Raw genomic sequence first — 558,088 nt, 5'->3', positions numbered from 1 at the left:
TAGGACTGATCACAGAAAACAACTGACTCTGAGAAATCTTATTAAATGGGATAGTTTTAGACTTATGGATTAGCACATTTTATATGCTAAAGGAAAAATGATGGCACAGGGCCAAAAGGAAATAGGGATTCCTGCCTCCTATTTGTCCTGGAAAGTTTCATGGAAGAGTTGTAATTTTGGCAATTATTTAATTAAGGAGAAGGACATTTTTTTTCCCCTTTTGATTTGATTTTTCTTGTGCAGCATAACGAATATGGAGAAATGTTTAGACAAATTGCACATTTTTAACCTACATTGGATTTTTACTGCCTAGGGGAGGGAAGAGGTGGAGAGAGGGAGAAAAATTTGGAAAACAAGGTTTTGCGAGGGTGAATATTGAAAATTATCTGCATATATTTTTAAAAATAAAAAGCAATTAAAACTAAAAAATAATAATTAAGGAAAGGGAAAGAATTCTAGTCTTATTCTTGTAATTAGGCCATAAATTCTTTCAAGGCAGATTCTGTTCTAGTTCATTTTTGTGTTACTCATTGGACATGTTAATGCCAACTCACTGAATAAGGTGGTGAGTGAAATGATTGAAAGAATGCATTGAACAAGTGTGAATTGTCCCAGGAAAAGCCTTTGGTCCCAGGAGGCAGACTGATTGTTTATTCTTTCATTCTTGGGACCCATCATCATGATACAAATTCACAATTACTTCTGCCAGGACTCAACCTTTCTGGTTTTCCTAATCCCCATCTTCTGTCCCTTCTACCCAGCTCCCATTTTTCTTGACTCAGCAAATCTGTCTTGTGTCTCTGCAGGTCGTAATGAGCTGATTGCTCGCTACATTAAGCTCCGGACCGGGAAAACTCGAACCAGGAAGCAGGTGAGTGCTATGGACATGGTTAGCAATAAGAAGCCAATATCTCACAACTTACAGGCTTCCTAAAAGGAAAGAAAGTGTCTTCCTCTGACCTTTGGAGATAGGGCCGGTTTAAGGCTTGGTATACTTATCAAAGATGCTTATGTGAATTAGGTTTTCTGTGGGCCAAAGGTGGATTATTCCCCTATCCCTTATAAAAATGCACCATTTCTGCAAAAGCAAACACTTCCCTCCAAACTCCCTAATCTTTTAGGATCAAAAGATTTAAAAAGTTGAAATGGATTCTGATCACATTATTTTTTTTAAAAGCTTTTTATTTTCAAAATATATGCATGGATAATTTTTTTTAAACATTGACCCTTGCATAGCCTTGTGTTTTATCACGTTATTTTTAAAATTTTTAATAGTATTTTATTTTCCCAAACAAATGCATAGTTTTTATTCACCATTGTAAAACCTTATGTTATAAAATTTTCTTTCTTTCCCCTCCCAGAGATAGTAAACAATCTAATATTGATTAAACATGATCACATTATTTTACAGATAAGGAAACAAAAACCCAGAGAGAAGGTGCCTTGTCCTAAGTCACAGATAGCAAGCAAGAGAACTAGGGAGAGAAGCCAGAGGCAACTCTCCTTCCTCTCTTATCCTTCTGGCACACCTGAATGGCATGACCCTGCTGAGGAAGCATCTGGTCTAGCTTAATAAGTCATTCTTAAATGATGAGATGGTGGCAGGGCCAGGGGCATGAAGAGATGGAGAGAAGGGACTCATGGGGCCTCAGCAAAGTGTGAGACAAGAACATGATGTCTTCTTTCTTGCAGGTTTCCAGCCATATCCAGGTGCTGGCCCGTCGGAAAGCTCGGGAGATCCAAGCCAAGTTAAAGGTAAAGCAGGTCTCAGGATATTTTTATGTAGCAAAAGGGGTAGCAGGGACATTCACTACCTATCGGGGAAATTTCTCTTCCTACCTTTCTTTGGCTTTAGAAACCTAAAACTCTTGAAACTGAATCATCACGAGTCTCTTTTGTGATGTGGCCAATAGAAAATGAGAAAGAAGAGAGAAAGGTGGCAATAGTGTCTAATAAATATTGCAGTCCATGGCCCCTGAGCTCCTTATCTGCCTCTTGAATAAGAACTTTCTTGTGACCCTCAGGTAGCCTTTCAGGGTCAGCTGTTAGTGATTCTTCACAAGTCCATCCAGGTTCCTGAAAGAACCAGGTTATATGACCTTGGCCCGTGGTGTTGACTTACACTACATCTTACTCTAAATTGGGAGCCAGACTTCTGAGTCAGAGGGAAGAGTTGGAGCCCCAGACTTCCACTAGCATGTTGGGAGGGACCAACAGCCCAAAGTCCTCCTGCTCTTTCTCTTCCCCCTTCAGCTCTGCCTTTAGGATCAGCCCACTTGTCCTCCTCCCCTGAGCAGCTGTAGCAGAGACACCTCTCAGTGACAGCTGGAGAGGTTGCAGCTGCTGGCCCTCCATCTACAGCATGAGTCCTTAGCACCCCAGGCCACATCCTGAGCGCCGTTAGCCGTGGGGTTTCCTCTTGCCTAAGCTTGCCCCTTACTGCCCTCTCTCATTCTGTGTTCAAATCCCCAGTCAACCAGCTGCTGGGCTGGAGACCACAGCAGGGTATTTATCATGGAGAACAATTGCTCCTGTGTTATCTCCAGAGTCATAAAAGTGAGTGTGAATTTGCTTGGGCCACACTGTGTAGTCAATTTTATGCCCCCATGTATTGTTCTTTGTTCTTTGTGTATGCTGCAGTCCGGTGCCTGGGTGTCTTTCCCCATCATGCACATCCCTCCCCTTCCTTCCCTCCAGATACCTCTCCCTGCCCCACCTCCCTTCCCAGCTAACGGCATCAAGTCCCCTGAGCCAGGGAAGTTTTGGTTCTGTTTGCTACCCCGATCACTCAGAATGAGATTGAGTTCAATTCAGCATCATTTCAGAACTTTCACACACACATACACATATACATAAACACAAAGCCCCTTTTAAATTTCTTTTCTCTTCCAAAACTGGATGGGTTTGGTACAGAAACTGACAACTTTCCAGAGGTAGAAATAGATATTTCTGAGAAAGGTCATGTTTTTATCTAACTCTAAGTCTAGTCCGGTGGTTGTCAAAGGATGGTCTGGAGAATCCTGGGGATCTCTGAAACCCTTTTAGAAGGTCAACAAATTCAAAAATAGTTTTTATTTCCAATATGGTAAATGTCTATAAATATAATGCAGATAAACAAAAACTCTTTGGAGAGATCCTCAATAATTTTTAATAGGATAAAGATACTGAAAACAAAAGTTTGAGAACCACTGGTCTAATCAGTTAGCATTAGGACTTAGTATCTAGGCAGCTGAGATTGAGAAAGGGATGGGCTGCCTGTCAGCAGTGGGGGGCTCTGCAGGAGGGGAGACACATGGATTATAGAGCTGGATGTTATCTTATTTTACAGATGAGGATACTGACTTCAAAGTTTTTCCTCTTGGCCCTAGCTGCTCAGAATCACCACCTCTGCCATTAGTAGGCGAGCCATTGCTAATTTAACAATTTAGTCTAATCAGGCAATATTATTGGTCATGTAGCACATAGAGTGCTGGATTTAGAATCAGAAGACCTGAATTGGAATCTGGCTTCAGATACTTACTAGCTGTGTGACTTTGTGCAAGATACTTAGTATCCATTTGCCTCAGTTTCCCCATCTGTAAAATGGGAATAATAATGGTGTCTACCTCACAGAGTTATTATAAGGATCAATGAGATAAAAATTGCAAGACACTCAGTGCTAGTAGTTATTATATAAATTTAGCCATCATCATCATCATCATCTGATTATTTCTCCCTTTTGCTAAGACAGACTTTTTTTTTGTCTGTAGCAAAGGCCCAGGGGTAGTAGAGTTAAAATCCACAGAAAAGATGATTGTTATCATCACCAGGTAATAAGAAAGGTACTATTATTGACAGCTATTTGGTATGGCAGAGAGAGGCCCCATACCTGGAGTTCTGGTTTGATCTCAGACACTTACTGGCTGTGTGACTGTGGACATGTCACTTAAACCTGTTTGCCTCAGTTTCCCCATTAATAAAATGAGCCACAGATGGAAATGGCACTATCTTTGCCAAGAAAAGCCCAAACGAGGTCACAAAGTGTTGGACATGACTGAAACAATTAAATAATACTCTATTCATTTTGAATCAAGAAAGTCCCTGGCTCAGAGTGGGGCTGCTACATACCCTCCTTTTTCAAGATAGTCCAGGAAGGACTCAGAAATAAGGATAGGATTAACTAAGACATAGCTTTCTGAAGTTGACAGTTCATATCTAAGAAAGAACAGATGTCTTCTCAGTAGTCCCTTAAGGAGGGACTAGACTGAGCTACTATTTATTATTTATGTACATTTACATTTATATTCTACTTTCAACTTTTTGAAGTACTTTCATGTGCATTACCATCCCTGATTAAGAATTACAAGGAACCTAAGAAATCATCTAATTCATCTTCATGTTAAAAATGAGGAAATGACACCCAAGAGATTAAATGATTTGTGTAAGGTGGTAATAATACTATTACTACTAACTACCATGACTGGCACTAACGACAATGACTGCTACTCCTATTCCTACTTACTACTACTACTACTACTACTACGACTACTACTACTATAACTGCTGGTTTTAACTACTACTATTATTACTATTTATTACTACTACTATGACTGCTTCTACTAATTACTATTACTACTATTTACTTCTACTATTATGACTGCTACTTCTACTGCTACTACTACCACTATGACTGCTACTTCTACTTAGTACTTACTATTACTACCACCACTACTAACTACCACTACTATTACTATAATTGTTACTACTAACTACTACTACTACTACTACTACTACTGCTGCTGCTGCTGCTGCAGCTACTTCTATTTACTATTACTATGACTTTTATGACCACCACTACTAACTACTACTACTACTATCACCACTACTACTACTACTATTACCTTTACTACTAATACAACTACTAGTTACTAATTATTATTATTACTACTACTACTAACTAATATCAACTACTACTACTACTACTATTGCTGTTGCTGCTATTACTCAAGTAGTAAGTGACAGGACTGGAATTTGAACCCAGGACCGCTGATTCCAAATCCAATGCTCAATACTTTGTCTTATTTGGTCCTTATGAAATCCCTATAGGGTAGATATGGTAGATATTTTTAATATCCATAGGAAATTGAGCTCAGAGATCTTGTCCATAATCATATAGTTGATTAATGGCTGAGTTGGGTCTGGACTTGGATCCCCCGACTCCTATGCAGGGTTCTTTTCACTAGGACAGGGGGACTGCTGCCTTCTTTCCTCATTATTCCTCTCCTCCCTGATACCTCTATACATATATTCCCTTTCCCTCTCTGTTCTCCTGCTGCATCAAGATCACCGCTACATCATCCCTTTTCTTCTCCCCTCAGGATCAGGCAGCTAAGGACAAAGCCTTGCAGAACATGGCTACCATGTCATCCGCTCAGATCATCTCTGCTACAGCTTTCCACAATAAAATGGCCCTTACCCGAGGACCAGCCTACCCAGCAGTCTCAGGGGTAAGTGGACAAACTACAGTGAAGGGTTAAGCCGCCTCTCATCTTCTCCCTTTCTTTTCCCCATCCCTTTGAAGAAGTTCTAAGTGTCAAATCCGGATTTTGATCACTGCCCCCTCTCTAGCTTGGGATGTTGGAGTGGAGAAAACAAAGATTTGGGTTGAGAGAAGGTGATTGACCTAAGGACTAAGCCAAACTGGGATATAATCCATGATTTCTCCCTATAGGTTGTTACTCTCCAATTTCCCATTAACCTTCTCTCCTTACACTGCTCTTGGATCAAGCTCACCTAAAAACTGTTAGAATGCGGCCTAAGGGCACAAACAGCTCTGTCTTAGATTTAAGGAACAAACCCACAGCTTCCATTCTTATTAACTAAATAGGTAATTGAATTTCACCCTTTTTGGCCTCTGCCTCTTACTTCCTAGTCTTCCTAGTAGCTTCTTCTTTACACTCTCTCATTCCTTTTCCTTTCCTCCAGATTCTCAGCTTTTAAGGCACCAAAGGAGTCCACGTATCAGATTCAAACCTTCACTTTCCAGTGCTGGCTTCTGTCTCCATTTCTTCTGCTTTCAGCCATGGCCCTACTTGGAAGCTAGCTTGTATTGACTCTGTTTTTTGCCTTTTTTCAGTTTTGGCAAGGAACTTTGCCAGGCCAAGCCGGAACCTCCCATGAGTGAGTATGTCTTGAGCTCTGCTCTTGTTTACTGTCTCCATAACCCTTTAATGCATATTGAATTTATAAGACCTCCCATCAGCTTCCAGACTTCTGAATAATGCTATGGACTCCAGGACTGGCCTCTAAGATAGACAGAGGCCTGAGTATGGCCTTTCCAGAGCAGCTAATGTTTGGAGATTGATAGTTTGAACTCTCTATAGCTTTACTGGAGAGACTTGAGTCTCAGTTGGTAATCCATCATTAAAGCAGTAATTAAATCAGATTCCCTGGGTCCAGAACTACAAGAGGATTTCCTGGAGCTGGGAGCCTGATTTCTCTGCAACACATCCATCAGAGCTTTACCTTCTTCAGCAATGGAAATAATCCCTTTGTGGAAGATATGCCCCTTAGGGGAACAATTTGGGTGGGAGGGGTAGACAGGCTTGGTGGATAGACCGGTGTAAGTTTTGGGCCCCAGGATCTTTCCTACTGAGGGTATCCAACTCCAATTAAAGCTCAGCTGACAGTCTCTCTCCCATGTTTCCTGCAGTGTGAAACCTTTCTCTCAACAAACCTATGCTGTTCAGCCTCCGCTCCCTCTGCCAGGTGGGTCAGCGCTGCATGGCTCCCTTGCATGGCATCCCCCCCAAATCCCATGCTCTGGGCTCAAGGCATAACATGCCTACCTGAAACCCCAATGTGTGTATTCTTTTCTTGCCTCTTACTCATTGCACCCTCCGTTTTTACATCCTGTGACCTAGATTGCCTCCCTTATAACAGCAAGCACATAAAATCTGCATGTGTGTCTAACCCCACTGACATGCTTATTTTCACACTCTTTATTTTTGGTTATATCCACCAAACTCCTTCCCCAACGTTTGGGCATATGGCTAACATGCCTGGTCCCTTCAGGCTCAGCTCAAATGCTTTTGGATTGGCTGGAATGCCTGGCTTCCCTTGCAGACCAAATGCATACCACTTGCATGCTTGACCTCTGTATACAATTTTTCCCCTTGTACCCCACTTCCCTCAGCTCAGCTTCATATCCTGTGGACCCCTTTCCCCACAATTTAAAAAGCCAAAAATTCCCCGGCTTTCACCAGCAGGGAGAGTCTGGAAAAAAGTGGGGTCAGGACTAGGGCAATGGTAGCCATTGTAATCAGGTTCTTTCAGCTATGTGAACCAGTCATGTGCTCCCTTTCTCCTTTTCCATGTATGTCTCTATCAATATAGGATGGAATGGGAAAGGGCTGAGAGATGGGCTGAGAGTCCTAGGCAGTAAGACTCTTACCCTCCTCCCTTTTTCAGGAATGACTCCTGATATTCTGGAACTTGATTGACTCTGGATTTCCCCAGGGTCTTGGCAAAAACTTTGTACAAATCTTTGCTCTCCGTTCAGGCTACTCTGAATTTGGGGGGTTAATGCTATCTCCAAGCTCAGCTGCAAGCAGTGGGAATACAAAGAGAGGAGAAGACCCACTGACCTGGCAGTTCTAGGGGATCAGCATCCTGGATCCCTTTTCTAGGTCCTGCTGCTGGCTCCCTGGCCAGCCTTCCCTCTTCACTTTTGGGTACATAAATCACTTTATCCTGTTGTTGGATACCTAGCCCTTAGACACTTTTCCTATTCCTATTATACCTTTCTTACCCACATCTGGAATTATGAGTTAGGGTAAACTGAGACAGAAATTTGGAGCAAGGGAATAAAGGATTCCAGTAGATCTGTGGCATTTAGGAAAAGGCGTCCCTGACTCCACTGAAGAACCCCTTTTTTTGGTACCAAATGATTATGGTTTGAACTAACTCAGCTAGGTGTTTCTTATTGTATTATTAGTCACAAGTTCTGTCCTTCAGAGACTTACATGAGAGCTTTTGCTCGCTACCTCACCATGACACTGTTTTAGAAGGGGACACGAGGCTTCCTAAGTGGGTATGTGTGTGAAGAGGGATTGCTCTGGTCCCCATTGGCTTCTCCCCCTGTATTCAGGGTTTGAATCTCCAGCTGGGTCCACCTTGTCGCCACCAACCCCTCCATGGCAAGGCCGAAGTGTGGCCAGCTCCAAGCTCTGGATGTTGGAATTCTCTGCCTTCTTGGAGCAGCAACAAGACCCAGACACGGTAGGCCCTGACCCCCTGGCCTTACGCTTGTGAGTCTGGGCATCCTTCCCTCTCTGTCTAGGTGGCTGCTATTTTCCAATCCCACATAGCAGGAAATAAACTCCTCTGAGTTTATTTCCATCTCTATTTGTATTTCTGTGTGTTCTCTTCTCTCTGCATATCTCTTTTCTTTCCCTTTTTCTTAGTCTCTGTCTCTCCTCTGTTCTCTCTTCTCATTCCTCTTCCTCCTCCTTCTCCTTCATAAGAAAAATCCTCTGTTTTTCGCTTTCTCTCATTTTCTTTCTTGTTTTTCCCTCTTCCGTTTCTCTTCTCTCCTTTTCTGTGTTTGTTTCTCTCTCTTTTTGACTTTTATCTTTTGATGAATATACAAAGTTCATTCCAAAGTTTTCAGATGGGGTTCATCTTCCCATGTGGGGTCTATTCTAATTTAAATGGACTATCTCCCTTCTCTAAAATTTCAGACTTCTTTCTCTCTCCCCTTTATTTCCCACTTTACTTTCATTTTATACTGCCTTGTTACAACATCTCATTGAAGAGGAAGATAGACACTAAAGTCTGTCTCTGACTTCTTTCCAAAATGGATTTAAATAATTTCTCAAATTAATTCATTGCTTCCCCCTTTGGAATGGATTTGGTTAGATGTGAGGAAGCAAAGGAAAATGCTGTTTCTGCTATATGTTAAAAATAAAAGAGGAAAAGAATAATTGATTATTACCATCACATCTCCTTGCCTCCTAACTCTTTTTATTATGTAACATCTCCCAACCTGCCTGGCCAGTGATGCTCCTTGATTGATATTAGTGGGGTAGACTAGACAGAACTTCCTCCTTTGGAGTATGCAAGAGACATTCAGCCCTTAAAGTTAATGGGTAGTGCTGGAAGGAAGTAGGGGAAAGGCAGTATAGAGTAGTGGGCAAAGCACTTGAACTCAGAATTGACAAGAGCTGGGTTTGAATGTCACCTCTTATGCTTACTAGCTGTGTGATCCACAATAAGTCATTTAATCTTTCTATGCCCCAGTTTCCTCATCTGCAAAATGGGGATAATAATAGCTCCTACCTTCCAGGATTGTCATGAGTCTCACATTATGCAATGCATGTGAAGTACTTTGCAAACCGTAAAGCACTATATACCTGTCAGTGTAAGTGTCCTCTTGACACTTAATAGTTGTGTGATCCTGGGCAAAATAATTTATCCTATATGAGCCATGGTCCCTATATCTGTAGAATGGGACTAATAATAGGACCTGGCTCACAGGGTTGTTATAAGACCAACAAAAATAAATATTTATGTGTATATATAGGGCAGTTATGAAATGGATAGTGTCAGACTTGGAATTAGGAAGCTCATCTTCCTGAGTTCAAATCTGGTTTCAGACACTTATTAGCTGTATTGGCCTGGTTTTGTTTGCCTCAGTTTCTTCATATGTAAAATGAGCTGGAGAAGGAAATGGAAAACCATTCCAGTATTTCTGTCAAAAAACTCCAAAAAATAGGAAAAACAACCCTGAAGTCAGGAAGACCTGAGTTCAAATCTGGCCTCAGACACTTAACGCTTCCTATCTGTGTGACCTTGGGCAAGTCACTTAACCCCAATTGTTTCAGCAACAAAACAAAACAAAAACTCCAAAAAACTCCAATTGGAGTCATGAAAAGTTGGATGCAGCTGAAATTGATTGAACCGTAACAAATATGTGTACATATACATTAAAAATGTTTTGTGAATTATAAAGCATTATAAAAGTGTTAGTTCCCCTAGATTAGTAAAATGTCAGAGACAGTCTGGTCTAGCTTCTCATTAGGACTGAGGCACTGAAAGGAGATATACCTTGGCAAAGATTACACAACTAGTCAGACTCCAGTTCCCTGGTCAAGGTTCTTTGTACAACACCATGGAACCCTGCAGTGATCTCCCTGTCTCACTTCTGATCCCACCACTTTCTTCACAGTGTAACAAGCACCTATTTGTACACATCGGCCAGTCCAGTCCCAGCTACAGTGATCCCTACCTCGAAGCGGTGGACATCCACCAGATCTATGACAAATTTCCTGATAAGAAGGGAGGACTCAAGGAGCTCTTTGAACGAGGACCCTCAAATGCTTTCTTCCTTGTCAAGTTCTGGGTAAGTCAGTGATTTGAGGTAGGAATAAGAATGAAGAATGGTAGAAGTTGGAGATTGGAATCTAATGTCATCTTTTTGTAGATGGAAAGTTCCAATGAGACTCACTGAAAGGGGTGTTGGAATCAGGGAATAAAACCCCTAATAACCAAAAGATGGAAACTAAAATGGTGGCAGGTCACTGATATTAAAGGGTGAAATTATAGGAGAATATCCTTTTCTGATATGTGGGGGTGGGACCATGGCATGGAAGTAGAGCAGAAGAATATAAAGACAAAGTGGAGCATGGTCTGCTGGAAGACTCTGAGAGAAAAATTCAGAAAGGTTGAGACCAAGAATGGGTATTTCCTATCATTCAAAACTTTATTCCATTGTCTATAATTTGAGGGCCCCAGATTCTAGAGGATAGTTAAATTCCGTAAGTTTGTGTCATCATCATCATCATCATTGATACATTTATGTGAATTTTAACATTAACAAAACACTTTACGTGTTAGCTCATTTAGTCCATGTAATAACCTTGTGAGGTAGATTCCATTATTATCATTTTACAGATGAGAGAACTAAGGTTCAAAGAGTCTGAGTAACTTATCTAAAGTCAGAGACAGTAAATCATGATAGCAAGTGGGAGAAGGTGTTTCAAAAGATCACTCAATTGTGTCAAACACTGACACTAAGTTTATCCCTCTCCTGCTCCCGGCTGGAGTGGAGCTGGGGTCACAACTCCCCATGAGATTGGGATATTTTCTCCCAGCAGTAAGGAATGAATTTCTCTTTTTTACTACAGCTTCTTCAGCTCAAAGAGTAACTGAATCATGGGAGTTGTACCAATAATAGACACTAAATTTTCTTATTAGTACCTTATAGTTTGGAAGATAGAAAATTGACCTTTTAATAAACATTTTTGGAATATCTCCTATGTGCTAGGAACTATAGAATGGTACAAAGATAAATTAATTATCCTTTAGAATGGAAAGAGTCCTTCATATATATAAGTGCCAGAGATTACTAGAGGGAATATGACCATTAGAAAAAAAATTAGGGAAGTCATCTTAGAAGTAAGTATTTAGCAGGATCTTGAAGTATGTCTATGTAACAAATAAGTGAAAAGACCATTATAGATTAGAGTACAGGAATGTAATATCAAAATCACAGCTTTTTTATTATTTCTCTTGTGACCAATAACTATTTCCTTCAACTCTGTTTCACTTTCCCTTTTTTGTGGTATGATGGGAATTTATTGTTCCATCATAAGGAAATGTAGGAAATAATAGGAATATATAATATTTCCTACCTAAGAAGAAAAAGGTGATTTTAGAAGCAATGATATGAGTAATTGTTTTTTTTAAAGTGTTTTACATTTTTTTATAGAACATTAGCAATGAAAGTAGTAGAAGGATATTTAGGCTTGGAATACCCATTCTTCTCCCTAGATATTTCAGAGAAGCTAACTTTTCTGGGTTTTGGTTTCCTCATCTGTAAAAGTAAGAGGAACGATCTAGAGCAATAATTTCCAATATTTTTTGTTCCTCAAACTCCATTCAACAACAACAAAATATGTTATGAAAGATCCTAAGATAATATTCTTTTAGATTTATTCATTAAATGTTCACAGTAATCAAAATGTCCAAAAAAGTTCCAGATTAAAATTTTTATTATAAAATATTTATCATAAAATATAAGATGTCACTCTACCTTCAATTATGAAAATTCCAAATACAAAATTCCAAAACTAATTATAAAATAATTACAAATATTTTATGTGGGATATTCTATAAGAATTAAAAGAAGTAACCTAGCAAGAGTTCATGGTTGCTATTATCCATGAGAACATCTGAAATTTCTTTATTTTACAATTTTGGGGGGAATGTAACTATTTATATTAAAATGCCCAATAACATTTAGACAACAACATGTCACTCAAAGTCCTATTAAATTTTTTGTGGTATGAATCTCTTGGACCAACATCAAGAACCCTCCAGGGGTACAACAACCAGGAAATTTATACCACTAGGTCCAAATGATCTACAAGGTCCCATTTTGTTCCAAATCCCATGAACCATAAACTCTTAGAGGTGGGGTTGATCTTGAAGATAAGTAAAATATCCTCATTTTATAAATTTGTCTAATTCTTTTAATTTTATATGTCTTTTTCATATATGTTTTTTCATTTGATGTTTGCATCAGCTTTGGAAAGTAGGTTGAATAAATGTTGCTATTCCCACTTGACATGATAAGGGAATTGAGGTCATGCCCAAATTAAGGGTTAATGGCAGAGCTTGTCTCCTGATTTTTAGTATTAAAATCTAGGGGTTTTTTCCATTAGTTCATCTTGCCTAAAAAAGGAGTAGGAATCTGACGAAGACCTGTTTATCCCTGTCAACAGGTCTCTTGCTCCTGGTACAGGATAGAACAAGAGTAGAACAAGGGTGTGGTTTGGCATCCAAATGACAGATGGATGACTGTAGTTGTCTCACTACTCCAGGAGTATGATGAGTTATGTATAATTGTAGGGGGGACCTGGGAAGAGGGAAGCACTATCAGCTAACTCCATTCTCCTATAATAGAGTTGTTTCTATTCTTCTTTTCAATATGGACCAAGACTGAGTAGACCAGTGCAAACATTGGGATTAGATGGGTAGATGGCAAGTATACAGACAACCTTGAAAGTCATGGAGAGGTCTTTTAAGTGGGTCAAGAGAAAATAAATAGACTAAAGTGAAATCATCTTAGTTCCAGCTCTGATTTAGAACACTTTAAAAAAATAGAGGTTCTGCCAGTATGTAGCCAATTAGTACTATTGCTGCCAGAAGATCTTATTTGTATCTAAAATGTCTCTCAGTATTACTTTTGCCCCCTGTAGCACAGCTCTTTGGAAGGAACCATAGGCATGGATAAAATGTTGCATATTGCATGCATACCTATGAGAAGAAACTAAAGTTATATTAATTCCTCTTGCATACTTTGGTCCATTTCTCTTCCATTAACTTATTAGGGTCTATCCTGACTCAGAGGAAGGAATAGAGCTGAGCGATGGCTCAAGTTTCCCTAGAAGCATAATTCTGGGTCTTAGGGGCAGCTCAGAGAAGGTATAGAGAGGGAGATAGTGTAGATAGCTTGAGAAGAGCCAGTTTGAACAGCGGGTGTATGGATGTGTGTGTGTGTGTGGTGAGGAGGGAGTGCTGTAGAGTCAATCAGGGAGGAGCACAGGGATTTTGGTGCATTAATAAATTTAAATTGAATAACAAAAATTTATAGTAAACTCAGCAGTGCAACTTTCTTCAGTGATGCTTTATAGTTGAATAGCCGAAAGAGAGATGGGCAGTGGTAGGAGTAATATAACTCAAGATCACATTGTGGTTATTAGTAGCTTCATCACATTGCTAACTCAAATCGAGTTTGTAATGTTAACACTCCTAATCATCTTTAGTTTTTTTTTTTTTTTTGAGTTAAACGAGCTATGTCTTGCCCTTTCCATAATTAAAAAATAAAGAGAAACAACCTTAAATTTGGGGGTTTTATATGGGTTCTTCTCAAACTCTATTTTGATAAATTCAGGACATTGTTCCCACCCAAATCTTATTTTAATCTTGATCATGTCATCCACTAGCTTAGCTCCTGTCCAGCTTTGTTTGTGTCCAAGTCAGGCCCAATTACCCTCATTTGCTTTCCTTAACAGGACTGCTGGAGTGGTTGACAGATCAGGTGCAGTGGACAAGAAAATCTAGAATTCATAAGGCATTTGATAGCCTCCTGTGATGTAACCAATAGTCACAAGGTAGTCAGTAGTAATTAGATAATCTCAAAATGTGAGAGAGTTCTCCTTCTCTGTTATTATTCCTTATTTACAGGGTTTTCAGAATCTTAAACATGGATAAGGTGAGTTGATGTATCTGCTTCCCAAGATAAGAGATACCTCCACCAAACATCATTCTCCTGGCTTTGGGGTACCTTTCCATTTGCAAACATTTGGATGGTCCTTTGGCTATTTATTAGGCTACTCATGGCTATTTATTAGCCATGGTTTCCAACTTGCAAAGTTCATGGGCTCAATAGCAGAACTTAGGTTAGGGCAAAAAGTCCAGAGGAGGATAGAATATATAATGCACTTGCCCCTGACCATTTCCCTCCAACCCCAGCTTGACAATCATGTTTAGGCCCCTTGACATTTCTCCTGGCTGGCCTGGTCGCATACCAGCACATGACAATGAATCTGAGCCCCTCCAATCCCCCATACTCGGGCTGTGGCTGCTCTGGCTCATTTGCCAGTCATTTGATTCCCCACACCTGTTAACTGCTTTCCTTGTGAGCTGCCAACCCACACACACAGCTATGAATAGGTTAGGAGAGTGAGAGGGGCATGGAGAGGGCAGGAGGGTAGGGAATGGGAGGACAAATCTTGTGAGGGAATGGACTGTATGTGTGTATGTATGTAGGGGGAGGTATTTCTTAGAAGAAAAGAAGGAAGAAAGAACTTTTTGAGGGATTGGGAGATGGAGAACAAGGGAAGGAAGTATAGGGGGAAAGGAAGAGCAAGAAATGCTTGGTTTTATGGTTTCAGGGAAGGAAATCTTGGAAAGAGCTTAAGGGCAACTGCACTAGCCCTGGAGTCAAAAGGACCTGAGTTCAAATGTGGCCTCAGGTACTTGATTTTTATTAACTGGATAAAATGGAGTCATCAGGAGTGGGTGACTAAAAGAAAAAAAACCAGATAAATAAAACTATGTATAGACTAATTTTACATATATAAGCCTATCTATGTTTAATAGCAGCCATCTCTAGGGTAGGGGAGAAGGGAAGAAAAAAGAAAAACCTAGAAATTTTCATGCTAACATTGTTGTATTTGGAGAGAGCAGCAAATTGTACATGGTAGAGTTGCAGTTTCATATGCAATCATGTTTTTTATTATACTGTTATGGAAATGTTTGTTTTGTTCCATGAATTGAAAATAAAATAAATAAAAAAACCCAGTAAGACCAATTGTGTCAAAGGCCAGAGAAGAGACTTGAGAATTATCATAATAGCTCATATTTATAGCTTGTTAAAGCTTTTTATGAAACTCATTCCTTGCAGTAGTCCCATGAGGCAGGTAGTGAAATTATTATTATTAACTTCAATTTCATAACTGATTGCCTAAGGGTCAGAGGAATGCTTATAAGTGTCAGAGTTGGGAAAGGAACCCAGCTCTTGTGATCTCTCCTTTCACTGTTCTGTGTGATTATAATTTGACATTCATCTTAGACTGCTTTGTAGTATTATGCTGAATGTCCTTTGAGTGGTAATAGGTATGCTAGAGCCAGCTCTAAGTATCTAGAGCTGATTGTTAAAATTTCCGTAGTGTTAAAATTTCACTTACACCCCAGAAACTGGCAATCACTACAAATCAGGGGTTGATTTATTGTTTTGTTGATTGTCTTAAACTTAAGTATTAATAGTGTACATTAAACTTAAATATGTATATGCATGCATTCTCTCCTTCCCATAGAACCTGTTTGTTGTTGAGTATTTATTAGCATATCCCGGGATTATTCTATAACCTTACAGGGTTCGGCAAAAGGCTCAGGGAATGAAATTATCAGACTGAAGTCCTGGTGATTATATGATGGTAATAAAATAATAATAATAACAATAACTGACATATGGTGCTTGAGGTTTGCAAAGTGTTTTATATCCGTTATCTCATTTGCACCTCACCTGAGACTCAACACTCCTCAGTAGTGTGGGGGGAAAATCACAAGATCATAGTGCTGTAACAGGTGAGTTCAAGCTCTGATTTTTGTCACTAACAGTTTCACCCTGAGTAAACCATCTCCATTTTCTGATTCTGATCTACTTATCAATTGAGGGTGATAATAGCATCTGTGCTGCCTATCTCACAAGGCCAATTATGTAAGCAAGGTGCTTTTTAAAGTGCTTTAATATGCTATGGATGTGAATAAAGATTGTAATAATAACCAGCATTTATAGTGTCTTAAGGCTTGCAAAGAGCTTTATAAATGTCATCTCTTTTCATTCTCATAATTGTTATGATTATTGTCAAGTCTACTTCTGGTCCATCTTTGCCTAGTCTGTCTCCCACTCCTGATTTACTGTCCTTCATCTTTCTAATTAGCTCAGCCCTCAACTCTCTCCCATTTCTTGTTATCTTAGCTAGACTGTTAAGTTGCTTGATGTAATGCTTATGCTTGATGGTATCTCCCCCAGCACCTAATTTGGTGCCTTACATAGTAGGTGCTCAGTAAGTACTTGTTGATTGATAAATTGGAGTCAGGTGATCTGGAGATGGCAAAAGGAGACTTGGCACTGGAGCTAACACAAGGGGTGGAACTGAGATGAGAGAGAAGGCAAGAGAGCAGAGATAAGATTAAGAGAGTTGCCCTGCTTCCATCTACTTTTTGCTTTCCTTCCCAATCTCCAACTCTTAAAACATACGGTTTACTGTAATTCTCAGCTCAAGCCATATCTTCTTCAGGAGTCCTTTTCTAGTTCTTCCAGCTGCTAATACCATTCCCTTTAAGTTTATCTTCTCTATTTACTATATATTCTGAATGTTATCATGGTAACTAGGTGGTACAGTGGATAGAATGCGAAGTCTGAGTTAAATTTTGACCGAAGACATTAGCTATGTGATACTGGACAAGTGGCACATCATTGTAATATCTTTTGTTTTTAAATGATAGCTTGTTATTTTCAAACTATATGCAAAGATAGTTTTCAACATTCACTTTTGCAAAATCTTGTGTCTCACATTTTTCTCCCTCCTTCCTCCTTTTCCCCTTCTCTAGACAGCAAATAATTCAATCTAGATTAAATATGTGCAATTGTTCTAAACATTTCCACATTTATCATGCTGCACAAGAAAAATCAGATCAAAAAGGGAAAAAAATGAGAAAGGAGAAAACAAGCAAGTAAACAATAACAACAAAGGTGAAAATATTATATGGTGATCCATATTCAGTTCTCTCTCTGGATGTGGATAGTTCTCTGCATTGCAAGCCTTTTGGAATGAGCCTGAATCACCTCATTGTTGAAAAGAGCCAAGTCCCATCAGAGTTGATCATCATATAATTTTCTTGTTGCTATGTACGAAGTCCTTTTGGTTTGACTCACCTCACTTGCCATCAGTTCATGTAAGTCTTTCCAGGCCTCTCTAAAATCATCCTGCTGATTGTTTCTTAGAGAACAATAATATTCCATTACATTCATATACCATAACTTGTTCAGCCTTTCCCCAACTGATGGACATCCATTTCTTTGCATTATCTTTGCCAAGAAAAACTCAAATGAGGTCATGATGAAACCAAATGAATATACAGCAACAAAATGTCCATTTTCATATCCTTTGCCTAAGGAGGTGGCAGATGTCCTCTGAATGGCCACTTGTCAGATACAGTGCCTATTACATAGTAAGTGCTTAATAAATGTTTATTGATTGATTGATCGATAAGTGGCAGTTTCTTTCATGAACAGGTAAGCAAAGAAGTCCCTTCCATACCCAAGCTTTTGTTAATATGTGGTCATTTCCCACTCTCAAATCCTGTGATTCTTATTTACATGTGCTTGGTTTGGAAACTACACAGACTCAAACTTGCTAACCACCAAGTTTTGTTCAAGGAAGAGCCCATCCTCCTGGACAACAGAGAGAAGGGACAGGGTGGAGGTGGGCTTCCTTCCCTTCACCTGTTCAAATCAAGGGCTGTATAGACATGTTTAAGAGGAAGGAGGAAGGTTTTTATCTCATCCTTGGAACCCAAGCTTGTCCAGGGTATAAATACTAGAGCTAGTATTTAATTCCAAGGCCACAGATTGTAGGTGCTTTTTTCATTCACCATGACTGCACAGAATCTGTGTCCTAAAAGGAAAATTTGATAGGGCTTGGTAATATGGGGAAGGGATTTGAAACCCCTCTGTTTCTATCTTTAAGTCTAATCCACTTATTGTATAAGTAAGGAAATTGAAGCTCAGAGAAGTAATATTCTGGTTTTTCATTTATGGGGTCCAGTGAGGTTTGGTGGAAGGAGAATGTCTGTATCTAGAGTCAGAAGACCTGATTTCCAATTCTAATTTTATCACTTACTAGTTTTGTGAGAGGGGACAAGTATTTGATTTTTCTGGGATTCAGTTTCCTCTTCTACAAAATCCTACCTTCCTAGATGTTGCATTGTTTTCAGGATCAAATGCAATGATGTAAGTGATAGACCCATAACATGCTATATATATAGAGATAAGTAGAATTTGAACCCATTATTTCATTGATAAAAGGATTTCTTTCTTCTGTCAACTTAGATCAGTGCTTTCCCAACAATTTCCCAATAATGGTATAAGGGAGAGAGTGATGGATTTGGAACCAGAAAACTTTGGCCCAAATGTTACTCCCTGAATGATTTTAGGCACTTAACTTCTCTGGGCCTCAATTCCCTCAAGTGTAAAGTGAACAACCCCTTCTATCCCATATTGAAGATCTTTTCATACCCACAAACAATCCCTTTCCCTTAAAAAAAATTATGACCGACTGCCCCATAGTGGCCAGTAGTAGGATTGACTGAAAAACTATCCAGTCCCTCCAGGGGTTGATTTATTATATCCTTGTCTTGGGAAAGGAGAATGGTCTTTGGTTTCTGAGTCTAAAATTATCCTTGGTCCAGAAACTTTTCTCTGTTTTTAGGATTGTGCTAATAGATATGTTCCATTTAAGTCTTATTGTGGCCAAGGCTATAAGTTGAAGTCTAAGAGTTGAGGCTAGCCTGGGAATGAAGACTTCTGAATTATATGGATTTCTTATGAGTCTTCACTTTGATTTGTACAATGCCCTTGCCCAAGTACAGAATGCTTAAAATATCAAATGGGGAATAATAATGTCCAGAATGTATGCCATGCCAGGATGTGTTGAGTATCAAATGAGAGAATGTCCCCAAAGTGCTTTGCAAATCTTAAATTATTGTGTATAAACGTCACTTTAAAGCATTATGAATAAATGCCATTTGTTATTATGCTAGTGATCACAGGAATATAGCCTAGAGGTCATGTAAATGAATAACTGTTTTATTTCAAGGTGTTCTTAATTCTGAGAAAGTCAGTTGTTTAAATTACGTTGAAATTAAAGCTCAGTGAAGTTTACCAGGATAATAACTATGACACATGAAGAGTTTATCTTCAGTGCCATAAGATCAGAGGATTTGCAGGTGAAAGGGACCTTATAGATAACTTGGTTCAATGTCCTTCCCTGTAGATAAGGAAATCAAAAGCTGGGGAAATATGAGGGTAGTGAGCAATAATTGGAATTTCAACCCAGATCCTCTGATGTCAAATCCAGTGACCTCCTTGATGTGGGTACCCCTCTACCAATGCACATTGCAACCTTTAAGGTCTTCTTATACTATATACTTCTTATTCATATCTTTTAATGAAAGATATGGCTATAGATGTAGAAAGATATAAAAAAGTCATTTCACATTCATCCTTCCTTCAGTTCTTTTAATATTTTGTAGATAATAATGTGACACTCAGCTTGTCCATCTGTTATCCCTAGTTCTTATTACAGGATGAGATTATTTCTTTTTCTGTATCCTTTCTGCTATGCTATATGCTAGCCAGCTATGAATTTTCAAGTAACCACTATCTAAATTCTTTTGAAGTTTTCCCACTTTCTTCTGGTCCTTGACTGGTTTAGAATCTTTGTTAAATTACAAAGAATGACTTTGTAAGGTATTTGAGGCTGTCAAAAATATGTCTGGATACCTTTGTGGATTCATCTGAACTATTTGGTTCTGTGTGGTATCTGTCCCAACAGGCTGACCTCAACACCAACATCGAGGACGAAGGCAGATCTTTTTATGGGGTCTCCAGTCAGTATGAGAGTCCTGAGAACATGATCATCACCTGCTCCACCAAAGTCTGCTCCTTTGGCAAACAAGTTGTGGAGAAAGTAGAGGTGAGCAACTACCTACCCACAAAGGAAGGGGAAGGGAGTGATAGAGCCAGAAGTACAGGTGTAGTGCTGATTTCATCTTCCAAAGAATTCAAGAAAAGCCTGATGGTTAGTGCCTTGAAGCAAGCTCAGGACTTCAGGGTACTATTCCCTACAGTTGACACAGTCCATTTCCCTGTGTGATCTTAAACAAGTGGATCTTTGATTGTAGACTCTCTATAAGGAGAATGCTAGAGGCTGGTTTTCTCTTCCTTCTCCACTAAGCTTCCCTTGGGTCTGCTTTTTTAAAAATTACATTAAATATTTTGACAGTTGTTTGATTCTAAACTTAGTAACTATCAACAAAAATAAACATTTGAATAAACAAAATGATGAATTATCACACATTTAACTTCTTAGAAACTCCAAATTATTTGTGCTTTTAAAAAGTGTATATTAACTTTAACAAAATAACTTTTGGAAAAAGTGTTATCAGCTTTTGATTTATTATTATATTCAAGTTACTATGCTGGATCCTGTATACAAAGTATGATAAAACATTATTAATTCGGACTCCATTCATTGGAATTTTGCTTATTCAGATAGACTAAGGAATATTGTTAACTGACCTATCGAGGTAGGATTAACCAAGTTTGTTAACAGAGACACAAAAGTTTAAAAGGCTCAATTTTTATTGCTTATATTAGGAATTATTTACATAGAAACAAACAATAGGTATACTGATTTATAAACTATTCTTATTTCAATATTTTCGTGGATCCATGCCTTCCATAATGCAGATTATCATTCCCTTTTTATCCTGCGTGATTCAAATTTTACCATAGATTTGCAATGAAACCCAGCAAATTAGAAACATTCATCTAGGATTTATATTTTGTTTTATTTTTATATATTTATTTATTTACATTTTAAGGCTATAGTGCAACACTTGGGTTATGTAATTGATATCATTTACTGTAATCATGAAGGGGCCCAGCTCCTTTTCTGATAATCTGAAGCTAGTTACTTCTTGCACGTAAAAAATATGTTACTGCCTACTCATGTTCACTACATGTCTGTACATCGCTTCTTGGGTCACTGGCAATTTTTATCTTTGGAGGTTATGGCAATGCAATATTTGCAATCATATAATATCTTCAGGAGAATATTGTTTAGATGAAAGACATTTTTTCATCCATTTGATTTTTACTGAATAGATATACTTGTTTGAATCATTAGAACAATCTCTTTTGAGTTACCATTCATCTCACTGAGGAGGCCTATAATAGCATTGAGCTTTATCTCAGCATAATATCTTCTTTTTCGGATCTTATTAGGGACATTTGTACAAAAGTGAAAGACATTTTGGATAAATATAAATCTTCCTGTTTATTCTTGACATATCAATCTAAAGGTCATTGAACATAATTACTTCTGTGATTATGTTTATCAATGAGTTTATATAATGTTAAGATGCTTTGAAAGATTTTATGATTAAGAGTTCTTGAAGACTCCTTTTTTTAGAAGATAATTTTAAAAATTTAATGCAGCGAGGTAGCATAGAAAATAGGAGGCTGGACCAGAAATTAGAAAGATACAAGTTTTCAAATGTGGCTTGAGATAGTAGCTACATTACCCTGTGCAGGTCACTTAACTAGGTTTTTTTCATCTGTGAAATGAGGAAAATAATAACTACCTCCAAAGGTTTTTGTGAAGATCAAATGAAGTAATATTTGTAAAACGCTCTGCAAATCTAAATTTTGACTTTTAATTTCTTTGATTAAATCCTATTTTGCAATCAATGATCATTATAAATACAACAGGACCTTTTTTGTACTTCTCAGTCAATTTTATGATTACAAAGAAAATAATTATTCCTTCACAAAATTTCATCAAAGATAACCTCAACACCTAGGCAGAAAATGCTTATAAAAATTGATAAAGATGAAAAAGTAGGTAGGAAGCATTTCAAGGCCTTATTGTGATATTTCATGATTAGCTCCTGGTTTGTTGGAGCATTGTTGATAAAGTTTCAAAAAAACCCATCTCTTAACTGAGATCTGCTACTTTTACATCACATTTATTTACAAATGCATCCTTGGCTCCTTCCTTGTTCAGTATATATTAATGGAGGAGGAAGAAAAACAGTTCAGGAATTCTAACCAACACATTCTCTGTCTGACTATATGTGTATCATTCAACACTATCTCTGCAATGAAGGGAAGGAGGCACATTTTAAAAAATTCTCCTTTAATAAGATATTCCATTTCATTTTTTGTCTTTGGGTTGATCTTGTTGGTTGCAATCACTGTACATATATATTTTCTTGGTTCTATTTACTCTTTATAATAATTTTTATCTTGGTAAGTCGTGAAGCTGCTTACAATTAGTCCAAGTTGACCTTTTTAAGACCATAAATGATGATTGATTGAATCTTGGCTAGTCATATGTCTGAACTATCATCCTTGGACTTGACAAGTCAAAGAAAGGACTATTGGAGACACAGAGTAGAAATGATCAGAGAAAAGCTGGTTAGATATAGAGAGACTCTAGTTTTCTGGAGGGAAGTTTCCACAGTCATATAGTTCCACAGTCCCTTTAGGGGATAATGGAGAGCCACATGTCTCCAGATATAGAAGTGGGCAGAATTATGGAATGAGTAACAAGGAATTCCTGAGCCAACCAATCATTGAGCATACTTTTAGACTAAGCCCCCTGGACACAGAGGAAGAGTTCCTGGATGATGCTAAACTTTTGAGCCAAGAAGAGAAGTTCTAGAGCTAAGCAGTATGTGGAACTTAGTATCCACAAGGGTCAGAGCCAAAATACAAAAGAGAAAACATAAATCTTGCCCTTTGTCAGTATTCTGAATTATGTGAACTGTGCTAGTTCTAGAGAAATGGAATCATCTTCAAATGTTTTCTCTTTGTGGATTTTGAATCCTAGTGTACTATAGTGCCATCATGAAAAATTTTAAAGGTGCCTGGCTGAAGTGGAGATCTACTGGATAGGAGAGAAAACTTTGTTTTAGGTTTTGATATAGGTTCTTGTGGTTTTACTTTTTTGTCAAGCTAAATAAAGGAGCCACAAGCTTTTTCCCTTTTATTATTGAGTCCTAAATTTGAGTCAAAATGTGGAGCTCCCAAAGTAAACCAAAGGAACAAAGTTCCTAGGACAGAAATCCATCTGTATATACCTACAGCTTCTTTATCTTTAGGATAGAAACATTCCTTGTAATTTGTTCTATTTTAAAAATATATTTCCTTTCCTGAAACATCTTATAAAATAATTCTTTATTACATTTAAAATTATGTGATTATGTGCCATTCATCACAGATGTTCATGTTCCCTTGCCCTCTTCCAGTCATTCTTTCAAACTTTGTCTTCATATGTGCTATTTCTATTCCTTCATATACCATATTGGGAACTGAGATATTAGAATCCACATGTGGTATATATCCATTGACATTGATGATGAAAATAGATTTTTAGAAATGCTGGCAAATCTCTTTCATTTTCTGTATTTTTTTTTGACTGCCAAACAGTGTGTCACCTATGGATATTTTGGTATGATGGGTCTTGAAGATGCTTTTAGGATGAAAGCTTAACTAAGCTTTCTGCTGACTTGCTTCTGCTTTCACTAATTTTCAAAGCGATACTGCTTATACTTTTCAACTTTTCTTCTCTCTAATATTTACAAATGAGTTTGTGTTAAAAATTGCTATGTCCTAGGCTGTCACAACTCTGCTTCAAGCTTTTGTTAGTTTAGGCAACTTGGGGATTTTTAAAAACCTCATTGTTTTGATGATTGCATTATATAAACTAAATTTCTGTAGAAAATAGGGATGAAGCCTTTTTATATATCTCACTTTATGAATCACTTTTATGTATGCAAATAAGCAGATCCCCTGTAGCACTTTGATGACCCAATTAAGTTACTTCTTGAATGAGAAAGTAATAATTTTACATTTCTTTGAAAAATAAGGTTTAAAAAACTAACCTCTCTATTCTCTTACTAACTTATAGCTTGCTTAATAGTCCTATATCTACATAAAGTACCATAGTTTCAACCAATTGCTAAAGGGAAGATTAGAGTTGGGCAGAATCATATTGCTTCTCATCAACCAAAGATGATAGTCTTCCTTCATTCTCCTAGAGGAAACTTTCATATCTTTTTCTTTTTTCACCAGCTTCTATTTCTGGGGATTATGGGAATCCTTCCATTGGCGTTACTCTGTAATATAGAGGCAACCATAAGGGCTAAAGTACATGCATGGGGAATAGAAATGGGGATGTAGAGTGATCCTAAATTTCAGTTCTTCTTTGGGTCCTGCAGACAGAGTATGCCCGCTATGAGAATGGCCACTACTCCTACCGAATTCACCGGTCTCCTCTCTGCGAATATATGATCAACTTCATTCATAAGCTAAAGCATCTGCCAGAGAAATACATGATGAATAGTGTATTGGAGAACTTCACTATTCTGCAGGTATGTGCTCAAACAAATGCTCCAGGAGCTTATACTGGCGGGAATCCAGGGTGGGAACAGGAGGACTGAATGGAAACTTCAAACTGGGTGGCTGAAGTTCAAGAGGAAGTATAGATGACATAAACTGTTCCTTGTAGCCAAAGGTGGGAGCTACAGGTAACCTCAAAACTTTTGAGATGGAGAGGGCAAGTCCCTATAGAAAAGGGGAATCTTTTGGGGGATGTCATCACTCTTCTTTTTTCTGCCTCTAGGTGGTAACCAACAGAGACACCCAGGAAACCTTGCTATGTATTGCATATGTGTTTGAAGTGTCTGCAAGTGAGCATGGAGCTCAACATCACATCTACCGGCTGGTGAAAGAATAAAGACTGGGGATGGAGGACAAGAAGAGCCAGGCTGTGTGTTTCCAGGGAAAGTAGGGAGATCTGGTCTATGCCTGAAGTTCAGAATCAAGAAGAGAACATTTCCCCCCTTCCCAAGAGCAAACATAATTCCCTAACCTCAAATAAACTCAAGATATTACGTATTTTCAGAGGAATGTGGTCTGGCTGTGTGAACAGAGGGAAGGGGCAGGGAAAGAGATCTAGGAGATGAAAGTGCTGTTTATCTGGGAGTTGTGGTGGGGTGAGGAAGGAGTCACACATTCCTTATGTGTCATGAGCTATTTTGAAGCCATGATTCCACCGTCTGCTCAGCTCTCCATACCACCATTGAACCTCTGGTCCTGATGATTTACCTAACCCCCCTCCCAGTCATTTCTTGGACCAGATGAGTGAAGGCTTAGGTACCACCATGAAGGAGTCAGAGCTAGAAAAGACCTTATTTTATAGGTGGGGAAACTGAAATGTAAAGAGGCGAATGATTTGTCTCCATGATCATAGATAGTAAACAAAGCTGAGATTTGAATTCAGATCTTTTGACTCTAATGCTTTCTTCCCACACCACATTGCTTTCCTATATCCATGTCCTGAAGAAAGACTTGACCAGTCACATATTGTGTATATTTCACCCACACTAGTGTAATGGTCCTTGTTATACTTGAATATTTGCATTCAATTCCTTTTCATCCAGAGACTGGCACGGGGAAAACAAAAGTAAAGTGAAAGAAAGCTGTGGTGGGGGTAGGTTTGAGTAGGATAAATAGTAGGGTAATAATAGAGGACCTTCCTTAGCCTAAGTATATATCATCTCCCCTCTTCCCAGGAACATTCATTTATTCAAAAAAATTTTATCTAGTGCTTATCACATACAGCACTAGAGGACATTCAAAGTTTAGATAACACTGCCATCTTAGCTAAAGATCTTTCCTGATGGAGCTTGCATTTTGGTAGGTCACTGAGACCAACTTCTGCAATGCCCAATATTACATGATAATTGCCTTAGTTGCAGAATGTGTCAAGTGAGGTTTATGGGAAAGTTTGCTACCTACCACCAGGGACTCAGGGAAACTTTCATGGAAGAGAAGACATTTGCTTGGATAGGAATTAAGTGGGTAGAGGAGAAAGACCATTTAAGCAAAAGACACAGCATGAGCAAAGGCACTGAGGTGGGAAAGTAGAGGTGGAAAAGCTCTTAAAGAAGCAGATAAGAATCTTTGTTGACTGGGGAAATGGAGACTATTGAAGAAAATGACAAGAAACAACCTTTAAAGTCATGGTGAAATCAGAATGTGGGAGGCTTTAAATGCCAAGCTAAGGAGTTTATACTTTAGACAGTGAAAAGCTACTGAAGAATAAAGAAGTCACCCAACTAGCTAACATCTTCCCTGTTTCATTTTTCCTACCAGTTAAAAATAGGCCAATTTTATTTTTTACAAAGTTGCTTGTTTTTACAATGTTGTATTATAAATTGTTCTGATTTTGTTCACTTTGCACTGAATAATTTCATACAAATTTTACCAGGTTTCTCTGAAACCAGCCATTTATTTCTTACAGCATAATAGTGTTGAATTTATTTTATTTTAAGGGGTATGGGAGGATAATTGGTAGAATAGCCTGAGGTATTTGGATATCAACCTGTCCTCTTACAAAATGAAATCCAGGTGAAAGTTCCTTGATTCCAACTCAAAACCTCAAAAAGCTTCCCAATTTGGGAAGCATCTGGGTGGGACAAAGCAGGTGAGGTATATTTCTATAACCCCAGAGCATCAGGCAGTTCTCCAAGTTATCAAAACATTGCTACTCCCCTCTCTTGAAAGATAGATCAAAATATTTTAATGGTTTGGGGGCCTCTTGGGATTTTAGAATTTAGAACTGACATAAAAGAGACCTTAGATAATTTAATTTAGGGTTTCTTAATTTTGTGTGTCACAGACCCCTTTAGCAGCCTATTAAATGCTATGGGCTTAGAATAATGTTTTTAAATGCTTGAGTTTTTAATGCAATAATGTTTAAAATACATCAGACTTTAAAGGAAGCCAAATATATTAAAATTCGATTCTCACAATTAAAAAAAAAAATAAGTTCCTGGAGAGTTTTAGTGGGGACTATTTTAGAAATAAAGACCCTCAGGTGACTCTGAGCAAAATTTATCTGAAAAAAAGATCTTTTACTAGACTATAAATTCTGACAATAAGGGCAAAGACTACACCTAATTTCTCTATATTTTCTTATAACTGACACTAAGCCCACACTTAATAGGGCATTTGATAAATGAATTGGATCTGGTCTCTGCTCTCCCTCAGGGGTGCTGTGGTCGTAGGTGACCCTTTGCTGCCACCTTGTGGCTTTTACCCCAACCCTCCCTCCCTGGCTCCCCAACAGAGAGCAGGAAATATCTCAAAGGATCATAGGATTTTAGAGTAAGGGACTTGGGGACCATCTGGTGCTTATTTTGCAGAGGAAAAAAACAGAAGCTCCAGGGAATTCAACTATCTTGCCCAAGGTCACAGTTCAATGACCTAGCTAAGGTTAGATCCCAGATCAGATGTTTATTCAGAACTTATTTTGCAAGGTTGTTGTGAAAGTGCTTGGTAAAAACTTTACAAAGAATGTGCTTTATAAACTGCAAAGCACTACACAAATAAGATTTTTTTTCCTACAAGCAAGGCACTGAGCTCTTCCCTGGGGATACAAAAGAGATACAGGTCCTGCCCAATAAAGTTCTCATTTATAGAGTCTTAAAATTTTTAAAATATTTTCATAACTACAACCTAAAGAGGGAAGTAATGCAATTACTCTTACTTTTGGCTTTGCAGATTAAAAATCGGTTTAAATACAGGTCAAGCAAACCAACTAGGTCACCTAGCAAATGATAATTTCAGGATTCATCTTCTCATTCCATACCTTTCCCCACTGTATTTACTGGCACTCTATCATCTCCAGAGTTACTAATGATCATTATCAAAGCCAATGATTTCTCATTCTTCTTGACCTCTCTTCAGCCCTTGACAATATGGACTAATCACTTCCTTAATACTTTCTCCAATTTGTGTTTTCATGACATTGCTCTTGGCTTTCCTTTTAGTTGATCTGACCTCTCTTTAGTTTTCCTGTCCCACTCCCATCCCCCAAATGTAAGTGTATCCTATGGTTCTGTCTTGGATCTGCTTCTCTTTCTATAATCTCTCATTGGTCTCACCAATTCCTACTAGTTCATCTTTCTATTTCCAGCCCGAGATCCAGACTTGTATCACCAACTGCATATTGGACATTTCTCCTTTGCTATCCCAGATGCTTCTCACACTCAACTTACTCAAAATAGAAGTTATTTTCTCCCATTCTTCCCTTTCTCTAACTTCTACTAAGAACACCACCAGTTTTCATAGCCACTCAGTTCTAGTTTTGGAGTCATCCTTAACTCTTTACCAACTCTTATATGTGATCATTTGCCAAGTCTTGTTTATTTTGCCTTGATAACATCTCACAAATCCATCCCCTTCTCTACATTCATACTACTTCAAATTCTAATCACTTGTCTTCTGTACTATTACAAAAGCCTCCTGATTGATTTCCTTGCCTCTGGTCTTTCCCCTTTCCACGCTATCCTTCACACAGGTGCCAAGTGATTTTCCTAAAGCACAGTTTTAACTATATCACTCAACCACTCAGAAAGTTCCAGTGGCTCCCTATTGCCTCTAGGGTAAAACACCATTTTGAGCATTTGAAGCATTTTATAATTGGACTCCAATCTACTTATCCATTTCCTCCCCAACTCTTTCCCCATCTCTCCTTCCCTTCCTCCTCCCTCTCTTTCTCCCTCCCTCCCCGCTCTGTTTCCTGTCTCTGTGTGTATCTTTGTCTCTGTCTCTGTGTCTGTCTCTCTCTGTTTCTCTCTGTGTGTGTCTCTGTCTCTCTGTCACTGTCTCTGCCTGTCTCTGTCTGTCTGTCTCTCTCTCAGCTAAATATTTGCCCGTCTATCTGCACTGGTTACTGCAAGAGAGAAACACATAGTATCTACCCCTAGAGTTTCCAGTCTAAGGCCCAAATTATGTGGCATAAAGAACCTGTAGATGTTTGCACTGACACTAAGTATCCAAATAAAGTAAATCACATCTTTATGTTGAAGGCAAGTAAAGAATGGAATATTTTATGAGTTATTTCCCAGAGGTCTGTAATGGATCTTATAGTGATATGTTGGGGAAAGCGCTTTGTAAACTATAAAATTTTAAAAAGTTTTTTTGGTAAAGCTTTTATTATCATTGAATCCATTTAAATTTTACAGATAGATAAAATGAGGCTCATAGAGGTTCTAAAGTACTTTGTCCAATTCATACGGGAAGTTCATAACAAAACACTTTGAGGTTGCTGGCAGGAGAAAGGGCTGCCTGTAGACTAAAAAAGAATTTGAAAAACTGGAGAGTATCCACATCAGGAAAACCAGGAAGGTGAGATAGAAAGACTGAATAAAGAAATTGATGGTGTTAATTTAGCCTATTGTCTACTGAAGTATACTACAGACCAAATGGCAAGAAAAAATTAAAAGTCAAGATAAATTATAAGCCTAGTGTAGAGGCATTATATAGCAGTGGTGGTGGGAGGGAGTTGACCTGGGAGTTGTAATGTGCTTCAATTATCTAGCTATCTGTTGGAAATTTCTGGCAAAAAAAAAAAAAACAAACCCAAAAAAACCTAATAGAGCAGAAAAACTAAATTATTTGCTTGCTGTAATGATAAGTTCACCAAAATCTGTTTTTCTGGATCTGATTCTGATCAACAAAGAATTGATTGCTGAAGGAGAAATGATAGGAACTTTTGGAAGGGGTGCGTAGGTAGGAATGTAATAATAACCACTCTATTTTTGGTCATTTAATAGAGAAGAGAAATCTGTACTCTATTTTGAGAGAGCATATATTGAAGGTGTCAGAATAGTTAGGTAGACTTAAAATTCTGCAGGTGAAGTCGATCAATGAAGATTTATTAAACACCTACAAATGTCAGACATTGTATTAGGTCTTGGGCATACAGATAAAAAGAATGAAAGAATTTTTTTTAGATTTTTATTTTCAGTTATAAATTTGATTCCTCTCCCACTCATTGAAAAAACAATTTCCATTTTGTGTGTGGGGGTGTGTGTGTGTGATATACATATAATATGATATGCATATACATCCAAAACCTTTTTTACATTAACTCACGTGGTTTTAAAAAAGTGAAAAAATGCTTCAATATAACACTGAGACTATTCTGAGTTATTTCTAGAGGTAGATAACATTTTTAATCATGATTGTATTGATCAAAATAACTAAGTTTTCCACAGTTGATTATTGTTACAATATTGCTGTGTATAAAATATTGTTGCTTCCTTTGCATAAGACCACAAACTCTAGGTTTTTCTGAAACTATTCTCTTCATCATTTCTTAAAGCACAACAGTATTTCATCATAATTATATACTTTGATTTATTTGACAATTCCCCAATTAGGTGTCATCTACTAAGTTTCCAACTCTTTGCCACCACCAAAAAACCCCAAACCTGATATAAATATTTTTTACATGAAAGGGTCCTGTTTTTAAAAAAATAACAGCAAGAATGTGAAATGATCAACTATGAAAGACTTGGTTCTCAGTGGTTCAGCAATCTCAATAGACTTTGGACAGAAAATGCCATCTGCATACAGAAAAAGGACTATGGAGACTGAATGTAAAACAACACAAGCTATATTCACTTCCTTTTTTCTGTGTTTTTTTCCCCTCTCCCCCGGTTTTTCCCTTTTTTTCTGATTTTTTCCTCCCAACAATGATTCATAAAGCAGTGTGTATTGAAAATAAATAAATCAACCTAAAAAATAAATAAAATCTCTTTGGGGTACAGACCTAGTAATGGTATTGCCAAATCAAAGGGTATTCTGTTTCATAACATGGTTCCAAATTGTTCTTTAAAATGGTTAAACCATTTCACAGTTCCACCAGTAGTCCATTAGTCTGCCTATTTTTCTACATTATCTCCAGCATTTGTCATTTTCCTTTTCTGTCATATTCACCCATCTAGTATGAGGTAGATCTCAGAATTGTTTCATTTGCATTTCTTTGATTATTAGTGATATAGTACATTTTTTCATATGTCTATTGGTAGCTTTGACTTTTTCTGAAAACTGCCTTTTCATATCTTTTTGTGATTTATCAATTGGGAATGACTCATATTTTTAAATAATAATAGATTTATCAAAATACATGTAAAGATAACTTTCAATACTCACCTTTGCAAAACTTTGTGTTCTATATTTTTCTTCCTCTCTCCTTCCCTAAATAGCAAATATGTATAATTTTTCTAAACATATTTCCACATTTATCAGGCTGCACAAGAAAAATCAGATTAAAGAAGGAAAAAATAATAGGGAAAAAACAATCAGGGGCAGCTAGAAGACACAATGGATACAGTGCTGGGCTTGAAGTCAGGAGGATCTGAGTTCATATTCTCCCTCAGACACTTAATACTTCCCAGCTGTGTGACCCTGGGCAAATCACTTAATTCCAATTGCCTCAGCAAAAAAAAACAAAAAACAAAAAAAAACCCCAGCAACAACAAAAAAAGATGAAACTACTATGTTGTGATCTACCGTTAGTCCCCATAATCCTGTCTCTGTTGAAGATGGCTCTCTCCATCACAATTCTATTGGAATTGGCCTGAATCAGTTCATATTATTTATAAATTTGGCTCAGTTCCTTATATATCTAAGAAATGAGAAGTTTCTTAGAAAAACTGCTACCTCAGTTTTATTGCTTCTAATTTTGACTGCATTGTTTTTATTTGTACAAAATCTTTTTGATTTAATGTAATCAAAATTTCCCATTGTACTTCCTGTGATCTTGTCTATATCTTATTTGGTCATGAATTCTTCCTTTATCTGTAGATCTGACAGGTGACTTTTTTTCATGCTTCCCTAATTTATTTATGATATCACCCTTTATGTTTGTATCAGGTATGCATTTTGAGCTTGTCATGGTATATAGTGTGAGATATTGGTCTGTGCCTTGTTGCTGTCAGACTTCCTCATTTTCCCAACAGTTTTTATTGAATAGTGTGAGTTTATGTTTCAATAGGTGGAATCCTTGAGTTTATTGAACACTAGGTTACTCTGGTCATTGACATTTATATTACTCTGTTTCTAATATATTTCTTTGACTAACTGCTCTATTTTTTTTAATCTTGTTCCAGATTGTTTGAGATATGGTACAACTAGGCCACCTTCCTTTACTTCCCCCTCCTCCCCCACGTTGATTCTCTTGATATTCTTGAATTTTATTGATAGTTTTTCTAGTTCTATAAAATAATTCTTTGGTAGTTTGATTGGTATGGCACTAAATTAAGTAAATTAATTTATGTAATAGTGTCATTTTTACAATATTGATTCAGTCTATTATAAGTAATTAATATTTCTCTAGTTGTTTAAATGTGTCTTTGTTTGTGTTAAGTGTTTTGTAATTATGTTCATATAGTTTTTCTGTGTGTCTTAACAGATAGACTCCCACTTTTTAATGCTTTCTGCAGTTATTTTAAATGGAATTTCTCTTTCTAGCTCTTCTTGCTGGGAGCAATCATTATCATCAAAGAGCTTACATTTTATTTGGGAAGACAACATGTACACATAGAAGTATGGACAAAACAAATATAGAATTAATAAAAAGTAGTAAGTGAAAGACAGTTTAGCACTTGGCGATATCAAGAAAGCCTTCACATAGGTGGTACTTGAACTGTGTCTTTTTTTTTTTTAATTATAGCTTTTTATTTACAAGTTATATGCATGGGTAATTTTACAGCATTGACAATTGCCAAACCTTTTGTTCCAACTTTTCCCCTCCTTCCCCCTTCCTTCTATGTTATATATGTTAAATATGTTAAAGTATAAGTTAAATACTATATATATATATATGTATATGTGTATGTATATATATATATACATATACATATACATATATATATCCATACAGTTATTTTGCTGCACAAGAAGAATCGGACTTTGAAATAGTGTACAATTAGCCTGTGAAAGAAATCAAAAATGCAGGCAGACAAAAATAGAAGGATTGGGAATTCTATGTAATGGTTCATAGTCATCTCCCAGAGTTCTTTTGCTGGGTGTAGCTGGTTCAATTCATTACTGCTCTATTGGAACTGATTTGGTTCATCTCATTGCTAGAGGGACAACTTATGCAAAGGCAGGGAGCTGGAAGTGTCATTTTCTGCAAATAGGCCACTGTAGCTGGATCACAAAGTCTGTGGAGAGGATTAAGGTATAAGAGAGTTAGAAAGGAAGAAGGGGCCGGGTTATGAAGAGCTTTAAATATCAGAGGGCTTTATATTTTATCCAGGTGGTAATAGGGAATCTCTGGATCTCATTAAGCAGCAGCAGTGAGACAAACAAGTGAGGTGGAGGTGGTAGTGATAAAAGTCAAACTTATTCTTTAGAAAAATCACTGGCAGAGTATGTAATGGAATGGTAAGAGATTTAACTAGTTGGAAGTCTTTATTGCAGAAGTCCAGATAAAAGACAGAGACAGAGACAAAGAGAGACACAAATAGGGACAGAGAGAAAGACAGTGACAGAAACAAAGAAAGAGACACAGAAAGATAGAAACAAAGACAGAGGCAGAGAAAGAGACAGAAACAGAGAGAGACAGAGACAGAAAGAAGGAAGAAGGGAGGGAAAGGCAGGGTGACAGAAAGAGAAAAAGAGAGAAAAAGAAAAAGAGAGAGAGAGAGAGAGAGAAGAGAGAGAGAGAGAGAGAGAGAGAGAGAGAGAGAGAGAGAGAGAGGATAGGAAATGATGAAGGTAGAAAAGAATTAGCAATGTAACAAATATGTGGGATGAATGACAGATGACTAAGTGGTGGTTTCTTTGACAATAAAGGGATTTGGGTGGAAAGGTTATGAGTTCTATTTTGGACAAATTGATTTTGGGATGCTTACAAGACATTCTGTTCAAAATGTCCAAGAGAAAGTTGGAGGTGTGTGATGAAAACTCAACAGAGATACTGACTGGATATTTCATTCCTAAAACCATCTCCTTAGAGATGATAATTGAACTAATGAAAGCTGATAAGATCAACAAATGAGACAGAATAGAGCAAAAAAGGAAAAAGGATCCCTAGAGAGAGCCTTGGGAGATTCCCACAGTCAATGAATCACATGAAATACTAGCAAGGGAAACTGAGCTCTTCATAACCTGGCTCCTTCTTGCCTTTCTAACTCTCTTATACCTTAATCCTCTCCACAGACTTTGTGATCCAGCTACAGTGGCCTTTGCAGAACATGACACTTCCAGCTCCCTGCCTTTGCATAAGTTGTCCCCTATGTCTTGAATGCTCTGTCTCTTCTCTGTTTCACTGACATCCTTCAAATCTCAGCTGAAGCCTCACCTTCTGCTGGAGAACTTTTCTGAAGGACACAACTACTAATTCCATCCCCTCTAAGACTATATTCATTTTCTCTGTGTATATCTTATTTACTTGTTGTCTCTCCAATCAGAATATACGCTCCATGGGAGGACTAAGTACATTCTTGGACCATTATGACCTCAAACTTTCCCCAAATAAGAATTATGAGTGAGATTTCATGAGGTAGATAGATTTCAACTATCTCCACCATTTAAGATACCAAACACTCTAAAATGGTCACAATCAATGAATTAATAGTAGAGAAAGCTGATCCCTTTTCCTTAATATGCTCATTTAGTAGGTCCTCATCTTTAAATGACCATATGCTGGTAGAATTGTTAAAAGTTGACCCCTGGGCTTATAACTTTCTACAGGGAATAGGATAATCTGTTCAGAATTTTAAGGGAGATCAGGACAAAACCTGCAAAATGACATACCCTGAAAATCTAAAGCTGACTATTAATAAAGGAAAAAATGAATTCAAAGAAGCAGGCATGGCAATATCACATTCAGACAAAGAAAAAACAGAAAAAAATAAAACAAAACCAAATTAATAACAAAAAACCCCTTCTCGCAACATAGAGATAAGCAAAGAAATAATATTATGCTAAAAGGAACCTTAGGCAATGTCAATATTAAACTTCAATGCTCCAAATGCATTTAAATTTGTAAATTAAAAAAATAGCTGAATTATAAGAAGACATAAATAGTAATATATTAGTGGTAGGAGATTTTAATATCCCTCATTCCTTTTGAGGAACATAAATATAAGTAAAAGTGAAAATATAGAACCAAAGAAACTGTTAAATTCTTAAAGGGTTATCTATGAATTCTTAGGGTATCCAAGATCCTTTCAGAAGGTCTTCAAGGTCGGTTTTTATAATATAAGACATTTTTGCCTATTAAAATAACTTTCATTTTCCAACTACATATCTGTGAGGCCAGATTTTCTTTATATAATTCAGCCAAAATAATAAAAATTGAATGCAGAAGTAGATATGAAAATCCATTTGTCTTTTAGTAAAGAGATTTACATAAAAGCTACTCTTCTTATAAAATGATTTTTCTTTTGGAAAATATAGTTATGTTCATAAGATGTTATTTATATTAACATGTAATGTTAGTTTTGTTATTTTTAAATTAATATTTTTAAATGTGCCCATTAAAATTTCTAACAGCAAATATCAATAGATATAACCCACTTAAATGAAAGCTCTTTGGAGTCCTCAATAATTTTTTCCATCTTCAGTGATGATACCTTATTCTTTCCTAAGTCAGACTACCCAGTAGTCTGGAATCACATTATTTTTTCCTGCCCAACTTTACACATCACCTTTGGAAATACAGGTCTCTTAAATCACTCTGCCCAGAGGTCTCTGCAAATGCATGGAATTGCTTTAAGTTGCAGTACTTCTTTTAGGTCAAGGATTTTTTTTGTTGTTGTTTAGGACACAGATTCATAAATTGTGAGAGTCTAGGTAGAGACAGGCTAAAAGGTAAACCTAAGTTACTGCTTACCTTGCAGTTTTTCTTCTCTTTCATTTTTTCTTTTATTGGATACCAATCACTAAAGTTGTTAGACATGAGATGATGCAACTGTAGAATCCACATAAAAGAACTAATTATTTTACATAAAACTGCCACCTAGTATTCTAAGTCAAGGGAAAAAATCTATAGAGTCTAGTGTCACAACTATGGAGTAATTCTTCAATGCCTTCAAGGCAACAAAGCTGGCCCACTTGATTAAATGTTTATTACTCTCTATCTTTCCAATTTTTTTCTGCTACCAAAATTGCATCATGGTTATTTGCCTCTTCTTCCTTCATTAGATAAAAAACAGGCTCACCTTTGAAATGAGGATTACAAATCTAGAAAGAAATTTGGAAAGCATTACTACAGTTATCTGACTACCCTTAGTGAATCCCTAAATCTGTCATCATGCTTTGGTTGCTATAGAGCTTTTTAAAGTAATAAAACATTGAAGCATATTTCGGAGGGGTCCAAGATTATTCATTGCATTTAAAAGTGTTTTGGGATAAGTAACATGCCTTATTATACCAGATTGAGACAAATGGGATTGAAGTCTCAGATTCCTGAATGTTAAGAAACAACACAAGCTTAGAAGCTGCATAATTGGACAGAATTCTCAGTGTGTGCCAGGACAAACACTAATAATATTTAATATGATAGTGTTATGATCACCAATGGATGATCTCCTGGATTTTGAAAAAGCTAGGACCTGAGAGCTTAATTTTAAGAGATCACAGGATCACTATGATAGAATAAGAAATGACAGAAGAACATGAATATCAAATCTTTCTTTGAATAAGTTGAGCAATACAAAGAGTAATTAAATCCCTCTTTATTCCTTTAATTCAAAAATGCATAGGCCAAATCCTTATAATTTCAAACCCCATATATATCTGTTTCCAATTGGTGAATGTGAAAAACACACTGACCCCAAATGCCTTCTCCTATTAAACGAAACATAGACTGGGGGTGAAATGTACAAAATAGGTGGTTCTTCTTTAACATCTGTTTTTAGGAAAATAATATGAAAAGTATTTTCCCAAGTTTGTTATTTTGGAAACCCATCTTAAAGTCAAGGAGAGCTAATCTTAAGGAGGAGCCAAGACATGTTCTTCTGGTACAAAAATTACTTTATTTCTAAATCTATGTTTTTGGTGTTTCTGAGTTTCACTGTTATTCATGGGGTCATTTTCTATCAACAAAAAGTGAAAGAGATTCACAAATCATTTAAGTTAATGATATTCATATAGATTTTAGATCAGTGTTTTGATATGGGAAACATCTGAAAATCAAAATGTCTCAGTTCAAAAACTCACAAAGTCCATTTTATTCATTTACATAAATTCATTTTAATCATTGCCATCATGATTTAAAGACATATTCTCAAGACTTCATTAGTGAAGAATGATTCATAAGTTCATCTATTTCCTTCATTTTTTTCTTCTCTTTCCTCTTCATTTTTTGGATCTGGGTTTTCTTCTCATTCCTCTCTTCTCAGTCTTGGTATTCCTTCTTGGATACTAGGTCTGCAAATTATACCATTTTGATCATTGTTAGTTGGTTTAGAATCTCATTTACTTTCTTCTTTACTGTTAAAATTCCACCTCTTTTTGCCTGTGAAATTCTATCTCTCCACATTCATGTCTGCTATATTCTTCAGGTTATACTACGGTGTATATGTCATATTAACATTGTTCATTTTGCAGTCTTGAATACTCTTGCCTCTCATAAGATGTGCCACAGTTCATCATCACTTTCTTTGAAATGTCTTCTACCCTCTCCCTGGCGTAACCAAAAATATATGTGAACTGAAGAAAGTTTGTCAACATAATGCCAAATATCTTCTGGGCAACCATGCTTTATTAGATCTTCATTTTCATATTTATCCTTTCCCATATAAATAGTACAAACAGATGAATCAGCATGGGTGGTGAGATAGACCACCATGTCATGGGAGCTTCAGGTCAAGCTTTGCTCCAAGACAGGAATTTAGAGTGACATCCAGGAAGCAAAGCCAAACCTATGCATCAGTCATTCTGTCAGTCCTAGTCCTTGATAATACTGAGAACGAAAAATTTGAGAACTGCTACATTAGAGAAAGTAGAGCTAAAAGACCCGTGGCATCTTCTCAAAGGGACTACAAAAGAATTTGCATATTTCTCAGAATCAATGGATATTTTACCAAAAATTGGTTATATATTAGGGACCTGAGTTAGTATAAGCAAATAATATATACCGTAGACCATAACAAAATGAAATTAGCAATCAGTTCGGGGTACATAAACAAAAGAGGCAAATATATATGGAGACATAAAATCCTAAATAAAAAGAACATCATATAAACAATCAAAATTATGTGAAATATTTAACATATATTGGATTACTTGCTGTCTAGGGGAGGAGGTGAGGGGAACAGAGTGAAAAAATTGGAACACGAGGTTTTGCAAGGGTAAATGTTGAAAATTATACATATATTTTGAAAATAAAAAGCTTTAAAATTATGTGAAAGAAAATGATAATGATGAAACAAAACATCAAAATTTTTAGGATGCAGCTAAAATAGTGTTCAGAGGAAAATTTATGTCCCTAAAAACATATATTAACAAAATGTAAAAAGTAAAGGATTATCGAGATAAACCAATCCATTAATATATATTTATTAAGCTTCTATTATGTGCCAGGCACTTTGCTGAGCTCTACAAATACAAAACAAGTCAAAAGACAATCTCTGACTTCAACATGCAAACATATATATATATATATATATATATATGTATATATACATATTTAAAGCAAGCTTTATACAGGATAAATAGGAAATTATTAAGAGAGGGAAGACACTAGAATTAAGAGGAGCTAAGAAAGACTTCAGTAAAACAAAGGATTTAAGTTGGGACTTGAAGTCAGGAGATAGAGCTGAGAAGGAAAAGCATTCCAGGCATGGGACATAGTACAGAAAATGCTTGGAGTTCAAAAGATGGAATGTCTCATTTGTGGAATAGCAAGAAGGCCAGGCTAGCGTGCCTTGCAGAAAGAAAATAGACAAAGAGTGAAGATGTGGAAAAGATAATAAGATCTGTTTTGAACATGTTCAGTTTGAGATGTCTATGGAGTATCCAGTCTGAGATGGTTGAAAGGCTATTGGAGATGTGAAATTAGAGGTCAACTGAGAGGTTGGGGGCAGGATAAGTACATTTGAGACTTACCAGCCTATATCCATGGGAGGTGATGAGATCACCAAGTGAAACAGTATAAAAGGAGAAGAGATGAGGACCCAAGACAGAATCCTAAGGGACAGCTATGGGTATAGGGTGATTTCAAGGAGGATCCAGCAAAGGAATCTAAGAAAGAGATAGAAGGAGAACCAGGACAAGATGATATCCTGAAAACCTAGAAAAAGGAGAGGGTAATCAAAAGAACCAAAGATGAAGAGAGAAACAGGATTGAGGAAAGATTATTGGATTTGGCTACAAAGTACTCTTTAAAAAAATAAAGAATAACTAAAGAGCTGGGAGAATATTCATTGCTCATAGCTGGCCTTTACCAATGTAAGAAAAGGGATGATCTTACCAAGATTAATTTATATTTTTAATGTGATACTAATCACATTATCAAAGGAGTACTTTACATAACTCAATAAAATAATTTTAAAATTCATTTAAACAAAAATGTTGAGGGAAATAATGAAATGAGGTAAGGAAGTAGAAAGAATAGCATTTCTAGACATTGACAGTATATTGCAATATATTGATTAGTTTTATAGACTTTTTTATCTTTAAGAACTTAGTATTGTTATTGTTATATAATGTGGTAGAAGAAGGAAGACTACTGGGATATTTTAGGTGATATAAAGAAAAACAAAACATGAATAAAGTGTATTTTTTGAAAAAGGATATGTACTTTTTTTTTTTAGGATAGGGACCATGTTTTTGCCTTTTTTATCTCCAGCACTTAGCATAGTGCCTGGAACATAGTAAACATTTAACAAATGTTTGTTGATTAACTGTTGACTAACTGACTTAAGATTAGAATAGAACCAACAGAAAAGAGGCAATATTAAAAAAAATCTCAGGCTTGCCTAGTCAAGGTTTATATTTTAAATGCCTTGTGCTCATGTCTACATGGCACCTGGGCTGGGACACAAAGCAAACTGTCCCTTCCCCCCTCTTAGGGGAAACTACTCAAAATAGTCCTGAATATTTATACCAAGAGAAGTTCTAAATGGCATAAGATAATTTCTATATGACATAGATATCAAAGGTCATATCACAAACAAATTAGGGGAGCAATCTGGATTTGTTGTTCAGTCATCTTCAATTCTTCAAGATTGAATGGATGGATGTCCAGGGGTTTTCTTGACAGAGACACTGGAGTGGTTTGTCTTTTCTCCAATAGATTAAGGCAAACAGAGGTTAAGTGATTTGCTCAGTAAGTCATTTAGTCACTCAGAGATGACAAAGCTGAGACTGATTTCAAACTCGGGTCCTTCCGATTCTAGGTCCAGTGCTCTATCTACTGAGTCATATAACTGCCCTCTAATTTGTAGACATGAATATGTGATCAATTAAGAATTAGAGAGGATCACAGAAGATAAAATGAAAAGCCTTAATTGAATAAAATTTGAAAATATTTTTGTACAAACAAAATTAATGCAAAAAGATTTGAAAGAAAACAGTTTTTTGAGGGGGAACCTTTTGGCAGTAACTTTCTTATTTCTAAAATATATGAGAAATTGATTCAAATATATGAAAATAAGAGCCATTCCCTAATTGATAAATGGCACAATATATGAACAGGCCTAAGGAATAAATCAATTATCAATAACTATACGGAATAAAAATGTGTACCAAATCACCAATAATTAGAAAAACACAAAGTAAGGCAACTAAAATTCTACCTCACATTAACCAGATGAGAAACATGACAAAAGAGGAAAATAACAGTGTTTGAGAGACTGAGAAGGAACAGGTATGCTAATGCATTTTGGTGAGTTGCAAATTGGTTCAATCTTTCTAGAAAGCAATACAGAACTAAGCCTTTGAACTATTACTAAGCTCATAATACTAAGCTCATAACTACCGTGTTTCCCCGATAATAAGACACTGTCTTATTATTTTTTTGGACAGAAAAACCACCAGAGGGCTTATTTTCAGGGGAGGGCTTATTTTAATGAACATTGACAGCAATTTTAATAAACAGGTAAATGTCTTGCGCCTCCATTTCCTTCAGAAGAAGTGGACCCAATCTGTCATATCCAGCAATATAACTCTCTTTAAATGAACATGTCTTGTCCAGGTAACCTGCTCGTAGTGCCTTGGCGACACGGCTGTCAGTAATTTTATCCCATGACTTCTTCACCCAAGTCACAACTTCTTGCAGACAGGGCTTCACAAAGTTTCCACGCTGATTTCTTTCCATTCTATTTTCAAGATAGTCATTGACTTCCATGTGCAAATGGTCCTTGAATGGCTTATTTATTGCAATATCAAGGGTCTGGAGATAGGCAGTCATTCCTGCAGGAATCATTACTTGATCTATGCTTCTCTCTGCAAGGAAGTTCTTCATTTCTTTAGTGCGGTGAGAGCTGGCTGAGTTCTTCTTTTATCCTCCATCATGCCCCCTGAGTTCTTCTTTTATCCTTCATGATGCCCCCTGAGTTCTTCTTTTATCCTCCATGATGCCCCCTGAGTTCTTCTTTTATCCTCCATCATGCCCCCTCACTCCGGCTTACATACCGGGTTTTTATGTTGTCTTGCCTCAGCTCTCCTCCGCGGCACTGCTCTCAATGGCACCAGCAAGCAAATCACTGGGGAAGAACAGGATGACGCACTCACTGCTGCAGCTCTGATTGGATGCAGCTCGGAGCATGGCGTGCGTTTCACCCGGGTGGGGGGAGGGAGACAGTGCATACAGAGGGTACCGTAATGTAGCGTGTAGTGCAGGGGATCACCTTCACTACAGTAGCAATCTCAATAGGGCTTATTTTTAGGGGAGGGCTTATTTTAGAGGAATCTTACACAGTAAGGGGAGGGCTTATTTTCGGGATAGGTCTTATTATCGGGGAAACACGGTAAGCTCATTTTCTTCGAAAATGGTCCTTTTTGGAAATGAAGGATAGACAACAACCTTATATCCCAAAAAGATCAAAGGAAAAGGAAAAAGAACCATATGTACAAAAAAATACTCATGGTTATTATTGAAATGATAAACAGCTAAAAACTTATAGGGTGTCCATCAATTAGGAAGTTGCAGAAAAAATTTTTAAAAGAAAATTTTTTAAAAAAGGAAAAAAAGGAAGTTGTTGAACAAATTAAGGTTTGTGAATGTAATAGAATATTATTGTTCTGTAAGAAATTGCAAAAGAGATACTTTCACAGAAACTTGCAAAAAGCAAAGAAACAAGAAAGAGTGAGCAGAAATCAAATAATTTATACAATAATATTTTAAAAACAAACTTCTCTGAACTCTGATCAACACAACAACTAGCCATCATTCTAAAGGACTTATAATGAAGCATGCTACCTACTCCTAACAGAGAGATGATGAACTCAAGATAAAGAATAAATCATATATTTTTAGATATGATTAATGGAGAAACTTGTTTGTGTGACTCTGCCTATTAGTTTTTTATTTTACTTCTTTTAATTAACAAAAAAATCAATTTTATTTCCCTCCTACTTCCATGTTATTATTTTTGTTTTACTTTTAAAACAAACCTTTGTGAAAGAAAAATATATCAAAACTATAAATTTCTGGCACAAGTCTGACAGAAATTATTTTTAGCCAAGCATTTTTAGTTTGAATGTTCAAAGGAATGTACAAAGTTGTATAATTCTCTGTGGCCTCTGACATATGTCTCAACTACAAGATAATTTGAGATAACCTTTATGGGAATTTTCAAGGAGGGAAAAACTCAAAAAATGTTAAAATTCAGTTTGGAGTTAATAATCTAAACTGAATTTTGATAATAATCCCAGATTATTCTCTATTCAGTTTCTTCCTAGATCATTTCCCTCAAGGATTGAAAAGGGTTCCTCCCTTTGATCCATATCTTAACAAAATACAAAAGAGGGCATTGCCCTTGAATGAATCATGACATCCATCATTTCTTGTAGATGAGGAAGCAACAATCTTACTTGGACAAGGAGTATGTTTGGTTGTTACCATAATTTATTTTCCTAAAAAAAGCCTTAGCTTTTGTCCTAAACATCTTCCTAAAGGGAAAAATTTGAAAACTGTCTTAAACTGGATGATATCATTTCTTAGTAATTTTATTTGAATTAAAAAAGATAATTTAAAATATAATTTTGAAATATTTTACTTTTTTATTCTATGTAAAAAACAATTTTAGCATTCTTTTTTAAATATTGTATTCAAAATTCTCTCTTTCCCCCCCTTCTCTCCCCCCTCCTGAGATGGCAACCAATTTGAGTTAGGTTAAAAAGGTTATTTTAATATGCTTCCATAGTCAGTTAATAAAAATGTGCAGTCAAGCAAAATAAATTGGCTATATCAAAAACATATATGTCTTCTTTTGCATCTGGAACCCATCCTCTTTTTGTCAGGAAATAGATCCTCTGGTTGATCATTGCATTCATTCCCTGACCTTCTCCCCCCACCCAAAAAAAAAAAATCAGAGTTCTAAAGTGTTTCAAAGCTGTTTGTCTTTACAATGTTGTTTTATAAATTTTCTCCTGGTTTTTGCTAACTTTACTCTATATTGATTGATATGAGTCTTCTCAGGTATTTCTGAAGTCCTCCTTTCATCATATCTTATAGTATAATAATATTTCACTGCATTCATATACTATAACTTATTCAGCCATTCCCCAATAGGTAGCCATCTTCTTAGTTTCTAATTTTGGTCACTACAGGAAGAACTGCTATCTATATTTTTATACATATAGCTCCTTTCCCTCTGGGGTATAGGCCTAGTAGTGTTTCAAGAGTATGAACATTTAAATCAGTGTTTAAGATATAGTTTTGAATTGCTTTTCAATATGGCTGTTCCATATTGGTTCAGCTCTCTCAGCATGGAATAAATGTCTGTTTTCTATAGTTCCTTCAACATTTGTCATTTTTCCTTTTTTTTTAAAATCAACTTTGCCCATCTGATGGGTTTGAGAGAGAATCTCTGTCAATTTACTTTGCATTTCTCTAATGATTATGGCACAGAATAACTTTAATATTTTAATTTACCTTGGATTTTCTTGTTAGAAAATAGTTCATATTCTATGAACATTTATCAATTTGAAAATGTTTCTTATCCTTATACACTTGAATCAGTTGCTTATATATTTAAGAAATGTGATCTTTTTTTGTTACAAAGCTTTTTTGTTTTTTATTTTGAAGAGGTGGCAGAAAGAAAAAAATCAATGCTTATTATTTTTTTAAAGAAGGCTTTTTTTTTTTAATAAAGGAAAACAGTCCAGAAGCCAAAAAGGAAACATACCCTAAGGATGTGGATACTCCCTTTTCGGGCTCAGTTGTCTATAAATCATATCTAAGCCAAGCACTTTAGAGCTGAGTCATTCTTGGGAGAAAGCAGGCCCTGAAGCTCCCTTATGCTTGAAGAGAAGCTAGTAGAGCCTCACTTCCACAAGAAAGTGCTTATAGACCAGTCTAACCTCTCCTTCTAAAAGGTCTACCTTTCTCCACCAGTTTCCCTATTCCCACAACTGCCCAAATGATTTCCCTCCACTATTCCTTATGACAAAAACCTATTTCCTTTAATAAAGTACAAACTCTTTAGTCTGGCATTTCAAACATCTCACAATCTGGCTTCAACTTCTCATTCCTACTGTGTTTCATATTACTTCTTTCCATTTTCCATGTGCCAGCCAAACTGTATTACTAGTCCTGGACTTGACATGTTATCTCTTGCCACTCTGCATTTCCCACAAGTTGCCCCCCACACTTGGAATGCATTCCTGCACCTCACCCTTTTAGAATCTTAATCTTCTTCAAGGTTCAGCTCAGGTATTCCTCCTCTATGTAGCATTCATATTTCCTAGACCATCTTGTTTGAATTTCTTTTGTCCTCATGATTTTCTACTTTGTGTTATATGAGTAAAGGGTCCGGTCTTGCCAAATAGAATATAAGCAAATTGAGGGTAATTGTTGTGTAATTTTTAAAAGTCTCTGTATCTATTGGGACTAGCAATCATTCAGTCAATAAGCAATTAAGCACTGGGAATATAAAGAAAGGCAAAAGAAATTTCTGCCCTTAAGAAGCTCATCTTCTCAAGGTTTCACCGAGAGAACAAGTAAACAAAAATATATACCAAAAACTGTGTATAGGATAAATAGGAAAATTAAGAGAGTTATAGCCCTAGAATTAAGAGGGACTGTAAAAGGTAAGATTTTGTTTAGGACTTGATGGAAGCCAGGAAACAGAGAGGAGACAAAGATCATGCCAGAGTTAGAGGACAATCAAGAAAATGTCTGGAGCTTGAATTTCAGAAAAACCTGGAAAGACGTACATAAACTGATGCTGAGTGAAGTGAGCAGAATCAGGAGAACAAGATATACAAAAACAGCAACGTTGTGTGATGATCAACTATGATAGACTTAACTCTTCTAAGCAATACAGTGATCCAAGAAAATTCCAATAGCTATGGAATCTTTTTTTTTTTTTTTTTTTTATTTTTTATTTAATAATTACATTATATTTACACTCATTTCTGTTCCGATTTTTTTTTTCCCCTCCCTCCCTCCACCCCCTCCCCTAGATGGCAAGCAGTCCTTTATCTGTTGGATATGTTGCAGTATATCCTAGATACAATATATGTTTGCAGAACCGAACAGTTCTCTTGTTGCGTAGGGAGAATTGGATTCAGAAGGTATAAATAATCCGGGAAGAGAAACAAAAATGCAGATAGTTCACATTCGTTTCCCAGTGTTCTTTCTTTGGGTGTAGCTGCTTTTGTCCGTCATTTATCAATTGAAACTCAGGTCTCTTTGTCAAAGAAATCCACTTCCATCAAAATATGTCCTCATACAATATCGTTGTCGAAGTGTATAATGATCTCCTGGTTCTGCTCATTTCACTTAGCATCAGTTCATGTAGGTCTCTCCAAGCCTCTCTGTATTCATCCTGCTGGTCATTTCTTACAGAACAATAATATTCCATAACATTCATATACCACAATTTACCCAGCCATTCTCCAATTGATGGGCATCCATTCATTTTCCAGTTTCTAGCCACTACAAACAGGGCTGCTACAAACATTTTGGCACATACAGGTCCCTTTCCCTTCTTTAGTATTTCTTTGGGATATAAGCCCAATAGAAACACTGCTGGATCAAAGGATATGCACATTTTGATAATTTTTTGGGCATAATTCCAGATTGCTCTCCAGAATGGTTGGATTCGTTCACAACTCCACCAACAATGCATTAGTGTCCCAGTTTTCCCGCATCCCCTCCAACATTCATCATTATTTTTTCCTGTCATCTTAGCCAATCTGACAGGTGTGTAGTGGTATCTCAGAGTTGTCTTAATTTGCATTTCTCTGATCAATAATGATTTGGAACACTCTTTCATATGAGTGGTAATAGTTTCAATCTCATCCTCTGAAAATTGTCTGTTCATATCCTTTGACCATTTATCAATTGGAGAATGGCTTGATTTCTTATAAATTTGAGTCAGTTCTCTATATATTTTGGAAATGAGGCCTTTATCAGAACCTTTAACTGTGAAAATGTTTTCCCAGTTTGTTGCTTCCCTTCTAATCTTGTTTGCATTAGTTTTATTTGTACAAAGGCTTTTTAATTTGATGTAATCGAAATTTTCTATTCTGTGATCAGTAATGGTCTCTAGTTCATCTTTGGTCACAAATTTCTTTCTCCTCCACAAGTCTGAGAGATAAACTATTCTATGTTCCTCTAATTTATTTATAGTCTCGTTCTTTATGCCTAGGTCATAGACCCATTTTGATCTTATCTTGGTATATGGTGTTAAGTGTGGGTCCATGCCTAATTTCTGCCATACTAATTTCCAATTATCCCAGCAGTTTTTATCAAATATTGAATTCTTTTCCCAGAAGTTAGGGGCTTTGGGTTTGTCAAACACTAGATTGCTATAGTTGACTATTCTGTCTTGTGAGCCTAGCCTTTTCCACTGATCCACTAATCTATTTCTTAGCCAATACCAAATGGTTTTGGTGACTGCTGCTTTATAATATAATTTTAGATCAGGTACAGCTAGGCCACCTTCATTTGATTTTTTTTTCATTAATTCCCTTGAGATTCTCGACTTTTTATTGTTCCATATGAATTTTGTTGTTATTTTTTCTAGATCAATAAAATATTTTCTTGGAAGTCTGATTGGTATAGCACTAAATAAATAGATTAGTTTAGGGAGTATTGTCATCTTTATTATGTTCGCTCGGCCGATCCAAGAGCACTTAATATTTTTCCAATTATTTAAGTCTGACTTTATTTGTGTGGAGACTTTTTTATAATTTTGCTCATATAATTCCTGACTTTCCTTTGGTAGATAGATTCCCAAATATTTTATGGTATCAACAGTTATTCTGAATGGAATTTCTCTTTGTATCTCTTGCTGTTGGGTTTTGTTGGTGATGTATAAAAATGCTGAGGATTTATGGGGATTTATTTTGTAGCCAGCTACTTTGCTAAAATTATGAATTATTTCCAATAGCTTTTTGGTAGAATCTCTGGGGTTCTCTAGGTATACCATCATATCATCTGCAAAGAGTGATAGTTTGGTTTCCTCATTGCCTACTCTAATTCCTTTTATATCTTTCTCGACTCTTATTGCCGAGGCTAGTGTTTCTAATACGATATTAAATAATAATGGTGATAGTGGGCAACCTTGCTTCACTCCAGATCTTACTGGGAAAGGTTCCAGTTTTTCCCCATTGCATATGATGCTTACTGATGGTTTTAAATATATGCTCCTGACTATTTTAAGGAAAAGTCCATTTATTCCTATGCTCTCAAGTGTTTTTATTAGGAATGGATGTTGGATTTTATCAAATGCTTTTTCTGCATCTATTGAGATGATCATGTGGTTTTTGTTTGTTTGGTTATTGATATAGTCAATTATGTTAATAGTTTTCCTAATATTGAACCAGCCCTGCATTCCTGGTATAAATCCTACTTGGTCATAGTGTATTATCCTGGTGACAATTTTCTGTAATCTTTTTGCTAATATTTTATTTAAGATTTTAGCATCAATATTCATTAGGGAGATTGGTCTATAATTTTCTTTCTCTGTTTTCAGCCTACCTGGTTTAGGTATCAGTACCATATCTGTGTCATAAAAGGAGTTTGGTAGGACTCCTTCAATCCCTATTTTTTCAAATAGTTTATATAACATTGGAGTTAATTGTTCTTTAAATGTTTGGTAGAATTCACATGTAAATCCATCTGGTCCTGGGGATTTTTTCTTAGGGAGTTGATTGATAGTTTGTTCTATTTCTTTTTCTGAGATGGGACTGTTTAGGATATTTACTTCTTCCTCTGTTAGTTTGGGCAAGCTGTATTTTTGGAGGTATTTTTCTATTTCATTTAAGTTGTCGAATTTATTGGCATAAAGTTGGGCAAAGTAACTCCTAATTATTGCTCTAATTTCCTCTTCGTTAGTGGTGAGTTCTCCCTTTTCATTTTTAAGACTAACAATTTGATTTTCCTCTTTCCTTTTTTTAATCAGATTTACTAAGGGTTTGTCTATTTTGTTGGTTTTTTCATAGAACCAACTCTTAGTTTTATTAATCAATTCAATAGTTTTTTACTTTCAATTTTATTGATCTCACCTTTTACTTTTAGAATTTCAAGTTTAGTGTTTGACTGGGGGTTTTTAATTTGTTCCTTTTCTAGCATTTTTAATTGCAAACCCAATTCATTGACCTTCTCTTTCTCTATTTTATACAAATAGGCCTCTAGAGATATGAAATTTCCCCTTATTACCGCTTTGGCTGCATCCCATACATTTTGGTATGATGTCTCATTATTATCGTTTTCTTGGGTGAAGTTATTAATTATGTCTATGATTTGCTGTTTTACCCAATCATTCTTTAGTATGAGATTATTTAGTTTCCAATTATTTTTTGGTCTACTTCCCCCTGGTTTTTTGTTGAATGTAATTTTCATTGCATCGTGGTCTGAAAAGGATGCATTTACTATTTCTGCCTTACTACATTTGAGTTTGAGGTTTTTATGTCCTAATATATGGTCAATTTTTGTATAGGTTCCATGAACTGCTGAAAAGAAAGTGTATTCCCTTCTGTCTCCATTACATTTTCTCCAGAGATCTATCATATCTAGTTTTTCTAGTATTCTGTTTACCTCTTTGACTTCTTTCTTATTTATTTTCTGGTTTGATTTATCTAATTCTGAGAGTGCAAGGTTAAGATCTCCCACTATTATAGTTTTACTGTCTATTTCTTCTTGCAGCTCTCTTAGTTTCTCTTTTAAGAATTTAGATGCTACCCCACTTGGTGCATATATGTTTAATATAGATAGTGCTTCATTATCCATGCTACCCTTTAGCAAGATATAGTGTCCTTCCTTATCTCTTTTAATTAGGTCAATTTTTGCTTTAGCTTGATCTGAGATCAGGATGGCTACCCCTGCTTTTTTGACTTCACCTGAAGCATAGTAGATTTTGCTCCAACCTTTTACCTTTAACCTGCATGTATCTCCCTGCTTCAGGTGTGTTTCCTGTAAACAACATATTGTAGGATTCTGGCTTTTAATCCATTCTGCTAACCGCTTCCTCTTTATGGGGGAGTTTACCCCGTTCACGTTTATGGTTAGAATGACCAATTCTGTATTACTTGCCATCTTGTTAACCCCGGTTTATGCTTTCCTCCCTTCTTTCCCCTTTCCCCCCCTTCCAAGTAATAAGCTTGTGAGCACCCCTTGCTTCTCACAGCCCTCCCTTTTTAGTGTCCCTCCCCCCGCCTTAGAGTTCCTCCCCCTATCTTACCCCTTTCCCTCCCAGTTCCCGTATTCCCTTCCGCTTAGCTTATTCCTTCCCTTTCCACTTTTCCCTTCTCACTTTTCAATGAGATGGGAGAAGTTTCACCATAGATTGAATATGTCTTAAGATTTTTCACTTAAAGCCAATTCTGAAGGCAGTAAGATACCCACTATATTCATCCCCCTCCATTCTTTCTCTCAGATATAATAGGTTTCCTATGCCTCTTCATGAGATGTACTACCCCCACTTTACCCTTTTTCTGGTACAATGTCCTTTCCACATCAATTTCTAGAACAAGGTATACATGTATTCTTTATACATCTATATAGTCAAAATATAGTTCCCAAGATTAATCTTTACCTTTTTAGATTTCTCTTGAGTTCTATATTTGTAGATCAAACTTTTTGTTAAGTTCTGGTTTTTTCATCAGAAATAGATGAAATTCGCTTACTTCGTTGAATGTCCATCTTCTTCCCTGGAAAAAGATGCTCATTCTTGCTGGGTAAGTTATTTTTGGTTGCATACCAAGTTCCTTAGCCTTTCGGAATATCATATTCCAGGCCCTTCGATCTTTTAATGTGGATGCTGCCAGATCCTGGGTGATCCTTATTGTGGCTCCTTGATACTTGAATTGGGTTTTTCTAGCCGCTTGCAATATTTTTTCTTTCACCTGAGGGTTCTGGCATTTGGCCACTATATTCCTTGGTGTTTTGATTTTAGGATCCCTTTCAGTGGGTGATCGATGAATCCTTTCAATGTTTATTTTTTCCTCTGTTCCTATGACTTCTGGGCAGTTCTCTTTGATGATTTCCTGGAAGACAGTGTCCAGGCTCTTTTTTTCATCATGTTTTTCTGGGAGTCCAATGATTCTCAGATTGTCTCTCCTGGATCTGTTTTCCAGGTCTGTTGTCTTCCCCAGAAGGTATTTCACATTTTTCTCCATTGTTTGATTTTTTTGGATTTGCTTGACTGATTCTTCTTGTCTCCTCGAGTCATTCAATTCCACTTGTTCAATTCTGATTTTCAGTGAAGTATTCTCTTCACTCACTTTTTTAAAATCTTTCTCTAATTGTCCAATTGAGTTCTTTTGTTCTGTGGAATTTTTTTCCATTTCGCCAATTTTGTTTTTTAGAGAGCTGTTTTCTGTTTCCAGTTCACTAATCCTATTTTTCAAGGATTTTACTTCTTTATCCACTCTCTCTTTAACTGACTTCTCCAGGCTCTTTTCCCATTTTTCTTCTAGCTCCCTTGTGAGAGCCTTTTTAATCACTTCTATGAGGTTCATCTGTGCTGAGGAACAGATGATTTCCTCCTTTGGGGAATCACCTGGGGACTGCCTGTTTTTAGTCTCCTCAGGATTTAGAGTCTGCTCTCTATCTGTATAGAAGCTGTCAAGGGTTAAAGTCCTCTTCAGCTTCTTGCTCATTCTGTCTATTAATCAGAGATAAACTACCAAAGAAAAACAGAAAAAACTGGAGTCTTTCTTTGGGGAAGGGGCTGGGTGTGTTATCGAGCTTCCTCTACAGACTGCAGGTGGCAGCAGTGAGGCACTAGCAGGACTGTGCTGCGCCTGCGCTCTGAGATCCCAAAGCGTGCTGAGTCACTGAGGGGGGGGAAGGGGGGGGGCCAGGTCCTGAGAGAGTCCAGCTGTTTGCGGTTGTATTCTTCAGCCCCGGTGTTTTTAGCTTCTCTGCTGGGCTGTTGACTTGCTGCAGGTTCCAAACCTGTAGCGAAGCTCTCCCCGCAGAGACGGCTACGATCACTCCCCACCCCCTCTCAGCTCTGCTCCCGTGCTCTCACTGCCGCTGCCCTCAGCCTGCGCCCGATCTAAAACCGCCCCAGCCCTCCAGTAAAGACAGACCTTTCTTGGCGGATCTCAAGGATGGCTTCTCTTGGTAACTATTTGTGGGTTTTTTTCAGTCAAGCATTGATTCAGAGGCTTGTAATGAAGTGGATAGTGAGAGAAAGCGCGGAGCTTATGCAACTGTGAGCCTCCTCTCCGCCATCTTAACCGGAAGTCCAGCTATGGAATCTTAATGCAGATTGAGGCATATTATTTTCACCTTTTTATTTATTTATTTATATTATTATTTTTTGCAAGGCATGGGGTTAAGTGACTTGCCTAGGGTTGCACAACTAGTCAGTATTAAATGTCTGAGATTGGAGTTGAAATCAGGTCCTTCTGATTCCAGGACTGGTGCTCCATCTAGCTGCTCTTATTTTTACCTTTTTTAATTTATTTTTTTTTTCTTTCTTGTGATTTTCCCCTTTTCTTCTGATTCTTCTTTTACAATGTGATTAACACAGAAATATGTTTAACAAGATTGTACTTATATAGTCTCTATCAAATTTCTTGCTGGCTTGGAGGGGGCGGGGGGTGAAGAGGGAAGGGATGGAAGAAAAAAATTTGGAGCCCAAAGTCTTACAAAACGAATGTTGAAAACTATCTTTATATGGACAGATATATACTTTTATACAGAACAGAAAAATACTTTTAAGTGCAAAAAGAAAAAAAGGAAGAAAAAATAAAGAAAGAAAAGAGGGAGGAAGGAAGGAGAGAAGGAAAACAAGATGGAAGGAAAATAGGAAGGAAAGATGGAAGGAAAAAAAGAACTTAGCTTTTTGTGCTTATTTGTTTATTTGTTTCTCTCCTGGTAGAGTGAGCTTCTCAAGGGCAGAGATTTTCTTTTGTTTTTCTTTGTATCCCCATTGCTTATCATAGTGCCTGGCTAATAGTAGGGCTTATTATTTGCTTATTAATTGATTAATTACTTATTCCAATAGATACAGAGATTTAAAAAGTTGCCCTCAAGTTGCTTACATTCTATTTGGTAAGGTAAGACTAAATTTACCATTTACTTAGATAACACAAAGTAGAACATCATGAGAACAAAAGAAATCCAAACAAAATGATCTAGAAAATATGAATGCTACATAAAGGAGGAAATACCTGAGCTGAGAGATAGAGTGTCTTATTTGTGTAACAGCCAGTAGCCCAGTGACACTGGATGGAAATGTATATGTCAGGGAATAAGATAAACTAAGTTAGTACAATGGTTTACACGTAATAGGTATTTTACTTACTATATAAAGTAAGTTAACATGTAAAACAAAAGGTTTACAAGGCTTTCTAGTTATATAAAGACTAGCTATTATTTTATATTGTTGTTGAATTAGGTTAATAATAGCTAGCCTTTTTTATAGGGTTTTACAATTTAAAGTGCAAAGTGCAAAATTTTATCTTATTTTATCCTCATAACAACTTTTGAGAAGGAAGTACTATTATTATTTCTGTTCTATAGATGGGAAAACTATGGAAAAAGAGAGTCACAACTAGAGGTAGAATTAGAGACCTTTGAGATCACAAAGATGAGATCCTCCTGACTGCACAGCCAGCGCTCTGTCTACAATGCCACCTAACTGACCATTCATTGCCTTTCTCATCTTAAATCTTGATTATTAGGACCAAATAGATGGCATAGTAGATAGAATACTGGCCCTCAAGTCAGGACCTAATTTCAAATCTGGACTCAGACATTTGACATTTCCTAGCTGTGTGACCCTGAGTAAGTCATTCAACCCTGATTACAAGGAGGGAAAAAACCCAAACACAACTGTAAATTATTTAGAAGTATAAGACTTAATATTTATCTCTAATAACTTTTAAAAATTTTGTTACTATTTTTCCAATTAATAATAATTTATTTTTTCTCTCCTTTCTTCCCTCAAAGAATAATTTTTAAAAGGAAAATATCTTTATAACAAATATATATAGTCAAACAAAACAAATTCCCTAATGGATAATGTCCATATATATCCCCCCCCACATATCTATAAGCACATACATATACACACATAGATATGTACACATAGATATACTTGCACAAATACACACATACACACATACATCTACACATCTATACATGTACATATATATATGTGTATCTATCTACATATATATCAATACACATATAATTCTGCATTTTAAGTCCATCACTTCTTTGCCAGAGTTGAAAATAGCAAAAAAACTTCTTACTATTGATGAAGAACAGGATGGTGAAGCAGCTTTCTTGTCCTCTCATTGGAGTCAAAGAATACTTGAAAGATGCTTTGTCACTTCAGCATTCTTACTCTTACCAAATTCCAGGATCTGTGCTTATTCAATTCAATTCAATTAAACTGAAATAGAAATAATTTTTTCTGAAATTTGAATGAAAGTGATTATTTGCAGTGTGTTTTGAAGCAAGTCATATTACTTTTAAATCTCAGTTTTTTCATCTGTAAAATTAAGCAGTTGAATAAAGATCCTTTCTAACCCTTATCAATATCCTGGGACTCTACTGTGGATTTAGTTGATAAGAAACTGATTCTGTAATAAATGGTTGAAATGCTATGTTTATTTATTTTTTTTAAAACAAGGATAAAAGACATGTCCAAACTAGCTCTCCTAATTGGGAAGAAACAAATACAAGTCAGGGCACAAAAAGAATCTGTATCCTGATTACTTGAATTTGAATCTCAGAACTATATTCACTGACTGGGTAACCTATTTTCCTTATTAGATCTGAGTTTCTTCATTTATAAAAATGAGGCAATAGAACCAGCTAATATCAGGAGTCCCTTCCATCTATAAAATCATATTATGTTTTATTTATTTACTTTTTTTTTAGGAATTTACTTTTTTTCTGGGATACTTAAACTAATTTAGGCTATTCACCAGAAAATCAAATGCCGAAGCAAACTTAAATACTTAGGTCATCAGAAGATAGGACTCAATGGAAAAGATCCTGAAGTTGAGGAAAAGATTGAAAGCAAAAGGAAAAGAGGACAGTAGGAGATGAGATGGATAGTGTCATGGAAACAGTGAATGTGCACTTGGACAAATTTCAAGAAATAGTAGAGGACAGAAGAGCTTGGCGTGTTTGCAGTCCATGAGGTCACAAAAAATCCAATATAATCGAATGACTGAATAACAAAATGGGGCACACCCCGATTTCAACCTTGTGCAATTTGTGCACTGGCCACGGGGTGGTGCAATTCTGCAGGTGATTTAGTATCTCATAATTGTAGAATTTCATCCCAAAGTGGTTGAAACTAAATTTTGTTCACCATTGTGCTTGTCACTTTGAATTATATTTAGGGAGTTTGAAGGGATTTGGCCATTTTATTGCTAACCTGAACTGTTGTAGAATTAAATAATACTGAGAGACTCAAGGAAAACCAAATTTAGGAGATTTTAAGACTTGTCTCCAGAAAGAACTATTTCTGGTTATAATCCAAATAGATGGATACCTAGACCAGTCTTAAAAACCTCCTGGATGGATATGATGTTACTTCCAATACCATGAACCAATGTACTTTATGCTGTTGGTAATCTTATTCTTGTGTCCAAAGTAAGTATTGTTATCTTCAATGTAAGTAATTTCCTTGGGATTTTACATGTTAAAGGAGGACTAGTACCTCTAGTGTGAGGGCTTGGTGAAAACTTTTTCAGGGCTCTTCATTCACCTTTAGGGTCTATTTACCACTCAGCTCTCATCTGGGGACTCCAAGAAGCTGTATCACATACAGTGGCTACACTCCAGTAAAACCCATTCAGCAGATTGGCTAAACCAGGCCAAGGGTAAAGCCTTAGATCCATCAGTGAATTAGGAGAATGTCTACTCCAAGCATGTGAAGACATCCCCTAGTAGGATGAGCAGATGGAGACAATTTGTTCCAATAGTGGAAATAGGCACTGTGTAGTGCTCAAAGCTTGTTCAGGCATTGAAGACACAAGGTCAACTATTGGTGGGCCGTTACCAGTTGCTAAGGGACAGGTCAATTCTCTGAGAGCTTCCACAACTGTGGATCATAGCATCTGTAGGAGTTGCAAGGCAGCCTTTGCTGACACAGGTGCTGTGGATTGGGAATGAGATAAATTGGAGGCAGAGGGAAGAGGAGAGAGGTCAGACGATGCTCTCAGTCAGAGAAGTCAGAGAACAGCAACTGCCTCTCAGTCTCCTTGTATCATCCTCTCACAAGAGGAGATCCATTCTGGGTCAGACCTCCAGCAGCCACTGTCAGGTGGTGCCCATGTATTCTGACAGCTCTCCTGTGTATTCCAACAACCAGTAGTGTTAGACTTTTATCACTTGATTTCTGGAAGAAAGAGTGAGGTTGATGATGACTTTGTACAATTCTGCCTCATTTAAATCCAATTCATACACATTTCAAGACATTACCTCATGATGCTATTGGTCCAATTCAAAAACAAATAACACTTTTAAAAATGAATGTTGAAAATTGGTTTAAGTATAATTGAAGAAAAGCAAAATGCTAAAAAATAAAAAATGAACAAGTAATTTCCTCTGGTTAGAGTTTTAGTGAAGTTGTCAAAAATCTTACTTATAGATAAAATGTCACCTCAGTATTTTTCTATATCAAATAAAATCAAATGCTTTTCTTGAGTTTCTTCCTTAATAATGTGAAGTTCTACATTTGGTTTAAAAAATCAGATGTATTTATGTTATCTGGATTTGGACATTATAGTCAAATCCTTCTGGACCTTAATTCTGTTATCTGAAAAATGAAGGTATTAAACAGATTGAAACGACCATTTCCATTTCTTTTTTTTAAAAAATACATTCTTATTTGTTTTAGTTATTTTGTATTTGACAAATATCATCAACCTTGATATGCAAAAGAAAAGGATGAATGTAATAAATTCAACATGTTATTTACAAAGTTGTCTGTTCAATTGTGTTTCTGAATCTTCTTTCTTCTGTACACTTTTTTTTCTTCTGGTGATAGTCTTTAAAAATGTTTTTCTTCTGTATACTTTTTAAAAGATTTAAAAAGATTCCACAACAACCTTTTTATCTTTAGAGAGAAGTAGGTGGTAAAATAGACAGAGCACTGGATCTGGAGTTAAGACATCTCCATTTCAAATCTGATCTCAATCGTTTATTATCTGTGTGATCTTAGGAAAGTCGCAACCTCTCTGCTTCAACTTCCTCATTTATAAAATAAGGATAATTACACTACATGCATCACAGGGATGTAGTGAGGTTCAAATTAAGCAGCATTTGTAAGTGCTTTGCACACTTTAAAAGTGCTACAAGCACTAGTGACAATTTTTTGAGGGGTTCCACTGATAATCTCTCTTCTCCTCTCCTAATGCTGACCCTTCACCCCCATAGTTAGTAAACAAATATGCATATTGGTCATGTCCAGAAATGTACAGTGTGACTGCCTTTGATTCCCACTTTTCTGTCAAGGTATTGGTATCAATATTGATCCTCTAGAGTAGTTGAAAATTATATGATACCTTAAATCTTTCAAAGTATTTTTTCTTTACAATTAAATAGTTATTGTATAAATTGTTCTACTAATTCTGCCCACTTCTTTCTGTATCCCAGTTTTCTCTAAATCTGTCTCTTTCATCATTTCTTATAATATTTCATAAAATTTTGTTATATTCACATACTTGCTCAGTTGTTTTCTAATTGGTGGGTACCCCCATCCTAATTTCTAGTCATTTGCTATAATAAAAAATACTGCTATATTTATATTTGAACAAATAGGTCCTTCTTAAAAACTCTTCAAGGTAAGTCCCTTTCTGCCTAAAAACATTCAATTATTTAGGAAGAGGATGATAGAAAACTTGGTTTTATTGGAGTTTATATGAAAAAGATTTAAGAGCTTTATTGGATGGCAATTTCTGGAGAAAAATAATATGAGTCAAATAAGATGAGTGAACATGTTGTGGTTGCAAAAAAAGCTAAAGCAATCTTTGAATTAATTCAAGGAATATTTATTGAATACCTCCTATATAAGATATCTTGCTAGGTATTAAATTAATGGAATTATAAAGCTCATTTCTCTCTCAGCTCTGTCTTTTCCAATGTTTCTCTCAGTTCCAGCAGCATTCTCCTCTTGAGAAGCTCTTGCTCTATGGATTCCCTTTTCTGATTTGTAAGTTTCTGTCCTAGACCACCATTTCAGGAAGTTCCCAAGGTCATTCATGCTCACTTTTCTTTTGAATCTATCCTGGCCCTCATAATTTTTTCCACCTTACCCTCCTACCCCCATTCTGGATTTGGGATTTCCCCTGCTCCCTTTTATTTGTTGTCTGCTTCCATTAGAATGTAAGCTCCTTGAGGGATTCTGTCCCCCTCCCCACCCCAACACTTAATAGTATTTTATTTTTCCCCCAATTACATGTAAAAATAATTTTCAACATTTGCTTTTATAAGAATTTGAATTCCAAATTTTTCTCCTCTCCTCCCCAAGACAGCAAGCAATCTGATAGAGGTTATACATGTACAATCATATTAAACACATTTTCATATTAGTCATGTTGTGAATGAAGAATCAGAATAAAAGTAGGAAGAAACAAAAGAACAACAACAAAATAAAAATAGTATGCTTTTAATCTCCATTCAGAATTCAGAATTCTTTGTCTGGTTATGAATAGCATTTTTCATCATGAGTCTTTTGAAATTGTCTTGGATTATTGTATTGCTGAGAAGAGCTAAGTCTATCATAGTTGACTGATGTTGCTGTTACTATGTGCAATGATCACCTGGTTTTGCTCACTTCACTCAGCATCTTTCCAGATTTTTCTGAAATCCACCTATGCATCATTTTTTAAAATAATTTTTCATTGATAGAACCCATGCCAGGGTAATTTTTTACAGCATTATCCCTTGCATTCACTTCTGTTCTTATTTTTCCTCTCCCTCCCTCCACCCCCTCCCCCAGATGGCAAGCAGTCCTTTACATGTTGAATAGGTTACAGTATATCCTAGATACAATATATGTGTGCAGAATCAAACAGTTTTCTTGTTGCACAGGGAGAATTGAATTCAGAAGGTATAAATAACCGGGAAGAAAAACAAAAATGCAAGCAGTTTATATTCATCTCCCAGTGTTCTTTCTTTGGGTGTAGCCACTTCTGTCCATCTTTGATCAATTGAAACTGAATTAGCTCTCTTTGTCGAAGAGATCCACTTCCATCAGAATACATCCTCAAACAGTATCATTGTTGAGATATATAATGATCTCCTAGTTCTGCTCATTTCACTTAACATCCATTCATGTAAGTCTCACCAGTCTTCTCTGTATTCATCCCGCTGGTCATTCCTTACAGAACAATAATATTCCTTAACGTTCATATACCACAATTAACTCAACCATTCTCCAATTGATGGGCATCCATTCATTTTCCAGCTTCTAGCCACTACAAACAGGGCTGCCACAAACATTTTGGCACATACAGGTCCCTTTCCCTTCTTTAGGATTTCTTTGGGGTATAAGCCCAGTAGAAACACTGCTGGATCAAAGGGTATTGTGAATCATTTTTAATAGTATAATAGTATTCCATTACATTCATATACCACTATTTGTTCAATTATTTCCCAATTGATGAGCATCCCTTCAGTTTCCAATTCTTTGCCAATACAAAAAGAGCTGCTATAAATATTTTTGTACATGTGAGTCTTTCCCCCCCTTTTTGTGATCCCTTTGTGATATAAACCTATTAGTAATATTGTTTGATCAAAGGGTATTCACAGTTTTATAGACTTTTAGATATAGGGACTTTTTTTTTTTTTTGGTTTGTATTTGTGTACTTAGCACAATGCCTAGCACATAGTGCTTGATAAATGCTTTCAAACAAGGTAGAACAAAAATGTCTGATCAAAGATAGGGACTTACCTGAGCTCTCCCAAACTCCCCTCCAAACAACTTTAAAATAAATCTTCAAATTGAATTTTAGAGCAGCATAATCAATAAGACTGGAGTGAACAATGTCAAGTGGCTAGAAAATGGATTAAAAACAAGAATCCTGAAATGGTGTTTACAAGAAATACACATGAAGTAGAGACACACACAAAGAGTAAAGATAAAAGACTGGAACAGAGTCTACTATGTTTCAGCAGATATAAAAAAACTAAGAGTACAATCATGATCTCAGACAAAACAGAAGCAAAACCAGATCTAATTGGAAAAGATAAGCAGGGAAACTACATTTTGCTAAAAGATCACCTTAGACAATGAATTAATATCACTATTAAACATATATATATTAAATGGTATTGCATCCAAATTCTCAAAGAAAAAGTTAAATGAATTATGAAAGAAAATAGGCAGTAAAACTATACTAGTGAGACCTCTACTTTCCCCTTTCAGAATGAGATAAATGTAACGATTCCCTAACAATTAATTGGAATAATAATCGAATCGTAGAGAATCAGTGAGTTAAGAACAAATCATAGAAACAATAATTTCATTAAAGAGAATGACAACAATGAAACAACATACCAAAATTTATGGGATGCAGTCAAAGCTTAGGGGGAAATTTTTATGTTTAAGCATTTACATCTATAAAATAGACAAAGAGTAGATCAATGAATTGGGTATGTAATTTTTTAAAAATTGAAAAAAAAATTGAAAAAAAAGTGAATTTGAAATCAAAGCAATTACTAGGAACTATTTTGCCTAATTATATGTCAATAAATTTGACAATCTAAGTAAAACTGATGAATATTTACAAAAATATAAATTGCCCAGATTAACAGACAAGGAAACAGAATGCTTTTATGACCCCATTTTAGAAAAAAACAAATTAAACAAGTCCTAAGAAATAAGTCCCAGAGTCAGATGGGTTCACAAATGATTTTTACCAAGCATTAAAGAACAATTAAATACATAAACTACATAAACTATTTGGGAAAATAGGCAAAGAAGGAATCCTACCAAATTTCTTTTTAGACACAAATATGGTACTGATACTTAAGTCAAGAAGAGAATAATAGTATTCTATTACATTCATATACCACTGCTTGTTCGATTATTTCCCAATTGATGAGCATCTCCTCAATTTCCAATTCTTTGCTAATACAAAAAGAGATGCTATAAAGGAAAAAGGGAAAGACAGAGAAATGCCATTTAAAATATCTATAGATAATATAAAAACCTTGGGAATCTACTTGCCAAGATAAACCCAGGAAGTATAGGAACAAAACACTTCCACACAAATAAGGTTAGATCTAAACAACTAGAAAAAAAAATAATTGTTCATGGGTAGGCTCAGCTAATATAATAAAAATGACAATTCTACCTAAATTAATTTACTTAGTGCTATACCAATCAAACCACCAAAATCTATTTTGTGGAGCTAGACAAAATAATAACAAAATTTATCTGGAAGAGCATAAGGTCAAAACTATTAAGGGAATTAATTTCTTAAAAATGAAGGAAATCTGGTCTAGCAGTGCCAAATCTCAAACTATATTACAAAGCATCAATCATCAGAACAATTTAGTATTGGCTAAGAAATAGAGCTGTGGGTTAATGAACGAGATTAGGTACACAATAAACAGTATTAAATGCTCATAGTAATCTAGTTTTTTATAAATGTAAAAATACAGGTTTGGGGGACAAACACTTAATACTTAACAAAAATTCCTGGGAAAACTGGAAAACAGTTTGGCAGAACATAGGTATAGCCCAATATCTCATACTATAATACTTAACAAAAATTCCTGGGAAAACTGGAAAACAGTTTGGCAGAACATAGGTATAGCCCAATATCTCATACTATATGGCAAGATAAAGTCAAATTAGGTACATGATTTAGACATAAAGGGTGAGATCACAAGAAATTTAGGGGAGCATGGAATATCTTATGGATAAGAGGATTTATGACAAAATAAGAGATAGAGAGCATTTTAGGAAGTAAAATGGATGATTTTAATTACATGAAATTCAAAAGTTTATGCACAAAGAAATCCAATACAGCCAAGAGTAAAAAGAAAGCATAACATTTTTGGGAAATTTTACAGCAAATTTCTCTGATAAAGGCATCATTTCTCAAATACATAGAAAACTGAACCAAATCTATGAGAACACGTCATTCTCCAATTAACAAACAGGCAAAAAGTACAAATAGGAAATATTCAGAAATAGAAAGTTATTTATAGTCATATTTTCCCCCATGATAATATGTAAAAATTGGTTTTTACATTTAAAAAATGTTGCTATAAATTCTTTCCTTTCCTTTCTCCCTTACCTCCCTCCTCTCTGAGACACTAAGAAATGTGATATAGGTTATACATGTACAATCATGTAAAACATTTCTATATTTATCATGTAATAAAAGAAAACACTGATAAAAAATAACAAAAATAAAGAAAAAATTTTAAAAGTATGTTTCAATCTGAATTCAGACTCCATTAGTTTTTTTCTATAGAGGTGGAAAGCATTTTTCATAAGTCCTTAGGAATTGTCTTGGATTATTGTATTGCTAATGATAGTTGAATCCTTCATAGTTGATCATGATATAATATTTTTATTTATTTTTAATAATAATGGCTTTTAAAAAATTTTTTTAAAAAGATAGTTTCCAACATCCATCCTTGCAAAACCTTGTTTTCCAAATTTTTCTCTCTCTCTTCTCCTCCCTTAGTCAGCAAGTGAATCAATATAAGTTATACATGTGCAATTCTTTTGCACATATTTCCACATATATCATGCTGCACAAGAAAAATCAGGCCAAAAGAGAAAAAATAAGAATAAAACCCAAGCAAGCAAACAAATAGCACAACAACAAGAAAAGTGAAAATGCTATATTGTGATCCATATTCAGTCCCCACAATCCCTCGACTGTGATTTTTTTATAGTAAAATAGTATTCCAACACAATCATATACTACAAATTATGTATAATTTCCAACTTTTGCCATCACAAAAAGAGCTGTGATAATTTTTTGTACATATATATGTCCTTATCCTTAAAAAAACAACAACAAAAAACTCTTGATTAATACCAGCTCCAATGATTTTGTGAAGACAGCCATCTACACCCAGAGAGAGGATTGTGGGAATTGAGTGTGGTTCACAACATAGCATTTTCATTCTTTTTGTTGTTTGCTTACATTTTATTTTCTTTTTCATTTTTTTTCCTGTCTGATTTGATTTTTCTTATTCAACAAGATAATTGTATAAACTTTAACATGCCATCTAGAGGAGGGGGTGGAGGGAGGGAAGGGAAAAGTTGGAACAGAAGTGATTGCAAGGGACAATGTTGAAAAATTACCCGCTTATATGTTCTGTCAATAAAAAGCTATAATAAAAAAATTAAATTACATTTAACAAAAAAAAAGATAATTGTATAACTATGTAGGCATATATTGGATTTAACACACATTTCTACCATGTTTAATATATATTGAATTACTTGCCATCTAGGGGATGGAGTGGGGGAAGAAGGCGAAATTGGAACACAAGGTTTTGCAAAGATTAATGTTAAAAATCATTCATGCATATGTTTTGAAGATAAAAAGCTTTAATAAAAAAATAAAAAATAAAAAAATCTCTTTGGGATACAGACCTAATAGTGGCATTTCTAGTTCAAAGGGTATGCACAGTTCTATAACCTTTTGTTCCAAATTGCTCTCTACAATGGTTGAATCAGTTCACAACTTCACCAACATTGTTTCAGTTTTAGAGCATGGTGTCTCAATTTTCCCACATCCCTCTCTAACATTTGTCATTTTTTGGGCCATATTAGATAATCTGATACATGTGAGATGGTTTCAATTTGTATCAGTAGTGATTTAGATAATTTGTTTCATATGATCATAGATAGCTTTGATTTCTTTATATGAAAGTGCCTATTTATAAACTTTGATCATTTATCAATTGGGGAATGACTTGTATTCTTATAAATTTGTCTCCATTCTTTATCAGAGATACTTGATGTAAAAAAAAAATTTCCCAATTACCTACTTTCTTTCTAATCATGGTTGGATTGGCTTTGTTTGTGGACAATCTTTTTTAATTTAATATAATCGAAGTCACTTATTTTACATTTTGTAATGTTCTCTCTCTCTTTGGTCATAAATTTCCCTCCTAGATCTGACACATAAACTATTCCGTGCTCTTATAATTTGCTTATGGTATCACTCTTTACGTCTAAATCATGTACCCATTTTGACTTTATGTTGGTATCTAGTGTGAAAAATTGCTTTATATATAATTTCTTCCAATCTATTTCTCCAGTTTTGATGAGCAGGCTGATTTCAGAAAAGCCTGGAAAGACTTACATGAACTGATGTTAAGGGAAGTGAGCAAAACCAAGAGAACATTGAACATGATAACAAGATTATGTGATGATCAATTGTGGTGGATTTGGCTCTTTTCAACAATGAGGTATTTCAAGGCAACTTCAGTAGACTCAGGATGGAAAGAGTCATCTGCATCCAGAGAGAGAACCTGATTGTCCTTGTTTTTTGTTTCTTTCTCATGTTTTTTTCCCTTTTGATTTGATTTTTCTTGAACAGCATGATGAATTTGGAAATATATTTAGAAGAACTACACATATTTAATCTATATTGGATTGTTTGGAATCTTGGGGAGGGGGAAGAGAGGAAGAAAACTGTTTTTTAAAAATAATAATAGATGTTTATTTTTCAAAATACATGAAAAGATAGTTGTCAACATTTACCCTCGCAAAACCTTGTGTTCCAAATTTTTCTCCCTACCTCCCCTCCACCCCTTTCCCTTAGATAGCAACCAATCCAATATAGGTTACACATGTACAATTCTTCTAAACATATTTCCATATTTATTATTTTGCACGAGAAAAATCATATCAAAAGGGAAAAAAACAAGAAAGGAAAAAAAGCAAGCAAACAATAACAACAAAAAAGGTAAAAATATTATGTTGTGATCCACATTTAGTCCCTATAGTCCTCTCTCTGGGTGCAGATGACTCTCTCATCACTAGTCTATTGGAATTGGCCTGAATCATCTCATTCTTGAGAAGAGCCAAATCCACCAGAGCTGATCATTACATAATCTTGTTGTTGCTGTGTACAATGTCCTCTTGGTTCTTCTACTCACTTCACTTAGTATCAGTTCATGCAAGTCTGTTCAGGTCATTCTGAAATTATCCTTACTGATTGTTTCTTATAGAACAATAATATTCCATTACATTCATATACCATAGTTTATTTAGCCATTGCTCAACTAATGGGCATCCATTCAGTTTCTAGTTCCTTGCCTCTACAAAAAGGGCTGCTACAAACATTTTTGAACATGTGGGTTTTTTCCCTTTTTAAAGATCTCTTTAGGATACAGAACCAGGAGACACACTACTAGAGCAAAGGGTATGCACAGTTTGATAGCTCTTTGGGCATAGTTCCAAATTGGAGGGAGAAAACTGTGGAACATAAGGTTTTGCAAAGATGAATGTTGAAAACTGTCTTTGTGTATATTTGGAAAAATAAAATACTATTAAACTGCTTTCTAGTTTTCCTAGTAGTTTTTTTTTTTTTTTGTCAGATAGTGAATTCTTGTTCCCCAAACTTGGAATTTTGCATTTATCAAACACTAGATTATTATGGTCTTTTCCCACTGTATATTACATATTTAATCTATTCCACTGACTTACTACTCTCTTTCTAAGCCAATACCAAATTATTTTGATGACTGCTGTTTTACAATATAGTTTGAGATCTGGTACTGCTAAACCACCTTTCTTCACATTTAAGAAAAAATTAATTCCCTTGATATTCTTAACCTTTTATTCTTCTAGATGGATTTTGTTATTATTTTGTCTAGTTCTATAAAATAAGTTGTTGGTAGTTTGGTGTGATACTGATAATATATACAACTTTCATCTATCATATGTACTTATTCTGTATATAACTTGTATAAATAGAACCTAGTTGTTTGGATATTGCCTGTTCCATTAGACTGTGAGCTCCTTAAGAGGAGGAACTGGGACAATATCACATATATCACAGACATTTAATAAATGCTTGATGATTGATTGAACTGGAGAGGATACTAGAAAGGAAGGCATAATAGACATTGAATATAGTGTAAACAAAAGGACAGGGAAGTATTGGAACAAGACTTGAGAAGAACAGTTTGGCAAGCATGTTAAACTAAAAGAGAGGACTCTTCTATCATCTACACTCACTTCTCCTTGTCTAAAGCCTGCTTCCTTACTACTAACAAATATATGCCTATGTCTTTCACATCCTCAAAAAAACCCCTTTCTCTTGATCTATTCATCCCTGCTATCATCTCATATCTCACCTCACTTTTTTTTTTTAGCTAAACTCTTCAAGAAAGCTTTCTATAATAGATACCTTCTCTTCCTTTCTTTTTCCTTTCTTTTTAATTCTCTACAATTTGCTTTCCAGCCTGAAGCCAGGTTGGAAAACCTCTCTTCAAAATTATTAACCATTTCTTAATTGCCAAAACTAATAACATTTTATCAATCCTCAATTACTGTGTCTCTGTCTTTTGTGACATTGCCCATTACTCTTTTTTCCTGGATATTTTCTTTTAAGCTTTTGGACGATACTCTCTCCTAATTCTTCTTTTATCTGACTGCTCCTGAGTCTGTTTTGCTGGATCTTCCTCTAGGTTACATCCATCAACTGTGGTGGGATTTTCCTGGGTCTTCTTCAATTTTCCCTCTATAATATTTGACTTAGTAATCTCATCTTATGGATTCAATTATAATCACTCTTCTGATAATTCTCACAACTTATCCAGTTCTTTTTGTTTATTTGTTTATTTTTTTTTGTTGAGGCTATCAGGGTTAAGTGACTTGTCCAGAGTCACATGGCTAGTAAGTTTGAGTGTCTGAAGCTGGGCTTCCTGACTCCAGGATGAGTGCTCTTTCCACTGATTGACTTAGTTGTCCCTACTTATCCAGTTCTAACCCCTTGACCTTTAGACTGGAATCTCCAAATTAAATATTTTGAACTGGATATCCTATTGATATCTTAAGCTCAACATGTCCAAAATGAACTCATCTTTTCCCCAAAATCTTTCTTCTTTCCAAACTGTACTATTATCATCCTTCCATTTCCTAGATTTGAAACCTAGGTATTATATTTCTCTCTCTCTCTCTCTCTCTCTCTCTCTCTCTCTCTTTCCCTCTCTCCCTTCCTCCCTCCCTCTTTCTCTTTCCACACATATTTAGTCTATATTGGATTGCTTGGTATCTTGGGGAGGGGGAAGAAAACTTTTTAAAAAAATAACAATAGATGTTTATTTTTCAAAATATATGAAAAGAAAGTTGTTTTATTGAGAATTCAAAACCCTTCCTTCATAAGCCAACAAACACCCTAATCTTTTTGGTCTTCTCACACATTAGGCTTAGATTTGGTGACTGGCCTTCTTACTCTTTTCCCACAAGATCCTCTAATCTCCTATTGTAAGATGTTTACTGGTTGTCCTGGAATGGAATGTTTTTCATCCTTAGGTTTGCCTCCTGGTTTTCTGGACTTCCTTCAAATCGCAGGAAAAAACATCTCACTTTTTACTGGAAGTTTTTCCTGATCCTTTAATTTTATACTTTCCCTCTGTTTATTATTTTATTTTTTTCTGTCTATAGTTTGTATATAGCTATTTGCATTTTTCTCTACCATTAGTTTGTAAGTTTCTTGAGAGAAGGTTTCTTTTAATTTTCTATGTATCCCCAGGGCTTAGCATAGTGCCTAACAGGGAGAATATGTTTAATAAATGTTTATTGACTATTGATTCAATAATGAAATATGACCTTTGGGCTCCTTTTCCTAAAGATGTTCAAATCTCTAGCTGTGAACCTAAGTTGGAGCTGGGGGAAGTCCTAAAAAGAATTTTATCTATAACCTAAATAAACGTGTATAAATCTAGTTGCTCTGGTACTTACCCAATTGGAGACCTTCAGAGATCACCTTAAAAAAAAAGAACTCAAAGATAAAGAACATTACTCAAAATGATAAGATAGTGGCAGAGCTGTCAGGAAGATACAAAATTCCTGTCTGCCCACTCTGTAGATCTTCCCACTGCCCAATTTTTTTTAACCTGTTCTGTGCATTGTATTCTCTTTGGTCATCTAGGAAAGTCTTGTGATACCTTCTTTGAATACCTGCATTAATGATTGAAGGAAGTGCTAAATTTCTAATAGAAATGAGTGAAAATAAAAATATTTTTTTCCAATCCCATTTCACAGACCCCAGCTTATAAGAATCCCTGCATTACACCAAGTCTGCTTTTTACTTAGGTCATCCCAACAGGGATGTTAAACTCTGACCTCTCAATATAAAAACCTGGTGTTCTATTGAGGGCTTTGTCTCATATGTAGAACAGGGGTATCATTATGTGACTTAAAGGGAAATAGAATGGACATCTCTATATTTTTCTCCTCTGTACCCTTCTTCAAAGGAGACTTTATTTCAAGCCAGGAAGGATATCAGGCTTTTGGGTCCAGAAACTTCAGAGAGAGAGAGAGAGAGAGAGAGAGAGAAAGAGAGAGAGAGGGAGGGAGGGAGGGAGAGAGGGAGAGAGAGAGAGAGAGAGAGAGAGAGAGAGAGAGAGAGAGAGAGAGAGAGAGAGAGAGAGAGAGGGAGATAGAGAAACAGAGAGGCAGAGACAGAGACAGAGACAGAGAGAGACACACAGAGACAGAGAGAGTGAATTAGTTGCTGGGTTAGAATTATATCCATCTATTGCCTTAAATATTATTAATCTCAACGTGGTAGTTTTAGGGTTCAAACAAATTTCTGATTGCTACTTCATTATTCTGGGGAAAGAAAGACCCCAAACTTGATGTTCCAAACTTGACTCCCTTCTCATGAAATACCAATTGCACAATGATACAAAATAGATAGCAAAGAAGTCCATTTATCCAAATCATAGCAAAGCACAGAAATCAGAGAAAATATATATGGGAGAATATATACCATACAAATCAAAGTGAAAGAGTTCTTTTATTGGGGAAGTTCTCCAAAGTCCCTAGTATAGCATGCTGGGGACAGAAATATGAGGAAGACAGTTGACTTCTTCCCAGAGTCTTTTCCTTCAGCAATCCTGAAATGGGATTGTCATCTTTCATCTCTTCTCTGAAAGCCAGAACCAATGTTCAGAAACTGAAGAGCCTAAAGAGATTACATTTGAAGAAGGTCCAAAGACTCATACTGGAAGAGAAACAAACCTCTCTTTTCTGTGGCTCTCTCCAACTTTGTTCTACTCCTTACCCAGGCAGAGGGCATTGATCTTCCCCAGCAAGAAGAGTCCCATACCAATGGGCTTTGGGCCTCAGTTAACAAATCAACACATCAGGCTTTTTTGTTCTCAGATTCAATAGGTGACAATAGCACTTAATCCACAAAATTGTTGTCAACATAATTTATGAACTGCCCTGAAATTTAAAAAAAAAATCAACTTCACAGGTACTAGATGAGGGAGAGATGGCTACAAATAGTTTGAACAAGATTTAAGGGTTTTACTGGACTGTTAACTCCATATGAATCAACAACAGAATATGGCAGCCACAAAAAAGTTAATATGCTGTTATCCTGCAATGAAAGTGGCAGATTGTGCAAAGAGTAATCCACCTACACTGGTCAGGCCACAGCTGTGTTGTTCAGTTATGGGCATTGATAAATTGGGGAGTGTCCAGAGTATCTGGACACTGAAGGTCACTGAAATTACTTGCAGTCCCTGGGAATGTTTAGATTGGAAAAGATTTAGGAGAAAAACGGAAGTCATTTTCAGGTATTGGGCTGTCACACGGAAGAGGGATTGGTTAGGTTTGTTCTGCTGCCTTACAGGGTAAAACTAAAGGCAATGAATACAGACTTAAGGAAGGGAAAGCATTGTAGTAATTAGATTTCTGCAAAAGTATTTCGGGCTGCCTTGGGATTTACGTGGGTTCCCTCTTCATTGAATAATTGGATATGGCTATTACAAAAAAAAAGTGCTACCCATCACCAACTTTGTTACTTGGAGAAAGCTTTACACGGTATCATCCTTTCCTTCCCCCAAATAGTAAAAGTGGGCTTGAAATCAATTAAAAAAAAAACACCAAATTTGCTTGAAGTAATATGATGAGAGATGTGGGGCTATAAGGTCCTTTTGATAGGGAGATGGACTCTAGGACTCAGGACACTGTGAGGCTTTGCTAGGGAAGCAAAAGAGGTCATTGGGGAGGAGCTTATCTGGGGGAAGAAACCCCTGGTAGCTTTCAATTTTAACTAATTATTGTCTCGCAGGGAGGTGCTAAACCTCGAAATTTCTAAGGGGATGGAGTGTAAGTGTTGAATTTTGGTTCCGTGGGACAAAACCTATTTGCTGTTCTCTAGTTCTAGTTCTTTTTCTCTTATGAAAGTTCAGGTGAGTTTTCCGGCCATAAGTAAGGATAGCTGGGCAGTTGTGATCACAGAAAAGACCTAGAGACTTGGAGCATGAAGCATTTCGGGAGTTGAGACCAGCTGCCCCAGTCCTTTCTGGCCTTTCACCCCTCCTCTACCTTGCCGCTGACGTGTGTAATTAAAGGCAGAGGGTTAGGAGTCAAACAGGCTCCGGGCTTTGTTGGGTGTGTGTGTCGAAGATTAAATTACCTACAGGCACTGTTGGTTAGTGGGAAACTCACTGGATTTGGTATCAGAAGACCTGGATTTGAATCATGGTTTTGTTACCTGTGTAAGCACTTCATGTTCTCCGCGTCTCAGAAATAAAGTTGGTGAGAGACTGGACTAGGAGATCGGCATCCAAAGCCCCTTTCCTGCCTAACAATCATCCTAAAAAGGAGCGGAATGAGGTCGGGCCGGGGCAGGACGGGGCAGGACAGGGCAAGGCGTCCCCGCGTCCCCAAGGGTGCAGTTCTCTGCAGCACCTCGGCTCATCTCCCCTTCCTCCCGAGAACCAGTCATCTTCCCCCCCTGTGGAAGACCTTCAGCTCCTCCCCTGAATCTGTCCTTTCCTTCTCTTCGAAAGCCCTTCCCCTTCATTTCTCCTCCCTAGGCTCTCCCTCCTCTTCCTCCGCTCTCCCCTCCTCTTCTCTCTTCCACTCCCGGCTCTCCAGGTCTCTCCATCCCCCTCTTCTGCGCGGGGTACAGTCTCAGCTCTAGTCCAGCCTTGCCGGGAAGGCACAGCCCCGCCCCCTCCCCGAAAGGAGCCCCCCGCCCCGCCCCCCGTTTCCACTGGCGGTGGCGGCGGCGGCTGGAGCGGGAGTCTGGGCGGCGGCTGGAAGCTTCATTCCAGCCCCCCCAACCCCCACTCCTCCGCCCGCCGGGAGGCCGGGGCCCCGGCTCGGGCAGGGCGGCGGCGGCGGCGGGGCTGGGGCGCTGGCCCCGGGGCCGGCCGAGCGGGCAAAGTTGTGGAGACTCCGGCCGCTGCGAGAAGAAGGAGGGGCGGGGAGGGCCGGTGCGGGCCGGCCAACCCGGACGGAGCCTTTCCCCGGCCCGGCCAGCGGGGCCCTGGACCCGAGAGAGCGGTAGGAGGAGGGCGGGGGTGCCCGGGCAGGGGGAGGGGGCGCGGGAGCGGAAAGAAGGGGCGCAAGGGTCGGGAGGGAAGGTGCCAGGAAGGGCTAGCAGAGGGCACTTGGAGGGGGGGGCAGAGAATTAGGAAAGTTTCTTAGAATGGGATAGAGGAGAGAGTTGGGAAAGTCTGGGGAATGGGGTGGGCTACCTGGGACAGGAGGCAGGACGGAGTTCTGGAAAGTGGGGTGAAGGAGGCATGTTAGAGAACTTGGGGTAGGAGACAGAATGGGTGGGTGGGATGTGGGGGGGAGGGAAAGAGCATATTGGAGAGTCTGAGGCAGGATGGGAGGTGTGATGTGGGAGAACCTGGGACAGGAGGCAAGATGGGGTGCTGGGACATGGGGTGAAGGAGGGCATATTGGAAAGCCTGGGGCAAGAGGCAAGATGGAAAGGGGGGATGTGGGGGGAGAGAAGGGAAATATTGGAGAGCCTGGGTGGGATGTGGGGGCAGGGAGGGGTGCTGGGACATGGGGTGAAGGAGGGCATATTGGAGAGCCTGGGGCAAGAGGCAGGATGGGAAGGTGGGAAATGGGGGGAAGGAAGGGGAATATAGGAGAGCCTGGGGCAGGCTGGAATGTGGTGGAATGTGGGTGAAGGTGGTCATTTCTGAAAAGCTTGGGGCTAAAGTGAAGACAGGGTGAAGGAGGGCAATTTTTGGAGAGCCAGGACAGGAGGCAGGACAGGGTGGTCCTGTGTAGGGTGAGGGAGGCAGAGCCCTCTGGGCTGCCTGGGGCAAGAGGCAAGAGGAGGTGATGGGATGTGGAGTGAGAGATTTGGAGGGAGTCCACTTATCTTGTGGGGACTTTTGGTTAAGTAAGAGGAAAGAGACAGAAATAGGGACAGGACAGGCCTTCTGAGCCTTTTAAAGAATACCCACAATGACACTAATACTGATAGTAAGACAGATCGCATAGGGTTGTAAGGAGAATAGTAGAAATACTGTGTTTCAGAGATGTTGACTGGCCCTGAAGTTACAGGACTGAGTATCAGATATGGCTTAGGACCCCAGACCTACTAAGTTGTTAGATTCCTAGTCTAGCTCTTTTTTGCTCTGAGGAGAGTGCTCAGAGGGTGATTCTTGTGTGTATGTGTGCCTTCATTCCCTTTTATACCCATTAGCATTTGTGGAATAGTAGGCACAGGGAGGGCATACTTCATAGGAGGTTATTTTAGAGCAGTTCAAGGCCTTGGGATTTAGCCAATCAGTTTGCATTAGTTTAAAAGATTTTAAATTAAAACTACAAAAGAGATGTTTTTTTTTGTTTTTAACTTTTCCCCCTTAGAATTGTGCCACAGAATGTTAGGACTGGAAAGAAAGTCCAGTCCAAACTCTTTTTATGGTGAAGAAATTGAGCCACAGGGAGGTTCTGTTTAATGACTTGCCTTATGGTCAGTAAGTTTCACAGCTGGAACATATTTCCTAACTCTCAGCCTTGTGCTCTGCATTTGTGTATCTTGGAGCTGAAGTTTCAATATCTCTTCCTTGTTTAAAAAAGATGTAGTTCCCTTCCCTGACCTCTCCCCAAGAATTCTTGCAGTTTCTGTGTCTGATTAGAGATTTTAGGAAAATGGGAGAGGCCTCTGGCTGCCATCTTGTAAGTGGGGAAGCAAAATTATGTTTCCAAATGGGACTGAACTTTTAAGTCTTTTCTTGCCTCCTCAATCACTAAAATTAGATAGAAATTTTTGGAGTCTGCCCCATACTTGGGAAGAGGCAATAAGGCTAAAAGTACACCTTAAAGTCTTTGTTCCTTTTTTCTTTCCTTTCTGCTCCCTTCCTCCCATTTTCTGCAGAGCTATGATGGCAGAGATCCCACTTCTTCCAAGAAGCTTTCCTTGACTAGCTGAAAGGAAGCATAGATTTGTGTTCAACTCGATCTTAGCCAGCAATATTTCTTTCCCTGTTAAATATATCCATAGGGATATTTCTATATATCACATTATTGAGAAGTACAATCTGCTTTTATTATCTATACAGGAGATGAGAATAGCATTATGGAGAACTCAGTTATGGATAATAGAAAACAGTTGAAACCCCTATACCATTTATATTTGGCTTAGGAATGCAGTCAGAGAGACAGATATTTATATTCACCCACTCCCCTCTGGCCCAGCCCTAGTACTACTGACTTAGCTGGGCTTTCATGGGGAAGAAGGAGGATCTAGATGATTAAAACTCTCCTAACTAGTTAAAGTTAACTGTAACCTTTTGGGGTTTGTGTTTGCATTATTTCAGTTAGCTTTTAAGCTCCCTGTGACCATATCTCCCTTCTCAGTCAATAAACAGATATTTATTAACAGGCAATCCCTGTTATACGCCTGATCCTGTGCTGGATGCTGAGGATATAAAGAAATCTTAAGACCCCATCCTTAATTAGGCCGAAATCTCTTTGGGAAAATGTACATACACACATACACAAAAGGAGAACTGTGTTGAGAATTTTGTGATAAACGCTAAATGAGCAGGATTTGTAAAATACCTATGGTGTGTCTAGCACCAGGTTAGGTGGAATAGGGAATGCAGAGATAAACAATAGGGTCTTTACCATAATCTCATTGTGAAAAGTTTTGCAAACATGAAATGAAAGAGCACAGCCATCTCCACCACTATCACAGCACTCAAAGCCCAGGGGATAGTTCTGTGTGGCCTTAACCTGGCATCCAAACACCTTTGGTCCTAATCTACCTTTTTTATCCTGAACTACTAGTATCTGTCCATGTGAGTGGTCTCTAGGTTAATTCATTGTTTAGTTTGATTTTGCTACCTTTGCTATGTGGAGTCCCCTTCCCCATCCTCAGCAGTATATGTGTGAATTTTACCTCTCCTTCCAGGCTAGCTCTTCTTGATTTCCTCCTGTGGCCCAGTACTTATTTGACATTTTATTCATTATTATTTAATCCTTTCACATATATATGTTGCTTCTCTGGATAGACTGAAGGCTTCTTCCAGTCAGTTACCATATTGTATGCTACTTCTGTCTTGTAGCACCTAGCACAGTGCTATACATATCAAAGGTGCTCAGTGAGTGCGAATCAAAGTAATGAGTAAGTGATGGGTGAGAGCTGGCTCCCAAGGAGGAGGGTCAGTGTCAGCTTCTTGGGAATAACTGCTCATGGGTGTCTCTTTTCCCACAGAAAGACCTCCCAGATCTCCTTTTGTTTGTAACAGCTCAAGCCTTTTCGGGAGGACAAGAGAAATCAGGTCAGTAGGAAGCCTGTGAAAACCTATAGTATAAACACTAATGGTTTGTTTACTTCTTGATTGGGTGATAGGGGATGAGAGGATCCCATCCTCTTAATAGGAGATGGAATGACTGGGTTTGGGGGACTTGTAGGGAGAGAGAATTATATACCCTCATTATTTCTAATTAGGAGCTAACACCAGTGTTAACTTGTACAATCATTGCAGCCTTTGCTGATTGTTCCAACTGTATGGAAGGAGCTGAGGGAAGCAGGAGAGGCTTGTAAACTTCCTGCTTCCCACCCTTGAAAACCCTTGGGGAGCCAGGGTGGAGCAAGGATGGAATCTCCTGGATGTCTGGCCATTGGGTAGTTTGCAGAGAGAGAGGTCATTCCTTCTCTTCTACCTTCTCCTCCACCCCCTCGAATGCAGGCTCCTTCATAGACCACTGGGTAAACTTCATGGAGACCTCACGATCTTCTTCCCCCCTGCCGGTAACCAACACATTTTTTGCTCCTCAGTGGCTCCTTGCCAGGAAATTTGCTTCCTTGTGAGTCCCAACAGGGGAGCCTCAGAGTAGAACAGGGAATAGCTGAATCTTGTGTTGATCCTGAGTTGTAGTTTTGCACATTGCCTCCAAGTCTGGTACCCACAATGCCACCTTTGTTGTCTCTGTAGCAATGTTGGGCAGGTCTCCTCGTGGGCTGCTCCCTCGGATGGAGCTTTGATTCCATATATTTGCAGGCTAAATTGGAAAAGAGTGGGAATGTGTGAGTTCCCATTTTAAGAAACTCCCTCCTTGTCAGTGGTCTTGATGGCTCTCAGTCTTCAGCTATGCTGCTTTGGGATTTGGGGGGCTGCCTATGTTTGGGGAGTCAAATGCAGCTGTGCATGGATCTGAAAGAAATCAGACCAACTTAGAAATCAGGGATGTGGATAAAGAAGAAGTTGAATATAAAAGGAAAATTACACACTTTGTTGGAACTAGCTTTCTTCAGATTTTTCAGGCTTTTGTCCTTTGGGAAAAAGTGGCAACATCCTTAATTTGTGGAAAGGTTTGGAATGGAAGCAGAAACTTGAATCATCCAGTTTCTGATGGAACCAACCCAAAGCCGTGAAGAGAACTCAAAAGGGGCTTTACCATTCTGCAAGGACAGACAACACCTGAAAATATTTCTTTTTTTTTCTTCCTCTCTCAAGAGTGTTTTGATCTCCAGATCCCAGTGCCTGAAAAAAAAAAGCTTTTGTGGTCTTTTGCTTCTTGTCCTTTGCTTTTGAGTATGAGGGTTTGAAAGGTACAAAGTTAATAAGTAATCCTAAAAAACTGCTTTCAGTTGAAAGCTGGGGGATGGGGGGGAAAGAAGTGATTTACAGAGATGGTATGGGTTACCTGGCTAGTAATCAGGTCTTTGTATTCTTGTGTTCTGATTATAAGCTGGTACTGGACATGTTTTCATATAAATTAGTACTTAAATTTTAGCTGAATTTGGAAGTGTCCATGTTACCAGATTGGATGGACTCTGGCTTTTCAGGTGAGTAAATTTAGCATCATATATGGTCAGCTATTGATTCTTTACCCTGGATTTCCCTCTTCTCCAACCCCCAGGTATAAAAGTGTACCTATTTGTAGGTGTAGAACTGGGAAAGGATTGGGGGCAGAAGTGTGAATGTAAATGTTTATCTGTCTTCTGGCAAATACATTGTTTTGTATGACTTGGAGTCAATAAGACTACAAATCCCACTTGTGACAGTATTTGTGTGCCACATACAGCCATGGACAAGTCACTTAACCTCAACTTTTTCATCTGTAAAATGGCAAAAATTATACCTGAGCTAATTATTTGGGTAGGTTGTGAGGTGCTAATGAGTTGTGGAGTTAATTAGCTGTTTTCAAACTCTAAAATGCTGTACTTTTAGTAGAAGGAGGACTAGATCTGAGGTCAGAGACCTTTACTTAGCATCCTGGCTTTGCTGCTTAGTATATTGAGTGGCTGTTGACTTTTCTGGGCCTCTGTTTTCTCACCTATAAAATGGAGTTGAACCAGATTATTTCTAGCATATCTTTAGCTGGAAGTTTATTATGCTCTTGTTCTGTCCCCTTCTTCCATATGATTTTTAAGTTTATTTTTTCAATTAAAACATTTTTCTTCCACACTTGTCAACCAAAATAAAATAAAATAAAATAAAATCTTTGTAACCAATATACATAGTTAAGTAAAGCAGATTTCCTCATTGGCCATGTCCAAAAATGTATGTCTTAAATTTCATTTTGAATCACTTCCAGAAAATGGGCATTTCCATAATTTTGTAAAGCCAAAGCTATGTGAGGAGCTGTATTCAGGAAATAGGAAAGGGCAGAATAACAGGAAAAGGGGACAGGAAATACTTGGGCAGGGAGCAGGGAAGGAGGGGCATAAGCCATTTTAGTTTTGAGTGGTAATAAGTGACTGTTTTAAGAGAATGTTCCACAGATCCTTTTTTGCCAAACAGGATGGCTGTGCATATTTTTCCTTTACTGTGATATTTATATAAGAAGTGTTTGTGGCCTCTGATACTAGGATAATAATTCCAAGTATTTGCATAATGCTTTAAGATTTGCAAAGTGCTTTTGCAATTATTATCTAATTTGATCCTCACAATAACTAGGGAAGTAGGTCCTATTATCACCCCCATTTTACAGATGAAGAAAAATGAGGCAAGCAGAGGTGAAACGATTCCAGCTAAGTAAATGTCTAAGGCTGGATTTGAACTCTAAACACGCAACTCCAAATATAATACTCTATCCACTGTGATATTTCAGGGATGATCTTGTGATATCTGTCTATGCCTGTGGCTATTGAATCACATAGAGGAGGGAATTTACCTCTTAATTCTACTTTTGGGCAGCTCTGATTGTTAGAATATTTTTTCTATATTGAGCAATTTTCATTCGTTGCTTCTAGTTTTGCCCTTGGGTGCCAAGCAGAATAAGGCTCATTTTCCTTCTACATGTTACCCCTCATATATGTGAAGATCCTTAATATTTTCCTCTTAAATATTGTCATCTTAATACTAAATAACCTTAGTTCCTTTGATCCTTTATCATTGTGATTTATCACATTTGTGAATGGGTTCTAATTTACACAAGCATTTATTAAACCCCTAACTGTGGATATGTTAGATAATGTAAATACTAAGATAAATATGAAATAACACTTGCCCTCAAAGAGCTTATATTCTTCTTAAGGTGAACCTCAAGGTATTATAAATAATGTTGTTTATTTTTATTTTACTGAAGGAACAGTCTCGTATGCAAATAAATAACTGCAAAGAAAATTTCAGGGAAAGTCGTACTTGAACTGAGTGTTAGTGATGAGTTAGGGAAAAAAAGAGGTGAAAATGAGGACATAAAAGACAGACATACAAAGTCATGGAAGCAGGAGATGCAATGTTCCCTCCCCCCATTTTTATTTATTTTTAGCATTCTTTTAACAAATTTTTTTGTTTCAGTTTCTTTCCCTCCCATCAGCTCCTCCTCCACCTACAGAGAAGAGGAGCAATAGGATAACAAATACACATGAAAAATCATGCAAAACATTTTCATATTAGCCATGTTGTGGGGGGGAATAGAAAAAAAAAGTGAAAAAAATTATACTTTTCTGCTTGTATTCAAAAGCTCAATTCTTTCTCAGGAGCTGGATAGCATTTTTCATCATGAATTGTCTTCAGAATTTTTTTGGATCATTGTATTGATGAGAGTTGCAAAGTCTTTCACAATTGATCATTATTGCAGTAGTGCATTATGGTGTACAGTGATCTCTTGGTTTTGCTCATTTCTCTATGGATCAGTTCAAATAAGTTTTTTCCTGTTTTTCTGAAATCATCCCTCTCATCATATCTCCGTCACAGTTATGTACTGAAATCTGTTCAACCATTGCCCACTGCCCTTGATTTCTAATTCTTTGCTACCATAAAAAAGAGCTAATATTTGTATTTTTGTGCATAGAGGTCTTTCCCCTTTTTCTTTGATCCCTTTAGACATACTCTTAGTAGAGGTATTTCTGGGTCAAAGGGTATGCAGAGTTTTATAACCCTTTGGGCACAATTCCAAACTCTTTTCCAGAATGGGTGGACCAGTTCATCATCTATCATGCATTAGTGTACCTATCTCATAGATGTGAAGTGGTACCTCAGAGTTGTTTTACTTTACATTCCTCCGATCAGTAATGATTTAGAGCATTTTTTTCATATAACCATAGACAGTTTATCTGAAAACTATCTGTTTTATGGGTCTTATTTTTATAAATTTGGCTTAGCTTCCTATATATAGTTGAGAAATAAGGGTTTTATCATAGAAACTTGCTGAAATTTTAACATATTATTGACTATGGTACCTTTTAGAAAAATGTTTCTTTGATTTTCGCTTTTAATTAGGTCTATTTTTGCTTTTGTTTTGTCTGACGTCTTGATCGCTACGCTTGCCTTTAAAAAAAAATTTACAGCTGAAGTATAATAGATTCTGTTCCAGCTCCATATTTTAACTATTCATGTATCTTTCTGTTTTAAATATGTATCTTATAAACAACATATTGTTGGATTCTTGCTTCTAATCTATTCTACTATCTGCTTTCATTTTATGGATGAGTTCATCCCATTCCCATTTACAGTTATGATTATCAATTATGTATTTCCCTCTCTACTATTTTCTAAGGTTTTCCTTCTCATTTTCTTTCTACTCTGTTCATCCTCAGAAATCTGTTTTGCCTCTGATCTCTACCTCCCTTAATCTTCCCTCTCTTTTATCATTATTCTCTCCTTCTACTATCCTTTCTCTTTCTACTTCCTTGTTGGGTAAGATAGTTTTCTAAAGATGAACATGGAAATATGTTTTTTGTATTTGTACATCTATAACCTGTGTCAAATTGCTTATCCTGTCAGAGAGGAGGGGTGGGAAGAAGGGAGAATTTGGAAAAAACCTGTCTGGGTTGCAGGAATAAAATCAGTATAGGATATGTTATAGAAAGTGATGGATTAAATTTGTAATATATAATTTCTTATAAAAATAAATGTCTATACCAAACTGAGTATGTATATTTATTTTTCTTCTTTGAGCCAGTTTTATGAGAGTGAGATTTAAATGTTGCCTGCTACCCCTTCCCCATCCTACTCCCACACTGTAAAAGCTCTTATGTAAGATAATTTTCCTCATTCTTTTCTCTTCTCCCAGGACATTTATTTTTCTTACCCCTTTATATTTTTCTGAGATCATCCTACCTTAATCAACTCATACCCATGCCTTCCTTCTATGTAGACTCCTTTTAACTACCCTAAAAATAATAAAAATTTTAGGAATTACCAATATTATATTCTTGTATGGGAATGCAAAAAATACAATCTTATGGAGTCCCTTATTTTTTTTTCTAATTTTTTTTTATATTCCTCTTGATTCTTGTGTTTGAATGTCAAAGGTTCTGGCCTTTCCATCAGGAATGTTAGAAAGTCCTCTCTATCATTAAATGTCTATTTTTCCCTTTAAAGACTATATTCAGTGTTGCTGGGCAAGTTATTTTTTATTGTAATCCTTGTTCCTTTGTTTTCTGAAAGAGCATGTTCCAAGATTTACATTCCTTTAATATGGAAGCTGCTAAATCTTGTGTAATCCTGACTGTAGCTTTGCAGTTTTAGAATTCATTCTTCTGACTGCTTGCAGTATGTCCTTTTTGACCTAGGATCTCTGGAATTTGCTATAATATTTCCAGGAGTTTTCATTTTTAGATTTTTTCAGGATATGATTAGTAGATTCTTTAAATTTTGATTTTACTCTCTGAATCTAAGATATTAAGGATGTTTTCCATTATAATTTCTTGAAATTTCATGTCTAGGCCCCCTTCCTTTTTTTTTTTTTTTGGTCATAGATTTCAGGTAGTTCAGTATTCTTAAATGATTACTTTATCCTTTAGTTTCCTGGTCACTTGTTTTTCCTATGAAATATTTCATATTTTCTTCTATTTTTTCATTTTTTACTTTTAAAATTGTTTGTTAATGAATTATAGAGACATTAGTTTCACTTGTCCCATTCTAATTTTTAAGGGATTATTATCTTCACTGAGCTTTTGTATTTTCTTTTCCATTTGTCCAATTTTTCTTTTTTTAAAGAGCTCTCTTCAGTAAAATTTTGTTCCTCTTTTACCATTTGGTAATTCTATTTTTTAAGGTGTTATTTTCTTCTTTTTTTGTGCCTCTTTTACTAAGCTGCTAATTCTGTTTTCCTAATTTTCTTGCATCACTCTCATTTCTTTTCCAATTTTTTCCTTTACTTCTCATCTCTTTCTTTAATTCTTCCAGGAATTCTTTTTGGGCTTGTCTAAGGAGTGCTTTTTTTTGAAGGTTTACTTGCAGATGTTTTTGACATCATTGTCTTCTAAGTTTGTGTCTTGGTCTTTTCTGCCTGTAGTAACTTTTTATGGCCAAATGCCATTTTTTTGGTGGTTTGCTCATTTTCCCCAGCTATTTCTTCATTTTAAGCTTTATTTTAAAGTTGGGTTTTGCTCACCTTAGGGGTGGGGAGACCCTCTCAAGCATTAGGTTTTGTAAGCTGCAGTTTTCAGGGCTTGTTTTGGGGGTCTGCACATTTTCAGTGGGGTATGATTTGGGAATAGGCATGGTCACTGTTCTTTGGGTCTGTGCTCTGGTCTTTACTCAGGAAGAGCTTCTGTTCCCCTTCAGCCAAAAGTGCCATAAGCACTGGAACAGTGACCAGATCTCTTGCTGCACCAAGTGTCTTCTTGTCTTGGAGCTGTTACCAGGACTCTAGCTCCCTTGTGACTGACTGTCACCTAGAACTGCATATGGGCAGTAGAGTTGCCAGACAGTGCCACGTTCTGCACCTAGTGCCAACAGAGGCTCTCCATAATTTCTTTCTGACCATTTGTCTGATCCCCTTCCCATCTCTGCTCTGAGAGATCCTGAAGTTGTTGCTACGTGCAAGGTCCATGATTAGTGTTACAGCTATGTACTTATCTCCTGCAGACCTCCCAAGTTGCCTTTGCTTGGAAAAATGTCTTACTCTGACCTTTTGTTGGCTCTGACGCTCCAGAATTTGATTTGAGGCATTATTTTAAAGTTGTTTGTCGGGGAATGTTGGAAGAGTCCAGCTGGGTTGTTGTCTCTACTGTCATCTAGGCGCTCTCTCCCCCCACCATCTAATCCGAATGTTATTTTACTGGGAATAGCAAGTTCCAGGCTTGACTGGAACATAGGAATGTGAGGGATGGTAATGTGAAATTAATTTGAAAAGATAGATTGGAGCTAGTTTGTGACAGGCTTTAAATACCAAATAGAAGTATATATTTTTTTCCTAGAGGCAGTAGAAACTTTTAGTATGGAAAAATGAATTGTGCTTCAGGAATATCATTTTGGCAGTTGTGTGAAGGATAGATTGGAGAAGGAGAAAGTAGGCAAAAAAATAATTAGGAGATCAGTGCAATAGTCTTAAGTTAGAGGTGTGAGGGCTTGAGGTGGTAGATTCTGGATTGGGTTGTAGGAGTTGATGGAGCGTGAAGAGTTGAGAATAACTTGGGTTATGAACCTGATTGATTAGATGGATGATGATGTCCTTGAAAAAAATAGGGAGGTCAGAAGGAGTAGAGTATGTTTAGAGGAAAAGATAGCAAGTTCAGTTTTGCATATTTTGAGTTCAAAATGACCAATAGAATAATCAGATTGAGATATGGGACTAGAGTTCTGGGGAGAAATGAGGATTGGAGATCTCTCTTTCTGTCTCTCTTTCTCTCTCTGTCTCTCTTATTCTTTCTCTCTCCCTCCCTCCCCCTTTTGTTCTCTCTCTCTCTCTCTCTCTCTCTCTCTCTCTCTCTCTCTCTCTCTCTCTCTCTCTCTCTCCCCCCCCCCCCGTCTCTCAATCTCTGTCTGTCTCTCTGTCTCTTTTCTGTATGTGTGTGTGTGTATATATATATGTATATGTTATCCATATATATCTCTATATAACTATCTATAGGAGCCATCATATATAGAGGTAATTGGGAGCCAGTGAAATCAATGAGACAGAGAAAAGACTAGCCTACAACAGGCTTTGGGTTATATTTACATAGCAGGACATAGATGATGTTCCATCAAAGAAGAATGAGGAGCTCTGAGGTAGGTAGGAGGAGAACTAGGCAAAGGAAAGACCAAGAAAGATCAGAGGGAACACTATTTAGGAAGAGAGGGTGGTCCATAGTGTTGAATGCTGGTAAGAGGTTAAAAATGTTGAAGCCTGGGAAAGAGCTATTGAATTTAAGAATTAGGAGATTGTTGGTAACCTTGGTGAAAACAAGTTTTATTAGTATAGGAAGCCAGACTGCAAGACTTTGAGATGTGATTGGGAGGTGAGGAAATGGAGAAAAGTATGGATAGCTTTTGTTTTTTTTTTTTTTTTTACTAGTCTGAAAGGAAGGCCAATTATAGGGAGATAGCCTAAAGAAGTGGCAGGTTTTGGGGGTAGCTAGTTGGTGTAGTGGATAAAGCACCAGCTCTGAAGTCAGGAGGACCTGAGTTCAAATCTGGTCTCAGACACTTAACACTTCCTATCTGTGTGATCCTGAGCAAATCACTTAACCTCAATTGCCTCAGCCAAAAAAAAAAAAAAAAAAAGATTTAAGAAGTGGCAGGTTTTTAAGGATTTTTGAAGACAAAGAAAAAAGGACATATTTGTAGGGAGCAGATAAAAAGCTAGTGGATTAGCATGAGGGGTCGATGATAGAAGAGAGAAACTCTGGAGGGGATTGTAAGATATGAGGGGATACATCAAGTCCAAGTTAAATTACATCCATTGTAATTCAGTTATATTTTTCAACAAGCATTTATTTAACTATCCTATATAAGGCAGCGTGTTAGGTGCTATGGGAACTACAAAGATGGATAAGACATTATCTCTGTCCTTATGGAGGCTACAAGTTTTGTAGAGAACAAAAGAATTCTGTTTCAGAAGTCTTCTTGACTCTAGGTGTGCCTTTCTCCATGTTTGGAGAAATGGGAATGGATATTGGAGGTGAAGAGGTTTTAAAAAATCATTGTCAGCCAGTAAGTGTTGAACGCTTAGTATGGGGCAAGCATTAATGGATGTAAAACATGGCTCCTGTTCTCATAAGGAAAGCAAGAAGTATATCTATATCTATATTGATATTGATATAGATAGAAATACACACAGAGAGATATATATCTGTGTTTGTGTGTGTGTAAAACATGGCACTCATTCTCATGAGGGAAGCAAGATAAATATATATATATATATATATTTATACACACAAAAATACACACATATATACACATACACATAGAATAATAAAAGGCAGTTTACATAAATGCTAAATTGAGTCATATAGATTAAAACTACTATTGGGGTTCAGAGAAGGAAGATTAGAAAAGGTTCTAGATTTCAAGGAAGACTGTCGAGGAGATGAGATATGAACTGGATCTTGAAGTTTTAAAGTAGAATTTGAAGAGGCAGAAAAGAGGTAGATTGAGGATGGGAGAATGGTATCCTTAAGAGCAGTAGGGGAATCAAGAATCTATAAAAATAGTAAGGAGATTGTTAAAACTGGAGTAGAGAGACTGAAAGCAGAGGGAGATTGAGGTAGGATGACTTAGGCCACGTGTTAAAGGTACTTTAATGGCGAACAGAAGGCTTTAGATTTTGTTTAATAGGTAGTAGTGTATTGTAAGTTGTTTTACCTAAAAGAGGGAAAATAGATATCTAAAATAACATGTGGATAGGAGCCTCTGTGAGATGATTTTCCCCTCACTACCCCCTCTCCACAGCCATGACCTTATGTATGAGGGTTGTGTTTATGGAATATCTTGGAGTGATTAATTAAAATCTAGAGTTAGAAGAAACCTTTATTGAGTCCAAGTTCATATTTTTGTAGAATCACAGATCTCACAGTTGGAAAGGACCTAGTTCAAACTGCACCCAAATAAGAATTATATCTTAACAAGGATTTTGCTCCAAGACCTACAGAGAGGGGGCAAAAGGTGGGGTGTGTATGTGTGTGGTGAGTGCATTCCCTCTCAAGGCCGGCTATTCCCTTTTGTTAGGAAATTTTTCTTTATTTCAGATTGAAATCTGTCTTGCACATTTTTCTTCCTCTGTTGACAGAGGAAGATTCAAATTGGACTTTGGCCTCTTATATGAGGTCAGTATTTCTGTATTTTTCTTTTTTTTTTTTTTTTGTCACTTATTGACCCTAGATCTTCTACACTAGAAGGCTATAACTCCTTTAGGAAAGAATGAGATCAGACAAAATTAAGGGGAAAGGAGCATAATGAGGAATCAATGGGGTCATTAATGCTACGCTGGGGTTCAGTTTGGAGAACAATTACATGAAGTTGACATTAGGAAGGATTCTCCCTAGTTCTAAACATTTATCTAACTTGCTGTTCCTTAGAGAGTTTAAACTTGACTTGACAAAATATGCTTTTCCAGCAACAATTCTTTTACCTTTATCTGTTTCATAGATTATATATTAATCAATTTGAACAAAGGAGAGTAGATTTATCATCTCCCTACCTCTTCCTAGGACCCCTCTTGAGAGAAATGTTTCATACCTGAAAAACACTAATTCTCTTTCCCATCCAATTCTTTGTCCTTTCTCTCCCTAATTCCCTTCCTCTCTGCTCCCTCCAATGTCTATTTCTCTTATAATATGTGATATGGGAGAACTGATGAAACTCAGTGAATATTTGGCCTTGGAAGTGATATGCTGGACACCTCAGCATGGTCAGGCAGTTAGAGTATTTTAGCTAAGTTTAAGAGTCCTCATGTATCTGTATGTTGTGAAAAACAAAGGGTTAATACCACTTAATGACCTTGTAGCATGATTTACTTACTCAATATTTATAAGCACAGTGTACTAGATTTTAAGGAGAGATTACAACGAAAGATCACAAACCACCAAGAAGTCCTTGCAGTGTCAGGAATTGGAATGAAACTTTGAAAAAAAAGCCTAGTCTTGACTGGCAGCCATTCTCCTGCCTCCTTCCTTCTGCCAAGACAGCATTGTTAGCAGGGCCTTAATTTCTGTAATTTTAGGGGAATTAAACTTTGTTCAATCCACAAATATTTATTGAATATCTCAATTCCTTATGGAGCCCAGAAGCTTCTGGTCCAAAACAATAACAGGACCCAAGTGTTTTATGCAATCAACCCAAAACACAATTCTAACCATTCTCTCTGAGGGAAGCCCAGAAACTTTTGCTTCCTTTTTCAGTTCAACAATTCAATTCAAGAAGCATTTATTAATCCCCTACTTAGTGCAAGAGGCAGCTAGGTGGCACAGTGGATGGATGGAGTGCTGGGCCTGAAATCAGGAAGGTCTGAATTAAAATATGGCCTCAGACAATTAACTAGTTGTTCAATCTGGGCAAGTTACTTAATCCTATTTGCCTCAGTTTCCTCATCTGTAAAATGAGCTGGAAAAGAAAATGGCAAACCAGTTTAGTGTCTTTGCCAAATGGGGTCATGAAGAATTGGACACAATTAAAATGATTGAATAGCAACTAAATACAAAGTACTTTGGAACTAGGCTTTTCAACACTTATTTTTATCAAGTGCTTTTTAAATAAAGTTTAAATTTGTGCACAGAAACACGGTGTGTGGTTCCATTATATAAATGAATTCCAGAAGAAACTAGATCATCCGTGTCCCCAAGACTATACTTGAAGCATAATTACTTTTTGAGTTTTTTAGAAATCTCCCTACTTCCTGGTAAGATCATCTTTGATCTGCCCAGGATTCTCCAAATCTAATATACAAATTAAACAAATTTTAATTTTTTTGAACAAAGTTTAATTCCCTAAAATTATAGAAATTAAGGCCCTGCTAACAGTGCTGTTAATGGGGATGTTCAGATCATGATTGAATTTAGAACAGACAGAGACTTTAAAATCATCTGGGCTTGTCCTCCTATTTTGTCGATGAATAAAGTAAGACGTTTCTTTGCCAGTTTTATTCATTTTAGCTCAACCATCTAGTTGTTTATTCTGTTTATTGTGGGTACAGATGAATTTGTCTCTGTGTGTCTATCTCTTAGAATGTGCATATGTAATTAGGTATGTGGTTAAACAAGCATTTCATGAATAATTATTATGTCTGTATGCATGTCTGTCTACTTATCAGGTACTTATTTAGGAAAAATTATTTACATGCCTTTGGGGACATAAGCATTTCTAGGAAATCTGAAATTTACTTATACTCATGTTTATATATGTGTGGGGTTGTGTGGCTCCCTATGAGGGAAAATATAAGCATTTCTAGGAAATCTGAAATTTACTTATATTTATACATGTTTATGTGTGTGGGGGCTATTTGTTTCCTTATATGGGAAAGTATATGCTAAGGTGGACCATGTCATCTGGTCGGAGATATAGGAGCAGAATGGAAAATGGAAGAATCTGTATAAGAAACAATAATGATCTATCTATAAATTTGAGTCTTTGATAATTTACTTTCTTCTTTATGATTAAAATCAGTTTTTCTATAGTGATTAGCACAAGACCTCACACTAGATGCTTAGTAACTGTTTATTGATTGATTTTTTTTTTGAAATCTGCTAAATGCTTATATCCATTGTTTCATTGGATCCAAGCAATAATCTAATAAAGTGATGAGTTCAGAAATAGCAAATGATTTGCCTTTGGCCACATATCTGGCAAGTGGTAGGTATGGGATTTGAATCTAGACCTGACTATCAAGTCCAGAAGATAATTTACAAATTACCTACCCATTTCACTGATGAGGAACATTGAGGACAAACAAGGATAACGACTTGCCTTGGTTGAAGCCATATAGCTATTAAATGTCAATGTTAGGATAAAAACTAATGTCTCCTGAATCTAGGATCTGGCTACTTATGTTTCTTTTAAAATATTTTCTTGTTGCTATTTATTTATTTATTTATTTAACATCACTGGTACTTCTTGATGGCATTTGTAATAAATAAATCTTGTAAAACTTTACTTATACTCAAGTATAACAAATCAATACATTAGACATATCTGAAAATTTATGTCATTTTGCACTCATAGTCCATCTCCTCTTTGCCAAGAGGTGGGAGGTATACTTCTTCTGTCCTTCATCTATCCTTTTAAAATCATAATTAGTTACTGCATTGAACACTATACTGAAATTTTTAACTGGTGTTTTTTCTTTACATTATTGAGAGAACCTTAAAGCCATTCCTCTCATTTTATTTCTATATTATGATATGTCTTTCCAAATTTTTCTGAATTCTTTTGTCATTTTATAGAAAACAGTAATATTCCATTATGCTTTAAAGACAATAAAATTCTGAAGGAACACATTTCTTTCCCCATTAGAATCTTAGCAATATATCATCATAGGGCACTTTTAAATTGGCCAAATAAATTTACCTTTCAAGTGAAATCTTGTGTTTTTATTTCAAAGTTCCTATTCAGCACTTCCCACCCCACCCTTCCACCACCAAGAATACTTGAAATTTATCTATTCCAAGTAGGAGCTCTGAATTTTGGCTTTGACATTCCTGGAACTTTTTTTTTTCAAGAGGTGATTAATGAATTCTTTTGGTTTTTGCCTTTTGGCTCTGATAGATTTGGATACTTATTTTATGATTTCTTGAAATATGGTATTGAGGCTTTTTCTTGTCTTTAGGAAATCTACTGATTCTTAAATTATCTCTCCTTGATCTGTTTTCTGGATCTCTTGTTCTTGATATCAGAAAAACTGACATTTTCTTCTATTTTTCCAATATTTTAATTTTATTCTACTATTTCTTGAAGTCTTATGGAATCATTGATTTCTGTTTGTTTAGTTTTCAAGGATTCTATTTCTTAGGTAAGGTTCAGTACTTTTTCCTCTAAGCTACTTGTTTTCCTTCCATTTCTTAGGACCCTTATTTTACTTTAAAATTTTCTTAATTTTTTCTGGATCTTCATGTGGAAAATCCAATTTGTGCTTTGAGCCTCTGCAGTTGTCAGGGAGTTAACCTTGCAGTGATTTGTGGTTCTGATCTCTTTAGTTCCTGAATTGGGGCTCTGTTCCAGGGTTGGGTTCCACCTACTTGCTGTACTTTTGAGTGGGATGGTCAGCTCTGCTTGGTCTTGTCCTTGGCCTCCGGCTTTTTTTTTTGCTGATTCCACTAGTACTGGACCCCTGAGAATTCTTTCTCATATCTAAGGACAGAATCTTAGGGATCTCTGAATTTCTGGGTCTTAGCACTGTTGGTTGGTCCCTGCCTGCCCCTCTCCTAAAACTAATTAAAGGGATTTTCCATTCTTGCTGTATATGGACTCAGAATCTTGGGGGTCTCCTGTGTCTCAGTACTGGTAGTGGCAATGGTACTTGATTAGGGGGACCTCTTTTCCTGAGGCTCTTGGGCTTCTGGTTGAAATTTTGAATTGGAAGAATTTCTTATTAGGTTCCTTGATTATTATTAGGTGTTTTAGTTGGAGTTGGTTTAGGGAAGCTGGACAGTCAGCCTCTTGTTCAGGGGAGCCATTCCCTATAAACTTTCACAGTTGTAAGGTGAAGGAACTGTACTCAATAGGTACTTATTTTAAAGTAAAATAAGAGTCCTGAGAAATGAAAGGAAAAAAAGTATTTTAGAGAATAAAGTTCTAAGAAATAGAATCCTTGAAAATTAAACAAAGAGAAACAAATGATTCCATAAGATTTCAAGAAATAGTATTGCTATTCTGACTTTCTGCAAGAGCACTACATATGGCTTCAGAGGACTTGGGTTCAAATTCTGTCTCCCTCATGAATTGTCTGTGTATCTTTGTGTCAGAAAACCTCCTTTGGTCCCAGTTCCCCTCATCTGTAAAATGATCTCTAAAACCCTTTTCAGCCTTAAATCCTGTGATCCAGTAAGCCGCTTCCCTTGCAATTTCTATGTCCCATTTTTAATCTGGCCACAAAGCCATGTTTACCTTGGCCTCCTGGTAGGATATTGCCAAACTAAATAGCCTTTTCATTTAGTCCTGTCATGATCCAAGTAAGGATGTTACTCAACCTAAATGGGTCCTTGTCAGGGAACTTGTAAATCTTGGTTGTCTGAATGGAAAATTCCTGGTGCTTCATGGGCCCCCCATTGCTAGCTGTGTTAGCCAGCTGGACCCAGGAGATGCAATCACAGCTGGATTGGCTCCAAGACCTGTTCTTTGTAGAAAGCAGGCTCTCTGGCCTTGTGCGTATGAGAGGCCGTCTGGCAGTTTACTGGAATGACTCATAAAGGTTTCTTTTCCTCCAGGCACTGGGCTTAAGTCATTAAGGGTGGATTTGATTAAAACCATTTTTTTGAGTTGTTTTTATTCTGAACTTAACAAACACCAAATAAGATGAGATTTACCATATATAAAGCAGAAAAGAAAAAAAGAGGATTGCAGCTGGGAGACAGCTTGCTTTGCTCTCCAAATACACAACAAATTCAGCATATTATTCTCAAAGTTGTCCTGCTTTTCTGTTTCCTACTGGTTTTCCTTCTATGGTCTTCTGTACATTTTGTAACTGTTTCAGTGACCTACTTTTAAACATTTCCTTTTCTTCTTTTTTTGGCAACTCTTGGGCTAGCTCCGATAGTTGATTGTTCATTTCACTAATCACAGTTCTTAAGTCTTTATAATATTGTTTTTATTGTATAAATTGTTCTTCTGGTCCTGCTTACTCCATTGGCATCAGTTCACATAAGTCTTTCCAGGATTGTCTGGGACTGTCCCTTTTGTTATGTCTTATAGCACAGTGATAGTTCACTCTATCCATTTATCTGTCCATCTGTCTGTCCATCCGTCCGTCTATCCATCTATCCATCCATCTGTCCATATATATAATAGATGTCTATTCTGTGTCACTACAAAAAAGAACTGCAGTAAATATTTTTGTAAATATGAGTCCTTTTCCTTTAATTTCTTTGGTTCACAAATCTAATGGTGGTATTGGTGGATCCAAGAACATAGACAGTTCGCTGATTTTTAAAAAAATTTTTAAAATCAAAAATCCTGTATATATCTCATTTGCACAGAGTTACTTTCATGTCATCTCTCCCTCCTGTTAGTAGTTTCTTGAGGGCAGGGACTATTTTGTCCTTGCCTAGCACATATTTAGTTCTTAATAAATAGCTCCAAATTGCTTTCCAGAATGGCTAGAACAGTTTGCAGCTCCACCAACAATGTATGTATGTCATTTCCCTTGTCCCCCCATTAAAAAAAATCTGCCAATCTGATGGGTATTAAGTGGAACCTCAGAGTTGCTTTTAAATCACATTTCTCTAGTTTTTATTTTGTGAGTTGTGATTTTTTTTTATATGGTTATCGATAACTTGAATTTCTTCTTTTTAGAACTTCCCTTCTTCCCCCCAGTTAACTGTTTGTTTTATAATTTTAACTCCTTTGGTTTTCCTTATGCAAAAACCATTCATTTTGTTATTATCCTAATTATCCCTTTTATTTCCTGTAATCCTTTCTATCCCTGGTTTAGTCTGAACTTTTTCCCCGTTTTATAGATATACGGAAAAATGTTTTCTTTGTTCCTCTAATTTGTATGCATGTCGTGATTTCATTTGGAACTAGTCTCAATATATAGTCTAAAACTAATTTCTGCCAACATGTTTTCCAGATTTCCCAATAGTTTTTGTTAAAGAGTGAGTCTTTTTTCTTTAATAATAGCTTTTTATTTTCAAAATACATGCAAAAATAGTTTTCAGTATTCATACAAAACCTTGCAAAACCTTGTGTTCCCAATTCTTCTCCCTTTCTCCCTCCGCCCTCTTCTCCTAGACATCAAGTAATTCAACATAGGTTAAATATATGTAATTTTTCTAAACGTATTTTCACATATATCATACTATACAAGAAAAATCATATCAAAAAGGAAAAAATGGGAAAAAAGCAAGCAAACAACAACAAAAAGGTGAAAATACTGTGTTGTGATCTACATTCAGTACCCATAGTCCTCTTTCTGGTTGCAGAGGCTCTCTTCATCACAAGACTATTGGAACTAGCCTGAATCACCTCATTGTAGAAAAGAGCCACGTCCATCAGAGTTTATCAACTCATAATTTTGTTGTTGTTGTGTACAATGTTTTCTTCCTTCTACTCATTTCACTCAGCATCAGTTCATGTAAGTCTCTCCAGGCTTTTCTGAAATCATCCTGCTGGTCATTTCATACAGAACAGTAATATTCCATAACATTCATATACCATACTTATTCAGCCATTCTCCAGTTGATGGGCATCCATTCAATTTCCAGTTCTTGGCCACTACAAAAAGGGCTGCCACAAACATTTTTGCACCTGTGGGTCTTTTTCCCTTTTTGTGATAAAGAGTAAGTCTTTATTGTAGCATTTGGGATTTTTTTTTTAAGTTTTATTTTTAGGCTTGAAATCTTTCCTTCTTACACTTTTCTTCCCTTCAAAGAAAAATAAAATCCATAACAAATGTGTATAGTCAAGCAAAACAAATCTCTGCTTTGGTTATCCTCCCTCTCGCAAACCAACAACAATGACAACAAGAGTAAAAAAAAGCCTCTGTCAGGACTTTCTTTCTGGAAATGGGTGGCGTGTTTCATCATGATTCCTCTGGAATTGTGATTGATCGTTGTATTGATTGGAGTTCTTAACTTTTCAAAGTTGTTTATCTTACTAATATAATTATTCTTTAAATTGTTCTCTTGGATATGCTCCCTTTAACCTTGTTACAACTCATATATCCTTCCAGGTTCCTCTTCAACAATTCCCTTTGTTTCTTATAGTACAATAATATCCCATAGTTTGTTTAATCATTGCCCAATTGGTGGACATTTCCTCAGTTTCCAATTCTTAATCCTCATGAAAAGAGCTGTTCTTTTTATGTCTGTGGGTCCTTTGATCTCTTTAGAGTATAGACATAGTAGTGGTTAAAGAATATAAATTGTTAAATAGCTTTTAGAGTATAGTTTCGAATTGCTTTCTAAAATGGCTGGACCAGTTTACAATTCCACCAACAATGCATTAATGTATTTATTTCTCCACAGCCCCTCTGACATTTGTCATTTTACTTTTTGTCAATAAGCATTTATTAAGCACCTACTGTTTATCAGCCACTGTGCTAAGTGTTTTTTATTAAAAAAATTTTTTTTGGTCATTGTTGCCAATCTTCTGAGTATGGGATCATATATTGATATTGTTTTAATTTGTATTTTTCTAATTCTAAAGAATGTTTTGACTATTGGTAACTTGGATTTCTTTCTCAGAAAACTATCTTATTCATATCTCTTGATCATTTGTAAATTGGGAAATAGGTTATGTTCTTATAATTTGGATTATCTCCTTGTATATCTTAGAAATGAAATCTTTATTAGAGAACTTTGCTGTGGATTTTTTTTTTCATTTGAGAACTTTGGATTTATGGAAATGAAACTTAAGTAGGGAGACATTTGAGACAGGAAGACCAATTAGGAGATTGTTTTAGTAATTATGGCAAAAGATGAAAAATACATGAAATAAAATGGGTGGAGAGGTATTAGATACAAGAGATGTGGTAAATCTAGAATTTGTAGAATTTGGCAAATGATTGGATATGTGGGCTGAAGGAGAAGAAAGAGTCAAGGATAATGCTGCTATTGACTAGGGGCAGTCAAAGGAGGGTGGTGCTTTCAAATAGAGAAAAAAAAGCTTGAAATAGGGCTGGATTTAGGAGGAAGAGTAATGAGTTAATTTTTGGATATGTTGAGTTCAAGGTGTCTCTGGGACATTAAGTTTGAAATGTTCAATAGGTATTTATCTTCATTACACGTAACATTGGCTTTTTGTTTACCATATTAGTAAAAAGTTCATTTATTCCTAGGTGTTGTTTTCAACTAGTGATATAATGATGTAATTTTTATTGTTTTTGTTATTAATGTGATCTGTTATGTTTACAGTTTTCCTAATATTCAACCAACTTGGAAAATCTTACTTGGTCATAGGATATAATTAAAAAACATTCATCAGTTTTCATTAGGATTTATGATTTTCTTTCTCTGTTTTCTCTTGTTTTTGTTTAGGTTTCAAGACCATATTTGTATCATAGAAAGAAACCGGTAAGACTTTTTCTTTATATGTATGTATGTATGTGTGTGTGTATATATATACATATATACACATATACATATAAATTTGCAAATACTTATAGAATATTAGAAGTACTAGCTCTTTGGCTATTTGATGGAATGCACTTAAAAATCCATCTTGTCCTTGGTGCTCATTTATAGTTTATTCATTCTCCCCCTCTCCCAATATTGGGTTATTTAAATTATGTATTTCTTCTGTAAATGATCATTTTATAATTTCTTAAGTATCTGTTTCATTGAAGTAATATATTTTATTTGCATGTAATTGGATATGCAGTTATATTGCATGGAATAGTTTTAAATAATTTCTTTATTCATTTTTTGTGAATTTTCCTTTTTTATTTTGCTATTACCAATTTGCTGTTTCCTTTTTCTTTTTTTAAAAAATTAATCATACTAGATAATAGTTTGTTTAATAATTTTTATTTCTAACAAAACCTTTTCGTTTAATCGATAATTCAACTTATTTTTTGGTTTTCAGAATTACTATTTTTGTATTTACTTGAGTTTTTTGATTTGTCACCTTTTAGTTTCATGTCCAGTGCTTTGATCTGTTCTTTTTCTCTTTTGCTGACAAATGTGTTTATTTCATAGGCTTATAGATTTAGAAGTTAAAGAGACTTTAGATACCCTGATGTCCATCCTTTTAATTTTATGTATGAAAAAACTGAAGTTCAGTTTGTGACATGCTCATTGCATGTCACATAGCTATCAAGTATCTCAGGCAGGATTTGAACTCAGTTCTTTCTGAAACCAAGTTGAGTGATGCATATATTATGCCACCTAATTCCCTATAAATCTCCTAATTGCTGCTTTATATTCTAAAAAAAAAAGTTACATTGTCCCCCATTTTGTGGGAGGCAGAGTTATTGGTGATTTCTATTTTTCTTATTTAGAATTAACTGACAGTTCTTTAGAAGAGAGTTAATTGTAAATTAATTTAAATGCTTTTTAAATATTCTTTATTGAATAATTATTTCATTGTGTATAATAAAAGATGTTTAATATTTCTTCTTTTTTCCATATGTTTGAGATTTTTATGCCTTAATACATAGTCAGTTTTTGTACCAAAGATCTGTTAGGTAAGTTATCCCTTGCTCTCCCAGTTTGCTTATAGTATCATTCTTTATGTTTAAATCATATACCCAGTTTTTGATATGGGATGTAAGACATAAGTCTATGCTGAGTTTCTGAAATATTATTTTCCAGTTTTTCCAGCAATTTTTGCCAAATAGCGACTTCTTATTCCTGAAACTGGAATTTGGGGGGGGTGTTGTCAAATACTAGATTACTGTAAGCCTTGATTATTTTGTCATGTGTATTCAGTCTATTCCAGTGACCCACTACTCTATCGATAGTATCAAATGGTTTTGGTAACTGCTGCTTTATAATATAGTTTTAGGTTTGGTATTCCTAAGCCACCATCATTTGTATTTTTTTTTCATAAATTCCCTTGATATTCTTGACCTTTTATTCTTCCAGATGAATTCTGTTATTATTTTTTCTAGTTCTATAAAATATTTTTGGCAGTTTAATTGGTATCTATTTTTTTCATTAAAAGTCCATTTTTCCCCTTGTTGCATTATATTGAATTTTGCTTGCTAAGTTATTCTTGGTTATAAGTCCATACTTTTTACCTTCTGGAATACTGTATTTCAAGTACTCATTTCCTTTATAGTTATGGCTGCTGCTAACTGTAGCTTATTGGTACTTGAATTTTTTCCATTTGGCTGCTTTTAGTATTTTTTCTTTGTTCCAGAAACTCTGGGTTTTGGCTATGACGTTCCTAGTAATTTTTATTTTGAAGTTTGCTTCATGAGGGTACCAGCAAATTCTTTCTTTTTCTTTTTTACCCTCTGATTCTTAGAGATAGAGGCAGTTTTCTTTTCGGATTTCTTGAAATGTGATGTCTAGGCCTTTTCTTGGTTATGGCATTCAGATACTCCAATTATTCTTAATTTTTTTTCTCTTTAGACTTTTTTCACAGTTATTTTTACAAGAAATCCCTGACACTTTTCTCCTTTTTTTTTTCAACCTTTGGGTTTTATTTCATGGAGTTATTGGCTTCTGTTTGATCCATTCTAATTTTCAAAGAGTATTGTTGTTTGGGCAAGGCTTTATACTTCTTGTGTCAAGCTGGTAATTCCCTTTCCAATTCTATCTTTCATAACTATCATTTCTCTTTTAGTTTTTTCCTCAAGTGTTTTCATTTCATTTGCAAAAACATTTTTTAAACTTTTGATTCCTCTCTTCCAGGAATTCTAGTTGAGTTTGTGCCCAAGCTGTGTTTTTCTTTGAGGCTTTGCTTATAGATTTTTTGGAGTAACTTTTTTCTTCATTTGTGTCTTGCAGCTTTCCTGATGTCCAATACCTTTTAATAGTGGGATTCTTTTTGTTTGTTTGTTTGTTTACCCTTTCTTTCAGTCTTCTTCTTGATTTTGGACTTGATGTTAGGGCTATTTTAGGTTGCCACCTGACTCCATCACAGTACCCATGTATGGCTTTGAAGTTGGATATAATTATGGGGCCTCCTCTTGCCTCGAGTTTTAGGTGTGATGTGTTCCTGGCCCAGTCCCAATGTCTACAGACCTCTGTGTTGGGAACGACTGGACAAATGACTTACTGTGACTTTTTCTGTATTTCTCCATCAGGCTTCAGTCTGGTGCACTTTTTAGGACTGTCTGGAGGAAAGTTTGTAGACAGAAGCTCAACTATATTGCTTTCTGACACTCTGCCATATTCCAGTGCCCTCATTTTACAATTAGCCATTAAACCCATCTTCCTAAAACACTAGCTTAATCATGTTACCTGTCCCCTCTCCATTAAATTCCATGATTCCTTATTTCTTCCAGAATAAAATTAAAAACCTCTATTTATCTTTTAAAGCCCTTTATAACCTGTAACTTTTCAGTTTTTTACTTCGTTTTGTCCTCTATGTACTCTTTAATTTAGTAACATCTACTCTCTTCCTGTTCAGATATAGGATAGTACACTTTTATTCATTGTTCCCCATTTCTGGAATGCCCTTCTTCCTCATCTTCATCCTCTGGCTTTCTCAGCTTTCTATAAATCTCAGCTAACCTTCTACAAGGAGCCTTTCTTATAATACCTTCTCTCTGATGATACCTAATTTCTTGTTTATATATAGCCCCTTGCATGTAGTCTTCCCTATTAGACTGTAAGCTTTTTGAGAGCAGAGACTGTTTTTGCTCTTCGTATCACCAGTTCTATGTTTCCAGTGCCAGAAACATATGAGGCGTTTAATAAATATTTATCGATTTGACTTTTATAAGGTGAGGAACCTGAGCCTTAGAGAGATCAAATGATTTCTCAGAGTCATATAGATAGCAAGCAGCAGAGTCTGAATTTGAGTTCAAAGCATTTAAAAATATTTTAAAGTATGTATTAAACTTCTTTTGCTTAACTTCAGCTGGCAGAATAAGGGTAAAATATTTGGAATTATAAGTATGAGTTAAATTTTGGATTTACATTGGGAGGTAGTGAGTTTCCCATAACTGAAGGACTTTAAGGAGAGATTGATTGGATGACTACTTTGTGGAAATATTGTGAAGGAAGTTTCTACTTCATATAGTTTGGACCAAATGGTCTAACGGTTCTCTTCCAGTTCTGGGATTCTAGGATTCTATGACCTTAAGTAATTAATATTTAATTGGATACAGTATTACCAAAATCAGCTGATAACCTTTGAATCAGTCCACATAAGCACAGCACATGCTCTAAGGTAAGATTCAGATGTAAAAAATGTTTTCTTTTGAGAGAAAGTATTGTGCAGTTGTAAATACTGAAGGCTTGTGGGGCCATTGTCCTTGGGTCCTCTTCCCAGCTCTGACACTGAGTTTTAGAAGCTAATTTCATGTACCTGCTTGACCCTGTCTCTCTTCTTCTTTCGGGGTAAGAGAGTTGAAGAACATTGAAATTGAAGAAGATTGACATGAGTTATAAAGTTTTTTGGGATTTTTGGTCTAAAAAGCTATATGTCTTTTCTTTGGAAAAGGTGAAAAATCATAGTCATATGGCTAGCCATATGGCCAAGGGAAGGAAGGAATTATAGATTAGGGTTATGAGAGCTGGGGGAATAGAGAGGGATGAAGGGACTGGAGATTGTGAGCATGAATAGTAGAAAGGGGAATTTATCTTGTGTGATCCTCTTTCCTCCTTGTTTAGTCCTGAATTATTCATCTCTCCATATTCAAAACATGATTTCTTTCTTAATTCTCTAATTTGTTTATGTCACTCTTAATTTCTAAATCACAATTCAATTTGGAACTTATCTAAGTCTATGATATAAACTGATGGTTGCTCAGTTTCTACCAGACTGTTTTCCTCTTTTTTTGAGAGCAGAGACTGTTTTTGATTCTGAATTTTTCATCTCTCCATATTGAAAACATGTTTTATTCCTTAATCCTCTAATTTTTTATATCACTCTTAATTTCTAAGTCACATATCAATTTTGAACTTATGTAGGTCTATGATATAAACTGTTGATTGCTCAGTTTTTACCAGACTGCTTTCCCCTTTTTTTTCCAGCAGTTTTTGTTGAATAGTGAAGTCCTTATTTTAGTAGTAGATCTATTGAACACTGTGCTACTGTTTGCTTCTGTAGGTTGTATACTTAATTTGTTTCACTGAGTGACATCATTATTTTTAACTAATAGCTAAATCTTTTGATGATTGTTGCTTTGTATTAGAGTTTGAGATCTCCTGCTAGAAAGTCCTCTTCCTTTCCACTTGTTTTTCATCATTTCCTTTGAAGTTCTTTGCCTTTTGATCTTCTAGATCAGGACTTCTTAAACTTTTTCCACTCACAACTCCATTTTGCTTAAGAAATTTTTATGTGACCCTAGATATATAAGTATATAAAATAGATGCACAAATCAAACATTAACTGGTAACAAATCATAATTTTGTGACTTCCATGTTCAGATATGAGACCATATATGAAGTTGCAAACCATAGTTTAAGAAGTTGGGTTCTAGATGAATTTTGTTGCTTTTGTTTTCCTCAGATGGTTTGATAAACCAAGCACAGTAGGTAGTAAATATCTTTCCATATGGCAGTAGGCTTTGGAGTCAGGAGGCCTCCCATTGCAATCCCTGAGGGCAGCCAAGAATGGAATAAGGAAAAGGAGGTGCCGGCCCAGGGGTCACAGGCCATTCCTCTTTGAGGACTCTCTAGTTGTGGTGAGCTAAGGCTTTGTTCTGCCCTCACACGTGGCAGCCTCCATAGTCTCCACAAGGCACTCCCAAAATAAACTGGGGCTCTTCATGTCAGGAAGGATGGTCAGATTCAAGGTTTGCACAAGAGAAAAAGCAGCAAAGCTCTGTCCCCTTTTGCCTATTCAGGGTCGGCTTAGTCCAGAGTATTCTTCCCTCTGCCTGACATTAGCTAGATGAAGCCTGGTCAAAATTAAAATTTTGAAGCAGTACTTGTATTGGAAAAAGAAGCCTGGATGGGGGGGTAGTGGAAGGGAAAAAAGGTCTTTATTAAGTTGCTCACATACCAGGAGGTTAACAACAGTGGCAAAGCAGATGAGTTTTTGTCTTGTTTTGTATTTTAGAAACTTCCTCATTAAAAGTATGAAAAATCTGTTTTCATTAGGATGTGGAAATCCAGTTAGATTTGTGCCTTTACCCTTTTCTAACCTTTCTGCTAAGGTGGCTTTGGATTTTAGGAAGAGAGAGTTGGGAGGGTAGGGTAGGGATGCTGGGGGGGTGGGAAAGAATGTAATCTCTAAGAGGGCTTTGGTCTCTGTTGCCATCCATTTGGAACTGTTTCTTTTGACTGATAAGAACAATGAGTGATAGTCACTTTGAAATTTAAGAAGGGTTAGGGAAAGCTCAAGGAGTAAGAGACTCCTGGAATCCTGGTTCTTCTTAGTCTAGATTTCTGATCTGACAGATGCTATGGGGAAAATTATCCACCATGTCTGAACCTCTTTTTTTCTCCCTTGTTAAAATAGGAATTGGTTTCCTTTGCTGCCCTGTCTCCCTAGAATCTTATAATCCCAGAATGCCATTGTTGGAAGCCTGATGGTTGTTTAGCGGTTCCACATAGGAAAGAGTGTTAGATTTGAAGTCAGGGAGAAATGTGACTTTGAATCCTCTTCTTAGCACTTACTAGCTGTGTGACCAGGAGCATATGATTCAACTCTTCTGAACCTCAAATATTACTGGGTGATGGATGGAGCACTGGGCTTGTGCTTGTGTTCAAATGTGGGCTCAGGCATTTATTCTGTGACTTCTGAGCAAGTGATTTAACCTCAAGTTTCCTCATCTGCAAAACTGGGATAGCACCTTCACTTGGGGTTGCTGTGAGGATAAAATGAGATGATGTTTGTAAAGTACTTTGCAAACTTTAAGATGCTACATAAATGCTAGATATCATTATTATCATCATCTTTAACTATCTAGAAATAGCTATAATACCTAAGGTAGAAATGAAATTATGTGTATACAAATTTTTATACTTCACTTTTAAGTTTTGATAGATTGGAACTGCATTAAGACTTTTGGGATGCCCTTTATAAATGTCAGTGATAGCTTCTTTATATGACAGTTGGAGAAATTGAGTCTCAGAGTTTAGTTGGGATTAGAACTTTGGTTTCCTGCCTCCTAGTCCAGTGCTCATCCTGTTGCTTAGCCCTTCAAAAATGTAGAATTGATGGAATTTTCTTGTTGTTGAAAGAGGTGAATTAGAGGTCAGAGTTCAGTTAATTTAACCCTTCTCTGAAGTCCGAATTCCTTCTATGTTAGCCCTTCCGTCACTGAGGGGCCATTACAGGAGGATGGCTATCTGGGAAGGGCTGGAGTTTTCAAGAATGTATGGACCTTGAGGGACTTGATTTTTTTTTTTAATTCTAAGCATGTTTTTCTTTTTTTTAAAGTGTGTTTTATTGATGTCTTTGGTATTTACTTCATGGTTAATTTGGAAAATCCTTACTCCCCTGCCTTCTATTGTAAGGAAGAAATACAGTTAAGCAAAAATACTTGATATAGTGACGTGATTGTGTATATAGACGCACATACATAAATATGGCAGATGGCAGGTAGGAGGTTAAGTGGGTACGATGCCAGACCTAGAATTAGGTAGATTCACCTTTCAGAATTCAAATCTGGTCTTAAACTGGGCAAATCCCTTAGTCCTGTTTGCTTCAGTTTCCTGATCTGACAAAGAAGCTAGAGAAGGAAATGGCAAACTACTCCAGTGTCTTTGCCAAAAAAATCTTTTCCAGATGGGGTCATGAAGAATCGGATATGACTGAAATACTGAATAACAATGACAATAACACACATATATTCACATACTCTCCCACCTTTCTGTACCCAATTCTGCATCCGTTCACACATAACTCTACCTGTGAATGTATCCTCTGAATTCCTCATCTTTTCATTTTGAACTATCTAATAATATTTCATTACGTTCATAGGCCATATATTTTCAAGCAGTTTATAATGATGGCTATTTACCTTGTTCTTGGCCACCTCAAAGAATGGCTCTGTGGGGTTTTTTTGGTATTTCTCTAGGTTTTTTTGGTATTTATTAGAAATGTTTTAGTATCTTAAGGTATATGTGTGCCTAAGAATGAGATGTTGGTGCTAATAGTTTTATTAGCCACAGTTTATTCACAGGTAATTCCAAAATAATATTCACATCATTTCACAGCATCACCATAAATATATTAGTGTAACAGTCTTCCCACAATCAATCTTTATTGTTCTTAATTTTTTGTCATCTTTGCCAATTTGCAAGGTGAAAGGTAACACCTCAGAATTGTTTTATTTTGTATTTCTCTTTCATCAATAACTTGGAGAATGTTTTAAAATGGCCATTTATAGTTTGTTATTCTTCATTCTTCCTTTGAATTGTTTATTCATATGCTGTTATGTCTTATTTATTTGTATTATATATTTGTGCCAATTCCTTATAAATCTTAGATATCAGACTTTTTTATGAGGGACATTTGATGAAATTTTTTTTTCCTCTCTACCATTTCTCTATTCTGTCTTCATTGATTTTATTCATGTTTTTTTGTCTTCTATCCCTTCTTGGGTTAATAATTCTCCCTGTAGCTATAGTTCAGTATTGTTTTTTGAGCAGTAAATCTTACACTGTCTCAGTGTCAAAGGAGGGTCCAGTCCTTTCCAGAAGGGAAAAAATAATTCATAGCAAATCAGCCTGTCTTCCATCTATTTAATCAGAGATTTTTAACTTGGGATTTATGAACTTGTTTTGAAAAATATTTTGATAATTTTATTTCAGTTAATTAATTTACTTTGTAATCTGATGCATTTAAAAGCATTAAAAGCTCAGGGTCTGAGAAGAGACACCCATAGTCTCTACCATATTAACAAAGGAGTCCCTGACACAAAAGAGTTTAGATTCCCATGTTTAATACAATCCTTAAATTTTGCTGGAGGAAACTGGGGCTGAAATAATAACACACAGATACTAAGTAGCAGAGCCAGGATTTGAAATCGGTTCTGATTCTTCAGGTCCATAGCTTTTTCTATTATACTATGGCGGATTCTTTCCAGCTTATTTTGAGGTCTCTGAAATAATTCCTTCCACAAGTCATAACAGTAGTAACAATAATAGCAACAGTAACTAATCTTTATAAAGTACTTACTATGTGCACTTTACAAGTATTATATCCTCAGGACAATTCAGGGAGATAGGTGCTATTATTATGCCCATTTACAGATGATGCAAACAGGGTCCCATAACTAGTGTCCAGGGTCACATGGTTAGTAAATGTCTAGAGCTGAATTTGAACTTGGGTCTTCTGGCTCCAGGTTCTAGGTTTTATCCAGTGAATCACTCTCTCTGCCTCTAGAAATAGAAGAAAAGAGATTTATCATAATAGATTAGATCAGATTAAATTATGACTAGAGCTATAAGAAATTTCTTAACAAGTGAAAATTCTCTAAAGTCTCAGACCTGGTAGAATTAAGGTAATATTAGCAAAAGCTATGTATTAGAGCTTCTGTGTGCATGGTTATTTACATGTTGTCTTTTCAATTAGAATATAAACTCGAAGGCAAGGACTTTTTTTTTTTTTTTTTTTTGCCTTTCTTTGGATCATTTTCTCTTAGCACATTTCCTGGTATACAAAAAGTACTTAGTAAATATTGTCTCTTCTTGAAGGTAAATTGTAGCTCACAGAATTTGTGTCTTGCTCAAAACATACAGTAAATAACAGATAGTAAATAACAATCTGTCCTAGGACTATTGATTCCATGCCTGGTGTTCTTTCTGATATACCATGAAGAAATCTATCTTTCCACTTTTCTCATTATTTCCTCTTTAAGACAATGGCTTTGAGAGAGTTCATTTTCAAGTTAGCTTAATTAAGATTCTTAAATAAATTGGAAGAAGGTAGATGCAGAAATCAAAGACTGACTTTTCTGAGAGTCAGGGGGTAGAAAGTTTTTGCTTAAAGTCAAGTTCCAACAGAGTTCCTAGGGTCTTCGGGGCAGATAGCATTTATCAGGCACTTATGGTGTGCCAGCCACTCTGCTAAGACCTGGGAACACAACTTGACTGTTATGCAAAACTGGACAGAACAGGATTTGTGCGCACTAGAGATCTTGGCTTCAGATCTCCCTCAGCCTGCCTTTTGTGACAATATTGAGACTATATCTGCTGGCTATAGTAGCAGAAACCTAGGGGAAACACCACAGGGCTCAGAAGTTTGCCCTTGCCTTTAATTCTTGCTTGCCACCTCATTTCTGTGTCTGTTTTTCATTGGATATGGCTGGTCTAATTATCTGACTTATCAAGACAGACAGAATCCCAAGTAAGTTCAACAATTAAATTAGTTTTATGTAGCCTTGGTTTCACTGGTGTAGGTATACTTTTACTGATGCAAATCATAGCCTCTCCATGCATTGGTAGAGGTCTTACCAGCCTTTGGATGATGAGCTTCTCCTTATTTCACTTGTCTGCTCTTTTGAAGATATTCATGTACCAGTTGCCAGATCTATTTGTGAAAATTTTTTCAGAGTTTGCAGCCCTCTGGCTTGTCCCGTGAGAATCGAGGGCAACCTCTGTGCTGTGACATTTAGTATATTCAAATTGAGTGCTTAAAAATTTAAAGGTAGAACTTTTTTCCTTCAGGCATGTAGGAAATACAAGTTGGGGATGTCAGATTCAGATGAGGGATGACTTTAAGGTTGGGTATTGTCATCCCTGAGGGACAGACTAGCAGAATGTTGGGACCATCACTGCCTAGGAGAGCCTTGATATGCTAAGAGACTTCCTGAATTTTGGTGTTGCCTGTCTGGCTGTTTCCTTTTGATAGGGATGGCTAGGCAATGGTGATTCAGCCTGGTGACCCAAATAATAGAACAATAGCAATTTTGTCCTAGGTCAGCAAGGAAGTGTCTGCCTATCAGTCATGTCCTTCTGAATGCCTGGTGTTTGGATCTGGGAGGGGGAGCAGTGTATATGTGTGTACATGGATGTGTGCATAGGGTGGAGTAAGTAAGTTTTTTTCCCCTAACAAATTTTTACCTCCCATATGCAAGATATTATTTTGGAAACATGAGTCACAACAAACATCTGTCTTCTAGGAACTTACATTCTGTTAGATATAGGAAGGGATGGTGAGGGAAAACCTACATGTACTTTTTAATTTAAAATTATTTTTTGTTACATTTTAAGTTCCAAACTGGTTTTCTTCCTTCTTCCTCAACTATCACTCCCACCATTTCTCTCTCTTGTCATTCCATCTCTGTCTGTCTGTCTCTCTCTCATACACATACACATATTAAACTATACTATGCAAATCTCTATTTATCAGGTCTTTCTCTGGAGGTGGATAGAATCTTCCTTCCTATGTCCCTTGTATTTGATTTGATATTTACAATATTCAGAATAACTCAATCATCCACAGTTATTCTTTGAACAGTATTGCTGTCACTATATAAAAGATTGGTTTTGTTCATTTCACTCTTTTTTAATTCAATTGCAAACTTTTCCATGTTTTCCTAAAATCAACCTCCTGCATCATGTACTTTGTGTTGTTCAGTCATTTCAATGCTATCCAACCAACCTCCTTTGGGGCTTCCTTGACAAAGACAATGGAGCGATTTTCCATTTCCCTCTCCAGCTCATTTTACAGATGAGGAAACTGAGGCAGACAGTGTTAAGTGACGGGTCCAGGGTCACACAGTTAGTAAGTGACTGAGATCACATTTCAACTCAGAGTATTTCTGACTCTAGGCTTTATACTTTAGTTAATACGCCACCTATTTGCCAACATGTACATAGATATAAATTTAACTCCCTGAACAAAAATAACTGCAGGCTTAATGTGACAGTTTAGCCCCAAAACAAATTGTTATCCTGGGTAGATTATTAGAATAAGAATTCTGAGTGAGGGAAGAAAGGAGGTAAATAGTTAACTAGAGAATTAACACATTTTAATACAGCTTTTAATAGAAAAGGCAGAACATTTCCGAGTGTCCTAAAACATACTCTACACTAGTTCTCCAATCCTGGAGCAGCAGTAGTGTTCTGAGCCCCTGAGATCCAGTTTTCCCCCTGATGGACAGAGATTGATCTACTCTGGTCCTGAAACATTGACTCTCCATGCCATTGCTTAGAAGGACCTGATCAATTCCTGTGAATAAATCCCTGTTAAATTTTTTTTTTTTAAAGACCTCCTTACCAGCTGGGATCTGGTTGAACATTCAATAGCATTTTGAAGAACTCTCTGGGCTCCTCCTGAAGCTCAAACTTAGTGAGAACAGTCTTTGATTTTAAAATTTGACAAGATTTTCCCAAATATTTACTCTCCCACACTCACATTTCTTTCTTAACTGTTTGTTTCTATCCTGGGCATTAGAACTGTGACAGAGGGTGGGGGAAGAAATCTTTTGTTACTTCATCTGTCTTCATGCTCTGGAGACTCAGGCTGGATTTTCAGGTCCCTGAGAAGTCTGACATCAGGGCCAGCCTGAGTCAAAATTGCAAAGTCGTCAGTTTCTTTTCAGTATTCCCAGCTTGCCCTTTTTTATATCAAGAAGGGTTGGCAGGGTGGACAGGATGCTGAAGTTGGAGTTAGAAGATCTGAATTCCTCTTTGGCTCTGTTACTCTGTGATTTTGTGTCATTTCCAATCTCTGGGCCTCTTTTGCTTCATGGTCTGGGCTGGGAGATAGCTGAGGTTTTTTTTGAGGTTCAACATTCTGCATTTCCATGATCTAAACTTTTCCCTTTCTGTGTCTCAGGATCCTAATGCCCACCATTTTTCTCTCCCCTCTGTGACCATGATCTTAGACAAAATTCCTTAATTTCTGGGTGCCTCAAGTCCTTATACATAAAATAGAGTTAATAGCTGCTCTGTAGTATTCATGTACTAGAAATTGTTGGAGGGCTGGCTCTGACATTTGCCAATTGTGTGTGACCCTGGTCAGGACGCTTCACCGAGCCTGCCTTTCCTTCTCTAAAAAATGAGGAGCCTGGATTAGATTATTTCTTGTAGCTCTAAATCTTATGAATCACGACCATATTTTTCTCATTATTGTAAGAAAATTTCCTGGAAGAGGTGGGAGGGATGTCAGGAGAGAGGCAAGGGAAAGAACTCTTGGAATCATCATCAATTTCCTGAGAAAAACCAAAACAAAACTGGCAGGCTTTTCTTCAGAGCCTCCCCCTTTGTCTTGACCCTTGCTTGCTTTTCTAAGGCTGTTTTTCTTCCAGAGTCCCTCCTCCCCATTGTGGGCCCCTCTCTGGTTCAGCGCCGGGTTTATTTTATGGCCAGATCCTGCCACAAGATGGCAGTGGGAAACCTTCGAATGTCTCCTGTTGATGGCTTTTTCCAAGGTCTAAGCTGCTGATCCATGATGGAGGAAATCCAGTCCCTTCATTTTTATCTGCAGTATGGTATGGACAAAAGAGCACTGAATCTGGAGTCTTGAGAGCAGCTCTGATCTTGCTCCTTTTGTGATCTCTTTAGGCTTTTAGTTTTTTCCTCTGGAAAGTATGAAGAAGTTGGAAAGGTGACCCCCGAAATTCCTTTCATCTTGGATTCCTGGATTCTGAACAGAATGATCTGATAGATTAACCGATTGAAGCTTAGATAGGTGCAAGCCTTAGCTAGTGTCTCAAGGGTAATAAAGAGCAGAAATAGAAGAGTAGAATGGGGACCCAGGTTCAGAGTGGGACAGGCTCCCCAATTGCAGATTATTACTTCCTTAAGCTTGAGACCAGGGTTTCCAGGGTGAGGATCACTGATTTACTCCTAAGTATCATACCTAGCTCTGCCATTGGAAGCTTTAAAGGCTCATAACTTTCAAGGAGGCTTCTGTCCTCGTGACCTAATTTTATTGTTGAAATAGTCCTCTGTACTCTTGATAACCTCGGACAGCTAGCCCACCCAGTTCTTTCTACCTCTCAGCCCAATATTCTGTGCAGGACATCACACTGCCTCCTTGTAGTCAGAAGGTTTTGGGACCTGACTTGAACTCTTATTATCCGTGTAGCTTGAACTATTTCATCATCCAGAGCTTCAGTCTCCTCACCTGTAAAATGGAGATAATAAAATTTCACAGAGTTGTTCTGAGAAAATTCTTGTGCTTATTTCATGACCAGTTCATCTCTCCCATTTCTTTTCTGGTTTTCCTTAGTAATTCTCTGTAATAGCCTGCTCATATACTCCATTCACCTCTGCATAGCTCCAAATTTCTCCCTGAAACATGGGTCCATATTTTTAATACTAATAGTCTATCGAAATTATTGAATTGAACACTATATTTAAGCAATCAAGAATTGAAAATAATAATATATAGTGTGACTTTAGATTGCTTTTCCTTCGTTCATGTATTTGTCGACTGTCTATGAATGGAGTATTGTGTTAGTTGCCAGATTTAGATTAGACACAGTCCTTTCTTTATGGATCATATAGTCTAGTATGCAGATTTTAACATAGTTATACTTGAACAAGTGGTGTCCTCTTCAGAGTATTAAAATCACCCTGGGAAGCTCCCAACAGTCCAGTTTTAAATATATGTACATATACCTACATATATGTACATACACACATCATGCATAATTTATTATGTATGTGTTTTCTATTAAAAATATGTATTCCTATATACATATGTATTATTGTCTTTTGTCTTTTCATCAATCATCTTCCCCAAAAGACCCCACCCAAATTGGGTCCTTTCTTGAATAAATAAACAGTTAAGCAAAAACATTGGAAGCAATGACCACATCTGACAATGAATAAGTTATTAAGACCTGTTCTCCAGGATATTTTTTATTTTTACTTTTAACCAGATTTCTTTGCTGTAGTGAGAAAACAACCAATGCAGAATGGCACCTGCTCTGCAATTTCTTGTTTCCTAAGGCACTGAGATTTAAGTGACTTGCCTAGGATCACAGCCAGTATATGTCATATATTCAATCCAGATCTTTCTGATTCTCATTCCTGTTCTTTATTAATGATGCCATGCAGCTTCTCATTTTCAGTTTTTTTCCAGTTATTTGGTAATCTTTGGTTTACATTGTTGTCCTGTATAGTTCACTCTGCCATTAATTCCTTGTTTTCTTGTTTCTCTGAATTTCTCATAGTCATCATTAGTTACTGCATAGTAATATTCCATTACTTTCAAATATTATAATTTTTCAGCTATTCCCTAAATGATGGGCATCCAATTCATTTCCAATTTTTTGCTTCCTGAAATGCTTTATCTAATATTGTTCCCTTTGTTACAAATATGTTTGTGTTCCTCTTTTGAAACTGGCTTTAGGGCCCCATCATGAAAATGAGTCTCATTACACCCAGCTGGATCTTCGAGCATTTAACATTTTATGACTCTATTCATTAGCCTTGGCTGATTTTTGGTTCATTCCAAAATTCAAGTATACACTCAAAGGACAAAGAATTGCCACGATTTTTGATTAACAGCAGAAACAACAGTGATTTACATTTGCGTGATGGTATGTCATTAACAGAGTTACCTTCATATATATTTTCTCATTTAATCCTTACAATAGCTATATTAGGTAGGTAGGACAAGTGTTACCCTCAAATTACAGATGAGAAAATAGAAACTTAGAGAAAGTGACTTGCCCAAAGTCTTATACTTAGTACAACAAGTTCTAAGGGTAAGTAAGGAATTAGGGCTTAAATATAGAACTAATTCCAAGTTCATTATCATTTTTAAGCTCTACTTTCTATTCAAAGGAATGTGCCCCAGACACATTCCAAGAAAAAATTCCAGAAATATTTTGAACAGTTTCATTGGAACATGTGTAGTTACTTGGAAGGAGAGAACCCTAATTTTTGCTAAATTCTATGTTAAAATTCTGAATGGTTAAATTCTAGTATGTTTGCTTTAAAAAGTATCTAGTTTCACCACTCTTAACTTTCACCATATACAAATAAAAAGATGATAATATCAAACAGCATATCTTATTGCTACATGAGGGCTATAGTCACTAAGTGCTCTAAGAATTCAGTGATGAAGTTGAATTAAATAAACTTTAAAAGAGAATTCCTTATAGGCATATGGATGGCCTTGGAGATACAAAACTGAAATTGAAAGCTTGTGCCCTCAAGGAGTTTACATTCTAGAGAGGGAATATAGCTATGGACACAAATAAGTAAATAAAAAAGAAGGAAATAAGCATTTATTAGGTGCTTTCTGTGTGCTAGCATCTGTGCTAAGGGCTTTATAACTTATTAATATGCACATATACTATACTATATTTTAATGTAATTGGTATATTAAAATAAGTTATATACTTGTTATATTTACATATATTCACATACACTTACACATACGTAAATAATTTCAAGAGAGAAAGACTACTAGTGATTGGAGGAATTAGGTGAGATCTTGTGTAACTGGAAGTAGCATCGGATTGTGTTTTAAGGAAGGTTAGGGATTCTGCCTTTCCTCCACCATTTTGGTTCCACCCCAAGGCTAGGGATTCTAAAAGAAAAGAGGACAGGAAGATCCCACTGTGTGCTGAATATTTTAAGAAAGGCTTCTGAGAAGATGTAGTATTTAAATTGAAGTTGAGAAGACAGAAATACTTTTTGTTAAGAATAATGAAAAAGTTGTACTCTGATGAGTAGGCGTGATGTGGAAAAGTAGCTGTGCTATTGGAGTACAAGCTCTGATACTCCCACTGACTGGTAATATATCACCAAATCAAGGTGATGGACATGTGTCCTAGCAACAGCCTAGCCAAAAGTAGACAGGTTGCTTTACTGGATGAGTGAATTTTTTCAGCCAAAGATCCATATTTTCAGTCTCAGTATTCTACTGGTATTAACACATGAGACACTATATAGCCTCTGGAGAACTGAAAATTAGTATTATGAGGTGGTTTGATCCACTGAATTCATGAAATCATCTACCAAGACGGATAAAATAATAGATTTTTTTGAAATACTGAAGTCTCCCTCTCTTCCTCTAAGTCATTTTCCTAAAACAAGGTCTGACTATATGTTTATCTTATATTCAGTAAACTCGATTGGCTCTTTATTATCTCTAGGATCAAATAAAATCTCTTAAATTTTATATGTAAAATGTTTTTATAAGGGCAGCTAAATGGCATAGTGGATAGAACGCCAGGCCTGGAGTCAGCAAGACTCATCTTTCTGAGTTCAAATCTGTCCTCAGACACTTAGTAGCTGTGTGACCCTGGGTAAGCTACTTAACCCTCAGTTTATTCATTTGTCAAATGAGCTGGAGAAGGAAATGGCAAACCATTCCAATAGTTTTGCCAAGAAAACCCCAGATGTGGTCACAAAGAGTTGTACAAAACTGAAAACAATTGAATAACAACAATAAAACATTTTATAATGGCTCCAATATAACTTGCTGGCATTTTTACACAGTATTTCCCTTTCTACACTTATCAGTCCCTATGAGCAGAATGTGATCATGGTAGAACAGGAGGAAGGGATAGTAGCAGGACAGGCTGGTGGTAGTCACCCATTCTAAATGGCTTGAGGGAGTTAAGCCAAGAATTGGAGTCCTTGAAAGAACTGATTTTATTTTTATTTTTTTGGAACCAGTTAGTCTCAGCTGCCAGTCTTTCAGTAGGTTAATTTTGCTATTAGAGGTAGAGGGGCTAGATGTGGGAAGTCTACTAGGAATGGAATTGACACAGAAAATCTGGGCTGTCAGAACCTGGAGAAGGGCTAGCTGAGGCTAAATGGGAATCTGATTCTCGAGAGAGCCAAAGCTGTTTCCCTGTTCTCAACTCAATTTATCTTCTTTTTAAAAAAACTGTTTTATTGATGATCTTATCTTTTGCATTACTGTCACTTCCTTTTGATTCTTTCCACTTTCTGTATATGAGCCCAATAAAATTCTTCCTTTAAATAAGAATTATCAAGGAAAACAAATCAGTGCATTGATCAAATCTGAAAATGTATGCCTCATTCCACACTTCTAGTTTTCCATTTCTCTGCTGGGCAGCCAGAAGTATGTTTCATCCTTAGTCTTCTGATTTTTTGATTAACTACTGCATTAATCAGAATTCAGAAATCTAACAGTGTTGTTTTCCTTTATATTATTGTGGTCATTCCGTAAATTGTTCTGTTTATTTTCTTCTTCATCAGTTCATATAAATTTTGATATTTGTCAGCTCTTATAGTGTAATAATATTTCATTTTATTGTTAGGCCACAATTTATTCAGCTGTTTCTCTACTGATGGACACATTACTTATTTCTTTTCTTTTTTGCTACCATTAAAAGTGAGGCTAAATTTTTTTTAACTGTATTTGACCTCTTCTTCTGTCTTTGGCTTCCTTAGGATTACATACTTAATAGTGGTATTTTGAGATCAAAGCGCACATGCAATTTAGCAAAATTTTCCTAATTAACTACTTTTCTTCTAATTCTAGTCCCATTAATTTTTCCATGTGAAAGTTTTTCAATTTTATAATTAGAATTGTTTGTTTTATCCTCAGTGACCAACTCTGTCCTTTGCTTAATTAAGAATTGTCCTATCCACAGTTGTATAAAGTCTCCTTTTCCATTCTCCTCTTACTGTAAAAATAATTATTGTAACCTTTTATCTTTAGCTCGTATATCTACCGAGAGCTTATTGGGGTATATTTTATAAGTTATTTGTGTAAACCTAATTTCTGCTAGTCTTCTTTGCAGTTTTCCCAGGAGTTTTTTATTGAATTATCAAACACTAGGCAGCTATTTTTAGCTAATTCTGGATCTTGATGACCAAATTCACTATTTTCATCTCCTAATCACTCATGTGTGTGTTTGTGTGTGTGTATGTATAGATAACTTTTATTTTTAAAATTTTCAATAGTATTTTATTTTTCCAAATATATGTAAAGATAGTTTTCGACATTTGTCTCTGTTAGATTTTGTGTTCCAAAATTTTCTCTCTCCTTCCTTTATCTCCTCCCTCCCTAAGACAGCAAGCAATCATTTAAAAAAATATTTCCATATTTGTCATGTTGTGCAAAAAAAATCAGAACAAAAGGAAAAATAACCACGAGAAAGAAAAAAATGAACAAGCAGACAAAAAAGTTGACGATACTGTGCTTTAATGCACATTCAGTCTCCATAGTTTTCTCTCTGGATGTGGATATCATTTTTCCATCCCACATCTATTTGAATTGTCTTAAATTACTGCATTGTTGAGAAGAGCTAAATCCATGACAGTTGATCACTTAATCTTGTTGTTACAGTGTACAATGTTCTTTTGGCTCTGTTCACTTCATTCAGCAACAGTTCATGTAAGTCTTTTCAGGCTTTCTAATATCACTCTACTCATCATTTCTTATAGAACAATAATATTACATTACTTTCATATACCATAGCTTAGTCAGCCATTCCCCAGCTGATGGGCATCCATTCAATTTCCAGTTCCTTGCTTCTATAAAAATTGCTACTACAAACATTTTTGCACATGTGGGGCCTTTGCCCTCCTTTTGGGATGATCTTTTTGGATACAGACTCAGTAGATTCACTGCTGGACCAAAGGATATGCACAATTTTATAGCCCTTTGGGCATAGTTTCAAATTGCTCTCCAGAATGGTTAGATTATTTCATAACTCCACCAACAGTGCATCAATGTCCCAGTTTTTCCACATCCCCTCCAGCATTTATCATTATCTTTTCTTGCCATCTTAGACAATCTGAAAAGAAGTGAAGTGGTACCTCAGAGTTGTCTTAATTTGCATTTCTCTTTTCTAATTTTTCTTTTTTTAAATAATAGCTTTTTATTTTCAAAATATATGCAAAGATAGTTTTCAACATTTACCCTTGTAAAACCTTGTGTTTCAAATTTTTCTCCCTCTTTCCCCTCTGCTTCTTCCCCTAGATATTAAGTACTTCAATACATATTAAATATGTACAATTCTTCTATACATATTTCTACAATTATCTTGGTGCACAAAAATGAGAGAGAAAACAAAAATCAAGCAAACAACAAAAAGGTAAAAATACTATATTGTGATCCACTTTCAGTCCTGATAGCTCTCTGTCTGGGTACAGATGACTCCATCACAAGTTTATTGGAATTGGCCTGAATCACTTCATTGTTGAAAAAGCCACATCCATCAGAATTGATCAACATATAATCTTGTTGTTGCCGTGTACGATGTTCTCTTGGTTCTACTCTCTTCACCCAGCATCAGTTCATGTAAGTTTCTTCAGGCCTTTCTGAAATCATCTTGCTGGTTGTTTCTTACAAAATAATAATATTCCATAGCATTCATATACCATAACTTATTCAGCCATTCCCCAACTGGTGGGCATCCACACAGTTTCTGGTTCCTTGCCACTACAAAAATTTGCATTTCTTTAATCAATAATGATTTAGAGCATTTTTTTATATTACCAGAAATGGCTTTAATTTCTTCATTTGAAAATTATCTGTTTGTATCCTTTGATCATTTATCAGTTCCTACCAGTTACTCTTTTAAGAATTTTCCTACTTTTAGCAAGCATACTCCCATATTCCTAATCACCCAGATTTAAAATCTCAATGTCATCTTTGAATCCTTACTTTCACTCACAGTAAATATCCATTCTATTGCCAAATCTTATAGTTACTACTTCCACTCAGTGTTCATACTTTCAATATCTGTCTTTCCCATAATCACTCCCAAAGTTCAGATCCTTAACATCTCTCCCCTGGAGCTATTGGAATAGCTTTCTAATTAATCTCCCCACCTTTTGATTGTAATCCATTTTCTACATGACTGCCAGAGCGATTTTGTTAAAAATTGCCTTTGTTAAAAGGCTGATTTCACAATGTGGATCTTTCCCTATTCTAGAAACTCCAATGGATTTCTGTTATGTCTAGGATTAAATGCAAACTTTTCTTTTTACATCTAAAGTCTTTTGCAGCTTGGCCCAAACAAGCTTTTTCAACTTTTGTAAATATAATTACTTTTTACACACTCTGTAGTCCTGCTAAATTGGCCTTATTTTTCCTCCTTAAGATCTCCTGTCTATTACTTTTGTACCAGCTGTGTCCAGTACTTGGAATGAACTTCCTCTTTGCCTCTTACTCTAAGAAACCCTAGTCTTCTTCAAAGGTAATTTAGCTTGGCAGTAAATCTAAATTATTTTAGATAATATTGCTATTTTTAATATATTATTTTGGTCAACCTATGGATAGTTAAGTCTTTTTCCATTTACATCTTTCCTTATTTCTGTAAATAGTGTTTTATAACATTTAAAGAAAGAACAATTCCAGTACTATGTAAATTATTTGGAAAAATAGATAAAGAAGGAGTAATGCCAAATTCTTTCTATGACACAAACATGGCACTGACACCTAAACCAGGAAGAGCCAAAACAGAGAAAGAAAATTACAGACCAATCTCCCTAGTGAATATTGATGCAAAAAACTTAAGTAGAACATTAGCAAAGAGATTACAGCAACTTATCAGCAAGATAATACATTATGGCCAAGTGGGATTTATACCAGGAATGCGCAGCTGGTTCAATATCAGGAAAACTATTACCATAATCGACCATATTTATAACAAGACCAACAGAGAAATCATATGATAATCTCAATAGATACAGAAAATGCTTCTAACAAAATAAGCACCCATTCCTATTAAAGATACCAGAGAGTATAGGAATAAAGGGAGCTTTCCTTAAAATAATAAGCAGTATCTATTTAAAACCCACAGCAAGCATTATTTGTGCAAAAGAGAAGCTGGATGCATTCCTGATAGGATCAGGGTGAAACAAGGATGTCCATTATTAACATTATTATTCAACAGTGTACTAGAAATTTTGGCTTTAGCAATAAGAAAAGAAAAAGAAATTAAAGGAATTAGAATAAGCAATGAGGAAATAAAACGATCACTCTTTTCAGATGATATGATGATATACTTAAAGAATCCTAGAAAGTCATCCAAAAATCTACTGGAAACAATTCGCAGCTTTAGCAAAGTTGCAGGATATAAAATAAACCCACACAAATAATCAGCATTTCTAATATTATTGATGAAGCCCATCAGCAAAAGAAGAAAAGTGAAATTCCATATAAAATTACTGTAGACAAAATGAAATACTTGGGGGTCTATCTGCCAAGACAAACCCAAGAACTATATGAAAACAATCACAAAACACTTCTCACACAAATAAAGTCAGATCTCAACAACTGGAAAAATATCATTTGATATTTTTGATATATTAGGCTGAGCTAATATAATAAAAATGACAATTCTGTCTAAATTGATCTACTTGTTCAGTGCCATACCAAACAAATTGCCAAAACATTATTTTATAGAACTAGAAAAAATAATAACAAAATTCATCTGGAAGAACAAAAGATCAAGAATATCAAGAGAATTAATGGAAAAAATACAAAGGATGGTGGCTTGGCACTTTATTTTATAGTTTTAGGTTTGCTACTGCTATCAAAACTGTTTGGAACTGGCTAAGAAATAGAGTGGTCAATCACTGAAATAGATTGAATATACATGACACAATAATCAAGGCCAATAACAATCTAATATTTGATAACCCCCCAAATTTCAGCATTAGGAATAAGAACTCACTACTTGACAAAAATTGCTGGGAAAATTGGAAAATCCTATTTCAGAAACTCAGAATAGATCTACATCTCACACCCCATATAAGATCCATATGTACATAAATGAGTACATAAAGGATGATACCATAAACAAATTAGGATAACAAGGGATCCTGTCAGATCTTTGGAGAAGGGGGAAATTTATGATAAAAAAACTAGAGAACATTACGAAAGGCAAAATGGACAACTTTGATTACATTAAATTGAAAAGTTTTTGTACAAACAGAATGAACAGAAACAAGATTAAAAGGGAAATACAAAGATGGGAAAAAATCTTTGCAGCCAGTATTTTTGATAAAGGTCTTATTGCTAAAATCTATAAAGAATCGTGTCATTTATAAGAATACAAGTCATTCCCCAATTGATAAATAGTCAAAGGATATGAACAGACAATTTTCAGATGACAAAATTAAAGTCATCTATCATTATATGAAAAAAATGCTCTAAATCACTATTGATTAGAGAAATGCAAATTAAAACAATTCTGAGGTATCACTTCACAACTCAAATAATGATAAATGTTGGAAGGGATATGGGAAAACTGGGACACTGTTACATTGTTGGTGAAATTGTGAAATGATCCAATCATTCTGGAGAGCAATCTGGAACTGTGCCCAAACTGTGCATACTCTTTGACCCAGCAGTGCCATTACTGGGTCTGTATCCCAAGAAATCATAAAGGAGGGAAGAAGACCCACATGTACAAAAATGTTTGTAGCAGACCTTTTTGTGGTAGCAAAAATTGGAAAATGAGTAGATGCCCACAATTGGGGAATGGCTTATTGAGTTGTGGTATTTGAAGATAATGGAATATTATTGTTCTATAAAAATGATGAAAAAAAGCTCCTTTTAGAAAGATCTGGAAAGATTTATATAAATTGTTGCTGAGTGAAACAAGCAGAACCAGGGATATATTGTACACAATAACAACAAGAATGTGTGATGATGAACTATAAAAGACTCAGTTCTTCTTAGTGATTCAGTGATCCAAAGCAATCCCAATAGACTTTGGACAGAAAATGCCATCTGCAGCCAGAAAAAGAACTAAGAAGACTGAATGTAAATTAACACATGTTATGTTCACTTCTTTTTTCTGTTTTTTTTTTTCTCTTTCCCATGGCTTTTCTCTTTTTACTCTGATTTTTCTCTTCCAACATGATTCATAAAGTAATATGTGTTAAAAATAAATAAAAAAAGGAATTCCTATTTTTTCATTGACTCTTAAGGATGCTTTCATTTTCAAGCTGAAATAATTTTTGTTTTCTCTTTGCTTAGTCTTTAAATTTCTTTTTTTTTTAATCTTAATTTTATAGCTAACATTTCTAGAACCATATCAAATAATGGCTATTAAAGTGAATGTCCTTGCTTTACCTCAGTCTTATTGGAAAGGCTTCTAGTCTTTCTCCATAATAAACCAGGCTATATATTCATATTAAGTAGCTATAACAAAAGCATATTAAGGAAACATTGGTTTATGGTCATAATTTTAGTATTCTTATCATAAATGAATATATGTTTTTCAAAGATTTTCTCTATATATCTAGTGATGGTAGTGAATTTTCCAAATCTTGAAGGAAAAGACTTAGTTCTTTTTAGGTTTGGTACTGCTAGGTTCAAACCGATAATCTGATACTTATTTACTTGTGTAATTTTGAAAGATAAATCATTTCCTTGCACTGAGCCTTAATTTCCCCAAGGCTAATATGAAAATACTGCTTTAGTTGATCTCTAAGGTTTCCTTCTGATTTTAATCCTTAAGCAACAGTAATTCCTCTGTTTTCAGACAAGACTATAATTTAAACAGTCTTATTTGGAGGGAAGCAAGGCTGGGCAAGATAAATCTATTTCAACCTTTGCTAAGTAACTTTAGAAAATTGTTCTTCTCTAAGGTATACAACTAGCCTTCCCCACTTCTTCTACCAGGTCTGGAGTCATAATCACCTCCTCTTCTCTCTGCTTCCTCCCTGGAAGACACAAACATTTGCTTTCAACCCTAACATTTAGCTGGCATCATTTTGATGTCCCATAGCACAATATCTCATTTTTCCCTCTCACTGACTTTGCTAATGCAGCTCCAAATGTTAGAGGAACAAATCCTGTAATCTCGAAACCAAATGGTTTTGTCAATAGAAACATTCTTCTATTTGTCCAGTTGATAATCCCCAATATGGTAATGCCTTTACCAGGTGGTCCTTTGGAGCTGTTCCTTCTTGAGAAGCTAGTGCCAATGCCCATTTCCAAGAGAAAAAAATAATTCACATTTATATGGAATTTTATCAGATATAAATTTTTTCCTTATTATAATTCTGAATTTTGAATTTTGGATTTTGAATTTGGAGACTTGTGTGACTTAGATAATACTTTCACTGTCTCTCTTACAGAGCTGTTATGAGGAAAGTATTTTCTCAGTTTTAAAGTACTATAGAAAGAAATGTGTTTTCATTAATGAAAGGTGTTGTCCCTATTTTATTAATAAGGAAATTGAAGGTCAGAGAGGCTAAGTAAATTGCACATGATTTATTTAGTGCTGATAAATGGAGGAACCAGCACTAAAATCTATCTATCTATCTATCTATCTATCTATCTATCTATCTATCTATTTTTTGATATCCAAGTTCAGTGCTCTTTCTACTGTATCAGATTGTATCTGGTGTAGCTAGGGGTTCCCTTTAATTTCCTGTTTTCCTTCTTCCTCTTCCTCCCTCTTAACTTTCCTCTCTACCTTCTCCCTTGTCCTCTTCCTTCCTCCCTCTCTCCTTCTCTTCTTTTTCTTCCCTTCCTCTTTTCTTCTCTTCCTCCCTTCTTCTCTTCCTCATCTCTTATACCCCTCCACTGATGACTTCCATTTTGTGTTGCTAGCAGTATGTTTGGCTTTGGGGCCCTCCTCCCCTTTTCCTTTTTTTCCATTAGGTCAACCTGTAGTCGAATCCCCTGGGTGAACAGAGGAAAGAGTGAGTGTTATTTTTATTAAATAAATTTTCTTAGGTGATTTGAGATTTTCCCATGTTTGTCAACTGGGATTTATGTGTATTAAGTTCTTTTGAGGGTTTGATTTCCTCCAGTATAGTTATAGTTTCTCTCCTTACTCCTCTGTCTTCTTGTTCCATTCATTTTGAGCAGCTCAGTCCCACCACATCTTAGCTGATTCTTGTTTTGGGTTAAGGAAAAGACAGCTTTTAAAAGACTAGACTGGGACATGAAACTTTGGTCTTAGGCACATGTTTTCCACTAACTGGATATATAACCTTAACCAAATCATTTTATCTCTCTGGACCTTAGTTTCTTCATTTGTAAAATGAGATTTATTGGAATTAGGCAACTCCTTTCAGTTTAAAATTCTTTGACTTATAAACAATAAGGGTTGCTGTCTCCAAGGAATCAAGGGAGGTATGTGGTTAGGGAACTATTTGGGTTGGGAAATGAAATTTTGGTTCTTTCATTGACTTTTAAATTGTCTGTATTTGAATCTCTGTGCATGGCAGAGTCTAAAAATAGTGGACAGAGACCTTATTTGTCAAGCTTTGTCAGTAATTCACCAGAATGCTCATTATTGTTAATGAAGGAGAGATCCTTTTAATAAAGGGATTGAAAGGATTGTTAAGAAAGACAATTATTTTCATTTCTTTCTTTCCCTCATTTCTCTTTCTCCCTTCTTATGGAATCAGAATTTAGACCTGGAAAAGATCTTGAGGGAACCTTAAAGGCAACTCCTTTCATTTTACAGGTGATGAAACTAAATTCTAATGAAGCAAAAAATCTTGGTTGAAATTTCTCAGCTAAAGGGGGCAGCTAGGTGCCGCAGTGGATAAAGCACCAGGCCTGAAGTCAGGAGGACCTAAGTTCAAATCTGGTCTCAGATGCTTAATACCTTCCTAGCTGTGTGACCTTGGGCAAGTCACTTAACCTCAACTGCCTCAGCAAAAAATAAACAAACAAACGAATAAATTTCCCAACTAGTTAGTAGCAGAGTTGGGGGACACACACACACACACACACACACACACACACACACTCATGCACGCACGCACACACATCTTCTGATGATGAATTCATGTCCTTTTGACTCTTTACAACTTGCTTCCTTTCCTTCCTTACCTTATTACTCTTTCTCCCCCTTTTTGCTTCCTTCCTTTTCAATGTTTTTTTCCCATCTCTTCCTCACCTGCTTCCCTTTTACATCTGCTAATTTAGATTAGACTGGATTGTAATCTCCTCAAGAGCCAGTATTGTAATGTCACTCTTTAAATTTCTTCTGGTCTGTTCCAGTATCTTGCATATAGTAGGCACTTGATAAATGTTTGTTGAGTGAAAATGATAAAATTCTCTAGCAAGGAAGTGTGGAGAGGAGCCAAGAGTGGGTTTCAGAAAAGAAAGTTCTTCTCTACTTCTTTTTGCCCATCTCCTTTTCTTGGCTGACACCAGAGAATCAAATCTTAGGGAGCACTTATGTATTCTCCAGTCCCATTGGGTAGCTAAGGCTTCTGAGAAAAGCCCATGAGACATCTCTCCAGCTTCCCAAAGCCCTCCTGCATCAGCATCTGGTATGAATGCTCAGCTTTCTCCAGCTGTAAATCGCCTCTCAATGCCCCATGGTATCAGCTCAGGTTTCAACTTCATGGTACTTTTTGGGGGAGCCAGTGGAAGAAATAGGGATTGTTGCTCTATTTGCTATTCCCTTATGTCATCTGGCTAGAGCTCTGAGAGAGAGAATCCTCTGGCACCATTGTTTTATGACCCTTGTGCTTAAATTCTGAGTGAATATGGTTTTTAGCAGGTGGCTCTGAAAGAATTAGCTTTAATTAGCTTTCTCCTATTCCCTTCCATGCCCCTTTCCTTTGCCTTCTCCTAACTAGACTCTATCATGTCCTGTACTTGTATTTAAAATCATTTGGAGTAGATTTTCATTTCCAAAGGGCAGAACTTGCTCCATTTAATCGGGTTTTTACAGTGGGACAGTTTTAGAGGACTATTACGAAACCCTCAAACTTTAATGCTTATTCTTTTTGACCTCCGGCATTTTAGAGAGTAACCTTCTCTCCCTTCCTTCCTGTACTATTTAGTGTTTCAGGCCTTCTTCCCTTTCATACCCACAAACAAGTTTCTTTTTCTTTGCACAGGGATAGGACAACTTTGTAGAGCAAGCAAAAGAACTAAGATCTTGGACTAATTTCACTGCTTTTTCCTGTCACTGGAGAATCAAAGAAAGTTTTTGGTTGCCCCCAAAGGCATTTAAGCAAATAGCCTTTTGGGGTAGAAAATGCTTTAAAACTCTTTATTGGTTATACGTGTCCATACAAAGTTGAATTATACACCCATAACTCAAAGTACCATAATAGACCTGGTTGTAGCTACTAGAATTTCAGACACTTGCCTAGGAGGGAATAATCAGTCTTAAGGGAAGCATTGTATAAATATACAAAATAATCTATGGTCATATGATTTCTAATCCTTTCCGCCCCCCCCCCCCCACCCCCAGTTTTTTTGAGCCTTTGTTCCTTCTGTTCCTAAGAGTGTCTGCTTAAGTCCTCTGAGGGACCTGCCTTACTGAAACCTTTCCTCATTTCGCCTCTTGAATCTCCAGCTGGTCCCAAGAACTTAATATGTATTAAGAAAAGTTTATCTCTAGGGCATTCAAGGTCCTTACTGGGGGTAACTTGGCCAAGGACTTGAGTTCAGTTATCCAGAGATATAGATCATGCTAAGAATCTGCTTCTCCTCTTCTTCTCTGCTTTTGGGTCATTTTCTGTGCTATTACTGTGTTTTCTCCTAGGTGCTTTGCCCTGGTAAGAAAGAAAGCAAAATTGGCCATTTCATATTTTGCAAGCTTTTCACTTAGAAGGTGGGTATGTAGTGAAGTTTTGTATTTCCCATTCTACTAACTTGGGATAAAAAAATCAGGGAAGGTCTAGGAAGAGAAATAGACCTGAAATCAAGAGGAACCTGAATTTGTGATGAATTTACTTCGTCTTAAAACGAGAATGCCATTATACTTGTGCTGTTTCAAGAAGCAAATGAGATCAGGTAGACAAATTAAACTACATTTTAAGTAAATGTTTTTCAGCTGCATGGAAAAACTTATGCCTTTTTTTTCTTTTGGGATTAAAGGCATTTTTCCTAACTTTCCTTGCTCCTGAGATCCAGAATCACAACATCCCAACCCTGTTTGCTTATTTATATTTTTACCAAGCCAGAAATATCTAGTAATATGCTTTTCTCCGGCATAGCATCTTCAATAGTAAGTATTTGGGAAACTTTGGTTGCTATTCATGGCATAGCATAGTTCCTCTAATCGGCAATTCTCTCCTTTCTCCATCTGTGGAACCCACAGTGCCTCACCCTACAATTCTTTTTTGAAGCCTCAGTTTTTCCCTCCATATTTTGAGATTGCAGATTACCATTCCCACTCCACTTTTCCCCTTTCCTGAGAAACTGACTCTCCCTTTAGTATGTACTTGGGCCCCTCTATCATTCCTTTAGTACTAAATGAGAGCTGCTATAGCTATTCCCAGATCCCATCCCAGATGCAGGAAAAGCACCATGGGATGAAAGGTGATATATAAATGTAAGGCGATGATTATTTATTTGACAGGGACAGCTGCCTGTGGCAAAGAATGTAATCTAGTAATCCATTTGTGAAAATTGGATATGCAGCTGAACATTTTACTTGAAACACTGAAAAGCTGTTTTCCCTCCTTCCTCTGGGCCCCTTCCTCCTGAGGAAATTATGCACATATTATAACTACATTTTTGCATATATATTCCTATACAAATAAGCACATAGTCATAAACATATGATTTTTCATTTGTTCTTAATCTTGGTGTTTCTTAGCAGAAAATATCATGATTGGAATAGAATATTAGAGCTAGAAAGGACCTCAGAGAGATCATCAGGTCAAAGTTGATTTTACAGATGAGGAAACTGACTCAGAGGGTTGAAGTGACTTCATCCACATCATAGCTAATTAGTGATAGAACTGGGATTAGAATTCAGTCTTCTATTTCCCAGGCTATTGCTCTTTTCATTGTAGCACCAGGAACTGTCTTTTTCTTAATGGCCATTCACTTATATTTGTAGGTAGTAGTAATGATAACTATAAAATAATGAAGAAGAAGAATGGTGACTATCATTAACATAATACCTGCTATGTACTGTTCTAAGTGTTTTACAGATAATATTTCATTTTGTCCTTACAACAATTTTGAAGGTGGATGCCATTATTTTCCCTATTTTGTAGGAAAGGAAACTCAAGCAAAAGTAGATAGGTGACTTGCTCAGCATCACACAGCTAGTAAGTATCTGAGACCAGATTTGAATTCAGATCTTCCTAGATCTGTTACTCCCTCTACTGCTGACCTGGCTGTCGGTAACTGTCAGTGGATATCACCTTGGTCTCTAATGTTTTGAGAAATTCCTTCTGCTCAGCTTCTATAATCTTAGATGACTTGACCTTTTGCTCCTGCTTTATTCTTTGGTTTGAGAAAAGAAGCAGCAGAAAAATGACAGAAATCTCAGTGGCTACATTGCTTGAAGTCATGTGTCCAATGGAGCTTATGTTTCATAAATTGAAACCAAAGGACTTGGATTACAAATAATTTAAACTAGGGTAGGGTGGTATAAAGGATGATTAAAGTTGGACTCCATATTCCACAGTTTTTTTTCAGAGCTATGATTTCTGTCATTTTGTATCTTTGAAGGTTTCCCTAGAGAAATAACATGGTAGAAGCTAGGCTTAGAATCAGAATGTTTTTGCTCAGATCCTACCACATGCTTATTAATTGTGTAATCATAGACCAGCAACAACCTCTTAGAACTTTTGTCTCCCCATGTGTAAAAAGGATAAATACAATTATTTCAAAATTACTTATGCTCTCTGTCTCTTAGGGTTATAATGTGAGGAAAGCACTTTTTTAGAGTGCTATACAATCATGAGTTATTACTGTTAATATTTCTTAGAAGTGCTGTTTTCTAAAATAAATCCCTTCCTTTGCAGGAAGTGTAGAAAATAATTCGAGATTACTTTTATTCATAACTTGATGTTATCCTTCTAAAAATTTCTTTTTAAATATATTTTTTATTGATACTTTTTAGGCTTTCTCTCTTACTTTACAATAACTGCTTTTTCTTCACAAAAAAATCTCCCTTGAGATAAATAAGGATAGTTAAATCAAGCAAACCAACAAATTGACCATGGCTGATAATATTCTCCCATTATATAACCTAGGTCTCATGAGAAGTGAGTGTCAGTAGTCTTCTGGCATTAAGATTAGTCACTTCATTTGATCAATATTCTTTTGCCTTTCATTGTTTTCCCTTTGCATTATTGTTTGCTTACTAAGGTAAGGTACTTCTTCTGTTTATAAAAGTCTTCTCATATTTTTCTTATTTCTTCACATTATTGTTTCTTATGATAATGTAATTACATCATATTCATATTCCACAGTATATTCAACTATTTCTCAGCTGGTGAACATCCACTTTATTTTCAGGTCTTTGCTACCCCAAGAAGTACTGCTATAATTTTTTTGTATATTTGGGACCTTACTCTCTGTCATTGATTTCTTTGGGTGCATAGGGTAGAGTATATATCCAGTAGTAGTGTCACTTGGAGAGAATAACTGTTGTTGAGTTCCATATGGTTTTCCAGAATAGTTGGACTGATGCAAAGTTCCACTAATAAAATCCTGTCCTACCACAGTCTTCCTAACATTGGTCATTTTCACATTTTGTCATTCAAGATTACTTTAAGACATCCTCTTTGATTCATCCTTCCTTTCTTTTTCCTGATTCTTACCTCACCCATTCTTTCACTTTCTTGTTAAAACTATGTTGCCCTAGACATATTTTTGTTGTTTATATATTTATGTTGTTCATAACTAGTAAACTGTAAACTCTTAGAATAAGTCTCTTGATTTTTCTCCAACTCTATGTACCTTGTATCGACCTCTCTGTACAGATCCCAGCTAAGCTTTTCTTGACTAGCCAAGACTCTTTATCCTTTGAACTTCTGAAACTCTAATCAACTCCTTGAGCATTTACTGCTACAGTTAAGAGTAGTTTTCCTATTTGTGTGCATAGAGAAGCTTGGTGATTAATTTTCTCTTTGGATTTCAGAAGCACCTTGTAACTCTCTCTGTAAGCCATACTCTATTGAATGTGTCTTCTTTCTCTGTGTCAATGAGGTGACCTTGGATTTTTGAAGGTCATGCTAATAGGCAGACTCTAAGGTGGAAAGGCTTTGAGTAAATATTGGTGTTATTCCAAGACTAGGCTAAGTGTGGAAGGGCTGTCAAAATATTGGCTGCAAGGCTGTAAATTTTCCTACCTTAGCAATTGTCGTAGACTTGATAACAAAGCTAATAGAGAGGTTTCAGTCTGCATGGGGTAGAGTGCCAACAGTGATGAAATCATGGATTTGAAATATATTTATTTATGTTTATGACTTATCTCCTGCTATGTAACTGCCCATGAAGGGACAGACTTGTGGCTTACCTTAAACTATACACTTCCCTCAGCATGTAACCTATGTTTGATACATGAATGATGAATTGGTAATTATTATTATTATTTTTTACCGCTATACTTGTATCTTCCTTTAGGATACTTCTTATGGTTTTCCATATGCCCTAAGCACCTATTGTGATACATTGTATCTAGCAAGTGCTCATTGTCACTGAATGCACCCTGCTGTGTGTGCCTAGGTGATCATTTAGAAATCTGGCAGAGATCTGAGCAGGGGTTCTGGGATAATGACAGGACAAATGAATTACACGGAGAATGGAAAGCAGTCTCCCTCTTACCTCCCTCCCCAACCTGAAGAGGACTTTGGCAGTGAGGTTACAAAAGGAGGGAATCTAAGCTTTCCATCTGCTTTCCTAAAACTCTTACTCCTTCTACTGAGATCACCCATCTCCATTCTTTCCTGCTGATACCTCTGTACAGATGGCACGGGAGGACCTAGCTGACTTCAGCCATTCTGATGTATGGCCACATGGGGCTCAGAGCCAGAGAGCTCCGGCCATCAGGGAGTCAGGCTGGGAAATCGGAAATTAAAAGGCTTCAGGTTTGTGCTCCACCTTATGCATCCTGCCTAACTTACCTGTGGTGAGTTTTATGAAAATGGACATCAGAGAGGGATAGCTTTTTGGCAGGGCTAAGGAGACAGATGGGCTTAAGTGACTCGGCCCTTCCCTCGGAGAAAGGTGGCACGGCACCAGGACCACTCCGTGTATGTGTGTACTCTAGTGATCCAGACCCAGAAGTCATTCTCCATTATGATATTATGGGACTGGGGTTAAGTTTTTTCACCTTAACGTGTCTCAAAATCCTCATATGTCAAATTGAGAGGATGTACTTGCTTATTGTGTGCTCCTGGAACTTTGATGGAGGTAGTTATGTGATGATAACTATTACATTGGAAAAACAGTGTTTGCAAGGACCTCCAACCAAGAGGTGGGTCACCTTCCTGACACCTAGCTTTGCTGAGGAAGTAGACTTAGAGAATGTTAGAGCTGGAAGGGCTGAAGCCCTTATTAAGATAGGAGGAATCAGCTCCACAGATAGGAAGCGACTTGTTTAGTGTTCCCTGGCATGGCAGAGCCAGGACTAGAATTTAAATAAGTGTCCCATTTTGAAAAGATGGCACAAGGGCAATCATGATGTATAGGGAACTGGAAAGAATACTAGGTGAATATAAATTGAAGGAGATGGGGATATTTAATTTGGAGTTCCTGATATTTAAAGCTAAGTAGAATGAGCTGTTGTAGGAAGTTTCCCTTTTCAGAGAAGACATTCTAGATACTTGTTTTGGTATGTGTTGGATGAGATAGTCTTTTCAGGCCACTTCTAACTCTGAAATTTTGTGCTTCTTGGCAAGAGTTCTTTCAAGTTATTGTTCTTTCCACTACAATATACTGCCTCTAAATTGGGATGCTAGGAGAGTGAGTGTAGAACCCTGGAGGCCACTTGACTACTGAGGATGTTTATTATCTGAGGAGGTTTTCTATCTGGAAAGACAAGAGTCAGGACGGGTTTTGACAATCCATTGGAAAGCCCCTTAGTCGGGAAGCAAGAATTTGGTAAGTCCCCTCAGGTGACTCACAGGTGAAAAGAGATATGATATAGTCAACAGAATAGGTGCGGGCTTATTACATGAAGTGGGTGTGAAGGAGGCCAGGAGGAATAACAATAAAAATTAGTAACTGATATATAGCACTTTAAGATTTGAGCATGCATTTTATAGCTCTAATGCCAACACTCTTCAGATTTAAGACTTTCGCAAGTCATTGAATATTTAACAAAGGAGGTTTACTTTGCAGTAATACAGTAAAAAGATGCAATAAGAATGCAGAAACACTTAGATTCTCTGGATACTTCTTTCTCCCCTCCATCTGGAAATGTGTCTGGTCAGTAACTTGTCATGAGGTCATGGTAATTGGTATGGTGTTAGGCACCCCACCAAGTCTGATAGGTGTAAACTACTCATTGCTGGGACTTTTTATACCCCTGGATGACCAGGAATTTGAGTATAGTCAGGCCCCTGATTGGGGAAGCTTTGTCTTCTTTCAGGTGAAGCTTTGCTGTGTGGTGGGTGAGAGGAAAGAAGTTGTATCAAGGCAGGGGTATGCTGGCAAATGTTTAACAACCAGCTTTCTCAAAAAAAATACATGACCCATCTTTTAAAAATTTTATTTAAATTTTATTTTTTTATACGTGACACATTTTTAAATTTAATTTTTATTATTAAAATTTTCTCCAATGCTTTCTCCCCTAATGCTTTAAGTCCAGACAAATAACAAAATGTATTTTAGGCCATAATTTGTAGCATTTCCCAATTTCTGAAATGTAAACGTTCACACTGAAATTTTAACAGATGAGCTCTCTTGAACCAACATGAATTGATTCCAGCCCACCATTGCATGTAACTCAAGCTCTAGAATCCTTAGCCTACTTTGAGGATCAATTTAATCATCCAGCCTTAAGTCATTTCTAGAAAGGGTCAAGGTCTGCCTATGCTTTTACGAATATAGAGTTCAGGTGAAAGTGGGCTCCAGTTTAGAACCCATAAGGGGCAAAGGAGAACTGAGGCTTCTAGTTGCTGGAAGTTCTCTTCTCTCATTTGTGCGTTGCTTTAGGAATTCTTCTTAAGATGGTGAATCTTTGTCTGGCTGCCCATGGCTCCTGATACTGAAAGCAGCAAGACCTTCTAAGTTCCCAAGATTTTCTACACTAGAATTTGAGAGGCTGAGGTTTAGTCTGCTTCATGACTTGGCAATACTGAGAGCACAATGATTACTTGTTTCTTAATAACTGAAGTGCTTAAAATACTTTCTTGATAACATCCATGGTGGGTAGCTAGTGCAAGTATTGTCTCTGTGTCATAAATGGGGAAAGCTGAAGGACATAGACAGGAAATAATATGTTCATTGGGACTTAGTTTCAAGCCTAGTCCCCCAACTCCAAATCCCATGTCCTTTCCCCCCTCCCAAGATTGGTCTGAACCTCTTGCATCCTGGGTATCTGATTAGAAGACAGAAGTGATACTTTCTCATCTCACCTTATCTTCACATGGGACCCCTTGCTTTCACAGGCTATATCTCCCTTCAGACTTGTGCAGGTGCTGTGGGGAGTAGTCCAGGGGCCCAGTAAGGGAAGCAGTGTTTCCTTTCCTGTAAATGAGGTATAGACCTTCAGCCCCATGGCTTGTGGCCAGAAGAGGCACAGGATATGCTGGGGCTGGTGAGAATGCCAGGAACCTAATGCATCCCAAAAATGGAAGTGCAGCAACAGCTGCCTGCCCGTGTCTTGCTGGGTGGTAGGCCAGCAGAGTTGTGAGGAAGGCATGGAGACCTCCACCATGAAATATTCCCTGAGCTGGGAACATCTGTGGGAATCTCCTGTCAATTCTGGTGACTTCTCTTCCATGCTACACAAAGTAGTGGCTAGAGTACCATGTCTTCTATGCCTATGGTTTCTCTTCCCTCGCCAGGTCCTCTTTTTTGGGCTCTGTGTCACCTTCCGGTTGAAATTTTAGCTACCTTGGCTGTTTTTCCCCCCAGAAGCTCTACCATCCCATCCTGAAGGCTTGACTGCTATTTGCCCTTCAGCTGGTTCAAAGTCACCTTTTCCCTTTGATTGCCAAGTAGGCAAGAACACCTCCATCACAATATACGGGGACATTAGAACTGAAAGCCTAGAAGCTTATGTAGTCCCCTTTTTATATAGGTGAGGAAACTAGGTTCAAAATGAGAAATGGATTTAACCAAGGTCAGTCACACATCAGTTAGTGACAGAGCCATCCATAGACCCCAGGATCCTGAGGTCACCACTTTTTCTACTTTCCCTCAGGTTGGGAGTCACTGTAGGAGAATATGGGCAGAATCCTGAAGCTTAGCTACCTGACTATTGTGTTTAGGGTTTGAGGTAACCTCATTTCTGGGAGGCAGTCACTCAGTAGATCTGAAATAAAGCACTGTGCAAATGTGAGCAGTGAAGGTTTACCAGATGTGTTCCCCACAGAAAACAAATGTGGAAGCTGTAGCTCAGTGAATTGAAGAGACTTGTTCATTATTATATGGCTGTTTGTTTTTCATTCTCAAAGAGGACCATGACTTTAGGGCGGCGATACCATGAATGGAAGTGAATTGGATTTAAGTGAGAGAGGGCTGTGCAAGGTCACCTGCCTCACTTTCCCTTCCAGAGGCATCTGAGCCTAGTAGCCATATATGGATTATGACAACTGGAGATGGCCCTGGATGCAATGGGAGACCTTGGCCTTTTAAAGCTAAGACCCTCAATAGGTCTCAGTTTGAGTAGTTAGCTCTAGAATTTGGGTATTCTTTCTTTCATCTTAAAGCCTGGTCTGTCACATTGCTTTGTGTCATTCTTACTTGTTTTTGTCCTCTAGGCAAGGCAAAGGGGGCCAGTAAGAGTCAACTAGGGTGGAAGAATGAGGGGAGTATGGGAACTGATGCACAATATGTAGGATCTAGAACTTAAGAGATGTTCAAGATATTTTGGTTCCAAACCCCTTATTTTGTAGATGAGGTAACGTAATATTAAAGAAGTCACTTTGTGTTCAAGATCATTGAAATAGTAGATAGCAGAATTTGGATTTGACCCTTTTGACTTTGATTCCATCACCTTTCAGTATGTCAATTGCTCTCCAATAATAGTGCATTTATTAGATAGTGAGCTGAGCATTGATGATAGAAAACCTGAAGCAAGAATAGATCTGCTGCAAGAATGTCCCTTCCCCCACTATCAAGCATCCAACAGAAGTTCTTTAGGAACAGAGATGAGCTTTACTGAATGTCGGAGTCAGGAGTACAACTAAGTAAATTCTCTGCATCTTGTGGAAGTCATTTCTAGGCCTGCAATTGGTCTTTTTAGACATTTCCACTCACTGGATTACAGCTACTGTTAATGGCACTATCTTGTAAGGACAGAAGTGTGTGACTATAATGGTTAGTAAACTGTCTTAGTCAAGCACATACCAACAACAATGTTCTTCCTGTCACTCTTCAGACTGCCCCTATTTAAAACCCTGTATAAATTCTCAACATCCAGAAATTCGTCCCCAACTAACTCCCCTGTTCTGCCTCCCCTTGGTATTTTAAGTACCTAGTTTACACTATTCAAGTATACTGTTTTAAGCAAATGCAGCATAATGTATGAAAATCTGGATTTATGTGGAAGCTAAATCAAGAGCAGCTGTTTGCTTTACAAAAAAGGATCCACAAGAAAATTCTTTCATCTAGCAAGTTTCCTGCTTTACTGAAAATATTTACACACACATTTCAGGATTACAATATTTTAAAAATCAAAATGTACCTGTGTTCATTCATATTTATTGTAGTATCTTTCACCACATGAGATTCAGTTCAGTCTGATTATGTACAAAGTATTGTGTTGAGCACTGGAGATGCAAAGACAAAAACATTGCTCCTAGCCTTAAAGAGCTTAAATTCTTACCTCTGAAAAACATGTCTTACCTGTCTCATAGGCTATAAGGTTGAAGACATATCTCCCCATCTTCCTTCTGCACCTCCCTATGGTGTCTAGTACAGGCTTTTTGCACACCATGCTTGCTTATTGTTAACTGAGCAACTCATCCTGTTCCTGAAAGAGACTCACATGAGCTAATCATAATCCCACAAAGAGTGACATGTAAATGAGAATAGGTCAGTTTAAAAATTAATTTCTTTTAGTTATACAACTTTTAAAATATTTATTTAAAATTGTTTTGAGCTCTAAATTCTTTCCTTCCATTCATTCCATCCCCTTCCCCGTTGAGATGGCAACTGATATGATAGATGGGGTCATTACTTGACATGTGACTTTTTCTTGAGCTTTGATTTCTTTTTTTAATCTCTGTTTTGGTAAAGCAAGTGCTAGAAAAGAATCAGGGGAGGACTATTGGGACCTATTTCAATTCAAATTAAAAGCAAATTAAAAGCCCAGAACAAGTGAAAGTTTTAATATATTCTGTAGACTTGTAGATGCCTAGAACTGGAAGGAATTTTAGAATATTGATTGTTACCTTGTTTTACGTGTAAAGGAATTCAGACTCAGAGAAGTCATAAAATTATAGCATCTTTTTTTAGAACCAGGGGATAGCTCAGAGATCATCTATTAGTCAACTGATAAAATAAATTGGCCTATGGAAATAAGAGAATTTGCTTAAGTGATTGCACCTGGTAAAATGGCAGAATTGAGGTTTAACCTGAACTGTCTGATTCCTTTTTCCTAGAACTCCTTACTTCATCACCTAGCCTGCTTCCAAACCAACTCCTGAAGCCATCATCCAGGGAAGCATTGCCTGTGGAAAAAAGACCAGCCATTTCTACCAAATTTACCATCTTTGTAGTAGGTAAGCAGCCTTGTTGAGAGGGAGAGAAAGCGAGAGGTGGGAAGGGGCAGGGAAAAGGGACAGACAGATCAAGGGAAAGAGAAAAGGCATTATATGACAAGAAAGTCAAGCCCCTACTCCTACCACCTCAAGAATCCTGATGGACATAGGACTAAGTCCTTGAACCCAAGATCCTTTGGAATCAAAAGTGTTTCCCAGACCACTGACCATTCAGTCTTTCAGCCTGAGCCTTGATGCCATCATTGAGAGCAGCGATCACTCTGGAGAAGGAGCCTGCTTTCCTCACTCTCAACACCAGCTTCACCTAACATGCAGGACCTTTTCATCTCTCTTATAGTTAAAACATTTACATGTGCTCTCTTCCCCCATTAGACTGTGAACTCTTTGAGAGTCAGGACTGTCTTATTTTTCTACTTATATATCAATCACTTAACACCATACTTTGCATAATTTGTGCTTTTTCATTTATTCATCCATATCCCACAGGGGGCTTTCTCTTTCTCTAAAAGAGAAAGGCAAATATATTATCAAAGGGTATTGTTACCCTTTTTTACTGGAACAGTGTAACTAATGTGGAACAGTTGCCATACCAAGGAGGCCAAAATAGCCCAGAAACTTCTTAGCCAGTTAACACTTGATCCCTTTGCCAAGTGAAGAGAGATGATATTCAAGGGCAACACAGATATAGAATATGAATTTATTTATAAAACTCAAGGAGAAGAGTTAGTAATAGTAGTAATAGTAGAAGATTAGTAATAGTAGTATCTTATAAAAGAAATAAAAAGTCATAAGTAAATCTACACAGAGCTTAACATGGAACCCATATGAACCACAATAAACAATAATGTTTATAGATGAAGTTCTTGGAAGAATTTCAAGTTGGCATAAGGTAGAACATCTTTGTCATTGTTTCTGTAATACAGGTTTATCATCAGTGACAAGGGAAATATTTTGTTTCTACCCTTCTATCTTGGTTTCTGATTATCTGAAAGCACTTAAAAAGACAAAATTGGCAAGGATGGCTGGACCATATTAAGTATACAGTAAAGAAATCTGTGTGGGAAACGAGACAGATTTGAAAGTACTAAGAGATTGATTTGTGATATAGCTCAGGGAGAGACAAAAATATTAAAAGAATAAGAAAAAACCCACACTATCCAATGACTACCAAGTTGTAAAGGAACAGAACTGTGAAAGGTTTATTAAGAACTATGATTAATGAAGAGACCAATTGTGACTCTAGACTGAATATGATGATGGACTGAAATATAGAATGAGACCTACATTTTTAGACATGGACAGTTTGCAGATTTGTGTTGCTCAATAGTACTTATCTGTTACATAGGAGACTTTTTATGTTTTATAAGATAAAAAGGGAGGGAAATATGACATTATTCTTTATCTTACTTTACCTGTCTACTGCATGGGAAGAATTGATGATGGATAAGAAAAGCTCTTGAACTCTTTGGAGGAAAGACCCTGGTCTGCAGGCCTTGTTTTAATTTTATTTTTCAGTCTGCTCTGTTCCCTACATATTACATTATGTGTATTAGCCAAGTGCTTTGTTATCATTGCATACATTATTCCTCTGATTCTGCAGTCTTTATTTTATATCAATTCATGCAAGACTTCCTAGAGTTTTTTCAATTTATTCCTTTCATCATTTCTTACAGCACATTGATATTCAATGACATTCACATACCAAAATTTATTTAGCCATTCTTTAGTTGATGGGCATCTATGTTTTTTCCAGTTTTTTGCTATAAATAATTTTCTACATATTTTGTTCTCTCTTTCTTTGACCTTTTTGGAGTTCATGCCTGACAGTAGTGTTCCCAAAGTAAATACACACTTTAGTGACCTTTAGGGTATAGTTCCACATATCTTTCTAAAATGTCTTGACCTATTTTACAGCTCTACTAACATTACATCTGCACGCCTTGTCTTCCACAGCCTTTTTTTCTCCTTTTTTTGGTATTTGTGCCAATTTAACTAGTGTAAAGTGAAATCCTAGAGTTGTTTTAATTTGAATTTTTTATTAGTGACTTGCAGCATTTTAAATGGTTATTGAAGGTTGACTTGCCTCCATTAGAATTGATTCTCAAATCCTTCCATCATTTATCTGTTGGCAAATGGCTCTTATTCATTATCTCAATTCCCTATGTACTTTGGCAATGAGACTTTTGTCGGATAAATTTTTTCTGCAAAAATATCCTGTTTTTCTCCTCTTAACTATTTCCCTTCTTCAGTTCTTACTTGAGAGTTTATTCCATCTCCTTCTGTGACCCTGATAATTCCCATTTATTGCTTAGAGATCATGCTGGTCTAAGGGCTTTTGCAAAGCTTTCCAGTACTAGTTCATGGTCATTAGGCTTGTTGTTTCTTGTGCAGCAGCCTATCAGGGGTTGGTTGTGTTCCCTGCTCTTGTTATTACCAATCAGAGCCAAAATGCTACTGGCTTTACCTCCTTGCTACCCTTACTTCTCTACCATCCAACATCCTGATTCTGAGCATCCCAGGCTCCACATTTTGTTTTCTGGAAGTTGGACTAGCCTCCTGATCAGATTCCACTCAGAAAATCCATAGGCGTTCAGCCATATTTACTGGGCTTTGGACTTGTTTCTGGCCACCATTGCAAGTCTGCCCAGAGCACCTCCATGTTTCCCAGAGCTTACTACTGGCTTCTCCCTCCCCTGCCATGCCCCAGCTCTGCCTCCTGGTCATCGTGTTTAGTCCAGCACTGTATATAGTGAGATTTACTGGCATGTCTCTTTCTGGTCTTTTTGAATGTTGTTCCATCTGGAACCCATTATGCCTTTTCTAGGAGTTTGTTGGAGAGTTGGGTTCTGGTACAACTTTTCATGTCATCACCTTAGCCTGAGGACCGTTTTTTGTTTCCCTTTTGCCCTTAGTTTTTAAATTTAATTTAATTTCTGTCCATCAGTGAAATTTTCTTCTTCTAATGAACTCCTCCCCCCATTCCTTCTTACCAGCTATCTTTTGTCTGAGAAGCTGGTGCTATACTCGGGGACATAATTGGATTGAATTTGAGGTATCACTTCCTCATGAACAAGTCCCTTAAGAACCATAAAAGGCTAGGAGTATTTCATTTCTGTATCCTGGTATAGTTAGACCTCTTGCACACAGCCTTATGTATGTGCATGTGTGTGCACCTTTAAGGAAGCTTTGTGTATTGTATTACCTATATAGCTTGTTTCTGGCTGCCAGTTCAAATTTCTTTAGTAGGATTTTCTGATTACAGACTTCATTGCTCTCCCTGCCCTTCCTCTCCCCTTCCCCCCCAGCCCGGATGGTATGTAATTGGGCACTGAGATGGCGTGGGGTGGATTTGGTTAATAGCTGGTCCACATTCCTCTCATTCTTTTCTCACAGGAAAAATGCCTGGAAATAACTCTAGTAGAGATGGCTTTCAGGGAGAGGGACCGGCTGCCTGACACCATCTCTCACATTTGGTGCCTCCCTGGCTCCCCTCCAGCCTCTCCTCATCCTTTGCTTCATCTCCCCATGGTGACAGATCCTTCCTGGCTGGACAGTCACATGTTAAACTCGACTGGGTTTGAGTGAAAATTTAAAATACAAAATACAACAAATATTTTTAATATACTTTCCTAAGTGATAGGAGAAATAGATATAAACCTTAAAGTCTAGTAGGGGGAAGACATCAACAGAGATAACTAAACATAATGGCTTCAGCAAATCATGGATTTGATTTTCTTCTTTCCTGGCTATATTATATTCCCCATTCCCAAGGACACTGTGTCATATTCTAACAGTTCCCACTTTGAGGCTTAAAGATAGTCACAGTAGTTTGTACTTCTTTTTTTATTTTGTTTTATGTAATCAGCCTTTGGGCCTAAAAAAATCCCTCCCAACTTCTAGGTCTCAAAGTATGTTAATTTTCATAGAGTGGAACACACATGTAGATAGGTAATTTTTGTTGTATCATTTTTGTGACACTATTCTTAGCAAAGATGCTGGAGTGATTTGCCATTTCTTTCTTTTTTAATTTAATTTTTAAAATTATTTATGATTTGCCATTTCTTTATCCAGATCATTTTATAGTTAGGAAACTAGACAAACAGGGTTAAGTAGTTTGCCCAGGATCACCTAACTAGCAAATACCTGAGGTTGGATTTAAATTAGGACTTCTTGACTCTAGGCTCCTGCTCAATCCCTTGTGTCACCTAGCTGCCATAGATTTGTAACTATGCAGGTCCAAAGAGACTTCGGTTGCCTAATGCAGAGCTTTATTCTTCTTGTCTTCCCACCCATGTCATTTTCCAATCTCTGGAACTCATCTAGGGCTATTAGTAGTGGGGAACAGATAAATCTTCTCTAGTGGAGTCTGATTTGGTGGAAGCAAAAAATGTTTTTTTTTTTAAAAGGGAAAAAAGGGTCTTCCCTTTTCCTTTATGTCTTCAAAGGTATAAACTTGTGGGTTTTCCTTTTTTTTTTTTTTTTAAGTATCAGCTCTTCTCCATATTTTATAATGTCTATCTCCAGGCTTGAGAGTTCTTTGGGAACCCCATTTTCTTGTTTCTTCTCCTAAGATTAATTTTCTTCCACATAAAATGGGATGGATGGATTTCCTCAAGTTCTTCTAGCCCTGACTTTTACTTGTGGCTCTTGAGCCTGATCTGCCAAGGCTGGTGCCAGAGCTTGATAAATTGATTTTCACCTTTAACGAGTCTGCTAGGACTGTTCACTCAACACTCATTTCAGTTCCTTTTTTTCTCTTCCCAAAACATTTTCTTTCTCTGAAGCCTTTTCTTAAAACTCTTCATTACTGTCAAAGTAAAAGTTGAGTTATAAAGAAAACTAATTTTGAGACTGCTGGAATTGCCCTTTCCACCAGTGGGGCACTCGGTGCCTTCTTGAGACATCTTGCTTTGCTGGATAGGATCCAGCTGAGATCATCTCACAGGCTGATTAAGCCTGCTAAAGAGCTGGATCTTTGCCAGGCCTAGCATAGTCCACAGGGAAAGAAGCTTTGGTTCTGGGGAGGATCCCATGTTCCTGCAAACTCCTCTGTTTGGGAGCCTCTTGTGTAGATTTTAAAAAAATAGCTTTTTATTTTTAAAATATATGCAAACATAATTTGCAACGTTCACCCTTGCAAAATTTGTGTTCCTAATTTTTTTCTCCCCCCTTTCTCACACCCCCTCTCCTAGACAGTGAATAGTCCAATATATGTTAAAGATGTGCAGTTCTTCTATACATAGTTCCACCATAATCATGTTGCACAAGAAAAATCAGAACAAAAAGGGAAAAAATGAAAAATAAAACAAAAAACAAGCAACAACTTGGGTAGAAATTTAATTCTTCATTTTACAGAGGTCCAGCGAGGTGACACAGGACGTGTTGGGAGGGTAAGGACTGCAGCTGGAATTCTGGTCTGCATTTTCTCCCTGTTACATGAGGTGCAGAAGGTCTCAGGTGAAGATCTGAACCCTGGCTGCCTTCTTCTTAACTGAATGCTGCAGACTCTATCCAGAGCTTTTTCATTCTCCCATTGGGGGAGCTCAGCTGAAGTTGGTTGACTCTGAGCAGTGATGGTACTTAACTCATTCTGCTCTTACTCTGTCCTTATGCCTTACTCACTCAGAAACCATTTTAGGCATTTGTGGTGTTCAGTTGTGCCCAACTCTCTGACATTTGGGGTTTTCATGGTCCAAATACCGCAAAAGAAAATGGTTTACCATTTCCTTCTCTGACACATTAGACAGTGAGAAAACTGAGGTAAATAGGTTTAAGTGCTTTGCTCATGATCACACAGCTAGTAAGTGTTAGGCCAGATTTGAGCTCAGAAAGATGAGTCTTCTTGACTCCAGGCTCATGCTCTATCCCCTGAGCCACCTAAGTGCCCTATTATTTAGGCAGTAGTTTTCTGTTTTTACAGGCTGTAAGTTCTAGCTTCAGTGGGAGCACTAGATCTTGAGTGGTGGTAGTTGAGAAGGGAGCCTAAAGGTTTCTGTCTGGTACAGATGAAGAAACTGAAATGCAGAGACAGAGCCCAGCCAAAGCACTTGTGTGCCCTGGGCAACGTGTAAAAATGATGTTTTCCAAACATTTGAAAACTGTATCTTTTATTTGTTACTGACTATTGGAGGCTTTGAATCAGGGCAAACTGTTAAATATTTAGCAACTGACTCTCTGAAAATGCAGGACACACTTTAAAATTTAATCTGTATAATTAACATTTTCTGCTTTTACTTTCTTCAATCTAGAAAGTCAACAGAACAATAAATCAAACTCTGATTTGTAGCATTTGCTGATTTCCTGAGGTGTACATGCTCACACTGAAAATTTTACAGTATGGGAGCAGACTAAGGCTGGCTTCAACATACCCTTTGAGTCAGTTTACTATCACAAAATTAAATATAGGATTTAAGGGCAGCGAGATGGCGGAGTGGATAGAACACCAGCCTTGAAGTCAGGAGGACCTGAGTTCAAATCTGATCTCAGACACTTAACACTTCCTAGCTGTGTGAAACTGGGCAAGTCATTTAACCCCAACTGCCTCAGGGGTGATATATATATACACACACACATATATATATATATATACACACACATACATATGTGTATACACACACATACATATGTGTATACACACACATACACACACACACACACACACACATACATACACACACACACAAACACACACACACACATATTTGGGGAGAGAGAGAGAGCCAGAGAGAGGATTTAGAGCTAGAGAGAGTCCTCTCATTTTACAGATGAGGAAACTGAGGTCCAGAAGAAGAAAAGTGACTTCCCAGTTGCTTAACATGGATAACAGAGTCTGGAATAAAGCATAGGTGATCTGCTTTCAATTCAATTCAATTCTCATTCTATTGGTTCCTGTCCTATCCTATCCTGCCATTTTACATTACAAATAAATGCATTAATAATGAATAATAAGTAGAAGTATTTTGCTTTTTAGGCATCTTCCATTTCCAGATACAGCTAAGCTTGGTCTCCTCTGAAAAGGTAGGTCAATTGCCTGAGGTCACATAGCCAGTTAGTGGCAGATCCTCCTAGATCTCCTACACTGGCCATCTGGATCTGAGATGTGAATTCTTGGGTTCATCCACTGACCTTGACAGTTAACTCATTGAATAACAACAGTATATGCTTCCATCTTTTTTTGCCTCATCCTTTCTCCCTTCACCAAGAAAAGCATTGACACCTTCTGTGGTTATTTTACAAGCTACACAAACACAACCCAAGGAGTTTTTGCATTCTGTAGAGTTCAATGTGTTTTGAGGATTGTTGTACCAACCAATTAGGAAACAATGAAGAAATGAATCTATCAGTAAGCATTTTATTAAGTGTTTATTAAGTGTCTTTGCTGGGCACTGTTTTTGGCCCTGGGGATCCACATATAGAACTGAGATCTTCCTTGAAGGAACTTGCCATCTAGTGGGGAGAAATACATATTCAAAGATACTTTAAAGTCCTTTCCAGCTCTAAATATCTCAGTCTCTGAAACGGAGTCTCTAAGATTGAGATCTATGATGCTATGTTCAGTAGACTCTATTTGAAGAATTGATACAAATGATTGGGTAGAGTACCCACAACTGTAGATATTGGGTAAGACTTTTTGAAGAAGTTTGGGCTTGAGCTCAGCCTTGATGGGAGATGGCTTTCAAGAAGGGGCTAGGAGAGAGAAAATGGACATTCTAAATTTGATGCACTGTTTGCACAAAGGCAGAGGCAGGAAATGGAATGTTATGTACAGGGAATCCCAAGAAGGCCGATTTATTAAAGTGTTTTAATGGAAGAGAGTAATCAACCTAGAAATATTGTCTGGAGCCAGATTATGAAAGGTTTTAAATATCAGATAAGGGAATGAGTTTTTAAAAAATCCTTAAGATGATGTTTGTTGAGTAAGAGGAGTGATAAGGTTAAATCTGTCCTTTAGGAGCCTTATTTTCTCATCAATGAATGTACTGGAGTGAGGAGAAACTGGATGTAGGGAAACCAGAGAGGCATCTGTTTTAATAGACTAGAGTTGTGAGAGTCTGGACTAGGGTGGTTGTGATGTAAGTAAAGAGAAAGAGATGTGTGCAAGAGATATCAAGGAATAGTTAAGACTCAGTTACTGATCAGATATGGGATGAGAGTGAATAGTCAAGAGTTGCTTTAAACTTGAAAATATGAGTGACTGGAAGAATCATGGGACCCTTAAAAGAAATTTGAAAATTAGAAAGAAAGGTAGATTTAGAGTAACAGATTAATGAGTTCAGTTTTGAACTTAATGAATTTGAAATGTCTATGGGACATCCAATTGGAGAAGTCCATCTGACAGTTGGAGATGTGGGCCTGGAACTTATGTGAGAGGTAAAGACATATATATGGTCTGTGAATTTGGAAGTTATCTTCATCGAAGTAATAAACCCATGGGGATTTCATGGGATTATCAAGAAAGAGGATGTAGAAAGAAGTGGGCAATTAGAAGGATTACCTCATTCTCTAAACTAATCCAAAAGAAATGTTCTTTAAAGTGTGAATTGGGAAGGAGAGAGAACCCTTGGACCTCAATTTTTTTCACTGAAATATGAAGATAGGTCCTCTGCTGAGAGAGAAATAAAGGGGAAATATCGATGCCTTGAAGAAAATAAGGTTTGGAACAGAGATTGTGGATGAATTTAATGGAGATTTGATTGGGTAAGAGTAAAAGCATTAAAGTATAGTAGTGAGGGATCAGTTTAAATTGGGTAACACAAATTTGTAGTGGACTCAACATGGTTTTCTAAGCGTCTGTAGCACCCAAGGAGAATAGTAGATAATGTTTGAGGTTTGAGGTTTAAAAAGGAATGGACAGCAATAGATTAATGGTGCAAGGGATTCAAGGTTGAAAACAGTGTAATGCTGAACTGGTTAACTAAAATGTCAAGATTTTGAAGGGAAGAGAGTGAGATAAAAGTAGGGAGTGACTGGGTGATAGGCTGAGAAAGCAGGGAGGATAGAAGAACTGAAACATTGCTACTCACAATATTCATCCTTGGAGGATAGTGATATTGTTTTAGTAAGGAATGGGAATGGAGGAATTATCATCTCATTTCCAGTTTCTTTTTGAAGTTTCTTAGGATGGGGGTGGTTTGAATGGTAGAAGGAAGGGAATTGGAATCAAAAATGGGTAAGAGAAGGTTGTTTCAGAGGGTTGAGTGAGAAGATCAGTCAAGCTGAGTTTTGAATAAATTCACTCTTCTCCAGTTTTAATCACCAAAATGGGGATATTCTTTTTAAATATTCAGTCAGCAGATTTCTGTGGAGAACAGAGTCAAAAAGCCTTCCCTTTCTCTTTCCTCTTTTGGGAATTCAACTCAATAATAAAAAAAAAACCTCCAACCCTTTACTAATTATTTTTTGTGCAAGAAACATAGTACTAGAAATACAAAGATGAAAAATGACATGCTTTGTGACCTTAAGGAGTTTATGGTCCATTTGGGGGGAGAGAAAAGAGAGATGCAATAAATATAAAATTAAGGGTACTATAGGAATGTGTAATGGAAAAAGAGAATCCTAGGAAAGTGTTATTGGAATAGGGAATCATCATTAGTTTTTTATCTTCTTAGGAGAGGGAAACTGTATCAAGAAGAGTTTTGAGGGCATTTGCCCAGTGCTGTTCAATACAGGTTTTCCCAGACGAGAGCTGCAACGTACAGACTGATATCCAGGAAATAGGACTTAGCGAGGAAATAAGCACCCTTATGTTATTTATTATTTATCTAGAAACAAAGCTTTCCTCAGCTGAGAGGCTACCGATCTTTAAACACATCAGCTTTTATTTTCCTTCACTAACAGTGGGCCTGTGTTCTTCTCAGCCTGTGTCTGAAACATCAAGTTGTTCTCTGGTGTATTTGGCATGAGGTTTATTTGGGCAAGAGGAAAGAAATTGGAGTCAAGAAGCATAAAGTTAAATATGGAAGAATGAGGGTGGTAGGTGGGGTCCATGTCAGGGTCAGGGCCTCTTCTCAGTTGGGACAATTCAGCAGTTTGCAAACATTTTTAGCATCATAGAGTTAGAATAGGAACGGGCATTTGAAAGTTATCTTGTCCCCCTTTTTCATTTTATAAGCGAGGGAATCTGGGTTCCAGGAGGTGACCAGATTTACTGCTACTTCTGGTAGAGTACTGTGTGGGATCCTTGGAATCAAGAACTAAGGCCCATGATTTTTAATCTTTCAGCTTAAAGAAAGGAGGCAGTAGGAATTAAGCAAAATAGATAGTTATAGTACTTGTAAGGGGACAGAGTAGAGGTGAGAAGTTAGGTTAATTTTGGAAGGCTTTTTAATTAGCTTTTTATTTATAAAGTATATGCACAGGTAATTTTTCAACGTTTACCCTTGCAAAAACTTTGGTTCCAACTTTTCCCCTCCTTCCCCCCAACCCCTCCCCTAGATGGTGGGTAGTCCCATACATGTTAAATATGTTAAAGTATATGTTAAATACAATATATGTATACATATTTATACAGTTGCTTGCTACACAAGAAATATTGGATTTAGAAAGGAGGTAAAAATAACTTGAGAAGAAAAACAAAAATGCAAGCAAACAATAACAGAAAGTGTAAATGCTATGTTGTGGTTCACACTTATTTTCCAGTGTTCTTTCACTGGGTGTAGCTGGTTATGTTCATTACTGATCAATTGGAACTGACTTGGATCCTCTCATTGTTGAAGAGAGCCGTTTCCATCAGAATTTATCATCATGTAGCTTGTTGTTGCCATGTATAATGATCTCCTCGTTCTGCTCATTTCACTCAGCATCGATTAATATAAGTCTCTCCAGGCCTTTCTGAAGTCATCCTGTTGATTATTTCTTACAAAACAATAACATTCCATAACATTCACATACAATTTATCCAACCGTTCTCCAATTGATGGGCATTTACTCAGTTTCCAGTTTCTGGCCACTACAAACAGGGCTGCCACAAATATTCTTGCATCTGTGGATCCTTTTCCCTCTTTTAAGATCTCTTTGGGATATAAGCCCAGTAGTAACACTGCTGGACCAAAGGGTATGCGCAGTTTGATAACTTTTTGAGCATAGTTCCAAACTGCTCTCCAGAATGGTTGGATGTGTTCACAGTTTCACCAACAATGTATCAGTGTCCCAGTTTCCTCACATCCCCTACAACATTCTTCATTATCTTTTCCTGTCATCCTAGCCAATCTGAGAGGTGTGTAGTTGTCTTAATTTGCATTTCTCTGATCAATAATGATTTAGAACACCTTTTCATAGAGGTAGAAATAGTTGGAAGGTTTTTTTTTTTTTTTTTTTTTTAGGAAAGAAGTAGTTCTAAAAGGGAAGTTCCAGCTGCCTCAGTGCCTCATTACAAATAACTTTGCAAGGAAATAAGCTCCCTTAACTTAATATCCATTGTTCACATAATTCTTTTTTTTAAAGTGAAATGGAAGAATATTTTTTATTAAAGCTTTTCATTTTCAAAATATATACTTAGACAGTTCTTCAACATTAGCTTTTGCAAAACCCCGTATTCCAATTCCCCCCCTTTCTTCCACACCCTCCCCTAGATGGCAAATAATCCAATTTATGTATACATATTTATACAATTATCGTGCTGCTTAAGAAAAAAAGAGAAGCAAAATAAAATGTAAGTAAATAACAAAAAGTGAAAATGCTGTGTTGGTTCATGTAATTCTTTTTTTTTAAAATTTTTATTTAATAATTACTTTATATTGACAGAATCCATGTCAGGGTAATTTTTTTACAACATTATCCCTTGCACTCATTTCTGTTCCGATTTTTCCCCTCTCTCCCTCCACCCCCTCCCCTAGATGGCAAGCAGTCCTATATATGTTGGATATGTTGCAGTATATCCTAGATACAATATATGTTTGCAGAACCGAATAGTTCTCTTGTTGCACAGGGAGAATTGGATTCAGAAGGTATAAATAACCCGGGAAGAAAAACAAAAATGCAGATAGTTCACATTCGTTTCCCAGTGTTCTTTCTTTGGGTGTAGCTGCTTCTGTCCATCATTTATCAATTGAAACTCAGGTCTCTTTGTCAAAGAAATCCACTTCCATCAAAATACGTCCTCATACAATATCGTTGTCAAAGTGTGGTTCATGTAATTCTTATAATACTTTTATGTATATAAGAAGCAGTTATGGTGTAATGAGTAGAGAACTGGTATCAAAACTAGATATTTGTGGGTTCACTTTGCATCACTGACATATGCTTGCTCAGCAAGTCGCATGAGTTTTCAATGGTCTAGGCAAGCAAGTGTATAAGTTACAGATAAGGTACTAACTTGTATTGTGAGAAGGAGTTTCCTCACCTGGGAAGTCTCAGACCAGTGAAATCACGTTTCCATTCCCTAGCCCTTCTACTTATGCAGAGTGATTTCCTCACAACCATGTGAGGTGGGGAGAGCAAATGTTGTCTCCATTTTACAAATACAGAAACTTAGGATCAGAGTGAAATGACTACAAGCTAATTAGTTGAAGATTGAAGATTAGAAGCTAGGTCTTTTGAATCTTAAACCAATGTCCTCCCTTCCTTCTCTCCCCCCTCAAACAACCACCACATTAATGTGTATAATATATGACACTGGAGTGGGTTTTTTATAATCTAAACCTATGCTTTATTCCCCTATTCCTTTTCTCTCTCTCTTCCTCCCTGCTTCTCTCTGTCTATCACTCCTCTTCCTCCTTCTCCTCTCTCTCTATTTCTCCTCTTCCTCCTACTTCTCCTCCTCCTCCTCCTCTTCCTTCCTCTCTCTCTCTCTCTCTCTCTCTCTCTCTCTCTCTCTCTCTCTCTCTCTCTCTCTCTCTGTCTTTCTCTCTCCCTCTCTCCCTCTCTCCCTCCCTCGCCTTCCCTCCCTCCCTCCTCCTTCTCTCATATAACACACACACAGGCAGTAGCACGCTGCAATGATGGAGACCAGAGTACAGCTCACAGGAAACAAATCTTCCTGGATAGATATATTCAAGCTGCACTATGGCCCAAGATGCTTGTGGCTTGGATTGTGAGCTTCTGAGACTCTATCCATACATTAGATATGATTATAGGGTGCTGATGGCACAGCACAACCTGATAAAAATGGATGAGTGAAAATGCATCACACCTTTTGTTCATGGTGCAATTCAATTGTCTCTCAGTCCCTCCTCCCTCCATCCCCCTCTTCTTTTCTGTGAAAATGAAGTAGGAAAGATGAAGGTTGATAGTGGCTTTGTAGCTCTTGCAGAGATTTCATTCCTCCCCCAACTAATTGTAATGAAAATGATTCCAAGTGCTGAAGCAGTCCCCATGAAACAGGAGGCATGAGGCTGTTATAAACCCATCTTTATAGAACCATAGAAAATTATAGCTGAATTGGACCTTAGAGATGTTCTAATTTAATCCTCTCATCCATATTCCTGTTGCCATTACCTTGATTCAGGCCTTTATGGCACACCTAGACTGTTAACAGATATTCTCCTGGCTGGTGATGCTACCTTCAGCCCAGAGGGATTGATCTACCTGGAACAGAACTTTGGTTGTGCTTTTCCCTTGGGCTTTGGGGCATTTTCTTGGGCCCTCTTGGGGAGCTTTTTCCCATTGCCTGCTGAATAATGTCTAAGCTTATCAGCCTGGCATTAAGCACTTATTATATGTTTGGGCTACAAAGCCAGAAATGAAATAGTCCCTACCCTCAAGGAACTTACATTTTATTGGGAAGTATGACATATACAAAGTTAAATAAATACCAAATCATAAAAATTTCATGAGGGGAGAAATACTAGTAACTATAAGAGCCAGAAAAGTCCTCTAATAAGAGATGGCACCTAATCCATGAGAAAATTAAATGTTATGTATAGTATAGGTAAAGGCTAGAAGGAGAGGCAGCTGGGCAGATCTCTGTCAGGAATCAGGAAAACTGGAGTTCAAATCTAATCTCAGACACTATTTCTGTGATCCTAGCAAGTCATTTGTCTGCTTTAGTTTCCTCAGTTGAATATGGGGATGATAATAATATAATATATAATAATTATACTATATAAAGTGGTATCTACCTCTCAAGAGTGTTGTGATGATCAGAATATGTAATATTTGTAGAAATACTTAGCACAATGCCTGGCATATAGTAAGTGCTAAATAAGTGCTTTATTCCCTTCCCTTTCCTGCTAAGCCAAATTGACTGGAATTTGAAGGAGAGCAATATGAAATAAAACTGGAAACAAGTATAGGAGCCAATTTATGAAAAGGCTTTCAATCTGAGAGAGATGATTTTGAATTTTATCTTAGAAGCAGTAAGTACTCACTGAAAATTTTTGAATAGAGGAATGAAACAGGCAGGGTACTGGATTAGAGAGATTATTTCATCACCGATATTAAAGATAGATTGAGGAGGTAGAAGGGGAGAGAGGTAGGATAACTGATTAGGAAGTTATTGCAGTAGTCGAGATGAACAGAAATAAAGTCTTGAACTAGGATTAGGGTTTGATGGGAGGCAAGGAGATGTTAAGGGGAAAATATAGGAACAAAATTTAAAGGGTTAAAATAGCAGGTTTGCTATTTCCTATCTTTATGATTTTGGGCAAATTATTTACCTCTCTGGGCCTTAATTTCCTCATCTGTACGTAAAATGTGGAGCTAGACTAGGTATCTACTAAATTCTTTTTCAGTTTTAGAATCTGTGGAGCAGGAAGGAAGGGGGCAGAGCTGATTGATTTAGAGGCAGAATCCATGGGACTTGACAATTTATTAGATATACAGGGTGAAAGAGAAAGGAGAATCAGAGATGCTACTAAAGTTGCAAAATTGGGTGACTGGGAGAATGGTGCCATCATTGACAGAAATAGGGGAATTTTGAGAAAGGCACATTTTGAGAAGAAGATGATGAGTTCAAACTTAGATATGTGAAGTTTGAGGTGATGGATAGATGGAGCTATTCGGTAGGCAATTGGAAACATTCATTTGCATTCCCTTATTCTTCTTGCCTAAATCATCATTTTCTGTTTTAGATTGGGAGCTTGTCAAGAGAGGGGAGCATTTGCCTGCAAGTCTGTATGCTGAAGTTCTTGTGCTGGCTTTGCCACCAATTAACTGAGTGACCTTGAACAATTACACCACCCTTGAGCTTCACCTTCATTTACAGTTATAAAATGAGAGGGTTGGTTTAAATCAGTTTCCCAAACCAAAATATTCAAATAGTAATATTCTAAATTCTATTCCTCAGACCATTTTGCCCTCTGGTTCTCTATAATTTAGTAAGTTGTAAGTTAGAACTGGAGTTTGGAGTGGGAAGAATATAATGAAGGGAAGGAAAGAAACAATAGTTCATCTTTTTAAGTTAATTACTTAGGTTACTCGCACTTCTGCTACTAAATACTAATTTTAGAACACATTTACCTTACTTTTCAGTTGATAAAGCACAATTTTCCTTTGCAAAATTATTTTGTAAGATGATTTTTTTTCAAAATAGGCGTATAAAAATATACTATTTTCATTTTGTTTATAGGGAAGTTGAGGGCCAGAGATGAACTCTTTTTCAAGGTTATATAGAGTTAATAAAAGAAATGATGAAGACTTGAACTCAGATATTCTGATCCTGTTCATTGTTCTTTTTGTGATAAAAGTTCTGTTGACTTATAACTTTTGCCATGGGCTAGTTAGGAAACATAGGAATACATGATTTCTTTTGCTTTTCCTGTTTTATAATTCTGTTTCTTTGACTTTCTCTGTGTTCTTATATGTGTGTATTGATACTTTGCAATTTATTTTGAAAGTAGTGGTTAGAATAAGAAAGTAGGGGCTTCTATCTTAAAGAGAATTCATTAGACCAAAAAATTGCCTGGTGACTGGGTTTGAAATACGGTGCAGTTGATACCAGAAGAAAATTTGATCCCTATGAGACTAGCATCAACCAATAATGTTATGTCTTAAGGCAAGGTAATGGTCTAAATGACCTTTGGAAGCTTCTCTTGTATCCAAGTTATCCTGAAAATGCCATGATGTCAAAATCATGGAATTAGATATGTTTAAAAAGATATAGTAGTTTGAACTTTTGTTCACTTACTTCAACTCTTTTGTCAGGTACAAAAAAAGCACTTGTGTTTCTTTTTAGCATTTTTTCAGCAGAATTAATTGATCCCTTCACCTTCAGGAGATGCAAGGGACAGTTCATAAGTAAAGTAATATCAGTCTGAATAGTTGGTGTGATACTGCACTGTTCTTCCAAAGTTATGGAAGGACCCAGAATAGAATCATCGAATATTAGAACTAGAAGAGTCCAAAGAAGGCATTTTTGATCAAGCTCTCTCATTTTGTGGCTGAGAGGACTAAGATCCATTGAGATAGATACTTGTCCAAGATCTCCTCGTTGGTCTAGGACACTAGACTCCTAATCCGCTGCTCTATTTCTTATATTTGCTTCATCACAAATATCTACTCGTATCTTCTTTTTATGATCACTGATGGTTTTTGTAGGTTTAACTCTATTATAATACATTTTTCAGTTTTAATAGAATTTGACATCAAACTCACTGTTTTCTAGATTAAAGGCTCTGGTCTTTTCTGAAAATCAGCATATTTGCCTTTCTCCAGTCTTGTGATATTGCTTCCATTTTCTATGAGCTTTCAGCAATTACTGACAGTGATTCAGCAGTCACATTCCTAAGTCTTTTCACTATCCTGGGATATAATTTGTCTGGTCCTGGTGATTTGAATTCATCAAAGGCATCTAGGTCTTCTCTTATGACTTCTCTGTTTTTCTTGAGTTAAATAAATGCTTATTTGCTATTTTTGTTCTGTCCTTTCAAGGCCAGAGATCATTCTTCTTGTTAGAGAAATCAGAAGCAAAATAAAAAGCAAGTAGCTCTGCCTCCTCTTTGATGTTTGTTATTATTGTCCTAATGTCCTATTTTCCCCTTTTTGATCTTCCTTTCCCCCAATATAGCTCTAAAAACTCTTTTTTTGTTCTTAAAATTTCTCACCAGACTTTTCTTATATTGAGCTTAGATACTCCTGACACTATTAGTTCAGGATTGTGCCACAATTATTTAATCAATGCTTTTGTAGGGCTCTTCATTGTAGAATTTGTCACTTTCCTCATTAGCAACTTACTTCCTTTTTCTTTCCTTACTAGCCTGTTACGTTGTCTTATTAATGTTGGTCATCTTCTTACCTTGTTTTACCAATTACCTTCTTTCGCGTGTTGGCCTTGTCTTGTTTTACTAATTACTTTCTTATCTTGAAGCCTCTTTATTCAGCTTCAAGTCTTTTTCTTCTTGCTCTCACTTTTCCTCCCATTCCCACTCCTCATTAGATCTTTTGCTTTGTTTTCTTCTTCTTGAGTCCTTCTCTTTCTTCTTGAATCCTCTTTCTTCAGCTTGATTTCTCCTCCAGCTTTTCATAACTTCCAAATCTAAATGAGCTTTCAAATCTAAATGAATCTCTAACTTCCTTGTGATTCCAAAACTTTCCAAATAACCTTCACTATACTTCTTTTGGAGGCTTGAATCAGCTCAAGTCTTCTCCCTTTTTTTTTTCTCACAGGGGCCAGAAGTCAAATAACATCCTAGAGACAGGTGATTCAATTTGGAGGAATGGGTAGAAGTCCATGTCCCTCATCATTATTAAGGAGAAGGAAGCCCAGGATCTTGGGATTTAGAGACCTAAATCCAAGACTCCTGACTTCTTCTGTGGAAGTATTTTCATGTCATTTTCTTCTTGACCATTATGTCTATTAATCTATTATGACTTAAGACTGCATTGAGACTTTTGCAACACCCTTTATATAAAATTTTTAACAAAGGAGAACCTTGTAGTTTCTTTCTGCCTTGTTCTACACAAATCAGCAAACAAATCTTTCATTTACAGATCTGTTTCTTGTTACAATTTAAAAACTCCAAGTAACCTTCGGAATTCCTTCTTTTCCAGCTTAAATTTTCTTCTATTTCATCTCTTACATGAGCCAGAGTCAAATAACATCCTAGAGACAGATTGTTCTGTTGGGAGGAATAGATAGCAATCCATCCCCTGCCTTACTCTTAAGGGGAAGGATGCTCAGAGTCCTGGGAACAGAGACCTAAATCTAGAGAGATCTAGAGAGCAGAATGACAAATTCTACAATTAAGAGCCTAAAGGGCATTGATTAAAAGTTATGGCATAGTACCTTAGATAGATAGATAGATAGATAGATAATATATAGTGCTTCAAAGTTTGTAAAGTGTTTTATAAATGTGATCTCATTTGTTTCTGAAAGAGGTATTATTATCCCCATTATACAGAAGAGTAAAAGAAGTAAATGACTTGCATATGATCACACAGCTAGTGTCTGAAGCCAGATTTGAACTAACTCCAGGTCCAGTGTACTACCTCTGGGCTACCTCTCCAAGGCACTTTACCATATAGAAGGGACAGCTGAGATCAAAAGAGGATATTAAAGGATATAAAGCTGGATCTTAGGGATCTTCTAAGCCAGCCTCTTCATTTTTGTTTCTTCCTCCCCTATCCCTCCATAAATGAAGACACTGAGTCCTTGTGGAAGGAGCTACTTTGGCCAAAGTCACATAAATATAGCAAATAGCAGAGTCCAGCTTGAAACCCAACTCTGAATTCACTGCTCCCTACAGTCCTGCTACATCTCAGCCCAAACTGAGCTAACTGAGGCAGGAGGCAGTGGTACAGTAGCTAGAATGCTAAGCATGGAATCAAGAAGCCCTGAATTCAAATCTAGCCTTAGATATTTTATGACTCTAGGTCTTTTAACCTCTGCCTGCCTCAGTTTCTTCCACTGTAAAAACAGTCTCTACCTTCCATGGTTGTCACGAAGATCAAATGGATAATATTTGTAAAGTACTCAACACTGTGCAAGGCACATAATAGGCATTTAATAAGTATTTACCTCTGTCCTTCCTTTACTCCCTTCCCCATGTTCTAAGTGTTGGGAATAATTACCTAGCTAAGAGAGTGGGCTATTGTCTTTTATTTTAATGGCTACAATGGGATGAATTGTCTACTCTAGCTCATTGCCATCATGGTTATTTGCTGAGTTCTCACATGGTTTTCCCATCTCTTAAATAGTCATAGATTTGGAGAGTTGGAGGGACTCTCTGTCTGTATTTATTTACTTCAACTGTTACATGAAAGGAATCCCCATTAGAATATATTCAAAAAATGCAATTCAGTCTCTACTTGAACTTGTTAAAGGAGAGGGAACCTGCCACTTCCAGAGGCAACTTACTCCATTTTAGAATGGCTCATGTTATTAATAGGAAGCTCTTCTTGACCTCAAGTTTAAACTGGAGACTTCACAACTTCATCCTTTATTCCTCCTTTTCTTGGGGACTAGACAGAATAAGTTCACCCCCCTCCACAAGACAGTTTTTAAAAATGCACCAAGATGGCTATCATGTCCCAGAAGTCTTCTTCATGCTAAGCATTCCTAGTCCCTCCATCAGCCATTGAATCTCCTGTGAAGATTCACAAGATGTATTGGGACCAGCCTTGACTGAGTCCAGTCCATTGGAATCTCTGTCTCAGGATTTTCCAGGGTAATGGGCCAGAGACTGGAACTCTCTTTCTCTGATGGGGGAGGGGGAAGACTGGGGATGAAGGAAGAATCAAGGGAAGACAAAACAGGACAGTCAGCGGGGAATAGAAGGAGTACAAGATAGAGAGTCAGGAGACCTAGATTTGAATCCTGGTCCTGCCATTTGTTATTATTGTTGAGTTGTTTCAGTCACGTCCAATACTTTGTGAACCCATTTGGGGTTTTCTTGGCAGAGATACTAGAGTGGTTTGCTGTTTCTTTCTCCAGCTTATTTTACAGATGAGGAAACTGAGGAAAACAGGATTAAGTGACTCACCCAGAGTCACATAACTAGTATGTCTGAGGCTGCATTTGAACTCGGGAAGATGAGTCTTCTTGACTTCAGGTCCAGCATTCTGTCCACTGTAGCACCTAATTGCTCCTTGTTACTTGTGTAATCGTGAACAAGACATTTCTCTTTTCCTCACCTGTGATTAGAAGACATTGGATTAAAAGAATTTTAAGTCCCTTCTAAATCCAAAACTATCATTCTGTATTCCTGTATTGCCATGTTTAGAACAAGTGGTGTAATTCTAGCTATAATATTGATAGGGCATCACTATATAGTGTAGCAGTTACAGGAATTGTAAATTTTTTATTAACTTCATTTTACTTCTTAGTGACTATGTCTTAATCTCTAATATACAGTGGTTGAGAGCTATACCAGTCAAGCCTGGGATTTGGCCCATGGATGGGGCTTAATGAATATTTGTTGAGAATTGTAGGAATAAAACTGCATTTTTCCCTTATTAAAAACAAAACAAAACTGTGATTTGCACTTTCCCCTAAATTGGATGGTAATTGCAGTATAGTGTATGGGAGAGACTTGCTCTTCGTACAGATCATGAAATTGTTGTCAAATGTGAGCCCTTTGGGTTTTTTGGTCCTCCAGTGTCCTTCACTTTGGGTTTCTAGCATTGCTACTCACCAGGTCTCTTCCATTTAGTGCAGTAGTTCTCAAAGTATGGTCTAGAGAATCCTGGGGATCTCTGAAACCCTTTTAGGGGGTCTACAAATTCAAAAATAGTTTTTATTTCCAATATGGTAAATGTCTATAAATATAATGCAGATAAACAAAATCTCTTTGGAGAGAGCCTCAATAATTTTTTATAGAATAAAGATACTTAAAACAAAAGTTTGAGAACCACTGATTTAGTGTATCATATCTGGAAAGAGCCCTAGGCTTAGAATGAAATGGCCAAGACTTGGTCACTTAGCAGAACTGTGTGCCTGTAGGAAAGAAATGTTTTTACTTCTTTGAACTTCAGTTTTCTCATCTGTAAAATGGGGATAGATAAGATTGATTCTGTTTGTTATTTTTCCATCATGTCTGACTCCTCGTGACCCTGTGGACCAAAGCACACCAATACTGTCTATGGGATCTTCCTGCAAAGATAGTGCAGTGGTTTGCTATTACCTTCTTCATTGGATTAAGGCAAACAAAGTTTAAGTGATTTAGTACATGGATGAAGCTGCATTTGAACTCAAGTTTTCCTGATTCTAAGCTCAGAGCTCTATCTATTGATCCACCTAGCTATATTATTTTTTTTTTCTGTAGTTCCTACCCTTCTGTGAAATTCAAATAAAATCATAGGAACACAGCAGTCAGATCTGGTAAGAAATTTAAAGAGCCTCTTTATTCTAGCTGCCTCTTTTTACAAATAAGTAAACTAAGGCCTCTGGAAATTAAATGATTTGCCTTGAGTCATACCTATAAGAAATAGTGGAAACAAGATTTGAACTTTGGTTTTCTTGATGCCAAATCCAGTTATCTTTCCATTTCATTACGCCACTGAAATCACTACATAAATGCGAGTTATTGTTGCTGTTTTTTCTAATTAATGAGGTTTTATCGGAAATGAATATTATGCAGATCAAATTTAAAACAACTTGCAATAAAAGTTGATTTGTTTTGAATGAATTGTTTACGCATTTTGGATGAAAAGACTACAGTAGTAAATAGGAAGTAAGAAAAAAAGCCCAGCTTTCCTCTGTGATTCTTGGTTTTGGACCATTTTTCATAGGCTTGGAATTGTTGAAAGAGTGCCCAGGATAGTCAAAGGGGGATGAGACTAGCCTCGAGATTTGAGGCTTTTGAAATATGGTTGAGCATTTATTCTGAGCCCTAGGAGGCAGCAGCAGAATCCCCAAAATAAACCAGAACCACAGAATGTTAGAACTAAAAGGGATCAGAGAAAGAAAGTGCCGAGTCCAGAGTCATTTAGTCTGAAGTGGCAGAGATAGCACAAGACCTCAGGTCTTCTGATTTTAACTTCACTGCTACATTCTCAATGCTCTACTACGATCCAGAATTGGGGATGTGTGTGCGTGCAGTGAATACTAAGGATTGATGGGGAGGACAAGTAGGACTAAGTTATTCAGTGGGACTTAGGAACAGAGAATTGCTGGTGGCTTCCTATTATCTCCAGGGTCAAATAGAAAATCTGTTTGGCTTTTAAAACCTCCAAACCCAACAGCTTCCTACATTTTCTTCTGTCCATGTACTCTGATGCAGTGACACTGATTTCCTTGCTGTTCCTCCCATGGTAGGTGCTTAATAAATGCTAGTTGATTAAATGACTGCTGCAGTTTTGGGAAAATCAGGCATTTGTCTTGGGCTAGAAAAGTTAAAATTGCCTCATCTTAGGACATAGAATGAGATCTCAGGAATTAACCAATCCAAACCTCCTCCCATATTGAGAAGCCCGAGACTAAGCAGAAACAAGATTTACCCATACTCATCTAGCTAGTAATTTGGGAACTGGAATTTGACCTTATTGATTGGCCAAAGGCCCCATCGAAAACTAGTGACAGATTGGAGAACAGAACTGAGATCTCCTCAGGCCCAGTCTGCTTTCTGCCATGATCACCGTTAATTACTGAGGCTGATTTTATTAGGCTGCTTCCCATCCCCTCACCAGAGGCTGTTTCTCCCATGAGTAACATATGCTTCCTCCTCCTTCCACCTTACTCAAATCATACCCTTCCTTCCAGGTATCACTTCAGTTCCATCTCCTGTACTTCACTTTCCAAATTTCCTAGCCCACCCTGATTTTTCCCTTCATTGACCTTCTTTGCACTCGGTGCCCCATAATTTAGTTCTTAATTATTTCCAGTGTATAGACTTTTTCCCCAAAGTGATCATAAATTTCTTGAAAGTAGGGACTCTATGTTTAGTACTATTTATTCCTTTGTTTTTTGGATCTCCATGGCACACACAGTGCTAAGCACAGAGTAGGTGCTCAGTAAATATTTATTGGTTGACATAGGACTGAGGAGGGTAGAATAGAAAGCATGATCAGGGATGGAATCAGTTGCTTGCTTGGCCTGGGGGTAGGGGAGTGCATCAGGCTTCTGAAATGTGGCCCTGTGCCCAAGCAGCTGTTGCTCAAATGCTTTGAGTAAGACTCTCTGATGGGTTCCCCTCTGAGAATTTGGGATTATAGGAGGTTGGTAGGTGCTTGGGACGGATGTGGCTGTCATTCTGGAATGCAGGGGCCAAAGTTTGCATGTCTTCCTTCTATAGTCTTCTATCAGGGCCCTTTCCCTGCTCCTCCCTTCATCCCCCATCCCCCAGAATCAGTGTTGCTCTGGGAGATGAGACAGTGTTAGGGCATTGTGAAAGAAAAACTCCTAATACTAACTGATCAGGCTCTTGAGTACTTTGTACAGGAGCCCCTCTCCAGGAGATTAGTTGATGAAATTAAGTCAGAAAGGTCTCCCAGGTACAAAGGGGTCATGTGCCCTAACAGATAGTCACTAGTGCAGCTGATGAAAGCTTCTTTTCAACTTCCTGTGATTCGTAGGAGCAAGAGATGTAGCTGAAGGGAGCTGCGGGTAGGAGAGAGGAGGCAAATGTTGTTTTATTTCTTGAGTGTGGATTGAGACTCTTGGGCCTGACAGGTCAGCAAAATTAGCTCCTTCCTGCACTCAGTCATCCCAGGCAAAAAAGTAATTATTCTTTTCTTAAGGTCACCAGCCACTTTCCTTCCCTCCAGTCCAGAACAACGTCCCCTCCCTTACTAGTATGTCTCAGTGCTTCTTAAACTCTGCTGCTGGGAAGTTTTTTCACATCTGATCTCCATTGTGTTGCTTTGAGATCCTTAGTGGGAGATAGAAGAAAGAAGGAGTCTGTGGAACCCTCTCTTATTAATTTATGCACTTTTCCTGCAGAAAAACTCATATCCATGAGTTAAAATCTGGCCTCAGAAAAAGCAAAACATTCTGGTATCTTTGCCAAGAAAATCTCAAATGGGGTCACAAAGAGTCGGACATGACTGAAAGGATGGAACAACAACAACAACAACTCATGGGACTGGCTTGAATCTTTTTTTAAAAGTACTTTGTTTATCTCCTCCCAGAGAAAGTATGGTATTGATCTTCTTTCATGCCTTCCTTGGAAATGTTTCATTTTCCTGGCTCAGTCTTCCTGATGAAGCTCTTACCTGTCTTGGGCTTCCTAAACGAGCTCCAGGATACTTCATACACTTATTCTTCCCTTATTTCTTTATATCTTTCTGGCACAGGATCACAGAAATGTAATTGTGTATTTTTTATATTTGGTTTCCTTTGAGGCTTTCCTTTGACCTTAGGATCCTAGAGTTGGAGCTGGAATAGACTCTAGGAGGTCATTTACCCTCTTAATTTTGTAAATGAAGAAACAGATTAAGAGATATTAAGTGATGTGTTGAAGATCACACAGGAAATATATCAGAAGCAGAATTTAAACCTGGATTCTCTGATTCCAAATACTTTAGCCCTGCATCTTTTTTTTTCTTCCCTTCTTGACTCCTGCTTCCTTCTACTTCTGTCCATTTTCTAATTTAACCCATGAAATGTTATCAATATTCTCTTTTACTCCTAACTTATAGGAGAGTAGACTAGAGGTTATGGAACTGTGGAGTCTGGGTGAAAGAGGGAATAGACCTTGGAATCCATTTCTATTTTATTATTGGAGAAAACTTGACTTCCTTCTCAGCCTTCTCCCCTAGTGTCTTAAACGCTAACTATAAAATGTTGAGAATTGTGTCAGCCTTTTCTCCTGGCAAGAATTGTTGGGAGGATGAATGAGATCAGGTCTGGAAGCAACTCACTTTAGAGCTGATGCCCCACCTGGACAATAAGGAAATGCAGGGTGGTGGCTGAATAGAATGCTAAAAGGAATTGAGAATAGAAATTGGCAGGGATGGTGTGGTGGGTTTGAAGTGGTAGACTTGAGGAGCATATTTAAAAATTTGTCACACAAAGGGCAGATGGAACCTATTCTTTTAGGCTCTGGAAGGCAGAACTAAGAACAACAGGTATAAATTATAGAGTTAAGGGTCAATATAAGAAAAATCTTCCTAATAATTAGAACTATCTTAGAGTAGAATGAACTGTATCAAAGATCATGGATTGTCTTACTAGACTTTTTAAAGTAGAGGCTAGATGATCACGTGGGTCATCTTTGGGAATGTTAGAAGAGATTGTTGTGCAGGTGCTGGTTGGATTAGGGGATCCTCAAAGCCTTCTTCTATTTCTGGGACTTTGCTGTTCCAGAATTTTAGAAGTCATCCATTGGTCTGCGTGCAAATCAGGTACCCCATAGTTGTGTGATGCTGGCTAAGTTACTTAACCTCCCTATGCTTCAATGGGCACAACGGGAAGTGAAGACAATAATCCCTCAAAGGATCGTTGTGAGGATCAAATGAAGTACCATGTAAAGTTCCTTAAAGTACTATGCAAATGCTTGTTATTATTATTATTTTTTGCCATTATTAATTAACTATTCTAGGGCCACAGTTTATTCATCTGTAAAATAAAGCCAAGTCCTTTGATCCCATAGTGTATCTTGATAGTACTACTGTTTTTTCAGCTTCCCTCATCATAGCTTTCTTGGAAGTAATTCTTTAAAATATGCAGTAAATAAGAAGAATAAATGAATGAATGGAGTGTGGTCAAGAAGGAGGATGCTGGCTCATGTTTCTCCTCTGCCACGAGGTCTTTCCTAAATGCCCCACCTACTTTTACACATATTTTTAACTCTCCACAATGCTCGGTAAATATTTCTTGGATGAATAAAAACTGAACTTTTTTTTTTCTTTAAGCCTTGGTGAGTAGGGCTTTGTCTTTGATTTTGTAGATCAGGATTCTGCAAACTATAGCCAGCTGGTTCTTTTTCTACAGCCTGTGAGCTAAGAATTGTATTCACATTTTAAAATAAAGTTCTATTATATTAAAAAAAAAAGTAAAAAACAATTGCTCACCCCTACTGTAGATGAGAGTGGCCAAATCAGTTCTTCTGGTTTCAAGTCAAAACTGAAGTATTTTCTAGCTGAATGGTCATGGGCATATTATGTAACTTGTTAAAACCTTAGCTTCCTCGTCCTTAAAATGGACATCTTCTCCTCCTCCTCCTCATCTCATGAAGTTCATAGAATTATAGAAACTAAGAATTGGAAGAGATCGCCAAGAATTCTCTCTATTATCATACCCACTTGACAAATGATCATCGTGTTTTTGCATTAAGATCTCCAGTAAGGAAAAAAAAATCCCTTACTCCTCCCTAGGCAGCCCATTTTACTTGTAGACAATCATAATTGTTAGAAAGTTTTTCCTTATATTGAATCTAAATCTCTCTCTCTCTCTTTATAATGTTTATTTATTGATGCTGGTTCTGCCTTATGGGGCCAAAAGTAACACATTCAATCGCTTCTCTGCTTTACAGCCCTTTATACGGCGAAAGGTAGCTCTCCTTTTCTCCCTGTCTTCTCTTTTCTAGGCTTAATATTTCTAAAATGGCCTAAACAGAGCTTTCCTTGGTGTTCTAAATTGAAAAACTATGGATTACCTTGGTAGCTTCTCTTAATTGCAGTTAGCATTTACATAATGTTTTAAGAATTTCAAAGCACTTTACAAGTACAGTCTATTCTTACCACAACCTTAGGACTTAGGTACCATTAGCCTTCCTATTTTTCACATGCAGACTGCTCCCAAGAATCTGTGGATGCTACAGTTCAGTAATGTCAGCAGAGATACTCTAAAGCTTATGGGGGCCTTTTTCTCATATGCAGAATTTAAAAAGGCATTGGGAAGTTTTAAGAATTATAGCGGGTTTTGGACATTTGGGAGTCATCACCATAGATGACTATGGCTAATGCCATAGGAATAAATAATGTTACCATAGTGTCTTGCATATTGTAAGAACTTAGTAAATGTTTGATTAAAAATGTTGATCATTTTCATAGGATTTTCATTTTCATAGGATCATAAACTTAGAAGTGGAAGGTACCTTCTATAGGTAATTGAATTAACTCTATCATTGAACAGGTGAGGAAATGAGGCATCGAGAAGTTAAATAATTTGCCCAGGGTCACCCAGCTGGTGAGTGTCCCAGGTAAGCTGGAATTACATTCCATTCTATGTGCTGCTTTTTTTGTCTCCCCTGAAGGAATATAAGTTCCCCAAGGGTAGAGACTGTTTGATTTTTTTCTCTTTGAGTTCCCACTGCCTAGCACTATTTAATAAATGCTTGTTGATTTATTGATTGATTATTCCACTGACATAGATTGCAAAACTGCCACAGCATAATAGAAGGTTTCCCTGGGGTGCTGTGACCAAGAAAACTTTATCACCTGGTAGCCATCCCTGTGGTGGTTAGCATCTGAATTTATCAATGAATTTATCAAAGCTGATGACAGGTGCACCAGCCTGTTCTCAAACCCTTTCCAGTTTGGTAGGGCCTTCCAGAGATTGTGTTGCTCTGTTTTAGCCTTACTTATGCACCATAATGAGTTTTCAGGATAGAATTTTAGTTAGGGGATTAAAATGTACCCTGAAAACAGGACATATTTTGTGGGAAGTCCTCCTTTTTGTCACAATTTACCGTAATGGTTCGCTTGCAGTTTTCCACTTCATTGATTAATGAGTGAATGATCTGGGTCGATCGAGATTCCAGGGTGCATCTCAGTGATTCTGAGGGTGACTGACTCAAAAGATGTTTTAGTTGAGTGATAATATTGAGTAGGTCTCAAGGAATAGGAAAGTATGTATATCTTTAAAATTTCCAGGTAGGGCAAAAGCCACTCCTTCAGGCTTTAAAATTCGCTTCACAATTCCCTGGTGTCAGGTAGGTAGTTTATGAATCCTGTCTTCATTGTGATAACTCAGACTAAGCTGGATAATAAACAAAAGTAGGATAAATATTGCTACAGGACATCTCAAGCGGCACAAATCACTGGGAAAATATCTTTTGGGCTTTTAATTTTTCCTCTGCCTCCTAATCCCTCTGACTGCAGCCAGGAGAGTGACATCAATCCATCCTCAGCATCCCTGATCTTTTGCCTGAGCTTTTCTGTACTACATCTGGTTTGCTGTGAGTGGGACATGTCCTACAGATCACTTCTGAAAAGTCAGTTTTACAGATGACATTTTCATCCCTGCCTCAGGGATTGGTCCGGAATCTGGTGAGGTTTATGGATTTTTGAAGCTCCAGGCATAAATACTCCATTTGTTCATATGCAGAAGATATCTGGCCACTAGGGTAGGAAAGGAGAGCCCGGGAGCCGAGGAATGATGACAACTATTGAGGTGCCATCTACCCTGTTACAGACGCTTTCCCTGTTTTTTGCCTTTACTCAGGCTGTGACTTCATGCCTGGAGAAGCAACGGCATAAAATGGAAAGGGGGTCCAAGAATTTGGGATCAAATATTTGCTCTATTACTTAACTATTACTCCTCCTCTCTGGGGTGGAGATGGATGAGATGATTTTTACCTCTCCCTATTTGTATTTAATTGTATTTAACTACATATAAATATATAAATAGATATACACATATATACACACATATACATATATACATTTATACAAACATATATACATATTTGAATATATATACTTATGTAATATACATTTATATAAGTATATACATACATATACATGTACATATCCATATATACACATTTATATGAATATATATATATTCATAAACACATACTTTTATATATATATTTACTTATTCCCTTATATTTGTTCTGTGTATACTTACACATGTACTCATTGCATCCCCTGTTTGGTTGTAAGCTCCAATAAGCAGAGATCATTTCATTCTTTTTATTTATACACGGTCCTGGTACAGATGCATATTGATGACTGCTGATCAGAACATCACTGATCAATTGATCTCTCCCTTCCTTCCTGACACCTGCCCCAGCCCAGATGATTTAATCATAGACTATGAGGGACAGAGTAGGTAAGACAGAGCCATAGAACACCCAGCTGTGATTCAAAGGAAGTCATTGGATTTTGAGGCAAAAGATCAGGGTTCAAATTCTGATCCTGATATTTACCACCTGTGTGGTCTTGAATGAATCACTTAAGAGTTCAGTGTTTATCATCTATAAAATGATAAAATTAGCTTTTCATATCATCAATTTCATTCCAGTTCTTCTTTTATCTCATCTGCCTCCTTAATGTCTAACACAGGGCACAGTCTGGAGTAAATATTTTATGATTTTTAGCTTGACTTTCCTAAAAAATTTCCTGATATTTGGTGTCCACTGGTGTCCATTTAATACCCTCACCTTCCATCCCTTCTTTCTTCCTCTTAAGGAAATGGTAGAGGAGACTTGAGTCTTTGTCGATTGGCAGCGTGATTTTGGATAAATCACTGTGTGCCTCAGTTTCCCCGTCTTTCAAACCATGGCTCCACCTGTCAGGGCGAGTGTTGGGAGCAGCACTGCAGTACTGCAGTGAGAGTGCTTTATAAATAGAAAGATACTTAACACCGACCCTGAAATTAAGCACACAGGATAGCTCTAGGCAACAGTTTTAAAAACGAGCATTGATTTCTGGGAATCTGTACAATGCATATTAAGCAGATTGGATGTAATTCCTGGGACGCTGTCCCCCCTCTTTAGCACAGATTGGCAATCTGGGCTCTTGCAGTGTCCCCTTGCTGTATCTTCCCTTTTGAGAACGCCTGTACCTGAAGAGCTACTAGCCAATCAGATGGTATATGCAAAAGAATGTCCCTGGGTAGCTAATTATGCCCCAGGAAGTAAAGTCAATAATTCTATTAAGCAATGCCCCACCAGGTTGATGTCTTTCTCTCCTTTTAAATCCCACCTCAGTACTTGTTTCTTCTGCAAAGCCTTTTACAGATAGTGGCTTGCAATTCATATATACACTGCCATATATCTCTAACATAAGGCAGATAGGTGGTATGGTGGGTAGAATATTTTTGAATTCTGAATTCAGGAATTCAGAAACAATTTCATTTTTGTCTCTGTATCCCTTGTGTCTAGCACAGTGCCCAACACATAGTAGGTGCATAATAAAGGCTTGTTGATTGATTAGAATTCTCAGCAGTAATTAAGCTGTACCAGTTTTCATCAGGACAAGTTAAAAGATAATTAAAAGCTATACATTTATCAACTTGTAGCCCTGGCCATGTGCTCCATACACCCCCACTAAATTAGTTTTCAAATCTCCTTTATCTGTAGCCTGTTTAAGATGGAACAAGTTAGCCATGAATAAATATTTGTTGATTAATTTAAATTATTTTGGCTGATAATTAATTTTGAGTTGGCTAAGGACCAAAACTCTTGTGTAATAAAAAATAGGTGGACCTGATTCAGGCCGGATTAGGCTCCAAGTTGAAACAACTGAGACATTGATAAATTATTCACAGTTAAGAAAAGGAGGTTTACTTAAAATTGTGGAACAGAAATGACATTTAACATAGATAATGAAGCTGTTAGTTTGAGTAGGTGTGGCCCTGTTGCCTTAGTATAGAAAGCATCTGGTGAGTAAGGTAGAGTATTATAACTTAGAGGATTTAGGGACCCTCCATTGAAGGACCCCTGACTCCATGTAGGTAGCCATTTTAAGGTCCTCAGAGGACCAGGAAGTTATGTATGGTCTGAGGCTACCAGGATGCTGCTTAGGTGGGTCCATTTTGAGCTAGAGTCCCCCAAACTAATCAAGTTCTAGGCGCAGAATTGCCACTGTTCAAGGAAAAAAAAAAAAAAACAACTCTAGCCTAACCTTTGTAGAAAATGCTCCTAGTACATACTGCTTGTAATATTCAATTTATTTTTGTAGAATTTTAATTTCAAGGGACCTCAGGAGTCATTTAGGCCAATATCTACCTGAATCCTCTTTGAAAAATCCTGATTCATGGCTACCTGACCTCTACTTGAAAACTTCTAGTGATATTGTGGTGATAGAGAAGACTTTTAAAAATCTCTTAGACAGCAAGGAAATCAAATTGGTCAATATTTAAATTACTTTTTGGAGACTAAATGTAAATCAACACATGCTAAGTTCACTTTTTTTCCTTTATCTTATTTTTTTTTCTCTCGTGGTTGTTCCCTTTTGTTCTGATTTTTCTCTCCCAATATGACTCAAAAAATGCATTAAAAAGTTAATGTACATGTACATGTATGAAAAGAAAGCAATAAAAAAAGGGGGAAAAAAGAAATTAATTTGGATAGAGCACTGATCCTGAAGTCAGGAAGACCTGAATTCAAATGTAGCTTCAGATACAATTCCTATTAGCTATGCAACTTTGAGCAAGTCGCTTTAACCCCAATTACTTTGCATAAAAAATTCAATTCAGGCTATTCATTGGAAGATCAGATACTGAAACTGAAGCTTAAATATTTTGATTATATAATGAGAATATGGTATTCATTGGAAAAGACTCTAATCTTGGGAAAGATTGAAGGCAAAAAGAAAAGGGGACGGCAGAGAATAAGATAGAAAGATAGGGTCGTAGAAGCAATGAACATGAATTTAGTATTGGAGAGATTAAGTAGATTATAGAAGGGACTGGCTTATCATGGTTCATGGGATTAAAAAGAATTGGACACAATTGAATGATAGAATAACAACAAAAGTAATGCTTCCCTTTCTTTTAGAGACACCTTTATTTATCAGGAAGCTAGTCTTTCCTCATAATGACCTGAAATCTTTTTTCCTGTAATTTTCAGCCATTTGTCCTAGTTCTATGGGACCAAGCAGAACAAATCTAATTTTTCTTTATGACAGTCCTCCAGATATTTGAAGCTGACAATAATGTTCTGCTGAATCTTGTCTCTTCAAAGGTAAACATCTCCTATTTCTTTACCTGATGCTCATATGATAAAGAACTTTACAAGCATATAGCTTGCCTTCTCTGTGTTCAGTAGACTGTGAGTGCCAACAGGATAGGGAATATATGCCCCCCCCCACAGTGCCCTAGAGTTCTGTAGTGCAGCTGGTGCCCAGTTCACAGTGCTCACTAATACTCACAGAGCTTCCCTCATTTTGCAGGCAAGCAGAGTGAGGTGATTTATAAGGTGGAGAATGGTGAAAGAAATCCTCTGGATTGCCAGAAAATACAGAGTTAAAGAAGCTCTGTTTTACTCGTGTTGGATTTAGCATTTCAGTTAGTTAATCTCCACATGGGTAATGGAGCTATTTCATCTAACCCTGTGACTTAATATATACTATGAGCCATGAGGAAGTGAAATCTGAGACTGCCAGAGAGGCTCCCGCTGGCTCCATGCGGATAATGGAGAGCTGATCTTGTCTCCCCAGCAGTCTTGTGGCTCTTTTAGAACCTCTCTCTTCTGCTTTTACACACACACACAGAGGCATTTGTGTATGAGTTTGTATAGGATTTACATGTTTAGCCATTCCCCTCAGCCGAATCCTCCTCTGATATGTCCTTATGGTTTGAAGGTGACCTTGGGACTTTTGAAATCTGTGCTACGGGAGCACAAAGCATGGCAAGTCCAATACTAGGTAAACCTTGCATAGAGGAAGGCCTCCAGTACAGGTTCTTTTACTGACTGTCTTTGTTTTGTTTTTGTTTTTGAATTTTTAAATCTAGTATTTTATTTTTCCAAACATATGTAAAGATAGTTTTCAACATTCATTTTGGTAAAAGTTTGCGTTCCAAATTTTTCTCCCTCTTTCCCTCACCTCCTCCTTAGGACAGCAAGCAATTTGATATAGGTTAATTATGTGCTATCCTTTAAAACATATTTCCATATGTGTCATGTTGTACAAGAAAAATCAGACCAAAAAGAAAAAAAAAACACATCAGAAATAAACAAACAAAAAAGTGAAAATACTTTAGTTCAATCTACATTCACTTTCTTTAGTTGTCTTTCTGAATGTGGATGGCATTTTCTATTTGAAGTCTATTAGAATTGTTTTGAATCATCATATTATTCACAAAAGCCAAGGGCATCACAGTTGATCATCACATAATCTTGTGGTTATTGTGTACAGTGTTCTCTTGGTTTTGCTTGCTACATTCATAATCAATTCATATAGGTCTTTCCAGGCTTTTCTGAAGTCAGCCTGCTCATCATTTTGTATAGAACACTAATATTCCATTAAATTAATATATCAACTTATTCAGTCATTCCCCAACTGAAGGGCATCCTCTCAATTTCCAGTTCTTTGCCACTGCAAAAAGAGTTGCTATGAACATTTTTGCACATGTGGGTCCTTTTTCCCTTTTTTAATTTTTGGAATACAAACTCAATAGAGATAATGCTGGATCAAAGGGTAGGCACAGTTTTATAATCTTTTGGGCAGAGTTCCAGATTGTTCTCTAGAAATAGCTCAGAAAAAGAACATTTATTTGCAAAACTTATTTGGATCAGTTCACAACTCCATTAACAATGCATTAGTGTTCTAGTTTCTCCATCTCCCTTTCAACAATTATCATTATCTTTTCTTGTCATCTTAGCCAATATGAGAGGTATGAGGTGGTATCTTAGAGTTGTCTTAATTTGCATTTCTCTAATCAATAGAGATGGAGGACATTTTTTTCCATATTCACATTCACATTTTTATATATTCACTAGAAATGGCTTTAGTTTCTTCATCTGAAAATTATCTGTTCATATCCTTGGATAATTTACCAATTGAGGAATGACTTGTATTCTTATAAATTTGAATTAGGTCTCTATATAGTTTAGAAATGAGGCCTTTATCAGAAATATTGGCTGCAAAATCCCCCCCTCCCCAACTTCCTGCTTTGCTTCTAATCTTGGCTGCATTAACTTTGTTTGTGCAAAACCTTTTAAATTTAATGTAATCAAAATTATCCATTTTGCATTTAATAATGTTTTCTAATTCATCTTTGGCCATTACTTCCTCTCTTATCCAAAGATCTGACAGATAAACTATCCCTTGCACTGCTAATTTACTTATAATATCATATCACACTTTATGTCTAAATCATGAACCCATTTTGATCATATCTTGGTATAGAGTGGTAGATGTTGATCAATGCCTAGTTTCTGCCATACTATTTTCCATTTTTCCTAGCAATATTTATCAAATAGTGAGATCTTATCCCAGAAGCTGGAGTATTTGGGTTTATTAAACACTGGATTATTATAGTCATTGACTACTGTGTTTTGTGTACCTTATTCCACTGATCTATTACTCTATTTTTTTAGCCTTAACTGTATCTTTTGACCAAGGGTTAGCATAGCTCATTGGGAGAGGCTCATCCCCAGAAGATAGACTCATCCCCAGGTGATGAGTTGTTTTTATTATAGCAGTTTGCAAGGGCTTTCTACTAAGGTATGGAAATGTCGTAATTTGTAGGAGTAGCATGTGTAACAACTGAAAAAAACAAAAAAAGGAAAACATGGAACCATTAGCGATAGAACTAGACCCATGATTTCACTGATGAAATCATGTAATTTCATGTAACTTCAGGAAAGAAATTACCTTTACTAATGTAAGGCAGCACCTTTTAGGCAAATTTTAGTCTTGAGTGGTACTTGGGACACCAAGAGATTGTGTCAGAGTCATTGAGGCTGTGTGTGTGTGTGTGTGTGTGTGTGTGTGTGTATGTGTGTGTGTGTGTGTTTAAAAAGTGAGTCTTAGACACAGATATTCTTAGATCCAAGGCTGAATCGCTAACCACTATAACATACTGCTTCTCTTTGACCAGTTAAAAAAAATTAGTAATAACCTCCTATAGATATACAAAGTATTCTTTTTTTTTTGTGGGGAGAAGACAGCATTTCTTTTGAAGTTTTGAAATAAATTCAGCCATGTAGTTAGTAGTCAAGGATGAAAGATCATTTTGGTTGAGCAAATTGAAGAAAATTAGATTTCCCATGTCTTGAACATGAAAGTGCTTAATAAATATTTGTTGTATGCTGTATTGTATTGAATTAATTATCAATTTTTGGAAAATGGACGAGTAAGCAAAAGAAAAAAGGATATTTATTTGCAGAAGTTATTTGGCTTGAAAGTGATCTGTCCAAAGAATAGTCTTGCTCTTTGGGAAACCTCTGTAGTCCTTTCAGCCACTTTGGCATTGGTCCTTGAGGTCAAACTGAGGGTCAGGGAGCTTAGGTTAAACTAGAGGAAAAGAGCTTAATGAGCAATAGGAGAATTTGGCTTGGTCAGTAGGAAAGCTTTCTTATTTTCAGGGCAGTGAGATGGGAGTCTCTTTGTCAGAAGGCTTTTCTTAATTAAAAAAATAAACAAAAAGCCCCCCAAATAGCTGACTGTTCCCTAGAGGAGATAATATGACTTGACTGTTTCAAGTATGTAAGTTGTCTTTCTGGTAATATTATACACTTTCTGAGGATGGGGACAATGTCTTAAGCATATTTTGTATCAGTTCAAAAGTCTCAATTGTGTGCAGAGTAGAAGGAATTTAGTTTAGATGAGACTTGGCCCTTGACTTCAGGGAGCTTCAAGTTTAATAAATATAAAAGACACATACAGATAATTTAAATAATAAATCTATATTTCTATAGTGCTTTAAGCTTTACCATGTGCTTCCTTCATAACAGCCCTGGGAGCTAATAGTGAAAGAATTATTACTTTCATTTTGTAAATTTGATAACTGAAACTCAGAGGAGTTATGTGAGTTATTTGCTCAAGGTATACAGTTTCTGTCGTATTTGGGATCTAATAACTTTTCCCTCTTTACTGTGGTACATCAATACAATATTAAGTGATGAGATTATCAGAGGGAGATTCATAACAAAGTGAATGCTCGAAGCCTGGCCTAGATGGTCAGTAAATAATTGGAATTGGATGGAATGGTTTGAACCAGGGTCAGGCAATCTCATGCTGCTAAGTAGCACCCACTTGACTCCTCTACAACAGAAGCTCTTTTTTCTCTCCTCTTCATTCCTACTTTTCTCCTTCTTAATCATTCTTTTTTTTTTGTCCATCCTCCATTGGACCCTTATGCTAAGTAGGATTTCAGTAAATATTTTTTGGTTGAGTCACAGAAGTGTAGGAGTTATGTGAGTATGGGCATGTCATTTTCTCTCCCAAGTCTTAGTCTTCTCATTGGTAAATTGGGGATAATAATAATGCATCTACTACTTATTTCATAAGGTCATTGTAAATAAAGTGCATTGTAAACCTTGAAGTGCTCTAGAGATATGAGTGATTATAAGTATTCCATTTAATCAGTCTTAGAATTAGAAAAATCTTCAATATAATATTTTCTTCATCTATGTAAGGAGGGAGTTCAATTAAATAATCTCCAAGACTCCCTTCAACTTTTATATCCTATAATCTTGTCTAAGACTTTGTTTTTACAAAGAGGAAAATTGATGCCCAGAGAAATGAAATAAATTTCCCTAAATATCACAGTGGAGCAGAATCAGGACTAAAATTCATATCTGCTGCAATCTCTTAAGATCGCAGCATCTTCCCAATTGAGTATGGTAACTTTTAGATTAAATATGTCTTTTGCTTATGTGATGGGGCTTCCAGTAAGTCCCCTAGTCCCACTGAGGGCTCTTGGCTGATATCTCAAGTGTTATCCTGTCTAAGAAAAGATATTGGGATGTCTGCTGTGCCTGGGGAGATTCCAGGATGTTATTCTGAATGCTGAGTACTTAGGAAGTAATCTTTCAGGGCAGGGGCACCAACTGAGCTCCGGTCACTTACATACATCCATGCTCTTATTCTATGTGATTCTCAGATTCAAATGCTGTAATTGAGAGGAAACCCTGAGAATAGAGGCAGATAGGACTTCTGAGCTGAAGCCCCTGGGGAATTGGCTCCAGTCGGGACTTTGTAGCCAGGGTTCTGACAGATGATGGTGGGAGATATCCGGTGCCCCACTCCAGCTGGGATCTGATCGCTCTCTCTCTGATGTGGTTTCTCTCAGGAGGCTGTGGGAATGAAAGTTATTCAGTAACTTTTGAACAAAAGGAAGATGTGATTTGAGCAATGCTGCCCTTAGGATGCCCCAGATTCCTTGGGAGAGGTTAGCTCCTAGAATAGAATGTCAGAGCTGGAAGAGACTTTAGAGATCATCTCTTCCAATCCCCTCATTTTATAGAGGAGGAAGCTGACCTGGAGAGGTGAAATGATTCTCACATGCTGGCATTAGTCAGGAACTGTGAGAAGCTGGAAATAGGCTCTTGAATTAGGAGAAGGGGAGATTGTTTATAGCAACCCTAGTGTCAGCATCAAGTCTCATCCTGGAATCATAGATAACTCAGCCTGGAAGGCACCTCCTAAAGTCATCCAGTCCATTCCCCTGTTTTCAGGTAGGGAAATGTGATACTAACCCACAGTCATGGGGATTATCGTTTTTCTTACAGTTGCTTCAGTCAACTCAGATTCTCATATTTAATTGTCCTTTGCATGAGGAAATTGCAGTTGGTCTTGAGCTAAAAGCTTCCTGCTATGATTTAACAGCAAATTTCTCTTGCTCTATCTTGGGTTGGACCTGAAATTAACTATCATCCTTTATAAAGATAAGAAATGGTGTGTATAGAATTAGCTTTCTATTTGAATAGATTTATAGTAATTAATGTCCATTCTTTGCACCTTTGTACAGGCAGGGAGCAGGACTTGAGTCAAATGAAATACCAGTTTAGTTTTTAGAATATTTTAAAATTTCAGCTTTTTCATAGTTTAAAAACATAAAGAAACAGATAGGTTAAATTCTGAATTAAACTAGCTCATAAAGTTTGCTCTCCCACCCCCTCCTGAGACCATTTTTGGTTTGGTTTGCATTCATTTACAATAATTGCAGCATTTGGTTTCAGTTGGAATGGACCTCAGAAGTCATTTATTCCAACTAATACAGTTTGTTTCAAATTTGGTTTTGTCTCTTGGCTTAGGGATGGATGAGTTTTACTTACTGTGTGATCCTGAGTAAGTTGCTTTACCCTTCTGAGATTCAATTTTCTCATTTGTAAAGTTGGAATAATAATATTTGCACTGCTTACCTCAAGGGACTGTTTTGAGGCTCAAATGAGATACTGTGTTTTGAAACCTTTCATTGCTACGTAAGGAAAGCTATAGCTATTAGATTCTCCCCAGTTTGCAAAAAGAAACCTCAAGGCAGTATCAAAAGAACTGATGGGTGCAGGATAATTCAGAGGCAGCATGCAGAGCTCAGAAATTGAAATCTAGAGTCCTGATACCTAGAATAGAGCTCTATCTAATAGATGAATATGACTTCACAGGACCAAATTGTGTGGCAAGATTTGTCTTGCTTTTCTCCCCATTAACTACATAACTTGCTTTGGTATCCCTTAAGCACATTTCCATCTTTGAGAGCTAATCCTGCGATTATCCATGCAGCTGGATAAATCTTGTTGGCCAGATGTGGTCTTCTACAGATGTCAGAAAAACCTTATAAATTACCATTGCTATAATTTCACACCTATAAAAAGTGTATATTACCTTAGGAAGTAATTCCATGTGTTTTAAAGCCCCTGTGAGCTATGTATGTTGTGGTTTAATATCCAATATAAAGTAAAGTTTGAAGCAAAACCAATTAACAAATTCATTCATTGTATCCTCTGTATATTTCTGCTCTTCATTCTAATTATTTGTTTCAATTAAAAAACAACAGCAGCACAAGACTTTTGCTTTCCCTGCAGGGTGGTGAGGTGGAAAGATCGTTGATTTAGAGACTGAGGACTGTCCTGCTCTATTACTTAACTACCTATATGATCTTGGGCAGGGCACTTAAACTTTTCTCATCAGTTTCCTCATCTGTAAAATGAATAAGCTGAACTAGATGGTTTTTATAATTCTGTTCAGTTTTTAGAGTGATGAAGCTTTTAAATTTTCTTAAGTTTGCCTTAATTTCATACATTTCATAGCAGGAATGCAGGATTAATCACTGATTTTCACTGTTAACATGCTTAACTAAAATTAAAATTCTTTTTTTTTTCAAATTCAATTTGATCTTATTTTTCATTATCAAACATTTTTTAAAATAATAGCTTTTTCTTTTCAAAATACATGCAAGGATAGTTTTCAACATTCACCCTTGCAAAACCTTGTATTCTGAATTTTCCTCCCTCTCTTTCCCCTTCCCCTCCCCAAAACAGCAAGTAATACAATATATGTTAAACATGTTCAAATCTTCTATACATATTTGTCATGTTGCACAAGAAAAATCAGATTAAAAAAGGAAAAAAATGAGAAAGAAAAAAAAAGCAAGCAAGCAACAACAAAGAGATGAAAATTCTATGTTGTGATCACATTTAATCCCCATAGTCCTTTCTCTGGATGCAGATGGCTCTCTCTATCACAAGTCTATTGGAATTGTTTTGAATCACCTCATTGTTTAAAAGAGCCAAGTTTATCACAGGTGATCATCATGTAATCTTGTTATTTCAGTATACAGTGTTCTCTTGGTTCTACTCATTTCACTTAGCATCAATTCATGTAAGTCTTATCAGGCTTTTCTGAAACTATCCTGCTGATTTTCTTATAGAACAATAATATTCTATTGCATACATATACCATACCATATTCAGCCATTCCCCAACTGATGAGCATCCGCTCAGTTTCCAGTTCCTTGACACCAGAAACAGGGCTGCTACAAACATTTTTGCACATGTGGGTCATTTCCTTTTTTTATGATCTCTTTGTGATACAGACCCAGTAGAGACACTGCTGGATCAAAGGATATGCACAGTTTGCATCAAACATTTCTTTTTCCTCCTCCCAATTACCTACTATAAAAGGATAAAAAACAAAACAAAACAAAAAACTTGCAACATATTGCATAGTCAAGTAAAATAAATTCCTATATTGGCCATGTCCAAAAATGAGTGTCTCATTCTGCATCTTTTCTTTACCTCCAACATTACTTTTTTGTCAGGAAGTCTTCTTGAATCAGGGTTGACCATGGTTCCTAAGTCAAAGCATAGATTCTTAAGTTTATAGATGATTATTCTTCACAGTAAAACTAAAAACAGAATTTTGGCTAATAATGTTGATAATTCATTTGATATTCCATACTTAATAAAATTTGGAAGTAGTGGTATGATGCTGACAAGATAGTTACCCTGCTAGAAGACAGAATTAGAATTTAAAAAGATCTTGATCAGATTAAAAAAACCTGTACAAGAGAATAAAATTAGGATACAGCTAACAAGATGAAATTTAATCAAGATTGCACATTGGCAGGGTGGGGAATCAACTACCCAAAGGATTCCTAAAGCTACCTGAATAGCTGTAGGACATTAAGAAGACATCAGATATTCGTATTTTAATATTAATTTTAATATAATATTAAATATTTTAACGGTCCTTGCCCTCATACAGCAATTCTGTTTCTTTCCCCCAGAAACTAGATGGTTAGTGGATTGCCACAAGAAGTAGTTGGTTTATCCCTCACTAGAGCATAGTGGGATACGTGTTAGAGGAAATCTTTTTCTGGGATGAGTTGAACTAGATGTCTCTGAAATCTCTTCCCAGTAAGTGTCTGTGACTTGTGCCAAAAGGCAAAGCTGCTTCCCTAGCAGAATTAGAACTCCCTTAGGAAGACCAGACCTCTTGAAGGATGAGATAGACGACTCCCTTCCATCCTTTCAAAACCCTTAGCCATCCGTTAAAAGACAGGACTTGGTAGCAAGATTCTTTTGGTACGAGGTGTTTGTCTGCAAGAGATCCTGACTGTTACCTTTGCTCTTCACTTGGCTCCTGTGCTGCCATCTTGGATTTGCCTGTTGGATCCTAGTATTTTGACCAAAGCATCCATCTACTCCACCATCAGACAGATATTCAGTATCATTCCTGCCTGTAAGCATTCTTCCCCTACTCTGTCCAGTTAGTTAATCTCTCTCAAAGGGGAATTTCCGTGTCCTTTTTCACTTTTGATTGATGAGCTTGGATTTCTTAGAAAGAAGCTTCATCTTACCTGATAGACTTACCTAGCCACATTATGAGTAACCAGATTCTGTCTGAATGCCAGGACTTATCTGTCAGCCTCTTTTCTATGGTTCCTTCTTGATAACTTCTGGTTTTACCTGCTTGCACCCTTGTTGATTCCAATCAAACTTGGCTCCCTTCATCCTTCCTCAACTCTGTTACACATAGAGAAATACAGGAGGGATGAGACCTGCTTTTTTAGTTCATGGGAAAAAGAACTGGAGATGCTAGTGGGCTTAATATTTGTTACCAGTGTGATATGGCAAATAAAACACCAAATTCAGTCTTAGAATATATTAATAGAATTATAGTCTCAGGAAAAAAGAGAGAATGTGTTTCTATCCTAGTCTGGAGTATTTTGTACAGTTCTGAACACCACATTTGAGATGGGATGTATCTTTCCTTAAGTGCAGATCTAACTAGCTCACTTCCCAACTTAAGCCCTAGCATTCCCTATTGCTATTAGGGTTACATATTCATTCTGTTTACCTTTTAAAACATTTAAAATGAAACTTTAAAAAAGGATTATCCAGCCGCTTTTTCCAAAATCATTGAACGTTATTCTCTTTACTACTCTACAATCCAGCCAAATTTGCTTTCTTTCTCTTTCTTGAACATGACATTCTCTCCCATCTCCATGCCTTTGTCCTAGCTGGCTACTGGGTCTGGGATGCACTTTCTTCTTATCTCTGGCTAATGAAATCTCTGTCTTCTTTCCAGACCCAGTTCAAGTATTATCTTTTACGTGAAACTCTTGTTGATTCTCCTTAATTATCGGTGCCTCCCTTTCAAATCACTTTGTGTTTAACTACCTTGTATTACTTGTTTTGTACATATATATATATATATATAATATATATATATATATATGAATGTATGAATGTGTGTATATATACGAATGTGTGTGTGTGATATGTATGTGTGTGTGTGTGTATATATATATATATATACCTAACTAAAGTGCTCCTTGAAAGTGCGGATTTAGATATTGTCTGATTTTTTTGTGTTTTGTCCTTACAACTGTGTTTGGCACATAGTAGGCTCTTAATAAATACATAGCAAGCATTTTTGCCATTGGTATTTTCCGATATTCCAGAGAATACTCCTTAGAATCCAAATTGAAAAGAGGTTTTCCCAGACTTTTTCCTCTCTCTTGGTGACACTGCACTAATTATCTGAAGAGCTGGAATACAATAGAGCCTTCTCAATATGATCCATGATCACCCAATAGAGATTGGCCTAACAACTCTTAAGAACAAAACAAATGGATAAAAAGTCTATATTGCTTAGATTATGACATGTATTTGGACGGTCATCCCAGTGGGACGATCTATCAGTACTTACATGTTGGAAAGGCATTGCAGATTGGCAGTGGGCTAGGTCCAAGAATTGACTAGGAGGAGGAGAGTTTGCTGGGCTTGACAGGATTTGGGGAAATGTACAGCATATTCATTGATTCCCAGAATGAGTCCTGCCACAAAAATCCACTTTTTTTTCCCACCATCAGTTATTTTCTTGGTAAAACTATTTAGCATGAATCTTTCACCATCTTGAAAGATTTAGTATTTCAGGGTACCCTGGAATGATGTAAGCAGGCAGTATCCGGGGCTGGTCCTGTAGTGAGAGTGAGCAATAGCAACAAAAGATAACTGCAACTCTGTGAATTGGGTAAATTCTTTAGAGAAGAACATATGTAAGAGTTGGAATAGATAGTCCTCAATCTGCACTGAAGTACCTTTATTAATGAGATCACAGATCTTTGGGCCTGCCATTAAAGCAGATTTCTTAATCTCCCCCCCTATCACCCCTTTAACTGTCTGGTGAAGCTAATGGAGCTCTTCTTAGAATAAAGTTTCAAAATGGATAAAGTATATAGGATTAAGAATGAAAATAATTTTATAGGATGTTTCAAATGTTTGTACATCTTTACTAGCTTTAAACTTTACTCAGACTTTTGGAATGCTTTATATTGAAATAATTATCCAAATATAAGTAAAAATTCATAGACCCTAAGGTAAGAAATCCTGCAATAAAGAAGGAAGAATTTTCTGACGATGATGTTGACTCTCCTCAACTACTGTTGCCCCCCTTTCAAATAATTTTGTATTTAACTACCTTGTATTACATATATGTGTGTGTGTGTGTGTGTGTGTGTGTGTGTGTGTGTGTATACATATATATATATATATATTTGTATAGTGTTCCTCTCAGTCCCTAGCACAATGATGGTTAGATATCAATATGATATTCAGGCTATGATTATCTATCAGGAATATGGTAGAGCATTCCTATACTGGATGAGAGAGGTTGAGCTAGTTGACATGTAAGGTCCTTTTAAACTCTTAAGATTCTGTAATTCTGTGTTTCTCATATTGTTACCTACTGCGGGACACTGGCTTTTTCTTCTTTGTTAGCTATAATGGATTTGACAAGCTGCTTTGGATACCTCGTGCTCTCCTGAGCAGGATGCCCAAATTGCAGCCAGAATCTAAGCTGATTGAAAGGTGATGCCATCTTCTTGGAGCCTGTTATAAACATCGTGGGTCATAAAAGGATTTTTTGAAGTTGGTTCAGGCCAGAATATGTGATAAGCTGGAAATTATGCTTATTTGGGCCAAGGGTAGAGAGGATTGTAGAATGCCGAGGGAGCCGGCTGTCCTTTCTCTTCTTCATTCCCATTTTCTCTTCTTCCTAGAGAAGAGATGAGTCACTAATCTTCCCCCTCCCCATGAAAGGTGGGGTGTAAGCTAGAAGATTAGGGAAACTAATTATCCAATTAATTCACACATCAGACAGACTTTCTCCTTGGGAGATATGGTACTGACTGGAAGAGGAAGCTGTTAATTTGTTAATACTAGCTACTGACAGAGGATAGGGCAGCTGGGGGTGGGAGATCAGAAAGCTGTTAACAACCCCCCCCCAATCTCACTTTTATTGTTCTATATTTCTTTATCCTTCTCTGTCTTCTCATACTCTGTTTATTTCTCCTTTTAGGAGTAAAAGGGGGGGTGGAATACTGTTCTTTCTGTTCTCTCTCCCTATTCTCTCATACTTTGCCTTTTTATTTCCTTATCTTGCTAGGATGATGATCTTGCCTTAGTCACACTGCATTATTTCCTCAAGCTCAGTTCTTAACCCTTCATTTCTAGTAGGTTTGGTTTAGATTTCAGATCTTATTAATCAATCAACCAATCTACAAAGATTTATTGATATTTAACCATCATTGTGCTAGGGACTAAGAGGAACACTATACAAATATAAGACATTGCCCCAGCTGTGACAAGTTCTGCATCTGATGGAGTCCTGTTTCTGGGACCTCAGAATCATGAGGTTTCATGCAGAAGTCTGGGAATGGATTCATTAATGTTCACTCTGAGTTTTATCACCCTAGAAAAATTGGATTTGCTTCCCATTCTTATAACTCTGTACATAGAAATAAGACAGAGTTGATCACATCTTCTTCTTCTGTCTACCCTTCATTCCCTCATTTCTATATTAGAACCCAGAGCTCTGGGAAATAGTATTATATGTGCACTGCCAGTATTAGGAAGAAAGACCCTCAAATGGTGCAGTTCTGCTTATGTGGTACTGATTAAAGTTGCAATTAAAATTCAGAGAATATAAATGGGAAGGTTTCAAAGAAGATGAGATTTGAGTCAGGCCTTGAAAGACAGGTGGAGCTTGGATATTGAGGGAATAGAGCTGACTGTCACTGGAAATCACAAAAAATAAGAATTACTTACCTACTTCTTAGGATCCAGAGCTGTGTTAAATGGTGGACATAATGGGTTCTCTAATCTCATTTGTATTGTTATTTTTAGGTTTTTCATCATTCATGTTTGAATACTATCCATCCTCTTTAGCAGAATATTTCTTGCAACAAGGATTAAATAAAGAGAAAAAAACAAGATGTTGAACAAAAATCATATCATCTGTATCTGACAATATAGACTATACTCCATCTATTGCCTTCAACCTTTGCAAAGATATATATATGTGTGTGTGTGTGTGTGTGTGTGTGTGTATTCTTTCTATCTATATTTCTTTCTTTTTTTCAATTCTTTTCAGGGGCCAGGATTGATCATTATCTTGAAAACAGCAGTCAATTTCTTTTTTATTCTTTCTGCTGTAATTATTGTGCATATTATTTTCATGTTTCTTATTTCATTCTGCTTCAATTCATACAACTCTTTTCAAGCTTCTCTGAATTCTTTGTCTTCTTCCTTTCTCACAGTACGTTATATTTATGTACCCTAGTTTGTTTAGTATTCCTTAGGAAACAATGTTCAAGAGAAATAGATCCTTATCCATTAATAGCTTATAGCCAAGACAGAGGTCATAGATATGGACAGACAGATGGAAAAAGATGGCGAGATCTCTATCTCCAAAAGATGGGGAGAGAATCAGATATCATGTTTGACAAATTACCAAGTGAGCAGTATCAGGCTTTACAAATGTAAATATGGTTTGATTAACAAGAGTATGGATATAAATTTGCTTTCTGTAGTAGAAAGAGGCTTGGATTTTGGAATCAGAAGACTTGGGTTTAAATTATTCTATTTTTTTCTCTGAGGCCCTTCACAAACTACTTTACCTCTTTGGGCCTCAGTTTCCCCATCTATAAAAAGGGAGTTAGACTGTATGACCTTTGTATTGCTGGGTTTAGTCTGTTAGTTTATTTTCTCTTAGCTTTACTACTGTGTGACCTTAGGAAATCACTTACCTCACTTAGCTTCAATTTCCTGAAATCTAAAGGTTCCTTCTATCCCAAATTCTGTGATGCAGATGCTATATATTTAGGCAATCTTTAGCCTAGAAAAGCTTCATAGAGAATAAAGTGAGATTCAGTGTGAGTGATGGAATGGGAGAAATTTATCTGGAATTAAAATCAAACTACCACTTGTTAGCGGAATTCTGGGTTCAAAAATAGTCTCTGGAAGGATTGGGATACAACTGGAGATGGGGAGGGAGGGAAGATGACCCTTGGAGGTCCTTCCAGCCCCAGTGTTCTTTGCTTATGCTCCAGGAAAAAAGTAGAATGCACTTTTTAATCCAGCCAGTCAATATACTCCTTTTCATTGTGGACAGCTGGTACAGTTTGGAGTTGGACATTCATCAAGGAGAGAGATCCCAAGGCTTCCTAATTAGAGCACCTACTACTTCTTTTCCAGGTGCTGATGTTGCTTAAATGTAGCAATTAGGACTGCAGTTGCTGGAAGCCCTCAGGCATGCTTGAACCTTCCTTTAGTGGAGATTTTTGTTGGTTCCCAGATTTTGGAACAGAGTACATCCTTACCAGAATCATAGGTTTAGAGCAGGAAGAAACATCAGAGACCATTCTAGTGCAACACCTTCATTTTACAGATGAGCAAACAGGCCCCAAAAGAGAGAAAATAATTTGCCGGAGGTCACATAAAGGAGTAAGTAGCAGAGCTGGGATTGAGACCTAGATTATCAATATCCAGTGCTCCATTCTTAGTGGACTTTAAATAGTATAGTTCCATCCCTGTCCCATTATTTTGTTTCTAAGAAAAATAGGGCAAAAGGGACTTACATCCATGACAGATACTAAGCCTCCAAATCACACTCTGAGTTGGAAGGAAATTTAGAGGATAACTAGTCCAACTTGAAGGAGAATTCTCTCCTATGTGTGCCTAGTTGGAAGACTTCTGGGGATGGTGATGGGGAACCTACTACCTCATTCTTCTTGGCAGAAAATACAGAGCAAAATAACAATAGAACAATTCCCATCTGTCCTAAGTAGTGATTCATAACCCTTTTTGATCCTCCTTTTTTTCATCAATATAGCTTAAACAAAACCCTACCAGATTTTAAAAAAATCTTTAGGTTTTGTTGCCATCTTTAGCTCATTCTGGCTTTTAGCCCTTACAACCCTGTTTTTATAGTCACACTTCATCCTTGTGTTCACCCTCTTTTTAAAAAATCTAAATTAGTTGATTAATTCTCTGTGTTGCTATTTTTGTCTTTTTAAGTAACTTCCCTCCCTCCTTCTGTATTGGAATTTTTTTTTTTATATTAATTAGAATTGCAGTATTGAGTCTTCAGTTCTTTCCCTCCCTCCTTCCCTCCTTCCCTTCCTTTTTCCTTTCCTCCTTTCTTCCCTTCCTTCTTTTCTTCTCTTCCTCCCTCCCTCCTTCCTTCCTTCTTTCCTTCCTTCCTTGCTTCTTTCCTCCCTCTCTCTCTCCTTTCCTCCCTCCCTCCCTCTCTCTTTTCCTTCCTTCCTCCCTCCCTTCCTCTCTTCCCTCTTAGATTATGCTTGTTTTTCTTCTTTTTTAATCACAGATTCTAAAAGAAAGTAGTATCCTTCCTGACATCACTATTTTCAAATTATTTCCTTCTTGGTGACATCTAGTATAGAATTTTTTTGTTCGATCCTTAGTCTTTTCAAGGATGAAGTTGTCATTAAGTCAATCCAAGAAATGATACTCTTTTCATGGCAGAGAGAGAGAGAGAACTCAAGAAAATAGCTAGATAATTAAAGTCTCCTGGCACTATTCCATTTTGAGATGCAGTCTGGCATGGTGGATAGTGTACTAGATATAGAGTTAAGAAGATCTGAGTTTGAATTCAGCCTTTAAACATTTAACAGCTTTGCAACCCTGGGCAATCTCTGAGCCTTATTTTCTTATCTGTAAAGTGGAAATGGTATTGGTACTTGCCTCATAAAATTATTTTATAAATCTCAAATCTCAAAGTACTATAAATATTTGTGCATAATAGCTATTTACAAGCATGCATATGTACATTCTGCATTCATGACTGGGTTAGCTTTGTAACTTCATCCCAAGATGGCAGAAAATAAGGAATATCCAGAAGACTCTGTGAGTATATAGCTAGCACTACATACCCAATCGAGTCCCTGGAAGCACAGGAGATGTATCCTTTTGGCACATGAATCTAGGAGTTCTATAAATATCTGTTTAATATCTGCCATAGATAGTTGTCCCCTTTGATTGGGCCCTTTAATCCCTCCAGGTTCCTGAAGCTAGGAATCTCTAATGATTATGCATTTCCTTTAGCACAGGCCTCTAGAGTTTCTAGTATCCTTTGAGTCTCACAGTAAATCTGAAGAGCGGGAAGAATTTTTCAGTGATCTGTTTTGAGTTGTAGTGTTTATGACCAAATGACTGCTGGCTATGCTCAGGTTTCCCATCTAAAAGAGAAGGGAGACATGTAAAACTTTTCCACTCTGCTCTTTATTGGGGAGAATCAAATGTTCCTTAATGAAATAAAGAATGACTTTACTGTGGTAAGCTAGTGGGTCTCCAGAGGAGGGAAACCAAGACTTATGAAAAGCTTTGAGTCCATGTCATAATAATAGGTCATATTATCTTCTTGTTCCTTATACTTGACATTCCAGTGCTCCCCATGCATAGAATCCCCTTCTTAACCTCTGCCTCTTTTTTTCCTCAATTTTCAGCCTATTTTATTTTATTTTTCCAAATACACGTGAAGATAGTTTTCAACATCCACCTTTGCAAAAACTTGTGTTCCAAATTTTTCTCTCCCCCCATCCTCCTCCCAGCAATCAATTCGATATAATTAACTTCTACCTCTTAAGAATTCCTGATCTCCTTTTAAGACTTAGATCAAGTTTCACCCTTGGATGGAATCTTTCCTAATCTTCTAGATGATAGTGCTTTCCCTGATAAGATTACTTTTGAAAATTCACACTTTATGTGTGTTTTGTGCATATTGTCTCCCTTGTTAGATTGTAAGCTCCTTGAGGGCAGGTTTTGCTTTTGTATTTGTATTCAGCATCTAATAAATTAGTTGATTAAAGAAATTGGGAATGCATAGCATGATGAAAAAAAAAAAAAACTTAGAGGACATGAGAGCAGCGTTCAAGCACTTGAAGGGTTTTATATGGTTGATGACCTAGACTATCTCCTTGGCTTCAGTTAGGCAGCTAGATGGTACCTGGATAGAGTGCTGGTCTTGGAGTCAGGAATTCCTCAGTTCAAATCTGGCTTTAGACACTCAGCTATGTGACTCGTGGCAGGTCACTTAATCACTATTTATCTCAGTTTCCTCAAGTGTAAAATGGGGATGATAATACCCTCCCGGGTTGTTGTAAGGATATTTGTAAAGGGACACATAGTGGGCACTATATAAATGCTTATTCCCTCTCTTCAGAAGGCATAACTGGGAATCATCGGTCACAGTTCCAAAGAGACAAATTTAGCCTCAATATTGGAAGGAAAAAATTTGTAGTAATTTGAATTGTCCCTAAATGGATACATGCTTAATCTTACCATTGGTGAACTTAAATTTGGTCAGCAAATGGAAGTAGTGTGGAGACCCTGGATCTGATGAGTGATGCACTTATGAGTAAAAGAGAAATAGTAATTCATGTCACTCATGTTTTTTAGAACATAAGACTACCTAGGGAAAGGATAGTGCTAATTTATAATAGTAATGTCGATTCTACCTTTACAGGGCAAATCAAATGAGCTAATTATATGTATATACATAAAAGAAAATTTGTGACCTAAATATATTGATATATTAAGAAATTATTTTCTATTTATATTGCATATTACTGTTATTATAATTCATGATATTAGCTAATTATATATATGTTATATAAAATTCATGATATTTGGTGCCTATAATCATACCATTGGTGCTAAGCAAAGAGTTTTGATGGTACATTTAAAGATGTGGGTAGGGTGGAGGTTGGGAAGAGTTTTGCTCATGGTTGCCCAGGGAGCCAGATCCAGGAATAGAACTCAGAAGCTCTCAACTTAGTTCCCTAGCATCTCCCAAGTTTGACCCCTTGATTCCTCCGAGCTCCTGAAGGAGATGTTGTGGGGAAGTGGGAAATACGAAATCTGCCATTGGATTTAGGTGGTGGGTTGTGAGGAGGAATGTCTGAGTCTTCCATCTTTGCCCTCCCCTCCTCCATAATGAGATAGCTATATCACACTGTTTGCCGCCTCTGTCCCAGGCCAGCCTGTGGCTACGTGCTACAGCTAGGATCTCAGAGCTTAAAATAGAAGGCTGAGCTGGCAGATTTGTACGAGGGGAGCTTGCCCGGGGTATGATGGTGGTATCTTTCTCCAGCGGGTTAGCAGCATGGAGTCAGGCTCCCTTTGCACTTTGCTGGGGGTGGATGGGTCTCATGGTATCTCAGGGCATCTTTCAAGATTCTGTCCATTTTGAAGGAAAGTATGAATATGACAAAATAGGGTAAGATGGAAGACCAGGAGGAAGGGTGGGGATTGTCCTTTATGGCATTGGCTTTGGGGAAGGCTCTTTTAGGAGGTAGTACATGAACTCAACCGCAGGGTCTATCATTCCCAGTTTCATGATTCATTGCCTGCTTTGGAACTCTTTCTCACCCTTTGCTCCTATACTTGGTGTTAGAGCCTTGGACCCTAAATGAGTTTGAGAACTGGGGCAGAGAGAGTATGAAAAATGGGGTGCACTAGGTCATGAATGAAAAAGCTCAGATGAAGTCAAAAAGGTCTTGACTCTCAGTTGGGTACGTGCTGTCCATTGGATTTCACCTACACTGGAAAGTCAGGCGTGAAATCTGGGATCAAACCTTACAGATGTGGATGAATTGTTTTCTTGAGGAGCAACCTTCTGCACCACCTTTCTTTTCCCTTCTAGGCTATTTATGTGGAGAGGGCTTTATTAATAAATACTACATTCCCTTCCTAAAACTTTTTTGGCAATATAGTGGGGAAAGTGCTAGATTAGGAATTGAGAAATCTGGCTTTATGTCCTGGTTCTGTCACCAACTGGCTACATCACTTCATCTTTCTAGTTCTCAGATTGCTTGACTATAAAATGAGTATTTTGGAATACATAATCTTTGAGCTTCTTTTCAACTTTAAATCCAATGTAATTCTTGTAGCTCTAGCAATCTAGGAATCTAGAACACTATGGAGGGAGAATGGTCTCTGTAGGGCCTCAAACAGTTGAGAGACTGGCCTCTAGTTCTTGTCCCCTAAATCATTACTCCCATCTAATTGTGTGTGTGTGTGTGTGATGAGACTGGGGAGAACTGAACAGGCAGGAAGCTAACTTTCTTCTTCTTGCTGCCCAGAGCTGTAGATCAGATCCAACTCTTTAAAGCTGAGAGATCTAAACATTCATTTGATTTTAACTGCATCATAAAAATCACTTCTAATACACCAGACATTTTTTACTGTCAGCATTTATAAAGTGAAATGGCAGATGGATCCTTTAGTTGGGTCAGTGCTGGAGGGTTGCTTTTGAGGGAGACTTAGGCAGTTCAGAATTTGTACTTCAGGACCCCACAAAGCCTAGCGTGGATGCCTCTGACTAGGACTTTGTTCCTCCCTTGCCCCTTCTTTGAAACATACAGCCACCCTGGGTTGTGATTCTGGGGGGCAGACTTCATGTTCAGGCCCCTTCCTACTTTGTTCTCAGTGTGTCTTCTCTTCTAATGTACTGTGAAATCCGGAGGAGTTCATGCAGAGGATAGAATGATGGGATGATTCCTGAGAATCATGACCTGCAGCGGGCTTACATTTCCCCTGGTTGGTTCTTCTTAGAGAAGAAGTTTTTGCCCTGACTGAGAGCAGTGGGGAGGGGGAGAAAAGAAGGAGAGAGGATGAGGAAGGAGGAAGGGAGAGAGAGACAGACAGGCACAGAGAGGGGGAAGGGAGGGGAGCATGAATATGAATGAGAGATTATCATGTCTGTCTTTAGAATGGTAAAAGCAAGCAAAGACTGTAAAACTGTGCGTACCCTCTGATCTGGTTGTAGCCCTACTAGATTTGTATATCCCAAAGAGATCTTAAAGGAGGGAAAGGGACCTGTATATGCAATGTTTGTGGCGGCCCTCTTTATAGTGTCCAGAAACTGGAAACCGAGTGGATGCTCATCAGTTGGAGAATGGCTGGGTAAATTGTGTATATGAATGTTATGGAATATTATTGTTCTGTGAGAAATGATCAGGAGAATGATTTCACGGAGGCCTGTGGAAACTTACATGAACTGATGCTGAGTGAAATGAGCAGGACCAGGCGATCATTGTACAGGGCAACAAGATTGTGTGACGATTGACTGTGATGGATTTGACTCTCTTCAACACTGAGATGATTCAAGGCAATTCCAATGGACTTGTTGTGGAAAGTGCTATCTGCATCCAGAGAATTATGGCAACTGAATGTGGATCAAAGCATATCCTTTTCATGTTTTGTTATTGTTATTAATTTGCTTGTTTTTTTTCTTCCTGGTGTCCCCTCCCCCTGCTTTTTTTTTTTTTTTTTTTTTGCTTAGCATGAATTGCACATATTTAACCTAAACAAAACAATGTTATAGGCAGGGACCAAATATTTATTCTGTAGATATTCCAAGACAACAGACACAAGTTTCCTCTCTCAAATACAATTCATGTACAAGAATGAAGTATAAACAACAACAGTTATGGGGGTAGGAAGAAATATGGGATATTGGATTGGAGGATTCAGACAAACTGGTTCTGATCTGCTCTTTGACTTCTCACAAGTCTCCTGATGTTTCTGAATCGACTCTTTCCTCATCTGTAAAATTGGAAAAATAACAGCAGCCTTGCCCATTACAGTAGAAGTATGAAAACACTGGGTAGAAAAAAGGTAGAAAGGTTTTTGTTTTTGTTTTTGTTCTTCATCCTGACATGTCTTCCTTTTGTCCTCACATTTCCCCTCTTCTCCTTCTCCCCCCCCCCCCCCCGCCCCAAATCCTTCAGCTTTAGAGACTCAATTCAAGTCTTTCTTCCATAGGGTCTCTACAATGAAGATAAAGATATTGTTTTATTTTCTTTTTATGTTTTTAGATCCATTCCTTTTTTTAGATCATTTAGATTTTAGATTTAGATCATTTAGAATTTAGATCTTTCTGTTGTAATTCACTATATTTCTGGTATCTCACCCAGCTTTTTCAAAGAGATTTAAAGCTAATTTGAAGACAAAAACTTCAGATATTAGATTACTTTGTATCTCCAATATTACCTAGTTAATTATACAATTTGACCTGTAATTGGTTCAATAAATGCTTGATAGATTAAATTTTAAAATGGTGATGAGGTTGTGGGTAGGAGGCGGATAAGGATGTATTTCTTTTTGAGATTGCTTCAAGATGCAATGTTAAAATATCAAATACTTGATGTTAGATCTGGAAAATGCCTTAAAGATGTTTTAGTTGAATTTTTCTTTACAGTGAGAACATTGATTCTTAGGGAGGTGCTAGGTTTGCAACTCTAAGTAACAGATCTGGTCTTCCAAATTTTTTTTTAAAATAACTTTTTATTGACAGTACATATGCCTGGGTAATTTTTTTTTTTTTACAACATTATCCCTTGCATTCACTTCTGTTTCGACTTTTCCCTTCCTTCCCTCCATTCCCTCCCCCAGGTAGTAAGCAGTCTTATACATGTTAAACATGTTACAGTATATCCTAGATACAATATATGTGTGCAGAGCCGAACAGTTCTCTTGTTGCACAGGAGAAGTGGATTCAGAAGGTAAAAATAACTTGGGAAGAAAAACAAAAATGGAAACAATTTACACTTATTTCCCAGTGTTCTTTCTCTGGGTGTAGCTGCTTCTGTCCATCCTTGATCAATTGGAACTGAATTAGATCTTCTCTTTGTCGAAGAAATCCACTTCCATCAGAATACATCCTTATACAGTATTGTTGTTGATACAACCGGATCAGAGGGTACGCACAGTTTTACAGTCCCTTGCTTGCTTTTACCATTCTAAAGACAGACATGATCTCCTGGTTCTGCTCATTTCACTTAGCATCAGTTCATGTAAGTCTCACCAGTCCAATCTGTATTCATCCTGCTGGTCATTTCTTACAGAACAATAATATTCCATAACATTCATATACCACAATTTACCCAACCATTTTCCAATGGATGAGCATCCATTCATTTTCCAGTTTCTAGCCACTACAAAAAGGGCTGCCACAAACATTTTGGCACATACAGCAAATCTTTTTTTTTTTAATACATTTTTATTGACATCTTTTATTATCACAATGCTAAAATTTCCCCTGTAACCTATTCAGAAAATGTGGGGCTTTTTTATTAGTCAGTGACCTTCTTGGGGTATATGCCTAACAATTAGAATTTCTAGGTCAAAGGATGGGGACTTTTTATCTGTTTTTACTTATATTAATCCAAAATAAAGTTTCTAAAAGTGTCTGTACTAATTTCATAGTTCCAACAATAATATATTAGTGTGCCTATCTTTTCCCAATCACTCCATCATTGACTGTTCTTTTCTTTTATCATCTTTGCCAATTTGCTGGGTATAAAGTGAAGCCTAAGGTTGTTTTGATTTACATTTCTCTTATTAGTAATTTTGAACTTTCATATGTGTAATATATAATGTCATATGTTTGTTGTACAATTTTACATGTTTATTTCATGTTTATTATATGTTTTTCAAATGTTTGTTATATAATTTATTATTCACTGAACTGATTCCTTTTTTCATTGTGTCTCCGTCTTTAAAGGATGTGCTTACTATTTCTGCATTCTTACATTTTATTTCATTTTCTTAATATCTTCAAATACATAATCAGTTTTTGAAGATGTTCCATGTATTGTAGAGAAATATGTATATTGTTTAGCAGTCCCATTCATACACAAATCTTCTAAATTCTGATTTTTATAGCAGTTTAATTCTATGTCTTCTCTTTAATTTATCTCCTTGTTAGAGTTATTCAAAAGTGAGAGAGCAATAGTAGTCTCTTATTGTATTATCATTTTTGTCTTTTTGCAGCTCCACTTATTTTCCTATTTGAATGTAGATACTTAGGTATTTGGAGCATTTTTATGCTTTAACATTCATAGTATTTTGTTGTCTGTGTTCCAAACAATTAATTTCCTTTTAAAATATTTCTTTATATTTTAGATGTTAATTTTTGTTTTTTTCTAATAGCTTAATTATACTTCCTGGTTTTTTTTTTATTTACCTGATACAAAATTAATTCCAGCTTTTCATTTTTACTTTTTTTATGCCTTTACTTTCGATTTATTCCTTTGTTTACTGTATCTAGGAGTTCTGAGCAGTTTTGTTATCATCTCTTGTCTTATGGTCTTTGGGTTTTTTGATTTGCCATTTTTTGGGGGAATCCTTGTCATTCTTTTTTTTTTAATTATTATTTTATTTTTTCCAAATACATGTAAAAACAATTTTTTTTTCCAATTCAAGAGGCAAAGATTTAATTATGATGTCATTGCCTGGTGGGCTTAAATTCCAAAAGGGAGTTTTAGCCATTAACAAAGGAAAAGACAAAGATTAAGTTCCCTTTGGAATTCATCAGTGACAAGGGAGAAGATGCCATTAGACAAACTAAATCCTGCTGCCATAAGGTGGGTGATTTCTAATGAACCCTCGATGCCGTAAGGCAGGCTAAATTCATAGGAAAGGAGTTTCACCATAAATTTTTTTTAACATTTGTTTTTAAAATTTTGAGATTCCAAATTCTTTCCCTTCTCCCCCTTCATTGAGAAGACAAGAAATTTGATATAGTTATATATGTATAGTCATTTAAAACATTTTTCCATATTAGTCTTGCTGTAAAAGAAAACAAACATAAAGAATCTACCAAAAAAACTAAAGAAATTAAAATATAGTATCTTTCCATCTATATCCACATTCTATGAGTTCTTTTTCTGGAGGTGGATAATATTTTTCATCATAAATCCTTTGGAAATGTCTTGGATCATTGTAATTTTTTGCATAGCTAAATCATTCACAGTTGATCATTGAACAATATTATTGTTACTGTGTACAATGTTCTTTTGGTTCTGCTCACTTCACTCTGAATCAGTTCATGTCTCTCCAGGTTTTTCTGAACTCACCCTATTTGTCATTTCTTATACCACAACAGTATTTATCACAATCATACACTATGACTTGTTCACTTAATCCCCAATTGATGGGCATCTGGGGAGGAACCCTGTTTTGAAGGTCAATATTTTGCATGTGCAATGATCATAAGTTTACTTTTCTATACTTTTTGTTTTTTCTTTTAGATTGTATATTTATAGTCCTAATTGATTATTTTCCCTTTTTCATCTTTGGAGATATTTGCCATCATGAATTCATATTTTTTTCTTCTGCTCATTATTTCTGCTATTTAGTCCATAAAGTCTGACTTTAGTCCATAAATCTTTGTTTATGTTCTTTCATAGTTCTCATTTTGTCTCTTGAACCATTCTAGAACACCTTGCTGTTGTTCCTAAATCTGAAGATTATGGTCTGAATTTTTTATCTGTGGTGCAACACTTTTTGGACTTTAACAAAGTGATCTTTACTTTTTTGGGCCTCCCTAGCCTTTTCTAAAAATGGAAGGGGATCCAACACTCTTTCCACCTCTAAATTTTAAGAGGCAGCCATCATCGTGGGTATATCAAGTGGCCTTGCAATAAGACTACATGTTGGATCAGGGAGAAACATTTATTAGCATAAAATTGTCCACTTTGGGAAGTGCTGCAAATTTCCCACTGATGCATTGTGCTAAACTTTGAGATTCATCACATTTCCTTGGGTTAGGCAAGCTGACCTTATCTCTTCCTCTCTGCAACCATCTGCTGTAGTTCATAAAGATCAGGTTTTCTCCCCAGGCCTCTAGTATGTGTACATGTGGGTGTTTGTGTGTGAGTATTTGGGCAGGTGTATGCTTTTCCTTTCTGCACTTTGCCTTCTGCTTCCTGACTTTCCTAGGAGTTTGACAGTAATAACAATTGACCCAGTGTTGATGGATGTTGTGGTGTAGCACCTTGCCCCAAAGTCACAGAGGCTGGATTAATCCCTGACTTGGACAGGCGAATAGGCAGAGCATTCAGGAGTTCAGGCCATGATTGCTCCCTTCCTTCCACCTAAATGCCAAAAGGGTAAGCAGTTCTAGAAGGACAAGGCTTCTTTGCCTTCTGGGAGAGTCTGATTTTGTTCTTTTCTTTTCCTGGTTTTTCTTTTACTTCTCTCCAGTCTGTCTTACCTTCTTCTATTTGGTCTTTCTCTCCATCTATAATTTTGCTTTGTTGCTTCTAGCATTGTGTCTAAGCTTCTTATCCTACCTTAGGCCTCCCCTATTTGGGCTCTTTTTTCCTTTTTAAAAAAAATTTAGTATTATTTTATTTTCCCAATTATATGTAATTTTTAGCATTCATTTTTGTAAGATTTTAAGTTCCAATTTTTTTTTTCTTTTTCACTCCCTTATCTCTTCCTTCCCCAAAGACAGACAGCAATTTGACATAGGATATACATGTACAATCATTTTAAACATATTTCCATATTAGTCATATTGTTAAAGAAAAATCAGAACAAAAGGGAAAAAAAGAAGAAATAAAAAGCAAACAAAATTTTTTTAAGAGGTGAAAATAGTATGTACCAATCTGCATTCAATCTCCATAGTTTTCCCTTCAGATAACATTTTCCATTTGGGCCCTTTCTCCACTCCCCCCGACCCCATACTCCTCTTTCTCCTCTCTTGCTACTATTATCCTGGATCAGCAATTTCAATTTTGTGGGGAAATCCCAATGTGGAAAATCCCTCCACCAGTGTAGAAAAGTGACTTGGATGTAATTTAGACCCTTGAAGAATTGCCTAGGATAATTTGTCCATAGTCACACAACTAGGATATGTTAACTAGGACTAGAACTCAGGACTTCCTAATTGGATCACCACCCTCTACTTACAGCACTGTAGTCTGTCTTTTCTCATACAATCTTATTGTACATAATTTTCTAGATAAAGTCAGACATGTAGTTCTATTTCTTCAAGTCCATCAGATCTAACTTTGCTAGTATCATTCCTTCCTTTCTCTCTTTTATAAGAGTCCTGCCCATATTTCTAGTCCCAAGTCTTTTTTCAGTTCTTCTTGAAGCTTTCTATATTCCAACCAATAGTGTCCTTTCTTTTCTCTGTAATTGGTATTTTTAATTTGAAAAACATAATTTAACTATTTATAATTATAGTTTTTCTTGTAATGGGTTCTTTGTATATATAGATGTTTCTTTAGATAGAGTGTACCTTTTTAAAGGAAGGTAACCTCCTTTAATCTTCTTTATTGTGTAAAGAATAAAGAATCCAGCCCTGGACCTTAGGGCTTAGCTTCTCAGCCTTTCTTGACATTTCTTCTTTACCTGCTAGCTTTGTAGGATATCTTAAATGCAGCTCCAAGGATTTCCCTCTCTTACTGTTTTCTTAATCTTCACTGCTCTCTCAACCCCTAATTTAACATTGGCTCTTTTTTTTTTACTTTTTTTAGGGTGGCTGCTTAGGGTAAAAGGGATGCCACATCTGAATCCAAAGTATTTTTCTATCTCACTTTTTGTACCACAATCTATTGGTGTGGTTCCTAGCATCATCTTCTTTATTTCCTTTTTACTCTGTATCTGCACATATTCCTGATGTTTTCTAGGGCTTGATATAAGAAAAAAGAGATTATGTAAATTTAGAAATTATATTCTGAATAATCTAAGGTAAATCTTTTAAAATTAATAATAGTTTTTTATTTTTCAAAATACATGTAGAGATAGTTTTCAACATTTACCCTTGCAAAGCCTTGTATTCCAATTTTTTCCTTCTCTTCTCTCCTCCCTCCAACAAGCCTTCCAATATAGGTTAAACATGTGTAATTTTTCTAAACATATTTCCACATTTATCATGCTTTACAAGAAGAATCAGCTCAAAAGCGGGGAAAATTTGAAAGAAAAAAACTAAGCAAACAACAACAGAAAAGGTGCAAATACTATGCTGTGATCCATGTTCAGTCTTTATAGTCTTCTCTTTGATACAGATGGCTTTTTCCATCACAAATCTATTGGAATCGAATCACCTCATTGTTAAAAAGAGCCAACTTAAGGTAAATCTTATTAAAGGAATTAGAAATAAAGTTTTCCGAGCCTAGTACAATTCATTCTGATTCCCTTTAGTTTGGGAGCATCAGGTTTCAATGTGTTGCCAGTTTTGCTTATTTGGGCATTCTGAATGGAGTCCTAAAATTCATTTTGTGAACAGGATCAATCTTAAACAAGATGTTTCCATATATCATGGTGGGCTTGTGTTGCACTATCCTTAGTGTTCTGACATCACTTAGCTAATTTTTCTATTTTCCAAAGAACAAAGGTAGGGTATAAGAAGAACAGACACAGAGTTTTTTTCATGAACTCACAACTGAAGAAATTTCAGTGCTAAAGTTCACAAGAGACAACTGCTCAGTTCACATATAATTTGCCCAGGGTCCACAGTTAGCAAAAGTGTATTCAATTTGGTTTGAATTTAAGTTTTTCTGATTCCGGATCTGGTGTTTTATCCAGTGTCCCACCTAGCTACCCTTCTTGGCCTATAATAGGTACTTAATAAATGTTTATGACTGATTTATATGTAATCTTCAAAATATTTCTCCATTCCTTTCTTTATTTCTATGGTTACTATGATAATCATTATCCTATGGCAAACCACTGTTAAAAAAAACCAACCCCCAAACAAAACAACAAACAAAAAAAATGTGTGAAGGACTGGGGATAGAAAGAAAGGTAAAAGTCTCTGTTCTCAAGGACCTCAGACTGATGAGGGAGGCAATATGTGAACTACAGACAAACAAGCTATATATAGGATAAAACTGAGGTAATTGAGAATCAAGGGAGATGGTGAAAGGCTTCCTGTAGAAGATGGGATGTCAGGTGGTATTCGACCATAGCCATGGAGTCTAGGAGCCAGTGATGAGTGTTCCTTACACCTTGAATATTAAGATAAGAAGATTGAACTTGATTTTATAGACATGTGAGTCATTGAAGGTTTATGAACATTTGTTCTAATGATTTATTCATTTATACATTCACTTAACATTTTTGAGTGCCTGCAACTTATATAAAGATGATACAGAAGGTTTAGGGCTGGGAGGGAACTCAGAGATCATCTAATTTAACTTCTTTTATTTCACACTTGAGGAAAACTGAGACCCAAAGAAGGAAAGTGATTTTCTCAGTGTCACAAGGTTCAGTGGCCAACAGACTTGAACTCATGTTCTCTGACTCCAAATTTAGGTGTTCTCCCTCCCCCTGCCCCATTATTGGCTTATCTTTGCCTTTTATTAATGTTGATTCATCCGTGTTCTTGATGTAAGGAATTTATGTTGAGGAAGTTCCATATCCCCATGTAGTTGAACAACTCATGGATAATTTAGAATTTTAGAGAGTTATTTGGAGACAGGGAAAGATGAAAAGCATTGGATCATACAGATGTTAAGTGTTAGAATCAGGATTTGAATCCAGATCTTGTGACCCCAAGGCTGGCTTTCTCTCCACAATACCAATTGACCTAGATGGGAAATTAAACTAATTACTACTGTCCTTAGCATTATGCTCAGTGAGCAGAACAATGAGCCACCAGACACTCTTTAGAGACCTACATTTCTCAGCTGCAAGGAAATTCATTTAGCATTTGTAGAGGAACAGTGAGGACTAGACTTCTCATAGTGAACAGCTCTTGTCCTTACATATTTGAGACACTTCTGGAATTAAAAACCTTGTTCTCGTTCAAAAATCAAAGAAACATTAAGCTGAACTTAGAACTTTTATCCAGCCTTTGGACAAAGAGTTCATCAACCTTCCCCCCACTCACTAAAGACAAAGAGGTCTAGGAGCTTTATTTCTTCCTCTGGTTCTTGCTGACTTGCCAATGTGGTTGAGACTATAGTAATCATTATAATACTGTTTCTACTCTAAGAATTGTAAAAGCCTTCAATCAGTCTCAATTATTTTAATTTGGGGGCCTAATTCCACAAATTTCCATTCAAGGACCTGCCATTTCCTCTATTATAGACTTATACTGGCTGTCTCTTCAACTTCCCCATCACTTGTTTTGCTTATAATTTCAACTTTTTCTTTGTTCATGGGTTCTCTCCCTTTATTGTATAATCACATAGAATTGCAATAGCTCCCATGTTCCAAATTTCCAGGTTCTCAAATATCCTCATACACAAAGTATCTTTTTCTTCCCTTTCTCTCACACACACACACACACACACACACACACACACACACACACACATACTTTTTAATCATTCATACCAATTGCTTCATTGAAACTAGAATTCTTTTGCTCCAGGCATTGATAGGAACCCTGAGGTTCATGTCTATTATTGTGCTTCCTCCAATACCAGGGTCAACCATTAAACTGATTCCTGGGATAATTAGCATTTTTGAGTAACTGCATCTATTCTCTGTTTTCCTCACAAAGTTATTATGACTTTCACTAATATTCTCAAACACTGACATCTTTTTTGCATCTACAACTGGAGGTCTTAGGCAACTCCTAGATTACTCAAGGATTAGATATGATTTTCTGACTGAACTAGAGAATGTGGTATGAAGTGGGACTCAGGAGCTCCTAGGAATACAAAAGAGCCGTCTGGTTCATGTTCTGGAGGAGATATTTCTGCTTCCTTTTAAAAGCCACTCTAGCATTCCCAGCTGAAAAATTAAATTCCTTTTCTTTCTTTTAAAAATTAATATTCTTTTCTTTTTTCTTAGTATCATTGTTGCTTTCCCATGACTCACTGTTTATTTCTAATAGAATACTTATAACAAGTAAGTATGCTCAAGCAAAATAAATCAATATATTAGCCATGTCTGAAAATGTCTCATTTCAAATCTGTTATCCACCACCTGTCTGCCAAAAAGCAATGCCTTTGGCAGTGAGACATATCTTACCATCAGGCCTTTGAAGTTACAGTTGGTAACTTCAACTTTAACCAAAGTTCTGGGGTTTCTCAGTGTTATTTTGGCCATTGTGTAAGTCACCTGAGAAATTAATTCTTCATTTGGTCTACTTCATTCCTTTGTGCTTCAGCTCATAACTTCATTTGTTCTGGCTAATTCTACCCTTGTACACCTATAATAAAACATTTACATAGTACTTTTTTTTTAAAGCAAATCCCTTTCCTCATATCAACACTGTAGAATAGGTAATTAAATTATTACTACTTCTACTTTACAGAGCAGAATACTGAATCTCAGAATACTGAGTCTCATCATCATAACATATATATCATCATCATAATCAGAGCTGAAATTTGAATTCTGGGCTCCTTATTATAGGTCTAGTGCTTTTTCCACTTCATCACTTTGCTCTGTCTCTAAACCTCCTTAAGCATTGGTCCAAACATTTTTTCCCATGGTAGGTGTATGTAGAAAGCCTTTAGGGAGGCTTTATTTCCATAGCAAACAGGAGACCCCTCATCATCATGCCTTGATTAATGAATCTATGTAAATAGTAAGAGAAGCTGGCAGCCTGAAAGGGATATCCATCATACCACCTCTTCTTTCAGCAAGGCGGAGAAAGCTCCTTTTGGTGAAAGACTTGCTTTGTGATTACTCTGTTGCTAGAGCAGCTTGCAGAACCCCAAAGGCCTCTATTGTGAGAATAGGGGCAGTATTTGCATGGGAAAGTCCTTTTCTTTTTTTATGATGTGTTTCTCATATATGTGTTTGTTCCTATGTACCAAATATTCAGTATGGAAGTAAATTCTCAATCATCTGTAACTTAAATTCCTTTTATTGCAATGTCAAGCCCTAATTTAGGCTGACTTCATTCAGTTTTTCCATTCGTTGACTCATCTTGGATATCAGTGAAATATTTGAATAGCCACTTTTTTGTGCAAAAATTTTGACTGATTTCTGTAGTGGGGAGGGTATGGCAAAAGGAGGAATTTGAGGTCTTTGCACTCAGGGGATCTCATGGTCTGGATGGGTCTAAATGAGAGACAGAGTGAATGTGGTAATAGAATGTTTGACTGGGTACCAGGAGTTCTGATCCTTGTCCTTCTTTTGCCAAAGAATGGCCAAAGAGTACCTGTTTTGGGCTAACTTTCTTGTTCTGTTAAATGAAGTGGTGGATTAAGATCAGGACATCTTAATCTGGGATCCAGATCCATTTCTAGATTTCTGGGAATCTGTGAACTTGGAGTTTTAAAAACAACACTATAATTTTCACTTACCTTTGGTTTTTCTTGAAATCCCATTTATTTTAGTTTATGTAGTTAAGAACATTATTCTGGTAAGAGTTTCATAGGCTTTCTTTAGATTGCCCATGGGGACCTGTAACACAAAGAGGTTAAGAATTCCTGATCTAGAAAGACTTTTTTTTAGGCATAAGATTATATGGCTTTATGATTTATGCTCAGGAGAAAGCTCTTTAGATGCAGTAAGAGATGTATAGCTGGAGAGAAGAGAATAAAGAAGTAAGTTAGTTTGGGAAGGTTTTTATTTTTTAATAGTATTTTATTTTTTCTAATTACATGTAAAGATAATTTTAAGAAATTATTTATTTTTAAATAGTATATTTTGTATATGAAGAAACAGAAAAGAAAAATCCACAATAAATATAAGATGAAAATAATATATTCAATCTACATTCAGACCCCATTAGTTATTTCTCTAGATGTGGATAGCATATTTTATCATGAATGTTTTGGAATTTTCTTGGATCATTTGTATTTCTGAGAAGAGCTAAGTCAGTCATAGTTACTGTTACTGTATGCTGTATACAATATACTGTATACAATACATAATTACTGTATATAGTGTTCTTCTGGTTCTGATGTAAATCTTTCCAGGTTTTTCTGAAATCATCTTGCTCTTCATTTCTTATAGCAGAATAGTATTCTGATCCATTCATATACTACAATTTGTTCATCCATTTTCCAATTGATGAACATTCCTTCAATTTCTAATTTTTTGCCATCACAGAAAGCACTGTTATAAATATTTCTGTACATATAAGTTCCTTTCCTTTTTTATGTCTTTGGGATATGGATCTAGTAGTTGTATTGTTGAATCAGAGTATGCACAGTTTGATCATCTTTGAGTATTATTCCAAATTGTTCTCCAGAATTGTTGAATCACTCACACTCTACCAACAATGTGTTAGTGTGGAAAGTGTTTTAGATAACATGTTTTAATCAAACTGTAGTCAAGGAGGAATGTGTGGACTAATGAAGAGTCTTAGAAAACCACAATCTCTGAGTTAGATGGGAATATATATATATATATATATATATTACACACACATGTTCCTTCCTAGCTGTGTGATCCTGGGCAAGTCACTTAACCCCAATTGCCTTAGCAAAAAAAAAAAGTTACACACACACATATATATGTATTATATATATTATATATTACATATAAATATTATATATAATGTTATATTACATACATATAATACTTATGTACATGTTGTCTCCCTTGATTGAATGTGAAATTCTTGAGGGCAAAGAGACTACTTACTTTATTTATTTATTTTTTGCTAAAACAATTGGGGTTAAGTGACTTGCCTAGGGTCATATAGCTAGGAAGCCTTAAGTATGTGTCTGAGTTCAAATTTGAACTGAGATCCTCCTGACATTAGGGCTGCACCACTTAGCTGCCCCTACTTACTTTATTTTGTCTTTGTGTTCCTAGCACTTAGTATAATGCTTGGTGTAAATTAGACATTAATAAGTGTTTATTAATTGATCAGTTGATTGACAACCCCAAATTTTTCTCAGAATGTCTTCTTAATTAAAGAGAAATCAGAGTAGTTACCTGGCCATTGGACCTAGTTGGGAATATTTTGGAGCTAAGGAAAGAGGTAAATGAGTACCTTACCTTAGTAGCATTTTTGTTTCCCATACCTACAGTATACAGTGTTTACCCATGTACCTTTATGGTAGTTGTGGCTTGCAAAAATTCTTCACCTAGTGGCCAACCTTAGAGTAATCAGTGTCTCTAAACCTAGAAGACTGTTGGTCTCTATTCAGAGCCTTTCCACTTCAAGAGGACCTTTAAAGCCCATACTTTATTGCCTTTGAAAATGTAGGATTGCCCTGACACATTGATGAAGCATTCTAGTAGGAATTTAGTGTAGGAACAAGACTGAGATAATAACTTATATTTGTAGAGTACTTTAAGGGTTACAATGTACTTTTCCCACAACAGTTCTGTAAAATAGGTGGTATAAATATTATCATCAGGATTTCACAGTTAATGGAAACAAGACTCAGGGATACTAAGAAGTGACTTGCCCAGGGTCTTAGATATAGTGCTTGGCAAAGCCAATATTGGTGCTGCCTAGGGATTCCATTTCTATAGCCAGCGTTCCTTCATCTGTTTCATTCAAAGCCTGTTTCAAAGCTTACCTGGCCTTTAAGGCTCATCTCCAAACCCATCTCTTCTGTGAATCTTCCCCTGATCAAAGTCCAAAGGATTCTCTTCTTCCTTTAATATTTATTTTCTCAACCATATAAATGGTTGTGTACTGTTTTGAATAGACAATTCTCTTTCTTATTTACCTAATCAGGTCTCTGGAGGGCATTCAAAATGCCTAGTATCAAAATGCCTAATATCATGGAGCAGATGCTCAATAAATGTGTGTATAGGTACATATTACCTCTACATGTATACATCCACAAAATCTCTTATACATATACATGCAAATACAGGCACACCCAATGCAGAAGGGAGAAATGCTGTATTGTTTGGATGCATGATGGCTCAGTGGAAAGGGCACTGTCTCTAGAGTCTGAAGATTCAGGTTCGAATTTCAGCCAAATCACTTCATCTCCGTGTGCCTCAGTTTCCCTATCTCTAAAATTAAGGGGTTGAACTAGATGGCTGACAGCTCCTTTTTCTATGTTATTATGATCTTTGCGCTCCTATTACATGTCAGTGAATGCAACTGACGGTTTTTGAAATTCTCTGTTCTTGGGAAATACAGGGAAAATGAGAGGAAGTTTGGCATTTACTCTGAAACACACATCTCCCTGGTTGCCAGCCAGGAGAGATGTTGCATGCTGATTTCAGGTATTCACTTCTCTTCTTCTCCTCTGGGAATTCTCCACTCACTTCACTTTTTCTTTTAACAAGGAAAAAAAAATGGAAAGATGTGTCTCATTCACAACAAGGTTAGTTAGCCCTTGTAAGAGGAGCCTGTTCCCTTCCTTGCAGTTTTCCCAGGCACCGTGGGGAGTGGAGAAGAGATGATTTCTCGGGTCCAGGTATAGCTCTTTCTTTCATCATTTCTTTCTCATCCAGACTCTGTAGAGGTGGGGCTACAAGGAAAAATATTTAGCTATCCCCAAGTAGCAGGCAGATTCTTTCTATTCCTATTACCACCACAGTTCTGAACATTCTCTTTTCACCTCATATCTTGCAAAGGTTTCCTAGTTGTGTTTTTTTTCTAATCCATCTTTAGACAACTCTGCCATATTTGTGTTCCTTAAATATCAGTTTTATCATGTCCCTTTCTTTTCAAGAACTTCCAGGGGCATCCCCTTGCATTAGTGTTCGATCAGTGTTGATTTCTCTGTGTGCTTAGGTGCTCACATAGGATCCAACACATTTACACCTAAAGATGTTTTCTGTACCTGAACCAGGCATAAATTCAGCTGCTGCCTTTGCCACTTAGGACAAATACTCTGTGATCTTCAGTAAATCACTTTTCTGATTTGAGTCTCAGCTGGCTCATCTGTAAAATAAAGGTGTGGGGCGAAATAGTCTCCAAGGTCCCTTTTTTTGCTCTAATATTCACTGATTCTTTAATTCTAATATGTGGTGTTTAAAGATCTCCAAAATCTGGTCTCTCTTTATCTTACCTCATCTTTTGCTATATATGTGTGAAACAGATTGCTGTCTTTACTATTTTCCAAAATGCTTTCCTTCTCCCTCTTGTTTAAAATTTGAATCTGGCCAGCCTTCAAACCTTACTACTTCTTATATATTCATCTATTTAAATGTCTTATTATTCTTATTGTATATGACATTTATTTTAGCAGAATACTATATTGGGAGCTCCATGAGGGTAGAAACTTTAGCTTTTCCAACCCCTTGTATATTTCACAATACAACCAACAAATATTTATTGAATGAATAAATGATTAGTGAATATTCTACCTTGAATATGCTATTTAACTTTTACGTACATAAGTATCTTTTCCCCTCTAACTGTATTGTATGCCTCATGAAGTAAAGGATCATGTTTTATTCATTTTTCTTATATTTATTTTAATTTCCTATTTATCTTGATTTACAGATTTTTATCAGATATTTGTTGCAAGGATTTCCCCCCTCCCCAGTTAACGGTCCCCTTTATTATAGCTTCATTGACTTTTTTTGTTCTTGCAAATGCTAACTTTGTTTTATTTTTTATGATCCACTCTATCTTTTGTTTGCTCAAGAATTCTCCCTGCATACACAAAGGTACCTTTTGAAAAAAACCCAAAACAACTCTGAAATGATCTGGACTATTCAGAAAAGTGATCTGGAAGGGCAGCTAGCTCTAGATCTGAATTCAAATCTACATTCACTTATTGTATGACCCTGGTCAAGTTATTAAACTAACTTCATCCAAAAAAGAAAGAAAAAGAAAAAGAAAAAAGCAATCTTATATTATGTTGAAAAAAATGACTACAATATCCATGCCTTGATCATTGATTCTCTTACTACTGAGGGTACCACCATCTTTTCAGTCATGTCAGTCTGCAATTTTGGTATCAACCTTCATGCCTCATTCTCATTCTCATCTGACATTTAATCCATTGCTAAATCTTGTCATCTCTGTCATTTCAACATCTCTTATATGTGCTCTCTTTTTTTTACTTAGTGCCCTTCCTGCCTTTTTGCCTAGGGTACTGAATAGCTTTATAATCAAGTCCCTTGATTTAAGTTTCTTATCCACTTCATTTCTTCCGCCACTCAGCTGCCAAGGTGATTTTTCAGAATTGTAGCTCTGACTATGTCACTCCCTCTGTTCACTGAGTATAACAGTCCTCTGTGTAGAATTTAAAGCTCTCTACTGGCTCCTTCTTACCTTTCTAGCCTTCTTAAGTCTTACTCTCCCCTCCATTCATGCTGTGGTTCAGCTATAATGACCTACTTGCTATTCTTCCAAGGTTCCATTTCCCAAAATTCTGCCTCGATTTTTCCTTCTCCTCACACTATCTGATCAGTTGCCAAGTTTTATTGATTTTATCTCCACAGAATGTTTTGCATATCTGTCACCTTTTCTCCATTCCCATGGCCACCACCCTCATTCAGACTTCTTGCTTGGATGATTATGATAGCTTCCTAATTGGTCTCCCTGCTTCTAATGTCCCAAGAGTGGCAAGGAGCCAGTACTTCAAATTCCCAAGGGACATTTCTTCTAGCTGTCTCTTTGCCTGGATGACATCTCTTTAGATGGGAATTCATAGTCTTTGTCCTCTTCTATGGGAATAAATTCTTGGGGTCTTGAGCTTCATGAGAAACATAGCTTATGATGGGATGGGCCCCAACTAGGGGACAGTTAGAGCACCAGGCCTGGAAGATTCATTTTCATGAGTTCAAACCTGGTCTCAGACTCTTACTAACTCTATGACTTTGGGCAAGTCACATAATCCCATCTGCCTCAGTTTCCTTATCTGTTAAATGAGCTGGAGAAAGAAATAGCAAACCACTTCAGTATCTTTGCTAAGAAAGCTCCAACTGGGGTCATGAAGAATCAGACAAAACTAAAAAATAACTGAACAGCAGCAATCCACTGGGAATTGCAAACTTCTTTCATCTGACCAGTGTTACAGAACTAACACTAATATTTAATGGCTTCAAGAACATACCATTTATATATTCTTTTCAGATTTATAGATAAAGCATTATCCTTACAACAGCCCCGTCGGGGTAAGGTAGTGCAAGTATTGTCCGCTTGCCAGTTTGGAGTAGAGGAGAAGTTGACTGTACTAGTTAAGAGGAATTGGTTCGTGCTATACTCTCTCCATCTTCTCAGAAACACATGCATACTTGCTGAGGGTCCCTGGATAAATCACTTCACTTTTCATCTCCTTAAGCAATTTTATAAGACTGTTATCAAGTGTCTTAGGGATTAGGGAGAGATTTGGAGTCAAAAGACCTAGATTTGAATCTTAGCTTTTACTACCTTTATGAGGTTGCACTATTCATTTTATCTTGATGGGTCTCAGTTTCCTCATCTGTAGTATGAGGTGATTGAATTAGGTGACCTCCAAGGTCCCTGCTAAGTGCTAGTGTTTAGCACAGTGCCTGGTATATTTTGTTGTTGATGAGTCATTTTAGATGTGTGACCCATTTGAGGTTTTCTTGGCAAAGATATTAGAGTAGTTTGCCATTTTCTTCTCCAGCTCATTTTACAGATGAAGCAAATCGGGTTAGGTGACTTGCCCGGGGTCACACAGCTACTAAGTGGCTGAGACTGAATTCCAAATCAGGTATTCTATATTTACTTCTGCTCTTATCTACCCTACTGGGCAAATAGAGGGCATCCATAAATGCTTGTTGACTTAAATCTGCCATCCTGTAAGTTGTAGAGTAGATCCTAAACTACCTTGGTAGAGAGGTTTTGATACTAGAAATTTCCTACACTGCTGAAATCCTAGGTCTCACCCCATTTTTTAAATAGTAAATAACTGAATTGAGGCTTGGCAAAGTTAAATGACTCTCAGTTCAGACAGAAATGTCAGAACCAAGACTCAAGCCCAGATATCCAAGAAGTTTCTTTCATACTCATTTTGTCAGGCCATCCACCTATGGAACTTCAGCTCTTGGTCTTCCTGAAAAGGACAAGGGAATTCCTATGAGGAAGGAGAAAGTTTGCTTGGTTTTTACTATCCATTACAGCTAGCCCGGTCGGTTATTTGGGTTTGGGAGTGGCCCCTTGCTTCTCTGTGAGCTTGGCGGAGGCTGCAGAACCCCATCTTAGAAATCGGCATTCCCCTCCGGAAGGAGCATGCCCAGGGGCTGGAGCAGAGTGGACCCTGTGTGCAGACGGGTTCTCAAGAGTGGATTCTTGGGACATCACCGATGCCCCCGAGCCTCGTGCTTCTGCAGGATCACCTCCCAGACCCATGAGGATTGAGAAGGTGTACTCCAGACTTGTGAATGTAACTGCGAGGCCTTTTCCAAGCCTCATAGGTGCAGCAGAGCAACGGCCGAGGCGGACCCATGCTTGGGGTCCCCTCTTCCGTACCCTTCCTGGCCCCCACTCTTCCCCTGAGCCGTTTGGAGCCCATCCTCACTTTCTCAGCCTGTTCTGATGTTTATAGAGACAGGGATCCTACATACAGTTCCAGTTCATCAACAGCTAAAGAGCCCTTGACATTTAAGAGATTTTTCGGTTGTGCACTTGTATAGGCAAAGAGCAGAAGCTAATCCTATTAAAGGTATTGTGTCATTTGGGGGAGAGGCACCCCCCACCGCGGGACAGGCCAATGCCGATTGGCCAGATGCAGAGCAGGGGGTGGGACCAGAGGGACCGGGGATGGCGGTGGGGGTGGTGGGGGGTGGGGGTGGTCGATTTATGACTTGATAGTTAGGTCAGGGATTTCTAAGGGAATACCCAGAGGTTGCAGCTGCTGCTGAGCTCTCAGCCCCAGCAGCTCCACGTTGACCGGCGGGAGAGCGAGGCGGAGAGCTAGCAGCAGGCAAGAACCAGGGCCACGGGCTGAGGAGCGGTTACCGCAAAGTAACAGGAGAGGGGGGAGGCGAGAAAGCCAGAAAAAAAAAAAAGTGGTCGCTTTCCGTGGCGGGGCGAGGTGCCCAGAGAAACCGGGGGCTCAGCGCCCCTCTGTCACGCGTGGACCCATTTACGGGAAAGGAGAGGGGAGAACTGACTTGCTTTGGAAGACGCAATAAAATTGAAAGAGAGAAAAGAAAAAGAAGCTAAGTTATGCAGAACTGATTGATTCCCCGAGATTAGGGGAAGGCATGAGTCTGTCAGGGCTGCGGGACGCGTGTAGGCTGGAGCCGCAGCCCCCACGGGAGCGGGCCGGCCCGCGGTGAACTGGGCGTCCTGCTGGGAAGGTAGATCAGCAAGCCAGCGGCAATGCAGGGACGCCTGCTCTAGAGAAGCCTCCCGGAGAGGGAGTGTGTAGCCTCGAGAAAAGAGGGGGCTCAAGGGGAGCCCTCAGTCTGGAGCCTGCCCCTCTCCTCCTCTCCCGCAGCCCCCCTCCCTCGCCCAAGCCCCCCAGCCCAGCAGAGTTCGGCACCCCTACCGCGTTCCACTCAGGGAGAGATGCCCTCAGTCCCTGCGGCCCCCCGGGGACAACGCGAGCATGGAGAAGTCGAGTAGCGAGGATTCTTCGATCCACCGGAGTCCATCTTTGGACAGCAAGGACTCGGACTTTGCCAAGCCCTCTTCCTCGGGCCGCCCCTTGGGCCGCGGCTTCACTGCGGGCGCCTTCTATGGTACCACGGGTTCCCGAACCCGGGGCCAGAGCCACGCGGAAGCCGGAGTGAAGACGGACAAGTACAATGCCCCGAAGGGCAGCAAGTATGTGGTGTTTTACCTGGACCTCTCCTTTGTCTTCCTTCTAGAATTTAAGAAGTGCAACATGGCCAGAGGCTGCCTCTGCTGTTTGAAATACATGATGTTCCTGTTCAATTTGATATTTTGGGTGAGTACCTGCCCCTACTTCCCTCCTCTGCTTTTGCGTCCTGCCTCAGTCCGGGGCTACTGCCCTCCCCACTCCCCTCCTCTGCTGCATTGCTTCTTTCTCTGAACAATGATGGTAAGTTTTTTTTTTTTTTTAAATCATTTCTACCGCCCTCCTCTCTTTCCCCTCTTCCTCCGGGTGGGTGCTTGAATGGAGACTTAATTTACTCAGGTCTAGTTGTACTTGGCTTCTAGGAGAGATGGGATTTTTTTTTTATTAGCTCTTGAAGTTTTCTATCCTCTTTAAGAAGGGGGTGAAAAGATAGACTTAAGCTTAGGGAAGATACTTATTGGGACTTAAGTGGGGCCTCTGAAGCATAGAAGGGGAAAGGGAGAGGTATCATCTGTTCTCATTACTGGGATATTTTTATAAACTAGTGAACATAATTGAACATTGATGCCTGAAAAGATGAGCAAGTTGGTTTTTTCCTGAGGTTACGAGGGGAGGGTCATGCTTTCAAAGCTTATTTTTGACATCATTTTGGGAGGTAAGAGAGGAAAGAGAGCTAGAAATGCAAATCCAAAGGAATTTTTGTTGGATCGAATTGAAAGGGTGCCACTAGATTGTTGGGTCAGTGGGTCTTTCTGGCTCTGATGTGTGCCCCGTGTTGAGTTTTGTATTGCAGAGGAGGGAGAATAGTGGAAGGTGTATGTGTGTGGGAGGGAGGGGGTGCTGTGATTGTGTGGTTCTGCTTTTGAGGGTTTGGAATGGATTCGGGTGGTGGAGCCAGCTGGCGGGAATCTCCTCTCATTGAGTCTCAGGACCTGGCAGAGTGAGAGAAAGAATCCCAGGGACTGCAGTGGTGTATGGGCAGCCTGAGCAGTGTCCATGGAAAGAAATAATTTTCAACCAAGGGTGCCAGAGTGGGGTGGGAAGATCTGGAATCACTCTGTCGTGCCCATGTGGTTTTGAATAGAGATTATTTAAAGAGAAAAAAAAATCCCAAAGAGGCAAATTTGAAAACTTTCTCATATTCATGTTTTACTTCTCTCTCTCCTCTCTCTCTCCTTGATCTCTACTGTTCTCTTTCATCCAAATCTTCATCCCTTCCCCCCAACCTAGTGGAGGTCAGTGCAAATATATGATATTGCTCCAAAGTGGGTGTGTCTCCTCCTGTCTGCTAGAGCATATCAGCTGCCCAGGGTCCAGGATGATCACTGGGGACATGGGAAAGTTAGTGCTGAGTTCATGGTCACGGGGCAGAGCTAAGTTAGAAGGGGGTGGCTGTGCTTTGGCAGCCAGTATCTGTGTTGAACTGACCCACTTTTACTGAAATAACTTATGTGAGAGGGATGAGAAGGATGGAGGATTAAGGAGGCAGTGTGAGGGGTTGGGGGAGAAACTCATTATCTATACCCTATAGCCAGAAGAGCAGTGAACTGTGAATCAAGAGACCTGAGTTCTCATCCCATGAATTGAATTGTATGAAGTTGGGCAAATGATTTGCCCAGCCTTTCTTGGCCTTAAGTTTCCAAATATATAAGATGAAAGCGTTTGATTAGATAATCTCCAAAGTCCATTTCAACTCTTGACATTTTATGCTTTTGTCTCCATTAATTGCAGGCTTCATTTAACAAAAGAGAATCCAAATTAGGATTGAAGCCAGTAGAACCTCTGAATTTTTGTTTTATCTTTTTTTCTGCAAAAATCATTGGTTTGCTTTCCACCCTGTAGAAAGAATTGTCCAGTGTCATTTGGGTGGGTTTTCCCCAGAATATTTCTGGTGACTTAAGTTGTTCCTGGCCATGTGACACTGAGTCACAAAATTTTGACATTGAAAAGACCTCAGAGATGATACAATCCAACTGGTATTTTAACAATAATCCCCTCTGTGAGATTCCCATTAGGTGGTCACTGAGACTTTATTTGAAGACTATCAATGAGGAGGAATTCCCTATATCTTGAGACAATCTATTCCACTTTTTCTTATATGAAGACAAACTCTGCCTCTATGATTTCTCCCAGTTCTGCCCCTTGGAGCCAAAGCACACCAAGTTGAAACCCTTCTGTGGAACCAGCCTTGCAAGTATTTGCAAATGGCTCTCAGATTCCCAATAGTCTTTTAGTCCCCAAGCTTAGCATCTCTGGTTCTTTCAGTGGATTTTTTTATGTTTGCTCTTAAGCTACCTTAAGAGTTTCCTCTAAACGCTTTCTCCTTCATCCATGTCTTTTGTGAAACATGGCACCCAGGACTGACCACAGTTCCCCAGATAGGATCTGACCATGGTAGAGTATTCCTTGCTCTGGGCAATGTTTCTTAATACAATCTAAAGGCTCAGATTTCATGGGAACTGGGGCAGAGATTTTTCTTCCTCTCTTCTCCCCTGTTTTTTGTTTTGTTTGTTTGTTTTGAATATCATAAATTTGTAGAATTCATTGACCATAAGAGCTGGAAAGGGACCTTAGAAGATCATTTGGGTCTTGTTAGCATTTTATCAAGGAAGCAACTAGAGTAAAATGGGGAACTTCTGGTAGCTTTGTAGCCCCCTTGTGGGCCAGTTCCTCCAATCAAATTTGGTTCTTGCCAGGATCTGAGTAAGTCATACATTGGTTGATACTTTTCTTATATGTTCAGCTTTAAAAGAATGTTGTCTTGTTTCTTTATTTTACCCGTGCGTACCACATCTCTCTGCCCATCTGTTTTGGTTCAGAGCATTTTGTATGCATGGGCAAAGGAGCAGGCATTGTGATTACTTTTGGCCATACTTTGAAAAAACTCTCTTGTGGATTCTCATCTGATTTCTCTTTATATCTGGCTTGTTGTTCACTGGGTAACTCCTCCCCCACCTGCTGGCTGTATTTGGTATGGTCTTTTATGAGTTCCCATTTTCCCAGGATGATAATGATCATAACTGGACATTTATATGGAAGTTTTCAGTTTCCAAAATGCTTTACTTACTTTTCCTTATTAATGATCTCATGAGGTTGTACTTAAGATATTATTATCCCCATTTTACAGATAGAGGAAATGACTGCTCAGAGAGATTTAAATGATTTGCCAAGGTTAACCAAGCTAGTAAGCAAGCAAACTGCAAGCATTTATTAATCACCAACTAAATAACTTGGCTTAACCCTATGAATAGAAACCAAAATGAAAGTCCCTACCCTGAAGAAGCTTGCATACTATTAAGGGAGGTAATATATTCATGCAGAAATATATAAAAAAATAAACATAAGGTAATTTTTTTGGGGGTGTAGCACTGGCAGCTGAGAAAATCAAGAAAGATCTCAGAAGCAGAATTGGAATTTTAAAATTAATAGCTCTCCTGACTCCAAACTCAGTGTTCATTCCACCATACCAGATGCTTCTTGGGAATCGGTTTGGGATGTATAACTTCATTTAGAATATTAAGTACCATAATGGGCAGGCCAGATGTAGAGATCTTCATCATATTTATCACCTGTGTTCCTAAGTTCCTTTTGTGAGAAGGCAGCTATTACTCTATGAACTACTTGTGGTAAAGTGGCAGAACAGATAAAGTGAATGGCACATTGGTATCCTCAGGAAATTAAAAGAGTGAGAGGAAGGCCATCTGTATCTTGATTGGATTATTCATGAAGCATTTATGGAAAAACATAGTCAAGAATCACAGAAGATGAGGTGTTGAGGAGTTGCTGTTTGTGCCAGTGGAGGAGGTTATCCATGCTGATAAAATCAATCACAAGATTGCCAAAGAACCATTTCATCTAGCACTTCTCATTAAGGAAGGCTAACTCAGGCAGGATTTCTTCCTTTACTGTATTTAGAGATTCCTTTCCCCTCCTCACCTTCCTCTATTTTGCTTTGGCATAGGGACCAGCCAGGTCTGTCCTGAAGGAAAGGGAATAGACACACACACACACACACTCACACTCTCTCTCTCTTTCTCTCTCCCCATCTCTCTCTCTTTTTCCTCTTCCCTTGTCTCTCTCTCTTTCCCTCCCTCCCCTTCTCCCCCTCCCTTCTCTCTCTCTCCTCCTGTCCCTCTTCCCCTCTCTCCCTCTTTCTTTCCTCCCCCTCCCTCTTTTTCCTCCCCCTCTCTCTTTTTTCCTCTTCCCTTGTCTCTCTCTCTTTCCCTCCCTCCCCTTCTCCCCCTCCCTCTTTCTTTCCTCCCCCTCCCTCTTTCTTTCCTCCCCCTCCCTCTTTCTTTCCTCCCCCTCCCTCTTTTTCTTCCCCCTCCTTCTTTCTTTCCTCCCCCTCCCTCTTTTTCTTCCCCCTCCTTTCTTTCCTCCCCCTCCCTCCTCTACCTCTTTCCTCCTTTTTTCCTCGTCTTCCCTTCTCTCTCCCCCTCTCCCCACTCTGTCTCTGTCTCTCTTTGTGTCTCTGTGGGTCCCCCCATCTATCTCTGTCCCTCTCCCTCTTTCCTTGTTCCTCTCCCTCTCTCTCTCCCTCTCTCCTCTTCTCTCCCTCTCTCTTTCTCCCTCCCCCACCATATTTCAGGTGTCTTGAATTCTCTGACTTGAATGCTTACTAACTTTATTTCTCTATGTAATTAAAAACAGTTTTGAGACTAGGTCATTATTGTTTGAGAGCATTCAAAGCACTGTGTAGCCTTTAAATACAAAGTATTAAAGATAAACTATTTTTGTAATTTTTTTTTGCCTTAAGTACTATAGGGAGATACATGGTAGGGGGAAAGGAATAAGATGTTATTCATGGGAAAGTGGGTCACTTCTTATGAAATTAAGTATAATTTCCTAAAGGGAGGGGTGCTTGAATATTAGGTATTGGGTTAACATGGAGGGGGGTCCAGGAAAAGGGAGGGTGCTGTGGCAGAAAAGATTCATGGTTTGGTTTGGGAACAAAAGAAATAGCAGAGTGAGAGGAGAGGAGAGACTAAGGCATCTCAAGCAGAGGATTGAGGTGGATGAGTTTGTGTCCTTGTAGCTCTGAGCAGGGAATGCAAGCTCAGTTTTATTGCATTCAGAGCTATGAAGTAAGAAAGACCAACAGAAGAGCTGATAGAGTAATAAGGAGGGTAGGAGAAAGATGTTGTAGTGAAAAGATTATTGAACTCTAGCTTGGGTTCTGCTGCTTTCTGTGGCACCGGGCAGGGTTTTTCTCTCTTAAGCCTCTTTCCTTAGGGAAGGACTTGGTCTAAATGTTTTCCAAAGAGTCTTCAGCTTTATCTGTGTGACTGATTTTTCTGGATTGCCAGCAAGAAGGGAAATGTATTCATCAGTGGGACCTTGCATTTACAAGGATATGAATTCAGTGTTTGGATTTGTAGCTTTTGGTCTTTTGGAAGGTAGGGTAGAATTGGTGGATCTGGATGACCAACTATTATTACTTCTCTTTTTTCTCCTCCACTTCTTATTTCTGGAATGTGCAGCCTATCCATTGTCTTAGGGCCCTGCCTCCCAGGACCAACTCCTTGAACAAATGGGAAAATACTGGCCAAGTTTAGGTATACAGCCATTGTGCCCAATATAGAAGGAAGGGAACTGAGTGTTTAAAATTCAGCTAGTAGTTACTATTCTTTATGTTTTCATTCCCAATCTCCTCCCCCCACCTCCAATCCCTCATGCATCCTGGCTCTCTGGGTCTTTATAGTGTAGGTAAGGAACAGTCCTGGCTCTTGGAGCTCAGTGGTTATCAGACCCATCCGAAGGATTTCTCCCAGTAATGGGAATTACTCTAGATTTTTCCTTAGGGTCTAACAGGATTTTGAATCCCCCCCAGGACCATCTGGCTCTGCTCTTCCTGCTCAGAGTAATTGAGTCTGAGCCTGGAGTCTTAAGAAGTGGCTTAAGGTACTTAAATATTCCTATGTTGGGGGTAGGGCTTGAAGCTGGAGGGGCCTTTCTTTGAACACCTGGGACTTATTGTCATGGTTTAAGAAGTGGTAAGTTGAGATTTCAGCCCAATTGTTTCTACCCCAAGTCCAATGCAGATCTATTAGTGAGTGGAGTGGAGAGAGGTGGGGAGCAGCGTATGGGCAGCACATTTGCCACTTGGAATAGTATTGACTATGTATTTCAACCCAGAAATGTCCATTCACTTTAAATTATAGTTGGCAGCATAATGACATTCTGGCCTTATTGGAAAGTCTATATTCCTCCTGGATCTTTTCCTTTATAAAGGCCAATTAGCCAAGGAAGCCCAGACTAAGATGTCTGTCCAGCTAGGTAAACTTTAATGTAGGGCTTATGAGTGAGTGGTCCTGTCATTTGTAGCTTGATTATTGTTCAGTCATTTCAACTCTTCATGACTCCATTTGGGGTTTTCTTAGCAAAGGTACTGGAATGGTTTGCCATTTCCTCCTTTACTCTAAGGAACTTGAGGAACTCAGGAAACTGAGGCAAACAGGATTAAGTGACTTGCCACACAGTTAGTAAGTATTTCTGGTCAGATTTGAACTCAGTTCTTCCTGATTCCAGTCTGGGTGGTCTATTTACTTTGCCTTTTAGCTGTTTTTATAATCTGATTAACTTCTTTTAATTGGGGTCAGGTCTCTTTTCTCTATCTTCTTGGCCTGTTCTTCCTATTCATTTGCTTTTGCATGTGGACTGCTTTAATAAGTGTTTTCTGGCCAGTTGAGTATGTGTATCCATTGTCTCCTCAAATGGACTACAAATGCATTAGTAGCTAGTTCTGAAATTTTTTCTTCATTTTTCTCTTTCTGCCTCTTCCTTTTCAGTATCTAGTGCTGGTTGGGTATCTTTAGAATTATTGACTGTTTGCAACCCCCCAAAAGGTGATTATGGGAAGAAGGCACCCTTTTTTCCTGCACATATTCCCTCTTTCTTTTCACATAGACAAGGGCAGAACAAAAGAATACAGGCTAAAGCTGGCGGTGAGACAGATTTAGATGAGAGGTCATACATGCTGATTATCCACATTTTGAGGCTTTGGAATGGTTAACCAATGGTTGTGGATTCTTCTTCTCTAGAAGCTTTTTAGGGCAGAGTCTTATATGGAATGGATTATCCATGGCCCAATTTAGATGGGATGAGGAATGCTGCAAATTTTTTGAGATCCTCAGGATAAACTAACTGGGGAATGATAGCACTGGGTTAGCTTCCCCTCCAAAGCATGAAAAATTAAACTTCCTTGTCTTAATATCTATTTTTAAATCATGTCAGAGCCAGCATTGATGTCAGTCAAGAAGGGTGGGGGAAGGAAAAAAAAGGAAACCTTAGCTAAAATATGGTAAATGGGTATCTCTGTTCTATATAGAATATTCCGTGGGTTTCAAGATAAGGTACTATCCCTTTGCAGGAAACTTCTCTTTTCTCAACACAGTAAACCCATCTCCCAAATTCTCCTTGCTCTGTGGTTTAGTGTGATTGGTAGACAGTATTTTGTGCCTCAGGGCTTTTTGTAGCATATTGGATATTGGAGTCTTAATTGGATATGTTATTTTAGTTAAAAGATATTTAGAAGCATAGTTAGACATTGGGAAGGGAATAACACTAACAACAATAGTGAACATTTACATAGCACTAAGCTTTACATACATTTTCTCATTTGATCTTTACAATGACCCTGTGAAATAAGTGTTATCATATCTATTTTAGAAACAAAGAAACAGAGTGTTACAGAAGGTAAATGATTTACTTAGAGGGGTCCTGAAGACATTCTAGGCAGGATTCAAACCCAAGTCGTTGGGACTGCAGATCTAGTGCTATATCTATCAGACTATTCTGTCTTTAAGGTCAGCTTAGTAAGAGCTCCTTATTTTAAATGTCACAAGGGCATGGGACTGACCACTCCTACTTGGCTTTCACACTGGGTGTAGGTATACTTTCTCACTTTCTGAGCTGACTGGCTTATTCTTACCTGTCTTCACACTCTTAAGTTTTTCTATTTTTCTATTTTTCTATTTTCTCAGGATCTAAGGAATAATCCTATTTGGAGGACTATGCCCTCTCTAATTAATGCTTTAGTTTTGGAGCCTTGCCTTGTCTGTTTTAATTTACACAAATCAGTCACTTATAATAACAACACTTTTAGGTCTTAAGACATTTATTTAGCAATAAGGCAAAACAACACCACCAAAACCCAATAACAGCTCAGGCACTAATATATTAAGGCAAGTTCAAGAATAATAAATTAATCATAATCCATGCATAAACCTAGGTTATATTTTCCCCACAATGTATTCATTATCCGGGGGATAGTAGATATAAACTTAGAGAAATCTAGTAGAGAAATATATCAGCGAAGAAAATCCATATGCTTGTGATTTTTCAATTTTTGTGAGTTTTGTTCTGATAAACCATGAATGTACTTTGTGGGTCCAGCCATTTCATACTCTTTAAAGAGGTTCAGCTTAAAATTTGAGCCCCTAACAATTGCATTTCTTCATTCTTGAACCTTTACTGGTTTTTAATTAAGACAAGTTTTTTTCTTCTCTTTTAGACTATTAAACTGAATATACAAAAGGGGCATCATCCTATATCCATTACAAATTTAAACCTTTGTGTTTATGGTAGTTTCTTTTCTGACCCTTTTGCAACCAAACTACTCACAGCCTATCTGAAAACCGAGTTTCTTTACACACAGTAAATTTAGTAGTTTTTTAAAAATTAAGTTAAAGTTCTTTTTCTAATCCTTTCAGACTCCCAGCAATTCACTGATGGGAGAGGTAAATATTATGTTCTTTATTAGTTGATTTTATTTTTCTGTAGGCAGAAGTTCTGTCTTAAACTCCCTTTCAGAAACATCCAGACAACTCTATAGGAAAGGGCAAGTACTTTATTTACTTATTCACTCATTTATTTAAAAGCCTTTTATTTTCAAAACATATGCAGAGTTTTCAACATTCACCCTTGCTAAATCTTATGCTCCAAATTTTTTCTTCTTCCTTTCCCTTTACCCCTCTCTTAAACAGCAAGTAATCTAATATATGTTAAACATGTGCAATTCTTCTATACATATTTCCACATTTATTATGCTGCACAAGAAAAAACAGATCAAAAAGGGAAAAAAATGAGAAAGGAAACAAAATGCAAACAACATCAAAAAAAGTGGAAATAGTATGTTGTGATCCACACTTAGTCTCCACAGTCCTTTCTCTGGGTGCAGATGGCTCTCTCCAGCTCACTTGTAGATGAGAAAATTGAGGCTCAATTAAATGTCCTTCCCCTATGGTCATTGACTTCTTCTGGGGAGGTGGGAGTTACCCTCCTTTTCTCTTGTTGCTTTATTTTGGAAGAAGAAATAAGAGAAAAGGCAAAGAATAAGTCCTCAAAAGTGAGAGCAAGTTGGTATGTTTGCTCACTTTATAGACAATAAAAAGGGTAGCCTTCCCTGACAAGAGTTTGTCCTTCTGAACCTCAGTCAGGACTTCTTTATGTTTTCTTAGCAAGACATTTCTTGGGAAGATCCCTTTCATATGCTTCCAAACCTTTCATACCCTTTGATCAGGTTAATTGGGGTAACTCAGATTAGTCTCCAGTATCCCTATCCACTCCCTCCAGTTGAATATTTACTCATCAAATTAAGCTTCATATTTATATTATTTAATTTTATCTGCAGCGAGGTAATTCTACTCCCACTTAATCAATTCTCTGTCCCACCCTATTTACCACAGCAGCTGTTCCAAACGTCTTCTGAAGGAATTTCTGTCCTGGAAAAATCAAGGTTTTTCCAGCTCCTTCGTCTCTTTTCATCTCTCACCCCTCTGACATCATTCCCTACTATTTTCTCCTTCAACTTTGACTATGATGAAGAGGTGATTTTTTTTTTTTTGGTAAAATTTTTTTTAATAGTTTTTTTACTTTTTCTAAATACATGTAAAGATCGTTTTCAACATTCACTTCTACAAAACTTTTTGTTTCAAATTTTTCTCCCTCCTTCCCTCTCCCTACAAGCAATCTAATTAAACATGTGCAATTCTTCTAAACATATTTCCATATTTGTCATGCAGCACAAGAAAAATCAGATCAAAAAGGAAAAAAAAAACACAAGAAAAAAAACCCAAGCAAAACAACAATAAAAAAGGTGAAAATACTTTGATCCACATTTAGATTCTATAATTCTCCCTAGATGCAGATGTCACTTTCCATGCAAGTCTATTGGAATTGTTTTGAATCACCTCTTTGTTGAAAAGAACTAAGGATGAACCTGCTCTTTTCCAAGACCAACCACTCTGATGTCATCTTCTCTTGTAGATTCTCCACTATCATTTCCACTCTCTTTCTATCTACTAATTCCTTTCTTTTTGTCTACAATTCTGCCTAGGCTTCTCCCATCCTTAACCCTCATTGATCCTCCCACATCTCTACCTAGTCTTATCCTATGTCTCTTCTCACCTTCTTGGCCAAACTCCTTCAAAAAGCCATCTTTGAGAAGTACCTTCACTTTGTTGCTCCTCATTCTAATAATGCCTTTTCTGATCACCAGTGATTATTTCTCCCTTAATAGCACTTTTTGGTCAATGAGACTCCTTACTAGAAGTTTTGCTACTCTGTGATAATTTTTTTAACCAAGTCATTAAATTCATAAAATGAAAACATGGAGGGGGGTTATGATTTTATTAATGGAGTAGTATCAATATAGATAAAATCACAAATTTTTGAGATTTTGAAATATATCATACTTGTGTTTTTTTTTTCCTTTTTATTCCATGTGCTTAGAAAAGGACTATGGCTAGTAGGTTGATGGATTGGAAAATCAGATCTGACTTGTGTGGACTGACTAGCAACTTAGGAATGATCCTTTCATTGGTTTGTGAAGTTACTTTTTTGTTCCAATGATGACTCCTTGAAAAAAAAATTTTTTTTAATTAAAAATATAGGAAGTAAGAAAAAATGAGATGAAAATGAAAAAGATTCTAGTTTGGAGAAAGATGAGAAAAAAGAAATGGAGACAAAAGGTTGGAAAGAAAATTGGAATGGGAAAAAAGTACTATTAGAATTCTTACAGAAAACGAGTGAGTTGGTAGTTTAATCTGAGACAAGGCAACATGTATCAGAAGTTGCCAGTCTGAATAGCATAAAACCTAAAATAAAGGACATTGGGTACAAGATTCACTTATGGGACTTATAAAAACTGTGCCCAAGATTTGTCCTTCCAGATCCCTGGATGCCTCTTTCACACCTGAGGTATTTCCCAACTCAGGCCAGGGAATGCATTTTCCATCAGCACATGGATGTAATGACATCTGTTGAGAGGTGGGATGGAAAGAAAGCTGGATTATGAGATGAATACTACCACTTTTCTGGATAACACAAAGAAATCTAAGGACAGAACATGGGCTAGATATGGGGCTAGTAGAAAATTAGGCTCTTTGGGGTTAATTTGCTGGAATAATTTCTTTTTATCTCTCATCTGGGCTAGCTCACATCTGAATCTACTGTTTTTGTTTCTGATGGGAGAAGGCTTTCCCCGATGTCTAAAATATAATTTCCTGAAGCTTCTTAAAAGTTTTTAATTATGAATTTGACCATTAATGAATATGAACATTTCAATATAAGAAAGAACAGAAAAAGGAAGTTATATTAGACTGTGAACTTATATCACATAGTTTTAAAAAAGTATTAAATTTAATATGATAGTAACAAGCATCAATTAATAATTTATCTATTATTAATAATTAATAATAACTTGAAGCACTAATTAATATTTTTTGGTGAATGTTATTGAATAAAGATCATTCTTTAGTTGGCAGGTTAAGTTACTTACAGTTTCTATTAGACCATTTGCCAGTCAGGAGACAATCTTTGCAAGAATTTACTGAGGTTGAGGAGAGCAAAGAATTTATTCATTTATTTATTTATTTTTACAGTACAACATGGAGGAAGGAACACTTCATTCAAGGACGATAAGTGGGTGGAATGTCTTTTGGGGTTTAGATTTTCCTGAGTACAAAAATTGGGTCATCTTGTGGTTGGTGAATCAAGGAAAAAGAATAGATAGTTGTTGAGGCAAGCAAGGCATTTAAGAACATGTGGCAATTGAATAAAAATTTAAGCTTGCTTTTATAGGGATCTATTGATAGAAAAGTTGAAATGTTGATAAGATAAATAGTAGTGCTGCTGAAATAAGTATGTAATGTATGATGCATTAAGTGCATTTTGTATATGTTATGTCGGTATATCTGTAGAGACTCCTAGGCTGGTCATGTATAGCTAGTGCCTTTCAATGATCAATTTGAGAAGGCTTTAAGGGGATGTTTGGGGACTGTTTGAAGAATAAAAGATAGACAGCTTGTTGAACTGAGAAATGGATGCCATTCCATGACTATTTATACAACTTGGACACATGGTGGCAGAATCACTGGGCTAGGGAATGTCAGCAGAGTAGGATATAATTCATTCTGTTGCAGTAGAAACTCTCCTAAGGAAAGGAGGGTTGTTCAAGTGAATTTAAATCAAAATACCAGATTTGGTGAGTCTTCTGCTTTCTTTGGAATGCCAAACTCATGGAATTGAAACAAAATAAGGAAATTGAATGCAAGAATGGAAACTGAACACGGGAAGTGAATACCTGATTAAGAAACAGAGAAAGGAAGCTGACTAACTGATTTAATTTGTCTTCCAAAAGCTTTGGCCTTTAATGGTGGCTGTGTGAATTTTCTCTCCTTGGCTTATGTGGACATTTTGTCTGGATCTGTGGACACCTCCACATATTTCTCTCTGACAAGGCTATGCTAGTAGAACTTTGGGTTATTGAGAATGTTGAGGATCTCATACTAATCTCTGGTGAAATGGAACCATCTAAGTCAATCAGTTATCATTTATTAAGCACCTACAGTGTATCAGACACTGTACTGTTGGATTCAAAGGAAGGCAAAAGCTAGTCACTGCTTCCAAAGAGTTTATAACCTAACAGGGAAGATAATATGCAAATAACTATATAGAAACAAGATGTGGACACAGTAAGTTGGAGGTAATTATCAGAAAAGAAGAGCTACTGATTGGGAAAAGCCTCCTTTAGAACATGAGACTTTATCTGGGTCTTGAAGGAAGTTAAGGAAGCCAGGAAGGTAGAGGTGGGAAGGGAGGGGGACAGGCAGTGAAAATGCCTGAAGTTAGGAGATAAGGTATCTTGAGTGATGAATAGCAAGTAGCATAGTATCACTGAATTGCAGAATATGTGGTAGGTAGACTGTAAGATATAGGGAAATTGGAAAAATAGAATGGGGAAAGATTATAAAGGGTTTTCTAAGTCAAACAGAAGATTTTACTTTTGATGTCAGTCAATAGGGAACTACTAGAGTAGGGAGAAATAGATAGAAAGACAGATAGACATCGACAAGTGTTTTAGGAAGATTACAGTTGAAGAAAAGAGTTGAGTGTAGGATTGATAGATATGAGACATGGAAAATGACTAGCAAGTTCCAGGTAAGTGGCTGTGTCAAAGAAGAGGAGAATATATATGTGAACAATATATATTTAAAAATTTTTTATTATAGCTTTTAATTTACAAGATATATGCAGGGGTAATTTTTCAGCATTGACCCTTGCAAAACCTTCTGTTCCAACTTTTCCCCTCCTTCCCTCCACTCCCTTCCCAGCTGGCAAGTAGACCAATACATGTTAAATATGTTAAAGTATATGTTAAACACAATATATGTATACATATCCATACAGTTATTTTGTTGCACAAGAAAAATCGGACTTAGAAATAAGGTAAAAATAACCTGAGAAGGAAATCAAAAATACAAGCAGAGGAGTGGAAATTCTATGTTGTGCTTCATACTCATTTCCCAGAGTTCTTTCCCTGGATGTAGCTGGTTCTCTTCATTACTGAACAAATGTAAGTGATTTGATTCATCTCATTGTTGAAGAGGGCCATATCCATCAGAACTGGTCATCATATTATTGTTGTTGAAGTATATAATGATCTCCTGGTCCTGCTCCTCTCATATGTGAAAAATATTACAAAAAAATAAAATAAACTGGACTTGGTTAGAGAGATTAGGGAATTAAGAATGTTTAGGTTGTGAGCATAGACTACTAGGAGGAGGATTGTATCTCAACAGTAATAAGGATATTAGCAAGGGAGGATTTGAAGGAGAAAAATAATGAATTTCGTTTTGGACGTGTTGAGCTCAAAATGTCTAAAAGACATCCATTCTGAGATATCTAGTAGGCAAATTATAGATTTCAGCTTCGAAATTAAGAAAAAGATTAGGGCTGAACAAATAAATTTGAGAATCATCTGCATAGAGATGATAATTGAGTCTATAGAATCTGATGGGATCACCAAGTTATAGAGGGAGAAGGGAAAATCTCCAGGACAGATTCCTGGGAGGCATTTATAGTAAACAGACTGAGAATACATCTTCAATATTAGTGGTAAGGATAAGATGTGGAGGAATCATAAGCTTCCAGGTATGCTAAGATTTGGGCAGTCTGTAGATGGGTAAAGTTTGGGAAACTTTTTATGGACTAGTAGATAAAGTGATCCTATCAGCATGATACTTTAAGGAAAATGAATTTGGTAGTGTTATCCATCTTTAGTCACTTTGTACCCCAGACAGTGAATTCTAGGCTTGAGGATAAATTGCAGAATAATGAATGATTCCCTTCTATGGAGTCATTCTTCAGGGAGTTTCCCTTGGCTGTGGGGAATGATGTGTTGGCTTCTAATCAGAATGACAGCAAGTCAGACTGATGAGGTCTATCTATGCAGAAAGACTTTGTGATGCTTATTAGGTTTAGGCTTACCATTGAGGCCATTTACCTGAACAAGACTTCTTTCCAGATTCAAAAGAAACAATACCTATATAGCTGGTAAGGACTGGGAGAATAAAATGTCCTGTTTTCTTTTAATATTTAGTGCATAGAGTGTAAAGGATTGGAAGGAGTCTTAGAGATAATTTAATTCAGCAGTTCTCAAAGGTTTTGGCCTTAGAACCCCAAAACATTCTAAAAAATTATTGAGGAAGTCCTCCCCTCTCTCAAGAGCTTTTGTTTTTATAGGTTATCTGTATCAGTTATTTACCATATGGAAATTAAAACAACTTAGTATTATTGTGAAAATAGTATTGATTTTTGCGGACCTCCTGAAAGGATCTCAGTATCCATGGGTCTTGGTTTTGTCACCAGTTAATTATATGACTTTGGGCAAGTGTAGTCCCTGAGAGACCATTAATGTTGAGAATTATTGACCTAGTGAAACCTCATTTTATAGCTGAGGAAATAAACTGAGGCACAGAGAAGGGATTTGGCTTAAGGATATAAAGCCAGCTAGTGGTAGGTCTGGGATGAGAACCTATGTCTCTTGGTTTTAATTCAATGTAGTACAGATGGAAAGCTGCCTCTGCACCTTGCCCAGCCTTTTTCTTTAATTTTCTTTCTTGTTGTCCCTTTCTTTTGTCCCTCTGAATCCTTGAATCCAGTTGGAGAAAGAATATGAAGAATGCTCTGCTTTTTGAAATGCTGCTCTTTGCAGAACTGCATCTCCAAATAAGAAACTGTGGGAAGAATGTTGACAATATTCTCAAGAAAGATGATTAGATTTTCTCTTTCCCCACTCCTTCCCTTAATATAATGACAGTCACATCTAGAAACAATTTGGACAACCTCCACATAGCAGTTCATGTTAATCTTCGTAATGCCAGCACACTAGGTGTAGTTTCCAGGGGCCAAAGGCTAATTGCTACTGTTTATTCCCTTACAATATCCTTCTGATGTTCCCCAGAGTAAAAAAAAATTGCAGATTACCTATCACAGCAAATTCCCAGCTTGCTCAAAGCTGCACCTGCAGCATGTGCCATAGTAATAAGTACCATTGAATGAGAAGTCAAGAGCTATGAGTTCTTAGGGTGGGTCAGGGTGTTTAGAGCTGAGAAGGATTGTAGAAGTTTATAGGTTCTGTAGATGGAAAGGACCTTTGTGGTCATTTAATCCAACCGAATAATTTTATTTTTGTTTTGTTTTCCTATCACCTTCATTTCTGAATGTATTTTTTCTGTTCTCTCCTCAAAGAGGCACCACTTATTACAAAGAATAAAAAGGAGGGAAACAAAATCACGTTAGCAAAATGAAATCCATCAATTCTCTAACCCGAGTCCCCTTTCTCTGCAAAGGACAACTGCATTTTATAGATAGAAAACTGAAGCCTGGAGAGAAAGTGACGTGGCCCAAGAAGAAAGAGATAATTGAGGTCCTGGTTTTGTCACTGATTCGTTGTATGACTTTGGGCCATTTTCTTAATGCCTCAATTTCCTCATCTGGATAGTGAAAAAGTTGTTCTATGGCATCTGTTATTTTTTTTTACCCTCTTTCTTTCTGAATAATTGAATGTATTTGAGAGACTAGATTTTCCTCATACTCTTTTTCCAACAATTCTTAGACAAAGAATCAGGGATTATAGGGAAAGTGTCATCTAATCCAACTTGTACATTTTTTGGATGATGAAACTAAAGCCTAGAGAATGCCTTTTTTGTTTAGAAAATAATGAAACTAAGGCCTAGACAGAAGGAGGTACTCCATGCATAGTATAGAGTAAATTTGACTTGTCATTATACTCAAGCAGCCTAACCTTCATATCACATATAAATTGTTTTCCATGTCAAAAATACTCTTCCTTCCCAACTATTCCCTACCTTCACTCTTCCAAAAACTTCTAATCTTCATCTCTCTGTTGGCATCTTTCTTCCTTCAAAGTTCAACTTTTTAAAATAGTAAATTAAAAGACTTTTATAATGTTTTATTTATTATTTTAAAATTCCCCCTGCTTATTATTTAATATTTTCCCTTAGTTACATTTAGAGCATTTTTTACATTTGTTTTAAAAACTTTTGAGTTCCAGATTCTTTCCCTTATCCCCACCCCCAGTCCCCATTGAGAAACCACATATGAAGTTATGCAAAACATTTCCATAATAGTCATATTGTGAAAGAAAACAGATCTCCCCCAAAAAAAACCCTAAAGAGAAAAAGAGAGAGAAAGAGAAAGAATATGAATGAGTGCTTCAATCTGTATTCAGAAACAATCAGTTCCTTCTCTGGATATAGACAGGATTTTTCATCATTAAGTTCTTCAGAGTAGTCATGGATCATTGTATTGCTCTGAGAATAACGTGCTGCCTTTCAAGATATCCCAGCTTGAAAACCATTCCTTCCTTGATTCTCTCAAACCATCTTTTTTCCATCTTACATATAGATAAGTGAATTCACTACGAGTTCCCCATTCCATCTTGTCTATAGTACTTCTTTTCCATTATATCACAGACTTCTTGAAGGCAAGGGCTACATCATTTTAAAATCTTTGTATCTCTAGTATATTGGAGGTAATAAGTGTTTAAGAAATGTATTTTCAATTGGCTTTCAGTTGTATATCAATTGTATATTATTCATTTAAGGTGATTTGAATTGAAAGAGAGGGTCAAGATTTGTGATACAGTAGAGTTGTGTTTTTATATTGTATGTATACATTCACACTTTATAAGGCATTGGGATCTCTTATATAACTAATATATAATATACCAATGAATATACCTATAATTTTTATATAGGGAGCAATATATTGGAGTGAAAAAAAGCTTCCATTAGTCAAAAAACATCAAGGTTTTAGTTTCAATTCATCTTACCTTTGTGACCTTGAGCAATTTGATTTATTTTTCTGGGCCTCAGTTTCTTCATCTGTAAAATGACTGGACTGAATGATCTTTGAGGATTCCCCCAGCTTTGACATGCAGTGCTTTTTGAAATATTGCTTCCAGTATATTGCTATGTCCATTAAACTGGCTGCTTTCATGTTCCTACATTAATTGCAGGTTAACTGTGCCAAAGTATGAAACACAAACTGTTGCAATTGGCAAGCATTCATTCCTTCAACAACTTATTCTTTTATATAGCTTATTCATTAAATGCCTACTAAATTCACGACACTTTGATTCTAGGTTCTTTTATTTTTCTATTTGAAAACCAAATTATTATTATTATTATTATTAATGAGAACATAGCACAAAAAATCCAACTGTCTTGTTAATTAGCTACCCAAAGTACCAGGCACTTCATCTACATGGAACAAATGATAAAGATATAAAATACATAGCTGCACAAGCATCAACATCTACCTGGAATGTAAAGTTAAACTGTGACCAGCTAAAAAGCCCCAAGTTTGACATGTTGTCCTTTTCTGATCCATGAGCCTCATCTTTCCCATTAAGTGGTACAAGGAAAATCATCCTCGTGGCCCCATTTCTCAGTCTGTCAGTGGCAGAAATGCCAGGTCTTTGTGTTTTTAAAGCTTCCTAGGGGATGGACTAGTGAAGAGGAAAAATATGCCTCGGTAGTGGTGACAGCACTGGGTTCTGCACTGTCTTCCCTCCTTCAATACCTCTCAGAGGGCCATCAAACCTGATCAGTAGGTAATGAGGGGGTGGGCTGCTTTATTAGGCACCCTCACTAGAACAGAAAAGATCAACTCTGTGTTTGACATGCTGGCTGCGCTCTGCACTGTGGTGGCTCTGCTCTGAGAATGGGTTATTGTTAGAAGCCTTAATGACAATTGTTCTGATTCCTCCCTCTGGCGTTAATCATTAGGAATAGATATATCTTTTTTCTCCTCCCTCCTAGCTTCCAGAACAATTTCTTCTCAGCTCTGTTTTACCATAGGTCTTTCATGAATTCTTTCTTTTCTCCTTCCCCCTCCCATTCCTCCTACTATACCCCATCATACACTCACACCCACACATCCCTCCCACATTCACACTCCCCTCCCCCCAACTTCTGTTACTTCTATTCGGATCAGCCCTCTCTCCTCCATGGACTGGAGTCTTTTTCTTAGTCCTTCTTCCTACTTCCAACTTCATTCACTGATCATTCCAGTTTTTATTCCCTTCTGCCACTATTCTGTCAATAATCAATAACCTAGTGACTCAAAAGATATAAATTTGTTTGTATGTTATTTATTTAATATATCAGTGTAGGAAGGATCTTCATTGTTCTCAGTGCTGGTTCCTTTCTATACATATCTACCCACTCTTCTCTCCTTTCACCTCTGTAGTTGATTTGGCCTGGAGACAAATACCTGTTTGCTCTTCTCCTTGACCATAGTCCTAAACTTTCCTTGCAGCATTCTTCTTAGCTGTACTTCCAATCCAATTCAGTGAATATCAAGAGCCTTCCTTGTGTAAGACATTAGGAATACAAAGATTAAACTGAAGTAGCTTCTGAACTGAAGGAACTTTAATTGGAATTACAATCCCACTGGACCTGCACTCCCAATGCCTTCTTCTCTCTCCCCCACTTCCCCCACATCACCTGTTTCTATATCTATTACTTTTTGTATCCTTAAAAAAAAATCTCTTCCCATCTTTCACTCTCTTTTCCTTCCCTGTCCTGATATTATTTTATTATTATTATATCATTTGACATTCACAGGGATCTTGTGAATTATATATTTCACTTACAATTGGATACTGGGTCTTAGAGACAAGTTAAGTGACTGGTCAAGAGTCACTTGATTATGAAATGATAGGGTCAGAACTAGAACTCAGGTTTTTGGATTCCCTAATGCAGGGCTTTTGCTAGTGACTCTTATTTGAACTGACTACCTTTATTAGATTCTGAGGATGATTCCCTTTTGTTGGATGTCATTTCCCTTGGATTCTTAGAGAAATTATAAGCTAGACTATGGAATATACTATGTTTGAGGTCCAGTTAGGACTGGCCACTATTACTGTGTCACTGACCCTGGAAGGCTGTTACCCGCTGGTGACTCTGGATTCTGAGAATAGATCTCCAACAGTTGATCTACAGTTCAGAGAAATGTCAGGAAGGAGAGGTGAAGGGGATCAGAAGGTTAGGCAGAAATAGATGCCAAAGGATTCTTTCTGTTGCTATTTCTTTCTGAGAAGCCATATGGTATAGTAGAAAGAACATTTAACTTGGAATCAGAAGTTCTGGATTCAAATGTTGGTTGTGACATTTAAGAAGTCCCTTCTAACCAAATTCTTATGATCCTGAGACAAGGAGTCAAGGGAATTATCTGATCAGGACATTTAGATCTTATTCTCACTTCCGTATCTGTTCCCATTTCTTTTTGTCTATGCCTCAGTTTTCCTCATAAGTCCAATGAGGGGAATCATTTCCAGTGAATTTTGATCCTTTTCTGTCCTCACTCCTAGGGTTATGGTTAGGACAGACAAGAACTGATCTGACAGACAAGAACTGATCTGCTATGTACTTTAGAGATTCTCAGAAAGGGGAGGAAGAAAATTGTAATACAGATTTTATTTGCTTGGAGGAACATCATCTTTTACCCATAGATGAGCAGGGTTCTAGATCCCATGTTTTATGACTTGGAGACAGAGGTTGCCAAAATGTCACTTTAAAGTTAGGGCCAATAAGAGAGACTACCATGCTCTATATTTGTGTCATCGGTATCTTTAATCATGTATAGCCTAAGTGAAGTGTAAATGTAGCCTAAGTTTGACTGTGGGATTCATTCTGTATTTTGGCTTGGCCTTAGAAGTAGGTAAAAGGAGTGTGTGTGGACAGGAAAAGAGAGTAATGATGAGTCATATTGTGTATACAGTTCTAAACCATCTCCTTCTAAATTCATTGTGTTTTTGCTATTATTCACCCAACCTTCCAATGTTTTTGCAACTTTGGGATTTCTCTTGATTCTTTCCTCACCTTCAACTCTTAAATCCAATCAGTTACCAAAATCTTTTGTTTACACCTCTGCTTAGATTGCTGCAAGAGCTTCTTAACAGGTTCCTTCTCCTTTATATTGCCACCAAAGTAATCATTTACATAGATACAGTCATGTATTTCCTGTATTTAATGTTATATTTCTACCTATTGTCTACAAAGTAAGTTCATATTCTTTTGCCTGTTTGTTATTCAAGGCTCTCCATCTGTGTCACCCTTCCTTTATCTTCTTTCCATGTCCTTTAGGATTTAGTCAAACTGGACTACTTGATATTATATGAATATACACCATGTTTTTTCCACGTATATCCTCATCAATCTATTTTTGTTATTCCCTGGATTTGGAATAACCTCCCTCCCTCTCGACATCAGTTGAATTTTTCCCTGTTTTAAAACTCAACTCAAATGCTATCTCTTCCATGAAATTTCCCTGATCACCAGTGACCTTTCTCTTCAAACTTCGCATAGCACATTTTGTAGCTCTCTAATGTGTTCATTACGTATTATTGCCTATTACAATCATCTTTCTTTGTGTTTTATCAACCTATTAGACTGTATGCTCCATGAGAGCAAGGATTGATTGTCTTTTCTAAGCCTTGTATCAGTCCCCAATGGATGGCATTATCCTCTGATCATAGTGTGTACTTACTAAATAAATAAATTAGGTAGATAGAACAAGTTCATATTGTATTATATTATGTTATATTCTATTATACATAACAAGAAACTGAGATGCAGGGACTCTTGAATCCAAATCTTCTGATAGAAGTTGTGAAAATATTTTGCAGACTTGAGAACTTTATATAAATGTGCATTAGAATTATTCTGACCCTAAAACCAGAACTCATCTCATGAAACCATACCAATAAAAAGTAATTAAGGAAAGAAAGAGAACAGCAAGAGATGCACATGATAGAGAGAAGTAAATGTCTTTGGGATATCTGGCCGTGGGTGCTGCTAGTCTAGTTTGTGTGTCCCTAGTCTAGTGATTTAATTCCTTTCTACTCAATGCACCTTTCTCTGGGCAGTTATTAAGCCCTCACCAGCTGCCACCACTCCTAGCTTTGTTGGCTCTAACTGCCGATAACAAGCACATGTTGCTGGAATCTAGGTCAGTTTTTTTAACCATTTTCTTTCTTTCCCTCCCTGACCCCCAAGGCAGCTCATTCTTCTGAATTGCAGCAGGAATACCCAGAAAGAGGAGGAGGGGTGGGAAAGATGGTGGGGTGGACTTAGTCAGAGCTACTTAGCCAGGGCATGCTGAGGTAAATAAAGAACAGCCCTCTTTCTTTGTTTCATTGGCTTCTTAGATATTGTGGAAGGAAAGGCTTAAGTGGAAATTAAGTTGCAACGGCATATTGAAGGAAACATGTATTTTATGGATGGTTTTGTTCTCCTAGTTGAGAGGACTCAGGATTTTACCTGCAGTTTCTTTTGAGTTATCATCTTTAAGCAAGCCAAATTTCCTCTTACAGCATGGTTAGTTCTGCTGCATCATTGATTGAGGTGGGAGTGAGGACAGTTTATCTCTGCCCTTCAAGAGATGACATGAGACATGGATAAAAAATTCTATTGTTAGCTGGTGCAGTTGAAAGGGGTAATTTTAAAGTCAGAGAACCTGAGTCTGCAGCCTACTTTTGCCATTTATTTAATTGATTTGGGTAATAATAGTAATAACTAACATTTATGTTATACCTTAAAGTTTGCTTTTCATACATGAGCTTATTTAAGGCCACAGCAATTTTGTAATTTAAATGGTATTGTAGACTTCCGGCCAAGATGGCGGAGAGGAAATACACTTCTGTGTAATCTCCGTGTTTTTCTCTCACTATTCATTTCATTTCATGCCTCTGAATTAATGCTCGACTGAAAAAAAACCATACAATTACTTACCAAGAGAAACCATCCTTGAGACTCGTCAAGAAAGGTCTGTTTTTGCGCGAGGGCGGGGACGGTATTTGGAAGCAGTCTGCGGGCAGCAGCGGCAACCAGAGCACAGATAGCAGCTCAGAACCGGGTGGAGCGGAGAGGGGGTAGGACGCGATCGCAGCCGTCTCTGCGGTGAGAGCTTTGCTATAGGAGCAAGTCAGCAGCCCAGCAGAGAAGCTAAAAACACCGGGGGTGAAGAATACAATCCCAAACAGCTGGAGTTTCTCGGGACCAGGCCACCCCTCCCCCACAGTGTCCTAGCCCGCTCGGATCTCAGAGCGCTCGGATCTCAGTGCGCAGGCGCCATAGCACAGTAGGACCTGTGCCTCACGAATACCCTGCCCCTCCCCCAAAGAAAGCAGCCTCCATTCAAGGGGTTTTTTTTTCCTTCTGTTTCTTTGATAGTTTGTCTTTGATAAATAGACAGAATGAGCAAGAAACTGAAAAAGAATTTAACCCTGGACAGCTTTTATACAGATAAAGAGCAGACTCCAAACCCTGAGGAGACTAAAAACAAACAGTCCCCAGGTGAATCCCCGAAGGAAGAGACCTTATGTCCCTCAGCACAGATGAATCTCATGGAGGAAATTAAAAAGGCTCTCACAAGGGAGCTAGAAGAAAAATGGGAAAAGGAGAGGGAGGCTCTGCAAAAGGAGAGGGAGGCTTGGCAAAAGAGCCTGGAGAAGTCAGTTAAAGAGAGAGTGGATAAAGAAACCAAATCCTTGAAAAATAGGATTAGTGAACTGGAAACAGAAAACAGCTCTCTAAAAAACAAAATTGGCGAAATGGAAAAAAATTCCACAGAACAAAAGAACTCAATTGGACAATTAGAAAAAGATCTTAAAAAAGTGAGTGAAGAAAATACCTCACTGAAAATCAGGGTCGAACAATTGGAATTGAATGACTCGAGGAGACAAGAAGAATCAGTCAAGCAAATCCAAAAAAATCAAACAATGGAAAAGGATGTGAAATACCTTCTGGGGAAGACAACAGACCTGGAAAACAGATCCAGGAGAGACAACCTGAGAATCATCGGACTTCCAGAAAAGTATGATGAAAAAAAAAGCCTGAACACTATCTTCCAGGAAATTATCAAAGAGAACTGCCCAGAAGTCATAGAAACAGAAGGTAAAATAGACATTGAAAGAATTCATCGATCCCCTACTGAAAGGGATCCTAAAATCAAAACACCAAGGAATATAGTGGCCAAATGCCAGAACCCTCAGGCAAAGGAAAAAATACTGCAAGCGGCTAGAAAAACCCAATTCAAGTATCAAGGAGCCACAATAAGGATCACCCAGGATCTGGCAGCATCCACATTAAAGGATCGAAGGGCCTGGAATATGATATTCCGAAAGGCTAAGGAACTTGGTATGCAACCAAAAATAACTTACCCAGCGAGATTGAGCATCTTTTTCCAGGGAAGAAGATGGACATTCAACGAAATAAGCGAATTTCATCTATTTCTGATGAAAAAGCCAGAACTTAACAAAAAATTTGATCTACAAGCACAGAACTCAAGAGAAATCTAAAAAGGTAAAGATTAATCTTGGGAACTATATTTCGGCTGTAAAGATGTATAAAGAATACATGTATACCTTGTTCTAGAAACTAGTTGTGGAAAGGACATTGTACTAGAAAAAAGGGAAAGTGGGGGTACTACATTTCATGAAGAGGCAAAGAAAACCTAGTAAATCTGAGAGAAAGAATGGAGAGGAATGAAAATAGTGAGTATTTTACTGCTTTCAGAATTGGCAGTAAGAGAAGAATTTTAGACATATTCAATCTATGGTGAAACTTCTCCCACCTCATTGAAAAGTGAGAAGGGAAAAGTGAAAAAGGAAGGAATAAGCTAAGTGGAAGGGAATACGGTAACTGGGAGGGAAAGGGGTAAGTTGGGGGTGGGGAACTCTAAGGGGGGGGAGGGATACTGAAAAAGGGAGGGCTGTGAGAAGCAAGGGGAGCTCACAAGCTTAATACTGGGAAGGGGGGTAAGGGAGGGGGTAAGGGAGTAAGAAGGGAGAAAAGCATAAACCGGGGTTAACAAGATGGCAAGTAATACAGAATTGGTCATTTTAACCATAAATGTGAACGGGGTAAACTCCTCTATAAAGAGGAAGCGGTTAGCAGAATGGATTAAAAGCCAGAATCCTACAATATGTTGTATACAGGAAACACACCTGAAGCGGGGTGATACATGCAGGTTAAAGGTAAAAGGTTGGAGCAAAATCTACTATGCTTCAGGTGAAGCCAAAAAAGCAGGGGTAGCCATCCTGATCTCAGATCAAGCTAAAGCAAAAACTGATCTAATCAAAAGAGATAAGGAAGGGCACTATATCTTGCTAAAGGGTAGAATGAATAATGAAGAAGTATCTATATTAAATATATATGCACCAAGTAGTGTAGCATCTAAATTCCTAAAAGAGAAATTAAGAGAGATGCAAGAAGAAATAGACAGTAAAACTATAATAGTGGGAGATCTCAACCTTGCACTCTCAGAATTAGATAAATCAAACCACAAAATAAATAAGAAAGAAGTCAAAGAGATAAATAGAATACTAGAAAAATTAGATATGATAGATCTCTGGAGAAAATGTAATGGGGACAGAAAGGAGTACACCTTCTTTTCAGCAGTTCATGGAACTTATACAAAAATTGATCATATATTAGGACATAAAAACCTCAAACTCAAATGCAGTAAGGCAGAAATAGTGAATGCATCCTTTTCAGACCATGATGCATTGAAAATTACATTCAATAAAAAGCCACAGGAAAGTAGACCAAAAAATAATTGGAAACTAAATAATCTCATACTAAAGAATGATTGGGTGAAACAGCAAATTATAGACATAATTAATAACTTCATCCTAGAAAATGATAATAATGAGACATCATACCAAAATGTATGGGATGCAGCCAAAGCGGTAATAAGGGGAAATCTCATATCTCTAGAGGCCTATTTGTATAAAATAGAGAAAGAGAAGGTCAATGAATTGGGCTTGCAACTAAAAATGCTAGAAAAGGAACAAATTAAAAACCCCCAATCAAACACTAAACTTGAAATTCAAAAAATAAAAGGAGAGATCAATAAAATTGAAAGTAAAAAAACTATTGAACTGATTAATAAAACTAAGAGTTGGTTCTATGAAAAAACCAACAAAATAGACAAACCCTTAGTAAATCTGATTAAAAAAAGGAAAGAGGAAAATCAAATTGTTAGTCTTAAAAATGAAAAGGGAGAACTCACCACTAACGAAGAGGAAATTAGAGCAATAATTAGGAGTTACTTTGCCCAACTTTACGCCAATAAATTCGACAACTTAAATGAAATAGAAGAATACCTCCAAAAATATAGCTTACCTAAACTAACAGAGGAAGAAGTAAATATCCTAAACACTCCTATCTCAGAAAAAGAAATAGAACAAACTATCAATCAACTCCCTAAGAAAAAAACCCCAGGACCAGATGGATTTACATCTGAATTCTATCAAACATTTAAAGATCAATTAACTCCAATGCTAAATAAACTATTTGAAGAAGTAGGGATTGAAGGAGTCCTACCAAACTCCTTTTATGACACAGATATGGTACTGATACCTAAACCAGGTAGGCTGAAAACAGAGAAAGAAAATTATAGACCAATCTCCCTAATGAATATTGATGCTAAAATCTTAAATAAAATATTAGCAAAAAGATTACAGAAAATCATCCCCAGGATAATACACTATGACCAAGTAGGATTTATACCAGGAATGCAGGGCTGGTTCAATATTAGGAAAACTATTAACATAATTGACTATATCAACAACCAACCAAACAAAAACCATATGATCATTTCAATAGATGCAGAAAAAGCATTTGATAAAATCCAACAGCCATTCCTAATAAAAACACTTGAGAGCATAGGAATAAAAGGACTTTTCCTTAAAATAGTTAGGAGCATATATTTTAAACCTTCAGTAAGCATCATATGCAATGGGGAAAAACTGGAACCTTTCCCGGTAAGATCGGGAGTGAAGCAAGGTTGCCCACTATCACCATTATTATTCAATTTTGTATTAGAAACACTGGCCTCTGCAATAAGAGTCGAGAAAGAGATTAAAGGAATTAGAGTAGGCAATGAGGAAACCAAACTATCACTCTTTGCAGATGATATGATGGTATACCTAGAAAACCCCAGAGATTCTACTAAAAAGCTATTAGAAATAATTCATAATTTTAGCAAAGTAGCAGGATACAAAATAAATCCCCATAAATCCTCAGCATTCTTATACACCACCAACAAAATCCAAGAGCAAGAGATACAAAGAGAAATTCCATTCAAAATAACTGTTGATAGCATAAAATACTTGGGAATCTACCTACCAAAGGAAAGTCAGGAATTATATGAGCAAAATTACAAAAAAGTTTTCACACAAATAAAGTCATACTTAAATAATTGGAAAAATATTAAGTGCTCTTGGATAGGCCGAGCAAATATAATAAAGATGACAATACTCCCTAAACTAATCTATTTATTTAGTGCTATACCAATCAGACTTCCAAGAAAATATTTTAATGATTTAGAAAAAATAACAACAAAATTCATATGGAACAATAAAAAGTCGAGAATCTCAAGGGAATTAATGAAAAAAAAATCAAATGAAGGTGGTCTAGCTGTACCTGATCTAAAATTATATTATAAAGCAGCAGTCACCAAAACCATTTGGTATTGGCTTAGAAATAGATTAGTTGATCAGTGGAAAAGGTTAGGTTCACAAGACAGAATAGTCAACTATAGCAATCTAGTGTTTGACAAACCCAAAGATTCTAAATTTTGGGATAAGATTTCATTATTTGATAAAAACTGCTGGGATAACTGGAAATTAGTATGGCAGAAATTAGGCAAGGACCCACACTTAACACCACATACCAAGATAAGATCAAAATGGGTCCATGACCTAGGCATAAAGAACGAGATTATAAATAAATTAGAGGAACATAGGATAGTTTATCTCTCAGACTTGTGGAGGAGAAAGAAATTTGTGACCAAAGATGAACTAGAGACCATTACCAATCACAAAATAGAAAATTTTAATTATATCAAATTAAAAAGCCTTTGTACAAACAGAACGAATGCAAACAAGATTAGTAGGGAAGTAACTAACTGGGAAAACATCTTTACAATTAAAGGTTCTGATAAAGGCCTCATTTCCAAAATATATAGAGAACTGACTCAAATTTATAAAAAATCAAGCCATTCTCCAATTGATAAATGGTCAAAGGATATGAACAGACAATTTTCAGATGAAGAAATTGAAACTATTACCACTCACATGAAAGAGTGTTCCAAATCACTATTGATCAGAGAAATGCAAATTAAGACAACTCTGAGATATCACTACACTCCTGTCAGATTGGCTAAGATGACAGGAAAAAACAATGATGAATGTTGGAGGGGATGCGGGAAAACGGGGACATTGATGCATTGTTGGTGGAGTTGTGAACGAATCCAGCCATTCTGGAGAGCGATCTGGAATTATGCCCAAAAAGTTATCAAACTGTGCATACCCTTTGATCCAACAGTGTTTCTATTGGGCTTATACCCCAAAGAGATACTAAAAAAGGGAAGGGGACCTGTATGTGCCAAAATGTTTGTAGCAGCCCTGTTTGTAGTGGCTAGAAACTGGAAAATGAATGGATGCCCATCAATTGGAGAATGGCTGGGTAAATTGTGGTATATGAATGTTATGGAATATTATTGCTCTATAAGGAATGACCAGCAGGATGAATACAGAGAGGCTTGGAGAGACCTACATGGACTGATGCTAAGTGAGATGAGCAGAACCAGGAGATCATTATACACTTCGACAACGATATTGTATGAGGATGTATTCTGATGGAAGTGGATTTCTCTGACAAAGAGACTTAACTGAGTTTCATTGGAGAAATGATGGACAGAAACAGCTACACCCAAAGAAGGAATACTGGGAAATGAATGTGAACTATTTGCATTTTTGATTTTCTTCCCGAGTTATTTTTACCTTCTGAATCCAATTCTCCCTGTGCAACAAGAGAACTGTTTGGTTCTGCAAATATGTATTGTATCTAGGATATACTGCAACATGTTTAGCATATATAGGACTGCTTGCCATCCTGGGGGGGGGGAGGAGGGAGGGAGGGGGAAAAAACGAAACATAAGTGATTGCAAGGGATAATGTCGTGTAGAAATTATCCTGGCATGGATTCTGTCAATGCGAAGTTATTATTAAATAAAATAAAATTTATTATAAAAAAAAAAAATAAATGGTATTGTATTATTAACCCCATTTTGATTTTAATGAAGAAACTGAGGCTCAGAGAGATTAAGACTTGCAGCAAGTGTATCTCATTAAATATTACAGATGGGATTTTTGGACCTAGGTCTTCCTGACTCCAAGACTAGCACTTTATCTGCTAACACATGGGTAAGTGTTAATCCTTTTAGACCTCATATTCTCATGGTTAAAATGAGGGGATTGAAGGTAATCAGAAGTTATTAACATTTTTTATCTTAGATTCTTGTTCAATTTCTTTTTTAAAAATGGGACTATTTAAGTAATTTATTTCTCATCCATTAATTTAGAAAATCTATATTTTTGTAAATATTCATCCATTTCATTATTAGATTTGTTGACATATAATTGGACAAACTAGCTCCTAATTACTGCTTTAATTTCCTCTTCATTCATTCATAGGTAAGTTCATCCTATCTTGCATTCTTTTTAGCAATCTAATGAAGCCTCTAGACCCTGTCCAAAAAATATTTTTAAGTGCATGAGATTAACTAGATAGGACAACAAATACTTAATATTTATACTAAAATAAAGCTATATTTCCCTGCTCAGTCAATTATATTAAAATAAAGATGCATTTCCTTTCCCCAAAACCTAGCCATGGTTTCATTCCTGAGGTTAAGAACCCCTGAACTAAATAATCTTTCATGACACTGCTCTCTCTTTGTTCTTTTCCTTCCTGTTTTTAACAGTATCAGCCTCTTGATAAAACTGTGTATTCTCCAAGGCTCTGTCCTGGATTCTCTTTTCTTTTCTCCTTTCCCCATGAACTTAATCAACTCCTGGGAATTTAATGATCTTTTGTAGTTGATTCCCAGATATGCATATATATCTCTAATCTTTCTCCAGAACTCCATTTCTAACTTCACATTCTGCTTTCTGTAGGGCTAAGAAGTGAGACTCTTTGACTTCTCCATAGAAGGGGTGCCTGCTATTAGAACTATTCTCCAACAATTGCTGTTTTCAAGAATTGCACACTGATTTTTCAAAGGCATCTTCTATGAAGCTAGAACAGGAAAACAAGAGAGATTTAGCATAAAACTGACCTTTGGCTAGTTTTCTAATTGCTTGAGGACTAGGACTTCTAGGACTTGTTAGTTCCGTCTTCCTGTAACATGAGATCTATCCTTCTGGTCCTGAGACTGCTTTTGCACTAATGTGGTATAATGTAAAGACTACTAGACCTCTGTTTGAATCCCACATGTGACTGTGGTGGACAAGTGAGACTTAATTTCTTTAACTGTGAAATTAAAGATAATATTTGCTTGTTGTAACTACGTTTCAAGGATAATGTGGAGACCAAAGATCAACAAGGAAGGAAAGAAGGTTAGGTAAAGATAAATGGATACAAAAACAGAAACAATGTTGTTATTGGTATTTATTTAAAACAAAGGAAGAAATAGATGAGGAAGTTAGAAAACAAATCCCAGGTCCATTATAGTAATATGATAAAATAATGATGAGGAACTTAGGATATCCAGACATATACTGAAGTCCTGCCTCTATCAAAAAATTTAGTTAATAATTTTCTTACTTGATTTAGTGATAATTTCACTCTTCGTAATATGGAAGAATTCACAATAGAAAATTCGATTTTAATTCTCACCCACAATGAAGAATTAGCTACTAGTGGGGAATGATTGGAACCTGGTGGGGGAAAGACAGCTCTACTTTGGAAATTGTGATGGAGGAGATTAAGGGATAGATAGGATCCCATGGCTGAAAATTATTTAGCAGCTAGGTGGGACAGTGGATAGAGGGCTGGACCTGGAGGCAGAAAGAAGGTAAGCTCCTTGAAGGGATGATTTGTTTCTTGATTTTGTAATCACAGCACTTAGCACATTGCGTGGCATATAGTTGGTACTTAATAAATGTTTATTGATTCTTATATGTTACATATATGATAAAATGTACATTATTTTATATTAATATGTTATTATTATATACAGTGGTACCCAATTTAAACTTTATTCGTTCCATTGTATTAAAAAGGGAGAAGTTTGGAGAGAGAACGAGTAGTTTGTCTGAAGCATTTTGGTCTAGGCACAGATAAATTCAGATCTGTCTCTTCATGGAGCAGTTTTTTGGATGGTGAGAGGGCTAGCCTATAGTTTGAAGAGGAAATGTGTGCACTCTTTCCTTATCGCCTTGAAATAGGCATTGGTCACCTCTTTAGTACAGACCTACTCTAGCTGGTAGCCTTTTCTTGCAGTGATGGTAGTTAGGGACTTATATTTTTAAAGTGAAAGAAAGAGTAACAGAAGTTCTGAAAATTTTACCTCATGACATCACACCTTGATCACCTTGATGTGTGAAGGTTCTCCCCTTTGTGATTTCTACTAGAGCTTTTGCTACATTAAAAGTAATTTCTGAGATTTGAGGAGAGGGTAGTAGCAGCTGGGGAAGATCATGACAAGCCTCGCATTTTCAAGGAATGTTTTCCCTTATGTTCTCTATGCCCACATTGACTATAGTAACAGAGAACAACTTCCAAAATGTTGGATCAAGAAAACCAGAGAAAATTTCCTAGCTTCATTGTTATGGCTTTAAGGTTTTTTTTAGAGTACCCCGTGAAGTACAGATTGTATGTATTTCTAGTATTATTTTATCGATGAAGAAATAGTGGAAGGGTAAAGACATAGTATTACATAGTATTCACTATGTATTCACATAGTATTAGTGCCTGTGGCACCAATCCTTAATAGATAATTAATCTAATCTTGGGTCAGATTTGATGATGTTAATTTTTACTTGTTGGCCCCACTATCGCCATCTGGAGTTGCTCCAAGCAATCTCGACAATAAACTCTGGTATTTCTTTTATCCAAGTTTTGCCAAACGAAGATAACAGGGTCCCCAGTGCCTATATAAGTACATAAAGTAATAAATGCAAATTGGTAAGAGAAAGTTTTTATTTCATCCCACAGAAAAAGAAGAAGTCTCAGAGGATTCACAGGGGCCCACAAATAGATAACAAGAACACAAAAAGCACTTATATAACTCATCAGTACCCAGGCAAGAGGAATATGATCAGGATAACTATTTGATATTCTCGGAGGGATCCTTCTTTTCCACACAGTCCTATACTATTATCTGAAGACTTGAAGTATTACACTATGATTTGTTCAGCCCTGACTGTATTTGGGGTTTTCCTCGTAGAGACTGGAGTGATTTGCCATTATTTTGTCTAGTTCAATTTACAGATGAGGAAACTGAGGCAAACAGGATTAAATGACTTGCCTAATGTCAGATAGCTGGGAAATGTCTGAGGCCAGATTTGAACTTGGGGAGATAGCCCTTCTGGTCCTGTACTTTGTCCATGGTGTTACCTAGCTGCCCTGTGGTTTAACATCACATATTTTTCATTCTAGGCAACCATTCTATTTGGTCTTCATCAGATGGGGCATTACATCTCAAGTCCAGTCAACAAGCTTTTATTAAGCTCCCTACTATATATATATAGATATAGATATAGATATAGATATATATATATATATAGATACACACACACACACACACACACACACACACACACTATGAAGGCCACATAGCATCCCCTTTACCTGGCTAATTTGAACATTTCTTGTAGCAGTTGAGTCTGCCTCTTTTCAATGCTGGACCTGGGGAGATTTGTTTTAAATAAGGTCATCACAAGAAGGGTTTGTGTTGTGTGAATCTGAGCAATTCTATTTAAATTCTCTGATAATTTCCTCATCTATAATAGGAGCAAGTTAGAAGTCCAGAAAGACAGGAATAGGGAATAGGTTAGAAATAGATGAGGAATGAAGGCAGGTCAGTCTGAGGTCCTTCACAAAATGGAGATTCCAAGGAGAATTCACCAATGGGGGAATGGTTATGATAAATATTCTGTGGTAAGCAGGCTGTTGAGGTGGTAGGATGTCCCTGGGCACTGAAGGAAGTTACAGAATGAGAGAGATATATGTAAATAAAGCTAGAAGAGAGATAGTTCTTGCTCATCAGGATCTTTTTCCCATTATACTGGGAGAGTCCAGGAGCATGTTGGAGAAAGAAGTCTGAAGAGAGAGAGCCCAGAGAGGAATGAAAAGGTGAATGTAATTGATCTAGGCCCTTCCTTAAAATGCAATTTCTGACCAACCAGAAGAAGCAGGCTTCCAGGGACTTTAATAAATATTCATGAGCAGTGAACACCCAAGCCTGACTTTTTATTCGTACAATTTATAACTGTTTAAATCATCCCCTCTGAGGCAGGACTTCCTGACTCCCTCTACTCCCCATGGGTATTGACATATAGAGAAGGAGTCACAGGGATTCCTTAATTATCCTTCTAAATTTTCTTTCCCCCTGTCCTTCATGACCCTGGAGAAGCCATGGGGATGGTAAGGGTGGTGGCTATAATGATATGTCAGCTTCCACCACTGAGAGACTGAAGTGTTAGCAAACTGGGGAACTGAGAAAGAACCCACACCCATTGTCTATTAACTCATCATTAGTATGCAACAGTGGCATTTGCCTCCAACAGTTTGATTTATGCCACGCAGTTTTGCTTACAAATTAGAAACTGCTATTGTGCTAAGCTGGCTTTAAAATCGATGTGGAATAATTGCAGTACACAGGTAGTTGGAAGACATTAACATGAGAAACGTACCCTAACCATCATTCTTGGGACAAAATCCAGCTATCATGGCCACATAGCATGCCCTTTACCTGGCTAATTTGAACATTTCTTGTAGCAGTTGAGTCTCCCTCTTTTCAATGCTGGACCTGGGGAGATTTGTTATAAATAAGGTCATCACAAGAAGGGTTTGTGTTGTATGAATCTGAGCAATTCTATTCAAATTCTCTGATAATTTCCTCATCTATAATAGGAGCAAGTTAGAAGTCCAGAAAGGAATAGAGAATAGGTTAGAAATAGATGGGGAATGAAGGCAGGTCAATCTGAGGTCCTTTACAAAATGGAGGTTCCAAGGAGAACTCACCAATGGAGAAATAGTTATGATAAATATTCTGTGGTAAGCAGGCTGTTTAGGTGGTAGGATGTCCCTGGGCACTGAAGGAAGTTCCAGAATGAGATAAAATAGAGAGAGGTATTATTTTGAAATCCATACTGTCAGAAACAGGACCAAGAGGGGAATATGGTTTTATGTGACTGGGACACAACTTGATGCACTGAAACTATATTCTTCCTCATATTTAATCTATACCTAAGGATGGGGGGAATGAGAAGTTTATATGTGAAAGGAAAAAAGACTGAATGGTGAAGGAGTAAGAATTTAATTTCTGCAAAGGTTTGTCATACCAGCATTGGTAGTAGAAGTAAAATGATACCAAAGAGAGTAGTCCTCAAACTTTTGAAAGTATAAAGACTCCTTTTAAAAACATCGAAAAACATCTTAAGATCTCCTCACTAATAATAGTTATGATGATAAAAAGCTATTTTGAATCACATATGGCTTTGAAATGAATATATATTTATTAATTACAACAATATCTTCATGCATTTAGAAAAATAGTAATGCTTAAGTCTGGGAAACAGAATATAATCTATAGAATGCATATTTTCTTATTTATAGATTTGTTCATGGATTACCACACTTGATAATATCTCAGACCTCCGGAGGGTTTTGGACTGCAAGGGGCAAACTCTTGATTTTTTTTTAAATTAGAGCTTTTTATTTATAAAACATATGCATGGATAATTTTTGGATAATTTTTCAACATTGACTCTTGCAAAACCTTCTGTTCCAGATTTTCCTCTCCTTCCCCCACTCCCTCTCTTAGATGGCAGGTACTCCAGTACATTAAATATATTAAAATATATGTTAAATCCAATATAAATATTTGTGTATATATATACATATTTATACAGTTACCTTGCTGCACAAGAAAAAATCAGATCAAGAAGGAAGGAAAAAACTGCAAAAGAAAACAAAATGCAAGCAAACAACAACAGAGAGAGTGAAAATGCTTTGTTATGGTCCATGCTCAGTTCCCATGGTCCTCTCTCTGAATGTAGATAGCTCTCTTTATCACTGAACAAGTAGAACTGGTTTGAATCATCTCATTGTTGAAGAGAGCCAAACTCTTGATTCCGTAGTATATAGAGTCCCCTTCATGAGGTATCCTGTCTGCGTAAGGTAGATTGTGATTCCTTTGTCCTCTTAGTACTCCTTCTTCTTTCAGGACAGTTATTCAGTCATTGACCTGAAGGATCTAGGGAATGGTATTATAAGAGTTCTGGTAGTGAAACCTTTCCCTCAGTAGAGCCTGGTCTCCTGCATCTTGGAGGGGTGATGCTATTTTTTCTTTCTTAGGCAATAATGCTGAAGAGACTAGAACTTCCTCTGCATCCAGAACAATTTTACTCAAAGGGATTTGGTTTGCAGAGAACTTATTAATGGAAGTTTCACTGTACAGAAGAGTGTGTTTAATGGTATTCTCTTCATATTGAGAATAGAACCAGAAGAAATACGCTTAACTCACAATAGGAGGAACTTTGGATAAATCTGAACTACTTTGTAACTATGAAGCTAGAAAATTCGGGAATGGGTTATAAGGAAAACTGTAGAAAAAATTGGGTAAAGGATGAACTAAAGACATAATAGAGTAGAAAGAATATTAGAGCTTCCTAGCTTCATAAAACTGTAGAGTGTTAAAGATAGAAAAGGTCTTAGAGATCCAATTTAATTTCCTTGTTTTATAGGTGAGAAAACTAAGGAAGGCCAATCCTAGAGCCCCAATCTCTTTAATCCTTTCTCAGTGTTCTCACTTCATATATCAGTTTAACTCCAAGGCAGAAGTCATTTTCAGGGGATCTTGCACTAGAGTCTGATTGCACCTCAGTTTGAGCAGATTTACTGAGAATGTTTCTAGCAAGGTGCTGGGCCCTCATACACTGAATTCTTGGGTTACCTGTCACCACGGAGGTTTCCTCCTAAAATATGCACAGAATGACTTGGTAAATAAAAGCCCATCTCTGTGTTTGAAATCAGGACAGATCCCTGATAGATTCTGCCATAGATTTAGCCATGTCTATATTGACTTTTCCTTCCTGAAAAAGCAAATCTGTCTATTAGGCAAATCACCCCTATTCAGTGGGTGGAACAGTGGTGATTTCTACAGGAACAAAGTTGAAGTAGAGATAACTGAGCACTATTGATCCACTTCTAAGGAGTCAGGAAGTAGATTAAAAAGCCCTCTTAAGTTTCTCTTGGCATCAGAGCTTAACCAAATATCACAGTTTTCCAGTCCCTCTTTCTTTGCTATTTTCCTTGATGCATTTGAACCATTGACATGGTCCAGATAGTTCAAGTGCTTTCTCAGTAGCTCACCAGCAGAGATTCTCTTATAGACCTATGAAAATACAGGCTGTTAGGCTTTGAAGATAACTGTGATGTCTGTACTTTTTCTCTCAATCAGAGGGAGGCAACAGAAGCCTTGACCTCTGCACACTCTGTCCCCTTCAAATATCTCTCATTTTCCCATTCATTTATTTTAGAACTAGAAGGCACCTTAGAGGACCTTGATTCCTCCTCTTCTTGTTTAGACTAGCCTTTTCAGAACAGAACTAGCAGGACTGAATTTCTACTCAGTTGAAGAGGCAAATATTAGCTGCTTGTAAGGAAAAGTTTTCTAACAGTTATAGCTGTTCCCAAATGGAATGAGATGCTTCTGAAAGGAGTAAATTCCCTGTCACGAGAAGTCTTCAAATAAGAGTTTGGATGCTTGTCAGGTATTTTGTACAAGGGATTGCTGTTTAATTGCAAGACAGACCAGATGAATTCTGAGATTCCTTCTAATTCAATGTTCTCTAATTTTGGGAATTTACTGATGATGAATTAAAGGAATACATTTTTAAATGTCTATTCTCAATAGAGCAAAGCTGTGTGATTGTGGGTGTTTGTGGGTGGTTTAGTCTAGTAGTAGTTTTATTAATTATTTCTCTTAGGGTGCTAAATGATGATCCCTCTTGTTAAATCTCAGTGTAAAACAAATCAAGCATCCCTTGCAAATGAAGAATTGGAATTTGAATCTAGGTCTTTAGATTTCCAAATCCAAGGTCTTTCTCCTATGCTACATTAGCCAGCCTAAATAAAACAGGGAGATGGAGACTTCCAAGGGAGTGTCAGGTCATCACCATTCTCACCTGGGTAAAGAACCTCTGATACAATAGTCTTATCATCTGTTCAGGCCATCTGGTCCTGCTTCTCAGGACAGTGACTCATTCTCACCTTCCTGTTGGTCCGAATTCTTGTGGATTCAAAATTTTACTTCCCTTGTGCCTCTCACTCTGTCCCTTTAGCTCTGTTTACTTCTTTATCACCACCTTTTTTTGAAGCCTTTGATTAGTGTCATCCCTCTTTCTCTCCACCAGAATCTCATCTCTATCAGCCAGAATATCAGTAGGAGTATGGACATCTGTAGGGTTGGCAATGAACTCACTAACAACCTGCCCTTCTCCTCTGGTTCCCAATTTTTCCCCTTTTGGAAAATGGAAATGATCTTCCAGATTCTCATAGAAACTGAGGAGAGGAATTTAGATTTTACAGAATTGCTTCATGTTCTATAGGCAACAAGGTGGAGCAGTGGATAGAACAATACATACCTCCCAGGGTTTTGTGAAGATCAAGTGAATTAATACTTAACATAGTAGTTGTCACATAATAGGTGATATTTAAATGCTAACTTATTAATATTAGTCTTTGGTCATGGCCTGGCTTTCTAAATCTTTAAATTATAAATACCTTATTATAAATCAAAAGCTACTTTCTAAAATTGTAAATTGCAGAGCTGGTGCTGATATTCATTGATAGAGGGAATTTCCCCTTTGGAAGTTTTTTATGCTAATTAAGTACTGGATCTGATTTTTAAAAAAATCCTATTGAAACTGTTGAAATTTTTTAAAAAAAGTTTTTATTATTAATAATCATAATATGATCATCTCCCAATGCATTGCCTATTCTGGGCAGCAGAGGGCTGGAGACCGTGTATGTTGTAACAGTTGTCAGCTCATAGGTTAGAGAAATCTCTGTGACGTCAAGCCATCAAGCAGTTTCCTGTGAGCACAGTTTACTGTTGTTGCTCTGTCTTCGTTTGATGCTTTACTGAATTCATGATCTCATTGACGTGGTTATTTCCTCTACTGGAGCAGATTGAAACCCATCTGTGTTTTCTCATCCTGTGCAATTCTTGGGCATGTCCTTCCAAAATCATCCGTAGAGGATCCACCCAACATGTTGGAAGGCTTCCTCTGGATCTTTTGTATTTCCTGGATACCGGTTTTACACTTGAGCTGTCAGTTTGATACATCGTTCTCAATATGTGACTGGCCCACATCCTTTTCTCTCTGTGATGATGACTTCTGCCTTCTACCCTAGAAAAATAAACTGTTCAATCATTCCTTGAGCAATTGATCGTTAAATAACCATGCTTTGCCGGACTATATAAGGCTATAACATTATATAAGAAAGGCCCCTTCCTTTTAGGAAGTTATATGTCTAATTGGAAGAAACAATCTAGCAAATAATAAAAGGCAGGAAATAAGAGCAGAGTGAATGAGAAGGACAGAGCATTTGCAAACTATTGGGCAGATACTAGTCTAGTGCCTTGTGGATTAATCTGACTTTTGTATAGAAATCTGAATCATCCCAAACCAAATATTTTCTTGGCTTTGAAAAAGCCTATTAAGGGAATTAATCAATAAATGATTAGCTGGTCCCATAAGATGTTTCCCATAAGGGATACAATCTCATAATAGGTCACAATTTTGTAGTGCTTTAAGATTTACAAAGTTCTTTCCCCACCACATCCCTGTAAGGGAAGTAACACAAGTGTTATCCCCATTTTATAGAGAAAATTGAAATTCAGGGAGGTAAAAGTGACTATAATTATACAATTCATACTAGAGCCAAAAATTGTGTCTTCTTATTAAAAGTCCAGACCAGGAGTGATGGGTGGCAGTAGCATGGGTAAGTTTTTGTTTAATATAAAGGAAGACTTCTTTATAGGAAGAGCTGTCCAAAAGTGAACTGAGATTCCTTTGGAGAGGATAAGTTTCCTTTCATTGGGATTTTCCTACAGAGCCTGGGTGACCACTTATTCTCCAGTTGGATATGGTTTAAACTAGAAGACCGATAAAGTACCTGCAAACTCCCAAATTCTCATGCAGTGATATTTCCCACTATAACATATGATCTCATTTAATTCTCCAAAGTTGAGAAAAAGTGAGAAGGCAGAACTACCTTTTAATAAGAAAAGAATAATTGAGCAAATGACTTAGGTTTGGGTGAAACATAAGATATTTTCTTAATGAGGTAACAGCAGTTTGAATGTTTATATCCAAGCAAGTCCCAACAATGTTAGCCCACAAGTTTGAGGTTCTAGAGGTGCAGCCCACTACTACTGTTATCTCTTTCCTTGGAAAAGGAGTATAGCTTCATTCACTTCTCTTGGTTGGTAGGGAAATCAAAAGCTTGGGGGAGAAATTATCTCTACAGTCATCCTGACCTATATCTGGCTACTGGACCCAGATGTCTCTGGAGGGCAAAGTAAGTCTGATGACCTTGCCTAGCCCTCCCTCACTTAAATCCAATTCACTTGCATGTCATGCATCAATTCCCTGATGTCATGGTCCTCTTTGAGAATGAAGGACAAAAAACAACAGTCATGGTTGGAGAGCCAATAGAACATCGAGGACAAATTCTGTCGTGATTTGTACAAGTGTTGCCTGTGGATTGGCTTGCTCAAATTAGAAGTTCATCAGTCACCAGCTGATACATATTTTTGTCCACAGGAACTCATAAAAAACCATGTATGGTTTTAGTCTTCATTGATACAGAGTGCCTATCCCAATGAAATCAGATATTTAATATTTAATAATGAAGTAGTGGAGACTAAGGTGGAAAAAGTGAATTGAAATTAAATACAAAGCACAGATTTAAATTTCCAGAGAACAGAACTTTTGCTATGTAATACACTGAATATAGCTATTGATAGCCAGCGCAGCTCCCAAGAAACATTTCTTTCTTCCCACTTCCCCTCCCTTTTCCTTGCCTGCCCCAGTCTTGACCCTCTCATGACCATTCTCCCCAACCTGTCATTAAAGTTGGCATTTCTCTTGGGCAAACTACTGCTTTATTACTCCTTGCTTTAACTAGTGCCCAGCCTGAGATGCTCAGACCTGCTGTCGCTGATTTAGGATTTGGTTTCAACTACAAGTCTAGTATTGCTCTTAGGATAAGGGTCGAAATACTGCATAACTGATTATAACTTCAAAGAATAAGATTTAGGGCTACAGGAGAATTGAGAGATCCTTTTATAGATAAGTAAACTGAAACACAAAGCAAGGTAATAGTTTTTCCAAAATCTCAGAGGTAGCAGAGCCAGGATTTCTGTCCAGATTTTCTGTCCCTAAGTCCATATCTCCTTTTACTATCCCATGACTACCTCTGTTGCTATTGATCCACTGCCAAAGCAGCAACTTATGTCCATTGAGAGCCAGACCCCAGTTACCCAGCATACCAGAGTTCAAGTCCAGAGTACTTTTTTTCTCCCCCCACCTCCTCACCCTGTCTCTTCTTATTGTGAATCAAAGTAAGAAGAGAGACATTCCAGCAGAATGAATCTCGATGTGGTTTGGGGATGGTGGGAGGAAAGGGGAGAGTTTCTGCTCAGGAAAATAGCTGAGATAGATGGTGAGGTGGGGGTGGGGGAGTAAATGGTCAGGAGGACGCAGTTTCTATTCTAGGAGGTGTACACGTGGTAAGGATTGGAGCAAGAGGCTTCTTGAAAGACTAGAGTGTTTAATGTGCTGCTTCTGACAGTATTGCTCCTGCAGACTCCCAAGACCACAGACTCAAATAAAACGTCTTGGATTTTTAAGGATAAGAATACGTGAGTTATCAAAAGGTACTTTCTGGGGAAAGGGAATATCAGAATACCTTATTCATAGTCACCAATATTTACTCATTCATTCATCCAGAAACATTTATTAAATGCCTATTATGTACAAAGCATTATACTAGGTTCTGAGAGAGATACAAAAGCAAGACAAGACACTGTCTCTCACCTCAGGTAGTTCACAATTTAATAAAATATCAAATATGTATTATTCTTTAAACAATAGCTTTTTATTTTTAAAATATATGCAAAAATAGTTTTCAACATTCATCCTTGTAAAACCTTGGGTTCCAAATTTTTCTCTCTCCCTTCTCTCTCCCCCATTCCCTAGACAGCAAGTAATTCAATACAGGTTAAAAATGTGCAATTCTTTTAAACATGCTTCCACATTTATCATGCTGCACAAGAAATAGATCAAAAAGGAAAAAATGAGAAAAACAAATAACAGCAAAAAGATGAAAATACTATGTTGTAATTCACATTCAGTCTCCATAATCCTTTTTTTGGATGTAGATGGCCCTTTCCATCACAAGTCTATTGGAATTGACTCGAATCACCTCATTGTTGAAAAGAGCCAAATCCATCACAATTGATCTTCTACTTAGTTTATTTTTAATATACATTACTTTATGAATCATGTTGGCACAGAAAAATTAGAGCAAAAGGGAAAAATCATGGGAGAGAAAAAACAGAAAAAAGAAGTGAACCTAGTATGTGTTGATTTACATTCACTCTTCATAGTTCTTTTTCTGAATGCAAATCATTTTCTGTCCACAGTCTGTTGCCTTGAATCACTGAACCACTGAAGAAGAACCAAGCTTTCATAGTTGATCATCACACATTCTTGCTGTTATTGTGTACAATGCATTCCTGGTTCTGCTTGTTTTGCTCAGCATCAATTCATGTAAATCTTTCTAGGCCTTTCTAAAATCAGCTTGTGCATCATTTTTTATAGAACAGTAATATTCTATTACATTCATATACCATAAGTTATTTAGCCATTCACCAACTAATGGGCATCTACTCACTTTCCATTTCCTTGCCACTATGAAAAGGATTACTAGGATTACTAGCTACAAACATTTTCACATATGTAGGTCCTTTTTCTTTTTTTTTTATGATCATTTTGGGATATAGATCTAGTAAAGGCATTGCTAGTTTTATACCCTCTGGGATAGTTCCAAATTGTTCTCCAGAATGGTTGGGTCAGTTCACAACTCCACCAACAAATGTATAGTCTTAAGAAATCCTACCATAGTAGATAGAATATTGGTTTTGAAGACAGGAAAACTGGATTCTAATCTTGCTTCAGATGTTTACTAGCTATGGGAATGTGGACAAGTTACTTAACTTCTCTCATCCTTGGTTTTCTGCCCTGTAAAATGGGGATAATAATACCACCTACCTTACTAGATTGTTATGAGTGTCAAATAAGACAATATTCTTAAAACACCACATAAATGTTAATTATTATTAATGTTATGGAGGGGCAAAACAAAATCCAAGGAGGAAAATCATTACTAAATTGAGGAATTAATGGAGGTTTCCCGAAAGATAATTAAATTGAGCTTTAAAATGTGGTTGGGGGCAACCCACATAAAAAAAGGATCCATTTATGTTAGAGTGACTTTAGGTAGAGTTTCTTTTAATAGATGACCTTGTAGGAATTAAAAAAGTCTCCTCCAGCTGTCAGGACCCTTCAGAAGAATGTCTAATCCAGTGGTCCTCAAAATGTAGTCCAAAAATTGTTGGGGGTCTCTGAAACTCTTTGAGAGGGTCTACAAATTCAAAATTATTTTTTATTTCTAATATAGTAACTAGCTATAAATATAATCCATGTGAACAAAAACTCTTTGAACAGATGCTTGATAGTTTTTAAACAACATGAAGATACTGAGAACAAAAGTTTGAGAACCACTGGTCTAATCCATGTCTATTTCTAAAATGTACGAATCTGCCCTTTTTGATTTGCTTCTCTGGGAAAGAGATTATACAGCCTCCACAAGTTATATGACGTAATCTTAGGGTTTTTTTTCCCTTGGGAAGTTCTTCCTTATACTTAGTAGGAAATCCTACTTGACAGTAGGGGCTTCCCTCATCCTTGCAAAATATGTTTGCAGATGAGATCTTTTATAAGTACTTCACACAGTGCCTGGCTGTAGTAGACATTTAATAAATGACTTGTCCACTCTCCTTGAAAAGCCGGGCAAATAAGGAAGGGGACAGGGCTCTTAATTTGTTACCTAAGGAAACTGAGGTCTATGGGAGAGACCAGTTTGCCTCAGCTATTAATGATTATATCTTGTTAGAGTGGCAAAGTCAGGAGGGAAAATATGATCCCTTACTGATGCCCAATCTCTCTTCCCTCTGCCAATCTCATAGATGCACAAGTTCTTTTGAATTATGTTGTGCTGGCATTATTATAATGTTATAGCTGATATTTATATAGTATTTTAAGATTTTCATATTCTATATACATTGTTATGCTTATTATCCCCATCTTATAGAGGAGGAAACTGAGGCTCAAAGATTTAGTTTCTTGCTCATGGCCATGTAGCTAATAAATGTCAGGGTGAAATACCAAGTTGAGGCTCCCTATGGCTGTAGATCCAGTGATTGTTCTTTTATACCATGCAAATAAACCAGATGAGCATCACTTTGGGAAAATCCAAAATGATTGTTTAGCAGTGAAAATTAAATGCAAAAGCTGACAGTAATTTCAATCTACTATTGGGAGACATTGAATCCACTAAGGATTCTGTTGCAACAGTCGAAATTGTCTGCCTTGCACGTGTCCTGGTTTTCGTGCTGCCAGCCTCCCCAGAACAGTTAAGTGCAGTCTTATAAATTGGTGAGTTTGCTGTTAGCCAATGGTAAAATTTGTATCTGCAGTCTGGAAAGTAGAGAGCCCTGTAAACAACACAGAGACATTAGCATCAGGTTTTATTAGAGGTGGGGATAGAGAGAAAAGAGATAAACTTAACCTATGATACTCTGTGGAATGTGTCTGGCTAATTAATTATGGTTAATATCCTTAGGTATATTCATATGTTGGTGGCAAGAGCCAAGAGATTTCTCTGAAGGAAACCAGCTGGTAGTCTGATTTTAGGAGAAATACAGGTGCTGGTGGAACAAGCAAATGAGATTCTACAATGGTTCCCATCCCTGAGACAGAGGGAGCCTTTAATTCATTGATAAAGCTTAGAGGAATCTTAATACTTCATTTAGTTCAAACAGAGAAGGAAACCGAGACCTAGCCTTGTCAATGATCATATAACAGAACAGATTAAGAGCCCCATAATACCCACTTATTCTTATTGTCCTGGAGAGAGTGAAATTGCAGGGGTGTTCAATAATAAATGAATGGACTCATGGATTCATAAGATTTTAGGTCTGGAAGAGATCTTTGACCCAGAACCCATTTTTGATTCTGTCTTTTCATTGACTTTCCATAAATCGTCTTGCTCGTTCTCCTGCTTCCTTTGTAATCTTTCCAGACATTTCTTGTATTCTTCATCATCCCCAAGTTAGATTTCTCATCTTCCCTTAATCGACTTATCAGACCCATCCCAGTCATTCTTAAATTAGAAAGTTCTTTTTTGAGTCTAGACTAAATCTAACCTATCCCTTGCTGCTGAAGGAAATAACTAGATTCCTAATCCTGCCATTAGACCACATGGAGTGGTAAGGAGAATGGTGATGAAAATAATGTGACAATTTTTTGTTCGCTCTACCTGGTGGGTTTTAGTGAATGAGAAGAGAGCTCGACTGGGACGATGAAAAGGACAGCAGTCCTGTCTCACTCCCACAGAATGGGCTGCTTGCACGTGAAATTCACTCATCTTCCACTGCTTTTTCCTTCCTTACCCTCTATGTGCCAGTCCCCCAGCAGGTTCCTGATAAGAGGCGGCAGGTACTGAAGGCTAGCAGCAATGTGCCTATCCATCACTAGTAAGGCAGAGACTGTGCTCAGCTTCTGTTTATCCAAGAATTTTATCTTCTACAATTGAGGGGGTCATTAGGGCCCTGGTCTCAGGGAACAGAGCATGGTGTTGAGCTTTCTCCTTCTCTTCCATCATTTCCCCTAAATCCAACTGAGGGACAAATTAACCTTAGAATCACCTTGAAGAAACATTGCTGTTTCCTTTCCTAAGTTCAGATGGCCCCACAGGACAGTCAGGTGTTTGCTTAGTTGGACTATGAGAACTTTACGCACACTGCATTTTTCTAGGAGGGAAGGGAGCCAAAATGACTTATCTATGCCTCGCAGCCAGATTTGGAGCTGAAATGGAGCTTAGAGATTTAATGAAAATAGTATTTACAGGTGATGTGATTTTCCAGACACCTGGGGTTACTGAGTAATAGAGCTAGGATTTGAATCCAGAACATTTAATTCCAAATCTGTTGCTTTTTCCTCAGTACCATATGGTTTCCAGATAATAGCCATATAATAGTTCCTCAATTAACTTTAGAGAAATCAACCTTTTTATTGAGTTTTCTGAGCTGAAGAGAGAGCAACAATGGCCCCAGAGACTCTGACAGCAGACTGATATCCTGATGATTTCTTAGCCTAGTACCTGGAGTTCCTTGTACCTTGATTCCTTAATTCCCTTCCCCTCTCTCGCCTTCCCTGCTGCTTTCCCCTGTGTGTCCTCTCTTTGTTTCCTCCTCAGTTCTCTCCATCAGCCTTTAAACCTTCCCCATGAGCAGAAGCTGATTTTGAAGCTCTGCCTGTGTCCCCTCACCCCGACGAACCTCGCAGGTTGCTTCTGCTCTACCCCCATGCACTGCCAGCCTCCCAGACTGTTCTGGCAGCTCTATGTCTAGCACCAGATCCGTCCTTGTTATCCTTGCTTCACAGTGTGAGTCCTGGGGGAGCACTGCAGGAGGGTCCAGCATGGTGACCTACATAATCTGCCTGTCTGCTTGCCTGCTTGCCTGGGATGTGAAGGATGCTTCTAATTGGAAATAATATGTACCTACGAGTGTATTTATGATTTTAGGTCTTAAAAAATGATTATTTAAATTTCTCAATAGAGAAGATAATGCCATCCCCTTTCCTTTTTCTCCCCTACACTCCAAACCTTTCATCTTTTTCTCCATCCTACAGATATGTAGCCTCTTTCAGCAAAGATAATCCCCATGGATGGGTATAGCTGCTTAAAAGAGGCAGGAAGGGGTCTGCAAGTATTGGGAACAGCATCCCTTCTTCCCAAACAGTCTCTTCAGACACCATTTGCATCCTTAGCAAGGGAGAAGGCACTGAACACTGAACATCATGGACCTAGGGCAGAGAGGGTAAAACGTTTCTGGAGCCAGACTGGTGCTAGTGATTTCGACTGAGTATTCTTGCTCCTCGGAGGCTCTGAGGTACCATTCACAGTTAAAGTACCTCACCCTTTGCTCGCCACTTTCCCTGGGACTGTGGGTAAAACCAAGCACTTAAAGACAAAAGTTTGTTACTTGAAAGAAGAGGAGACTTGTTTTGCTGAGGCTCAGGAGGCAGAAGTGGGAGGCAAAATGGTGTGGTGCTTAAAGCTCTGGATTTGGAATCAGAGACCTGAGTTGGAATTTTAGTTCTGCCACTTAATACCTGCAGGATTGGTCAAGTCATTGAAATTCTCTGGACTTCAGTTTCTTTGACTTTAAAATGAAAGTATTGGATTACGTGATCCCTAAAATCCTTTCCTGGTCTAAGTCCCCAAATCTCTGAATAATGACCTTGCTAATATTACCATACTTTCCAGTGTCTTCCTCAGGACAACCTGAGTTTAAATTTGACTGTGCAAATCACTTACCCTATGCCTCAGTTTCTTTTTAATATGAGCTAGAGTAGGAAATGGGAAATCACCCCAGTATCTTTACTAAGAAAATCCCAAATGGGGTCATGAAGAGTTAGATATGATTTAAAAATGACTGAATAACACTAAGAACTTACATGATTTCCCACCCACCATCCAACTCTGAGATTCTTTGATTCCAAGAAGATGGACCAGTATGGACGTGAATTGATTTCTGCTTTGTCCAGGCTCATCCCCATACTATTAATTATTTTTTCTTCATGCCTCAGTTTCCTTGTCTGTACAAGGAGAAAAGCACTGGGTATACGGTGTAAAAATGCTAGCCCTGCCTGTCTTTGTCACCCTCTGTAATCCTCAGACCAGCTCCCCTTGGTTGGGGAGAACTGAAGCAGAAGAGGAGTTTGAGGGAATTGGACACATCCCCGTGTTACGGCGGCGCCCCCGTTATGCCCTAATGAATTAACCCTAATTGGGGTGAAAGACTTATGGAGCAAGACAGGGGTGGGTGGAAATCATGTCGAATTGGCCAGCACTGACGCCAGCCTAGAATGACAGATGTTTCCCCTGGGACCTGGGGAGGTTGGACCGGAGCTTGCTCTAGGCGGCGCCTTCAGATGATCTCGCTACTCAAGTTACTTGCTGGCACTTGGTGGGGCCTTTCGCTTTGGGGGCTCTCCAGCCTCCAAATTCCTCTGCGGCAGTCTTTTCTCCCGCTGTCCGTGTGCCTGCTAAGTTAGCAGAGCTGGTTACTCATCCCCACGCCATGGCAGGCAGCTGCCCCAAGACTTGCTCTATTGTACTTTCTCAAGACCAGGGGGCCAGATCTTCCTCTCAGCCTGGACTTTTGAGTAGTTCCTATACAAAAGCATCATAGCAAGGAAGGGAGCTCATTGCAGGTGAAATTTGTCCTTCTCTTGTCCAGTCATCTCATTTTCTAGTAAGTCCCTACCCCAGAATTTCATGAGATGGAGGGGAAATCACTGAATTTGGAATCTTAAGATCACATCTCTGCTCTTCTCTTGCTGGTTAACCTTGCAAGGATAAGTCACTTATTGGCCTGGGTCTCCAAAGGTTTGCAGAGTTTTGTAGTGTTTTGGGCTGTAATTGTTCCAAATTGCTCTCCTGATTGGTTGGATCATCTCCTCCTCCTTTCTAGTTGGCTCAAGTGCTGTCTTCTAGGAAGCCTTCTTTGAGTCCACCTTGTTGATACTTAACAGTTTCAGATCTTTATCTTATAACCCTAACATATTTATCTTGTAATGTTTTCCAGTAAGCTCTCCACTTTGGTGTCTTATTCCCCAATAGACTTTTAGCTCCTGAGGACTCTTCTAGTGTCTGGCCAGTAGATACTTGATAAATGTTAATCAATAGGAATGCTGTTATGGCCAAATCTAAATGAAGATGGATTCTCCAGCAGTTCTTTCCAGATTAGCTTTCAAGTGCATCACAGGGCTTTGGTGTTGTTTTTGCAATATCCTAATGATAGGCTGGGAGACCATGGGTAAGTCATTTAGATTTCTGGACCTCAGTTTCCCAATCTGTAGAATTCTGTTTCCAAGAAGACCTGATTTAGTTTTTCTAATTGCCTAGGACTCTCTCTTTTGGCAATATCATTTTACCTACATATAAAACCAAATAGCTCTTCCTAAAAAAATTCCCTTGTCTATATGGCATACTGTGTTTTCAGAGCAACCTTTAAAACTGTGAATCTTTCTTTCCCAAGAGATTCACACCCTCCCTAGTCACTCTTTTGTTATGTTTGTTTTTATGATGCCTTAAGATTTATTGGGGTGGGAGGGAGGGGGAAGCAAAAGGCGGGAGGCCAGGTTTTCCTTTTTCACCAAAAAACAAATAAAAAGGAAAAGGCTAGTTTCAGCTGGAAGAATCTCGATTAGCCTTGAGGGTTGAAATTCCGGTCATCAAGGTTGTACTCCACTTAAAAATATAGAATATTACACTTAGAAAGGACCTTTAAGAATCTAAACTATTCATTTTTATAGCTGGGGAAATAGAGGCTCATGGTCAGTCATACTAGTAGTAAGTGGTATAGCTAGGATACAGATTTACCTCAACTTTGTACTTTAAATTTAGTGCTATTTTCACTTCCATGATTGTGAAAATCTGGAAGAGAGAGAGGGCACATTTGTACTCTCTTCTCCATTCTCCCCTTTCCTCAGCTTCAGGTTCTTCTGAAGATCTTTCAGAATACAAGAATATACCTTTAGGCTTGACTAACTAGAAACATGCCTTGTCTGGAAGCAGGGAATCTAAGAATTTTAAGAGAATATTAGAGATGGATCAGATCAGTGATACATCAAACCCAATACACTATGAATGAACCCCTGATGAATAAATAGGGTCTCTTTGCTCAGTGCTCATTCTAGAAACTGAGTACCAGATCCCTGGATTCCTCTTAGTTCTACCAAGCTTCATCTAAAAAATTCATGATTTTCTGTGAATCCAGAGCAGTTTGTAGCAATTGTAGTGAGAAGACAATGTTATTTAACCCCCAGAGTAGGATGGGACAGCCTTGTGTGCATGGGGGCTCACCAAGACATTCCCACGTATCTAATTTACTGTTCCCATCTGGTAAACATTTGCTAAAATCCTGTAACAAAGGCAAAACATTTATCAAAGATTAGGGAAGCAATGATCAAGGCCCTTTTTGTTTGGAACTATGCAAGGGAGTTGAATAAGCCAGTTTGAGTGACTATCTCATATGTTGCTTTAAATCTAAATCCTATCTATTTTTAAAAAATAAGATTTTTAAAATTAATGTCTTTTAAAAAATCACGGTGATTTTCTCCAATATCCCTTTCCCTCCCAGAGAATCACCCCATGTAACAATTTTTAAAGACAAAAAGAAGACAAATCAGCAGTACACAAGAAAATATATGCAGTGTACCAATACACTTTTGTGGACCTCTGTAAAAAAGGGAAGGCAGAGAAGTGTCTTTTCATATCTCTTTTCTAACCATGCTTGTTCATTATGATTTTTGCAGCATTCTTTTTTAATTTGGGGGAAGGGTTGGAAATTATCGTTTCTACCCATTTTTCTTTTCTTTTTTTAATTTTAATAGTATTTTCCAAATACATGCAAAAATAGTTTGCAATATCACTTTTGCAGAACCTTGTGTTCCACATTTTTCTTCTTCTCCTCCCTCCTCCCCAAGACGGCAAGCAATCTGATATAGGTTAAACATGTGCATTTCTTCTAAATATATTTCCATATTCATCATGTGCAAAAAAAAATCAGATCAAAAGGGAAAAAAAGAGAAAGGAAAGGAAAACAAGTAAACAAAGAACAACAGTAAAAAGGCAAAAATAATATGCTTTGTTCCACATTCAGTCTCCATAGTTCTCTCTCTGATGTGGATGGCACTTTCCATCATAAGTCTGTTGGTATTGTTTTGAATCACCTCATTGTTGAAAAGAGCCAGGCTGTCACAGTTGATCATCACATAATCTTCTGGTTGCTGTGTATAATGTTCGTTCCGCTCATTTCAGTTAACATCAGTTCATGTAAGTCTTCCCTGGATTTTCTGAAATCAGCCTGCTCATCATTCCTTACAGAACAGTAATATTCCCTAATATTCATTTACCACAATTTATTCAGCCATTCTCCAATTGATGGGCATCCACTCAGTTTACAGTTTCTGGCCACTACAAACAGGGCTGCCACAAACATTTTTGCACATGTGGGTCCCTTTCCTTCCTTTAAGATCTCTTTGGGATATAAGCCCAGTAGAAACATTGTTGGATCAAAGGGTGTGCACAGTTTGATAACTTTTTGAGCATAGTTTCAGTTGGATCCGTTCACAATTCCACCAACAATGTTCCAGGATCCCAGTTTTCCCACATCCCCTCCAACATTCATCATTATCTTTTCCTGCCATCTTAGCCAGTCTGAGAAGTGTGCATCTATCTATTTTTCGAAATCTATCTCAGCTTCTACTACTTTGATGAAATCCTCCTTGGATACTTCAGCCCCTGGAGAGCTCTTCCTCTTTAGGCTTCATGTGACTCCTATTGTTTGCATAACTCATGTGGCTGTTGCTGTAGATTATTCTTTGATGCCAGTTATCAAATCCTGAGGCACTTGGGTGCCATATTTTTTTTCCTGCTAGACTGTAGACACCTTGAGGACAGAGACTGTGCTTAGCTTTGGAAGATTCTAGTCAGAGCTCTGCCATTAAAGGAAACTTGAGAATTCAGCTTCAATGTCGTTCCCTATGGGAGGCCTTTCCCAGTCCCCTCCAGATGCCAGTGGCTCTTCCAAAATGACCTTGCATTGATTTTATTTGGTTTTATGCCCTGGGTTGTATGTCTGTGCTGTTTCTTCTAATGCAGCATGAGCTCAAGAGTAAATCTCCAGTACCTACCGCTGTGCCTGAGCCTTAGTACTTACCTGGGACTCAGTTTCCTCATCTTTAAACTGAGAGGTTTAGATGTAAATGATCCCTAAAATTTCTTGGCTCTGTGTAAGTTGGCTTTTGTTCCTCCAGGCTCCCTGCTGGTCTAAGAATAGGTGCTCATTCACAATACATGATTGATGGATCAAGCAGGCTGATCCTGATAACTGTGAGAGAGGTGACATGTTCCTCCCACTCTCCTCTCTCCCTCCAACTCCCTCCACCCTGGTTCAAATGAAGGGAAAAAATTCTTAGGACCATTGATCCTGGAGGCTTAAACTGAAAGTAGACTTTAAGGAGCCATGTTTTGTCAGCAAGAGTAACATTGCTGCAAATTCCAGCCCCTCCTTACTTTTAATTGCCCTGGTAGTAGTCCCCCTTCTCCTCCACCTCCAAAACCAAGAGGTCACCAACCTTTTTGTACTTCTGAACCTAATAAGATGGGTTTTTGGCTTGTATTTTCCTGCTTAGAGTTGGAAGTGAACCTTAAGAATAATCTATTCCAACTCTTTCCACCGATGAGAAAAATGAAGCTTACAGAGGTTAATCCTATACCTATATCTAGCAGTGACTCCACATCCATCCCTTTTTTCATCCAATGTGACAGAAAGATCACTAGATTTGGAATCAGTAGACTGGAGCTGTAGTTCTGGCTCTTGCAGTCCCTGATGTAGTCATTACGTTTATCTATGGCTTGTCCCTAAAACCTCTCTGAACCTTTCTTTGTTCATCTCCAAAATGGTGGTGATAGATAGCACTATGAATACTGAATTCATAGGTTTGTGAAGAAAGTGTGAAAAACCATCAATTTAACTGTGCTTGTTGTAGGGTGTACTAATGAATGCCAAGTGAGTTAGTATGTCATACCTACAGAATCCATGGGAGAACATGTCATCTTGCTTCCTTGCAGTGTATAGTTTTCTATCACTCTGCTTGTATGACCAGTGGGTGCTTGCAAATGGAAATGGAGGCTCTTTTCTGCTAGGTTGAAAGCACCATTTAGTGCCTTTGGGAAAGGTGTTTCAAAGGTGGACGGCAATTGCTTTCTCTGTCAGCTAGAACAAATCTGCCTCACGGCCTCTTTGCAGAATTTAAAAAAGGGGATTGGTGGGTGGAGAGGGTTTAGCACGACCAATTTACAGTGAGCCACAGTGATGCATTATGCTTTTTAAAAAAATTACTTTATGACTAATTTCTTTGAAGGTCCACCTGATTGCACTGAGGCTTTGGCCAGCTGGTGTGGTTGAGTCCTCTCTGGCCCACCTTGCCCTTTTTCTCCCCTTGAATAGAATTTATTTGAGCTCTGCCTCCCCCTCCAAATGTCTGCTTCAGGTCTGCAAATGAAGAAGGAGGCTCTTTCTATGATGTAGAAGTTTCTCATTCATTTGTTTTGTAGAGGGTGTTTCCAAGGTGATTGCTTTCCCAGTGAGCTGGAAGGAATGTCAGATAATGTCCTTCTCAATCCTACCATGTCTTGTTCCTTATCTAAATGAGTAGAGCAGATGCCAATCTGATTAATTTTTTGTAGGATAGCCCAGCTCATTACTACATATCCTAACTCAGGAGATTCAACTAATTGTCTCAAATGGTGAACTCTGCTACAGCAATCTTTAGACTCCCAAGAGTGCCATAGAAAAGTGGTTTCCAATCCTTTTTATTAAGAAGATTCTTTTTTTATAATAGAAAAATTTTATATACTTTAATGTGTGATAATAGTTGTATTGTTAGTATCTACCTACTGAGAAAATGTGCAATAATGAAAAGCAATTATGAATTCAGGAGTGTTTTAAATCAGTTTGTATTTTATCAATAACATCATCCACATATATTTGAAAACTAGTGATACATGTATGTGTAAAACATTCAGTCTACAGAAGATATGTTTGTTTATTAATTATATTGAGGCATTTAATGAGCTAGGTGACTTAAATTCTACAGACTACCTGAGAGAGTTCAAGGTCAATATTTCCCTTCTGGGGTGGCTGATAGAGGGTCTAAAGGAAAGTGATAACTCTCATCTTGTTATATAGTCATTACCTGGATCCTACAATCTCTCCCCTCCCTTTAGACTATCATTCATTCCTTCCTACCATGCAAGATGCCTTGAATATAGGAATAGTGTCTTTTCCTCTATGTTTTCCTATGATATCTAATCTGATGGATAGCTCAGCATATGCTGTTAACTGATAGATCTTTTGAAGCCCCCAGGCCTGGAAGTGAGCCAGGCAGTGGCCATTATAGGTGAAACTGGATAGACAATCAAACTAATGAAAAATGCAACAGGTCTGTTGTTATTTAGATAACAAACACATTTTAAAAAATCAGTGACAGCAAAACCATTACATTTGGATTCAACTTATAATGTTTGAGTCATTCACATTCTAATTTCAGTGAGGAATTGGAAATGCCACATGAATACAAGAAAAGTAGTTAGATTAGACCTAGAACAAAAAAAAAGAGGCAATAAACTATCTTTACATGTATTTTGAAAATAAAAAGCTATTTTTTAAAAAAAGAAAAAAGAGGTGATATAATTTTGAAAGCACAGAGGGAATATTTGAAAGATAGGAAAATACTAAAATATTAGAAATTCTTTTATTATATTACTGTTAAAAATAGAAATAGGGCATTAATCACTCTAGTTTCATATACCTATTTGGTCATCTCTATAAATGTTTTGAGAATAATCTTAACAATACTTGTGATGAAAATAGGACAAGAAATATTGGAAAACAATTTGGATATTGGAAATGGCAAAAATGTATATATCCTTTAATATAGAGATTCCGGAGTATATATTTCAAAGAGGCCAATAATAAAAAAGGTTTCATATATGCCAAAATATCGATAATGCTTTTTGTTGTAGCAAAGAACTAGAAACAAAATGGATACCAATTGATTTGGAAATGGCTAAACACGTTATGATTACATGAATGTAATGGAAAATTACTGAACTTTAAGAATCGATAAATAAGGTCTAACAAAAAAACATAAGACTGATATGAATGGAAGCTAAGTGGAAGGCAGGACTGGGAAAATAATATATCTGACTACAACAAACTAATTGTGACAAACAACAAGACAATCAAAACTGAATGATTTGAAATTTTAATAATCATGTTTGGTCCCAAAACTGATACATGAGATTTAAGAGCTGTTCTTCAAACTTTATATAGGATCTTTCTCTGGGAACAGGGACTTACAGCATGTTAGGTTAAAGGCTGAAAATTTTGTTTTCAGAGCTGAGGGAGAATAATAAAGTAAAACAGACCACCTTGTTTGGCAGATAAGACGTGCTTATATGAAATGATTAGGCAGCAGTATGATGCAAAGTTTGATAAATGTCAAAGTTAGTGCTCTAAACAATATATACATTAGGGGTTTGAGGCAGGAGATCACTAAGGTCTGTGGGGATTTGGGAAAGAGATGGGACGTAAGCTGAGCTTTGAAGAATGATTCGGATTTGTACATGTATTGAGAGAGAAAAAGGATTCAGATATTTTGCTGGGCTGTGAAAGTCATATGATTACTACTCATCCCTCCTATGGTAACTGCAGGTATGTTTTGTCTTCATGACATCAATCACTCTTTAAGTACCCACCTGCATCAGCTGGTATCTGAAACAAATTACATAGATGAGTTTGAACATTACCCTCTGGGAATTTATAGTGTAATAGAAACAAAGCTAAAACAGACTTAGAATGTGACACACAGACACCCCTTATCTCTACTCCAGGATTTTACTTGGATGTTCAACCTATAATTATATTGGGCCAAGGCTTCCTTATTTTGAGAAGGAATTTCGAATTCTACCCATTGAGTCCAGCCCGAAATTATACTTTCTAGCCAGCCCAGAGCAAATGTTTCCTTACTTTTAGGTCCATTCTGACCCTGCTGTTCCAAATCATGAGATCAGAGATCACAACGGAGATAGGTATAGAAACGCCCCTTTTCTGGATGAGGAAACCGAGGTCCAGATGTGTTACAGGGCCTTGCCAAGGTCACACAGGTAGCACCTGGCAGAAGCAGGATCAGAAATTTCATGCAGTCTTACGTGATTGGGGCTGAGACACTACATGGTTTGGCTTATGCCTTCTGGCTCTTTGGCAGCTTAAGAGTTGAATACATGACCTTTTCTGGAACAAATTGGGGCTTTTATTTCTAAGGTCTAAGCATTCTGGAAGTTTTCCACTCATCATGAGAGTCAGGATATTTCCCCACCCCGATCCAAAGCCTTCATTGCTCAAAATGGGCATGCACTTGGCTCTCCCTCCAGCTGTCCCTGAGTTCAAACAGCCAGCTGTTGCTCTGTTGCTGGAGGGGTATTATTGCCGCCATCTGTAGTTCATTCCACTGGTATAAATTTTGCAAACAACCTTTTTAATCATGTTTATGATCATTACAGACAAGCATTATGTCACAGCACCGTGGATAGAGAGCTGGCTTTTGAACCAGGAAGACCAGTCAGTCGGTCGGTCAGTCAACAAATGGTTAGTTGATTCAAATGATGCTTCTGACACATACTGGTTCTGTGATCCTGAGCACACAGGTAGCTTTCTAAGACTAAGTTGTAAAGCAGTTAAGAGTCTGCACTGGGCACTGGGTGTGGAGTTAGTAGCAGGAGCAATGGGTGGGAGTTATACAAAGAGGCAAAATGAGAATTCACATCATATTTGACTTTGTCACAATTCAAAGGTAGAATGGCTTCCTTAGGGGGAGTTTGGGAGGATTTCCCACAGAGACTGGGTGACTAATTTTAAAAAAATTTAAAGCTTTTTGTTTTCAAAACATGTATGGATAATTTGACATTGACCTTTGCATAGATCCTGTGTTTCAGATTTTCTCCTCCTTCTCCCCCTCCCCTCCCCTAGATGGCAAGCAATCTAATATATGTTAAACATTTTAAAATATATGTTATGGGTGACTAATTTTATTTCTTTTGAGGATAAATTGGACTAGAAGGCTTACAAGGTCTTTTCCAATTCTCAAATTTTATTATTATGTAAAATTCTGTGATTCTTTATTCCTTGCCCTAGCAGAGTCATAATTCTGAACCACTCTCTCTCTTCTTAAAACAATACAAAAACAAACAAACAAAAAATCTTGATTCAGGCTTGTTGCAAATGGAAGTTTGAAAAAAAATTTTGTGTATCTTTTTTATAAGCTGCCTTTACATTCTTCTCCTTCACATCTTCCTTTTTTCCTTTTTCTGCCATTTTTCTTCTCTTTTCCGCCTCCTTTCTTTCCTTTTATCTCTTACTTCTTTTTCTCTCTTCTACACTATGTTCCATTTCTCTTCTTTTTCCTGTACATTTGCCTCAGCATTTTCCTTTCTGTTTCCTTCATGCCTGTTTCTCTTTACTCAGGCCTACCTATAGTGATAAATTTTTAGCCTTGCTATTTAAATCTTGTATTGGTACTCAGTTTATCATTAATTTGCCCCTACACCTGGATTAGAAAAGAACACTTGGATTCTGTCAGAGGCTAGCAGCCATTTTTGCATTTTTTATAGTATCTAGAATATTGTACGCATGGAAGGTGAATGCACAACAAAGGTTTGTTTATCATTTATTATAATTGAACATGTAGGGTTAGGCTTGCAATAGGTTGCTTGGAATATAGAACTTTGCTCTGGGCATTATATCAAATTTAATAGAGATAGGCAAATAACAGAATTGGAAAAGTTGATTTGTTTCATTGGATGCCCAAAGGCAACAAGAAGCATTATTTCATGGGACACTTGGTCATCTGGTGTTGCAGTGCTGACAATGAGTGTAATCAAAAAGACTGATAATGAAAATAATTGCAGTTTATGTGTCATCATCTATTACAGTGAATAAGGACATAAAGAAATTATATGAAGAAGAAAAGATCCTCCAAACCAAGTCACTATATATATTGATACTTGAAAGTGGGCACAAAGGAATACAGAAAAAATTTTTGGAAAATATGAGTTGTAAATAAGAAATAAAATAAGCCAAAGGAGTATAGAGTACTTGGAAACTATATCATGAATATAGTTTTCCAGAGACAGGCAGAAGATGCCATGTACATGACAAAAAATGGAATTGATTTTATGTGGATAGGAAACACCTGGTTTAGATAGGGAAGTAATTTGTGAATCTATATAGAGTCAGGTCATTAGCTAATTAGAGCAGCCCTAAATTAGAAGAAAAGACAAAGATGATGAGATGCTGTGTACAAAATCTTTTCTTTTCTTTTTTACTTGATTTCATAATTCTAGGGGACTCTTGAACTCTCTCTGCCAGTAAAAATCAGCATCTATTTTGCTGTTGATAGTCTTAGAGAGTTAATTGAATCACTGAAAGGTGTAATGATTTGTTCAGGTTCACATATCATATTTATTGTTGTTAAGTTATTCCTCAGTCATGTCTGACTCTTTGTGACCCTATTTGGAGTGTTCTTGGCAAAAATACCAGAGTGGTTTTCCATGTCCTTCAGCTATTTTACAGATAAAGAAACTGAGGCAAACAGAGGTAAGGAACTTGACCAGGGACACACAAATAAGTGTCTGAGGCTGAATTTGAACTCATGAAGATCAATATTCCTGATTCTAGACTCAGTGCTCATGTACCATGTAGCTGTTGCCACATGTCACATAGAATTTGTCAGCCATAGATAGAGCTGGAGCCAGCGCTTTCCTGACTCTGAAACTTACCTTCTGTCCTCTATATCATACTATTTCTCTTATGCTATATATTGATATAAAAATTGAAATGGATAAAAGAAAAGATATTGATTCTGATTTAATATGATTACTTATATATTACTTTAACTGATATAAAGCAAACACCATGATGAAAAGATTCAATGAGAACTAGAAACTGCCTCAGTCAACAAATATTTGAATTGTTTACCATCCAAATAGATTTGGCAGCCAAGGGAGGCACTAGTATATAATATATGCTCACGGAGTAGGTTAATGGAGATGATGATCAATATTGTCTCATAAAACAGCAAAGAGCAATTGGGAGGAAAAACATGTCTGAAGAAAGACCCAGTAAAGCCAGATTATCCCAAGGGCATTTATGGATAAACCTGGAAGAAGAACAAGAGAAAAAAGCCAAATGGAACATTTTGTGTTCTATGTATATAGCAAACTATGTCATCATTAATGATGGTGATACCTCCCACATTTGGACTCTTAACACTTCAGTCCCTGATAAGTATGTAAGAAAATAGTAATAATCTTAAGATGAAGATAGATGAGATGCATAGCTGAATAGGATCAATATATATATATATATATATATATATATATATATATATATATATATATATATATATATATATTATATGTATATGTGTGTGTATGTGTATGAATGAATATATATATAATGTATATATATATATATTTTATATATATATATGTATATATATATATATATATATATATATATATATATATATATATATATATATATATATATATATATATAAAATTTAATTTTGTACCAAAGGCATCAAATTTCCAAAGCATTAAGAAACTGATTTTTAGGGCATCTGAATAAAAGGAAATATGTTGAAAGATTACAAAAAAAAATTCTATTATTAGAGACTGTATTTAAACTCTGCTCTTCCTGTCTCCAGGTTGAGCACTCTATCCTGTATCCCACTTAGCTTCCTTGAAGGACATAAGTAATCAGACTCATATCTCTACTTTGTCTTCTCTATAGAATATTAGCTCAAAATTGAATAGAAAGAAAGTTTCTTTTGGGAATTTTGCAATGTTTTGAAAGATGCTAAACTGTTTTCTTACACATCATTTCCACCTCTCAGATACAGAAAGCAAAGTCAGCCCTCAGTTCTTCTTCTTCACTAATAGAATGTTGGTTACTTGGTTAGTTTTTTTTTTCCTATTGATTAATAATCTTAAACTCGGTGTCTTTATCAAAGACCTAGATGATAACAGATCATGGAACAACAAAATCTCAGAAGAATCAAAATGATGAGCAACACAAGCAGCAAAGTCGAAAGATGATGGGCATAAGGAGGCTGCATCATATTACCAGTGATGACTTGTGCTCAAGAAGTAGCATAAAAATAGCATCCAGGAAATGTATGATTGGAAAAGGTGATGGACTATTCATGTAATGAGAGCAAAGGATAGGCCGGCTGGCCAAGACTCTGCACTTAAACCAACAAAATGTTTTAGACTTACAGTAATATCTCCAGGTCATTGGATGGATTCTTTATAAAGCTTATGGGAAGAGATAGGCAAGAATCAAACATGATAAAATGATAAAAATGAGCTTTGATTGTGCACCATTGGAAGGGGTATTCATTGATGAGTTCATCAATCTATTGAAATATTGAATGAAGACAGGAAGTTTAACCACTGGGTGCTCATAATTTAAAGTTTTAGATTATGTAAGTTACTGACACATAAACAAAGACGTTGCCTACTTTCCCAGTTCATGAGTAAATCTCTGTGACACTTATCTAGTGATCTTCCCTGCCTATCTTTCTATAATTTGACTTGAGAATTTTTTCCTCTCTCTTTTGAAATACACTTTCATATACACCAGCATGTCGGCTTTATTTGGTGCTGTGGATGCAGGTTTACCAGCTGCCAGCCTCTAGCTTGTTTTGTGCTGAATCGTGGTTTATAGCTTTTGTTTTTCCTTCCCCTCCTCCTAAATGTCCTTTGTGAATGTCATAGAGATTTGGACTGGTGTATCTGTCTTTGATAACTCCCTCCCTCTGCAATCACTAGAAAACAAATCAAACTCCTCTGTGTCCAAGAGAATCAGGATGGTGAATTTTGTCCTTGACCCTGACTTGGGCTAATTTCCTTTCTTCACCAACAAAATGAAAATTATCTGACTGCCCCCATAGGGGCTTTGGGAGAATATAACGATAGTATACTAGTAATGCTGGCATCTGTTCATCTTCCAGCCCCCCTTTCTTTCTGAAGAGTTCAAGAAGTCGGATAATATTTTTTTTTCCTGAGGCAGTTGGGGTTAAGTGACTTTCCCAGGGTCACACAGCTAGGAAGTATTAAATGTCTGAGGTCAAATTTGAACTCAGGTCCTCCTGACTTCAGGGCTGGTGCTCTATCTACTGTACTACCTAACTCTCCCGACAATAATTTCTTTATATTTTGCCTTTAACTTCCAAGCTTTTTCCTATCTCACTTTATCCTTGCAGCATCTGCATGAGTTGCTTTTTGAAAAACTCCTGCCCATTTCTCCAATTTATAAATTTAGAAATTTAAACCATTTTTTAAAACACAAGAGGAACTCAAGACCTAGAGAACCTGGTGAAGGAAAAGGGTTGTATATGAGTCACATAGTGAGTGAACCTCAGAGTAGTAGTTCTTTTCAGCTAGTTTATTCAATCTCTCCAAGATGGTGTCACAACTTTCTTTCTGTCTGACTTTCCTTCCCTAGACCCAACTTCAAGATAACAAATATGTTAAACCCCTTTGTGTGCCCATATATATACATTGAAGTAAAAATCCCTCAACTTGCCTTAATTTACTCTTCATTTTTATATTCATAGTTTTTTTTTAAGTGATCAATTAGGTACAAACATGACTTAAACCTAGATATTCCCTCTGCCTCCTTCCAAGTCTACTCCCCTACCCTGTAACTTCTTCAGTAACAATCAGAGGACAGCTGGAACTTCTTGTAAATTGTGAACTTTTTTTCTTTCTTAAAGACCTAGTCATCTTAGAAATGCAGGGGAAACTCATGAGTCTGATATTACTTTGATCAGCAAGTGATCCTTGATCTTTCCATTTCCAACTATTTCCATTTCCATTTGCACCTCCTTTTACAGCCTGGTGCCCTGCCCACTCATCTAATCCTCGTACCAGTGCCTAACTTTGTAACCTATTGGCTTAGCTCACTGAAGCTTGGAACTCTCAAACTCAAGAGCCTCAGCCTTTTTAGTAGCAGAGATTATGGGTATGTGACACTATACTGAACTAGGTTTTATATAGACTTTTTAAGTCAGGTTCAGGCAACCCAGAAGAGGGGAATCCCAAGGAAGAAAACTGGAAAGAAAAATAAGGAGAGATTCTGGACATGAGGAAAGAATGGGAGGTTTGGAGATTAAGAATTGTGGAAGAATCCCAATGTCAATTCAGATTCACATAAAGAGGCTTGTCCTGAGGAAATAAGGCAAAGAGTCAGTTCCTTTGTGGGGGAAAACACATTCCTTGGAAAAGTACTGTGGTTCAATATTGTGCTAGATTTAGAATAACAATAATAATATTTATTTAATATATGTAGTAAGCACTTTACAAATATCTCCTTTGATCTTCACAACAACTGTTTTGCAGATGAGGAAACTGAGGGAAACAGATTAAGTGACTTACTCATACAACTTATAAGTGTTGGAGGGTGATTTTGAACTCGGGTCTTCCTGAAACTAGGATGGGAAGTCTGTCTGTTCCATGACTTCTCTTTCTGACACTTATCACCTAAGTCACTTTGGACAAATCACATCCTCTCGGAACGTCAGTTCTTCATGTGTAAAATCAGGGGTGGCTATAAAACTATATACTCTTTGATCCAGCAGTGTCACTACTGGGTCTGTATCTCCAAAAAATCATAAAAAAAGGAGACCTACATGTGCAAAAATGTTTGTAGCGATCTTTTTGTAGTGACAAGGAACTGAAAATTGAGTGGATGCTTATCAATTGGGGAATGGCTGAACAAGTTGTGGTATATGAATGTAATGGAATATTATTGTTCTATAAGAAATGATGAGCAGGATGATTTCAGAGACGCATGGATTCTATTACCATTCATCTCCTTCACTTCTATTTACAAGTTACTGACTAGAACTAGAACAAATTGAGAAACTTGCCTGACTAAATTCAATAGAAATTTATGTTTTCTAATATCAACTGGGTCCTCGCTGTAGCCAGGCAATCTTATTTCTCTGTCCTAATTGATTCCCAATCTCACTCACCATAGCAGCTTTTTCAAAGCTTTTTACTCTCCTCAAGTCTCTCAAAACACTTTTTTTAATCCTTCAACACTTGGACTGAGATTCTCACCACATATATCATCAATTTACCGCATTTTGAGCTCTTAGGTAATTGCTTCCTCTTTCTCATTTTTCTGTGTCCAAGTCTTATATCTCAAACAGTTGATAAACTTTTTGAGGTTAGAGACTATATGTTATTTAGCTTTGTATCTTCCCTGGCATCTTTCACTAAGTTCTACTTCATAGTGGGTAAGTGTTAAATATATTTCCAAGGTTCTAAATTATTATAGTTAAGATGTATTTCCTTCTCCTTTCTTCTCATAAACTTAAATCCCCCACCATTTTGCCCACTTAGGATGGGGATATTGCTTAGGATAGCACAACTCTGAATACACTCTAATTCATTTTCACATCATGGATATATGGTGTGTATTTACTTGGTAGAATGTCAGAGCTGTAAGGGCCCTTAAAGATAAAATAACCTAATATCATTTTACAGATGAGGGAGCATCCCCAGGATGAGAAATTGACTCATTTAGGGTCACACAGTGAGTTAGTAACAAGTTCAGGACTATATGTGATCGTGACATTATACAATAATCTTCTTGTTTTAATGTTGTAGAAAACCTTAAGATTTTAGAAAGAGAAATGAGGACCTGAAGAATTAAGCAGTGAGAGGGAGCTTTGGGGACAATGAGTTCTTAGTTCTGTTACTTACTAGAAGGAGAGCATCCCACACTTGGTGATATAGGCATTGGGAATGATGGAGATTTGCATTGCATTAAACCGTCTTGAACCTTTGGAGATGGCCAGCGGCAGGCAGGAGATTTAGGAGACTTGGACTACCATTAGCATCAGTTCTGCTCTCCATTTACCATAGTAGATTACTGCTTCCTATTTAGAGTTATCACCTGCGTTACCAGTATTCCATCACAGTCAGTAGGTTTGGGTGTTTGTTGAGCTGAAGAGTGGCCCATGTCCTTGGATGGCATTCTGCCCCTCAGCTATCTGCCCAGCGTGGTTGGGTGATGTAGCCCGGAGTTGCCAAGACCCTGTGGTTCTGGGTATATGTCACCCTGCTCAGGATAGAATGGAATGCTAATAGCCCTGGACTGTGTTCTGTCAGAAGATCACTTAAGGGTAAACTCTGCTCCTCGCCAGTTCTTTCCTAGCCCTTTCTGTGAAGCAGCTGCTTAGATATAGGACTCTAGCAGGACTGGGGTTGTGGGAGATCTGCCTGGCCCTGGATCAGAGAAGTTATCCATTTCTCTACCCTCTTCTGGGTGGGGTAGTTTAATCCATAAAAAGCATCACTCTCATAGCTTTCCCACGCTGCTTTAATGCTCCTTAGCCCAATTTTCTATCTCTAGGTAGTGCTATACCAGACCTTGAAGGTTTTCTTCTCAGTCCCATCCTCTCAGTGAAAGTCCCAGTGGAGTGAATACAAGTATAGTACATGGAGAGTAGGTATCATACAAAGCCCACTTTGTCCCCAGGAACAAAATATTGAACACACACATTTACTGTGCAAACACATGAGACTAAACAGGTAAACAGGAAGGAGCAGGGTTAAGGAAAGAGAAGTGTCTTAGAGGGAGAGTATAATTGGTGAGAAATTAGCCATAAACAAAAAACTCCAGTTTTAGGGAGAGGGAATTAAAATGAAAGAAAATAAAGATAAGAATCTTAAACACGGACTGAATCCAGGGAAGAGAGGAAGAACAGCAGATTGCTTAATTTATAAAACTCTAATAACAAGCACATGTTCCCTCTTTGTCCCCTTATTCTTTGAAAAGAGGAGGCAAAGAGAAAAAAAAGTGTAGGAAGATAGGACAAAAGGAATTCCACAATTAATAACTAGATAGAAGAGTAAATGGAGTTCTAGTCCTCAAGTCAGGAAGGACTAGAATTCAGATCCAGCCACATATATTAGCTTTGTGACTCTGTTACTTAACTTCTGAGCACTTGATTTTCTTTAACTGAATAGCTATGAAATGGAGAGAATCCCAAGACCTATTTCCAAGGATTTTTGTGAGTATCAAATGAGATGATATTTGTAAAATATTTATCACAATACCTAGCAGGTAGGTACTTAATATATACTTATTCCATTCCATTCTAATTATGACCTTGAAAACGATGGGATGAATTCACTTATAGAAAAAGCTAGCAGGATGGATTAGAAAACGGAATTCAATAATATGATATTTAAAAGAAACATATTTGAAATAAAGTTTCACACTTAAAATTAGGGGCTGGAACAAAAACTATCAAGTTTCAGATAAGCTCAAAAAAACCCCAGAAATTAACATCCATGATTTCAGACAAAAAAAGCAGTAAAAATAGTCATGATTAGAAGAATATTCTATTTAAAGTTAATGAATGTCAATACTGAACATATATGAATAAAATGCCATAGTATCTAAATATATAAAGGAAAAATTAATTGAATTACAGGGATGAATCGATAGTAAAACTATAATGGGGCACCTTATTTTATTCGTTTCAGACACAGACAAATATAACAGAAAGATAAACAAGATAGAAATTAAGGACCTAAACAGAATTTTAGAAAAGTTAAGTATGATAGAACTTTGGTCATTATTGAATACGAGAGAGAAAAACCTATATATTTCTCTGCTATACATGGAAACTTTACAAAAATTGACCATATTTTAATGCATAAAATACATGATGGTCTTCTCTTTTCTTGATCCCAATTCACAGGTGGTAGTTGTATCCAGCAATGGCATTTTATTCTTTCCTCCAAATGGCCATTAGCTATTTCCTTGAAGATTATAATCTGGTTGAGATTCTTGGGTCATGAGAGAGAAGAGGATCCTAAAAGCGCTTGCTATTGAATACTGTTTAAAAAAAATTCTTTGAATTGGGGTGAGAGAACATAGTCACAGCCAGTTTTCTCTGCCCTAACATTGAGCCCAACCTTGGGGACTGGCAACACCCAATGATGTTTTTTAGCTATCATCCTCTTTTTTTTATCCTATTTGTAATAGATAAGGCTTATTTCTGCTAAAGTTGTATAATTTTAATGAATGGATCTTCATACTGAATGTGAGAGATCAAATGTCTGATTTTAAATCTCCCATAAACTTGCTATGTGCATTTTGTACAATCCCTCCCCATTTCTATGCTGATCTTCTTTCTGTAGGAAATCTGTTTTGAATTGTGATTGAAAGTTACCTGTGTGGTACTCTTTAGTTCTTTAGAACTAGGCATCTGTAAAATATGGAGAATCTAGTACATCAGGTTGCTTCTGTTAGGAAGTAAAGATGAAAACCAGTAAGCTTGGATCCCTGGATGCTCCCTGTGTATCCCAATAGTCCTAGGCAATCTTCCCCTGTTTTCTTGTCAGATCGTGGTTCTGGAACTCAAAGCTCTTATGATTGGACCTGCCTATCCTAGACAGGCAAAGCAAGTGGTGCAGTTGGCTAGAATGAGGCACGTTTTTCCCACCTGCCTGCCAGCCAGTGGAGGGAGTACTGGGAAATGCCAAGCTGGGTTTCCGGCTCTCTGGCTCCTGCCAAAAAGAGTTGCCTGGGGAGGTGGGTATGGGAAGGACAAATATATGTCCTAGAAATCTTTCTGAAGTTTTTGCACAGAACTGAAGAGAAAGAGCTGGCTTTTGCCACGAGATCTCTGTCTTTTGCTTTGCTTTTTACAGTACCTCATTTATGTACATGAAAGAGAGAAGAGACAAGTAAATTGGAAGAATAAGCTTTGTGAAGGACTGGGGATAGGAAAAGGGGAGTGTGGCAGGTGCAGGAGTTATCCTGTGTGACTTTGGGAAACTGACACTCTTTCCCTGAGCTTTGGTCATCCCACAAGTTCAATCATGGAGAAGCCAACTGACCTCAACCCACATTCACATCAGTGGGGCTTCCATGGGCATATAGGAGTAATTAGAGCTGCGAAATACTAGATACTGCTCCAAAGAAGACGTGTCCAGATTTGTGGGACAGAGGGGATTTGCAAGTCTACTTCTGTTCTCAGTCACACTTTTCTCCATTTGTACTGTTAAGTGTCATGTAATAAAACAAGGATTGGATTTGAAATCAAAATATTTTTTTGCTTTCTTTGGTCTTTGAATAAGCCTCTTTTTGCTTTTAAGTTTTAGTTTCTCATCTGTAAATAAGGAGTGTAATATTTGGAATTCCTTCCAATTCAAATCATATACTAAGGACCTGAGATGATTATAGCTTTTGTAAAGACATTTCTTTATCTGGTGAACCTATCTGTCCAGAGACATCTTCATCTCTTTTTGACTTCATTAATGTTGGCAGAAGGCTCAAAGAAGATAATATAGGCAGTTTGTCTATCCTTAGAATCTACTATAGAAGTAACTCAGTTGGCTTCAGTTCTCTCCTTGCTTCTCAAAGCTACATAAACTACCTTATGTGAAGAGACTGAACAAATTTCCATACCAGGTTAGGAGGAGAGGCAGCAAGATCTATCTGCTTCCTCTCCGTGTGTGTGTGTGTGTGTGTGTGTGTGTGTGTGTGTGTGTGTGTAAGTAAAAAGTATAGATGACTCCTAAATTTATTGGGACTGATGACCTATTGTTCTATAGTCAGCTTATTCTTCCTGAAAACCTTCCTTCTTCTTATACAAGTCCTTGCATTCTATAAGGAAACCTTACCCTCTTAAGAGTTCAAAGCCAGGAATCAAGCCTAATTAGTTTCCAGATCCAAGAGTCTGTCCTTCAGTCAGTTGATTCTGCTTTCTCTTCACTTCCAGCATTTGGGACTTTATTTTTTCCTTTTCCCCTGTGCTATTTTCTCATGAGGCTGTCTAGCATGACAGGAGAGTTACTTCTGCTTATGACTTTGTGGGAACTGAAACTTAATCTGGCAGAGTCTCCCCTGAGATGCAGGGACTTTGGAGAAGAGGGAAGAGGAATATTTGATAAACTTTTATGCCTCTGAAGTTTGGAACATCCAGACTTGCCCAACCCTTTCATTGCCACAGGACAGCAGCTAGATTGTTCCAAACCCAAATTATCTGGGTCAGCAATCCGCATACTTTTTGGCATTGTCCTGCTGCTTCCTGCAGCTATTTATAACCACTTTCAGGGTAGGTGATGAACAAAATGGGAGTCAGAGGCTGTTTATATAAATGTTGACATCTCCCCCTGGCTCACTCCCTGCTGGGCACACTTTTACATGGAAAACTAGGGCCAAGGTTGGCTCACAGAAGCCAGTCTAGAGTGTATGGCAGGTACTTTTCCCATGCTTCTGTCTGGTCAGCTACTCTTTGAAGGCCAGGGGAGTAACTCTGCAGGCACCAATATGGGATGAAATGAATAGGATTGTTTAGGGTAGATTTTCTGCTGTGTCCTATTCAGTAAAAGGGTGTGATGATTCTGGCCATCATGGGTTTGTAGGTGCCTATAATGAGCTAAGTCCTAGAAGGGAAGGGTGAAAAGAACTGAACAAAGTGAGAGATGACTTCATCTTTAAGTTTACAAAAGGTGCATCATGAGAGAGAAATGTGAGCAAGCCGTTCTGTTTCAAGCCAAGTAGTTCATGGAGAGAGAGAAACACAGACAGAAAGTTAAACTTAAGAGAAATTTACAAGGTCATGATTTTAGTGCTGGAAAGGATCCGTCTTAGAGAGAAAATTCTGTCTTTTCATTTTGCAAACGAGGAAACTGGTACCCTAAGAAATGGACCCCCAAAATGGCTTTTGTGGCTCAGGCTACCTTAAATCCCAGCTCCATTTCTGGTGCTCTTTTTATGCAGCCTCTGAAGTGCATGAGCAAAGGAGAATTTTTTCAGAGACATGGGCTGTAAGGTTCCTCTCAACTCTAATTTTATCAGCTTATAGCTACAAGGAACAGCCATTGAAGGGGAACAGAGAAGAATTCGAATAGCACCAACTATGTGCCAGGCATTTTGATAAGTTTTTTTATAAATACTATCTCCTTTGACTCAAGTCATAAATTGATTTGTCTTCTTCCATGAGACATTTATATCAGATGATTTCCAGGCTGGACAGAGTTAAAGAAGGGAAACAGAAATCTTTTATGTCCTGCAGAAAAAGATGCCATTGAATCAATATTTTCTTTCCTCATGAATTGAGATTACTGTATGAACCAACCTTCAAAATAGGTCCTTCATATGACTACCCTGCAACCAAAAGAATGTGAGTGTTAAGTAGCTGACCCTCGCAATTTTAGGAGAGGCATCTATCAGCTGATGGTGGACCCTGTCATTATGGAATCCAGTTCTTTGCTTTCAGTCTTGTTTCTTTCTCTCTGTGCCAGTAGTTTATGCTTACCCCAAAGTTGCTGCTTCCTTAGGCTAACTTTCATTTGGGCCATCATTCCTCCACATCCACTAAGTGAAAAAAGCGTTTTTGTTTCTCCTCACCTTCTCTCTCTCCCCACCTTGCCTATGCCCGCTTCCAGGGAAGACTATCTTCATTGAGTTAGTGCCAGTGGAAGACCTCAGAGTTGAGCAGAGGATGATGGATTAGAAGATTGCATCTTAATCAAATGATGGACTTTCTTTCCTCTCTTCTGAACAACTCTGCCTGCCCTCCCTGTATTAGAGTAGACATCAGTTCATTTTAATCTGCAGACTAATTGCTTTTGGTGCAGCTCTTTTGAAATAACTACCTCTTCCTTTCCCTTCCTTCTTCTGTGTATTCGTTTATTTTCAAGGCATAATGACCCCAGTGATAGCCAAGTCCTTTGGGACTCAGTATATAGAATTGATAGGGATGTCAGGAAGATCTCATATAAGATATCCTTAGTCATAGGACATTGCAGTGCTCTGATCACCAAGTCTAGCTTTGAGAGGGTGACAGTGTAACTATAAATTTGGTAGGCAGATATAATAATATTGAGTCTTCTGGAGACATGATGGTCCCACTGAGATCCTCTAGGAAGGATCAACATAGCATTGATTACTTTTTTATTGTGCTTCCCCAGTTGCACACGTATGTAATGTCCTCTATTAAATTATAAGGCAGGGACTTTATTGACTGCCTTCTGCATCTCTTCAAGACATTTTAAAGACATGGTGTAGTGCATGATATTGACTAGCCAAATTGAAACGATCACAGGACTTCCTGCAGAGAATATCCCTGACAAGTGCTCACCTAACGTCAGGGAATCCCCTATCCATTAAAGCAGCTCATTCCATTTTTGGACGCTTTAATGATTAGGTAATTTTTCTTGTATAGTATTTTTCAATACTCTAACAATGTATTGTTATTATAACTACCGTCCTGCTAGCCATTGTTTCTAATTTTGCTTTCAGCCTAAGCAGAAAAAAATTTAATTTCTCTTCCATATGAAGCTCCTTATTTTCTAATGACCAAAACTGAGGCACAGAGAGAAATCCTGAAGACACAGGGCCAAATGAAAGTGAGACTCCCCGACTCCCCCCTTCTCCTCCTTTAAACTACTCATGCTGAGGTCAGCTTCTCAGAAACCATTAATACTGAGTCATTGCAGGTTGGCTAGGTCACCGTCTCCATGACATGAGCGTGCTTTTCAGGTCCTGTGACCAAAGGCCATAGGTATGCAGGGGCTTGGGGCCCTGACTCATAGTCAACCATGCACTGCCAGGAAAACAGCAAAAGCTATCTGCTTCTTTGTAGGTTAAGCCATGATACTGTGCTGGGGTTACCCACATTGAAGAAAGCGAATTAGACTTGGGGTCAGTATACTTCGGATACCCACTCTAGACCTTAGGCAAGTGACTTAATCCCTCTGAACCCTATCTGTAAAACAGGGAAGGTAATGCTAATTATGCCGACCAGGATTGGGGTTAGGAAAATGTTTTCTAAATCTGTGACAGCCATGCCACAGAATAGCATGAGCACATAAGAACTTTGACCCTGCTCTTCTGGAAGAAACTCTCTTTAAATTTGGGCTTACTTGTGATGGAGAGAGCTATCTGCATCCAAAGAGAGGACTGTGGGGACTGAGTGTGGATCACAGCATAGTATTTTCACTTTTGCTGTTATTGTTTGCTTGCATTTTGTTTTCTTTCTCATTTTTTCCCTTTTTGATCTGATTTTTTTTTCTTGTGCAACATAATTGTAGAAATATGTATAGAAGTATTACACCTTTTAAACATGCCTAAGGGAGGGGGTAAAGGGAATGGAGAGAGAAAAAAAAATGGAACATGAGGTTTTGCAAGGGTGAATGCTGAAAACTATCTGTGCATATATTTTAAAAATAAAAAGCCAAAAAAAATATTTTATAAATAAAAAAATTGGACTGATCTCTTGGGGTTGAAGCTTTTCTCTTTGTAAGACAAGAGTTTAGTTTAAGAAACAGTTATTGATTTCCTTCTGAAGCACTATGCTAGGCTCTTGGGTATATATGAAGTTTAGGTAAAGCAACATCAGACCTCATCACAGGATTTCAAAATAAAAAGGGCCCTAGGAGGGATACCCAAATCTATAAACTCCTTCTATCTCCAGAGTGGCCTGTTGGCCTTAGAAGCCTATTTGAAAACCTTCAGTGAAAAGGAATTATTTTAATCTCTGCCTAACTCAGTTATCTTAATTGTAAAATGGAGATGATTGTAGTTCCTACCTCTCAGGATTGTTGTGAGGATCAAATGAGATAGTATTTGTAAATCACTTAGCACAATGTCTGGCACATAGTAGGTACTTAATAAATGATTAATCCCTTCCGTCCTCCCTCTCCACGATCTCTCTAGCTACAGAATTTGCCTGTCATCCTTACTAAGCACCTACTATGTATAGAGCTGTGGAGTAATACAAAGGAAGGCAAGATAGGACTCATGCCCTTGGTTATCCTCCAGTAAAATATGAGAAGCAGAACATACTCAAAAATTATTTAATGTCCAGAGTCCTGAAGCAGAACCATAGAGCTATCACATTTTATTTTATTTTTTGGCAAGGCAATTGGGGTTCAGTGACTTGCTGAGGTTCACATAGCTACTAAATGTTAAATGTCTGAGGCCAGATGTGAATTCAGGTCCTCCTGATTCCAGGGCTGGTACTCTATCTAACTGTCCCAGAATTATCAATTTTAAAGAAAAATAATTATATGCCAGAGCATATCAAAAAGAGGGTTAACAAGACCATGAGGGGATTTGGGCGAAGTGGAGAGGGAAGCAGAAGAGGGGACAGGATAGCCTTCTACAAGTATTTGAGGGATTGTTCTATAGAAGAAGGATTAAGTTATTTTGTTTGGCCCCAGAAAGGCCAAACTAGGAGCAAAAGGTGGATGTTTTAGTGACAGATCTCAATTTGACTAGAGGAAAAATTTTCCAATAATGAGAGCTTTATAAAAATACTATGGGCTTTCCTGGGAGATATTAATACTCATCAATGGAGGTGTTTAGTAGAGACTAGGTAAGGACTTGGTGGGAATATGGTGGAAGGGGAGTCCTGTTCTGGTACAGGTTGAATTAGCTGTCTTTAGAAATCTTTTCCCTGGTGAGATTCTGTGATCCTGTGAATTCTGGAAAGGTAGAGTTTTGCATATAAGTAGTAAGGAAGTAAGGTAGTGGAGATATGTGAGGTTAGTCAGGAATCTGGAGAACATGAAACAATAGCAGTTCTGAAAGCAGTAGGTAGAGAAGAAAAACCATTCCAGTCTGTGGGAATAGCATTCAAGAAGGCTCAGAAGTAGGTGCCTCTGGGTCCGGGGGAAGGATGAGGTGATGATTACATTTTCTCAGCTTCATATGTTGGGGACAGAGAGTGGAATCCCTCCTCAAATGTTTTGGCTTTATATGGGTGAATCTTGACTGGATCTAAGCCTTGCGAGTGGGGACAAATTCCCCCTCAAAGCAGGGTGGCCACTTGGCTCCTTGCCACGGCCTTTGTTCATTTGCCCAGATCCGTAATGCCATCTCAGTCAAAGTCAGCTGTTGGCTTCATCACCCTTCCCCAGTCCAACATTCTAGTGCTGGGCCAGGAATAACCCTTCTGTTTGCCAGCGGCATCAAGCATAGCATTGTCAAAATCCTGCATGGCCCATTTTCATTTACTTTTTTCATTTATCTATTCATTCACTCACCCATATACTTATATATCTATTTAGTTTTTATTGATATTCTTTGCTTTTCTATCACTTACACATATACCATTCTTTCCTTCCCATGTCCCGCAACCAGAAAGCCATCTCTTATAACAAAGAACTTTTTTTTTAATGGAAAAAGTGTTTAACAAAATTAAATCAAGCCTTACGTTATATGTAGTTTTCAGATTCTATAGTCCTCTTTTGCAAAGGAGAGATGGGATTAGCATACATTGTTTCCCTAGTTCTTCTTATATCACTTTGTATCAATTCATATAAATCTTACCGTGCTTCCCTGTATTCATTGTATTTATAGTTTCTTATAGCACAATATATGTCATATACATATAGCACAGTATATTTAGCTATCCCCAGTTGATTTATTTAGATGATCTACAATCTTTTTTTTTTTTTTTTTGACCACTGACCTTTTTGGTGTATGTGCCCAACAATGGAGTGTCTGGGTCAAAGGGTATGAATATTTTTGTCATTTTTATGATCTATTTTAAATTAAAGAGCAGGAAAAAGGGTTTTTTTTTTTTTCTGGCTAAGTTGAGGACCACAGTGAGTGGGTAACAGTAATATATAGTATGACTTTCCTTTATCCCGCAGTCTGAAAAGATGGCTCCCCTTTGGATTCAGATTATTTTAGGTCAATCTTGAATAAGGATTTTAGAAATATAATGAAAGGTGCCTTGTACCGCCAGTTGGGAGGCCAGGATATCAATCTTTATCTCTAATTTTTAAACGTCATCTTGTGCAATTCATTTCACTATCCCACACTTTAACTTTCCTTACTTTCATAATGGAAAAACAATGCTAGTCTCTCAAAGGTGTTTTTATAAATGAAAAGGATAATTACTACTGATGTTGTATTTGCTTTTAGAGTTTTTCATTGGTTCTATCCCTATTTATCTGTAAGTCATCTGGTGCTGTTGCCTCACTCCTTTTCCCAATGCCTTATTTTCCTGGGCTTAGAGAATCCAAACTTTTGCCTTTTCAATCTAGAGCTAATCCCATCCAGAGAGTTTTTCAAGAAAATGAAATAAAAAGACTATAAAGCAAAAAGACAAAAACGATAATAGTAAGTCAATTGAAGGTTGACAAGAGCTTTTGTTATAATCCTGTGAGCTAGATAGGGCAAGCATTGTCACCATCATTTTATAGATGAAGAAACCTTTCCAGGAAGGGAAGTCACATGACTGTGTGACACTGCAAATTGGTTTGAGTGCTACCTTTTGATACCCCTGTGTTAGATGTTTCCTTATTTTCATTTGGCTGTCCAATTTTCTTTAGGGCAAATGCTTCTTTTCAGTGGATTCAAATGATCCTTTCTATCTGCATCTTCTTTACTACCCGATATGGTGGTCCCTTCCTGACCACTGATCTGAAATATCAGATAGAAGTCATGGGCCTAAATGCAAAAGTAGTTCTGCTCATTTTAGGGGCCCATAGGGACATTGTGATGGAAAAATTCAGAACTGAGGTGAGACTTAGTATTCCCTAGTTTTAAAAATTTGCTTTCTTTTAGCTGGGTCAAATGTCTTCCCAAGAAAGCAGTTGGAAATAAACTTTTCCTCACACTTTGTACAGCTCCTTGCTGCCAGCATTATGCTCTACTTTTTTAAATAGTTATTTGTGTATGCTTAGAAGATCCTTGAGTACAAGGACTGGATTTTATTTAGGCTTTTATTTATCACTTCACTTTGCAGTTTATATATTCTCTCACTTCAATCCTCTCACTTCTATATGACAGCTCTCACAGCTGGTAGATTTCTGAAGCAGGATTTGAACTCACATTTTCCCGGACCCAAATCTGTTATTGCTCATTACATCACTTATCCACCTCTATTTCAATAGGTAAATTAATTGAATTAAATTGAAAACCACTCTAAACCAGCTTTGCAAATATGTGCCAAACTTTTAAGAAGCTCAAAACATTTCTCCGTAGGTGTTAGTGGTAGAATGAATAAAATCATCATTTTCTCTTATTCACCCAACTTGAAATATGAGTTGTCATGGCTCAGGCCAGTGTTTTTCAGGCTTTTAAAACTACTCTAGGACCCTGCATCATTCCTGAAACCTAGTTTCAGACAAATCAGCAAAAAGGGTGGTGAAACAAGTTAATCACATCTTCTCTTTGGATCTCAGTTTCCTCATAGGGAGATTAGACTAATTGGAGTCCAAGATACTTTCTCATTATAAACTTTATGATTTAATCAATGAAAGCTTCTGAGGAGTTATGCCCTTTGCATAGTGGATAATAGTCAATAAATGTTGTTGAATATTGAATAAATTCCATTCATTGGTTTCTTAAAGGTCAGATAGGAGAGTCTGCGAAGAGTGTAGCAGCTACTTTGTGGGTAATCAAGAACCACTCTCTGATGCTGAGAATGGATGAATCAGTAGGGCTTGTTCCTTCCCATCACCCTTTTCCTGACTGACTTTTTGCTGCTGTCATTGTCTCTTCTCTGTATACTAGGATCCCAAAGAGCCAGCAGCCTCTCGGCACGAATGTTGGTGAGAAATGAAGTCTGAAAGGCATATAGTTGGGGTAGAGTATGATACACAAAGGACCAGCAACTTTAAGGTTTCCTTCATGCATGCTATGTCCTTGTTTCTAGCTCTGGAGATACATAGTCAGAGCCAGAGTTAAATAGTATTTGGGACTCTTGGGACTTGTAGGCTTTTTGCAAGAGCAGCTTGAGAGATGGAGTCCTCAATCTGACCAAAGTTTGTATCTCTCTAGGAGCTGATGAACCATTCCTACAGCAACATGGCATAATGAGAGCAGCTAGATTGGGGATCTCATAAAGGAAACAGGCAGTGCCCTGATTCTGTTATTAAATCTTTCTCCAGTATTTTCTGTTACTAGCCTTTTGGCTACCATATTTATGAGCTGGTTTGTCCCTTCTCCCTCTCTCCACCATCTACTCCCTTACTTACTATTGCAATCTGGGTTAGAATATGCAAGCTGAGTGCCCAAAGTTCTGAAACAGAGATTTTGTTGTGGGGAAAGGAAGAAATCTTACCAAATGGCTGAACAAATTATGGTGTATGGTAATCTCTTACTAAACATTATATTAAAAGTATACTGTGTGCCAGGCTCTGTGCTAATCACTGGGAATTCAAAGAGAGGCAAAAGGTTATTAAGGAAAAGGGGGAGCTTGACAGCATCAAAGGCTCCAGAAAGATCAAGAAAGATGAAAATAGAAAAAAAGGCAATTAGATTTTTTAATTAAGAAATCATTGGTTAACTTTGGTGAGAGCAGTTTGATGGCAGGATGATCTTGGAAGCAAAAATGTATACAGTTAAAGAGGCAGTGAGATTCAAGAAAATGGAGACCTCAGTTATAATTGGCCTTCTCAAGAAATTTAACTACAAAAGAGAGAAAAGAAGTGGCTGGATCATTCTGTAGGAATAGAATTTTGGGCAAGTCAGTTCTCTCCACTGTGCTTTATTTTTTTTTTTTCAGCTGTACAATGAGCCTGTTTGAACTTCCAGTTCTGATACTCTACAATGGAATGATTCTAAGAGCTAGTCTGTCAAGTCATTGTACCTATGAATAAGAAAGGATACCTCAAAGCTCACCTGTCCTCTGTGATCTCCTCTTCCTTTCAGTTACAGATAAGAAGACAAGTGGTTTCATTCTCAGCTTGGTTGTATGAGTTCCAGGAAGTATTTCAGGAAATTCTTAAGGCAGAAGGGACCTCAAGAGATTATCTAGTTTATTCATAGATCACAGTGTTTAGAATTAGAAATCATTTAGTCAAAGCTTCACATTTTACAGATGAGTAAATTGAGTCCCAGAGAAATGATGTGACACAGAGGTAGGAAATAATAGAATTGGGAATTTTAATCTAGGTCTTTTGAATAAACTCAGCCCTGAATACACTTTGTGCCCCTGTCTGAAAATAGAATTCACCAATCTTTTGAGTTTTCTATCAATGCTGGCCATTATGATTACTTATCACCTTGGGTACATTTTACCTTTCTGGCATCAGACGATTCAGTTCTCTGTGGGCCTCAGTTTTCCCATTTGTCAAATGAGAGGTTTGGAACTCTCAGGATCATTCTCACTCTAAATTATATGATTTGGGTAATGGCAGAAATCAGGGTTATTTCTTCTGTTATCATTTGGGTGGTCTCAGGGAGTTGGGTGCAACTTATCTTTTCATTATTTTACTAAGTTTTTATGTACTGGAACTGAAATAGGTGATGGAAAAGCCAGTGTATCAGGAGTAAGGAAGTAGTCCTCCTTCTCCATGGGCAAACTGAGCTGTTGAAAGATATCAAGGGAGCCAAATATATATCCATCAGTAGGCTCAAGGGCTTTACAAGAAGATGCCTATTATATAGTCAGCCATTTTCTAATTGGTGATCGGCCCTTTGGTTTCTAGTTCTTTGCTATGAAAAGGTGCTGGTACAAATATTTTATGCATATACATGACTGTGAATATGATGGAATATTATTGTACCATAAGGCATGAGGAAAGAAGTGAATTCACAGAGACCTGGAAAGATTTAGAAATTGATGCAGAGTGATGTGAACAGAAACAAGAGAACAATTTATACAGTAATTACAATATTAGAAAAAACTACTTTGAAAGACTTAAGAACTTTAAACAGTGCATAGCCAACTACTACTTAAGGGGTCCAATGATGATATAAGTTACCTATCACTTGACAAAAAGGTAGAATGAGGGGGCAGACCAAAGTATACATTCAGTTTTGAACTTGGCCTGTGTGAGGATTTGTTTTATTTGAATATGTTTTTTTATGGCATGGTTTGATATCCATATTTCTATTTTTTCCTCCAGGCTGTTTTATCTCAAGTTGAAATTAAAATAATAAGTTTTAATAGGAAGGGATTTTGAGGGAAAAGCAGGTGGCCATGTTATTCTACCATGTTACAATTCACTATCAGTCATAGGGATGTCCTTGATGTGGGGAAAATATATAGCTACATTAAGGACTGTAGTTGCTAAGCTCCCACCATCATGCTTCCTATTTATACAAATCAGTTACAGTGACACCTTTCTCTCTTAATCATTAAATATTTGCTAACTGAAAAAGCAAAAAGCAAGAATGATGATATTATTTACTGAGATGACTGAAACAGGAATAATCAAAATATGACCAAGAGTCCACCCATAAATCTGGATCACATTCTGCTGCTAATGTACATAATGTCTGAGGACAGTGGGATTATGGGAATAAATTTATAGAAACCTGTGAGGCACATGAGTTGGGAAATCCACATGCCTACAACAATTCATGATTCTGGATTGCTGACTCAGATAATTGTGTTTTCTTAAAGGAATCATCTGTACTAGAAATCACTCCTTTTCTGATCCTTTCTCTTGCCTAACTTTTTTCTCTGTTATTATGAAGTAGTTTTGAGCTCTTTTCAATAATTGCTACCTTCAGCCTGACGTTAACAGTATTCAGGTATACTTTTTGGTTAGGTGCTGAGGCAGCATAACATTCTTTCACTGAAAAGTGGTTTCCTTTAATCTTGGGAAGTATAAAGTTATTTGGATTTTACTTTGTATAGGATTCAAGGAATCATCTATCAGCTTTTGAGTCATTGAGGACAATAAAGGTTAATATAAGCAAATCTTTGATCTGTTTCCCACTCTCCAGCAGCAGATGGCATTAGAGAGCAAGATAGTCTTTCTCCCCCTCAACCACAACAGAGGATTCCCTTTTCCTCCAATCAGATGCTCTCCTTGCATCAATCTATCAGTCTTGACGTTCCAGTGGCTTTTAGTTTCTTATGAGTTGGCTTCTTGTCTGATCATTCTTTAGCTTGCAGCTTCTTTGGTCGCTGACCCCTGATCTTGCTTCTGATCTCTGGCTTCAGTTGAGTAGCCTATCTCTAAGTCGAGAAACCCCCAATCTATATTTCTATCAGATATGAGTCCAGATGTTTTAATTTCACAGCTCTAAAACAGTTCTTGATATGGCTTTTCCCAGGAATAAAGATCAAAGTGCTGAAGTCATTTGTATTCAGATTAGTTGGTGGGAAATGTGGCTCTGAGGCCATCTCTGATACTCATAACTATTTCTGCCTCTGAGCTTGCTTTATTTAATGATGTCTTGGAACTTTTATCTAAAGTACTGCTTTTCTTGCAGGTTCTTTCAACAGTTTGAACTGTTTCTCCACAAAGTGCTTTTCTTTTGCATTTCATACAAAATGAGTTTTTCTAAAAAATACAATGTTCACATGAAAAGGGACAATATCTTATAGTTATTTGTTTCAGTGGAGGATTGGTTTTAAATTTGTAGGGATTATGGAGAGGAGGAACTAGTGATAGCAGTGTGGAAAAAGAAAGAAAATATGGACATTGAAGTATTTTTAAAATGCATAAAAAAGAACTAAAAGAGATTCAGTAGGAGAAATGGACAAATAGGCCAGCACCAAAACTAACATGTAGTGTCATTTAAGGTCTTTTTCTTTTCTCTTGTGGAGATGGAAGTGCTCTAGTCACTTAGGTCCTCTGAGCCTCAGTTAGAATAGGTGAATTAGAATAGGTGGCCTCTGAAATCCCTTTCAGTTCCAAGTCAGTGATCCATGTTGTCAAGCACAGAAAACTGGAGCGGGAAGAATTTAATTTAAAAAATAAGCTGCTCAAGAAATCTTAGTTTTCACTGAACATGATCTTCATAAATGAGAAGAGAATCTGGAGTCTTATAGAAAGTACCTTAGAAAGATGTCTTTAGCTGCAGGTGGCCCTAGGAAGGGAGAAGCCCATGGTGGGGTCTTCAAGTTGGAGTCCTGTTGTAGTTGGAGGCTCAGCAGTGTGTGCTTATGACAGAGGATATCTGGTTCCTCCTCAGGACAGTTTATAAATAGCCAATGACCAGCAGGAGCCAGGATCTGCTTCTCATGTAATGGCTGGATTTGGGAGCACAGTTTGGGGGAAAGGAGGGATACAATGACAAGGAGAAATGTGGTGACAAGGTTAAATTCAGCCAGTTAGTTGATTGGCATTTCTTGAACTTGGTGATAATCCTATCAGGAGGTCAGATAAGCTCCCCCAGCGGTGCCCCTGATCTTGACTTTTCAGACTATATTAACTCTTCTAATCCATTCAGCCAGTTGATATGCACTGGACTGATTTTTTTCTGTTGTGGTGGTTTTCTTTAACAATTTTTTTTAAATATATTTTCCCATTTACTTATAGAAATAAATTTTGACATTAATTTTCTAAGCTTTTGACTTCCAAGTTCCATCCTTTCCTCCCTCCCTTCCTCCTTCCTTGAAAAAGCAAGCATTTCGATCTAGATTGTAATGGATTGTCATAGTATTTAGTGGTAGAGGAGACCTGTGACACAATATGAGTTCAACTCCCTTATCTTGCAAATGAGGGAACCAGGGTACAGGGAAAAGAAACCACTTGACTGCTATAATATTCCTTGCTATAGAACAAGTTTGCCCTTGGACTGCAACTGAAGAGGTTTAGTTACTGAAATTCCAAAACACTTATATGGTCGTTACACACCATGACAGTGCAGCTGTGAGGACTGAGGATATGGTTACTGTGAGGTTCCAGACTCATCCTCCAGGGTACCAGAAAAAGTGATTAATGTTGCCCTCCTTGTATACCTTATATACTGAGAAAATCTGGCTTTGTGAATAAAGATGATTTGTTTTCTAGCTGCCTTTAGTTATAACTTTTCCTCCTCAAACTTCTCCAATATCCTTGTGGGCAGGGCTGAAAGTAGTGGGAACCTTCTGGTACCACAGGGAATTTTTGTAGAGCTCAGAAAATGTCATCAATGTGAACATTATAGAAGTGTATGTAGATGTGTGAGAGTATATTTTATTTTGTGACTAGTTTGAAGACAGGCATTCTCATGACTCCATTTTATTCCCAGTATGACTCTTCTTGCCTTCCAACTTTATCCAATACACTTTGGTTTTGAAGTGAATGAAATTCACAATAATATGAAATTTTATAGTAACTGGTTTAGCATTGAAGAGTTTTCTATGATTTCACTGCTCTCTAACTTTTTATTATAAATAAGTATGCCACTTACCAGCCTAGAGTTTTTGGCGTTGGTTAGCCAGCACATAAATTTATATATTTTAAATGCAGTGTAATAATATTAGAAAGTAAATACAGTAAGTAGCATTATCCCCATTTTGCAAGTTAGTAAACTGAGGCTTAGAAAGATGACATGACTTGTGAATAGAGCTAGTATGGGAGAGCAACTGTTATAAACTGTTATAAAACAGCAAGGTATAACCATAAGAGCTCTGAATATACCTCTGGGAGATCTGGATTCAAATCCCACCTATGCTACTTAGTCACCATATGAACCTGGGGACAGGATTATCTTCTGCCTAGCGTAGTACTCTATATGCAAATAGACACTTGAAAAATTTTTGATTTTGTATTCAGTTCTGAAAAATATTTTGAAAAGCCACCAAGGAGAGGGTTGCAACAGAAGGGTTTAGCTTTAAACAGGAGAGCTTGTTGGGGATAATTTATTCCCTAGGAATCTCAGAGGGTTTCAGCTAGTTGAGTTTATAATGGAATGAGCAGTCACTGTTGTTCTTAGATGTTTCTAGTCTGTGACGGGGGAGTACTGTAGTAAGACAGCAGCTGTAAAGGGTTGAAGATGCCTAGATTGCAGGAAAGAGAGGCTCCTGGGACTAGTTTTTATAGTCCCGAAAAGAGAAAGCGCAGAGGGTCTAGAACATGGTCTATAAATCTCAGCAGGGAGACAGGGAGTGATCCTTTTCCTTAGGAAATGGAACAGACTTTTTGACAGTAGGAGAAAAGTTAGTTTGATCTAGTCTGTGTTCCAAAGCAAATGCTTCAGAAAAGCAGGGAACTGATTAAGACAGCCAGAGGTCATAGATAGGATAAAAGACTTTGGAGGCTAGAAGGGCTCTTAGAGATGACCAAGTGCAGACATATTGAACACATAGCTCCAGTTTGCATGCAGCCCACAATGCTGTCAAGTGCACCTAGAACTAGACTGAAATATAATTGGGAATAGATAACAACATAAATAAAAATGTGTAGTTTAGCAGTCCCCATTTCTGTTTCAGTTTGATACTATGCATCTAGCCCAGCCTCCTTACCTGACAGATGAAGGACTTAGGTCAAGAAAAAAGTGCCTTGTTCATCCGTTTTAATTTATTTTTATTTCAAGTCAGTCTCATTATTGACATTCATGAATATGCTCATTGTGGAAAGAGTACCCAGCTAGGAATCTAGAGATGAATGATCTCAGATTGAATCTCACACATTTGGATAAATAATTTCACTTTTTTGCCTTCTTTTCCTGATAGGTAAATTGAGAGGATTGAATAGGATTATTTCTTAATTCCAAAATGCTATGACTTGGTTCATGTCATCCCTCCCATTTTCAGTGTCATCCCTCTTCCCTCTCAAGGTCCATTTCAGTCTTACTCAGATGCACAGAACTTAAGCATTGAAAGAGATCTCAGGTTGCTGATATACCTTAGTTTGAACCTTTTTTAGAACACTTCTAAAAAGAGCTTCTCTCTGCAACTTCTCAGGACAGTCCATTGAGACCAAAATGTCTGTTCACCTGCATTTCAAATCCTAGAAGATAGTGGTAACCTTATTTATTATTGTGTAACCCTGAGCAAGTCATTGAGCCACTTTAGTTTTCCATTTTCTTTTTGGAAAAGTGAGGATAAGTAAGACTTTCTCTATTACTATAAGTAATTACTTGTTATAAATAACTTTTATAAGCAAGTTACATTGCAAGTTAAGTTACTATAAGTAACACTATTTCATGACTGTTGTTAATTACTAGTTATAGATAAGTTATAAGTAAGTTACTATAAGTAACACTTTTTCACTACTGTTGTTAAGGATTAAATATGATAATGTATATGAAGTTCTTTATAATGGGGAAATGTTACATATATATGAGTATTCTTATAATAGAAGAGATCACTACCTTTTTTCTTTTCCTATGCAGCCCAGTAGGCTGATGTGTACCTAACAATGTAATTTTCAGGCTTCTGTGTTAGGTTTTTATAAATCATTTGTCTGCAGTCCTTATCCCAGCCCCCATCAAAGGTTCATCACCCTGTCTTATTTTAATCCCTGCTGCCTCATGTATCTTACACAGAGTCCCAGCAAGACATTCTGGCTCCTGGGAGTGGGATGTTACTTGAGTGACCTCCTGCCTTAATTCGCCTAACAGCTTTTAAAACAGTAAATTTCTCTGTTCCTTAGTTACTTGGTGCATCCAGGCTGATGTCAAAAGCAATGTTTAATGGCATTTAATAAATGAGTGGATTTGGAGAACAAAAGGGAAAATCAAACCCACTCTTAATTTTATTTTTTGACATGCAGACTAGAAATGAACCTGTACTGGTCCTTGGAGAAACAAATCTGACAATAAATTTATTACAGGGAGAAGAAACATTGTAGAAAGCTGGGAACAGTAATCTGTGTTTTAGTTGTTGCTTCCCTCCATGGAGTCTGGAGAGTTCTGTGCAGGGGAAAATTTGGGAATTTATACTTCTGGGAGGAGGGGAGAGGAGAATCTGGGTCATTGTGGGTTGTTATATATAGGTTATTAGGAACAATGATGGCCTTAAGGTTCTGAGGTTCAAGGTATGTATATAATACTATGTAACTGTATGACCTTTAACATACAAATTAGTCTTTCTGAACCTCAATTTCCTTAAGTTGTAAAAGGGATACCCATGTACATCCCAGGACAGTTGTGAATGAAGTACTTTTTAAAGTTTAAAATTCTTAGTGAAATACAAATCTTTTGGCCATTCCCCATTTCCCAGGTAGAGTTAAGTATCCTAGAACTTAAGGATTACTAATTGGGAATTCTTGGGGTATTGTATGACAGGAACTGACTTTGGAAAAAGAGGGAGGTAAGGAGTAAAGTATGGAAGAATAGGACACTGAGCTGGGAATAAGTAGACCCAAGTTCTAGTCTTTGCACTTCTACTTATTAGATATATGATCTTATACAAGTCACTTCAGTTCTCTGAGCCTCATTTTTCTCACCTGTAAAATGAGATTGAATGAGAGATCTCTTCTAGGTCTAACATTTTAGGATTCTGTGGGTGATTCTAAGTAAATTAGATCCCAGGAATCCTTTTTCATAATTTAAACAATAACAATTAGCAAAACAGTCTTTGTTGTGTCTAAAACATAAATTGTGTTAGTTCTCAACTATAACAATTGCAGATTTTGTTACTGTGGGACAAATGATTTCTTTTCTCCCTGACTCAGTTTTCTCATCTGTAAATTGTGATCCATAACTGACACTACCTAGAATATATCCTATAGATAAATTAGATAAGTTAAAGTCACAGCGTCACAGGTTAAATACCATTTAACCTGACAGGAGTTCACATATAGATCAGGCTTTCAAAGTCATCATTTTCAAAGAATCTTTATTGCCTGTCCCCCAGGTTTCTCTGTATTTCCAAACTGACATTTTTTGCTTGGCCACTGAAGCTTCAGATTCATAAAACCTGAAGAATTAGCTCCAGAAAGGAATTTTGGAATTACCTCATCTAACCCCTTCATTTTACAGTTGAGTTCCAGAGTGGCTTTTTTTTTTTTTAAAGTGGTAAAATGAGTTCCAGAATGGTTAAGTGATTGCTCTAGATCAGATATTCAGATAAGTGCCAGAGCCATGATTTGAACCCATGTCTCTTTGTCTTGAACTGTAGGCCTGTAATCAGTTCCTGGGTGTACATGATCAGTTTCCCTATTCAGTAATTTGTTCATATCTGAATTCACAGTTTCCCCCAAGGACTACATTTCTTTACCTTTCTCTCCTAATGTTACCACATCAGTTAGGTGATATGGTGTTTACATGCCTATTTACAAGATTCATGTTCTTCTCAAACATATAGAATAAATATATTTGTAACCCAGTTATGTTTTGATTATTTTTAGCCCAGAATCAGATAATTTTTTCCCCCTGAAACTAGGTTTCAGGTTTTATTCACACCTCAGTATGAATAATAATAACTTTAATAGGATGACTAAGTTTCTTTGTAGATCATTATATCACATTAAAATACAAAAATCCATAACAAGCAGATAGTTAACAAACAGATTAGGTTTTACTGGAAATTTTTAATTGTATACTAGTCTCTTTTCAAATCAGATTTCAAAATTCTTTGTCTCTTAGTACAAGTCACTGTATTTCTCTAACAAAGTAATAGCATACTTTGCTATTACATGAAAAGTAAAATTATTTAACAAGCAAACTTAAATTCATTCATCTAGGGGGCTGAAAAAATACTTCAATTGGTTCTTCAGAAGGATTTCTTTTTTCTAAACCAATATTGGTCTCAAATAATTTGGATAATTTTCACAGCTGCAATTTAATAGCTAAAAGACAGAGACGTCACAAGAACCAAAACTGTGGAGCAGTGGATGTGTGTGAGGGGATTCACTGCATTCCTCGTATAGAATCAGATCATTTTCAATTCATATATGATTAGGGTTGAGAGGGTGGAATAGTGGGTTTTTTTCCATCTCTGTCCCAGATTGGTAATATGATAGAGTTGTGATATGTCTGAAATTACCTTGAATGCAGTCCTGAATACCATATGAGTTCCCTTACCCAATTTACCAAGAGGATGCACTGGGGAATGGGGAGTAGAGCTCCTAGGATAATTCCATCACTATACTGTCACAAAAGTTAGAACAAACTGTAGTGAATGATTAAGGAGAGAATATCATGCAAGCATCAGTCCTGGAAGACTCCCCTGCCCCCTTTCAGTCGCCTTGGTGCTAGCCCTCATCTCTGGACTATTGAAGTAGTCTCTACTTCCCTACCACAAGTGTTTCCCTACTCCAGCCTATCCTCCATTCAGCTACTATAGTGATTTTTCTAAAGGAGAGATCTGATTCTGTCATTTCCTTACTCAATAAATTTCCAGTGGCTCCTATTACCTTCAGGATTAAATAATGTTAACTTTCATAATCTAACCACCCAACTTTTTCAAGCTTCTTTCCCTTCCCCCAATCTTGCCCCAATCACTCTTATGATCCAGTGACAATGTCTTCCTTGCTCTTTCTTGAAAGAGTCTAAAACACTCTCTCAGCATTTTAGCTGACTGTCCCACAAGCTTGGAATGTTCTCTTTTGTCATCTCTAGCTTCTGTCTTCCTCTGACTTCTTTCAAGTTTCAGCTAAAACCCTACTTTCTATAGGTCTTTCCAGTCTCTCTTAATTTTAGTATTGTTTTTTCTTTATCCTATATATAGTTTCTTTCCATGTTGTCTCTTCCATTAGATTGTGAACTTCTTGAGGGTAAGTTGTCTTTTGTCTTTCCTTGTATCCCCAGCACTTAGTATGGTGCTTTCCACATAATAGGACTTAATAAATATTTATTAACGGACTACCCAGCTATTAGGGGATCCCCATCCTTCAAAGGGGGCACTCGTTTGCGCCTGCCTCCAAAGGACTTAATATACTCTGGGAAAACTTAACTGCCTTTGTTGCGGCACTATCCCTTTCTATTTTAGGGTTTCTCAGGTCAGGCAGTGGGTATGGAAAGCATCTGCCCAGCCCTATGATTCAAGTCCAATCAAGGCATCCACATGACTACAGTTATGGCACTGCCCTTGGGACAAGAAAGTTCTGGGTCTGCCCTGAGTTTCAGATGCCAGAGTAACCACATAGGCAGCAATAGCTCCCATCACAGGCATCATAATGTAACAGAAAGCGTCCTGGGCTTTGAACCAGAAGACCTGGGTTCAGGCCCTGGCTGTGATACTTCCTACCTTTGTGATCTCGGGTAGGTGACTTAAACTTTCTAATCTTAAGCTTCCTAATCTGGAAAATGGTGATCATAGTACTTTCCTGGGAACATTTAGAGTATCAAATGATATAAGGTATACAAAGCATTTTCTAACCAAAAATAGTATAGGAATAAATTGTGATTAACTTGTTCTCATCCTTTTGACAGAGGTCAGAGATATAGTCCTACAATAGATGACTCTCATGCTATTTTATATTTGATAGATTATCGCCCAAGTACATGAAATCGCTGTTCTTTATAGTTGAATACAAATGTTAGAATGTAAACTTTGAAGGTAGCATTGTTTGGTGGATAGAAAGCTGGCCTCAGATCTAGAAATACTGACCTTGATTCAAAATCCTATTGCAATACAAATCAGCTATGGGACTCTAGTTCAAGCACTTAATCTCTCAGTGTTCTAAATAATCCTCTCAAAACTGCAAACTGCAGAAAATGTGCCTCCCTGCATTGGTGGAGAGAATATCTTCATCTGGGAGTTCCTTATACCAAAGAAATCAGAGGTCCAATCTCCTTATCTTTATGCCTTCCATGGGATCCCTGAAAGCATCTTCAGTACCACTTGGTCATTATCTTCAGACAGGATAATGGGGATGACATATAGCTCATCCTCTTCCCCCATGATTTTGATTTCTTCTTCTGGGTTTTTATTTTGAAAGATTTATAACTTGGACAGTGCTTGACATCTATTAAAGACACTATTCTTAAATTTTTATGGGTCAATGTTATATTTAGGCTATTGTGGACAACAGTTTGTTCTGTAACAATGATTCCATTTAGAATGGTTTATTGGTTCAGTCCTTAAGGATGCTTTGTGGTAGGTATTTATAGTAGAGGAATTTTGTCCTCTGTCAGTCCATGAAAGGTGGCAAGCTTCTTATGTATAGTTCTAGTCTTTTTGTCACTAGTATGTTGATGATGACAATAACGATAATGATGATGATTACTTCTGCACTTGGAGAGTTCATGATATAATTAGTGTGAATATTTCCTCCCTCGTAACAGACTTCAACCCTTTTCTGCCTTAGTAAATGGTCTTTGAGAGCTGCCATAGTTGAAATATTTATAATTCTAGGTAGCCAGCCTGATGAAGGGCTTTTCCAAACTTAGCTGGGCTTGGCCTCAGATATCAGACACACAGTCCATTTCTGGGCCCAGATTCAAAACTGTTCCAGCTTTGGGAGGACCTGAAAGAGCATGTAACTGCTCTCTTAGCCTTCCAGACCCTAGCTTCACTTCTCCCTGATGATGAGGCACTGGAGGTTGGGTAAGGTTGAGGTTTATTGGTTTATTTATTAAAGTTTATTATTGTTTCTTTATTAAGGTTTATTTATTGGCTTAAGGTTTAGTGGAAATTTATTAGGGTTAGGATGAACACAACCAGGAGGCTTGGGAAAGGTGGGGAAAGAGAAGAAATGGAAAGAAGTTCTTTCAAAATGAAAAGAAGTCATTGATTCTGTGTGGTGTCCATCTGGTCCAGTGTCTAAGAAGCCCTTGTAAGTTGAGCATTCCCACAAAATGGTTTCCTGATGCCTATTTCTGTTTGTGGGGGAAAGTTTCTCTAAGTGAAATAATTCACAATCACCAACTTAGAGCCCTTCCCCAGCTGGTCAGTCAGTGAAAAGGCATTTAAAGAGCACTTTCTATGTGTCCAATGCAGTGCTGAGCCTTGGGGAACAAAGAAAGGCAAAAGCACAATCTTTCTCCTTCAGGAATTATATTCCAATGGATCAGATAACATATGCTTTTACCTATGTGTATACAAGATATATGTATTGTGAATGGAAGGGAATATCAGAGGGAAGGAATAAATAACAGTAGAGACTGAGAAAGGCTTTTTGGAGAAGGTGGGAGCTATTCCTAGACTTGAAGCAAACCAGTGAAGCTAAGAGAGGTAAAAGTCACTGCCATAGCGAGTGAAGGTGAGGGGAAGGAGGAGAGCACTGACATCATTCCAGATTATAATCAGGCATTTCAGAGCTATACTCTGAGAAAAAAAAAGAGGGAAAGTTAGTTTAGGGGCAGAAGATAGCTCAGACAAAAACATGATTGAGAAACTACAAAATCCTAAATTTCAGCACCTGAAGGGACACGAGGTCATTTAGTCTAACCCTGTAATTTACAGAGAAGGAAACTGAGGTCTCTAATAAAATGACTTACCTAACATTACATGGCTAGGAAGTGGCAGGGTTGGGTCTCAGCATCCAATTCTCAGAGTGCTCTTTTTACTATATCTAGCTAGCTACCATGATCCAGTCTCAATGCAAAAATTGACAGACCTTCTGTGACATAATGACTTATGCAAGCATTATAAACATATACAGTATTTGCTGGCCCACAAAGAATGGGTTTACCAGATTGTTTCCATTTTCCTACCACATTGACATTTGGTTATAGTGGAAATAAGATGAATGAAGCCTTTCTATTGACTATAAAAACTACTGCTTATCTGAAGTACCAGGCTATTTCTAAGACTGGCCATGTAAACATTTTTAAATGAAATCACAGGGGAGGGAACTCTTGCAATCATATAATCTCAAAGTCAGAGTTGATTTCAGTCAACATCTGATTCAACTTCTTCCTGGGCAGGAGTACCTTCAGCAAAATTCCCAATAAGTAAGGAGTCATTTATTCTCTGAAGGCCTACAATTACAGGCAGATCATTATCTACTGAAACCACCCATTCCACTTTTAGAAAACTTAATTGTTAGAAAGATTTTTCTTTTTTCAAGCCAAACTTTGCCTACCTGTAATTTCCATCTGTTGGTCCTAGTCTAGCCTGTTAGGATCAAGCAGAAGAAGTTTATTTCCTTTTTGACATGATAGCTTTTCACATTATTTAAGATATCATCATATTCTTCTTCACTCTTCTCCTTTACCAACCTAGTTAGCCTCCTATTTGTCAACGGCCTTCCTAAAATATGGTGCCTGGAAGTCAACACAGCCCTCTAGATAGAGTTTCATCAGGGCTGTTGGTTTTCTCTCACTTGGTAAATAGTAATCCTCATATGTCAGATTAACATTATACTTTGGTTCACAAAGTGCTTTCCTCACATCAATCCTTAGGTAGGTAGTACAGATATTTTAAACTCAATTTTTAACAGATTACTCGTTACCAAATAAGGCTCAGAATGGTTACTTGCTTACCTAAGGTCAGTAAGTGTTAGACTCAGATCTAAGCAGGAAGCAACCTGGCTCAGGCCTCTATAGAATGTGTTGGTCCACAACCCCTTTCCATATTGAAAGAAAGTTACCACACTAAACAAAGTTCTCATGGATAGTAGGCAGATAATTCTTTTCCTAGAAAAGAAGCAGTAAGTAAAGAAAGAAAGAATCCCACTAGTCCCAATGTGCTACGGGAGAATAATTAAAAAGTTTTTCTAATTTCCTTTCAGGGCCAAAAAAAAAATGGGAGAAAAGGAATATTTTTTTAGAAGAGCATCTGATTTATTTTCTGCAACAAGGAGAAAAGGCATTTCTGACCTTCTCCAACAGAAAAAAAAAATCATACATAGGTGTGATTACCAAGGGAGATGAACAAATGAAATACTTGGGTTTATGGAAATTTTGGGATTCTCATTAAAATGATATCCTTTTGGGTATGGGAGGAGGCCATTGAGGAAACAACTTAGTAGAAGGAATAGATTTTAGAATTAGAGGGGCAGAGCAACATTGATTTGCTTTACAACTTTGGCCAATCACTTATCTCTCAGTAAATTAAAAAAAATGTAATTTACCCACTTAGAGAATAACGGAGTAACTACCCCACTCCACTGTTCAGCCATGTGTAAAGATGAATGGGCATTGCTCTGCAAAATATCGTCTGTTTCTTGAAATAGAAATAAAATTGTTTTACAAGGGTGCTGTGCTATTAGCCAGACTCCTTGGAAAACACAGTGGTAGCACTAACAAAAATATCTTGAATTCTTATCTCATCTTTCTTCCATAAATCTCAAATTACTTCAGAAACCCTAATTCATCCATTCTCATTGTCGCCTTGTCAGATGGTGAATATGCAACGCTCCTTATCCCAACTTAGCTCATGGGGAAATTGAGTCCCAGAATGACTAAATGATTTATTTGTTCAAGGTCACATAGTGATGATGTGAAGTGTGGTTGAGATTAGAAAGACCCTTGGGCCTATGATTACCCATTCTAAACCCGTTCCACTTAGTAATTCTGCCTTTTCCCTCAATCTCTCCTAGCACTTGATGGAAAGTTCTTTAATAACATGCCATTGGTGGAGAAGATGGGGGATGGGGAAGGTAAACCTTCTACATATGTGGAGTTCATCAGCTAGAATTCTATAATTATGCATATAGATATCAGGAAATAGTATTTCTGACTCTACTATGTCCATCTCTGACCTCTGAGACCTCGAGCTATCCACCCACACAGAGATACTTTCACACTGCCAACACATAGTTCTTCTTCTCTCTAGGGATTCTGTGCCCACAGCCTGATTATTTATAATGCCAGCTGGGAGCCTCGTCTGCCCATGCCAGGATTTTGGCATTTCTCGCATGCTTAGGGGGGGATATGGACAAGCTAAGATCAGTTCACTTTGCCAGGAATAGTCACCAACCACACCGCCTTAAGCTACAACTTAGGAACCCTACCCGGTGCCAGGAAATATCTTGTTATTCTCCTTACAGAACCACATGCATGTCCTGTGCCTCAGTTCTACTAAGGTGTGAAATTAAGACTCATGGTATGTTTCAAACTGAAAGAGACTTCAGAGATTATCTGGCCCAATCCCCTTATTTTTCAGAGGAAGAAACTGAGACTTAAAATGGGAAGTGCTGTCCATGGTCCCATGGTACGTGGTTGAACCTGGACTAAAGCCCACTTCCACTAAGAGGAAAAGAAGGCAAAATTCAACTCACATGCCAAGGCTAGAATCTAATACAGTTCCTTCAGATAGAGTATGAGGCACTGAATAAATGCTGACCTGAATAGTTTGGGTACAGACTGTTGAAGGTCCCAGGATTGCAGAAGAGAGGAAGAACAGTAGCTGGATTGATCAGGGAAGTCTTTGTTTACTCCTGGATTCCTGAGATATGGCAGAGTGGAAACGAGTGGGCCAGAGAGGGTCAGGGCCAGGGAGAGATTGGAAGGCAGCATTATAACAAGCTGCCTCTCCTCCCCTTGGCCAGCACCAGCAGCAGCGAATACTTTGGGTAATGGTTTCTTACTACTCCCTTTGGGTCTCCTGACAATTCAAGATGAGGCAGGACATGCAGTCACAGACATACTTTACACACTGTGCTCTCACAGCTCCCCAGCCTCCCATTTGAGGGAGTTGACTCTCTTCTTCTTTCAATAGCGTGCAATTTTTTGGCAGGGAGCTACTGGTGTCTGAGCTTTTGGACCATAAAACAAATTTTCATCAATAAATTAAGATCAGCAGAAAGCTAAACAGATTGTGTGGAGGGAGAGGGGGGTCAGTGTCTCTATAGAAGCCTGTGACAAAAATGTCCAAGTCACAGAAGGCCGGCCTCGATCAGCTCATCTCTCTCAATCCCCAAAGCCTTTTAGATCACAGCTTTCTCACAAAGGGGAACAGTCATTAAGCAGACTTTCTTCCTTTATAGCAATTCTATATCCTTGGGGCCAACTTTAACCGTGCTTCCAGAGACAAATAATACCAAAGATGTAAACTCTAGATACTACAGGGAAGTGACCAAAGAATGAGAAACAGTGATAGTTGAAATTATTCATTATTATAATCATGTTTGACAAAACAAATAATGCAGAGAGATTTAACATAGCTATCCAAATTAGAAACACAGCTTTAGAGAGATCTGAAAGTGAACCAGATATTTGGGATACTCAGGTGGCAGTGAATGGAGGGTAGATCTGAATTTGAATCTGAATTTAGCAAGTAATCCTTGCTAAGTCATTTAACTGTACTTCAGTTTTTTCTCCTGTAAAATGGGGATAATAGTAGGATTATTGCTTCCTAGGATTTTTGTGAGGATCAAATAAGATAATAATTGTAAAACACTTTTGTAAGTGTTGTAAAGTATTCTGTGTTGTTAAACACAGAACCTGGAATATTGTAAGCACTAGCTAAATATCCACTATTATTATATCTAGACCTTCTGTCCTGGGGACTCATTGTCTAATTCTGTCCTGTATCATCTAGATCTTCTGTCCTGGGGACTCATTGTCTAATTCTGTCCTGTATCATTGCAACAATACTTTAGCTCTCTATTAAGATGCATACCACAGATTGGTGAGGGCTCCACTAGCACCAAAGCTATTGCCACAGCATTTGCTTCTCTGGTGCATGGAGAGTGGAACTTTTAACTTTAAATGACAAAATGTAGAAGCCTGCAGATCCTGAGAGACTGAGGTGAGGAGAAAGTGGTTCTAGACCCAAGAGAATTGGCTGAAATAGATAGTGTGTGAAGGGAATGAACTTGAAAAAGTAGACTGGAGCTGGTTTGTGAAGGGCTTTATATGCCTGCCTGAGAAATGTATATTTCATTGTAGAAACAAAAATGAACAATTGAAAATCTAAGCAAATGAATGAATGATTGTGAAGAAAAAAGCCTCTGTTAAGCATTTACTATGTGCAGAGTCCAGAAGATATAAAAATAGAAAAGTAAGACAGTTCCTGCCCTCCCGGAGTTCATATTTAAATGAGGGGGGAGGAAGACAGTGCATGTAGAAGTTTTCAACTTTAAGTAAGATGGGAAGGTCTAACAGTACTCAGGATATAATAGTATCTTCTTTAAGGTCACTTCTGATAATCATATCCATTTCTGACATTGAGCCATTTGACAGTAACAAGGGCTTCAGTAGAAAGAACTTTATTTTTGGAGTCTTCAGTAGTAATAACTTGTGAGAAGACAGAGGTTCCATATCCACAAAGAGGTTACCAGATTGTATTTCCAGGTGGCTTCCTGGGATAATAGATGCAGTGGCTGAGAAGGAAATAGGACCAGAGCTGCCATCTCCAGAGCTTTAAAGTTAGAAGTAGGACTCAGTGCTAGGGATATTGATATTTCCAAGGCTCTTGAGTTCAAGATCCTGAGCTACCTCTATTGGAATGGAGGGGAAATGGTGGCAGTTGGTGGGGATATCTGATCCCAAATGAGTTGCTTCCCTAGTTGATAGCGGCAAGGGCCCACTCTTAGTACACTTGGACTTCTCTGTCACAGGGAAAGATACTGGCAAGAAAAATGGATCTTATCTCCACAGTGATCACTCCTCAATAATGGCTTCAGAGCCCAGCCATTGGTCCAAGAAGCACTGTTATGCTCATGAACAAGGGGTTGGACACCTCCACAGGGTTTACTTGAGATGATGCCTCCATGAGCTCTACAGAAGAATAATATATTCTGAACTGTACCTAAGAAAGACTGTTTTTGCAACTGTGTAAAAATGGCTTGGAGAGGGGAGCGACTAGAAACAAGGAAACCAGTTTGGAGGCTTTTGCAATTATTGTTTATTCAACTGATAAAGGGCCTGAATGAGGATAGTGACCATATGAGCAGAAAGTAAGGTGAGGAAGTCAAATGTACAGAGCTTAACAAATGATTTGAATATGGAGGTGAAGGTTAGGTGAAAAAATATTAGTCCCCAGCTTGAGTGACTAGAAAAATAATAGTGCCCTCCACTGAAATAGCCAAGTGTGGAGAAGGGACAGGTGTAAGTGAGGGGATAATTCAATTTTGTACATGCTGAATTTGAAATGTCATTAGATTTCTAACCAGAGATGTCCAGTAAGCAGTTAGTGATGTGAAGTTTCCACCAGAGGCACATTAGGGTTGGTTATATTTCTGAGATTCATATACAAAGAAAGGATAATGAATCCATGTGAGCTGATGAGACCACCAAGGGAGAGAGTGTAGAGAGAGGAGAAGATTTCAGATAGTCTTAGAAAACTTGTATTAAGGAAGCGGGAGACAGGTGAATTTTCAAGGGAGGCTGAGCTTTAGTCAGACAAGTAGGAAGGGAACCAGGAAAAAACAGTATAAGTTTGATATCAAGATTCAGAAGTGAGAATGACCAAGGATGATGGTCAGGCAAAGTGTTCTAAAGAATATTTCAAAAGAGAGAGATCACTTTTAAGAAGAGGTAAGAAAGGGGAAGAATCTTGGAAAGCTTCATAGAAGAGGTAGTCCCTGAACTAGACCTTGATACAAAAGCTGAATTTTAACTCTGAGCCTTGGAGAATGTGTGTTCCAGGTAGATCAATGCAGATTCATAAACGGGCTAGAGTAAAGAACAGAACTGGAGAGAGCTGTACAGATTTTAGGTTGTGTTGACAGATCAAGTCAACTGTGCTGATGACTTAGAAAATAGCACATGGATCTGAACCAATTATTTTTGAGTCAGTAGCTTAGACATTTTTTTAAAACTGGATGGCAGCAGGGTCTCTGGACGATTTCTTGGAACATGAAGCTAATGGGGGACCTTTGAACTTGCCTTTGAGAGAGAGGAGAAATATAAGGAGAGGAAGGAAGGAGAGGAAAGAAGCGGAAGGAGGAGGGAGAGACAGACAGAATCTTGTAGTGGGAAAATGCACTGAATTTGGAAGCCCCAGTTGTGACATGCACTAACTGTACGACTTTGGCAAATTCATTTAACTCCTCTAAAGTCTTAACTTCATCATCCCAAGATGAATATGATAATATTTATATTTCCTACCTTACCCAGCCTAACTTGTGGGGGGAGGGAAAGCACTTTTCAAACCTTAAATACATATGAATACACATACAGACCAGAAGATGCTCCCTCACACAAGGCTCCAACCCATTGCAGTGTAGGTCAAAGGCACAAGCCAGTAAAGCCTTAGAAATAAAGAGACTGCAAGGCAACTTATGAAAAGGGCAAATGGAAAATAACTCCAGAGTTTTGAATTATCTCTTGCAGGGAAGGCAAGAACAGAGTCCAGTGAATGGAACGGAAACATATTGACAATAGCAAAAAAAGAAACAATTATGACACATTTTCATAAGAGATCCTGAGAATACATTGGCTCCCCCTTTTGCTTACTCAACAGGAAAAAAGAGAGAGAGAGAAAGATGAGGTTGACATACCAAAATGCAAACGCTTGCACTTTGCTTCTCACTATTTTCTTTAAGCTTGTAAAGATTTTGAAGCATTTTGTTTTTGTTTGTTTTAGTGTGGTTTAATTTTTTTGTTCTGGAGTTGTTTATTATTTGCTTTTAAAGGAAACATTCTGGTAAGAAAGCCAAGAAAAATACCATAAAACTGAAGGCCTGGGGTTCTCAGTGCTATTCCAAGGGAATTGACATCTTAAGAGCAGAAGGGTTGGGCTTTCCCTGAAACACACACTTACTTGTTAGTCTTTCCTTAATATAAAGTGAAGGTTTCTCAAAGAAAAAGAAGGAAGATTTTTTTTTTCTTTTGGAAAGGGGACACTTAAAATTTCTATGGGGAGACCACATAACAAAGTAGAAAGCACCCCACCATTCCTTGAAGCTGACATCCTTTATTTCTCATTCTTTTCTCACCCATATCCCTTAAAAAAGCTGTGAATTTTTGTCACCATTTCCTTTCCTTTCATTCTGATCTTATCACCCAATTTAAAGTGCTTACTTCAAAATAATAGTGCCAGTGATCTCAAATTTGCCAAATCTGACAGTCTTCTCTGCCCATATCCTATGTGCTCCTCCTACGTATTATACTTTCCCCTCTGGGATTTTGGGACAGCATTCTCTTTGTTGTCCTTTTCTACCTGTCTCTCTGCTCCTTAGTTGCCCATTTTACACACCCTAATTAGGCTCTTGGGCCCTCTTCTATTCCCTCTCATCAACTCCCATGGGTTTAATTATCATCTCTATGTAGATGAATCTTGGATTTATATATCCAGCCCTACTCTCTCCCCTGAGCTTCTGTTCCACTTCACCTACTACTCATTGGACATTTCAAATTGGATCTCTCAGCAACATCTCAAACTTACAATGTCCTCTAAACTTATCCCTCTTCCAAATTTCCCCCTTTCCTGACCAAAAAAAAACACCTTAAGCTTATAACTTTTGCTTTCTTATAGTGCTCTACCTATGTACATATACATATATATGCAATTAGTTGAAAAGTATTTTTTTTACCTCTACCTCATCTCTCAGATTTTACTATTTCTGTTCATAGAGAGCCACAACTTTAAGCCTTCATCACCCCTCACATAAGCTATTACAGTGGCTTCCTAACTGACCTCTTCTGTCTTCTCTGTAGTCTATCCTTCTCTCTCTTGTTTCTAAAATAAAATGTAAACTTCTTTGTAGCTTTTAAAGCCTTCCACAATGTGATTACAGTCTCATTATATGCTGCTTCCCCTCCTGTATACTCTGCTAAACACATCTTCTTTCTATTCCCCACATATAGCAATTTATATGTGTCTTTACATTGTCTATCTCCCAGTCCTAGAATATACACTTTTCTCACCTCCATCTCATACAATTCCTTTCTTTTTTCAAAACACAATTCAAATATCATATTCTCCATGTAGCCTTTTCTCACCCCCTGTGCTAGTGCCTTCCCTCCCTATTACATCTATATTTTATTCTCTTTTAGTTTATATATGTCTATATATGTCCTTATTGTTTTCCCACTAGAATTTAAGCTTTGTGAGAAAGAAAGATTATTTCATTCTTTGTATTTATAGCCCCAGTGCCTAGAACAGTGACAGGCTCATAGTCGGTGCTTAAAAAACATCTGTTATTGTTGTTGTTGTGATGCTTAGAGGACATCTAGTTAGAAATATTCAGTAATTACAAGAACATTTCTAGCATCTTTCAACTCTAAAATTCTGGGATATACTGTCATATGAAAGAAGGATTTTATTTTTCTCTTTGTGAAGGGCAGAAGTAGGAGGAAGGGCTGGGAGATTTAGGCTTGATATAAAGGACAAACTTCCTGACCATTAAAATCATCCAGAAATGGAATGGTTGCCTCTGGAGGTGGGGACATTGGGTCTGTGGGGATGGGATGGGATTCTTGTTTAGAATGTAGTTTGAGGTTAACGTTCTCTGTTGTCCCTTCTAACCGTGAAATTCCATGGCTCGGTGAAGTCATATGACTTTTGAAGGGTAAGGTCTGAATGACATTGGTAGTGAAGATAGAGGAAAGGAAATAGTGAAAAATGACTTCCCAATTTCTGTCTTGGGAGAATGGAAATGAGTTTTGAAGGGAACGTGATAAGTTCACATCTTTGTCATTTACTATACCAGCTGTGATAGAAGGAAAAATTTGAAGCTGTCATAGCCAAAAAGCTTGGGAGTAAAAAGGAATAGTTATGTAGTACTTTAAGATTCAACAAGTGCTCTAATACATTCTCTCATTTAATCCTTATAAATTCTTTGTGCACTAGGCAGTATAATTGTCTTAATTTTACAGATGAGGAAATTGAATGGTGAAGTGATTTCCCCAAAATTACTAGTAAAACTAGTTAGAAAGGAAACTTGAACTTGACCTAGACTTTGTAAGTTCAAGACTTTGCATCATGCCATACAAACTTCTTTAAGGACTAAGAATAGGTTTGAGACTTGCTTGGCGATTATAGCTAGGATGAGATTTTCCAGAAACTGAAGTTTCTTGAAATCTTAGAGAGTCCCTTACAGGGAATCGAGAGTCAAGAACATTTAGTAAGTAATATGGTTGGCAGAGCATGTGTTAAGTGCTGGGGGAGATAAAAAGTTCAGATATGATATTCCTTTGTTTTGAAGTTCCCAGTCAAATAGGGGAAATTTGACAAAGACCCTATATAAGTGGAGCTAGTTTGGATAATGTGAACAGGACTCTAAGAGCTTCTGGACTCTATCCAGATCGCCAGTCAAGGAAGCTAGTAATAGGGTGAAATAAAACTAATGCACTAAGTGCATCAGAAGAACACAAAGTGGTTTGTAAAGATGCAGGTACTATCTTACTGAAAGGAAAGCTGGGTGGGAGGAGTTATTTGAAATGGATTTTAAAGATGACAAGGAATGAAATAGGTCAAGAAGAAGGAAGATGTTCCAGACATAGGGAGAAGCACAGAGGTAGAAAAATAGTGTGGGGAGTAGTTGGATGGCACAATGGATAGAGCACTGGCCCTGAAATCAGGAGGAGCAGAGTTCAAATCTGATCTTAGACACTTAACATTTCCTGACTGTGTAACCCTCTTGGCAAGTCACTTAAACCTATTTGCCTTAGCCAGGAAGGGAGGGAAGGAGGAAAAGAAGGAGAGAGGGAGGGATGGAGGAAGGGAGGAAGGGAAGGAAAGAGATAGAGAGGGAGGGAAGGAGAGAAGGAGGGAGGGAAGAAGGAAGAAAGGAAGGGAAGAAGAAAGGAAAAGAGGAAGGAAGGAAGGAAGGAAGGAAAGGAGGGAGGGAGGAAGAGAAGAAGGGAAGGAGGGAGGGAGAGAAAAGAAAAGAAAAGAAAAGAATCATAATGCTAAGCCTTGGTGCTTATGTAGTTTCCCCTGTTCACCTTCCTTATTCCCCCCATTCACCCTCCTTACGAGTAAACTGAGATGCTGAGTGGGATAAGTGACTTATTGCTGCTCATATTGCTAAGGAATGGCAGTTATAACTCAAACCTATTTTCTGATTCCAAATTCAGTTCAACTCTTCCAACTCTGGGTTGGAGCAGTGGATGGTAGTGTGGTTTGATTGTAGCAAAAGCACATGCCAAGGAATAGTATGAAAAGAGCCTTATAGGTGTCAAAGAAAATTATAGAGGAACTTGAATGACGGGCAAAAAGAATTTGAACTGTACTCAGCAGGGAATAGGGAGCCATTGCAGATTTTTTTGAGTAGAGGAATGGCCTTGTGAGATTTATAAACAAGGGGGAGGGTGCTAGTAGCAGCATGAAGGATAAATTAGGTTCAATCAGAGACTCAGGGGTATAGATTTCCAGACATGGAGATGAAGATGTAATGTAGCGGGGTGGGAGGGGAGAGGGGAAATGCAGAACTTGTACTTTTCCAGGGATGGAAACAGATTGAACAGCAGGAATGGTGATTTGAGTTCTGGGAAGCTCTGCCTAGTAGTCCACGTGTAAGGAAGCCAGGAGACCAGCTGGGGAGTACTTTCTCCTCTGTCTATTGGGAGAGGAATATGAGACCGTTAGCCCACAATTCTGAAGCAGCTTGCTTTTCACTCTGTTTGTTCATTTCAGAGCCTGAATCTCAGAGCTATAAATCTTCAGCCTGAGAAACATGGATTTTCTGTTGTATGATTAATGAAAAAAAAATTGAGATGGCAGGGTAAGAACTGACCATATTGTAGAAGGGAGTGATTGGGGTAGAGAATTGAAAACATCACCAGCCAAACTTCTGCTGCTTGTGAGCCAACCTGGAGTGCCACCTGGTGGTTCCTGAAAGGATAGCACCCCTCTCAATCTGCTTCTGAAGTCCACTATGATGAGCTAAGATAAGGTCTCTTAACTCTAGCCAAATCTAGTCAATTTTGCCTCCATTTCCATAGATATTACCCCAATTTAAGCCCTTTTCACGTCCTGCTTGAACTATTGCAGTCACTCCTTTATTGGTCTTGTTGCCTCCAGTCTTTCTCATTCAGTTGAGTTTCACAGAGCTACAAAACATATTTTCCTAGAAAATAGGTGTGATCTTGGAATTATTCTCTTCTTCTTCCTTCTTCCCCTCCCCCCTTTCCCCTTTCCCCTCCCCCTCACTTGCATCTGCCCTTCCTCTTCCTCTTCTTCCTCCTCTCCCTTCTCCCCCTTCCAACAGAAACAGTCCTGGGACAAGTAGCTATTTTGTAGTTTTATTTTTTTATATTTGTACCTTCAGATTTTCAAGTGAATTTCTACTCATCAATTCAGGAATTCTTTTCAGCAATACATATTGAAACCTATTCTCTGCGACCCCCAAAAGTCAACCTAGTGTTCTGGAAGCCTTCCTCAACTACCGCACTCTCATCCCCACATTTCAAGATGGTAGACTACTCTGGCTCTCCATTTGTCCATCACCTTTCACTCTTACCATATGGGCAGCCCACTTTCTTTTCCTGTCATAGTCTTTGTCAATGCTGTCCCTTTACTCCTAGAATATTGAACATATAGATAAAATAATTAGTTTTTATAGTTGAATAAAAGTATTAGGATGTAAATTTGTCTCTATAAGCTCTTTGAAACCATTATTAGTATGACTGCAAATGCAGAGAAGAGAAGGGAGGATGACATTGTGCCTCCTTCTATTGATCTTCTTTGATATCTCCTTTGCTGTGTTTTGGAAACTTTTGATTCCATGTACCTTGGAGATTATGAGTATTTGGTATGGTGAGATCTATTAAAAAACCTTGTGAAGTTTTTATGAATCATGCTTATATCCAGGGGATTGTGGAAAACAATTTGGTCTGTTGTTATTCTTTGTTCATTCTCAAAGAGCACCAATAATATCATGATGATGTTTTTACTTGTGAGTGATTTAAGTGAGGCAAAGTTGTCAACCTCCCTCTCTTGTCCAGAGTCATTGTCAAGACAACTGGTGATGACCCAGGATCAACACTTTGGTCTGTGATGATGCTTTAGGTCCAATGTAGTTTATTGGTTGCATTCTCAAAGATATTTTGAGATTTATATTTATAGTGTTAGCATTTGTTGTCTGTCAGTTCATCAAGGATAGCAATCTTCTGATGTATAATTCTAGCCACAATTCTAGGTCATATCTTGCTAGGTAGCTGTTAAATCTTTACAGTCCCTGATGATGTGGTGTATAATTTCTACCATTTCCTTGCAAACTTTACAGGTCACTAAGTCTGGTTATTCAGGGTGACCCTTCTGCAGTTTCTAAGAGCTATAACTAGTGCTGTATTGCTATCAAAAGCCTAACAATTTCCATAGGCAAATCTATATGTTTCTACCCTTTGTTCTGTCGTTATTATTACTGTTATATCATTTTGTTCTTTTAAATTATTGTTACAGAAGAAATGAAAGTATCACTTAATAGGCCTTTTGTTTACTGCTGTTCTTAAATTGCCCCAGTTTGGGAGATAAGCAAGTGAATCAATTCCAAAGGATTTCTTATCTAGGCAGTGGCCCAATTTGCCCCTTTTCTGATTTCAGCTTTTGAAGTAATCTCCACATCTGGGTAAATTTGGTCTGTTCACTTTCTCCCAATTACATCTTACCTTGTTTTACCTACATGTTTTTGGTCACAAAACTGAAATAATGCAATAACTGAAATCCTTCTTTCTTCTGTTAAAAACCTGTTTGTCCTTTGAAGAACAATCTTAAGTTTCTTGACTGTGAAACAATTCCCTGTCCACAATGGTCCCTCCCTCCTCTGAACTCCTTTAGCTCTTAATAACTGTCCTTAATCACTTGATACTTTTTATATCTCATTGTGTTAACTATCATTCTGTGTATGTAGATAAAAAGAAACTATTAAAATACCAAAAGGAAGACCTATGGAGGGATTACACAGGATGAGTTGCAAATACTGCAGTCTACTCCAGTGGAAGGATCTTAGATCTCCTGAAGTATTAGAAGTACCTTGTATCTCTCCATTTAAATTATAAGCTTCTAGAAGTAAAGGACCATCTTTATAAATATACTTCACAATACCTAATGTCTAAAGATGGAACTCAGGAAATTACTTGTTGGTAGATGATGAGTCAGGGTTAGTCACCTCATGACCTTTTAAGCTAGTCCTTAAGCCTGATCCTTTAGAGCAAGAGTAATTAGTCTGGAGTCCACAGGACCCCAAAGGGCCTGTGAATATATATGAGGGAAAAGTTACATTTGAGTTAATTTCTAAGATTTAGTACTTTCTCCAGTTATGAGTTAAAAAAAAAACAACATTATTCTGGTTTACCAGACTGCTAAAGGTGTCCATGTCAAAAAAAAAAAGTTAAGAATCCCTTGTATAATGGGTGAATCAAAAGAGAAATGGGGAAAAGTGTTGGGCTTAACATGAAGTAAAGCCAGGGTGTAGATCAATATCACCCTCTTGAGTCTGAGCTTCTGATTACTTTGTGAGCTTCCTTTAACTTGTCTCATCTTTGCCTTTTGGCAAAAACACATAGGTAGTGAGATAAGTGAAACCTGGACTTCTTATTATACATACAGTATACAGCTTTTTCTTTTCTTTTTTTTTCCCTTTACAAGTGGCTATTAAGTAGGCTGCTAAAAAATAAAATAACTCCTTTCTAGGAATGTGTTAGGAAAAGCTTTTATTGTTTGTTCCTCCCTGTGCTAACCCTATGCTATGCCTGACTATAGCTATAATCTTGCATTCATATCCAGGCCCCTCATTGTAAAAGAATGATTTTGGTCAGCCCTAGAGGAAACTAATCTAATTTAGACCATTAAGAGGGACAATAAAAAAACTAAAAAGCATCCTGGTGAGTTTATTCCTTGTGGAAAGAGTTGAGGAAGTGGAAGGCTGTTTTGCTTGTAGAAGTCATAGAGAACATGATTGTCATCTTCAGATAGTTGAAGGTCAACTATAGAAATGTGATAGATTTATTTTGTGTGATTTAAGAAGGGAAAGGTCAAGAATAGAGACCCAAAGTGTGATTTCCTTGCTCTGGAAGCTACCAGAGCAGGAAATCCCCTCTACTATTACAAGTCATTACTTTCTCTGCAACTTTTAGTCAGAGAGAATTGATGGGGGGTACTGAGGGATGAAGTAATTTGTTCAGGATCACATAGTCAGTATGTATCAAAAGCAGCACTTGAGTCTAATTCTTTCTAGGTATGAGACCAGTTCCATATCTGTTTTCAACCAAAACTAGATAGAAATCATGGAGGAGGGCAACAGATTTTTTGTTGTTGTTGTTCCGTGTGACTGGCAATTGAAGGCTACCTTATTAAGATATTGGCATAGTAATGTAGGAAGGGACCAAGTTTGGTCATTTATACTCGTAAGTTACCCTGGCCAACTCTATCCATGTTGGGTGTATGTCCAGCTAGTATTTAACCTGGGAAAGGCAGTGTAACTACTGCTTGTGCATTGAATTCTAGGCCTTTCTGTGTGGCTGATCAAGTTCAAGATTAAAGAAAAATCAGATACTACTCCACTGTAGTAAGGTTGCTCATTTGTGATCCCTTTGGATTAGCTGGATGTTTTCCTTCATGCATTTTTTCCTTTATTTCCGTCTCGTTTTTCCTGCTGTAGTAGTTTCAATTCTAGAGAAACATCATTTTCCCAGGATTATCTTTGTGACAGTGTCTGGTTGTTGTTAAACACCTCAAGATCGGGGTACAATTGCCTATGTTCAAGAAATTGCTCTGTGATGACAAATCTGTGTATTAGACACAGCAGGATCTGTCAGTGACTAGCCTCTATCAAGTAAGCTCCCTCACCCTGGAGGTCTCTATGTTGAAAATAAATGATTACTTATCTGGTATATCGTAGAGGGAATTTTGTTGTGCATTCTGACTCCATGAAATGGAGACATAGCAATTCCCCTTAGGGTAAAATTAGTAGCAATGACAGCCTCAAGAAAAACATTTCAGGAGAATCAGTTTGCAGGCTTTCCTGGTTCAGTTAGATTAATTGTCACTGCATTGATTGAATATCCTGCCTAGAGCATCAGCTAGCTACCAGAGTTATCCAGGAATGAGTCTTTGCCTCTCAGCTCTGTACCTTACTTTAGCTCCTCACTGCCTAGTCTCTTAAGCTCATTTATTTATTTGTTTGTTTTTTGCTGAGGCAATTGGGGTTAAGTAACTTGCCCAGGGTCACACAGCTAGGAAGTGTTAAGTGTCTGAGATCAGATTTGAATTCAGGTCCTCCTGACTTCAGGGGCTGGTGCTCTATCCACTGCACCACCTAGCTGCCCCTCTTAAGTTTATTTTTAACATTTTTTTCTGGTCTGTTATTCCCATAATTATAATGCCATTATCTCATATCATAAATTAGGCAAAAGAAAGTTAGGTGCAAGAAAAGCTTGGGTGATTTATCAGCTATTAAACCATGGATGAATTGGATTTGGGGCATTTTGAGTAGAATCTAAGGGTCTTAAATATTTAGTGAGTAATATGGTAATAAGAACCTTACTGGACTTGGAACTAATGGATTCAAGTTCAAAACCAAGTGGTACAACTTTGTGTAAGTGACTTCCCTCATCTATAAAATGGGGATGGTAATGCTTACACCAACCCACCTCACAGGGTTGTTATGAGGAAAGTGCTTTGTAAGTTTTAAAATGCCATAGAAAGGCAAATTGCTATTTGTTAGCTTTGTAAATATATCCTTGTTCTGCCTTATTTCATTGGGCTGTAATAAAGATGAAGTAGTAAAAAATTGTCTACGAGTAGTAGATTTTTGCTTCAAGTTCTAGAGACTAGTAACCGCACAACTAGTGCCTTATGGTGAAAGGGAATGGCGGCAATCTTTATTTATTTACTTATTTTTTTTACACAAGGAGAATTTGATGCCCATTTATTTATCACATAGATTGCTAATCCATTACAGCTGGTACAAGATGAGCTTTTCTATGCTCTTTTTTAGATGATTAATAACATTTTACTTTACAAATATATGTAAAGATGGTTTTCAACATTCATTTTTGTAAGACTTTATGTTCATATTTTTCCCTCCTTCCCTTATCTCCTTCCTTCCCAAGATAGGAAACAGTCTGAAATGAGTTAAATATATGCATTTTAAAAAAATATATTTTTGCAGTCTTTATTTTTTTTTATGTATCTAATAGTATCTTTCTTTTTCTTTTTCTCTTCCCAGTTGTGTGGCTGTGGACTGTTAGGGGTGGGCATCTGGCTCTCTGTCTCCCAGGGAAACTTTGCCACCTTTTCCCCCAGTTTCCCCTCACTGTCAGCAGCCAATTTGGTTATTGCTATTGGCACTATCGTCATGGTGACCGGCTTTCTGGGCTGCCTAGGAGCCATCAAGGAAAACAAGTGTCTCCTTCTCAGTGTAAGTATGTTTCCCCCTTTTTCTTCCCAATCCTTTGCTTTCTAGTTGTGTGTGTGTGTGTGTGTGTGTGTGTGTGTGTGTGTGTACATACTACATACATTTTATATGGGTGTGTATTTATATGTCTGTCTGTCTATCTTTCTATCTATGTCTATCTATCTGTGGTTTATTTCTGATTCCAAGAAAGGTACTTCTGAAATGTTGTATCCTGTTCACTCTCTTATCTTTTCCTAGATTGATTAGCTCTTTCCATTTATATCAACATCTCAAAAATTGATTTCTGTCTTCAGGTCCCTATCTCTTGTTCATGCCTCCAGTTCCCCCATATTGTCAGGATCTTTCCTAGCATAAGGGAGTGCCATTCGCCTTTCGGGAATTCTGCCCTCATGCTGGCTCCCTTGACTTTTTTTGCATTGTGATTCCCATTTTGTTTTTGTACCCAGAAGTCATGTGGCAATTCTTCTTCCTTTTCTAGTTTTTCATAGTCCTGTTGGTCATTCTCCTGGCAGAGCTGATCTTACTCATCCTGTTTTTTGTCTACATGGACAAGGTGAGCTGTGGGGATGGGAATGTGTTAAGTCGGGTTTCTTGTTACCTGCCCAAAGAACCTTTTAAAAACCAAACAACGAGGATTCTTTAAAATGAAAGTGTTAGAATTGGGAGAGTCTCTAGAAGTTTAAACTAAATCCTTCATTTCTAGAAGAGGAAACTGATGATCCTCAAATGTGTCTAGGGACAGCCACACTGCATTTGGAATCAGAGTTTGTCAGCTTAAATCCTGACTTTTCCGTCTTTTTGCCCATGGAACTCTGAGGAAACTACTAAATTTACCCTTTACGACACAGATCTGTCTTATGATACAGATCTGTGAAATGAGAAGATTGGGCTAGATGATATCTGAGATATTTTCCTGTCCAAATTCTTTAAGTTGTCTACCTAAAATCACATAGAAAATTTGTGACTAGGTCTGCACCCAGTATCCTGCCTTTCTATTTTAATGTTCTCTGATGCTATTCTTGTGACATTCACTTGTGGTCTCTTCCCTGTCTCCCATAGGTGAATGATAATGCTAAGAAGGATCTGAAAGAAGGGCTGCTCCTGTATAACACGGAAAATAATGTGGGACTGAAGAATGCCTGGAACATCATTCAAGCTGAGGTAATGCCAGAAGTGCAGTGAGCAGTGAAGCTAGAAAGTCTGGGCGGGAGGGTTACCCTGGGGAGGCAAGACATTTGTATTATGGTTTGGGAAGCAAATGGTGCCTTCTGCATTTTAACAGGAAAATTGTCCTTGGGCGTACTATCCAAGAGCCTGCTTTGTGGAGGCAGTCCCTGCCTAGATTTAGGGAGTCTGCAAGTGTAACCAGAATTGAGGAAATAAAGAGCAGGGGTTGCTGGCATCAGAGCTTGACTAAGCTACAGGCAGACTGTATAGAAGTGTAAAAGGAGGTCTCAGTGGATAATTTTTGCTGATAAGATGGTCAGGATGGCATCAGGACCACAGATTGTCCAAATGGGAAGCTTCACCTTTATTTTCAGAATTTTTGAAGAGTTGAAATGTGAAAAAGACTATTAATTTAGCTTGATTTGTGAAATTGTGGAGGAAGAGTGGAGCAAAGTGATAAGAGTGGCAAATTTTGATTTAATTTAAGGCTAAACTTCCTAAAAAGAGGGGTATGTAAGACTGGAGGGGGTTGGGTTTATGGACTCACTAGAACACTTCACAAAGTGGGGGGGAATGGATCCCAATTCAGAGACTCTGTGATTCTATTTTAAGGGATTTTTTTGTTTTTAAAATACATGTGTGATGATGGATACATACAGTAGATTTGTCATCCTTATTATACTGGGCTTTGAATAAGATGGCCAACTACATTTGGCACTCCCTGGGTATGCTCAGTTTCCGATAGCCCTGGAAAAATGTGGAGAACTGGCAAGGGGAAACCAACCAACTCTTGGAGATTTACTCCATTTAATTCACAATTTATGTGCACACAAAAAGCAAAGAAGAAATTACACCAAAAGAGAAAGAACCTCATCCACTTCTTCTCTAGGTCAAGCTTTGAGGATCTTTCTATCAACATTTCCTCCGATATTGAAGTCCCTTGATGGACATGATTAATTTTGTCCTCCTATCTGTAGAAAAGAGATCAGTGGGATCACTCCATATTTATCAGATGGGGTAAACTGGGATCTGGAAAGGGGGAAGAGATGGCAGTTTGTTGTGCCCAGGGACTAAGTTCTATGCCCATCTTTTGGTGAGAGACAGGCTCTTCTAACTTTTCTGTCCCTCCCTCACCTCTTGGTAGATGCGATGCTGTGGGGTTACTGACTTCACAGACTGGTTTCCTGTGCTGGGAGAGAATACAGTTCCTGACCGTTGTTGCATGGAGAATTCCCAGGATTGTGGGCGAAACTCTACCACCCTTGTTTGGAAAACAGTAAGCATTAGAAATCAAAATTTCCTTAAATCTCACTTCCAGATTAAAACTTCCAGAAACCAGTGGGTACATCTAGGTCAGATCTGAATAGTAAGGGAAGACTGGGCATTAAGGTGAGAAGAAAGCAAGTGTCCAGTCTCATTTGGCTTCATGTTCCCTTTTGCAACTCATAGGAGGCTGGGAACAGGTGAGTAGAGGGCAGAACTTGTGTGTGTGGCTTGGAGTTAGAAGAGTAAGATTCAACACCCAAGGAAATAAAGTTACAAGAAAGTTTGAGAAAAAAAGTCGAGGCTGGCATAGAGCCAAGTAGAATATGATAGTCCTAAATGTGAAACATTGTAGTAAAAATAGTTCTCATCTGGTTTTCATTCCTAGTGCTTCTACCTACTGTGTGATCTGTAGAAAGCCACTCCATCTCTCTTTATTTCACTTTCCTTATCTACAAACTAGATGATTTGTGAGATCCTTTCCAGCAATAGCATCCTAGGATGTTGTTATTGGAGCAAAGTGGGAGTAGGAGTAGAGATTGTGGGAGACACCAAAAGAAGCAGAGTGAAGGGATAGGGGAAAGTTATCAGGCAACAGAGAGCTGAGAAGTGGACTTATGCCCAGCTGCCAGCTGATGACTCCATCTGTACCTCTCTCCTTAGGGCTGTTATGAGAAGGTAAAGACATGGTTTGATGACAACAAACACGTTTTGGGCACAGTGGGGATGTGCATTCTCATCATGCAGGTATGTTATTTCATCCAAGCAAAGTAGACTTAGGGGATATTAGCTATCTTTTCTTCCCATTTATTTTAGAATATTAATTCCCAAACTTTAACATCTATTTTTTTTTATTTTTTTTTAAATTTTTTATTTAATAATTACATTATATTGACACTCGTTTCTGTTCCGATTTTTTTCCCCCTCCCTCCCTCCACCCCCTCCCCTAGATGGCAAGCAGTCCTTTATATGTTGGATATGTTGCAGTATATCCTAGATACAATATATGTTTGCAGAACCGAACAGTTCTCTTGTTGCGTAGGGAGAATTGGATTCAGAAGGTATAAATAATCCGGGAAGAAAAACAAAAATGCAGATAGTTTACATTCGTTTCCCAGTGTTCTTTCTTTGGGTGTAGCTGCTTTTGTCCGTCATTTATCAATTGAAACTCAGGTCTCTTTGTCAAAGAAATCCACTTCCATCAAAATATGTCCTCATACAATATCGTTGTCGAAGTGTATAATGATCTCCTGGTTCTGCTCATTTCACTTAGCATCAGTTCATGTAAGTCTCGCCAGTCCTCTCTGTATTCATCCTGCTGGTCATTCCTTACAGAACAATAATATTCCATAACATTCATATACCACAATTTACCCAGCCATTCTCCAATTGATGGGCATCCATTCATTTTCCAGTTTCTAGCCACTACAAACAGGGCTGCTACAAACATTTTGGCACATACAGGTCCCTTTCCCTTCTTTAGTATTTCTTTGGGATATAAGCCCAATAGAAACACTGCTGGATCAAAGGGTATGCACAATTTGATAATTTTTTGGGCATAATTCCAGATTGCTCTCCAGAATGGTTGGATTCGTTCACAACTCCACCAACAATGCATTAGTGTCCCAGTTTTCCCGCATCCCCTCCAACATTCATCATTATTTTTTCCTGTCATCTTAGCCAATCTGACAGGTGTGTAGTGGTATCTCAGAGTTGTCTTAATTTGCATTTCTCTGATCAATAATGATTTGGAACACTCTTTCATATGAGTGGTAATAGTTTCAATCTCATCCTCTGAAAATTGTCTGTTCATATCCTTTGACCATTTATCAATTGGAGAATGGCTTGATTTCTTATAAATTTGAGTCAGTTCTCTATATATTTTGGAAATGAGGCCTTTATCATAACCTTTAACTGTGAAAATGTTTTCCCAGTTTGTTGCTTCCCTTCTAATCTTGTTTGCATTAGTTTTATTTGTACAAAAGCTTTTTAATTTGATGTAATCGAAATTTTCTATTCTGTGATCAGTAATGGTCTCTAGTTCATCTTTGGTCACAAATTTCTTTCTCCTCCACAAGTCTGAGAGATAAACTATTCTATGTTCCTCTAATTTATTTATAATCTCGTTCTTTATGCCTAGGTCATAGACCCATTTTGATCTTATCTTGGTATATGGTGTTAAGTGTGGGTCCATGCCTAATTTCTGCCATACTAATTTCCAATTATCCCAGCAGTTTTTATCAAATAATGAATTCTTTTCCCAGAAGTTAGGGGCTTTGGGTTTGTCAAACACTAGATTGCTATAATTGACTATTCTGTCTTGTGAGCCTAGCCTTTTCCACTGATCCACTAATCTATTTCTTAGCCCCACTAATCTATTTCTTAGCCTTTAACATCTAAAAAAATAAAAATATCTGTATTTCAGACACATGTTAACAGATAGCATTAGTGCCTATGTGATCCTAGCAGTAAGCTTAGGTCTGAATGATTATTACTGAGGAAGAAAAGGATGATGATGATCATGATGAAGATGATGATGGCGATGGTAGTGACAGTGACAATGGCATATTTACCTGAACACTTCACAATAAGACATGAAATTACTAATAAAAAGTTTGATCAGCTTTCTCTTTGATGCAAACCTGATCCCATCATTCTTAACAAAAGCCATTACCAAAAGATGAGAACATCAGCGACCCCTCCGATTACATGTTTATGTACTTTATACAAAGCTTTCACAGCTTGTATCTCTCAAAAAAAAATCTATAAACACTTTCAGAAAATCAATATCTTGATTCAGGAGCAAAAAAGTTGTGCCAAAAAGTCTCAAGGGTATAAAGAGCAACTCATTATCAATTCAGTGATTATTGAACAAGACATTTGAAAATGCCATAAAATTTTTATCCCTTTTATTGATTATCACAAAGCCTTTGACTCAGTTCCACACTCATGACACTTAGTCATGTACTGCAAATAAATGAAATTGACAGTAGTGAAAATGCTAGATTTTTCTCTGTTTAAAACATGCTACCACTACATTGTCAACGACCACTGATATAAAAAAAAGGTGGCATCTTCTCAAGAGTTTATTAGTATGTATTCCCTTCTCATTATTGCTGAACAGAACAGAATCTGGCTTTGAAGTCAAATTAAAAAGTGAGACCAAAATATAATATTAATCACTTGCCTAAACGTGGCTTCTCTGAAAAACCCTAGATTGCTATAATTGACTATTCTGTCTTGTGAGCCTAGCCTTTTCCACTGATCCACTAATCTATTTCTTAGCCCCACTAATCTATTTCTTAGCCTTTAACATCTAAAAAAATAAAAATATCTGTATTTCAGACACATGTTAACAGATAGCATTAGTGCCTATGTGATCCTAGCAGTAAGCTTAGGTCTGAATGATTATTACTGAGGAAGAAAAGGATGATGATGATCATGATGAAGATGATGATGGCGATGGTAGTGACAGTGACGATGGCATATTTACCTGAACACTTCACAATAAGACATGAAATTACTAATAAAAAGTTTGATCAGCTTTCTCTTTGATGCAAACCTGATCCCATCATTCTTAACAAAAGCCATTACCAAAAGATGAGAACATCAGTGACCCCTCCGATTACATGTTTATGTACTTTATACAAAGCTTTCACAGCTTGTATCTCTCAAAAAAAATCTATAAACACTTTCAGAAAATCAATATCTTGATTCAGGAGCAAAAAAGTTGTGCCAAAAAGTCTCAAGGGTATAAAGAGCAACTCATTATCAATTCAGTGATTATTGAACAAGACATTTGAAAATGCCATAAAATTTTTATCCCTTTTATTGATTATCACAAAGCCTTTGACTCAGTTCCACACTCATGACACTTAGTCATGTACTGCAAATAAATGAAATTGACAGTAGTGAAAATGCTAGATTTTTCTCTGTTTAAAACATGCTACCACTACATTGTCAACGACCACTGATATAAAAAAAAGGTGGCATCTTCTCAAGAGTTTATTAGTATGTATTCCCTTCTCATTATTGCTGAACAGAACAGAATCTGGCTTTGAAGTCAAATTAAAAAGTGAGACCAAAATATAATATTAATCACTTGCCTAAACGTGGCTTCTCTGAAAAACCCATTAAATGGATATTTGTTTTTGTGGAAACATTACCAAATGATATCAAAGTGTCATTTGGATTCAACATATGTCAGTCTCTTAATGTACATTAAGGAAGAACAGAGACTAAAGGTTTTGAATTTAAATCCAGAGATGAACTTGAACCAATGAAAGGTAATACTTTCATATTTCTTGGTCTTCTACGGATGAGAATTGGTGAGGATGACTTTCAAGGAGAAAAGCTTGAATGAGTTAAGAGATTGACTGGAATGTAGAGAGGTGAAGTCAAAGCTTTATAGGAATTTTGCATTTAGAACATTAATACCTATACAATATCAGTCTTAACATATATTGTTAGTTTGGTAAAATGGATGACTATGGTTTTAAAAGATATCCCTCCAGGCTAAAGGAGTTAATGGAAAGATTAACACTTCCTTGCCCAAAAGGAGGAAAAGGATTGATATTCTCAGAGGTCATGATAAACAGATTTTAAAATAGTTACAGAAACACTTTTGGAACAAATAGATGTTAGTTCATAAAGCAGTAGTAAAAGCTGTCAACAGATATGTGCCATTGCATTTATCCAATGCAACTGAAAGTGGTTTCTCCTTATGGAGCCTATGAAATGCTTAAGATGCAAGAATAAAATCAAAAGTCACTTAATGAACAACATACTTATAAACTCAACCAACATTGCATCATGAAAGACATTAAACACATCTCTGCATCATGTCATTTTGTTTAGAAACAGAAAGGCTTATGAGAGTGATCTAGGGATCATTCCATTGACATAAGAAATTGTAGAAAGTCTAAATTAATCAAAATTATAATATTTCTGTTAACTACATATAATGTTCTGGTTCTACTTACATTGCTTAGTCATTTTATGTAAGTTTTTCCAGGTTTTTCTTGTAGCACAATAGTATTCCATCATAATCATATACTACAGCTTTTTCAGCCATTCTACAAATATTGAACATTCAGTTTCCAGTCTTTTGCCATCATAAAAAGAGTTGCTATAAATATTTTTGAACATATGGGCTTTTTCTTTCTTTCTGATCTCTTGGGGTTCACATTTAATAATGGGATTGCTGGGTCAAAGTGTATGTAGCCCTTTGGGTATATTTCCAAAATGTTCTCTAGAATGTTTGGACCAGTTCATAACTTTACCAGCAGTATATTAGTATCCCTATTTTTCCACATCCTTTCCACCATTCGTTATTTTCTTTTTCTGTCATATTAGCCAATCTGAAAAGTATGAGGTGATATCTCACAGATATTTTAATTTGAATTTCTCCAATCAATAGTGATGTAGAGCAATTTTTCATATGACTATTAATAGCCTTGATTTTTTTTTCTTCTGTCTGTTTCATATTCTTTGAACATTTATCGATAAGGGAATTCCCTTATTTTATAAATTTAGCTCACTTCTGAGACCTTTATCAGAAAAACTTGCTATGAAAATATTTCCCCCCAATTTCCTGCTTTCCTTCTAATTTTGGCCGCATTGATTTTATTTGTGCAAAAGCTTTTTAATTTCATGTAATCAAAATTATCTGTTTTACTTCCCATGATCTTCTTTGTCTCTTATTTGGTCATGAATTCTTCCCTTATCCATAGATCTGACAAGTAGATTTTCCCACGCTCCCCTAATTTGCTAATGATATTAACTTTCATGTCTAAATCATATACTCATTTTGACCTTATATTGGTATATGACATGATAACTTATGAACCTTGCTTCTAATCTCGTCATCTTCTGTTTTTTTCTTTTAGATTTTAGGCATGGCCTTCTCCATGACACTTTTCCAACATATTCACCGGACTGGTAAAAAATATGATGCCTAAGCCACCTGGCTGGGAGTGCCTCTACACCAGGGAAGACTCGTGCTTTCGTAGCCTCCTGAATGCCAGACTGCCGTCCCTTCCTATGCGTAACCCAACCCTGTACTGTCCAACAGATCGACGTCCCCACCCTTCCTGAATCATCCATAGACTTCTTTGTCGGGTGGGCAGGGTGGGTAGGGAGAAGGGGAAGGAAACCTCAGGAGGTGGGAAGTTGTGTGTGTGTGTTGGGGGTGGGGGGTGGGACTTTTCTGCATCCACATCTGTTTCTTTGCCAAAGAAGATGGAGGGATGGGGAGAGGACGAGGTAGAGTGATGGGAGATGCTAAAAGAGCAAACTCCAATATGACACTAATCCCTCCTTAGCTCTCTTTTACCTCCTGCCCTTCTTCTACGCACTGACACTTTGCCTGACCCAGAGGGGAAAGGGGATGGAGAAGAGGAGGCAAACTCCGGTCCTTGTTGGGGGTTTCTCCCTTTTCACCTCCCTGCCCCCCTTTCAAGGGACACAGCCTCTTCTATATCTGCTTTTTAGCCACACCTCGCCCCCACCTCTGGTCCAGAGACCTGGAAGACTTAATGGGAGGGAGGGAGGGTCAGGGAGGCCCAACCATTTTAAGTGAGGGGCCCCAGGCAATGTTCTTTTTGAGGCATTTTGTACCCTTTGATGTATCTTTTTTATCATTTTATTTTATCCTGATTTTGATCATTTGGGATCAGTATTCCCCAAATACTTTTAGGCTTAGCTTTTCTGATCTATAACTTTTTACTATATTGGTTTCTTTGATGTCTTGGTTTTTTGGTGGGGGGTAGTGATGGGTGGGAGGGCATCCATTTGGTTTTAATCTGGAAAAAACACTGTGCAACGCTTGGGAGGACCTTTGTAAAGATGTACTAGACATTTTTTTTTCAGTATAGAGAGGATGAGATTAGCTGGCTGTGCTGAGAAAGCTAGGACTTGGCTCAGTTCCTTCACCTTTGTGAGGGGTTAGACAGGAGGGTCCATGACCCTCTCAGGGATTTTCCTTTGGGACTTAGAGTCTTTGGCTCTCAGTATTTTGGTTTTTGTGAAGTGAAGCAAGTTCAGGGTCAAGCGAGAGGCAAAAAGGATCTAGTACCAGTGCCAATGGAAGATAGAAACAATAAGGGATGTGAGTTGGGGGGGACTGGGGATGGGTGGGGTGGGTAGTAGGGAAGTTATAAGGGAGCTTGCAGTATTTCTTGCTAATCTCTTTACCAGGAACCTTGGCCTGAGCTAGAATTTATCTGCTGCTGTTTTTGTTATTGTTTTTGTCTTTGTCTTTGTCTTTTTTTTTTTTTTTTATCCTTCCCTCCCAACCATCTTTGGCATGGGAGACTCTCCCTTCACTCCTTTCGGTCATTCCCACATCAAATTCCCAAACTCCCCTTTTAACCCCCAAACATTCCTGTTAGAACTCTTGATCATATACCTCGGTAGTTCAGATGCTGCATTTCTCACATATTGCTGCTTTTAACAAAGGAAAGGACAGATGGAGGTGTTAGAAGGGATCTCAGAGGTTGTCTAGGACAATTTCCTTACTTGACAAGTGAACACAAGACCCAGACGGAATCAGAATTTGCTCCCCCAGATAACAGGGCCCTTAATATACCTTTGGATCCCCAGATAGATGACTGGGTGAGTTAATCCCTGCAGAAATGTGGTCTCCCTCCTTGTGTTGGTAGAGTGGAGTGATAATCCTCCAACATAATTCTAAAACACTCTCTTCTCTATTCCCTATCTCTTACCAAGGAGGAATTAATACAAAATAAAACATTAAAGCAATCATTGTATATCCTTAAAAAAACCAAAACTCAGAAGTGTAAAACCCAATTTATAGCATATACAAAGCTTTGCAAGTATGAAAAGGGGCTAGTGGAAAATTTGTCCTCAACAAAACAAACCCTCCACCCGTCCCCAACTCCCAACCCCTCTTTGTTGGTTCTAGTAATCAATCCGGAAAAAAGTCTGAGAATCCCACAGAAAACCTCCGTGATCTAGATTCCTTATAGGCTCACACACTAGAGCCAGTTCAGTGATCTGCTTTCCATCTATCTTTCCTTTTTTTTTTTTTTTTTTTAAATTACCTGAGAAATGTCAGCACAACCAACAAATCCCTGACCATTGGTTTACTTTAAACGTCATAAAAATTGGGACCAGGAGTGCAAATGTTCTGGTTTGGCCAAAGCTTCCTTCCTTCCCCCTTCTTCCCCCCTCCCCCAATTTGCTTGCCAGGGTTAGTGGTGTTGGGGTCTCTCAAAGGTGGAGTGTAGGAGTCGTTTCCTCTTTAGGACAAAATACCATGGCAATGATAAAAGATGCTGCTATTAAAGAGATAACTTCCTCACCATCGAACCAAAAATGGCAAGGTCTAATTCCTTTGTGTTTGTCTTTTAAATTTTTCTCTCCTTATTCCCTCCCCTCTTCACCTGTCTCCCCACCCCCCACCTGTTCCTTCCCTCTCCACCTGTCCCCTCCTTTGTCCACTTGTCCCCTCCCTCTCCACCTGTCCCTTCTCTTCTCTACCTGTTCCCTTCCCTTTCCCCTTGTTCTCTCCTCTCTCCCCTTGTCCTTTCCCTTCTCCCCTTGTTCCTCCCCCTCTCCCTCTATTCTCTGTTCCCTCCCATACCCTCCCCATTATCCTTACCTAACCATCCTTCCATCCCTTCATACCTCCATTACTAGCTTTTTTGGCCGTTTTTTTTTTTTCCTGGTAAGGAGTTTCTGCTATCTATGTGAGCAACTCATCCAATCTTGTAAGAGATGATGCAGAAAAGAGACTTGGTGAATGGTTTTTGATGCACAGAGTTAGATCTGGTGTATCTTAAGTTTTGGGCGTGGGATGGGTTTAGCTATATCTGTCAACACGATTTTAAATTTGTATTAACTTCAGCAGCAAGAATGCCTAGAGCAGTGGCAGCATTTTGCCTCCCTGTAAAATTTATTTTTTTCTCCATAGGCCTTTTTCTAAGTTTTCAGCCACAGTCACTCCCTTCCCTTCTTTCCTGTCAGCTTTATACCTTTGATGTGTTTCCCCTATTGAAGTCTCCCTTAGCATAGTTACTCAGCCACTTTCTGAGTCAACATTAGAGCAAATTCCCTTTGGATAGCTGTTCTCATTGCTTCTTCAAGCAGATAGGTTGCTCTATGCTGCCTACTCAACAGAACCACCTGAGATCAGCAATACTCTGTTGAGCCTCATTCCTTGGGACGGTTTGGAATTATACCTAATTTCCTTTGTCAAAGATATGAGTTGATTCAGTTCTCATGGTGCCCTCTAGCATTGTCTCCATATTTTTCTCCCCTCCACCCCAATAAATAAGTAAATTAATCAATAGTATTTGTGGAATAGGTGATTTCAGAAGGAATCAGAGTGAATAAACCAAATATTACAAACACTAAAACATTTCAGCTTTATTTAAATTGTATCCCTCATACAGAGGAGAATCAGGAAGATTGAGTCAAATTTGAGTCAAAATTTCATAAAATAACAATTCACTTAGAAAACTAAAAGATGAGACATAGTTGGGGGAAAAGACCAGAATGTAGAGATAGGGATTCTTTTGAGCAGGGGTTCAGCAGCCACTAGGCTGCTAGGAGAGTCAGTACTCAGAGCCCCCTCCCCCTGGAATTACCTCCCATTCCTCAGGTGGGCTGCTGTCTTTTGAACAGTCGCCAGCCTCTAATCTAAAACACATTCTGCTTCACAGCTGGACTTTGACATCCAATTCTGCAAGCCTCTCTTTGCCTCATCTCGGACCTCTGAAGCACTAGTGGCTTAAAAAAAAATTGCTGTGTTTTCCCCTCTCTAGTCCCCTGACCACCCTTGGGTGGAGGTGCTAACATACAGGGACACAACAACAGGAGAGGAAGTGATTTGTGTCCCTTGGCCTCCCCAAGTCCACCCTATTTTTGCCTCTCATTCAGCCTCTTCCCCATCCCTTTAATCTCTTCCATCCATCACAAAGCAATATTCCTCAAGGTGAGGATCCCCAGCCTCCTTGTCACCTCACTTCATCTTGCAGGACTTTTCTACAGAGGCATTGGGTGATAGATGATTTTCACTTCCCACCCTCTCCAAATCCTCCTAACCTTCCCATGGGGGCAGTAAGGGAAAATAGGTTTGTTGGTTTCTAATGCACTTTTCTGCTTGCAATGGTCTGTCTGTGCTTTTCTTCCTTCCTGCCCGGCTTTTGTTATTTAATGCCACATTTTTAGCATGTTTTTAAATAAAAATGGATAATTTGAGTCAAAAGTACAGCCCAGTGTGTTCCCCACATGGCTTGATATTTCTTGACCTCTCTCTCTCTCTGAGCACTAAGAACCCTCCCATACAGGTGGTGGTCCCTACTCTCGGGGGAATTTCCTTCTTTTGGGTACTCTGTATTTTCACTGAATTTAGACCAGCACATTTATTATTGTAGAGTTTCTTTTTCACAAGAGAGGATCAAATCTAGCTGTTTTGGTGGGCCTGTGGAGTTCAAGCCAAGTTGGCTGAACTCCAGAGCAGTACAGGAGAACTTGGGTCACTCTTGGAGAATATGGTGAGCACATTGGGATATACCGGGGGCAGGACAGCCTTCCACACTGTGGGCTGGGCACTCTGCATGAAAAGCCTGGTCCTGTGGGGAGGTTTCAGAGGAAGGAGGGACTTTCTTGAGTTGTCAGTCTGTTATGGTCATGACTCCAGTGGTCATTTCTTTTGTGCAAACTTCTCAATATCCCTGGGAAGATGGGGCATGGTATCTTGACTGCAGAGCAGTTGGGGTAGGGCCGTAAGTGCCCTCTGGGGTACTGGGGATCTTTTTTAAGGACCTGTGTTTTTAAGACACAGGCAAACTTTCCAGCCACGCAGACCTAAACACCTCCCTATTTTACCTGGCAGTTTCATAGACTGCTATGGCCAAAAAATGTCACTTTTTGCTCAGCTTTCCAATGCTGAGCCTTTCTCCCCATTTAAGCAGGCTGGTCTCCGGACAACTGATCAGCAGTCCATTATAGGGCCCATGCTTGGGGTCTTTACTTGGCTAGGACCTGCCTGTGCTTCTGCTTTGCTAGTATAGCCTTTGAGAGCCTTGGGTCACTTCCACCGTGATGAAGTATTTTAAGATGTCACTGGAGGAGTAACAGGTAGTGATAAAAGCACCTACCAAAAAGCCTCAGTTCTGTCCTGCTGGAAGGATTCTGAAAGAGAAAAGGGGGTACTAGGTGGATAAGAATTCAGAGAGCCCTCTTAAGTTCTGTATGTTTTTTAAGGAGTATCTCTATAAGCGCTGACTCGGATTAGATCATAGGGCAGGGACTTCTGCGGCCTGAAGGCTAGAAGGGTGGTTCCCTCCAGATTGATTTCTTCCAGGCTCTTCATTCTGCTCCTGCATCTATCCTGGGGCTCCTATATGACCCTTGGTGCTCAGCTCTTTCTATGCAATACCTACCTGAGCCTTTGTACTGGGGATTTTGTATCAGCTTGACTTACAGAAATAAATAATCTTAAACTAAAGAGATGTGTCTGGGCTCCCATTGTCTTTTCCAACCCTCTGAGTTTTTTGGACAAAATATGCATCTCATATTCCTTGGCACGGGGCAGGAGTTTGGTGAGCATGTGCTCCCTCCCACATGGTGACACAAGCTAGATTGTCTGTCTGTATATGCACCCTTCTTGTGCTCATTTTGTATTAGGTGGGATTAGTTGATTTACACAAGAATTCAAGTTAAATTGCCTAAGGTGCCCTGCAATGGATATGAGTTCTCAGGGGCATGGGTACTCCCTCCACAGGTACAAATCCCAGCACATCTGTACTTTTTCAGCCCATGCATTTCCCCTGAGTCTTATGATATTTCATAAGGAATACAGTGGTGTTTCGGTGATCCACCTGTTACTAGAGGCAATATGGTGTTGCTTGGTTCAGATCACAGTAAGTACTCTGAAGATAGGGAATCTCATTCTTTTCTGTGTCCCTTATACATAGGAGGCACTTAATAAATGCTGTAGTTGAATAAGATGGGGGAAGGATTGTGTATGTTTAGGAAAGAATCTTGGGATCATTGAAAGTACTGCATAATATCATTAATAAACATTGACTCAAAAATTCTAAATAAAATCCTATCAAACAGACTTCAAGGATTTATTCAAGAAATTATTCATTATGATGAAGTGGGATCTACACCAAGGATTGTTTGACATTAGGAAAACAATCACCATAATCACATTAAAAGCCAAAACACTCCAAACCACATTATCATTTCCATAGATGCAGAAAAAGTCTTTGACAATGTGTGAACACTCTTTTATGTTATAAACCCTACAAAATATAGGCAGGGATGGTCCTTTTTAAAATAGCATTTTCCCCCAATTACATCACATGTAAAGATAGTTTTCAGCATTCGTTTTTAAATAAGACTTTAAGTTTCAAAGTTTTCTCCTTCCCATCCCCAAGAGAGCAGACAATCTGATAGAGGTTTTACATATGCGGTTTTGTTAAATGTATTTCCACATTAGTCATGTTGTGAAAGAAGAAACAGAACAAAAGGAAAAAAAAACACACAAAAAAGTGAAAATAGTATGCAGTCAGACTCCATCGTTCTTTCTCTGGATGTTGATAGCATTTTCTATCCTGAATCTCCAGGAATTGTCTTGGATCATTGTATTGCTGAGAAGAGTTAATCTATCATAGTTGATAATCACACAGTGGTGTTGTTACTGTGCACAATGTTCTTCTGTTTTTTTCCACTTTACTTGATATCAGTTTATTTAAATCTAAGTTTTTCTGAAATTGCGGGCTCATCATTTCTTACAGCACAATAGTATTCCATTACATTCATATACCTACAACATGTTCAGCCATTCCACACTTGATGGGCATTCCCTCAGTTTCCATTTCTCTGCCACACAAGAACTGCCACAAATATACTTTTGTACATGTAGATTCTTTCCCCTTTTTTAATGATTTCTGTGGGATTCTGAATAGTCCTTTTTTTTCTTTTTAAAAGTAACATAAAGCATCTATCTAAAAAAGCCAGCATCTCATAACACTGGGGATATACACCAGAACCTTTTCCCATAAATACAGGAATGGAGCAAAGATGGCTGTTCTCACTATTATTTTATATGTTCTGGAAATGCTAGCAATAATGATGAGACATAAGAGAAATTAAAGAAATAAAGATCAGTAAACAGAAAACTTTCCATTTGCTAAGCAAATTGAAACAATTAACTGATTGAAACAATAGCTTTAGCAAAGTTCCAGGCTATAAAATTAACTCACAAAAATCAACATTTGTACATAATAGAAAAACAGGAAAAAATAGGAAACTTCATTCCATATAACTTCAAAATACATAAGTATCTAGAGATCACTCTCCTTTAATACATAACAGACATATATAGATTTAATTGCAAAGAGTCTGTTAAAGAAACAGGAAACAACCTAAATAATTGGGGGAATATTCAGTGCTCCTGGCAAGGTTGCACCAACATAAAAATGATAAAACTACAAAAATTAATTTACACTTTTAATGCTATTCTAATTAAATTACCAAGAGGATACTGTGTAAAATTTGATAAAATAACAATTCACTTAGAAAGCAAAAAAAACTAGAATATCAGTGGAAATGATGAAAAGAAGGGATGAGGGAATAACACTTCCAACACTCAAACAGCAATAGTCATCAAAATCTTCTGCTATTGGTTAAAGATTAGAGAAAGATCAATGGAACAAATTGGATAAGGGAGAGTCAGATACTATAGATTTCAATAATCCAGTATTTGATAAAATGAGAAACAAATTATCTAGGGAAAAATTCCTTATTTTAAAAAAACAAACACAACTATTAAGAAAACTGGAAAACAGTCTGATACAGGTAAACAGAACCAAGAAAACAACATAAGTAACTACAAAATGTAAATGGAAAGAACTGCACACCTCAAAATCAAAGGTAAATGTAAATTTATGAAGATCAAGCCAGGCTGAAATGAAGAGGTAGGAGAGGTCACTCCCAATCTATCTTTTTGTGGTCCACAAGTGTTAACACATTGCACATTTTCAGGCTTTTTCCATGTATGAATTGTGCTGGATTTTTTCTCTCTTAAAACATCTGGTTTGTCATATGACTGACTTGGGGAGGGAGGAAAAGGAGAAACAATATTTGGAAAAATTGTGATGAAAAACAGAAAAGAAAAATATTAAGAAAGGAAAGAAAAAAAAGAAGAGGAAGAAAGAAAAAGAAAGCAAACAAGTTATATAATTCTTCAAATGAAATCCAATATCTTCCTCTTAATTTCTAGTCTCAGTTCCTTGTCCATCAGCAGGGTCTGTCTTTAATAAAGTTTTGATTACCCAAGTCAATAAGCTGCCCATCCAATAACATGTCATAATCAGGGAAAAACACTTTATCCACTTGATTTTTTTTCAGCTAATCAAAGATCAACCAGAAGTTCTACTATATTCGGAGCTTATTAGCACAATGTGATTCCCTTTATATTTGTAAAGTATGCATAAAAATATTAGCTGTTATCCACATACATGCTCAGTTGGAGGACTTCATCGTCTGTTGGAAATTTCTCTTCTATTTGGACTGTATTGAACATCATTTACGATGATGACAAACATGTTTGCCAATCATATTTTTGTTTCATGCTTCTTGTCAATGATTATTAAAGGATTTTTGAAGAGAATTTTCTCTGTGATTACATCAAGTAATAACTTATGTTTAAGGTAAGACTTTGAGGTTTAAAAATCACTTTCCTCACAACCCTATCAGGTAGTTAGTATAAACATCAGTCCTATTTTATAGCTGAGGTAATTGAGGTTCAAATATGTTAAGCAACTTGCCCAAGATTATACAGATGGTAGGTTTTGGAGCCCCAAACTGACAGGCTACTGCTCTTTCCCCTTTCTTCATGCTGCCTCTCAATATCTCTGGATTCCTGATGTTCTTGGGCACTAAATTCATATTCAGGCTACTATTAATGTGCATATGGTTGGGGGGAATAAACTGGGGAGTCCAATCTAATTATTTACAGTGGAGGAAACCAAGGTCCACAGATGTGGAATAACAGCACAGCCAATCAGGATTCAAAGCCCTATGGAGTCAAATCCAATGCTTTTCTAGCTTCTAGGACACCCTCCTAAAATGGAAGGGTATAGGATAGAAAACATCCAGGGGTTATTTCTCTGGCTCCTCCCATTCTGCGTGACTAGGTGAGGAGAATTGTCATAACATAAAATCTCAGAATTGGAAAAAAAACTGAAAGGTCCACCCCTATTGCTCCATTTTGGAATTTCTTTTATGATATCTCCAAAAGGTTTATCCAATCTCTTATAGAGCAGTTTTTGGTGACAGAGAACTCTGTCTCACAAAACAACCTATTCCACGTGGGGACAATTCTAACTATTGGAAAGCTCTCATATTGAATTAAAATATATTTAACAATTTTTATTCATTTTTGTTGTTAAGTCATGTCCAACTCTTTGTGACCCAATGTGAGAAATGAAAAGTTTGAGAGAGATAATTTTGGGGTGTTTAAACATTTTATTAATTATGACTAGCAAGTAATTAATAAAAGGATGGTCATTTGGCTTTCTTTAGTAAACCAAAGACCCCTCATGGAAGCCTTTTGATACTTATATACCCTGTAAGAGAAAGTATTCATCACAGGTGGCAATCAACTCTGGTTGATTAATGAGAGAATGAATATTATGAGAGGTGAGCCTGTTCTAATGAGGGACTGGGTATGTGATTCTGATCAAGTCATTCATGGACAAAGAGAAACTCATCTCAAGTCAAACTTGCAATATACAAAAGAATGTATCTTCCACTCAGTGAACAGTGAAAGATGTGGGTTCAGAACTCCATCTAGATTAGATTCTCCTTGAAAGGTCTTCTGGTTGGGTGGAGTCCTACCCAATCGAAAGCATGTACCCTGAGGATTTGAGCAATCTCATTTATTAGCAATGTCCTTCAGATGTTGGCTGAATAACCTATAAGGGAATGCTTTCTTAGCAGGAAATAGAAAAGAAAAAAATTTTAATCTCAATGAATTGATTATTAATATTTGAAAAATAATCAGATATTGCAGTGGTTTGCCATTTTCTTCTCCAACACATTTTATAGATAAGGAAACCGAGGCAAACAGTTAAATGACAGCTAACAAGAATCTGAGGCCAGATTGGGACTTAAGAAAATGAAACTCCATGCTTTGCTGCCCCTCTGCTCATTTACTCTAGTTCTACTAGAGTCACAGAGGCTAATTCTAATCCCTTTTCAAGATGAGTACATTTCAAATAAATATCCAAATAGAATGATCATATATGTCCTCTCCCAAAACTCTATGCAAAGTATCTTAGATTCCCAAAGTCAAGTAGATGGTTTCCTGACTTAGCATCCCAGGATGCTCTTCTTGAGTTTATGATTTTAGGCAAATCACTTAATTCTGGATCTCAGTTTCTTCATTTGTAAAATGGAAGGATTAGGCTAGATGACTCCTAAAGTTCTTTCAAGTTCTAACTCTATGATCCAGTAAATAATGTTGCCTAAAATGCAGCAACCAGAACCAAATTCAGTGCCTAGAGCCAACAAAATTAGTCAGAATGTTTGTCTTCCATTTTGTCGTCTCAGAAAAGGAGACTGGATTCGATATTGTCAAATGTTACATCCAACTCTAAATTCCTATGAACCTCCTATTGCAAATGTGATCTGGCCAGCCCAGAAGATATTGGAGAATAGAAGGTACAGTGGAAGTCAAAGGACCTGAATTCAAATTTTGCCTCTTTCACTTGTGTGACTTTAGTGTAATATTAAACTTCCCTCTCCTAGGTACATCAGCATTTTGATGGGTATACCCTTGACCAAATTATAACTCACACATGCCTTTTCATTCAATATGAGTCTGTCATTTCATTAAAATTCCATAGAGGATGCTCTCAAAGACCTTACAAACACCAAGAGAAAAGCTTGTTCCTGAAGGACTTGTTCCTTTGTTCTATGTGAGCAATCCTAAAACAGTCTCATGCTGAGTTCACAAAACAGTCAGCCTCAGGAGTTTCATAAGCAGGAGAATTGAGCTTCCCATTCTTAACCATTTATGGAACAGAATCCATTTCTCACCCTGGCCAGACAAGTAATGTGATTGGTATTGAGAATGTGTTTAGCTGATTGGGATCCAGGATACCTCTCACTGTGCTCATTAAGGGGAATGACAGTTTGGGACTAAAAGGGGATATAGAGAAATCCCCAAGAAAACTGGTTTAAAAAAATAGTTTTTCCCTCCAGGTACATTCAATCCTTAAATGCCTAAGAAGATCAAACTAGATTTCATTTTTGAGCAGAAAAATATCAGTATTCAGTTAAGCCTGTTTTAAAGCATTCAAAAATAAATGTTTGGAACCCCTCACATGCACTTATGTTATTTTCACTTACATCTTATGCTATGGAGTTTTTTGTGACTCCTGGGCACATTCTTCCTATCTGAAAGCTATTAGGCGCTCAAGAAATTGCAAATCAGATTTAAAAATCCATTTTGATTTTGTCATCGTTGCTTTCTAATACTAGTATCACTGCATAATTGGGGGGGGTGCACCACAAATAACACAGCCTCCCACAAATGTTTATATTTGCCCCCAATAGCATGCAAACTGTCTGGTTCTAAGACACTCACACATGCTACTTCATAATTCATTCCCTTTCTCTTTCTCATGCACTGATTCACATCTCTAATTAATTCTTTCCTTTTGAGAAACACACACACACACACACACAACTGACTCATATTCAAGCTACTGTTCTTTCTCTCCATCTCACTCACCCAATAGTTTTCCACATTTTCCTAGTCACCAACCATAATATGCCCTCTCTTAGTCAATGCTCATTTGCCCCTATACCTAGCATTTATTTTTTTCCATCTAACATTAAGCGGCAAGAAAGTATTCTGACACTCCCTAAACAGGGATGTGCAGAACATGACTGGTAGCTGCAGAAAGGTTCAGGTTCCCCACAGTCTCCGGGGCTGTAATGTTGAAATAGCAATAGGCACTTCATTTTGTCTTTATCCACCATTTTGTGAAATCTCAGTCATCTGAGTTTAAAGAAGTCACAAGATTAGTCCCTCCCATAACAGGCACTTAAAGAATGTCACAAAACCACCCCTGTTCCTTCTCTCTTCATTGTCTCCCGATTGTCCCCCAATTCCCTCCAGCCAATCCTCTCTCTCACTAAATTGTCTCCAGATCTCCATTTCCAATAAGAAACCAGGTATATCAATCCTTTCATCCTATTTCTTCATTCCCTCCAAATTGTATATTAATTGAGAAACCCCAAAGTTTTGGGTTCTTGGCTCCTAAGAGCCTGAGTCCAATTTCTTTTGCAATTCCATGTACTATAAATAAATTATTTATTTTCATGATACTGTTTTTTAATTTATCTGTAACAGTGAACACCTGAACTTTTTTTGGACAATATTTCCATATTCTGAGCAGATAAGGTTATAGATTTTGCTATCTTGTTTTTCCTGAGTTTCCTGAAAAACAGAATGATCTTGTCACTTTTCATTAAAATAATAAAAAAAATTTCTAGTTAAGTCCTAGAGCTTTAAAAAAAAATGGCAACAACTGATTTCAAATCTACCATTCTCTTAACTAAAACCCATCTAAACTCTAATTTATCAGGAGGCTTCTGAAGGTCTTTGTGAGCGAACATTGCTGGAGAAGTCCTTTAAATGGGTTTCATTCAATGGTTCTTGAATTCTTTACTATTGATATTAATAATAATGACTTGTTCTTCATTATTCACTATGAATAATCAAATCAAAGGACGGTTCCTAGGTTATTGTGTTCTCTTCTGTGAAAATTTATTGGAAGGACACTTTATACAGGTAAGATATTTATATAAGGAATGGTTGGGAGAGTGGGGGGGAGGGATAGCAAATAGCAATAGAGATGAAGAAATAGACTCTCAAAATCCAATTGACTCATCTTTACAGAGCTAATAAGTATTATAATAGGATTTGAACTCAGATCTTCTGACATTAAGTCCAATGTCTTTAGAGAAGCCTTGTTAATGTACTATCTATGATTACCCTGGACATTACACTGCCTTTATAGAGCCTTCATTTACCTTCAGTGCCATCACACTCATGCTTTAGGTGGTGTTCTCTGCCATATTAAGACTCCCAATGCCCTCATGATGCTCATGTTGGGCAAAAGCAATCAAAATGGAAAAATCAATAGCCTTATCAATAACCCCACCCTAAATCTATCCTTTTTGGACAGTGCCCCACACTAAAGCATTCCTCCATTCCCTCACTCTACTATAGAACTGCCATTTCCTCAATGCCCTTCTTTTAGCTAGCTAGGGGACAGAAGGATCTGATAAGCTAAATCATTTTAAGGTGTGAGAATCAGATAACAGCTAAAATGTATTAACCCTCTCAGGGGCATTTGTAAAAATAAGCAAAAGGACAGTCCAATGTGGAGACATGATGCTAGTACCATGGTTTTGCTTTGAAGATGGGAATGATGGTTCTGGTATGGTGGGAACCTCATTAATGATTACAGAATAGCTGTTAATTTATTAACATTCGAGTTTTTTAATTGCCAATTTGTGGAGACTGCCCCTTGTTCTCTGCTAAAACTCCCTTCCTGATTCCTTGCCAATCAATTCAGGGACTTCCAAAACTTGGAGCTGAGGGTGCTTGGGCTGCTTCCCCATATCCTAATTATGATTTTGCCTCAAGCCCTATCCTATCTGTGACTCCTTTTTTTCCTTTCTTCCTCTCCTTTTCTTCTCCCTCTGTCCATGTGTGGAGTCATACCCTAAGATATAGATGCTCTGTTCAAAGGAATACAAATTTTGATTACTTATACTTTGCAATCCATGTTGGGGTTTGGAGGCTAGATTTTTTTTCTTCTCTATCTATTTTTTCATTGTTTTTCAATAAACTGGGATAATTAACTCTTTTTGTCTCATGTAGTTTTCATTTGAGATTTCTTGAAATATAGCTCTGAAAAACCAGGCTCTGTTAAAGACCACAATGAATGGAGCTACTTGACTATCCTTTAAACCCAAATCTTTCTGGCTTTCACTAATTGGCCAATAATAGGTCCAATCTAAACCTCCCTTCCTCATTATTTGGGTTTTGTTGGCTCGGAGTGAGGATAAATAGCAATCTTTTCTGTTCTGACTAGAAACTCTGAGGGTTTCCTAGATTGATTCTCTTGTGAAGGGCAGCTTTTGCCTCATTTCTCAACTAGCCTTTGATTATTGAATAGGTGTTGCCTCAGACAAACTGATACCTGGAAAAGACCTTAACTTAAAAAGACCAAGATCTCCCACTGCATTGGGAATCATTTCCAGTTTTCTTGACTATATCCGGCCCCATTCTCTTAAGGATTCTGGAGGAGAGAGTGAGGTTGATGACTGCAAAGCTCTTCCACACTTAAATCCAATTTATTTGCAAGTCAAGACATCATCCTCCTGATGTCATTGGTTCTCTTAAGAATGAAGGGAAAGGACAACACCCTGCGGGTAAGTGAATGAATGGATTCAATTAAATTCAGACACCTACTGTGTGATGAATACTGTGCTCAGTCTTGGAGGAGATGGAAAGGTTAAACAGAGTTTCTGCCCTCTTGGGCCTCATAATTTGATACAAGGGTAACAGGATGGAAGAATTTCTTTCATGTTTACCAAGAAGCAGTTGCAGTTTTTCCGATTCATAGATTTAGAGTTAGAAAGGATTTTTAAAAAATAAAGTGTTTATTTTACTAAATATTTTCTAATTACATGTAAAATTTTAAAAATAATTTTTAATATTTTGATTTTAAACTGTCTTAAGACTCCTTCCCTCCCCTTGAGAAGTCAAACGATTTGATCATTTATTATACATATAAAGTCATGCAAAAGATAATTCTGTATTTGCCATGTTGCAAAAGAAAATAGATCAGTCCCTCCTAACCCTAAACCCAAACATGAAAAAGAAAAAATGTAAAAGAAAATGTAAAAAAAAATTGGAAAGGATTTTGTAGACCATTCAATCAACAAGTACTTATTAAGTGTTTAATATGTGTCAGGTCCTTCTAGATTATCTCTGAGAGTATGAAGAAAGGTAAAAAATATTCCCTGTTCTCAAGATACTCACACTTTAATAGTGGAGACAACAGGAAAATACATAGTGATGTTGTTTAGCAGTTTTTAGTCCTCTTAGACTCTTTGTGACCCCATTTAGAATTTTCTTGGTAGAGATACTGGAACAATTTGCCAATTCCTTCTCCAGGTCATTTTACAGATGAGGAAACTGAAGCAGATACGGTTAAGTGTTTTGCCTAGGATCACACAACTAGTATGAATCTGAAGCCTGATTTGAATTTAGGAAGATGAGTCTTCCTATTTCCAGGTATGGGACTCCATCCACTGGTGTCACTTACCTGCCCAAACAAGCAAATCTAATGATATGGTGTTTTCATCTGAAAATGTTTGCAACATTTCACATCTGTAACATCCCCCTCCCCCCCTGCACATATTTTACTGTATATATTTTTAAAAACTAACAGAAATCTATCTTCTTTCCTTTTTACCACCATTCCACTGGATAAAAAAGAAAAGAAAAAAACTAATTTCTTAAATATGTATAGTCAAACAAAATAACTTTCCTCAATAGCCATATTTTCTTTCTTTCTTTCTTTTTTTCTTTCATTTTTTCTTTCTTTTTTTCTTCACCAATCCTCTGGAATCATGAATGGTCATTAGATTCAAAGTTGTTTGCTTTTACAGTGTTGTTATTGTGTAAGATGTTCTTCAGATTCTGCTCATTTCATTTTTCCTCTTCACTTTTTAGAAAAATCTTTAAAATTGTTTATTTTTATGACATTGATATTATAGCATAATATAATTTCTTCCAATACTGAAAAAAATACTGGCATCCAATTTTCTCAGAAATTTTTGTCAAATTGTAGGACTTTATAGCAGGAACTGGAGCTTTTGGGTTTATTGAAAACTGAGTATCTTCTTCCATAAGAAATGTGATCTAGTAATACTTTCCTCAGTCTGTATTTGTATAGTTCATATTTTTGAACCCAAGTCTAGGATTTCAGTTACATATATTAAATTTCATTTTCTCACCATTCAAACCTATTTTGGGTTCTACTTTTGTTACTCAGTACATTTACTTTCACTATGATTTTTATATCATTTACAAATTTCAACCCCAATAATTCAATATTTACTAAAAATCTGCAATATGCTAGACACCGTAATAGGCCTACAGAAACAAAGATAAAACTATACAAGGTCATGCAAAAGGAACTTACATTCTAACGAGATAAAACTTATAGGTAGAGAAGGGCATGCAAAATAATTTCAGGGACAGCTAGATGGTACAGTAGATAGAGCAGCCCCCAAATCAGGAGGACCTGAGTTCAAATTTGACCTCAGACACTTAACACTTCCTACCTGTATGACCCTAGGCAAGTCACTTAACCCCAATTGCCTCAGGAAAAAAAAAAGAGAAGAAGAAAGAAGAAGAAGAAGAAAGAAAGAAGTACTACTAGTAGTAGTTGTTGTTGAGAGAACTTTTGCAACCAAGAATTCAAGGAGGGCTGTTATTGGAGAGATCACCTAAGCTGAACCTTGAAGGAAGCTAGAGCTGTGACAGGCTGAAATAAGAAGGAATTACTTTCCAGGCATGAGGATAGCTTTTACAGAAGCAGAGAGAATAGACCAGTTCTGCCAGAACATAGAATGAGTGAAGTAGAACAATTGGAAGTAGGTCTATAAAAGGGGTTTTTGTGAAAATGGATGACTTAGACAAGCATTTTAGAAATATTCATTTGGCAGCTATGTGTAGAATGGATTGGCGAGAAGAAAGCCGAGAAAATGATGAGGATGTTATTACAATGGTCCAATTTAAGAGATGCTGAGAACTTAAAATAGTGTAAGACTGTGTGAGAGTGGAAAAGTAGGTATAGATGCAGTAAAAGTGTGAGTAAAACTGAATAGAAAAAGGGTAAGGTAGAAACAACAAAGAAAAACTCCAAAGTTGTGAATCTTGTTGATTAGAAAAGTGACAGAATCCTCAGCAGGAATAGGGGAATTGGAAGAAAGGCAGCTGGGTAAAACAGTGAATAGAATGGGGCACCTGGAGTCAGGAAGATTGTAGTTATAATGTAGCTTTACACACACTAACTGTAAGTCAATAAAAATTCAGTTCTTCTCAAGAAGAAAAGATTAAAAATAGAGTACTGATATTATTTTCTTTAAAGCGTAAGCTCCTTGAAGGTAAGGACTATCTCTTGTTTTGTTCTTTTATCCTCACTACCTGGCACAATGCCTGACATGTAATAAATGCTTTATAAATTCTAGTATATTCATATATAATATTTATATATTACATATATACATTTAATTTAATAATATAAAATAAACATAATACATATATATTTACATTTATAATACAAAATTATAAATAAAGGACTTATAAATTCTTGTAGAATTGAGTTTAATGCTCTGACAAACCTTCTGATTTGTTACCAGTGATAAATAAGTGAAATCATTGATTGACCTGAAATCCCTTCTATAAAATGTAACACATGTGACATTCAAATGTATTAATGAAATTTCGGCATCCTATTCAACTGCCATAATCTTCCCCATCCTGTTTCTATCAGCATATAAGATCTGGCAGCTAGAAAAATTTTGAGTTTGAACCTAGCAATGTATTTTGTATCTTTTGTATGAGCAACCACCTAGCCAAATGTGGAGAGGCTTAATTGCTAAGAGGCTGATCACAGCATGATGATTTTTTTTTTCCGGCAAGTCACAAAAAGCATGGAGGGTTGGTGGTCCATACCAGTGGAGAGGATCCACACCATTGGAGGGAGAGCAGTGATTTGGGTTCCTGCAGGAAAGCAGAACAGAAGTTGCTACTTTCCCCCCCATCCTCTAGTTTTGCTGAGCGAAGCTCTCTCTGAGTGATTTTTTTCTCAGAACTAGGCATGATGGGAATTGAAAAGAATGTACAGCAACAGTTCAACAATTTTATTAAGCCATACTGTTTCAATGAACCTCAAACACAATATTATAACAGTTATAGCAAAACAACTGGTCTGGTCTATAAAAGTCACATCAGAAAATCCCTATTGTACAACTATACCATAGAAAGTATAATTTTTTTTAAAGAAAGAAAAAAAATGGAATAAAACCTTAAAGGGATCTCTCTTCTTTTAGAACATTTAAAAAAATCTCATCTCAAAATGTGGGTGTCATGAAAACTATCTCAGTTTTAAGGTATACTTTGATTATATATTTATTTAAATATTCATTCATTTATTTATATTTATTTAAATAAATAAATGTCTTATTTATTTAAAACCACAACTTAAGAATCTTTTTAAAAAAAGTCTTTTACTAAACCACTAAAAACCACAACTTAAAAAAGAGTCTTTTACTAAATCAACTAGTTGACACATTAATTTGAGGGGGGGGCACAAGGCATTTAATCAGGTAATACCAAAATATAAATCACAAGGATCTTTCTCATTCTCCCCTCACCTCATCCCTGACATTGTTTTTTGTTATTCAGTCAAGTTCAATTCTTCATGACCTCATGGCCCATTTATAGCACACCAAACCCTTGTAGCCTCCACTATCTCTTGAAGTCCTCAATATATATAGAGATATATTTCTCCATTTCACTGATAGCACAACTGGAACTATTTGTTTCTCTATTATGTTGCAAGCTGCTGGTGTCTCGGTGTCTTTACTGTGCTATCATCTTCTTATCCACTATTATACTGTTCTTAGCTAGTTTGCTACTGTGCTTTTTTCTGTAGCTATCTATTGGTTCTTTGGTGAATTTTAGCCACTATGTAACTTCTCCACAAGAAATGGGGTCTTGGCTCTTTTAGCCCATAGTCTCAGAGGTTATTTCAGCTCTTCTGAGTCACATCTAGTTAGCCATCTAGCAAAAATCCTAGATTTAGATTAAGTCTATCTTGAACTACTTTTTTTCTCCCACATGCCATTCTTTACAGTCAGTCTACAATTTGAATAGGGGTGAGTACATTCCTTTCAACTCTGTTCCCTTTTTTATTTTTGTTAGATTAGTAACATAGAAACTTCACATGGTAATTATGGAAGTATAGGATAGAGTACAACCTTGGTTCTGTCTCCATTTCTAATTTGTAAAATTATGCACACTTAAAGTAAATATAATTTGTAGTCAGGCCCTAATTACTCTACTGTCACAAGAGGTGTGACTACAATTTATTAAAGAAATATAAATTGGGCCTTAATTAATGCCTTCGCTAATTGAGGACAGATCTTTAGTTCTAACATTTATATATAACACATACATATATGTATATACATGTATGTGAGTATATATGTACAAATATACTCACATGCTTATTTTGATAGTCAACATTTAAATTATGTTTTAATGACTACATATCAATTTTTTTTCAGTAGAGGGGAGAATAAAAACAACATTCATAGTTTTTGGATAGTATTCCTTTATTATTAGTGGCTCTAATCTGTGTAAAGCATCAGCTTTTACCAGATATAGGCAGGGGAAAGTGGTAAATATTTTTTTAAAACATCTCTCTATACAGTAGCTTAAGGCACAATATTAGTTTATAAAGCAAATTGTTACAACTGACATTCAGGGTCATTGGTTTTCTGGAGCATATCTGGCATCAGTTTAGTTGGGCCATGTTACACTTAATTTTTCTTAGACACAGGTGGATCACTTGGGATTTACACATACATGTGTGATTATATACTTATATACACATAATGTGCATACATATCCATGATTGGAAGACTGTCTATTCTCCCAAAGCAGAGGTCACACATAAAACCTTTCCAGCTGGCTAGGATTTTTCAGAGCCCATACTCTGCTTTGGGAAGAGGAATGAGCAAGAGAACACAAGGAAGACGCATGGAGGCAGGTGGATAGGAATGTATTCAGCAGCTCATTCCTGAAATAGCTAATGGGGAAGAAGGGTGGATATTGGACTTAGAAGCATCGAGGGGGTGAGGTAAAAATGACATTCCAGCAAAATAACTCATCCTTAGAACCAGATTCCTAAGTCACAACTCGGATTTACTCTCTTTTGAGACCCTTTGGCACAGAAGATCAAAATTTGTGAGCTGGTGGCCAGGCTACAGGGATATGAATAAGAGTTTCTGAAAATACCCTTGGGCCTCAGGACAGGTGGGGTCCAATATTCATGTTCAACAGGTGATATCTACCATCTTTGTCTCCTGGGAAACAACAATGGTAGCAAACACATGAACTTTTATCGCAATTCTCCCACGATAGGGCCAACAAAAGGGACAGTCTCCTGCGATGGCAGGAAGGACTCAAGTCAGACATAGATCATAGACTGACAGTTGGAAGGTCCTTAGAAGTCATCAGATCCAGCACTAATTTTGTAGATGTAGAAACTGAGATTCAGAGTGTCCCAAAACGTGTCCAAGGTCACAATATTGTTAGGTATCTGATCCAAGGTTTGAAACCTAGGTTTTGCTTACTCCCAGTCCAGTGCTTTATCCACTATACCAATGAATTGCTTCTAAACTCAAAAAACCTTCCCACTGAATGAGTTGTGAGGAACTAAGGAAGTTGGTTCCTCTGGGCCTTGGTAAATAAGGCCAGCAGACTGTTAGCTTTCAGGCCACAAGAGTTGTATGTATGCATTGAACATAGAACTTAAGGTGAGGGTTCCGAGGTCCCTTCGGGCTCATGAGAGGCAATTATTAAATTTTCACTGGGCATTTATACCTTGGAAACTGGTGAACACTAAAAATGAGGGCTTTATTTATTGTTTTGTTGACTATCTAGGCTTAAGAAAGTGATGGAGAAAATAATGCAGACTACAGTTAACAGTGTGTCATGTTTACATCTTTTCCCCCAGAGAGCTGGTTGTTAAATATTTAGCATCCTTTCAGTGAGAATTTTTTATGGTGCACCAAATTTTCTTTTTATCCAAAAGAAACTGTTTTCTTTTTTGTGATCCCCTTCTACTTGTCCATGAAATACCTTCTCATTTTGGAGCCTATATTGAAGATACTGTTTTCTGAAAGGGTCTGTACCCCCATGCCTTCTCTCCTTGGTATCTAGGGAAGTATTAGGGATAAGAATTGTTACTGTGATACTTGGTACAGTGGGGGATGGGAAGCAAGGAAAAAAATAAACTTTTTTCATCATCCTTGCATTTCACAAGGAAGAGTCTTGAGTAAAATCAGTGAGATTTAGATTTAATTAGAATTGTTGAATTAGAAGGGATATATGGAATAACCTAGTCCAATCCTCTCACTTCACAGTAAATTAATAGCAGAACTAGAACTTATTCTCTGGTCTCCTTATTCTCATCACCCTCCATCATCACTACGTTTCCCAGTCCTTTCTGTGGTGCCCTTAGGTTAGAAGCATTATAGAGATGAAAGAACATAAGGCTTGGAACCAGAAGATCTGAGTTCAAATGTTACTTTTGCTATTTGCTACCCATGTAATTCTGATTTAATTGTGTAATTTCCCTGGTTTAAGATTCCTAAATTATAAAATGGAGGAGTTTGAATGGCTAATATTTCTCACACTTGTTCTAATAGAGCTGATGATCCCACCGTTGCTAAGACATGGGGAGAGACAATGAAAGGGCATGCTGGGCCATAAAGGACAGCTGACTCTGAAAGAAAAATAAGTTGTATGGTAGATAATCCAAACACAGGCTACAGAAAGTTGACTATATTTTAAAACTGTTTCCTGCAGGTCTTTGAGGTTAGGGTTTGGCTTCTACACACCTTACTTATGACCTTCACACTATGGTTCTGTTACCTGGATGACAGTTCATGAAGGTCATGGAGAGATGGGCAAATGAAAGGTCAAGATATTCCTCCTCTTGGATGTTTGAACTCATAAAACCTCTATGTTGATTTTCCTAGAGGGAATATAATAGTATTTGTAATAATGCTCATTCTAGAAAAATCTTGTAATATTTTTCTCTAAGTTTTGGCTGTAGCTAAATGTTGGGACTGTATCCAATTATAGTACATTGGAACCTTATGGATAGAGTCAGAGAAACCTCAGGAGACTTATATGAATTGACACAGTGAAATAAATGGAAACAGAAAAACAATTTATGCAATAACAACAACAATATAAAGACAACAAAGTTTTGTAATCAATACAATGACCAACTATAACTCCAAAGGACTGATGATGACCTGTGTTACCTATCTACTGACAGAGAGGTGATAGCTTAAAGAAGCAAAATGAAACAAATTTTTGGACATTGTCAAGGTGGTAATTTGTTTGGCTTGGCTATGGACACTTATTACAAGTTTTTTCATTCCCACTCCTCCCACCCCTTTTACATAGAACTGAGAGAAAGAAAATAAATGCTTGCTAATTAAAAAATAAAAGAAACTTAGAAAAATTCACATATTGCAAATCTTATTCATATGGCAAAAAGCAAGGGGAGTTTCTTATAAAGTCCCATATTCCAAAGTTAGGAGATATTAGAGATCCAGACTCTCATCTTAGCTCCACCAGGAGCTTATTTACTATCAAAGGCAAAGATCGAGGGTCAATCTCCCTCCAGGGAGTGAACAAAGTTTTCCCTTATGCCAGGGTTTTTGGAATCCTGAGTCCTACAGGAAGAAGGGAGGTTGCAGGATGTGTGACAGCATGATTTCAGGCACTTCAAAGGAATCGGGGCCATCATGCTGGCACTAAGCAGAAAGAGAATATATGGCTCCAGTAGAGAAGAAGCTGAAGAGTGATATTGGAAGCTTGGTAAATTAGTTTTGGAGCCTCCAACCAGAAGGAAGATGATGTGTTCAACCTTCAATATGACTGCAGCTGGATCCGCCCATATAAGCAGCAGGTGAGAACCATCCCACATATCTGACAGAGAGAAAGGAGAAAAAAGAAAAGGAGAAATTAGAGTTCCATGAAGTTTCTGGCCATAGATGCTGTTTGTCCATATGGTTATGTCCCCTTCTCACAGCCCCTCAATTTAGGCTGCTCCCAAGCCATCATGCATAAAAGGCTTCAAGTTCTCTCAAGAATTCTTTCACTCTGACTGTATTTTGTCACCTCCCTGGTATATCTTACCAGTGGACCCGGATGACTCTGGAGGAGAAAATGAGACAGGTCTGTAATTTTGCACAACTTGCTCTCTCATTTAAATCCAATTCATTTGCAAGTCATAATATCGCTTCCCTGATGCCATGGTCCTTTTTGAAAATGAAGGGCAAACAACAATTTTTTTCACCTTACCACACTCTCAGACTTTAAAATAAAACCAAAGAGAATGGAAACTTCTTGAGGAGAGATACCTTTTTGCCTTGCTTCTATTCCCAGTGCATCATAGTATCTATTACATAGTCAACTCTTAACAAATGCTTGATACTCCTTGTTATTGTTCAGTTGTGTCCAGCTCTTTGTGACTCCAACTGGAGTTTTCTTTCTTTTTTCTTTTCACTTTTTTTCCTTTTTAATTTTTTATGAAAACTTTAAAATTTTTAAAACATATGCATGGATAATTTTTCAGCATTAACCCTTGCAAAACCTTGTGTTTAAATTTTTTCTCTCTCTTCCCCCCCACCCCTCCCCTAGATGAGAAGTAATCTAATATATGTTAAATATGGTAAAAATATGTTAAATAGTATACATGCATACATATTTACACAATGATCTTGCTGCACAAAAAAAATCAACTCAAAAAGAAAAAGAAATGAGAAAGAAAATAAAATGCAAGCAAACACCAGCAAAAAGAGTGAAAATTCTATGTTATGATCTACCCTCAGTTCCCACACTCCTCTCTCTGGGTGTAAATGACTCTCTTCATCACAAGATCTTTGGAACTGGCCTTGGATCATCTCATTATTGAAAAGAGCCACGTCCATCAGAATTGATCATCATATAGTCTTGTTGCCGCATATAATGATGTCCTGGTTTTGTCCATTTCACTCAGCATCAGTTCGTGTAAGTCTTTCCAGGCCTTTCTGAAATCATCCTGTTGGTCATTTCTTACCGAACAATAATATTCCATATTATTCATATACCACAATTTATCCAGCCATTCTCCAATTGATGGGCATCCATTCAGTTTCCAAAAAGGGCTGCCACAAACATTTTTGCACATGTGGGTCCCTTTTCTTCCTTTAAGATCTCTTGGGATATAAGCCCATCAACTGGAGTTTTCTTAGCAAAAAAACTGGAATGGTTTGCCATTTCTTTCTCTAGCTCCTTTTACAGATGAAAAAACTGAAGTAAATGGGATTAAGGATGGGAAGAAATAGAATTATTCCCATTTTATATATCACATAGCTTGTAAGTGAGTGAGATCAGATTTTAACTTATAAACTCTTTCTGGCTTCAGGTCTAGTGCTCTATCCACTATGACTAGTTGCTTCTTGCCCAATTCCTATAAATCAGTGGGGAAACTCATGCTTACAAAGAAGGAATGTTGGTTTTTTTTGTTTCTTCCCTTCTACCTCCAATCAGTTCACACAGCTTTGGACCTGGGAACTAAATTCAGGTATCTAGCTAGCAAAAATTTTTTGGCCATAATCTTTTTGGCCTTGCAGAAGACAAAGGTTCTGCTTCCAATTCCAAAGAGCAGCAATGAATTTTGGGAAAGTCACTTTATCATTGTAAGCTTCAGTTATTCTATCTTTAAAAAATAAGAATAATTCTAGTTTTTTTCCCATCCACATTCTCATCTTTTCTTTTCTCCCATTGCTTCCCATCTGAGGATACTAGGGGAATGAATGAGCAAATGACTGGAGAAAAGAAATGAGTCTCAAAGTCGGCATCATGATTGGGATTAAACTAAAAAAAAAAATTACAAACTCTTGATTGTCACCTGAATGAGAAGAAATATAGTCATGCTGACTTCACTGACAGTCACAGATGGCTGAGAGAAGGGGTTAGGATTGGGGTCACCACCACAGAGGAAAGAGCATGGAATGCAATCCTAGGGAGTGGGATTTTTGGGCAGCTGAGAACAACACCTGGCATGGAAAATGTCTCTGGCTCTTGGATTTGCGGCTGGTGGTGTTAAGTTTTCATGCATGCAAATCTATTCTCATCTTCTGGATTCTGAAATTCCCTTATCTCATCACAACCTGTTATCGTTCCATCTCTCTCTCTGAACTCATTATCTTTCGCCTCAAGCTTTCTACTCTCCCTAGTTTTCCTATTACTGTCAAAGGCACCATCATCCTCCCAGTCACCCAGATTTGCAGCCTGGTTATCATCTTTTACTCCTTCCTCTCTCAAATATACATTCTGTGTCTTGTTGATTCTTCTCACAGCATCTCTGATGCCACAGGAACACTTCAAGGAATACTCCTTTTTTCTATTTCCATGTACTATAGTGACTCCTTCTCTCAAGGCATTTATTGAGTGATCATTGTGGAAGGGAGAAATTGTGGAGTGTCCTCTGTTCTATATCTGGCAAAGAGCCATAGTCCTTGCCCTCTGCCACGTGCCCTTTTAACTTTTAGATTGAAGAGACCAGAGACTCCATGACCTTGTGATTCTGGAGGGCATTTTAGTGTTCCAGCTCAGGTTTTGCAACCAACATAGTTCCATTGCTTTGAGAGATAAATAGTAACATAGATATGAACTTGATAATGCAATATAAGCTTTGAGCTCAATTTTGGATAATGCAATATAAGCTTTGAGCCACAAAAATGGAAGTGATGAATGTTAGTATATCATTCTTACAATACCTTTGTAAATATTCCTTTGTAAAGGTCAGTTAGTGGTAAATGATTAAATATAGCAATATCCCTATTTTGGGGACTAGAAAACTGATTCTGAGAGAGGTTAAATGGCTTGTCTAGGTTTACATAGTCTGATGTGAGATTCAAACTCATATCTTTTTCACTCCCAAGTATAGAATTTCGGTCATTGTGCCAAGCATTTAAAAAACTCCTTCCAGGCTGTTATCAGTCCTTTAATCAATACTTTTTGAGACTAGTTGAAACAGTTAAGAACACATCTAATTGTGATATTATGCATTGAATTTCTTCAACTTGTTCACAAATATATCATAATTATCTTTGTCAAAGGCCTCCTAAAGTTGACCTATATAAGAGCTACAAGATTCCATCTTATCCCATTCCACTTCAAACCTATCACTTTGGTAACCTTATTTAAAAAGGAAATTAAATTAACTTGATATGGCTTTTCAGAATTATGAAATTTGGGAAGGGGAAGGGAACTCTGAGGCTATCTATTTCAAACTGTTCCTGACCAGAAATCCCTTTTCCAATACTGTGGACAAGAGGGCATCCAATCTCCTCTGGATTCCTTCACTGAGGAGGAATTCACCAGCTCTAAACTTCAGGAAATTTTTTTCTTAAATCAAACCTAATCTGCCTTTTTGTAGCTTCCTACTATTTTTAAAGTGAACTAATGTTAGCTGGTGTAGTACTCGTTTAAGTGGCTCACATCCCATTTGCTCTGTAATATATTTTGTAATTTTCCAGGAATTGACATCAAGGTAAGTAGGTAGTACTTGATATATATGAATATTGAATATATTCCCTGTTCATCTCTACCACTCCAGATACCTCATTTTCTCTAGTGCTGTCTCCTACATGTTATTCTTTCAGATCCTCTGAAGTTGCAAATCCCCCACTCTCTTCCTTTTAAAACTACTTTGTAGAAGTATGTGGGTAATTTTTTGGGGGAGGGAGGAAGTCAAAAGTTATGATTTCATGTCCATGGTAATTCTCCCAAAGGTAGAAAATTTCTCCACTAAGGAAAATCAGCAAGTTACCTGTAACTTATAGTTTTGGGAATTGCCTGAGCCATTAGGAAATTATATGACTTACTCATGCCTCTGGTGAAGAGTGTTTCTCCTTCTGTGATCTTAGGGTTGAGGAGAAATCAAATAACGTAACTAGGACCAGAAGATGTTAGAGTGGTAAGGGATCTTAGCAAGCATATAGCAGGGACAGAATTTAATTCTTTGTCTTTCTTATTGTAAGACTAGTATCTCTCTATCTGCTACCTTATGCTGTCTTTTGTAACTTTATATTTACTTTGTGTATCCTCCTTTATGTGCCTGTATTACTTTTCTAGTAGTCTATAAGATTCTAGAAGGTAGGTGCTGTTGTATTTTTGTATTAAAATCCCTAACCCCTAAGTAAAAACTTTGCTTATGTACAATAGGTGTTTAATATATAGTGGTTAAATTGAATTGTTCAGTTTTTTTCAGTCATGTGCAACTCTTTTTGACCTCATTTGGGGTTTCCTTAGCAAAGATTCATTTCCTTCTATAGCTCATTTTACATATGAGGAAATTGAGACAAACAGGGTGAAGTGACTTGCCAGAGTGACATAGCTAATAAGTACCTGAGGCCATATTTGAACTTAGGAAGATGAGTCTTCCTGATTCCAAGCCTGGCAGTTTATCCACTTTACCACTTAACTGCTCATCACTCTATCCACAGTGCCATCTACTTGCCCCTAATTTGAACTAGGATGTGACTTAACAGTCTACTGATATGATTTAGTAGAACAAAAGGCTGCCTTACAGCTACTGGCTAGACCATGTCTCCCAGCCATACACAAGATCATTCAGGACTTGTAAGATGACAAGTGAAATAACTTCATTTAGTAATTCTCTGATAACAAGCATTTGATAAAACCTAAAACCAGATAGTATGTGATCGCCAAAGATATTTTCCACTGTAATAGAAGAAATCCAAAGCCAAGTCCCATTCAAAGAGGGATTCTCTGTGGTTGGTAAGGTCTTTTGGATGCTCCAATTTGTGGATGACAATGTGATAATACATCAAACTCCAGGATATGACAGAGTCTTCTAAAAAAGATCTTAACTTGTTCAAAGAACTTTGATCTTTTCATCTACATAGGGAAGAGCAAGTGGATGAGTAATGTGGATTGTTCAAATTTGAATATGAACCTGGTTGGACCCTATGTAGAGCTTGTCCAATGTGTCTAGGGCAGATAGGACAGATGGACAATGATCAGAGCAGAAAAGAAAGAGAGCAGGCTGGATCATTTTCAGGAAGTTTACAAGGATCTTCTATTGAATCTAAATTTTTCACGAGAACAAATGCTCATACTGACATTCTACTATTGATGCAATATGTCAATGAAACATGGAATACCACAATACCTAAAAATCAGTACCGTGCAATGGAGACCAAAAAAAAAAAAAGGCAGGTGTGAGCAAGCTTCATGGTATAACTGATGAGGAATTCCAAAGAAGAACAAGTATAAAAGATACTATCAGGAAGCAATATGACAGGAAGTGAAGATGGGCTCATCACATGGCAAGAGCTAGGAATGATGGATGGACTATTCTAATGATACCTCTCAGGAGAAATCAAGATCTCCTTTACCATGTTGGGTGGCCCCCTTGTGGTGAACTTTTGGGAGAACATGGATGGAGTACAATTTATATCACTTGAGTAAAATCCTGATTCAGTGGGTCTACAGATCCGTTTGAGCATCTGAATATGATTTATTCCTTGGAAGTCTAACACCTGGGGATAAACTGAGAAACAGTCCTGAGTTAATGTGGACTGAAATCAAGGGAGTTTCCATTGTATGTTATAGAAGGAAATTGTTGTGGCCAGCAATACGCCCTGAATTCTAGGTACTAGTGATGAAACAAAAAGAACTTGTTAGAGGATGAATGCTGGTTATTTTGGAGATGTAAGTTATTGGGCCAAGGATGTGGCTCCAGGATAACAGATGAGGGGCATTATATCAAACTGGGAAGAGAGTAGCTAAGGGAGAGTGCCTACAAGATACCACTTGCCTATTCTTGAAGTCAAATATCAGCTCTATTGCTATCTTGCTGTGTCTTTCTGGATAAGTCACTTAATACCTCTGAGCTTCAATTTCTACATCTGTTGAATGGGACAATAGTATTTGTACTCTACGTAATAGGGTTGTTGTGGAGAAAGTGCTTTATAAACCTTAAAAGGGCTATGGAAAAGTATGCTATTATTCTGATAGAGACAGTGTGCCTTAGTCAGGCTCTCGAACAAACTGGCTGTGGGATTCTAAGTGTATCACAATCTTTTCAGTGTATTAAGCAATTTTCTAAGACTCTAAGTTGCAGAGAAGGTTGCATTGGCAGAGGGAGTATCTTCTCCTGGGAGTGTCCTATAGCAATGAAATCACAAATTCAAGTCTTATCTTAATTATTGTCCTAACATAGGAATTGAAGCTGGACAGCTACAAGCACAGTGCAATACAAAAAGTTAGTTATGTAGGCTACTGGTTATCTCTCTGAGCTTGTTTACTAATTCTAAATTGAGAAGCTTGGTTTAAGTGCTTTCTGAAGTCTCTTACATCTCTAAATTCTATGAAAAGTTCTGGACAAAAGAGGACACAGGTGAAGGATATTTATTCTCTCCTGATGCCTTTTTTTTTTTTTTTTTTTAAGAAACACAAGAGAGTGGAGATGATTCTCATTATCCAGCAGAGGGCAACCCAATCTGAGATAAAGAGAAAGAATAGGTGGGAGAAAAAATAAGGACAAAGGAATCCTAATGGGATTGTGGTTTCATTGGAGTTCTTTCAGAAATTGAGGAGTGTTTTTAAAATGACTTAATGGAAACCTGCATATTTTTGAAAGTGAAGAGATGAACATTAAAGATCTAAGTCTCTAGGATAATAATTTTGCCAACTGGGAGCCTCAGTTTCCTAATTTGTAAAAACAAAAACAAAAACCAAACACCCCTGTCCCCTGTTTACGTTTCTAATGTTGTTCAGTTGTTGCAATTGTTGTGTCCTATTCTTTGTGAGTTCATTTGGTCACAAACCTCCATTTGGGGTATTGTTGGCAAAGATACTGGAGTGCCATTTCCTTTTCTAATTTATTTCACAGATGAGAAAACTGAGGCAAACAGGGTCACAGTTAATAAGTGTCTGAGACTAGATTTGAACTCAGGTCCTCTTGACTTCAAAACTAATTCTCTATCCACCTAGTTGCTCTGATCTTAAGAGTGGAGGAGATTTTGGAAGGATGGAGATGGATGGGGCTAGAAGCAAGTTGAGAATCTGATTTACACAAATTTCAAGCAGACCCTCTCAGATTTGGTTTAATTTAGCCATCAGGCACTAGGCTACCCTGAGTGTGGGGAATGTCGGGAGCTACTGAGCAGCCTTAGTAGATTTTGCAGATTCACTGGGACCTGGGTTGATCCTGAGAGCTGGTGGCTGCCCCAGAGAGAATCCCCTTTCCTTTTCCTAACTATACCACTGACAAGGAGGGCAGAGTCTATTCAGCAAGCTAGGAAGAGCCTTAGTATCCTGAGCCTAGAGAGGAGTTCAGATCCCAGGTACTCCTCCCATGCTCCTTAGAAAAAAGAGAGATTGAATACCTGAGCCAATGCTCTCAATTATGTCAGCCCTGCTTGCTTGGTACCTGGGGAAAGGGCATCATGGATTCAGAGGCAACAGGGCATAGTGGACTCAGTCCACTGAGAACTTAGGTTCATGTTATCATAGCTCTTGCACTGGAAAGGATCTTTAATATAGAATAGAAATATTAGAAATAATAGAAAATTAGGAAACCTAACCCCTTCATTTTATGTATATGGAAACTGTCATTGAAAAGTTAAATAACTTGTCCAAGATCACAAAGTTGATAAAAGGAGTCCAAACTTGAACGCAGATTTTTTACTGCAGGTCTAATTTTCTTCCCATTATACTACATTGTCTTTATTCTACTTTTTTTCTCCTAATATTTTTTCCTCCTCCTCCTTTCAGAACCCTGAATGCAGTAAGCAGAACTTAGAGGCATCCTCTTTAAACCTCAAAAGACCTCGTTTATTTGTGCTTCATGGACCACTCCATTCTTTTCTAAAGTCCCTTTGTCCTTTCTTCTGTTGTTCTGTCTCTTTCCTTTAGTTTTTCTTCAAGCCATCTGAATTTTTCTGTGGGGAATCCCAACCCCCTTTTTTAGAAGGCTAAAGAACTCAGTGTCCATAATTCCAAATCCTATTTACCTCTAGGAACCTGAAGTAAATTGAGCAAGTGGTCCAAAATGATACTTTTTAAAAAAAATAAAATCTCTTTCTGGTGCTATTTTCTGCTGAGAATAGCTTTATAGGAAGATTCTCAGTCTTATAAATTATAGGTAAATAATCTCTTAGCTCAATGATATATAAAGGGAGAGATTCTTGGACAGGGATGAAACGGACCTAATAAACATTGGTAAAAAAAATGCTTTACACTAAATATGAAAGAAGGAGAGAGAAAACTGCCTCTCAAATTAGAAAACATAGGTATGATGTAAAAAGATGAACAGGAAAGATGTCTAGATTCAAAGGAGATGGAAAATCTACAAATAAAACTTGTGATGAAACCCATGACTTCTTACATCTTGTGTATCAAATCATATCAAGAAATTTGCTGTGAAGGTTTTTTCCTAGTTAACTGTTTTCCATTGCACCTAGTACATTGATTTTTATTTGCTCATTATTTTAAAAAATTAAAATAATTTAGGTTGCTAAAATTGTATTTTAGCTTGCATTATCTTCTCTGTTACTTGTTTAGTCAATAATCTTTCTAATTTGGGAATGTCCCAAAATGATACAATGGGACAGACTTACCTGGAGGCAAGCAACTCCAATCCCAACAGCTCCCATGAGTAGGAGATGATTGGCCAGAAAATGTTCTAACTTGGTGATACAACCACCCTGTGTGAGACACAAAAGGAAAATGGTCACCAATTAGGAGAGAGGCCTAAGGGAAAAGGGGTGTACTAGTTTAGGAATGGGGAAAAGTATCAAGAATGTATTTGGAAATTCACAGGGGTTGTAGTATAGTAGACAAATCATTAGTCTTGCAATCAAAAGACCTGAGTTCAAATCTTATCTCCAATACTAGCCATGTATCCCTGGGCAAATCACTTAACCTAGGCCTCTGTTTTGTTATCTATAAAGTAGAATAAGAATACTTGCACTGCCTATGCCTCAAAATTGGGTGGAAAGACCTTTTTTAATAATTTAAAAAATCTTACTTAATATACATGTTAAAATGATTTTTAACATTTCCCCCCTAAATTTGGAGTCCAAATTTCTCTTTTTTCCTACCCCAATTAAGAAACAAGCAATTTGACATAGATGATACAGGTATAGTCATGCAAAACTATAAAAAAAATCTTCAAGAAAAATTTTTAAAAATATATCTTTTGTCTATATTCAGGCTTTACCTTTCTTTCTCTGGAAATGGACAATGTCTTTCATTATAAGTCCTATAGAATTGTCTTGGGTCATTGTACTGCTGAGAATAACTAAGTTATTTATAGTAGATTCTCATAAAATATTGCTGTTATTTTATAGAGTGTTTGCTTGGTTCTGTTCATTTCACTTTGCATCAATTTATGTCAAGTCCATGTTTTTCTGAGAGCATCCTGCTCATCATTTCTTAACGTACAATAGTATTCCATCATAATCATATATAAAACTTGTTTTACCATTCATCAATTGATGGATATCCTCTCAATATCCAATTCTTTGCCAATGCTAAAAGAGCTGATATAGGTCCTTTTCCTTTTTTTTTTTTTTTTTTTAATCTCTTTGGGATATAGACCTACTAATGGTATTGCTTAGTCAAACAGTATGCATGGTTTTATAGTCCTATGGGCATAGTTCCAAATTACTCTCCAGAATGGTCGAATCAGTATATAACTTCACCAATAGTACATTAGTGTTTTAATTTGGAAAATCCTTTATAAACATTCCTCCAATAATTCCAAAGGGGCAAGCTTATGAATCAAAGTCCACCAAGGTCAGACCAGATCCCAGGGGTAAGGATAGGTTTTTGAGGAGGAGGAAGTTGATTGATTTCTAAATAAAACATCAGGTGTCTACATCCATCTTGATATCCTTCACTGCCCCTGTATGGTACCATGGCCAAGACTGAGTTACACTCAAAGCATTGTGAGCTACTTTGGGTCAGGGGCAGAATGTAAGATAAATAAAAGCCACAGTTCTTGCTCTTAGAGAGGTAGTAGTCTTTAAATAATAATGATGTTATAATGGATTACCTTTGTATAAGATACATTGCATATAACATGAATTTTAAGGTGATAGCTCTAATAGATATCTATATCTATATCTATCTATCTATCTATCTATCTATATATACACATACGAATATAAGGTGGTGAGTCTGCATACAGAATATGAAATAAATAAAATCTCACTAAAACAGAGAGTTGGGAAAGACCTCATACAACTAGTTGCATGGAGTAGAATCCAGGACCCCTGATTCACAAGACAGCAAATTCTTATTTAAGATATTTAAGATTTCATTTTAAAAATACTATGATTTTGACTCTAAGACCTTTGCCAGGATATATCTCTCCTCCTCTCCCTCCTTCCTTCTCTCTTTCTCCCTCCCTCTTTCCCTCTCTTTCTCCCTTTCCTTCTCCTCTCACTTCTCTGTTTCTCACCTATTCTTTCCTCTCATTTTCTCCCTCTTTCCCCTTGCCTTTCATCCAATCTGAGTAAAGGGAGCACCATCTCAGGGTCTTCTACTTACCTCTACTTTATAGATATTGGAAGGGTGGGCCCGCTGACCACAGAGGACCACAACTGTCTTACAACAACTGTCAGGTACCTTACGGCCCTCAGCTTCTGGAGATTGGATGTAGGTGCTGTACTCCCAGTCAGCTGAACTGTTGCTGCCACAGCACCTGAACTGGGGAACAGAGAGCATGTCTTGAGAGCAGTACAATGGTGGGAGGCTGTTGTTGATTTTTATTATTCATTCTTGAAGGGACCAGGACACTAGGGAGGTGATACCAAGACATGCAAGTGAATTGGATTGAAGTGATGGAGGAAAGTCGCATTTTCTACCCCAGAGCCCATTTGGGTCCAGCAGCCAGATATAGATCAGGATGACTGGAGATGGCCCTGGATGTCCTGGGAGGCCTTAGCCTTTTTAAGCTAAAATCTTCAATAAGTCTCAGTTTAACAGAGGCAACACCTAATCTGTGATTAAGGCCAGAGAATGGCCTCTTTTACCTACTCAAAAAAAAAAAATCTGGGAGGGCAAGAGCCTTAGGCTTTCTGATCAAAACAGAAACAATTGCTACTAGTAAACCCTTAATTTCTGGCAAAGGTAAGTAGGTAGCCAGAGCACAAAACATGATTCTGAGAATGGGAGGAGGTTCATTTTAAAATATGACTTTATACAAATTACAAATTAATGTCATGAATTTCATTCTCTGGAATATAAATATTAGATTTCAGGGGGCTAGAGGAGGGTTGCTCCCCATCACCTCCCTTTCCCCCAAGATGGACTTTGAGATCCTGCAGGCAAATGACTCAAGGTAGATTAAGATAATTAGTAAGCAGGAAAGCATTTACAGAAAAAAAGAATAGGTAGCTCTCTTGGACACACTTTTTAGCAGCACAGGGTTTGAAACTACTCCAGAGAAAATGCCACTGGTAGAACTGATGATTATGGTATTAGAACATTTTCCTCACAGACACTACCAAGTGATATAGAATAGCAACCACCACAAAAATAATAAGAACAGCAACTGAAATTTATGTGCTGATTTAAGATTGGCAGAAAGCAAATGATTCAATTTTTTGAAAAGAGGGAAGAGGTTGGTGCTTATTAACTAAAGGTCTATGATTAAAAAAATATTTATTTAAAACACATTGTTTTATGGATAATGTTAGTAGAGAAAAATCAGAACAAAAGGGAAAAACTATAGGAGAGAGAAAAAAGAAACAGAAGTAAATATAGCATGTGTTAATTTGCAATCAATCTCCATAGTTCTTTTTCTGGATGTAGATGGCGTTTTCCATCCAAAGTTTGGATCACATAATCAGTGAGAAGAACCAAACCTTTCATAGTTGATCATCCCACGTTCTTGCTGTTATTGTGTACAATGTATTCCTGGTTCTGCTTGTTTTGCTCAGCATCAGTTCATGTAAATGTTTCCAGGCTAAAGGCCTGCGATCTTTACTCTAATTCATGTCATTGAACATTTAGAAAAGAAATCAGTCATGATAAAGCACCAGTATGGCTCTGTAACTCTAGGATAATGCTAGCATGGCTTTATTTTCTTTTCTGACAAGGCTAATTGATTAGTGGATCTGTAGCTTACCTTGAGTTTTCTATCTGCAAAAGTTTCTCACGCTATCCTTTTGGAAAAGATTGAAAGTTTAGCTGGTAGTGGCCAGGTGAATTAGAAAGTGGTTGAAGACCTGGGATCAAAGAGCAATCATTAAGAGTTCCATGTCATCTTGGAAGATTAGGTCTGTGGTGGAGTGTTCTGGCAATTTGTGCATGGTTTTGTGCTATTTGCCATTTTTCTCAAAGACTTTGATAAAGGCATAGATGAAATGTTATAAAATTTTCATATTTCACAAAACTTGCAGGGGGACAACTACCATATGATATGATGGATTCAGGATCCGAAATCTTAAGCTAGAACATTGGGATGAATCCAATAATATAATAAGATAAAATTCAATAGTAAAAAAATGTAAAGTTTTATACTTTGGTTAAAAAATTAACTTCAGACGAATAGGATGGGGAGGTACGACTATATAACAAATTATTTTGTCTATTCTCTTTTTCTCGCTGGATTGGAATAACAGAATCCCAGGAGGCTTTAATAGGCAATTTAGTCCAATAAATACCTGTAACGTAATTTCCTACATAATAGCTATAGCATGTGAGTCATCTAGAGCATCACTAGCAAGGGGAAAGACAGTACCTTTTGGGTTAGCCTGTTCTATTTTCTAGAAGAGTTCTTGTTATGCAGTTTTAGCTTATGTTCTCACTTTGTTAAATTTTGTCCATTTTTCTTAGGTTTTCCTAGTGCTTTGCAATAGTTTAGCCAAGAGGTATTGAAGGTTTTAATGAGGACAGGTGTTGAGTGGAGAGAAGAATGTAATTGGGAGAGATTTCATCCCAGTACAATTGACAAGACTTGTCAGTTGATGGAATAATTGGAGAGAAATGAAGAAGAGGGAAGAGTCATGGGTGATTGAGTACATGATTCCAAAGGTGACTTGATAGATTCTATTCTCAGCAGAAATAGAGTTTGGGGGAGGATCAAGAAGAACAGCTCTAATCACTCTTCTACCTAATAGTCCTTTGGATGCTTAAAGACAGCTATCATCCTCTGCTCAAGTCTTCTATTATCTAGGCTAAACATTCTCTGTTTCTTTAACCAAGATCGTCAGTTCTCTTCTCATTCTGACATTCTGGATGCTCTGAATCTTGTCCCTCTTAAAATAAGGCAACCAGAATGGAAAATGGTACTTCATATGGGATCTGATGGGGACAGAATATAGCTGTATATAAAATTATCACTTTTTAATGAACACTATATCTGTCTTAAAGAAGTATAAGATTGTGTTCATTTTTTTGTCATCCATATTGCACTGTTGACTCATATTGAACTAGGTCCTTATTAGTAAGAATAATGAATCTTGTGAAGTGGTTGCATTATTTGAATTCATATTGCATATTTTCATTACACTCAAACCAATTACCATATTTTAAATAATGATAACTTCAAATAGAACCGACTTGAATATATGCAACCACTTCACCAAATTCATTATTTCAACTAATTGGGACCTTGCTGTAATGGCCCCCAAAAGACTACCCCCTCTTTTTTAATCAAATGAAAAAAAATATTTTCATATTTAGTAATACCTTTCCCATTTTGTGCTCCAGAATGGACATTACTTTTGTACAAAAGCACAGGACTTTACATTTATCTTTGTTAAAATTCATCTTATGTCTGGAACATCATTCTTTTTAGGAATGTGTCTGTCATCTAATATGTTATCTATTTCTCCCCCATTTGTGGCATCATCAAACCAGTTCTCATATGTCATTGTATCCTGTCCTCTCATCATTCTGATCACCTACTTCTTGAAAACTCTTTATCTTTATTAATGTCCTTTCTAAAAAGTGCACTTTGAGTGGAATAAAATGCTCTAAGGATAGAATCTAGTGGGAAGCAATAGGACATCCACTTGATAAGAGGGTACTTTGCCCTTATAAAACAGCTTAAAAATCAAATCAAGAAGAAGAATGCTATAGTGTTATGGTTCTCAAACTATTTACTCTCAAGATCTCTTAACACTCTTAAAAATTATTAAGTACCCCCTTCTCCAAAGAGCTTTTGCTTATGTGGGTTTTATCTATTGATATTTACTATATTAGAAATTAAATTTTCTTTACAATATTATGAAAATAGTTGTGAACTGTGATGGACTTGGCTCTTTTCAACAATGAGGTGATTCAAGGCAATTCCAGTAGACTTGTGATGGAAAGAAGCATCTGCATCTAAAGAGAAGACTGCAGACTGAATGTGGATCATAGCATAGTATTTTCACTTTTTTGTTGTTTGCTTTTTTTTTCTTTTTCCTTTCACCCATTTTTGATATGATTTTTCTTATACAGCATGATAAATATGGAAATATGTTTAGAAAAATTGCTCATGTTTAACCTGTATTGAATTATTTGCTGTCTAGGGAAGGGGGAAGGTGGAGAGGAAGTGAGAAAAATTTGGAACATAAGGTTTTGCAAAAGTAAACCTTGAAAACTATCATTGCATGTATTTTGAAAAATAAAAAAAAAATTTAAAAACAAGTAAGTAAAAGAAAAAATTAGCTGTGACCTCACTGATCCCCCTGAAAAGGTCTTTAGGGATTGCTGGGGGTCCCCAGATCACAATTTGAGAACTATTGTCATAGTAGATAGAAGATTGATTCAGTTAGGAAAACATGTTCTCAAATTCTGCTTTACATATTTAAAGCTGTGCAACTATTATTAGCAAGTCACTGAACTTCTTCATGACCTTGAGAAGTCTATGACTATAAACTCTAGAAAACTTGCTGGTAATATATGTGGGGAGAGTTTCTGTACTCACTGTAGTATAGTAATCCTCTGTACCAATTGTAAGAAACTGAGCTCCATTTGATTATTACTTCAACCCAGAAGTAATTACCTTTTTTAGGGAAGAAGACTTATTAAGTGAATCAGTCAGAATTGAATATGAACAAGACCTGTACAATTCCTTAAATAAATCAAAGCCATTACAGGAGAGACTTGGCCACCCCTAAAGAATTTACATAAAAGGGAGGAACTATCTCAGAACGAGGGAATCAGAAGGCTGGAAGGGAAGGGAAAGTATCTGGGTCATACAGAACTGAGCCAAGAATCAGTAGCTCCTGCACAGCCAACAAAGGGTGAAAGATGGCAGGACTGAGCTATAGTTGAGAAAAGAAATACCATTTTCAGGGCTCTGCAGAAATCTCAGAGTGGAAGAGATTCCATGGACTGATGCCATCATTACTTACTCAAGGTCTGAAGTTCTGCAAAGAAGCCTGATTTTTCTCTGACTTTCCTCCCCTGTTTATCTCTATGTATCCTCAGAAACCATAATATAATTTGTTGTTTTGTTACCAGAATATCTTCAGTAACCTGAATTTTGCCTCAATTATAAAGAGATCAGGGTTAAATAGATATAGGTATAAATGTAAATTTATGCAGAGAGCACAATCTCTGCCTAGATGTTGGGAATTTTCCTCACTGGAGGCTTGGAGAGATTGTAATTGAATTGCTAACTTTTATTTTAAAATGAACTCCTTAAAGCTTCAGAGAAGGGAAGCATGTGGATCTTAGGGGCCATTATATTGCCCCTAGGCATAAAATGAGCTAATTATTATAATATGGTGTTACACAATGGAAGCAGGTTCAGATGAAAAAAAATTGGAACAATATTTTCCCTCCTCTAGTTCTATGGCATTGTATCTACCCTCTATGGTCCTTTAAAGATCATTAACACTGTCTCAGCAATTGCATCTGCTGATTCTGTAAAAAACCTTTTGAATTGTACTCATTGAGGGCAGCCAGATAATCTCTCAATTTTTTTGAAAGTTGCTGTATAGCATTTAGAACTTGATCAGTCATTGAAGATACCAAGAGCATGCACTATATCCCAGGTCATTGCCAATCATCTTGACTTTGTCATGTTTGTGGCTTTGTTGACTCAGAAAGAGAGAATGAGGTTGATGACTTTGCATAGCTCTGTCTCACTTAAATCCGTTTCACAAATAAGTTAAGACCACCCATGATATCATTGATCTTCTTTGAAAATGAAAAACAAACAAAAATAATTACATTTTTGGAGCAGACATATGATTTCTTTGGTATAAGGAGCTCCAAGTGAGGAAGCTCAAGTAAGCATCTTCTCTGAAATTTCTAGTCTTAAAGACTTGGGACATTGAGAACTCAAGTGATTCACCCAAGATGTCAAGTAAGTCAAGTTCTTACCCACGTCACCAGAATGTGTCAGAATGGAATTTGAAACTCATGCCTTCTTGTCTTTGAGACCAGTATACCATGAAGCTTAGCACAGTGCTTGGTACACAGTAAGTGCTGAATGCTTGTCTCCTTCCTGTTTTAGCATCCCATAGTGTCTTTTTTTGTATTTGTGTTTTCTATCTGCCATTTTTGTTCTTTCTTTTCTCATTTCAAAGATAATTCTTTTTGACAGAGAAAATGGAAACAAAGTAAGAGTTAAATAGTTCTATCCTCCCTCCAACATCTGTTAGTATTAACACAGGCAGCTAGATAGTTAATTATAGTAGGTAAGGATACTGGATTTGGATTCAGAAAAATCTGATTTTAAAATTCTTCATCAGATACTTTTGGTATCTTTTCTGTCCTGAGTTTCCTCTTCCATAAAATTGAGATAATAATTGTTGTGATGAGCAAATAAGATGTAATAAGAAAACATGTATAGTGATTTTCAAACCTTAAAGAGTTACATGAATACTATTATTGTTGTTGTTGTTATAATTATTAATTTATACACTGAGATATAATCCTCTCCTTTTTCATCATTCTCTTTTTTCTCCAAGATAAATTAAATAAATCATTAAAAAAAATTCTTACTGTGTGTCCTAGCTTTAGCTAATTCTAAGTTTTGGTCTTCATTTTTCTTTGAGGACTATACGATATATTACTTTGTCTTGTTTCCTTCTTTTATACAAATCTTTAAAAAAATTTAAATTGATTGATGAATTTCCACAAAAATCTCATTAGATAATTTCCCTTTTTATTCCCTCAATTATAGAATTATTTCTATAGGATTCCATTTTGTGTCTTTAGTATAACTTCCTTTATAGGATCTAGGGTTCATGTCATGCCCCACCTGGCTTTTCTTCTTTTATTGCGAATTCTAAAATGAAGTGGTCAATTTATTTCCTTCTTCATCAAGCATTAAGATGATAACAATAATTAAGAAGATAACAATAATGATAATTAATATTTACAAAGTACTTTAAAGTTTACAAAGTGATTTACAAATATAATTTCATTTTATTCTCATAACAACTCTGGGAGGTAGGTGTTTATTACCATTCTTATTTTAAAGATAAGGAAACTGAGGTCGACTTAGGTTAAGGGACTTATCTAGTACAGCTAATAAATGTCTGAGAGCGACTTTGAACACAGGTCTCTCTGACTCCAATTACAAAGCTCTATATTGGAACCCATGTAGGAGCAAGAAAATGCCTATAAGCATTTCTCCTTATTGGTCAGAATTAGATCCATGATATCAATGTCATCTCACTCTTTTTTTACTTGTTTTTAAATTATTTTTTGTTTTATTATGGAATTGATAAAAATCAGCATTTCCATTAACAATGAGCAGAAAAAGAGGACTGTTTAAAGAACTGAATCTTGATGCAATATAGCTTAGGTTGCAAAAAGTATTCATCAAATTTAATACAATGCTACTACCTTCCCTCCTTGTCTACAACCAGTTCTAAACTTATGCTTTTCTTAGTAAAATGAGAATAATGATAGCACCCACCATTCAGCGTTATCATGAGGATCAAATGGGATAATTTTCTATAAATATTAACTATAATAATAAAAATCATTATAATATAGAATAATTATAAATATAATAACAATACTCATGTTTATTGGTATCATTAGTGTTGTTCTATGTATTGTTTTGACTGTTTCACCAATGTTCTTTTTTTTCTTGTTTGGTATCACTAATGCTAAATTCCCCCTTAAATACATGGCTCCCCCAAATCTTTCTCTTGTAAATGATTAAATATGGTCAAACCAAAAAAACCCAACAACAACCACTCCATATATTAATTGTGTTTGAAAATAAGTTTTGATTGGTGCCTACAATTCATCACATCAATTTGGCAACCTCATTACAATCCCTTCTCTTTCCTTCCCAGTTTCCCACCATGATTGAAAAACAAAACAAAACTCTTGTAATTGTGCTGGAGGCATGGTGCATGCATAGAACCCATCATCTTGCTTGGCTGCTGCAGCCTCTTCCTTTGGAGGATGCTTAGTAGAATGACTTCCAGGATATGGGAAAGGCTCTTCTTACTTCCCTTCTTCCCTACCTCTGACTTCCCCACTCCTTCCATCTTCCCTCTCTCCCTCTCCCCTCTCTCCCTCCCTCTTTCTCTCCCTCCCTCCATTTCTCCCTTCCTCCCTTCCTCCCTTCCTCCCTCCCTTCCTTCCTTCCTTCCTTCCTTCCTTCCTTCCTTCCTTCCTTCCTTCCTCCCTCCTTCCCTCTCTCTCTCCCTTCCATCCTTCCTCCCTTCTTCCCTCCCTCCCTCCCTCTTTCCCTCCCTTCCTTCTTCCTCCCTTCTTCCCTCCCTCCCTCCCTCTCTCCCTCCCTTCCTTCTTTCCTTTCTTCCTTCTTTCCTTCTTTCCTTCTGTGCTTCTTTTTGGAAGGGCGAATTAAGCACTATTAAATAGAGAGAAAACAATAATCTTTGATAAACTATGTAAGAAGTTCCTTGCTTGTTGAATCTGCATAACTTTGTTTTTGAGAATGTTCAAGTACCTGTTGACTGTTCTGAGACTCTTTCCTGTAGGGCAATGGGGAAACAGTTGAAAATACAATGATTACAGGCTTTCTAGAGATTCCAGAGGACAATGCAAAATGGGAATATGCATGATGTGTTCAGAATGGACTTCACTTATTTGTTGAAGATAGCAGATTTTTCAAATAGAGGACAGTGTAATGGGAGGTCCCAAGGCCTATATTTTCCTGTCCAAGAAAACAGAACATTTTCATAACATTTTCTAGATACTTTCGGATAGCTTCATTTGGACATTTGATAATTTCTAGATACTTGTAGGATTTTATAGGTTTTGGGAGGATCAAAGTTAACACCTGGTAATATACAGGAAAGCAGAAGGTCTTACCTTCTTCTATCAGGTTACCTAGAGATGCCCCAGTCTCCCTCATCCTGGAATTGCTGCCATCATTGCACACTTTTCTCTCTGCCCCTGACAGCTCCATGGATTTATAAAAATTTCTGTTTTCTAATTTCAACTGGGCCATGACTACAATAAGACAATCTTTTTATCCTCAAATAGCTTCCCACCTAACAAATTAGATGTTTTTTTAACTTTTGTTTTCTTCTCAAGTTCTAAAACTTTTGTTTTCTTCTCAAGCTTTCCACAGCAATCTCTTTTTTTTTTTTTTTGCCATCTTAGCTGAGGTATCACTGATAAAATCTCGGCCATTTGTCTCCAATTTCTTATCCCTGTCTAATATCCTCCTGCATTATCTCTCACTATTTCCTCCTTCATTGCCATTCCTGATAAAGAAATGGTCTTTGTTTTTGCCAAGGGCACCTCCTCTACATATAACCTTGATCTTATTCTCTCCCACTTTTTCCAGATGATTGTTCCACTTTCACTGATCCTCTCTAATTTTTAATTTCTTCTTGTGTTTTATACATACACTGGCCCTGAGGCTTACCCCACCATGTTTTCTCATTCTAAAAAATAAAACAAAACAAAAAAGCAATAACAAAACCGAAAATTCCTCACTAAATCATACCATTCTGGCTATCACACTATCATTCTCTTTTTTCCCTTTTCAGACTAACTCCTACAAAAAAAAACAAACAAAAAACTCCTAGTTATTACTTCTATTTCCTTTCTTCTAAAATCTCTTGAATCTGGTTTCCAAACCTTATTATTCATTTGAAACATATTTCTCCAAAGTTTCCAATTATTTTTAATTGCTCCATCTGATGGACTCCTGAGATGCCTATCCAGGGACCCCTAACTCAGAGACACTTTGTGAACTAACTTGGATCTTGTGACACACTCTTGCAACAATATTCCAGGGTGCAAGGAAATGTCCCTGTCAACAAGCTATTTTTATGCACTCTGGCCCCACATTTGCTGACTATTCCTTTAACCTCACAATATACCCTGCTCTTAAAAGTAGACATAGACCAACATCCCATTCCCTAACTGGACTGTCAGCCAGCTAGGCTACTCTCCAGAAATCCTTCAAAGCTCTCAGCTAGACCTCAGTTAGACTTTCCTCTGAGTTTAGCCCACTTTCTTTGGTACTCATAAAGTCAAGTGACTAAAAGAGAATTTCCTTGAATTCTTTCAAGTTGTCTCCAAATCAACAGTATCATTAGGTTTTTCTTCCCCTCAGCCTCTATTCTTTGCAACTTAACTGCAACATTGGTCATTGCTGACCATCTTCTCCTGCTTCATACTCTTCATACTAGACTTTTGTAACACTGATCTCTTAGTTCTTCCCTTTTCTGTCTGAATCCTCCTTTGCCAGATGTCCATCCATGTCATAGCCACTGGGGATATACATCAAAGCTCTGTCTTGGACCCTTTTTCTTTTCTCTGTATGCTTTCTAAAGTGGTGACCTCAGCAATTCTCAAGGTTTTAATTATTGATAATGATCTATAACCAAAGCAATATGATCCCATTCCTGTGTTCTTTCCTCTTCACCCAGTTCAGATAATTAATTGTTTTTTTTTTTTTAACTTTTTCTCCTTTTAATTATCTCTTGATGATCCACCCCCTAAAGCTGGTTTGTTTTGCTTGTGACTATTCCTTCCCTGATTCCTTCCTTCTTCTTAACCTCTTTTCTTCTTTCTCATTCTTCCCACTTTTTTCCTTGGTGAATTTAATGTAAACACTTCTAATTGCTCGAAAGTGTTTATCTTTCTTGGTTTTTCTTGTATTCTGAGTTTATATTCCAAAAACTCGTCTCTTTCATCTAGAATGATTGAATAGCCTTTATTCTAGTAAAGATCCATTTCTCCTTTGTAGGATTATTTTAAGGTTTTAAAAGAGTAAGTTATTGTTATTTTTAAAAGTCTTTTCCTTTTGAAATATATTCCAAATTTTTTTCTTCTTTAAAGTAGTTACAATTGGTAATTGAACTCTTTCCATCTGATTGCTTGTGGTATTGTTCTTGACTTGAAAGTTCTGGATTTTAGCAATAATATTTATAATGTTTTCCATTTGAATTTTTAGGGAAGTGATAAGTGAATTTTTTCTATTTTTCTCTTTGTCTTCTGGTTATAATAGATCTATGTTTTCTTTTATGATTTCTTCAAAATTTTAAAGTATTTTTTGTCAAGATTTTAAGAGAATACAATAATTTATAAATTGTCTTTATTTGACCTACTTTCCAGGTCAGATGTTTTTTGATAGTTGATCTCTGATTTTTTATTTTAGTCTTTTGACTTTTTTCCTAATGTGTCTTGCTGTCCCATGAAGTCATTGGGTTATAGTCGTTATATTTCATTTTTCGTTGAGGAAAATCCACGCCTAAGCTTTTCTACATTTTGTTTTAAGCTATTTCTTTTTTCCCACACAGAGCTCTAATTACATTTTTTTCTCTCTTGCTTTAATTTTTTTCAAACACCTTTGGAGTCCTTGTGGCCAGACCATTTTCCCTTTGAGGCCCTGCTTATACTTATCATGGAGTGATTTCTTCTGCATTTTACTGCTTGGATGTTTCTTATTCTATTGTACTTCCTCATTGTATTTGGAGTTACCTTCAGCTCACTTATCCCACGCCATGTGCATCCAGAAAAAGAACTATGGAGATCAAATATAAATCAACACATGCTATGTTCACTTCTTTTTTCCTTTTTTTCCCTCTCCCATGGTTTTTCCCTTTTGTTCTGGTTTTTCTCTCCTAACATGATTGATAAAGAAATGTGTATTAAAAATTAAATTAAAAAATTACTTATCCCTCCTGCTTCAGCTTCTGGACTGAGGTTTTGTGTCAGGGCAAGGTACTACCCCCATTTTTGCTTTTAGATGGAGTAGATATACCCTGTTTGATTCTATATCTTCAATGGTCCGAATGCTGCTGCTGCTATAGTTCTGAATGAGTTGGCTGGCATAGGCTTCATTTTCTGACACAATCTCTGGCTTTTTTCTGTCTCTTGGAAATGCAAAGAAGGTAACAGATTCAGCCCATCTATGGCTCCTTCCCCTACACAATCCCAACTGTAAGTTGGTTCTGTCCTCTGATAACACTTTCAATTTCTCTTTTAAAAGGAATGCCAACCTGCCCTTGGTACATATATAACAGCTATTTGGCCACAGCAAATTCTCTTTATGCTTCATACTTGCAGGAAGCAAGAGTCTGAGTTCTCAGGTCCCTATTAATCTTGTTGGAAGCTCTTGTAGGTCTCTCTGGTAGTGAACTGTTGCTATAAACTGTCTGATCTTCTAAGGAAGGCTTTATTTATTTATGGCGATCTTTTGCTGAGCTGTTCATGGGTATTTAATTGACCATTAGTCACTTCCTGCCAATGATCCAAAGCAAACAGAAGCTGAGCACAGCTTGCATTTAGAAGGGGATTTATAGATATTCATCATTGAGGATTATACTTCTTCCTGCTCTTTCTACTCTCCCACTTCATTTTCCAGGATTTCTGTTTTTCTCCTGCTTTTTGTCTGTTTGCTTTTCATTGTTCATAAATAGTCATCCACTTACTCTTTTGGAGATGCTAATAATATGTTCCTCAAATAACTATCTCATTATTATACAACAAACAGTAAATTCTGTCTGTGGTTTGAGTCATACATGTTTTTTTTTTTCCTACCTGTAAAGTGTGTTCCCCAAACTAAGATGGGTACATTTATTATAGGTGAGCACTTTGCTACAAGACAGCCACAAATGAAGGAAAAAAAGATGTGATTTCCCAGAAAAAAAATACTTGCCTGAATATGCAATTCTCTTAGGTATAGTTAGCTTCCTTTATACAGGGGAGCCTGGGAGGTGAAGGATGTAGAATGGATTTAGAGACTGAATTAATACAGGGAATAGGATTTGGGAGGTAAGAAAGGGAGAGGCATCTTACATCCTGCTGAAGTTGGTCCACTGAGTATGTGATCTCCTTTGCTCTGGGTTGGCCATAGTTCTCAGACAGAGTCTGGTTCAGATGTTGTTTTAGCTCGTCACTTAGCTGGGGGGAGAAAGGGGGTAGGGAGAGAGGGAGGGAAAAGAAAAAGGGAAGGAAAAAGGGAAGGAGAGAGGAATGGAGGGAGGGAGAGAAGGAGGGAAGAAAAGAGGAAGAATGAGAGGGGGGAAGGAGGGAGGAGGGAGGGAGAGAGAGAGAGAGAGAGAGAGAGAGAGAGAGAGAGAGAGAGAGAGAGAGAGATCAGAATGAGAAAGTATAATTTAGACACGACTTGCTTTTAAGAACCTTCATGTCCAAATCTACATCCATCCATCCTCTGCTTAAGTTCATGGTAATGAACTTACTATGAGTTGATTAGCAAAGATGGTGTTCCTTGGTGCTGGTCAGAATGTAGCCCTTTGCCTTAGTTTCCCTATGGATGTGACCCAATTTCTTACAGAGTCAGGTCCCAACTCCTTAACCTAACTTTCAGTGATCTCCATTTGGCCCCAGCCTACCTATTCTGAAAGAGAGAGTGAGGCTCATGACTTTGTCCAACTCTGTCTCACTGAAATCCAACTGAAGCAGAAGTGCCTAAGATACTATTGGTCTTGTAGAGCACAAAGAATGAATGACAACAAAGATTCTGCATGTGGGGAGTATTTCCAGAGCAGGTAATATGAACTAAGCCTTGCCATACATATTTCTTACTCTGTGGTTCATTATTATTATGGTCAGAGTTTAAACCTTCTCTTTCAATGGGTACTGTGTGTATTTGGGGGAAGGAGTGAACCTGAGTATTAGGAGAAGATTTTGTTTATTAACCATGTTTACCATGTTATCTGCAAAATATGAGCCGCTCTCTGGGAACCCAACCTCTTATTCAAAAAGCAACTGGGAAAGGCTACTATTTCCCCTCCTCTTCCTCTTCCTACTTCTTTTCTTCCTTCTCCTTCTCCTCCTCCTTCTCTGTTTTCATTTTTGATGCCTTGAAATATAGCTATGAAAATACAGCCCATTGTGTTTTAAAGGGACCTATTTGACTATATCTTTAAATACAAATCATTCTGGCTTTCATGGAATGATCAATAATGACCAGCTCAAGCCTTTGGCTCATTGTTTACATTTGAATGCCTTACAAAAATTGTAAATAGCAGTTCTGGCCAAAAACTTTGAGGTTTCTCCTCCCATATAGATATCTTTGGGGTGATAAATTGGGCCAATTTTTAATTCTTACTTATTGACACTGACACCTCAGAAACCTTTGATTTAGAAAGGCCAAGGTGATCCATTTCATCCTGGGCCATTGGCAAATGTCTTGACCTTGATCTTGCCACTAGACTCAGATGACTCTGGAGAAGAGAGAAAGCTGAGTGACTCTGCACAATTCTGCCTCATTTAACTGTAATTTACACTCAAGTCAAGACATTCATGTCATTGGTACTCTTTGAAACAAGGGACAGACAACAAGAACAAGAGCAACAACAGTCATCTCCTGTCATTTACAGAAAATTTCTTCTACAACCAAGATGGTAGAGTCATTGACTCTTAAAAATGTATTATTCTTGCAAACCTTTGCATCTTTGCCTGTGATTAATCCTCACTTATCTAAATCTACCACTTTTTTTTTTTTTTTTTTTTTTTTTGCTGAAACAATTGGGGTTAAGTGACTTGTCCAGAGTCACATAGTTAGGAAGTGTTAAATGTCTGAGGATGTATTTGAATTCAGGGCCAGTGCTCTATTCATTGCATCATCTAGCTGTCTCTTAGCTGTCTATCAAGACTTGGTTTGAAATTTCTTTTTCCTTGAAGGGATTCCTAACTACCCAAATCATCATGGCTCTCTCCCATATCTAATTTCCTATAATACTCATTGCTCATCTTATAGATGGATTTTTAGAGCTGGGAAACCCTTAGAAATCATGTATAAATATCTTTGGAAAGGGGTGACCTGTTCAAAATGACATGATAAGTGGCAAATCTGAGATTCATACTAGATTCTCCTATCACTAAATTCAGGGTTATTTCCATTATACCACATTGCCTAGATTTCTGTAATCTTCAGTTTTAGGTATCTCTTTCTAAATTGAATGGGTATCTTAAGTGGAAGTAGATGACATTGTAACAGGCACATGGTAGAGCGCATTTCTGTTCAGATATAGGCTCTGAGCTCTCTTTCTGTGAGAGACTTTAATCATAAACTTTTAGAGGACAAGGAACTTGATATTTTTCTTTCAATTCTCTGTATCATCAGCCATAGTTCCTTACACATAGATGGTACTCATTAAATATTGACTGATTAATTAGGTTCTTAAATCATTGACTAAATTATTGAACCTAGGGTTGAGAGGGAAATAAACTCATCCTCTGGCTTTAGGGAAGAACTTCTCCATAATTATCTCAGATTGAGGCTCTGGCCTTTTTGTCTGACATAGCCACCCTGCAAATTCAGGCTTTCATTCCTCTTGCCTGAATTAATGCAATTGGTTTTAATTGCTTGGTCTCTCTCCATCCAGTGTCTCCCCTTTCCAATCCTTCTCTTTATGGCTGCCAAAATGATTTTCTTAAAATACAAGTCTGGTCTTGCTGTGCAATAAATTCTAGGCCTTCCAGTTAACTCTAGGATCAAATACAAACTCCTCTCTTTGGCATTTAAAGTTCATCATAACTTGGCTCCAGCCCATTTCTCTGGATGTTTTTACACATTTCTGCCCCTCATGAGCTGTCTAGTCTTGCCAAACTATCTTTCTTGTCTCTTTTTACATATGACATTTTATCTCCCCATCTCCATGTCTTTGAACAGGGTGTCTCCCATTCCTGGAATGCACTCTCCTCTCATCTTGGGCTCTTAGAATTCCTAGTCCTTGCAAAGGTTGGCTCAAGCCCCATTCCTACATGAGGTCTTTCCTGATCCCCCAGATGTCGGGAGGAATCCCCTTATAACATCTTGCTTTTATTTGATTTATGTATTTTGTATATACTTGTACCTGTATGTGTCCTTTCTCTAGCTATAATACAAGTTTCTTGAGGAAAGAATGGCTTTTTTGTCTTTGTATTTTAAAAAAAAATTTCAGTAGTATTTTATTTTTTTCTAAAACATGTAAAGATAGATTTCAACATTCATTTTTGTAAGACTTTGTTTTCCAAATTGTCCTCCTTACCTCCCCCCTTTCCCAAGAAAGCAATTTCTCTGACATAGGTTAAATATGTGCAATTCTTTTAAATATATTTGTCATTTTATGCAAGAAAAATCAGACTAAAAGGGAAAAAAAAACATGAAAGAAAAAAACAAACAAAAAAAGTGAAAATGCTATTCTTTGATCCACATTCAGTCTCCAAAGTTCTCTTTCTAGATGTGGATGCCATTTTTCCATCCTAAGTCCATTGGCATTTCCTTGAATCACTGCATTGTTGAGAAGAATCAGGTCTATCATAGTGGATCATCATATAATCTTGTCTTTACTATGGTCAATGTTCTCTTGATTCTGCTTACTTCACTTAGCACCAGATCATATAAGCCTTTCCAGGCCTTTCTGAAACCAACCTTCTCTTCATTTCTTATAGAACAATAATAATCCGCTATCTCCATATACCATAACTTATTTGGCCATTGCTCAGTTGATGGGCATCCACTCAATTTTCAATTCCTTGCACTAGAAACATTTTTGTACATATGAGTCCCATCATCTCTTTCATGTTGTCTTTGGGATACAAACCCATTAGTTTGTCTTTGTATTCTTAGCACAAGGCTTAAAACATCATAGACACTTTGATTTCTTTTAAAGAATCTTTGCTAGGAATAATCACAAAGAACTCATGATGGAAAATGCTATCCGCATCTAGAGAAAGAACTCTGCATGCACATTGAAGTACGCTATTTTCATTTTTTGTATGTGTTTTTTTCTTTTTGGTCTGTTTCTTCTTCCACAATATGACTAATATGGAAATATGGAAACTAATATATATATTTCACCTAAATTACATACTGTTTTAAGAAGGGGGAGGAGAGAGAAAGAGGGAAGGAGAAAAATTTGGAACTCAAAATTTTGTAAAAATGTTAAAATTGTCTTTATCTATAATTGGAAAAAATGCTATTAAAAATGAAAAAAGAAAGAATTATCTTTGTGAGGATGAAGCAATGCAGCAACCAAGAAGAATGAGCTGCTGGTAGAGAAATTTGTCAGAGGTATAGGGACACTTGGGGATATGGCAATCTCTCTGCCTCTCTATTTGGATTGCCTCATTATAGTCCCTCTCTCTTCCTACTCATAGAATATATAAAGATGAGACCTTGAAGGAAGATCCTGGAGGCAGAAAACTATTCTACTCACCTTTTGGTAGTAAAGATGGGCAAGAACTCCAGCCACCAGCTCAATGAGGAAGATGACAAGCAACAGGCCAAAATACTAGGAACAAAGAAAGAATACAATCATTTGGGTTGGATTGTAGAAGCTTCGGTGTATGGAAACTAGACTAATAAAACTACACTGGTTTCTTGCACCATCAGCATTGATCTCAAAGAGAGAGGAAATAGATGGATTCCACTAGTGAAAGGGCTATTATGTAGAAAGGGAATATTGTATGTAAGTTGGGGCATATATTTGAGATCAAGTTCTCCTGATTCCAAGTCAACAATTGGCTAGGAGTTGACTTGGAATCAGGAAGTTGTTATTGTTGTTGAATTGTTCAGTCATGTCTGACTCTTCAGGATCCCAGTTTTTTATTTTTGCAAAGATATTGGAATGTCTTGCCATTTCCTTCTCCATCTCATTTTACAGAGGAGGAAATTTAGGCAAATGGGTGAAGTAACTTGCTCTGTCTGAGATCAGATTTGAATTCGGGAAGATGAGTCTACTTGTCCAGCTGTTTTTCTCTAAAAAAAAATAAAGCAGTTTATATCTGAAGTTCTCTGGAACTTTTCCTCTCTTCGCTTGACAATCTCTTTCTTAGTGATCTCAACAGATCCCGTGTATTCAATTGTGATCTTTATGCAGCTGACTCTCATATCTACATATGGAGCTATAATCTGTCTGCTAATATGGCACTCTAGCACCATAATCTGCCCGGCTTTTTGAATTTCTTGAATTGGATATCCCATAGGCATCTCAAATTCAACATATTCTGAACTGAATTTATTATCTTTTCCTATAAATTTGCCTCTCTTCCTGACCTCCTTATTTTTGTTATGGGCACTATTATCATTTTAGCCACCTAGTTTCACAACCTAGGAGTTTCCTTAACTCTTTATTTTTAATCAGTTGCAGGGGCTTATTGATTCTGTCATCAGAATATCTACAATCCTGTTGGCACATCTGTAGTATAACCATCCTAGGTCATACCCTTGTCACCTCTCACCCAGAGTATCATAGCAGTTCCCCAACTGATATTTCTTCAAACAACTTCTACCCAGTCCAATCCATCTGTATCATAGCTGACAAACTAATATTTGTAATTCACAGTCTGACTATGTCAGTACCCTGCCTATAGATGCTTCAGAGTTTTTTCCATTTCCTTAGGATAAAATACAAAATTTCTTGGCATTTAAAGCACTTCATAACCTCACTCTCGATGATTTTTCGAGCTGATTATACATGACTCCTACTCCCACACTCTATATTTCAGGCAACTAACTCTTTGTTCTTCCCCAATTTTCCTTTTCATTTTCATGTCTCAGTGCAGGTTGCCCCCTACCTTGAATGTTTTCCCTTTTCACCTCTAGTTCTTAGAACCATTAGCTGTCTTCCAGACTCATCTCAATATCACCCCTTTAAAGAAGTCTTCCTGATTTCTCTAGTTGTAAATTTCCTCCTACATCAATGTGTTCTCTATTTTTGAAATATAGCTTTATTTACTTATCTCTCTCTCCCATTCCCTCCCATTGAGAAAGCAAGGTTTACAAAACCCATTACAAATATGAAGTCACTTAAAAAAAGAAATATTGTATCCACCGACACATAGAATGTAGGCTTCTTGAGGGCAAAGACTATATCTTTTTTGTCTTTATACCCCCAGAACCTAGCTTTGTACCAGCTACAGAAAAAAGCAATTAGTATAAATGTTTGTTGATCGATTGATTAGTTCCACTGACTTCAAGAGAAGTTCTGAAGAGCTCAACTTTCCCTCCCCCCTTCCAATTTCTTCTCTCTTTTGGCAATTGGCTCCCACCTAGTCTCTGGAGGTGGGTATAATTTAACATCTGCTGGGTTGGCTACATGGTACTCTAACAACAGTGATTAGAATGTTTTGCCTCATTAACTTGTTGATTTTCAGGCTTCACGGTGGTAGTGCACCTGTGAGTCCTACAAAGCAGGAATAATGTGCCATTAGAATCTGTGGAGGAAGCTGGGTGTCTTCATTAAACGTAGGATGTTGGCCGTGAAGAAGGTGAAATCTCTGGATATCCTCAGAGTCCTTCCCCTTCCACTGACCCTCAATCCAAAGTTAGATTTCAACCCCAAACCTGATTTCTCTTTGATCTGTGAATTGTGTGTTAATGGCTCAGCCCCATGCTGCTTCCTGGGAAAAATACCAGCTATAGCTGATGTTGAAGGGAATGGGGGGAGGAGTAGTGGAAAAGATTTAAAAAAATAAAGCAGTTTATATCTTGATTTAGTGGCAAGCTAAATTAGTACATGTCATCTCCTTAAAGGCATGTTCTAAGGAATCACACAGGCTGTCAGACTTGAGCTGAGTTGTCAGAAGTTGGGAGGATCTCTCAAAAAAAAAATAAAATAAAATGCCAAAGGATATTCCTCTTCTTTAGCTCCTTCCTTCTTCCACCTAACAAATTCTGATGGACAAAACACTTTGGGAGAAAAATCAGTGTCTGACTCCTAGAACAAGGATAAGGGCAACTGGGTGCCACTAATGACAGACATCACTTCGTAGGGCTGTGTGACCAAAGACTCCCAGTCACTGGATTCCCAGATGAAGTGGCTGAGGAGGATTCTGAAAGAAGTTTAAAAAGTGATTGTTTATATAGTGGGGTGGGGTGGTACTGAATCATTAGTACCCTCAGGGATCTAGTGGGCAAGCTTTTCTTCATCCCAATCAATTTACATTTATTGATTGTTTGATTCTGGTGTCCGGAATGGCCAGACTTGGCTCAATGATGCTAAGACCCTTGGTCTCATTGGATGTTTTCAAAAAAAGGCTGGATGACTGCTCGCTGGATATGCTACAGAATGGAATCATGTTCAGTATGATTCAGAATAACTGGCCTCTAAGAGTTTTTCATTGAACATAGAAATAATTATCATTATCATTATTATGAATTCAAAATCAATTATTGTTTTTTAAAAATACCTATTGAACTAGTTTAAGCCACAAATATATTTAACTGTATTTGTCCAAATATAGAATGCCTTATAGTAGAGTACTACACCTATAATATGAGATTTCTTTGATTTTTTAAAAAAAATCAATTTTATTTTATTTTAATTTCCTCATTATCACTCTCACATTCCCTCCCCTACTCATTGAGAGAGCAAGAAATGAAAAACTCATTAGTTTTGACATCAACCTCCTGATGTCATGGTCTTCTTCAAGAATGATGAACATTAACAAAAACTTGAACTCAAGTTTTATTCATAATAGTTGATAGAACCAACTCTCTATCCACAATAGTGACTCATACAAAATTACCCATGTTACAAATCAGTTATGAAATCTGTATCCATTTTTTTATTTGATAAATTTCTTTTGTTCATTTTTATTTCCATTGTTCTTTTCATCTTTATAACTTTGTTAATCATTAGCTTAATGAAAATTTGATTGTGAATTTCTATATAAGCTGATTATGGGAAACAATTCAGTCTCGATTCCTACTGTTTTGTTTTCTTTCTTTTCTTTTTTTGCTGAGGCAATTGGGGTTAAGTGACTTGCCCAAGGTCACACAGCTAGGCAGTATTAAGTGAGTTCACATTTGAACTCAGGTCCTCCTGACTTCAGAGCTGGTGCTCTATCCACTGTGCCACCTAGCTGCCCCCTAGTATTTGTTTTCAAAAGATTAGTGAACAAGAACAAATCTGAGTCACTCAAAACAAATTTCTGCATTTGCCATGTTCTCTGCTTCCTCCTCCCCAAAACCCAAACCAAAATCAAACCAAGAAAAAGAAAAAAATGTGCTTCAATCACTCTTAGTCGGATCAGTTCTTTACCTGGATAGATAGCATTTTTTTTTTTTTTTATGATGAGTACTTCAGAATTTTGGTAAGTTACTGTGTTGATCAGGGTTCTCTTTCACAATTGATTATCTTTACAATATTATTGCTACTTTGTAAACTATTTCCCTGGTTCTATTCATTTCACTTTTTTCAATTCACATAAATCTTACCAAGTTTTCCTAAAACTGTGTATATGTGTGTATAGACTTGTAAATATGCAAGGAGTTATTATTAGATTGTTTTTAATCAGACTGTTTTTAACAGTAAATGAAGCTTTCATAGAGTTTCCTCAACTAGTACTCATCTCTGCAACTAAATAGTCTTAAAGAGTTTCCTAGATATATTGAGAGTCATTTACCCAAGATCATGCTCAGGTTGGGGCAGGGGCACCGTATTTTACAGAGTGCCAGATCTGGAGTGGGGAAGACTCATCTTCTTGAGTTCAAATGTGACTTCAACCATTTACTTACTATGATCCCAAGCAAATCATTTTACCCTGTTTGCCTTAGTTTCCTCATCTGTAAAATGATCTTGGAAAAAGGAATGGCAAACCACATTAGTATTTTGGCCAAAAAAACTGCAAATAGTGTCACAAAATGTTGTTGAACACAATTGAACAACATGTTAGAAGCAGGATTTGAACCTTTGTTCACTATTTCAGTTTTGATGGCTCAAAATGAACATAAGTAGCAATTGTTTCTGTTCTATCAGGAAACCTTTGAAGGTTTTCCTTTTCTAGATTGCCTTTTGTGAAGGCAAACTGGGTCATCTTTTGCCTCAATTTTTACCTAGCCTTTAATTGAACAGGCATTGCCTCACACAAAATGAGACTTGGGAAAGTCTTTAGCTTAAAAAGGTCAAGGTCTCCCATTTTGGAGCCATTGCTGTTCATTCTGATCTTTGTCTTGCCATGGGACTCCGATGGCTCTGGAGGAAAAGATGTGGCTGATGACTTTGCTCATAGCTCTGCCTCCTGATGTCATTGCTCACCTTCAAGAATGATGAACAATAACAAAAACTTGAACTCAAGTGAGCCTGACCTTGAAACCAGCTCTCTATCCACTATAGTGACTCTTATACAAAATTACCCATATTACAAATTAGCTGTGAAATTTGTTCAGCATTTTTATTTAGGTAAATTTCTTTTGTTCATTTTTATTTCCACTGTTCTTTTCATCTTTATAACTTTGTTATCATTATCTTAATGGGAATTTGATTGTAAGCCACTCTGAGTTTCTATATAAGCTAATTATGGGGAAATCCAGTCTCTATTCCTACTAAGATAGTATTTGTTTTCAAAAACTAGTGAAGAAGAACAAATCTGAAACACTGAAAATTTATCTGAACTAAAACTGATCCTGCACTAATAAATTTCCTTTCATTTCACTGGTGGAAAATATTTTGTTTGTAGATATGGATTTAAAAACAAGGCTTCCAGCCATCATGCACTTTTGTTATAGCAACCCTCCCAGAAACATCTGGTTAGGTCTGCAATTCTACAGATCTCACTCTGTGAATGCTACAGCATTTAAAAAAAAAATCCCCATTTCTGATGTACCTAAGGCATTTTCACGAGTAGCCAAGATGTGGACCCTTTGGGTCTTTCAGACACAGAATCCCAGAATATTTGTGCTCTGAGGATTTGTTGAGTTCCACTAGTTGGACTGATTCTGCCTCAAGGCAAGGTGCTTCCTCATGTCCTTGTCCTCATTCACAAACTTTCATCCAAGGCATAGGCTGAAAACTGAGGCTTACAGATGGAGAGAGGAGTAGGAGGGTAGGAGTGAGAAGGTCAGCTTTCATACAAAATGATGTGGTCATAACAATGTGAATGACCTTAAAAAAAAGTGTAGAAGGAGCCCAAACTCAGCCTTGATATCTTGCAGCTGGGGAGCTCCAAGCCTCTACTTTGCTTGAGCATCAAGGAGATTATAAAAACAGGCAGAGCAAGGGTTGATGATTAAAAAATAAACAAAACCAAAACTAAATAGCCAGAGAAAACAAAACCAGCTGTTTAAGAAGTAACAATTGGGTGTGTTATTTCCTGGAAGATAGTTGCAGGGTCAAGGCAGCCAGACTTGGGGTTTAGAGGCTTGGCTGCTCCTGCCGAGGAGAGATGTGGAATGGGAGTCCCAGAGTTACTGCTAGAACAACATTTCAGTGCTGGGAGAATGGAAGAGAAATGTTTCCTCTCCAACTCTGGTGGTCTGCCTATGTTATCCTTGTAATGAAATATCTTCCAGGACTCCAGGAGATAGATATTCCTCCACATAGGATCTCCTCAGGGAGACCATTAACTTGAGTTGTCAACTAATGTTCATTGTAGCTAATTAATGCCCAATCGTTGAGTCCTGAAGGACTGGTTGAGGCTTATAGTCAAATATGCTTCAATAGGAATAAATTATGTTATCAAATTCAACACAAAATGCCTTTAAAAGATTCTGGGCTCTCACAAATATTGAAGAGGGCTAGATTTCTGCTTTAGCTTCCTAACCTGGTTCTTGTCTCTAGAATCTCAAATTGTGCATATCATTATCACATAATAATTCTCCAGTTTTGATCAAATCATTCCCCTCTCAAAATTTTCCAACAACTCCCCATTATTTGTAAGATAGAATCCAAATTGCTTAGCTTGGCTTTCAAAGCTCTCCATGATCTGATTCCAACAACAACCATTTATTACATAGAGAACATTGTACTACATACACTGTGCTAGGGGAGATGCAAAGCTTAAATAAGAATTTTTTGCCTCACAGAGTTTATAGACTAATGAGGGGATAAAATGCTAATATTGTTGTTCAGTGTGTCCAACTGCTTATGACCCTGTGGAGCATAGCACTTCAATTCCCATGGAATTTTCTTGCATTTCCTTCTCCAGTTAATTAAGGCAAACAAAGTTTAAATGTTTTGCCCAAGGTCACACAATTAGTGTCTGAGGTCATATTTGAACTCTGGTTTTCCTGATTCTTCTCCAGTGTTCTTATCTACTGAGCAAATCTACTGAGCAACCTACTTGCCTCCAAGGCAAATAAAGGTGAAGTGACTTGCTTAGAATCACATAACTAGTAAATGTTCAAGTCTGTATTTGATTTCAGTTCTTCTTGACCACAAACCCAGATGTCTGGCCATATTTTCCTCAGGCCTTAACATAGTTAGAAATTTAAGCTACATGGCATCCCCTAATTATGGCAAAATGATCTGAAATGAGGCTACGTAGATAGCCCTCTAATAGAAAATAATTCTCTAACTTTATAGCTCTTTCAAGCACCAAATTAAGGACTTTAGCTTTTAGATTTTTCCCTCTGGCTTTTTTCTCCTCTTCTGAACTTAAACACACAAATCAAAAAGAAAAAAAAAATTACATATACATATATGTGAAAGACCATCTACATGGGACATAAGAAAGGAGAATCTATATAAAGCCTTTTTTAAAAAGTATATAATCAATTCTATGTGTTACTTTCAAACTGTCCTGCTTGTATCAGCTTCCTATTTCTTCTATTCTCTGTATCAAAAAAAAGTAAGTAGCTCCTCCCCTTTTTTCTTAAAATTTATTTATTTAATACCCCCCCCCCAGTAACACGCAAAACAATTTTTTAACATTTATTTTTTTTTCTAAATTTGTGAGTTCTAGCAATAAACTGGGAAAACATTTTTGTAGTCAAAAATTTTGATAAAGGCTTCGTTTCCAAAATATATACAGAATTTACTCAAATTTAAAAGAAATCAAGTCATTCTCCAACCAATAAATGGTCAAAGGTTATCCATATGAAAAAGTGTTCCAAATCATTATTGATAACATGTATTGAGATATCACTTCTCAGATTGGCTAAGATGACAGGAAAAGATAATGATGAATATTGGAAGGGATGTGGGAAAACTGGGACACTGATACTTTGTTGGTGGAACTGTGAACAGATCCAACCATTCTGGAGAGCAATTTGGAACTATACACAAAAAGTTATCAAACTATAACCTAGCAGTGTTTCTACTGGGCTTATATCCCACAGACAACTTAAAGGAGGGAAAGGGACCCACATGTGCAAAAATGTTTGTAGTAGCCCTTTTTGTAGTGGCAAGAAATTGGAAACTGAGTGTATTCCCATCAGTTGGAGAATGCTGAATAAGTTATGATATATGAATATTATGGAATATTATTGTTCTGTAAGAAACAACCAGCAGGATGATTTCAGAAAGGCCTGGGGAGACTTACATGAACTGATGTTGAATGAAATGAGCAGAACCAGGAGATCATTGTACACTTCAACAACAATACTACATGATGATCAATTCTGATGAATGTGGCTCTCTTCAACATTGAGAATATTTAAACCAGTTCCAGTTGTTCAGTAATAAAGAGAATAAGCTATACCCAGAAAGAGAACTATGGGAAATGAATGTGGACCACAACATAGCATTTCCACTTCTTCTATTATTGTTTGCTTGCATTTTTGTTTTCCTTTGCAGGTTTTTTTTTTTTTTTTACTTTCTTTCTAGATCTGATTTTTCTCATGCAGCAAGATAGCTGTATGGATATGTATACATATATTGTATTTAACATATACTTTAACATATTTAACATGTATTGGACTACCTACCATCTAGGAGAGGGGATGGGGGGAAGAAGGGGAAAAGTTGCAACAGAAGGTTTTGCAAGAGTCAATGTTGAAAAAATTTTGCATATGTTTTGTAAATAAAAAGCTATAATAAAAAAATAAAATAAAAAAAATTTGTGAGTTCTAGGTTTTCTCCCTTATCCCCACCCTCAGCCCCCATTAAGAAAGCACATATGAAGTTATGCAAAATATTTCCATAAAAGTCATGGTATGGAAGAAAATATAGATCTCCCCGCAAAAAACCATCCTAAAATCCTCAAAAAAAATAGAGAGAGAGAGAATGAGAATGTTTCAATCTGTATTCAGATACAATCAGTTCCTTCTCTGAGTATGAATAGAATTTTTCATTATAAGTCTGTCAGAATAGTTGTGGATTACTGTACTGCTGAGAATAGAAGTCATTTGCAGCTGATCATCCCAAAAGGAATTCAAAAAAGGTAAAAGGCATATATGGATGAAAATATTTATAGCAGCTCTCTTCTCAGGGCAAAAAAATTAGAAACTGAAGTTTTGCTCATTAATTGAAAAATGGTCTATTGGAAATGATGAGCAAGATGCTTTCAGAAAGAAAAACCCCAACAACTGGAAAGTCTTCCACGAACTCAAGCAAAGTGAAATGTACAAAGTAATAGCAATGCTCTGGGATGACCAGCTGTAAATGACTTTGCTATTCTCAGCAGTAAAAAGATCCACAAGTATTCTGAAGGACTTATGTTGAAAATTCCCAGAGAAGGAACTGATTGTGTCTGGCTCTGGCTACAGATGGAAACTCTCTGTGTCTGTCTCCCTCCTTCCCTCCCTCCCTCTCTCCTTTCCTCTCTCCCCTTCTCCTTCCCTCCCTCTCTCTTTCTCTCCCCTCTTTCCCTCTCTCCTTTATTTTCTTTGAGGGTTTTGGGGGTGGGAGTGGGAGATCTGCTATAAATATTTTTGTACCTATAGGTCCTTTTCCTTTTTAAAATTTATACCATTCCACTTCTCCCTTTCCCTTTCTCTCAGTATCTTCTTCTCTCACTCCTTATTTCCTCCCTTTTTGGCATTACTATTGCTAACTCTCTTCTCTCTTCCAACTGTCCCTTTCCAGTTAAAAACTGAGAGAAAAATAAAAATATCATAAAAATAAGCATCTTTAAGCCAAATGAATCCACAGACTTTCCATATCCACAAATGCATATCTCAGCACCTTATGTCCAATATCTTTTTGTGAGAAGGAGGAAACAATTTTCGTCTTAGGTCCTCTGGAGACATGGTTTATCATTGCATTAATTAAAGTTCTTAAGTAGTTTAAAGATAATTCTCTTTACAATGTTGTTGGCAGTTAGTCAATTAATAGGCCTAAAATGTGGTAGGAACTGTGCTACCTGATAGGGATACAGAGAAAAGTAAAAAAGCAGTTCCTGTTCTTGAAAAAAATTGTTTTCTGGTTCTGTTCACCTCACAGGTTTTAGTTCACACAATATAGGATACCCTGAAATAATCCCTTTCACCATTTCTTATAGTATAATAATATTCCACTTTATTCATAAACCACAATTTGTTCCTTAATTATTTAGGACAATTTAAGATTCCTCCCCAGATTCTAGTTCTTTGCTTCCCTTCTCTTTCCCCACTTTCTTTTCTTCCTCCTCTTTTGGAATTAGTAAGTTTATTTTGTTTGTGATTTTACCTTACTGATATTATCCTTCTTAAATATCCCTTTTCCCCACTGACATATACTTGCTTGTTTTCTGGTTGAATTTGATATACTTTTACACCAAATTGTGAGTCTATGTATTTTCAACTCAAAATGTCATTTATCTGAAATAATTTAAAAAATTAGAACAAAACCAAAAGATTGAAGAAAACTACATATCATTTATTATTAAGGATTTCTAGACTCCCCACCTCCCTGAAGTGAGTCCTGTAATTCTTAAATTATCTCTCTTTAACTTTTTTTTTTCCAGGTCAGTTTATTTATGATTTTTAGACTCTCCCCTTCTGCCTCCCCACTCCCCCATTGTCTTAAATTATCTCTCTTTAACCTTTTTTTTTCCAGGTCAGTTTTTTAAAAATATATAATTGATATATGCATAGTCTTCTTTTCAATTTTTTAGTTTTGCTCTCTCATTCTAATTTTTCTTAATGTCTCATGGAGTCATTGATTTGTTTGTTTTATTCCAATTTTCACCAAGTCTTTCTTCATTAAGGTTTACTCATTTCTCTTCTAAGTTAATTATTCTCTTTTAATTTCTTTTCTGCAGGGCTTTCATCATACTTTTTAATCTCTTGCTTCATTTTTTCTAGGTGTTGATGTAATTCTTGTAGAAAATCTATTTTTCTCCTTTGAGTCACTGCTTGCAGTTAAGTATTATTCACTTACTTTTTTGGAGGACATTAAGATTCATAATTTTTTTTTAGCACTGATCAGTGTTTTTTTTTTTTTTTAATTTATTTATTTCTCCAGCTTTAGTTCTTGAATTGGAGCTGTTAGCTTTCTCCATATCTTTTATCCAAATGAAAATAGTTTTAATGTAATACTTAAGAAAACATGACATGCTATTTGTCAGCTACTCCATTTGGGACATTTCGGATAATTAAAGATAGATTTTTAAAACAAAATAACTTTAAAGATTAGAAGAAAACACTGTCCTATTCATCAGAAAACAAATGGAAATATCTTTTATTGAATATCTGAGAAGTTTGATATAAAGATTTCTTTCCCATTAAACTGTTTGTATAGAAGCTTTTCAGTTTCAATCAAAATTTGACCTTTTGTAATTGCCTCTATCCTTTGTTTGGCTAAAAATACATCTCTTCCCAAGTATAAGTATATGATCTATTTCCCTTCTAATTTTTTTATGACATGAACTTTATTGTTAAGGTCACATATCCATTTGGAATTTATTGTTGGTTATGGGATAAGGTGTCCCACTGAATCTTTGAGGTTCTGAGTGCTAGATCTTCAGGACCCTATTTGGCACCTCAGGATAGAGCGTTAGGGACCTCAGGGTCCCTGGGTTTCTCTTTTGGAGTACTACAGTATCATCCTGATTCTTATAAGTTCTTTATTCTTGTTGCCTCCAGAAACAAAGCCTTTCAGGCCACATATATCCTTGGCCCATCTCTGATAGCACTGGGAAGCTATCCTGTACAGGCACTGGCTTTGTCAGCAGGCCTCCTTTCCTATTGTCTTGGGCTTCTGGATGATATTTTTTGGGTGTATTTCTATAGTGGAAGAATTCATTTACTGAAGTTTTTCCACTGGATTTCTTGAATATTATTCTATCTGGTATGAACTTCAGGGTTTTTATGTGAGATTATTAGGGCTGTCTTTTTTCTGTTTGGGCAGCCATTTTGGCCAAATATCTGCTTGAGCCCTTTCCAATTAATTAATTGATAGGCTAAATGGATAGAGTTCCACATCTGGTGAACTGTTAAATCCCTCCAAAAGTCAATGAATAAGAAGGCCATAGTTCTTGGGACCTCGGGGAATTACTAGGCCATTCTTGTGAACCTGGAAGGTCCCTAGAAGGACCTGGAGCAATGTACTCATCCAGGCAGTGGGTACCATTTTAGGTGTTTCCATATATTATTGCTGTTATGTCATAAGAGATTGATTGATTAATTGCCATTTACCTCATTGATTCAATCTTATTAAATCCTTACCATGTGATTCTAGCTCAGAAAACTTTTAGAACATCTTGAATTGTAGGATGGTCCTAGGCAGAGGAGATAAAGTTTAACTTAAGAGGAAGGAAATCCCTTACCAGGAATTCCCTTCCCCTCATCCTTTTTAAAGTTTTTCTTCCAGTTTTCTTATAGAGTTTGATTGGAAAGTTTTAAATTCTGCTGCTATGCATGCAGACTTTTTGCTTTCCTAGAGACAGGTATGTAACTATCTTCTGGCTTCATGCTTTAATTAAAGCCATTGGCCCTAATTTTTCTCTGAAGTACAGCTACTACTGAGTAAATTCTTATTTTGAAAAGGCCTTAATTTTCCTTCAGAGCTCAACTCAGATTCTACCTTCTATATAATCCTTTCCTTTTCCATTCCAGATTTCTCTCGCCTCATCTGAATATCTAGGTTACTTATTAGAAGCCATTACTGTGTTACTAATTGTAATAGTCTCATCTTCCCATTTCATAGCTACCTTGGCTGCAAGAAGCTAGACAGGAGAATGTATATGTGCTTGAAAAATCAATGATAGTCCCCTGGCCTCTTAGAATGTGAGATTTAGGAATGTAAGGCTAGAACCTGTTATTTACACCTAGGAAGGTTATAAGGCCAGACTGAAGCTGATCCGTATTTTGGATCCTGAGCAAGTAGCATGAGCAGGGCAAAACTGAGGAACTACACATTCTTAAAGAAATGAAAGAGGCATTTGACTGTGGGCACTGATCTTCACAAATAAAAGAAACATTTTAACTCAGTTCCTAACCATGAAACGACTGAGAACCCAACTTCAAGGTTTACTTTCCTCTCCAGACTGAGGGATAATAATAACAGCTAACATTTATACAGCAGTTACTTTGTGCTGTTTGGGCAGCCATTTTGGCCAAATATCTGCTTGAGCCCTTTCCTAAGGTAACTAAGATGAGAAAAGACAAAGACATATTTCAGCCCTAGCTGTATTTCCAATTTTGGGAAGGCTGAATCTGGGAATCAAATAAAATGTTTGTCTCTAGCATGTGAATTATGCTTCTGCTTTTATGACCTTTGATTTGGTGCTCCCTGTCTTTCATCAGAGATGAATCAATCAATAAACATTTATTAATTCCCACCTGCAAAGGGATGGGACTAAGGTGAGAGAGGCAGCCAGCTTTCTGAGAACTAGAGAGAACTCAATTGTTATTCCAGAACATGTCTAGTACTGGGTGGTACACATGACAGATGGGTGAGAACATGTCAGATAACCTGATGGTGGACCAGATACTGCTCTTCAAGTACCTTCTCCCAGTGCCATGTAATTTATTTGACTTTCCCGACATAGTACCCAATATAGGCAGTTTGTATAACATGGGATTGGAGGCTTAAAAAGACAGAGTTGAGAAGGAGCTTAGAAGTCATTTAGACCAATCCCTTCATTTTCAGATGAGGTATTGATTGAGGTCCAGAGAGGATGCCTAAGGTCACTCATGCTCTCAGATGCAGAGCTAGTAGTTGAATGCAGGATGCCTCAAACCATTATTTATTTTGTTATGTTATACTGTCTCACAAATAATAGTAGAATCAATGTTTAAAATGGTGTTTAAACTTTTCAGTCAAACACGCACAGACCTCTTTAAACTATACTGTATTTGGACTTAAAGAGGTTTTACAGAATTAGAAGAGTTTGTCAGTGTTGAAAGCAATGAATCTTTTTATTTGGTGGATTTAAGGCAAGGTTATTTGGATTAATTGGAGATGCCCAAAGAAGTAAGGAAAGGGAGGGACTGAATAATGCTCATATTCAAACCCAGGTTATAACTAAGATCGTACCGTACAAAGAGCACTGACTCTTTGAGTCAGAGGATCTGATTCAAATCTCACCTTGACTACTGACTATCCATATAGCCTTAAGCAAACCATATAATTTCTTTTGACCTTAGTTTTCTCTTCTGTAAAATGGTACGGTTGTACTAGATAACTTCTGAGATCTCTTCTAGCTTTGGCTATATGTTCCTATGAAATTCCAAAGAGCATTAGGGAAGGACAGAAAAAGGAAATCCGAGCCAAGCCAAAGACATGATGGTCTTTAAGGTGGGAAGAAGAACTCCTTTATTATTTTGTAAGGAGTTTCTCCGAGCACTCAGCACATTGTCATACCAAGCTCTTGCCAATATTATGGATAGAACTCCCAAATCTTCTATCATTCCATGCATCTAGGGAGCCAAGACATATGAGGAAGACTATGTGATAGGTAAAGGCAAGGGGCAGCTAGATGGTACAGTGAATAAAACATGAGGACCTGAGTTTGAATATGGCCTCTAATATTTACTAGGTATCTGACTCTGGGCAAGTCACTTAATCCCAATTGTTTTGCCCCCCAAACAATAACAACAACAACAACAACAAACAAAATTACAAAAAAAAGACCACCAATAAGAAAAATCAAATCAGATAGTTAAAGGCAAATTTGAAGTATCATGGATTAAGGACCCTAGAAACAAAGTAGTCCAACTGTCTCCTTTTGCAGGGGAAGAAACTGAGGCACAGAGAGGAATTCAGATCCTTTTGACACTGAATCTTGCATTCCTTCTGTTTCTCCCTGCTTTTGTTTGACCTATAAAGACCCAGGAAGGGAGACACAATCTGTAAATTTTGGGGAATTAGAAGTTTCTAGCTCTAAGAGTTTCAGAAAAGGGAAGAACTGACAAGAAGAAAAAGAAGACATGAGCAGGAGAGAGATGGATTGTTAGAAAAAGATTAGATCCCTAGATAGCAATAGATGTAGAGTGACTTTGCTAACATTCTCTAGTTAATAAGTGATAGAATTGAGGCTGGGCAGTGTTTCTTCTGGGCTTACATCCCAAAGAGATACTAAAGAAGGGAAAGGGACCTGTATGTGCCAAAATGTTTGTGGCAGCCCTCTTTGTAGTGTCTAGAAGCTGGAAAATGAATGGATGCCCATCAATTGGAGAATAGTTGGGTAAATTGTGATATATGAACGTTATGGAATATTATTGTTCTGTAAGGAATGACCAGCAGGATGAATACAGAGAGGACTGGCGAGACTTACATGAACTGATGCTAAGTGAAATGAGCAGAACCAGGAGATCATTATATACCTCAACAACGATACTGTTTGAGGATGTATTCTGATGGAAGTGGATCTCTTCGATAAAGAGATCTAATTCAGTTTCAATTGATCAAGGATGGACAGAAGCAGCTACACCCAAAGAAAGAACACTGGAAAATGAATATAAACTGCTTGCATTTTTGTTTTTCTTCCCGGGTTATTTATACCTTCTGAATCCAATTCTCCCTGTGCAACAAGAGAACTGTTCGGTTCTGCACACATATATTGTATCTAGGATATACTGTAACCTATTTAATATGTAAAGGACTGCTTGCCATCTTGGGGAGGGGGTGGAGGGAGGGAGGGGAAAAATCGGAACAGAAGTGAGTGCAAGGGATGTTGTTGTAAAAAATTACCTAGGCATGGGTTCTGTCAATAAAAAGTTATTAAAAAAAAGTTTCTTACAAGTCTCTGCTAACAATTGTAGTTATTGTTCTAAAACAAAAGCAAAAAAATAAGGGAATAAAATTATAAGAAAAGTATATATATAAAAAAAGAACTGAGGCTGGAACCCGGGTCCCCTCATTCTGATTTCTAGCTTTTTCTGATGAATCTCTCAAATCTGTGAATTTTTCAGGTGGAAACCAAGTCTTGGAACCTTAGATGGATGTAAGTAGATTGGTTTCCAAGTAAACAACTACAACAAAAACAAAAAGAAGGGGGAGGTTTACTTCCCACGCTCCCATGCAGGCAAGGAATACAGGTCATTCCCTCCTCCTAGCACAAGCAGTAAGGTTGATGAGATGAAGGTGCTATAAAAAAGCTTGCAAGCGTCCGGAGAGAATGGGCTGCTTTCCAGTGGGCAGCTGCAAAGCTGGCCCAGGAGACCCATATTCTTAATTTCATCCCAAGAGCTGTTCCAGCATGACATCACTGAGGTTCAGCTGGAGGAGGTAGAACAGATGTCTGACTCCATTCTGCAATAGGTCCACAAAGCCAAGGTTCTATGAGAGTCAGCATCCTTCTCTCTGAAATACTCTCTAGATTTCATTTTGTCCAACATCCTTGATTGCTGGATCTTGGCTTATATAAATCCTTTGTGTCTTTCAAATTCCAGCTCAAGTAATACCTCCTCTGTTTTCCCTAGTTTCCCATGTAGAAGTCTTCTCTCTGCATTTCCTTAATATGCTAAGAGAATGAGACACTCTTGAAATTAATAATCAGAAAACCTGAGTTGATATGATAACTGCTATTTCCTACCATCTGTATAACTGTGGGTGAGTCAGTTCACCTTGGTAAGCCCAAGTTTCTCTAGTTATTAAATGACATGGTTAGAAATAGATGACCTGTCAGGTCTTGTTTAGCTTCAAATGTGTGATCCTGTGACCAAAGGATTCCCAATATGTCTCAACCACTTTGGGTAAGAGAAGTAATCTCCATGGATCTTCCTCTTATTGGGATTTAGCGCTGAATTCTGGATGGCAAAGATCATACACTAAGCATGAATATACTGAGTCATCAGCACTGCCAAGGGCAGCCTTTAGACCAAGAAGAGGTTGAAGCTTCTGTAAAAGGATTTACTGGTAAATGCTGAGTATTCAGTCACATATGATAAATGTCCTATGAATCTTGGTACCTTAGTACTTGGAACCTTGGCACATTCAATCACACAAGTCTTCTGCTGAGAAAACTAGGGGAGCACATGATTACATAACTTATGGTTCATAGCTTTGTGAGAGCTGGAAAGAACCTTAGAAATCACAGACTTCAACCTTTTTATTCTAAAGGTTAAGCTAACCTTAACTTTAAGCTATTCCTTAAGGTAAACTTTACCATTAGGCCTTCTCCTAATGTTGGTCCCCCACTTATATTCTCAAATTATATTCTTGCTGCAGTCTCTCCATTTTAACCATAACAATCCTGCGTATTTTCTTAAACACAGAGCTTCTAATACTTCTTGTTCTAATACTTCTTATTCTATTGATTGGTTGATTAATCTATTCTGTCCATCTATTAATTTATTTTTTAATTCATGCATTAATTCACGCATCCACCAATTCATCTGTCTATCTAGGACCAAGTGCTCATGAAAGTTTTTGTAGAACCACAGCCCCAAGTACAGGAGCAGAGTTCATGAGCTGCTTCTTCTATGCATTGATATTGAAAATCACTGTTCTTTTTCAATAAAATTGCTATTAGGATGCTCAAAGAGAAACCCAACTGTGCATACTCTTTGATGTAGGAGTGCCATTACTGGGTCTATATCCCAAAGAGATCATAAAAAGGGAAAAAGGACCCACATGTGTAAAAATGTTAGTAGCAGCCCTTTTTGTGGTGATAAAATATTAGAAATTGAGAGAATGTCCATCAATTGAGGAATGGCTGTACAATACATATGAATGTAGTGGAATACTATTGTGCTATAAGAAATGATGAATAGGCAGATTTCAGAAAAACCTGGAAAGATTTATATGAACTGATACTGAGTGAAGTGAGCAGAACCAGTAGAACATTGTATACAGTAATAGCAACATTGTGCAGGTGATCAACTTTGATAGACTTAGTTCTCAGCAACACAATGATCCAACACAATTTACAAAGGATTCATGATGGAAAATGCTATCTGCATCCAGATAAAGAACTGTTGGGCTCTGAATACAAATTGAAACATAACATTTTCACTTTATTTTTTCATGTTTTTAAATCTTTTTGTCAGCTTCTTCTTTCACAACTGTAACTAATATGGAAATATGTTTTACATGATTGCACATATATAAACTATATCAAATTTCTTAACAGTTAGAAAGGGGAGGAGAGAGATGGAGGAAAGGAGAAAAATTTGGAACTCAAAATCTTATAAAAATGAATGCTAATTTAGAACTATACTCAAAAAGTTATCAAACTGTGTATACCCTTTGATCCAGCAGTGTTACTACTGGGCATATATCCTAAAGAGATCTTAAAAGAGGGAAAGGGACCCAGATGTGCAAAAATGTTTGTGGTAGCTCTTTTTGTAGTGGCTAGAAACTGGAAACTGAGTGGATGACCATCAATTGGAAAATGGCTGAATAAGTTGTGCTATATGAATGTTATGGAATATTATTGTTCTGTAAGAAATGATCCACAGGATGAATACAAAAGACTTGGAGAGACATACATAAATTGACGCTGAGTGAAATGAAAAGATCATTATACACTTCAACAACAATACTATATGATGATCAAATCTGATGGACGTGGCTCTTTTCAACAATGAGAGGTTCCAAATCATTTCCAGTTGATCTGTAATGAACAGAACCAGCTACACCCAGAGAAAGAACACTGGAAAATGAGTATGGACCACAACATAACATTTCCACTCTTCCTGTTTGCTTGCATTTTTGTTTTTTCTTCTCAGGTTATTTTTACCCTCTTTCTAAATCTGATATTTCTTGTGCAACAAGATAACTGTATGGATATGTATACATATATTGTATTTAACATATACTTTAACATATTTAACATGAATGGGATTACCTGCCACTTAGGGAAGGGGGTGGATGGAAGGAGAAGAAAAGTTGAAACAGAAGTTTTTATAAGGATCAATGTTGAAAAATTACCCATGTGTATGCTTTGCATATAAAAAACTATAATAAAAAAATAAATGCTAAAAATTGTCTTTACATATAATTAGAAAAATGTAAAATACTATATAAGAAAATTAAAAAATGCTAGTAGAAAGTAAGAAAAATAAGACACTGCAAGAAGGTACTTCTGTCTCTGAGAAAAGAAGAATTCAAGAAGGTTTGGTCAGAGAGATTCATATGGAGTCAGACTGATCTATCTGAAGTGTCTCTGCTTTAGAAATAAGCACGTGCAATTTGACACAACTCTATGCTTGTTATTACTACTACTGTGATCCCACAGCAGCTGGTTGGCTTCTTCCAAGAACAACCAAGGCATAACCAGGAAGCATTGAGTTGCTCTAGGACTGCCTCAAGAAGATGGGCAGAAAGCACTGTTGGGCCTGAGCTTTCTGCTTCTGCTTTTTAGCCAGAAGCACTGGCTGCCATTTTCTTATTCCTCTCTAGACAGATGGCTCTTTTTGAGATCCTTTTATACTGGCGCTCTCTCTTTGATATGAATCAGAAATTTACACATTTTCTCAAGCACTTCAGAATTGTACTTCCTTGGTAGGTTATCAAACTGGGAGTCCTGGTCCACCTTCTTTTAATAGGGACAAACTGATGCAAAAAAGAAATTCGGTTCTAGGAATGCAATTTCCAGAGGCCTTATCTAGTGTCACTTTACCATGGGGGCAATTCTCTGAGACTGGTCCTTGGCAGTTATTAGCAATGAATACATTTTTGTTCCCACCCCTTGTACTTCAATAGTTTTTTTTTTTTAATTTTCAACAGTATTTTATTTTCCCAAATAGATGTAAATGTACTTTTCAACATTCACCTTTGCAAAACCTTGTGTCCCCAAATTTTCTTTCTCTCTTCCCCTCCCCTCTCCAAGAGAGCAGGCAATCTGATAGAGGTAAAATATGTGCAATTCTTCTAAACATATTTCCATATTTGTCATGTTATGCAAGAAAGATCAGATCAAAAGGGGAAAATACGAGAAAGAAAAAACAAAGAAGCAAACAAACAACAACAAAAGGTTGAAAATACTATGTTTTGATCCATGTTCAATCTCTATACTTTTCTCTCTGGATGTGGATGGTACTTTCCATCAATAGTTTCTTAAAGAACTTGTGGCCCCTATTGTCCAGGCTCTCAGATAAAACAGGCTTGAGCATTAGTTATGAACTGTGGCTCTTCCTAGTCTTCTTGAAGTCTGTGATTTAGAATGCTTTCCTCTTCTTCCAAATCAAATGCTCAAGTAGCCTCTTTTATGAAGCTGATGGGTTCTACTTTTTTTAAATCAAATTCAATTTTGTTTTATTTATAGTTGGATTTTATTCTTAGTAAAACTGTATTTGTCAAACCATCACCAGTTGCAAAAAGCATATTTATTAGGATAACATAGTTTGTTGGTACAGATGTACCTCACTGAATAGAATGGTAGAGAGATACAAGGAACATAGTCTTTGCTGAGAGAAGGATCCCAACCCAAATGAATGATGCATACTGCAGATGGCTGATGTGTTCTTGCCTTTGATTCTGTACTCTGCTTATCATTTCCTTTCTTAGCTATTTCTTTATGTGGATTCAAATCTGGTCTAAGTCTTTCTCAGATATTTGCTGTCCTTGATTCTATATTATGTACATCAACTCTTGATTAGTAGCTTTACATTCAAGCCCTAATTTAGCCCAAGTACTTTTTGGATATTGTTGCTGCCTTATATTTAATTTCACTTCTATAATTAATTAATCAAGCAAGCAAACATTTATTAAACTATGTGCTAAGCACTGTGGTAGGTGCAAGGAATAGGAAGACAAAATAATGAAAATTATCCTCGTTCTCAAGGAGCTTACATTAAAAAAGCTAGGCAAATGTACAGCTTGGTGGACTGTTCAGCAGGCAGGCTGAATTTAATTACTTGATTCCTTCCCATCTTGATGAGCTAAGACTCTCTTATCCTCATTCTCCAACCCCCCTGAGATTTTTTCCTTCCAGTGTGGTTGTGTAGCCAAAGGGATTGTGTCAGAACCTTACTCAATTCAGTCAACCAATGCTATGATTACTGACATGCCTTAATCCAAAGGGACACAATGGTGAATGTATTCTCTCTGCTCTGGGAAACTATTAAAACAAATCAATAAATCTTCACTTCATCTTTGAATATAAGCCTCCAGACAGTAGGTGGAGGCTAAACCATAGATTAAGTCTCCCCTTCTGGGTTTTCTAATCACCTCCTCTTAATACTGCATCAAGGGACTTGTACAAATGCCTTAATAATTACCCTGGTTTTATTAGTGTAGTTATTAAAACAAAACTTAGACATAAAATTTCCAAACACCTGTAGTTTAGTCAGTCACTATGTAATGTTTCATTTTTCTAAGGAAATGATTGACTATCACACTCTTCATAACAGCTATTTCAAATCTTCTGTTCTCTCCTCAAACCTCTTACACAGCATTTCCTCCTCTCCATGTTCCCCCTCAGCAGAGGGCCTTTACTGAGAAAATAAAAGCTTTGCTCTTTGAACTTAACCTTTTCCTTCATTTTGTACCTCACAATCCTATATTATTCTTTATTTTCTCCTCTTTTGGTCAAGTCTTGGTCAAGTCTGCGAATGTGAAAGGTGGCCTTCTTGCAAAGTTCACTCTCTCCATTTGTGCTCTTGATTTTTCTTCCTCCTATATCTTCTGGGAGCTTGTCTCTATGATCATTTCCTCTTTTGATCATCTTCATCCTCACTTCACTGATACACTTTTTCTTTACTACCTAAAACATATTCAAGTTTCCCCATTGTTCAACAACTTTATTTTAACTTTGTCATCTCTTTGAGCTACTTATTATCATAACTATTCTCCAACTCAAAACCAAACATCCAGAAAGGTCTGTAACTATTGTCTTCATTTCATCACATCCCACTCATTTCCCCATTCTTTTCTGAATCTTTGTAGTCTGTTACTTGCTTTAAGGAGAGAGATTTAGTTCCGCCATGTCCCAGATCAATTGATAGACTGTCTGTATATATCTTTCATGAATTGAGTTATTTATATGTCTCCCCCACTTAATTCAGATTAGGGGTTGTTTTTGCCCTTTCTTTGTATCCCTGAAACTTAGCATAGTGTCTGGCACTGAGTAAGTGCTTAATAATTGCTTGCTGACTGACTGAAAGTATCTAGCCTCTAACAAGGCAGAATCAGGAGCTGACAACCAATACATAAACAACTACGATACTTTGAGTTTTTGTCATATTTTTTTTTCTTTAAATGTGTTTGCACATGCATATGAATTAGTCAGAATAATTTGCATTATAATCAAATTGAAATTATAATTAAATTTCACTTTAGATGTTCTCTGACTTATTTTTAAGGGTTTTTTTTTTAGTATTGGTGACTTTTAAAAACCATCACATTCATTTCTGAACATATCCCTCTGCTTTTTCCTACCCAGCAAACCATCTCCTGGAAGAAATATTGGAAAAGAGCAGTTCAGCAAAAACATCAATATAGTAATTATATCTGTCAGTACATGTAATGTTCCACACACATATTCCCTCACCTCTGAAATAAAGGAAAGAAGGTATAAAGAAAATAATATTTGTAAAGCACTTAGCACAGTGCCTTGCATATAGTAGTAGTCATATAACTGCTTATTCTCTTCCCCTTCTTTAATCCCTTCCTATTTTTCTAACTTTTCTCCAGGTTAAGTTTTTTTGTTATTATAATTACACTGAATGTGAATGAAAGACTAATATTTTTGCTTTTTTGTTTATTTGCTTTTTCTTTCTTGTGGCTTTCCCTTTTTGTTCTGATTTTTCTTTCAGAACACGACTAATATGGAAATCTGTTTAAAATGATTGTAGATATATAACCTACATCAGATTGCTTGCTGTCTTGGGGAGGGAGGAGGAAAGAGATGGAGGGGAAAAATTGGAACTCAAAATCTTACAAAAAGAAGATTGAAAAATCTCTTTACATGTAATTTGGGAAAAATACCATTAAGTGAAAAAAGCTTCTCTGAGTTTAAGCTCGGTAATGTTGCAGGATTCCATTTCTCTACCTATTTGTAATCAGCCCTTTCAAAATTAACCTCAAGACTGAAGAAAATCATTTGCAAAGAAGAAGGTGATTCCAGAATAATGATCCTGGAAAAGGTGAAAGATAGTTTCAACTACAGGGACCAGTGAGAGTTTTTCTGCATCAGTGTACCAAAGGGTCATTTTTGATGGCAAAAGGGTCACAGATCTTGTCCAATCTTGATTGAGAAAAAAAAAAGAATAGGCAACAAAAATTGGAAGAGAGATATATAGAAAGAAAAGGATTGATGGTAAGAGTCCTATAGAAAAAATTGGCAATGTACCTAGTAAAGATAATGAAAAACAGAGGTAAATAATCAAGAAAATCATCTCAATTAAAAACATACAAAAACAAAATGACTAATAAAAGTCCAGCAATAAATACTGTAAGATCTCTTTAGATGACAAGACAAATTCTAAGAACCTCCAGAATGGCTCATGAGAGTTATCACAGAATTCAATATTAAATATCAAAGAAATAAGAAGAGAAATTTGAGCTCCAAATGAAGAAATGGAAAAGCTTAAGAAGATAATTTGAAATAGAAAATAGGTCATAAATTTAGAAAGGACCTCAGTGGCTAACTAGTTCAACAAACTAATTTTACATGTATGGTACCTGAATCCCCGAGAGGTAAAATATATTGCCCAAAGTCTTAAAGGAAGAAGTATCAGAGGTAGTATTTCAACTCAGATTATCTCCCTTCTAATTCAATGTTTTTCCCTCTGTTTGGAAATGCTTCCTTCTTGGATATACTCCAAAACGAGCAACCCTCCAAAGATTTGGAATGTCAAAATGCAGAGGCATGAAGAAAATTAATAGAAAAAAATAAAAAGCAAACAAAACTGGAAGACTATATGATAGCTATATAAAAAAGACTACTGAACTTATAGATAGGCTATGAAGAGATAAGTAATGGATAAAAGCTTTAGGAAAAAGAAAATCTTAATACTTCACTTCAACAAATTTCACAGGACAATTGCCCAGAAAGTACAAGTCAAAATAATATACACAATGGAAACAGAAAGAAACCCAAAACTTAACTCAGAAAGAACATAAGCCAAATTTCAGAATTATAATAGCAAGCAACAAATTTTCAAGTAGCAAGAAAAAATGCTATATTTCTATGGAAAATTATTCAGGATCCAAGATTACTCTTTATTAATAAGAAATAAAAGGAAAAATTAAACTGTAATGTCCCAAAAAGCAACAAATTTTGGTTGGCCCTCCAAAACATCATATGTTACAAATCTGAGTCTATGCAATAGAGAAAATGATGGGCCCAGCAAAGTACAAAATTTGAGTTTTTACTTCAAAATAACTCAGAAGAGAGTTCATGTGAACTGCCTAAATACTTTCTGATATGAAAGAATGAAAAATTCACTGTTTTCATGTGGCTGGAGCTGGAAGGTCCCATAAATGTGGGATGACAGATTTTTTTTGTTTCATTTTCTTTAAAACACACACACATACTGAGAGTTATTAATAATGTAGGAAACATCAATAGACTAAGGAATTTAAGAAGCAAAATTTAAAAGGAAAAATCAGTAAGAGAGTTAAGAAGTGAATTAATATTTCAGGAACAAAAATATTAGTAGTATATCACCATTATAAGTGGCAAAAGAATAAAAAAGAAAGTTCACTCAGATGGGGAGAGGACAAATTGGGGGGGGGGCGAGGAAAGACTAGTTAGGAATTGAGAGGGAAGATACACAAAAAGCTTTTAATTTCTCCTCACTCCCATTTTCTTTGGGGTATAGAGAGATGGAATACAGATAATAGTGGGAAGTGTGGGAGTTGGGAATTTTGAACAGAAAAGCAACATTGTGATAACATCTTGATGTAATTCTGCAATGATGAAAGCAGGTAAGGTGGGGAGCTTACACTGCAAAGAGTTGAAGGTGCAGCAAGAGGGAGAATTTTGCTTTGATTTTACACTTCCCAGTTCACATAAAGATACAATAGCTAATTCTCCCTGTGTTTCTATCACTACCTCACCCATTAAAAAATTCAGTGATATTACTTTGTTTTAATTTTTTTGAATATTTTCTTTGTATATCACCTAAATTTCCAAATATATCCCTGCCCCATATATTACCCAGTAAATCATTTCTTGTAATAAAGATTTTAAAAAGTAAAGACAGAAAAAAATTAATTAATTCATCCAACACTCAGCTAAGTCTGACAGTTGTGCAATATTCCAATCCCCAGTTCCCCCACTTCTTCAATGAAAGGAGTTAGAATAGGATTTATACATTTTTCAACTCTTTTATAGAACCAACCTTCCTACTCACAATTATATTCTCATTCTCTCTCTCTCTCTCTCTCTCTCTCTCTCTCTCTCTCTCTCTCTCTCCCCCCCTTTCTTACTGTCCCTGTCCTCTCTGTCTGTCTGTCTGTCTCTGTCTGTCTTTGTCTTTGACTCTCCTTCTCCCCCCACCTTTCTCTCTGGAACAATGTACAAAATAGCCACAAAAATATAAAGAAACACCTCAGAACTGTGATCTATGCAGTGTCTAATGATGCAGTATTCACAGGTGCAGAATTGAGACATACATTTGTATACAGAGACAATGTGTTAATTTGTTTTGCTTGTTACCAGGGAGGGTTCTGGGTAGAGGGAGTCATTAAAAATATAGTGATAGAAAATAAAATAAAAGAACACCATTAAAAGATTAAAAAGGAAAAAAAAAAGAACTGAAAACTTTAAAGTGAAAATGTTAATCAGACAACAAGTATTTATTAAGCATTTAATAGGTGTCAGGCATTGTGTCAAGTACCAAAGAAAGTGGAAAAAAGTGAATGACTATGGTGATGATGGTGATAATCATGATTACTTCAGAGGATGGTAAAGAAAGGCACTTTCTGAACCGGAACATAATTCACTGTAATTGCTGTTCAGTCATTTTCAGTCATGCCCAACTTTTTGTGACCCCATTTGGGGTTTTCTTGGCAAAAATATTAGAGTAGTTTGCCAGCTCATTTTACAGATGAGGAAACTGAGGCAGATGGGGTTAAGTGACTTGTCCTGAGTCACAAAAGTACTAAGTATATGAAGTCAGTTATGGACTCACGAAGATGTCTTCCTGACTGGGCCAGCACTGGTTACAATGCGAGTTACATTATTGCTATCTGCTGTCTCTACTGAAGACAATTAGGCACGATCTACCAAATCTAGAGCCAGGCGTCGGAGCCTGGGGCAATGGTGGCTCAACTCTGTGCCTGAGGCTGCAGGGGCCACACAGCTGGTATTAATAACTAATTATGTGCCAGACACAATCAAGACAATGAGAAATGTGCATGTCTGCTAATGCTGAAAAGCAGGGTAGCAGAAACTAAGTTTTGAGAGTGTGAAGTTTATATATAGAATTCTGAGAAATTAAGTATGTTTGTGAGAGGAAATGGTGATTTGGGAACATTAAATTGATGAGAAGAATAGAAGAGAGGGAAAGAAAGAGAGAGAAGGGGAGAGAAGGAGAGAGAGAGAGAGGGAGAGGGAGAGAAGCTTGAAATCTGGAGACAGATCAGTCCTTCCTCTTCCCTCCATCCTCTAGGAAAGCTTGTATTGAGGCTGTGATTAAAAATATATATATATATATATATATATATATATATATATATATATATATATATATATATATATATATATAAACCTGATTGGATTTTTCTGTGTTTCAAAGGTAAATTTCTGAATTCTTATATTCTCTTCATAGGAGAAGAGAGCCCAGGAAGGGAGAAGAAAGGGATGGTAGTTGCAAACAGAGCCAAAATTCAGGATTTTATTTCTAAAGCACAGTTATGAGCATGTCATGCCCTTGCTTCATGTAATCAAGGAGTTCCCTATTGGCTTTAGGATTAAATACAATTTCCTCCATTGAGCATTTAAAGCTCTTCACAATCTGGTTCTAATCTTTTTGTTTTCCAGGCTAATTATGCATTATTTACTTTCACAAACTTTAGTTCAGTCTAACTCATCTTCTGGTCATTTGTCCCACATGATGTTCTGTCTTTCATCCCCTCCTTTTGTAACATACCTTCCTATACTCATAACATACCCTCTCCTTTCTTTGGTCTCTTAGAATTCCTTCTTGTCCTTCAAAGTTCAGCTCAGACATGACTTTTCACACAAATCTTTTCTTGATCATCATAGTTTCTAGTGCTTCTTCCCACAATGACCTTACATTAATTTTTACATACATTTTGTATATTTGTATATTCACACTATATGTATATATTTGTAAATATATATATATACCTGTATGTATATATACATGTATGTGTACACACACATGCACATATATATGTGTGTATATTTCCTCCCCCCAGCTCCCCAAGAGGTACCATGGCAGAGTGGATAGAGCTGGTCTTAGTTCTAGAAGAGCTGTTTAAGTCCTCTCTCTGACATATTGGCTGTGTAATCCTAGGGGAGTTATTTAACCTCTCAAATCTCTGGGTAGCTGCTCAAATTGCAGACTATGCTGATTTGAATTAGTCAGGGAGTTTCTTCACTTGGGAGTTCTCTACCAATTAAATAACAGGCTTTGATTTGGGACACACTAAAAAGGACATTTTACAACTTGCTAATGAGACCACACAAAGACTGAAAGGGAGTCTATGCCATTATCTCCTTACTTGCCTCTTATATCCGTAATTCCAATACGCAAACCAGAGGTCTTGATAATTGTTCATCAATGGTGAGCATTAATAATTATAAACCAGGGGTAATAATTGATAACAATTCTTAATAGAGAGTAAGAAATAGTAAATCCTAATAAAATTATTATTAACATTAATTAGTAATTAATGGTTGATATTCCTTGTTTGTTTATTGGAATTACAGGATATAAGAGGCAGGTAATGAAGACAATGAGAAGGTACCCCTTCTAGTTTTTATAATCTAATTTTTGTAAGGTGTAAGATTGTCCTTTTTAGATCCTGACTGTTCACCTTGGGCAGCTTATGTATAGAAAAAGAGCAAAGAGAAGGGGGACAAAAATAAACATTTATAAAGTGCACTAGATCACTTCTCCAATACCTTTTAATCTCAGCGCTCTCGATTTATTTCCTATTTATCCTGCATATAATTTACTTTGTATATATTTGTTCATGTGCTCACTGTCTAATTAAACTATAAACACTCTGAGGGCAGGGATTCTTTTTTGCTTCTTTTTGTATCTCCAGCACTTAATACAGAACTTGGCACATGGTAGGAACTTAATAAATGTTTATTGATTGCTTGATTGAGAGATTCAGATTTCAGCTGAGCCTAAGCTGGAGGTGGTATGACTATAGCCAAGCAATGAAGCACCATTTATCAGAGAAGCATCTGGTGAGATTCAATGGAACAGTTGATAAATTGAGACTTAAAGATCAAGGTCAGTGGGATCAGTGTGAGGACTTCAGTGATCTTGGAGCTTGGCAGTGTTTGAAGTATGAGTTGCCCACTGTGTTTTCTGTGTGTGCGCACACTTTTAAAATCTGTGTGTAGCCACTTTTCCCACTGATACTGTGTATCTGGAAGAGATTGTTACCCAGGCTTATGGAGGAGATGTTTTGTTCCTATAGTTTTTAAAACAAAAAGGAGACCTTTTTTGAGTTAATTATTTTCTTTGGCAAACATACTAGTGGGGGCTTGTGATTTATAGGTTTAGGATTGCAAAATTATAGGTTACCTTGAACTATGATAAATGGAGTAATCTTGCTGTGGGGGATCCAATTTGTGAATACAAGTTATGGGAGATGTATCACAGAAGTATTACCCTGTATATATTATACACACTGTCTCCTCTTAAAGAATGTAAGCTCCTTGAAGGCAGGGACTGTTTCATTTTTGTCTCTATATCCCCAGTGCCTAGCACAATTCTTGGACTGCTAGTTGATGTTTCAGAAATGATTGTTGATTGATGAAAGCTATAAATGCATGATTATGCAGCATGATTATGAGAGTTTATGACAGTAACATCAATATTATTGATTGTTTGATTGAGAGACTAAGATTTCATCTGAGCCTAAGCTCGAGGTGGTATGACAGTCTTAATGAGCCAACCCTGGATGATGTTTTCCATGTGGAGGTCTAGAATTTTAGCTCATTGGTACAAGTGCTTATATCCCTGCTTAATAGTAGACCTTTGGAGAGTTAATTCTCCAGGCTAGGAAGGAAAGGTGGGGTGAAAACACTCTCCATAACTAGAGTCCAATTCCAAGGCAATTGGAAGGTAGAAGCTGCAAAAGGAGTTTGGGAAGTAGGAGACCTTGTCTCAACATCCTGGAATGACTGAGAGGGGGATTAAGGCGGGGACAAAGAGAAGAGTGTAAATAAGCTTTGGCAGAAGGAAAGGACTATGGAGAAAAGGCTGTGTTTGCTTTTTAGCAGCATGCAGCAGTGGCTTAGCATGGAGTTGGAGGATGAAGGAAAAAAGACCATAGTTAAAAGTAAGCACAAGGGGCAAACAGAAACAAATAGAAAAACTGAAGGGAGCAAATAAAGGCAGAGAAACAAAGACTACCTACTCAGCCCTGCCCAATTTCACCATTTTCTGTGCGTTTTAAGGAACCTTGTTGTTCTCTGATCATGTTCTTTCATTGTCAATAAGTCCTGGCAGAGACATTTTCTGGATGGAAAGTATGGAAGCCCTTCTAAGGGCTGAGCAGAGTTCCTACAGACAAGGACTTTATTTGGGTTGCCAGTACCCTTTTGGGGTTCAATGTAATGATGAAATAAAGCACTCAAAACCTCGGCCATTGAGTAGTTAACAAAAGATTTATTTTCCTTAATGGCAATGTTGTTTGGTAAGGATATTCTGGCACTTAGCTTAAGTAAGCACAACTCCCTTCATCTCTCTGAGGAAACAGATCAGTAGGACAAGTGTGGTAAATTGCTTGGGTCTTAGGATATCCACCAAGTAGAAAGGTACAGAAAGATTGGGTGCCTTTTTGCAGTCAGATACTCCTGATTTTTTTTTTCTGAGGCAATTGGGATTTAGGTGATATGCTCAGTAAGTATCTGAGCTAATAAGTATCTGAGTTGCATTTGAACTCAGGTCCTCTCGACTTTAGGCCCAGTATTCTATCCATTTTACCACCTAGCTACCCTAGGTGGAACTTTTTATGTCCACTCAGAACCACTTAAAGCATCTACTCAAAGGATGAATAGCTCAAACTTTATTCTACCTCCAGATCAATCAAATCCTAATTTATTGACTTTTAAGGAAAATCCAACTTAATCCATTTTGGAGTGAAGGATGATGAAAAAGAGAACTCTAATATCACTGATGGTAATGATCACTAATAATAATGTTTCTAACAAAGGATCTTCTTTAAGGAGTACAGTAATGTTAATAGTGTTAGTTCAAGCATAGGCTAGATGACTACAAATCAGGAAGTTTGAATAGAGCCTTTCTGTACTATGCAGAACTTTGGAACAATAACTTCTAAAGTCTCTTGGGAAATGTATATTTCTATGTTCATTAGCTTATCCTTATAGAATATAATGCTTTTTCTTCTAGGTCCTAAAAGACCCTAATCATCATATATCAGTGAATTGCAAGGTTAGATAACATTATCTCCATTTTAAAAATGGAGATATCAATAAAGAGAAAAATTAAGTAACTACTACTTTAAGGGTGCACATGGCATGACAGTAGCAAATAATGGCTAGAATACTAGTTTCCTGACTCATAGTGCAGGCAATTGTATTCCCCTCATTTCCAGACCTTTCTTCTATGAGTAAATTGTAGTTAATTTGACTCAGGAATTCACCAATTTCTGTTTTAACATCTGCTGTCCAGAATTTCTTCTATGTTCCTAAAAATAATTAAAAAAAACAACAACCCAACTCTAAAAGAGACTCAGATCTTGATTACCCATAAACCATTTATCATTTGGGCAAAGAGACAGAGGCCCCAGGTGTCTGTGTTCAAAGTGTAGATCATAACCTAAAAATATCTTTCCCCTTTGATCAGGATAGCATCTGTCACAGTCATCGGCCTTGGGCTCTGGCGGGCTAAATTATCTGGCCTCTCTTGCACCACTGGCTCTAAAAAAGATCTGGTGTGAATAATTTAAATCCCATTCCCCTTTCTCCTCTGTCGATTGCAGAAGTTGAGCTGATCATCATTTCAGCACCATCTCTGATGTACTATTCTTGTCCCCTAATATAATTTCCTTTTGGGGAAAGTGACTTTGAGGAGCTGAAAATGAGCCAAAAGGGTGTGGCTTCCTTTTTAGGAAAAGGCTCAGATGAGGAAAGTAAGCAAGAATATATGTATAGTTCTGAGACTTTGTTCTTTATTTCTTTCTCAAAGAGAATTTCATAATTACGAGGAGCTTAAGAAATCACCAACTTTAAACCATTCCCCTAAAGAGGACTTCATTCCACAACATTGCTGACAAGCAGTCATTCATCCTTTGTTGTAACATCTCCTGAGGTGCCCCATTCCATTTTTGGAATAATTAAAGCACTTTCCAACTATTAGAGAATTTTTCATTACATCAAGCCAAATCTTTATCTCCTGAAATCCCAACCGTTATTTTTAATTTTGACCGTTGGGGCCAAACAGAATGAATCTAATTCCTCCTTCTATATGACAGTGTTTAAACTATAAAGACAGTTACCAGGTCCTTCCTTCCTAAGACTTCTCATCTCCATTATAAGCACTCTAGGTTGTTCAACTGATCTTCATATGGCATGTAGCATCTTTCCCCATTTGTATTGTACTTCTCTGACATTTTTTCTAGAATATGGTTCATGGGATTAGATACATTTAGGATATGGTTTAATTTGGGTAGATTTGGTAAAACCAACTTTTTATTTTTTCTTTATTTAATGTTTTTTATTTTTTTCCAAGTTGCATTTAAGTCAATTCTTTTAATGCTTGTGTTTAAAACTTTGAGTTCCAAATTCTCTCCCTTCCTTCCCACTCCCATCCCCATTAACAGAGGGTATATGTGAAGTAATGTAAAACATTTCTATAAAAGTCACATTGTGAAAGAAAACATAGATCTCTACCCTCCCCAAAAGCCTCAAGAAAAATAAAGTTAAAAAAAAGAATATGCTTCAATCTGTATTCAGACACAATCAGTCTTTCTCTGGGTATGGGCAGGATTTTTCATTATATGTCCTTCAAAGTAGTTATGGATCATTGTATTGTTGAGAATAGCAAGTCATTCACAGCTGTTCATCCCCTAACATTGCTATTACTTTGTACACAGTACATTTCACTTTGCTTGAGTTCATGGAGGATTTTCCAGGTTTTTCTAAGAGCATCCTGCTCATCATTTTTCATAGAACAATAATAGTCCATCATAATCATACACTGCAATTTATTCAGCCATTCCTCAATTGATGGACATTCCTTTGATTTCCTTTTTTTTTTTTTGCCCTGAGAAGGGAGCTACTATAAATATTTTCATCCATATAGATCTTTTTCCTATTTTTCTTTTGGGAGTCATACCTAGTAGTGGTATTGTTGGGGAAAGGATTAGATGAGGAAAGTAAGCATGACTATATGTAGTCATAGTACTAAGACTTTTGCTCTTTATTTCTTTATTTCTTGCTCTTTATAGGATATACATGATTTTATAACCCTTTGGGCATAGTACATATCTTTTGATCATTTATCAGTTGAAGCCAACTTTTTTAGACACTAGGAAGATTATTTGCTTAAGGCTTAAGGCCTAAAATTTCATTAGTTTGATTGGACTGCTACATAACACTGTTATGTATACTGAATTAGGAAAACCCTAGATTTTTTTTTTCAGATGATCTGTTGTCTAATCATATCTCTCCTAGCTTATATTTGTGAAATTGATTTTTTGAACCGAAGTATAAGAATTTACATTTATTCTAATTAAATGTCAGCTTATTATCTTTGACTCAATTTTTTGCTCTGCTGAAAAATTTTAGATCCTGACTGTCATCTATGGGGTTAGCTATATCTCCTAGTTGTATAACATTAGCGAACTTGTTAAACATTCTATCTATGCCTTTCTACTGGGCAGCTGAATGGAATAGTGATCAAAGTACTAAGTCTGGAGTCAGAAAGACTCCTCTTCCTGAGTTCAAGTATGATCTCGTATCCGATCTCAGAAACTTACTATGTGATTCAGTTTCCTCATTTGTAAAATGAACTAGAGAAGGAAGTGGCAAACCACTTCATTATCTTTTCTAAGAAAACCCCAAATAGAGTCATAAAGAGTTGGACATGACTGAACAACAACAACTTTCTAAAAGTAATTAATAAAAATGGTAACTACCATGTAGCTAAACAAAGATCATAGAGACCTTTTACCAGTGACTCCCTTTGAAGCTGAAATGAAACCATTAGTGATTTCACTTCACAACTAGCCCTTCAGTCACTCTAACAATTCTCCATCTTTCCCATGAGACTAGCAAGAGGCTTTGTCAAATTGCCTGCTCTACTGGTTTAATAATCCTGTCAAAAAAGAAATAGTGTTAGTCTGGCATGACTTGTTCTTGCAGAAGCCATACCAATTCTTTGTGATTACTACTTTCTTTTTTATATGTTCAATAGGTTTAATAACCTAGGATTTGTCCAGGATTTGAAATCGAGCACCCTACACTTGTGACTGGGTTTCATCAAGGACAGATAAGTACTTCGATTCTGCCTTTCTATTTCTCTTGGACTTCAACTTCATATTAGTCAATTTTGTTCTTCCTTTCCATTCCTAAAATATTTTCTTTAGCAGAAAAAAGATAAAGAAAATAATAATGAATTGAGTAACTTTGCATTGTTTATCACCTATTATCACATTGTTCTCTTTACTCCATGCAATGCTTCTTTTCTTTCTTTGATCTTCACCTTTCCCTCAATATACCCGATCTCTCCTTTTTTTTTGTCCTTAGAACTTCTCACTAGTCTCAGTTCATTCTGAGCTTTAGATTTCCTGATGGGATTCTGTGTTATTTTTGGTGGAGAAAAAACAGAGATAGGTAAGCCAGTGGAAGTAATTCCAAGGAGTGTGACATCTGGCAGCAAAGAAGCAGTCCAGTCTTAGATTGCAGAGGATATATGTTCCTGATAGCCAGGCCTTGGACTACCATGGTCCAGAGACCCTGGCTGAATTACCTACCTAGTGAAGGCACAATGCCTTATAGGGAGGAGCATGAGGATATCACAAGAATGGAAAGTACATGGGGACCTTTTGGTACATGGGCAGTTTTGGTTTGTGCCCACATTAATGCTGTATTTACTAATTTTTTAAAGGAAAAAAATGTTTTACTACTATTCTTATCACATTTTCTTTGTAAATGCTTTTGCTTTGAACTAATTGTATCTACCGATTGACTATGGAAAGTAAAAACTGTTGGAATTCATGAGTTACTGTTCTAAGTGTTTACCCATAGAGTACTTTGAACATAAAATAACAGTCATCTCTCTGGGGGACCCAACCTACAACCTATAATTATAAGTCTTGGGGCAGGGTGGGAGATAGCATCCAGTGGCAGGACAGGAGTCAGGATAACTGGTGATCACCTATGATGCAGTGAATGATCTTAGCAACTCCACAGTCCCTTCCAAAAAAGTACGACTTTATCTTATCCAGCTGTTCTCAAGAAGCACAATTCAAAAGGTTTTTTATAAAACCAAGAACAAGACAATCTATTCTTCTTTATGATTTGCTAATGGTTACACCATAAGTTAGTGATAATAAGGAGATGACTAGAATCCACATACAGCTGTTAATGTCATACTCTTTTCATATCCTGACATTAGATCAGCTGTTTAAACCAAGCAGCTAATCTTATCATTAACCAAATTGGAAACATATCACACAAATGCCTTCTCTTTTACCTCTTCTATTCTAAGATTAAAGTACTTTATAATTGTTGGGATTTTTTGTTTATCTTTTCCAGTGCCTTCTTGGATATTGAGCATTATCCCAAGAGATTTTGGAAAGAAAGTCTGATATCAGAGAAGGGAAGAAATAAAACCACTGAGGAAACTTTAGCTACAAAACATATTCCGTTGTAACCATCTTAATATGATCATCTATAGAAGTCTGGTCTTTTGAGTTTATTTTTGTTTTTGTCCAAGAACATTTTTATCCCCAACTTCTCATTTTAAACAATTAATAAATCATACTGGAAATCAGACTTGGAGTCTCATCCTCACTTGGCCATTAACTTGTGACTTGGGTTAAGTCACTTTATGAAGAAACATTGTCCACACTAGAGGAAACCTTAGAAAACTAGACTCCAGTTTTTTTATTTGGGGCATGAAGGAATCAGGGCTCAGAGATATGAAAGTTTTTGCCCAAGAACCTTCATGACTAATGGTAAATCGAGGCTTTAGTTTTGCTGCCACATTAAATGAGAAAGCTTAACACATATGACAATTTATGAACCTATGAATATAATTTCCAAAAAATACATAATTATTCCAGAGCTCAATGATTCAGGTGAAGATCACTCTTATTCATTTGTTTCTGTCCCTATTTTCCCCTCAGGTTATTGCATTTGCTCATTAATGCCTCTTCTAAAGGGTGAGCAATGAAAAGGAGAGAAGAACATTAGGAATATAATTCTTCCAATTTCAAAATCCTGGTGCCCACAATTATTTCTGTGATCCTTTTGCCCTCTCTGCTATTCTAACATAATGTGTGTGCATGTATGTGTGCTTATGGGTGTGTGTGTGTGTGTGTGTTTGTGTAAGTTTGTATACTATTTTCCCTTAATTCCATTTCAAGCTGTTGCCTCTAATGAGCACTGTTTGATGATATAGGACAGGCAGAGGAAAGTGGATGTGTAGGGAGGAGAATTTAGGGCAGATCTTCAGAGAAGGGGAAGCACTAGAGTACAGAGAGGTGCAAGGAGTCTTATACCACTCTAAAGTGAGGTTTCTGTTCAATAGCAAAATATGCAGATAATACTGGCCCAGATCACTAGGCTTCTCATCATGGTCCTGCTGTTAACTTTCTGATAACTTTGGTCATCACTTAAATTTTCTGAGATTCAGGAACATTCCTGAAGGATTTAATTTAGATCGATTTTGGGGGTTCACAGATACGTTTGGCAGTTTGGTGAAGCCTATTTTTTTTAGGTTAATGTTTTTAACTGCATCTAACTAATATACAGGATTACAAAGGAAATCCAATTATATTGAAAGAAGGATTTATTTTTTTTTTCCTATTCAAAATCACAGAACCCTGATCAAGAATCCTTGGTCTAGATCAGAAGTATCAAATGTATATCCCACAGACCAATACTCCCAATAATGCCTCTGGAACAAGAGAGCCTTAGTTTTGGATCAAGGGAACAGATTTATCTATCACCAGACAGTCCTATTACAAATGAAAGGACTTAGTCAGGATCAGGTGGTTGGGAAGGGTAAGGAAGGACCACTTATCATGTGTTTCCCACACCTTGGCCCTGTCCAGTCTTCAGAGTCTAATTTATCATCCCTTCCAAATAATGGAGAAATAAAATATAAATTAAAATGTAATTGGAAAACATTTGATAAATGAAAATTTAATAGAATGTAGATAAAATGAATATATAGTCTTGGAAATCAATTTTGAGACTGCAGAGATCTATTTTATACTATTTCGTGGGCTCCATTTCTAGTCTACATTCCATTTAAGTTTCACCTTGCTAGTTTAAAAGATCTCTAATAATATGTGTATGTGTGTTAATGTACACACATATGTGTGTATGTATGTGTATGTATATGTACATATATATTTGTATATATCTATCTGTCTATATCTTATCCTGGATTTATTAGGATGAAGGATGGCAACAAAAGGATCAATGACCTTCATAATTCTCCTTTACACTTTGTCCTGTCCCTCACTCAGTATCTGCAGGTGAACCTGGAGTTATGAAACCTTGGTTAAAAACCTGATTTATTTACTAGTTGTGTGACCTTAAGTGACTCCATGAGGCTATATCCCTCATTTATTCATTGAGAAGCTTGGGATAAACAGTCTTTTAGCTTCTTTCTAGCTCAGACAGTTTGTGATTCTGCCCTTCTGAGAGGCCAGTGAAACAGGGAACCACCCAGAGGGTCAGCATCGCTAGCTGATGGATTCACACAGGGGGTGATGGTGTCTCACTGCAAGAAGCAAATGTAGAAGACAGTGCTTAGAATTTTGGCAAATGGAACAGAGAGCTTGGGCTCTCTCCAAGGGTTCTCCAAGAACATATCTCCAAGAAGCATACTGCCTTAAGTTTCTCCATCCCTTATCTCCTTAGGTTCAAAGAATTCTTAGCTATGCAATGTTCTTCGTCCTATGCATAATAATAATAGCTTATGTGTATAAAACCCTTATGACTTACCCAAAAAACTTTCCTTGAAGCAGCCCTGCGAGGCAGATAGTTTGAGTATTTTATTATTGTCTCCTTTTGATGGATGGAAAAACCACGACTCCAGTTAAGTTAGATGACAAATAGAGTATGGGACCAGATTTCAGTGTCTTTTCCCCTTTACTATCTCATTTTCATCATTACCATCCCAATGGATTATCATTCCTAATTTAAGAAAGAGAGAAATGGAGACACACAAAGGGAAGGTCCTTTCCCAAATTCACCTGATGAGTCAACAGGTTTCTTTTCCAGGCTTATACTTTAGTCATTTAGGAAGATCTTTTCTTTTCTTTTTCTTTTTTTAAAATAGCTTTTTATTTACAAGTTATATGTATGGATAATTTTACAGCATTGACAATTGCCAAACCTTTTGTTCCAATTTTTCCCCTCCTTTCCCCCACCCTCTCCCCCTAGATAGCAGGATGACCAGTAGATGTTAAATATATTAAAGTATAAGTTAGATACATAATAAGTATACATGACCAAACCGTTATTTTGCTGTACAAAAAGAATCGGACTCTGAAATATTGTACAATTAGCCTGTGAAGAAAATAGGAAGATCTTTTCATGGCTAGTCTGAATAACTACCAGTGGAGGTTTTTTATTTTGTCTTTCAAAAATACCAGCAGGTCACTGTCCTTTGTATAATATTCTTTATACCCAAATCCCCCTTTTGCTTCCCTTTTCCAGATTCATCAGACTGTGTTTCTTAATGTCACCTTCCTTTCTTATTCCAAGTATATCTGGCTTCTAGCTACCCTCCTCTCACATCCCGAGTATATCTAGGACTTCAGTTGCTTTGGCAACTTTATGGGGTCAATTTGCCCCTCCAAAATTCCTGTGCCCTCAATGGAAGACAGGAGGCAGCATAAAGCCATCTGTCCACAAGAGCCCTAAGTGCCATGGATTTGAACCACAGCTCACATTTGCCAAGTACGTGCATCTGTTTTCCCTCACTGCATGCTGAGAAACAATGTACTAGTTACTTTAGAGAAATTGAGTTTGCATGAGTCTTGTTCTTCCATTAGATTACAAGACAGAGAAAGGCGGAGGGCAGAGGGTCTGACTCAGCTGAACTGTCTCCATTGAGCATCAGTCTCCTAAAGCATGGCCCTCACAGGATCTAGTTGACTTTAGTGAAGAGGAAGGAGACATTGCATACCTGCATTTCAGAAGGAAATTATACCAGCCATGAATTATTGGTCATCAGAAGCTTTGAATTTCATGATAACAGGTGACATGTAAACTTTACATGTATGTCTGACTTTGCACAAATCAATTCCTCTAATTAGGTCAAATTTTCTTACTTCTAATAAGGGGACCTGGAACATGGAGAGGTTCAGTTTTATGATCTCTAAGGTCCTTCCTAGACCTAACATACTATTGGTCTTTGAGTCTTAGCTTCTCAAACACACACCAAGGTTTTTATCTTTGTCTTCCCTGGGGAACCTAGCTTGGTGTCTGGAATGTACTAAACACCTCAGAAATACTTGCCAAATTGATTTCTGCTTTTTTCTTTTTGATTTCAAATGAAAGAAGGATTCTGTAAATTGCTAGGAGAGATGGACGGACCAGTGATCTGGGATGAAGCACCTGGAAATGTAAGGCTTGAAAATTGTGTCCTCTGCAATCAATTTTGATGAATGTGACTCTTTCCAACAATGTGATAATTGAGGCTATTCCAATGATCTTGTGATGAAGAGAACCATCTACACCCAGAGAAAGGACTGTAGGAACTGAGTGGGGCTCACAACATAGCATTCTCACTCTTTTTGTTGTTGTTTGCTTGCATTTTGTTTTCTTTCTCATTTTCTTTCCTTTTTGATTTGATGTTTCTTATGCAGCAAAATAATTGTATAAATATGTTTACACATATTAGATTTAACATATATTGGATTGTTTGCCATCTAGGGGAGGGGAGGGGGGGAAGGAGGGGAAAATCTGAAACACAAGGCTATGCAAGGGTCAATGTTGAAAAATTATCCATGCATATGTTTTGAAGATAAAAAGCTTTAATAAAAAAAAGAAAATTGTGACCTCTGTGTAACACATTTTACCTTTAATGTAATAGATAATGGATTACAAAAGAAAACAAATACCTAAGTGACATGGAGAATGCAGGCATTAAACTAAATGAACTTATATAAAGTCACATTATAAGGAGTTTCTTATTTGTTCCCTTTTGTGCGTTGGGCTGTAGACAACCATCCATTATGCTTACCCCTAGTTCCAGCTTTGCTAACTATTCTGTGAAAGAATAGGCTTATGAAGAAGCATAAGGTCACCAAATAACTTGTTGGATTTTTTAAGGAAAAAATGTTTAATTTCAACCTGACAATCCTATACTGTGAAGAAAAATCATCAATTAAAAATTAATTTTTCAGTCATGTGTGAATATCCCTGAAACATTTGGGGTTTTCTTAGTAAAGATACTGGAGCAGTTTGTCATTTCCTTCTCCAAGAAAACTGAGGCAAACAGGCTAGTTAGAGACTGACTAGTCAGTCTCTAACACAGCAAAGTTAACATAGTAGAAAGACCACTGGATGTAGCCATAAAATACCAAGGTTTCTGGCTCCACTATTAGCTACGTATGTATCTTTGGGTAAAGTCACTTTCCTCCTGCTGGCCTTAGTTTCCTCATTTGTAAAATGAGTAGAGTGAACTAGATGATTTCTAAAGTTCCTTTCTAGAGCCTATGATTCTAAATTTCAACTCTGATTCAATGATGACTTCCCTTCAGTCCTTTAGTGGAATTTTCCTACCTGTGACTGGAGAGTACCTCAGGTACTTACTGTGGACAGACAGCTCTTTTGCTCCCTGAGGACAGCACAGAATCCTAGGAAACCAGTCATCATCACCAGTGCTCCTGCGAAGATGAGGATGTAGGCAGATGTGACAAAAGTACTGGAGGCCAGGACGCTCAGGTAGCCACTTTTCTCCACCAGAGTCCAGGTGCCCACAGCCAGGACAGCTGCTCCACCCACCTATGGTAGAGAGAGGCAATAAGATTAGGGGTGATGGCAGTTGTGGTAAGAACAATATTTACAAAGGATTTCTGCCCATGAATGCAGACTATTTTTTTTTTCATTAAGGAATATTTAAATTAACCTCAGGATTAAAGTTTGCCCAAGGGATTAAAGTTTGAATCATCAATATAGCATCCAGGTGGTTTATGTATAAAAGCTGTTGCTGAAGAAGTCAGGAATTCTTCCTGAACAATGGCAATTTCAGAAGCAGGGAAACCTTAATACTGTAAAATGTTCACCTGATTCTGCTTCCTTCATTTTGCATGAGTTCATAGAAGTCTTCCCAGGTTTTTCTGAAATCATCTTGCTCATCATCTATTGTCCTATAGTCCAACAGTTCTTAATCAAAATCATATACTGTAAATAATCCCTAATTGATGGACATCCCCTCAATTTCTAATTCTTTGCCACCACAAAAAGAACTGTTATAATTGTTTTTGTATAAATAGGCCCTTTTATTTCTTTGGGATATAGATCTAGTAGTGCTATTTGTACATACAAAATTGTACATAAAGTTCTTTGGGTATAGTTCCAATTTGTTTGCTAGAACAGTTGGCTTAGTTCACAACTCCACTATTAGTGTATGAGTGACCCAACTTTTCCACATGCCCTCTAGCATTTGTCATTTTCCTCTTCTATTAGCCAATCTGGGAGGTAATATTTCAGAGTTGTTTGAATTTTCATTTTTCTGATATAAATGAGAGCATTTAAAAAATGTGACTATTCATAGCTTTTATATATTTCTATGAAAATCATTTATCCATTTAGTTGATCATTTATCAACTGGGTTCCTTACATATTTCCCTAATATCAGAGAAATTTGCTATGAAAATCTCCTTTCCCCTCTTTCCTATTTTCCTTCTAATTTTGGCTGTATTACTTTTGTTTGTACAAAAGATTTTAAATTTCATGTAATCAAAGTGATCTATTTTACTTTCTATGACCCTTTCTATCTTTTGTTTAATCATAAACTCTTCCCTTATATATCGGACTGACAGGTATATTTTTCTATACTCTACTAATTTACTTATGAGGTCACTCCTTATAATTTACTTATGAGGTCACTCCTTATGTCTAAATCCTTTATTTATTTTGGCTTTATATTAACACACATAGTGAGATGTTGGTATATGTCTATTTTCTGCGAAACTGCTATCTAACTTTCCAAGCAATTTTTGACAAATGCTGAGTAATCATCCCAAAAGTTTATATCTTTTGGTTTATCAAGTACTAGATTACTATAGTCCTTTACTACAGTGTATTGTATACCTAATCTATTCCACTGATTGACCATTCTATTTTTTAGCCAATTCCAGATTGTTTTGATGACTATTGCTTTGTAATATTGTGTTAAATCTGGAACTGCTAGTCCATATTCCTTCACTTAAAAAAATTTATTTCCTTGATATTCTTGATCTTTTAAACTTCTAGATGAATATTGTTATATTTTTTTAGCTTTATAAAATAATTTATGGTAGTTTGATTGTTATAGTACTGAATAAATAAATTAACTTAAGGAGAATTGTCATTTTTATTATATTGGTTTGACCTATCCATGAGCAATTAATATTTCTCCAATTGTTTATATCTATCTTTATTTGTGTGGAATGTTTTGTACTTGTATTCATATAATCTCTAGGTTTGTCTTAATGGAAATACTCCCAAGTATTTTATATTGTCTTCAGTTAATTTAAGTGGAATTTCTCTTTCTACAGCTTCCTGATAGATTTTCTTAGTAGGATATAAAAAATCATGACAATTTATGTGGGCTTATTTTATATCCTACAATTTTACTGAAGTTGTTAATTATCTCAATAATTCAATTAATTTCAGTTGATTGTCTAGGATTATCTAAACATACCATCCTATATTTTCAAAGAATGATAGTTTTGCTTCCTCATTACCTATTGTAATTCTGTTTCTTTTTTCTTGTCTTATTGCTATAGCTAGTATTTCCAATACAATATTGAATAATAATAGTGCTAATGGACACTTGCTTCACCATTAATCTTAATAGGAAATCTTCAAATTTGTCCCTATTAGAGAGAGTGTTTATTCTTGTTTTTAGAGAGATACTTCTTATCATTTTAAGTAAGGCTCCATTTATTCTTATATTTTCTGTTTTTTAATAGAAATAGTTGATGTATTTTGTCAAAAGTTTTTTCTACATTGAGAAAATTTTATGATTTTTGTTGTCGTTATTGTTGTTATGTTTAATTATTCTCATAGTTTTCCTACCATTAAACCAGTTCAGCTTTCCTGGTATAAATCCCACCTGGTCATAGTGTATGATCTTTGTGATATATTGATAGTTTTTATTGCTAGTTATATATTGTTAGCATTTTATTTAAAAAGTTTTCATTGGCATTCATTAAGGAAATTGGTCTATAATTTTCTTTCTCTGTTTTTGCCCTTCCCAGTTTATATATCTGTCCCATATCTGTCATAAAAGAAGTTTGCTAGGACTCTTTCTTTATCTATTTTTTTCAAAGTTAATATAGCATTGGGATTAATTGTTCCTTAAATGCTTGGTAAAATCTGCTGATAAATGCATCTGGTGCTGGGAATTTTTTCTTAGGGAGATCATTTATGGCTATTCAATTTCTTTTTTAAACTTAGGATTATTTAAGCATTCTATTTTCTCCCAAGAAGAGAGCAGCAAATAGGGATAGACCTCTCACATTTTCTTTCTTTCTTTTTTTTATTAGAGCTTTTTATTTATAAGATATATGCATGGGTAATTTTTCAGCATTGACAATTGCAAAACATTTTGTTCCAATTTTTCCCCTCCTCTCCCCCACCCTCAGTGCCAGATGGCAGGTTGACCAATACATGTTAAAAATGTTAAAGTATATGTTAAATACAATATGTGTATACATGTCCATACAGTTATTTTGCTGTACAAAAAGAATAAGAGTTTGAAATAGTGTACAATTAACCTATGAAGGAAATAAAAAATGCAGGCAGACAAAAATAAAGGAATTGGGAATTCTATGTAGTGGTTCACACTCCTTTTCCTGAGTTCTTTCGTTGGATGTAGCTGGTTCAATTCATTACTGCTCTATTGGAGCTGATTTGTTTCATCTCATTGTTGAAGAGGGCCACATCCATCAGAATTGGTCATCATATAGTGTCACACTTTCTTTCACAGAACTTTGAGAATTGCAATGATATCAGTGACCATCTGGTCTTACATAAATATGAAAGGGTTGTCAGCACCCATGGAAGTAGTCATTCAGCCTTGACTTAAAGACCTTCAAAAATGGGAATTTACCACCTCTTGAGTTAACTCATGTTGCTTTTTTTTTTTTTTTTTTTTTTGACAGCTTGAATAGATGGCTAAAGCACTGGGCCTGGAATCAGGAAGACCTAAGTTCAGATTTGACCTCAGATATTTATTAGCTGTGTGACTCTGGGCAAGCCATTTAATCTCTACCTCAGTTTCCTCATGTATAAAATGGGAATAATAATAGCACCAACTTTACAAGGTTTCATAAATGAAATAATAATTGTGAAGCACTTAGCAGAGTGCCTGGAGCAAACACTTTGTAAATGTTAGTTATTATTATTAGTAGTAGTAGTAATAGGCTTTACTCAATGTTAAGTCTAAAATTGTCCCTTTGTAGTATCCATCTATTGTTCTTGGTTGTACTCCTTAGAATCAAAACAAACAAGGCTTCTCTGCCCCATGGCAGTCTTTCAGATACATAGCTATCATGTCTCACCTGAGTTTACTTTTCTCAAACTTAACCATGCTCAATTCCTGCAACTGAACTTCATATTTTGTGAACCCAAAGCTTCTTGGTTCTCTCTTCTCTACATGTTCAAGCTTATTAATTTCCTGCTATAACTGTGGTGCTTAGAACTGTACACAAAATAACAGATGAGGCTTAATAAGGGCAGAGTACAGTGGAACTATCACTTCCTTATTTCTGGAAATGATTTTCTTAGCTGAAGATAGCATTGGATTTATTTATTTATTTATTTTAATTTTTTTTTGGCTGCCACATCATAGTCCTGACTGAGAGGGACATTACAAGCCATTAAAACGCCTAGATCTTTTTCAGAACAACTGCTGTCCTCTGCCTTTCCTTCTAACTGACCAAAGTACAGGGACTTCATTAAAACTGGACCTTTTCTCCTTTTAAGAGGTCTCATATGTTGGCTACATAAAGCAAACCTCCGGACTTATTGCTGCCATACGTCTTACCTCTTTCTTCTCTCCCATATATCATCAGCAGTAGGATGTAGTTTTAAAACTAATGAATTTGGGGGGGGGGATTCTGGAAAGATAGCAGAGTAAGAAAATTTCAAGCTTTCCAGATTTCCCTCACAAATAACAAATTTGTACGCTAGGGTGAAAATAGACTGGTAAAAAACCAATCAGACGAGACAGAACAGAGGTCCTCTTGGGATAACCTGAGAAAATCAAAAGAAAGACCCCAGAATTGGGATCAATCAGCATGAAGAGCAAACACTTCTTGCTAGCTCCACAGAAACACCAAGTGAAAACCTCTGGAGTTAGCTGGGACAGGAACTTTCAGCTCCCAGACTATGTGCAGAGTCTGGGGTCTAAGTCTGGGAAGACTGAGGGAATCTCTGCTGATTAGGAACATCCATACCCAGCTGTGCTGCTGAGACACAGTTCTGGGTGGGAAGGAACTAGAATATCCAATGAGTGCAGAAGCAGTGAGGCAGGAATGAAGCTGGCTGCAGGCACTTGCAGGAGCATGGAACTTTTGCTTTGGCTTCCAGGTCAAAGGGAAGAGCTGAAGTGAAGCTAGAGGCAACATTCTCCTCTAACCCAGAATTAGAAGTGCTTACACTAATACTTCTCATAAGAAAAAAAAAAAAAAGAACAAGCAAAGAAGTCAATCTTAGAAATTTACTATGGGAATAGGGAAGACTGGAATTCATCGTCAGAGGACACTGAAGTAAAAAAAGCTTTTTCTATTTCAAAGAATAATGTTAAATAGCTGCCTGCCCAGAGAGAATTTATAGAACAACTCAGAAAAAACTTTAAAAATCAAGTGAGAGAGATTGAAGAAAAAATAAAAATAAAATTAAAAAAAAACCCAAGATAAACAAAATTATGAAGAAAAAAAATTAATCAACTAGAAAAGAAGATATAGTTTTAAAGAAGAAAATAATTGTTTGAAAATTTGAATTGGGCAAGGGGAAGCCAGTGAAGCTATAAAAGACCAAGAAACAATAAAACAAAATATAAAGAAGGAGAAAATAGAACAGAATGTGAAACATTTTATAAGAAAAACAACAGATTTGGAGAACAGATCAAGAAAAGAAAAATATAAGAAAAATTGGACTACTGGAAAGCTGTGGCCAAAAAAAGAACCTTGAACAGTAATGTAAGAAATAATCAATGAAAATTGTCCTGGAGTGATAAAAGAGGAGAGGAAAATGGACATAGAAAAGAACTCACCAATCACCACCTCAAAGAGATCTTTTGTGGAAAAGATATAGGGCTATTATTGTCAAATTTTGAAAACCCCAGATCAAAGAGAACATTTTGCAAGAAACAAACAAACAAAAAGCAATTCAAATATGATGGAATTACAATTAGAATTGTATAGGACTTATCAGCAGCCATAATGAAAGACTACAGATCTTGGAATATGCTTGTGGCCAAAAATATCATATCCAGCAAAATAATCCATAATATTGATTGAAAAAAAAATTGACATTCAACGAACTTTCAGATTTTCAGGTTTTTGTCTCAACTAAACTGGAACATCAAAGAAAATTTCACATACAGTGAACCAATATTAAAGATTAATTTCAAGGAACTCAATATGGACAAATCATATATGTGTTATGCATGGAAATGTATACAATATATTTAAAATTGACATCAGTAATTGGGTAGCTCAAAAGAAAGATTGGGACAGAGTTGAGTATGATCTGATTCTAAAAAGCAATACTGTATAGGAAAAGATAAAAATAGTAATTATGTTACACAAATGAGGTGCAGAGGAAAAACCAATATAGAGACATTAGAGTGGGGAGGGCTCATAGTCCTGAAAACCTACTCACATCTGGAATGGGTTAAATAGGGAACACTATATATATATATATATATATATATATATATATATATATATATATATGATGAGGTATAGAAGGATGTGCAAATTTCTGGCAGTGGGACAAGGTATGTAGATTATTGGGGAAAGGATAAAAGGGGGAAAGAGGTAACATAGGATAAGGTAGAGTACAAAAGGGTATTTATATTAACTGAATTAGGATAAGCTGTATAGGTTAATAAGAATGGGATAAAGAGAGAAGAAAGGGGTGGGGGAAGAAGATAAGGAAAGAATCCATGAGTAAGAACAATTTAAATAATAGTAAAGCAAGTTAAGGAGCAGAATTAAAGTAGAAGAGTTAGCAGGAATAGGAAATTAAAGATTTATAGAAAAACTATGACAAGGATGAGGTAATAGAACTTATTAGAAAAAATAAGGCTGGTAATCTTAATCTTAGACAAAGTCAAACAAAGACTCAATCAAGAGAGAAATTTATATTATATGTCAGCCATATTGTTTTAGATGAATGTTGACATATGAGCAAATGCATATATGTGTCTCTGTGTGTGTATATTTGTATTTAACTGTAGCCTGCTTGGAGTAGGTGGGAGGAATGAAAGGGGAAAAAAGAATAAAATAAAAAGTGCACAGCAAAGAACGGTAGTCTACAAGGAAGCAAAGTAAAGATGGACACTCATGAATATAATTTCTTCTATTATTATATATGCTTTCTTGGAATGGAAATTTATTGTGATATATTTTGACTTCTTGCTGATGTTCTTCTGGGCACATGACAATGTTGCTTTTTTTTTTCCTTTTCTTTCTGTTTTTTTTCTTATTTTGTATTTAGTTCAATAAATAAAAAGTATAAAAAACCTAATTAATTTGGAATCATGGAAACTCTTATTTGAATTTATTCTGGCTCTTATTTCCTTTGTGATCTTGGACAAATTATCTCTTGAGCCTAGTTATCTCAACTGCAAAATTAGGGGGCTAGACTAGTTGAATTCCAAGATCCCTTACAACTTTGAACTTCTGCACTTCTATGAAGGTTGGAGCTGAACTCTTAGGCCCTAGGAACAATTCTACTGCATCTAGTCTCCAATGCTGCTTCCACTACTTTTGCTTCACAGGTAATAGAGTTAAAGTTATCAGGAATATTCAAAGTTGTCTAGCAAAATCAAACTCAAATAGAAACTAATTCTGCTAAGCTGAATATCGACTGGAAACCACAAAATAATATTATATATGTATTTATTTTGTCAAACATTTTCCGGTTACATTTTAATCTGGTTCTGTGCCAGAATTTTGTGGCCAGAATCCGATACCTCTGATATTGTCCATCAATTTTACATTTTACATTTTCATTTTACAATCAAGCAAACTCAGACAAGTGACTTGGCCAAAGAATCATAGGTAGTTAAGTGTTACAGCCAAGATGTCAAACCTGATTTTCTATGTATACCCTGCTTTTTTCATTGCACATCTCTCCTTCTTTAATCTCCCTTTTTGTAATGGAAGTTTCTTCCTTACTATGCTTCCCCATTGGATCTAGATAATGGTAGGTCATCCCAACTCTAAACAAATCTCTACTTCACCTATATAAGAGAATAGTGTTAACTATGGATAACAGGAAGCATTATTTTTACTCATCTGAAGGAGGATCTTTTACATTTCCTCATAGTATCAAAGATTTCAGAACCGAAAGAACCTTAGAAGATAATTTGGTCTAAATTTCTTTCCTTAAGTAGGCAAACTCTTTTTATACCTATTTTCTGAATTCATTCATTCATTCAACAAACATTTACCAGTGAAGTGAGGAGCACTTCACTATGTGAGGGGAAAGTGCAAAGCCCCTGCAGACACACTCCCTTTCCTCATTGAACTAATAGTCCAGTACAGGTATAATATTATATGATAAGAACACCAGAAAGGTGAAAACCAAAGAATTAGATGATATCCAATGGCAAAGGTAGTTACAGACAAGGGAATCAGAGACTTCTTGGAGGAGGTGCTCTTGAAGAGGACCAATGACATCAGGAGGATGATGTCCTGACTTAGAAATTAATTGTATTTAAGTGAAGAGGTAGCATAAATAAGGCAACTGACCCACAAGGATCTAAGATTCTTGTCTCAAATCACACAGCTAGTAAGTAATAATACCAGAATTTAAGCCCAGATCTGTTGACTTCAAAATCAGTTCTTGATCCTCTTTAAGCACTGTATTTCTCTCAAAGCTTTCCCTGAATAATCTTATCTGATCCTCAGTAATTTCACTAATTATTTCACTAATTCTGTAATCTGAACACACACACACACACACACACACACACACAAAATAGGGCTCATATATTTACTTCTCTATCCATTAGGCACATATGTATTAAGTGCCAACTCCAGGGGCAGAGTCATAAATGGCAAAGGGCAAACAAAGTTTTGGCTGAGGGACTTGACTCTTTGTGCACTTGTGCTTCCTTATCCATGGGGACCATTATCTTACCCCTTGCCTCCCTCTGAAGGCATGACTGCCTATAGCACCCTTATGGGACAATCACTATGATGCCCTTTTCTAGAGGTTCACCTTGCCTCCAACAACTACTAGTTCAAGGGCTAAGGCTCTCGCCCAATGTGCCTGTACCTATGATGGCCATGTCTCCTGTCACCTTGTTTCTAGCCCCTCCTGGTATAAATGCATCTTTGGTAGGATTGTCCTGTTCATCCTACTTTCCCTTTTCCTCCCCCCACAGAAGGAAATATGTTCCATGCATATTTTTGGATACTTATAGCTCTGCATAGATTGGATGATATACTTTTTAGATAACATTAATTTTCAATGTTGTAAATTAGAAGTTTGAGAAAACTTTTTCAAATCTGTGATTCCTGATGCTTTAGTTATATATTTTTGTTCAGGAGCATTTTTCTTGCACAGAGAAAACAAAATGAGAAAAACAATGAAAGTAGGTAGTTATGTTCCTGGGAAAGGGTTGAGTGATAATACTAAAGAACATAAAAGTAATAATTGGATTAATTAAGGATTTAGATTGTCCATTTTCCATATCCATTGGATTTACTTCTAATATTTCTCAATGGTATCATTGATATGCTTACTCAGGCTTAGGCAACCATCTCTCTATATATACTTTGTTATTGATTTGTTGTTATTCATCCTTCATTCTTGAAAAGCAGCAAGGACATCAGGAGGAGGAGATTTTGACTTGCAAGTGAATTGGATTTAAGTGAGTCAGAGCTGTGCAAAGTCATCAGTTCCACTCTCTCCTTCAGAGTCAACTGCCTTCACGGGTGACTATGCCCACAAAAACTAATCATTATCTAATAAAGCTAGTGCTTCAATGGTGAGTCTGTCTAAACTTATTTAGGCTTATCCCTATTTTGATTCAATAATAATAGCTAGCTAGCATTTATAAAGTTTTTAGGTTACACAGTTTTAAGGTTTGCAAAGTTCTTCACATACATTATTTCATTTGACCCTTACAACAACTCTGGGAGGTAGATGTCATTACTACTCATTGCTACTACCATTTACTACAACTGCTGCTACTACTAATGTTATAACTATGACTACTACAATTGCTACTATTATAACTAACTGTTACTACTACTACTACAACCATTATTATTGATTCTACTACTCTTACTACTACAGTTTTACTGCTATAATTGCCCCTGTTATTACTACAAATGCTACTACTAATACAACTGTTACTATTATTACTACTACAACTGCTCCTACTATTACTATTACAACTGCTACTACTACTATATTGCTATTATAACTACTACTCCTACTATTATTACAACTACTACAATTGCTACTAATACTACTGCTATTACTATTGCAACTATTGCTGTTGCTACTACTATTATTGTTACTACTACTACTACAGCTGCTACTTCTATTATAACTGTTACTATTATTATAATTGCTACTATTATAGTGCTATTATTACTACTATAAGTGCTACTACTACTACTACTACTACTATTGATACAATGGCTACTATTATTACTACTACAACTGCTACTGCTATAATTGCTATCACTATAACTGCTCTTACTATTACTATTACTACTACTACTACTACTGCTACTGCTACCACAACTGCTACTATTAATATTACAATTGCTATAACTATTACTAATACAATTGCTACTACTACTGCAACTGCTGCTACTATTATTACTACTACAACTGCCACTATAATTGCTATCACTACAACTGCTCCTACTATTACTACTACTACTACTACTACTGCTACTGCTACTACAACTGCTACTATAAATATTACAATAGCTATAACTACTACTAATACAACTGCTACTACTACTACAATTGCTATTACTATTATAAGTGCTGCTACTGTTACTGCTACTATTACTACTACTACTACTATCATTTTACAAATAAGGAAACTAAGGCAAATGAATGTTTTTTTTTTAAATGATTTTTCCACTGTCACACAGCTAGTATGTGTTTGGATCAGAATTTGGACTTCAGAATTCTTGACGCCAAATCTAACCTCACCTCTCCAGCTACTATATCATCTGGTTACCCCAAGGACATCCCTGTTCTCCATAGGACCTTCCAAAGTTTCTGGTCTTCTAACAGAGTCTCATTAACACAAGGTCATCTTCATATCACCATGAGGTATCTATCAGAGAATATGTCATCATATTGGCACTCCATGATGATTTATATTTGTGTAGTAATTTACTGTTTCAAAGTAATTTACATATATTATCTTATTTAATTTTATAGTAACCCACTGTGAGAAGGGGTGGTAGAGTAGGGATCTTGTCTTATATTTATCCTTTAACCTTCTTCAACACAAGGGAAGGTTTCATGCAACAGGTATTTTAAACTGTCACTGAACAAACCTCCTCAGATAGGTTATTAATATCCAGTTTGGGTATTGTCATCCACATTTTGCACATATGGTTCTGGGAGAAGAGACTTGATCACACTCAATGCTGGTGAATATAAATTACTCCAGTTATAGAGTGATTTTCCCCAACCTGAGTCACCTGGAGTATATAAGTCAAACACCAACACTTACTCAGCTCTTACCCTCCTGGAAGATTTGATTGAGGATTTGCTGTATTTTACTACCAGTTCTATGACTAATTAGTTGTGTGAACAAATCCTCTAAGGAGGAGACCAGAAGAATATTTCCAGTGCTAACAGTGGTTCTGTGTTCCAAATTTCAAATGCTATGAAAAGTATCTCTAATCTCTTTTTCCTTTAACTGATCACTTCACAGGACACATTAGCAGTTTCAGGCTATCTGCAGTGTCTCTTGGGATTGTTAATCCCTTTCTCTGGATATGATTGATTCAATTTTTATACCACTGGGGGGCACTGCTGGCCACTAATTTATCCTGTTCAACAAGAGAAACCAGTCACCAACCAAGCCCAAGCCCACAAGGTATCTAGGGGTTTATATGTTGCATCTAATAACAGGGTGCACTTGAGGGAAGTACCAACCAATCTGTAGTTCTCAACAAGTTGCTCTTTCTCTTCTTCAGTCTTGTCCTATTAATTAGGGGTATAGTCTTCTTGGATTTATAAAGTTAAACTCTTGGCTCAGTCACACCTACTGAAAATGCTCTCTTCTTTTTGTTTCAATTAGATTTCAAAGGCCCCAATCACTGATGGAGATCACCACACGGTTTGTTCAAAACCAGTTTTTATTCATGATCAAAGAAAAAAAAGGAACATAATCAAATAGATTTCCAAAGACAATTGCTATATGGACTCTGCATCCTTAGCGCCTATTAACTAGACAGCTCACCAATTATTTATAGATACACCCCAAAACTAGACGTCTTTAAACACAGTTCAAGTGTTATTCCTGTCAGACATCCCACTGGGAATGAGCAAATGTTTCCAATGCTGACATCTGTAAATATTTTTATAGGTTTGAATTAGCAAATATCTCTGGAATTTTCCCATTCATGGTCCTAGTATTTGTCCCTCCTCCAAAACCCCTCCCCCTAAAACTGACTTGTCTCCCTCTATTAAAAGATCAAAGTCAAGTTAGTTGGGAAACCTGAAAAGCAAGTGGTTTCTTGATGCTACTGCTTTTCTGGCCCAGTTCCGTCACCATCAGCAGCCTATGGTTTCTTTGATTGCTTCTCAGTGTGTACAAAACTCTGAGTGATACTCGATTCACTGTTAGTTGAACAATGGGACTGAGTTACAGGAAGACCAGGCATGGAGAGAAACTTTTCTGGACACTGTTCCTCCCCTTTGACCTCAAATCATTATCCCCTGAACATTCAATCTGTGTCATTCACATGTTACTTTTGGTCTAGCCTTCTAGCTTTGAAAGGAGCTAGAACAACATTAGGGTTTGGAGCATATATTCATCTTCAGGAGGTTTATGGCTCATCAGATGCCAACTACAAATTCACTTCACTTCATTTAAAATAAGTGAATATTTATTGAGTATACACACACACACAACACACACACACACTTTTTAAAGCACTAGCAATTCAAAATTAAAAAAAAAAATACTCAGTCTCTGCTCTCAAGAACTGGAAAGAAGAAAGGCTAGATCTAGCAGCTGAATGAGACTGGATGAGACTGAATGAAGGCCTGAACAAGAGTAGCTGTGATATTAGTAGAGAGAAGGGAAGAGATGTGAAAGATTTGGTGAAAATATAATTGACAAGAAATAGGTGAGAATAAAGTCAAAGATTGACAGAAAATATGGATCTTGAAACAGTATAGAACCAAAGTGAAGAGTGAAATTCCTATAAATACACATAAAATACTTCAAATTTTTGATGTTTTCAGTCTTGCTTAAATCTTTATAAATATACACTTGTGAATTATTTGTGTTTTTAGAATTTCTTTTGTGTGAGTAAAATAAGTAGCTGTGCTACACCTGAGTTCAGCTATACATTGAGTTAAACTATACTCCACTTTTTGGGGAGGACTTAAATATAAGCTAAACTTAAGCTTGGATGGATTGTCCCTAGGGCTCCAGGGTGAGAGTCAGAAAGTTAGAGCATAAGAAAATGAATTCTTTTTTGGTTTTGTTTTGTTTTGTTGATTTTTAAAAAATTTCAAAAGTATTTTATTTTCCAAATACATGTAAATATAGTTTTTAATGGTCATTTCTGAAAGACTGTGTGTTTCAAATTTTTCTTCCTCCTTTTCTTACCTTTCCCCTTGCTAAGATAGTAAATAATCTGATATTTGTTAAATATGTGCATATCTTCTAAAATATTTATCATGTTGTATAAGAAAAATCAGACGGGGGAAAAACCATGAGAGAGAAATAAACAAAGGAACAAACCAAAGGTGAAAATACTAAGCTTTGATCCATATTCAGTTTCCATAATTCTCTCTCTGGATGTAGATGGCATTTTCCATCCCATGTCTTGAATCATTGCATTTTTGAGAAGAGCCAAGTACATCCTAGTTGATCATCATATAATCTTGTTATTACAGTGTACAATGTTCTTTTGAGAAGCTGAATTCTTTCTTCAGGATGTAGATTTCTCTAGGTCTGAACCAGATTCATGTATGTGGGACAAAGTCCTTTTAAAGGGAAAAGGTAAACACCCTAGCACCTTTGGACCCAGCAGCCCATATAATGTTATTATATATGAATGGAAAAAAAGATGCTAATTGATCTGCAACCAGTATGCTCTGTTGGAATTCACAGTACATCAATAAAATAAGAATAAATTTCCCTTAGTTGATGAGGTAAAGCTCCTCTGCTAAATCTGTGAAAGTGGACAAGAGCTGCACAAGATAGACTGGCATGGATGGACAGGTTGAGGTCTGGAGAAAATACACACACAGTGGAGAATTGAAGTCTTTACAAATGTGTGTGTTGCCTTCATGCTAGTAGATATTTAGTTCCTCATAGGTGGAAGAGGTATTTTCTATTATTTCTGTACTTCACAAGCCTGATTCCTATTCACAACAAGCACTGCTTACTGATGCATATGGAAAACTATGTATGAGGATTTAAAGAGTGAACAGTCATTCTATAACCTATTTTGTTGTTCTCTGCCTGTGCTGCTCCTGCCAAGTTTTAAGGAGCTAAGCAGGGCAGTAATCCATGGAGATTTAAAAAAATCATAAACTTTTATCATCTTAAATAACATTATATATTCAGAAGGAACCTGAAAGGTCCATTTTACATCTAGGGTACTATATATATATATAGTACCCTATACTATAGGTACTTTCATCAGTGATGAAAGGGGCAGAAAAATATTTTTTGTATAAAGAAAAAGAATTAAACCAATTTGTAAAGTTTGTAAGATACTATTTCTTTAATACATGAATAATATGATACCTAAAAAGAAAATTTTAGTTTAATTAAAAACTTCTAAAGTAGATATGTGAAGAAATAGTTTTCATATGGAATTTGAGAAGTTTAGAACAAAAAATGAAGTGTGGTATAAATATCATGATTTAAGTCACTTTGTAAAAGATATAGAGTGAAGCAAGTGAACAATTTTCACACAGAATTTGAGTTTGGGGGAAAATGAACTGCTGTATAAACAAAGATTTAAATCATTTTATAAAAAATAGAGTGAAGATTCATTTGCAAGTAAACAATTTAATAGTTGAAAAGGAGGTAGAGAAAGAATTTTTACTGATTAAAACTGGACTTTCTGAGTATGAAGAAACATGATTTCAGGACTCTAAGGGATGACTGTGTTGAGAACTGATTGAAAGTGGTAGCAAGAGGTCAATTCATTTCCATGTCAGTGGTTAAAGACTTAATAAGGTTTTTTAAAAAAGAAAACAAAATCACCAAACTATCTGGAAACTGAGGACTGCTAATTAAGGACTATTCATTGGAAAGGGGAGATTTGATGAATTGTTACCTAGAGAGAAATGAGATTGGTTTAAGTCACTGAAAGTATAGGAGATTGAGACTGGTGAGGTCAAGAAAGGGAAAGAGAAGAAGGTTGAGCTGGGAATAGAAAAACAACTTGTCTGATTTGTATTAAGAAACAAGCATCATTGACAAAAAGGATTCAGAGACAGTTCCTGATGGGTTAAATAGATGGAAATCTTCAGTGCCCCTTTAAGTTGAAGAGAGGTAAATGTTCTAAATTAATTTTGCTCTTTATTGCTCTCTTTTGGTTTCACAGGGAAAAGCAGGAAGGTAAAAGTTTTACAGCTACTTCATCCTATAAGAAGAGATATTGAGATTTAATTGAACAATATAGAATCCAGATGAATGAACAGCTGTCTAGGTTGACTTGTTTGGCCCAAGAGTCATCAACCTACTCCTGTATTACTATAAGCTCTACTACGATGTAATTGGATGATATAGCATCCTGGTGAGTGAAAAGTCAACTGTGATTATATTAACTGATAGATTTTGCAGTGCTTTAGTTTAAAAGTAACTTTAGCTAAAGTAAGGATTAATTAAAGTATTGATAAAAAGGAAAACTTCCTAATAAACAGGGCTATCCAAAAATGGATGGACTTATTTAGGAAGGAAGACCCTATTTAAAGTCTCCAAGCAAAGTAGAAATGAGCACTTGTAAGGGAATTTAAAAAAAGAGAGATTCCTGTTCAATTATAGGTTGGACTGAATGACTTGTTAAATCCTTTTTAAGACCAAAAATATAGAGATAGCTTAGCATATTGGGGAAAACCAACACTGGCATTGAAAACAGGATTCCTCAGTTTGAATCCTGGCTTTGCCAATATATGACTTAAAACAAATAACTTAATCACTCTGAGCCTCATTTATATGTAACAAATTCAGGAGTTGTAGAACTGTACAACCTCATAGCCCTCACACAATATGTTTGGATTATAACTCTCTAGGCTGACTTATTCACTTCAATTTGCTCTTACATCAAAAGGTGTAGATGCTTTTCCAATGCCCTTATAGGGATGGCTGTAAGTTTAATGAGCTCGTAAATGTCATGCCAGTTTGAGAAGAAAGAAAAAAGAGAATTTCCCCAACTAAAGAGTAGTGAGGAGCAACAGTCAAGCAGTTAACAGAGAAGTAGCTTCTTAAAGGGCAGATATTCCTGAATGGACCAATTATATCAAAGCCTATAATCAGAATTGTGAGTTATTTTGAATATACATAGGTTTCCTCAAAAGGTTTCTGTAAGTGATCACTTTTCCCCACAGATAAGATTGTGTTAATGGAAAAGTGTGATCCAGATTTATGTATTCAATTATTCCTGTAAATGATTTAATATGTGAGTACCTGTGATATTCTTATTTCCTATTCTTTATTGCTAAGAGAATGGTTATATTTAAGGTCTAAAAGTATCATTACTGTGAGTTACTGATTTCTGTTTATATAAATATATTGATGGGGACTCAAGAGCTAAAGTCAGAAGTAGTGGGAATTTTTTTCTCTCTAACCAGGGTAAACTCTAACATCCTGAGAGACTCGGAAGTACAAGCCCTTCCCTGAGAAACTAAACCTTTCAGTATAAGAGCAAGTTAAAATGAATCAGCCTAGATTGTCCAAACACACTGTGTGAGGACTTTTAACCATGGAGACCTCAAAGGATCTATCCTGAACCCTCATTTATATCTCTATTTTCTTGATAATACCTTTAGTTCCCATGGGTTCAAGTCTATGCAGTATACTACCAGAAATACATATTTATTTCTAGTCTCTCTCTGGACCTTTAGTGTTCCATTATCGACTTTCCATTACACATTATTAATTTAATAGGTAAACTGTAGGCTTCTCAAATTCAACATGTCTAAAACAGAACTTATTACCTTTCTAAGGAAATGAAATCTTTAAATTTCTCTATATTGGGAGGTACTACTATTCTTCTAGTTAACAAAGTTTGCCACCTCAGCCTTATCCTTGACTCTTCTCTCTTCCATGCTTCCCTTTCTCCTATCAGTTTCCAGGTCTCTTTGATCCTACTTCTGCACTGTATTTCATATCTCTACTCTTTGCTCCATGAACACAGTCATAACTGTAGTTCAGGTCCCTATCATCACTTACTAGCCTGTTTAACTTCTAATCTGTATAACTGTCTTAGAGAATAGAGGATCATCATTTGCATTCAGAGAGAGAACTATGAGACTGAATGTGGATCAAAGCATAATATTTTGATCTTTGTTTGCTTTTTCTTTCTCATGGTTTTCCCTTTTGGTCTTTATTATTGTACAATATGGCAAATCTGGAAATATGTTTCAATCGTGTACAACATGTTCAAACTATATTGGATATAGTTTGCTATATTGCTGTCTTGGGGAGGCAGAAAGCAGAAAAAAATCTGGAATAAAATGTTTTGCAAAGGTGAATTTTGAAAACTATCTTTAAATGTATTTGGAAAAACAAAATGCTATAAAAAAGGATTCCATATATTTAATTACTCTCAGATAGTTTGCTGTCTTGGGGAAGGAAGAGGTAAGGAAGGAGAGAAAAATTTGGAACATAAAAGCTTCCAAAAAATGAATGTTGAAAACTATCTTTTACTTGTATTTGGAAAAATAAAATAATATTAAGGAAAACAAAGAAAGAGATTAAAAAAAGAGAGAGAGACTAGAAGACTTTCGATATGGTGATCATTCCCAAATGATGACCATTCTTCTTAACTCTCTCCTACTGGAACTTGGACACTTTCCTGTAACTGTAGCTTTGATAGAAGGATGTGATATTTATCTTGTCTAAACCAGCCATATCTCTACCTCCCAGGTGACAAATTCTCCTTTATGGTTAGTTATGTTCTCTCCTTTAGAATATAAACTTTTAGAGGACAGGTACCATCTCATTTGCTTATATTTATATTCTCAGTAGTTAGCGTGATGTCTGGCATACAGTAAGCACTTAATATATTCATTCCTATATTTATTAGCTGTGTGATCATGGGCCAATCATCTAATTTTTGAGAGTCTTCATTTCTCCTTCTGCATTTGATTGGGGTAATTACAGTGCCCATCTCATGGAGCTGCCCTGAGGAAAGTTCTTTGCATTGTTACTATCTGTAAACTCCTACTCCCAAGGTCTCCTGTCTAGTGGTGGGAGGGGATTGTTGTTTTTCAATCATTTCTGACTCTTTGTGACCCCGTCTGATAGTTTTGTTGGCAAAGGTATTGGAATGGTTTGCCATTTTCTTCTCTATTATATTATTTTATAGATGTAGGAAACTGAGGCAACTGAGTTAAGTGACTTGCCCAAAGTCAAACAGCTAGTAAATATCTGAAGCTGGATTTGAACTCATGAAAATAAGTCTTCCTTATTCTAAAACCCAGCACTCAATCCTCTTCACCAGCTAGCTGTTCCACATTACTTTGTATTTATCTTTTATAGATTTTTTTTATTTACTTCTCAGTCCAAATTATTTCCCTTCATTAGAAGAGAATCTTTTGGATGACAGATAATGTTTCATTCAGCACCTCGCGTAGTGTCAGATATATAAGATTATTTGTTTAATAAATCATGACTGAACTGAATGAAAACAATTGTGTTCCAGGCATTCTGCACTGAGTAGGCAGAGCTAAGTGTACCATGTCTGAGAGCAGCCTCTCTGAAGTAACTGCACTGACCCCCTTCCTTCAGTTGTCTGACCTGACAGCCATCAAGTCCATGACTCTGGTGATTGACCCCTCTCTTGACTGCGCCTGAATTGTATTTATCCTCTCCAGTGAGAGAGACCTAGCTACATACTTTGCCCTAAATCTCTCTTACTTTGTCACTGTTCCCCTCTAAATGTTTTGTTTTGGTTCTGAGTCTTCCCTTGTGTGAGTTAAAACACACTATAATAAAAAGGTTTTGCTTTATGTACTCCTGGTCTGTCTGATTATTTTGTGAAATCCTGAATAAGTCTTATGATTGCTGGGAAGGACTGTGAGACTAGAGAAAAACAACCAGTTATCTTCCAATTTAATCTACTCTTTCTCAGGATGGATGATACATGATTACCCAAGAGAGACATGTTCACTGATAACAATGCTTGAATAACACTATTTATTTGCCTGGGCTCAGGTCCATTTTGAGCAGCTTCTTTATATTGGATAGAACAATTCAAATTGCAGGTCAGGGGGATCAGGAAGTAGTCCCATCCTAGTTTTTGTTCCCAGTTCTTCCTTTGCTTAGGATTCCCCAGAAGTATCTCCATTACTCTTCTCTAGCCAATGTTAACTCTTCTAAACTATGGCTTGCATCCTATTGCCTTTCCTAAGCCCGTGTATCTTCCTCTGACCTTTCTGTTTGTTGCAGGCTAGAGTTGGGAAGAAATGAGACACTTACTGTCCATTCAACAGTTAACAAAAAGGGATTTACTCAGCCACAGAAAAGGAAAGATCTTCAACAAAGATATGCATCAAGGACACTGCATTGATTCAACAGATTCAGTTCAGTCCAGAATCCTTTGTCCTTCCCTGTCTCCATGTTGTCAGCGAAAGTCCACTAGTCAAAACATCTGGGAGTAGTTTAATGGCTTTTTGTACTCAAAGAAATGCTGTCAATGATGAGAGTCTTTAGTCTCCTAAATTTTAAATATAATTTTATGTTTAAAGGAAAAGAGCTTGCTCAGTCCACATGACAGGGAATTCTGATAGATATTTCTCTCCAAGCATATTATATCTCCCATTGGGATGAATCTTGGACTGTGATCAGTAGTTCCTTCAGGAAGACAATTTTTCTCTCCTGCTCCACAGGTAAACTCCAGCTAGATAACTGGCTTCCAAGCCAGGGCTGTTATTTCACAAAATGTAACAGCCTCCCAGGCAAGGTGAGCATGTTTTCTCTTGTTCTCTCTAAAGTCTGGCACAACTCAGTTTTTGGATGAGTGTTGATCATTAGCACAATCATGCTGCTAATTAAAATAATAAATTAGTAAGCCAACATTTGGGATTGAGTGGAGCTGTATGAAAGTAAGCAGTAAAAAGGGAGGAAGGAAAAGGAGTATTTTTGTAGGGAACTGCCACAGAAAGGACAGAGAAAGTTCAGTCTTGCTAATTTTGAAGAGATACTGAGCATGAACTCATCAATCAATCAACTAACAAATATATGTGTCAGCTATTGTGTTAGGTGCTGGAGATGCAAAGACAAAAGTATAACAGTTTTTGCCATTAAAGAGAATACGCTCTCCTGGGGAAGAAGACATAATACACACACATACACATACACACAAGATGCATAAAATAAATACAAGTTAATTTGGAGGAAGGACATTAGCAGCTGGTGACAGTAAGAAAAGACTTCATGTAGTAGGTGGCAGTTGAGCTAAGTTTTGAAGAAAATAAAGGATTCTTAGAGGAAAGTTTTGGTTATAGGAAAATTATACTGTGCTAGGTGGGGCAAAACCATGCTCGGGGGCTAGAATCCTAAGTTCAAATTTGGCCCCAGACACTTACTAGTTGTGTGACGCTAGGCAAGTCACTTAAGCCTTCAGATTGTCTCAGTTTCCTTTTTTTGCAAAATGAGCTGCAGAAGGAAAAGGCAAAGCACTCCAGTATCTTTACCAAGATACTGGCAAAGTATGGGGTCAAAGGAGTTGAACATGACTGATACAACAAACAATAATAAGTAAAAAAGTTAAGAAGAGGATGCATTTTAGGTATAGGGGATATTCAGTATGAAAGTTTGGAGTCAGGGGATTGAAAGTTATATGTAAGAAACTTCAAGAAGGTCAGTATTGACTATGGGCCATGGAGTTGAGGAAAGGAAGTAAATAAAACAGAATTGAAAGACAGATTGAGGCCAAATTTTTAAAGGCTTTAAAAACAAAACAGGTAATTCATATTTGATATAGGAGTCACTAAAGTTTATTGACCAGGGGAATGACACATGTTTTAGGAAAGCCACTTTAGTGTCTGTGTGGATGGACTATTGGAAGGAGGAGAGACAGAGAGTGGAAGTGTTTAGGAGGATAATCTTGAGAAAAGATGATGGAGACCTGAGACCTTAACTAGTTAATCTCATGCTCTCTGAGGTTTAAGACATAACCAGCATGGACAACACAGAGCTGACGCCTTCACTAAGTAAGATGTATTAGATGTCCACTAAAGTGCCTTCTAACATGGAGATTCTACAATTTTCTAAACTGAGTGAAGATTTGGTAATGTGGTGTGGTGGGAAGTATTTGAAACTAAAATATCTGAGTATCTCTCTGTTTTTTCACGTGTTTTGATCTGCCACTTGCTATTTGTATAATCTTGAGTGACCTCTAACTTTCTGGGGTTCAATTTTGTCATTAGTAAAGTTAGCAGGTAGACTAGCTTATCCTCAAGGTCCCTTCCAAATCCAAATCCTATGATTCTATAGTAGACCCCATTTTATATGCCAGTAGATTCCTTTTTCCTTTTCCCTTTCAGAGATCGTTCTTGGGGTTTTCCCAACATATCACACAGGGTTAGAGCTGGGAAGGACATCTGAGATTACTTAAACTAGTGGTGTCAAGGTCAAAGAAACAGGACATCCCGTGAGCTACATACTTACTTTTAAAATATAATACTATCTATATCTTATACTTTTATTTATTTTGCTACATCTTCATTTCCCAGTTCCATTTTAGTCTGTTTGGGCTACAGCCTGCATGTGACGTGGTAGGATTCACATTTTTGATTTAAATCAATGGATTCTTTTTATAGATTCTGAGAAGTGAAGTAATTGCTTGAGGGTCAAACAGAGAGTCAGTGATCCAGTCAGGATTCCAAATCTAAGCCCTGTGCATCCATCACACTTACCTACTGTTTTCTTAACAATAAGAAGGGTTCTTTGATTTTTTTAGCCAGGAAGATATCTTGGCTAGGCCTTGAAAATCCTGTATTTTCTCTCTTCTTTTTGTCAATGTTTTGAAGAGGAAGGTGGAAGTTGGAGGAAATAGGAAAAGGAAAAAGGATGGTTGTTATGCATTGACATTTTCTGGAGGATGATGGGCTGGACTTAAGATATGTGTGTGTATAGAGGGAGTGAAATAAAAGAAGAAGTTTCTCCTCCAAGAGAATCCTGATAAGTTTCTATATGTTTTACAGAGTAGAAGCACTGTCCTATAGTAACTTCCTAGAGAGCTTGCTCTTGTATTTGCTCTCTCAAGGGATTAATGAGCAGCTCCAGTGAGCAAGAGTATGGACTGAAAAAGCATCTGAAGGTAGAACAATGGCAAAGTTAGGACTGGGATTCATGGGTTATCAAGGTTCCATTCTATCCTGGAATCTTTTCCTCCTTGAGAGCATCTGGCTTAATCATCAAAAAAACAAACAAACCAAAAAACCAAAAAACAAAACCCAAATCTGAATTTAATGTGAATTAATAGAGGCACATTATTTAGAACAAGGGAGGAGAGAGAGTCACTTTATTCTTTCCTGATCAGAATATAAGCTACCAGAGAATCTTTGGGAATTGCCAGACCAATAAAGAGATGGGAAGAAGGCAAGAAGAGAAATGACTAATGGGATTGCTAAGTATCACCCATTTATCTTAAATCTTTTGTTCATGTTGTTTACATGCAAAAATGGCTTACAATTAAGCAACAAAACTTTGAGTTACCCTACAATAATATGGAGCTCTAAACCAAGCTGCTCTGAAGCTGTTCTGAATCCAAACATGGTCTCAGGGCTTGTGTATTTTTAACTTGAAAGTGCAGAGAGATATGTATCAAAAAAAATCCACTCTTCCTCTGGAACAGCTCCTTTGTTAGGAGTCTGCTGGCTGCCCAGCTGAGTTCCCATGTATAATTGCAGTCTGGGATAGCCTCCATTGCTTTTTGCAGAAACCTACCACCATACCCTTTTCTGGCACTTCCCTCTTGGTAATCACACACACACACACACACACACACACACGCATGCACACAAGCATGTGTGCACACACACAGAGTATTTAATAAAGTGCTTTCCTTAAAAGTCTGTAATGTAGGTCAAAGATAAGGAAAAAAATTCAGTAACTTTTTTGGAGGGACTACATAGTTATTTAATGTCAGAGTCAAGAATTGAATTCATCTTCTGATTCAAAGATCATATGCCCAGCTAAATTACCTGCTCACTTTCTAGTGATCTTTCCTTTCTAGAATCTCATATCACTCTGGCAGAACCAAATAACATTTGAATATAAAGGAAATTTTGGAATTAGCTCCCTACAGATCTCACTGCAAACCCCAGACCATGACATCTATACCATGACATCTATTTCCTTAGTGAATAATATTTTATTTTTCCCAATTCCATGCAAAAATAATTTTTAACATTTCTTTAAAAAATTGTGAGTCCCTGTGGGGTGGCTAAGTGGTACAGTGGATAGAGTACCAACCCTGAAGCCAGGAAGACCTGAGTTCAAATCTGACCTCAGACACTTAAACACACATAATGGCAAAGTTAAGACTGGGATTCATGGGTTATCAAGGTTCCATTCTATCCTGGAATCTTTTCCCCTTGAGAGCATCTGGCTTAATCATCAAAAAAACAAACAAATCAAAAAACCAAAAAACAAAACCCAAATCTGAATTTAATGTGAATTAATAGAGGCACATTATTTAGAACAAGGGAGGAGACAGTCACTTTATTCTTTCCTGATCAAAATATATGTGTGACCCTGAGCAAGTCACTTAACCCCAATTGCCTCAGCCAAAAAAAAAAAAATTGAGTCCCAAATTTCTCCTTCCTTTCTTTCCTTCTATCCTCCCTGAGATAGTAACAATTTGATATAGGTTATAGATGTGTAATCATGTAAAACATATTTCCATATGCAAAGTATATTGTAAAAAATCTTATGAAAGAAAACATAACCAAAATAAAATAGTATGGTTTTTCTATCTTCACTCAGACTCCATCATTTCTTTCTCTGGAGGTGGATAGTATTTTTTTTTTTTTAATCATGAGTCCTTTGGAATTGCCTGATAACATTTCAAAAGTTCCAGAGGATAGTGCTGGATCGCAGTGACCCACTTTGCTATGTTGAGGCTCACACTGAGCATGGCAAATTACTAATCAGTCTCCATGCCCACATTTATTTGGATTTCCTCACCCCTCCTGCAACCTTTGGCTGATCCCAATATTTTCTTCTCAGCTCAATTTTTGCTTGTGACTATCAATTTCAATGTAATAAAGCCAATTGGTAATTGTCAACTCCTACTCCTTTGATCTCTATTGGTGTAGCAAATATCCCCCACTCAGCAGTCAACTTCTGTTGATCAACTCTCTCTCCTGTTCAGCAAAGTGATTCTTGGCCATTAATAGCTCCTTGAAAGCTTGCCTACCAATACATGATGTAGTAGGTGTAACTCACCTAAAAGAAAATATGTTAAGAAATTTAAGTTCCTATCCATCCACTGTCCTTGGCTTCTTAGAATTTAGGATCTAGAATGGTGAGAAAGGCACAGTATCTTGTCTTTGCCTTCAGTCAGAAAGAGTGGTCTCCAATATTTCATAGACCTTAGGATCTTACATTTTTAAAAATTATTCACTTTTTATTAAAGCTTTTTATTTTCAAAATATATACATGAATAATTTTCAACATCCACTCTTACAAACCTTGTGTTGTAATTTTTTTCCTTCCCTTTCCCTCACCTCCTCCCCTAGTTAGCAAGTGAGGATCTTAAATTTAGAGCTAGAAGGGACTTTGAATGATTTCCGGCCCAATTCTTTTATTTTACATTTGAGGAAGCTGAGGTCCAGAGAAGGTTGTGAATTGCTCACTCAGGTAGCTAGCTGAAATGTTGAGATTTGACTTTAAGGAGAGAAAAGCTAAGGAGTAGGCAAGGAAATTAGGAACAAGTGACCCGATGATTACATATACATTCTTTCCAGGTTTTGGTTACAATAAATCACGCTGCTATGAACAGAGTTATTCTCAATAGAGTTGTATGTTTTTACTAAACTAGGAATTTCCCCAGACACTATATATTTTGTAGTTACCTCTCTTTATTGAGAAAAAAATGTGCATTTATTTAGTACAGATCTGCTCACTAGGCAGTCTATTGGTTAGTGCCTGAGAAGATCCTGAGAGTATTCACCCTGAACAGAGTAGGGGTGATGCAGGCTCACGAATAATTTAGTTGCTAATCCTTGTTCAGCCATAGCCAACTGTTCTAAGTTATGCCTACTAGTATTACATGTTTAAAAGGGATGAGATAGGAAATCACCAATGGTTTAGCTGTTTCTATGCGCTATGAAAATGTAGTATTGAGTAGATTCGTTTCCACCCTTCTTCGTTGAATCCAAGGTCAGTCCATCAACTTCTTATTAAGACTATTACTTAGTCTTCTGACTAAGTCTGAGAGAGTGAGAAGGGAGGTAATGGCAGGCATCCCATGTCCCCTAAAGCACAGGTTTTTTAAGCTAAGTTTCATATCCTTATTATTATTATTATTATTAGCTTTAGGAATTTTATTTGCTGTATTTTTATTAACAGTATTTTATTTTGCCAAATACATGCAAAGATAATTTTCAACATTTACCTTTGTCACATCCTTATTAAAAAAAATAATTTGATAAATGTATTTTGATGTAATTATAATTTCCATTGTAATCCTAACTATTTTATTTTATATAATTACAAACTTGATTCAGAGTAGGAATTCACAGTCTTGACCTGACTGCCAAAGGAGTCCAAGAAAAAAAGATTGAGAACCTCTGCTTTAAGAACAAAAAACTATTTTGTTGTTGTCTAGTCTGATTCTTCATGATCTCATTTGGCATTTTATTAGCAAAGGCACTGGAATAGTCTGCCATTTCCTTCTCCAGCTCACTTTACAGATGAGGAACTGAGGCAAACAGGGTGAAATGACTTGCCAGGGTCACTCAGATAGTAAGCATCAGAAGCCTAATCTCATGAAGAGGAATCTTCCTGATTCCAGGCCCAGTACTCAATCCACTGTGCATTTAGCCATCCCCAGACTCTACTACAATAAGACTAAAGCATAATGTGAAGCATACTGAAGCTGACTCCAGGAACTACTTTTGTTTTCAGGGCTTGGGTCTAATAAATGCAGTTTCTTACTTAGAGCCTGTTTTATGGTTATGCTCTAATGCTAAAAAATCAAAATCCAAACCCAAACCCTTCCTTCCTCCTCAGTTTCTTTCTCCTGTACCCCTTCTACATTCTTCTGATCAGAGAAATCTTTTTCTATATGATTGATACCTTTTCTCTTTTAGCTGAGTGAGCCAAAGCTGACAGCCACTTAATTTCTGTCAGCCTCAGAGTTCCTCAATTCTAAAGGGCAGTTAGGTGATGCAGTGTATAGAACTTAGGGTCTGGAGTCAAGAATCCAGACTCAGTCACTCAGTCACTCAATCATTTCTAGTTGTGTGATCCTAGGCAAGTTACTTTTAAATCTGTTTATCTCAGTTTCTTCATCTGTAAATTGAGCTGGAGAAGGAAATGGCAAACTCCTCTAGTATCTTTGCCAAGAAAACCCAAATGGGGTCACAGAGAGTGTAACATGACTGAAAAATGATTGAACAAAAAAGTGGGGATAATAACACCATTTATCTCCTAGGGTTGTTTTAAGGATAAGATGAGATAATACTTGTAAAGCACTCTGCAAATCTTAAAGTACTATATAAATACTAGCTGTTATTGTTATCATTGTTATCTCTGATCACAGTCCTCACAGCTGATAACTTCTACTCCTAGCCCCCAGGACACCCTGATCCAGAGAAAAGAGTCCTCCCATTCCTCACTGCCATTTCCAGGGCCTAAAAATATGCTATTACTACTTACTAACTAGGAATCCTTTGAAATTCATTACCTTTTTCTGGATGACCTTGAGCCAGGAGTTCAAATCCAGCTTTAGATCCTTACTAGGCAATCTCTATCTGCCTTAGTCTCTTCAACTGTAAAATGCAGTTAATAATAGTATCTGCCACCAGGGTTGTTGCAAGATTATTATAATATTTGTAAAGTGCTTAGAACAGTGCTTGATACATAGTAGGCTCTTAACAAATTCCTATTTCCTTTCTTCCCTCTTCCTTTCTCCCTCTCCTCTCTTCCTTGTCTCCTTTTCTCCTTCCCTCCCTCCTTCTTTTCTTCTCGCCCTCCTCTCCTCTTCCCCTCCTCCCTATCTTCTTTCCTTCTTTCCTTCCTTCCTTCCTTCCTTCCTTCCTTCCTTTCCCTTCCTTCCTTCCTTCCTTCCTTCCTTCCTTCCTTCTTTTCTTCTTTTCCCTTCCTTCCTTCCTTTCCCTTCCTTCCTTCCTTCTTTCCTTCCCCTTGTTGCTACCTTCTTTACCTTCAACTCAAGATACTTGGTACCTAAATCCAAGGTTTCCTTTCTGTTCCTATTCCCTGTCCTTATACTTGGGGTCATCTAGCTTCTCAGTTCCCATGTCCTACTTTTACTTCAGCCACCCACAGGGATGATTACACCCTAGACCTCATTATCATGCTTTCTGTACCTTGATCTTGAATTATGCTTTTTAGTCATGAACTCCTGTGCTATCATTTCTCTGTCTCTCTGTCTGTCTCTGTCTTTGTCTGTCTCTGCTGTCTCTGTCTCTGTGTCTCAATCTCTTCTAAATTCTTATCTTGACCTCCATCTTTCATCCTTCCGCTTCTTTTCCCTATTCCCTGTTCATATCCCTGCTCCAACCTTTTCTTTATTCATAATTTTGACAGTATAGTTGACTAGTTCACTTCTATATTTGTCTCTACCATAAAATGCCTTGTTCATTGTCCAACTGTTGTTCTTTGTTATTATTCAGTTATTTTTTTTAAGTTGTGTCCAACTGTTTAGGATTCTTCTGGGGTTTTCTTGGCAAAGATTCTGGAACAGTTTGCCATTTCCTTCTTCAGCTTATTTTAGAGACAAGGAAACTGAGGCAAATAGAATTATACTTTCACAGCGTCATAAACTAGGAAGTGTCTGAGATCAGATTTGAATTTAAATCCTCTTGACTCCAGGGCTGGCAGTCTATCTACTACTCCATCTGTTGCTCATTCTTTTACAAAGAAAGGATCATAAGGTTTAGAACTACAGAGGACTTCAATGGATCGTGTTGTATAATCATCTCATTTTATTGATAAGAAAAAATGAAGACCAAACAGTTTATGTGATGTTCCCAAGGCCACACAAACAATCAAAGAAAAGGTCTTCCAGATCCAAATCCATGATTTTCTGCATTGTAACATAATTCTTTAGGGAGATACTATCTATGGAACTATTATGTTCAGTATTTCTGGCACTTCCATAAATAGGTAAATGCTTATTCATTTGGACAAGAACAAATTGGGAAGAATAGCTAATAATTTGAATAACAATTAGTATCTAGGAACTATATTATAGTTGAATGAAACATTATACTTGAGCCAACAAAATGACTTTCTGTAGATAAAAATGTAAAATCCACTAAACAATAAATACATTTAAAAAAACCAATTGCTCAGGTATAAGTGGAAAAGCTATGGCTAGACAGCAGGGTTGGTTTTTTTTGTTTGTTTGTTTGTTTTTTTTGACTATAAATGCTATAGTTGTCAGGTGTCAATACTGTGATATGTTTGCCCTGAAATCAACAGATCTTAGGTTGGATTATTAATGATAGCTAACATTTATAGATGAGCTAGCAAGGTGGCACAATGGGAAAGAAGAGAAATTGTTCATCCTTTGTTCCCAAAGTGGACCATCACATCAGGGAGATGATGCTATGACATACAAATGAATTAGATTTAAGTGAGGAAGGGGTGTGCAGAGTCACCTGCCTTACTTTCCCCTCCAGAGTTGTCAGTCCCCTGACAACTATAGCATGATATAGATGATCAGAGCCAGATATAGACCATGACAACTGCAGATGGCCATGGATGCAGTGGGAGACCTTGGCTTTTTTAAACTAAGTTCTTCAACACCAGCCCTGGAGTCAGAATTCCAGGAGTTTAAATCTGGCCTCAGACACTTACTAGCTGTATGACTCTAGGCAAGTCACTTCATTCTGTTTGCTTTAGTGTCCATATCTGCAAAATGAGCTGGAAAAGGAAATGGCAAACCATTGCAGCATTTTTGCCAATAAAACTCCAAATGGGATCATGGAGAGTTGGACATATCTGAAACAACTTAACAATAACATCAGCATTTATATAACAGTTACTATGTGCCAAATAATTTGCAATAATTATCTTATTTGATTCTCACAACAACCCTGGGAAGTGAATGTTATTATTAACCTCATTTACCAATGAGAAAATTGAGGCAAATAGGATTAAGTGACTTGCCTGGGGTCATAGTTTGTATCTGAGGTTGGATTTGAATTCAAGAGTTCCTGTCCCTGCTAAATTAACAGTAATGCTCAAAATAAGGGAATTGATAGTCTTACTATATTGTGAATTCCTTGGAGCACACTAGATTGTTTATCATGTTATAGGAGCTATTGTTGTTATTGTTGAGTAGTATCCAACTCTGTATAGCCCCTGCACCATACTATCCATGAGGTTTCCTTTTGCAAAGATATTGGAGCAGTTTGTCATTTCTTTCTCTAGTGGATTAAGGCAAACAGGGTAAGTGATTTGTTTAGGATCACATAGATAGTAAATTTCTGAGTCTTCCCGACTCTAAGAACAAATTCAGATGATGGTAAATGGGGACTTAAAAAAAGGGGGGATTTAAAAATGAATGAATCTGGTCCCTTTAAGCAATGTAGCCCTGACTGAGAGAATTAGTAACTACTAGGGGAAAGGCTCAGTATTGAAATTATACCCTCACTTCCCTCTTTAAAAAGAGGAAAAGGGTTATATAGCTGCACAAAACTCCAGATAACAGGACTTGATGGATGATACTGAGAGCTACTTAGATCATTTCAGGCTCAAGGTGAGTAGCAGAGGTGTCTAAGTGAGGAAATTAACAGCTATATTCTAAATAACAGCAGAAGGTAAGCTGTTAAGAAACTGGGCTCTGAAAGTGGGTAAAGAGCCCGAAAACAGAGAAAAGGTAAACAAGAAAAGATTTAGTGCACTAGAATTTCTACCAAATAAAATCAGCAAAAGGATATCTAATTGTCCTTTGTGTTGAAGAAAATGAAAACTACTAATTGGGGTATCTTTCCACTGGAGAGGAAAACTAAGACTGACTCCATGTTGGAATAACTTTAACAATTAGAATTGCTATGACAACACATTCATAGGAAACTACAAGGACACTTATGAAGCAAAATGTTTAAGAATATAAAACATAGATATTGTAGTCTGTGAATTTAAACACAGCAACCACAAAATGCTATAACATCCTTCAAGTTTTCCACTATTGCTTAATCCATTTTAAGCCTATAAAAATGTAAAGCTGTGCCATCCAGAATTGGAACAGTGTTAGGAGAAATCTGACTATGCTTCCCCTTGTTTTAAATAAGTAACATCTTTTGGGTTTATCTGATTTACTTGGTCTGATTTTTTTTTTTTTTTGACACCACAATGTAGAAGTAAGTAATTACTTTGTGTTCCCATCTACAGGAAAAATTGCAGGCAGTCCCTAACTTATGAATGGGTTCAGTTCCAAAAAACATTTTGTAAATTTTTTATTTGGCATTCAGACCACAGTTTCCCATAGAAACAATGTAATAATTGGTAATTAAGTTCCCAGCTGGCTCTCAGAAGCAGGATGTGGTTGTGCTTCAGAGCTCTGAATATTAGAAAGGATTCCTTTCCTTTCCCTTTAGCCCTCAATGTTATATATTCCTACCTCCTTCCTCTGCATGCCTCAGTAGATGAGAATCATTCAAAAACATTTGTTAAACATTTAATATTTGCAAAGTGCTTTGGATACAGAGATACATATGACATAGTCCTTGTTCTCAAGGAGCTTTTAGTTCAATGTAAGTGGAAATAATATCCAGAAATAAGTAGTATACAAAGTAGAGCAAAGGAGAAATCTGTACAAAGTGTTCTAAGAAAACCTGATCAGAGAGATCTTTTTCACGTGGGGGGAGAGAAGAAGAGTTCACCAAAACACAGAGTTTTTGTTGGAAGGGACCTGAGGACATGTAGTCCATCCTGAAGTTGACCAAGAGTCTCCTCTAAAAAGGACCCATTAGTCAATCAGCTTTTGTTTTAGGATCTCTACTGGACAGCAGAGGGATGGTTTTCCTTATGTTGAAAGTTTCCTTTTGTTGTGTTTAAAGGAGTTTCTAGAACTTTTGATCATACATTCTAATTTTAATCCTTTCACATTGCAGTTATTCAAATAGTCAATTATGATATTTTATCTTTTCTCTTATGGCATGACCTCAAGCCCTTTTGCTACCCTCATAGATATCATCTGGATGCCCTGCAGCTTAGTGAGATCTTTGAAATGAAGGACCCAGAACTGAATGAATACAAATGTGGAGATCTAAATATTACCTACTTCATTCTAAACATTATCTCTCAATTCAGCCTAGCAGTAACATTATACTATTGATAATACTGAGTTTATAATCCATTAAAGAACAGAAATCTTTTTCAGATGTACCATTATATAATCTGTCCTTTTCTGTCTTTTAATAACAATGCACACATATGTGTGTGTGTGTGTGTGTATACATATATATATATATATATATATATATTTATAAAACATTTTAAGGTTTGTAAAGCACCATAAATGCTAAATTATTTGACTGTTGCAACAACTCTTATCTCTCATTTTATAGATCAGGAAACTGAGGCTAATGGAGGTTAAGTATTTGCCCAAATTCATATCTAGAAAGTATCTGAGGTAAAATTTGAACTCAGGGCTTCCTGACAAGTACTGAATCATCTATCTGCCTTCTATTTATGAAACTGAATTTTTGTCCGCAAGGATAAGAGTTTGCATTCATCCCTAATAAATGTCATTATATCAGTTCCAGGCTATTGCTTTGACCTGTTAGGGTCATTTGAATCTGGTTCTCTCATCTAGTATGTTAGAATGATAAAAAGAATTCCTCGTCTTATTTTCACTGTTACCTTAATGAGATTCTACTCTCATTATTGTCTCTTGCTCTGTAGCAGCAGCAAGACATAAATTCTTCCAGAGGAATCATTTATAATATATGAGGTATTTTAATTCAGAGAAATAACTAGACTGGGACTACTGAGGAAATGCCCCAAGCCATGGCATCTGGAGACATACTCCTTCCTTGGGTGGTCTGGAGACTGTTATTCCTGGTGTCCTTTTGGTTTTGTGTCCTCTGTCAACTTGTGCTTTACAGAAGAAATGTCAAACATGCTGCTGCATCCAATAACATACCCCTAGTACTCCCTCATCAGATTGAAATGTAATTGGGAATATTTAACAAAATAAATTTAAAAAATAGAATTTAGATAATGTTAATATGTGCTTTCCTAAATCAATATCCAGGAATCTTTATCTATGATTTAATGGTCTAGTTTTTATTTGACTTTGACACCCCTGCTCTACAATATGATATATTTTTTTGTTTAATCCCTTGTGGTTAGATCCTTGGGATTCTATCACTCTGCTACCCCACCCTTTTCCATTTATTGCAACCCTTACGGGACAGTGTTTACACACACACACACACACACACACACACACACACACACACAGTATTATTGTTATTATAGGGACCTCTGAAGGTCAAAAAAAACTTGCTTTTTGTGCAACTATACCCATGTTTGGATTGTAGTTTGCATTGTCACCAGCACCTCCTTCCCATTTCCTCTGCCAAAATCATTGGTCTTCCCAGTCCTGTTTCCAATCCAGCAGAAAGCATTCCTAGTTAAGGCTTTGACAGAACCATCAAGTCTTAGTGATGAGGGGGATCTCAGAAGTTATTTATTTCAAACCACATATGAAATAAGAATCCCTAGTATAGCCTTCACAACTCATCATTCAACTTCTACTTAAAGACTTCTGGTGAAGGAGAAATCATAACCTCTACAGACAGCTCATTTTATTTTGGAATTAATTAAAAATATTCACAAAACTTGTCCTGAAATCTTAATTCCTTTTTAGATAGCAGCATCACAGCATATAATAAACATAAAGCCATTTAGTATACAAAAATTAACTGGAGACTACAGAAGTTTAAATTACACTGAAGAATTCTTCAGTTTTTAAAAAGTTACCAAATTAGGACTTATTTTATGTACAAATAAAGCTTTCAGGAAAAAGAAATCATCATGCTGCTTTACTTAGCATGATATATTAGAAGGGATATGGTCTGAGAGTCAGATAACAGTAGTTTTAAGCTTCAATTTCCCTTATAGATTGAACTAGATAAGCCTCTTCCAAATCTGAGATATGATTTTATGTATTCAGCCTAAATTATCATCAATCCGAAATTAGGGTGGGCCAAATGAGTATTGTGAGCAAATTCAGTCAATTTGGACAATTGTTAATTAATTGTTTACTGAGATAATTACTTTGGTTCCCTATTTGGTCCGGGTGGACATTGGTGTGAGACATATTCAGGATCTCTGGGTTTTCCTGAAAATAGATAATAAATTTAAAAAAATTATTACAGCTCAGATAATCCAAAGCATCAGGTCTCCATTTGATTTCCATTTGATTCGAAATAACAATATTAGTCAGGAAAAACAAATGGGCCTTCATTAAAAACTGAGCCATGATGTCTTTTGTGTCACTTCTTTACATAAAACTTGTGAAAAAAAGTTTTCCTTTCCTTAAGGATGTTAGACTGGAGCATAAATCCACCATTTTAGTAAATCTGCTATTCTGAAGCCATCCTCTAGACAGTCTGTTAATTTTATAAGTAAGTGAATTATTTTCTGGGACCACTGCTGCAACCATGGATACTTTCCCCAAAGAAGTCAAAATTTACCCATGAGAGGTCTCTGAGAGAAACAATCTGAGTGGTGATTCAACAACATGATGGTGACTTGGAACATTTGAAGGTCAGGGAAAAGAGAGGACACAATAGAATTCACTTACCCAGAAGAAGAAGTTAAACACAAAGAGGAGATATTTCAGATAGACTGTTAGCCAGTCATCTTGTTCAGCTTTGCTGAAATGGTTCATGATGGTTCCTAAAAGAAAATTCAGATACAAAGATTGGAGAGCTTGTTCACCTGTAGAATGTTTTACCCTGGCTCATCAATTTCTCTCTCTCTGATTCTACAAGGAAACTTTCTTCAAAGAATTTAAAATGTCAGATCAGCCCCAATCCTCTTCCCTATTAGGGAAGAAGCAGTATCAAGGAGTTAGCTCTGGCAACTGAGATTCAAGCAATAGAGAGAAGACCCTGGGGAACCCAGATGAGCAATCTAGCCCAGCAGAGATGCTATACCCCAGGAGAGCTGTGAAGCGAAAGAAAAAGGACTTTCAGACTTCAAAGTAGTAGGAGTTGAGTTGCCTTTGCCATGTGTCTACAACACATAAGTATCCTGCTAGTTTGAGTCCCCTCTTCCCATGGATTCTCTGTGTATTTGTGGCAGATTGCATCTCAGATTTGTAAAAAGTGGGAGATATTCTGTACCTATGATTTCTGCCATAGCAGCTGGGCAAATATTTTTGCTAAGAACTAAATGTGTTTAATGGTTTGAGTGTGAGAGAGAAGCCTACTGGTTGAGGCTTGTTAACTGTAGTAGGAGTGGCTCCCTGCACCTTTGGTGGACCCAACCTGCTAATGTTAATGAAAGTTGGGGGAAATATTCTTGAGAGTTATAATTTCTAATCTAATGTTAGTCTGTCAAGTTGTGAAACCTCTCACCTTGGACCTTTGATTTTATTCTCTTCTGTTTCCTCTAGGACTTTGCCCATCCAAATAATTGTTTTTCTTGTTTTCAAGGTCTTCTTAATGACTTAATCCTTCCTTCTTGTCTACAAATATTTTTAAGTCTCCATTATACATAAAGATAAATGGAATTCTTCACTTAACTTTCCAACCCTTTTGATCTACCATTCTACATATCTTTTCCTGTTCAAAGTCAAAATATCTACAAGTTTTTGTTTGTACTTATTGCCTCCAATTTCTCTTATTTCATTCACTTCTTAATCAATTCCAATATGGTTTCCAATTTAATTGTGTGATTGAAAGCAACTTAGTGCTAAATCCAATGACCTCAGTTTATTTCTGTTTGACCTCTCTGTAGCTTTTGTAGCTTGACCATTCCTTTCTTCCGATATTTTTATCCTTCCTTGGCTTCCATGTTGCTGCTCTTTCCTGATTCTTCTCCTTTTAGTTTGACCCTTCTTTCTCAATATCCTTTGTTGGATCATTATCCATTTTTCTCACACTGAGCACATGTGTCTCTCAAGGCTCAATTTGGTTCCTTTTCTCTTCTCTAGAACTCCCCATGGTTAAATGACCAACACTCTACGATATTGATTCCCCAAATTTATCCCTAATTTAGTCCTGCATTGTCATTTCCATGATGAACATCTGCACGTGTCAGATTAATGAACTCAACATGTCCCAATGGAACTCATTTTCTTATTAACCCTCTCCCATTTGTCTTTTCCTTCTAAATTGTCTATTTTTATTGAAAGCCCTGCCATTCTTTCACTCATCCAAGTTTTTAATCACAAAATCATCCATAATAATTTCTTTTGCTTCACATCTATGTCAAAACAATAGCCAAGTCTGGCAGGTCTACCCCTATAACATCCTTCCCAATCATTCTCTTGTCCATTTATTCTGCCTCTGAGGAAGTTCAGACCACTTTTACCACTTATTTGGACTATTGCAATAATCTCCCACCTAGTATTCTGCCTCCAATCTCTCCCTTCCCCAACCCATCCTTTATATTGCTGTCAAATTGATATTCCCAATGCACAGATCTGACTATGTCATACCTCCCTCTTCCAATTTAAAAGCCTTCAATGAGTGATTTGTGGTATTAACTTGCCAATAAAGTGAAAGAGCACAGCAGAATGGATTATAGAGAAAACCCCAACAAGCTGTTTTATACAAGGACCACATTTAAAAGATTCATAAAGAGTTAAGAGGAAGAGTTAGAGAAGAATTTATTATGTTTCATTTGAATAAAAAATGGAATTGACAGTCATGATTTCAGACAACTTGACAATAAAAATAGATACTGTCTAGAGAGTTAAGCAGAAAAAGTACATTATGAGTAACAGTGTGATTTAGTAGATAGATAGACTTCTGGACTTGAAGTCAGAAAGACATGAATTTGGATCCCATCTTTGTCACTTTTAACTGTAACCACAGTCAAATCTCTTACACTCTTTGAGCCTCAGTTTTCTTATTTGTAAAGCGAAAACAGTAACATCTGTTATATTCATTTTGTAGTTTTTAGAAGGCTCAAATGAAATATTTTATGCAAGGTGCTTGCAAATTTTTAATTATTAGGTAAATATCAATTATCATAAAAGGTATGTTATTTAATGGAAAGATTCTCTCTCTCTTTCAACTTATCTATTTATCACCATCTATCTCTATAACTGCAACATCTGAGTACTTAAATGAAATGGTCATAACTAGTAAAGAAAATAATTGTAAATGACTCTGGCTTGCTTTAATATGGCTTCAAGATTTGAGACTAAGCTAGAGCAGAAAGATAAACATGAAAGAAATTAAGGACTTGAACAAAATGAAAATTAGATTTTTAGTATTTTTAGTATTATAGAATGGGAATCTTAAGGAATCTGGCTATTTAGCATTACATAGCAACTTTAAAACCAGCTGTGTAATGCTGGGTTTAGAGTGAACCATGAGTTAGAATGCCATATCACACATTAACTGGCTGTGTGATTTTGGGCAAATCACTTAATCTGGGCCTTAGTAATAATTATAAATAAAAGAAATTGAAACAAAGAGAAATTCTAAAAAGGCCTATAAACAGAAGTGATAAAGTCAGTCAGAGATCAAATCTGGCAGATATTGAAAAATACAAGAAAGGGACAGGCAAAAGCTAAGAGGGAAAATTCAATGGCAGGTGGAGGCACATAGCTGGCTGGAAGGTCTTCATACCTAGGCTTAAAAAAAAATCTAGAAACCCAGCTGGAGTCAATTCTCTATTAATGGAGTTCATTCTGAACAGTCCCCCATCTCAAATGGGGGTGCTAAGAATGCCTAGTCTTGCAACCTCAAGAGGGTTGATAGTGATGTATCAGTTTGTGCTATGGAAAATAAAGGAGTGGAGTGAAAGCAGAAGCCATGTTTACAGGCTTTTTTTTTTTTTTAAAGGAAATTGAATTGAGGAATAAAAGAAATATTAAGGGTCATCAATGACAAAAAAGAGTCTGAGAGAAAGCTCTAAGGGGGTCTTAAAGAATTGCGAGAAGGGTAGGGGGGAAGAGATGAATTGACATTTTGTGGACTAAATTCCACATTTCTCAATAAAGGAATCATTGTCTTTTGTAGAAAGATAACATAGTAGGATATCACCAGAGGGAGGCAATCAGTGGCAAGAGACAAAAAAAAGCTAGGAATGATTTGTTCCTGCATAGATACTGAATGTCCCATCCCTCTTCCAATGAGAGATTATCCTGAGTATCCTGCTCTTTTCTGGGTCCAGCAGGCTGAGGTCAGGGACATAGCTTCTCTCACTACTTAGATGAGTAGGGGAAATCAACTTCAATTCTTCCTGTAAGACCGTAGATCACCTGGCCTTCATAACTATGGTGGTGTCAACAAAACTTTGATATCTACAATGGTTTCCATAATGTTTGGTTCCTAGATCTATGCTCTTTTCTTACCAAGTAAAGAAGGATGTAATTTTGCTTTTTAGAATTTTGCAACTACAGGTTAAATTTCCTTACTCTGAGGTATTTAAATGGATTAATGTTGCCTGCTATAGAATATATGTCTATATTCACATTTATGCATAGCAATAAATAAATAAATATACACACATATATATTTTTTAATAAGTGAGGTCTTTATTGCCTTGTTAAAAGCTACGTGCATGGCAAGTTTATTTCCCTTTCCCGGTGGAATCTGATTTACTATTTTACACAGAGAATACCAAATTGGGAAGGAGAAGTAATCATAAGCATTTCTGTAAAGTCTTGAGAAAACAACCAAGACCATTCTTCTGCATTTATCTCATAAGTGTTAATTGTTCCTTAATTTTTGTTCTCACACCTAAAACCAGCTAAGAAAGTTTCCTTTTTTGGCCCAATGATAACTTCATAAATAAGTATCCATATGGGTACAGAGAGCAGCACACAGCATCATGGATAAGACCCTCCATATCCCCCTTATCAGCTAATCTTGGATAAAGCCATCATCATTTGCTACTTCTCGGCTACAGCTCTATTCCCATTTTTCCTTTACCCCTCTTAGACTTATCCTGTGGTGGCCTTGGGAGTCCATCCAACTTTCTTGTGCTCATCCCTCACACTGTATTTTCCCTTAACTTCCTTCTCCTGCCTTAACACTCTCTCTTAACTGGGACCAAGGACAAGGACCTAAAGGGAGATTTTGCTATAATTGCGGGGGTAATTGTAAATTCTTTCCTATTATTAATATAATTCTCTTTTGAACATTCTTGCTAATGGAGGAAAGATTTATTTCCCCTCAAATGATTTCTTCCCCTAAAATAATTTCTGTTAGCTTTAGGGAAAGCTTTCTTTTTTTTCTTCTGAAAATGCATATCTCATTAATTGTATTCTACCTCATATTAAAATTAATTTGGATTTCTTGAGCAAATACTTATTGTTGGCAGAAGAAAGCAGCACTTTTTCTAGAAATGTTCTAGATGTGGCCAGAGAAAGAAGAGAAGCCAACCTAGAATCCATGTGTAATGAACAAATCCTGTATGGATAAAGGGGACTGGCTATTAAAATAAACTTTACTCAGTCTATCGACCAAAGAAGAGAATACCTTCAGAAAATGCCTTTTGCTTTCATATTTCTGATTCATTTGTCCTTTGCCAGGAATGTCCTCTTATACTCTCCATCTAAATATTTACCATCTTCCAAGGCCTGTCTCTTTCATGAAATCTTCTCTTATCAACTGGACATTCAATATTATTTTATTCTATTGAGTTCTAATAGCACTTACTGTCTGCGGCATTAATTTGGGCACTTATAATGTAATATCTTGTTCTCTTAATTTTCTGTTCATGTTTTATCTCCCCAATCAGAAAGTATCCTGCCTTAGGTCAGGGACTATGTCTTTTTGGGTAAAACAGTTTCTTTTCAGTTTTTCTATTTGAAAGTTTCCTTATAGTCCTTCCTCTCCCCTTATGCTATATCTCTTTTACTTACCACGTTTTAATAAATCATCAAGGCTATTAAGAGCAAATCATCTAAGACTTATGAATGGATCAATAAGACAAAAGAAGCAGGTTTTTCAAATGTGGAGTGGGTGTTTAGAAATGCGATATTTTCCTATTTTAGTAATTTAGGAGAACATAACAGACCAGACTTTGAATATTATATAGTTTTGGAAGTCTGGCCTGTTATGTACAGGACAGCTTGGGGCTATGGGAACAGGAAGCAGTCTAAGAGCTGGCAGACTGAGAATCCTCTGGTGAACAATAAGGGTACTGAAGCCTTTGGAAAAAGCAACATGAGCCCACTGAATACTTTCTGTAATAGTCATCGGCATGGTGGATTGTATTGGATCACTACGAAGTGGTCAAATTCTATGCCCCATAGATTTAGGTTAATTCATTAATAGCACCCTTCTCTCAAGGTGCCTGAAAGCTAGACTGTCAATCCAGGTGCTGATGGTTATAGCTTCAGAAGTACCACTAAGTGTACCCCTAGGGCACATCAGCCTGTCACAGAACAAAAGACTTGGGTATAAGGTAACACATTAGAAAGATCACCTCCTGCTTCTGTGATAAAATACAGCCTGAGCCAATCAAGTACAAGCTAGCTGGCAGCCCTAAGCAGTCTGGCTCTAAAACTATGATTCTGTAATCACTGAAACAAACTCATCATGATCTGTGAAAACAGATGAAAACAACTCATGATCTGTACATAAAATCTGTACCTCAGGTTTTACCTAATTCACTGAACCTGTTGCTCCTCTGTCTACTTAATAATGAGATCAGATGGGGATGCTTCCTTAGGACCGGGGATCAGCAGATCCCTATTGGAAGAAAAGACAGCTAGATAGTGTAGTAGATAGAATGATGAGTTTGGATTAAGGAAGAACCAAACTTCAAATCTCAGACTTTAAATGGCTATGTAATCTTGGACAAGTAATTTAGTGAGTGCAGACTCAGTTTCTTCATCTGCAAAATGGTGATGATAATAATAGTCTATCTCTCAGGATTGTTGTGAGGATAAATTGTGATAACATATGGGAAGTACTATATGGAACATAGAGATAATGAACGGAAAGATTTTCAACCTTTAATTATTTTTATTATTAATATGAAAAATTTATGGACAAACTACAGCTGTAAAGGGCATGTTAATTTGGGAACTTTGGCTGGGTCCTCTGTAGAAAGGCTAACACAGATGCTTTGGTGATGAAATCATAAATTTGGGGTGCTTTCATCTGATGTCACAAGCTGGGGTTGAGTTGTTTTTTCCTCTGAGAAGTAACTTCAGAGAATGGGAAGCATTGAAGGAGTCTAGTTGAACTGCCCAAGTATGTTAGCAAATAAACGCTCTGATCTCTGAGCTCACTGACAGAGTAGAAAAAGACTATAGCTCAGACACAGTTCTAGGAAAGGTCAAAGGTTGGTCTAAATTTGGTGGGTAGAGAAAGGACAGTTAAAAGGGTCTTCTCTGAGGTTGAGGGATGGGGAGAGAAGGCACCAGGGTCATCCATAGACAAATTTCTTCTAGGTAAAAGTAGAATAAAATTGTTATTAAAGGCAGCATTGAAGAGGAAAAGGCAAATCTTTCTGAAGAGGGAAGGGAAGTCTGAATTTTGCTTTAGTAATTTTAAATAAAAGATAGAACAATATAGAAGGAAAAGTTCTAGATCTAAAATGAATGAATGAAGAAGCATTTGTTTAGTATTTATTCTATGTACCAGGCATGAGGAATACAAATAGAAAAAGGAGGACAAGTCTAGCATCAAGGAACTTACTTTTTTTTTTTTCTTTTTTCATCTTTAAGATCTTTTATTTATTTATTTATTTTAATAGCTTTTTATTTACAAGTTATATGTATGGGTAATTTTACAGCACTGACAATTGCCAAACCTTTTGTTCCAAATTTTCCCCTCCTTCCCCCCCCCTCCTCTAGATGGCAGGATGACCAATACATGTTAATTATGTTAAAGTATAAATTAAATACAAAATAAGTATACATGAAGGAGCTTACATTTTAATGGGGGGAGGGAAGATAACACAAATAGAGAGGAATGGTTGCCAGGGAAGGGAGTTTTAATCTGGGGAATGACAGGGATCTTGAGTTGATCCATAGGAAAGTCAATGCTACTATTAATCTGATTACTGTTCCCAGAGCAAAAGATAGAAAGTAGGGGGTACAAAGGCAGGAAATGCATGTCTAGGAGCAGGGCAGATGGTAAGATGGTCTGGGAAATCAGGCAGTTTGGGAAACTGGGTAGATGATAGAAAAGTTCTTGCTAAATGACACCCTGCTGACATTTTTTTCTCAAATAGAGTAAGCAAATGTCCGTCTCGTGGGGACAAGAAGGGAAAGAGTGAGAAAGCAAGAGAGAAGTTCAGAAATCACAGGATATATCCAAAAACTGAACATGGGGAGAGGATAGAAGAGTAGAAAGATGTGCAATCGTGCAGAAATTCAGGCAAGAATCCCTTTCTAAACACTAGCTGTGCTCAGTTTCAGCTTTAGACCCCTGGCAGGAAGAAGCTAATGGAGAATCAGATGCACTTGAATAGCTAGATACAGCTCAGCAGAAGATCACTATTAAAAAACCCTCCAACAACAGAGCCTTTCTTAAGAAATAACCTGGAGAACATCAGTCAGATCATTTCAGCAGTTCACCACTAGAGAGGGCCACAAGAGCTAGCAACAAGATTCTCATTTCCAATAAAGAGAATTTTGTTGTGATTTGATGGCATCCTGCCCTGGCCAAGTTAACTATTAATGTATATACCTAGAAGAGAAGAAGAAAGGTTAAAGAAACTTCCTCAGTCCCCTAACATTCACACCCCCATTTTAGGGTTTGAACCCAAGTCTAGTTCATCCTCATTCTATAACAACTTGCCTCTCAATTATTTAAATATTTCTAAAGAAAAAATAGGAAAGTGGTAGAGTGAGCAAAAAGCCTCCCAAACCAAATGGGAAATTTTCCATGTAAAAGAGTGATAAAAGGCAGCTTTGCAGCTCTGGGGGAAGAGACTTTATCATTGTTGAGGTTGATATAACAATACAGATCTTTTTGTGTTCATAAGAACCAATTAATTAATTAAAGCAAGAGTACTACTTTTTCCCTGATTTGTTTTAGACCTAAAACATTCACATTTCTTAATTTCATGTTGTTAACCTGAACTTAACCATGAACTTAATTTAAAATGCTTCTATACACATTTTAAAAAATAACTGTATTTCAGCATAATTGATTTCTTGTGTAATCCTATGTATTTTATTTTATACAATTAAAAACATTCGAAGAAGGGGTTCACAGTTTTCACCAGAATACCAAGGGGTCCATGATGCAAATAAGATTAAGAACTCCTGCTCTCCTCAGATTCATCCAGCTCTGCTCCATAAAAAGCTAAGCCTCTCGTTCTCCCTGATAAGTCTCCTAAAAAAACTAACCAAAAAGGTAATAAATAAAAAAAGCAAAGTTTATAACATTAATTTTATGATCTGAGCGCATGCTAATATACAAAGACTGGTACTGTGGTTGGTGCCTATAAGAAATGTTTCATCCAAGTAATTCCAATAAAGACTGTTTTGAAGGGGCTTTTCTCCAAGATTAACATGAACCAGCAGGTAATTTCACAAAAAATATACCTTTATGACCTCGGAACATTCTCGGAACATTTCCCCTCCTTCCTGCCTTGTTCTAGCTCTGTTGGTGCCCATGTCTGATGGAAAGAGGTCTGCTATTTATGGAGGCAGCATTGTACAGTGGGAAAAAAAAAACATAAAAACAAAAAGCTCTGTCTCTACCACTGGCTGAGGTTCAATTACATCTTGGATGCCCAATGCCGTGTGATTTTGAGCAAATCACTTGCTTCCATTGGCCTCAGTTTTCTCATCTGTAAAAGGGAAGTGTTGAACTACTGGACATATGAGAGCCCTTTCTACTTTATATTGATAATTTTAGGTGGTGCTGTGGATAGAGCACTGGATCTAGAATAAAAAAAAAAAAAACTGAGTTCAATTAGTTGTGTGACTTTTGGTAAGTCACTTCACCCTGCCTCAGTTTCCTCATCTCTCAAATAGGGACAATAATATCCTTTACCTTTCTGGGTTATTTAGGAAGATCAGCACTCAATATTTATAAAGCACTTTTTAAGGATCAACATTTTAATATTTATAAAGTACTTTGCAGACCTTAAAGCACTAGAAAACAGCTATTATTTTTCGGGAGTATTGGATTTATACTCTAAGAAAAACTAAAGTTCAAATCCTACCTCAAACATATTATTTATGTGATCCTGAGCAAGACAGGGTCAGTTTCCTTAACTGCAAATTGAGGATAAAAATGGCACTTATTTCATAGAAGGCAAAATCAAATGAGATAACATATGTAAGCATTTTACAAGCCTGAAAATCCAATACAAATGTTATCAATATTTATGTTCCTATGATCTTTTCATTCCTGTGTGACTAAACATGTCTTTTAACATTTCTGATCAATGTGTCAAGAGGAGATCTTGGTTTGAAATCTAGTTCTACACCAGTATGTAAGAGGCAGCTAGGTGGTCCAGTGGAAAATTCTGTTTGGACCCAGACTTGGAATCAAGAGATTCTTGAATTAAAATTTAGCCTTCTAAGATATTTAATATCTGTTTTGTCCATGGTCAAGTCATTTAACCTTCTGTCTGGCTCATTTCTTTTCAATTGTAAAATGGGCCTAATAATAGGGAAGGGCTATTGTGAATGAAGATCAGATTTGTAAAATGCTTAGTATAGTGCCCAGTGTATAGTAGGTGCTTAATACATGCTTATTCCCTTCCCCCATTTAGGCAAGTCATTTTACTTTTCTGAGTTTCAGTTTCCTCATCTTCATAAAGTATCATGTTACTGACATTATCTGCCTCCAAGTGTTGGAAAGAAAGTGCTTTGTAAAAAAAGTGCTTACAGGTTATTTATTGAATGTATAACCTTTCAAACTATTACAATTCAAATATACTAAGAGAAGGAATAATTATTCACATTTCCACGGTATTTTAAAGTTTTACAAAGTGATTTCTTTACAATACCCCTGTGAGTTAGATAGTACAAGTATTATTATCCACACTTTACAAATAAGAAAACTGAGATTCAGAAAGATGATTTAATTTGTCCTGGGTTACACAGCTAGCAAATGTCAACAACGGATTTATTAGATCAGGCATTTGGATTTGTGTCCATACCTGACTCCAATTTCAGTTTTATTTACCCTAGTAGAAAACTAGTTGAGAGGGACCCAATCAAGTGTTTCCTGGATGATTTGTCACTTTTGTCCCCTTTGATATTCATCACTATTCAACTTTCTACAAAATTGGACTGCATGGGTTACTGAGAAAAAAACTGACAGCAGGTGTACATAGCTTTGGATGATGACAAATAGAAAAGTCTATTTTTTCCCCTCCTAAAATCCTCTCTTGGATTTTGCTGCCATCCTTAAAATATGATTTCAGGCAGAATCTAGAAGAACAAAGGCCCTTTTAAAAAGCCTATCAGTCAAATGTTCTTCTGGCTTATTAGTTGTCAAAGACCACACATATACTTCTACCATTTTCATTCAGTTTGCAGAAACCATAGCAATGGATATGTTGCAAATATTACCTTTACTTGAAAGAACTAGAATAATTAGCTAAGCAAACAAATTCCCCATTCCTAGGAAGGCTGTTCACCCTCCATTACTTTGCCTCAAATAATTCTTTCACAGTCACCAGGAAAAAAATGACATAATCCATCCCTATTAGCTTGCCCAAATCTCTCCTTCCTGTTGGTTGAAGTTCCTGCTGTGATAGCTTCATTTATTTAGCTTAACAATTCCTTATAAAAAAATGGAAAGATCTCTGTCTTGAGGTGGTGGAGTGAGCAGCATAATAGAATGAACAGTTTCATAAACTCAGAACAGAAAAGAAGGACCTTAAAAGTCTAGGTCAATCCCATCTCTTTCAAGATGTCGGTTAAATGACCTGTCCATGGTCAAGCATTAGTAATCTAAAGAGGTAGGATACAAATCCATGTTTTCTCACTCTACTAGAGTTTATCTGGCACCATACTACATTGCCTTCTCCAATTCAGGGGTTCTGGATCTAATGTCGATACCACCACAAATTAGCAAGTCTTTTCACCTTTATGAGCTTCAGTTTTCTTATGTATTTAAATTCATCATTTGTTTATTATCCAAATTATTTATTAAGTACTTATTACATGCATCACATTCTGCAAAAGCATGGGAAATATAGCCACATAATTGAAAAGAAGAACCTAGAAATTAGAAACAATCCCTGCTGTAAGGAGCTTACATTCTAGTAAATCTATAAAATGAGTATTAGTCCCTACTAATGCAGTTAGGAATCTGGTTACTTTTCTCTTATCTTATTCTCCCTGTGGGAATGTCAATAGGTAGCACCAGTTTCCCTTGTTGGGAATCAGTTTCTCAAGGTTCAAAACACAAAACAGTTTTCATTCACAATGATATGGACACAGGAAGATCTCTTCCTCTGATCCCAAAGACTCCTTGGTCAACCACCATAAAACTATAGCCTTGGTGACTGTAGGAAGGCAAGATGCTAATCACTGTTCCTTTCCATTTGTGTTCCTACCTTTGCATCTTCTCCATGGTAATAGTTACTGCTTTGGAGCCCCTATCCCACTTTACTGTGTTTACAACTCAAAACAAAAACAAAATAAAAACCAAAACATTTCAAGGTCAGAGTGACTATTTTCTTTGAGAATCATCTTTGTCATAGACTACTTTGACCAATGGGGGTTCAGAAGATATGGAGAAAAGGTACTTTGATTAAGTTAACCCCAAGGAGTGCCATATTTTACTGTGAACTACCTTGGATCTGTCACTTACATCAATGTGACCTTCATAAGTTTCTTCACAACTATAAACTTCAGTTCTTTCATTTGTAGAAACTGGATTAAATGATGTTTCAAGCCTCTCTAGTGTTATGATTCTATGAAATGCATATTTAGGATTATCACCTTCCCATTTTCTACATTCCAAAAGAGCTTTAGTGATTTGATACAAAATTCTGATATTATAGTTAAATACCTAATTTATTAATATTCAGTCTGTAGTATAGAAACATTTTCATTTTTCTATTAACTTTTTTCTAATTAGTTCTTCACTATTTCCTTTTAAAAACACTAAATTATGTTTTAAAAAATATATCAAGCATCTATTTTCTCCCCTTCCCAGTTCTTCACCACAAAAGAAAGGTAAAAATATTTTTGTAACACCACAAATACTCAAAACAAAACAAATCCCCAGGTGGCCCCATCAAAAAATGTCTCCTTCCTCATATGTCAGAAGGTGGGTAATATTCCTATCACTGGTGTTTTGCAATCATACTTGGTCACTTCATTGATCAGAATTATTAGCTCTTTCTGTTTGTTTTATACCAAGTTGTTGCTAGATAAATTGTTTGCCTGGTTCTGCTTACTTTACTCTGCCTCAGTTGGCAACAGGTTTCTCTGGAATTATTCCTTCTGCCATTTCTTATGGCACAATAGCATGCCATTAAATTAATATACTATGATAAATTGTCCAAACATTCCCCAGTTGATGAGAATCTCCTTAATTATCAGTTCTTTGCTACCATCAAAAGAGCTACTTTTTGTGATGGAAAGAGCTTTCTGTAACCATAAAGAAAACTATGGAGACTGAATGTGCATAAAAGCATAGTATTTTCACGTTTTGTTGTTGTTATTGTTTGTTTGCTTGTTTTTTTCTTTCTCATTTTTTCTCTTTTGATCTGATTTTTCTCACACAGCAAGACAAATGTGGAAATATGTTCAGATGAATTGCACATGTTTATTAACCTATAATGGATTACTCGTTGTCTAGGGGAGGGAGGGAAAGGGAGACAGAAAAATTTGGAACATCAGATTTTGCAAAAATGAATGTTCAAAACTATCTTTGCATGTATTTTGAAAAAACTATTATTTAAAAAAAAGAGCTGCTATAAACATTTTTTTGTATATATTTATGCCTTTTCTCTTTCTTTGTTCTCTTTGGGGGTAAAGTCCTAGTAATAACATCTCTGATCCAATGGTTATTTATGGTTTAGTAACTTTTTTGGACAGTGTTGTGAATAGTTTTCCAGAATAATTGGTCTAATTTATAGTTTCATATACTGTGCATTAATGTGCTGACTTTACTGAAGTCTCTCCAACAACCGTTATTTTTTGGGGGGTAGGGGTGGGGTGAGGCAGTCAATCTATCTATTTGGTGTGCAATAGAACATTAGAATTGTTTTAATTTACATTTCTCTATTACTAATTGGGGCAATCTTTTTCATATGACTATCGATAGTTTGGATTTCTTTTTATTGAGAAAATGTCTGTCTATATGCTTTGGTCACTTATTAAATGGCAAATAGCTGTTATTCCCATAAATATGAGTCAGTTGCATATATAGTTGGAAATGAGACATTTATTAAAGAAATCTGTTGTAAAAATCATTTTCCATCTGACTTTTCCTTCTAAGATTGATTTTGTTTGTGTAAAACCTTTTTTTAAAAATTTATATGACCAAAATTGTCCATTTTATCCTTTGTGATTCCTTATTTGGTCATAAAGTATTCGTATAATATCTATAGATCTGACAGGCAACTTCTTCCTTGCTCTTCTAATAAGGTTTATAATTTTATCTTTTATAGTATCCAAAAAATCTTAGTGCAGTTTTAAGCTTTAATAAGTTTAAAAGTCACTTCAGACTGCACTAAGATTTCGAGGATACCTTGTATTTAAGTCATATATCCATTGATGCTTATCTTGGTTTATGATATGAGTTGCTAGTTTAAACCTAATTTCTGCCAGGTAATTTTCCAGAATGTGTTTTTTTTTATTTGTTTGTTTTGTTTTTTGGTTTAAATAACATGTCCTTAACTCAAGAGCTAAAGTCTTTGGGTTTATTTAATACTATTCTACTGGCTTGTTTACTTCTGCATGCTGTGTGCCTAATTTGTACTTTTGATCATTCTCTCTATTTTTAAACCAGTACAAAATAATTTTGATGATTACTACTTTGTAGAATAGTGTGAGATATGTTACTGATAGAACTTAACTTTTTTTTATTGTTTCTTTTGAAATCCTTGACCTTTTGTGCTTCCCGAAGAATCTTGTTGCCATTTTTTTTTAGCTCTAAAAGTATGATTGATATGGCACCAAATAAGTGAATTAGTTAGGTCATATTGTAGTTTTATGATATCGGATTGATTTATCCATATTTTCTAATGTACAGACCTGCATTTACATAAAATATTTTGTAGTTGTTTTCATATAATTCCTCTGTGTAACAAATATTTTGTTGTCATTTTGAATAGAATTTCTCTTCCTATCTCTTCTGCTGGGTTTTGTTAGTAATACATAGAAATGCTTATGATTTATGTGAATTTATTTTACATGCTGCTACTTTGGTGAAATAATTGTTTCAATTATTATTTAGCTGACTCTTTAGATCTACTAAGTAAATCATGCTCTATATCATTTCAAACTCTTTGATAAGAATAGCAAAATGAATTTGTCCTATTAATTTATGCCTGGTTGGAAATATTTCTGTGTAGAAATGGCAAAACTGGTGACTTTTTGATGCTAATTGGTCACCCCATTTGACTTCGGTACTTTGCATATAGATATAAAGAACATATTTGAAGTTCTCAAAATAGACCTTTTGTTTTTGGTGGCTATGAGGATTTCTTTCTGAAGTTTCCTGTATTTGGGGCTTCTAAACTTGTCTGCTTGGATGTATTTGCTCTTTAATCTATCTAATTCTGGGGTGATGGGTTTATAATACACCAAGATCTAGGATTTTTACCTCCTTACTCTTTTTAAATGAATATGGTTCAGTATCTGCAGATATTCTAATCTTTGTCTAACTCAGGCAAAAATAGTTTGACAATGAAAGACAGTATGATACAGTAGAGGGAATGCTGGATTTGGACTTGACAAAGTTCAAATTTCAGTCCTGCTACATACAAACCTGAAAAAGTCAATCAATTAATAAACATATATTAAGCATATTAAGCATTTCCTGCATGCTAGACACAGTTAAATGTCTATAAACCTTAGTTTCTTCATCTGTCAAAAGAAAGGATTAGACCACATCACGTCTAACATCCTTTCTAGACCTAGATTATTGAACAATTTTTTGTTTTGCTCTTTGGTGAATGTGAATTTGTAAACAATGGTGGATATAATTTTTTAGGTTTAATTCTTTGCTCAAAGGGCCAATTGTATGAGACTCCCTTCATTAGTAGAGATGGATTACTCAATATCCCTACACCTGTATGAGAGGTGAGTGGAGTAGGTGATACCCTTGAGAGAGAAGATGTGTAATTCTAATCTTTCCTTAGGCTACTGAAGGAAGAGAGAGACTCTGGGAAAAAGGCAATGTGTGAGGAATTGGCCATCTTTAATGACTATCTCCAGTTTGCTACATTAGAGACTTCAAGGAATTTCCCTTTAGGTAAAATCTGAGATTATCTCTTGCTTGAGCTTTCTTCCCAAAGGGGAGAGTTCATATTGTCTGGTATATATTTTTTGATGTATACTTTCTCTGATTTCTGCTTAGATTAATGAGTTTCTTTGTTATTTGCTATATATCTTTGTGGAACTGGCATCTAGTGGGAAAGGAATCAAGTCTTCAATATATAGCTTGGGATACTACTTCCCTAGTATGCAACGTTATTCACAACTTTAACTTCAATATTTAAAAATTATATTTTCTCATACTAACAATATTTAAGAGAGCATATAGATATAATTCTAGGGTGATATCCTCTTGCCACCTTTTTTTTTTTTCGTGAGGCAATTGAGGTTAAGAGACTTGCCCAGGGTCACACAGCTAGGAAGTATTAAGTGTCTGAGGGCAGATTTGAACTCAGGTTCTCCTGACTTCAGGGCTGGTGCGCTCTCTCTCTCCCCCTCTCTCCCATCCCTTCTCTCTTCCTCTCCTTCTCTCTCTCTCCCTCTCTCTCTTTCCCTCTCTCTCTTTCCTTCTTTCTGTCTGTCTCTGTCTCTCTGTCTCTGTCTGTTTCTCTCTGCCTCTTTCTGTCTCTGTCTCTCTCTTTCTCTCTCTGTCTCTCTCTCTCTCCTTCCCCTTCCCCACCTTTTGAAGAAATAAGAGTGGACAGGTTCTGATCCCAATTTCTACTTTCCCTCCTGGAAACAGTCACCTTTGAAGAATGGTGAGAGGAGAAAATGCTGGAGATGTCTATTTTTGCTTCCCAGCAAGTTACATGTAGACAGACCCATGTGGACATAGTTAATGTATATGGATTAAAAAAAAAACAACATCAGACCCACATATCATACCTCTTTTACATAGGAAATGTAAAATTTTTGCAAACCCATTGAAATCATTTGTAGTTTTGGTAGCTGTAGAACTGACAAATGTTATGGAATTTTAAAAATTTGATGACATAATTATTTATAATCATCTGTGACAAAAATGAAGATTGATGCAGGACTAATTATTTTCAATAATTTCTAATATGTAAGTCATATAGCATAATATGTATTTAGTATGGACCAAAGAATGTAGGTTATTAGATAAAAGCTACAAATTCTACTTTTGTGTAATTAAATTTGAAGCGTGCTACTGCAGATAGACTATTTTTAACAGCCTGAAAGTCTTGTGATGAATTCGATAAAGTAATTTGTAAATAAGTTAATAGCGTGTAAACCATTACCATTTTGAATGCCTTATAATATGACATAATTTCTCACAAGTTGATCTTTAAAGACCTTTTTGGCTTCAGTATTCTATGAATAATGGTTCTGCTAATAAAAACAAAATGCAGTGGAGGAAGGGAGCAACCTTCCAGCATATTTTTCTTGGCTTCAAAGCTTAAAGATTTATTGTTTCTGTTTCTGCCTTCATATCTTGAAACTCTTGGGCCTAGGGCAAATTCCATTGAAGGTTATTTGGGAAAGGGAAGAGGGGGATTTACAAACCAAACACTTGTCAAGCGCCATTGTATAGACAAGGATGTTATATAATAGCATACTATTGAAATCTACCATCAAAAAATGGGAAAAAGAAATATTAGTTACATATAAAATCTCTAGCTAATGAGAAATCTAAATACCAACCTCTTAAACAAAATATATAATATCTTAAGCAGGACAGGCTGTTCTGTGCTTCTTGTCCCTTCTGCTACTCATCTTTTCCTCCTCACTGAAATGAATTTGCCAGGAATGAAAGAATGGGTTAGAGCAGGGGAGGAAGGCAGGTATATCCAGATAGAGTAATATTAAGGTGATAAAACCCTGGAGGAATGGCTAAAGGGAGACTGAGGGAGTGATTGTGGTTGAGCCACATTGTATAGACTGTCTAGGCAATGAACTATATCCTCTATGAATGTTGATGGGACAAAAATCTTAGTTGAAATTATTGTTCTGGAGCCAATTTAATGTTTCTTGAGTTGCCATATTTTCCAGAAACACTAGGTCTGGGGTATGTAGAAGGCCCAGAAAGTCCAGGATGAAGTCTCAATTTGTACTGATGTAATTTCCACCCCTAACTGAAGGTCTCAGAGTGTTTTTTGAGGGTCAAACTAGCTACAAGTCAGTAGCCACCAGTCAGTCTGCACCAGACTGATAAATTGTATGTGTAGCTAGCATGCTTATAGATAAGAAGACCATCCTATCTTTGTAATCTAGTATTTCCCAAAGGAAAAGAATGCTTGCTGTTTTTGCCTATTTCCCCCACTCCCCCTTTTTGTTCCTTCCTCCTTCCGTACCACTCCCATTTGGGAGAGCTTGAACTTGACTCCTCCTCCATGAAACTTACCCCTTTTCATAACTCAAAAAATATTCAAACTTCTGTCTGGATTTCAAATTTCTTTGTACTTGGTATGGGAGTTCCACATGCATGTTCATTTCTCTTGTTATAGATCCAGTTTTAACACATATCCTATGAACTTGTTTTTTGGTTAACACAACCATCTTATTTAGGGTTCTGCATTTTTGTGTGCTTTCAGTTCCAAACAATCAAGCATTATGGTGTTGGAAAACTTGGATTCAAATCAAGTTTCTGATGTTTCCCTGTGTGATCTTGGGAAAATGATTTAATTTCCCTAGACCTCAGTTTGTAGGTAGCTAGATGACTTAGGGGTGGCCAGAGCACTGGAACTAGAGTCAAGACTGAGTCCAAATCTAGCCTCAGACATTCACTAGCTTGGGTGAGTCACTTAATCTCTGTTTACTTTAATTCACTAGAAATTCACTAGAAACTGCTTCAGTATCTGTTTTTTTTTTCTCATTTTTAAAAAATTAGAGCTTTTTATTTACAAAACATATGCATGTGTAATTTTTCAATATTGAACCCTTGCATTCCAAATTTTCCCCTCCTTCCCCCCACCCCTTCCCTTAGATTGCAGGTAATCTAATACATGTTAAATATGTTAAAATATATGTTAAATCCAACATATGTATTCATATTTATATAGTTATCTTGCTGTACAAGAAAAATTCAGATCAAGAAGGAAAAAAAAAACTGAGAAAGAAAGCAAAATACAAACAAACAACAACAAAAAGAGTGAGAATGCTGTGTTGTGATCCACACTCAGTTCCTACAGTCCTCTCTCTGGGTATAGATGGCTGTCTTCATCACAAGATTATTGGAAATGGTCTGTTTCAGTATCTTTAACCTCATGGACAATATGGTCTATGGAGTCACAATGGATATGACTCAACAACATGAGGCAGCAGTAACAGCCTCAGTTTCCTATTCTGTACAATTAAAGGTTGACCAAATGGCCTTTAAGATCTCTTCCAATCCTGGCGTTATAAAAAACTGCCTTCTAATTTGAGGATTTTAGTACTATTTATTCTGTGTCAAAAGCTTTTTCAGCACATACTCATAGAGCCATAAACCTATAAGTGAAAAACACTTCAAGAAACCATCTGGACCTTAATCTTGGCCTTTACACAGCCCAGGGATTATTTGCATTTTAAAGATGAGGTAGTTGAGTCCCAGAGAGGTTGCTCAAGATTATAAAGCAAGTAAGTAGTAATGAGGCAGCTAGATGATGTAATAAATATAGTCCTGGGTCTGGAGTCAAGAAGCCTCATCTTTCCAAGTTCAAGTATATACACAGTGCAAGGAATGCCGGGCAAAGAGTCAGGACCTTCTTACTTGACCCCTTTAGTGCCTCAGTTCTCTTATTTATAAAACAGAGATGCTAAGGTCCTTTCTAGCTCTAAATACATGATCCTATGATTCTGTCTCTGGGTGAGAATAGAAAGAATGTTAAAGTTGAAATCAGGAGAATTTGGATCATTTCCCAGCTATTTCATTTAGTAGTTGTATGAGCCTGGGTGAGCTATTCCACTGTGATAAGCACCTCCATTTATAAGTTAGGAATTTTCCTGGCTAATAAAATGTCATTGATTTAAATTTCAATAAATTACTGTTAAGTACTCCATAGAAATATACAGGTTGCTCCAAAAGGTTCAAAGTATTAGTACTTAAAATTGCACTCTGAAATTTTATGTATATACACACCTATCCATACAGATACACACATATATGTGTATATAGGTATATATACATATATGTACATCTATATGTATGTCTGTCTATCTTATCTATCAACCTATTTTATCTATCTATCCATCCTTCTAAAAATTCATCTCTAGATGCATGTTCTTAAAAATTTCTACTTTCACATTCCAATTTTTTTTATGTGACCTGGGTCACATAAACTGTAAGGGTTTTATAGTTTTGTAGGCAAGAGTCTTGAAATTAATCACTTTCAGATGATGTGGAAGGCTTGAGGAGACTGCATTGCATATTTGGAAAACTCTGGCTTTTATCTTTGACCTTGTATAAAGTTAGGTTTAAGTTAGGGTTAAGTTTAAGTTGAATTGTGGCTTTGTTTTTCACAGAGTTAAATCAGAGATTTTTAACAGTTGGCAGGGGGCTTAGAGATCATTTTAATTTTTCCAGGTACCAATTTTAAATCCTCTGATTCTGTGATGGGTCCAAGTTTACAGGAGAGGTGACATACAATATAAGATCCTAGGACCATAAGGCAAAAGCTGGAACCAATTTTCATTTGACTAATGAGGAATCTAAGTGTAAGTGAGTTAAATGGTTTGCTCAAGGTCATGTGGATAGTATCAAGAAAGATTAAAATTCAGGTTTCCTAGAGCTAGAGACAGTACTGTTTCTTCTGTTTGCTCACTTCAGTCAGAGAAAACTTGAATTTGAAGTCCACTTTCTCTCTACAGACATAAACAGGCAATACATACAACCTCTCTGGACCTCAGTTTTTTTATCTGCAAACCTGGAAAAATAACATCTGAGATTTCTTCATGTTTGGTGTAAGGATCAAATGAGATAATATTTGTAAAACATTTAATATAGTGCCTTGCACATAGTAGGTGCTTAATAAATGTTGATTCTTTCTCTTCCTTTTCCCAATGACGTAGCAGCTCTTTTTGTTACTGTAGAGTCAAAGCAAAAGGTCAGTTCTTTTGGCTTTTGGCCTTCAGATGGCTAACATGATGGGTCCCCATTTCTTATAGAACAGTTAGGTGTAAATTCTCAATGGACATGGAGATTGAGTTGGGAGAGGGGAATTGTCTGAGGATGACCTTCACAAGGTCTTTGCAGACAAGCACAGCCAAACTGTCTACCAAATTATATGGGTAGAATTGCCTAAAAGAACAGCGGAAGAGGGTGAAGGTGGCAGTTTGTGAAAAGTTAAATCCTAACCCTCCCCCCCTCCCATCTTGGAAAATCACTAGTTTTCTTTGCTAGAGAATGCAGGTTTTTAATTTTAACATCCTGGATCTCAAAATCACCTTTAAAATGATCAATGCACTGCCAAGAACACTCACTGCTTCCACTAAAAACCTGCTTAATTATGGTGAAGAGTATAGTCTATAATCTTTTCTATAATCACAGATGGATCTATAGTATAATTTTCTTCCATCTCCTTGAAAGGATTGCTATGTAGATTTTCACTGCAAAAGCTTGGCTATTTTCTTTACCAGTTTAATAGGTTTCCATTTGGGACCCTGGCCAGGCAGTGATTTCCTAAGAGCGCTCTCCAAATCTACCTTGCGTCTGGCATGAAGAATATTTGGTTAGAATGAATATGCTGCACCTGGAAAAGCTCATTATACTGGTACCCAGAATGAGGGTTTATCTGTTCTTATGATGGTCACAGAAAGAAGTTTTAAAAATAAGTGACACAGACTCCATTCCTAACAATGTCTTTTTATTTGTTAAAAAGAAATATTTTTAAAATCACCTAGATTTCCCTGTGGTCCTCTCCATCCATTTATAACAAAGGGGAAAAAAGAGAAAAAAAAAGTTCTATAAACATTTATATAAGATCTATAGCATTTACATAGGCTTTTACAATTTGTAAAGCACTTTACATGTTATCTCAAGTGATCCCTCCATCAACCCTGTGAAATAGGTGCTATTATCATACTCCTTTAATAGATCACATACCTGAGGTAAAGGGAGATTAAGTGCCAGGATCTAACTGCTAGTGTCTGAGGAAGGTATTGAACCCAAGCCTCTCTGATCCCACAGCCAGGACTCTATCCATTATAACACTTTGTTGAGCCAAAACTGAGAGATTATAATATTGTCTCTAATATTCTACACCTATACTCCCCTAATTTCTCTAAGGAGGACGATGTTTTCTCACACTTATTCTGTAAATTCATCTGGACCAAGAGTTTTTTTTCCCTTCCCTATACAGTAGTTCCTTTACAATTAGTTCAATTCCTTTTTCTAAAATTGGATCATTTAAGACCTCTACTTGCTGTTCTATTAATGTGGGTGTTTTGCATTTTTGTAAATAATCTATTTCTTTTGACTCCTCCATTTTGTTGGCCTATAATTATTTATAGTAAGTTCTGAGAATTCTTTTTATTTTTTTTCTGTTTTGACTTAGTTTGCTCATTTTTATCTTGTTCGTTTAATGTTCCTCCCTTTTCTCTTTCATCAAATTGTTAAAGGTTCATCAGTTTTTAAAAGTACTTTCAAAGAACTAGTGTTTTCTTCACCAATTCCACATTTTTTGTGTATGCATTTTTCCTCTAACTTTCAAGATTTTGTCTTTTGTGTTTATTTGTTGGTTTCCTAATTTTAAAATTGTATATTTTGTTCTTTTAATTTCCTTTTTTCTATTTTCTTAATATATATATTTTAAGGATATAGTTTTTCTTCTGAAAACTACTTTAGCTGAATCTCAAATTTTGAAAAAAATTGGGCAGTTAGGTGGCACAATAAATAAAGTGTTGGCGCTGGAGATAAGAAGATTCATCTTTCTGAGTTCAAATCTGGTTTCAAACACTTAGTAACTATGTGACTCTGTGCAAGTCACTTAACCCAGATTGCCTCAGTTTCCTCATCTGTAAAAGGTCCTGGAGAAGGAAATGGCAAACCACTCTAGTACTTTTGCCAAGAAAACCCCATATGGAGTCATGAAGAATCAGAAATGACTGAAAACAACATAACAAATATCATCATTATCGTTATTTTTATGTAGTTATTGTTTCTGTGATTTGTTCATTGACTCACTCACTCTTTGGGATATTGCCATTAATTTTTCATTTAGGTTTGTGTCCTCACCCACACTTCCTGTTTTAATGTCTATTTTTATTGCATTAGGCCTATAAAGGGTACTTTATAAAGAATTTCTTATTTTTAAAATATTATTTATAATTTATTCACATTTTAGTATACTGTTTTTGAAAGGTCCCATATGATATTGAGAAATATGTAGGTTCCCATTCAGAAAATGATATGTATTTTTCAGTTCTAAATTTGACTGTTTTTTACATCTTTTTCTACTTTTAAAATCTTTCTCTTGACTAAGACTGCATAGTATAGAAGAGAACAGAATATTGATCCCAGAATTGAGTTGGAAGAGCCTCTTGGCTCTTATCAGATTATAAACTTCTTCAACAGAAGTCAATGTCATCTTTCATCTTTGCACTTTCAGTATCTAGCATATTACCTTGCACTTAGTAGATGCTTAATAAGTATTTGTTGAGTTCAGATAAATAATCTCTATGATGCCCCAGCACTCTCCACAATAATATCATTTTAGAAAGGTTAAATGGTCTTGGAAACCATCTAGCCCTAATCTTTCCATTTATAGAAGAGGAAATTATAGCCACGAGATGCTAAATAACTTGCTCAAAATTGCATGGTCAGTTAGTGACGGGATAGGAAGTAGAATCCAAGTAATCAGAGGACCTCACCACCAAGCTAAGATTAGGGAGGGGTGAAAAGGAGGGAGGGTAGCAGATTAAATTCCAGTTTTAATCATGAGATGTGTCAAGTATTAAAATCTTTTTTTATTACTAAAAAAAAGTAATTAGAAAGTTAAATCTGAAAAGGGTCATGGATTTAGAGCTGGAAGGGATCTTTGAACCATTGAATCCAACTTGTTTTATAAATGAGGGAATTGAGGCAAAAAGGGTAAAGTGACTTGTCCATGGTCATAAATATCTGAGGCCAGATTTGAGTTCAGATCTTAAATTCCTTCTTTTTTTTTTATTTCAGGTCTGCATATTTGTTTACTAGGTAGCCAACCAAAGACATTAGAATCCTCTCCTACTTGGAGGTTCCTCCAGAATTAATCAATAATCATTACTCTTCTCTATTCTGTATCTAACCAATGCTCATTATAGCTATCTCTAGCTCTTTCAAAGAAGCTAGATCTTTGTTTCCATGATCTACAGAGTAGGGAATGAGAACTAATATTCAGATGCACCTGAAATTGTTCTAGGGTCATAGGTAAAATATATGGTTGCCTTTATAACTGGCAAAAACCATTCTGAGGCTAAATAGTTTCATTTTAGATTGAGGCTCTGAGAGATTAAGTTATTTGTCTGTAGTCTTAGAAAGGAGACAACATACTCTTGTCTTTTAAAAATGTTTTATGGATATCTTTTGTTTTTTTAACATAGTCATTTCTGGGAAAAACAACCAAAAAACCCACCTCAATTCCAACCTGACCTCTAAATTGAAGTCTACCTTATTACAAAGAAAAATAAAATTAAGTGAAAAAAACTAAAGATAGTGACCTTATCTGAAAACATATACAATATCCTGCCTTAATCCCAGTCTCTTAGTTGGAGGATGAGAGGGAATTTTCAATATCTTATCTGAGACCATTTTCCATTTTTTTCAGTTATTCAGAATTCAGTTTCTTGTTAGTAACTTTTTCACATATATTTTCACATATATTGTTGCAGTCATTGTGCATATATTGTTCATATGGTTTAGAGCAGAGAGGAATGTTTTTGATTCCATAATATTTTGGTCTACAGGAAGTTATACCAATCTTTCAACATTTCTCTGAATTCCCTATCTTTATCATTAATTTATTGCAAAATAATATTCAATTTCCTTTGCATACAACAGTTTTTTCCCTTAGTAATTATCCAATTGCTTGACATTCATCTCATTTCTGCTTTATTTCATCTTATTTCTTTGCTCCCACACTGAGTATATTTGACCTCCTTGAGGGATATACCCAGCAGTGGAAATGGATAGATCAAGTAGCATGGAGAATTTAGTAATTTCTCTTGCATAATTTAATAATTTTCTTCTATAATCTCAATTTAAACATCAATTTCTACAAGAAGCCTCTCCTGGTATAATCATCTACAAATGCTTGCCCACCACAAATAACATGTTTATTTTGTATCTTTTTTATCTCCATCATTAGAATGTGGACTCCTTTAAATTAGGGACGAGTTTAATTTTTGTCTTTGTATCTTTGTTCTTAGGATGATATCTGAATTAAATGTCAGAAGGCATTTAATAAATGATTTCTGAAAACTTCTAAATTGATATCTAGAACAGCTGGATCAGTCATAACTCCAACAGTATATTATTAATGTTCTTCTATTTCTACAGCCCCTCAAAACTGCTTTTAATTTTAGTTATTTTTACCAGTTTGCAGAGTGTGAGATGAATAAAATCTCAGGGTTATCTTAATTACATTTCTCTTATTAGTGATTTGAAAAAGCTTTCAAAGAGCCATTTATAATTTTCAAGTTCTTTTAAAAAATAAAATCTTTATTTCCTTTGACCACTTATCTGTTAGGGGATGGCTTCTTGGTCTTCTATAAAGAGTGTTCCAAAAGTCTTAGTACAGTTTTAATCTATTAAAGCTTGGTTCATATTTAATTAGCTAAATTGCTATTAAAGTTATTAAAGCTTAAAACTACATTGAGTTTTGGGACACCATGTATTTGTGCCAATTCTTTATATATCTTGGATATTAAGCTTTATCTGATATTGAGGCAAATATTTCCATTCAATATTTATTCTATCTTTAATTTTTTTAAGCAAAAGCTTTTCAATTTTATGTAATCAAAATTGCCTGTTTTGTTTTTATGACCTTTGTTTCTGTCTCTTATTTGGTTAAGAATTCTACCTGAGTCACAACTATAAAAGATATCTACGTTCATTCTTTCCTTTTTTTCTTTCATTTTTTAAATGATGAAATCTTATATAATCAAATTGCCTGTCCATTTTGAACTTATGTGGTCTATGGTGTAATACTTTGGGCTAAACCTAATTTCTGGCATCCTGCTTTCCATTTTCCTTGGTAGATTTTTTTAAAAAAGGAAATCCTCCCCCATAATTTATGATCTTGGATTTAGCAAACACTACACTACTGTAATTGATGGCTTCTGTTTCTTGCTTATCAAGGCTGTTCCCCTGATCTATTTGTCTGTTTTCAAGTGCATACCAAATAGTTTTGATGACTAGCAGTTTATAATCCAGTTTGAGATCTCGCAATGCTATGTCCTCTTCATTTGTCCTTTTTTCATTATTTCTCTTGAGATTCTACATCTTTTTTTTTTCTCCATATAAATTTATTTTTCTGTCTTGTTCTATAAGTATCTCTTTGAAGATTAAAAAAATCTATTTTCTACATTTTCTTTTTATTGGAGAATTTAAGACATTCATGTTTAGGATTATAATTATTAGGTTTTATTATGCTTTATTCTGTTAAATAACATACATGTATGTATACATATCTATTTCCTTTCCCCCTCTATTTTTTTAAAGTCAGCACCTAGTCCTTGTAGTTTATTTGCATATATCAGTCTGATTCCTGTCTCCTCCTACCTCGTCTTCTTCCCATTACTGTGCCTAATCCTAAGTTTCTGAAGTTTGGGACCTCTGGAGATCCAAATCACTCCTTTTCCCACCTTGAGAACTAATGCTACCTTGAAGAAACTGTTCTACTGAAATATCATTTTCTTAACAGATTTCATATTACGATCCCTGTCCCCTTCCCAATCTCTTTTGAAATTGCTTCATATTGTTGCCAGCGTATTCCTTTTCTGCTTTTGAGAAGCATCTCTTTACTTTTGTCTTTGAAATTTTCCCCAAGTGTTTTATCCTTACTATTCCATCACTCTAAAGGCAGAGGAGAGTAGGAAAGAGAGGAAGTAATTCCTTCTCAACCACTTCTCAATCTGAATTCAGATCAGTATTTTCCTGAGCTTTCCTATCCTGAGAGTAGCACCAATGATAGTAATTTATTAAAGAAGGATTATTTTTACCCTTGAAATATTAATTCATTTCTTCTTCTTATCTTTTCCTGATTTCTCCTATCTTTTGCCCCTCAGATTCTTTAGTTAATTTATGCTCTCCCTACCTTCAGACAATTTTGAAAAAGAAAGATATAAATATGAACTTTCTCCCATGCTCATAGACTTGCCCAATTCTAGCCATATGAAAACAAAGATTGCAATTTGTTAGCCTTTAATTGCTAGCTAAAAGTGTTTAGTTTTCTTTTGTTTTGATCAATTTGCTTGCTTAACTCTGTAGAATGAATTACTCACATTCTTTTCTTTTAGTGATGTCCAATGATTTTTTTAATGTTTAGACTTAGCTTTGCACACACACACACACACACACACACACACTCTTACAAACACACACACACAAACTCACTCATTCATATACATATGTATATATACATATACACATATATATTGGCAGCGAGGTTGTGCAGTGGATAAAATGTCAGGCCTGAGGAAGACTTCTTTTCCCGAGTTCAAATCCTGCATCAGACGCTTATTATTATCTGTGTTGATGCTGGGCAAGTCACTTAACCTTGTCTCAATTTCCTCATCTGTAAAGTAGGCTGGAGGAAGAAATAGCCAAGCACTCCAATCTTTTTACCAAGAAAACTGCAAATGGGAATCACATTTGACATGCCTGAATGACTGAACGACAATGCACATATTTATGCATGTACATATATTTCTATATGTACACATATACTTATGTATTTGTGTCAACAAATCTTTGTGTTTTGGATCATCAACTTTCAATTTTTCCTTGGAATAAAAGGAGCAATCCTGTGTTATTCATATTGGTGATCTTTGGGAGCTAAAAATGTTCCCCTCACTTGCTGCTTCCAAAATTTGTCTTTTGATGATGAAGCTTGACCAGGATGTTTCCTGCTAACTTAAACTTTAGGTATTTTTTCTGTTGATGTACTTTGTATTTAGTATTGTATAGTTAAAGTACTTTGACGATGGATCCAGTTGACCTGAATTTAAATTCCAACTCTGCCATTTACTAACTGAGAAAGACTGAAACCTAAGACTCTTCTTAATATTTCTGGGGCTTATATACCTCACTTACAAAATGAGTGTTGGACCAAATGCTATGAAAAGTTCCTTCCTATTCCTTGTCTATGAGCCTATGATTCAATAATTTACTGTCTGCTTCTAATACATATAAAATTTCTCCCCTCTATGATTTCCTAAATATTTTCTTTTTTCTTGATCTTTTTTGGGGGTGGGGAGGAAAAGGGGGAGGCCAACAATCCTTGAATTTTCGTTTCCCATTCTATCTTCAAGTTTAGCATCCTGTACTGTAAACCAATCTTGCTGTCTTTTAGTTTTGTTTAATTAGCTTTCCATTTGCCTGAGCACATTTGCATTATAATGGTCATTCTCTTTATTTCTGTATATTCTCATTTTTTTGGAGAGCATTTCTGACTTTTTGATGCAAATTCTTTGCTCTTGTTTGATTTGTTGACCTTTTCCTTAAGAAGTCATATTTCTGTCCTAATTTCCTTCATGTTTGCTCTTAATTATTTTACTGTTCTTACAAGCAATTATTTTAGATTCTTGAAGCTTTTCCTTTTTCAAGGAACCTTTCACAATATTTCCACCTTAATCAATTTTTCCAAATAGACCCTTAACAGTGTTCTAAGTAAGATCCTAGTCAAAATAATTTGAATTCTATTAATCAGACCAGCTTCAAGATCTAAGGAAAAGGAAATAACTGTAGAGAAAAAAGAAAAAAATTGTAGAGCCCAGGAGACAAGATAGTGGTGGAAGAAGGAAGCCACAAGAGGGGCATGGGTTACAATGATTGGTGACAATTAGAGTTGAAAAGGACCTTATAGATTAATCTAATCCAATCCCATTATTTTAAAACATGAGGTAACTGAACGCCTTAGAAGTTAAATGACATGCCCAGAGTCACACAAGGAAGATAGTAGGTAATAGTTGGCTGAAGAGCAACAAACAAAAATCTAAGAAAAGAGCACTCTCATTGTAAAGTACTTTACAGCAAAAGAAATTGAGCCAAAATCCCCTGAGGAGAGGAATCAAATTGTACTAAAGTGTAGTTAATTATCAAAACAATCCAGTGTTGGCCAAGTAATAGAATAGTGGACCAATGGAATTGTGGAATACACAATATATTGTAGAACATGATTAAAGTAATCTGGAATTTGATAAGCCCAAAGATCCAAGTTTTGGGGATAAAAAACTTATTATTTGACAAAAACTGCTAGGCAAAAACAGCAAAGCGAAAACTAATCATAGAACAATATTTCACATTGTATACCAAAATAAGGTCAAAATGGGTACATAAACGACACATAAAAGGTGTACCATAAGCAGCATAGAATAATTTATCTGTCAGATTTATGAATGAGAGAGGATTGTAGGACTAAATATGATGTATAGAGCATTACAAAATGTAAAATGGATAATTTGGACTGTAAATTTTTGCAGTGATTTTTTTTGCATGAATAAAACTAAAATTAGAAAGAAAGCAAAAAACTGGGAAAAATATTTTTTACAGCGAGTGCCTCTGATAAAGTCTCGTTTCTCAAATATATAGAGAACTTAGTCAAATTTCTAAGAATATAAGTCATTAACCAATTGATAAGTGGTCAAAAGTATTTTCAGACCCAAAACTCAAAGCTATTTATAGTAATATAAAAATGCTCTAAATCACTATTGATTAGAAAAATGCAAATTAAAACAACTCTGAGGTCCCATATCACACCTCTCAGATTGGCTAATATGACAGAAAATGAAAATGAAAAATATTGGAGAGAATGTGGGGAAACTGGAATGCTAATGCACTGTTGGTGGAATTGTGAACTGATCTAATCATTCTGGAAAGGATTTTGGAACCATAAACAAAGGATTATAAAACTATATAGATCCTTTGATCTAGCAATAACACTACTAGGTATATATCACAAAAAGTTAAAAAAAAAACAAAGGAAAAAAGACATATTTGGACAAGAATATTTATAGCAACTCTTTTTGTGGTGACTATGGATTGGAAATTAGGGGGATGCTTGTCAACTGGGAAATGGCTGAACAAGATGTGATATATGATTACCAAATGGTATGGTTTGCTTTAAAAATGATAAGCAGAATGATTTCAGAAAAAAAGACCTGAAAAATCTTATATGAACTGACACAGAGTGAAGTGAGGAGAATCAGAACATTGTACACAGTCACAGCAATATTATATGATGAATTACTGTGAATGACTTAGCTATTCTCAGTAATACAATGATCTAGAAGAATTCCAAAGAACTCATGATGAAAAATGCTGTCTCCAGAGAAAGAACTGATGGAATCTGAATATTGACTGAAATAAACTCTCAAACAAGAGCAAAGAATTTGCATCAAAAAGTCAGAAATGCTCTCCAAAAAAATGAGAATATACAGAAATAAAGAGAATGACTTCTTTCTTTCTTTCTTTCTTTCTTTCTTTCTTTCTTTCTTTCTTTCTTTCTTTCTTTCTTTCTTTCTTTCTTTCTTTCTTTCTTTCTTTCTTTCTTTTTCTTCCTTCTTTCTTTTTTCCTTTCCATCCCTCTCTCTGTCTTTTTGAGTAATATTAAAATATGTTTTACATGATTGCAAATGTGTATCATATAACTTATCATCTCAGAAAGGAAAGAGGTGAAGGAAAGAGAGAGAGAATTTGGAACTCATAAAAAAATCCACGCCTAACCGTTAAAAATCATACACACACATACACACACACATACACACACACACACACACACACACACACGGAATAAAATATTATTTGTAAAAGAAAACAGTTTAAAGTGTTGTTGTTGATTATTTCTCATAGCGTCCAACTCTTCATGATCCCATTTGGGGTTTTCTTGATAAAGATATTGGAGAGGCTTGCCATTTCCTTCTCCAGCTCATTTTACAGAGGAAGAACTGAGGCAAATAGGGCTAAGTGACTTGCTTGGGTCACACAACTAGTAAGTATCTGAAGCCAAATTTGAATTCAGAAAGATAAGTCTTCTTGACTCTAGGTCAACTACTCTATCCACTGTGTCACCTAGCTGCCAAAGTGCCTTGCCCATTTTTGTTTTTAATGGCTGTTCTTATCCCTGACAACATGAATGGAATGTTCATTTGGTATCCTCAGGCAATTTTTTTTTCTCAGATTCCCTGCTAACAGACATCTCTGATTTCCACAGACGGTATCAAGGCCCCATCGTAAGAATGACTTTTCTGCGGTACTCAAAATCCCTTCCCCTTCTTCCCACCTCCTTTGGGAATTACAGAATTAAAAATTTTAGAACTAGGAGGCATTTGGGTTTAACATATAGCTGAAAGATATTCCCAGTATAATTAACCTAAGTGGTCATCTAGCTTCTGGTTAAAAATCTCTAGGAAGGTAGAACTCACATGTCCTGCCCCCCTTTTCCCCAAACCCTGAAGCCTGTTCCATTTTGGGGTTCTTAGAAGATTTTCTTGATGGCACGCCTAAAGTTGTTTCTGAGACTTAACCACTGGCTATGGTTCTGAACTCTGGGAATCAAACAGAACAGATCTAATCCTACTTCCATGATCTTTCAAAAGCATGGAGACAACTGTTAATGTTCCTCACTCTCATCCCCTTTTGCCAAGTCTTTTCTTCTCCAGGCTAAGCATTCCCACTTCCCTTTGATCCTTAGGTCATTGATTCGAGGCCCTTCACTCTTCTAGTTACATGGGTGTTTTTCAACAACATTTAGCATAATAACATTTTTTCTTAAAACTGTGGAACTAACAATAATTGAGAGCAGAAAGACAAGGACCTGATAAGTAGCTTTGGTTTATCTCCCTCTCATTGTAATCATAAATGTTAATAATTTCAATTTTTGTTTTGTTTTTAATTTTTAATCATTTCAATTTAAGAAACACTCACAACTCGGACATGGGCAAAAACCCTATAGTTCTTAATGTGAATCCTGAGACAAATCTGCCAATCATGACAGATGAACTCTATCTTCATCAATGAATGCTTCTGGAATTATATCATAGGATCCTAGAATTGGAAGATCATCTAGTTCCCAGCTTCTTAAATAGTTGGTAACAACCCCACATGGGGTCTTGTAACTGAATTATGACTCATTCTCAGGAAATGTTTGATTTTCATACCTATCTTATATACCTATATGACCAGGGTTACATAAAAATTTCTTGGGTAAAAAGGGGTCATGAATGGTAGAAGTTAAAGAAGCCCTGATCTACTCTAACCCTTCATTTTACAGATTAGGAAGCTGAGGCTTAGAGAAGTTAAGGAACTTGATCAAAATCATACAAAGTGGTAAGAGTGGAAGAATTGAGAATTAAACCCAAGGATTAAGATTCCAAATGCAGTGCTTTTTTCACAATAGCAAGATACTTCTTCACAGTCCTTTAATATCTTATAATAATAAGTACCATATGTCACTTCTTTTATTTCCAGTTTCATAAATCAAAGTGAACCAGATCACACAGCTAATATTTAAACCCAGGGTCTCTGACTACATATTTAGAATTCTTTCCATATTATTGTTGCTCATTTCATTCTATTCTCCTTTTATTTCAGTATATCACTCATTTATGATTCTTGCCATTGCTCATTAAGCTTAGATTTGAAAGGTTCCAAAGAATTTGGATGTAATATAGTTGGGATGGTGATGAATTTAGTTAAGAAAACCAGGTTTGAATCCCAACTTTGATAATTATTAGCTATGTGACCCAGCTCGTAATTTTTACATTCCCTGCCTCTCAGTTTTTTTTTTTTTCCTTTTTTGAAGTAGGGTTGATAATAACATTTCTATTATCTAATTTATATAGGGTTGTTGGAAGGGAAGTACTTTGTAAATTCTTAAGCATTACAGAAAAGTGAGCTAAGTGAAACCCTAAGTTTTAGAGTCAGGGAATTAGGATTTCTGGTTTGACTCTGCTTCTCCTTATCCAGGCAATCATGTGATGTCTCTGGGACTCAGTCTCCTTATTTGTAAGATTAGGAGGTTTGAATTAGATGATTGCTTAGGGATCTTTTGATTCTAAAATTCTCCAGGGGTTCTAAGATTATTGCATACTGTGAAGTATGTATGCTATTCAGGTAGCTGTCCCCAGATGAACAGTCAGGGCCTGAGGACTGACTTATTAGTTAGATTTTTCATATCTTCAAGTCAATTACTCTTTTCCCATAAAATAACATTCTTGTTTAAAGAGAACTAGATATTAACTTCTTAGTGATTAGCAATGTTAGCATAATATGCAAGTCAAGATATGTATGCTACAGAAAAATGGTCAAAGACTTACAATTTCCTGGCTGGAAGTCAAGTATACTTTTTCCCACAAAACTTCAAATGTTAATCTATTTCTCCTTACTTTCAGTTCTTTCTCTATTATTTAAAAAACAACATCACAGCTTAGATTTCTTAAATAATTTTGGTTGTCCATGCATTCCAAGTGACCACTTGATAAATTTTCAATCTTTAAAGCAGCCCTTAGAAGCCCTTAACTAAGTGATTAGTCTTACCAGAAATGGAGTTCTAATTATTTTTTTTTCAACTTTTTATTGACAGAACCCATGCCAGGGTAATTTTTTACAGCATTATCCCTTGCTTTAATTCTTTTTAAATCTCAATCTCTCTCTCTCTCTCTCTCTCTCTCTCTCTCTCTCTCTCTCTCTCTCTCTCTCTCTCTCTCTCTCTCTCTCTCTCTCTTTCCATCTGTCTCTCTCTCCCCATCTGTCTCTCTCTCCATCTGTCTCTGTTTTTCTGTCTGTTTGTCTGTCTTGTCTGTCTGTCTCTCTGTCTCTCTTTCCATCCCTTCCCCCCCTCCTCTTTCTTTTCCCCTCTCTTTCTTCTCCTCTCCTCTGTTCTTGTCTCCTCTCCTCTCTTTTCCTCTCTTCTCTCTTTTTACATAGAATAACTTTTTCCCATTCAGCTCAGCTGCTCTCCTGTTGTGGCTAATGAAAGAGACCCCCCAACAATTACAAGCTCACAGAACGGTTTCCACACATCACATTTTCCTTTGACTTGCCTTTTTTAACAATTGAGAAAGGGTTGCCTTAGGAACCAATTCACCCAGGCTCAGTTTTTGTGTAGAAAATTAATTTGTATGGCACTGGATAATAAGCATTCAGCTCCCAGTGACTCCCCCCCCCCCAATTTGCTCCAGGGCTGAAACTTCTAAAAGATGTCATATCCTTTTTGCTTTCTCTGACTATATCTGATACATTCAACCAGATATAATGGTGAACTTATGAGTTTTATATACACAAACATTTAGATACATGAACATATGCATACATGCATATAACATGCGCATACTATGGATACATTAACTTGAATTTTCCTTTGAGAATCAGCCTGTCCTTCCTCTACTCCAAAGCTTTTTCTGGTTTCTCTAGCCCACAATGACTTCTCTGTTTATTGAATTTTTATGGCATTTATAATCAAGACCACAGAATTTAGCAACATATTGCTCTCTAATGATTTCATGTCTGCTAGTCTTGCCTTTTCAACCAAACTCTAGGCCCAATTCAAGCAGGATACTATATTATACTTCTTTTCCTCCCTCTCCACAAATATCAGACACATGAGATGCATGGTAAATGTTTGTGTTATTCATATGTCAACCTGGACCCCGACCCTTTACATCTCATGGGGGCTTCTTTGAGTTATCATTTCTGAGGCTCGTTTTGTCTCGACCTAAGGTTTCTTTGGGAATGCCAGTATTTGGCTCTGGTATTTTCAAGAAGACTTCATGTCCACTTCTTGGGTGTACGTGTGTGTGTGTATGTGTGTGTGTGTGTGTGTGTGTGTGTGTGTGTGTGAAGATTTATCTCTTTCCTTGGTGAGGGTTTCCTAAGACAAACTCAAGGACCAGCTCAAATTTATAAACCCTATCAGCAATATAATGTCAACATAGAATAGTCTGAATTTCTATCACTTGAGTGAAAAAAGTAGTTTTATATTAAGCATTTACTGAGACATAGAATTTTACAGGAGAAGTAACCACATACATGCAGTTGAAATGTGCTGATAAATGTTTAACAACTAGCTTCCAGAAAATAAATGTAGGTTTGACACACCTTTACGGTTAATCTGAATTATTGCATTTTCTCTACCCCTTTTTTCCCTAGTTAATTGGATTTAAGTGATTTGTCTAGGCTCACACAGCTAGGAAATTTTAAGTGTCTGAAGCAAGATTTGAATTCAGGTCCTCCTGACTTCAGGGCTGGTGCTCTATCCATTGCACTATCTAGCTGCCCTAAATTCTACCACTTTTAAGGGGAATATCTACACTGGGTGGAGAAGGTTCAACAGAAAAACACTTAGGGGAGGAGAGATACAGTTCATAATGGGGACCAAGCAATGAGTCTAATCTGCAAAGAGATGATGTATAGGGGATTCTTTATTCTGAGAAAATGTTTCTCCATTGACAATATCTTTCCTTAAAAGATGGCACAGATTGCCACAAGGTATTGTGTCTTCATTAACAACTTGTATCCTAGGGGCAACCAGTATCCAGAAGGATGAGAGGGCATGAACCCTAAAAAAATGAATGGCAAATCATAGCGAGAGTAGCAGGTAGAACGGAATCAAAGAATTTGGGTAGGGAAATTTCAACCAGGGGATAATATTTCTATTCTTATTACATTCTTCATTAAGTGGTCTTTCTAAAAGTGAAATATATCAGAAAAATGGTGTGAGGGGTCAAAAGCTACAAAGTAATAATAGAAAATGGTTAAAAGAGAGAACTCAAACTTAGTACTTTAGAAGCTTTAATTCTATGAAGAAAACAAAATGGTTAAATAAAGAATAATAAACAGACCATAAATCAAAGACTAAAAGTTTAGAATAGACAGACGCAGAAGATTAATGAAAAGAATGAGGTAAAGAAATTCCTTTTAGAAAAAGGCAGTGCACAAAAATAACAAACAAAAGAAATTAGAGGGGTAAAGAGGGGGGAGACTTTGAATTAATGACAATTGAGAGAAGAAGGTAAAGAATTTGATAAAAAATGAAAAGAAAGAAGAAAAAGGAACCAACATATTAGCTCAAACTTCAAAACCAGGGAAAAGATTGAGAAATGGGCAGGATTGAGAATGGGGTCAAAAGAGACCATGGGAATAAGAATGTCTTTAAGTGGCTTATACAAGACTAATAGTGAGTACAAAATACTGTTTCAAAAGGGGAAGGGGAACAAATAAATCCTAAGTTAGAAAAAAACATTCTAGATTCAGATGGTTAAAATATAAACCTAATATCTATAACTTTAAATGTGAGTGGACTAAACAATCCAATAAAGCAAAGAAGTGGCATTGAATAAAAAAATGAAACCATACAATCTTTTGCTCACCAAAGAATGCATCAAAACATTACCAAAAAAACATACATAAATACAATAAGAGGTTGGAACAAAATTTACTATCAGATGATTCTTAAATAGCAGATACTGCAACCATGCTGCCCAAAAAAGAAAAAAAATAAAATTCACAATGCAAATAGATAAATAAATCACACAACTAACAATATTGGCACAGCATCTAAATTCACCAAAGAAAAGTTAAGTACATTCAAGAAAACATAGATAACACAATAATAGCAACAGATTTCTCTTGTTCCTTGCTTACACTTGGACAAATCTATCAGAAAAGCAAAAACATAGAATTAAACAAACTGGGCAAAAATTAGGGCTAAAAAATCTTCTGAATGGGTCTGCTAGAGAATATGCATATTTTTCAGCATCATGTGGAAGAAAAAAATTTCTTTTTTAAAAAGAAAAACTTACTATATATTAGGACCCAGAGATAATACAAATAAATGTAAAAAGGCAGAAATACTAAACACATTCATAACACAAAACCAATAGTAACCAGTTCAAAAGAACACAAGCAGATACAGAAATAAATGGAGACTTGATGAAATCCTAAATAACCAGTGGGTCAAAGAACAATTCATGGAAACAATAATTATGTGAATAATAATGATGAAACTACATTCCAAAATTTCAGAGATGTACCTAATACAGTCCTTGGAGGAAAAACTATATTCTAAAAAAAAACATACATTAGCAAAATAGAAAGGGAAAAGTTTAGTAAACAGAACATACATTAAAAACTTAGAAACACAATAAAAAATCTAAAATATGTACATATGTGGAAATCTGTAAAATTAGAGAAGAAATAGATAAATTAAAAACCAAAAAGATGATAAAAATTGTAATTCAAAACTAAAAGCTTGTTCATCAAAAAGACTTTTACAATTGATAAATCTTTAGCCAACCTGATTTAAAAAAAAAAAAACAAACAAATTTAGAATCAAATCAACAAAATAACCAGTGAAAAGGGTGAAGAAATAAAAATAATTCTTCACCAGAAGAAATAAAAACGAATTATCAGAAACTCCTGGGCATAGTTAAATGCCAACAAGACTGAGAACACATGAGAAATAGAGGAATACTCTTACTATGCTATAAGAAAAAAACAAATATAAATCCTGAGAAGCATGGAAAGGCTTGAAATGATCCAAAAAAGTCAGTACAGTCAAGAAAACAATATACACAATGATTTCAACAGGGTAAAGAGAAAGAACAATCACTTCAAACTAACTAAAAATTAATGTTGCAAAGTTACAAGGAAAAGATTTGGCCCTAAAGAAGAAATCTGTCTTAGTCCTTTGAAAAGATAATAGGTCCAAGAATATGGGACACTGAATCATTTTTCTGAATATATTAATGAATTTTGCTGTTTTCCTTTTTTTGTTTAAAATTTTTCATTCTGATATATGAGATTTGTGTGTGTGTGTGTATGTGTGTGTGTGTGTGTGTGTGTGTGTGTGTGTGTATGTGTGTGTGTGTGTGATGGGAGGAGAAAGAAACAGAAGGAGAAATTTCGGCTTTATGAAAATGAAAATTGTTAATAAACGTGTATTGAAAAAGAATAAGGGGAGTCCTGTATAAAGAAGGCTTTAAAATTTATCTAAGAGAGAGGTTACTTTTTAGTTGGGTTAAATTAAGAAAGATTCATAGAAAAGGTATCAGCAAAGTTAGGCTTTTAAGGATAAGAAAAATTTCTACATGGAAATATAAAAAGAATGACTTTTTGCTCTCTAAGACAATTTGTATTTAGTTGGGAGAGAAGGAAAGACTAAAATATAAAATGCATAAAAGGTAGGAATGTGAAATAAGTGGAAAGATAGGTTAAAATGAAACTCTCTGATCAAAGAACTTGTATACTATCCTAGAGATCATAGAGAGTCACTACTGATTCTGATCAGGGGAGTAGTATGATCATATCTTTATATTACTATGATTTTGAACATGTTATTCCTTTCCATTGGAAAATTAAAGTCTAGAAGCAGAAAGAATAACTTATAAGTATATTAAAATAATCCAGATGAGAAGCAATAAAGACCTGAAGTATGATAAGGCAATGTTAATGAAGAGAATGGGGAAGATATTACAGAATCGACTAGGTAACTGATGATAGCATATAAAGGAAAGGAAAACGGCAAAGATGACTGTGGTTTCCAATCTAGGTGATTGGGAAGATGATGATTATTTACCACAGAAATTGGAAAGGGAGGAGGAGGGACATGATTTTTGGGAAATATAATATTTTTGGGCCTTCTCTCTCAACTCACTTCCCTCTGCCAAGCTTCAAGGAAGGCAAACTCATTTCAATATTAGCTTCAACCAAGTATCATCATAAAAGAAAATCACCAAATTAAAAAAAGTAATAAGATCTATTTAAAATCAAATGATTTTTAGAAGTCTTTATTAGCTTGGCTATCTTGTCTATTTCCATTGATCTATTTCAAACCTCTATTCCTCCACCATAATGCAAATTAGTTGATGATATGTAATTTTTTATTTCTGTCACTGACTAGAGGTTCTCCACATATATATGTGTGTGTGTGTGTGTGTGTGTGTGTGTGTGTGTGTGTGTGTGTGTATTGCTGAGGCAATTGGGGGTAAGTGACTTGTCCAGGGTCCCACAGATAGAAAGTGCCTGAGGCTAGATTTGAACTTGGGTCCTCCTGACTTCAGGGCTAGTGCTCTATCCCTTGCATCACCTAGCTGCCCCTAGGTTCTCCTTTTGTAGAGAGTTAACATGGTTTGCCCAATATCATATAAAAGGTGGCTTTTAGGGTGAGCAAGGAAGACCTAGGAAGTCTCTTGTTCTCTCCATGTATGAACTCCTGCAACACCAACTGTAAATGGAGAACCTTTTGTGCGTTTTTAGCATTGAAGAGTTGATAGCTCTATGCCCAATACTTGGGCCCAGTTGCTGTTTCTGTCTGTTGATTCCCTTACACCCATCCTTGTATGTGTAATAGAAACACTGATTCAGCCCCTCATGGGGCTGACATGTACTAGAAAGTGTACTTCACTTGGGAGTTGACTGGATTAGAATTCTGGCACTGAAACAAACAAAACAACAAGTAAGCAAACAAGCAAATAAATAAGATCTGGCATTTATGAGTAGAGTACCTATGGGAAAATTATCTATTCTTCATGACTCTGATTGTCAAATGTGGACAACAATACTTGGGCTGTTTACCTAAATACATTAGTGAGGTCTAAAATCTGCAGGCTGTAGAGAATGATATATTTTTTTTTTACTTGAAGTTGCAGGGCTAAATCTGTCCCCTGATTTCCTCTTAAGTGACTTTGAGTAAATTATTTTTCCTAATTGTGCTTCTCTTCCTCCAGATATGAAAGGTAAGCAATGTCCTTATATACTTCATTTATGTATAAAATTTAGACGCTATCCATGGCAAGAGAAAAAGAAGCACTCTTAAAAGTGTTTGATATATGTCTTTAAAAGGTAGCATCAGATGGGAGGTAAGTATAAAATACTGTGTACTACTTGCACAGTAGCAGATCCCTGTCACCAAAAAACAATTACAGAAACTATATATCATGTGTCAAATTAACTATACAAATGTATCTCACATCCTAGATCAAAAACCGCTCTCTCCAGACCAAACACCTACACAAGTTCCTAGAGAGGACTAACAACAGGCCATACACAGCATATGGCGGGAGCCTCTGTAGCATCATATGAACCACACACATAGAAATAGGATACCCGATGGAGAGATCACATGCAAAGAGTCATGCAGACTATCTTGCCACATATGACTCAGATTCTCCTCCCCATAACTGTTCCGGGAAGCTTATGATGAGAACAATAGAACTATATTCCAGAATCTCCATTGAATCATTCAGTTTTACAGAATCAAACAACTAATCAATCGATCCATCAACAAGTGATAATTATACTGCAGGAGTTTTGATCAGTTGGCAATATGGACAGGTATGCAAAAATCTGCCTATTGACAGCCCATACAAGTGCACACTAAGCTGTGAAGAAGTAAATAGAACTACATCTGGAAGGAACCTCAAAGACCGACTGGTCCAGCCCGCTCATTTTACAGAGGAGATGTAAATGGTTTTTCCAATGCCCTAAGTAGTGCATTTTTCACCAAGACACACGGCCCGTACACAAACCAGAACTCACACACATACATATATACACGCACACACAACTCTACTCTCATTCACATGCAGTCATATACAGGTTCCATTTTCCGTCCACCTAAAAGTATTCATTAAAGGCTCTTTTACATATGATGCTGTACTGGGCACGGTACTGTCCCTAGCGCTTACATTGAGGATCAGAGCTCAAAGGAGCTTTAGAAATGAGTCTAAACCTTTTACTGAATAAACGAGGACGCAGTCTCAGAGACGGTGAATACTTGGCGATCACAAGGCAGAAAATAGAAGAATTAGGATTTAAATCCAGGTCCTCATCCCTAGAGATTAGGGAGTTTTAAAACACGCGCACGCACGCACACGCACAGATTCAGGCTACAAAGGAAGGTGTGAGAGAGTAGGGTCACAATGACACATCGCAGGCTTGAGAGACAAGCAGACACGCAAGCACAAATTGCGGACGTCAGCCCGCGGATGGGAGGGAGGCACACGCGGGCACACACAGATAGATACACGGGCTTGCACATCCCGGCTTTCGGCCGCGCTCCCCCTGGCAGAGCTGCCCCTCCTCGGGCGCTAGCTGCCCAGGCTCGGGACTGGACGCGTCTGGAGGTGACCTCCTCTTTTGCGCAGGGAAGCTGCAGCCCAGTCCCAGCCCCCGAAGCGTGGCTCCTGGCTGGGCCACCTTCCTCCTCCAGAGTCCCCGCCCCGTCACTGTGCCACGCTGGCTGCCCCGCCTCTGCAGTGGGTGGGTGGGTGGGTGCGGGTGCGCGCTAGTGTCACGGCAGGGTGCAAGCCTTCTCCCCCCTGGCTCCCTGCAGCCCCTCACTTACCAGGGGCGTCGGACCCGAGGCTCTCCGGCTGCGGAGGTTCTGAGCCCAATGAGGCGGAGATCGCAGCTCTCCTCCGCTGCACAGCAGCCTTCCCCCCGCCCCAATTTCTCCTCCCACCCCGAGAGGTCAGGGAAGGGGCATTCTGGTCAGCCCGATCCTCAGACTAGGAGTCCCGAGCAGTCTGGGCTTCAAGGCTGACTGCCTCGGGGCACTTCCTTCCCGGCCAATGCCAGACTCACACTCGAACGAACCCCTATGGCACGGACTAGTGTCCCTTCCCCACGCCCCTCCTCAGTTCCCCATCTCCCTCCTCCACTCCGCTTCACAAGGACGGACATTCACTGGGGGGCCTCAGCAGACAGTCTTTTTGTTCTGGAGTTTGGCATTTGGCTTTTTTAATTCAGGGCACACAGAGCAGATCACGCTTGAGTGTGGGACAGCTGGGATGTTGCCTAGGGAAACCTTACAGATGCAGAAGAAATGGAGGGGTGGAGGAGGTGGGGGCTGACAAAAATGTTTCTCTCCTCAGCAACCTCTCTGGCCCCTTCCCCTTCCCACTCCTGTCCCCGGTCCTCGGCCCCCACTTCATTCAGAGACGTCTCTTCCGTAGGTCAGGGTTCCAGGGTCAGATCACAAGCTTTGTATTGGCCACTGGGAGAAGTTAAGAAAAATGGGAACGGACTCACCACTTGGGGAAGAGAAAAAGACCAGTAAGCGATGGGTCAGATGCGGACGGTTATAAGGGGACCCGGCATTCTGGGAACTCTTCTTTGTCTGGTGTGGTGTCACAGGTGGAGACTGTGGGAGTTATAATAATAACTAGCACAATATGTAGGGATTTAAGGTTTTGCAAAGTGTTCCTCTTAGCTGAGCTTCACAGGCACCCTGTAAAGTGTCTCTATTTGATGTAGCCAAACCCCATCCAACCTACATCTATTGTGTTAAATAAACCAAATGGTAGAAGGCTAGTAAGGGCAGCTAGATGGCCCTGGGTGGATGCAGTGCTAAGTCTGGAGTCAGAAAGATTCATCTTCCCGAGTTAAATTTTGACCTCAGATCATTACTAGCTGTGTGACTGGCGAGGCACTTAATCTTGTTCGCCACAGTTTTCTCGTCTGTAAAATGAGCTGGAGATGAAAATGGCAGATCACTCCTGTATGTTTGCCAAGAAAACCCCAAATGGGGTCTTGAAGAGACACAGCTAAAAATAAATGACCCAACAACAAAAAGTGGGACGGTGTATGTCATAGGTATGTCATGCAGGCATATTTGCCCACATACCTGGGTTCAAACTTGGCTCTAACACTTTCCTGTGTGACCTTGCACAGATCATACCCTTTCTGTCATCTAAAGTCCTTTTCCAATTGAATATTTATGGCCTTACGAATTGCAATCAGGGAGTAAACATTGCAGACTCACAGGTTTCTACTCTAGCACAAGATGTTCTTCCTGACAATTAAAGCCATTCCCAAAGTGGAGTGGATGTTTAGGAGATAAGAAGTTTCTCCATCACTGAGGATAATCAACCAATCAAAGTATTAAAGTGTCTATTTTGTGCCAGGCACTCTGCTAGGTGCTGGGGTTATACACATAGTAAATGAAATAATTTCTGTGTGAGGAATAGAGAGAAAGGCAGGCTGGTTGGAATCATAGAATACAGAAAGAGGCTAATGTCAGTTGAGGCAGGAAAGATAGGTTGGGACAAGTTTGTGACTTTGCAACCTAAACAAAGGAGTTTATATTTAATCCTACTGACTAGAGGAAACCAATGGAGTTTATTGAGTAGGGGAATGACCTAGGTCAGGTCTGTGTTTGGGGAAAATTCCTTTGGCAGCAACCTGAAAGGGTGATGACCATTTGGCAGGTATGTTGTAGAAAGGGATTTCCACTTGGGTACAGAGTTGGTCTGAGCTTGTTTCCAACTCTGAAATCCGATGATGTGATCTCATACACATGTTCACATATACATACATGCACACACAACGCACATATAAATACAGGGCACATATATAACACAAACACACACATATACACACATGTGCAAAGTCACATATGTACTTAGGATTATTTGTGGCAAAATGCCATTTTTGGACAGAAAGATTAGATAACCATCTCCTTGTCAGTGACGTACGTACTTGGGGTGGTTTCAAGTAGGGTGATGGATTTAGGTCTTTTCAGCAATGTTTACTTGTCTTGATCTTGTTGTAACCAAAGGCTGTAATTTTCTGGATGACTAGGTTAAAGTTAGTGTGTTGTGATCTGTGTCAGTAAAAAAGGAAAGTTAACTGGGCCACCCATGGAAAAACTTTATGACTCTGGCCTCCCTTAGTCAAAGTCTGGGCATATACTCAAAATGGTTTGATTCTCACTGTTCTCATCGTTGCTCTCCCAAGAAATGCAGATGTCAATTTGCCCATGTCTGGTCTTCCTGTTCATGTGCTCCCATGAGTCCCTTTCAGGAAGTAGACCCAATTCTCTATGTGTCTTCCTCAATTTCTCTGGATATTATGAGGCTATTAATGGAGCTCAACAGTTATTCATCATTTTCCCATCACTTTCACTTTTCATGTGAGCAACTCACCTTTTATTCCTATTCCCATATTTCTTTAACGACTCCAATTCTCTTTTGTTAGCTATTTTTATTATATGATGGTATTATTTTTGTGTTGTTTTTCATTCATGTCCAACTCTTTATCACCCAGTTTGGGGTTTTCTTTGCAAAGATACTGTAGTATCTTTGCCATTTCTTTCTCCAATTAATTTTGATGCAGAAACTGAGGTAAACAGAATTAAATGATTTTTCCAGGATCACACAGCTAACAAATATCTGAGACCAGATTTGAATTCAGGAAGATCAAAATTCCTTATTCCAAGCCCAGTTCTTTATCCACTGTGCCACCTTGCTGCCCATTTATTATATGTTGTTCATATCCATCTTGTACTCTTCTATTGCCCTTTGAATAATTCATTTTTGATTCTTTAAATATTGGGTAGCCATATAATGCCTTGTACTTGTAGGAAGAAGTAAATAACTGTCTTGGGATGACTGAAAGTGAACAGGATTGCATGTAGTTCCTACTTTTTGAATTTTAATTCAACAAAAACTTATTATCCACTAACTATGAAATAGTCATTGCACTAGGAAATGAGAAAAATATTCAGAAGCATGACACATTCTTTGCTCCCAAAGGAGCTAATGACTGAGTATGGGAGATATGACACATAAAGAGAACTATAATACAAATTGTAAAGTTCCAGTGACAGACTGTCTCTGCTTTCCGAGGACCAGCCTAGCTAAGTATAGAAAGACTCATCATCACTTGGCTGCCCAGCCCATGAACAAAAAAATAAAAATAAAATGTTTCCTAATCCTTTTCAGCTATCTTGCTATTCTGTAGTATTGTTAGAATGGTAATAGATAAGGGCTGAAGAGTGTTAGAAATCATAATTTTTTTTCATCTTTAAATATTAGTATGTATTTTTCTTTCCAGATAATTTATATTCTTTTTTTAATCATAAGTTTTTAATGCCATCTATAACAAGGGTTGTCTTAATAATATAGAAAGGGTCCTCTTTCTATAGTCACATCAGATAAATTGGCACTCTCTATAAACAAAAGGAAGTTACTAAATGTGAGAATAGTTCATAGGTTCCCCTTGGATAAACAAATGAAGAAGCTGGCAGAAATTGATCTTATCATTTCCAAAGTTTTAAAAAAAAAGTCATTTCTTAGGATACTTCTTTAGCTTACCTTACAATAAAAAGAAGGAAAAATGCCGTTTTGATGATAATTTCATTTAATATCTGTCTGCAGATAGAGAAACTCCTTAAAAACCTGAAAGAAAAAAAAGAAAAAGAGAACCCAATGAAATCTTCTAAATTAAACAAATATTTTAATGTCCAGTGATTTTAATACAAAGGTGGACATAAGGAAGGATGGCAGAAATAGTCGAAAAATATGGCCCAGAAAAATTAAGAATGTGAAGAGGTCAAAGGTTTGGAAACTACACAAAAATCCTCTTATTTATATATCATGAATGTTTATATTCAGAAAATAGTTGGGAGGCATTAGACATCATAGATAGTTTTTTAAAAAATTATACAAAAAAGAAATTGACAATATGTTAACAGCCAGGAAATTGGGAGTCCAAACTGGAAGTCATTTCAAAATAAATTATATTTGTGTATAGACAGACCATAACTTATTAGAGCTAAGATCAAAATTGATTATAAAACGTAGTGTGTATGCCCCAGTTCTCTCTTCCTCTTCAGGTTTTTTTATTCCAAATCTTATAATCTTTAACTTATTTAGATAGATTATCTATTATGAGTCTATTTCCACCCCCTACTTCCCCCATCTGCTATTTTTTTTTAAATTCTGTGTTGAGAGATCTATTTTTTGGCATATTCATTCCTAATTTCTTGATCTATGGATTTTATTTCTCCTTTGAACAATTTCAGTTTCTTCTTGTTCATCTATGCTTTCTGTGGCGTCTACAGAATTCTTTCTTTCATTAGATACTGTTGCTTCATTTTACCACTTAGTATAATATTTTTTAAGAGAGCTTTGAGTTCTCTCGATGGTTGTGCTCTTTCTTCATACTTTTCCTGATGATTTGTTTTGATTTACCTGCTTGAGTGTAGAAATTTTGTTGAAGATTTTTTTCTTTTCTTTATAGCTTAGGAGTTTTAGCCTTTTGAAAAATCTCCAATCACTAATTTTTTTATCTCCTTCCTTTTCTGAGGGGTAGAAGTTATAAAGTTTCCCTGAGTAAACTCTGCAGGGACAGGGTTAATACCAGCTGGGTCTAGATTCCATTTCCTTGAGGGCTTTTGTAACTGTCCATATCCATCATCCCTCATGATCCTTCCTACTATTCTCTACTTCTTGCCTTCGTGTTAGCTTGGCAGTCAATGTCTGCTGCTCTTATGAGATGACAGTATATATTCAATGTAACAGCAGACCTGGCCCTGAATAAGCCTAGTTTCTTGTTCTTGGAGAAAGGGTGCTAAATAAGCACTCAATATTATAAAGATGCATCTTATATAGGACTATAGGTATAGACCTATAGTGTAGGTTGTGGAAGGGACCTCAGAAGTCATCTCCTCTAATTCCCTCATTTTTCTAAAGCAAAAGACTTCCATCATAAGTGATAAATGTTGGAGGTCAGCTTTGAGTCAAGATCTTTTGCCTCCAGAACCAATTTCCCCCTATTACACTGCACTGTTGGCAGTATTAGTTCATAAAGGATTCTACTTCATTGGAGATTCTGGTCGGGGATTCTTCTGTGGCTTTAGCTGTAATTAGTAGATATCTGATAATGTAATTCCTCTTGGGGTAAGTAGATTGAAGAGTTGAAATGGTTTGAGGAAAGTAACTAATCCACTATTTTACTGGTCACAAGTCACATGACAATCTTTAAACAAATTGATTTTTTAAAACATAAATTTCACTGTCAATATTAATTCATAAAGGTTTCTAACTTCATTGGAAATTCTGTAATCTTCTTCTATGCGTGTAGCTATAATTACTTTACACTGTAGACATAATTCTTTTTTTGTGATACTATAGTGTGATAAAATTTTGAATAAAATGGCAAGTCTGCTCTCTCTCTAGTCAAACATCTGTTTTTAGGAAAAAAAAAAGACTTTTACATCAAGGTGACTTCGCAATACCTTTCTCCCAAAGAGAATATTCATTTGTGTTGAAGAAACATAATTGAATGAAATTTATCAGCACATTGCTTATGTCTAATAATATATTCCTCATTTATACCTGAAGTTCATCATCTTTTTTGTTGAGTGGTATTTTCTACCAGAAATCTAGGGCCTGAATCTTAAGTAATTTCCTATAAAATACATTGCTGACTTTATAAATATTATTTCCTTCATTTATTTGAATGTATTTAATGACATTGGTAGAAACTAGATGATGATAGTGGTACTAATGTGGACATTGATAAAAATAAGAATGAGATATTAATAATAATAATTAACATTTATATAGTGCTTTACTATAGAAAGAAATGACAAACCATTCTAGTATCTTTGCCAAGAAAGCCTCAAATGGGGTCACAAAGACCCAGACATGATTGAAACAACGGAACAATAAAATATTGTGCTTTAAAGCTAGAAAGTGTATTACAAACAATTAGCATAAAGGCAGAAAGAAGATAAATAGAGATCTCTCTTCATAAGACTGTATAGGAGAGGTAGAAGCAAACTCTGTTAGCTCTGAAATCTTTTATGTCATGAGGGAGATAGTATAGGTAACCTTCCCAGAGGGAAGCCTTTTCCTACCCCTTTGACTCTCAGACTTCTATCCATTCCTTTTCTTCTCCTTCTCCCTTCACTCTTTCTCTCCTTTCAACCCTTCTTAAAAACTTGGAACATCCCCTTCAGGATCAGGAAGTTTGTTTTTCTAGTTACCATTTCCTCTCTGATGTTATCCTCCAGCCCTTAATCATACCTCCACATTCCTACTTGTTTTCCTGTTAAAGTTGATTTATTTTTACAATAAGTCTTTAGTGTGTCTGTATTCCAACTCTCTTTGGTCTATTTCAGATAAGAACTTAGTGCCCATTCCCTGCCATTCCTACCCTCCATGTTTGTACATTATTCTTCTTATACTCCCCAATAAAGGCAGACTTTCCATTAAGTTTTTGCGGATTAGAGTGATAGGCTTTTGATGAGTGCAAGATGATTTTTCAAAGAGAATGAGAACAATGGCAGTATATTTGTGAATGAGGTTGTTATCAACATCGCTTAAAAATGTAGGTATGACAGAATGAGCTCTTCTAGACCTAGCCTTTGTTTTTTGAGACTAAATGATCAAAGCTACATCTAATGAGAAGGGTCAAAATGAAGACACCTTTCTTTGAGCTCTCACAGTGCTTTGTTTTCCCCTATCCTGGAATCACATATTTTTCTTTGTATTATTACATTCCCATAATGTTTTAAGATTTACAAAGTATTTTCCTCTCAACAGCTTTTTTTACTCCCACCACTTAATAGTATTTTATTTTTTCCAATTACATATAAAGATAGTTTTCAACAATCATTTTTGTAAGACTTTGAGTTACAAATTTTTTATCTCTTCCTTGCTTACGTCCTCCCTCCCCAAGAGAGCAAGCAATCTGATATCATCTGTATATGTACCATCATTTACAAATATTTATATATTAGTCATGTTATGAAAAAATCAGAACAAAAGGGAAAAACCATGAGAAAGAAAAAACAAAAATAGTATGTTTTGATCTGCATTCAGCCTCCATAGTTCTTTCTCTGGATGTGGAAAGCATTTTACCATCATAAATCTATTGGAATTGTCTTGGGATCACTACATTGTTTATAAGAGCTAGGTCTATCATAATTGATCATCATAAAATCTTTCTTACTGTGTACCATGTTCTCTTAGTTCTGCTTACTTTACTCAGCATTAGTTCATGTAATGTAAGCCTTTCATGTAGCTCATGTAAGCCTTTCCAGGTTTTTCTGAAATTTGCCTACTCTTTATCTCTTATTGAACAATAGTATTCCATTACATTCATATAGTACAGCTTGTTCAGCCATTCCCCAAATTATCAGCATGTTCGCAATTTCTAATTCCTTGCCATCACAAAAAGAGCTGCTACAAACATTTTTGTACACATGGGTCCTTTTAGCATGAGATACAAACCTAGAAGTGGTATTGTTGGATCAAAGGTAACAATTTGGTTATCCTTTGGGCATGGTACCAAATCACTCCAGAATAGAGTATAATAAATACTTATTCTCTTCCCTTCCCCTAGATAGTGGGTTTTTAGAGTGTATTCTTGGCACTTTGTGAAAAGCACCCAGTTGGTGACATGTGGTCCACAAATTTTAAACAATTAAGAACACACTATGGTTTTGTTTAAGGGTGAGAATCACAATGGTGAATATTTACATAGCAATTTAACATTTGAAAAGTACTTGACAAACCTTCTTTGATCTTCTTAGTAACCCTGACAGATAAGTGTTCCAGGCATTGTAATCCCTATTTTATAGAAAGATAGGGAAAGGGGTCTCAGAGAGGGCGAGTTGTCTAGTCGCAAAGGTGATAAATAGCAGAACCAGGAGTCTTAGAGAACTAGTTCATATAATGTCAGATCCATTGCTCATTATACTATATTAGAATCATCAAACATAAAGAGGATCTTGTATATTGAATGTCTAACCCAACTTACTCACTGAGGGGCTGGGGAAATTGAGGCTTGATAAGTAACCGAGGGTCACAATAATTAGTTAGGGGAAAAGTTGGGATAAGAAAGAAGACTTTTGGTCCAGTATTCTCCTACTCTTTCTAGATTCCTCCTTTCCTACTGTTTCTGTGAACCATTAGTAAATCCTATACAAGTCTTTCTCATCGACTCATTCAGGTTCATGGTTTCCAAAGTAGCTCATAGATTCAGAATAGATTCTGATGGTTGGAATGGACACCCAGAGTTTAATTAGTCTAGTCCCTACTTGGACAAGAATTCCTTGTACCACACACCACCAAGTAGTTTCTATCTTGAAGAGCTGTAATGTGTGGGGGACAGAAGGAGTGGAGACTACTGTAATCCAATTTTAAACATTGGGTTTGGCAATCAAGAGAGGAAGAAGGCCAAAGAGCAAGAAAAATGTAAACTGAAAAGGATTGCTGCCCATTTTATTTTCTTTTTTTTAATATAGTCTCTAGGACTCTGTTAGAATATTTTGCTTAGGAATGGTGGGTGTTTTGTGCCAAGATGAGACCATTAGTACCAGGTTTGTGTGGGATGAAGGGCATGGGGCAGAATAGTAGGATGGAGGTCTTCAGTGAGTGATGTGATTGTCATGAAAGATACAGTATTATGAGTATGTTCTTCCCATCTGGCTTTATTTTACTGCATTTTTGCAAAGAAAAAGAAATTTACTCTATTCCCTTGACTCATCATGTTTTCATCATCTTCATCTTATTTCTCTAGGGTCTATTTTATTGTGTTTTTCCTTTGTTTTTCCAATTTTCTTCTAATTGGGAGATTGGAAAGAAGGGTGTGGGTATGTGTGTTTGTTTTGAAGTGAACAGGACTTCATAAAGAACTGAAATAATGAAGTTTGGTTTTCTTTTGTAATATGGCTAATATGAAAATGTTTTGCATGAATGCACATGTATAATTTATACCAAATTGCTTGCTTTCTTAAGAAGGGAGGCAGAGGATATGGAAGTCAACATTAAAAAAAAATCCTAAATATTTACAATTTTTATTTACATGTAATTGAGAAAAAATAAAATTTAAAAAAAGAAATAATGAGATCTGGGATTCTGTAGAGGGAACATGACAGTTCACTTTTATGTGGTGATAAAGAAGAAGCACTGACGTAAAAGTAATGGAAATTGCTTAATTATCCCAGTTTCATGGGTATTTACCTAAACAATTGTGGAAAGTCCTTAGATCCTCTGAACTGGTCCATCTGTGCAAAGCCTTTTTTGGCCAGCACAAAAACTAATTTTTGGGTAATAGCAATAGCACACAGGGCAGTCATGGTAGGAGAGGGGGTGGTCTCTTCCATGAGGATTAGGCAAAAAGACAGATCCTATGAGTGGGATACCATGGTGAGAGGTCCATGAGTTTGCCTCATATTTGGGTAGATTGGTGAAAGACCCAGGAGGTTACATTCAGGGGAAGCAAAAGATTGTAGGGAGAAGGGGAAACAAATATTTGAACCTAATATAGCATTATGTAACAAAATTCCATCTGCCCTGTGAGAGCTAAAACTTTATATCTTTGGTTCTCAGAGAACTGGAAGTGAACACACACTCTTCTAATTCCTAATGATATGCTCAGAGATGATTCAGAATTTTCAAAAGCCATGCTAACAGATAAAACATGGATAAGTCCTACCATATCTGCCTAACAGTGCAATTAAAAGAGCCCTATAAAGAGATGGAAACCAAGTGAAACATATGTAAGCCTTTGTACAGCTGTCTTAGTGTCTCATAGGGTCCATAGCATCTGGGTTATTTAAGGAGAGCGAAGGACTATTAGGTTTACTAGTAGATAATTCAGTGTCTTCCATCTAGATAGTTTGGTTTATTTGTAGTAGAAGTCAAACATAGCACAAGGTCTAGGAGGATAAGATTATGGTGCCTGTAGATCCATAGAAATGTCTTTAACGTGAATGTATTTCTATGGCTTTATGAATAGCAAGAAGGTGGCCCGTATAACCCATGTTCTTTTGCAGTATTTGAAGTATTTAATCACAGTAGGATTTTAGATTTCTGGTAAGGGGTTTCCTTCCCTTTTTCTTTCCTCCTCTTTCTTCCCCTCCTTTCTCTTCCTCTCCTCTTCCCTTCCTTCCCCTCCTCTTCTTTTCCTTCTTCTCCTCTCCCCTTGCTTCTCCTCTCCTCCTTTCTCTTCCTCTCCCCTCCTTTCCCTTTCTCTCTCATCCCTTTCTTTCCTCTTCTGCCCCTTTTCCTCTCTTCCCTTCCCCTCCCTTTCTTCTCTGTTCATCTTAATCCATTGGAGAAGGAAATGAAAAACCACTCCAGCATCTTCACTAACAAAACTCCATTGACAATATGGTCCATGGAGTCGGAAAAAATCGACACAATTAAATGAATGAACAAGTCAATTCACGATTGATGTACCCAAAAGTGCCCAAAGTCTATCTCTTCTAGACTCCTATTTGCAAAAGGCTGCCTTTGCCCCCTTGAATATAAAAGTGCAACTTTTTGGCTCTGGGTACAGCTGTTATTTCATTTCTCTGGACCAGATTGAGATGTAGAAACAATGAAGTGAAGGCCATCTCCTTGTATAATTTTTGCAGGCATATGTACCATTGATGGCTTGCATGCCTTCTATTTAAAGTAATGTGACCTGTGTCTCTGGACTTAGTAGAATTGAAAACCATACCCGTGGTTTTATTGGTACAGGAATATCAAATGAAAAAATTCCCTATACCAATGTAGATCAGCCCCTTCTCTGCTTCCTAGAAATATCTAGGTTATTGAGATTGTCTGATTTCCCCTTTGTCATATAATCAATATATCTTTGAGTCAGGACTTGAAATCAGGTTTTCCTGACTCTTTATCCAGCACATCATCCTGCCGTTCTAGTAGAATTATTCTGGAAAAATGAGACACTTTATTAGAATCTTGTAAAAACTGAGAGATTAACACTTTATTGCTTTTTTCCCTCAAGCCTCATGGATTTAATAGACTAAAGTAGAATGTGACTTTTAAAATCATATTTATACTTACTATTAGTAGGTGTCTCCCCAGGCTCTGTTCTGGCCTTTGTTTCTCATATACTATTTCACTTGATGGTCTTATCAATTGCCATACATTCAATTATCATCTCTATGCAGATGAATCTGTTATCTGAAGTCTTGCATTTCCAACTGCCTGTTGGACATCTTGAACAGGATGTCTTGCAGATATATTAAACTCAACATGTCCAAAACTGAAGCTATCATCTTCTGCTTTTACTCCCTGCCATGTTTCCCTCTTCCTAACTTTCCTGTTACTGCTGAGGGGACCAATTAGTAAGCCACATATGAAACCTAAATATTACTCTAAGCCCTTCACTCTCTCCTCTCCTATATATCCAATCATTTTCCAATTATATAATTTCTAGCTTCATAATATCTCTTAAATTCTCCCTTCCCTCCTGTTAGTTTCACATTATCTCCTTGTTCACCCCAAGTCACATGAGAAAGTGAACTTACTCCTTCCTTACCAAAACCAAACCCTCTCCCTTTTCTTGTGATCCCATTCCATCCTATCCCTTCCAACATATTGCTCTCTTTGGAATCTCCTCTTTCACTTATTTTCGATCTTTCCTTGCCTATTGTTTTATTCTCAACTGCCTACAAATATTTTCTTTTCTCATTTTATAGCTAAACTCTTTGAAAAGGCCATTTATAATAGGTGCTTCCACTTTCCCCCCTCACATTCTCTTCATCTTTTACAAACCTGTTTCCAACTTTATCATACCATTGAAATTATTCTTTAAAATTATTTTGTTATCTTTTCATTGCCAAATCTGATGTTTTTTTTCTCAGTCCTCATTGTCTTCAACCATTCTATAGCCTTCCTTTCCTCCTTCATAGACTCCCCTCTCTAGATTTTCAGGATGTCACTCTTTCCTGGTTCTCTTCCTATTTTACTCCTCTCTCTAGATATTCAAGATGTCACTTTCCTGATACTCTTCCTGCTTTACTCCCCCCTATAGATTTTCAGGATGTCACTCTTTCCTGGTTCTCTTCCTACTTTACTCCTCTCTCTAGATATTCAGGATGTCACTCTCTCCTGATACTCTTCCTACAATTTGATAGCTCCTTCTCACTCTCCTTTGCTAGATTATGCTCATCCATATCATACCCTCTAACTATTAGTGTCCTTCAGAATTCTGTCCTGGGCTCTCTCTTCATTACTTCACTTGGCTATCTCATCATCTCCCATGGATTGGATTACCAGCTCTATGCTGATAATTTATCTATCCTTCCCCAGTCTCTTTGCTAACTTCTAAACTCACATCTCCAACTGCCTTTCATTATCTCAAACTGGATGTCCAAGAGGCATCTTCCACTCAGCATGTCCAAAATCAAATTCATTATCTTTCCCTCTTATCTTCCCTATTACTGTAAAGGGCAACACCATCCTCCCAGTCCCTCAGGCTCACATCCTGGGTATGAGCTTCAGTTCCTCATTATATCTCACACCCAATATCCAATCTGTTTCCAAGGCCCGTTCAATTTCAATTTTGGATTATTTTTCAAAAAAGTCCCTTGTTTTCTTCTGATATTATCACTACTCCAGTACAGACCCTCGACACCTCATGCCTGGATTACTGCAAAAGATGCTGATGGGATTGTCTCCCTCAAGTCTCTCCCCACTCTGATTCATTCTCTATTCAGTCATTATAGTGATTTCCTGACCATGTCACCTTCTTACACACAATAAATTCTAGTGGCTCCCTACCATCTCCAGGATTAGATACAAAATTCTCTGTTTGAAATTCAAAGCAGATAACTTATCCCTGTTATATGCTAGCTCCTTACTCATTGCCATGTATTTTTGAAACCAGTGAGATACTAACCTTCTGTCAGTTCCATGAACAAGGCATCCTGTCTCTCAACTCTAACATTTTCTCTGGCTGTCTCCATTTCTTTCACAACTCTGCCGATAGATTTCTTGGCTTCCATTAAAAGTCCTGCTTTTTAATGTAGACAAGGCAGCCACAGACTGGGAAAACACTTTTACATCCAAAGGATCTGATAAAGGTCTCATTTCTAAAAAATATATAGAGAATTGACTCAAATTTATAGTAGTTCAAGCCATTCTCCAGTTGACAAATGGTCAAAGGATATGAACAGACAATTTTCAGGTGAAGAAATTGAAATTATTTCTAGCCACATGAAAAGATGCTCCAAATCATTGTTGATCAGAAAAATGCAAATTAAGACACCTCTGAGATATCACTACACACCTGTCAGATTGGCTAAGAGGACAGGAAAAGACAATGACAAATGTTGGAGGGGATGTGGGAAAACTGGGATACCAATACATTATTGGTGGAGTTGTGAACTGATTTATAATACAGTACAGTGCTATTGTAATCAAATGGTCTCACATCACTTCTGGAAAATTATATGCAATTCTGGTCACTGCATCGTAGGGCACTAATAAACTAGACAACCAGAATGGTGAAGGGCATTGAGTGTCAGTTGAAGGAATTAGGAATGGTTAGCCTGGAGGAGAAAAGATTCTAAGAGAACATGATCTGAAGGATTGTCATATGGAAGGAGATTTGGTTAATTTTGTTTGTCTCTAGAGGGCAGAACCAAGAGTTCTGGGTAAACGCTAGCCAGAGGAAAATTTAGGTTGATGACAGTAAAAGCTTTTCAACAGTGAGAGCTGTTGAAGGCAGAATGGACTGCCTTGAGAGGGAGTGAGTTCCTCCTCTGTGGGATTCTTCTAGTAGAGGTGAGATGACCATTCTCTAGGTCTGTTATAGTTATGATTCCTTTTGTGCATTGAACTAGATAGCTATTGAGGTCCCTTACCACTCTCAAATTCTGCAATCTGTTCTGTGCCTCTTGGGCAGCTGAGTTCACTTTTTTTTTTTTTTTTTGGAAGATTTCCTGGGATTGTGGACCACTCAGTCAATATGTTCTATGTTTCTAGAACTCTCAGTACCAAAAGTTAGACACAGAGTGAAAGGTTACCTTTGATTCTTCCCCTACCTTTTTCCCAACAAAGAACAATACCATGATATGGCAAAAATTTCTTTTTTAAAAATGGGTATTGAATGAAATGAGTGAAATTTCAAAAGATTAATTCTCATTTCAATATTTAGCTCAGGCATATTAAGGCTCTACAGAAACTCCTCTCTTTAATTTAATGTGATTATCAATCTTGTCAGTCTCAAAACATAATAACCCTTGCTATCCCAGCCTTGGTTTATATATTGAACAACTGAGATTTAGGAAGTTTATAAAATTTTTAAAAATTAAGAAATTAAAAATTTTAAACTTATGGAATAAAACAAATATTTCTATAACAGTTTAATAAAAGATAATTGTACATAAAACTGTAAATCTATTATATACAACTTGCCATTAATTTTAAATATATTATATTATCACACAAATTTCCTTTTTTCTTTATCTTCCTCCCTGCCCTACACACACATATGCTCAAATGTAAGATTATTCTTTACATACTTATATTTATCATTTCTTTCTCTGGATGCAGACAACATAGATCTTGTGTCCTTTATTTTTAATTTATGTATTTATAATAGAACAAATGACTTAGTCACTCAAAATCATTCTTTAAACAATATTTTTGCCAAAGATCACATAGCAAGGCACATTCTTGCTCACCATAACTCAGCATCTTTTCCCCTCTTCTTTTTCTTAAAGACCAAATACTTGAAATGAGTGGATCACCTAAGATTTTGTTGCTGTCATTGACATTTGTTGGTACAGAAATGGCAAGTATACAGAGTATAGAATCATCTTTACAGCTATTAGTTTAGTTCTGGAATATTGTACTGAGGTTATATTCAAAATAGAATTAAGAATTGGCTAACTTTAATAACAATAGGTTCTTGATTGGAGGATCTTTCCTCTGACATTCTTCAGGTAATTTAGAGACCCAAATAAGAATATGAACAGAAGGCTTATAAGAAAGCCTAAATTCTCAAGGAATCAGGCAGTGAATCAGAAACATTTTTAATATGCTTGGCTTTAACGCTATGTTCCTTTCCTTTTTTGCTTTATTTTTTTGTTCCTTTCTTCTTTTTGTTCCCTTAACTTCTAGTCACTCTTTAGCACTTTCCTTCTCCACAATTCCAAACTCCCCATCTTTGTTGTTTTTTACAGGCTAAGAGGCAGAATTCATTCATGGATAAAGAGAAGGGGAATGAAGAAATAAAGAAGGCAAAGGACTCTCTAAAATTATTCAGAAAGTAGGAAAAGGAGAAGAAAATGAGCCCTGTAGTCCATAATCCTAAATCACATCATTTATTTTGAAAGGCATAAGATAATATAAACATAATGTAAAATTATAGTGGAAAGAGAACTGGTTTCAAAATCCCATCAGTGCTATCTTAAATGTGATAGAAAAGGAAAAAGGATAAGCAAACACAAATACTGTTGACCCTGTAAGCAACCCTTTGGCAAACACTTGACTTAGAATCTCAGGCAACTCGTCCTATAGTAGGAGACTTTCTTCAGGGAACACAAAAGCAAACACAAAGAAAAGCCAGCTGGATATTAAAGCAGCAGGTTGGGAAACTGGACTTGGAAATAGGAAATCTGGTTCAAACACTTAATAGTTGTGTGGTACTGGGCAAATCCATTATCTTTCTAAATTTCACTTAATTCATGATGTCCCTTATCTGATTTTTTGAACCCAACTTTTCAAACTCTACTGCAGAGTTACAAAAAAGTCTGCTTTGGCTCTGTTCCTCTCCCCTTTCTAAAACACTCAACTTCAGTCTTCTGTAAGGTCTGATATAACGTCATCCAAAAGACTCCCCTTCTTCCTAGTTTATATGCTGCCTTGAGGCAGCATCACAGTAATAGAAACACTGTTGACCTCAATAGAATTATTGACAATAGCTGCAGCCTTCTTGCTTCCCCGTTGAACTGCCCCTACCTTCTTGATTATGAGAACAGACAGACTTGAAGTAGGAAGAGCTAGATTTGAGTCCCACTTTCTAGCTGGAAGATGTCAGATAAATCACTTAACCTTGGTAGTCTTAATTTTCTCAGACAAATGGGGATGGAATCTTGCACTATTTTCCTCTACCTGGTACAGTATGTCTCAGCAAGAAAATAGCATAGAAGTACTTTGTGAACAGAGGGCAGCTAGGGGAGGTGGTGCAGTGGATAGAGTGCAGGGACCTGGGGTTGGGAAGACTTACCTTCCTCAGTTCAGACCTGGTCTCAAACACTAGCAGTGTGATCCTGGACAAGTCACTTAGCCTTGTTTGCCTCAGTTTCTCTTTGTAAAATGAGTTGGAGGAGGAAATGGCAAACCTTTTTACTATGTCTGTCAAGAAAACCCCAAATGGGGGTCATGAAGAGTTGGATGTGACCGAAATGACTGAAGAACAGCAACATCACATATAAATATGAACTATTATGAGTGGAGGGGAAGAAAAGAGAGCACTGAAGAGCATGGAATAATAAACAGAGTGGGAATTTGCCTATTTCACAATCTCCTGCCTCTGAGCAAGCCAGGAAGAGAAAACCAGGGAAAAGTGGTGGATGGAACATAGCTTTAGCTATATTCCATGCAATTTCAGCACACAAAACTAATTCATTTCTTGGCATGCCATTGCTTATGCACTATGGGCAAGGAAATATCTGCCCAACAAAAACTGATCAACAAACTTATTTTCCTTTCCAGTTTATGAAGAATCTATTTCTATATACATGCACAAGATTAGTCTGGCATGAGAAAAATAAACAGCCTGACTTGTTTTTCTTATGATTGAATTTCCTGTTTTTTTCTCCACTAAGACTCTCTCACTTCTACTTTGCAGTATTCACAGTGTGGGGTAAATTAAGAACAAATGGGTCTCTGAGGCAACATAGGCACAAGGCCCCAATAAGGAATTATTGTTTACAATGTGGTTTGTAATATGAAATGGAACTTTGGGGCCCCTCAAACCTGAGGCACTTTGGACAATCGCCACTTTTCCCCTAACACATTATTAATTCACCTCATAGTCAGTCATTCAATAAGCATTAATTCAGTACCTACTGTGTGCCAGGAATAAGTGCAAGGATACAAAGATGGCCTAAAGAGGGGAGAAAACATGAAAATAACTATAAACAAAGTGCATATAGGGTAAATAGAGATAAGGCACTAATATTAAGGGGGAGATGAGCAAAGGTTTCTCAAAGGAGGAATTTTAGCTAATATTAAAGCTAAAGAAACTTTATATATTGAACAAACTTAGATTTAGGAAGTTTATAAACTTGGCTAAGAAACCAAGAAGCAATGAACTCCTTCTCAGCCCCTTTTTCTTGTATGAAACTGACTGCAAGAGAAGAAGATGGAAAAGATATTTGAGAAGTGTCACTATCAATGAACCACCTAAAATGTGGTTTGTGTTGGCCATGGGGCAGCGATAGGGGTGAAAAAGATGTTTACAGGATGGAATTGGACCATCAGGATTTTATACTGTCTCTATAGAAATATTTATATTCTCTGATCATGACATTTCAATATTTCCAAAGATAAGTAATTTCATTAGTATGTATACTTCTTTTGAAAAAATCAAATTCCTTTCCTTTTAAATCTTTTAAAGACTTTGTATTAAGAAAGCCTTCATGAGTTACTATGGCTGAAAACATTCTTTACTAGGAGGACCAGGCTCCTAGTGATGATGCTATCATGAGAAACACAAATTTTCTCATTGGGTCATATTCTATACTTTTTTTTTCCAGCTTGGTAGAAACTACTAGAGATTGTGTGAGCTAGTATCATTTGGGGAATCCAAAGTTCTGGAACCCTAGAATCTTAGAGAAGAAAAACTTCAGAGGCCCCATCTCATCTTGCTGGTAATCCCTAATAAATATTCATCCATTCTTCACTTGAACCCAGGTTACAGTGGGAATGGAGATAAAAGTTGTCTAACTCTATCAAGGGGATCTTCGTAAGGGATTCTTTTCTTTTCTTTTTTAAGCATTTCAGAAATACTTAACTCATTGACTTTGAGATAACATTTTCTGTTTTTAAAGAGCTGTAAGAGTTAGGAAACTTTTCCTTATGTCAAGCTAAAATCTTTCTTCAACTTTCACAAGTTCTTCCTAGTTCCTAGTTCTATCCATAATATATTTCTGATAAAGTTGTCATGTATCTTTGTAATCACTGCTTCCATTTCCAGATTACAGCAATCATCTCTTTAAGAATCTGCTCTAGAATTTTCCCAGAAATAGAAAGCAATCTAACTGGCCTATAGTTTACAGACTGTTCTCTTTTCTTTTCTTTTTTTTTTTTTTTTGAAAATTGGGCCATTTGATCTTCTGTTTTTCATGATGTTTCAAATCCTATTGATTGGCTTTGCAATCCTATCTATTAGTTTTTTAAGTAGGCGAGGGTGTAGCTCATCTGAACTAGGTGCTCTGTATAATGACATCAATTCATCAATGACAGGTAAAAACTCTCTTAGCTTCTCTACTTATCTTGGCTAACAACTTCTTGTTAGTCATTTTTGTTCTATAATTTTAAATACAAAAACTATTATTCTTTGCAGAGAAAGCAAGAGCAAAATGCTTACTCATCACGGTTAAAATAAAGGATTTGAGAATAAGGGATTAATTATATCAAGGAATTTTGAGATGTATAAGGAAATTAATAGCAAATCATTTTGCTTTTATTTTTTTTTCCTGTAAAAGAATGAGGTGGGTTTTTCTGTTGCGATGATGGGGAAAAGAGTGGTATGGAAAGCTTGGGGACAGAAGATAAGGCTTGTAACAGCTATAATGAGAAGTGATATTGAAGATCAAGTGATTCTAAGCCAACCTGTAGTCTAGTCATAGAGAATTACATCATCTTTGATCAATTGCCAAGTCTTGCTGACTATTCCTATGTCTTTTCAATTTATTTCCATCTTTTTTCTCATATGGTCACCTTCCTAATTCAGATACTCATCATTTTATCTTGCCTAGACCAGAGCATTCAGTTCCTAATTGTGTTCCCTACTTCCAGTCTCCTCCCACACCATCCTTAATCCATTTTCCATACTATTGTCAGATTAAGAATACTAAAATTTAGGTTTGCCCTTATTACTCTCCTGTTTGAAAAACTTCAATGGCTTTCTACATGAACTCTCATTTAAAACCTTCAATTACCTGACTCTATCTCCTTTTTCTTTTTTTTATTATAGCTTTTTATTTGTAAGTTATATGCATGAGTAATTTTTCAGCATTGACAATTGCAAAACCCTTTGTTCCAATTTTTCTCCTCCTTCCCCCTTCCTCCTCCCCCAGATGGTAGGTAGACCAATACATGTTAAATATGTTAAAGTATAAGTTAAATACTATACACACACACACACACACACACACACACACACACACACACATATATACACACACACACACACACACACACACACACAAGTCCATACAGTTATTTTGCTGCACAAGAAGAATCGGACTTTGAAATAGTGTACAGTTAACCTGTGAGAGAAATCAAAAATGCAGGCGGACAAAAATGGAGGGATTGGGAATTCTATGTGGTGGTTCATAATCATCTCCCAGAGTTCTTTTACTGGGTGTAGCTGGTTCATTACTGCTCTATTGGAACCGATTTGGTTCATCTCATTGCTAGAGATGGCCACATCCATCAGAATTGATCATCATATAATATTGTTATTGAAGTATATAATGATCTCCTGGTCCTGCTCATTTCACTTAGCATCAGTTCATGTAAGTCTCTCCAGGCCTTTCTGAAATCATCCAGTTGGTCATTTCTTACAGAACAATAATATTCCATAACATTCATATACCACAATTTATTCAGCTATTCTCCAACTGATGGGCATTGACTTAGTTTCCAGTTTCTGGCCACTACAAACAGGGCTGCCACAAACATTCGTGCACATACAGGTCCCTTTCCCTTCTTTAAGATCTCTTTGGGGTATAAGCCCAGTAGAAACACTGCTGGATCAAAGGGTATGCACAGCTTGATAACTTTTTGAGCATAGTTCCAAATTGCTCTCCAGAATGGCTGGATGTGTTCACAATTCCACTAACAGTGCATTAGTGTTCTTGTTTTCCCACATCCCCTCCAACATTCCGCATTATATTTCCCTGTCATTCTAGCCAATCTGACAGGTGTGTAGTGGTATCTCAGAGTTGTCTTAATTTGCATTTCTCTGATTAATAATGACTTGGAGCATCTTTTCATATGGCTATAAATAGTTTCAGTTTCATCATCTGAAAATTGTTCATATCCTTTGACCATTTATCAATTGAAGAATGGCTTGATTTCTTATAAATTAGAGTCAATTCTTTATATATTTTGGAAATGAGGCCTTTATCAGAACCTTTGACTGTAAAAATGTTTTCCCAGTTTATTGCTTCCCTTCTAATCTTGTCTGCATTAGTTTTGTTTGTATAAAAACTTTTCAATTTGATATAATCAAAATTTTCTATTTTGTAATCATTAATGATCTCTAGTTCTTCTTTGGTTATAAATTCCTTCTTCTTCCACAATTCCAATTTATTTATAATCTCATTCTTTATGTTTAGGTCATGAACCCATTTTGACCTTATTTTGGTGTACGGTGTTAAGTGTGGGTCGATGCCTAGCTTCTGCCATACTAATTTCCAATTTTCCCAGCAATTTTTGTCAAATAGTGAGTTCTTATCCCAAAAACTGGGGTCTTTGGGTTTGTCAAACACTAGATTATTAAACTTATTGACTATTTTGTTTAATGAACCTAACCTATTCCACTGATCAACTAGTCTATTTCTTAGCCAATACCAAATGGTTTTGGTAACTGCTGCTTTATAATATAGTTTTAGATCTGGTACAGCTAGGCCACCTTCATTTAATTTTTTTTTTATTAGTTCCCTTGAAATTCTTGACCTTTTGTTTTTCCATATGAACTTTGTTGTTATTTTTTCTAGGTCACTAAAATAGTTTTTTGGAAGTCTGATTGGTATAGTGCTAAATAAATAGATTAGTTTAGGTAGTATTGTCATCTTTATTATATTTGCTTGTCCTATCCAAGAGCATCTAATATTTTTCTAATTGGTTGGATCTGACTTTATTTGTGTGGAAAGTGTTTTGTAGTTTTGCTCATATAGTTCTGGATTTTCCCTTGGCAGGTAGATTCCCAAATATTTTATACTATCAGTAGTTACTTTAAATGGAATTTCTCTTTGTAACTCTGTTGGATTTTGTTAATGATATATAAAAATGCTGATGAATTATGTGGGTTTATTTTGTATCCTGCAACTTTGCTAAAGGTGTGGATTATTTCTGATAGCTTTTTAGGAGAATCTCTGGGGTTCTCTAAGTATACCATCATATCATCAGCAAAGAGTGATAATTTGGTTTCTTCATTACCTACTCTAATTCCTTTAATCTCTTTCTCAATTCTTATTGCTGAAGCTAGCATTTCTAATACAATATTGAATAGTAATAGTGTCTATCTCCTTTTTCTAGCAAAAATCTTGCACATTACGTTCCAGCTTAACTGGCCAATTGGATTTTTCCTGAGCTGAATATATAGATTCTTACTTTCATATCTTTGTACAAGTCCACATGCTCAAAAATATTCCCTTCTTCACCCAGTCTTTTCAATCCTTAACTTTCTTCTCAAAATCTTTTCTGATGCATAGTTTAGTTCATATTTGCATAACTGTGAAGTTTGAGGGTACCATTGAGATCATTTTACTGATGAGAAAACTGACACCTAGAAGCACTAAACAACTTACCCAAGATTATACAGGTAGTAGGAGGCAGAGATGAAATTGAAACCTGGAAATCTTTCTAAGTTGTTACCTACCATGCTTTTCACCTCCCCAAATGGTCTTGTATTTGCTTCTCAATGTAAATATTGTATTCTGCCCCTTCCCCAGTTAAATATAAGATTTTCAGGATGGGAAACATTTCATATATTCCCAGAATTTAGCATAGTGTCTGTCACATAATAAGCCTTAATAAATAAATATATTGATTTGAATGGACTGCCATGAAGATGCTCTTGTTATTCCAATCAACTGCCTCTCTGCTTTATACTTATTACATGGATAATTGACCAGGGCTAACCAAAGAGAATTCCCAGGCATTTGCCATGTGAGGGAGGAATGTACCTTAGGACATTCCCTAAAAGTGTAGATTAAACTCATAACAACTGTTCTCTAAAGCTTTATAAAATCTCATTCAACATTCATACTGAACACTGCACTTTTTTCTCCATGAAAGCCCCTTCTCATGCATAACCACAATTCCTAATTCAACTTCTGTCTGGCCTCTGAATCTAACTGAAAAAGTTCCAGTATAGAATGTTTCTATGGAGTTGTCTATGTAACAGGAAGTGTTCAGATTCAAAACATATGTCCAAATCGCCGACTCTGCATTTTGGATTAAATTACTAAAACTGAGAAAGAAGATCAATCTTAGGAAGTGAAAGTGGTGGTAGTGTGATTTCAGACAGAATAGAATGTTTGGCATCAGATTTATTCAGGCTAAATGGTGCTTCTTTTATAAATTAGCCTTTCTAATTCTTTACCCTTCTTTGAGTTAATTCATATGAAATTCTTCATAAACTCTTGAACATTTCCAATTGGATGTTCTTTAGATATCTTAGACATATATCCTAGACAGAAATCATTATTTTTCCTCTCAAATCTTCTCTTCTTTCTTATTTCCATATAATTATTGAGGGTACCAACATTGTTCTTACACTTAGATTTCAAACTTTGGTTTGAAATCTTTGAATTATTGTCAGTTCTTCACTCTCTCCCTGACTCCTGTCATACTTGGAGTTACCAAATCTCTTGATTCTACTTCAGTATCACCTCTTAATTAATTGATATCTTAATATATATTGAATTACTTGCCATCTGGGGGAAGGGGTGGGGGAAAGAGAGGGAAAAATTTGGAACACAAGGTTTTGCAAGGGTGAACCTTGAAAATTATCCCATGCATGTGTTTTGAAAATAAAAAGCTTTAATTAAAAAAGTCACCTTTTATACCTATCCCCTTTTCACACAGTCCTCAATCACATAATCGTTACCCTATTTCAGATCTCCATCACTTCTGTCCTGGATTACTGCCTCCTTTTTGCTCTCATTGCCTGAATTCAATCTTGTCCTTCTCTATAATTGTCACATAGCTGTCAAATTGATATTCCAAAACACAAGTATCGTTATTTCACTCCCTTGTTCAACAAATTTCAGAGGTTGTCAGGTTGCTTCTAGGGAGAAACATAGACTCATCCACTTGCCATTCAAGATCCTTCATGTCCTATCTCCAATCTGTCTTTCTATAATGATTATATATTATTCTGCATCACATGCCTTTACAATTAAGCCAAATTATCTATTTTACTTTTCCCCACATAAGACATCATATCTTCTACTTCCATGTCTTTAGAGAACTGTACTCAAGATTGGAATGTTCTACTTTCTCAACCTTAAGTCTAGTTTCTTTCAATTTTAGACTATTCTAATCTCTTCAATTGTGAGTGTCATCTCTAGAATATCTATTTATCCATTCATCCATCTATCTATCTATCTATCTATCTCCCTGCTTATTATTTATCTATCTCTTTATTCATTCATTCATTCATTTATTTATCAGCACTCATGTTGGTCCCTCTCCCTAGAATTTGGCTTGGGTACCTGACATATTATAAATGCTTGTTGAAAAATGCTTATTGAATTGAATTATGACATCTATTAATTAATATTTTATATTTTGTGTTTAATCTCCCCATAAATTCTAAGTTGGCATATTATTTGGTAGTATGTAGTCTCTGATACTCTTTACTTCTTTTCTATTCTTTGTGAATTTATCATGATTTTCTTTTTTTTACTGGAAAATTAGTGTATCTTGTTTTCTACTTAAAAAAAGTAAACTTGTGGTGCAGTTAGTGGTGCAGTGGATAGAGCACCAACCCTGAAGTCAGAAGGACCTGTGTTCAAATTTGATCTCAGACACTTAACACTTCCTAGCTCTGATCCTGGGCAAGTCACTTATCCCCAATTGCCTTGGCCAAAAAAAAAAAAAAAACAAAGTAAATTAGCCACAGATTTATAAAATTCATTAGTATTTTAAGATAAAATTATGTAATGGTTATTTTAAATAGTATTTTATTAGATCCAATTCTCTTAAGTTCAATCTTCTTTGTTTTAAATATTATTTCTCTTTTGACTTTCAAAAATTTTTATGCTTGTTAACTGACTTTTAAAATTATATGATCCATTTATTAATTTTCTCTTTTTTTCTAGTAGTATTGTTTCAGCAATGTAAATTTTCTTCTAGGATTATTTTAGTTGCATCTTACATATGTTGTTTGTTATTGATATGTTTAATAGAATTATTAGGTTATTTTTTGTTTTTTTATTATTTATTCCTTGATCTATTTATTTTTATTTAGGCTATTATTATTTAATTTCCATTTAGGTGTATGTTTTTGCTCATTTTTTTACTGATTATATTTTTATTGTATAATGGGTTGTAAAAGGTATAGTTTACATTTCTGCCTTTCTATATTTATTTCTGATTTCTTCACATTTTAAAATGTATTGTTGATGCTGAAAAATAAGTATGCTTTTAATTATTCTTATTTTATATTTCCATTCCCTGTAAAAGTTCCCTTAAGTTTCTTTCTAGACTTTCTTTCGCTCTCTACACACTTTCTCTCTTGGCAGTCTCATAAGCTCCCAAGGGCTTAACTATTACCTCTGTGCAGGCGACTATATATGCAGCTCAGGCTCAGATCATTAACTAACTATTGACATTAATGCATGTCCTAGAGACATCTCAAACTCAACATGTCCAAAACCGACCTCATTATTGTTCCTCCCAAATTCTCCTCTTCCAAACTTCTCTATTTTTTTTTTTTTTTTTTTGCCAAAGATGCTGCTATCCTTTCATTCTCAAGTTTGTAATCTTTACATTATCCTGGACTCACTTGCCAGTACACTCTACATATTCTTACCACTCACAAAACTATAATCTTCGTCCAGGCCCTCATTAGTAGATTACTGCAAGAGTTTCCTAATTTAACTTTCTGTTACAAGTTTCTTTCCATTCCAATCAATCCTCCAGAAGGACTAAATTCTTTAGAGCTGTCCATGTTCATTATCTGTTCAGTGATTTCCAATACCTTTTCTCTCTGTCTCTGTCTCTTTTTCAATAGTATCTTATTTTTCCAATTACATGTAAAGATAATTTTCAACATTCATTTTTGTAACATTTTGAGTTCCCAGGGGTAGTTAGATGACCCAGTGGATAGAGCACTAGCCCTGAAGTCAGGAGAACCTGAGTTCAAATCTGGCCTCAGACAATTAACACTTCCTAGCTGCGTGACCTTGGGCAAGTCACTTAACCTCAATTGCCTCAATAACAGCAATAACAAAAGATTTTGAGTTCCAATTTTTTTCCTCAATCCTTTTTTATCTCCCCCTCTTTAAGACAGCAAGCAATCTAATATTGGTTATACATGTGCAATAATTTTAAACATATTTCCATATTTGTCATGTTGTGAAAGAAAAATCAGAACAAAGGGGAAAAAACCATAGGAAAATAAAAACAAACAAACAACAAAAAAAGGATGAAAATAGTATGCTTTGATCCATATTCAGTCTCAATAGTTCTTTCTCTGGATGCAGATGACATTTTCCATCCCAAGTCTATTGAAATTATCTTGGATCACCATATTGCAGAGAAGAGCTAAGTGTCTCAGTTGATCATCACATAATCTTGCTATTCTGCTCACTTCACTCTAGTCATGCAAGTCTTTCTAAGTCTTTTTGAAATCAGCCTGTTCATCATTTCTTATAGAACAATATTATTCCATTACATTCACATACTATAACTTATTGATGGGCATCCCTTCAATTTTCAATTCTTTGCCTACAAAGAGGGTTGCTACAAACATTTTTTGCTCATGTTTTTCTCTTTTTTATGATCTCTTTGGGATATAGACCCAGTAATGACACTGCTGGATCAAAGGAGTATGCACAGTTTTTCTTTAATAATAGCTTCAAAATCTATGCAAAGATGGTTTTCCACATTCATCCTAGCAAAACCTTGTTTCAAATTTTTTTCCCTCCCTTTCCCCTACTCCCTTTGTTAGATGGCAAATAATCCAATACATGTTAAATATGTGCAATTCTTCAATACATATTTCTACATTTATCATACTGCACAAGACAAATCAGAGCAAAAAGAAAAAAAAATGAGAAAAAATTTCGAAAAACAAGCAAGCAACATCAACAATAAAAAAGTGAAAAGTCCCCGTGGTCCTTTTTCTGGATGCAGATGGCTCTCTCCATACAGGTCTATTGGAACTGGCCTGAATTACCTCGTTGTTGAAAAGAGCCATGTCCATCAGAGTTGATGATCACATAATCTTGTTGTAGCTGTCTATTATGTTGTCTTGGTTCTACTTACTTCACTTAGCATCAGTTCATGTAAGTCTCTCCAAGCCTCTCTGAAATCATCCTGCTGGTCATTTTTTTATAGAACAATAATATTACATAATATTCATATACCGTCACTTATTCAGCCATTCCCCAACTGATGGGCATCCACGCAGTTTCAAATTTCTTCCCACTACAAAAAGAGCTGCTACAAACACTTTTACACATATGGGTCCCTTTCCTTCTTTTATAATCTCTTTGGGATACAGATCCAGTAGAGATACTGCTCCATCAAAAGGTATAAACAATTGATAGCCTTTTAGGCATAGTTCCAAATTGCTCTCCCGAATAGTTTGATCCATTCACAGTTCCACCAACAATATATTAATATCCTAGTTTTTCCACATCCCCTCCAACATTCATCATTGTCTTTTCCTGTCATCTTAGCCAATCTGACAGGTGTATAGTGGTATCAGAGTTGTCTTAATTTGCATTTCTCTGATCAATAGAAATTTAGAGCATTTTTTCATATGACGAGAAATGGTTTTAATTTCTTCATCTGAAAATTGTTTCTTCATATCCTTTCATCATTTATCAGATGGAAAATAGCTTGTATTCTTATAAATTTGAGTCAGTTCTCTACATATTTTTGAAATGAGGCCTTTATCAAAACCCTTGGATGTAAAAATTTTCTCTTAGTTTTCTGTTAACCTTCTAATCTATTTTTAAATAAAAAAATTAAAGCTTTTTATATACAAAACATTTGCATGGGTAATTTTTCAACACTGACCTTTGAAAACCTTCTGTTCCAAATTTTCCCCCCACCCCTCCCCTAGATGGCAGGTAGTCAAATACATGTTAAATATGTTAAAATAAATGTTAAATTCAATATATGTATACATAGTTACACAGTTATCTTGCTGCACAAGAAAAATTGGATCAAGAAGGAAAAAAAACAGAAAAAATGCAAGCAAACAACAACAGAAAGAGTGAAAATGCTATATTGTGGTTCACACTCAGTTCCCACAGGCCTCTCTCTGGGTGTATATAGCTCTCTTCATAACTGAACAATGGGAACTGGTTTGAATCACCTCATTGTTGAAGAGAGCCACGTCCATTAGAATAGATCATCATATAGTCTTGTTGTTGCCATGTATAATGATCTCCTCATTTCACTTAGCATCGGTTCATATAAGTCTCTCTCCAGGCCTTTCTGAAATCCTCCTGCTGATCATTTCTTATAGAACAATAATATTCCATAATTTTAATATACCATAATTTATTCAGCCAATCTCCAACTGATGGGCATTCATTAAGTTTCTAGTTTTTGTCACTACAAAAAGGGCTGCCACAAACATTTTTGCACATGTGGTTTCCCTTCTAATCTTGTCTACATTAGTTTTGTTTGTACAAAAGCTCTTAAATTTAACATGATCAAAATTATCCATTTTTTATTTCATAATGTTCTCTAGTTCTTCTTTTGCCATAAATTCCTTCCTTCTTCACAGATTTGAGAGATAGACTACTATCCCTTGTTCTTCTAATTTTCTTATAATATCACCCTTTATGTCTAAAACATGAACCCATTTCGACCTTCTCTTGGTATAGGTTATTAGATGTTGGTCATACTATTTTCTGCCATACTGTTTTTCAGTTTTCCCAACAATTTTTGTCAAATAGGATATGCACAGTTTTATAGCCCTTTGGGCATATTTTCAAATTGCACTCCAGAATGTCTAAACCATTCCACAACTTTACCAACAGAGAATTACTGTCCCAGTTTTCCCACATCTCCTCCAATATTTATCATTCTCTTTTCCTGTCATCTTAGCCAATCTGTTAGGTATCAGGTGGTAACTCAGAGTTGTTTTAATTTGCATTTTTTCTAAACAAAGTGATTTTGGGCATTTTTATATGACTATAGATGATTTTAATTTCTTCATCTGAAAATTGTCTGTTCATATTCTTTGACCATTTATCAATTGGGGAATGAATGACTTGTATTCTTATAATAGATAACATACTAGAAAAGTCTCATTTTTCTATATATTTTAGAAGTGAGTCTTTGTATTCTTTTGCTTTAACACAGAAACACTGGCTATAAAAATTGTTTCCCAGCTTTCTGCTTGCTTTCTAATCTTGGCTGCATTGATTTTGTTTGTGTTAAAAAAAACATTTTAATTTAATGTTACCAGAATTATTCGTCTTTTCATTTTATAATATTTTCTGGTTCTTTTCTGGTCATACATTCCTACCTTCTCCAAAAATTTGATGGGTAGATTATTCCTTGCTCTACTAATTTGCTTATAGTATCACTCTTTATCTTCTTATTATTCTGTTTAGCTTTTAAAGCTCTGCATGATGGAGCCCCAAGCTATCTTTACACTCTCATTAGACACTATTCTCCAAAATGCACTCTACAATTCATCTAAACTAACTTCTCTGTTTCTCATCTACACCACTTGAGCTCCTGCCTTTACATCCTTCATCTATGAATGCGTTCCCTTCTTACCTCAGTCTCAAAGTCTCTCTTTTCTTAAAAATGTAGTTCAGGTACCATCTTCTGCAGGATGTCTTTCCTGATTTTCCTAACTGCACTGTGGGTACAGTCTCTCAGTACTAGAATCATCTATCTTTCTCTTTTCTCTCTCTCTCTTGTTCTTCTGGATGTTTCACTGCAGACATTTATTTATGAAATCTGAAATACACATACATCTTATATAGCACAGTGGAGTTAAGCATATCAAATAAAGAATGAAAAAGAGTATTTTATATCAAGCGACTAAGGCTCAGGATGGGTAGGGTTTTTTTTTTTTTTTGACAGCTTTTTGTGACTTTGCCACTGACCAACTGGCTGCACAGTTGGGTCCAAATTAAAAAACATCTGTTTACTTAAATTGATGCAGTGATAAACTACCATATGGCATCCCATCATAGACACAATAATAACTTACATTTTTAAATATTGCAAAACTCCCAAGTATGGTCTGAATAGATTATAATGTCAATGGAAAATGTTTAACAAAATAAACAAAAAATACAATACAATACAGATAGTGGTACTTTGTGGTTTTCTAAGTCAATATTTGGCCCACAGGATTCTATTTCTCTTTGAATTTGACACCACTACATTAGACTTTAAGGTTTACAAATAATTTTTTTTAGAACTGATCACATAATGTCTTATTGTTTCTGCTGCATACATTAGGATTTTGAGGCTCAAAGAAATCAAATGAACTTATTAAGATTACATAGGATTTAAAACTGAGTTTCCTGATTTCACAGATAATCAACACTTTTTCCATTAAGCTGAATTCTCTTTTTAAGGGAAGGTGTTAAGAGCACTTTGACAATTAGGAACTTGGGGATCAAGTGGTAGTTTTGCCATTTACTAGGCTTATGACCTTAGTAAGTCACATAGACTCATCTATAAAATATAGGGACTAAACTAAATTATCTCTAAGATCTCTGGCAATTCTAAATCCTTTAATCCTAAATTATTTCCAGCCTCTGAGACTTAAGTATCCTCATCTAAAAAATTCTATTTTTGAATTATGTCAATGGATTCCAATTTTTTCAAGGATGAGAACTCTCTTTCTCTTTCTCCTTCTCTTTAACATCATAGACTATTGAATAACCCCCATGTAAAAAGAGTTGTATCTGAGTGGTCTTTCATTGAAGAAATATAGGATGAAAAAAGCTATTATAAATTCATTATGATTTTAATATGTATATGTATCTTATTAACCACATTGGTTGCATGTATTTGAAAATTAGAAATATAGATATTGTGAAAGACAGAATTATTTGTTCTGACTGAAGTAACTTTAGGACATTTCTTATACTGTCATTTTACACAATTTGTTGAAGCTACATAATGATAAAAATGACATTTTCTGGTACCAAAACTTGAATTTTGGGTCTGTTGTGATATCTCTGTGGCCTTTATCCCTCAAAGTTGTCTGTGATCCACATGTTGCAAACTATCTTTATCTTTTGGTTCTCTTTCAGTTCTAATATTATATAATTGTGGTTGTATGAGTGATGAAAGCATATAGGAGATGTAGTGGATAGAGTATGGGGCATGGAGTCAGTAACATTCATCTTTATGAGTTCAAATCTGGCTTCAGACACTTATTATTTGTGTTAATTCTGGATAAATCACTTGACCAGGTTTGCCTCAGTTTCCTCATCTGTAAAATGAGCTGCAGAAGGAAATATAAAACCACTCTAGTATCTTTGCCAAGAAAACCCCAAATGGGATCCCACAGAGTCAGACACAACAATGAGTAATAATAGCTACTCTAGAGATCATAAGCAAGGCATTTCACCTAAACCTTATCCAGAGGAAAGAGCCAACAGAAAAAATCTGACTCAGGAACTAAGCAGAACTCTGACGCAGACCACGTGCTGTGACCATTATCAACTCTCATATAGTAAGTGAGCTGAGTGAGGTATTCTAAGCATTGTAAGTGAGCACGATATTCTTATATTGCTGCAAATGTGTAAATCTATGATTTCACCAGAGCCTGCCTATGGGATTCCAAATGTGAAATCCTCTGATGTTACAAGGTCATAGTAACTTATATTTTATATAACACTTACTGTGTGTCATGCACTATGCTAAGAGCTATAATAGTAACAACAACAACAATAATAATGAACATTTATATAGCACTTACTGTGTGCCAGGAACAATGCTAAGAGCTATAATAGTAACAACAACAACAATAATAATGAACATTTATGTAGCACTTACTGTATGCCATTGTAAGAGCTATAATAGTAACAACAACAACAACAATAATAATGAACATTTATATAGCACTTACTGTGTGCCAGGAACAATGCTAAGAGCTATAATAGTAACAACAACAACAATAATAATGAACATTTATGTAGCACTTACTGTATGCCATTGTAAGAGCTATAATAGTAACAACAACAACAATAATAATAATTAACATTTATATAGCGCTTACTGTGTGCCAGGAACAATGCTAAGAGCTATAATAGTAACAACAACAACAATAATAATGAACATTTATATAGCACTTACTGTATGCCATGCACTATGCTAAGAGCTATAATAGTAACAACAACAACAACAATAATAAGAATTAATATTTATATAGCGCTTACTGTGTGCCAGGAACAATGCTAAGAGCTATAATAGTAACAACAACAACAATAATAATGAACATTTATGTAGCACTTACTGTATGCCATTGTAAGAGCTATAATAGTAACAACAACAACAATAATAATAATTAACATTTATATAGCGCTTACTGTGTGCCAGGAACAATGCTAAGAGCTATAATAGTAACAACAACAACAATAATAATGAACATTTATGTAGCACTTACTGTATGCCATTGTAAGAGCTATAATAGTAACAACAACAACAATAATAATAATTAACATTTATACAGCACTTACTGTATTCCATGTACTATGCTAAGAGCTATAATAGTAATAACAACAACAATAATAAGAATTAACATTTATATAGCTCTTACTGTGTGCCAGGCACAATGCTAAGAGCTATAATAGTAACAGCAACAATAATAATAATAATAATTAACATTTATATAGTACTTACTGTATTCCAGGCACTATGATGAGCTATAATAGTAACAATAACAATGATAATAATTAACATTTATATAGCACTTACTCTGTTCCAGGCACTGTTTAAAGTGCTTTAAGATTATTATCTAATTTGATCCACACAACAATCTTTGGAGTTTGGTATTATTATAACCCTAATTTTACAGATGGGGAAGATGAGGCAAACAGAGCTTAAATGACTTGCTCAGAGTCATAGATCTAATAAATTTCTGCCTTATTCTATCCAAGCCTGAAGCTCTATCCACTACTCTAAAAGGTAAAGAAATTATCCATGTATTTGAGTGTTTTCTGATATGGTGCTGGATTTAACTGAAGTTTCCAGTTATCTACTATGTTCTTTTTACAACCTCCATTCCATATATAAAATAAATAAATTCAATCTTATTCAGTTTCATCTTCAATACTAGAAAAGTTCAACAGATAATAAGTGACTCCAAAGTCTACCTTGGACATGACATTTTTCCTCATCTAACCTGTTGCCAGATGAATATGTAAGCTGGAGCTGACCTCTAGAAGTTAGATTTTTTCCTAGTTTGATGAAAATAGACATCTTTTTGCTCAGGGTTTTTTAGGGGTTGGGTTGAAGGGGCTTTTAAAATGGGAAAGAAAGTCCATGACAGAGAAGTATTTAACAAATGGCTGAGTCTTGTGGATTTATTTATTTGTTTTTTTTTTTTTGGGAGGGGGAGCAAAAGGACTGTTTGCCCTGAGATTGTTCTTTCAGCTTTGGGGGTAGGTGGTGGGTAGAGGAGGAACGAGAGGGGTGGGAGATGGTTTATAACTTAGCCTGCTCACCAACATACTGGATATTAAGAGTACTGTTTAACCCAATGAATGGTAGGATCATGAGGGTTACAACTGATGCAATGCTGATGATAAAATACTACCACAATAATAACAGTTCAGAACCAAGACATTGTCACAAGAAATTACAGAAGTTGTTCTCAAAGGGCCTATGGTTAGTGAGCAATGTGAATTATGCAAGAAATGTGGACATGGTACAACACATCATTGCCAAAAGAGAGTAGATGTGACCTGGTATCTAGAATTATAATCCAGAAGTTCAAACCTCTGTAAAACAAACACAAAACTCAAAATATCCTGGAGAACTTGATCAATAACCTGTAATGGAACTGGCCTCTGGCAACAAACAACACTGTTACCCATACCTGCCAAGACATAATATTGAATCACAAAACCTGATGAGTATTTTCAATAGATGGCAGAAGCCAAATATTCATAATCTTCAAATTACACAGAATGAAAAGATTTCATAATACAGAGAAAAAGCAGAAATTAAAATCAGGTGAGAACAGTAGACATGCAGGAAATCGCTGTTGCCCTGTGTGTTCCTACTTGTGCCAAAGAGATTTTTAGAGAACCTATAAAGGAGGTTATTTTACCCAACCATACACAAAAAAAACCCAAGTATGAAATAATAATAATAGGAAAACAACTTGTCTTAGAAACATTTTTATCTGAATCCAATGGGGAAAAAGCTTAGGATAAGAAAATAATAATTACAGTAATTCATTTTCTATGTTGTATTGTGTGGAATGATGATAAAATAAAAAAATATTAGTGGAGGTGATGTATAGTTGGCACTTAATGTGCCCTGTTGTAATATTTGTCTTAGCAGGAATCCTGAAACACCAGCAAGTGGGATTAGCACCCCAATCATTGTAGAAAAAACTGCTCTGAATAATCAAAGATGGGATACATGGGATTTCAGGTTGATTTTATTTAAAATTCTTGTGAGATCAGCTCAATTTGAGTTAATGAATAAAAGCTCTACTTATAAATACATTACTTCAGGAATGATACATCAAGTAATGAGTCATCAAGGTCATTGTTAACACATTATAGAAGTTATCCTCAAAAATGAAGGGTAGGGTAGGGAAGGGGAATATGTGAGGTCATAGATCAGATGCCAGGGAGTCCATCTTCCTTCTTTGACAGAAAAGGAGATGGAGATTAAAATGGGAAATAACATTCTTTGTCTTTTTCTGGTGAGAAGTTTTAGAAAATTTTAAAGGAAAACTGAAGCAAGACTTTGGTTAAGTGACTTCATCTTAAACTCAAAATGAAAGGTCTAGATTAAATAATCTCTAATTTTCCCTCCAAATTAGACTTTCCAGTGACTCCTTAAGTTAAGATTAGACTTGATCTGGAGTTAACATTTCTTGTGTATTCAAAGTTCCTTTGGAAAAATCTAGCTGTTTCACTCCTTCACAGCTACAAAATAAAGCAAAGAAGAATGGTTCTTGTTAGCCAGAGGTACCCATGGGCAGTGAATTTCACTGTTTGCCCTGAGATTATTCTTTCAGCTTTGGGGGTAGGTGGTGGGTAAAGGAGGAATGAGAGGGATGGGAGATGGCTTATAACTTAGCCTGCTCACCAACATACTGGATATTAAGAATAATGTTTAGCAGGACCATGAGGGTTATGACTGATGCAATGTAATGATAAAATAATACCATAACCTTTCCTCTACTTCATCCTTACAGATTGATTTGGGGTGAGTGGAGAGGAGACATAGCTCTTTAAATTATCCAGTTGTGATCTATCCAATTTTCCCCCTGGAACAATGGACGGCAAACTCTTCTGTTTCAGAGCTTCTATTGGTTTATGTTTACAGAGTTTTCTGGAGGAGACCCAGCAAGAAAATGCCTTCAATAGCTTTTGTTCCTTGGATGGAAACTTTCCACTTCTAAGCTGTAAAGAGAAAAGATCAAGATATACTAAGGAAAGGGGCAATGCAGAAATGGTGCTGTGGTGATGAAGATAGAGGAATTAAATGTTAAGTATGGGTAGGAAATGTACCAAGATATTTTGAGGACTATATTTGTTCTTCAAGCTAAATACATAGAATGTGATAATTCAAAAGAATAAGAGCCACTTAAGATTTTTAAAGTTGTTGGGTTGCCCAGGCAATGCACAGGCATTTGTGGATAGTTTGTTGTTAGCAGTAAACATTTACACTGTTTCCCATCTTCAAATACTCATCCACAATACATAAGGATTTTAGAGTTTGGAAAGTGAATACCTTAAGAATTATCTACTCCATCTCTTCATTTTGGTCTATGTCACATAACCTTAGCAAAGCCAGGACTAAAACTCAGGGATTCTGATCCTCAGCTTTGTGCTTCTTTCATTTCATCTTGCTGTTTACTCTCCACCAAAAAAAAACCCAAATAAACAAACAAAAAAACTTTGTGCCTCCTCCCTCTCACTTAAATTTTTTTTAATTTTTAATTTTTTTTTAACCAAAGGTGATATTTCTTTGCGGCCTAATAAATAAGCTGGAATAGATAGGATGTGTTTTTTTTTCCATTGGGGAAACTGAGGACTGGTAAAGTAGGGAAGGAATAGTCTAAAAGGATAACCAAAACTATGATGCAAGAAACAGAATTTGTTCTCTCAACCTATAATTATTTTCCCTGATTTCAGCTCCACCTCTGGACCCTCACTGATTCGTCGCCATCAGAACCTGTGGGCACAAAGACCACAGATATTCAGTGATTGTGGGGACAAGGGATTCAGACCTATTCTGGTTCCTGTTCTTCACAGACATGCTGGAGTACAGTGAGAGGAGGTGGAAGTGACTCCTGTCATTATATGCCTTGATTTGCATAAGAAGCAGACCCAGGGAGACTAAAGAAAGCTCCTTCTGCACAGAGATGGAAAGCTGCGAAAGCTTCATTTTTTCATAAATTGACTACTGACTCTGGTTTAAGTGGAGGTTAGTTGGGTCTACTGCCTACTTTTCTGCAAGTTTGTTTTCCACACAAGAAGTTTAATTTTAACATTATGGGAAATAATGCTGCTCAAAAAGTTCCATCTCCTTTTTCTGTAATTGATTCAAACAGACCTTTTGCTTGGTCTGTTCTTAGCCACTGATTGGGACAAAATTTAAGTGACAGAAGGTTGTCCATTCTCTGAGAGCCACAGATTTTGACATTTTCTCAGAATTTTCATTCAGTAGGGTAGCCACCAAGTTGAACATGGGCTGCCCAATGACAAATCCTTCTTTTTACACTTTTAAAAATTGTATTGATTTTTAAAAATCTACAACTTTGTATCTAAATGTATTCTCTACATATTTTTTCCTCCCCTTCTTCAGGAAGTCATTTCTTGTAATCAATAAATCAAAAGAGTGGAATAGTATGGGTAATGTTCCACATTCACTGTCCTCCACCTTTGCAAAGGAAGGAGGCAAACTTTGTCATCTAATCTCCAGAATCAGTCTTAGTAATTATTATTCTATAGCATTTAGTTAGACGTTTTGTCCTTTGCATTTATGTTATTATGGTCGTTATTGTGTATATTGTTTTTCACTTCATTTATCTTCAATCTGTTTCAGTTCATTAAACTTTTCTGATGCCAGGATGAATCTTTCCACTTAAGAAATTGTTAATTTCTTATGGTCCAGTAACATTTCTTTTTCTTCATGTGACACAATTTGTTTAGCCATTTCTCCAAACTGATGATCCTAGGTCCTTTTTTTTTTTTTGACAGGATGGAGGGCCATCAACATCTCCCAAATAATGCCTATGTGTCGGGCATTCTGCTAGGAACTTGAGATACAAAGTCTAAAACTAAATAGTCATTGCTTTCAAGGATCTTAATAAGCAAAAAATCCAAAATATATACAACATTATGAAGCAATTTCAAGCTTAAGAGGAAGAAGAAACCCTAATAATTAGGGATATTAGAATAGATGTAGTAAGGGAGATATCACCAGAATTATATCTTAATGAAGGCTAAAGATCTCAAAAATCAGAAATTTAAACATGTAGAGCGTTCCAGGAATGAGAACTCGCCTGTGCAATGTTACATAACTGAGAAATGGAATATAGGATAAGGAGAACAGCTAGTAGATTGGTTTGCCTGGAATATAGTGTGCTTCCTGAGTAATGTGAACCAGGTTTGGAAAAGTAGTCAGTTTTAAACGCCAAATGGAGGAATTTTTTATCCTACTGATAAGAGGGGACAACTGAAACTTCTTGCGTGTGAGTGATGTGATCCAATCTGTGTTTTGATGGTCAGACAATCAATTTGATAATTGTGTGGAGGGAAGAGAAGAGGAAAAAGAATGAAATTATTAATACCAAATAGGAGGTTTTTGTGTTAGTTCTGTGGAGAGGTGAAGAGCACTGAACTGAAATAGTGGCTTTTTCAGTGGTGACAAAAGGATGGATTTTGTAAAAGTAGAATTAATAAGACTTAATGACTCATTGGATATGAGGAGCAAGATTAAATGGCAAATTGCACCCAAGTTTATAATCCTAGGTTACGGAAAGGATGGTGGTGCCTTTGACAGAAAAAAGAGGAATTAGGAAGAAGAGTGATTTTAGGAGGTTTTCTGGGCCAGAGGAACACCGATCCCACATGCAGAGTGGAGATTTGGTGAAACCGATAGAGGCAGATGATAAAAACAAAAATGAAACAAAAAACCAAGACAAAATCCCAAACTCTTTTATTAGGTAACAGCATCATGTAATGTAAACATTTAATAAAACTACATAATGCTTTGATGAGTAGTACACTTCTCCAGGTCCTCCAATTCCTCAAAGATAAAAATAATTGCCTAAATGGGAGTGAAGAGTCCATCAGGTCTAAAAAGTTATACTCCCATTTTACTGTAAACTTCTATGAGATTCTTCACCTAGGTATAAAATGGTCCCCCTTCATATGGATGAACTCTTTCTGTTATTTAGAGGCTTGTAAAATTATTGATAACATGACATTAAAAATTCTCTCACAATTAGTTAAGATCACAGAAAAGGATAAAACCATGGCTATTTTATATTAAGGTGCAGAAGTGCCTAGTATAGTGCCTGACACATTTTAAATTAAGGATTTGGGATTTTGTCTTAGTTTTTTTATTTTGTTTTTGTTTTTACCATCTGCCTCAGTCGGTTTTCTCAAATCTCCACTTTGCATGTGGGATCGGTGTTCCTCTGGCCCAGAAAACTTCCTAAATCTTGTGTATAGCAAGCTAGTCATATTTATCCTTCATTGTATTCACCCCTGCATGAACTCAAAATGCAGATATTCATCACAAAAAGTTATTATTGATTCTAATTTTACATCAAAGGTAAGATATTTTCAAAGACAAATTAGATAAGGAGTCATAAACTGACTTAAAGAACAAAGAAACTTTGATTAAACAGCTGGCATTGGCAGTTGAGATAGAGGAAAAGGACAGAGTGGATACTGAAATATTTTACTAAACTGAGTCAGCCTGATACTTTGGACTGTCTGGCTTACTTAATTTCTCTCCTTTCATCAAAATCCCTCTTTGTCCAATTCTCTTCAAAAGCAAAAGTGCCCTCCATCCATCATTCCTTACAGCAGTTCAGTTTGGAAAAATTCTGGTATGGTCCATGGAGGCCCTATTTTGGCTTGAGACTTATGATGAAATAAGTGCCATTTGTACAATTCTCAAGAGTTCACAGTGAAGTTTTATAACATTTTAGCCTCTCAAAGAAAGAAAAAAATGAAGATAAACAACTTGTCTTATTAAGGCAAAACCCTTGGTTGGTTGTGGCACAAATCAGAAAAAAAAATCTGATTTGAAATGCAGACTTCAGTTTTGGCATGTATCCCTTCTGAGCAGAAAATACCTAGTTAGTATCTGGACTTATTTTTCTTTGTCAGAGATTGGTACTTGAATGATTCCTGGGGTTATTTTTGTTCAGCAACCCCCTCCCCCCAAAACAACAATAACAACAAAAATAAAAACAAAGACAAAAACAAAAAATCCCAGTGTTAATGAAGAGTGTTTTCCAAGTTCCAACAACCAAAATTCTCAAGTACTTAGATGATGGAAAAAAAGAGGTAGAGAATACCAGTTTACAATGATCTCCCTAGGTAATTCAGTTATATCCTCACATTGGCTACTGGAAAGTGGAAGATTCCAGTTATTGTTAAGTGACCCTCTGTTTTATACACCTCTCATCATCTCTGAAAAAGTGGGGAAGGCATAGACTATTCTGTAAACCATTTGGTAAATCCCCTTTCTACCCACATTGTCTTCTGGGATCCTCTCAACTTGAAGAGCATTATTGTCAAATGTTGTTTGACATGGTATAATCCAGCTTTGAATCGCTTGACATTAAAGGGCAGAAATAGAAGCAATTGTTAGCACATGTAAAGCTAGAGATTTCAGTTCAATTCAAGGCAATCTTATTTGCAATTTAAGCTATCCTAAAGGAGAACAAGTTGCCTTGGAGGTAGAGGGCTCTCCATCACTTCAAGTCTTTAATGTTGGATAAAAGATAGCAGATGCAGATTAATCTTTATGGTACTTTCCAACTGAAATTCTGTGATTTTGTGAAACATGAAACTGCTCCAGAAAGCACATCCTGATTTTTTTCCCCAAGGGCATAACAGTACTTTTCTTATTTTGACGACAATATGATTCAGAGCCAGGGGCCAAGTCAATAGAATTAGGGTTCCAAAGAAACAAAATGACCTGAAAGGTTGAGCAAATAACCTTAGATATAACATATCTTAACATTCTTCTTAGTTAGGTATCCCTACCAAATAAAGAACAATTAGAAAATGCCTTTAAAAATTTTTTTTTATTTTGTATTGGAAACAGATCTTATCAGAACAATGTCATTATTAACACTGTTTGGACTGGAGAAGGTGTCACTCAGTGGAGTTTCTGATGGAGTCATATGTTTTCCAATCACTTTGATAAAGTCCCAAGTGACTTTTTAGGAAGCATCTCCTTCTGAAATGTGAGTATACTCATTGGTCTTACTGTTAGGACCATGGAACTCATAATAATTGACTAACTAAAAATCAGAGGGATAGGGTCTAAGAAGAGTGGGTCCTTCCAATGGCATATAAAACAAATTGCAGACAACTTTTGGCTTTTTTTCACTATTTCTCATTCATTAACATTCTCTTTCCCCCCCTTTTCTTTGTATTTTCTTCCAGAAGGCAACAAAAAGGGAAAGGGAGGTATGGTTCCCATCTTGCCCTATAAACGCAATTATGGAAAATTTCTGAGGAAGTATGGGACACATATACACCTGTATTGGGTTTGAAGGGAAATGTGTCAGTACAATGGTCTCTTCAGAAGTGAGAAAGGGTTGCTGTCAAAAAATATGATGGATTAGGAGTTCTGTTGGGGGAGAACTTGGACTTAAAATTCTTGGCTACCTTCTGCCTTTGTTTTTCCTTATAAGTTTAAGTGAGATGTCAAAGACCAGAGAGTGGAATTTTTTTGTTCAAGAGTTGGTAGTGACTGGGATCTAAAAACTTTCATCTAGAATCTCATGGCAGAAGTAGATATATGTTCATTAGTCTGAAAGGGGAGACCCAGGTTGTAGAGATGCCTCAGGGCTTCATACTAAGTTTGATTGTTCTGATACTGAACTGGAACTGAACTGAAAGGTACTGAACTTTTCAAAGAGAAAAGGGGATGTTCAAACTCGAAATGCTTGTAGGAAGAAGATCGCCTTTTTGGAGAGCAAAGTCAATGACTTAATCAGACAGGTTTAATCCTGTACGATGGGGTTTGAAATACTTCACAAGTTTCTAGAGTGTCTTCAAGTAAAAATTGCCATCACCTCTCAGCTAGGGACTTCACTAGTCTGAGTCAGCGTGATGCTTTGGACTCTCTCACTTGCCCTATTTTTCTCCATTTATCAAAATTCCTTGCTATCCATCTCTCTCCAAAAGCAAAAATGCCCCCCACCCATAAGTCTCTGCAGCAGTTCAGTGTTGAAAAAATTCTAGTGTGGTGGACCCCTTACCTTTGTCTTGGGACTTGTGATTTAATTAGTACCATTCTAGGACACTCTCAGTGTGCTCCCTTCTCCCTCCCCCCGCCCCCAGCCACCATATACTTATTGAGGTGTCTAAGCTAAAGAGTCTTGTGAATATTACATAAGATAGAGTAGGTTATGTTTGCCTATTCAGACCTTTGCCTCTCAGATGAGAAGAAGGGCTCCTGCCATGGGAAGATACTCGCTCGGCTTGTTAGAAAAGAGATTGCTGCTTTTGCCCAATATTGCTAAGAGCACTACTGGTTCAGACTCCTATTTCTTTATGATCTCTTCCTTCCTACAAAGTCCTAAAGGAGGGTTCTGATTAATTTTGGGGTGAGTGGAATCAGGAGAAGACAGAGCCAAAGCTAAGATCCCAGAACCAGAAGCTCTCTGATGAGGAAGAGACTCTGTGAACATAGTGGGCTCCTTACTGGGTTTAGGAGAAAGTCTAGTGGTACCCAGACATTTTGAATTTCAAGATTTTAGAATTTAAAGATGAAAACTATCTTAGGAATTATTTAGTTCAACCCCCTCATCTCACAGATGAATAAGATAAGGAGAGAAGGAGGAATATTTTGTTCAGGACCACAAAGGTAGTAAGTGGTAAAGGCAAAATTTGAACGGAAGGTTCCTATTGACTCTTTCACATCATGACTTTTTCCATCACTGTTTCATTATACCATGAGTTAGCATAAAAAAATTAAATGGGAAATTCTGAGAAACGCAGATACCTTAGATGACAAATGACAGAGGAAAAGTTTAGAAACTTAGGAATGCATAAAATAATGCATAGTCTTGCATAATATTAATATATTTTATCTTTTAATACCATAAAAACTCAAACATTTTTGGTATAAGAAGGAGGGTCAAAAATTTTATGCAGATTATTCAGATTATGGGGATACTACATCCATAATTCTGTAATATGGAAGGAATAACTAGTCTGCTCAACTATGAAACAAAGATAATAATACTTAACTCTATTTATCCTATAGCATTCTTGTGATGAAGATACTTGTAAACCTTAAAATTATATATATAGTTATCCTATTCTTCTTATCTCTTTCAATGGTGTTCAGATAGAAATGGTCCTGGGGCAATTCTTTGATATTTCTTTGCTAATTTGCTTTGATAATTCTTTGAAATATATGGTTATCTGAATTTACAAAATGTCATTCATAGGGTAAGGGACAATTTTGAGTGTTATTGTTAAGTATTATAATTATAGGAATTACTAATTTTGATGATTGTCATCATCATTTCATTTTTCACATCTTTTTGGAGGGGTCCTTTAAAATTGCTCCAAGGATGAGTTACTAATTCAAGTTTCTGAAGGTTATTATATAGGCTGATAGAGTGAACTGCTTTTTTTTTTTTTTTTAAATAAGTGCATCTTCTGTGGACTCATTGAAAGCATCTTTGGGACTTTAGCAACAGACACTACAACAGTGATATATATGAAGTAATGGGGATTAGATAATCCTTTTTCCATGTGACTTTAATTTTTTTATGTAAAGTTTATTTTGAAAGCTTCTCATAGAGGAGACAATGCAATATAATGAAAAGGATTCTAATTTTTGAATTAGGGTACCTGGGTAGAAACTCCACCTCCATTTCTTTTCACTTTTCTGACATGAACATCATCCTGTAACTTTATGGATCTCAGTTTTCTCAACTGCAAAATGAAGGGAGTGGGGAATCTGGTTTGGACTAAATAGCTTCTATGGTCCCTTCCACATCCTTTCTATTTAGTTTGAAGATTTGTATATTCAGTGAAGAAATATTTATTAAAACACTGTTCTTATGTTTTTAGTTCATCACTATGTAAACAGATGATTGTGGACAATAATTTAATTTATATCCGTTGTGTCATAAAAAAGGTTTGTTGGAAACTATACATTTGAGAATGATGGTGATGATGATGATGACGATGGAAGACAAATAAGTAGAGTTTTAAGAATATTTTTTTACAAAAGATGATGAGCTGTTTACCTTCTACAAGTAGAGCTGGATGATTACTTGTTGAGTATGTCATAGTGGGGATTCCTTTTGTATATGAGTTGGACCAAGTGGACAATGAGGTTCCTTTCAAGATTCTGTTATTCTATGATAACTCATTCTAAACATGTTGCTTCACAGAAGTCTCTGGAAGTGAATTGCTAATTGGAAACCCTGAATTTATCTGAGATTTAATTGGTGCTGTCCCAATTACCTTATGGTCAGGAATTTCAGTGTGACATCTAAAAGGAAGTAAGACAATGTTTGCTTTATATGAGTGGGCCTCTACAGACTTCTACATAAGTAATATGAATTTGTCAGCTGAGGTAGGGAAGGAGGGAAGGAAGCAGGAAGTAGTAAGTCTATGGAAGGAGAGGCAGTCACATAGTTCAAGGATCATGGGGCCAAGAGAGACAAGGGAGAGCAGAAGGAGGAAAAATGGGGCATTGGGGACAATCATGTGAGGACCTGGGCAGAGTGACAAGGAAGAAGGGGAGAATAATATGCTGGAGAGAATGGCTGTTATGCTGCAGCTAGAGGAAACACATGGTACCCCTAGCTTGACTGATGGAAGACAGACACGCAATGGATGGGATGATAAGAGTGGAAAAAGGTCTTCTCTCTTGGCTCTGGAGGTCTCAAACTAAGCCAAACTCACCTGTCAGCTCCCCATCTATAGGTGGCAATGGTGGATAGCAGTCTTTGGTTTTGGAGTCTTTTGAGGAGAAGTGGGAAGCCATAGAACTTAGGTACAGGAGTGGAGAGAAAGAACACTACCGTACAGTAAATTTGACCCTAGGTGGTCAATTTTGGGAAATGAATTTCTTTCAGAATTCTTTATGGAAAAGTTTTTATGTGTGAGAACTATTTGTACTTGTTTTGAACATGGGTACCAGATTCCAAAATATTCTAAAGAGAGTGAGGTTAGAAATAAAGAACGGACTTTGCCAGCTAAAAACCACCACAAAAATTCCATTGTTAAGCTGAATAGAATCATTTGATTATGTGGTAAAGTACACTGGAAATAATTTAATGTGAAATTTCATTTTTCTTCTTCTTACAGAAAAATTGGTACTACATCAAGCACATTTAAAATGTCAGCCAGATGGAAAACATGATGGAAAAAGAGAGGTTGAAGCCTTTGGTGTTTGATGTCTGCTAACTCAAGTCTTAATTTTTATTTTGTATGTGATCTGGTTCCTGAACCATATATTTAAACTCTTTTTCTTGATTTTAGGCCATGTGGTAAAGAATTGAAGGAAGTATTTTTAGTCATTCATTTACTCAGCAAACATTTGTAAACCTACTATGTGAAGAGCCTTGTGTATTATGTTTTGAATTAAAAGTTAGAAGACTAAGACATATGTATACTTATTTTGTATTTAATTTATACTTTAACATATTTAACATGTATTGGCCATCCTGCCATGTGGTGGAGGGAAAGAAGGGAAAAATTGGAACAAAAGGTTTGGCAATTGTCAATGCTGTAAAATTATCAATGCATATGACTTGTAAATAAAAAGCTATAAAAAAAATAAGACTAAGACATGCCCTACTATAGAGTTAGAAGAAGAATTAGGGGTTATCTGGTTAAACCATCTCACCTTTACAGATGAGGAAGCTGAGCCCCAGAGAGGATAAATAGTTGCTCCAGTTTACAAAGTAATAAGTAACAGAACTAAGATTTAACATCAGCAATTTTAAATTGAAATCCAGGATTTTCCTTACTGTATCCCACTGTCCTGGGCATTGAAGAACATTGGAGTTGTAAGGACAATTTAGTACAGTAGAATTGAAAACACAACAAATTCTGCGTCAATAATCTAGGTTCAAATCCTGCCCTTTCTTCTTAGCCTGTGATCCCTTCCTTCAGACTATTCATATTTCTGACACTCAGAAATAAGAAAGCACACATCTTACAACTAAAATTCCCGAGATCCCATTATACTGAGGGTACTGCTCCCCTCCTCCTAAGCCATAAGCACTTGGACTGGGAACAGTTACTATTTCTGATACTGCCCTGATCCCTTTTGAAACTCTTTGAAGAAAAGCTTGGGAGTAATTTTCATAACACAATTCAGCTTTTCCTGAGAAATAAGGGAGAATATCCCTGAATTCCATGATACTCAATGGGATGCTCTGATGTGAAGCAGCCAGCACTCCACTGATGTGCTGGGTGGGGGGGGGGGGCAAATATTGCTTTGCTATGAACTAGCCCACAGTAGGAGACAGAAGTACATTTGAGTAATCCAAGAAAGAGAAGTCATGGATCCCTCTGGCAATCCTAAGCCTTTCAGGTTCTTCTCAGCATAAGACATGTTTTTGTGTGTGTGTTTTTGTGTGTTTTTTGCCCATGAAATTTATAATATCTACATTGTCCTGTCTTGTATGATCTAGGGAACTAACTAGTCTTCCCCTAGTTTGTGGCAAGGCTTGAGTAGATATCTCTTGAGACTCCTCTACATGAAAGACTTAGATATATTTGTCCCACCCAATATTGTTAATTTGGGGAAAATAATTCTTAGATTCAAGATACTCTCCTGAATGTTATCCCTTAAGAAAGGGGTACCCCAAAATATATAACCAAAGTTTGGCTCCCTTCCCACCAAATGTCAGTTAGAAAACATAGTGAATAACAAATAAACTCATGTATTCAAATGGAAAGAAAACAGAAATCAGAGAAGTATATATATATATGTGTGTGTGTGTGTGTGTGTATACACATACATGCACATATACATACATACACATATGTATACCCATACACAGAATATACTAGGAAGTATATATAGAGTTGTTAGCAAAAGTGCAGTGAGGTACTCAGTACCAGTATTAAGCTTTAAACACTGGTTTGTTGCTTTTGAGATTCCACCTGTGGTAGTACCATAAATCATGAGGATTGTATGAGTTCCTAGGGGAGAGAATCATCCTTAAAATTAGTGAGCTGAACTTTCAGTGAGCTCAAACGCAAAGTCTATGTCCTTTCTTGTATAAATTTGCCGACTCCACACCTGGAAAAAATTTCTCTCTTTATTATCCTCCATTCTCTCTCTTTTCCTTGGCTTGCTAAAGCTCACCTCTGCACCTGTGCTGTTGATCCCATCTTTCCCTTTAAGAGGTTGCTCCCTTAATTATTCCCTTTCTTTCATCTCCAAACTCTTCTTACACATTGGCTTATTTTCCATTACCAGGTCTCTGGTACCTCTACATGACCTTGTCATTTTCTCAAGCTGTTCTCATATATTTCTTTTCCCTTTCACAAAACTCCTAGGGATAAAACAAACTGTTTACATTAGTTTCTTTCATTCCTTTTTTAGTCCCTTGTGATCAAGATTTTGATCCTACTATTTAACTGAAATTGCTTCTTCTCAAGTTACCAATGATCTCTTTAAGTGCTAAGATTAATGGCCTTTTCTCAGATCTCAGTCTATTTTTCTCTCCTTCTTCCTTCTTCTTCCTCCTCTTCTTCCTTTTTCTTTCTTTCTTTCTTTCTTTCTTTCTTCTTTCTTTCTTTCTTTCTTTCTTTTCTTTCTTTCTTTCTTTTTCTTCTTTCTTTCTTTCTTCTTCTTCTTCTTCTTCTTCCTTTTCTTCTTCTTCTTCTTCTTCTTCTTCTTCTTCTTCTTCTTCTTCTTCTTCCTTTTCTTCTTTTCCCTCTACTTTTCTCTATGTATATCCAAATTAAATATTATTATTATAGTCATAATGTAACATATCAGTCATAATCTTAAAAGTATTAGTTCAAGAAGGCATAGCTGATAATCAAATGTTAATATCTAATTCTACTATCAGTTATAAAGGAGACCATATATGTGTGCATACATGCATATGTATGTATATATAAATTTTTCTTTCCTTTGGTGATTTTATCTACAATCATGGGTTCATCTCTAAGTACATGACTCCCAAATTTATATATTTCACCATGGAACTTTATGCTATTGCTGATTGTCCAGTGGACATCTCTACCTCAAATGTTTGAGGCATCTCAAACTCAAACTGTTTGAAATGGAATTTCTTATTTTATTTAAAGCCCATCCCTTCTCCAGACTCTTTCATTTCTGTTGGTGATACCACTCTCTTGTCACTCATTGAAGTTATTTAGAGTTATTCTTATGCCCCTCCCTCAACCACCATGTCCAATTATTGCTAAGTCTTATTTCTCTTCATTTACACATCTCTAATATCCATATTTTTTTCACCTCTTACATGGCCTCTATCCTCATTTGGGCCTCCTTCTTCCTCACCTAAATGAAAAAATAAAACATGTATTAATAACTTACTAAGCACAAACTCCTGTACTAAGCAACAATATAAGTATAAAGCAAGACAATCTCTCAAGGAGCTCACATTCTAACAGAGAAGACAACACATGGAAGTCTTCAGCTGCAAATCAGATGGAAAGCTCCTGTGGTCCTCGGGGTGTAGCAGCAAAGCAGATGGTGATGCTTCTTTTTTTAATATCATTGTCACTGAAAAAAATTATATCTTTTTCAGATGTTGAACCATTGGACACTGCCAAGGACTATGATGGCAAGAACTTTCTTTTCTGGATCTTCAGTAAATGTGATATTCCTGTAACACTTACAGGAGCAGCTGTCAAAAAGGCATCTCTCCAAGGGTTGCTTCTCAGAATGATGGCTGCAGACATTGGGCTTTTTTGTGTGTATTTCTTACTGGTGTACATATATTCTTTTAATAGAATGTAATCTCTTTGAAGGTAGGAACTGTTTCTTTTTTGTCTTTTTATCTCCAGAATCTAGCACACTGTCTTTCTTTAAATTAGTGTTTAATAAATGTTTGTTGGATTGAATTGAATGGGGACCTGGATAATGGTAAGAGTATTCAGAGGACATGGGGCTTCAGGAAAAGCTTATCAAGAAAAAATCAGGACTTAGTTATTGCCAGTTTGAAGTTGAGGATTTTATCTTGTCACCCTGATCCCTTTCTTCCCCAGTCCTTAATCCTAGTCTGTAGTTGAGTTCTAATTTACTTGGACAGAATATATGCACAATAAGATGAACAAGGTCAGAAGAGATCAATGATACAGACAATGGGCTTGGTAAAGTGAAGCAAAATTGATAGAACTTATATGATTTAGCTTAGAAAAGAGACAACTTTGGGTTGGAGAGTGAGGAGCAGTCATAAAATTAAAGCATCTTACGTCCATGAAGGTATAGCTGACTATACTAATAAGGGGTGGTGACCCACAGTTTAAGAAGCTGGAATCTAAAAGACCTAGATGCATGTCCTGTCTTTCATAGACATTGACTATGTGACCTTAAGCAAATTAATTCTCCTTTCAGTACTCCAGGGAATTCCCTGACTATATCTTGCAGAGAAGGTGTTGAGGTATTGGTTATAATAATAATAGCTCACATTTATTTATATACTTACTATGTGTCAGGCAATATGCTAGTTGCTTTACAATTATTATCTCCTTTGATCCTTACAAAAACCCTGGGAGGTAGGTGCTATTATTGGCCCCATTTTATAGATGAGGAAACTGAGGTAAACAGAGGAGAACAGTTTTTCCCAAGGTCACATAGATTGTATCTGAGGTAAGATTTGAGTTCAGGTCTTCTGACTCCAGACCAAGCACTCCATCTATTTTACCACCTACCATGATGGAGAAAGTTTCCTTATTGAAATCACAGGTCTAGATCACAAGTTAGATATTAGGGAGAGTTGCTTGACATTCAAGAATCAGAAGGCACTATCATGAGTTGCAAAAAAAATTGCCTTCCTTGTTGTCTTTAATTATTAAATTTTTCTTTTTTTTCTTTCTTTTTTCATATATTTTAAGCCTTGAATTGTTTCCCTTCCCCTTTCTCCTTCTAAACCCATCTTAGAGAAGGTCAACTTTTGATATAGATATGTGGAACTATACAATACATTCTCTCTTTTAACAGTAGACAACATTTTCTGTCATATTGATTGAATGTTCATATTACTCAGAATAGTTTAGCTATTCATAATTATTCTTTGAACAATATTGCTATTATTGTATACAATATTTTCTTGGTTCTGTTAATTTTACTTAATTTTACTATTTCATGCATGTTTTTCCACAATTTTCTAAAATCTATTTATTATTTCTTACAGCACAATAGTATTCCAACACAATCATAAACCACAATTTCATTCATTCCCCAGTTGATGGGCATTCCCTCAATTTCTTCCTTACCACACAAAGAGACTACTATAAATATTTCAGAGCATCTAGTTTCTGTTTTCTTTTTTCTCTGATCACCTAGTGGTATTGCTAGATCAAAGTTTTAAATAACTCTTTAAATTGGTTTTATAATTCTTCAGGAATAATTCCAGATTAGTATCCAAAATGTTTGGATCACTTGACAGTTTTGCCAAGAGGGTATTAGTGTCCCAATTTTTCCACATCTCCTGCAACATTTGTCATTTTCTCCTTCTATCATTTCAGTCAATCTGATAGATGTGAGGCAATATCTCAAAGTTGTTTTAATTTTCATTTCTTTAATCAATAATAATTGAGATTTTTTTCATATTACTATATGTAGCTTTGATTTCTTCCTCCAAAAATTGCTTGTTCATATTCTTTGCTATTTACCAATTGGGGAATGACTCACTTTCCTACAGATTTTACTATCCTTTCAATATATTTGAGACATGAGGACTTTATTCAAGAAAATATCTGTAATTCCCCAATCATCAATCTTTGTTTTCTTAAAATCTTGGTTACATTCATTGGTTTTATTTGTACAAAACCTTTTTAAATTGAATTGAATCAAAATTATGCACTTTATACCCCCCAATACTGTCTGTCTTGTTTATTCATAAATTGTTCTTCTTTCCATAATTCTGATAGGCAATGTGCTTATGCTTTTATTTACTTATGATATGTCCCTAGAAGACTATGTATTCATTTGGACATTAGTTTGATAAATGGTGTAAGATACTGGACTATAAATTTAGTTTCTGCCAGATTACTTTCCAATTTTTATAATGCTATTTTAAACAAGTAGTGAGTTCTTACTCCAAAAGCTTAGATCTTTATGTTTCTTAAACATAAAATTACTCCTGTATATTATATACTTACACTATTCCATTGATCCACCATTTTATTTCTTAGCCACTATTGGATAATTTTGATAATTACTGACTTATAATACAGTTTAATATCTGGTACTACTGCTCTGCCCCTCTACTGGTACCCACTTCTCTACATTATTTTTCATTGGTTCTGTTGTTATTTTTAAATTTTGTTCTTCCAGATAAATTTTGGCATTATTTTTTCCTAGATCAATACAATAATTTTTGGTAGCTTAATTGGGGTGGCACTGAACAAGAAGATTAATTTAGGTGGAATTGTTATTGTTATTACATTGGCTCAGTCAATCCATGAATAATTGTTATTTCTTCAATTTTTAAAATTTGACTTTATTTGTATAAAGTGATTCATAATTATGTTCCTATAGTTCCTGGGTTTGTTTTAGCAAGTATAATTCCATGTCTTTTATATTTTCCATGGTTATTTAAAATGAAATTTCTCTTACTATCTGTTTTTTCAGGGTTTTGTTGGTGATATATAAAAATGCTAATAATTTATGTGGGTTTATTTTATATCCTGCCACTTTACTAAAATTATTATTTCAACTGTTTTTTTTTAATCAAATCTTTAGGATTTTCCAAAAATACAATTATACGAACTGAAAAAGAGATAGTTTTATTTTGTATTCTTTAAATATATTTTTCTCTTATTGTTATTGCTAGCATTTTTAGTACAATATTGAATAGTATTGGTGACAATGAGCATCTTTGTTTCACTCCTGATCTTATTGGGAAAGCTTCTATCTTATCTATGATACAGATAAAGTTTGCTGATGGTTTTTGTAAGGCGCTTCTTACCATTTTAAGAATTTCAAGTGTTTTAAATAGGAATTAGTGCTGTATTTTGCCAAAATCTTTATTCTTCATTTATTGATATAATCATATGATTATTTTTGTTATTGATATAATCAATTGTGTAAATAGTCTTTCTGATGTTGAATGAGTCCTGAATTCTTGGCATAAATCCTACTATATCACCTTTTATAGTACTGTGGTCTCTTAGCTAATATTTTATTTAGGATTTTTGCATCAATAATCAATAATGAAATTGGAATATATATTCCCTTCCTTTGCCTTTTATTCCAAATAATTTCTTTAATATTTGAATTACTTGATAAGAATCTGGTAGAATTCACTTATAAATCCACCCTGCTCTGAGATTTTTTTCTTAGGAAATTCATTTATGCTCCATTCATTTTCTTCTTTCTAAAATAGGTTTATTTAAATATTATATTTCTTCTTCTATTAATTTGGACAGTTTATATTTTTGTGAGTATTTTTCTATTTCACTTAATTGTTAAATTAATTGGCACATAATTGAGCAAAATAAATCTTAATTGTTTTAATTTCATTTTCATTAGTGGTATATTTACCTTTTCATTTTTCATGCTAGTGATTTATTCTTCTCTCTTTAAAAAAGACAATCCATGGTGATTTACCTATTTTATTGATTTTCTTACAAAACTAATTCCTACTTTTATTTATTAAATAGTTTTCTTACATTCAATTTTATTAATCTCACTTTTAATTTTTCAGGATTTTCAATTTGGTGTGTAAGTGGTAATTTTTAATTTGTTCTTTTTCTAGTTTTAAAAATTAAATAATTTATTGATTTCTCTGTTTTATTGATTTAAACATTTATAAATATAAATCTTCATTTGATTTCTACTTTGCATTCCATAAATTTTAATATGGTGTCTTATTATTATCATTATCCTTAATGAAATTAATTGTTGCTATGATTTATTCTTGGCTCATTCATTCTTTAATCAATACACTATTTCCAACAATGAGATGATTGGAATCCCAATCCCAATGATTTTGTGATGAAGAGAGTTATCTACATCCAAAGAGAGCACTAACAAGGATCACAACATCATATTCTCACTCTTTTTGTTGTTCATTTGCATTTTGTTTTCTTACTCATTTTCTTTCTTTCTTTCTTTCTTTTTTTTTTTTGATCTGATTTTTCTTGTGCAGCAAGAGAATTGTATAAATATGTATGCATGCTTTTGATTTAATATATGCCATCTGGGGAGGGGATGGGGGAAGGAGGGGAAAATTTGGAACACAAGGCTATGCAAGGGCCAATGTTGAAAAATATTTGAAAATGTGTTGAAAATAAAAAGTTTTAATAAAAAAAAAGAAATCTTGAACAGGTGAATTTTAGAAAAACTTGGAAAGTGTTACATGAACTGATACTGAGTGAAGTGAGCAGAACCAAGAGAACCTTGTACACAATAAGAGCAACATTGTGCAATATCCACTATGATAGACTTAGTTCTTTTCAGCAATACAGTGATCTAGGACAATTCTAAAAGACTCATGATGGAAAATGCTATCCACATCCTGGAAAAAAACTATGGAATTTGAATACAGATCAAGGCATACTATTTTCACTTTTGTGTTTTTTCCCCTTCTTTCTTATGATTTTTCCTTTTTGTTCTTATGTATCTTTTGCAGCATAACTAATGTGGACATATATTTAACATAATCATACATAAATACAGACATACATCTGATAACCTATGTCAGATTGCTTTTCTGTTTTGGGAAGGGAAGGAAAAAATTGGAATTCAGAATCTTACAAAAATGAGTATTGAAAATCATCTTTATATGTAATTGGAAAAAATACTAGTAGGTGCCAAAATGATTTGCCTAGTCTCCAATTAATTTTAAGTCTGTATTCTATAATCCTTTATTAAATGTAATTTTTATTGCATTATCATCTGAAAAAGACGTGATTAGTATTTCTGCTTTTTTTGCATTTGATTATAAGGTTTTTATGACCTAATTTAGAGTCAATTTTTATAAAACTATGTTGTCCTACTGAAAATAAGATAGATTTCTATTCCCACTTATTTCTCTCCAAATATCTGTCATATCTTTCTTATTTATGATTCTATTCTTCTCCTTGACTTCTTTCTTATTTATTTTTTAGCTAGATTTATTTAGTCTAGAGAGGGGAAGGCTGAATTCTCCCACTGATAGATTTGTTATCTATTTCTACTTGTAATTCATTTAACTTTTTCTTTATAAATTTGGATATTATAGCATTTGGTAAGTGTTTAATCTTGACATCATATTATCTATGGTACCTTTTAACATAATATAGTTTCACTATTTCTCTCTTTTCATTAAATCTATTTTGGCATTAGCCTTATATGAGATCATGATTGCTACACCTGCTTTTTGTTTTTTACATCAGCTGAAACATAATAAATTCTCATCTACTCCTTTCTTTTTACTCTATATATGTATATTTTAAATGCAATTCTTGCAAACATCATATTGTCAGGTTCTGTTTTTGAGCCATTCTGCTAGTTGTTTCTGTTTTGTGGATAAATTAATCTCATTCAAATTCAAAGTTATAATTACTATGTATTTTTCTCCATTCTGGTTTCCCTCATGTTTATCCTTCTTTCTCTTTCTCTTCAGAAATTTACAGAATTCTAACTTTAATCTGCATACCCTTTTAATAATCCCTCCTTTATCCTATCCCCTTGCCTTCTTATTTCTCTCTAAGTTAAGAAGACTTTTATACCCAACTAGATGCACATGTTATTATTCCCTTTTTAACTCAGCTCTGATGATAATGCTTGGTCTCCACCTCTTTTCTCCCTTAATTATACCAGTTCTTCTATTCATGCTTATGTTATATGAAATACTTTGCTCCATTTTTTCTCTATTTTGTTTTTTACCAATTTTATTTTTTAGGATCACCCCATCATAATCAACTTAATTCTAAGCCTTCTATATATGTATATTCTTTCTAGCTACCCTAGCAATTCTAATAATCCTAAGAGTTATATATAACATTTTTTCATATGATTAAACAATTTAGCTTTTTAAAATGATTTATGACTAGATTTTCATGTTTACCTTTTCATGTTTCTCCTGATTCTTATATTTGCTAGTCAAATCTTCTTTTCAGTTATAGTTTTTTACTCAAGAAGTTATGAAAGTCCTTTAATTCATTAATTATCTATTTTTCCCCTTGTAGGATTATATTCAGCTTTGCTTGGTTGCTAACCATGTGTCTTTGTTTTTCAGAAAATTATATTTCATGCCCTTTAATATTTTAATGTAGGAGCTATTAAATCTTGTATTAGTCTGACTGTGTTGAATTATTTCATTCTAATTGCTTGTAATATTTTCTTTTTGATCTGGGAGCTTTGAAACTTAGCTGTAATGTTCCTGTGAGTTTCATTTAGGGATTTCTTTTAGGCTATGATTGGTGGATTTTTTTTCAACTTCAGTCTTACCCTCGAGTTCTAAAACTTCAGTTTTCCTTAAGAATTTCTTGAAGTTTAGACTCTTAAAAGAAGCAAAACATCAATTTAAGGTAGTCCAAAAATTCTTATGTCATCTTTTCTCTATCTGTTTGCCATATGGGTTGTTTTTCCAATGAGATATTTCATGTTCTCTTCTATTTTTTATTCTTTAGACTTTTTTATTATCTTAATGGCTTATGAAATCATTAGCTTCCTCTTGCCCAATTCTAATTTTTAAGAAGTTATTCTCTTTAGTACATTTTTGATTCTCTTTTTCTAATTGATTGACTTTCTTTTCATAATTGCCTTGATTTTCTTGCATCACTTTTATTGCTTTTCCCAAATGTTACTTTACTTTCTTATTTCATTATTAAAGTCCTTTTTAAGTTCTTTCAAGAACTTGTTTTTGGCCTTGTGACCATTTTATATTTTTCATGGAAGCTCTACAAGTAGCTGCTTTTACTTCATTATCTTTTGCATTTGAAACTTGATCTTCTTTAACACCATATTAACAATTTATGGCTAGGTTATTTTTTCATGATTTACTCATTTTCAATGGTCTATTTCAACTGCTAGCTTTATGTTAAAGTTAAGTTCTGATCTTGGGGTGTGAGGTGGGTAATATCTCTGGCTTCAAGTTTTTTGTGTTTTTTTTTTCAGAGCTCTATAGTGGTCTTTGATCTTTTTGGTTTTCCAGTGTGCTATGATCCAAGGCTAGGTTTAGTCATTGCTTTGACATTTATGTCATCAAGGAATTTCTACCCCTTGTAATGCAGCTATGGTAATCTCACTTCCTGTGGTCTCTGAACATACTAGCCTCCCCTGGCCATAAGCATCCATTTATTCTGCCCTGGAACCAAAACCAGGGACTCTGCTCTCTTAAGAGAGACTGCACTCATCAGAGGGGTGTTCATTTCTCCTCACCTGCAGCCACAGCCTGGGACTGAATCCAGGCAATATACTTGGGTCCTTTCCACCTGCCCTGACCCCAGGCTGTTTTCCTGATCAACCAACCAACCCTTTACCACCATTTGGGAACTAAATGTGGGACAAAAGTTCCCAAGATCACAACTGTCACTGTTGTGATAGTTTCCCCCAATGCTTGCTGTTGCTTGTTGAGTGTAACTGCATCTCACTCCCTGTTATAATAACCCCTCCATCTTGGTCAGATCTTTCCTAACATCCTCCCAATTAGTCTTAGTTTGCTACTACTTTACCCCAATTTTTATTTATTTATGCTTCTTTCAAATTCACTTTGAGGTGTTATTTTAAATTATTTTAAGGGGGAATTTGGGAGCTCAGTCATTTTTTGCCTTATTCCACCATCTTTCCACCTAAATTAAAATTTACAAACATTTATTAAATATCTGATTAGCACAAGGTTAGGTTGTGGAAATACTCCTCCTCCTCCTCTCTCTCTTCTTCCAAGAAAGGAAAGAAATTAAACTAAACTAAATAGTCCTTCACCCAAGGAAATTCCATTCTATTAGGTGATATGTTCATTTCCCCTACCCTAGAGCTATCTTTATCTCCCCTGGGGCCTTTTTAGTTTCAGAAGTTCTGTTTTCAGTCACTCATAGTTCCGCTGTGTGAGATTTCCAGAATGATTTATGGAAATCTCTGCCTGGATGCAGAGGGATGGTTTAAATGACCTTGGAAGCACCTTCTAGCAGAAGCAGCCAACATTCTATTATGGTGGGATGCTAAAGTACTTGTCACTTGAGGATGTGTAATAATAACCACTGATGATGGCTTCTGGGAAGTAGATGTCAGTGATAGTTGGGGTATCTGCCATTCTCTCTAGTCATATAGTTACTACCCTAATTTAGGCCATCACATTTCCCTCTGAGTATTCCAATATTCTTTTAATTGATCTCCGTGTCTTAAATTTCTTTCTATTCCAATCCATATTTCACCTAGTCGTCAAGGTAATTTTTCTAAAATATGCTCCAATCATATCTCTCTCCCACCCTTAAAACTACAGTGGCTCCCTGTTATGTCTTTTCTATTTAAAGTTCTTTATAATCTGGTCCTTTCCTATCTTTTCAGTCTTCTTAACACTATTGCCCTACAGCCTCTCCAGGATGCACCACATTGGCATATTTGCTGTTTCTAGAATTTTATGTCCTTGCATTTGCTGTTCTCTATGCCATAAAGGCTTCCCCTTCTCTGTCTCTGAGTTTCTACAAATAAAATCCCATTCTAACAGGAAAAATTTCCTAGACTTGTGTTTCCAATTTACCTTCAGACATTTACCCTGTCTACACATAGATATTACGTATGCCTAGTGATTCACACAGTGTCTTTCCCATTAGAGTATAAGATTCTTCAGGTAGGAAATGTTTTTATTTTTACCTTTCTTTGCATCCCCAGAACTTAGCACAGTTTCAGGTATGTAGCAAATACTCAAATGAATATATATATCAATTGAGCAAACTAGGTCAATTCCATGGAACTTAGTTCTATTACTGGTGTTGCTTAATTTGGGGCAAGTTAGTCTTCTGTTCTCTGAGTCTTTTTCATTAGTAACTAAAAGTAAATTAAAAATAATGATCCTGATTATATATATATATATATGTAAAGCCACATACCTCCCCTTCCTTGGATTGGTGAGTTCTATGAAAAAGAGAAGGAATTGTGTTTATAAAAATTCAAGTTAATTTAGAAAATATATATTAAGCAACATGAACCAAAAAAAGAGAAGTCAGAAGAAGAATATGTGATGATAAAATACAATGAGGATGTGATATGGATACTAGGGCATAAGACTTGAAGCTTGGGGCAGTGTTAGATTTTGGAGCACATTCGGTGTAGAATAAGAATCTAGAATTTTACTCAGAGGTTAGCTTGGAAATTCTGAAGGATTCCAGATATATTCATAGAAATATGAGTCTGTACATAGATTTCCTTGAGTAAAAGAAATCATAGATTGCAAGAACTTGAAGGCCCTTTGAAATCATCTAGTTTGACCTGTCTCATTTTTGAGATAAGGAAACTGAGGTCAGAAGAGGGGAATGTTGGGGAAATGCAGGTACAGTTAACTCTGATTTTCTATTTTGTGGACTACTTGTGTAAAGCTATTTTAATACCAGGCAAGCTTTCCTCTGTCACCTTGCCAGTATCTGAGTCATAGAATGAATGTTAAGAGCTAGAAACATCTTTGGAGGTCATTTATTTTAACCACCCTCTCCCTGCCCCATTTTACAGATGAAGAAATTAAGGCCCACAGAGATTAGGTGATTTAATGCTACGTAGGGAGTTAGTGAGAGAATTAAATCTACAACCCAGGTGTTTTGATTTCTATTCTGCTATATTCCCCACTAGATCACACTGCCTTGCTGATCTTTCTTTGCTCTCAGTTGGCATACACATTCATTTTAATAAGATCTTAAGCCATTTGAAGAAGAATCTCTTCTTTCTCCTTCAAATATTTCATAATAGAATTTATTTGGTTTATTTCTTGCTTTGTATTTTTCTAGTTATAAGACTGCAATTTTAGAGCTGGAAGGGATATTGCTCCTTATCTTTTTTTTTTTTTTCATTTACTTAGTTCTCTTATCTGTAGATGCAGAAGAATCTGCTCAGGAAAGTTAGTCTGTGGTGTGTATTATTTTCAGATACTATCTTCTAAAACTTTTATTTCATTATCCACCATTATAGAACTAAAGGGATCTTAGAAATCATTTAATTCTTTCTAATCCCTCATTTTAAAAGAGGAGGAAGTATAATAATAAGAATAATAACTAGCAGGGGCAACATTTTAATCTAGATGCTCTAACTTATGTGCCTTTCCAGTCAGTCAGCAAGCATATATTAAGCACTTACTATATACTAGTCACTGTACTAAGTGCTGAGGATACAAAAAAGGAAATAAAATAAAAAGTCTCTGCCCTTTAAGGAAAAGGTTGCCTCCCCCATCAGATTTCTAAATACATAGAAGATATATTCAGAATAGATGAGGGTAATCTGAAAGGGGAAGACATTAGCATCTGGTGGGTAGGCAGGGGACTGGGAAAGACCTCCCACAGAATATAGGATTCGAGCTAAATTTTGAAGTAAGCCAAGGAAAATAAGAGGCAGAAGTGAGGGGGCAGGATGTGGTTATATTCATGGAAAGAAGTGGACATGTACGAGAGGTTGGGAAAGTGGACATGATAACGTTTGGTGTTGGATTAGAGATCTAAAGTGGCTGGGACCAAGGTTGCACTTTTAAGTGACTGGGAAGATGGTGGAATTCTGGATAGTAATAGGGAAGTTCAAAAGGAGGATTTAGAAGAAAAAGAATGGGGCTCAGGTCTGGACACAACAAGTTTGAGATGCCTACAGCACAGTTTGAAATTCCTAAGAAACCGTTGAAGTGTATCTGTAGTTCAGCAACTAGACTAGGACTGGATACGGAGGTCTGGGAACAATATGTATAGAGATAATAATTGAACCCATGGGAGCTGATGAGATCACCAAATGAGACTGAGTAGAGTGAAAAGAGAAGGTGAAAGGAGCCTTAAGGTACACCCAGTTAGTGCAGAACCAGCAAAGAGCATTGAGATGGATTGAGAGATTCTGTGTATGCACTTGCATGTATTTAGATATGGAGCCACAGAATCACATCCCTTTATCTAGATTCCAGTCCAGTTGAGTAAGTCCTTTTATCTCTACTTGTAATGTTACATACCTGAGGCCATATTAAAATATATTAGCTAATTCCAGAACTGTAAAGATATATTTTGAACTTTATCATCATCATTGGATAAGTTTTCTCAAGTTGGATAAAAGCTTTTGCTTTAACTATAGAAGTGACATTAATGAGTCTTTTTATTCTTATCAGTCACACAGCTTTTGTTTTACTATGATGTACCATCAATTCTGGACAGCACCTTCCAGACCTTTCAAGCCTTATCCTTACTAGATAGGAGAGAGATAAGTAAGCATTTCTCATTTCTCACTCTCCTTTTGGCCTCTATATACCCAGCTCCTGGCACATGATAAGCACTCAATTCTTTTTCAGTAGACTTCTTGGTGGATGATATGAAGTTGTGAGAAACGCCTTGAAGTAGAAATCAGGAACCTGAAATTCTAATTATGATCCTTTCTCTTAATTCTCTGTGCCTTTGAGCAAGTGGATTAACTTCTCTGTGCCCTAGTTTTGCCACATAGAAAGAGCCCAAGAAAAGCCCAAAAAGAGCTTGATGAGGATGATAGAAATGAAGACTAGGAAAAGATTTATGAGCTCCTTTCGTGCATTCCTGTCTACGACAACCAGACATTTGGTCTCTGCCTGAATATCTTCAGTGTAGTTAGAACTCACTAGCTTTTGAGGCTGCACATTCCCTTATTGAACAGATAAAATCATCAGAATTTTCTTATAATGGATCAGTATTTACTTCCTTCAAACTTTCTCCCTCTTACTAAGTCCTCTGCCCCCAAGAAGAATAATCTTTTATCATTGTCATTCAGTTATTTCAGTCCTGTCATGCTCTTTGTGTTTTTTTTTTTCCTTTGGTAAAGATACTGGAATGGTTTGCCATTTCCTCCAGCTCATTTTACAGATGAGGAAACTGAGGCAAACAGGGTTAAGTGACTTGCGCAGACTCACACAGCCAGTGCCTGTCAGATCTTCCTGACTCTAGAACTGCTGCTCTATCCACTCCTCCACTTAATTGCCCCAAGAATAAGCTTTACCCCAGTAATAAATGAATGAAATTCAACTCCTGGTGAATTGCTTTAATCTTATCTCAAGAGAGTTACGAGGAAAGAGCTTTAAGAGCTTTGTTCCTCTCCAGTTCTTTTGCCTGGTGCTGCTAATGCATTCACGTCTTCACACAGCAATTGTGGTAACATTTTGTGACTTTCAATCCCATGTCTTTGCAAGGGAAAAGCTCTCCCCCTTTGAAATACCAGAATCACCATGAGCTGTGGGATCTGGCTGCATTCCACCTTCATCAGTCAAAATACCAGTAGCCTTGTGTGTGCGAGAGCTCGCTCCTTTTCTGAGCTACCATTGTCAGGGCTCGGTAGATCTCTATTAATAGACTAAAGATTTCATGCCATCAGTGATTTCTCAGAAGGGAAACAGTTACATGAACTGCCCAGGCTCGACAGCAGCTGGGTGCACACACCGTCCTCATTTGCATTGAGAAGCTTCAGTGACATGCAGGGCTGGCTATACACACCAGCTGTAATTGGGTTATGGGGCTGCTAATGTGATTGTGCTGCCTGGAATTGCAAAAACCATGAGTCAGTTAAACATCAAGCTAAATTTATTTGTAGCCAATCAATTTCAGCATCATCCTGACTATACCATACCCTGGAGAGGAGGAGAAGCCCCAAGTATACAAGAAAAAAACCAGAATTATGATATATAAGGGTGTTGATAATTTAGGGACTATTCTAGATGATGGGTTCACAAACTGGGGTCCAGGAGCCCCTCAGGACGTCTGTGGATAGATTGAGAGGGGGAGGATCAAAAATTAAAAATATATATATTTTGAACTCTGTATTTCCATATAATGGGTCCTCCTTGAAATCCTAAGTCTTTTACTTTGTGCATTTAAAAACATTATTTGGAAAAGGGGACATAAGCTTCACCAGACTGCTAAAAGGGCTTATGATCCATAAAAAGATTAAGAACCCCATGATCTAGTCCAACCTTCTCATTTGACAGATGAACAATGCTGGAGATCTCACAGTTAGTCAGTGACAAAGCTGGGAATGAAATCCAGATTTTCTCACGGTCAATTATCTTTCCACTTTTACCTCTCTTTCACCACCCATTTATTTGTGAGCAGATGACCCTGCTCCCCTTGGAAGCATAGAGCCCTCCTTTGTCTCTAGGCAGGTACACAGAGCAAATATAGTTACTTTTAAGGATGTATGTAATCCTCAAGGAATCCCTCTTTGGAAGATGTCTCCATCTTTTCTTGGAAACCCATTGCTGAGTCTTATAACACATTGATCAAACTACTCTAGAGGGGGAAAGTAATGAACAGGGTTTAAGAGACTGGGGCTTTAATCCTGATTCTGTTATTAATTAAGTGTGCGGTCATAGGCGAGCCAACAAAACTCTTCATCTATATACAATGAGACATTTGAACTTAGAAAATTCCTACCTAGATTTATGACTGTTTATGCCAGAGACCCCCTCTTGATATAAAGAACCTTTAGAGGAGTAACTAATTCTCTATATTAGTTATCCTGTCAGGATATGATCTCCCACAAGAGTACAGTCACACACTTTACTTATACAACACATGGATTCACAAAACTTAAAGGATGATCAAGTTTATTATAAGTTGGAGAAAACTCAGAGTCCTCAGAAGAAGTCTTACCCTCCAGTAAGTAGCCCTCCCTGAAATGTCCAGTATAGTCTCAATCTCTTATCAGCATGTTGAAGAGTCAGTGAGGAGACAGTAGGGTCCCCATGGCCTATATTTCCTTTTGAGGCTAAGGTTTCTCTCTTCTCATCTTCCACACCATTCAGCAGGTGGTGGCCAATGACCTTTCATGCTTCTTCAGATGAGTTTCGTGGGCTCATCACGTTTTCTCCTAAGAATTGTACTGTGATGTGCTCATTGATTTTTATTGACTATTGTCTTTATTTAAGCATGCAAATGATGCTTTATCTTAGAGGAGCAGAATGAAATGTTACTAGATTTCCTTTTTGGGGAGCTAGGGAGATTCTTTCCCCCAATATTCTTGAGTCCAGCTCTGATCCATTGGCCAAAAGAAGCCCACTTAGATTTTATCCTGACATTCTGCAAGCCTTTCATCCTTTTGAATACATATAAGTGCCAGGAAGACCATCCTTCCAGTCCTAGATGTCTTCAGAGTCCACTCCTCACACTTGGACAAAGTTAGGCTTTCTCCTTCTCTCACCCTTCTCCCACATCTCCCTCCCAGCATCTCATATTTCAAGATCTAAGATTGGTGGAAGAAGCCTCAAATATCTTTCTTGAAACATCTTGAGTTTGTAGGTGGATGGAGGAAATTGATTGTCATCTTGTCTCTGCAGTTTTAGGACACTTTGCTATTCCTGCTATATAAATCTGTAATTCAGGGGTTCTCAATCTGGGATACATGGATAGATTTTAGGATGCTCATGCTATTGAGGTAGGGAAAATTGCCTCTTTATTTCAATTGGTTTCTTTTTAAATCTTACGCAGTTTCTTTTTTCATTTAAAAAATATTATTCTGAGAAGAGGTCCTTAGTTTTAACCAGACTGACAAAGGGTCTAAGTCATAGAAAAGTTTCGAGAGCATCTTATTATTGTGTCAGTTTTTAATTTGCTGAATCTAAACCTTATTGAATCACAGAATTAAACATTAAAACAAAAAAGAATGATTCTATTTCAGGTAAAGTGATTTGCTTCTGGAGACTCCTGAACTCATTTTGATAGTGATTTTTGGCCATTCCTTTTTCTATTTAGACCTCCAGTAAATTACCCCTTGCTTAATCACAAGTGACAACGAAAGGTACACTTAGTCATGTATCCATTATTGTTTTGCTCTGAGATAGGAGTCTATAGCAAATGTATGAGCAAGGAAGATGATCCTGGTAGATCCTGAGCAGAGTGTCTCACTGATAGAAGCACAGAGTAAGAGAGAGGAATCCCCTGCTAGACCCCTTTAAGGAATAAGTTATATTATAGAATTGTATCTGTCTCAAATTTTCTGGTTTTGTATTTGGGTCTCCTTAACAAATTGCCTACTTTTTTAAAAACATGGCTTACATATTTAAGGCCACACCATTGTTGTTTTGTCTTTAAGTGGCAAAATAAAACCACTTCAAATGTGAGTTCTCAGAGAGCAGGAACTACTCTGTAGAGTGCTCAACATAAGATCTGATACATCTTTATAGATATCAGAGTTAGAAGGGTCATTCAAGATCATTTATTTATCCAGACTTCTTTTTGTTCTGAAGTAGGGTGGAAGATACTTTCAGTGTCTAGAGAGGAGAGAAGTAAGAAAACAGGAAGTGGGGGATAGAGATGACTGGGAAAATAAGACTATAGATCATTCCCTATCTTATTCTTCAGATTCTAGACCACTGGCCTTGGTCCAGAAGCCTTGGATTTAAATGCTGTCTCTGGCATATATTATTAGCAAGTAACTGAACTTCTCAGTACTCAGGCAACTTTCTGAGATCAAGTTATAGATGAACTGTTGATTTGTGTCACTTGGAGGAGAGTTTATATCTGGAGATTGTGAAAAGAAACCTGTTACTAGGTATGTAATGTGGTATTTCTTGTATGGTTAATAAAGAGAAAGAGACTAGCATAGTTTCTCACTTCATTATGTAGCTGGTAGTACAGACAAACTCTGCTAAATGTTAAGGCTACCAAAAATCCATGTTAGATGAAATAGAGATGAGAGCTTTACAGCGGGAAGAGTGAAGAGGAAGAAAAGAGAGAAATGAGGAAGGAAGCAAGACCATTTTGAGGGTGAAGTGGGAGGCTGGGGGAGAAAGCTGTCTGGGTAAAGATTTGAAGGAGATCGGGCTGGTGGGGTGGAGCTGTGTTGGGAAGAGAAAAGGAACTACCTGGTAACTGAATTGGTCTAGTCTCATGTGATTGGGTTAAGATCATTATGGTGGTAGTGGGGAGATTTTGGCAAAATTTATAATATATCATAATATATAAAAAGTAATAACATATCAACAATTCAAAGCAATTCCAATAGACTTGGGTAACAAAGTGCCATCTGTGTCCAGAGAAAGAACTGTGGAGACTGAATATAGATCAAAGCATAGTATTTTCACCATTTAGTTTGTTTGTTTTTCTCATGTTTTTCCCCCTTTTGATCTGATTTTTCTTATACAGCATGACAAATGTAGAAAAATGTTTAGAAGAACTGCACATGTTTAAGCTATATCAGATTGCTTGCTGTCTTGGGGAGGGGAGAAAGGAAGGAGAAAAATTTGTAACAGAGTTTTGCAAAGGTGAATCCTAAAAACTATCTTTGCATGTATTTGGAAAAATAAGATACTATTAAAAACAATAATATACCACTGACAAATGTGAAATGATGTGATTTTAGGTCAAGGATGAGAATAATGAGATCTACCTATATCTCCTAAGAAGCCTGTATAGTTCACTTACTCATCTGCAAGTTGATCTATTTAAGAATCCTCTAGGCCATTTTCTGTGGATATTATTTCAAATGGGTCACCTCTGTTGCTTATTTTCCTTATTCTGATTATGATTTTGATCCAATGTTCCTTGAGGTATGTTTCAAAAACCAAGTCCCTTCTCTGTCTCATACTGAGAGAATCTGGAAAATATTTTTCCACATAAATTAGCTGTGGCCACAGAGTCAAAATTATTAATGACTATTAAAAAGACAACCTTTTGTAGTGACCCATCAGTTTTTTCCAGGGGTAAGTACCATTATCTTCCTGGCTTTCAGAGGCTAATAAGCTGAGAAAAATGGAAGTTCTTCCTTTAGTGTTTTCCTGTTGCCACACAGAGGCAACCCAGTGGGAAAAAATGGATGATTATGAAATAAATCTGTGAATTGAGATCGGAGAAAAGAGTTTGTTGTCTATAGCTTTTCCCACCAGATAATACTGGAAATTAGTCTACTCTATTATTCCCTCAAAGACTTCAGGTTATCATATGGTAGAGGTAAATGAAAATTTTCCTTTTTTCTTCCCAATTTGATTGGCATGGAGTAGAACCTCAGAGTTAATTTAATGTACATTTTCTTAATTATTTATGATTTGGAGCATGCTTTCTTTGATTTCTTCCTTCTTAATCACAAGATCAATGAACATTGTTTATATCTTTAAAAATCTATCAGCTGGAAAATGGCTCTTATTCTTATATATTTGAAAGAGTTTCTGTTTTATCAAAGTTCCTGTTAACTTTACCAAAGAAAATTGATATAAATATTTTTCTAATTACCATTTTCCCTCCAGTTTTAGTTAGTTTGGTTTGTGTAAATACTTCTAAATTTCATGTATTCAAAATTTTCTACTTTATCCTTTGATTCTGTCTTTTTCTTGATCATTGTTTCTGTATTCACAAATCTGAAAAGTAATTTTTTCTTGACTTTTGAATTTGTTTATAATGTCTACATCATATTTATTTAGTGATTATTTCACGATTATTTTTTTTCTTTTCTATTTTCCAGTTTCCCCAGCAGTTTTCATCAAATCTATGAATAATCTCTTTTCTCCAAGGACTGACAACTGGAGTAGAAGCACCTGGGATATGCAATTCCTGAGAGTAGATTTTCCTAGCTCAAAACATAATAGCAACTGGGGCAATGATTGATTTCCTATAAAAAGCATACAGCAGAGACAAATGCATGTATGCCCAATTGGTCTAAAAGGAATAAAATTGTTCCCTGGATAAGGAAAAGGATTGTCCATATAATGCTGCGCAACATCCCATTTGGAATGCAGAGCCATGAGATGCTTGGGTAACTCAGTTATGATCAAAAGGGGAGTGGTCTTTCAGCAATCCCAAATTCTGTTTGCTTTCTGAGAGTACTCTAAAGCAGTGGTATCAAATTGGAAAAGAAACTGGACCCACTAAAACCTACATGAGAATTCCTGTGACTACACATTGATCTAGAAAACCACAAAGGAACATTATATTTTCTAATGAATTTTTATTTATTTTGTTAAATATTTTCCTATTACATTTTAATCTGATTCAGCTACACTCATGTTTGACACCTCTCCACAGAGTGATGCTCTCAAGTCCCCGAGGGATATGGATCACAGGTTATTAGACATCCAAATGTCAAATCGTTGGCATAATGACCCAAGTTAAAGTCCTTCTGAAGCCTTGATAGGCTATTTGAGTGTTTGGGTGTTCCTGTATCTATTTATAGACTCTTGTAAGTCCTTTAAATATCTCTTTCTGTCTCTCTGTTTTTGTTTCTGTCTCTGTCTCTGTCTTTCTCTGTCTCTCTTTGCCTCTCTCTCCATTTCTCTGTCTCTGTCTGTCTCTGTGTCTCTTTTTAAATGAAATAAAAGTGATTTGTCCCACTTATTTTCATTGCTACCTTGAGTTTCTGTCCATGGGAGCTGGGGTTCCGTTATCCATCTTTGGGAATTACTAAATATAAGCTATATTTAGAGGTTTTATAAAATATTTAACTCTGAAGTAACTCTAGGTACAGGCAATATGTCAAAAAGTTAGTAACTGGTGAGATTAGCTCACAGAATCAAACTTAATATGTTGAAGGCCAGAGTTTTGGGAGCTCTAGGTCACACATTACACCTTCATAAATATACTTAGAAGATGTAATTAATAAAATGTAAATTCATGTAAACATATTTGATTGAATAGACACCAAGGATTGAGGGTTGAGAGAACAATTTCTAGTTTGAAAGGGAAGATGCAAAGTACAAGATGCATGTGACAAAATCACAATGGCATTCTCTTTGCCAAAAAATACCTTTATTCATGATAAAAGGTCACAGAAAACAATCCAAAGATGATTTTGTGACATGTTGTTGGGGTAAAATGACATACTTCAGAGGGAGAAGGTAGAAATAAAGATAGGCTCTTGGAAGTGACAAAGATGTGTATCGAAATGTTGGGACTTTCTTAAAGATGCTAACAAGGCAATCTGGGAGAAGTAGCTTCCTTTTTTTGCATACAATTATAGTCTGGGAAAATTGATTCTTTTGTGTATAAGGCAGAATGGACTCTTTTTTTTTTTTTAACATTTCTGACTAAGGAAGAGACTAAGCTGGTGTCAGAGTTCACATCATTAATATCATAATTACAATTACATAAAATTTCATAAACTATTTTGATGATTAAAGGGGGGTTTTCAGATTTAAAAAGATTGGCTATTAACAAAAGGGAATCATTGAAGCTTTCAGAACAAGTGAGTTGCACGATTAAAGCTTTGTGTTACAAAAAATCATTTAACATTGGTACTTGAGAAAAATTGCATCAGGGAGAGACTGGAAATATGGAGACCTCTTTGATAGTTTATTTATTAAATGTTTCTTCTATGTCTAGCACTATGAGAATAAGGCAGATTTCCTGCCCTCCAAGACCACAATGGAAGAGAAGTCCAAAAAGGAAGAGGAAGCATGAGAAAGTATTCATAATGGAATAAATATAAGCCTGTGAGCAAAAATAACTTATAGTTATATTGTTTTAAGAAGAAAAGACTTAGCGGGGCCATTATAACTATCTTCAACTACTTGAGCATCTGTTTCACAGAAAGATGGTAGTTGCTTTGCTTGGCCCTAAAGTTTAAAATGGGTCTCTGAAACTGTAACATAGATGTGTCCTAGTTTCTTCATTTCTTAAATGGAGAGTTGGATTGGATAGTCTTTGAATTCCTATTCAATTATGTGACTATACAAGTTTCCACTGCATTCTATATAACACAGTTTGTTTCTTTCAACAACCTTGCATGGTAGGTAGAAAAGGTATCATCTCTCTTTTGTAGATGAATGCACTGAGGCTCAGAAAAAAGTTAACAAAAAGTGTTTTATAAAGCCTTAAAGTGCTATATAAATGTCATCATTATTAGTAATAATTAATAATATTAAATGATTTGCCTGAAGTCACACAATGGTAAAACTCACTTTAAGCCCAGTGCTTTTCCCAAAATTTTGTATTTAGCATTCATGAGCAAGACATTCATTCCATCTTTCAACTCGGGGCATTTTCTCTAGTTGCCCTCCATGTTTGGAATGCTCTTTCTTTTACACTCCATGTTAGATCTATCCTGGTTCCCTTTAAGTCCCAACTAAAATTTCATCTTTTACATCTTTCCCAACTACTCTAAATTCAAGTGCCTTACCTTTGTTAATTATTTCCTAATTATCCTGTGTATAACTTTTTTGGCTTATATTTCCATGCATGTTGTGTCCTCCATAAGATTGAAAGTTCCTTGAAGGCAGAGATAGAACTTTATAAGTTTAGTGCAACTCTGTCTCACTTAAATACAACTCACATGCAAGTCCAGATGTTACCTGTGAGGTATATATATTTTTTTAATGGTAAAGTTTGATGGAAAAATGAATCACTGATTTTGATCAAAGACTACATTATGTGAAAGCACTTGAGAGGGAGGGGAGGGGAAGCTATTGGAAAAGAAGAAAAAGAACCAACTGGTTTTCATCATCACAATGGAAGCCATTCATTGCCTGGCATTTGAGAAGAGGGAAGGAGAAAAAGAAAGAGGTAAAAATAGAAAGAGCTCTATGTTTGACATTTCCCACAAGGGGCCAGGTTTGGAGGAAAGCAGTAGCCATTCAGCCATAGAGCCAAAACATTATGATTAACTCCCCTATTGTAACTGAGAGCAGGAGAAATGAGAACTGGATGAGTGACAGGCAGGACAAGGGAAGCAGCAGTGGGAAACAGCTCAGTATTGTTCTGGTGGAATCAATGCCCGAGGGAGGCACTTGTGCTCTTGGTTTGAGATCTAGCCCACCCCACATAATAAATTGACTCATCCCATTTATCCTTCCAGATTATCCTTAAATAGACCAAACACTATGTGGTTAGCTATTGGGAGGGCTTCTATCCAAATCTCAAGCTGTCTATCTATTCAATAGAAGCTTGAAATGAATGCAAAACACTTAAATCTTACAATGTCATATACATGTGTTATGCTGATCTCTCTCCTGCCAATGCTCTCCCTCTGTAAGTACCTCAATCCCTACAGCCTGGGGTCATGCTTTATATTTGTTCTATGGACACCTTGTCTTTTCCATTAGAAGGGAAGCTCCTTGAGAGCAGGGATTGTTTCATCCTTTGAATTGACTGTACAACTATAGTACCTGGGACAGGGTCTGTTGCACAGCAAATACTTTATAAATACTCACCGATTTAAAATAACAATCACACCACAAAGAAGTAGCATGGGAGCCTGGAAGATTTGCACTTAAATCCTGCTTCCTATACAATCTGGATGTAGGACCCCAAGCAAATCCTTAGCCTTTTAATGCTTTGGCAATTCTTTAATGCTATATATTGCAGAGGAGATTTCATCTTGCATTGATAAAAAGAGCTGCCTCATCTGGGAAATCCTTATATCAATAAAAGAACTGGGTCCAGTTTCTCTCAAATGAGGCATAATTACTTAAAAATTAGTAGTATTTTACTTTTCCAATTATATGTAAAAATACTTTTCAACATTCATTTTTTGAAAGATTTTATTACTTAAAATCTTTCCTTGTGGAGGAGGAAGGAATTTGGGACCAAAGAAGAACTAGAGATCATCATTGATCTCAAAATAGAAAATTTTGATTATATCAAGTTAAAAATCTTTTGTACAAACAAAACTAATGCAAACAAGATTAGAAAGAAAGCAATAAACTGGGAAAACATTTTTAATAGTTAAAGGTTCTGATAAAGGCCTTATTTCCAAAATATATAAAGCATTGACTCTAATTTATAAGAAATCAAGCCATTCTCCAATTGATAAATGTTCAAAGGATATGAACAGACAATTCTCAGATGAAAAAATTGAAACTATTTCTAGCCATGTGAAAAGATGCTCCAAGATGCTAAAAAGATCTAGAATTTCAAGGGAATTAAGGAAAAAAACGTCAATGTAATGAGGAAACCAAATTATCACTCTTTGCAGATGATATGATGGTATACTTAAGATAGCCCAGAGATTCTAGTAAAAAGCTATTAGATATAATCCACAACTTTAGCAAAGTTGCAGGATACAAAATAAATCCACATAAATCCTCAGCATTTTTATACATCACTAATAAAATCCAATAGGAAGGGATACAAAGAGAAATTCCATTTAAAATAACTGTCAATAGCATAAAATATTTGGAAATCTGTCTGCCAAAGTCAGGAATTATGTGAGTAGAACTATGAAACACTTTTCACACAAATAAAGTCAGATTTAAACAATTGGAAAAATATTAAGTGCTCTTGGATAGGCCAAGTGAATATAATAAAGATGACAATACTACCTAAATTAATCTATTTATTTAGTGCTATACCAATCAGATTCCCAAGAAACTATTTTAATAACCTAGAAAAAATAACAACAAAATTCATAGAGAAGAAGAAAAGGTTGAGAATTTCAAGGGAATTAATGAAAAAAAAATCAAATGAAGGCTGCCTAGCTGTACCTGATCTAAAACTATATTATAAAGCAGCGGTCACCAAAACCATTTGGTATTGGCTAAGAAATATATTAATTGATCAATGGAATAGGTTAGATTCACAGGACAAAATAGTCAGTAACTATAACAATCTAGTGTTTGACAAATCCAAAGATCACAACTTTTGGGATAAGAATTCACTATTTGACAAAAATTGCTGGGAAAACTGGAAATTAGTATGGCAGAAACTAGGCATGGACCCACACTTAACACCATACACCAAGATAAGATCTAAATGGGTTCATGATTTAGGCATAAAGAATGAGATTATAAATAAATTAGAGGAACATAGGATAGTTTACCTCTCAAACTTGTGGAGGAGGAAGGAATTTGGGACCAAAGAAGAACTAGAGATCATCATTGATCTCAAAATAGAAAATTTTGATTATATCAAGTTAAAAATCTTTTGTACAAACAAAACTAATGCAAACAAGATTAGAAAGAAAGCAATAAACTGGGAAAACATTTTTAATAGTTAAAGGTTCTGATAAAGGCCTTATTTCCAAAATATATAGAGCATTGACTCTAATTTATAAGAAATCAAGCCATTCTCCAATTGATAAATGTTCAAAGGATATGAACAGACAATTCTCAGATGAAAAAATTGAAACTATTTCTAGCCATATGAAAAGATGCTCCAAGTCATTATTAATCAGAGAAATGCAAACTAAGACAACTCTGAGATACCACTACATACCTGTCAGATGGCTAAAATGACAGGAAAAGATAATGATGAATGTTGGTAGGGATGTGCGAAAACTGGGACACTGATACATTGTTGGTGGAGTTGTGAACGGATCTAACCATTCTGAAGAGTAATTTGGAATTATGCTCAAAAACTTACCTAACTGCATATCCTTTGATCCAGCAGTGTAACTACTGGGTTTATATCCCAAAGAGATATTAAAGAAGGGAAAGGGACCCATATGGGCCAAAATGTTTGTGGCAGCCCTCTTTGTAGTGGCTAGAAGCTGGAAATTGAATGGATGTCCATCAATTGGAGAATGGCTGAATAAATTGTGGTATATGAATGTTATGGAATATTATTGTTCTCTAAGAAATGACCAGCAGGATGAATACAGAGAGGCTTGGAGAGACTTACATGACCTGATGCTGAATAAAATGAGCAGAACCAGGAGATCATTATATACTTCAACAACAATACTATATGAGGATATATTCTGTTGGAAGTGAATATCTTTGACAAAGAGAAGATCCAGTTTAGTTCCAATTGATCAATGATGGACAGAAGCAGCTACATCCAGAGAAAGAACATTGGGAAATGGATGTGGACTACTTGCATTTTTGTTTTTCTTTCCAGGTTATTTTTATCTTCTGAATCCAATTCTTCCTGTGCAACAAGAGAACTGTATGGTTGTGCACACATATATTGTATCTAAGATATACTTTAATATGTTTAACATGCATGAGACTGCCTGCCATCTAGAGGAGGGAATGGAGGGAGGGAAAGGAAAAATTGGAACAGAAGTGAGTACAAGGGACAATGTTGAAAAATTACCCATGCATATGTTCTGTCAATAAAAAAGCTATAATAAAAAAGGAAAAAAAATTTTAAATTGCCAATGAAGATGGTCTAGCTGTGCCAGACCTAAAACCATATTATAAAGTAATGATCATCAAAACCATTTGGTACTGGCTAAGAAATAGAGTAGTAGATCAGTAGAATAGGTTAGGATCACAGTACAAAACAGCCAATCTAGTGTTTGACAAATCTAAAGACCCCAGCTTTTGGGATCAGAACTCACTATTTGGCAAAAACTGCTGGGAAAATTAGGAACTAGTATGGCAGAAACTAGGCATTGACCAACACTGTATACCAAGATAAGGTTGAAATGGATTCATGATTTAGACATAAAGAGTGATATTATAAGCAAATTAGAAGAATATAAATAGAACAGTTTACCTTTCAGATCTGTGGAAAAGGAACTTGTGACCAAAGAAGAACTAGAGATCATTATTGAACGCAAAATAGAAAATTTTGATTATATTAAGTTTAAAAGTTTTTGTACAAACAAAATTAATGTAGTTAAGATTAGAAGGGAAGCAATCAATTGGGAAAACAATTTTACATTCAAGAGTTATGATTAAAGGCCTTATTTCTAAAATATGTAGAGAATTGCCTCAAATTTATAAGAATTCAAGCCATTCTCCAATTGACAAATGGTCAGAGAATATGAACAGACAATTTTCAGATGACGAAATTGAAATAATTTCTAGTCATATGAAAAGGTGTTCTAATGAGATGTCACTACATGTCTCTCAGATTGGCTAAAATGACGGGAAAAGATAATGACAAATATTGGAGGGGATGTGGAAAAACTGGGATACTAATACATTGTTGGTGGAATTATGAACTGATTCCATTCTGGAAAGCAATTTGGAATTATGCCTAAAAGGCTATCAAACTGTGCATACGCTTTGATCCAGCAGTGTTTCTACTAGGCTTATATCCCAAAGAAATCTTAAAGGAGGGAAAGGGACCCACATGTGCAAAAATTTTTGTGGCAGCCCTTTTTGTAGTGGCAAGAAATTGGAAACTGAATGGATGCCCATCAATTGGAGAATGGCTGAATAAATTATGATATGTAAATGTTATATTATTGCTCTATAAGTAACAATCAGCAGCAGGATGATTTCAGAGAAGCCTGGAGAGACTTACATGAACTGATGCTCAGTGAAGTGAGAAGAACTAGGAGATTCTTCAACACTTCAACAATAAGACTATACAATGATTAATTCTGATGGACATGGCTCCCTTCAACAATGAGATAATTCAGGTCTGTTCCAATGATCTTGTGATGATGAAAGCTATCTACACCGAGAGTGAGGACTGTGGGAACTGAGGGTGGATTACAACATAGTATTTCACTCTTTTGTTGTGGTTTGCTTATATTTTATTTTCTTTCTCATTTTTTTGTTCTGATTTTTCTTGTGCAGCAAGATAATTGTATAAATATACATGCCTATTTTCAATTTAACATATATTTTTACCATATTTAACATATATTGGATTACATGACAGCTAGGGGAGGGAGTGGGTGGAAGGAAGGGAAAATTGGAACACTAGATTTTTCAAAGGTCAATGTTGAAAAAATTATCCTTGTATATTTTTTGAAAATAAAAACTTCAATTAAAAAAAAGATTTTAAGTTCCAAATTTTTCTCCCTTCCTTCCTTCCCTCCACTTCCCTAAGACAGTAAAGAATCTGACATAGGTTATATACAAAGCAATCATGTAAAACATGTTTCTACTTAGTAGAAAAAAGAAACAGAATAAAAAGAAAAACCCATAAAAGTTGCCCCCCAAACAAAAAAGCAAAAATAGTATGATTTTATCTGCATTCAGATTCCATAGTTCTTTCTCTAGATATGGATAGCATATTCTATTATGAGTCCCTTGGAATTGTCTTGGATCATTGTATTGCTGAGAAGAGCTAAGTTCAATCACAGTTGATCATCATGCTGCATTACTGTTACTGTGTACAATGTTTTCCTGGTTCTGCTGACCACTCAGCATCAATTCATGTAAGTCTTTCTACTATTTTCTGAAATCCACATGCTCATCATTTTGTATGCCTTTACATTCATATGCCAAAACTTGTTCAGTCATTCCCCAATTGATGAGCATACCCTCAATTTCTAATTCTTTGCTATCACAAAAAAATGCTATAAAATTTTTTGCAGAAATAAGTTCTTTTCTCTTTATAATGATCTCTTTGGACTACAGAGTTAGTAGTGATATTGCAACTAGGAAAATCACTTCAGAAGTTAGGTAAAGATGCATTGGAAAGGGGAGAGGCCAGACCAGCTTAATAAGGGCCTAAGAAATCATTTAAGTATACAGGATGAAATAAATGCCATATATATAATAGAGGTTGAATTGTCAAAACATGGCTACTGATTAGTTATGTGGGGTGAAGACTTGAGATCTCAAGAATTATTTTATTTTCAACTTATGTGATTGTGGTCTCCTCGACAGAAATAAGGAAATTCTAAAAGAGGAATGGGTTTCAGTGAAGGAAGAAAGGAAATTAAAAATGGAGATAATTAGTTCTATTTATTAGGAGCATTTCAAAGTTTGAGCTACCCAAATATCCTGCATGAAACACCTAATAAGCAGCTGGATTGCTTTGTGGATAGAACATTGAGTCTGGAGTCAGGAATACCTGAATAAACATCTGACCTTAGACACTTATTAACTGTGTGATCCTGGGGAAGTCACCTAACCCAACTGCCTAAATGCACTGGAAAAGAAAATGGCAAACCACTCCAGTATCTTTGCCATGAAAGAATAACCTATGGATAGTTTGGCATTCTCTGGTCCACAGAGTCACAAAGAGTTAGACACAGTAGAATAATAACAATAGACATTTGGTTAAGTGGAATGGGAGCTCAGGAGGTAATAGATTTATAGATCTATGAGTCATCTGCACAGAGATGGTAATTAAAAACTTAAAGGTTATAAGAAAGGATTTAGTACAGTGGACTCACTCTCAACTAATCATATGGGGTGGCCAACTCAGATATTCCTGCCCTAATTTCCTTATTTTTCTCTGGAAGAGTTTTTGACCATAAGACAAGGCAATAAGTAGGTAGCATGAGGGCAAAGGAGTAAATCAAACAAACATCATGGGATGCTAGCAGGTGTTGTAGATGTGGAGTCAGGCATTTTGGGTGCAAATCCTACCTTCAGTGCTTAGTAACTGTGCATCCACTAGCAAGTTATTTATTCTTTGTAAGTTTTAGTTTCCTTATCTTTAAAATGAGATAATATTGCTAGGTAAGCTAGTATCTTAATGTGAGCTATCATCATATTTAAATTTTGCACATGAAAAGCTCCAATCAATCAGCAAGCATTTATTATTTACTATGTACCAGGCACTATGCTAATATCGCAAATACAAAATCAAAATCAAAATAAAAAATTTATCAAGAAATTTGCATTCTTTAGAAATGAAATCTTTAAGTAGATGTAAAATACATGCAAAATTAATAAATGGATTTTTCTTTGGGGAGGAGGTACTAGTGTCTGAGAGATTAAGTCAAAGAAAGATTGAGGAATTCTTGGAGTGTCATAGCAATGTTGGAGGCAAAAGTGGGACCCATGTTTTCTGATACTCAGACCAACCAATATGTGGTCTATAATACTATATTGTTGTCCATTTGGAGAAATTTAAAACTCTCCTAACTTCTTTACTCATAATGAAATCCAAAAATTACCTTTGAGAAGGAAAAGGCAGAAGAAAAAGAGAGGAAGAAACTTGGGAAAAGAAAGGAGTAGAGCATATATAGATCTGGCTTACTCCTCAAAATGTGCACTGCTACTGGCAAGTTGAATGATTACTACTTTGAGTTCTATGTATAATTCTAAAAGTAACTATGTCCTGACCAGTGTGCTTCCCCCTTAGTTGTTAGATGGTAGACACAATTAGATTTTAGAAAAGGCATTTACTTGTCACCAAAAGAATAGTAGTTGTAAGTCATTTCCTCAAGAAACCTAAGTATACTGTCTCACAAAAACATATGGTATATGGAAAAGAAAGGATAGGGAATAAATATTAATTAATGCTTGCTGATTGATTGGAGCTTTTCATATGCAAAACTTAAATATGATGATAATAGCTCACATTAAGATACTAGCTTAACTAGCAATATTATCTCATTATTAAAAAAAATTAAATTAAGTGTTGCACTTATTACCCACTTTCTTGGAGGCCACTTTCCAGTTATATGTAGGGGTAGGAGAAAAGGAGGTACTAAGGTTTTTTGCCTTAATACATGGTTTTATCAGCATGAGGGAGGGAGTCACCCTGTCCTCTAGAGACAGATGTAACAAGATTCCCTAGCCAATACTTGTTAAGATATTTTTGAAGAAGCTAACAATTCTGATTATACCAATGAAAAAATGTTTCTTCCAGCTACATGGTAGACCAACACAGTGTGCCCACAAATACTCTAGTCCTCCGAGGTCTCAGGAACAAGTCCCTAGCCTCTTTCTCATGGATGGTGCCATCTTAACAAACTGATGGCGTCTGCCCA

The 558,088-nt window shown here is 36.7% G+C and overlaps 3 protein-coding genes and 1 pseudogene across 9 annotated transcripts in view; 2 read left to right on the top strand and 2 right to left on the bottom strand.

Moving 5' to 3' along the window:
* TEAD4 (TEA domain transcription factor 4) overlaps positions 1 to 25,300 on the top strand; it is a 79,196-nt gene extending 53,896 nt beyond the window's left edge. For 2 of the 3 annotated variants that reach the window (XM_051963486.1, XM_051963485.1), the window contains exons 4-14: positions 807 to 871; positions 1,693 to 1,755; positions 2,473 to 2,556; positions 5,358 to 5,486; positions 6,116 to 6,159; positions 6,692 to 6,747; positions 8,129 to 8,259; positions 10,208 to 10,381; positions 20,169 to 20,309; positions 24,622 to 24,774; positions 25,026 to 25,300. In XM_051963486.1, the coding sequence (XP_051819446.1) occupies positions 807 to 871; positions 1,693 to 1,755; positions 2,473 to 2,556; positions 5,358 to 5,486; positions 6,116 to 6,159; positions 6,692 to 6,747; positions 8,129 to 8,259; positions 10,208 to 10,381; positions 20,169 to 20,309; positions 24,622 to 24,774; positions 25,026 to 25,139 (1,154 nt within the window). In that variant the 3' untranslated portion in view covers positions 25,140 to 25,300. The remainder of the gene's footprint in view (positions 1 to 806; positions 872 to 1,692; positions 1,756 to 2,472; positions 2,557 to 5,357; positions 5,487 to 6,115; positions 6,160 to 6,691; positions 6,748 to 8,128; positions 8,260 to 10,207; positions 10,382 to 20,168; positions 20,310 to 24,621; positions 24,775 to 25,025) is intronic. The other variant, XM_051963487.1, reaches the window with a different exon arrangement.
* A 12,278-nt stretch (positions 25,301 to 37,578) lies between these two features.
* Positions 37,579 to 38,063, bottom strand: LOC127538546 (coiled-coil domain-containing protein 25-like; annotated as a pseudogene).
* A 32,796-nt stretch (positions 38,064 to 70,859) lies between these two features.
* TSPAN9 (tetraspanin 9) lies at positions 70,860 to 321,266 on the top strand. 5 transcript variants are annotated; one of them, XM_051961048.1, is made up of 12 exons: positions 71,303 to 71,334; positions 74,516 to 74,582; positions 93,590 to 93,625; positions 131,486 to 131,605; positions 158,493 to 158,559; positions 202,711 to 202,790; positions 307,172 to 307,363; positions 307,839 to 307,913; positions 308,420 to 308,521; positions 309,672 to 309,803; positions 310,454 to 310,537; positions 315,679 to 321,266. In XM_051961048.1, the coding sequence occupies exons 6-12, from the start codon at positions 202,728 to 202,730 to the stop codon at positions 315,748 to 315,750; spliced, it is 720 nt and encodes a 239-aa protein (XP_051817008.1). In that variant the 5' UTR covers positions 71,303 to 71,334; positions 74,516 to 74,582; positions 93,590 to 93,625; positions 131,486 to 131,605; positions 158,493 to 158,559; positions 202,711 to 202,727; the 3' UTR covers positions 315,751 to 321,266. The 5 variants fall into 5 exon arrangements, with proteins under 5 accessions (XP_051817006.1, XP_051817009.1, XP_051817008.1 ...); XM_051961047.1 differs by lacking the exon at positions 158,493 to 158,559; XM_051961046.1 differs by lacking the exons at positions 93,590 to 93,625; positions 158,493 to 158,559 and having other exon boundaries at positions 70,860 to 71,334.
* Positions 321,267 to 337,875: 16,609 nt separating this feature from the next.
* Positions 337,876 to 481,790, bottom strand: TSPAN11 (tetraspanin 11). The gene is made up of 8 exons (XM_052000511.1): positions 481,522 to 481,790; positions 440,333 to 440,427; positions 406,272 to 406,463; positions 366,332 to 366,406; positions 361,962 to 362,066; positions 349,314 to 349,472; positions 347,378 to 347,464; positions 337,876 to 338,666 (listed from the first exon to the last, which is right to left on the bottom strand). Exons 2-8 carry the CDS (start codon positions 440,417 to 440,419, stop codon positions 338,607 to 338,609), a joined length of 765 nt encoding a protein of 254 aa, XP_051856471.1. The 5' UTR covers positions 440,420 to 440,427; positions 481,522 to 481,790; the 3' UTR covers positions 337,876 to 338,606.
* Positions 481,791 to 558,088: the final 76,298 nt, after the last annotated feature.

This window comes from Antechinus flavipes, chromosome 5 (assembly GCF_016432865.1).
Source record: "Antechinus flavipes isolate AdamAnt ecotype Samford, QLD, Australia chromosome 5, AdamAnt_v2, whole genome shotgun sequence".
Taxonomy (NCBI): domain Eukaryota; kingdom Metazoa; phylum Chordata; class Mammalia; order Dasyuromorphia; family Dasyuridae; genus Antechinus; species Antechinus flavipes.
Note: the sequence above shows the minus strand (reverse complement) of the source record. Positions and strands in the feature narration are given on the sequence as shown.

What these genes read in the sequence shown, in the direction of transcription:
- TSPAN11 (XM_052000511.1), bottom strand. Translation starts at nt 440,419, where the DNA reads ATGAACCATTTCAGCAAAGCTGAACAAGATGACTGGCTAACAGTCTAT. An exon ending in AAAAGAGCTGTCTGTCCACA is followed by an intron (nt 366,407 to 406,271) that starts GTAAGTACCTGA and finishes CTTTGTTCCTAG; the next exon opens with TATTTTGGCCTGTTGCTTGT. An exon ending in TTGGAGTTGCTTGCCTCCAG is followed by an intron (nt 338,667 to 347,377) that starts GTAAGTCTGTCC and finishes TCTCTCTGTCAG; the next exon opens with ATATGTGGGATGGTTCTCAC.
- TSPAN9 (XM_051961044.1), top strand. Translation starts at nt 202,449, where the DNA reads ATGGAGAAGTCGAGTAGCGAGGATTCTTCGATCCACCGGAGTCCATCT. An exon ending in TGTTCAATTTGATATTTTGG is followed by an intron (nt 202,791 to 307,171) that starts GTGAGTACCTGC and finishes TTCTCTTCCCAG; the next exon opens with TTGTGTGGCTGTGGACTGTT. An exon ending in TTTTTGTCTACATGGACAAG is followed by an intron (nt 307,914 to 308,419) that starts GTGAGCTGTGGG and finishes TGTCTCCCATAG; the next exon opens with GTGAATGATAATGCTAAGAA.